This window comes from Colias croceus, chromosome 10 (assembly GCF_905220415.1).
Source record: "Colias croceus chromosome 10, ilColCroc2.1".
Lineage (NCBI taxonomy): Eukaryota > Metazoa > Arthropoda > Insecta > Lepidoptera > Pieridae > Colias > Colias croceus.
Genome location: NC_059546.1, coordinates 7,155,878 through 7,732,593, shown reverse-complemented (window position 1 = coordinate 7,732,593; position 576,716 = coordinate 7,155,878). Strand labels below are relative to the sequence as shown.

The following is a 576,716-nucleotide window of genomic DNA, read 5'->3' as shown; positions in this document are numbered from 1 at the left end:
TACCTTCCCCGGTGCGAGCGTGGCCCAATTCGTGCCGAAGCATGCTCGACTCCCACTTTAGCTCGTTAAAAAACCTTCCTAAAGGGCTCACTTTGTTTTACGTTGATTGCATACGCATACAGAAGGAAATCGGTTTATGCTAAACATGGTAGCTTTGGCATGATTAACCTTTAAAATAAAACCAATTCTACGTAAAATGATTTATTTCTTTACAATAAATACCTTATACTCTACTAGTCGTGTACTATAGTTTAACCAATATAGATTGTTATTTCCCAAAGGACATGGATGTGTGCTGTTAATGTATTCGAATTATTAATAATTTATAAACTTGAAACACTACACGATAGCTTTTAGATAATATTATATTATTGATAAAAATCGTACAAAACTTTTGTACATATATGATGATGTAATAAATGATGAAGTGCTTATCATATTTGTTATAATAACAACGACCTTGAAGGTCGAATCTAAAAGGTGATGAATTTTTCCAATTGTACTTATAGTAGTAGTCGATAGATTTTACAAAGATTTCGGTGCTACATCTTCTTGTCCATTGAACTTTCTTAGTAAAAAAATATAGAGCTACTGTAGTCTGTATGTAAATATTTATTTTTATCATCAATGGATATTTAGATATTTAGGCGCATTTTTGTACACTATTATATCCTGCGTATACTTAGAGATTTGCCCCAAAAATATATTTAGATAAAAATGCAAGTATTTGATAAAAGTGTAGAACCTAGGTACCTAATATTTATTATTACGATATGACCAAAATCGGTGAAGTTTATAAATAAATAAATTACCTGATATTAATGACCCTAGGCTCCCAAAATAGTAAAAACAGTTTTTCAGGAGCCTGAAAAACTGTTTATGGAGTGTGTCTTTATGTTTTGTTGTGCTATTCATTATAATACTAGGTTCCCTCCCGCGGCTTCGCCCGCGCAGTCAAAGAAAAACCCGCATATTTCCCGTTTCCGTGGGATTTCCGGGATTGCGTCATTTTCCCGGGATATAAAGTAGCCTATGTCCTTTTTCGAGTATCAAAATATCTCCATACCAAATTTCATGAAAATTGGTTCAGTATTTTAGGCGTGATTGAGTAACAGACAGACAGACAGAGTTACTTTCGCATTTATAATATTAGTATGGATTAATCGTTGTTCCATGAATATCTACCACATCGTATACTTTTATGTGTATTTGTTAATTAATTCACAATGTAAATATAATCTATTTCACTCAAACAACGCACACACAATACTATATGTGCAAACTCGTCTTGAATAGAATCTCCACTCGATAACTGTTTATATGTGTTTAATCCTCGAAACGTACTGTACTCAGCACATTACGACTGTTTGCATGTTTACAGATACATACATACATACTGTAAATAGATGCGCATTAATAGACAATTTCAGAAACATAGTACGGTGAATGGAATGTTTTGTTGTAGGTATGTGTATGTATGTATGTTCTGTTAGATATTACATAATTATTGCTCTGTGCTGTAAAATATTATGTAGGTATGTATTGTATAAAATAGTGAGTAGGAGGATTGAGAAATTTTAATTATAACTACGAAAGGGTATTCTGTGCGTTATACATATTATATGCCTCAACATTAATTGGGGAATTTTGGTTTAAAAATTAATTCATTTTCAATACAATTTTATTCTATCAATTCTTAACTGTAAAGGTGCGTACAGATTATATAACATCGTGTTATACACGACACAAAAACCTATCCTATGTCCTTTCTCGGGAATCAAAATATCTCTATACATAATTTCATGCAAATTGGTTCAGTAGTTAAGGCGTGATTGAGTAACAGACAGACAGACAGAGTTACTTTCGCATTTATAATATTAGTATGGATTTGGCTGTGCTATAAAAAAAATTTTATTCTAGGCTCAAAAGAGATAAAATTTTTGCACCCGCTCCAAAGATAAGTACCGCTATAAACTTTTATATGAAATCCTTCGAAATTAATTCTAGCGAAAGAGTTTTGTAATAGTGCTCTGTATCTTTATATTATTTTTTTTTTAAATTTATTAGTTAACTCCTAGTGTGAATTATAAACAAAATGTATTTTTCTGTTTAGAAACATTTTTTATTTTATAGAGTTGTAGTGAAATAAATAATAACTGTGGATATTTATAACACATTGTTTATTTTGTTGTGATACATAATATATTTTCTGAAAGAATATCTTAGAGGTTTCTAATTATATGTTTGTTTAAACATAAAGATATTTATTATTGTTTAGAATATCTTCAAAGAATGTTTTACAAAAACAGTATTCTAGCTCTAGTTGTGCTCAAACAAGCTTCTTCTAGTAAAGATACTTGATATTATTTTATCTAATGATCTCACGAAAACAATGTTATTGAATTTAGAAAATAATGTTTTCGGTTTTTAGCTCATTTAGGTGATTGAACATATACAAAGACAAAAGAGTAATGTTACGAATGAGATACATTATAATAAATAATATTTTATATAGAAATTATAAATACAAATGCCACATTCTTTCAACAGCAATATTTAATGAACAGTACCTTAATTATACAGGGTGTCACACCGTTGGTATACTAAGCCCAATGGAGGTTATAGTTTTGCATACGCTGAGTACCTATGTTAAAAAATACTTATAAAATTCCAAACGCATTTTTTTTACAAATAGATAAATTTTTAAAACTATATGTGTAGACCCCTAACAAGCAACCCAACCAACTTTGCCACCTGCACGTGAGCTATCTTTTAAGATTATGCGATTTGAAGCGGTATATGCCGGCTGCATGAAGTTAGAGAAGAAAAAAATGGATTTTAAGGAAAAATTAAGCAAAAAAAAATTGACTTAATTTTTTTGTTTAAGTATTTTTTACGTGATCAGTGTATGAAAAACAACAAGTTCCTTCGCGCTTAGTATACTGATAGTGGGAGATCTGGATGGATTTATAAAGATATGAAAACTATTTCATTACTATTTAAAACATCGTAAAATAACTTCATCACTCCCACCTTAACGTTGAAAGTTGATAAGCCCCGGGATAAACAGATTAATTTCATCCTATTTGTATATAAATAACATTTGTAGTTACGTTGACACTGGGTTAGTAGGTTTTTGAATGGGTACTTTACGTGTCCTTTTCAAATAGAAGCTGGGCACAAAGATAAGAGACATTTGGAATAAGGTTGGACTACATTTTTGGTGGCCTTTAGGATATTTACTTGACGGGTGGAGTGAGGTGTGTTCTCGGAATTTAGAAACGTGGTTTAATAATTAATTGTATCGTTAAGGATATGTGAAATATAAATCTGCGTGTATTTTCTTTTTAAAGAATTTCCCAATATAGTAAGTTATTCGATTGTTATTAAAACACTTTATTTACTGTAATAAATCACATGCTTAGTGCGATGAAGGATAGGTTAATAGATTTAACATTTTGTTACAAGCTAAGTCTGTTTATTTTTAGCAAAAAATTTCAAAGAAGCCACGTGTATAGTTTACGTACGCTCGATGCATTAATATGTCATAGTATATTAACATCCTTTTGTACTGTCACGAAGAAAATTCATACCTTACTTCTTTCCCCTATAACAATAAAATATGTAGTAGTTATAATAGAACAACACACCTACACACACTAGTACGTACTAGGTGTAGGTGTAGGTGTGAATCGAAAAATTGTATTAATTAACTAGCTGTGCCACGCGGTTTTACACGCATTGCTCCGCTATTATAATATAGCCTATAGCCTTCCTCAGTAAATAGACTAGGTATCTAATGGGTTAAATTTGATGCAATGAAATTACACTACATTATAAGAGCATGTTGAACGCGCTAATCTCAAGAATGATCGAATGAATCGGATCCAATTTGAAAAAATCTTTCAGTGTTAGATAGCCCACTTATCCAGGAAGGCTATATATCATCACGCTATCAATAGGAGCGGAGCAATGCCGGTAAAACCACGGGTCTCAACTAGTTCGATGTGACATAATCACTAATCAGTAGCATTAAACGTTTAGATCACATCAATAGCTACACCATACCAAAATTAGTCAACAGTTAACCCCTAATTGCTCTTCTAGAACTTAAAGACTAACTCCAGTTCACTGTTAGATAAATACCTTCCTGTAGGAACCCTTAATTAGTGCTTGCTTAGTCTTTATGTTACGTGACCTTTGTTTACGGGTCGAATAGGCTCTGTGTATTGTGTAGTGTAGTTCATGTTCTGATGACCCGTTTGTTTTAAACTCTGCGAAGGTATTCGTATGTAAGGGGATTCTTTCTCTACTATTGTAATAACGTACCTATGTAGGCTTAATATGTTTCATTGTCCACTTAATTTAAATTAAAGTTAAAAGAAAGTTATTATGTGCTATAAGTTTTATTAACGTTTATGCTTTACTTCTAAATGTGCTTTTTGAGTCTCTTTTCAATATAGGTAATAGGTATTCAATATATAGACTCGTTTCAATATATTGTATTCAATATTGTAACAAGTAGAAATACACAAAAAAATAACATTATTATTAACAACACTAGGTATTTTAGGTAAGTATTATACCAGGTAGTAGGAGAAGGAAAAATCATATCTAATTCAAAATATTTATTTTGGGACACACATACGGTTAGGCTAATGATTTTACCTAAGTGTAATGAAGAGAAATAAAACGCACATATGTATCAACAGTAATAATTTATTTCTTTAAAACTCTGTAGGAATCGTTGTTTATCTGAGAGCCACGATCAAGTCTAGAATCAGTAAGAACACGGTGATCTTCGTTGTATGGAATAGTGCATCTGAAAAAAAAATATTTATTTACTCGAAACATGCTAAAACAAAATTTTGTACAATGAAAGGATGAATTAATGCGTATTTATTTTCAAAATATCAAGGTAATCTTGTATTTTAATGTTGAATGTACTTTTTTATAATATACACATAAAAGAAAATAAAATAACAACCGGGTTTAGGTAAAATAAACCTAATGAGAAAATTATTAGTGTAGCATTAAATTGTACAAAATTTATTCCGTGGTTACCATAAGGTGTAAGATTATGTACAGAATTGGATGTCTGTACTGTAAAAAACTGCAAATACTTAGATAAAATAATGATTTTTCGTAAAATGTTACGACTAGAGGAAAAGATAAAGAACTTTTCTACATAGTATGATGAACGATAATTATATAAAAATAGAAGGGAATAATATATCACCGAGCTGTGAAAGTGAAATTTTGGCCTAGTCCCAAATTATTAAATTATACAATTATAGCCGCTTTAAATATCTCAATTAATCTTCATAGAGGCAAGAACAAAAATACCTTATTTAATAGTTAATGTAATGTAATGTTTGTTTTTTTTACATTTTATACCTATATAAAAAATAGCTATCGTGCCTATTTTTTTATTCATTTTTCATGCTGAATTCTTTAATATTTAATATCCATGTTTGAATGTCTATCAAATCTGTACAAGAGTTTATAAATACGTCATAAATTAGAGCATCATACATGCATTTATTGCATAGGTTTTTAAAATCAATTCCTTTCATTTAAGTATAATCTCTCTCGAAATCTCTACTTATAGCTGTGTTATAGATAATGTATATATGTAGTTCTACCTATATTTTTTATGTATGTCTTTCAAATGGACTAATGAAACACCTTATTCTATCCAATCTTAGACGAAACTCACCACATCCACCAATAGAGGGCATATTAACAGTATTCAACTCAGTATCTTTCAGAAAAATATAATTCGCTTTGAACCCGGTTCCATCCAGTCGATCATTGGACCTAAATGTCATTCGGAAGAAGTTTCTCTTCGATGTCACTTTGAGGTCCTTTAATTGACCACAGTGGCGAGTACCACGGGAATTGACCTCGTTCGAGAATTGCACATAGTCGCTGGCTGATACCACCTCACATCTAGGAAAGAAGAAAAAATGTATTATTAAATAGGGCATTTGCAGTATTCGATCACCAGGGTAAATGCTGTATGGTACCTTTTTGATACGATTTTGCAACCATACTTTTACTAGAAACATTAGAGAGAAGTGTTTTATATGGAACTTTTTACTTTGTAGTTTGTATTGAATGGGTTCGTATTTGTATATTTCGACCGAAATAAAAACAAAAATTTATCAAACAAGGCAAAAGGAACAAAAAGTATATAATTTTGTAGTGCAATACTAGAGAATTCCATTTTGTACAAAAAAACACACACTGAAGTTAAATAAAAAAAATGAAAATGTACTATAACAGTAAGTAGGTACCTATAGCATAAACTTAGCATAAATTATTTTGTTCTAAACCTTTTCAACATGATATCAACGAACTTCAAGCTTATATTTTACTTACTAATATTTTTTCTTTTTTTTTATTGACGATAGGGAAGAGCTTGACCACAATCTCGCCTGATGTTAAGCTGAGATGTGGTCTAAGATGGTACGCGCTTCCCTAGAAGGTACCTCTAGGGAAGGTTCACTCTACGCTTGAAGACCCCCATATTTTATTTCATTCAAGTAATAAAATATATAATATTCAAGTAATAAACTAATATTTTATTTTATTCAAGTACCTAGTCACAATGAAATATTATACTTTTACAACTATGAGTAAATTACTATTTAAACAGTAAAATATATAGCCGATTATCGTTTTAATATCGCTCCTCTTTATCTCTCTTTAATAATTCACTGTATTGAAATATCACAAGTCACCCAAACATTTATATTTCTGTACTTTGTGACAAAGATCATCACCTAATTTTTTTGTGTCTAAATAATTTATTTATGATGAAAATATAGGTAATTTTCTAAATGAAGTCAATAGTAATCCAAAATGATCTAAAGATAAGAGCCTTAGAACATAAATTCCCACTTCCCCTATAAACAGTATTTGCCATAAAACTTCCAGTATCTAAAAGAACAACTTACGGGTGAACGCCCTCCACGTCAAAATGGCTGAAATGCAGATGCACCTTCTGATCATGTGTCCCATAGAAGAAATAATTGCACTCCGTATCACGCGGGTATAATCCCGGATGGTTCGGTGACGTCACCACCCCCCTCCCCCGCGCACTGCTATTATACACGAAGGCACATGGATACTCCAATAGTTGCTTCCCGGCCGTGATGCCGTAATCTGAAATTTATGAGTGCAAAAATTGTGCTCCAAATTTCAATTTAATGTAACCTTTTTGTCCGGGTGTAATCTTTTTGTAAACGACTCTGTTTCGTATGTCATTTTTGTTGCATTACCATGAGCTAAATTGATTCAATACGACAATATTTTTTGTTTACTTTTTTTGGTGTTATTTATATAAACATTTCTGTTTTTCGAGTAGGTACTAGTCTAACTTTAACTACTTATATTAAGTAACCAGATAAGTTAGTAATTATTTTGTCTGCATCTGTGATAAAACTTTTATTTATTGGATAAGAAGACTCTTCTTCTAATCTTTATAAGATTATGAATATGATTTATATTCTATCATCTATTTTTATCTATGTTTATACACACAAAGAGAGAACAATCACTTATTGATTCCTTGGATTTTAATCAAGAGCCACAGGAGTATGAGCTCTTTTGAAGTTATCGAAGCGATTAACTACTACTTATGTTCGTCCATATGGCGGTGTTATAGTTTAACGTGAGTGGGGTTGATATCTTTACCCTTTGTGTGTCACATTTGAGATTATACAACAAATTTGTATACGCTTAAACTTCAACAATCAACATATTAAACTATTACAATTTGATCGTCAAAGTTTATATATATATCTCAAATGAATACTGTTGATAAAAATAACCTTTCTAAAGATCAGCGTAAAATTAATTTATCAACACATTTAATTAACAAATTGAAAAGAAGCGTTAATGCGAAATTGTCGCCTTACTCCATGACGTTACGGTGTTGACATGAATGACATGCCTAAAGAAGTTTCACTTCAAAAAATTACCTTCAACGAAATAATAGGAGATCTTGAAGCCCCTGCTGTACCGTGATGAGTAAACACCCCTGAAATCTATTGCTAATTTTGGTCCATTCGACATTATTGCCTTCGGAACGTCGCTGCCGCAGAACGACGCCATTTTCTCTAATCTCCCGTCGACGTCCAGAAACACGTCGAGCGAATCCATGCTCTCGCAACTGTAACGGGCGTGTTGTTTACAAACAGGTTTTTTGTTACTAAATAGGAAATATTAATAGCTTTGTAAGGAACGTTTAATGTTAAATTTAGAACAAAGAAACCATTTATTTAAACTCACATAAGAACACGACAATAACATAATAAATGATACAAAGTAATAAAATCTTAATGTGTGGTCGTGTGTGCCAAAAAAATATTAGAATAATTATTATTTGCGTATTCTTATATTATACAATTTAGACTTAAAGAAATTAGACGAGGTACCGAAACTGCAAATATTTTACCACAACGCCGTTCTGTCTCTACCATTACTTAAAGCTTATAACCTAATTAACTTTAATAGGTAATAAATAAAACATCAGTCCGAATTTTCAAGAGAAAATTTCATTCATATTTGCACAGCTTTATATTCTTTTTAAAATGGCACATAACTGCTTATAAATATTTATAAGTTTTGAAAGCTAATTCCGAAAGACATCTATGGACATAGTCGTTCACATTCAATGTGAATTTTACCTCCAAAATAGCCCGTGTCATCCACACAAAGGCGAATAAGAATAGACTCATATCCTTCCTCATTCATAAATAATGTTATTATACGCATGATGTTACTTCAGTAGTGGGTTTTTCCATCAATTATGATCACAAATGGCTTGATACGGAAACAGGAATACAATAGACAACAAAATAGAATAGATTTTGTTTTTATTAAGACATTATTAGGATAGATAATGATAACATATTCCATAACAAGTATAAATTAAAGGAAATTCTGTTTCAAATAAATTTGTTTTATAAAAGTACGCACAAATCTATTTCTGATAATAGCTTTGACCTCCACTTTGACTTCAATTTATTCGATATTTCCAGATAATTATTTCTATTTACAAATGGTTTTATTGCGTGAACAATTTAATATAACATGAATAAAAACGTCGTTTTAATGGTGTCGACATTAATAAAAAACGGTGGAGAATTTTTTGGTAAGTAGAACGGGCATTTTGTTAGGTCATTAGTGTTAATTTGGGACAACCCTACGCCCACTTACCTGGAAATACTGTGAGAGCTTTCATTTTTTACACCAGTGTGAAAGTTTAATGGTTATCGTATAGACCGTTAAAAGCGACAGGTTATACATATTATTATGTAACTAAGAAGAAAGAAGCTATAAATATTCAGCAACCTTTATAAAACAATCTATTACACTAATCTATTGTGTTGTATTATTAATTACCACATAAGAGTATTATAACATACTTTCTTTTTTGAACATTTTCCTGATTACCTAAGCTGACCTACTAAATAATCGGAATTCACCCTAAAACGCTACCACATCACAATCATTTTATCGCATCTACACACTACTAATAAGGTAAAATCACATATTTGGTCACCGAAAACTCTGCTAGGACACAATAAACCGCCTGTAAAAGACGCATAGGCCAACGAATAAGGTAATTACATAGCACTGATCCTCAGAATAAGCTTATCATACTCACTCAATGATAGTCCCTGTAACCCTCTGCAGGCTGAAGTCCTCAAACACAAGCCTGACCCTCTGACGCCCTCTCGCTAAGAAGTCATAATGACAATGCGTTTTCGGAGGATACGGCGCGGGGTACAATGGTGAAATCAATTTGCCACTCGTGCTTTTGTCGGATCTGAATTCTTGGTCGCATGAAGACGCTGTAATAGATGAAGTTTGTTACAAATTGTTTGACGGGGTTTGATTACTAAATTTGATGTATTACAAGGTGTCTGTAGAACAAAAATTGGATATTTGTAACGATTATGTGAGCGTGTTTTGAATTAGAATGAGTTTTGGATTTGAGTGAATTATTTTGTCTCATGCCTTATGCCTACTGTGCTTAATACGACACAATAGGTAGGTATGTTATCATTTAAAAAAATATCCGAGTCTGATCAGAGTCTATTTGTATAGATCTAACGTGGATCATATATTAAGAATAAACTATGAAAACTCTGTGTAAACAGAAAAAAAAGGAACTAGACTATAATATGTATAGGTTAGACTCCAATTAAAAATAACCTTAACTATTACCCACTTATCTACTCATGATCTATCACCGTTCACAAAGCAAACAAAATAAATAATAAAAGGCAATAATGACAGTGCGTTTTCAGGATAAGACTGGATATAAAAGAGAGATCAATTTGCCGCCAGTACTTCTATCCGATCTGAATTCTTGATGGCACGGCGAAGCTGTAACGGTGCGTCGTTCCCGTAATGGTATTTTTATACGATGTTTGTAGATTAGATGCTATATTTCGGGAATATAGATTGGGATCGTTTATCTAGAATAAATTATTATTAATAGTGTCATTATATCAAGTAATGTAGGGTCATTATTATACTGCTAGAACAATAGCAGCAATGTTCAACAAGAATGTCAACTAACTAACTTATAACGAACTATAGTACATCCAGTTACTATATTGTAATGAAAAGAAGATATGTATTTACTTACTTGTGGCACTTACTGCTGGTCCGACTGAAGTTCCTTGGTTAGTCTTTTTATCAGCATCTAAAACAATAATTCGTCAAATGTATGAAAAGCTATACAACAGAAAACACACAGCAAATTAGCACTACACCATTAAAATATATTATAGGTCCCAGACAGGAACGGTCAATCACAATACATTCATTCTAAAAATACCAACACATAAATCCTTTTAGCAGACGAACAATATATACTATTAAAATAATATTATTCAGACACACGTAGGCTATCAATTCAAATTAAAAGCAATTCCACATCAGAATGAGATGTAAGCAAAAATTAAAATAAATGAGAAGCAAAGAATTTACTTTATTGTCTAGACAATAAAATTGTATGCTTACTAAACCTTCAATTATGTTTTCGTTAGGTTGAAACTGATATCTCGCTTTAAAACCTTGCCCAGGTGTTTTTGATTTCGCTATAAATTCCACGAGTAAATCAGATCCCGTGGATAAAATTTCATAACCTGAAAATATTTTATGACATAATTTTTATAAGTAAAGTTACAAAAACTATATAAAGTTTAATACTTGTTAGATTTTAGCTAAAAAAAACCTTTAACAGATTTCAAACATAATGAAGATGAAAACTGAAAGATGAAAAATGAAACTAAAGATTTTTGAAGACATTATTTTTCTCATAGTCATAGCGTTCATTTTATCTCTTTAATTTTCTAAATGTATAGTATCTTAGAATTTACATAAGAAAGCACTAAATTATCTTAGAATATCCATTATTAAATCAAGTACTAAGATGATAGAAGATCACGGTCAGGGTCAGATTCAACGGTCGTTTAATTCAGATTAGAATCTATTTGAGAGATTATCGCAATAAAAATTATATTTGATACCATTATAAGACCGCTGTCAGCATCAGTGACAACGGTCTTTTCTACATTGAATTTAATTTTGAGATTTTAACGCTTGTTACACTTTAGAAAATGATAGCCAGAAAATGTGGCGATTTCCGTGAACACTTTTGCTCTATGGTTAATTAACTATGCTGTTAAAGAAAAAAATAAGTATAAATTTGGTAATACGAATAAAAATTAAAGTATCAACAGGCAAAATAATTATATTAGTTAAATAATTTTAAAAGAGTAAATCTTACACCATTCGAAAAAATACGTCACATTTTATTTGCAAACACGATTATTTAATTACACACTACGTCTCCTATTACACACAAATTTTTAATATAATTAACAGAAAATACATCCTTATATAATGAAATATGACAATCCGTACCTACAATTTCATTGCACAGCATTGCAATGACCGGCGCGCTCGAAACTTTCCCATCAAAAACTTTAATTGTATCAGCACGGTTGAGGCAACTAAAAGATAAAGTTTTACTAAATTCAGATGACATCGAAGTTTAAATATATGAAGCCCCAAATGAATAGACTCAGATTTAATTCGTTTTTCAATTAGAGTTGATTGTTTCTCACCTCTCGTCGCCTTTTTGTAAAAATGATTCTTCAAAAACTAATTTCACTCGTTCGTGCTTTCTGCGAAGTGTGATTGTAGAAATATAAATAATTAAAGATATTACATTATATACTTAATACAGTTCATTATATTGATATAGATAGTACCTACTCACTTATTTCATTAATATTATTCAAAAAATAAAGTACCTTGCATTGAAATGATAATAACACTGCGCATTACGATGGTAACTGGAGGGATACCTCGGGCTATAAAATCTGCCCTGGCTTGGTTTGTTCAAATGCGAATTAAAAACATAGTCGCACTCCGAATCGGCCACCAAAACTCCGTCTGTCTCGAAATTACCTTCAACAAGACAAACAATTTAAATCAACAATACGAAACATAAATTAGAAATTTCAGAAACTTCCAATAAACTGCCAAAGTATTTGGAAAAAAACTTGTGTAAATATTCTTCACAAATTAAAACTAATTAATTGTTATTCAAGTTAATTAGAATTTTTCGGACTCGTGAAATAATTAATTGCCCGCTTAAGATCAATTTGTGAAGCTAAAATAGTACGCTTTTGTTGAATTCTAAGAATATTACAAATTTTTACTTTTCACCGGGATATTTCTCAGGATTTCGTCTAGCAAAGGTAGCCAAGAACATATTGAACTATCGAATTTTTTAATCTATCTTTGTTTTTATTTTTCAATATTGTGCTTTGACGTGCTCGGTGCTATTTAACAAAAATAAATATCAATAAAATTTACAATTTCAAGTAAAGTTTGAAATAGATTTGAATAGTTATTGAAAAGCAAGAACTCGATAATGTCGTCATAATATCATAATTTTATATCGCCTTATAATAAGCATTTGTAAAAGAGTGCTTTTAAAATATGAAAAACTGATCAAAAATAAGCAACAAATAAATGAAACTTACGTCTATCTATAAATTTATAAGTCCCAATGAAACCCGTAGCATTAGACTCCTTTTCACCACTATTTAGCTCCAGGACCAATGCTGATCCATGGGAGTATAATGTTGGTGGGGCATCATTTCTATTACCACATAGCACTCTTGACCATTTTGAGTACTCATTGACTCCAGGGATACCAGGCGGTCCAGGGCCGTGGATGTCTACTTCGGAATATACTTTTAAGTAGTCGCCGTGGGTGCAACTGAAAAAAGAATGATAATTTAGGCAAACTAATTTAATGTTTTGTTGTAACTTATAATAAGGTAAAATTCGTGCATTTTATTTTATTTTACATACATTATAAGAGTCGTAATATGATATTAGTTTATAAATTTCCATTGTAATTTTATTTGATTATATGAGATGTAATATTACTAATGTACATAATATACAATGTTAAATAGCAAAATGAGTTATAGTTGCTCGAAAAAATGAATATTATTACTGTTATCTACGTATAAAACTCATAACGAATACATAAAATCATAGATTTTTAATGATTTTGGAACGCCGTTTACGATTTAGCATCCATTTAATTTAAACGAACGTTCTAACGTTCAGTTTGAAGTTAAGAGCATTCAGAATCGTGTTTCACGTACTTTGCGGAATCTTTAATTTCAGGAAACTATTTTGGTTAAATAAACGAGGTATTTAGTTTTAACAAGTAATTTAAATCACGTTGGATAAACGTGTACGTTTATAATTTTAATGTAAATAATCCTGATCCTAAAAAAAATGTGTGCGTGTACTAGTGTACACACGTAAGAAGTGAAACTTTTTTATGACCTTATTTTTCAAAAAATAATTTGCTATGTATGCAACTTAACAGAAATACGTCGAATCACGTGTGGTAGAGATAAGAAAAAGATGGCGCGTAACGGAAAAATGTCACGCGTAACGAAAAAATGTTACACTAAATTTTTTTCCAACCCCGATAAAGGAGTTTCACTTCAAAAAAATCTAAATAAAGAATATACTATGCATTTTTTTAAATAAATATTCATCACGAAGCTTTTTAAACCACAGTTTATCTATGCAAGTCTCACATAACAGTATTTTGCGATGCCGAAAAGATTCCTAAAGAATTTTATAACCCCAAAGTGTGTCAGAGCGGAGAGCAAAATTTTATTCCCACTGGATAAACTATGTTTTAGAGACGTTTCCCTCGTGAAAAATAAGTCACTGAAAGTTTAAGTGGGTCTCGGTGTTCAGCGGCGTCACTCGTCACATGGCTTTTTCTTAACAAACATTATAGAATTTCTTTAAACCGACGTTTTAAAGGACCCTTCGTTTTATTTAAGCGTCTTTGGTGTATGTTGACTGTATATTTTGCAATGAATGTTATAATTAGGTTATTTGTGCTGTGCTGCTTAGAGGATACTTCGTATGAATGAAAATAAAGAAGAAATTGTATGCTTTGAATATGCTTTTAAATAGATGTAGATATGGATAGAATGTATGGATGCATGTTTGAATTTTTTAAATAAATACTGAATAGATTTGCCAGAAATGTGACACAAATAAATTATGCTCAGAACTAAAAACAAAGGGACTTAATCTAGATATTATCCTAATATGACAAAAGAACAATCGAACACAAATCTATTTATTTTATTTCTTTTCTTACAGTTATTGATACAAACTTACATTGGCATTGAAGAAGACAACCAATGAACGATATTTCAACAATATGCCCATGCTCTTGTTAGATAATAATCTCGCCTATAAAGCGTTCGTATTTACAAAGGTTGCTACGATTATTGACAAAAGGAAATCCTTTAGGAATAAGATACAGAGCTTGACGAAAGATATCGATAAGTTTCCTAGATAAGGACGATTTGACGTGACCTCCTTGAAGGTATATTATGTTGTTATAAGCGTATTCGGGGGGATTATTCGTACTATGATGTCACCATATAATTAATAATATAGTAAAATATTTTGTATAGATAGTATATAATAAAAAAAAATAAACATTGTGCAATAATAGTGAAAATACTATGATGTTTAGATTATATTTTATGTCTTAGTTTGTTATTTGTTTGATACTAAAGGAAAAAATTTATTAACATTGTTACGGGATTATAACAAGCTATCCATTTATCTCGTACTTACTATTATTCCTTTGTACTTTTATTTTCTCTATTACATTGCTTAAGCCGAAAATTCAGCAGTACAAATGGATACTTAGGAAAAAATCTTCAATCTTATTACTTTAATTGAATCTCTAAGAAAGTCGAAGAATCAGAGGGAACAATTTCTGAAACCCATTTATCCTTTAATATTCTTGGAAAATAACCTAATATTCGGGGACCGAATCGAGAAATTCTATAACGAAAAAACCTCACGCTCCCCACTCCGACGGGCGGAGGTGTGGCTTGAAGGCATAGCATGCAATAGCTTTACCGCGGCAGTCCCCGAGTGCCACATGTCGTTTTTTTTATTCAAGTAAACTGTTAGAAGCATAATTATGTGAATGCACGTGAATTCATCATTTATTATATCTTATATTTTCTTTTTCATTATTCGGTGAAAAGGATTCAGATGGCAATTATGCCAATGTTTAATGGCTTTTCACAATGATACAAGATCTTAGAATAAAAATTCTTCCATACAAATGAAAATACTTATATAGTCATAACACTTCCTTTAATATTTCATATTTCCCGCCATCCCAACCTTCATAAACGAAGCTTTATACTGAACAATAAAATAGGACATTACGTATTTATTGATTTTAGAAATGTTATGAGTTTTGTAAAATTGCCATATTGTATTCCTTTACTTCGTCATAAATTATATCGGATATTTTAATTACTAAATATCACTGTAAATTTTGTACTACGAGCAAGATTTAAGGAAATGACAGTAAAACTTGTTACCAAACTTTTTAGAGAATTGTTAAACTAGCAAAGTAATTTTGTTTTTTGACTGACCGGTTGCCTTGGTTGGTAGTGCACTGCCTTCTAAGTCAGAGATCGTGGGTTCGATTCCCACCCGGGAATATTTGTGTGATGAAAATAGATGTATGCTTTGTATCTGGGTGTTAATTATCTATATAAGTATTTATTTAAAATTATATTTATTTATGTTTAACAGCCTTCTGATTTCCATAAGACAAGCGAAAGCTTAGTAAGGGATCAAGATCGTGCCATGTGTGAAATTGTCTTGAAATATGAAATATATTTTTTCTAATATTTACTTCCCAGCTTTCCCTCTCATTTACATTCGCTTTCAATAAATTTTAACCAGTTTGGTTAGAAACGAGAAAAGATGTTATCTGCTGAAAAAGTGAAATGACATTTGAATCCGTAAAAGTTATCAATAGTACATTAGATACTATACAGTGTGAAAATTTCGATTGGCCCTGGAGGAAAAGTACTTGAAATACTCAAGATAGAAAAATTTGCTGAAAGCAAACATTCCTTCTTCTTTCTTCATCCTCCAGGGCTCATCGAAAATTCGTTTTTTTTTTGTTGTTTTGTAACTGGATAGCTAAGCGGGTTTTGATCCAATTGACGTATTTCCTGTTTTATTTTATAGGAAATCGTTGTTATACATCATTTTAAAATCAGACAGACAGAAGTGCTCCTCTCCAGGAATGTCGGTGACCATTTTTATAGAAAAGATTTTACTTATAATTATTATTTTTCGGAGTGAAGTAGCAAAAGTCGCATTGAATAAGTTTTTAACGCAAAAACGAATATGTACATATTTTATTAGATAATCCCACGCTTGTGACCTACCGTTTAACTTAATTTAATGTAAGTAAATTGTATTTCGTACAAAGCGCAATGAATGTACATTTTTAGCGGCACAGAGTTAATTGAATTTTCTTTACATAATACAATGGAACGGATGCGTTCGTAACTTTACTCCATACGCGGGCTGTGGTTTGATTTATGAATTCAGTCGTTTTAATTCATAATTCGTATGAATTTTCAACACGAAATTATGTTGCGGAATCCATGCATACATTCGCGGATACATTTTCGTAGTAAGGAAGCGTGAACATGAACACAATATTAAAATTAATTTTTGTGCTTTATCATTCAATATTACTTTTATTAATTTAGTTTATTATAGGTTTATATATTTTTTTCGGAAACATTACATTTTAGGTGTACCTACCTATTATGATTAATGTACTTATATAATTTTATACAATCTTCTCAATGTTAGAAGGGATAGATTAATGTCATTTCTCCCAGCAATTTGTGAGCTTTTTTCAAATCTGATGTGTCATTGTGATGCTCTTGGAAAGTATTACCTAGACGTGCTTGAAATTGATTCCTCCCTAATGGATATCTAATCGAACGAACCATTTTTTATTCGCGGGAATTTGTATTATTTAAAATAATGATCATAATTGTGTTTAAACGACATTTATTGCTTGAATTAGGCTAACATAATTAATTGTTTTGTCAGGTTGACAGATTTTTTCTAGTGTTGGAAATTTCTAGAAACGAATCCTAATTGTATGTTAATAGATTTATTATCTGATTTATTCCCGGAACTCTACTAGCGTGCTAAATTAGATGATGGAAATCGATTTCTTTTCGAGAATCAGATATATGTATAAATTACTCGTTTAAAGATATAGTATGTGACTTGTGAGAATTCTTACAAATTGTATGGCATGCAGCGTAATAATAGTAGATAACTTTCGAATGAAAATATTCATAGGAACTTTTAAAATAGTTTATATCATACAAAACAATTACTCAGGCAATTAAATACGTTCCCATATTATGTGTGTATGTTATGTTCCCATATTTTATTATAAAATATATGGTGACTAATAGGATAAATTAAGATGTATTTCATAACTAGTTTTTATTTTTAGTCTGTGTTTTTCTACTTAGAATCTGTGAATATGTTATCTGTAGATCGATGATTATCTATGACATACTACTTTGTGTTTTGGAAATGGAGGATTGTATTTTTATCACCGGTATATGGATAATAAACTAATTTGGCGTTTTAATTTACACCATCCGCACATATATTTAAATATTTTAGAATTAAGTAACATTATTTTGAGAGACTTGGTTTTAGTAAGTAACGTAACATACGTAACAAGCATTAATATTACAAAGGAAATTTTCGGTAAAATTAGGTTTAATTTAAAGTTGTACATAACAAATTTCTGTTTTACTTTCTTCGACACCAAATTTATTTCAGATATTTATTTGCATAGAATACTATAATACTAATGTTTTGACTGAACTTTAAAATAGTATTCTATAGCGAGTATCATAAATTTTAGTAGAGTCCAACAATAAGGGTACCTATTGAATAAAAATAAAATTAAGTTTAAAATTTAATTATGATGGAGTGTGCTTTATGAAAACTAAAAGTATGATTTGTAAATAAATATTATTGAATCCATGAAATACTAATTTGTCTTTATTTTTATAAAAATATTTGCGATAATTAGGCCAAATTCATCTTTCAAATGGCTTAAATTAAACATTGTGCAGCATCTATTGAATAGCAATTTGTACAATTATAATAAGATAATTATTATACAAATTGATATAAAATGAAAACCTTTCAATTTTACATTTTACAAAATTAATAAAGCATTATGATAAAGTACTTATCATAATGCTTTATTAATCCGTCAAAGTATTTAATTATAGTAATTAATTTCCAATTATTTATCTCATTCGATTCAAGAGATCAATTATCATCATTTTTCTATATAATTGCATTATCTCTCAAATCTCAATCGTCCTAATAAATTATTTTATCTGAATATTAATCTATCTGTCCATACCCATGCACTATACGTAACATATTTACACAATTACTTCTTCCCAAGAACGTTGAAGTTTTGGATCGATTTATTGTTTCCGAACTACTACGACATTGGGGCCTTTGTGAAAAACTTATGATAGTCCTTAGTGGTCCTTATAAGGACGACAAAGTAATGTAATATAGTTATAAATATAATATAGTTATGAGGGTGATAGCTGATTCTCAAACTCAAACTTAAACATTTATTCATTCAACTAGACTTCCTATAGATGCACTTTTGAATGGCCAAATACATAAATTAATATTTTCAACCGGTACACAAATTATTTATTTATTTATAAAGAAAAGATACCTTACAGCTAGTGATACAATTTTTTTTTAATTAATATTGATACAATCCTACTAACATTATAAATGGGAAAGTTTGTGAGGATGGATGTTTGATACTCTTTCACGCAAATACTACTGAACCGGTTACAATGAAATTTGCTATGTAGGTAGCTGAAGACCCAAATAACATATAGGCTTTTTATCCCGGAAATCCCACAGGAACGGGAGTTATACAGGTTTTTCTTTGAAAACACGAGCGAAGCTGCGAGTGGAAATCTAGTTTAAAGTATACGTATTTTACACACTCATATTTTATATTGTTCGTATTTTTATGATATTTCTAGTCTTATTTACCAAATTTAAATTTGGGTATAATAGATAACCGATTGTTAATAAACAGCTATTTACATTATGCTAATTAAACAAGCAAATTAAATAAATCCGATTGTATCAATTGTATTCACCCGAAACATGTTATTACCTAGTTAATAAAGAATATTAATTAGTTGACAATTACAGCCAACTTACAAATTAAATTAACGTTAAATTCAAACAATAATTTTAATCCAAAGCGTAGTTCAGTAATTACAATTTCAATGTTTACTTTCACCACTGTACCGGAAAATTATTTTATGAGAACTCTTTAAACATGCGCTGAAATTATGCGAAACCTTTTTATTACTCCGTCCCCGACGTTATTACATGCATTGCGAAGAATTAATATGCATATTTACTACTAATCACCCTTTTGAGGTGTTAACTGTAAATACGATGCAAATAGAAATATTCGATAGCAATTCGAGACCCCTTTTTAAAATGTTGACCACCTCCTTGGTACAGTGGTTGACGAGTGAGCGTAGAATCGAGGGGTCCTGGGTTCGATTCCCGGTGGAGACGAGGAAAAAAATGTCACGGTCTGGCAGGACACAGAAGGCTGATTACCTACTTGTCCTTAAAGATAATCGATCAGTGAAACATATGTATGCATAATGCATCTGCCTGCCCCTTATCCCACTTGAGGACACGGGACTTTTTTTAAATGTCCTTATATAATTGTTTGGACAACAATTTATACCTATAAATAAAATTTACTAATTTAATATTATCTATGCTAATCGCCACGCCTTGATTCAACAAAGTTATTACTGATCAATGAAAATACTCCAATTTTCCTTAATTTTTCTATCTTTTACAAAAACCACATTTCCTAATCGGCTTTATTACTAAACGTGTGAAAATAAAAATACTTTCAAACCACCTGCTCGGTAAAACGTAACACAAGCTATAATGTTTGAAAAACTCTAGTATCTTCAGCAATAAACCGATTTCCCTAACAAAACGACGCTACCTACAATACACCGGGCTATTCCTCTTCCGCGAGAGCATGGAACAATTTATGACCTACTATTGTACGACACAGACAAACGACAAACAAATAAAAGATTGTATCCCCTACCACAGAGCTTCGAATTCTCTACTTTGTTAATTACAAATTAATTTACAATATTGTGGTTCATTATTCATTAGTTTTAATTATTAACGTGTGTAACTCATATTCATTTGTTTGTTGGTTAGGAAACAAATCTCAATTTCATTTTAATAAAAAAAATAATTTACGAAATGTACATACAGTGATAGATTAATTTATTGTGAAAATAAACGAAAAATTGCAATATGTTTCTGGTATAACTAAAGCCAATCATGCGAGTGGTATGAAAGAGGAGAATATTTTCAGTCACCATGGTGATGCAATACAAGTATATTATTCATATATAAATATAATAAATGTATCTTATCACAATATGTGTCTTCATTAATTAATTGTGTAAGTCTGAAAATTAACAAACTTCACAAATTAACCTCATTACGGGCTTGGTAACAGAATAAATAATAAGACGGAGTTTGTTGGAGCAAATACCTCAACAATGTAAAACATGATTTATCATAATAAGCTCTGAATTTTTAAATAAAACTATTTGAATTTGATATGTTTGGTTTAATGGCATTCAAATCCATACTATATTAATATTATAAATGCGAAAGTAACTCTGTCTGTCTGTCTGTTACTTAATCACAACTTAACTACTGATCCAATTTGCATGAAGTTTGTTATAGATATATTTTGATACCCGAGAAAGGACATTGACTACTTTTTACCCCGGGACATAGGATAGGTTTTATCCCGGAAATCCCACGGGAACGGGAACTATGCGGGTTTTTCTTAGACTGCGTGGACGATGCCGCGCGCGGGTGGAAAGCTAGTGCATTATAAATTGATATATAAAAATATTTTTTATGCTTTTATTAGCTAGAACTGTAGTGTACTGTGTAGAACCTGTATGCTAGAATTTAACCAACTGCGTCAGACCCGATTTTGACACACTTTAAACAGACAGAATTAAAACTTTATACAATTACAACACAATACATACAATAGGTAATATCATTTTAAGCGTGTTTTGTGTTTTTAGCTATATTAATAAAATTATAGCTTCTCCGCGCGGTTTCACCCCCGTGGCTCCTCTCCTGTTGACCGTAGCGTGATGATAATATGGCCTTTAACCTTCCTCGATAAATGGGCTATCTAACACCGAAATAATTTTTAAAATCGGACCAGTAGTTCCCGAGATTAGCGCGTTCAAACAAACAAACAAACTCTTCAGCTTTATACTATTATAGTATCTATAGATTATTGTAGTGAGTCCTTAAAGTAATAAATTAGATGCGTTCCATAATAGATTAGTTGCCTTGTAATTGGTTTACGATAGGACGTGAATAGGCCATTCCGAGATTAGTTTTCCACTATTGAGGTATTTCTCTTAATAAAACATGGCTGAAAGTAAACGATTATATTCAGAAACGAAATATGAAACGAAGAAATATCGAATAGGGCTCGTTAATATTTGATACTTATAAATGCTTTTAGGAAATACGACTCCCTTACTATGGGCGTAATAAATGTTTTAAAGGTTGATTTAGAATATTATATCCAGCTTTGTGAAACCTCTAATTTAGCTTTCTGGGTCGTTCTCATTTCGTATGAACTACGTATTTGTGTAGTGAATCATGTTTGTACAGGAAGTTTCACATTTGTAATTTTCTTTCGACTATTTACTATTCACATTATAATAGACTAGCTTTTGTATAGATTTATTGTTAAATTGATTCATTATTTGATCACAATCATTTATTGAATATTGGTATATCTTATTACTATGTTTAACTCATGCAGAACATTATTTACTTGTAACTAGATATTATACGAATCATGAAAATAAACCATCTTGATTTAATATTTTACGTTGAGTATCCAACTTCGCTTCTCAAAATGAATTCTATACATCCGTATAGAATATCCTTCATTTTGCGTAGCTTATAATATAATTATGGATAAATTACGCATTGCCTAAGGGTAGGTCTAGAAAGGATCGGTCGTAAAATAGATTGCTATCAAGTTTAATACAATACGTCAAGAATAATAGTTGTTCTGGATGGTTCTAGAAATTATAAGAAATTCTACTCTATATTGTATCTGGCTTTCCGCCCGCGGCTTCTCATTGTCTCAAACTTTACAATAATTATAAATTATATTCTAAAACTTCCTTAGATTACCACGCTATCTATTGGTAAAAACAAAATGAAATCTATTAAATAGGTTTTGTTTTTATCGTAAAAAAAGTGGTATAACTAACGTGGCGACTGATTTTTTTTCTTCGTCTTTTCTGGGTTGCCTGATAGAGATCGCTGCCAACGATAAGGCCGCCCATTGTACATTGTTATATTATAATATTGTTAAGTTTGTAAATTTTTTTATAATTTATTTCTATAAGGTACCTATACAATAAAATAATTTTTCATTCATATTTTCATTATAAGTTTGAGATGGTAGAGTTTTAGTTTGATCCTAATACGAAATGCAACGATTAATCCATTGAGCCCCAAGCGGCCCGATCGGTCCACGACACGATAGATTTTCTATTGTGTCTGTGATTCCGGGGCCTGAGTTATTAAAAAATCCTTCGACATGTCATCATATTTTATGAATGTAAAAAATATTACTTTTTTATTATACCTACACCTATTTTTTCATATTTCTCTATAGTGAAAATTGCAATGAAATAATTACGTCTTTTGTTCATCATTCAAAGAACTTCAAACAATAACCGTTCCATTTCGTGAGATGTTCATTCATAAGAAGTTTATTTCACTCAAAGCTTCGACTGACTATTTTATTGTTGCAAATGTGACGAAATTGTAAATGGTGCATTATGTAGATTTTAGTAGCACTCCGCGAGTTATATTCGTGTTAAACGTCAATAATGTTTTATGTTTATGGCCATGGGAATTGTGTAAATTGTCAGCTTATTTTTGTTGTTATTCTGCTTGTATATTTGATGGCTTGTTTGATGGTAAAGTACGCCCAAAGCAACGCTTATTGCTTATTTATCAGTCAATAAGTATGAGCATACTCGTCAATTTTGTTAAACGAAAAATCACATCACCATAAAATTGGTTTTTATTTTAAAACATACCATTTTTATAACATTTATTTTAATGTTTTCAGTTAGTAATTATTAAAAGTAAAATGAAGGAAAATACACAATATCTCATATACATATTATACCACCCTTATATACGATGAACTTCAGACTATATTCAACGGAGCAACCGTAACTGCAGTGTGTAAATACGAAAGTGAATACAGTTCCAAGCAAACGCTTATAAAGTGATGCTCCTTGCCCTGTGGCAATCAAACACAAACCTGAAAGGATATTGGTTTACTCGAAGTACCTTACAAATGGAGTCACTGGTTTTGGTGCACTGAACTGTCGTGCCTTATTCCTTTCGTTTTGGAATACAATTCTGAACAGTATTTATACCTTGTTAGTTATTTAATTTTGGTTTACATTTATCGAAAAGTTCTTAGTGTTTCTTTACACCTACAATTATATAATCGAGGAAGAAGAATACAAAATCGTTTATTTACCCTGGCTATTTAAAAATTTTGATAAATCATGGGAACTATGAACCCTATCTTCAGAAAAGAAGTGATTCTCCCTTTCTAACGATGCTTACTTTGAAATAAAACAGCTCGCTCAAAGTGTCTATAAGTAAAAATTTAACGCAAAGAAGACGCGGTAGTATCCTTCTAATTTAAACTTCAAAAGAAAACAACTCACTCAAGATGTTCCTTAAACACATCGAAGTCGGTGAACACAAGCTCAACGATCTGATGTGGCTGGGCTATGAAGGTATACAGCAAGCAGAGGGCACGCGGGTACGGGCGGGGGTAGTCCGGGCTGCTGAATGTACCACGCTCCTTGCCTTGTGGCGACGTGAAGCGGATGCACGAACAACCTGGTGGAAAGATTAGTTTTTAATTATTTTAAATAGAAACATTGTTGCAAAATATAACTAGTCTCTTTCAATCTATACTAATATTATAAAGAGGAAAGGTTTTTATGTATGTATGGTTTTACTATAAACCATACCTATAAACTACACAAATAGAGGGTAACTTGGATTAACACATAGGATAGGTTTTATCCCGGAAATCCCACGGGAATTGAAACTATGCGGGTTTTCCTTTGAAAACGCGGGCGAAGCCGCAGGCGGAAATCTAGTGAGAAATACATTCATTAGACGTGGGGCACACGTGGGGCACACACACACACAGGAACAAAACATTATAGGAACTTTGAAGACGTGACGAAATGTAACAAGGTTTTGTTTCATTGAGAAATAAATAAATAATGAGACACGAAAGCAAGAATACCAAACAAGAACTTTTAATTTATCAAGAACAGTAGAAACTTTGCGCAGGCACGCAGGTACTATAAATAGAAGTTGAATGCTTCATTTTAAGTTATACGGCTTAATTATTCGTAATTTTTTTTTATCAAAATGTGTTAGGGAATGGAGTGATTCTAGTATAACATTAAAGTATATATATTGTAACTGCTAATTCACCTTTTTAGCAACAATCAACCATCAATTATCAAATTGTAAGGAAATAATGTCACATTCATCGTTATCTTCGTAATACAGATAATAATCACCCTTTAAAAGTTAGGCAATTACTTTGTACATTACGAAATTCAAAACCGTATTGTTTTATCTTAGTATTTATCATTCGATACCCAAACAAAGTTCTTTGTAAGTATTTACTTCTTATAAGTTATAATTGTCAGTTGTCGATCTCCATTACTGTTGAATTACATTATCTCTACCTACTACATTAATATTTTATGTTTGTTTCTTCTTAATGTTGTCGGTTCTTCTAAAAGTTTATCACATTACTTGGGATGTCTCGGTTTATTTAACGTAACCACATACGTACAGTTTGGATAAATTCATGTTTATTTCCATGAGAATATAAAATTAAACTTTCAAGTAAAAGTAATACGTATTTTATTTAACTACTACGTTTCCGCCCGCGGCTTCGCCTGCGTTTTCGAAGAAAAACCCGCTTGGTTCCCGTTACCGTGGGATTTCCGGGATGTTAATCCAACTTACCCTCTATATGTGTGCTAAAATTCATGGTATACGGTTCATAGTATTTGTGTGAAAGAGAAACAAACATACACACACATCCATCCTCAGAAACCTCCGCATTTACAATATTAGTAGGACATCCAGAACCATAGGTAATTTTTCAAAGTTGTATGTTTTTCGTGAAGTAAAAGTATATAGTATTGGAATATTTTAATCGTTGAATTTGAAAAATAACAATCATATTTATCATTTTTGATATCAATACAAAATTGCATTATATACGCGTAATTTCCGGCTGATGGAATAATTAATTTTCCGTTGGGATTTTAATTTGATATTCAAACCTTTGGAATATAATTAAATTGTATCTTCTTTTCTCTTAATATAAAACTTCCCTTTCAATTAATTCTTATCTGCTTTTGATATTACGTTAATTGTTTTACAAAGTGAAACTCCTTCAGGCGCGTTGTGAGTAAATTTCAAGGTCGCGTCATGGCAATACCGTCACGTCATAGAGCAAGGCGACGATCTTGGTACATTTGAATCTTGCCAAAGAAGTTTCACTTCTGACATTAGTGCTCGGTACACACGCTCTTTTTTGAGGTAAAAGATATAGATAAAAGGTTACAGGAGTGAGCAAACAACGTGAAATCTTAAAAGTTCTGAAAGACGATCCCCTTCAGTTAGTTGTTACAATACGGAACTGTTTCGGCAAAGTAACAAATTCCTCTATTTGTTTGAACTGTAAGTATAGTATTTCGGTTGTGGAATGTACATACTTTCAAGCGCAAGAGTAAAATATTCTGCTTGTTCCAAAATGTTTGTCTTGGTTTGAGTTTTATGTAAACATCGTACGTACTTAGAAAATGTTTAATGTTCTTGCTTAGAAACATGTTTTACAATTATTTTGTAGAAATATTTCAATATGATAGTTTCTGTTTCGGAATAATAATATATGGGTTGTCCGCCAAAACCGCTTTGCATGGAATCGAAGTCGTCACTTCGATCTTTTTTACCCAGTGAACTTCGTTTGACTTACGTAACTTATTATTTATGTTTATCTCCGTTTATACCTTCTCTCAACTTCTACAAACATTTCAACATTAGCCACTTCGGTCCAGCTTTTCTCGAATTTTAGCGTTACAAACACAGTAAATTAATTTTATGTATATTAGTTTTTCCATAGTCTTACATACATACTTACTTATAATACGGCCATTTCATTCACACAATAGGAGAAAGTAAAATTATTTGAGTTTTCATTTCATGAGTTTTCATCTACAAGACAATTACAACGATCATAAAAGAAAACAAGATAGACTAACACTACGGAATCTGACGAAGTACTTTTCTTCAACAATAAAACGCAACATAAAACTTTTAAAAATATTTTTACAACCAAAGTTACAGACTTCACTAAAAATACATACAGTAACATTTTCTTTTCTCCCGTAAGCGATAAGGCCGCCTTATGTACCTACCGTGTTAATCCATTTTGTATGATTGTAAATAATTTAATTGGTGTGGTATATTGAATTGATAAATAAAATAAATAAATACATGAAAAGCCATTAATAACACAAATAAAATAAAATAATATCGAAGTAAGCATACAAATACGAAACATAACTATCAAACCGGGTTATTTTTATAAGCTGTAAAAGTAACGCGAACACGTAAAAGCGTATCTTTCAGAACAAATCCACAGTTATAGTAAAACATAAGAATAAAAGGGAAGTTTACTCACTTGGATTTATAGCGAAGCCTTCATCAACTGTGTTCAGAGATAAGTGTAGCAGCAGGATGAGTGCGGTTGACGTCTGAAATACGAAGCTGGATTAGATATTGTTATAGAATTAAATCTCAATCTTGATTTAAGAAATTAAAGACACATCGGCACGATTCAATGATATTTCTCTTTTCAAATTGAAACAGTGCAAGGCGAAGATTCGTTGGTAGGTATCTTTCGTATACGTGATAAAGTGAAGTGAAGTCCCATAATAATAATAATGGGCAGATGCATTATAAATCTATTTCACTGATCGATTTTTTTTAGAGACAAGTAGGTGATCAGCCTTCTGTGTCTGCCAGACCGCGACATTTTTTTCTTCGTCTCCACCGGGAATCGAACCCAGGACCCCTCGGTTGTACGCCCTTCAACCACTGTACCAAGGAGGCGGTCAGAGAAAGATATCTATTTTATATAATTCTTTATTAAATCTCTATCTTGATTTAAGAAATTAAAGATAGCATCGGTACGATTCAATGATCTTTCTCTCTTGAAATTGAAACAGTGCAAGGCGAAGAAAGTTTTAATTTACGTTTTCACTAATGGATTTTTATCTAACTTCAATCGTATGTAGCTTTTATTTACGTGAGCCAGAGAATTAAATTTTCTTGCGGGTATGTAGGTTTGTAAAATAGACAGTAAACTAATGATATACGTATTATTTTGTGTAATTAATTTGTAAATTACATGATGATAATATGTGAAACATACAACCTAAACTTGATTCAAATGTTCATTATCTTAAAATAAAAGACCTTTGAGTATTAAAATCAGATATTAAAAAAAAGGGGTTTCTTTAGTTAACTGCCGCACGTATTATAGGTTTTTTGTGGGAGGGGAGGGGGGAGGAGGAGGGGGGGACCCTCCCCCCAAAAGGGGAAAGTTAGGAAACCAATAGTTTTGGAGAAAAATCAATTTTCCTATTCTAACCTCAAAATGTATGGAATTGGTGTTAAATCATTTTAACTAAGCATTAGACGATAATAACAAAAAATTTACGATACATAAATAAAATACAAACAAGTTGTGTAAGCCTACGCAGTTTTTTTATTTGAGTGGGAATCGCCCTAAAGTCGCTTCTGGCACTCGCCGGCCGCTGCCGCGGCACGCTCGCTTCGCTCGCTCGGCTCGTGCGGCAGTTCAAGAGTTAACCTAACACGCTCGTCGCTTCGCTCCTCGCTACCTATTTGGATATTAAAAATAAAAGTTTAATAGTTTTTTAACCTACTTACGTAGATTTTTTTTGTTTGAGTGGGAATCGCCCTAAAGTCGCTTTTGGCACTCGCCGGCCGCTGAGTAAAGTCACAGTACAGTGAAATGGAACGTCTTGGTCCGCTTTTTTTGCACAACAAAACGGATAAATGCGCTTTTTTCGCACAAAAAATTATTAACTTTAAAAATTAATAACTAAAAAACTACAAGTTTCCTAACGATAATATTTTGGAATTACAATCTTACATTACCTAGCTAACTAACAATATAAATATTTCCAACAAATTCGTGCGGCAGTTAACTAAAGCCAACCCAAAAAAAATTATAAGGAATAAGTTCTTATTTGCATTATATAAAAAAACAGCAATACGTAGTCAATGTTATAGAATTTACATATACCATTTCAACAATAGTGAACGTTTGAACTAAACAATCCTTAAATTTGATACGACTATAAAACGATTTTTAAACACAATTTCTCATATATTTTTGCCTACATACTAAAATTACTAATTACTAATATTATATTATATATTAAATCAATTCCCAGCATTTACCCAGAAACATCGACACCATCATCAAAATTTTATGTCTAAACTTCCAAATCTAATAAACCAATTTACCATTTAACTGTTGCTAGAGATATTAAATAAGAAAACTCCATCGCGAGCTACTTTTAAATCTGCTTAGCTATTTTTCCCGTTACGTGACCTGGTCTAATTAACTTCTTACTGGGTTTATGACAAGCCTTACACGTGTTTTGAAACTTATTAATTTTAGTTTCTCGGATGCTAGAGAAGAGAGAAGAGAAACGTATTAAATAAGAATGGTTATCTTTTTGATACCAACTTGATATTGAAACGGAGTTTGTTTCTTAACTAGGAAGATTCATCTTCTCTACTGTTATCCTCCTTTAACTGTTTTATCAAAACAGATGTGATATCAATTTTGTGTATTACAATTCGTTTCAAATACCAATTAAAACGTTCACTTACATGAAATAAAAGACAATATTACCTATATTCTTCCGCTTTCTTTGTAATTACCGAATGAAGTTATGTTATACAGCAACAACAAACACTTTCTATATAATATTTCATAATACACGCAAAATTCACGATATCACGTAAGAAACTTATTTTTAGTAACATAAAAATATAAATGCAACAATGCATTTTAATCAAAATAAATTATGAAAATAAATGATTAAAAAATAGTGCGGTAGGAAAAATTCTAATCTACCCTCAATTTATTTTGTATTGCGTTGGTGAGTGCAATTCAATCTGTCCTTTTCTATCGCATTCAAAATTGTATTTGCACTCTCCACACACATGCAACAAACATACTTCAGAACGGTCAATTTGACAAGAACGTTCTGGAATGTTTCTACTTCATCATCTCCGTGATTAAATTACAGTATGTAAAAATGACACTGCTTTTCATGTCGTCTCGTGCCACCATTTCCCCATACAATAATACTGCCTTAAGAACATGGTAACCCATCAGGTATGAATAATTATTTGGTTATTTTAACTTTTCTTTTATCTGAAGTATTGTGTATATATTTATGTACGTTGTTACCACCAAGCAAGGTAAAGAGTTTTGTACTATTTATACTGTAATATAAGTGATGTTATGAATAGTGTGTTTTAATTTCATATAACTATGCTGAGGTAGTTGATTTTATCGTTTTTTGGAACGTATAAAACGGGTTTTCTAGCAATACTTTTAAACATAACCCGGCCACATCCCTAGAGGTGCAGACGTACAGGATTACCTCACAAAAAGCCAATATGCTTGGACCACTATTTCACGTACTAGAAAATTTACCATTCCCTTGAAAGATCATCGTTAAAGCGATGGAATAAATTTCTTCAGCAGGTGTATTAGGTACGATTCTTAGACTGAAAAATGTTATTGATTCTCGTCAATTTCTCAGATTCCTTATAATATTCTGTTTGTGTATCAGACTATTCGGAAAACGAATACCGCAACAAATATACTAGGTATACTAGTAGTACTGCTAATATAAGAATTAGATTAATAAAAAATGGATAATAGCTTCTGTTCATATTCTTATGTTATAATATTCTATCGTAAGTATAAAAAATATTATAAGTAATAGGCTGGCTCACCTTGCCAATATATATTGAGTAAGTAGTTAAAGAAGATATTATATTATATTTTTGTGGTCTATAAAAAAAATTGGTTGTCTGTAAAGTCGGTTTACTGACGATAGTTGAACGTGAATACGTCCGATTGTGCTTCTTTGTCGTTCGTTCCGCGCTCTCGCTCGCACTTCAAGCCTTACATGGAACGCCTCAGAGCGAGGTAACGCCGCATGAGTCATGTTTTTTCGTGCGTGCAGGCGGCTCTATCAAATCTCTATAAAAAATTGTTAAATTTCATTCAACTTTTAAAAATTTCCCTATTAAAAATTATAATTATTTATTACAGTTATTAGAACAACAATAATCCAAGGTTTCTATCTAATGCTATAAAAGTGTCGATAAAAATAAGCACACATATGGCTTCTGAAAACCTATAGTATGTGTGTATGTAGGTCAGCCGGGCATTGATAACTTTTATACGACTTCTTATTACTACTTTACTATAATATGTTTACGGATTATTTAAACCGCTGTTTATCATTTCCTTTAAAATTACTTTGTTGCGGTTGTAAAAGGGTGACATAGTATTGAAATCCACGCGTAATATATTATTAATCTATACTAATATTATAAAGAGGAAAGGTTTGTATGTATGTATGGTTTTCACGCATAAACTACTGGACCGCTTTTGATGAAATTTGGCACAGACAATCTTTAGACCCTGAGAAAGAATATAGGCTACCTTTTATTGCGAAATATGTACCACGGGTGAAACCGGGGTGGACCGCTAGTTACAAATAAATTAAAATATAGTAAATAGGTACCTAACTAATTATTATTTTTTATTATTATCGTATCGTTACGTAAAATTTAGTTATCTAACAAGAAATAAGGTTCTAACTCAGTTGGTTAGGGATTTTTTCTATTGGAAGAATTTTCATTAAAACAGTTGTTAATAGATTTTAATTGAAAGAACATAACAAACGTATTGATGTCTTACAGCCCCACACAGCACTAATGAATCAAAACGTCTATGATATTTTAGAATCCACAAAGAACATAAAACAACACAGGAAAACTCCGTTGAAACGTAATCCCTGTCTCCATAAAAGGTTATATATAACTTAACACGCACAATGAAATAATACACACGTGTAAGGACAAACTAGTACAAAGTGTCGTGACGGACGAAGTCTTACAGTTTTTACGACTTTCTCTCATATATCAAGTGTTTAGTTTATCATGTACTATGAAACTTTTGTTTCGAATATCCACTCAAAAAACTACGTATAAACGTATACGTTAATATCCACAAAGGTTATTTGGGTTTAAAAATAGGATAGACAAAGTTACATCGCACAAAGCAATTGCAAATGAAACCAATATGAGGTTCTATTGACCGCGTCAAAGGAAAAAAAGCCTTTGATAAGTTCGAACCGGACTAAAAGAACATTGACTCCATCCACCTGCTCCCTCGGTGTTTGTTTAAACCTTTAATTTTCTCATTTCGGGTTAAACTTTCTTCACTTTTAACATTATCTATTGCATCTATAGGTACGGCTGGCTTTTATCGTGATACAAAGCAATTCAGAAAAACTTTGGCTATTAAACAACTAAGCCACATTAGGAATCTATGGCTCGCCCGAATATTGAATTGAACCACAGTAGACACAATATTAACTCTGGTTTTTTAATGATTTGGCGCAAACAAGGCATAAAAGAAAATTGTCAATTAAAAAAAAATTACCATGATTTTACCGTTTCATGTAATGCATTGATCTTGTAATTATTGGTAACAAATAAAATCTTTGTTTGGCTGACCGTCTGGGAAACCAAAAACCCTAAACTCTACAAATGACAATATTACGTAAAATTCAAAATAAATTATGCTGTACTTGTAGTCTCGACACATTAATCGACATCGATGTCGACCGAAATCGGTCGGTAACTAACGATTTTCAGTATCTATAGTATGGACCTAAAAAATTTAGTGTTGTTTTTCCAAGAAATTTACCTTGATATTATGGAATATATAGTAAATTAAAATTAGTTACATAAATTTTTCGCATTATTACAAATACAATTGCATATGAAAAAAGCACATGTTATGCACAAAAAACATGGCAGTTAATTTAATTTTAATCAAATTCGATATTTTTTTATATCAATCGTTTAATTAATGTTCTATTTATTACATATTCATGGAATCCAAAATTCGATGTATGGCAATCTCTATATTTACTTTTTTGACATTTGACATCAATAAATCAAAATAAATATAAATTTTGTATTTTCAAGAGGATAATTTTTTAATTATATTCTTAAAAATCCTATAAATCTATTGGATAACAAATATCCTAAGAAAATATCAATCTGCGTTATGTTTTTATATAGTTAAAGCTATTAGTTTTAGTTTAGTAATATTTCGTTATTTGTGAAGTGCAATAACATTCTAATCAAAAGACTTTAAGCTCTACAAGATAATTTTGCTCAATTCGAAGCCTTTCGAAAAATCTTTAAGACATCATAGAAACGGACGGAACTAAAACTAAAGACGGAACGGATAATTTGTATCACTTGTATTTTTAGCTTGTCTTATTATACAATAATATTATGTGCATCATTGTAGGTATATTTTATTACAGTTAATAAGCAAAGGATGAATATACGCAATTGATTTACTCAAATATAAATATTTATTTTTATTAAATATAAATATTTATCTATAAATTTTATATTTTACAGATGTACAAGTTACTTGAATTATGTTGGTGAGAGATGATGGTTTTGAGCCAAATTTTCAACTACGCTATTGTAAACTATTAAATTAAATTTTTCTAATAAATTTTTTTTCGTAATTGGATCGTTTTTATTTTATTTGTATTCATCTGTATAATTTTATTATCTTAGAAGTTCAGAAAGAAATTTATCGAATATTTAGGCTGAATAAATGCAGATAGCAGTAAACAATTCTAATATTTATTTAATATAAGTAATATAAGAGGCTAAAAATGAATCCCAAAATGTGTTGGTAAGCGCATAACTTTAGAACAGCTGAACCTATTTCTTTAATTCTTTTTTTATTATATTCCTTGAAGTACGAGGATGGTTCTTATGTAAAGAAAACGTGAATATGTACCACGGGCGAAGCCGGGGCGGACCGCTAGTTTTCAATAAAATTTTGAAACTATCTTAAAAATAAAACATTATTTGTGTATTTTATTTTAATTGCAATAACATTAAATAAGAGAAAAAATTATTGCGTTTAATCATATAGCATCGGAAGTGTGAAATATCTTTTTTATTATAAAACTAGCTTCCGCCCGCGATTCCGTCCGCGCGGAAAAATTAAGAAAAATTAAGATTTCTTTTTTCTACGTATTTTTCCGGGATAAAAAGTATCCTATTTTATACCAAATTTCATCGAAATCGAACCGTTAGTTTTTATGTGATGCCTTCACATACAGACAGACAGACAGAAAGACAGACAAATATTTTTTTTAATCACATATTTGGGTTTGGTATCGATCCAGTAACACCCCCTGCTATTTATTTTTTCAATATTTGCAATGTACAGAATTGACCCTTCTACGGATTTATTATATGGGTCATTATACAAAAATGGGGTAACTCAATGTCACCAGCCAATTTATACAAAGTCTTATTATATTTTAATCAAATAATAATCTATTTTAAAACAATAAAGCGTCCTTTATTTGGTCACTCACTTTCACTTCTTTATTTAAAATACAAATTGATAAAAAAACAAAATTAATACTTAAATAATCAGTACTTTGGCATGTCACAACTCCGAAAACCAACAATCAAGTGACTATTTTATAAACATTATCATTGATTAGAGAAAACTTACTAACTCAGGACAATCTTTGGTATACATAGTATTATATAGTATAACTTTCATAACGAAATGTTTAACATTTTATTTAAAAAATAAAAATAAACTTTGTCATCGTTTTTATTGGTCAGTCCGTTGTGTGTTTTTTAAATTTGAAATTCTCGCTAAATATCACCAAGTCGAGGTCAAATCCCTGTCTAAATATTAATGTTGGTAATGAAGTTACTTGTGCATCCCATATTTTGATGGCCGTCATAACTGTACCAGCGCTAGGGTTGTGTTTGTCCTCTAAATTCGTGCTGCGCCAGTCAACATTTCAGTCCTATGGTGAGTCGTTATTTTATTGTTAAACTGATTTTTATTTTCATTCATATATGGTTAAGTATGATTTGTAAAAATATAGTTTGTTGATATAAGAAATAAGGCAAAAAAACATAATTTGTGATTATAATCTCATATTAAGTCCCTTTTTATCAATCCGCTGGCATCAGTCCTATGTCAGATATCGCGCCAGTGGACTGACGCGACCCCATAGTACTGATGATTCTATCGTTTTTGAGAACTTTTATCTTGATTGCTATTGGTATAAGCATTTCTATTTGATATTTCAGTTTAAAACATCATGCGCCACGCTAAAAGAAACTGAATTTGACTAGGGAAGAAACATTTAAAAAAGAGTAGCAAAGAAAAGAGCTATTGAAACAAACTACTAATAATTTTATTTAAAAGATCTTATTTTATTTTAATTATTGATTTTGATGCTTTCAGGGCATAGCTTGTTATATGTATTTATTAGATAAATACGTAAACGTATAATATTGTGAAGTAAAATTACCTCAAAATAACATAAAAGTTAATTATTTTAATAACATTATAAAAATGTCAAAAGGCTCTTATGAAAACTCAGATGAGACTTTCATTCAAGCCTTTGGTTAAAAACCATGAACCAATTTATGAAAATTAGTACTTTTAACATAAATAATGTTAGATTTTTAGGGCTCCGAACCTCAAAAGGAAAAAACAGAACCCTCAGAGGATCACTTTGTTGTCCGTTTGTCTGTTAAGACGTTTTTTTGAAGCGCGTGGAGGTATCAATTTGAAATTTATATTGAATACTCAACATTAAGAACCCTTGGGGCTGTAAAAAAATGAAACTTATAACGCAACGCAATTAAAAGATACCTACATCCGTGAATACTGCAAATTTCCGCAAAATTAAATATTCGCAAGGGAATAAAAAAATACACAGGATGCTTGCCGTGTATACAGTCTTAAAATATGGTAAAAAGCAACGTCTTGTAACACAGATAAAGGAAAAATTGCTAAAAGTGTAAATTTTAAGTTACAAACAAAATAAAAAATAGGTTTGTTAGGAGTCCAACTCGCACTTGGCCGTTTTTTTTGTTTCTATTGTTTGTGAATTACTTGAAATATTAAGTAAAACTAAGTCAAAGTAGTAAGTTAAGTAAGAGAGTAAGAATATTCACGTTGCGTTAAATGTCAGAAGGCTGTTTTGAAAATTGAGACATTGTTTTTTCCCAGTATCACAATATATTATCAATTATCATTTTTAAATGTAACTAAGTGATTTTAATACTTAAAAGACATGTGCCATTATTAAAACTGAGAGATTTGTAGTAATTTTCATTGAATTTATTTAAGAATATTACAAAATTGTGTTTTTTATCAGTACTATGTTAGCCTTGTCAGTCCCCTGGAGGCCAAATCTAGAAAATTTAAAATATCTCACAATCTACTTAAAAAAGTGGCTGGCCCGATTTGGAACAATATATTCATTAGATTAGCTATCATATACACCCTAATTTGTAATAATCTGATATAAAAAATATAGTAAACAAAATATCCTTAAAAGTTACCCCATTTTTGTATAATCACCCATATGTATATAGATTATAATAATCTATAATTTTTCCGATATTTTCAACCGTATCTACAAACCCACACAAACCGTAAGGCCCTTCTCCCATTACGATACGCACAGGCGATTCAAGTATCCTGCAAGTCTCGGAGACTAGTCGCCGCGGAGTAACTCACATACATTTGTATGTAGGCTCGCACACTACGCTATCGGTATCCTACACGTCCGCGACTAGCATCGCACGACTCACCGTGTTGGTCGCTTTTGCGTCACGTCTCCCGCGTATCTCTTCGGTAGAAAAATAAAAATTTCTAATCATCATGTGTTGTAGTTCTCGTGCGGCTACAAATCTCTCCAATTTATTTTTATTTCAATATATGGATGAATCCAGTACTTCCTACTCTTATGTTGCCGTCTTCTATTTCTATAAAAAAGAAAAACTGCAAGAGCTTATTCGTCACTGGAATCGCTGATTGCTCGACATAACGACCTAACTGTTGTTACAATAAATAAATGAATTATTATTATTATTATATAACGTCCGCCCACAAAAACGAGGCACAATAACGATGTCATTTTTCAGTCGCATAATATGCGATCATCGGGTAGCGAGCAAATATCTTACTAGTATTCTACTCGAGTATCGTACCTATTCTAGAAGTATCGTAATGGGAGAAGGGCTTTAGTTATCGAGATCTTGTCGAGATCAAAACGTCGGTATCATAACGATTGACAATGTCAAAGTATAATTTGTTTTGACAACATTCGAATGTGTTGCAAAGAAATGATTTTCCAAATCCATGAAATCTATATTTTATTTATTGTTCATATATCTACGGAATTGAAATAATGATGTTATTAATTTAGATAAAAATGCATTACTACACTGCTATTATTATATAAATATTTTGACGCATAACGGAAAGTTTTGTGAAGAATAAAAATTATAAACAAGTATGTATCTATTTTATGCTTCCATCAAATTGGAGAGAGGTATTAAGCGACATCATTTTCATTGCTGAAGACGGGTCTATAAATTAGTTGTCGGTAATTACCGACTAATGTGTCGAGACTACAGGTGCTGGTTTTGTCACAAACGTACGGAAATTTAAGTACAATGTCGGGTCAATGGTTAATATCCTTCATAACCACAATTCATTATTATTATTATATTCATCAATTATCATTTAGACCCCAATTAACTATGATTAAGGCCGTTTATTTGTATGTGTAAATAAATTGATATACGACTTATATATTCCTAAGAGCCCATAACTTTGTGAATAGTTTGACCCTCTGCATTATAAATGGTTTTCTAAATTTGCGACGTTTTCATGTACCTACCTAACTTATGTATTTATCATAAAACCCTTCTTAGGTCACTCCGGGCTCGAATTTTATTAGATGTCCCTAAGTTTTCGATTAATTTCCATATTTAGTATATTTCCTGGGTTGAAGTAAAATTATCTGAACAGAAAACCCAAAAGTAACTGTAAGACTAAAGATGAAAGTCCGTATGACTTCTCCAAGTATTTCAAGAAAAATATTCTATATGTAAAACTATTACGTAATACTGAGTAAAGAGATACCTATTATTAAAAGAGCGTCTGCCGAGCATACGTGTCAGAAGTGAAACTTCTTTAGCAAGATTCAAAGATACAAAAATAGCTTTACTCCATGACATGACGGTACCGTGACGCGACATTGAAATTTTACTCTTAACGGATCTAAAGAACTTCAAAAATGCCTTTTCTGAAATTGGCTGATAAAGTAAATACATTTCAAGGATTATTCTATGCAACCGCCAATCCGCACACACGTAAGTCTAATCTTTGAACTACTAAGAGTTCTCTACACTGCACCTCATCCGCATTCAAGAGGGTTGTTAAGTTTACGAACTTTGCAGTTGATGTAGTTGTAACTTGTGATAAGATGTTAGTGCATTTGTGATAGAGTAGTTCTAGTCACATTCAAAAACAAGTTACTTTTAATCAAATTAGAACTGTGTGTTAACTTCTTAATTATATTATTTTCAATAATTTTCGAGCTTTCATGAGAAGATACTCTTAATAAATTTATAAAGATACAATGGCTAACTTAATTAAAAATACCCCTCAAACTAAAGCATCAACTAAGTAACGGTCAGAACGTGTCAAAAAAATTACATAAACTATTATGATAATTTATTATAATCTCAAATCATAGTTTTAAAGAATTAAATGGATTCTCCTGGATCATTCATTTGTTATATAAAAGGAACCCCTTGTGTTAAACATTAAAACAGGTAACAATACAGGTATTTTCGAAATGGCTTTAAATTCTCATATAGATTAAGGAGTGCTTAACCTAGATATAGACAGCGAAAACCGGAATTACCATACTAGCCAAAGGCCAAAGCATAATAATGCTTGCTAATTGAAGCTAATCGCCTCCTAACCACGTAAATCCACTAGACTTAGCATTAATTTGCATAATGAAAAATTGTGGAAACAATAAAGTAAATAATTATTTATTTGCTGTTTTTACAAGCTTCCATTTGCGTTATAGCAACATAATTATCTGATTGAATATGCAGTGTTATTTAAATAAAAAGTTAATGTACATAAACAAATTAGGAAGTAATTAAAATAAGTAGTAATTTTTAAAGTCCTCTAAGTCTAAGTCTGATTAAACAAATTGAGTAAACGTCTCAAATATACTTATAGGTAGGTACTAGGTCAAGTCTTTCTCGAATAATCTAATGTAAATTCGTCACAACAAAACGTGCAATATGCCTGCATAACTAAAGTACATTACCGTGGCCAATGTAATTCAATATTTTTCAAGCTTTATTTGTGTCCACTTGAGAGTGTATAAACAAACGTACACGACTACATTTCCGTAGCTAATTTTGTTGCAATATTTACCAAAACCAACGTTTGTCGTTCAAATGTAAGTTGCGAACTACCCGCAACAAAAAAGTTCAATGAAAATAAACCATAAATGCCAGAGAAACCGGCAAATTCGCGGTCTTGTTATGCTAATGTTGAGCGGAATTGTTATTTGCAAATGTTGAGTGAACACGAGCCGGAATAAAAATGTAAGTCATAAAAGACGAAGATTTGGTAAAGGGTTGATTTTCATTGTGGCGTGCCAAAAATGAGCAATGCGTTTTTTCGCCGATGAAGCGCTGGCAAAGAGATTCCGTTTAATTTAATGACTGCTGTTTGTGTAAATTTCAATTATATATTCACAGTGTGGAAGTTTGTGGTGCAAATTAATAAAATCTATATACCTATTAATAAGTAGGAAGATATTGTTCTGTTGTTGGTTGTTCAATGTTCAGTTAATCTCGTCGATTACTATAAAAACTTATAAATTATTTTTTCCTACCTACATTTTATTTTAACTTCTTACCCTTTTAATAAATAGAAATTATCTTATTGATGACAACCTACTATCTATTTTTTGGTTATTATGTCGTGTCGCTAAGGAAACTGTTACTATAAAAACAATCATTTTTAAATACTACAAAAATACACGTTGACAAGCTAACAAATCGCCCCTCGTTAGTTATACTAATCCGTGAATATAAAATAATTAAATTGCCTCCACTACTCAGTAATTAAGTGTATTCTTTGCTAATATCACTCCAGCATTTAAATGAAAATGAAAGAGGGACATTGCGTAATTTTCCATTTGTTGAAGTAGAAGATTGAAGCGTTTATAATTCATCTCATCGTTTTAATTGTGTCAATTAATTTTATTACGATAAAAGGTTGGCGTTTTCTGGAATATTCTACGTCACAGATATTCCTAGATGGAACCATTTCGAAATAAATATTTTAATACGTTTATTTTTCGGAGACTGAGATTGTGATTAATTGTCTCTTTTGTTATTTTTAGATTCAATTAGTGAAGTTTATTTTAATTGATTATTTTTATATATCTATATGTTACAGTCAAAACCCTGAACCAGTCAATAACGTTATTGACCGGTAAAATCAGTTAATAAGGATATTGACTAAGGGCGTCGGTTAATATCCTTATTAACTGATTTTATCTGATTAAACCAGTTAATAACGTTATTGACTAAGGGCATCGGTCAATATCCTTATTAACTGATTTTAAGTCGAGACATCTAGTCAATATAGGTTTTAACCGACGTGCCCAGTCAAAACTCATAAAAAGTTAAGGACGTTAGTGAAATTATACTAGAAAATCATTTAAAAAGGTTCATAAAACTTTTTAAAGTGCAATATTTAAGAGTTTTATGTTTTATTAATTATTTCGGGGTATGTTTGTAAACTGCAACCGCGCGAGAATACGTGCCCCAAAATATTTTTGAAGATGGCAATTGTGTTTTAATAACAACTAGGTTTCCGCCCGCAGCTTCGCCCGCGCAGTCAAAGAAAAACCGCATAGTTCCCGTTCCCGTGGGATTTCCGGGATTGCGTTAGTTTCTGATTTGATGGAGTGACCTGCAGGTGTACTTCGAAGACTGCTACTGGATCTAATAGACGAGTAGAGCTAGGAATGCCGAGTTTGGGCTCGTTTTGCTAGTTATGTTGAGACCTTACCTCCGGACTTGATGGAGTGACCTGCAGGTGTACTTCGAAGACTGCTACTGGAACTATTATACGAGTAGAGCTAGGTGTGCCGAGTTTGGGCTCGTTTTGTTAGTTATGTTGAGACCTTACCTCCGGACTTGATGGAGTGACTTGCAGGTGTACTTCGAAGACTGCTACTGGAACTAATAGACGAGTAGAGCTAGGTGTGCCGAGTTTGGGCTCGTTTTGTTAGTTACGTTGAGACCTTACCTCCGGACTTGATGGAATGACCTGCAAGTGTACTTCGAAGACTGCTACTTGAACTAATAGATGAGTAGAGCTAGGTATGCCGAGTTTGGGTTTGTTTTGTTAGTTACGTTGAGACCTTACCTCCTGACTTGATGGAGTGACCTGCAGGTGTACTTCGAAGACTGCTACTGGAACTAATAGACGAGTTGAGCAAGGTGTGCCGAGTTTAGGCTTGTTTTGTTAGTTACGTTGAGACCTTACCTCCGGACTTGATGGAGTGACCTGCAGGTTTACTTCGAAGACTGCTACTGGAACTAATAGACGAGTAGAGTGGCAGTCTTCGAAATACACCTGCAGGTCACTCCATCAAGTCCGGAGGTAAGGTCTCGACATAACTAACAAAACGAGCCCAAACTCGGCATTCCTAGCTCTACTCGTCTATTAGATCCAGTAGCAGTCTTCGAAGTACACCTGCAGGTCACTCCATCAAATCAGAAACTAACGCAATCCCGGAAATCCCACGGGAACGGGAACTATGCGGTTTTTCTTTGACTGCGCGGGCGAAGCTGCGGGCGGAAACCTAGTTGTTATTAAAACACAATTGCCATCTTCAAAAATATTTTGGGGCACGTATTCTCGCGTGGTTGCAGTTTACAAACATACCCCGAAATAATTAATAAAACATAAAACTCTTAAATATTGCACTTTAAAAAGTTTTATGAACCTTTTTAAATGATTTTCTAGTATAATTTCACTAACGTCCTTAACTTTTTATGAGTTTTGACTGGGCACATCGGTTAAAACCTATATTGACTAGATGTCTCGACTTAAAATCAGTTAATAAGGATATTGACCGATGCCCTTAGTCAATAACGTTATTAACTGGTTTAATCAGATAAAATCAGTTAATAAGGATATTAACCGACGCCCTTAGTCAATATCCTTATTAACTGATTTTACCGGTCAATAACGTTATTGACTGGTTCAGGGTTTTGACTGTAACATATACATATAATAAATCTGTAGAAGGGTCAATTCTGTACATCGAAAATATTGAAAAAATAACTAGCAGGGGGTGTTACTAGATCGATACCAAACCCAAATATGTGATTAAAAAAAATTTTGTCTGTCTGTCTGTCTGTCTGTCTGTCTGTATGTGAAGACATCACGTGAAAACTACCGGTTCGATTTCGATGAAACTTGGTATAATTATACCTTATTATCCTGGGCGTAAAATAGGATACTTTTTATCCTGGAAAAATACGTAGAAAAAAAATTAATCTCAATTTTTCAGTTATCCATAGACGTTGTTCTGTAGTAGGTACCGCGAACACACGTTGCGTATTATTATAGACCTAGCCGTATTTGGGTCCAATAGATATATTTTATAAGATGTCATTGTCCGAGTTACTCAAAATGGAGAAATAAACCATCCACGCAAAGACCGACATCCGCGCGGACGGAGTCGCGGGCGGAAGCTAGTAAAGAATAATATAACGTGAATGGTTCATTAAATTCACAATAAAAAGTGAAGTCCCATGTCCCCAAGTGGGGTAAGGGGCAGATGCATTATGCATACATCTGTTTCACTGACCGATTTTTCTTTAGGGAAAAGTAGGTGATCAGCCTCCTGTGTCCTGCCAGACCGAAACATTTTTTTTTTCTTCGTCTCCACCGGGAATCGAACCCAGGACCCCTCGGTTCTACGCTCACGCGTCAACCACTGTACCAAGGAGGCGGTCAATTCACAATACTCAAGTTTAATGGTCCCATTATAAACACATAGGATATATATTGAAACAAACTTTTAAAATGAAATATTCCAGTAATCCCGGGAAAATAATAAAAGAGTTAAAAGCAAAATATTTTCGTTCCCAAAGGTTCCTTTATGAGTATTACTTATGGCGGTTACAGTTCCCCTCGTAAGCTCCTATTGTATTTTTTGACTGTACATTTTTTCCCTAACGTGCCAGTAATTTTTATAATTCAAGGCAAAAATTAGACTTATTATTTCCAAATATACATAAATATAAATATTGTTTTATAAAAAAAGTGTGTGTGCCGAGCACACGCGTCAGAAGTGAAACTTCTTTGTCAAGATTTAAAGATACCAAAATCGCCGCCTTTCTTCATGACGTGACGGTATTGCCATGACGCGACCTTGAAATTTTATTCTCAACGCGGATAAAGTTTCACTTCAAAAAATATTAACTCCTATTTAAGAAGAGTAATGCAACTTTATTTGCCATATAAACAATTACAACAAATCGCTAAAAGACCCAAAGAAAACATAAAACTTCTACGCCAAAATGAAGACATTCGTACCCAATGTTTCCTTCTAACACCTCCCTAATCCTCTTACTCTAATATGAGATGTCGGCAGCCTTCAAACATCATCTTTAATCATCCATATTCCTTGAGCCCTACTACATTAAATATAAGGTTGATATTGCTTTGGCAAAGCACAAAGGGAATATTTTATTTGAAATTTGTTACGATACGTTTCTATACGAAATATCGTTCACAGGTCATTGAATAATCACATTCGTAGAGATTATTTCGGAGTGCTATAATTTGCGTATTTAGAATGTAATTTTGCATATTATTTGACTTTACGCGCGATTTAGGTTAATGGTAACTATAATATTGTGTTAGAACTTAACAATGGTAACATTAAAGACTAAGCAAAAGATTATGATTCACTAATTCCATGAAGTTCTTGTGAGATTCATGTCCAAAGTCCAAACATACAAAATTCCATAAATTGTCGCATTGTATTCTGTAGTTGTCAGAGTATATGGAAGATAAATAGAGCCAAGAGTATATTTTATAGTTCAACCTCTATATAATTCTATAGTATTTTTGTTTTAAAATAATTATAACATTGATGAATTACCGACCCAAAACCTAGATTTAGTACTCGTAGGAGATTAAGAACTTAGGTTGAATGATGCGAGTATCAAAGTATTAAGGGTAGATTTAATTTGTGGTCGGTAGTTTTGATAAACTTTTTTTTTTTTATTAGTTAATTGGTAATTTATTTCAAGTAGATAATAATATTCCTTTCTATTAATGTAAAACTTTCATTGTCTGTCTGTCTTTAGTCTTACGACTAAATTTTATCACTGTCTTTAGTCTTACGACTAAATTTTAACTGTTATTTTTTTTCTTATTGCCTGTATAAATTTCTCATCTATACTAATATTATAAAGCAGAAGAGTTCATTTGTTTGTTTTTTTGAACGCGCTAATCCCAGGAACTACTGGTCCGATTTGAAAAATTCTATAGGCTATAATATCATCACGGTAAGAACAACAGGAGCGGAGCTAGTTTAAAAAATAAATAATTTGAGTGATAAAACTAACTATCCAAGTCTTATAACAATTTAAAAGATTTAAATTTATATTCTAACAAAAAAAATATTATTGATCAAGTGGATGAAAAATGCAACTGCAAATGCATTTCTATAAGAGAACATGGATCTTCACTTTTATTTCATACCGGTCCAATATCGAAAGTATTGTAGAAATTTCGTCCCTCTGAGTGTCAGAGATATCGAGAAAATTTCGCATTTTTATCTTAAGCAGGTGTGAGACTTGTTTTACGAGACGAATAACTAATAAATTTTTAAGGTTCAAGGATAGTGGACAATTTCAAGTGATAGGTAATCCTTATCACTACATAGTCTAAAACAAAGTCGCTTTCTCTGTCCCTATGTCCCTTTGTATGCTTAAATCTTTAAAACTACGCAGTGGATTTTAATGCGGTTTTTTTAATAGATACAGTGATTCAAGAGGAAGGTTTTAGTATATAATTCATTAGGTTTTAGACAAAGCGGGCGAAGCCGCAGGCGGGAAGCTAGTTAGATATATAATAGGTGTTAAAAATTGTCCACTGAAATTGTAACTTTAATCTCTTTGTTTAAAAAGCAAGTCTTTTACTTTAGTTGTATTTATCATTTCAATATTTTCGGTAAAACATGAAGCCTCGGGAAAAAAAATTCTCACTATTAAATATTTCTAAACCCAAAGGAAACGTTGCTAAATGTTTTCCACAACTAAAAATACAGTATGCTCGCAGATTTAGCAGTCCATATATCAAGCTATTTTAGTGATAAGAACCCTAAGTAAACGTAATAGCGCTTATAATAGTGTACCATAAATCTGGGCCAGCCTTTCTCGGGTCTAAGTAAACGTTCGTTCAGAAGTTATTGTTTACCATTATTGCCTTTAGAGATATACGTGTGATTTGATTTATTAACACTTGACAGTATTTGTGTATGTGGTGTTAGGATCATTACTTTTATTGTTTGTTTTTTCCTATATTAGTTTATGAAAAATGTAATGTATTGTCGAAGGAGATAATAGTTCGTAGTACTCCTTGATTTCAATTGTATAAGTAAACATTTGTATGTAACTAACTTAAGCAGTAGTATCCAGTAGTACATTCAGCAGACAAGACGCTTTACGTTAATTCTGAGTTTATAATATAATTAAATAAATAAAATTTAGTTATATGATAATTAAGATATATCTACATTTTTCACAAATAGTTGAAAAGAAAATGTTTGTAATACATCTGCTGCATAACTTTTTACTCTCTCGCATGACTTGTGATTTTCAACTTTAAAAATATTTTAAAGGGACTGTTTTAATTGTTCCGAAACAATGACCATTAACGTTTTGTCCCTCCAGAGAAAAATAAAGGTCCGTTTGAGTGGCTTTTAGGGAACACAAACAAATGTTGGAAGATCGCCAATCAAAACTGCACATTGAGTGGAGATTCGTGTAAACAAAGAAAATACTTTTATTTGACCAAGTTTGGGGAAAATATCTCCGCGGTGCTATGTAAATTATGACTTGGATATGACAGACGATTACGGTTTTTAAACTGCTCTTTGATCTATGCTGTTATTTATTTTGTAAGCTTATATTTACGTTTGATATTAATTTTCTGGCATTTTTTTTATTACAAGCTTTGTATTTGTACTAAAATATGAATGGTTGCTAAATGAACATCAACTATGGGCTTTGTGCGGGTTAATCCGCAGTAAAAACATAGTAAAACATAGCCTATGATAATCATAGATAACGTGGCTTTCTATTGGCAAAATAATTGTTAAATTGGTTCAGTAGATCCAGAGATTATCCCGACAACGTCATAAATATAAGTACCACAGAATTTACCTCTTCAAATATAAGTACCATAGACCAGACTCGGTTACAAATTTAATACTGGATAAAGAAAAATAATAATTTTAATATTTTAAGTTCATCTTCCATCTATAAAGACTTACGTTTTTTATAGAGACTCAATTACCTATAAATTTGTATTAATCAATTCTGCATAACACTGTTTTATTATGTTTTACCGGCTGCTACCTTTTTACCATTTTACTTTATGATGATAGTATATTGATAATATTTAGAAAAAACTTTATTTCTTAGACCAGTTTTAAAAAAACTGGGTCTTATTATACATGATTACCTACTAATTATTGTCTATCTACAGTATACAATATATTTACGATGAAAGATAAAATAATAATTGAACAAATGAAAAAATAAATTAGTTCATGGTAAAAGGAAATGTTGACAAGAAAAACATGGAAAGCCTTTGAAATAAATAACCCAAAATCCATCTCGATCCGAAACTTGACAATTTATTGATGAAAACGACTCCTTTTAGAATTATATTCAGTAAAGTTACTTTGTCATTTTGTTAAGACGCGGTTGTGATAAGACAACAATTGGAAATTTAGATTTCCTTGTTCAACGAAAAACATTGGAACGAATATAATGTTGATGTCTCTTGAAAATTGATTGTTGATCGATTTTCCAATAACTATCATAGACATCTTTCAAATACTGCGAGTTTTAAGTTTATTAATAGATTACAAATTATTCTTATAAATTAATTATCTGCTTAGTATATTTACACTATACACATAGGTAGGTACTCACCTATATTACATTGATGTTTTCTTTTTTGTAAAATCGGTTTAAAAATTTGAACTATAATTTTATACAGAAATGCAAGTAGTAATAAAATAAATAGCGACTATGAATACTTTAAAGAGTCCATATGAATAATCTCTAGTTAGTGTGTTATTCGGTTGTATAATATGTGTTTGTTGTTTGTGTTTTGATTCCCATTCGATAAAATATAAAAATGTTAACTTGAATTTATTGGACTCGATGGATAGATATCAATAGCGGTAAGGCAATGATTACGTCTTTAATGGAGCTCTTAAAGGGATTTGCAGGAGATTTTTCATCAGTTAAGCCTATTTCAGAGTGATTGCAGTCATCGCCGTAACGCAGTACCTAGTTTAATGGTGCAGGAATTAGTTGAATAGTGATGAAAAAAATATAATATTACTACTAAGTAATATAATAATCTTATAATAATATTACTTAGTAGTAATATTACTTCCAAACTCAAACTCATCATTTATTTATTCAATACTTCTTCTAGAAGCACTTTTGAATCGTCAAAACATATTTTAACATTTACCGAAAAGCAGTATAAGTATATGGAGAAGAACCGGCAAGAAACTGCATATTACGTTACTTATATAATATGTTATTAATTAGAATACATAATAATGTATTCTTTTGTAATAGCTAAAACCGCACAATATTATTTTAAATATATTGATTTGTTTCAAATATTACATAATAGAAAATAACCTGATTTTATTATCAAAATACGTCTACCCTACATAACGTAAAGCTTAATAATAACAAGTCCATGTACAAGCTAAAAGAATTGTTCAGTAAAGAAGCCGTAGAATAACATATTAATTAACAATGGTCCTATTGATTTGCAAGCTCAAGTCGTCAAATTAATTTCAATATAACACAAACAGTATTAGTTTTCATTGTAACTTTGTACACAAGTTGACAAGGGTACTATTATTTGACACTGAAAGCGGTAAATAGTCCTTTGTCCCTTAGTTAGAACTATGTCTCATTAATTGGAATTTAATGAGACAAATTTCTAGAAAAAATGTATGGAATTTAATGGAACATCGCCGAAAATCCATTGTTTTATTTTTAGAATCGAAAATATTTGGAAAATCTTTTGATGTCAAGTAACAGCAATTTGTAGAAAATTTTATTATTTTTATTTTCTTAGAATTTCAATCGTTTGTTGTCATGCAATAACTTGATTATTAATATGTCCTCTGTTAAATTTTTCTAAGAGAAATTAACTTTCATAACGAAATCTATGCGATATGAATATGAAAGTTCATTTTTTATATGTGTGATGTGATCACTTTACAGTTTCTACAAAAACAGGTGATAGATTAATTTCATGCATTTGTAATAGTTTTTTTTGAATTTTATATTTTCAAGTGTCTAGAGAATTTGTGACTCAGTGAATTTGTAATGGCAATCGCAATTTAGAATTATTAATTAATACAAGAACTATGAAAAAAAGTAACTACCTATCTCCTTTAATTAAATTACTTTTTTAACCGACTTCAAAAAAAGGAGGAGGTTATCAATTCGGCCGGTATGTTTTTTTTATGTATGTACTTACGCCGATTACTCCGAGGTTTCTGAACCGATTTACGTGATTCTTTTTTTGTTCGATGCGGGATGGTGGCGAATTGGTCCCATAAAAATTTTATTCGGATAGGCGCAGTAGTTTTTATTTTATGATCATTTTTGTCTGTAATTGTAAATGTTGTAAGTTTGAAGTCGGTTGTTTTTAACGCAGTTATAAATATTCATTATTGTTAAACATAATTATTATTAGTTCAACAATAAGAAAAAAACATTCTGCTATTATAATACCTCATAATAACTTTTTCACTATGTTAGATATTTTATTATACTTATGTATATTGATTTACTCTTACCTTCATGTTTCACGATCCCGTTAGCCCTGAAACAAATAATTATTTCATGAAATATGATTGATTAAATGTTAGTATAAAATTGACACTTGAGCGGCTAGGCTAATGGACTAGAACCTATTAATTATTTTAATTTTAAATTGAAATATTTTATTATTTCATCCAAATTGGTTTAGTGCTTTAGGCGCGAAAAAGAGACCGACAGAAACACAGACCGACAGCCAGACGGAGCTTCTTTCGAATTTATAATATTGGTTTGATTTGAAATCTCTATAACATCACGTCATGGTGTGGCACAAAAACTATTCATATTTTGAAACTAAATTAATATTGCATCAATTCGTTCAAAATAAATGTTTTCATAAAATAGACATAGGCCGAATCCAAGCTTTTGTTTTTTTTGACAAAAATAACTGAAAATTGACTTGCAAAACGTCGCCTTTATTAATTCACAAATTGAAATACCAAATTAATTTTCAGTACTTATAACAATTAAATAACCTTTATCATTTCTCGGGTTATCCTGTTTATCTTTTTCATTTTGTGTCTCAACTATTAAGAATATGTGACACTCTTTTATACACCTGAGGCATTAAAAGCCTTTTCAATATTAAAACTTGAAAACATTAATTGCGAGTCCTGTCTCATATATTTCATTTGGAACAGGGTTGGACTAGATATTATCATGATTTAAATAAAAAATAAAAACGATAGAAAACCACAGCCTAAGAAAATAATGGAGCTCTGAACAATACAGTGGTAGGTACGTCGTGAAGCCTATTTTTCACGTCAAGCCTGTCTATAGAATGCCTTTTCATATGACCGCATTTATAGGTCATTGGCTTCAAGCGTAATATTGTTAGGGCCAATGAGATGACCTAATTGAAGTCAAGATTTTCATAAATGTTCAGATTGCCATCTAATCGTATTTTTATAACAACGAGGTTGAATATAGAAAGTATTCGATCAAATTAGGCTAATTAAATCATACCATTCCTATTAAGGAGTATTTAAAAGTAATTTAAGAAATTGAACCTTAATTCTGTCTGTTATTTTATGTATAAGAAAAAATATACTCGGCCATTCATTATGTTTTGAAATCTTTGTCAATAGTTTGGAAGAAGCAATAAAACCTTGCTTTGTACAAACGGTTTATAATGACACACTACTACTCACTCTCAGAATAGTTCTTGAAATCTGGGTTGACCTAGGTTTTGTATTTTTTTTTTGACTATTTCTATTTTTTACATACAGTCTTGCCTTATATTGAGACACAAAATATTTAAAAATATTCCATCCTGTATACACAAAGCCAAGCCCTAAGTAAGTTCGATGATTATTATATGATTTCAATAATAGCCTTGTTAATTTGAAAACCCATAATTCTATTGAATTCATTATAATGAATTTAATGTATTCCCTTGTTTTATTGACAACACAAAGAGTTAATCCGTGCTAATTTTGACTAAATAATTTGATTAACAGACCATTTTCGTTCATTTTGTATAATTTGATAATTTTAACTAAATTTGTTGCGAATTGGAATGTATAACATTATTTTATTGTAATAAACGTCCAATCTAAAATCATTTTGTTTTCCGTTTCTAGATCATTAATGGTTTATGTAACGAAATTCAATTCTAAATTCCATCTTTTTAATGAAAAAGGAATTTTGTAAAATTTTATTCGCATACAGAGTCTTGATTACAAGTACACATTTCTTATTATTCAATTCGACAACGCCTTTGCATAATAATTAAATGAATAAAAATATGCTCAAATGTAGTATTAGTCAAGAATTTTAAATAAGTAACGAAATACTATCAATACTCAAATGCTATAGTTTAATAGATATTTAGTTACGTGTATTTTTAATAATGAAAGTGAATACCATCAATTTTAATTTTGCCTATTTTATATAGGTCTAAGCTATTTCTGAGCCGAAAGAGCCTTTTCTCTAAGGTATTACGAAAATGAAGGTGATATAGAACACCATTCCGAATTCTTATGAATTATATATTAACACCATCATCACCATCCTTTATCTATGTAATTCCCATAGGAATACAAGTCTTGAAGGACGGTTAAGACAATAATACACCTTTCTGACTAAGAGCAAGATGGTATACCTATATTAAACCATATTTTCATCACGTTGTTCAAGAGTTTTCTTCCTTCTTCCGTGGATGCAATATGTACAACACTACTACTACAAAAACTATATTTTGGCCTCGATATCGATCATGTCCAAAATATTATTAAAAAAAACAATTTGACTTTTCTACGATTATATTATATGTATAGTTAAATTTAATTAAATGTGGCACAGTATAAACTTGTCCTAATAATTAATATCGTTAGCATAAACATGTGAACTGCATCAAATTAGCCTCGGGAACACAACATGTGTGATACATGGGGATAAGTTACGGCGGTATATATCAATGGAGTGCGCCAATATGTCCCTTATATAAAGTATACTGTATTTTATATGTAAAACAAATAATGTAATGGGTATGTTAATGAAATAATATGTCTTTGTAATATGTATTTCTTACAATAGCTATAATGATTTTTGTTTTGAAAATATTATTTTTTTGTAAGTAAAGATGGACATTTTCCATATAAAATTAATAATGAATTTATTTTATCCTTAATAGACTTTTATAAATTACAATAATCCAAAAGAGTGTAATTGCTTACTTCTTTACGTGAAAAACTAGATAGCTGTTGCGTTAATAAAATATAATAGATTTATTTGCTGAGCAAAAATTACAATTTCAAAGCAGTTTCATACTTTAAAAAAATATTTAATTAAACATTAAGATTATTTACAATAGCAGGAGTATTAAGTATCCGAAAAATACGTAAAATACACTTAATCTTAATCACTTGGCCAAAAAAACTTTGCACAGCATTGAAATAAAACGGGTTGTTAGAATAAAAAGTAATGTTACGTTTAGGAGGTATTTCGGCAGAAACACAATGAACTTCTTACCTTTGGTGAAGATTTCTTTTATAAAAATTGGTTTTTATATTTGTGCCATTTCTTTATTTGTGTTGTATACAATTTGCAGGGACTGGTATAGAAAATGTAGACAAATAATATTATTTTTTATGGTTGTTATTTCCAATATTAGTTTTATTTTATTGTTTAAGCTGTTTGCTCAGATTGTGAGTATTTTCAATAAGTATATTTATTTCAATTATAAAGCGTATTAGTAACTAAAACTGTATTTATTGAAAACAAATTAATTCGTTAAATTATTTATTTTAAGTACATTTAATTTATTATAATTTTATTTTAGTAAAGGAGCAGTTTCAGACACATTTTCTTCACAATGAAATTTGTTTTAACTTAGTGCAATTTCCAACAGTATTTTTAGAGGATCCTTAATTTAGCTTATCAAACTATTTTTGATGAACAGCGATGAAATCTTAAAAAAACATGTACTTATTTAATTAGTTTGCAAAAAACACTCAAGTTTTACCCTAAAGTTTCCGATGAAAAAAGTTCTTATAAACATTTACTTACTATTTTAAAAATATTCAATTCAGATTTCCCGTCGCCATACAATTCATACTTTATCAGTTAACACCACGTGCGCTCGTAGCGCTCGCTACGAAATCAACTACGAGACCCGTCTACGTGTCAACGTCTACGCGCTACGACGCTCGCGATCAACTGAGCGAAACGACTTACTTATCGCGGAATTCCTTTGCAAATATATTATGAGGTGTGAATTTTTTCACCAAATTTACGTATTGTCTTCCAAGGATTTGGCAGATTCGTTCTCGTTTCTCGTCTTATTTTCCCCATTTACATATAATTTTTATGTCATGTTTGGATTTGTAACGTGCGCAAATGTGATGGAAAATCCTAGCATAATTCGGCGGCTGAAAATTTAATAAAATACGTAATGAAAGATTGAACGAGGTTCACATTATAATGAGAATTCCTGTGAATTCGGGAGGCGATGTAATTCATTTGCGTTAATCGTATATATGTTAACAATTAAATATATTAAAAAACATGCTTGTGTTGATTTCTCCGATAACATTGTTCTTTATGATAGCGGCTAATCTTGATAGATAACTGGATAAAATATTTTTATTGCATGAGCATTTTTCTTTTAATTTACTGTCGCTATATATTACGATATTCCTAGGTTTATGACACCAATACCATTTGTTACAGTGGAGTGCATGAGAAATCTCTCTAGATTAAATTTTCTAGGATATTTTTCGTCGGGTGGTTGATTTAATGACATTCCGTTGATATATATTCCACTTAGATGAGAATGTAATTTATTTTCTCGTGTGAGTAAGCATTGCACATCGATTGAAGTATTTGTTTATTAGCTACAGAGAGATAATCTTTTATGCTGTTCATTTTAAGTTTATATCTTGTAGGATTGTATTCATGTCTACAATTAATTAGTTTGTTGACCTTTTATTATATATCTTTGATGATACTAAAATAGACAATGAGCTTAATACGAAGCAATAGGCATTGTCTCAAAACAAAATAAAACTCAACTTAAAAAATAAGGCTGTTTATATAAAGCTAATTTTAATATTATCTAATTGTACCTAGATCCAAAGTTAGCTTACCTAAGTGTTTGAGTCATTAAATAACCTTAATCCTTATTATTGAAATATTGACTATAATAAAAACTGAACTTTGACTTCAATAGAACAAACACGTAAAAAACATATTTAGGTTATTCTCATTTTTGAAGTCGATTAACAACCATCTAGAAGGCAACGTAAATAAGAAATTAAATGTCAACTTGGCTATTTTTAATACTGGCATATAACGACATCGTATTAACAGAGCGTCGCTGTTAGTGCTCACCGCTTACACATAGAATGTGAAATGTGAGTGTTAATTCGTAATATGAATGTTTGTCCCGCACTTGTGGAAATCCTTGAAACGGCTTACATCTTACACTAGTTACAACATCTAATTATTCTCTACCTTTGTAGAAGATACAATTGACTGAATAAAGGAGAAATTATAACAGAATTGTTCAAGCAATGTTTCAAAAAGAAGGTAATGAAATATCTCTTTATCAAAGGTTACCTTGATGTTTTTCAATTGATTTCTTTATAACCGTTAGGATCGTGTGTGATACAAAAATTACTTTCTTTGTGAACTCAAATTGGAATTTAAGGTCGTTTTTGAGTGTTTATTCTTAGTACACGGTAAATGGAAGAGATAGACTTATTTAAATGAAATAAAATATACGCTAGGCAATAATTATAACCAAATTTGATCCGCCTATTAGCATAGACATAGATTTCACACATATCCGAATCATAAAAACACGTTGAATTACACCTAGGTACATAAAAAATAATTTTAAATTGAGTTGTGATTTTCTACAAATTATATAAATCTATACTCATTTTACAGAGTTTGTTTGTTTGTTTGTTTGTTTGTTTGTTTGTTTGTTTGTTTGAACGCGCTTATCTCGGGAACTACTGGTCCGATTTGAAAAATTCTTTCACTGTTATATAGCCCATTTATCGAGGAAGGTTATAGGCTATGTGTCATCACGCTACGACCAACAGGGGTGGAGCCACGGGGGTGAAACCGCGCGGAGCAGCTAGTATTAGATATAAATTGATTTTTCAATTTATCTGCGCATGTTATAACATCATCACTGCTCGAACGGTGAAGTAAAACATCGTGAGGAAACCGACATGTTGAAGAATCAAAAGTTCGACGACATGACGTGTCATCCGCCAACCCGCACTTGGCCAGCGTGGTGGATTATGGCCTGTACCCTCATAGGAGGTCCGTGTCCCAGCAGTGGGAACGTATATGGGCTGATGATGATGATGATGATATAAAGATGTAAAATTTGCTTTGAACAAACCAAAAATATATCATTATTACAGTCATAGTCACAGTAAACCAAAAGGCGTAATCCCGATGTTAGAAAACCTTCACCACGCTCTAGAACACGATTATAAAAACGCTTTTATGAAACTTGTTAAGCTATTTACTTTTCATGCCCCTACAAGTTTTCTCTATATGTACAACCCTTGCTAATTTTAAAGATGAAAGCCTTTGAAACATATCTATAATATATAGAATACTTCTTTCAGGTACATCTTCTCAAGGTCTTTTTTATTTACGTTGTTATCATCAATCTCATGACTCTGTATGTATCTATAAATGAAACAATTATAGTTATTCAGGTTAAATCTAATTTAATAGTATGCTCCTTTTTTAACCCGTAATGAAAAAATCTGAATACAATAAAAAAAAAATCCAATGTGGTAAAAGGCAGCACAGACGTTTTCCTCGGCCAGCCTTGGATTGCTTCGCGAGGCTGCTCGCTCTTTGCACCCGCCTATTGTTCACGTTAAAATATTAAACTTTCGAATCTGTCATAGCCATCATTCACGAAAATAAATCGACCGTATAAAAAATGTGTATCCTAAATTTTTTCCGCTACAAATATCCAGGTAGGAACCGAACACGCGTCTAAAACAAAACGTTCATAAAAAATATGCTAGAGTAATCGCCTGCCGGATTCAACAACCGTGAAATATAACGAACAAAGCTTCCACGTACGTATATCTTTTGTATTGAACAAAATAGCTAATGGAGTGAAAATTTAAAATAAAAGATTAAATTTCTAACACGCTTTTTCTATACCCTCTTAATACAGTTTTAACTGGGGTAAGATACACTTTGAGCGTTCGAAATCTATCTATCAAACTTTTTAATTTCAAAGCTTTATTTTAAATATTTTTTGGTCTTTGTTATTGCCATTTAAAACGAATTTCGAAATTATATCCACTAAAACGTTTATGGAGAAGAAATATTCTTAGAAACTTTATTCAAATATAAATCTTCAGCTTTATAATATTAGTATCTATAGATAGTTACTAATATTATAAAGCTGAAGATTTTGATTGCTTGTTTGTTTATATTTGAACGCGCTAATCTCAGGTCCGATTTGAAAAATTCTTTCGGTGTTAGATAGCTTATTCATCGAGGAAGGCTATATATCATCACGCTAATACCAACAGGAGCGGAGAAATGCGGGTGAAACCGCGGAGCACAGCTAGTACAAGATATTCTACCCAAAACACTATTTTATACGAAAAATTTACGTAAATGTAAAGAGAAAGTTATATATTTACTGATATCTATTTCAATTATATTTACACAGATCAATCATGCAACATAAATGAAATCGGAACATTCCATAATTTAAATCTGTTAATATACATTTATTTCAGTGCTGTGAAAAGTTTATCATAAATCCGTTTGTACAATGGATAGTGAATAATAAATGGTGGTCATAAATCTTGTATGAAAAGTCTATAAATCTGGGCGGTAGCTCAGGTTAACCGCGTTTGGATGAACGGGTACATCTACAGGCAAATACAACTATTTTTCATTACATTATTACATGAACAATTGTTTTAGTCTGTTTTAAAGTTTATGTACCATTGGTTTGGTGGGTTGATAAGGAAATAATATAAGGTCACTAGATTGAATTCAAAAAAATTAACGTTAATAAATACCATTCGCTCAAATTAATCAGTTCCTTTTTGATACAATTTGGTTGTATACTTTGTTTACTTATATTTATGTAAACTATAAAATCAATCAATGAAAAGTACAAAGTTTTTAAATAATAACAATATATAATTTTATCATAATTAGACGCATTGTATGTTCATAATTAAAACTTAAAGATAAGAGTGCTCTCATATATTTGAACACATTTAAATACAATTGTTTTTCCAATAATATTGAAAAAGTTAAAAGTATTCTTTTCAATCTGAATTAATCATTAAGTCATGAGGGACTTAAATTTAAATCGAAATTGCGAACTTTTAGTAAAATTAAAAAGAACATAGAATCTACATTAAGATTATTCGATAATATAATTTGGAGTAAGCGAAGTTTTCATTAAATGGTTTAGGGGATTCGCTTTTAAAGTTTTAATGGCATTGTATGGATATTTTTTTCCACAAATCAATATGGTTTATGAGCATGGATGAATGCTATCAATAATGCTATACGATAGTCTAAAGAAATTCGGTTTGTTGCTTCTGAATTATGTATGAATGTAGTTAGATGGTTGCAGATAAATATTCTACGTTTATCAATATAAAAGAAGCAAATAAAAAGGAAGCATTCCATATCAGAAGTCTTATAAATTTGTCCTAATTATAGTGTAGCTTCCGGAAAAGATGTTCCACGCCATTTGTGCAAATTTACTTCAATGTATTATACAAAATGTGAAATTTCTGCAAAATGAATATGATTTTGTTAATAGTATGAAGTAAAAATACGATTATTTGTTCGGATGTATAACACTTGAAAGATTTTTTGTAAAATGTTATTTGTTGAGTATCTAAAGCTGGCTACTCATGTACCTGCAGCAGGGGCATATTGGAACAATCTCGGTTACACGGCGGTCGGAGTAATTTCAGTTATTTACTAAATTGCCCCTGTTTGCCTATACATAACAATTTAAGGGCTAATTAAGGGTGCAATTCCAATATTGCCCCTGCTGCAGGTAGGTGAGTAGCCCGCATAACAGTCAATTTAGTCAAAAGTGCAGGAAAATTAAGTGAAAATTAAATGGAGAGACTTCAATAAGATTCAATCCGTAAAATGTAATAGCCAAGATAAGTTTACAAAGGGAAACCAAACTTAAAGTCCGGATCGAATCTTCATAAATGCTGATCGTTTTATAGACGTAAGTTAGACTTGCAATATGCTGAGTTCCTAGAAATTTTCGATTATATATCCGACGAGTTATGTTCTTTGATTTGCCTTATATTTTAGGACCAGCTTCTCGCCTTGATGCTACCTGGGTAGACATTTTTGAGATTTTATAAATTTAAGTTATATTAGGTATTGTAAAATCCAACAGTAACAATAAGTTAACTCTACTTTTCCTAATCTATGATGATTTGACAGCTTTTTCCTCCCAATTGTATACAATAATGATATTCGAATATTAGCTATAATATCTCGGCTGGTTCGACACTTATATTTTAATCCGTTAAAAGTATTTCATTTTTAAATATATCACAATAGCCGTAAGTTAAGAACAAGAAAATACAACATAATTAATCTGGGTACAATCAATGCGGGATCCGAGATATTATAGCCCTTTTAACACGTTGCACGCTTTACGACCCACCGGTGAGCCCAGCTTACTTTTCCATTCGAGCCAAGCCGTAATCAGATAATCGGTAATTTTCATCAACTTTAAATTTTAATCCCAATGTTCATAAAATTAAGTAATTCGTATGATAAATAAAAACTAGCGACTTTTACCGTCTAGTTTTTAAGATATTGTAAAAGGCTCACGGGTGAGTCCCGTGGCCTCATGCAAAGGATTTTGTATTTTCCGTTGGCGGGGGGCCGCGGGGTCACCGCACGGCCCACGGCGCCGCACGCTCACGCGCGACACTTCCGTGCGCTACGTCGAGTAGTGAGGATCGGTTACGCTTTTTTCTTCAAAAATGGATGATTTTGATGATTTTGAACTAACTCAAGAGGAGCTAACGCAGTTAGAAAGGAATTGTTTTGTTTTAACAAGAACCACAAATAATTTTTTTTTCGTCGTAAATCTATACATATAATAAATCTGTAGAAGGGTCAATTCTGTACATTGAAAATATTGAAAAAATAAATAGCAGGGGGTGTTACTGGATCGATACCAAACCCAAATATGTGATTAAAAAATTTTTTGTCTGTCTGTCTGTCTGTCTGTCTGTCTGTCTGTCTGTCTGTATGTGAAGGCATCACATGAAAACTAGCGGTTCGATTTCGATGAAACTTGGTATAATTATACCTTATTATCCTGGGCGTAAAATAGGATACTTTTTATCCTGGAAAAATACGTAGAAAAAAATTAATCTTAATTTTTCAGTTTTATCCATAGACGTTGTTCCGTAGAACCGCGAACACACGTTGCGTATTATTATAGGCCTAGCCGTATTTGGGAATTGGGTCCAATAGATATTTATAAGATGTTATTGACAGAGGTACTCAAAATGGAGAAATAACCATCCACGCGAAGACCGACATCCGCGCGGACGGAGTCGCGGGCGGAAGCTAGTACATATAATAAATCTGTAGAAGGGTCAATTCTGTACACTGAAAATATTGAAAAAATAAATACCAGGGGGTGTTACTGGATCAATACCAAACCCAAATATGTGATTAAAAAATTTTTGTCTGTCTGTCTGTCTGTCTGTCTGTCTGTCTGTCTGTCTGTATGTGAAGGCATCACGTGAAAACTAACGGTTCGATTTCGATGAAACTTGGTATAATTATACCTTATTATCCTGGGCGTAAAATAGGATACTTTTTATACTGGAAAAATACGTAGAAAAAAATTAATCTTAATTTTTCAGTTATCCATAGACGTTGTTCTGTAGAACCGCGAACACACGTTGCGTATTATTATAGGCCTAGCCGTATTTGGGTCCAGTAGGTATTTACAAGATGTCATTGTCAGAGTTAATCAAAATGGAGAAATAAACCATCCACGCGAAGACCGACATCCGCGCGGACGGAGTCGCGGGCGGAAGCTAGTTTAGAATAAGAGTGTCGTATTTTCATTATGTGTTTTATTTCAATAAATATTTGATTATTATTATATGTTTTATTGTCTTAATTAAATCTAAATAATATTTTCTACCATATCGTTAACAACAACCCTAGCATTCTTACAAAAACCCGGATAAAACTAGTAAGTTTCCATCGGATTTGAAAACCACGCAGTCCGTACCGGCTACTGGGCCTCGTGGCTCACTTCCATACGTGTTTTGTTTCATAGCTGCAGTCTGTGGCTTGTGGGAAGCGTTTACGTTGGACCTGTCACGCGGCTCACGGGTGACCACCATGGCTCGAACGGTCCGGTATGATAAGGCTCACCGATGAGCCTTGTGGCCTGAATGGAAATACTCGATTTTTCTTAAAGCGTTTAACGTGTTAATAAAACTTCTTATTCGTGTCTGTTTTGAAGTTTACAACACATATTATAATTATGTAGATGCTTATCAAGGACCCCGATTCCTAAGACGAAGTTTCTATATTAACATTCCTCATTTTTTTATAAACGTAATTGTGAATTTTCTTTTATTATTTAACGATTGACCAAAGGAACAAAGAAGTATCAATCATTCATATGATTGATACTTCTTTAATTCTTTATATTAGTACTTTGTATATTAGTACTTTCTTAATATTATGTTGTACTGATACTTTCACTTGTAAACATAAAATTATCTGCGTTCTTAATTGAAAATTAACAAATCTGCTAAAATAAAATCGTCATCTAGCCCTGTGTGAATTGTCTGTGAATCTTTTTAAAATGAAATCTTTTTCTATTATATATTTTCTTCGCTTTGTAAAAAGTGGTTGGATAGGCTACATTTTCAGGTAAGATGGTATAATGGAAGCAAATTTAGTATCGATTCCTATGATATTGAAATCTAAATATAATTTTTATCAACGAAGCCACCGATATGGCTTCGTCGGAAAATAATTAAATTATACTTTATCCGATCAAACTGGATGATATGATTAAAAATCTCAGCGGAAAATGAAATTACAAACTTTTGAAATATCCAATAAGTTATTTTTAAATAATCATTGTTTCATATTTTAACAACGAAATTCCATCAAAAATGTTTGATAAAAGGACGATTTATGAAATGAAATAACAAGGTATTAAACATACCTACTTATAAAATATCTCAGTAATATTATTCTGGAGTCAAGGTCATACTGGATTAAATAGTCTAGACTTGTTGTTCTCGTGTGATTTTTGCTTATTTTTTTTCATTACAGGTACATGAAGAAAAGGATACGCATTACGCACCTTATACTTTTAATGTATCTTATAACTTATGTCCTATAAATAGGGTCTTCTGAATCTTCTATAATCCACCACGCTGGCTAAGTGCGGGTTGGTAGATGTCACATATCGTCGAGTTTTTAACATGCCCGCTTATTGACAGGGTTTGATTCGTCGTATTAACAATGGATACAAATGTGTAGGAGTATATCTCATCAGTACTATTTTCAATCACAAATATTAAATAAAAATTTCATACAAATCTCAATATAAAACATTTTTAGAAGTTTATTACATTCTTTGCAAGGAATTCTGTATAACGTGAACATCGCAAACCTAATTAGATTATCCATAAGGCATTGAAAACCCACGTTGTATGTAATCTAAAAATAGTGCACTCTACGTATTTGCCTTGGATAGTACGTAAATATTAAGCTTTATGAAGCGGAATGAAGCCTTGGCTCGGATGGTATGTGACACATGCATCGAAATATTATATTGCAAATCTTATTTTCATTCGTTTTTATAAGGAACTAGGTTTTCGCCCGCGGCTTCGCCCGCGCAGTCAAAGAAAAACCCGCATAGTTCCCGTTCCCGTGGGATTTCCGGGATTGCGTCATTTTCCCGGGATAGAAAGTAGCCTATGTCCTTTCTCGGGTATCAAAATATCTCCATACCAAATTTCATGAAAATTGGTTCAGTAGTTTAGGCGTGATTGAGTAACAGACAGACAGAGCTACTTTCGCATTTATAATATTAGTATGGATGTTGCTAAAATCCTTTAGCAAGTTACCTGTTCTCCAGGTGGTAGATAAATTTAAGCAAAAAAATAATAATGAGGGTTAATCACATGAAACCTACACATTCAAAGAGCTTAAAATATATATAACACACATACGTGTAAGCATCCTACTTTTTCTTTTGTTTTAAAAGTTATTAAAATTTCATGGTCGCATCATGTCGATGCCGTCACATCATAGAGTAAAGCGACGATTTTGGTATCTTTGAATCTTGCCAAAGAAGTTTTACTTCAGACGTGGTTTGTGTGCTCTGCACATCCGCACTTTTTTTCATTAGGTACGCAAACTTTAAAAATATTTTAAATTCTCGTATTAGGTATTGTTTATGTCTCCGTGTACTGCAAACTGTTGTGAGCAATATAACATAGGATTGTAATTTTTTATTCCTGTTTCTTCCAACATTCTTCTTTTAACAAACATTCATATTCAGCAAATATGGCACAAACATAATTGCCACAGAAAAACCGAATACCAAAATCAAATATCTCATCGGATAACAGAATTCGGAATTCAGTAAGGGATATGAATTTCACAGTTTTGAAACTCAACCACTCTCTGTATGTTCGCGGGATTTCGGAAATTATTGTTCACTGGGCGCATAACAGAATTAATGGTAGGGATGTCAAATTGTTAAAAAAAACGTATGAAATAGTATTAGTAGTTAAGAAGTACACGGCAAAGTTAGTAGATGCTTTAAACAGAGTTGGACATTGGGTACTTTATTTGACATTGTAATTTTGTTACATAATAATATTATGCATTTGATTGGCTTTGAATACAAAAATGTAAAAAAAATGTTTTCACAAACACAAAAATATGTTTAAATTGTACTTAAAATAAGATTACAAATAAAACAATGTCATCAAGAACTTAAATAAATTATTTGGCCAGTTTCGACAAGGTAACATTTATTGTAAAATCGAAACTTCTCAAAACATCAATAGGTATATAAATAGAAGTATAACGATTAATTGACCGAGCTAAATATAACCTTCAACTAAATAATTATTTAGAAAGTAATTTATTTCTATGAATATATTATCATACTCATCGATGTTTTTTTGACGTGACAACGTCTTATAAATTGGTTTGCCGGATGACACTTCAAGAAACTGCGTTACGCTCCGCTCACGTTATGCGCTCACAATGAGAGCGAGTGAGAGGCACGCGTCCCTTCCACTCGGGCATGGTTAGCCCGCCTAAGAGCGAGAGAGACAGACATAAAAAGTCGTTGTCACGTAAAACTTTCGCCCGTATACCGACTTTACAGGCAACCAATTTTTTTTTTATTATGTATTTAGTTATTTATTAAATTTTCACGAAATTTATTTCAGTAAAAGTAATTATTCATACCGGCTGGTTCACAAAACGTTGGACTGATTCACATAAATGATAAGCCGCCAAAATTATGTACGTGATAAGCATTCATTCGCAGAACCCTATATTCAAATCTCAACGGATTTGGTACATTCAGTGTGACCCACATGACATAAAATAAGTGTGCGACAACCCTAGATAAAACGAACAAGCAAAATACAAGCAAATACGATTAATTTCCTTCCTTCATTCGAATGTATTTTTATTGTTTAATTTGTCTGTTTATTTAGTTAAACTATTATGCAATGAACTTCGCGACTGAAAATGGCAGCAAGCAATTAGATAGGTACTGAAGAAGTAGTGAACTAGTTTCAGTAATTCCATTCAAAATTTACTCAGAGATTGCTATAACTTTTCTTATTTAATTTATCTTGTGTTAATATTATGATAGAGTTTATTTCGATTGGCATATTATTTAAGTTTATGTATTCATATCATATCATATCATATCATACTCGTATTTATGTATGTCGACAATCACCGATTTCGTTCTGTTGTAATTCCAAAACTGTTCTTAGTATTTTATACTTAAATTGGACATAGGTACACCGTTAAATCAACACAAAGAGGAGCAGTAACTTCTTAGACTTTGCAATTTACAATTTGTGTGAATGTTAATAAACGCCAGTGTTCGACTAATGATAATTTTAAAAAACACCCAAGCACTTTGCCTTAACCAATAAAAATATTACATTGATTTCGGTTCTGGCACACACATTATTACTTACATTCAATGAAGCATAATGTAAATTCGAACGTTTAATGGACTTCCACATAAACGTAATACCAACAATGTTTAATAAACTCATCTCTCATTAAGAGGCAGTTAAAAGCTAGAATGTTTTAAACTCCCTATGAATATCGAATAAATAATAAACTTTCGCAGATTGTGAAACTACGCGAACCGCTCTATTAAAAACTTCAGCCGTGGGCACCGTGTTACCCTTATGCGGCGTCTTGTACAACTTTGTACTTATTTTATGTTGCTTTCACGTCTCCCAGAGGAATGTAGGAAAGTTAGGCGTATGAAAATAAACAACAAAGCGTCTATAACTCACTTAAAACTAATGCAGTGCTGTGAAATTTGCATCAAACTATATTGCTCCCAGCGCGGTCGCTTCTAGAGATGTGCGTGGTATGATTTATTTTTTGATATATTAAACCGTATACGTACTTCCGCGTCTCACGTTATTATCTACAGCCTCTGTGGTGCCTGAGCTTAATGTTTAGCGCTATATCTGGTTTATTTTTGGCTCGAATGCTGAGGGTCGTAGTGTGATACGAAAAAGATTACTATGGTGCGTAGGGTGCGTAGGTGCTTACAAATGCTACGCAATATAAACAAATAAAATGGATCATGATAATTGTGGCAAGCTGTGTGTGGTTCATGAAATAAAATTAATAATATATCATGCCCCATTTCCAATGTATTTTTATGCCTGCTGATAATTGTAAAAACTAACAAACATTTGAATCAACTAGGTACCCTTTCTTAACAAAATATCTATATAACATTCATTGATATCAACTTGCTAGCTCTATCAGCATTATAGAGACCATATAAAATTCATCCTATTATCCCTTTTTTTAGATTAATTCAAATTTAAAATTAAAGGTAAATAGGTTACTATAACAATTCATACAGAAGTTGTGACGTTTTTGCTAATATCCACCAAAACGCGCAATAGTTCCACGATATATCAAACCGCAATTAATTAAAATGTGCTGAAATAAAGCGGACGTGTGGGTAGTTGGAAACTTTTAACATTATCCGCATCGCCTAAGTTATTATTAAAGGGTGTGTTTTATAACAGCTTCATTTGTTACGTGATGTTGGGTTCTGATTTTGTGTAGGTAATAGTTATTACTGATCGCTACAATTGTATGCTGGGCTTATAATTTGAGGTTTTATACAGTTTATGAGTTGCAATATTTCCTATTTTACTATTTACTTTTGCTCAACGACATTTATTAAGATCAAATTAACTAATAATTTTAATTCTCAAAAGATTGACTAGACAGATGCATTATGTGTGCATCTGCCCCCTACCCCACAAGGAGATACGAGAAACCTCTGATAGACTCATTGTATAATAGAACAAATTTGTTGTTTTTGTTAATTGGAGAATTAATGTTAATTAATCTACCCCATTAATCCATTGTTATAAATCCACAATAATAGCATTAAAACAAAAAGATTATTCTTAATAGAAACACAGTTTTCTGCGTATAAAGTTACTTTGTTTTAACAATCATTTCATTACAATCAATCATAATTATGTTCTTAGAAAGTTAACCAATTTCTGAGCATTGATTCTGATAAAGCTCAAAGGATCTTTCAAATTGCTAAGTTTGTTGGCTAATACGGATAGTCCCAGATGAAATAAATAATATATTTTTTTATTTTTTGTTCTTCTCGTTTATATGATATTATATTACCTATTATGTTGTTTCAATTAAGACAAATACATATATATTATATACCTACCTATAATGGTGCAATATATTGAATGAATGAATGAATATTCTTTATTGCTTATAAATAGATAAATACAAGTGGAAAAGCACACAACACATAATATAAAATAAGCAAAAGGCGGCCTTATCGCTAGGTAGCGATCTCTACCAGGCAACTCTTCATATAAAGGAAATACACAAAACAAAAGTGGGTGAGCAAAAACAAGGCAAACTGGAAAAAAAAAATTATATTAGTTATTTATTATTTATATTAATAGTGTAGTCTACATAATATTAAAATATTATTCTTAAAGGGTTATAAATATGCGTTTGGAAAAATAAATGCAAATATGTACTTTCATAATGTTACCTATATATTTTAATTAAATTGTTAAGTCCGACGTCCAAGTTACTTACTTCTTGTATGTTAACTTAGGTAGTAGAGCTGTACATCCCTTTTGGCGTATAAAAGACAGGTTGCCTAGTTAGGAGTCTTAACTTTCTTGTAACATTCAATTATATTTAAAACTAGCTTTTCGCCCGCGTCTTCGCCCGCGTTTTCAAAGGAAAACCCGTATAGTTCCCGTTCCCATGGGATTTCCGGGATAAAACCTATCCTATGTGCAAAATTTCGTTATAATCGGTTCAGTAGTTTATGCGTGTAAACCATACATAGATACACACATAAAAACCTTTCCTCTTTACGTGAAAACCATACATAGATACACACATACAAACCTTTCCTCTTTATAATATTAGGTAGTCTAGATAAACTTCACTTTTCATATAGAAACTTAATGCGATAATTTCTAACATTTTTATAATATTTTACAGAGATATAATATCATGTTCATACGGTTTTATAGCCTACCAGACTCAAATTGAGTTTTTTAATAAAAACCTTGTTTTAGCGTTAAATAAGAATTTTAGAACCCTTTTTAATTACGTGACGTTAGTCCTACGGGACGAGGATAATTTATTTGCGACCTGGCACTTTTTCTTTAGTCATTTCCTATCCAAATTTATGCCTAGTGACTGAGTGAGAAGATTTTTATTAAAAAACTTTCTTCTTCGACTGTGGAGCAACTAATTTTTGATTGCGTAAGTTCAGTTAAGTTGGTATACAAAACCAAGACTTACGAACACTAATGTTTCGAAAAAGATTGATTGGAAGATTTGTCTCATTCATTTTAAAAACGTAAAATATTGTGAAGATGGATGTATGGATAAAGTACATGATTGTGTAACGCCGGAACACCTAATTAGAATGAAATTTAGTACCAACATTGACAAATAAGCATAGCACTAATTTTATTATACGTAATAGAAGTTAGAAGGCAAGTAAAGTCACTGGCTTAAGTTAGTACAGCGTATTTGTTAATGAAAATTAAAAATATATCAAGGGAGTTAAAAATTGGCGGCTTCCCCTGCTTAATTTCGTATTCATTGCGAAAATAAAATTCTGTCATCAAAATTGTTCAGATGGTTGATCGATTTAAAAGAGCTATGTTTAAATATAAATCAAACGAGCCGATTAATTTTAACGAAGGAATTTAATATAAATATCTGTAGCTGTAATTAAAGCATTTTCATTTGTAAATGGCAGGTTAATTCATTAAGAAGGTTGCGACAAACAAATATATTTATAGCTTTATAATATTAGTATAGATTTGTAGTGTTAGGTATACATTATTTGACGGTCTTTTTGACACAGTGGTTAATACGGGACCGTAACACCGAAGCTACCTGGGTTCATTTCCTGGTAGAGACTAACATAAAAAGTGTCAGTCTGGCAGGATACAGGTATGGATCAACCTGTCAAGGGAAATAGATTGACAAAAAACGACTTTGTTGTGTAATCGTGAGTATAATCAAACTATCATCATAATATTATAACAAACACATTTGTAATATCAATCCATAAGTACATTACATAACCCTTATAACGCTGATTCAAATCTTGCAAACACTTTTCACCATCCAAAGGTTCTGTGAGAGATTTCAAATAAATTTTTACGTTTACGACAATGGTATGAATAAGACTACGAACGGTTCGTAATATCTTCATTGTACTTAATGACTGTCGTGTCAAAACCCTGCTTAAGAATGCTTTGTTCTATCTAAGGAACAGCTATGAAATTTAATTGAAGGCCGTGTGCGAATTTTAATTAAAACATTACCTTCGTATCCACGATTGTGTTGACGTGGTTGGTTTTAAAAGTTATAAAATGGAAATCTTTTTTTCTTCAATTAAGTATAATTATTTAAAAGTCGAGATGTATAGCATGACTGATTGCTTCATTTTCTTTCGTCAACAATTTTGATAAATTTTAGTACAATCATATAAATACATTTTTCCATGTACTCTGCGTGATGTAGAAGTAAAAATAAAAAACTGGCTTTGGACTCTAGATTACGAAGAAACGGAAAATCTTATAACTTGAGTATATAGTACCCACTATTACACACACACACACACACACACACACACACACACACATTCAAGGCCAAGGCAACACTAAAACACACATATGCATGCCGGAAAAAACAATTTCTACTTTAATTTTTTTGTTTGTTAAACATTTTTATTTTTTATTGTTCTTATTGGCATTTCTTGAATATTCTTTGGAAGAGGGCGCTGGCTCCTGACATACAGGTTTTTACCTAGTTTGGGAGTCAGAGACTTCACAGTATTTCAAAATGTAAAACTATTGTCAATAAAGAATTTTTATTTTTATTTATTTAAAATCTTAGGGCAATCTTCATCCTATCAGTCTTAGGCAAATACTTCGTATACTTTTTTATGTTATAAAACCTAAGAGAGAAGTGGAATGGATGAAATTTTGCTATAGAGCATTTGATCACTTATAACGCCAAGTGAAACGTGGGTAGTCATTTATGAATACAACAATTAATACTCATTAGTGATTGGTAGAACGTCCATTCCTCATAAAATCACATTAACGAACACCCAATTAATGAATGCCGATTTCCTTGTTATATACACATGTTCGTATGTAAATTACGATTTATTCAACAACTCTCGTTTATTGTTTTAAATATAAAATCGGTTTCATAATTAATCGGAGGCTATTATGTATCGAAAATGCGGCGAACTGCAGGTAATCATTATAGTGATTAATGCGTCCGTGAAAATAATATGGAACTTGCTTTATTATGTATGTAATATGTGTTTTATTATATGGCTTGGTAAATGCCTATTTAAATTAGGTTCATTTGTGGATATTTAGTTATTGAAAGCCCAGGTTGAATAAAGAAGATTAATTTGTATGAAACTTAAAATTACAAAGTGTTTTCGTTTTCCAGTTTTTGACAATCGGCGTATCTAATAGCATGAGAAAAAAAAGACGTGTGGCACTCGGGGACTGCCGCGGTAAAGCTATTGCATAGCATGCCTTCAAGCCACACCTCCGTGCCCGTCGGAGTGGGGAGGGTGAGGTTTTTTCGTTACAGAATTTCTCGATTCGGTCCCCGCGCTCAAGGCCCGCGCTAGAAGCTATGCAATAGCTTAATAGCTCTCTGATTTGTCTCACACTAAAAATAATCAAGACTAATAAGCATAAGCTTATCAGCTTTGTAAATATGTGATGAATGACATCAAAAACGTTACTACATTCATAAACTACAAATTAAATAAGTTATATCGATCAGTATCCTAAAAAATGTTAATATAATCGATATATAACAATGTAAATTAATAACATAGAGAACACAAAATTAGCTTATAATTATTTCTGGAATAGTATTACTTGTATTTTTAACCGACTTCAAAAAAAGGAGGAGGTTATCAATTCGGCCGGTATATTTTTTTATGTATGTACACTGATTACTCCGAGGTTTTTAACACCTAATATAATAAAGCCACCCGTACCAACAGACAGCTAAATCACCCAAACTCAATAATTACTAAACATTTGTTTCGGACCCTTTCATTTCGTAAACTTGTATAGTTTTAATTAAGTGTTAGCACTTACAAAGATGGTATCTGTGTGATTCGTTTCACCTCACCCCGTTAATGTTTCGAATAAACCCTTCGATCCTTATCAAAAGCGCAATAAACCGATTTTGATCCCAATAAACAGACGGATAAACTTTGTAGCTCGCCAATGTACGGTTTCCACGAAATTCTGCTTAATATAGCTCTTATTTATACCGATTTAAAGGTTGTAAATTCAATTTGTGTGGTAACGAATTGAATTGATGATTGTAATTGAAAAGACTTATACAGTCTTATACAGCTTTTAAAAATACAAGGGTACAGTGTGTGTTCCTACCTACTTATAGTTATAACTTACGTATTACGTAGGTACGTATATAAAAGCTAATTTAGTTGGGCTAAGTATCTTCAGTGATTTAATTTAGTCCATTAAAATGCGTTTAAAATATTACACGACACTCAAAAAGTCAGCTTCCTACTTGTGAAATTAATTACAATATCGATTCGCAAGTCTAAAATTCTATCGAGTTTTGAATTCACCTATTACCTAGATAGTGCTAATTTGCATTGTAACACGAAACTTTTTAATATATGAATAACGATGTGCTTTGTTCCATTCTGATGTTAATCTACTAATTCCAGACGTAGTTTTCATAAAACTACACTTGTTTAATTTAAAACTCGCATAGTTTTTTCAGGACTATCCTTGGGACTTTATAAACTCCACTAAAATGGTTACAGTGCATTTAACAAGCCGGTTCACTTTCAAGTGGAACGAGTTTAAATAATTACAACGATTATGTTTCGTGTTTTCAACTTTCCGCTGTGAAAATAAAGTTTGTTACAAAAATAACTGGCAGTAAAATTTATTCTTGTCTCAGGAAACTCGAGTTACGCATTTCATTAAATTTTTATAGCACTTCGTTTCTAATGTTTTACGAATCATTTATTATCACCAGCTGTTACCCGCGACTTAGCGTGGTCGAAGTTAATTCCCAAGGGAATAAGACGTTTCACCGCGGTGACAAGTATAGCTATTATATCATTTAACATTGTAGGTGATTAGTAGCATAAGAGCAGTGGTGGCTCAGTGGTGAGACCTCGGACTTCGAATCGATAAGTCCGTGGTTCGAGACCAGGCGAGCGCGCAGGAAATAAATTGATTTTTCAATTTATCTGCGCATGTTGTAACGGTGAAGGAAAACATCGTGAGGAAACCGACATGTCGAAGAATTTAAAAGTTCGACGACATGTGTCATCCGCCAACCCGCACTTGGCCAGCGTGGTGGATTATGGCCTGTACCCTCATAGGAGGCCCGTGTCCCAGCAGTGGGAACGTATATGGGCTGGTGATGATGATGATGATGAGTAGCATAGCAAAAATTACATAATAAAATAGCTGCATTGTGATGTGAAAAACAGTAAAACACACACACTTTCGTAGGAAGTTTATAATATTATGACCGTATTAGGTACCTACGCTTTAGGTTTAGCTGAAAATAATTTGAAATGATAAGTAACCAAAATAATAAATTAACAAAAAATATTTTTCATTTGTGGAGTTTTATGCAATTATGAATTTGTTAAATGTATAAATGAAATCATCTTTGTTATCATTATGTTAATTTTTAACGTTTCTGTGTATTTAAATTTTATAACCGATGTTGAATTTTATTCAATTAAAAAAATTGAAAATAATTTTTTTAATTGAATTAAATTCTTTATATAATAAGTATAAATAAAAGGTTAAAAACCCTTTACTCAACCAAATAATGTCGATTCTCAGATCTTACGTTTGAGACAAAACTTTCTATAGACAGATAAATTTATGAAAATATGTAAAAAATATAATTTTACTAGCTGTGCCGCGCGGTTTCACCCGCGTGGCTCCGCTCCTGTTGGTCTTAGCTTGATAATATATAGCCTATAATACTCGTGGATAAAGTAGCTTTCGAATGGTGAAATAATTTTTAAAATCAGTTCAGTAGTTTATGAGCCTATTCATTACAAACAAACAAACAATCAAAGTTTTCTTTATAATATTAGTGTAGATAAAAATATTGCACATTATGATTGTTTGCTTTTTATTGCTCGTGCAATATAATATTCCATCAACTGTGTTAGGTTTAGGATTACTCTTCCCCTGCATAATTTACTTTAAACCTTCATTATGTATTCTTTTTACTTAGCCAACCTCGCAACTCATATTTTCTGTCTCGGTAAATTACGAATTATTTTATGGTACCTTAGCTTGAAATATGTTGAAAACTTTTTGAAATACCGTATATTATCTTATTTGTGTAAATTAAAAACATAATTAAAATCACACGTTTTCACACTTGTAAAAAATACTTTAATCAATCAGATATATTATCTTTTGAACTTGTAATGTTAATAAATACATAAGCAATTTCTAAAATCTTCTCACATATAAAAATTTTATAAATAAAGAGAAGAGATCCCCGATTTTATTGAAGTTGGCTAAAAAAACAAAGCACTAATTACAACACAGTTACATAAAAGTAATATAAAATGAATATAAAACAAAACATATTCTACTTAGAACGTTCTACTTGTAAAAAACAAACGATATATCGAGCCAATTAAATCCATATATCGTGTGAATGGAGGACACTTCAACACGAATCGGATCACATGAGTGGAATCACAATAAGAGTTATATGAACAACTCTTCTAAAGTGACGGGTTAAGAGGTAGGTACCATATTTCCAATATAGAATAATATGTTTATCAACATATACTTAAGGATTCTTGAATTCCAGTTATTTTTAAAACGCTGCTTTAGCTTTACTTCCATGTCTGTACATATTTAACACTAGAGCGCACGCGCGGGGGACATAGGTCACCCAGTGTATTATATTTCTAAATAATTTTTTAAAGAATCGTGCTTGACTGTTGCTGTCTCAGGTATTCCTCGACTACAAATCACCGGACATTTTAGCAGCGCGCCAGCTTCCTTGGTGTAACAAAGTGTACTCTGAGAATGTTTTAAAGTATGTGGGTGACGCATGTCTCCCGCGCGAGCGTTCTAGGAAGTTTTTGAAATCATACAATTGCGAATGAAAATCAAGTAAACCCTCAAGTAAGTTAATTATTACTTTCATTTTTTTATGGCTTTTGTGATAAATTTATAATTTTAAGAATTAATTAATAGATAGGTAACTAAAATCGAAATAAAATACTCATATTCTTTTATGCTCAAATTTATAAGAGTGCTAGGACACACTTTTTTTTTAGGTTGATATGGCATCTGCATCGAAAGATTTGACTATAAGTAGGTGACTGGAGGAGGCATTGACGGAAAGCAGTGCGTCATCAGAGGATGAAGAAGAAGATAATAGCCCACAAGAACCCTCTACCTACTCCCATCAATTCACCTCATGCATCTGGAAAGTGACGGTGTGTCTGACGAAGACAAAGATAAAATGCCATTGTCACAGTTAGTCGATTATGGATCTAGTAGTCTAGTAATTTACCAGTTGAATAATCTCCAAGTCAAGACAATCCGCCGAAAATATTTGCAAGAGGCTGGGTTTGAACTTGTGAAAGCCCTTATAACGCGACGAATTTCCAAAGGAAACATACCCAGAGCTATAAAATTAAAAGCCAGACTTCTGTTGCATGTCTGAATATCCTCCAGTACAAAATTTGCCTATACGCGGTGGAAAAGGGCGGTGTGACTTTTGCAGCAGAGCGAGAGATCGCAGCACTCGCAAAAAGTGTAGCAAGTAAAATAGGCGTATTTGTCCAGATCACCAATTTGTATTATGTCATATGTGTGAAGAAAATTTTTATTGGATAAGAACAACTTATTCTTAAACTTTATAATTAGATGATTATTTTTACCAAATTTGTAGTTTCCAAAGTAAAAACAACTGATTGATCACAATAAGTCAAAAATTGGTTACTTTTCATAGAGGTTTATGTTTAGCTCATAATTTAAGTGAAATGAGAAAATGTTGATATATTTTTTGTATCATCACTTAAAAATAAAGTTGATTCGTAAATAAATACTTCGTTTACTTTTTAAACTACGATTTTTATGAAAAAAACGTGCGTCGTAATGGGTGACATATGTAACCCACGCGTGCACTCAAGGAAAATTTTAGGCGCGAGCGCTCTAGTGTTAATAAAGATTTTGAACCAGTTTACATAATACATGGACAGATTTAGTTCAAACTTTGTAAACTTAACAAGGTTCAGTGACAATACAATTATTTCATGAGTTTATCTTAGTAAATAGACTTGTTTAGATTTTTTGAAGTGAAACAAATTTAGTGTAACATTTTTTCGTGACGCGTGACATTTTTCCGTTACGCGCCATCTTTTTCTTATCTCTACCACGCCGCACGCGTGATTCGACGTATTTCTGTAAAGTCGCATATAGTAAATTATTTTTTGAAAAATAAGGTCATAAAGAAGTTTCACTTCTTACGTGTGTACACTAGAACACGCACACATTTTTTTTGTATGTAGGTATTTGATTTTGACCCAGTTTATACGGAATTTTATTCAAACTTTGCAAACTTAACAAGCTTCAGTGACAATACAATTATTTCATGAGTTTATCTTAATAAATAGTTGTTTATATTTTTTTTAACTACATTTATGATTTCAAACTTAGAGCATTTATACAAAGGCGATTGTGAAATAAATTCATTTCCATAACTAAAATTAAAAATAAAAGTATCCACCTTAAAAATTGCCTAAGTATTATTAATAGGCGAAGCTATTAAACACCGACGGGGTCAATAGTAAATCTTGAATGCAATAAAAAGTTCAATTTACGGAATAAATTACAGAATCAAACCAATAACTGGACCTTTAACGTTTTACGTTCCTTTTTACAAACCGACGAAATATTACCTCAGTAATTCGCACGCCTTTAGCAATAAACGCGTAACTTATAAAGATTTATAAAGAACCCCATGAATTAGGCCCTTACTGCAAAACTAATTGAATTCGCTGCGAGATTTAAACATTTTACCACCTTGAAATGACATTATTCTTGCAGTTTATCGCACATTTTGGAAGGGAATGAGGAACGAGGAAAACGAATTGATGATGAAAAAATCTAGATTTTTTCATAATTTAACAAGTACATAATGTAAATACTTCATCATCATCAGCCCATATACGTTCAAACTGCAACGACACGGGCCTCCTATCCCTGTATGTATCCCTATACAAGCCATAATCCACCACGCTGGCCAAGTGTTAGATGACACATGGCGTCCAACTTTTGATCCTTCGACATGTCGGTTTCCTCACGATCATTTCCTCCACCGTACTACCATGTAAAGATTCAATTTTATTCTACAGCAATATAACGAGTTTATTGTTACTTTTACTGTCTCTTTTAATTCCAGGATACTATGTACCTATATAATACCTATACTTGATCCATACTAATATTATAAATGCGAAAGTAACTCTGTCTGTCTGTTACTCAATGACGCCTTGACTACTGAACCAATTTGCATGAAATTTGGTAAAGAGATATTTTGATACCCGAGAAAGGCTAGGTTTTATCCCGGAAATCCCACGGGAACGGGAACTATGCGGGTTTTTCTTTGACTGCGCGGGCGAAGCCGCGGGTGGAAAGCTAGTAGATAAATAAATATGACTGCAAGAACATTATAATAATTTATTAGTAGTTATACTTGGACGTTAAAGCCATTTAATTGCAGTCTGGGAGTAACTAAGGGTAAAGGGTCTAAAAGTTTCGCTTCAACACTTTTAAAGTTTATTCATCAGGGAAGCTCGGTGCTAAAATTTTAAAACACAATGGAAATAATGAATTACTTTTGACAATGGCTGCTTTATTTATTTTTTTAAACAAATAGTATATTAAATTTTTTGATACATTATAATTTGCATTATTGAAATACCAAACCTTAACTAGATAGTGACCATTGAAGTATACTAATACCAGGAATAAAATAATTCCTATTTGGTTAATAAAATCCTTATTACTGAAAGAGGATTACAGACTTAATTAGTACATAAAAAAAGACGGGTTGCACTCCGGGAGTGCCGGCAGAAGTGAAAACTTGATTATTAACGTTGAGTTCTCTCCATCCGTCTTACGCTTCTTCGATCAGGTCACGTGTCCTGACGTTTAAAGCCTTGTTTCCACTTGAGCATGCTCAGGCGAATGAGCGGCTCATTTGGCCGAGCTGCTCAAGTGGAGATGCCTGAGCATGCTCGGGCCGCGCTTAAGATGTTTAAGATTTTATACCTATTACAGAAAAAGTGCTCAACGCCGCTAAAGAAGTTTTCACTTCAATTATACTAGCTTTCTGTCCGCTTCGCCTTCGCTTTCGCGGCTTCGCCGCTTTGTCTAAAACCTAATAAATTATACAAAACCTTCCTTTCGAATCACTTTATCTATTAACAAAACCGCATCAAAATCCGCTGGGTAGTTTTAAAGATTTAAGCATACATAGGGACAGAAAGCTACTTTGTTTTATTCTTTGTTAGGAATACCTTTTATCTCAGTTAAACCGAATGAAGTTACACATAAGGTAAAAGCACCTAATACGGAGGTATTTCGCAACATTTGAAAGTAAGTATCAAAAATAAGCATTTGTAAGTCTTTCTAAAGGTGCCAAACCACTTTATCGTTAAAAGTGGAACTTAAATTTTGTATTGCTGTTGAGTCTATATTTATTTTCATGATATTTCTTATTTTAAAAAAATATTTAAATAGTCAGGTCGATTTTCCCTAATACGGAGGTATGATTTTGGTCAGAGCCTAATACTGCGGTAGGCGGCTCCTAATACGGAGGGTCAGAAATTATATTCATTGAAGTTCCGTACAAATAATATTTGTTAAATAATAGAAATGTGTTAGTAAAGTAAATTGTAAGTTTTTCATTCATTGACCATTGGTTTGATCACGTTGATTCACTTTTAATGTGTTTCACTTATGCTTTTGGTTTTATCGAAAAAAAAAACACGCATATCAAATTAGAATCCCCAAAAAAAGACACAAAACTTCTTATTATTTACGCAACCCTAAATCTGGTAATTTTAAATTCTATGAATAGGGCCGTAATAGGAGATCATATAACCTTATACAGAGTTACCTGGAAATATCTACCACCGTTATAGGAAAACTACTCGTGTTTTTAATAATCCTAATTCTGACCCATCAAAAATTCGATAAACAAGAGAATGTTATGCTTAATCAAACGAGAACAGTTTTTTGGCTCAGATGTGTAAAACTCAAATCAACAGTTATACAAAATAAATGATTTGTGATACATTAAAATACACCTTCCTATTTTTACCCCTTCTAAGAAACAAACATTTTGTACTCAACCGTTTTCATATTTAACTGGATTTCTAATTAAGAACACATACCGCAGAATATGGTTTCCAATTTATCAGATTAATAATTATTTCAACTAATCTTGGAATTAATTCAATAAGTAAATAAAATGAAAGTTATAAACAATAAAACATGCCCAGTATTTTTCCTATTTCGGAGTTATGCCACCGTATTAGGATTAATGTATAAAATTTGTATCGTATTACGGCGGTATTTTATTTCTTATTTTTTGGGTAGAAAATGACTTACAAATATGAAATAAGCTATTTAAATGGTGAGTGTAATAGTAGGAAAATGCAATAAACAATACATATACAAACTTGAACGGCTTATTAATACGAAAAACTTAGTTTATAAATATTAGTGTACTTACTTTTGTTGTTTCGCGTTTGTATGGAAACACCTCTCATGTCGATGCCGTTACACAGATTGATTGATCTTGTTGTGTTGTCTATGTGCTATACTTGCAAACGTTAGTTAAGTAATGGAGTAATAAATTTGGAATAAATAGTTTACGTTTTGGTGTACTTAAAATTAATAAAACAGGAATAAAACTCGAAAATAGAAATACCACCGTATTAGGAAGTGATTTTGACTACCGCCGTATTAGGAGCCTTTACCTTATTCATGACACAGAACTGCAGATAATAAATTCACCGTCGTAAGCGACGTGTTGACACAAACAAATTCAAACCGAGTTTTGAGGTAAGAATTTAAGAATATAACATTTTCGTCAACAAACAGAATGGAGTTAGTGAATAAGCGCCTTCAACTCGAGTGTGGTTGGCAGATGAAATAATGCACTTTGGTGACGGGAATAGAGAATATGTGGTGTCAGAAACGATGTGGCTTTTAATGGATTTGTGTTTTTGAATCAAAGTTTTTATCTTTATCAGATTGACTTTATTAAACTATGTATGTAGAAATAAACCAAGCAGAGCTATGGAGAAGTAATCTTGTAACACTTAATATCTACCCACTAATTATTGTACATCGTTGATCGTTAGCTTTTTACCAAAATAACATTCCACCAGATTTAAACTCCAGGATGCCAGTATACATTGTTAGTTTGCATTTCAAAACACACTGAACAAACCATCCAGTATGAAGATTTACGGAGAAGATTGTTTTCAATAATTGATTAACTAATTAAATTATTATTACGCAAATGACTCTCACACCAATGAAAATTTTCAATATAGTAGATAATACATCGGTTTTATATTTTACTTCTTTGTTTTGGGTCTCACTTCGACAAGTTGGACTAGTTTCTATTTTTATTTAATTTAAACGTAATGAAGATACTTTTTTATGTTTCAAATTTATACGTCCATCACGTCTGAACAAAATAGACCCAAAGGTTTAGATTAGAAAAGGATTTAAAAGAAAATCCTTGAATAAAAAATATGAAAACCAAAAATGATTTTTCGACGGGTTTATAAAAACGATCGCTAAATTATAACACGGACAGGACACTGTCAAGCAAGCATTTTAGTAAAAAACTGAAAAATTCTTAAGTGCTGTTCGTTTCGTACCCTGCTTTGATGTAAAAACTGGAGTCTGAGATAATATCTCAGAGGAGATAAAATTAATCTTCATCGTGATTGACAATGCCTCAGTTGATCACAATTTGATTGAGTTAAGTTCTTTCTTACTATTTTCAGATCAAACTTTTTTCTTGTACTTTTTGCTATATTATCGTTAGTCTAGTATTCGTTTTAGTAGTAAATATTTCCAAATAAACTGTTAACAAACTTTGTTAATAAACTATTAACAGTTTGTTTGCTAACAAGTTTTAGGATAACAAATGTACCGCTAATACTGCATAATTTGAGCATACCTTTCTAAGAACCCCTTAAATCTGAGGATTTAGAATAATTAATACAGTAATACCATAACCGTAAAGCATTGTTCCTGTTCACCTTTGCATGCAAATTAGCTTGAGCGTTAACAATGGCATGTGCTCTGTTCCCGGAAATGTGTTGACACAATGTCAAATAACTGGAGAATTATGTGGAAGTCTTTATGATGTTTGATTTGGAGCTGTTAATTAACGGTTGTTTACGTGAGAGTTATAATATGTGAGATTAAGATATTTCTCCCTAAATTTAGACTACGACGATAATAAACACAGCAGGATATTTTGGTGTAATGTTGTTGAGCTTTTTTTAATGATTGAACAAAATATTAATTCAATAGATAGCTCAGGGAGCGGACCTACAACCGTTGTTTCAGCTTCAGCGGGTGTATAAAGTGGTAAAGAAGCACTAATTAATAAATTATTTGGCTTAAGCAAGAGGAAACAAATTTAAATTTGTTTATCGTTCATTATTAAGATTTAAAGACAAGTGTCTAAATTATACATAAGACTACTTAAAAATTTTATATTTTTTTAATAGTTTGCAATAATAAAAATATTTTATTATACTTTTAATATATATGTATTCGTTGAAAAATTAACACCTTTAGTTCTTTACCAAAATAACATTCCACCAGATATAAACACCAGTATACATTTTTAGTTTGCATTTCAAATGATATTCTCTCGAACGAAATTGCGTTTGTGATTTTGTTGTTTCAGCGAGCGTTATTTAGTCATATTTTGGAAGATATTTCCGTGTTCCGCGTCGGAGTAACACCGCAATATGCATTTAAAATAAAGTTAAGCCAACTCTCTATGCATATGCCGTCTCTATTCATGAACAATTATAACTGTAATGTTCCACTGAAAAACGGAATAATTAAAAATGCATACGTAATCTTGGATGTGAAATTTTCTTTCTAATATACCTAACTAGTAGAAGGTTTCATGTTTTTTTTATGGTAAATACGAGGGAAAGAAATAAACTCACAGAAGGAGGTACAGAAAAATGATATTAAAAGTATTTTTTATTAGAATCAATAGCTTAAAAGCTTAAATGATGAGACCATTTAGTCCTTATCTAGCTAAAGACAAGCATAGTAAATAAATAAATGCTAAAGTATGCGAGGCTGTTTGAATTTCTACAAAATATGCTTGTTTTAATAGTTTATAAATATTTTAAAAGGTAGCTATATGAGGAAAAAGGCTACAGACGAGTGAAGCCGAATTTACATACTCGTCGCTCTTCCCGCTCCGCGTGGAGCTAACTATTCTTACACTCTAAAAAGCTAGAGAACAATAATAAAAATATTATTATTACACATTTTTGTGCACATCCATACTAATATTATAAAAGCGAAAGTAACTCTGTCTGTCTGTCTGTTACTCAATCACGCCTAAAGTACTGAACCAATTTGCATGAAATTTAGTATGGAGATATTTTGATACCCGAGAAAGGACATAGGCTACTTTTTACCTCGGGAAACAGGATAGGTTTTATCCCGGAAATCCCACGGGAACGGGAACTATGCGGGTTTTTCTTTGACTGCGCGGGCGAAGCCGCGGCTGGAAAGCTAGTACATAATAAACCCAGCAAAATACAGCGATCTCTATCTCATTAACCCATCCTCATTAAAAACTGCGTACAAGTTAGATACATTTTACAGTGAAAAAGTTTTGAATTATTGAGCAAACGAAGGCACTTCATACGACTCTTATTTTAATTAGTACAGGCAGGCTTTCGCATAACTCACTTAAACCGAAGCCTTTACAAATAAAATTCAGCATGAGGCGAATTCTCTTTATTTATATTCAAATTTGCGCTTCAATGTAACATTGAATATTTATTTTCGGATAAGCATTTGGAATGTGAAAAACATTGCAATTCCCGGTTTACTTTTACTCATTCTTCAAAATTGCTTCATTATTACGAAGAAATAAGGGGTTATCCATAAGCGTTCTGTCGAAACGAGACGACTACGACTACCTACGACTTTTAAATCGCAGATCAAGCACAGAGAGCAGTTAAATTATCACAAACTTATCAAGGAACGTTAGTGTTAGAACAACTAATATCCATATACAGTGAAACAATAAAAGCAGACGTAAAGGAAAGTTTCTACGGTATTCGGAGTGACGTTACGGTAAATGGTAATTGTTGTAGTAGTTCAAGTTAAACTGTGCGTGCGATCTTTTCAAATTGCCGACATTCAGCTTTTTGTTAGTAGTTCTTTGTGGTACTGTATGTTAGAAATATATGCCATCTTTTTGAAGTCAGGACACATTTTAATGTGGTTACGAAAAAATACTTACACTCATTATTTCATACAATTTTAAAAATGTTGATCAAAGACGAAGAGAAATGAGCTCTACCAAGCCTGTTCATTATATACCTTTGTTATATATATCTATATTATATATCTTATAGAAAAATCCCACGAGCAATTGGAATATGTTTTTAAACTGTCATTAGTTGTAATGAGACACACAAATACATTATAAAGACCTTAGGCTTTACCTCTGGGAAAACACTTATAATTATGCGAAACATGTCCTGAGTTTCTAGACGATTATTTTTAAATAAACGTTCACAAATATTCGAAGAATTTTCTACAGTGACGAGATTTTATGGTTGAAAGAATGAAAAACATGAGAAATAGAGTCCTATAGATATTTTAGTAAAAGTTTTTTTAAAGCAGCACCAAGGTATATTCCATACTTAACATTACTTTCTTTTGCGTATTGAATCTAGGTAAATCAATTAACTTTGACTTTGTGTGAAAATATCTAAAATTTCAATTGGCTTTGATTCAGCCTTTGAATTTCCGATAAATAACACACTGAAATGTCAACAATTCGTAGAAATTCAATCTAGATTTATAAATTGCCTGAGCTTCTTCGTAACGGTGCCAGTTTCGATATAACTAAATGGTTCAGTAGATAGCCTGTTAGATACGAACAGTAATATATAATACTAGCTGTGCTCCGCGGTTTTACCCGCAGTGCTAAGCTCCTGTTGTTGTAGCGTTATTATATATAGCCTTCCTCGGTAAAACTATCTAACAGTGAAAGAATTTTTCAAAATCGGACCAGTAGTTCTTGAGATTAGCGCGTTCAAACAAAGAAACTCTTCAGCTTTATAATATTAAGTAAATACTTAGATAATATTATTAGGTACTAGCTTCCGCCCGCGACTCCGTCCGCGCGGATGTCGGTCTTCGCGTGGATGGTTTATTTATCCATTTTGAGTACCTCTGACAATAACATCTTATAAATATCTATTGGACCCAATTCCCAAATACGGCTAGGCCTATAATAATACGCAACGTGTGTTCGCGGTTCTACGGAACAACGTCTATGGATAAAACTGAAAAATTAAGATTTTTTTTTTTTCTACGTATTTTTCCAGGATAAAAAGTATCCTATTTTACGCCCAGGATAATAAGGTATAATTATACCAAGTTTCATCGAAATCGAACCGCTAGTTTTCACGTGATGCCTTCACATACAGACAGACAGACAGACAGACAGACAGACAAAAATTTTTTTAATCACATATTTGGGTTTGGTATCGATCCAGTAACACCCCCTGCTATTTATTTTTTCAATATTTTCAATGTACAGAATTGACCCTTCTACAGATTTATTATAAGTATGTATAGATGTCGTGAAGAGGTTAAACTAGCTGTCCTGCGCAATGTCAATCCGGTCGCGGTGGTCTTCCGTAATAATAGGACTATAATTATTATTAAGAATGTTAAAGCACATAATTTAAACTAATAATATTTCTTAGCAAACGTCAGTATTATCTCATACAATTAAAACACATATATTTTTATGAAAAGTATTTATTTATAGAAAAAATAAAAAACCAAAGCTTGCACATTGTTACGCTGAAGTCGTGATTTATTCGGTGGCGTGGTTTTATTCTGAAAAAAAATGTAACGAGATTAATTTAGTTTAAATAAAAGGTAGGTACGCTACCAGGTACTAAAAATATATAAATCAATTACTTATTATTAATCTTCTTAATTAATTTTTGTTATATGTGGGTCATATACTACAAAACACAATAAACATGTTCTATTTGGCTTTGCTAAATTATTAATTGCATAAACGCTGTCGATAATCAGAACACAAGTTTATATTTGAGATCTTATTTTCGATCCCGGAAGAAAGAGCAAACTCAAACTCAAAAGCTTTTCGATCGTGTTAACTTTTATCGATGCTTACTCAAATGTTTTCTAATCAATTACAGACTTAAAAAGTCAATGTTGTTTAGAAATAAACAAAAGTAAAACATGTTCTCATTAAAATATCACATTATTAAAAACAATATTGCTATAAATATATAACATAATATATAACAGCTCTAACCTATTGCCCTGTGTTATCAAATCGGTGACAATTTAATGGGTTATTTAGCCATGATATTATAATCTATAAAAGGGTCCAGTAAAAAAAAATACGTGTGGCACTCGGAGACTGCCGTGGTAGAGCTGCTATTGCATAGCATGCCTTCAAGCCACACCTCCGTGCCTGTCGGAGTGGGGAGCGTGAGGTTTTTCGTTACGGAATTTCTAGATTCGGTCCCCGCGCTCAACGCCCGCGATAGAAGCTATGCAATAGCTTAATATACAATATATAAGACTGGATTTTATCCACGTGTTAACCTTTTATACCTATATACTATATTATTCTATTCAATTATTATGATTTTGTATTTTGTATTTGATTTCGCTGTAATTTGAAGATACGCTTAAACACTCATTATAAATACATATTAATTATGATAAAATATAATCAAATGAACAAAGAACAATTTGATACTTCTCTATACAAACATTTAAAAGGAACAATGTTTCCTTAACGTATCGTATATTCTTAATAACCATTCAACATGACGTTGTTATTTAGTAATAAAAGAATCATCGATTCTGTTCATGTATTCTAACTTATAATACTCACAACATTGATCAGTGGGCACGCACACACCCTCATCGTTTCTCATGTAATCATTGTCACACACACACGCAGGATCGTAGCAACCAGCCGCTATAGAGGGGCAGGGAGGTGGATTCTTCAGATCCTTGCAATTCTTCCAGCAAACTTCTAGGGCACATTCGATGTAACGTTCATTTTTCGGACATTCTGGAAGTTTTCAGTAACATATATATATTGCCTGCCATTTTTATATAACTCATAAGATTGCCTTTTGAGGCATGATAGATAGCAGTACAAATTCTGTCCTAGACCTCTGTACGTATTATGTAACTCCGTTTTGTTTTTATTTTTTTTAATGTACCGTTACTAAATTCAATGTATGTGTCCTTTGTATAATTACTGTAAGTACAATGAATAATTCTGTTTCAATAAATAAACAAATTACATGCGAAATCAATATTCGTATTTCTAAATATAAACATGAACATAATTTCCAAAATTAATCTTCAGGACAGATATCAGATCAATTACTGCCATAAAAAATTACTACATTGTATCATTCTTATCGACATAAACAAGTCTATCAAACCTACGCAAATTCTAGCTAAAAAAAATTGAAGTGATATTTACATAAAAACTCACTCTTCATTCTTGTACTAACAACGTCCTTAAATACTAATAAATATAATTAATTACTTTTACTTACCCCACGGCGTTTTATCAACTTTTAAAGCATACGAAACTGCGATGAACAAAAACAAAACAGGTAAAGTTTTTAAAGACATGTTGATACTAATTCTGTTCTCGACACACTGGTTTTGTTTTTCCTGATGATGTATTTATGTACAATATGTACACAAAAACAATTATATATTAGATAATTTAACATGACGCTATCCGTGATAATTGTTACCTTGGAGCTAAAAACGACTGAGTGTTGTTATAGGCTATAGTTACTTATATATTATGAGTAGATTTATTGTAATCCAATATATTGTTCATTTGTAAACCAATTTTAGGTACATAATTAGTACCTAATTGCTATTCATTTTACAAGAATAAAGCAATATTAAATTATTAATTCTTTAATTTCAATAGAACTTTTTATTTGTAGGTATATGAGAACTTGATTACACATTGATCAATATGAAATGGCTATAGCACTTTAGAATGACGCGCTTTTTACAAAATGAAGATATAGCTTATAGCTAGATAAGATTTCCAAGCTTATATTTAAGCTATTTGGTATATCTTATATTGGGTCCGAGCAGGAATGTTGACTCGCCGGTATAAATAAATCTGTAGGTCTTAATATTTACTCTATATACTGGATATCCCGTATGTTGTATACTATGCTTAATGTTTAAGGGAACCTAATAGTTTTTCATACGCTGATTACAGTATATTAGTTACAGTACGGACGCGGACGGTGGGAAACCCTGTATAGATACAGCGGATTTATATTTTGCATTAAATAAAACATGAATGACTTCTTCATATAGAGGTAGATTTTTTTATTGGAAATTATGTCTGCAGAACCAATTAACATTAGTTCGACTCACGCTTGTCCGTTTTTATTTGAATGCTTTGAGTTTGAATGTTCTTATGAGAAATTTTTGAGCTATCGTGGAAATATTTTTCCTACGGCAAAGCGTCTGTATTGTAGATTGGTACGCGGGAAATACCATCCCATAATAAGGTTATTAAATAATAACTTATTATCATGAAACATAGATTTAATCAGAGCTAGTAATTACAAGTTATTATATTGTAATGATACATAACGTCATGATTAAGCCTTGAACTTGTTAGTATCGGTAGTGTTGTTTTTAATAACAACAGACACTTCAAAAAAAGTCCTTTAATATACATCATATTAATTGTGAATAAACTCATTCTGCATTTAGGAATTCATTAACATCTAATTTTTTTATTATGTTACAAAATATTTCAATTCCATCGTCTGAAGCTGATTTAAGCTACATATTATGCAAGAAAATGGCTAAAAGATAAATATATACGTAGATATGTAAATCGAATCTTTACTGCAATAATGTACCCACGTGTCAAAATAACAATAACACCTGGAACAATTACCGAGCCTTAATATCGCTAAGTGAAGAATAAAACCAGCCAAGTAATAAATGTTACCTTTACGAATTCAAGTTTCGGGTCAGATTGGTCCGAGAGCTGACTGTAAAACGGTCTAATGCATCAATGTTTATGCAGATTATTGATACAAATTAGTATAGTATTTGTAAGCATAATTTAAACTATAAAAAACCGAGTACTAATCGTACTTATTGTGTGTATTTGTTGTGATTCAAGAATAAACAGAATTTGATAAAATAGCTTTAGACAATATCCGTTGAAAAGAATGGAAAAAACCTTTTATATTATATTAATTTGATTAGCAATAAATAAAATAGATAGATTCATAGATATTATAATTCTATTACGAGATAGTACATTTCTTAAAATAGTATGCTTTTGAACATAACATATTATTTTCGCTCCAACTTAAACACAAGTACAAATCTATTAATATTGTTTGTACATGGGAATAACATTTATAACAAAGTTAATTTTTCACCCCATTATTTACGATTCAAACCAAAACCAAATCGAGTTTACATTCTTAGATTGAAAAAAAAATATACCAACAGTCTCCCAGTCTATATGTTTCACATTAGAGATTATGGCAAGATGTTACGAATTTATCACGTTCATTTACGAGGATAATAAAAGCCAGAGATAATTGTAATAGGAGGTATTATTACGTAATACGATAATAATGTACGTATAATGTGATGTTATGATGTTAAGGATGGTAAGTAATAGTAAAAAGTACAAGGCGTAATTAAATTTCTGTATTAAAATATATTATAGTACAGGATACATCGCCCGTTTTTACAAGTGACTACTATCAAGCTGATTTTCCGTTTGTAGCTTTATTTTGATGAGACACCGAATAATTTCGTGTACGAAACTCTCGATTGTGGTAGCTAACAGAGATAACAAGGATAAAATTTTTTGATTTGATGGTTCTCAAATTCTCTCTTCCTGTTTTTCAGGAGCCTGAAAAACCCTTCTGGATAATGTGGATAGTATATTATTAACAGGATTATACTTATTAACAGGATTATAATAACAGACAAACTACTTATTAACTTTTACTACATTTATTATAAACTAGCTGTGCCCTGCGGTTTTACTTGCAGTGCTCCACTCCTGTTGGTCTTAGGTGATGATAAATTGCTTTCCTCGATAAATGGGCTATCTAACATCGAACGAATTTTACAAATCGGACCTGTAGTTCCTGAGATTAGCGCGTTTAAAAAAACAAACACTTCAGCTTTATAATATTAGTATAGATATGTATCACATAAAAAATCCACAAAGAATTAAAACCAATACTAAACAGGAGCTTACTGAAAATATTATCCTTGCAATCCAATGGAAACCTGTTCCAATCGATCAAGTAGACAAGAAAGCTCTCTACCTTTTCAAATAGATTTAAAGGAAACATTTTCACATATTGCCTGATTCGTAAATAGCCTGATAGTTTAAAAAGTTGTGTTTTAATACTGGTATAATTCGAATATTTTTAAAAAATCGTTGTTTTTATCACAACAAAATTGCTCGCTCATTGTCTGAGCATTTTGGTTTAGTCTATGTTTGAAATCTATTACTATTCTAGTACTCAAATACTATAATGTTATTAAAAACGGTAAACTAGGTACCTATGTGATATTCGTTCACATACCATGATTTCAGTCCATTTATCTTTAAATACCTTTGTATCTTTCCTTCTACCATAATGTATCTTCTAATTTCTAGTTCTCATGTGATATATACGATCTTTAATATAAACACTAATGTACAATTTATATGTGAGTGTATATAAATATATAGGGTGAATGGTTTGTCCCCGTGGGTACTCTTTTGTCGCTCGAAGTGTTGACGTGTAAAAAATGGCAACATAAATATTAAACGTGCCAAGAAAAAGGCTACCACGCGATTTTAGAGGAAATAGTGTTAGGAATAAACAATAAGATTTTTTAAATTCTTTTATCATTTCATTTTTATATTATAACATTATATTTTTATTGTACATTATTTTACCGTTGGCATGTTTTATACTTAGAGAAAATTGTTTTTTGGAGCTAATAATATAGGTACAATATACTTATTATTTTATGTTTATAACAGGATTATCTCACCTCACTCACGAATTTTCTTCACAAGATAACGTAAATTAAAAATTTAATTGATTCTTTTACCAAGAAAAGGCTCCAAAGGCTCTTTGAAACGTACAAGATAACCTCGGATTCGGGGAAGAAAAGTACCTTTAAATAAACAAATGCTTGCAAAGATTGAAACAATTTAACGCAAGACAAGTTTTGTTGATGCCGAAGCGTGCCGTGGTTTAGGCTGTGAGCCGGAAGACCACAAATAATTTACATTTAAATCGTCATTTATACAATATTAGATCTAAACGTATTCTTATAGAGTGTAATTTAGCTTAATAGAGGTGAATTATTATACGAATCGTTTGATATTCGACATGGCATCCCGCAAACAATAGGGAAAGAAATTCGGCAAAACGCAAGATAAGGAATGATAAAGGTGAAATATAATTTAAGTAATGGCATCTTTATTACTGCTAAATTTGTGCTCGGGGATTATCTTGATTCACGAGGTGACGGCGTCTGAATGCGCTGATCGATAAATGTGTACTTAAATAAATCGACTAACAGCTACTACGAATGACTGATTCTAAGTATTAAGAGTATAGATTTGGTATAAGATTAATGGATGTGTATTTATTTCAAAGTTTAATAAAAATAAGTGGCCAAATATAAACTTTAAGAAATTTATTATACAATCATCAGGGAAATATTTTGAATACCTTAACATAATTTATAGAAATTGGCTGTTCTTTTTTTTAATAAAATCTCACGTCGACTGATATTAACAAAATATTCGATTTCCAGTATATTAAAAGTAGTATGACAGCTCGATAAGTAATATCCCGAAGCCCAGATTAAATCAGTTTTCATAACAGATTCGCCAAGGATGAAATTGGTTTTTTAAACGCTTTAACTTTGGTAGATTTTTTCGCTCAAACCTAAAATCGTTTTTTGTACGAGGAAGTAATTAAAATTCCTTATTAGAAAATGTATGATACAAACGATACAAATGAGATGCTTTGACGTGATGTCTTCTTAAACTGTTTGTAGAAACGAAACATTTTCTCATCATAAATGTAAACTTTGTTTATGCCCATATGATCTTATAAATTTATACTAAACAATTTATAAATGACTGGACTTATTACGTAACTTGTAGGCTCTCTACTTGGGCTCTACAATGTATGGGCTTACAGAAAAGACAAGTTAGAATGATCACATATGGCCTAAATTTTTTTATCATTTTACTATTTTTACTATAGAAATTTTTGTAACAATGACGATTGAGGCCAGACCACGACAAGCAAAGTCAAATCGCTAACCAAGTTTTATATCTAGTAATGTTATTTTGAATGATTTTGACGAGATTATTTCTGTTAGTGACAAAGATACGGTCTTTACATGAACTTATTAAAGTACTGGATTTGCTCATATTTATACCACCTTTGTTCACAGAAATACGAGTCGACTAGAATGAAGACAATAAGGAAAACACAAAGGAAGGTGCCGTGATGGACCGTTCTCTGCCAAATGACACAGTGGGGTTATACGAGTATGATGTGACGATGTGTTCGTATCGAGAACGTTGGCTCATTTTAGGAGAGCATTATCTAACAAATATTAAAAGTGAGATATGGAACATATTTTTGGAACATATTCAAAAGACTTGCGTAAAAAATCTGTGTGGATTGTTTTCTCATATTTTGGATTTTAATGGATTATTTTTATCGGGTGAACTTATCGACCTGTAAAAATATTTGATAGGAGTTCTCCTACATCTTTGGCTGAGAAAGTAAGAAAACAATTACGAAGCATATTAATACATGCATAATTACATACCACATTAAAATAGAATTAATCTTCCACGTGCACATATTATATACCTATCAAAGTAACAAAAAAAACGCGTCAAAATATCACACAAGAGAAACTGTCACTTGATTAAAACATTTTCCTCTACATAATACACTGATAATACAGGAAAAGGTCTCGTTACCCTTAACCTTAAACAACGCTAAAAGAGCAGACTGAGATGAAACACGACAGTAAAAAGTAATAAACAGTTTACGATGTTCTTTATTAAGAACTATATTATCTGACTTTTTATATTCAATGTAGGGAATTCATAATTAAATGTTCAGGTTTTTATGAGACTCATATCATTCTTTATTTCTTGGTTCAAAAAGCCGTCTACTTATTGATGTTTTTTATATTTGTGTCGTTATAAGAGAAAATATCTGAAAGAAGAAATATACGAAATTCTAATATATCCAGATGATTCTTTCGCATAATTCACGGAATAGGAAAGGCCCATCAAAATCTCTAATAAGCTGAGCCCCAAAGCAATCTACTTATGTAAAAGAACATTTATCTATACGACTCTAAAGTGGAAATCTCAACTGCAGTAACAAATGTCCTCACAAATTCAGAATCGCAGAACGAGCTCGTTGTTGCCTTTTTTGTTGAAACATTTGAATATCCGAATACAACCCGACACTATTTACGTCTGGACAATCCAGTTACACGCCAATTCGAAATGAACTATATAGCATTGTGACAATAAGGTGGCTTTTAGTGTGCCAAAATGTTGTTCACCGTTTGATTATTCCATCGTAAGTCAAGTTAGCAAGTCAGGATAAGCGCCCGTTTCCTATTGTAAGGATAACTGCGCGTTAGATTTCGAGTCGTCTAAGAATGGCTACTGATGCTGCAATACATGTTATGGTTTTTTAATAGGTTTTGTAAGGAAAAAAAAACTGTGATAAATTTCTTAGAGTAAAAATAATTTAGATTCAAATTCCCTTGTTTATAACGTACTACTTACCTACTGTGTCAGTTAGTATTATTATGTACATACTTTACTAGCTGAGCCCCGGGGTTTTACCCGCATTTATGTATTTTTATCGGTTTGTAGCGTGAATCGTGATGATGATAATATTTTTAATGCATTCTTCTATAAATGGTTTACAGTGAAAGAATATAATAAAACAAAGAAAGAACAGTCAATCTTTTCAGCTATACAGGGTGTAATCGTTAAGTGTGCACAGGCGTTTTTTCTGTAAGTATAAATTACAGATAACAAAAAAACTTTAAACTGATATCGAAAGTACTTAACCTAATGAGTAAAATGGCCGTAATAAATTTTTAAAAATAAATCGTTAAGTTTCAAAAAAATTATCTTTAAACCCTCCCATACATTAAGTATGAAATAAGAATATCCCATATACATTTAATATGAAAGATTTTAGCTTTCCTTTTCTTTTTTTGGTTTTCTGCTTTAATTACTTCGCAAATTTGAAGTGGCATTTTCCACGCTTTTTCCAGACATTTTCACGCATTTTCCGGATATTTTCCGGGGATTTTCCGGATATTTTACAGGCATTTCCCAGACATTTTCCGGACATTTCCCTGGCATTTTCCAGGCATTTACCAGGCATTTTTCGGGGATATCCGGAAAATGCCTGGAAAATGCCTGGAAAATGCCAGGAAAATGTCCTGAAAATGTCTGGGAAATGCCTGGAAAATGCGTGAAAATGTCCGGGAAAAGCGTGGAAAATGCGTGGAAAATCCCCGGAAAATGCCAGGGAAATGTCCGGAAAATGTCTGGGAAATGCCCGGGAAATTCCCGGAAAATGTCTGGAAAATCCCAGGGAAATGTCCGGAAAATGTCTGGGAAATGCCTGGAAAATATCCGGAAAATGCCTGGGAAATGTTTGGAAAATGCCTGGGAAATTCCCTGAAAATAACCGTGAAAAATGCCACTTCAAATTTGCGAAGTAATTAAAGCAGAAAACCAAAAAAAGAAAAAGAAAGCTAAAATCTTTCATATTAAATGTATATATGGGAATTGGGATATTCATATTTCATACTTAACCCGTACCTGTATGGGAGGGTTTAAAGATAATTTTTTTGATATTACTCGATTTATTTTTAAAAAATTATTACGGCCATTTTACTCATTAGGTTAAGTACTTTCGATATCAGTTTAAAGTTTTTTGTTATCTGTAATACTTACGGAAAAATCGCCTGTGCCCACTTAACGATTACACCCTATATGTAAACATTATTACACAGGTTGTTTATCTACGAGAAATTAAGATATATTTACGCAAAACTTAAAAGCTTATTCCGCTGTCTTAAAAAAAAATTTGATTACAGAATTACATCCATAGTTATTAAAAAAAATATATTAGAATATAATAAGGCATAATTTTACTTATAGGTTGTAAACCAACCCTTGACCTCGTTTACCGTGAAAGTTGCACCGAACCGGGCTAAATAATTCGTGATTAAAACCCGGATAAACTCTTTAATTTCCCTACTTTAATTAAATTTTAATTACTAAGGATATTACGAAAAATTATAGCACTTTAATTAGCTTAATTAATGTAATCTTGTAAATATTTTTTCATTTATTATTGAAGTAACTAAGTATAATTATATAGTACTTTTTTTTTAAAGTATCGTAATAAATGACCAATCCAGTGATTTACTTCAATATATTTTGTTTCAAATTAAAAATTATTAATTTTTATTAGCCACATAAACTCTGCGACATATTAGTAATAATGTATACTGTCTGTCTTTTTATTTCTATTTAAAAAAACTAATATCGTTAATTGAATTATCTAAAATTAATAACCTTATTCACTTTATTGTTTAAAATTTAATAAAAACGGTTCTGTTTTTGACCTGACTTTTTGAGTCTTCAAAACTATTAAGGATTTAAAGCTATGTCAACATCAATCATCGTTAAAAATGAAATAGTAACATATAAAAAGTTCTTTAAAATAAAAATCCACTTCAAACGATACCGCAGTTATAATTGCTGTCATCTAAAGGATTGCACGCGTCCTTGATGTTTTTCCGTTAAAAATAATTTTATTTTAATGTCATGTTGGGTATTCTGGGTTTTACTGTGGTTTTACGAATCTAATACAAAAGATACATGACGTCAGTCGATGCAAAATATTTTCCCGGTGTCACAGAATACTTAATAGTAGCTAACGCCCGGGGTAGTAATGAGAGGTGTTAGGTACAGCAGAATTAAATTCATGAAACATTTATGTATGTAAGATAGTTTTAGACTACTCCATGTTCTTTCACGTTCATATAATATGAATTTCGACCCACTTCTCTCAAATCTACTAAGTAGATACTTGTATTGGAACTCAATAGAAAAAAAATGCTTTAATTTATCTTGTCCATTAAAAATACTGCCATGGTTAGTTTCAACTAAAACTGCACTACACAACTAAACTTGCACTAAAAATTAATATAACCAAGTTAATACTCAAATCAAAACCATTTCACTCTTTTCGAATTACAGTTCCAAAGGAAGACTCACAAATAAGTACGCAAACTACTATTAGCCCTTTTTTTGAGCCAGCGCTAAAATCATTAAAGGCTAAAAATAAACATATTCTGACAAAAAAGGGTTCTCATAATAGATACGCCACTAGATTTTCTAGCTAAACTATTGAGATTAACGGACCTGACCTGTTATGTATGAAAAACAAAAACTAATTGTGCATTTACTAACGGACATTCCTAGAACAATTTTAATGAGGCAATTTAGGGATAATGGCCGGCTCTCTCGATTTATTTCCGTATGAATGTATACTGTTTGCTCATCTCGTTGTGCTCAAACATTTAATAATAATCAAATGGGCTTTGTGGATTCTGTTTTAATATTTTTAGACTATTTTTGTAATTCTTTAGAAATGCTGAATGCATTCAAATATATTTTTATTATTATTATTAATTTAAATATGAATGGGTAACAATACAACTTATTTTGATAAACAAAATAATATAATGTCGTTGAAAACTCTCTGCTCATATTGTATTTATTTAACCGTAATTACCTAACAACTATGGTCATATTAATAATTATGAAATAACATCTCGTATAGAGATATTTTACAGTATAAGATTAAATGTCATCTTTTTTTTAACTTTTAATATAGATTCGACCTAAATATTATACCAACAGTCACAACTTTAGTAAACATTTTAAAATAGCTGCAAAATGCTGGAGAAGGCAGGAAACGACTAAAAGCAAGCCTGCATAAAATTGAAGTGGAGTCCTCACTTAAAAATGATTCGCTGTCCTAGTTAAAGTTATCAATAATTAACCGTTTTCATAAACTACGTCATTATGTAATGCCATTGCTGAACCACATTAGGTGATAAATTAATCGCAATAATGTTACCTATTTCATAGCTCTTAGGGATCACGTACAGATAGGTACAACGGGGCAAACATGTTTGACTTTTGAGATCAGTCCAGTAGTTTTGAGACAAGCGAGTTGTTCAAACAAGAAAACCAACAAACTCCTAAGTATTTTATTATTATACTTTAAATTAAAATTATGATTTACTAGCAATATTCTCCTACTTAGCACGAGTTGAACTGAAAAAAAAATAGCCTATAAAGCTTAAAAAATTACCCAGTACAGATGTAGTAGGTTCTAATGAGATAATAACATTTAAAATCATTTTCCAGTTTCTACATATAAATTGCAAAAATACAAGGATTTAAATGTCATCTTTGCTTCCTGTGACCTAAAAGTTTACTCAAATCGAAGTAGAAAGAACTTTTATGTTCTTCTTCATTTATCTGTTTCTTTCTTTATACCGATGTATACTCGCATCGCAATAGAAATATTTTTTTTTATATTCATAATTTTTTTCACAAAAAATTAAACCGCAAAAATTCAACCCGTGTGAACTAACACATTTTTGAATCGGACAGAGTTGCCGCTTGTCGTTGGATTATTAAAAGTTTCTTCCTTTATTATAAAGTTCCACTTTGAAAATAAAGTGAATTTTTAACCAAGCTATTTTATGTGATAACATCTATATTAGTGTTTTTCTCGTTTATCGCAGGAACTTTAAAATTATCGTTCTTTTCATAATTACTTTATAATATGTAGTTTTATGTATACTTTTTACATATATTTTATCTAATATATAAAAGGTATATTATATACCTTTTATATATCTAAATATCAAAAATTCTGAACAGATTCTATAGCTGAACGCGCAAACTACAAACTAGATACTCGTTTAAACTTGAAATAAAACCACAATAATTTCTAATATTAATTACTCCGTGTTTGAAAACAAAACAAAATTGTGCATTCCAAAACAATTTGTTGACATTCAATTCAATATTAATTCACCAAAGCAAATAAGTTCCAATGTTTTGTCATCCAGAAGTTTGTGGAGTGTTGAAGCGTAAAATTGACATTTTAATACTCCTTGTTTTCATTCCGAATTAAATTTCCAAAGTAATCTTTGCGTTATCTAACTTGAAATGGAGCGAAATTGTATTTATTTAGAGCACTGTTGGACCACCTTCATTTGTTTATTGATTATTAACAAGGTTTATTTATGTATTGTTTTTACAAATATACAATCTATCTATATGTTAATATTAAAAAGCGGCAAAGTTTGTTCGTTTGCTTGATTGCGCTAATCGCTAACAAGTGACCGATTAAAAAAAATCACAGTTAGATTATTAGCATTTATATTTTATCGAGGCTATATTAACGCCAAAACGCAGAGGAGCGGAGGAGCCGATAAACAAGGTGTCTTAAATGCTAGGTACCTACTATACCCATTGACCTATTATACTAGACTATACCTACATTATATTTGAAGTCATTTCTTCCACAAGGGCGAGGGAAATTTTTGTTTTCTTATTTGGTTAAAATATTTATTTAATTTCGATGAAATGTTTGCTTTAACTATCTTAGTTGTCTATAAATAATTTAAAAGGGTGTGAGGAAAGCGATAGATCAACCTCTACAAAGGTTTTGTAGGGATCGTACAGCAGTAAAGCCTTACAAGTTACATCTATGTCCAAAACTACCTACTTTTATTTCTTATTGCTGGTAATCACTTTAAATTAACTGAATTTAGATTGTATAAAATTGCACAAATGTCTTGATTTATACCTATTAGTTTAGAAACTATGTAAACATGAATTCGCTTATAAGACTATAAAGTTATTTGCGCTTAAGGCACAATTTATGTAACCTATCCAACCGAAATTCAATATTTGGATAGATTAATGACTAGAGAAACGTGAAATCGAAACCTTGAACTAAATATTATACCAATAATATAAAGGTTATAAAGAAGCCCTATAAGGATGTAGAATTAGCGAAGTTCATATTTTATAATCCAGCTAAATGCAATATGAAGTACGAAAAAACTAGGTATGTTATATTGCATCTACGTAAACAATCAACATCAATTGAAAGAAAATCAGATCTTATAAAAGGTATAATGAAATATAATATGAGAGTGATTAAAATGTACATATTACAGACTTTTTTAAAGAATAGAAAAACATCGATCAAAAGAGCGCCTTACCGGGGCGAAAGACGGGACCCTAAGAATCCCGCCTTTTTTCTATTATGACCGATTTTTTCTATTATGTAAAAATGTATCATTTATGAAGAATTTCAATGCTTTAGAACTAAGTATCAAAATGTATATATACCCTTAAACATGTTCTATCCAGTATTTAGAAGTGTTATGTATGTAGAACAATGTCGCATACCTTTTATGTTACGTCGATACGCGGTAAACTTCACCCGAGATGAAACCGCACAAATCTAATACCAGGCTGGAGTTAATTTTCAACACAACTAATAAATGTGTAGTGAAACGTGTTGAAGTGGCTTTTCTTGTTTAGATGTATTCTTTGATGTATTATATCTGTTTCAGTATTAGAACGTTTGTCTCGACAAAACATTTTGAAGTAACTAATGAATATAAATTAATTATTTTTATAGGTCAAGTATTTGTAAAATCACACCAACGTGTGATCAGTGATATATTGGATATCAGAATAAGAGTAAATTTAAATCAAATAACAAAACATAACCAAAAATACCTAACCTTTACCTAAGAATTAGTGAAAATACTATAATAGTACATTTAGTGTTCTACCAATTACATGCTGGTATATATTAAATAAAAAAAATAAATAAATAAAAATTTTATTTTCAAGAAACAGGTACAGCATTATGTTCAGACCCTGACCTTCGAACTAGTGGTAAACTGTGTTTCGAAGGCCAGTTTCTTCCCAGTCTTTATATCTATATTATATATGTTTCTGCAAACTCACAGTTTTATGTTTAAACAGTAAAAATAGATAAAAGGAAAAACAAATATATATATAGTACCTTTGTTTATACAAAAAAAAGGACAAACTGAAGTTAATATTTCAATTTTAAGAAGTCATTCCCGTTATAAATATTGTGTGCTTGTATCTGTTCGCATATGTGTGTGTGTGTGTGTGTGTGTGTGTGTGTGTGTGTGTTTGCGTGTGTGTATGCGTTTGTGCATGTGTGTGTTTGTGCAGAGCATGTGAGTAAGTTAGTACGTATGACATGTGGGTGGGTGGGTGAATACGTCCTAGTGATTTACCATCATTAATTTTTCTGTTTCTTCGTAATCCATATCTTTTAGCCAATCTTTCGCAACTCGTTTAATTTTATTATGATTTATAACCCTAACGTTGTATTTACTATTTAACAAATTATACAATTTTGTTGATAAGAATTCATATTGATGTTGAGCGAATTTGGATGAGGTTGAGGGTATAGGTAGCCGATTGAGTCTTTTTACCTCTGTATTAGAAAGATCTATCATGCGATGTTTTCTGCGGATGCACTGGTAAATATAAGATTTTCGAACACTAAGAACATTTGATTTGATGTATATATCAGTTGTAGGATGTTTATAATTAAGGTAGAACATAACCTTAAGAACAGCCCTTTGTGCCCTTTCTACAGGTAACATTAGAGTTTTGCAGGCTCCTCCCCAGACAGATATACAATAAGTTAGTATACAGTGGCAAAGAGCATTGTATATACATATTCAGTTCTACTATTAGACAACATGAATTAATCTCTAGCTATCCTATAGAACAAACGCAAACCTCCATAAATACTCCCAAACAAAACATGTACAGAACCATTTAGCATTACAACGACGCATTCTTGGCGAATATTTCCCGAGTCGGTGTTAACAGTTCCGACCGAGTTAGTGAAAAAGTTTTTCTTTAATTTATAGTCTCATTGCTCTGGACTTGTGTTAAACTTTATTTATAACTTTAGGAATCTAAAGACGGGAATCCTACTAAAATAATTAATGTAACAGTAACTTCACGCCTAAACCACTAAACCGATTTTGATTAAATTTAGTGCATAGATAGTTGGAGACGTAAGACAGAACACAGTACCTATAGCTGTTTTTATCCCCCACGGGAAAGAGAACTATGTGGGTTTTTCTTTGAAAACACGGGCGAAGCCGCAGACAGAAAGCTAGTATAAAATAAAAGAGTATGAGAGGTTAAGTCGATGCTTCCGCCATCTTTAATATATGATAACGTCGTGATATAATCCTTGTGTGCCTTCTGTCTACTCAATTTCATGCAATTCGATTTTGTACTCTTGTCTCAAGAGAATAGAATCAGGCAGGCGTGCATAATTCTTATAGCGGGAGCATTTCTTGCACATTACTATTTAGGTACTATAGAGCCAATTTTAAATATGGATTTATAATATTAACCCTTAGCAGGTATCGTGGGTCAAATTTGACCCAGAAGCGAACTTTTTCGGTTATAATTCTTTAAATATTTATGCAACGACTGTGCGCTTCTAAGTATTCTCAGTGCGTCGCTAGCTGCAGCGGGGGGTGGATGTGCAGAACTGTGACTATCTTAGGAGCGGAGGTAAGTAGCTTTCTGGGTCACGTTCGACTCACGACACCAAATGAGTAACTTTTTTCACTGAGTGTAATTACTTACTTTTTTGGTTTTATTGTTTATTTGTACTACATTGGAGGGCTTTTTGAACGACAGACAAATCGAGGAGTCGATGAACGACTTAAGTGATGATTTGGAATTGAAAAATGAAAGAATACCAAATGTAAACCAACTTTGTGACGACGAAATCATCAGCGATTGAGACAATCCCTAATCTGTTAGTTGCTTAGAAGACAGTGTATTTGGAGTAAATTCTGACGACAGTGAAAACGAAGAGGAGATACGAGAATAATAGAAAATATACGAGGAACGAAAATACGAGAGATGAGAGTGAAGAAGATGAGGATGATAGTTGATGATAGAAGTCATTTTGGTTTTGGTTGTCATTTTTTTTATTTTATGCTGATTTCAGAAGCACTTTGTTTTTTTGTTATAATAAAGATATGAGAAGTGCCATAAATATATTTTAGTTAAAGTTTTTCTAACATTTCTATTTTTTTTTATGTTTTAAGTTCACATTAACCAAAAAGTGCCAACAAATAAGGTTATTTTACAAATGCGTGTAAAAGATGATATTTTTTTGTATTCTAAAATTAAATAAAGTTAATTTTATAAAAAAATATATTTTTTTTTCTTATCTAACCATATTTTATACAAATAATAAAAAAATCTACGTTCTACAACAGATTGTTTGGTATGGGTAGAATTTGACCCACGATACCGGTAGTGTTGCCAAAAAAGGCGATACCAGCTAAGGGTTAAGAATGTACGCTAAACTGTGCTTTTTACGTTTTGTTTCTATAAAATTGGTCAAATACGCACTTTACACATTCGTTATAAATTCTGGAAAACAGTGTGATACCTGTCATAATAAGAAAAAAAAGTGCATTGAATATATATTATTTCTTATTTAAATATGAAAGCAATAGATAAAAATTAAAAAGGCTACATACACACTGTCATGGAGGTAAATCAACCATATCGTTTTTTTTTTAGATTCTATCTCTGATAATTTTTAACCGACTTCAAAAAAAGGAGGAGGTTATCAATTCGGCCGGTATGTTTTTTTTTTTGGATAGGCCCAGTAGTTTTTATTTTATGAGCATTTTTGTCTGTATTTGTAAATGTTGCAAGTGCAAGTTTGAAGTCGGTTGTTTTTAACGCAGTTATCACTTGTTAACTTATAAGGTACCTAGATAAGAAAAAAAAAATCTAGCTTATTCTAAATCTATCCAATTCTTTTGTTGTATTGTTTTCATTAATATCTTTAGACCTAATAAATTAAATATAGGAGTGTTCTAATTCAAATAATTGCCTCAAGAACTTAGTTAATTTTCAAGATAATTAACATTTTTCCTTCTTATTCGTGAGACATTGTTGAGTGTTTTCTTTTGAGTAATTGTGTAAATGAATGAGGAGATTAAATTGTATATTACGAGACTTTCTTTCAAACAATTTTATTTTAATTACATGGCTGTTACTTTTATACCGTGTTTTTGCAATTAATTGTGTTCAGGTTAGTGAGAAGTTCTCACTGAGAACTGTTTAATATTTATCATTAACTAGCTGTGCCCCGCGGTTTTACCCGCATTGCTCCGCTCCTGTTGGCCTTAGCGTGATGAAATATATAGCCTTCCTTGATAAATGGGCTATCTAACACTGAAAGAATTTTTCAAATCGGACCAGCAGTTCTCATAGGAACTAGGAAGCATGTTCAAACACACAAACAAACTCTTCAGCTTTATAATAAATATTAATAAGTATAGATTTGTTATTAATTAAACTAAATGGTTTTCATGAGCTTTATCTATTCTGTTAAATTAATAAAAAAAAACAGATAAATATAGCAATCTAGATCCTTCCATTTATCCGCCAAGTTTTATCAACCGGTCTACAGCTGCTGTGGCGAAAAACTAATCGAACAACTTGGAATCTTTCATTTAATATTGTAAGAGCTGATCATTTTAGAACAAGCACAGTCATAAGCAATAAAACGTTGAGGTATTCTTAAGTTTGGATAAACGATTGAACACGGAAAAGCTAATATAATAAGCCCCCAAAAATATATCTCATAATAATTCAAAATATGTAAAATAACTCACTTAAAGCATGTTAATTAAAACTAAAATAAAACGTACAAAAATGGTTTTATTTGGTCCATAAATTTATTCAAAATTAATCGCGTTTTGTTCCTTGAATCACGTTGAAGAGGCGGTAATTCTGAAAAATAAAGACAAATTATAATGTCAAATTAATCATTATTCAAAACCATAACTTTTTATGCACAGCCTTTTGAAATAACATTGAGTAAATAACAAGTATTATTTCATTAAACTACATAACAATGAACTTAAGTTGATCATCAAAAACAGCAAATTAATTCTTCTTTTGAAACTACTGTTAAGCTTTATTTAATTCGTCGTCGTTGGCCTATGTGTTTATAACAGACGCTTTATGCTATGCCTGAGCATTTGTATCCAATTAGTGTATTAAAAATTGTATGGTATACTTACAGCAATCGACCGGTAGGACGCAGTGGCCTAGTTTCTCGTGAAACACGTAGCCTGGCTTGCAGTCACACCCGTTGTAGTGGCAGCCAGAGAGACAGGATTTATTGGTATCCTGGTAGTCAGAACATGAGTTCCCGCAGTGGTTGCTGCAGCCAGAGGTCGCGTTTCTATCCCCACCACATGATGCTGAAATGGAGAAGAATGATTTTGAAATAGTGTACCACTTCTGTAATCCTGGTGGTATTTTTTTGGTCTTTGTACTTTATTGATCTGCATCATGGGGATGGAGAAAATTGTTTATGTGAGAATAGAAATCATATTATAAAATAATTAACTGCGTGGAGTATATTTGTTATAATTAAGATGTAAGTACTATATGTATTGTAACCAATATCTCAGCTTCTAATATTTAGATTATCTTTAGAAAATTTTGAATTCAGCAACTAAACTGCTATCAATTATAACGGGATGATGATACCTACATTTATTTACGGAAGTAACGCAAGCCTTGCCAAAATATTCGCATCTCAAACTCAGGAACACAAACTGCAATTGTTTTTGCAAACTATACTCTACCAAGGTAAAAGTACGGAATTAAAAACTTTATCCTCATTACATGGCACGTAACTGAAATGAAACAGAATAAGTACTGTTACATAGCTCCGGTATTCTTTAGCATCGTACTGGGAACAAAGTTTGCCACTAAAATTCTTCTAAACTTACACTTTTATGATACTAAAACAGTGGACCGAGAAATTGCTGAATATAATAGGGTTTAAAGTGCCAAGAAACTTTGGTGAGATACAAAGAGAGCATTGTTTAAAGTAAACGAGTAAATCATAGGTGACAATGTATGTAATATGCATCCCTGTTTGTTTACTTACTATAGAGCTTTTACAGTGTAAATTCCGTACAAATATATAATATAATTACTCAATTCGGGACAAAACTTTAGTAGGTACTTTCATCCGCCAGCATAAGCAATGCCACTATGATCAAGAGCCATAGAAAATATTTATTTTTTCCAACTATAAAATTTGTATATATTTACTACGGTCTACGGTATTTACTACAAATAATGGTATGAACTCCTACATTAAGTAAATATTTAATAGCCAATATTTAATAGTAAATTATTAATAGCCAAATATTTAATAGCCAAAAATTAATAGCGAAAGAACTTACGGCACTCCATTTTCGGTATACACAGGCCGTCTTCATTCCTCACGAAGCCGTCAATACACACGCATCGGGACCTGCACAAGCTGCTGCCGCCACATGGTGAGGGGAATCCCAGCTGATCACAACTCTTGGGTCCGCAGTGGAAACACTCTACTTGCATCTCATTTGAAGGACATATCGATCTTTTGAAAACTGAAAATATGGGCATAGATTATACGCAACATGTCGGGCAAATTCTATTTAGTTTATTTAGGTAGTTTAAAACAATATCTAAATAATTATTCTCAATGTAATGGACAAAACAATACAAAAGTTTATTTAAAAGTTTTCTTATTATTGTTTATCATCCTCATGATGATCTATAAACGAAAGATAAACCTTATTATTGTTTATTACCATCATGATGCCTAATAAACGGTATTATCTATAAAATAATTGATTTTTATCTTTGTATATCTCTCGCTGTCATAACATATGGTTTTGTCATTAGTTCAGGATACATCGCCCATTTTTGCAAGTGACTACTATCAAGCTAATTTTCCGTTTGTAGCTTTATTTTGATGAGACGCCCAATAGTTTCGTGTACGAAAGTCTCGATTGTGGTAGCTAACAGAGATAACAAGGATAAAAAATTTTGATTTGATGGTTCTCAAATATTTATTACTAACTGAATTTTTTTTTTTGTTCAATCTCAAGATAATTACCTAAATTATTCGAAAAAATATTTGTCCTACAAAATCTATGGTTGGTTCAAAGAGTCCCCCTTTCCAAAGTGTATCGATAACGAGGTCATCATAAATGATTACTAACAAGCTGATTTTTTTGTTTTCACTTAGTTAATGTTTATATAATTCAACAGACATATTGTCCTACAAATTGCGTAATAAATATTTGAGAACCATCAAATCAAAAAATTGTATCCTTGTTATCTCTGTTAGCTACCACAATCGAGAGTTTCGTACACGAAATTATTCGGTGTCTCATCAAAATAAAGCTACAAACGGAAAATCAGCTTGATAGTAGTCACTTGCAAAAATGGGCGATGTATCCTGAACTACAAGGGTTTTGTTCACGTTGTTAAAGCTTTTTTATTTTGTCATTACCGACGTCATTTTTTGAGACAGTAATATCTACGTATTCATATAACAATAATCATGATTTAATATTATATTACAATAACAATAAAGCACAAATTACATCGCATTGCAGGAATAACTTCAACAGAATGCAGAATTGTACCGCGATCCGTGCATACGTGCCATTCGCACATATCCACCTTTCTGGAATTATCTGCTTAGCTTGCTTTAACAAACTACATAAACCCCGTGGCTTCTCTTATGTGAAATAAACGACGCTGTGTAATGCAAAACAAGTTCGTTTCACACTAGGTCCGAAAGTAGTATTTAATAGAGAAGAAATAAAATTTAAAATTGTTCAACATGAAAATATGCTGTTGTTGCTCTACCTTAGCAGTTAGAAATTATTATGTACCGATTCACGAGTCTGTACTCTGGAATGGACTGTATCCTATACAGTATGCAAGATTTTATCTCAAAAAAAAAGGACAAGAAATTTCTTCTCTCCTAAAATTCATCGATAGAGTAAGCTTATTAAATTTTTATATAACAGAAAAAATTATGAACACTTACATACATATTATTACCTAATGAAATCTTTTGCTAGTATTTATATTATAATCACGTGAAAACAAAATAAAATAGGTAAAAATCCCTCCAGCTTCAGAAAGAAAAATCATATATTAATTCCTTCCAAACTTATAAAGTTTATTTTTCTTATCGAAACTTGGGGCTATTTTAACAAAAAACACAAATGTTTAACGTGAACAAAGTTTGCACATGGGTACAGCGAACCTATTTTACTGCAAATATTTTCATGAAGTCTCAGCAAACTGTTACCTAAGTGTGAATATTTGAGGAACACGCTTTATTTCTGAATAAAAGATGGCGTAATATTATTTAAGCTCTTACTAAATAGATTTAATAATGAGTTGTGCCTCTAAAATAAGAAAATGAATTTTAAATTTAAAAAGTAACGAATAGTACAGGAGCTAGCAACGTTAAAAAAAAAGTCATTTTAGTATAGTTGGGTTTTTGATATACTGTTTCTCTTGATATTTCGGTTAGAGTCCGGGCTGTCTGGCTGGCCGCAGTGGTTGCGTTTAATAGTGCGCATCTTATCTGCACAGGAAAATATCCTTAATTTAAAGTCATTTTTTAACGCGTAATTTTTAATCGTTTGCCTTTAGATAGATCCATCAGACATAATTTTTTTATTGCAAGACGTTTTTTTCGTTGTAAAATAGGTGCCATACGCAATTTTTATTTCAAAATAACTAAAATGTCATCGAAATAAGTGAAATTACATCAACATGAGTCCGCTTAAAAGGTAAGTAATAACTTTATTATTTATATTATATTATCCTTTTTTAATACTTATATTGAATAATTAGTAAACTAATATTTTTAATAGATGGTTTCATATTTATTACACTTTTGGGTATAAATATGAATTTGATGATATTTGTATTTTCTAGTGCTTGATTTTACGCGAGTATTATACATTTTGAAATTAAAGACTTGGGAAAATAATACAATGAATAAATCGCGTTTAAAATCCGTTAAAAAGTCTTTAATTTCTTGATGAAATTTGGTTTTTATCAAGTTTACATTAACGTCCTATTTGAGGTTCGTTGGGAAAAAGGAGGCGATATGGTAGATTGTTGCAATAAAACTGTAAATAGTAAATGAATATTATATATAGTATAAGTAACACAGTGATTACTTATCCTTCACTGGGACTCATGTTGATGGAATTTCACTTATTTCGATGATATTTTAATTATTTTGAAATAAAAATTGCGTCTGGCACCTATTTAACAACGAAAAAAACGTCTTGCAATAAAAAATGTATGTCTAATGGATCTATCTAAAGGCAAACGATTAAAAATTACGCGTTAAAAAATGACTTTAAATTAAGGATATTTTCCTGTGCAGATAAGATGCGCACTATTAAACGCAACCACTGCGGCCAGCCAGACAGCCCGGACTCTAACCGAAATAGCAAGAGGAACAGCATATCAAAGAACCAACTATACTAAAATGCTCACTTGTCAACGTTGCTACCTCCTAGAATAGAAGTAAAATCAATAAATTTGCCATGGTTGTCAAACTCAATAAATATATATTTATCCTTATAATCAATCATATTATACAAACCTTACAAACCATCTCAAATCAAAGCAATATATTTCTATTTCTTACTTAAAATAAATTACTATTTAATTACACATAAACAATACATATAATAAAAACACCTATATTTCCAATCCCATTCTTTAAAAAAAAACAAATTTACAAACCTGCACAATACACAACGCTACAGCACCAGCAAATAACAATAACACTTATCAATTTATGTCCCATAATTTCAGTAACTAATATAATTACAATATATCACTGCACTACAAACAGCATTGAAATCTCAATACCAACTAGAAGGAAGCCATCACTTGCTAAAAATGTCACACCTTAAAATTTGCATTAGACAAGGTAACGCTATTTTCCTTTAAACACATTCTAGATTCTTCTACAAGCGGATATTTAAATATTGATCTGGGAAAACATTTGCTCCCAGAGTCCTTGTGAGTATCCTACTACTATTACTTATAAAGGCGAAAGTTTGTAAGTATGGATGTATGGATGTTTGTTACTCTTTCACGTAAAAACTACTGAACCGATTACAATGAAATTTAGCACACATATAGAGGGTAACTTGGATTAACACATAGGATAGGTTTTATCTCGGAAATCCCACGGGAACGGGAACTATACGGGTTTTTCTTTGAAAACGCGGGCGAAGCCGCGGGCGGAAAGCTAGTCATAAATATAATGCTTGCTTATTAATAAACATTATATAATTTAATTAATCCTGTGGATAACATATTTTACAAGAAAACCGATAAAAGTATTGTACCGAACCACAAAAAGTATAAAATTTCGGTACATATTCTTGTAAATTTTTGTAAGCCCACAATTAACTACGTAATTTATGTATGTAAGTCTTTCTTATTTGTTTAAGTCATATTGAAATCATTGCCGTGAAATCTTGCATACATTAGCCATTTTTTTTGGAATTAGGCTTATTCTATACAAAATGTTAAAAATTAGACTTATTCTATTTAAATTAGACGAGGAAATAACCTTGCTGTCTAGAGTCAATTATTACCCACGCTTCATCAATTGTATATCATCATAAACCAAAGTTGATTATTACAAAAATAATCATATTTAACGTGATAATTCTCCGTAGAAGCTACAATAGTATTGTCATATTTTTAAGGGTAGGAGAGGCTATAAAACTCCACTAATAAAACATATTATGTAGGTACTCTCTATTTACTCTCTAACCTTGTTACTATTTGTTAAAAAATGTTTTTAACACCAATAAAATCGTTATCAAAAGAAGACACGACGGAGTAAGATGTTAAAGTGTTACACAGCCTAATTAATAGGACAAAGTGAGCTACCAACATTACCCAATTAATTTTAATAGACAAGTACTGTCACACAAATAACTAGTATAAAGTGACAATACTCGAGTTTACCTCATTAGTGCTATTTATTTTATCGACGTAACTAGTGAGCCAATTAGTCCTTTTCATTAAGAGAAAACTTAGTCACGATATAAATAAATACCTAACTGAACTAATTACTTTGTCATTGAAGTGAGCAGAATTGTGTAATTTTGTTTAAATTTATAATATGATTTATTTTAATGCCTATTAATATTAGGGTCTAGGGACCTAGTTAATTTTTGTATTTAACGACATTGAGGATTTAATTTTTGATAATATACTGTATGACACTTTAAATAAACTCGCACTGTGAAAAAATATTATCAAAGAGACATTTCCTATTCTAAACTATATGAGTATAAAAACAATTTACTGTGAAATTTCTTTAAGTAATAACTCCAAAATAAAATAAAAAAGTTTATCCTATAAGCTTATAGGTACATCCATCGTAAACAATCAGAGGTTTTTTAGAACCTACACTATAATATTATTATCAATTTTCCTCTTAAGGTTTGCTTTTCCTTATCGTCTATCAAGTGTTGAACGGGAAAGAATCTGTTTAATTGTCAGGAAGGTTTAAATTAAACATAATATGAATATATTTTTATCAGTTTGTCCGTCTGTGACATCGTAAACACTAAACGTTTATTGGTTCAATAAGTTAATTTCATCTTTCATTATCATTGGTAAAAAGATTACCATGAATATATTCACTTATATTTAGTCTGATCAATTACAGTCCCTTGGATTGACATCTCCGGTTGTGTGGTCGATGTCTCCTACACACAACGCTTCATCAATAAAAAATCTATATAACCTGTAAAGCATATGTTCCTTGACAGTTTCCAGAGTGCTTCTTTTCAAATCGAACACAATAAAGTCAATTTAAAAAAAAATATTAGCAGTGTTCCGATTCGGTAAATCCTGTAAAGTTGTAGGTAATACTCAAAATACGGTGCTTTGCTTCGGCTCCTTCCAATTTTCCGTAGTTGTTTCTGTTTTCTTTCAACCTCCAACGGATTTCGTTTCAAATCCTCTTATTCTATTTACTTGTTCCTACGTTCGATTTAAACCTCGGCTTTGTTTGTTTGGGAAATTAATACAGTTTTGCGTTATTTGTTTGCGTAGTTTTTTATTGGTTTCTTCGAATAATGGTGAAGACACTTTTAGGTTGTTTTAGCTTCTAGTAATTTATTGTGTTTCCATATAGACAGTTTAGTCTGCAACTTCTGGAAAAGACAATGGAAAGATTTTTTTTTGTTGTTACTTTATTATGTTTGCTTTGATATGCGGGTTTGATTGATAAACAGTATTATTTATATCATAATCTATTATAATATTATCATAGTCGCATTATATTATCTGTGCATAATATATTTATTTATTTGTATATATGGGTGCTTTTCCACCAATAATGTACGAGGATATGTAGCGAGGAACGTGTTTGTAATAACTAATAGTATCGCTTCAAACGCTAAACGCTTCCAACTTCAAATTAAATGTAACGATATCATTAGTTATTTACAAAAATATTCCTCGCTAAATATCCTCGCACATTATATTTTGTGGAAAAGCTTAATAAGCGTGAATTTTTAAATATTAACTACCTATGAAAAACAAGAGTGCTATAATTATTTTAACACTCACTTTGTACGCTGGAAGCTAGGTTTGACTGACCTTTACCTTACTCTGGTGACCTACACGCTCGTTTACCGTATGATGACCTTTAGTCAAACAAAATCATTTGGAAATAGCATCTGTTTTCTGTAATCACTATGACTTGCAGTTAATTTCAATAAATATGGAATTAAAAAAAAGGAAAAAAAAAGTTTCAGGAGCTGACAATAGATTTTGTTGTTGATTACAATAAAATTACATACATAGGTATACTACTGTATAGAAGGCGAAATATATATTTTTCCTGTATCTACATAATATTATGGTTGTTATAATCTGTTCAGTAGTTTATATAATTTAACCAATTTTCGGATAAGTAACATTAATACGCCGTAATTACAAATACTCCATATATTGATATTAATTAACGCGGTTTTAGTGAATTCATATCACACAAAGCGAACATCAGATGAATCCGATTTAATTTGTACTTGTGCGGATAAAAGAGCTTTAAATTTGTGGATAATTGACCGCCCCACGTACAGTGTGGATACATTAAACAATTTGACATGGAATTGAGGGTAAGGTTGGCAAATAAAGCAATCAGTGACTTTGCCAGATGGAATCCTTACTTACCGCACGTCAGAGCGTTGTTGCTTTGTTTGACGGTGTACCTCGTAGTCGGTAGTACAATACAATTAAATTTTTAAATTTATGGCAGTAGTGCGTTGCCACAATTTTGCCAATATAGTGAATGGGTTGGGTTGGTACTAGAATAGAATTTATTGTAAAAGTGCGGCGTTAGGTTAGCGCTCTGACGCAGGATAAGTACGCGTTCTATCTCTCAAAGTTAACTAGCTTTAACTACAGAGAATCTATCGATAAATATTATTAATACACATAAAAAACGCAAGGACATTGTAAGTTTCCACAATACTAATTAGTTTAAAATTTAACTTGCATTGAATATTATTATTTATTTTTATGTCAGTATGTCAGACTCTAATAATGATAGTTTTGTCTCAGCGTTATCGTCCAATTCAAGCACTTGCAGTACGAATGATAGCTTCCAAAGTGTATCGCACCCTTCTCTACAATCTTTACTCATAAACAACTTCACCGATTTTTCCAAAAATTTCAATGTCGTTCATATAAACGCACAAAGTATCCCAGCGCATTATCCAGATCTTTTACTATCCTTTGAATCCAATCCCAATATCCATACAATACTGATATCCGAATCCTGGTTAAAGCCCACACTCCCATCTTCCTGCTACTCCATACCCGGCTTTCGACTAATACGCAACGACCGTATTGGAAGAACGGGTGGTGGTGTAGCAATCTACCTGCGTTCCCATATTCCTTTCTCAATTATTAGTTCTTCCTGTCAACCCCCTCCTCCTGATGCTCCTGAGCATCTCCTTGTCGAGATATCCCTTTCTCACACCAAAATGCTCTTAGGAGTATTTTATAGTCCTTCGATGCATGTGGACTACTTTGCGTCATTTGATCAATTGCTGGAGAATTTTGTACCATCCTATGACCACATAATACTTATGGGTGATTTTAATACTTGCCTGGTTAAAGATGATTCGCGTGCTAAAAGGTTTGTCTCAATTGTTGATTCTTTTAATCTCCACATACTGCCTCTTGATCCTACTCATTACTTCCCAAACAGTTCTCCCTCTCTATTAGACTTAATCCTTGTTTCAAATCCTACCCTTGTCTGTAAACATGGTCAATATCCTGCGGAAGCTTTCTCATACCATGATCTCCTCTTCCTATCCTATAAACTGCGTGCCCCTAAAGTAAAACCTCAAATCCTGTTGCAGAGAAATTTTGCTGGAATGGATCTTGATAGATTGAATCAGGATGCGTGCAGGATTGACTGGAGTCTTGTGTACGATGCAAGTGACGTAAATGAGATGGTAAATGTGTTTAATTCTTTACTGGTGAATTTATATGACCAACATGCTCCTGTCAAACGGGTAAAAGTTAAACACTTACCAGCTCCATGGCTAACTGACGACATTAAATCGATAATAAATTCTAAAAATAGGGCCAAAGCAAAATTAAGATCAAACAACTCTCCTGCTAACCGGGACAAATACAATAAGATTCGGAATCACTGCAATACACTATGTAGAGATGCTCAGCGGCGTCATATCTTTAATTCAGTCGAGGACGGCGACACGGCCAAGGTTTGGAAATTTCTAAAATCCTTAGGAGTTGGTAAACAACAGCAGCCTTCTCTTCCAAATAACATCAATATCGATCAAATGAACCAACATTTCACAAAAAATCTTGTTAACTTCGATTCAAATCATAAATCACAAACTTTAAATAATCTTTCTAGTTATCCAACTCTTAATTATCAACCGTTCCATTTCAGGCAATTCTCCGATTGTGATGTTAAGAAGAGCATTTCATCGATTTCTTCTAAAGCCGTTGGTGGTGATAGTATTAGCCGTAGTATGATCCTTCCTATTATTGATATCCTTACACCTGTAATAATTTTCATATTTAACTCTTCCATCTCCTCTGGCATATTTCCGGATGCCTGGAAAAATGCAGACGTTCTACCGCTACCTAAAAAAATCCATCCTGCATCCTTTTCCGATTATCGTCCAATCTCCATCCTCCCTTTCTTATCCAAAGCACTTGAACGTTTAGTCCACGAACAGTTAACCCGTTTCCTCAACAAAAACTCCATCTTAAATCCTTGTCAATCTGGCTTCCGTCCTGGACATAGTACGGCTACTGCACTCACTAAGATCACGGACGATATACGAGCAGGAATTGATGACAAGCAGCTCACTATTCTTACCTTACTGGATTTCAGTAACGCGTTCAACACTGTAGACTTTGATATCCTAGTGAGCTTGCTTCGCTCCATTTACATATCTCCAACGGTGATTGCGTGGTTTCAAAGTTACTTGCTGGGGCGTCAGCAACGAATCAAAGTTGATAGCACTTTCTCAACTTGGTCAAGCATCACTGCTGGCGTTCCACAAGGTGGCGTCCTTTCTCCTCTCCTCTTTTCCATATTTATTAATAATATCACTGTTTCCCTTACTTCGCTCTCACATATGTATGCAGATGATCTCCAAATCTATACTCGTTCAACTCTCGAAGATTTACCATCTGCTATTCGATTGATGAATAAGGATCTTGCCTCGATAGTAGCTTGGAGTAGATCATACGGTTTGGGAGTCAATCCATCAAAGACTCAATCTATTATCATCGGGAGTCCCAGTTTCATTTCGAGGATTGACTGGTCAACTCTTCCTCCTATAACTGTAGATAACACAATTATACCGGTAAGTGATTCGGTTAAAAATCTTGGTGTTATGTTTGATCGCACTTTATCCTGGCACAAACAAATTAACGAACTGAGTAAGAAGGTTTTTGCTGCATCACATTCGTTAAGACGTATTCGGAATTTCTTACCCATTCCAACAAAAATTTCTCTTGCACAGTCCCTCCTCCTTCCCATCCTCGATTATTCCGACATTTGCTATCCTGACCTTACTGAATTGCAATTGGACAAACTCGAACGGCTGCAAAATGTTTGTATAAGATTCGTATTTGGCCTCCGCAAGTATGATCACGTCACAGAATACCGTATGAGGCTCAAGTGGTTACCCATACGCCTACGTCGTAACATGCATATACTTACATCTTTGTACAAAATCCTTTTCTATCCTCAAGCCCCTGTCTACCTTAAAGAAAAATTTGAATTCCGTTCGAATGTTGATTTAAATTTGCGCTGCACTGGCAATTTGCTATTAAAAATTCCTCCCCATAAAACTAAATTCTACCACAAATCCTTCCATATACAGTCGATACTTCTTTGGAATGCTCTGCCAATTGAAATCAGACGTGCGAAATCGCTGAACATATTTAAAAATTTAGTTTTCAACCATTTCTTCTCCCAGATAAATTGTTAGTATCCTTATTTTTTATTTAATCATTGTTTTATATATATGTATAAATATATATTATGTATATATATTATGTATTGTATGTATTGTATATTATGTGTATATTAATATCTATGTAATGTATAAGTAGGTATTCTTAAATTATATTTATTACATATTATTATGTATTTACATATAATATGAGTAGTTATATGGTTTAAATATAGTGTAATTCTTTTTCATTGCTGCACCACCTATTGTTTTCACCTCTCTTTTATTTTTATAATTAAAAATCCTACCCATAGGTTGCCTGGTAGAAATCGCTTAGTAGCGATAAGGCCGCCTTTTTAGCTTTATAATATATTGTCTGTTTCTTTTTTTTACATGTATTTACTTGGTGCTGAATAAAGTGTATTTATTTATTTATTTATTTATTTATTTATTATTATTGTACCTTTTAAGAACAAAAAAATATATAGAGACACATATTACTGTTTTTATATGTAATTATTATAATTATTTCAGTAATAAAGAAATAATAGTATTAAAATAATGATTTCGTTTATTTTGCCAACCGTACTGATTGTCAAAAGCATTGTCACGGTGTATCTCTCTTAATTTGTGTCATACAATTATGGTGTACTATTGGATTTTTATTATATTTAGTTACATTATTTAACCTAGGTTCCTTAATTCTTACATTATGATGAAAGTGGTAACATACCTACAGTATTTCCCATTCTAACAGATATTCTGTAATATCTTACAATGACTTACATCACTACATAGTAGGTATAAAACAAAGTCGCTTTCTCTGCCCCTATGTCCCTTTGTATGCTTAAATCTTTAAAAATACGCAACGGATTTTGTTAATAGATAGAGTGATTCAAGAGGACGGTTTTAGTATATAATTTATTAGGTTTTAGACAAAGCGGGCGAAGCCGCGGGCGGTAAGCTAGTATTTTAAAATAATTGAAATACGAAAACACAAGTAAATACGAACGTAATGAAACAAACAAAACAAATATATAATAGCATTTAATATACAAATTCGGTTAAATGTAATTTAGTGCAAATATTGGAAAGGAAATAAAAAAAATGGTCGATTAATATTTTTTAAATATCAATTATGTAACCTTGAACTGCTTGAACTTGTACAATGTCTTTATTGTTCACAAATAAAACGGTGCAAGTGAATACAAAATATTTTTTTTTATTATGTTTTTAATTTTAATCTGAATCTGAATTCTTTTGATGTATACTTCAGGTGTAGGTATGTCTGAAACGTCTGAAAAATAAAATACGGGCATTTAAAAAAACATATTAGGTCATTTTAATTTTTAATAAAATATAGCAATAAGGACAGTTAATAAATCTGAAAACTCAAATAAGAATATAACCAAAATTTGAAAAATCTTATCATCAGTATCTCCTAACCCATAAGATATTCTTCTTGCAAATTTTTCAACCTAATAACTTTACCTCTAGCAATTCTCTTCTAAAACGCAGTCCCCACTATCGTTTCTATAGTACCCCTGTTCACAGGCACATTGTGGTTCACAGCCCGAACTATAACATTCTCTCTCTACACCTATATCACGGCAGCTATCCGAGAAGCATGGTGCTGGACAGGGGTACCACACTTCGTGGGGCCTTGTACAGGTCACTGGAGCTGTTGGAAATATATTATAATATTATTTTTTTTATTAAAGTCAATGATTACAAGTCAATCTGTAATTTATACGCTTCTATCGATATGAAAGTACGGATGTTTGGAATGCGATCATGCATGTCGATTTGAGTTATTCATTATTATACTACGTACCATGGGTACGATACAATGGAAAAGTTCAAATTAAGGCTGGTTGCAGAGCTTGACCGACCGTCAGTGCGTACCGTCGGTCCTGACATGACGATACGCATCAAGAATTGTATGACTATGACACTAATGCGCATGACAATACGCGTGCGTATGGTCGGTCTAGCTATGAAAGGTTTTATGAATTTCCATACATATGACAAGCGTGACTGACGTACGCACTGATGGTCGGTCAAGCTCTGCAACCAGCCTAAATAAATCCAGCATAAGATTATTATCTTTGCATGGATTATTGTAAATTGATTATATCGGATAATAAATTAGGGAACAAACATATTTTACTTCGTGACCATCGAGACTTCTAAATATTCTGGCAGATTGAAATACTAGTTTATCATTACATTAAAAAACCTTTTGCGAGAGGTTTTATAGTTGAAAAGAGTAGCACCGAGCGTGTTTTTTGATTTCTTAAAAAACTGCAAACTGTATACTATTTAATGAGGCCGCTTTCACAATACTTCCCTCTTATAAACGGTTGGGTAATAAAATAATTTTCCTAGAGTTGTTAGCTAAAGCATAGTTTGGAAGTTTAATTTAAACGCTTTACAACAGCTAAGTCAATATCTCGGTCCAGTGAGAGTAACTTTGCTGTAATGCGCTTCGAATATTACTGCCACTAACCGTTTAACGGTCGGTAATTTAATTAATGATATATTTTATTGGTCTGCTGTATAATATTCACCTTGACTTCGCAAACGCTTACCAAATGCATATGATTTTTGGCCATAGAGTTTATTCTCAGATCAAAGGAAACCAATTAAATTTTCGAGCAAATGTAGGTACTTTTATTTCTGACATTTAAAAACAGTGCCATATAACATGTATTATTTAGATATCAGTGTAAAATATAAAAATAATAATAATATAATATCTAATATCTATAGTTAAAGATTAACTAAATATTATATTCTCGAGCTAAGAAATAAAAATTTCAAGCAAGTAATTTTAAGTAGCTATAAGCATTATTTTTCTAAATTTTCTTAATCAGATTTGATACTAGGTATTATGAAAACAGCCTAGAATCTAGTACGTCTTGTTATAATAAACACGATAAGAACTTACGACATTCTGATGCCAAAATGCACCTATTATCGTCAACGCTCAGTCTCTTATAATTTTCCTGGCAAGCGCAACCGGGCGGACAAGGTTTTGGTAGACTGCATGCTATTATCCCCCTTCCATCATCAGTGGGACAGTAGTTCGTTAGACATCCAGCATTACAATACACGTATGTTTCATTCTGACGACAGCTATTGGTCCCTGAAAAGAATTTTTGTTTTGTTTAGTTTTTCCAGAGCATTGTGTAGTGAATTTGAAAATTGCTGATAGTCTTTTATTCTTTCGCAAAATATTGTCAATCTATTAATGATATACAAAGGAATGGAGATTCCGCTACCTAATTAATGGACTACCCCAGGAGGGTACCAGCACCAATGGTATCATATAGGTACATTGTATTAACCCAAAAACTTTTAAATTTATTTCTAGTTTTAATATTTTTCTCATACCTTCAGTTTCGTTTTCAGGAGTGTCTGAGATATCAACGTATGTATTATCTGTATTGCTTGCTGAGCTCTGAGAATTGGTAACTGAAGAAAAAGAACTGCTAGATGAAGAGGAGGCTACGCTGGATTCACAATAAGACTCCTCACCAACCGACGATTGATCCTGATCTGCAATGTCTTAGATAATTGAAATATATCATAAAAAATAGTAACTGAAGAAGAAATAGATGAATTAAATGTTTCACAACAGCAATGAGTATTCTGTATCTCTGCAATTCCTATCTCCAAACACAAAAATCATATTGTAAATACATCCGTAGCAACGTGAAAGAAAGACAAACAAACAAACATATTTTCGCGTTTATAATATCATTGAGAATGCTACCTAATGCCTTTAATGATTAATCTATTTAAAATAACTACATACTTTTCGGACAGTTTTCCTTCAAAATGCAATTGCTATCAGCATCTTTGAGATATCCATCTATACAATTACACCCTCGACGGCACGGACCAGGTATACATGGTCTGTTAGTAGATACTAACAAAGAGGCACAAGTTTGCGGAGGACACTGCTTTGTACACACTGCAGGTGTCGCATTTTCACCACAATCGGGAAGAGCTTAAAGGAAATACAGAGTTTTAGTCAATTCTTGTGTGATTTGTTAATTAGTACGTAGGTACATTAACTTGGGAACTTTTTCGTTCTCATAAGATAGTACATATAGCCTAAAGGATGGATGATAGGGCAGTATAAGTTAGGCTGGTAAGACTAAAGCCCAGTAAAACATAATATAACATATAATATGATATGTTGTTTCTGGTAAGATACTCGTCTATCAGAATATTCCGATTTTGTTAAATTATGGCGTATTAACTTGATTTAACTGCTATTACAACACAGTGCAAACAATGAATTCCTTACCTTTAGGACATGAATCTTTCGCCACACATAAACCATCAGAATTCCTCAGATAACCGTCTATACAATTGCAACCAGGTTGGCAGGGGCCGGGTTTGCAGGCTAATTTCTTAGGATCATAGTCACACCTTTGCGGGGGACAGGTCTGTTTGCAATCCGATTGTATTTCATTCTCTCCACATGGTTGTGGTGCTAAATTGGGAGTGTAATAATTTAGTAGTGCACGATTCAAAGCTTTTTGTTTCAACATTTAGTTTATGTTTAGTAGTAATTTAAATACACATTAATGCTTATAGACGTATATCATAAACTAACTGTAACGACGTGTTACGTCTATGGTTTCATTACTTAAGTTTTCTTTGAAAAATTCGTGCTCTTCTTTGAAAATAAAAACATAAAGATCATTAAATTTAGTATAGGTACATTATAACGATGAATATAATATTTGATTCGTGGTTTTTAAAAGGATTAATGTTTTGATTCTACAACACAATATTATTATGTATCAAATCTTTACCTTTTTACGTGAAAACAACTTTATTGCACCAAAAACTTAATTTAAGAAACAACAATTATTTGCAATGGGTGGTCTTATTGCTTATTAGCTACCTATTCATTCAGGCAAGTCGCTTTCTCTGTCCCTAAATCCCTATGTACAATAGTATGTACAATAGGTAGAGTCTTTCTAAAGGAAGGTTTTAGTGTATAATTTATTAGGTTTTATACAAAGAGGGCAAAGCCGCGGGCGGAAAGCTAGTACAAGATAAGATTTATGTAATCAACAGATACTTACGTGGTGGACAATCATCATTCTTAATGCAGACACCATTTCCATCTCTAAGATAGTTCTCAATACAGTTGCAACCAGGTTCGCAGGCTGGAGGCGGGTCACAGGTGTACTCCGTGTAGGAGATGTTACAAGATTGCGGCGGGCATATCTGCCGACAGTCTACGTATATCTCGTTTGATCCGCATGTGAATGCTAGAATCAAATATTCTATTTGTGTTGACATGAAATGGATGTTCATCATACCATGGACCAATATACTCATGATCATAAAGGAACATATTTTTGTAAAATATTAATCGGTAGATTGTTTGAAATAAATACCTATCTACGCAATTTGTCTGCTTGCGAAATTGTGCATACCTACCTCATTAACAATGGTGGCTTGTAGGTACACAACAAAACAAAACAATATAGGTACAGAAGCTGGAACATAGGTATATGAAAATTTAACTTTATAATAACGACGGACATTCAGTTAATGAGCAATAAAATTAAATTTAGGTACACATGTTAACATACTTAAATATAAACCATTAAAAGAATACACATCAATAATAATGTATTAATCGTTTATTCTTTCACGATTAACATTAATTTTAATATGTAAATAATGTTTTATTTACATATTAATAAATATAAAAAATATGGACACACCTGTGCTCACAAAATTGAATGACGCACCAAAAACAAATATAACTAGAAACACGATCATTCTACTACCAGACACTGTTATATCTGTTTAATATTCATAAAATAATCGCTTATATTACGCCTTAACAATAAAATTATTTGAAAATAATACAAAAACAGCCGTAACCAATCCTAAACGGGTTTGGTGTTAATTATTTTTTAAATTCACAGAAATTTTTCATTAGAACGCCGTTTATATAGCCAATGGTATCTATGGTTATTATCATCAATATCATGCTAAATAAAATCAATATCAACGCTACTACTTTAGAATATCCTTTGATTTTTGGAATGAGGTTTAAAAATTTAAAAAAGAACCGGTTTAATATATTTTCGTAATCATCTGAACGTGTACCTATCTAAATGATCTTCTTAAAATTATTTCAATCGCAAATTGGAGAAAGTAGAAATAACATTCGATACATTACGTAGACTATTGAAATATTTTCTTTATATTAACTTCATGTTATATTGACTTAATATCAATATCAAAAACCAATTAAATCTCGCATTTCGCCTCCTACGCCAAGCTTCAAATAGCGTCATGGAAATAAATCATTGTTAAGGAGCTCTCCGATCTCGGAGCTATATAAAACTGAAAAGTGGAAAGAAATCCAGGCTTCCCGGTAGAATGCAATGGCTTACGGGAAATCCCGGGAAAACAGGATCGCTGCGGAGTAAGTCGTCTGAGAAATTCCTACATGCGCTGAAAAACTATTGTGTTTGCAATCCTTGCTTGCGAATAAGAATGCCAATGTGTGAATACGATGTTTTGTATTTAATACGAAAGGGTAAACTAGCAAAAATTCTTAAATTTACCAGTCAGATTTAGTAGGAATACGAATGGTGAGTTCAAAAGAACTAATATTCAATTTATTTAATAATAATTAAATTGCTGAAATCATCACAGACACACACTGAGATATTACTACTACGTGAGTACGCTAGCAATATAGTTCAATGCAGACACAGTGGGCACTTTACATCACATTACATTTTAAATTAATATTATTTTAAAATAATATTCTTAAATTTTGCTTAAATACTCATACTCATACTCTCAACGAAAAAAAAATACTGCATTACTTACATAAAACAGAAATGAAATCCTATTGATTTAGAAACTAACATTAGCTACAGTCTCCTGCATCCAAGGATCAAATTCAATCTAACCAGCAGTCTAGCAAAAATGTGTAATTCATAGCTCGCCACTACGACAGTCGTAATGGGAATGCCATTTTCACACTCAGAGCTAGTTTTAAGACATTTCAGAGGCCATTATTTATTGACGCGGGTCCGAGGTTTAAGAGGTCTCCCTTTTAGAGGGTTACAAATGTTAGTGACCTTTGGAGCCCGTTTTAATTAATTTCCCAGGTTCGGTCAAGCGTCACGCTTTAGTATTCACATGGAATATTAGAAAAGGATGTACCTAATTAATTATACTGCAGGTTTTCTATTCATAAAGTAGTTCTTGAAGACTGGGTCAAAAATTAACAATGTCATGCATTCAATAAACAATATTTTTATATTTATAAACCTTTACACCTTCCATCAGAACCTTCTTATCTTTAGATTTTTATTTACATCGTTCGAGGTCGATTTTTTTGTTCCTCTGATTATCCCGTGTAACTCATCTATCCTACCTATCAAAACTTTTTCCAATTTGTGTACGAAAAAGTTTAGCAATTCCCTATGATATTTACAAAAGCGTAGTCCCTGATTTTTTTATCAACAGACAGAAAAATGTTAGGCAGAAAGTTTGCAGGTCCAATCTTTTATTTAATGGTTACGAATAAATTACCTTTTATTTACTCAAAAAGCATTTAGCTACAAAGTTTGTATTTCGTTGCTCAAAGCTAATCAGCATGATTTACGCTGGGACTTTTTTTTATGAATGTAATTTTCTTATAATATATTATACTAAGTACCTATGTATCTACTTATTTTTATTCAGGTACTAAAGTGAATTTTTATTAAGATATTTATTTGACAAAATATATTGTAATATACTAAATTATATTATATTAGGTACTAGATTTCCGCCCGCTACTTCGCCCTCGTGTTCAAAGAAAAACCCACATACCTACGAGTAGTTCTCGTTCCTGTGGGATTTCCAGCGTCAAAAAATAACCTATGTCTTATTCTAGATCTTCAGCTACCTACGTACCAAATTTGAATGTAATAAGTTCAGTAGTTTTAACGTCAAATAATAACAAACATCCATCCATCCATCACAAATTTTCGCATTTAATAAAATTATTAGTAGATAGGATAGTAGGTTTACCGTTTGTATCTACCGTCCTTAATATAAACAACAATATAAAGAGCCTTTATCTTTTATCCCCAATCCCCATTCACACTATTTAATTCCCGTGTACGGTGTACCTAAAGCACCAACATGATCGAATGTATTAAGGCTAGAGTTTTCTAAAATACATCGGTACACATCCAAACGTGTACACAGTGCAAACCCATTTTATTTCAAACCGTATTTTCACAGTATTTTAGACATTTCTGTAATTCCACGCGATGTAAAGCCCGCTAGGGGCCGCGATACAAAGAGATATTAAATTTAAAAATGTACGCAAGTAAATTGCTGCGAACACGCCGCGGTGAATTCGAAAAAAATATTCTTACACGAGTTTCGAAATGGCGCCGTCAAAAGAATTCACTCGATGCGGTTTTTTAAATTGTTAACGGCCATTGTCTGTCGTGTGAACACAAAACATTTTTCATACAATCAATTTTTTGTCGACTTTCAGGCTTTGTTCGTTCGTTTATATTGTCTTTGATTTGCGTGCGGATTATTTACGGCTGGTAATTCGATGTTTGCTGATGCTATTTTATTTTTATTAAAAGTATCTGCAATTATTGCAGGGCATTTTTTATATTTTCCGATATAGACTGTAGGTACCATAATAAAAGAAAATGATGTTGAATGATCCGTCCAAACCTTTCGCCAATGAATGATCCTTCGAAGCCCTTTTATTAGTTTTAAGTTAATTTTTGATAATATTCTACCTAACTGTACAAAAATACATTCAAAGGAGACCCATACTTAAACAAGTGAGTGAATAAAAATGAGTCTTTTAAAAAATATTGATTCAGCTTTTATTTGCTCAAAAGAATATTATTCACAGTACACGTTGCCATAGTTATTGCTAATTTTCGACTTCATTATCTTGTAAGTTGTAGTTAGTCAAAATCTTTGATATTTTGGGTTTTATGGTATTCAATAGCGTCATAAATATAAATTTATATAATATTTATACTAATATATATTTATTTTCTATTCTTTATAAAATATTTATACCTTTAGATTCGTAAAATTACCCAATTTTTTACCCATAAAAGTATAGCAACTCTGGCTCTGTTAGCTAAGGCCCTTAAAAATACCTGTTAAGTCACATTTACACTGACATTTGTGAAGGTTGGTAGATGAAAGGTCACTAAAACACAAAAATTCATTAAAAATTATTTTATTCCAAAAAATATTAAAACAATCTTAATGACGGTAATATATTACAAAATATATCTATTTCCAAATAGAAACAGAGATATAAAATTTACAAACCATCTAGACAATAAAAATTTCTACAAGGTAACATTTAAGAACTTAGCCAATGAATAAATAAAAGACGATTTTAGACATCAATATTGTTTGGCACAAATCACTTCGGAGCCTGATTCACAGGTAAAAATGAGCATTATTTATTATGCTAAATTATTAATTTATTCATCTAACTAAAACATTTAATCATAACTGGCACAAAATTCGTACTCATAATAGAATTTTCAGATAACGCAATGAAGGCAATGTTGTGACAAATATATCGATTTTAAACATGCTATGAAATTTGAAATTAAGAAATTCGAATTAAAGAAATAGTAACTTTTCAGTAAAGAAAGATTAAAAATAAGTATACACATTAAAACTGTAATTAAGGTAACATAAAAATAAATAAATGTAAAATATTTCAAAAAAGAAAACAAAAATATGAGCAAGCATGCAATTTTACATTCAAGATTTCAGGAAAAATGGCAAGGTGTAGTGCGCAAATTTATTATTACAATAAAAATATTTATATACAAAATATTTGTACCCTCAGGTACCTTACAATATACATGAACAATGCCACTATTATTTACATTTATTATTATGCACATTTCATACGACTAGCCTTCGCTAAGTAATATTACAATTAAAACATCTAGAAAATTCGTTATTCACAATAATAACTATGTTTGAAGCACGTATTCAGTCGTATTTCTTTAATATATTTCGTTGAACACATTATATTTAAGTACGTGTTAGCAACGGACGGATAATATCACTTTATATTTATATATTAATTTGCTATTTAAAGTTCAGTTGTGGTTTCTACTGGAGATTGGTCGTAGGAAAATCCAGAGAAGTTGCGTTTGCCAAACGTCACGTTGTCGTTATCTGATGCTCTGAAATTAAATATTAGGTATATATATAGTTATTTTATATTACAACTAGCTTACCGCCCGCTTTCTCTAAAACGATTTGAGATTTAAACTATCCTATCTCTCAAGTTCGAACTGCACATGGTGTGCGAATTTTATTATAATCGGTTAAGTGGTTTAGGAGTCCATTAAGGACAAACATTGTGACACGAGATTTATATATATTATTAAGATTAAGATTAATAAAAAAAGGTCTGGCATCAATTAGGAAACATCTTGAAAAGTAAACATTTAATTTAGCTCCATCTAGTTGAAACCAAACAAGGCTTCGCGTTAATCATGCTTATCTTATATACTGTGAAACTTTATGGTTCTAGGTTTTCGACCCTAAACATATTTTAAATTAAACTCTAGATACTAGATTGCACTATTGAAAGTTCCTGGATGTAAAGTAATTTAACTTCGTAGTTTATTTTATTTCAATCTAATAAGTTAATATCACAATGAATTTGCTAATAAGAAAAGTCAAATAATAAGGAAAATTCCTAAACCAACATCTTTAAAATAATGTGAATAAATAGTTAAATTAATTTTATGTTAAAATTACCTATGCAACCCTGGTATTTCATCATACGCCATGATCGGCTGCGGCTTCTTCTTATGGTTATTCCCATTTATTTTCCTCCCTAACGTCGCAGCTAATAACCCCCCATTTATATTATTATTATTGACTCTCGGTAATGTCCCGAGTGCGTTATTTAACGGGTGACTATTCTGTGTCCTTCGATTTAACGTTTGAGTGTTGCGTATCATGTTATTTTCGAAGTTAGTCATGTTGTTTAGCGTTCCGCCATTTTCGTTGACGCTCGATGCGCGCGCTGTCGTCGCTGTTTCGGAAAGGGTCGGACTTCTTTCACCTGTATGGAAATTTTAAATTAATTGTCTATAGAACAAGGAAAAAACTACACATGTACAGACCAAACGATACAAGTGCATTGGTGCGAAAATAAATTTTGAAAGTAAGGTAAGTATAGATTAATTTATAGACACGTCAACAATTAAAATAAATATTTCAGGACAATTTTCACACACGGCACGTTCTGATTCCATACTAAGCTTTCGCTTGTGTTATGGAAACCAGATGGCTGATAAACATACATACATAATTAAGTTTAATAATTACCTAAGTAAAGATTAGGAGACTCATTAACAATTTTGTGATAAAGTGATAGTATTACAAGCGTAAAATTATTACAATAACATTGTTCATATATCCTGAATCAATCGTAAAGCCTCACAATTTTGTTCAATACAGTATGTACAGTAAAATATTAAATTGGAAAAGTATAGGGTGTCCCAACAAGAACGCAAGATTTAAATTTGGCGCCATTCGAAGTGTCATTGTTTGACATAATATCAACAAATGTTATTTTTTTTTTAGTAGAAGGTATAAGGTTAGAAAAATGGAACGCTAAACGAAGGATCAACGCATTCTCATTGTAAAATTTGTTTTACCAAAATAGTGAAAGCTTTGCGGCTACAGTACGCAAATTGCGATCAAAGAAATTGCGATCAGTAAAGAGATTAATGGAAAAATTTACTGAAACTGGGTCTGTTAGTGATGTAAAGACAACAATGCGCCTTCGACCAGGTCGATCAACCGAAAATATCGCAGCTGTACGTGATGATATCGCTCAAAAACCACCCATCTCAATTCAACACCGAGCTCCAAAAATTGGTGTTTCCAAATCCACTACGCAGCGAATTTTGACGAAAGATTTGCGTCTTGCATGCTGGAGGGGATGTGGTTTCAACAAGACGGCGCCACATGTCATACAGCCAGAGAAACAATACAATTGCTGTATCAGTCATTTCTCGGTCGTGTTATTTCACGCTTTGGGGACCATAATTGGCCACTTAGATCATGCGATTTAGGGGTTTTTTGAAATCGATGGTTTATGCGATTAAGCCGACGAAGACTCAAGCCTTAAAAGACGAAATTGGACGCTGTGTTAATGATATACCACAGCATTTATGTAAAACGGTCATTGAAAATTTCATGAAAAGATCGCGTATGTGCCAGTAAAGCCGCGGCGGCCATTACCTGATGTGTTGTTCCAAACATAACCTCATCTTGTCTACTTTATGATATAATAAAGTTTTCACAATTTTTTTCATAATATCTGCGTTTTACGTCAAATTTAAATCTTGCGTTCTTATTGGGACACCCTATATAAAATGAAAAGTAAATACCGTTATCCTTTGATAAATATTGAACATTATGAATGTTGAAGGCATGATTATTTGAACTAAAATCCAACTGCAAGTCAGCGTCATCTACCGCCATGTTTAAGACCTGTAAAAAAAGAAACACACGTTTATTTTCTTGAAGCTATCCAAGTTTTTTCGCGCACTTTACCAGATATTATATTTTTACTTACTTTTTCTCCCCAATGTAGTACCTATACAGATAAGGTTACCATACAAAATATGTTATAGCATTTACTTAAAAAACATTAATAGAATTAACAACTTATATCAATAGTTTTTATTTAATATCTGTGTCTATAACTATAATTAAACGCAAGCCAGGCGCAAGTTTCATAAATAATTTATTCGGATGATGATATATTGTACGTCGCTTACAATTTGTATTTTTAAGAAAGGTGACCATGGAGACATTACAACTACGCAAAAATAATAACCATTGTACACTTTAGACCGGAAGGAATTGGTCATGAAATTTCATATCATTGCCAAATGTGTTTCAGAATACTTAGAAATAATTTGTGTATACCTTATCTCATATCTAAGAATGTACTTATATAATCTAATATCTAAGAATGTACTTATATAATCTAACTAGCTGGTGCGTTGTGCGCGGGCTGCAAGCAGCCCGCGAGCCCCTTTTGCCCCTGGGTTGAAGCAATAGGGCAGTCATTAGAAAATGTGTTAGAATTCCCAGTCCTTTTGTAATTTTCTGCTAACAGCGATTCCACAGTCAATCGGAAGTGGTTATAAATTCCCAATTCAAATATTTTCTATTCTGGAATGCTGTCGACCTTCGAAGGTGCGTTGTGCGCGGGCTGCAAGCAGCCCGCGAGCCCCTTTTGCCCCTGGGTTGAAGCAATAGGGCAGTCATTTGAAAATAAATTCGAATTTTCTGTCCATTTGTTACATCTGCTAACAGCGATTCTACAGTCAGTCGGTAATGCTTATAAATTCCACATTCAAGTATTTTCCACTCCGGGAGGCTGTCCACCTTCGAGGGAGCGTAGTGCGCGGGCTGCAAGCAGCCCGCGAAGCATCCCAGGGCAGAAATCTTCAGTCATTTGAAAATGCATTAAAATTCCCCGTCAATTTGCTATTATCTGCAAATAGCGATTCCACAGTCAATCGGAAGTGCTTATAAATTTCAAATTCAAATATTTTCTATTCCGGGGGGCGGTTCACCTTCGAGGGTGCGTGGTGCGCGAGCTACAAGCAGCTCGCGGCTCATCCCAGGGCAGAAATCTTCAGACATTTGAAAATGCATTCGAATTTCCTTTCCATTTGTAACATCTGCTTACAGCGATTCTACAGTCAGTCGAAACTGCTTATAAATTACTTATTCAAATATTGTTAAATTTTTGAAACGTCTTATCGATAGCGGGCAGTGACTTTTCATAATAAACTCAAGAGTTAACCTAACACGCTCGTCGCTTCGCTCCTCGCTACCTATTTGAATATTTAGGCCAGCCGCTGTCGTGACTCGCTCGCTTCGCTCGCATGGCTCGTGTGGTAGTTCAAAAGTTAACCTTACACGCTCGTCGCTTCGCTCCTCGCTACCTAAACTGCTTATAAATTACTTATTCAAATAATGGTAAAATTTTTGAAACGTCTTATCGATAGCGGGCAGTGACTTTTCATAATAAACTGTTCAAGAGTTAACCTAACACGCTCGTCGCTTCGCTCCTCGCTACCTATTTGAATATTTAGGCCGGCCGCTGCCGCAACTCGCTCGCTTCGCTCGCTTGGCTCGTGCGATAGGTAGTTCAAAAGTTAACGTAACACGCTCGTCGCTTCGCTCCTCGCTACCTATTTGAATATTTAGGCCGGCCGGCGGCCACTGCCGTGACTCGCTCGCTTCGCTCGCATGGCTCGTGTGGTAGTTCAAAAGTTAACCTTACACGCTCGTCGCTTCGCTCCTCGCTACCTAAACTGCTTATAAATTACTTATTCAAATATTGGTAAAATTTTTGAAACGTCTTATCGATAGCGGGCAGTGACTTTTCATAATAAACTGTTCAAGAGTTAACCTAACACGCTCGTCGCTTCGCTCCTCGCTACCTATTTGAATATTTAGGCCGGCCGCTGCCGCAACTCGCTCGCTTCGCTCGCTTGGCTCGTGCGGTAGGTAGTTCATAAGTTAACCTAACACGCTCGTCGCTTCGCTCCTCGCTACCTATTTGAATATTTAGGCCGGCCGTTGACGCGACTCGCTCGCTTCGCTCGCTTGGCTCGTGCGGTAAGTAGTTCAAAAGTTAACCTAACACGCTCGTCGCTTTGCTCCTCGCTACCTATTTAAAAATTTACGCTGGCCGCTGCCGTGACTCGCTCGCTTCGCTCGCTTGGCTCGTGCGGTAGTTCAAAAGTTAATAAATATTTTCTACTCCGGGAGGCTGTCAACCCTCGAAGTTGCGCGGTGCGCGGGCAGCAAGCAGCCCGTCGGTGCCGTCTTTTGCCGATGCTATTCAATTACCCTTCCTACTATGGAAATTTCCATACAAAATTTTCGAAAAAAAAATTTCGCTTTTTACCAAAAATTTTTATGTGCCTGGAAGCGGACCAAGTTTTTAAACATTTTTTACTTCGACGACCCCGACCTAAGTGCAACCGGTTCAGAGAGCCGTTGAATTTCGTGATGTATGGAAAATGGAAACCGGGGGTCGGAGAGAAATTCTGAGTATGCAGTTTTGTAAATCTGACCGATCAGAGCACAAAAGTCAATTTTCAGACCGATCGTGACGGAACCGGCGCCACCATCTTGCTTTGAAAAATTGGCCATTTTTTGAAAAAAAAATTGCGTCCAATTTGAAATTTCTCGATTGCCCTGGTAGCACCCCATCTTCCTGATTATTTTTTAGTTCTACACCCCCCGGCTATCTGGCGCCGTTTCGGAGAGCTGTCGAATTTTGCGTTGTATGAAACTTGGAAACCAGCGGTGGAAACTCGATTATGAGTATGCCAACTTAATGTGCGGCTCGATTGAAGCCCCTGTGCCAAGTTTCAGCGTGATCGGCCCAGCGATGGCCGTTTTAGAATTTGTATGGCGGCGGCCATTTTTTCCGCCATTTTGAATTTTTTTCACTATCTGTGGTAATTGCTCGAGGTCTACTACAAGTTTAGTTCGAGCACCCCAGATGTATCTGCTACCGTTTGCGCAGGCCGTTGACCGTCTCCGCGGGCTGTAAGAAAGTTCAAGATTTCGGATTTTTCTGGATATCCTGGGAGCTGGGCGAGTATGAATGCGTCATTGGTTTATTTCTCTATTGCACCACCTCGTCTAAATTTACGTTTTTATGTTTGCGCCAAAAATGGAAAAATTCCAAAATCGAGCGTCCCACTATGGCTCCCTGGTAGCGTCCCAGGGTGTTGATCATTTTTAGTTCCGGGACCCCCCACCCAACTCGCACCGTTTCCGCGGGCCGTTGGAGTTTATGTTGTATGGAAGTTGGAAACGGGGGCCCGGAGCCACTCGAACGGGGCACCGATCGATTCGCCGGCTCGAACAGAGCACGTGTGCCAAATTTGAGACGTAAGGATTCATAAACGGCGATTTTGGCAAAGTACGGCGGCCATCTTGTTTTCGCGAAAATCCCCATTTTTCCACCACCCCTGGTAATCGCCACCAGTTCCGAGCATTTTTTGTTCAGACACCCCCCCTCCAGGTGGCACCGTTTTTGCGCACCTCCAGGGGTCCACTTGGTTTTCGAAGATGATCGAGATCGCTATATTTTTCCTCTGGTCACTCGGCGCACCTCTACACGATCACGTCGAAATCCCCCCCACTTTCCACGTAGTTTCCGAGAAAACCGATGTCAGTCAGTGAGTCAGTCAGTGGTAGTGTAGCTTTATTATATATTATAATATCTAAGAATGTACTTATATAATCTCATATCTAAGAATGTACTTATATAATCTCATATCTAATAATTTACTTATATAATCTCATATCTAAGAATTTACTTATATAATCTCATATCTAAGAATGTATTTATACCTAATGTCACACATAGGATTATATGTATTTACCTGAGTCTCATATCTCGGCGCTGGTTCGTCCTCACTGGACTCGTACCCGGAGGGCGGGCGAGGAGGAGCCATGCTGAGGCTCAGTGTGCCGTACTGTTGCTGTAGCGCTTGTTCTTTGTGCTTTTTGTAGCTGTTGAGGTTAATAATTATTAATTAATTTATACATAAACATAGGCCTTATAATGAAAATGGTGGAGGGTGATGGGCAATCAGAGCGACGCAATAGTGCCTATATATGAACTGTTGATATTTTACGAACAGTGAGAAACGTAAATGAATATACGATTCAAGTAATTTTTCCACTCAATTTTCATAAGGGGAGAATCCTTAATTATTGAATTTCTTAATTTAAAGAAGCTATCTGAACTGCGTGTTATTAAAGATAACAAATAAAATTAATGCAAGTATATTATAAGAAGCAAACAATCCTAATAGTTTGATGACAAAACAATGTACATGTTATAAATTTATAAAGAATAGAAAAACGACTGACGTGACCCGCCCGAGCGATCGAATTTATTCTTCTTCTTCTTCTTCTCTTAATTAATGGCTCCACCCAATAAAAAGGGACTTCGCCAATGTCCAGTATATATGGGAGAGACAGGACTCAAATTTCAACCAGTTAGACTTGTTCGGTTGTGACATTTAACATTTGGAACTGAGTGGGAAAATGCAGAAATTTTGATCAACTTGGAGCGGCTAGAACAAACACATAAGACAATACAGGTTATATATATTACAGACTACAGGATACACTAATATAGTTTATAAATATAATAAGGGGTTAATACTTTAGTTTGTTAAAGGAAATAAATTTAGATAAAATTTCAACAAATTTGGAAGGCACTAATGTCAACAAACATTTAAAATTTGTGGGACGAGGGATTTCAGGAGGGAGGACATCCAGTAATGAAGAACGAAGCTTGGAACATTCAAAGAATAGGTGGTCAGTAGTACCTTCATCCAATCCACACTCACAAATAGAGTGATCACGTACTCTAATTTTCGCCAGGTGGACAGGAGTACAAGCATGGCCGAAGCGGAGTCGACAGATAGTGGATGTTACTAGTTTGTCAAATTTGCGAAAACGGAAAAACCACGGTTTGTGTGGAATAATAGGCTGAATATCCCAATAGAATTTACCTTTTGTGCGGCTGGACTCTTGCCAAAGATTCAACCACTTCCCATCCAAGCGCAATTTTGATAGTGGAACAAGGTCTTGACTATAATTACTGAAGTGAGTATTGCAACCCACTTGCGTAGCAGACTTAGCCAAAGAGTCAGCCATCTCATTACCCCCTATACCAGTATGACCTGGTATGTAAGTGATTTGAATGTGGAGACCCTTGTTGAGGCAATTTAGGAGAACCACACGTATTCTTAAAAACAAGGGGTGACAGGATTTAGATCGAAAAGGATTAGATAGAAGGGCTTGGAGGCAGCTTAATGAGTCGGAAAATATAACCGCTTTATCAAGGTTGTGAGAGTTAATGAAATTGAGGGCTTCGAGAATGCCTGTAGCTTCACCAGTGTAGACAGTAGATAAAGGGGGGCACTTAAACTGAAGAATAATGCTGGATTGTGGGTACCAAACAGCGACTCCCACACATGACATATCGGACATTTTTGAGGCATCGGTAAAAAAGAGGTGCCAATTGGGCCATTTATTGGATACAATTTCATTAAATGTAGCATTTGCATTAATTGTATCTTTAGTTATGCCACAATTTAAAAGTATGGGTGGATTGTACGTAAGGGACTGGAAGTTAACGGAGAAGAGAGGATAAAGTTCAAACTGAACAGTAGGATCAGGCAGACGGGTGAATCTTATAAAGCTTTTAAGTAAACAAGAAAAATTAGCAGAGGGTCGGAGATTTTGACTAGTGGAGATTTGAAGGAGATTATGGAGTTTGGGCCAAAGGATATGGGAAGAGTTATAGATGGATTTAAAAAAATATTTATCACACAGATACTGTCTGCGAAGAGCTAGGGGAGGGTCAACACACTCAACCTGCAGGGCGTTAACCGGGGTAGATTTCATTGCTCCGGTAATCAAGCGTAGACAACGAGATTGCACTTTGTCTAGTTTATTCAGTGCCGTCTTATTGCATGGATCGAATATGAAAGAAGCATAGTCTAAGTGACTACGCACCACAGCATTATAAATAAGTTTCTGACAGTATGGGTGGGCCCCCCACCATACTCCTGCCAGAGATCGTAATATATTAATCCCCTTTTCGCATTTTTGACTGATGTAGTTAACATGAGGGGAACCAGATAACCTTGAATCCAATATAACGCCTAGATATTTAACTTTATTAGTGACTGGAATTGGTTCATCGTCCAGTAATAAGGTTGGTGCGGGGATGTGACGCTTTTTAGTGAAAACTACAACACAGCATTTTGGTACAGATACAGTCATACCATGATCCGACAGCCAATCACGCAGATACGACAAGGCTGAATTAAGGCGCGAGGTGATTTCATCCATGTCATGGGACTGAGCAAATAAGGTTATGTCGTCTGCATATTGAAGTATGTCACAGAATGATGTGACCGTCGTGTCCAAGTTGAAAGTGTAGATAGCATATAGAAGAGGACTTAATACCGATCCTTGAGGGAGCCCCTTCCAGGTAAGCCTAGTGGAAGAAATATGAGAGTTATGACGCACTTGAATGGATCTTGACATTAAAAGATTGCAGATAAATCGTATCATCCTCACTGGGATACTCAGCTGTAACAATTTGCTTCTGAGTACCGGAAGAAGTACATTGTCGTAGGCTGACGCTATATCTAAAAAAACGCCTACCAAATACTGCTTTTTTTCAAAGGCCGATCGAATGTCAGTGGATAAAATGCCTAAACAATCCAGTACACTCATACCCTTTCTAAATCCAAATTGAGACCTGGATAACAGTCCCCTATTTTCTACAAGCCACTCAAGTCTATTTTTAACCATGTGTTCAGCTATCTTAGACAGACACGAAGAAAGAGCGATTGGTCGATAGGAGTCGGCACAAGAGGCTTGTTTGCCTGGTTTTAGTAAAGGAATTATGAGATGTGATTTCCAAGAATCAGGGATGTGACCGAATTCATAAAAGAAATTTACTAAATTTAAAAAGTACTGTTTGGCTATGGGACCGGATTGGCGTATGAAAGAATAAGGAATGCCATCTAATCCGGGAGAAGAGTCTGAGAGGCCACTGAGGGCTACATTTAGCTCTTCCAGGGAGAATATGGCTTCCATATTGTTATCATGAGACGAGACGAGCGGACCAGTGGCCATAGGGAAAGAATCTAACGAAGGAACAAAGGGAGGGGAGAACTTATCAGCAAATTCTTCGAGCCACACTGAGGAGTTATTGGAATCTATGTCGTTATAAGAAAGAGAGCCACGAAATTTGCGTATGTTCTTCCAAATAACTGTTGCAGGTGTTCTAGGTGACAGACTCTCACAAAATGTTTGCCAGCCTGCTTTCTTTTTATTTTTAAGAAAAAGCTTGGTACGCGCTGCTATTCTTTTATAGTATATAAAATTTTCAACGGACATGGAAGCATTATACTGAATTTCGGCCTCTCTCCTTGAGTTGACAGAAGTTGAGCATTCATCGTCCCACCATGGCGGAGAGACTTTGCGAGAACCAGAGTTAGAAACGGACTTGAGGGGGATGTTATTCGCTGCTGCGTTTTTAATACAATCCACAAAGTCCGAATAAGTACATAGATTATTATCAAGAGAAACGGAAGGAAGGGACTCAACCAAATTGTCAAGACCAGTAGCATAATCCTGCCAGTTTGCTTTACAAAGTCTATACATGAGTAAGGGTGGAAAAGGGGAAGTCAATGGGATAACAGACTGGGAAAGAGAAGAAAGAAGAGGAAAATGGTCGCTACCGTGAGTACTAGAAAGGGTTAAATTAGTAAGGGACGGAGCCAAGGAGGAAGAACAAATACATAGATCAACTACAGAGGAGAGACTCTGATTAGGAAGGACTCTCCTAGTGGGAGAACCATCGTTAATTACACAAAGGTCAAGGTCATCAAGCAGATCTATTAACAGGTGCCCAAATGTATTGCAGACAGAAGATCCCCAAGAAGTATGCTGAGCATTAAAATCACCCAATACTAAAAGAGGAGACGGTACGGAGGAAAACATAAGTGAAAGATCAGGTATAATAGAAGGATGAGGATGAGAAATGTAGACAGAAATAATAGAGACATTATTGCATCTTGCAGCCACAGCGTTAATACGCTGATCATGCAAAGGTAATGGAATTCGAGAGAAATTTAAACAATGTTTAAGTAAAAGTGCTGTTCCAGCATATCCATCGGCTCTGTCATCTCGCAGACAGAAAAAGCCAGGAATCCGAAAATGACTTCCGGGAACTAGCCATGTCTCCGAGATGGCAAAAGCTATAGGGTTGTGGGTTGAAATAAGGTCAAGTACTTCATGACATTTCGGACGAATGCTTTGAGCATTCCACTGGAGGATTGTGAGGGCCATTACTGTTAAATAGAGATATGAGATTTATTAGTCTATGGGCAACGTTGGTCGGTATTGAATTTGTTTTTTTAAGAAAAGTTTCTAATGCTGAAACATAAAGCTCAACATTAGAGTTGAGTACAACCGGGGGGTCAGGGTTTTGGGATAAGGCACAACCATTCGGTTGAGTAGAAGGTAATTCCTGAGTTATTTGGCGGTGTGCAGCTACATCATACGTTTTACCTAGTGGTGCATGAGTGCGAGGGGGTATAGAATAGGTCTTTTTGTATGAAGTTTTATTAAGAGGACGAGTTTGACTAACACTATTGGATTGTTTCATAGAAGGGATGGGAAAAACAGGTGATTGTTGTGATCTGGGCGCAAAAACGAAACTGGCTGTTTCCGAAAAGGGTCTGTACACTGAAGGGGTAAGCTTAGAGGCTTCCTCGAATGAGATACCTTCTGTGGCCATCAAAAGTTTAATTGACTTTTGCCGGCTGTGTTCCGGGCAATTTTTGTCAATAGCGAAGTGAGTGCCATTGCAGTGGACACATAGTGCTTGAGATTCTTGAATGGGACAGGAGTCACCCGAGTGGTTTTGTGTACATTTGTAGCACCTCTCTTTTGAGCGGCACTGGTCGCGGATGTGCCCAAAGCGGCAGCACTTGTGGCACTGGATGGTTGGGTAATGATAAATTTCTACGGGGAGAGAAGTGTACCTACAGTAGATTTTTGATGGCATTACTTGGCCCAAGAAAGTTAGAACCACTGTTTGGGACGGGACCCAAGTTGTAATCCCATCAAGGCTAGATTTTTTGTTAAGTCTACGTGCTTTAAGTATGCGACCGTGCCTGTTAGGGAATTCTGCACACTCCACCAAATCATCCATGGTCCATTCTACAGGTATTCCTTTCACAATACCCATGCGGGTGATGTGATAGGTAGGAATGAATGCCTTAAATTTAGCTTCGGCCAAAGCAGGCAAAGATAAAAAATTATTAGCATCCTCAGCCGATGCAAACTCAACCGATATTCTATTGCGGCCAACAGATTTTACTCCGTCTCTTAAAATATTAGGTACTTTTTGACTGTACAAGAAAGATCCAAATTTGATAGGACGGATGGACAGGCCAGCAGAAGGATCGTTTTCTACGCGAGATACGTGGACAATGTATGGTCCAACTTCATCACCACTATATCTTAGAGGATTATTTAAAATAGGATCAACAAATAAAGACGGATTAACAGAAGGTAAAATGGGATCTGATGGAACAAAGCGTTTAATTGGGGATTCATCTGTAGACTCAGGTGATGGACACCTTTGCCTCTTATTCTGAGAGATGTCCAATTCCATGCTTCTTTCCTGGACGTCCGGGGGCTTAGGAGGATCGGGTGGGTCAGGGCCCATATTAGTTGATTGTTAGTACACTTACCACTATAACCACAAACTAAACACTTAAATACGAACACAATACAGCTCAAAGTGAATAAATTATTGTTAAAATAGCCAAAACACTAAATTAAAAACCCAAACACGTGTGACAGAAATCACGCCAAATGTCAAAGACCGAATTTATTCTATTCTTTCAGTTTTATGTGTCTGAAGGGACACACCGCGCGCCATCTATTGAGTGGCTGAGTTGGTGAGGCATCCGCCCCGGAATGGCGCGAAGGATGCGGGTTCGAGTCCCGCCTCGTGATCGAATTTTTTCTATTCTTTATAAATTTATATTTATAAAGCATTTGAATGCCATAAAACCAAAAATATAAATTCAATGTACATGTTTTTATTTGGGATCCAACGAAAAATGTTCCCTCAAATGAACCATATAAAATAAAATATGGGGGTCTTCAAGCGTAGAGTGAACAGGTACCTTCTAGGGAAGCGCGTTCCATCTTAGACCGCATCTCAGCTTAACATCAGGCGAGATTGTGGTCAAGCGCTTCCCTATTACCAATAAAAAAAAATAAAAAAAAAAAAAAAAAAAAATAAATGCTCACCGGTTCCAAGAAGCGCATATATACACGGTCGCAGCCGTAGCTGCTACCAGTACTAATGCAGCTAGTGCGAGCAACGCCGCGGGCAGAGCCGTAGCGAGCGGCGCGACCGCTACCTGCGTGCGGCGCGGCGGCTCCGAGGGCGTTAGTGGCGCTCGGATTGATACGCCCTTGTCTATTGCTCTGAAATATCAATCCATACTAATATTATAAATGCGAAAGTAACTCTGTCTGTCTGTCTGTCTGTTACTCAATCACGCCTAAACTACTGAACCAATTTGCATGAAATTTGGTATGGAGATATTTTGATACCCGAGAAAGGACATAGGCTACCTTTTATTGCAAAATATGTACCACGGGCGAAGCCGGGGCGGACCACTAGTAAATAATAAATATGTAAGAAAATTTATGCATTGAAAGAATTATAATAAAGGCAATAAATCTATACTAATGTTATAAAGCTGAACATTTTGTTTGTTTGAACGCGCTAATCTCAGGAACTACTGGATTTGAAAAAATCTTTCGGTGTTAGATAGCCCATATATCGAGGTAGGCTATATCATCATGCTAAGACCAACATGAAGCGCAGCTAGTCATTTATATTTAAAAGACTGAGAATAATAAATTATAATGACCTTTCTGGTGATCTATTTTATGGATACAGACTGTTTATTTCATTTAGAGAAGGTTTATTTTGAAAGATTGTGTGGTCATTTAAAAACTAATTACCATTACCTATTGATTATCAGAAACTTTTTAAATACTATTACAATTAGTCCGTTTTACTGAGATGAATCCATAACATTTATATAAAAAGTTAAACATTTTACTAGGTAGTCTATAGAATTGCTGTGAACCTGCATAAACGAAGTATGAATTAAGAAAATATAAGTATATTACTTACTTTTTAACCGGCTGAGATTCACGTGTCAATATTTCCCCGGTATTCGGATCAAGTAGATACAACCACACATCTGTGCCTTTCGTATCACTTTCCAAAGTTCCATTCTCTCCCAAATACAATCGTGGGGTTAGTTTCTCTAATCCTGCAACTAAACCGCTCTTTCCTTCTATTTCAGATAGAAGATTACGCGCTTGTGGCGTGGACATAGTGTCTACGTTTACGTTGGACACTTCTAGGACAAATTGATTGTCTTTTTGGAGCAAATTTATCTGGAAATAATGTATAAAGGTTAGGATTGCGGATGAAACAATATCACTAAATAGTATAAAACAAAGTCGCTTTCTCTGTCCCTATGTCCCTTTGTATGCTTAAATCTTTAAAACTACGCAACGGATTTCGATGCGGTTTTTTTTAATAGATAGAGTGATTCAAGAGGAAGGTTTTAGTATATAATTTATTAGGTTTTAGACAAAGCGGGCGAAGCCGCGGGCGGTAAGCTAGTCATCTATATACTTGACCAGCTCGTAGTATTGTATATTGTATGTTTAAACTTCTAATAACTATTAAACAAAGATCAAAATAACGCTAACATGAACGCTGTTTAGTTAAAATTAAAATAGATAACTAAACTCAAATAAAATACAGGGATTTAATGTCACAATACTTACCACAACTGAAGCTCTTGCAGTTTTAGAATCTTCAGATTTAGGATTATCTTTCGCCATCACATTGAATTTGAAAGGCAAAGCTTCTTTAGGAACATTCTCGAAAGTCTTAATATTACTTATGACGCCTGTATCACTGTCTAGTGAGAAATATTCATCTGCAACCTTTGTCCAGGAATTCTTGCGATATTCAATTTTGCCATAATCACCGCTATCTCTGTCTTTTGCCTATAAAAATGTATCAAATCAAGAATTGTAAATGAGGAAGGATAGTTTTTGATTCACGGATCTTTATAATCGAGATATAAAGATGGTTAAAAGGTATTTTTTTTTAAGCTATTGCATAGCTTCTATCGCGGGCCTTGCGCGCGGGGACCGAATCCAGAAATTCCGTAACGAAAAACCTCACGCTCCCCACTCCGACGGGCACGGAGGTGTCTGGTGTGGTTTGAAGGCATAGCATGCAATAGCTTTACCGCGGTAGTCCCCGAGTGCCACACGTCTTTTTTTTAATTAAATAGTATTCAAAAATTGTCAACACAATTTATGATGGGAATGTGGTATTTTTAGTTTAGAATATAATTATATATAATAATATATAATTCAATACCCATATTTTAAAATAATGGACCATTTTTAAAGTAATGGACAGCTCATCTAAAAAATATCAGAATAGACACTAAACAAAAGATATAACAGAATATTCCTTACCTTAACCTGAAGCACATTGGTATTCAACGGCATATCCTTAGTAGCGATCGCATAATATTTCTCCTTAGCCCCAGCGATAGTTGATTGCTCATTGAAAATAAACACAGGCGCATTATCATTCACATCAGTAACATGGACATTTATCACTGCTTTACTGCTTTCCGGGTTTATTAGACCCTGTATAGATTCTAATTGGACTTCCAAAGAGTATTCTGTTATGTTTTCGTAGTCTATGGACGCGTTGAGGTGGATTGCACAGTCTCTTTCCTCTGTTAATCTTACGTAAAATACGCCTGGAATTAATAAAAATATTCTTTAAAGCTGTGAATAGAAGAACATAAAAAGAAGGAAAAATTCCGAGCTTGATTGATCCATGAGTTTCTTCTTTGTCACTATTTATAGCGATAAATGTATGAAGCTATATTCAATAAACAATTCGCACAATGACCCTTTTATATGCTTGTAATTTTGATTAAATATTTAAACATTTAGTTAGCATCAACGAACTAATTTTCTATTAGATTGTGAACACAACATAATGGATTCTTGAAGTCGAGGACACACAGATGATGGTAATCAAGGGTTAATAAAAAAGTTTACATAAACATAATTAATAACATACACTGACGGGTAATGGACGTTATGGTTTTTACCTTTAAGTGGGACTGAAATAAAAATAAATTTATTTTAATAATAAGAATATAACATTAAATTCTATCACTAGCTTTCGGTGGAAATACATTTTCGTATATAATATAATAAACTGTCATACTAAAAAAACTGAATTTATATATTTTACAAATACTTCTAAGTTCGTGCCTTATTTTATATAATTACCTTTGTGTGAAGAACTAGTTAGAAGACATTTGAGCGGCAAATCCCTTGAATGCTTTCCCTTATTCCAAATAGGTAAGGTACGAATTAAAGTACCATTTGGTGAATTTTCTGCCACATGCTCTGTATAGGTGGTATCGGCAAAACCTAATCTTACCTGAAAAGAGAATTATTTATAACATATTAATAATATAAAAAAAATTATTAATCTAAGGCAATTAATAAATAAATATTCACTTTTTTCGTATTCGTTTCTTTACAAATTAGCAAAAAGAAAAACAATATTTGTGGTAGTAGTAATTTTGTGCTCACACAATGTGAGTTTATTTTGTCTATTTCAAATACTTTTGTGGATCAAAACTTAAAAATAACGTCAAAATTATTTTATTAAATAATTCCATATAAAATAGGTTTTGGTATAAAGATTTAAGGTACTTACATCAGGAGGTACGGTAGCTGAATGACTGACATACACGGTGAGGCTTGTAACAGATGAGAGTACAGGGTCTCCCTGATCATATGCCTGTACGTCCACCTGCATAAATTCGTTGCATTAGTAAGTATGAGGAATTATAAGAATCTATTTTTAAAGTATTACGAAGAAATTTTTGTTTCAGTTTTATATCCAATAAGGATAAATGGATACATGAAGTTTATTTTGAACTAAATTTATGTAACGAATAACAAGTCATTCTTTGTACCTTATTTTTCAAATCAAGTCGTGTAACACATAGTTATACAGGGTGTCTCAAAAGAAAGTTTATATTATGTGGATGAATAAAAAAAAAGTAAGCGGTGTATTGAAAAAATGTTTATTAATTGTTAAAGTGCATAATATGGGAATTTATTTCTCAAAAATAATATCGTCCAAATGCAGTCCATTGCGTTCACGGCACTCATTTAATCGACCAGTAAAATTACAGTATTTATGACAGCTCGGCAGGTAGAGACGGTGATGGCTGCCATTTCGTGCCGGATATTTTCTTTTAAATGCTCTAGAGAAGTTGGTTTGTTGGCATACACATTTAAGATTTTTACTAAGTAAGTCATCCGAAACAGTATAGATATTAACCCTAACAAGAACAAGCCATTTCTTTCAATATCTATAAACAACAAAAACCACTTACAGTATATTCGCTATCGGTTTCCTTCCTCAAATCGTCTCGTAATTTAATAGCACCCGTGTCTGGTTCTACGTGGAAGTATATAGACGCTTTACCCCTCCCAACTAAAGCGTATCGAATTCTATTATTTGGTGGAGTTGCATCTGAATCTAATGCTACCACAGTTTCTACTAGAGACCCGATTGATGATGTGTCCTCGATGGTAACTGGACGAGTCACTGAGGTGAATATTGGCGTATTGTCGTTTTTGTCCTGCAAATTAATTTAGGTTGTCAAGATTTCTTGAGACAAGTTTGAATTATTTTAGAGAATTCAGTATAATGGAATAGATTTTCCGAAAGACAGAGACATCGAAAGGATTGAAAACTCTAAAAAATTTTGGATACTCTAAAAATTAGCACCAAATTTTTAGAGTATCCAAAATTTTTTAGATAATTATTTAGAGTATTTTTAAGCAATGGTAAAGATTTTTAAAAGCGCTATCTATTTTAATGAAATTATAGTTAAAAGTAGGTAACGACGAACAATTGTCTGTAAGTCATGACAATCCCAAGTATTGACTGAAGAAAAAAAACTTATCACAAAAAAAAAACATGCAAAAAGCTCTAAAATCATACATTTATTTACTTACATCAACAATAACTTCCACAGTAGTAGTGGCTCCCTTGCCATCTCCATTATTTTCCTCAGCACCGACAAGTAGTTCATGCCTTGCGATCATTTCTCTGTCCAATGCTTTTAGAGTACGAATCATTCCCGACTTACGGTCTATTGAAAATGATTCGGTATCACCCTTTAGTATAGTGTATGTTATTTCTGGTACCGTATCTGGGTCTTCAGCCTGTAACGAATTAAGAATGAATGAATGAAAAAATGAATGAAAAATGAATTAAGAATTGTCAATATGTCCCAAACATTTATTCACACAGCAAGTATTTAATATTATAGGCAAATAAATTATTTATAGTGAGACGAGTAGAGAGAAACTTTAATATACCAATATTACAGGGGATTTATATTTATTTACGCAGTAACTATACTCATAAAATACACGGAATCAGACCGAGTAAACCAACAGTTGAACCAGATGGACCGCAAATAAATATGATACTTAACAGAATACAAATAAAGTCCTCTTTCCATCACCTGAAGTGTGTATAATAAACTAGCTGTTCTCCGCGGTTTCACCTCATTGCTCCGCTCCTGTTGGTCTTAGCGTGTAATATATAGCCTATAGAATTCCTCGATAAATGGGCTATCTAACAACGCATTAATTTTTCTAATCGGACCAGTAGTTACTGAGATTAGTGCGTTTAAACAAACAAACTCAACAGCTTTATAATAATTTATAACAAAAAAAGACGTGTGGCACTCGGGGACTGCCGTCCCACTCCGTGCCCGTCGGAGTGGGGAGCGTGAGGTTTTTTCGTTACGGAATTTCTCGATTCGATCCCCGCGCTCAAGGCCCGCGATAGAAGCTATACAGTAGCATAATAAAATGTGAATACTAACATGAACCTTAACAACAGGGTAATTAGGTGCATTTTCCGGTACGTGCACAGAATACAGTGCTTGTGTGAACACCGGAGCTTCGTCCGACACGTCATCAACTAGAACTGTAACAGACGCTGTTCCTAGGCGCTTGTCGATAGCGCCATCTGTTGCTGTTACTACGAACGCGTATTCCTGTAAATTATTTAAAAAAAATCAAATAAATAACCACGCCACAATTATTTGATCGATATGTTTAAAGTGATGAACCAGTACCTAGACCTTAATTATATTTATATAAAAATAAAACAATGATAAAATATCGCCAATTTTTACATACAAGGCAAGGCAAGTATCAAAGAAACTTATTGGTTTATCTTCACCCGCGTGGCTCCGTTACTGTTTGTCTCAGCGTGATGATATATAGCCTTAGCCTTCCACGATGAATGGGCTATCTAACACCGAAATAATTTTTCAAATCGGACCAGTAGTTCCTGAGATTAGCGCGTTCATACAAACAAACAAACAAACTCTTCAGCTTTATAATATCAGTATAGATTGGCTATATTCATATCTAGAGCATGAATAATGAAACATAATTTTAATGATTATAATTATTAACTAACATATTTTAACTACACACAACCAATTAAATCAAAGTGTCAGGTCATCACTTAAACTTCACCAAACTTAAAGACACTTAAACATATACAAATAAATCAAACTTCCATTACCTTCGTGTCCTCATAATCCAATTGAGTGCTAGTAGAGATCAACCCCGTAGCATTATCAATAGAAAATGGCAGATTTGTCGGCATCGTGTAACTGACTAGTGCGTTCACACCTTCGTCTATGTCAGTCGCGTGGACGTAGCCGACTTGTTCACCGGATAGACCTGGAAATAAATAAAAATAAATAAAAATCATAACCCTCATTTTGCTTCGCCGTAGTCGGGTAAAAAATATAGAAAATAGAAATGGTCTAGAATATGTTTTACATTTAAAAATGTGTCACGCTCAATCAGTCAGTTTCAGTGTTTATTAAAAAACTTTGATTTCGTTTTTAAGAAGATCAATCGTTTTGGTATATTCAATTTTCATTATCTGCAATATGTATTTACTACTATATGTAGTATTGTGAACGAGTTCTTACCTTCTTTTACATGGAATAAGTAGGAGTCTTCATCAAATTTGGGGTTGTTGTCATTGATATCAGTCACCTTAATATTAACAGTTGCTGTTGTGGACAATCTACCAGGATCTTCTGCTCTTACCATCTGTAATATAGTAAGTATTTAAGTCGTTATTTTATTAATAACTAGTTTTCCACCCGCGGCTTCGCCTGCGCAGTCAAAGAGAAACCCGCATACATCCCGTTCCCGGGGGACCATACCAAATTTTCTTGCAAATTGGTTCAGTAGTTAAGGCGTGATTGACAGCCAGACAGAGTTACTTTCGCATTTATAATATTAGTATGGATTTGATATAGTGTGATGAAAGGCTTGAAATTGTGTTGATTAAATAATAATTTTTGGTAGGCATTTTTTTTATAACAATTAAATTATGGTTGAGTTAAAGAATATGATTGTTATGTCATTACAATAAGGATTATTTCCAACAAACAGTAATAAGAAACATTTATTCAACTATTTTAAATTAATACTACCATTAATAATTATACTAATACTTACCAACTGATAACGAGTTAACACTTCCCGGTCCAAGCGTCGTATAACAGTGATAATGCCTGTGTTCGACCCAATGGCAAATTGACGCAAGTCATTACCAGACACGATTGAATAGGTCACAGGTTCGTTTTCTGGGTCCTTTGCCTGCATGAAAAGATTAGAATATTTGTATTGCTATCGTATTATGAATTTCTAATTAAAATATTTATTGCACCGACACATATTTTACTGTTTTAAGTTTAAGCTAATATTAATTTAAAGACTTCAGTATTAATATTGGTCTCTAATAAGTCTAATCAATAAATAATTTTATAATTATTTCCTTTGTACTGAAATAAATCTATATAAGGACGCTTAAAATTTATAGAATTTTTTTTATGTGTAAAAATCTATAAAAAATATAGAGAAGTGATAATACTTACGGTAACAGTCGTAACTGTAGAATTAATAGCTGCCCCTTCGGACACGGGAGCATAATAATCCCTAGACGAGAACACAGGAGGTCTAGTATTTGGCCCAGGGGCCACCATCAGTTCTATAATGCCTTGAGAACTAAGCCCTTTTGAATCTGTGGCACGAACTGTTACACTGTATTGTTCGCCCGCTTGTAGGCGACCCGTACTTGCTAAAATTATTAAATTTTTATTTAAATGATGAGTTCTCCTAGATTATTAAAAAATAATGTGAAATAATAAATATGGAAGGACCCTGAAGTAACCCTAGAGATAATAAAAACTTTTTGTGTATAATTATGTTCTTTAAAATATTAACATATAGTTTGAATCCTGTTATATTGTGAAAAAACATTGTAAGAATAAAGTAAATAAGTAATTAAAAATTTTGTGCCTATAAAAACGTGTGTATTTTATGTAGAAAAAACATGCAAAATCCGTGAATATTGTGCAAAACACTAGTGTTCAATTTAGATATAAGTATGTATATTTAACGTTACTTTTGGGTTCATGGCTGCATTTGTCTCATCTCTCTCATCAGACTGATAAAAAGATTTAACTTAATATTTAATTCGGTAAAAAATTGTTTATTGGAGGATGAAAAAATCTGGAAAATAATTCGGATTCACTCCAACTAGCGTAATTATTGATAATCGAAATCAATCAGTAAAAATATAAATTTATGTTGTTATTTCTTATTTATTTACTTTATAGTTATATAGCAAAGTGATAGTGCCAGTGCAAAGTGCGACTCACATATAACTCCAGAAGTGGGATCAATAGTGAACTTATTCCCGCCGTTATTAGAAACGTGATAAATGCTGTACGATATTCGTGCGTTCTCACCCTCGTCTATGTCTGTGGCTTCGACCTGGAATATTTTGAAATATTTATTTAAAAAAAAAACAATATAAATAAACAATAGTTTCGTTATAAAAAGTACCTTAATTAGGGCTAAATGGTAAAGTTTGACGGTATGTCAGCTAAATTGGAGAGAATTAGATTGCCTAACGTATATAAATATACTTAATTTGTGATATAAGCATCACTTCTTTAAAAGTATGGTAAGTATGGTACTAATTGCTAAGTATAGTAAAATTATCCTATAATCGCCTACTCAAACATTTATTTATTCAATTAGACTTCTTATAAAAGCACTTTCGAATCGTCATAACATTTAACATTTACCACTGATTCGGAAAGCAGTATCTATGGAGAAGAACCGGCAAGAAACTACATAGTTGCTTTCTTACATTCTCATATCTTAGAAATATTTTTTAGATAAAAACAATTTTGGCATAAAGATTCCTAATAGACAAAATATATATTAAAAAATAAAAGAAACAATACCTTGTAAACAGGAGCAGGCTCCAAACTGGCTGGAACATTAATGGGCTGTGTTTTAGGAATAACAGGCGCGTTGTCATTCTGGTCCAGGAAATATACTACGATGGAATACGGCGCTGACGCAGCTCCACCGTTCGCTTCTCTTGCTACTATCTGAAAATATAATTATTATTAGGTTTACTACATCACCCAATACTTTGCTAAAATGATTTCTGACAAATTTATAGATATTTAAGACATTAAATTCTTCCGTATGCTCAAAACACAACCGTAGTACAGGATATATTCTACACATAATAAGACAAAAGTATATGTTTAGTGCTTACCTTTTAACTTCTACACTATCCGAACTTATGGAAAAATCAGCTATGTAAAAAGCTAAAAATATTTTTTGAGTGTAAAGTAGGTACTCAAGTATCTTAATGTAAACCTGATACAACTCAATGAGGTTTACATAGGCATTTAATATTCCAAAGATAGAAAAATCATAAAGGTTTTTGATATGATAAATTATAGTGATATTTACCTGAACTCTCAAATGACCACTATTTGGCGGATCTCTATCTATATGTTCATCATTCACGATGAGATAATTATCTTTGTCGATGTCAAAGAGGTTTGTAGTTAGCTCGAATGTGTACTTTGGTACTGGATCTCCTGGACCCTAAAAAAATACACATTTGTATTAGATATTGAAATTAACAAGGGCTAATAAAGTGTTTGGTTTCATCTTTAGGTCATTTTATTTTTGTTCCTATTTTTTATTCCAAATGTTATCCTTTTCCATTATCCTATGTCTGTCAGGATTTGTTCACGGTTATAGCCATATAGAAACTCACCATAAAGGTCATAATAGCTTACCAAATCAGGCTCAGACATGTTAAACTATATATCGGCTGGTTCTGAGTACTGTACCCCTAGTGTGAGTTTGATCGAGTACGAAACGTTACTATCACGTCTGCGTCACAGCGAAATTTGTATGGAGAATCAAAGCTTCCCCATACGTCCGCAAGGGGCGCTGTTCGATTTCCCATACTAATTCGGCTGTGACGCAGACGCGATAGTAACGTTTCGAACTCGATCAAACTCACACTAGGGGTACTGATCAGTTTAGTTGCTTTAGAGCGTTCTCAGCTCTTCTCGTAAGAGGCATATGCATTATACATCTGTTTCATTAATCGATTTTCTTTTGAGACAAAGTGATCAGCCTTCTGTGTCCTGCCAGACCGAAACATTTTTTTTCCTTCGTCTCCACCGGGAATCGAACCCAGGGCCCCTCGGTGCTGCGCTCACGCGTCAACCACGGTACCAAGGAGGGGGTCCGTTCGTACGATTATGGTCATAAATTAACTATAATAAAGGTCAAAATCGCTTACCAAATCAGGATCAGACACGCTGAACCGTATCGGCTGGTTGTCAGTACCGATTACTTTAGTTCCTTTTAGTGAGTTCTCTTCGACTCTTCCTTCGTCTGATGTAGCGGATACAACGGGAGGGCTTGCATCCACGGGTCTTACGGTTATGGTCATCTTGGCTGTTGTGAACCGCTTCGCTTCGGATATTTCTTCCGCCTGAAATTTGTGAAAATGTAAAAGAATTAATTTAAAATATTTTGTTTCGTCGATAATATGTCCTAGAAAAATCAAATAATTATATTTGAAGTTATAATTTGATAAATACATACAGTCAAAAATCAAATTGCAGTTTTAATCATTTGAATAAAATTTCCCTATTCTAATCGTTGCTTATAAAAATAATAAATATAGACAATTTCTTTCTCATTAATTTTCTCTTACATATCAACGTCATTTGTCTCAAAATAAAATTTTTATCATTTATGTATCTTACCTTTATAACAAGCTGGAATTTCTTAGCTATGCTAGTATCTACGGGTTGCAACTGTCTCACAGCTCCTGTATTTTCATCTATATCGAAGTAAGTACTCCAAGAATCGGGTTCCCCACTCTCTATACTATATTTGATTCTTGTATTTAACGTATCCATATCAACGGCTTGAATTTTTTCTGGTTCCACACTGAGTATTCCGGCTAGAACTCCGCTATTTACCTAGTAAGAAATATTTTATATTTAATTAAGAGTTAGGTACACGACATTCTGTACAAATACTGTTAAATAAAAAGAATAATAATAATTCTAGAAAAAGAACAGAAGTATGAAAGAACCGCTTTGAAACGCTGAAAGACAAACTTCAGTAGGGGCTGAATCTTACCATCAATTCCATTTTTTGCACACTATTGATAGAGTTCATAAAATATATAGAAGCATAAGAAAAATATGTTTAATTATATTATATATGAGCATGTTTACAAGGACTAAGTGATACTTACAAAGCTAGAATATTCTGGATTAATACAGGCTCCTTCATGAGATGAGCAGCCCTTGTAAATGAATGACGGGTCTTGGTCATCGTCGTCTTGGACATTGACCGTCATCGTGGTGGTACTGGACATACGCCGCTTTGTATCACGGGCACGATCCTGTAGGATAATTGTAAATTATTATTAATAGCAAGGATAAAAGAAATTCGGGAACTGCCTATGGAAAGACTGTTCTAGAAAGCAGTGCGAAGTAATTTCTATGTAAAGTTCTTCTAAAAGAAGTAAAATCGTTCAATTGATATTTATTATTCATCTCATTGAGCAACTGCAGACAAAAACCAAATAAAAATAAGCTTCCAATAAGTTTTTATACCAAATCAATCTTCAGCAAAAAATGTAAATTATAGAAAATTACACTGTACTGTATTACTATGATTAAAACCAAAATTTTTATTTTTGTGTACGTGTATCCAAAGATTCCGTAAAATGGCAAGTCTTTTACAGATTTTAAGACTTTAAAATTAACGAAAGCTATACTCACAGAAGCAACAATAGTGACTAGATACTTCTGAGTTCGCTCGTAATCCAGCGTTCTATTGACTGTTATTTGTCCCTGATGGGGTATCGGTATGGCGAAGAATCCATAACCATCCGCTGCATTCGATTCTTCTAAAGTCTTATTATCCCCTGGTACTATAAAATATTCTGCAAGGCCATTCACACCCGCATCTATGTCTACCGCTCGAATCTTATCAAATATCGTCGTGCCTAGAGGAACAAGCTGAAAAGAGGAATAATATAAATATGTGTACATTGATATATACATATGGAGACGACACCGCCTACATCACTTATGTTCCGCTCAACATACGCCATATTGCGTAACTGCACGCTCATTTTTTATTTGTTATAAAGTGAAACGCATCAAATATGCCTTCGTGTGTGTTACGATATTGCACAAATAATACAAATAATACGGAAAAGTGCAAAGGAATAACTTTCATCGGTAAGTACCTAACTAGATAATAATTTTTAAAACTTAGTTAGAGCAAAAAAATGGTGCACACATGGTTTTGTTCGTGGTCTCTCCTCCATACGTAGTAATATTATGTTTATGTAATAATAATAATTGCTTCATTGAACGCAGGGGCAGTTGCCACAATAAAAATGGAATGATCCGATCCGCCTAACAAAATATGCTAGTATTGTCATGAAAGAAGAAGACCAGGAAATGTAGGTATGGAGCTATTACATTCAATAATTTTAGCCATAATAATCCTTGAAGTTTAAATAGAAGAGGAAATAGTTTCGGTACAAATTGTGTGATGCTCAGAACCACATAGTAACTAATGACAATCCATACTAATATTATAAATGCGAAAGTAACTCTGTCTGTCTGTCTGTCTGTTACTCAATCACGCCTAAACTACTGAACCAATTTTCATGAAATTTGGTATGGATATATTTTGATACCCAAGAAAGGACATAGGCTACTTTTTATCCCGGGAAAATAACGCAATCCCGGAAATCCCACGGGAACGGGAACTATCCGGGTTTTTCTTTGACTGCGCGGGCGAAGCCGCGGGCAGAAACCTAGTATGATATATAGATAATTAGTTAATTAATGATTACCACTCCCTTTTCTTACAATACATACTAGAATCAGAAGATGGCGATTAAAAGAATAAAGATATAAGATAATTTAGAACGTATGTTCAAGTAAACCGTTTCTTCTTCTCTCTCTCTCTCTCTCTTTTTTCTTATCATGATTATCATTAAATCTTAATTCCCTACTCTTTATCTAGGTAATACTTACTTCAGAAACACTTGTCTCATACGGGGTCCCTTGGAAAACCGGTGCATTATCATTAATATCAGACACTCGTACTATCACAGGTATTGTTCGACGCTTTTTCGTCGATTTGACTTGACACACCAACTGAAACAAAGAACGTACAGTTCAGAAACTATTTTAATTTAGATAGGTAATTAATTTTTTCCACTAAAATAATTTAAAATGGCATAAGAAAAACATAATTATCAAAATGTTAAATAATAGATGATATTTCGAGTGTTTATTACCATACAGATTATAAGTCAATCGACATTCTATTTTTTTTTTTTGTATGTGAGATAACGCCCATTTTCTCGCAGTTAGAATTAGTAAAATTGACTATAAAGTCACCTAATACACCAATTATATTATACTCTAATACCGTTACAAATACTACATCATAATTGAAGTATTGGTAGTGTAATATAAATCGTAATTAACACACGTACCTTCGGGCGTTAATTTAAATTAGTTTGAGGTACACTCACGGTTCGATAGTCAATTTGAAATATTTTACGATATAGATCTCTGTAATAGATTTAATCGACAAAATAACTTGTAATATGTATTTATTAGCGTTATAAAAATGCGGTGTTGATTATGTTTTTGTTAATAAAGTAGATTATAATTGGAATATTAATTTATTATGTGTTTTGACAAATGGTCATTGAATAAGAATAAATAAATATAACTGTTATTATAAGTTGTTAATTAAATAATTATTCGAAAGAAACTTAATTTATATGTATCTATTTGATGACGGGTAAATATGAACGTACTTTAAAATAAGATAAGCATTCCTACCAGGAAATAAACTAGACTTCATATTAGGGAGTCACGCTTCAAAAATTAGGGCAGGATACCACCAAGGTTGTTATCTTCTCATAAAAAGTGGCTCAATATTCTAGAAATTTGACATTTACCACAGTATAAATAGATTTCCTTGTATAACAAAAAGGACCAAATTCCTATAAGGATTAATTCAATATCGAGTGTTATGCCTGTAATTTGCATCAAGATATTATAAATGCCTATTAAGGTGGATGTTCCGACCGTCCCTCCATACATTTTTGATTACCTCTAAACACTTAACACAGACACTATTTCTTTAAAACTAATCATTTTATCACTTCTCTATAATGAAATGTGTGCGCGTTCGACCTTTTTAATCAATAATTTACAATATTTACTTAGAAAAACAACAGTAAAATACCGGAAAAATTTGACACTTCTACAGTAGTGTGCGTGACTTTTGCCAAGCGAAACACGACATAAAGCACGACATCTAGCGCATAGACTATATACTTATTACAGATCTAGCGCGTCAATGTCTAAACGAAAGGCGATGTTTAGACATAAGACGCGCTAGATGTCGTGCATTCGCGTTCGTTATCTTATACATAATGAGCATAATTCTAATAAATCAAAGTTCTGTGTAAAAATTGAGTAATTTCATTTCCAATCGTTCAAAGAAAATAACAATAAAATAAAATAAAACTAATGACCTTAGAAACTATGTTTTTTTTTGTAAACAATTTATTACTCATTATTGTTCGTCCGTCGTAGGTCTGTAAACTGTATTGTACCACAATTGTACACTGAAGGTAAATGGTACTGTAGGTACTTTAGTTCGGCGTCGTCGTCGGCTTGATATAAATTACATTCTTGATTTCATTGACACGCGCTATGATTTGCGCGCGGAATTTCTTGTGTTGTGAATTTATTTTTGTATGCTATGCATTTTAATTGATTCAAATTGCAATGTTTCTCTAGTATGCATTTGAGACTATATTGTAAATTGTAATAATTGATCGTGGGTATAGTAATTAATTATTCTAATAACGCAATTAGTAATATATGTATTTTCGGTGGGATTCAAAACAAAAAATTGGCCCGTGATTTTTATGAAATTTCACCACATTGCAAATCACATCAATCATAGTTCATACACATGTATGACGAAAGTGATTAGTATTGTGGCTAACATTGACTCATCAGTTCATCACTGAAACCAGTGATAAATCAGTACCTATATCATATTGTGTTTGAATATTTTTAAACAATGATATAAGTATACAATTATTATAAATCGGTAAACTATCAAAGTAATCACAAACTTGCAAACATTGGTAAAATGTCCAGTAGTTTATGAGCCTATTCATTACAATCAAACAAACAAACAAAGTTTTCCTCTTTATAATATTAGTGTAGACAAACACTATGAATACGATCACGAATGCAAATTCGGGGATTTTCTAATTATTGCTAAATAATAATTGAATTCGTTTTGAAATACTCTATAATTTTTAGTGTATAAATATTAAATAGACATTTATAATGTGGTGCTCATTTTTTTTGTACTGCTAACGCTATTGTAGGTACCTATTTTCGTTGTTTTATTTCAAGTGAACACGGCCATACAATTTTGTCACGAGCCGCCTATGATTGTAGGTACTTTTGTTAGGCTCCTTCGTCGTCCGCGTCGCGTCGGCTCGAAAGTTCTTGATTTCATTGTCACGCGCTATGATTTGCGCGCGGATTTTCTTGTGTTGTGAATTTATTTTTGTATTATTATTATTTTTTATTTTTTTTTTATTTTATTGATTCAAATAAAATATTTCACTAGTATGCATTTGAGACTATATTGTATTATGTATAATTTATCGTAGGTATAGTTATTCTTATAACGCAGTTATATTTTCGGTGGGACAATTTGACCCGTGATTTTTCTGAAATATCACCACGTTGCAAATCACATCAATCATACACACGTATGACGAAAGTATAGTGGCTAACATTGACTCATCAGTTCATCACTGAAACCAGTGATAAATCAGTATATCATATTTTATTGTGTTTGAATATTTTTTAAACAACGATATATACAATATTATTATAAATCGGTAAACTACCAAAGTACTTCCGAATTTTCAGACAGACAAACAAGTAGTTTGAACACGCAGTTTTCTTATACTAGTAGCAAAAATCAAAACCATAATATTATGTTTACCTACTATATTTTACTAAAAGTCGAGTGCGTCGAAATCGTAAATAATAATATAATGTTTTTCACCTTCCTGGTTATTTTCCCATAGTAAATAGTGTTTTAGGTTTGTTGTTGTAGGTAGGAATAATAATAATTATTCTTACTTGTTGGTTATGAAATGTATATAATTGAAATAATTTACTTTTACAAATCATTAGTGATATTAGTTTTGAGTGAAAATGCTTGGATCAGCATAATATTATATGGTACTTCAAATACATGTTTTGATAAAAAAACAATAGTGTAATAAAATAAAACTGCGTTTTATTGTAATCAATGTTGACAGTTTTAAATTCCAAAATTATTGATCAATAAAATAGTTTACACCAACAAACATAACTTTTATTTTTATAACCATCGTTCATAATATAAACCGTAGCAGGTGGCGTTTTGAAGTTCTGTCTACTCATACAGAAAAATGGAAAACTTGTTTTTTTTGTAAACAATTTATTACTCATTATTGTTGTTTGGCTGTGTGTTTGGCAACTCGAAGCGTGGTCGTCCGTCGTAGGTACCGGCGTCGCGTCGTCGCTCGTCCGCGTCGGCTTGATATAAAACATTCTTGATTTCATTGACACGCGCTATGATTTGCGCGCGGAATTTCTTGTGTTGTGAATTTATTTTTGTATGCTATGCATTTTAATTGAATCAAATTGCAATATTTCTCTAGTATGCATTTGAGACTATATTGTAATAATTGATCGTGGGTAGGTATAGTAATTAATTATTCTAATAACGCAATTATATTTTCGGTGGGATTCAAAACAAAAAATTGGCCCGTGATTTTTATGAAATTTCACCACATTGCAAATTATATATTATACAATTACAATTACAATTATTATAAATCGGTAAACTATCAAAGTAATCACAAACTTGCAAAATATGCTTTTCCGAATTTTCAGACAGACACACAATTTTATTAGTTTGTTTTAGCAAAGTAGGTACCTATACCTATACGCTTACGTCGCGCGTCGCGTCGCGTCGTCGAAAACGGTGCGCCCAGAAACAAACATACCTACCTAATTCAGTTACAATCCTTTTTTTGTTCCGTAATATATTGTATTCTAATACGATTTTTTTTATTCGTCGGCCAGTTCTACTAGGTATAAAAAGATAAAATTGAAATATAATAATTATTGTAGCGACAGCCATATGTTACTATGTTTTCGTAAATATGTTTTTCACCTTCCTGGTTATTTTCACATAATCTTATATATATATAAATGAATCGCAAAATGTGTTGGTAAGCGCATAACTCGAGAACGGCTGAACCGATTTCGATAATTCTTTTTTTATTATATTCCTTGAAGTACGAGGATGGTTCTTATGTAGAGAAAACGTAAACATGTACCACGGGCGAAGCCGGGGCGGACCGCTAGTCTAATATATAAAAATCAATGCCACTTTTCGTTGTAATTCCATAACTCGAGAACGGCTGAACCGATTTCGATAATTCTTTTTTTATTATATTCCTTGAAGTACGAGGATGGTTCTTATGTAGAGAAAACGTAAACATGTACCACGGGCGAAGCCGGGGCGGACCGCTAGTCTAATATAAAAATGAATCGCAAAATGTGTTGGTAAGCGCATAACTCGAGAACGGCTGAACCGATTTCGATAATTCTTTTTTTATTATATTCCTTGAAGTACGAGGATGGTTCTTACTTCTTATGGAGAGAAAACGTAAACATGTACCACGGGCGAAGCCGGGGCGGACCGCTAGTAAATAATAAAATAATAAATAGTGTATTAGATTTGTTATTGTATCTTGTATACCTACGAATAATTATTCTTACGTCTTGTTGGGAAATGTTCAAATACCTACCTATTGAAATAATTTACTGTTACAAATCATTAGTGTTATTAGGTAGTTTTGAGTGAATAGGCATGGATCAGAAATTCAGAATATCGCACCCTTAAAACATAAATGGCACTAAACGAAAATGTTAATTTTACAGTACGGCCGTTTTAAGATTTTTTAAAAATTGAATGGGTGATATGGAACTAAAAAAATATAAATATAGACTTGTGATCGGATTAAAATAACAGTTTAACTAACGCTGTTTCAGTATCCAGTGGCAAACAATAAAATTATTGATTATTTATTAATGGAAAAGCATTTTAAAAAAAATGTTTAGTATTGTGTCGGTTATAGTTTTCTAGTTATTCAAAACTTTTTGCTTAATGACCTCTAAAATGTTATTTTCCCTACATTGTAATAATAACAAAGAGAGAAATAAAACAGTAGAATTACTAAAATAATAAAGAATTATATTTATTTGGCACATGCTCATAGTTTTCGGTCAAAATTGCCACACATATTCATAATTAACAAGTCTTTTTGAATCTAGATAAAAGTATTGTCATAAATAACATTAACATTAAAATCTTGTTCTTACTACTTACTAATCAGTACAGTTATTAGAGGTATTTCAATTAATCTGCTAAGGTCAAATTCTTTCGAAGTAGGAACTGTTAAAGTTACGTAAAAATCAGCGTATCAATGGTCTAATTATCATGGGTCAGTAAAAATCTTGCAGTAACTTCGTTAACCTTCTTCGGTTTTCTATTAGAGTTAATCTTTTTATATTTATATCTGGGCTGTGTTATCTCTGTTAAGTTAATAATAAGTTTTCGTGACTCTTCAGAAATTCTATCTGCGATTTTCAGACGACATGTACTTCCACAAGGTTTCTTAATCATTTTAGCTGGAAAAATGTTTTGAGTTTGAAACATATTTTTGCCTGTATTTCTTAGTATCTTCACAATATTTGTAGTATGTACCGATCTTATTATTTTTCGTTTTCTTGTAATTGCATCAACTGGCTGAGTTGGAGCTTCTTTTGCAGTATCGTTCATCGTTCCTGTGTCATTTGTATTAAAATGTATGATTTCGACGTTATCAGCAGGGCTGGAAGAGGCGACAAGATAACCATCATTCGGAGCAAGACCACTTTTAAGATTCGAATCAGCAGGAAGATGATCACTTCTTTGATGATTATTAGAAACTTCAACAATCTGAGTGAAGGAAATGTCATCAATTTTTGCATTTGGTCATTCCTTTTACTTTACATTTTGGGTTCTCTGTTTCGTCATCGGGATTAGAAGGGTCGAAATTATTACGTGTGTCTATAGTACCTTATTTGAGTAATTTGTTGGGTTAGGTTATGGCCTTTGTATAGACAAAGCTGAAGCTGAACTGGATGATGTGCTTGAGGACGAAGATGAGGACGAGCTGGACGACGAAGACGATGACGACGAGTTTGAGTTTGATCTCCTGCATTTTTTCTTTGATGGAAAGTTTGTTCTGTCATCGTCTGAGGCGAGAAAAAAGTTACCATCGTCAGTGTTAGTTTGGTTGTGATAAGAGCTTAAAGGATGAACTTCTCATGATGTTCAAATCGGACGCACTCATTGTTGAAAGCGGTTCAACAATATCGGAATTTCTTTTAGAAGCAGGCTTAGTAATTTGAGATCCATCATCGTCATCATTTTCTTTTTTTCTTTGATTGTTCTGAGTTGATAATTCTATTATACTTCTACATCTACTTCTTTTCGGATCCATGATAGTATAATACAAAAAGCCTTAAACAAAATGCCTTTTTTTATTATTAAATTCGTATAAAAACAAAATCCTAATTAAAGTTAACATAATTTAACTGACACTAATGTAATTGCGCACAGCGAAAATTTAAAAGCATATTTATTGATTAAATGGCTCTTTAAAGAAAATGCCTGTTATTGAATTTCGTATAAAAACAAAATCCACACTAAACTTATTAAATAACTGGCATTATATTCAAACTGCCACTTATGCATTTACTCACTGTAAATATTCGAAAGTAAATTAATTAAATAAGTGGCACTTTACACAAAGTGCCAGTTTTTGACTCACCTCGACAAGGATTTCCACCGGAGACTTGACGCGAAATGGCATAGTGCCGGTTTATCAATTATCGACCGGACAAATTGTGACAAATTCATAAGTGACACTAGCGACATCTAGCAAAAATTTGACGCATTAGAGCTACCGGGATCTTTGCGTTAGGCGCGTTTCGTTTTATGCCTTTTGACTGCATACTTAACTCAAAAATGAATTTTTTGTATAGTGCCACTTATGTTTTAAGTGTGCGATATAATATGCTACTAACTACTCAAATACATACACGCCAAACTTGTTTTACATTCACGCCATCTAGAGTTCAATCTTTATCATTTTTGTATACGTCTGTGTGTGTAAACGACCCTGTATGCAATGACAGATGTTAAAACGCATGGTTTTACCGAATTGGGTGGATTTTAAGGCAATGATATGACATATTTAAATAAAATATAATATTCAGTAATCGCCATGACTATTCCTACGACCTTAATCTTTTCCAATTACGCAAAAACTCAAATAAACTAGAAATGTAGAATTCAGCGCCATCTAGCGGGACATTGGCTGGGAACAGATCGTAGCAATCACCTTAATCGGATCTGATACCATTCCGATTGTCTACAAATTTTCTTTTCCTAACTAGTTTAACACTATGAATAAGCTGTGTGTAGCACGATTACACAGGCAGGAAAAATCAAGTATTTCTATAGCTCGTGTGTTATTCTGGTATATAATAAACATCAGTGCCCAGTTGTTTTCCCTTGAAATAGTAACTACTCACAAAACTTTCACATTTACAATATAACTAAAATATGAAGACTTCCCCGTTCCCGTGTCTGAGTGGGGTAAGGTGCAGATGCATTATTCATACATCTGATTCACTGATTGATGTTCTTTAGGGACAAGTAGGTGATCAGCCTTCTGTGTCCTTACAGACCAAGACATTTTTTTTCTTCGTATCCACCGGGAATTGAACCCAGGACCCCCTCCCCTCGGTTCTACGCACATGCGTCAACCACTGTACCAAAGAGGCCGCCTCCAATATAACTAAGGATAGCATTACCTGAAACACCATATGCGATAAGTTATCAGCATCTCTATCAAGCGGCTGTAGCAGCTGCAAGCGCTTCCCATCTAGCTGGAACAGCGTGGGTCCCTTCGGGAACACAGTGGAGAGGACCACGTCCACATCTGGGTCACCCACGATCGGTAGAATCGCTGGTACCGTGCTTTGGTTCACTTCTGTAAAGTAACGATTTTTGTAAACGACTAGAATTAATAATGTGTTTTGAAATGGTGTTCTAACCTCAGTTTGGTGGTAAGTAAGTATTGTAGAAAGATACAAGAACACTGTTTACGACAAATACCAAATGCCAATACTGCCTCTGACTTCTGCTGGCGTCGGGTAAACATAAAACAAAATCAATCGCGACTTCAAAGATTCGAAAAAAAATAAGCATAATAATATGTTATAACAGCCATAGAAACAGCATGTTATATGATTATCTACCTACTAGTCGTTTTTTATGCAATGACAAAGGTTCAAACGATTTCTAAGAATCCGTTTTGTATTTACGAATGCTATAATCAATATTCGTAAGAATCATTTGTATTGTGACTCATAAAAAATATTAGATTGATTTTTTTTATCTTGTCCAAATAAAACTAAAATGATACTGACAGACACACTGCCTCTATCCGCACGGCTGCACTTGCATGTTTAATTTTAATTAAATAAATTAAATTATTTATTTTACAAATAATGTTTTGATTTTAAATATTCATGTTTGCTATGTGTAATTTACATTATTATTTATCACCTTGTTATTTGGATGTACCGTTCTCCTACTTTATTTCATTACTCAAACAGAATAATTTTTATTGCTTTAAAACAGAAGAATAAAATGAATACTCACGATCACCTCTGCTTTCTTCTATATCTACTATGATACTGGATTGTCCCGTTTCAACCTCGCACGGTCCTGGAATAAGAAAATCTCACTTGAAATGCTTATAAATAAATAAATAAAAATTATACCTTTTTGCCAAGAATACCAAGATCAGATTTCATAGATGGTAAGAGATCAAATTTCGCCCTTATGGCGATCTTAATAAATTGTGTTTTTACATAGTCTTCAGAGGCCTACATCAATATTATTTGGTAATTATTAATAATGTCCATTAAGAAAATGGATCCATTAAGTAATTATAATCGTAATCATCATTGAGTACGGGTTCTTAATATTTTCAAATTGCATGACGACATAATATAGTTATATGAGCAGCCATGGTTTTTATTGATATTTTAAATTATGGGTTACGCAAATTTAACGATGCCTGGGCAATGCAAAAGTTTTATAGTTTATGCACAAAAACATTCCACCTCGGTATTTTAATTAACTCAATAATTTACATCGGTGGCATCGATGTAAATATCTAATAAGATAAAGCTGTACGTTTTTAAGGTCTCAGAACAAGAAACATCATCACTCACACCTTCTCTTAATATTTTTTTATCAAATAGGTACCTAGATACTGTGACTTTACAACAATATTTTTTCCATTCCTTTTTTATATTAAAAGACATGTCACTGGAATTCGCGCTTATGAAATATTTATCTACGATTATTTTGCTGAATTTAGGACAAACCTCCTAAAGGATATGAAGTAAGGTGACATAGAACTTCTGCTATTGTAATAGTACAAGCTTTCATATTAAATATTTAGTTCCTAGTTAGGCTCAAAACAAACAGCATACTAGTTTCAAAACACATTAACCCACAAACCATTAATACTGAAATAGGCGCAATCACTATCACTTCAAGTCGTGTCCGGATGAACATAAACATTACACCTGTAATTACCTACTTATTAGAATTAATCACATCTATTAGCAGCTAATGAATTATTTATCTACGACTTTAAAATAGATATTAATTTCTGTAATGTTCCCTTTCCAAAGTAATTTAACTTTTAAGAAATTACGTTTTACTTCTATTCCTATGCATGCTGCATAGGAATAGAAGTAAAAGCGCTGAAAGTAAAAGGAAAAAACAATAAGCAACAGAAAAGCACGATGTTTACACACTTCATAGAGTTATAGCTTACAAGAAATGATATACGTTACTACATATAGAAACAGTAAAATAATGCGTAGATGTTATTTTACAGTTCTTTAATAACAGAAAGCTGCTCTGGACCATTGATGAAAAACTTGAATTAGTAAAAATTTTATAATTTTGGTAAGTTAACATATTAGCATATTAGCCAGAAGCTATTTCACGTATTTTCTAAAACTAAAACAGAACTTTAATGAGCTTCATTATCACTCTGCTTAAATTAGCATAACCTCAAAAAAGCCGATTCATTTCCCGCCAACTTCAGTTGTATGACACATGACAGCGGGTGTGTCTGAGAAACTTTCAATTAAAAAGTTATACGTCATCGCGTTGGGTGTGGACCATTAAGTGGTAGCATTATGTGCTAAAGGGTATCTACGTTAATATACAATTAATTATATCGACAAGCTGTTAACTGTGATAAATACATCGAACGCGTTCAATAAATCAGCCTTGTTTAAAACAGGTGCTTAATAAATTGTAACTAGAAGAATGTAACAGGTTTTTTGCATTGTGGCCAACTAATTGTTAATGATCAAGCCTTTCACTAGGCTATAAGAACAGAGACACAGTCAAATAAATTTGCCAAGAAGTATATAGAAATAGAAGATACGCTCATCAATAGAATGACTGCGACCTCGTCGATGAAATCTGTTTGTTCGGTTACCTATCTTAATCTCGAATTTTAATATTCCGAATATCATAATCCAGAAAACGTTTGGACATTTTTTCATAACCCCGAATTTCAAAATTTCGAAGTTTTGTTTGCCAAATAATCGTAACTCCGAATTTCATTTACCCATTTCTTCATTTGTACGACGTTTTACAATCCAGACGAATGGGTTCCAGACGTACGAAATCTAAATGCACAAAATCCAGATGACCGTAATCCATATGCACGAAAGCCAGATTTTTAAAACACAAATTTTTGAAATACAGTTAATTGATATCCAGACAAACAATGTCTAGATTTTTGAAATTCAAATAAACGATATCCAGCGAAACGAAATCCTTCCAGGGGGTCACAGTTCAAACCTAACCTAACCTACTGAGTCGAATTAGACACTTAAGTCTTTCTGTAATGGGCAAGTAAAACAATAGCGAGTCGGTTCTGGCACTCGCCGGCCGCTGCCGCGGCACGCTCGCTTCGCTCGCTCGGCTCGTGCATGGGGGGTCACGGTTCAAACCTAACCTAACCTACTGAGTCGAATTTGACACTTAAACCTTTCTGTAATGGGCAAGTAAAACAATAGCGAGTCGGTTCTGGCACTCGCCGGCCGCTGCCGCGGCACGCTCGCTTCGCTCGCTCGGCTCGTGCATGGGGGGTCACGGTTCAAACCTAACCTAACCTACTGAGTCGAATTTGACACTTAAACCTTTCTGTAATGGGCAAGTAAAACAATAGCGAGTCGGTTCTGGCACTCGCCGGCCGCTGCCGCGGCACACTCGCTTCGCTCGCTCGGCTCGTGCATGGGGGGTCACGGTTCAAACCTAACCTAACCTACTGAGTCGAATTTGACACTTAAACCTTTCTGTAATGGGCAAGTAAAACAATAGCGAGTCGGTTCTGGCACTCGCCGGCCGCTGCCGCGGCACGCTCGCTTCGCTCGCTCGGCTCGTGCATGGGGGGTCACGGTTCAAACCTAACCTAACCTACTGAGTCGAATTTGACACTTAAACCTTTCTGTAATGGGCAAGTAAAACAATAAATTTACTTACTGACAATGTTTATTTTCAGTCGATAGTAAAGGTATAATCACGATTGTATGGAAATCAAATAAAAATATTATGAAAATCTGGCAATAGTTTATCTGTTATACGATTATATGGGAACCAAATAAAAAGATTATGAAAATTTGGCAATAGTTTATTTGGAAAATGGTACGATGGGAAACAAAAAAAAGTATTCGGAGAATCTGGTATAATGAGATCTGTATTATGAGAATACGGGAAACAAAAAAATACTTTTTAAAAATCTGGTTTTGGTGCATCTGGAAATCGATTCATCTGGGCAATTAAAAAAGGAATTTTAAAAATTTGTCATTCATTACATCTGTCTTTTAAAAGTTCTAACAACCGTTTTCGGGGTTTTAAGATTCGGGTAATAGAAATTCGAGTTTTTAATAGGTTACCGTTTGTTCATCAGGATTTATTCCATATATTAATGATATGTGATGTTGTACCAGAACCTTCCCAGAACATCATCAAATTCATTAGTTTTATTTTTTTTTACCGACACAAAATCGGAATATCGTCACCGATGACGCATGTACCTCAACTTACTTATAAAAGGCAAATACATAGTTTTTTGTGTACTTGTTTGTTATATTTGCTAACGGGCTCTGAACCTACACAAGGTGCGAAAAGAACGTAGAACCAAGGAGGTATCAAGGAACCAAGGACATCTAATATGTCATCATAGTACACATGTAGGAAATTCGGCTTGTGTGAAATAATAGAGAAAATTAAAAAGGTTAACAATCCACTAACCAGAGCAATTAACAATTAACCTTTAATTATGTATACCGTACGTACGTTTCACACGTACAAGGAAACATTTACGAGTTCTTTCGTATACCGAAATAAACAAATATAGTAAGAAATCCTAATTAAATTTTACGTTCTATTGACCAAGCCAAATAAGCAAAAACACGTATTTCAAACCACATTTATTGGGACATATATTAACGATATGAAATTAAAATTTCTATACATTTCTTGAATAGCCATATAAAGAAGTAACTAAAGTATATAATGTAACAAGTACTGATTTGGTAAATTGCGTGCTTGTTATTAGTTTCACTATCTAGTAATTAATTAGGCGCATAACAAGATTCTCGTTTGGCAAATTGTGGAGATAGTATCGACACTGTTACATTATGTAATAAAGGGAATTTAATTTAATAACTATGATGGCATTTCTCAATGTGTGTAAATAGCCAACTATTATTAGCTCCAAAACTAGGAAAAATGTTTGCCTACGTTATAATAATTGTACCTACATTGTAATCAAATTTATGTTGCGAGTTGCGATCATGACAAATTTGAAATTTTCATAAATTCATCTAATATTTATTATAAAGGCGAAAGTTTGTAAGTATGGATGTATGGATGTTTGTTACTCTTTCACGTAAAAACTACTGAACCGATTACAATGAAATTTAGCACACATATAGAGGGTAACTTGGATTAACACATAGGATAGTTTTTATCCCGGAAATACCACGGGAACGGGAACTATGCGGGTTTTCCTTTGCAAACGCGGGCGAAGCCGCGGGCGGAAATCTAGTTAATTATATCTTTGAAAAAACAGTGAATTGGAACATACATTTTCAGTAGACAAAATAATTTTTAATACTTAAAAATAATAAAAATAAAATAATTAAATCCTATGTGAAAATCACAAAAGCTAACATCAGCACTCATGTCTTCACCTATCTGATTGTTTGTACTAAAGTAAGTACCAATTGTGGCTTTTTGGTGATTTACTATACAAGGAAGCAGGTTCTACATAACAACGAGATAACATTCTATACGAACTAAATTCCTTACAGTAATTTACAAAAACGGCAGATCATTTGATAAGTTTTAGCCTAATCTTTTAGATTTCCTAGAAGGAAGAAGCTGTTTTAACGACCGGAATAAGGTTTTTAAAACCTTTGTAAATGACTTTTAAATGGATTGTAAAAGTTGTCTGTTTGTTTATAATGTTATGCTGGTATTTATAAAGCGATCTTGATTTTTATTTAACATAGATACAAAGTTTTATAGGATTAAAGGATAAGAACTTGCTTTAAAGAATCAGAAGCAATATTATTTTCTTATAAACTAGTACTCGTAAATTGAATAACTGTAATGAGTCAACTTTATCAATTCTAAAAAATAATAGATATATGTTACTTGCAAATGTGTATAATTTTGCAAATGTTAATAATACCACCATACAAACAATGTATTATTTTCCATATGCTATTTGTAAATATTCAACATATTAAACCTATCCACAATAACAATACATTGCAAAGTTTGATTGTCCACTATTTGTTTATAATAAACAAAAGCATTGTGCTACTATTGTATATTACCATAGAATGAGGTGAAAGGAATTGTTTGAGTATTAATATTAATCATATGAAACTAATATTGTATAGGTACCTACCTAGGAAACTAATATTAATATATTTCATAGCTAGATTAAATAAAAAAAATACGGTACTTCAACGTTTTAAATTATTAGGTAGTTCATATGTAGGTAAATGATCTAAAACATATTCTAGACTTTCTTCACCTTTTAACTTTCTTAATATTTATGAATTTATAAAGAATAGAAAAAATTCGATCACGAGGCGGGACTCGAACCCGCGTCCTTTCGCGCCATTCCTGAATTTTTTCCATTCTTTATAAATTTATATTCATAAAGCATTTGAATGCCATAAAACAAAAAATATCAATTTCTTAATATTTGTAAATAATATCGCTTCAAGAAGAAAGGTCTATTGAATCAACAGGTGGTAAATTTATTTACATTATGAGTAATCATTTATAATAAAACAATCAAATGATGACAATAAATACTATTTTGTAATATATAAAAAAAATATGCTTACCAGGTGTAGCCAAAACTCCGTGTAGAAAGATAATAAGAAACCAAACTGTCCATTGCTGCGTCAGCGCGCTCCACCGCGCCATCTCACTGTAACAATATAAAAATACATTTAATTTTGTATTTTATTCCCTTATCAATAAGGTTCAATATACATACGTCAATAGTACTTCCAGCATATATGCATAGTCGAGGGTAAAAGTAAAATATTTCAATAATAATTTACAATTATTCTATCGTAGGAAATTACGAGATGCAGGTGAAAGCTCTGTAGAGATTCAATAGCAATTTATTATTTAGAATTAACAGCCATTAATAGTATTTGCATCATTATCATCATTTAACATTTCAATCTATACATACATATAATAAATCTGTAGGAGGGTCAATTCTGTACATTCAAATATTGAAAAAATAAATACCAGGGGGTGTTACTGGATCGATACCAAACCCAAATATGTGATTAAAACAATTTTTGTCTGTCTGTCTGTCTGTCTGTCTGTCTGTCTGTCTGTCTGTGAAGGCATCACGTGAAAACTAACGGTTCGATTTCGATGAAACTTGGTATAATTATACCGCGAACACAAGTTGCGTATTATTATACCTAGGTCTAGCCGTATTTGTATCCAATAGATATATTTTATAAGATGTCAATGTCAGAGTTTCTCAAAATGGAGAAATAAACCATCCACGCGAAGACCGACATCCGCGCGGACGGAGTCGCGGGCGGAAGCTAGTATTTAATAAAGGCTTAGATGAAAACAAGATAAACCACTAAAATTATAAATAAGTAAAAATAGTGGCATTAGTCTCATTTGATATTTCATTTTCATTTCAAATCTTAATTTATATTTTATTAAGATTAACATGAAATAAATAACTCAAATTAATTAAGTACCTAATATTCACATCGGGGATCATAATTCACATACAATTTTTATTATATCATGAAAAACAATAACAATATAAGACTCACACAAATATTACATAAACAATTCACTCACGTAAGAACATAAGCCGATTAATCGTGCATTATAAAGCACGAACACAACCACGTGCTCTAAATTAAATTAAGGAAATATCTTAAGTCTTAACACCAACGTGACAAATCTATAAATAAACTAAATCACTGCGTTCGCAGAGTATTAATCTAATTACCAACATTAACAAATGGGGACCCTTGACCGGACATTACGGTAAATCCATTTTCTACTTCTTGTAATATAATTAGCGGATTACAATTTTATATATAGTGCTACGATTTTATAGCAGCATTGTGAGGTTTCCTTATTCCTAGATAATATCGGCTTAGTGTTTGCTAAGCTGGTAATATGGATGTGTTTGGATGACCTCTCCGGTGTATGGGCGATAGGGTTATGGGAAATAAAGCTGTTTCTATCGCAATTTACATGCTACGTACGTTAGATTAATCGATGTTTATTACGGGCTATTTAGATTTCCGACTTGCCAATTATTCGTTGCGAATTAGAATCGGAAGACGGTTAACGTAACATATTTCGAAATAAATGTTGCATATGAAATCGGAAAGTGTACAATGTTTATAATATGTAAAAGTTGCTTTACATTTTGAAGGCAAATATTTGAGGTCATAAAGATCCCCAATAAATTTCTAACAAGGTATTCGTAATTGAAGGCACAATATATATTTTTTACGTACAGTAGTACGCCCCTCAGTTATAATGACGTCACATGACAACAACCCGTTGAAGATTCATAGATTTTACTTTAATATCTCTAAAGAGAACTCATTACATTTCTACAAAAAGTAACAAACGAGTTATATGTCCGCTCCTCTGTCCGTTTAAAAGTAGTCCATATAACTCGGCAAAAAGTGGAATCTAGTTCCAGTCAGGTTGCCTAGACATTATCTAGTCTATTAAATCATGAAATGTTAACTATCTTATATTATAAAGGGGCGGGACGTATAGCACTTTACTAGTTTTAAGGTGTAAAGACTTGTTTCTAATGTTACTAACTCTATAAATATTTATATACAACTAGCGGTCCGCCCCGGCTTCGCCCGTGGTACATATTCACGTTTTCTCTACATAAGAACCATCCTCGTACTTCAAGGAATATAATAAAAAAAGAATTAAAGAAATCGGTTTAGCTGTTCTAAAGTTATGCGCTTACCAACACATTTTGGGATTCATTTTTATATTATAGATAATTTTTACCTTATTTTAACGTACACTGGTAGTTATGGAGTAAGGTACTCTAAATTCTAATTCAACCACATTATCATTACATAAGAAAAGTTACAAAGCCTTCGAGTTGTAAATAAATCCTCCCAGGTTCATAATTAAACTAAAAAATAAGGTATTATAACACACACATTTTTGCACTCAAAATTTGCTATAACACAACCGAAGAAAAAATTCTCCATCTCTCCGTTTTCTATTATCCACCGATCCATATCAGTGATATAGAAATAAGCCGGATTATACACACGACACGTAGCATTAATATGCCACCCGTCGTATTTACATAGCTTGGAATCCATGCAATTCCAACGGTGCTGTAGTTCCTTAGAAATGCTGTAACGAGGAATGTTGTCAATCTAGTAAAATATACTTAATCATAGTAAAATTTAAAGGGATTTTTAGTTAAGCACTACTTTATTTTCAACCGACTTCAAAAGAGGAGGATTTGGTATTGATAGACGATAGGTGAGGTACCTTTTATCATAACCGAGGGCAATGGGTATTAAGTTTGATATTAATAAATTTTATTTAAAAAATTCGTCATTACAAAGGACGGAGTTTAAAGGGAAGTGTGAACTAAATAATCTCTACATAGAATAGTATACAGGAGATTTATCCATACTAATATTATAAAAATGCGAAAGTAACTCTGTCTGTCTGTCTGTTACTCAATCACGCCTTAACTACTGAACCAATTTGCATGAAATTTGGTATAAAGATATTTTGATACCCGAGAATGGACATAGAATAGGTTTTATCCCGGAAATCCTACGGGAACGGGTTTTTCTTTGAAAACGCGGGCGAAACCGCGGGCGGAAAGCTAGTTATTTTATAAAATGCGGATAAACCGTTTTAACATAGGAAAATGCTTGGTTTTATCCTTGAAGAGGATCTAAAGCTTAGTCCCTATTAAGCTGATTTAGGTTCAGCCCTTTCAATCCGATTATATAGTTTTATCCGCTGAGCTTTGTAAACAACAAAGTGTAATTTATTTAAAAATCTTTGGGGTCCAAATTTTGTCACCGAGTTCGTAATTCGTTTCGTTTCTTTCTGATATACAATTTAATCTTATATATAAAAATGAATCGCAAAATGTGTTGGTAAGCGCATAACTCGAGAACGGCTGAACCGATTTCGATAATTCTTTTTTCATTATATTTCTTGAAGTACGAGGATGGATCTTCTGTAGAGAAAACGTAAACATGTACCACGGGCGAAGCCGGGGCGGACCGCTAGTAATATATACAAACTAAAATTACGTATTTAGTAGTAGTAATTTATGGTAAAATTGTACCATAAAGTTAATAATCATTATTATTGCGATTGCAGAAGCGCTTATCTATATATGTCTTTTAAATTCTTTGTTAAAATATATCTGTAAGAATTAACCCTATAAGATCCGTTACCATCAAGACTATACCAAGTTAAAACGCGAGGTACCATCTCAAAAGCGCCCACTCATATTTTCAAACCTTTATTACGAAGGCTTGGATGAAGTAACCACATTGTCCAGTTACAATGAAAAGTATAAGCTATAATTTTGATAGGAATGAACCACAGCCGTTATTCCCTATTGTTCTAGCGGTTTCACTCCTACAACTAAAGATGATCTTTGCATTGAAATACCATGCTATCAGGAAGTGAATGTTTGAACGTACTTTTTAGTTGTATCATTTGTAAAGCAATCTTTTCTTCCGATTTAAATAAAATTAAATAAAAACAAAATGAGGATGATTAAAAACTTGATAAATGTATCACTAAGTTAATAACTAAATGCCATCTAACACAAAATATCTTGTTGTATATTCATTTCATTTCTGATAATAGATAAATGCAAAAGCGAACCACACAGCCTTTCTCTTTTAATGCCCAAGAAATCCTCTTCTTTGTCTTCGTCTTCTCTGCTTCAAAACTCTGAGCAAATAAGATCAGTTACCAAAAAATGTTCTTCACAGAATCCTTTTACCACAGAACACTGAGTTAAAATCTAAGGATAAAATTGTTGATAGCATGTTATTTTATGAGCGACAGTCACGCACGCCAATTACGGATGCAGTTTTTCACACGAGAATATTATCTTGTATCTTTTTTATTAACTCCTTGAACTGTGTCAAATTTATCTTTATTGCGACTTTGACTCCTTTTTAGAGATTATTTTTTACCTCAAACTTAAAAGAGGCGCTCATATTCTGCATTTTTACCTATTGAATTCATCACAAACAGAAATGTACGCGACATTGCACTTACACAATCAACGTTTTCCTTTCACATAAAAAATTAAAATACTTTCCATAAATCTAGTTTCGTTTGACATCCGCGATGTAAAGTTCAGAAACCATACTCATCATGATTCCATAAGCATACACGGAAAAACATTAATTAGAATCATCATTTCAAACAATCACAGGATAATACCACCAAAATCTTAACCATAGTCCAAGAAGTCGTCCACTTATTTCACTCAACCAATTTACACTAGAATTCCAATACCGTAAATCAAAGCATCCCGCTCCTCCTTCACGGTCCCGTTATCTCTTATCGGCTTAGCTAACGGCTGATACCGTCCTTATTATAATGGCCCACACACATCCCAGTTCATTATGCAAGTGTTACGGTACACCCTGTCATAGATTTTGTCCGTTCACCGCACGAATAAATCTTTGAACTGCATTAATGTCGTGTTAAAGAGTAAATGGAACAGGCTTGCTTTTGGTTGTGATTATTGAACATTAAAGGGATTAAAGACGGATTTGGAATGTTTTTCTAATGTGGGTAGTTGTGTGTCAACATTTTTTCCTTTAATCTTACCGTGACCAACTCAACAGAAGGTGTGATTATATACATCTATAACAAGATTAATCGTAGGTTGGATCGTTAGAGATTTTCTATGTGGTCTTGCTTTAATTATTATAAAAATACAGCATCTTTTATAGATAAATATAGAATTTCTTCATTCACAATATTCATGTTAAACCAAACAAGATAATACTAAACGTGATATTTAAAACAGAACGCTAAACAAAATGTTAAACCAAATATCGTTAGTAATTTCACAATACGACTTCGAAATAGACCAACATAACGTAGGTATAATATCGAAGTGCTTGTACGTATAAATCATAGCAAAATTTTCTAATTGCAAACCGTGCTAAATGTAACAGCTAAATATCTACATGAGAACCGAAGGGACAACGCCTTTGTCTAAAATGTTATAAACTCGTGATACAGATAGCGTAAATGTCGATCGATTTGGCATTTAGTAAATCGCGAACTTATTCAATTACCCGTAAACTACGCGATTTGTAAACTAAGGTTCTTTTCAAATGAATGGGAACGAAAGATTAAAGTTCTTTGATCTTTCGACAGACAGGTGGTTTCCTAACTCCCCATAAAACAAAGTACTTTATGTTACTGCTAATAAAGTCGATTTTGTTACGTCAAAGTTTATGTTTATGCTGCCATATCCGAGGATTTCGTCACAAGCCTTCGAATACCGCAAACACGACTCGTCTATAAAAAGTTGAAATGATTTAGTATGAAAAAGTATTAGCAATGTAAATAATGTCAGCCAGTAAGTAGTTTGGTAATAAATAACATTCCGTCTACAGATTTTATCGTTGGCCATAGAATGAATGAACAAGGGACCAATGCGGCTTTAACGACATATCATAGATTTTTGATATTCCTTTATAAATATTTATCATATGCATAATATTGCTTAAATAAACAAAAGAACATGATATATTGTTAAGTAACGGTAGTCATAATCAAATTTATGATACAGGAAAATAGAGATGCTGTAACTCACGATGTCATCTCATAAATACTAAAGATGAATAAAATAAGAATAGCATACATCTTCATCCAGCTATTTATGATAAATTAGATATTATAACTTTGATGTGAAAGTAGAAAAATACTTCAAGTTTATAAACAAATACAAATCCTACTAATATTATAAATGCGAAAGTTTTTGAGGATGGATGTGTATGTGTATGTTTGTCACTTGTTCACGCAAATACTACTAAACCGATTACAATGAAATTTGGCACACATATAGATGTTAACTAAGGTTAACACATAGGATAGGTTTTATCCCGGAAATCCCACGGGAACGGGAACTATGCGGGTTTTTCTTTGAAAACGCGAGCGAAGCCGCGGACGCAAAGCAAGTATTTAAATGAACCTAAATATAATCGTGAAAGTGTGCATCCTCTGTGCATGACTTACGAAATAACTTCATCTGGTGAAGTGCAACAGGTCAAACCACGATCGTGCCAGCATCTTTATCGCGATATGTTATAAATCTAATACTATTCAAATTAAACATTTTGTAAGCACAATTTAATTGATATATTGGATAGTTTTAAAGATTATTATCAGAGTTATCAGCACTTGAAAACTTTGATGCTTTAAGATTATTTACGTCAAAATTAACATTTATACCTTTGTAATACCAAATAATACCAAATAGGCTCATTTTAAGACGCACTGTGATACCAAATAATACCAAATAGGCTCATTTTAAGACGCACTGTGATACCTTCACTATTATGCTTCTATATGCAAAATAAATGGATGGATTGAGAAATATAGGAGATCTGATCTGGAAGGCACATGGTAAAAACCGGTGAAATGACCTTCTTATTTAAATAAAGTCAATTCTTTAAATCAAAATATCACGCATCTTATTTTTATCGCTTTTAAAATGTCTAAACCATACCACATTCACACGGTTACCAACATTTATCTTAAAACCATCTAAACTGCAATGTCATCAACATTCTAAACAGTAACTTCACATTTCAATACGTAATTAAGGATCACCACGCGATCGATCTTTGGTAGCTTGATTAACTTACTCAATTATTGACACATAGGACTCAACAAAGGCTATTACTATCTAGTATATCTGCGGTCTAAGGATCTCATTACAGCCTAGATTGAATCAACACGCGAGATCTAGATCGGGATAAGCCTGAAGTATGTTCACGCCTATTTTCATTTGCTGGCAACAAAATCTACTTAACTGTTTAATTCAGGTTGCGTTTCACCGCCTACTTTATAGAATGGTTTTTTTATGAACCATCATATTTTATCATCAGCAGAAATTTAACTATGAGTAATTTATTTACCATAACATTTAAATAGAGTACTTACATAAAATTAGAAAACTTCACACCGCAAACTTTTGGTCTGGTTCAAAGGCTGTTGCTACTTGCCCATTTATTCACTAAGCAATTAGTCAGTGATTGTAGTAAAACACGTGAAATACTTATGAATTTTAGTATATGCCTTAAAAAGATACCAGTATCCCTTAGTAGTGTAAACTCGATTTCAATTTATAATTTTGTTGAACTGTTTTTCCGAACCATTTCACCATTACATTGGCATGTCACTGAACTTCAACAACTACTCGATATTATAAAAACCTATGCTAAATGGTATATCAGCTATTTACCTATCTAAACGCAATTAACGCATGTTTTAATCAAGAAAACATTTAGCTAATGTGAAATTACTTGTTTGCAGTAAATTAACAATCGTTTAAAAGTTATTGGGCAATAATCAATTATTCACCCATGTATATAACATATTATTATCTATAATTAACAAACTACATGTATAATGTAATAAATAATAATGTATTTTTCAGAGAATAGAAGCTAGTGTTGACAGTAATAGGTACAGGCATAGAACAAAGGTTGTTTCAAATGACTTCAGATCTGCTTGCTGCTTCCAGAAGCCGTTTGATAAATTATCAACCGCATACATCATACATCAGATATATTTCTACGAGCATTATCTATAATTTCTCCGTCTAAATATTCGCTTCCGTATCTACAACGGAGAGAATCTCAGATTCACATGATACGTTAGATAAACATTAAACAAAGATAAATGGATCGTAAATCATTCATGTATTCCGATTTAATCATGTCCGGGCCTTAGCCAAACGGCAAAACGCCAAGGAATAGAATACGCTATCGATAGAAATTGACATAAGCGTATGATGTTTTGCATAAGGATTCGGTCACCCTACCAACGACAACGACGACCACGAACAAAATTTTCATCCAGTCGCAATTAAATAAAATTGTGCAAAACACAATTAAAAATGAAATTTAAGAATTACCTGTCGTATTGGTGTTTGGAAAAAAAAATTTTGAGATCAATGGATAAACAAACAGGTTTTTCATAGAAACGGTGGCTCCTAGAAAAAAATGTATTTAACCTTTTTTATAGATAATTAGATTATATACAATTTTGGTTCAAGTGATTGTATGATAAACTTACCGTCTCGGCGAAAATCGCAAAAAACCCTATTTCTTTTTATTAATTGACCTCGAATTTTTTTATTCCTGAGTACCAGAATGACGGGAGATTTTAATATTGATTTTGAACAAATTTCGGCAAGATTGGAACTTTGGTCGTGGTCGTCTGCGTCGTTGGTAGTGTGATCGAACCATTACCAAAATGTCATGAGCTTATGTCAATAATTAGCGTTAGCAGTTTCTATTCCATGGCGTTACGTACGTTTGTCTAAGGCCCCAGTTTAACTGACAGGTGATGAATTTACAACGAGAATATTTTCTGACGTGCGCACATGGCATGCATAGATCTCGCTCCATGGCTTTTTCTCGTGTAATATAAAACCTGTTATAAATATCATGTAATAGTATAATTATTTTGGGTAATTGTGAGTGGCGAAATATTATAATTTATAAATTCAAGATACTTCACTAATAATATCATGTGTTCATTTCTGAATATGAGACTGCTATTATTGTGGCTATTATCAGGTAGCAGTTTCTATAACAATCTTATTAAACTGATTATCAAAAAAGACATCGTTGCAAAAGAAACCAATATTTTCCTAACATCAGACGAAAAATCAACTACTGTTACTATTAATTTCTTTATTCTAATAGGTTAACTCAAAGAATAAGTTATATTACATTTAAAACAAACAGTATTGACGCAACTTCTTTTACGAGTCTTTATTCATATAGTTCGTAGAATCACTTTCTATTTCTGTTCTAAGAAGTTGCATCTTCATCAGACTCCTTCCGATAGCATTATGCTGTAAACCCCTGTATTAGCTATTTATTGACAAGTTTAGTTCATATATTTTTGATACTTTTAATACTACATACATTAAATTAAATGAATTATGAGCTTAATTTTGTAGAAAATTTTATAGCAAATTTAAGTTACTGTCTGTCATAAATTCCTTCTTTTCGTTTAAATTTTTTCTAGTTTCCCTTTATTCATTTAATATACGTTTAACTAGATAAAAATCTTCTTATCTTGCCGGTTCTTCTTCATAGATACTGCTTTCCGAATCGGTGGTAAATGTTAAAAATATGTAATGACGATTCGAAAGTGCTTCTAAAAGAAGTCTAATTGAATAAATAAATGTTTGAGTTTGAGTATCCAAAAACTTATTTGATCTATCTTTTATACTAAAGCTTTAACTATAGTACCGATTTCTACCCAGGTTTAGTATTATAGATGACCTGCTAGTTTACGTTAATGCGTCTTGTAGTCGCCATTTAAGGTATTATTCCATTAGCATTTAACCACACATTGTATGTATCGAGTGAATGTGCACAGCAATTCAATTGCTATTAAATATTTAATTATATGAGTCAGTTTGAAGTAAGGTAGCGTTCTAATAATAGTAATTTATTTGGACAAATCAGCATTTAGGTTGTATATTTTGCTTCTTTATCTACTGGGACATAATCTGTGTTACTTATATGCCTTATATATCTTAATATACATATATATAAATCTCGTGTCACAATGTTTGTCCTCAATGGACTCCTAAACCACTTAACCGATTATAATAAAATTAGCACACCATGTGCAGTTCGATCCAACTTGAGAGATAGGATAGTTTAAATCTCAAATCGTTTTAGAGAAAGCGGGCGAAGCCGCGGGCGGTAAGCTAGTTAATTTATATAGTCTGATAACAAAATATACAACAGTAAGAAATGTAAAGCTAATTGTATCATTAAAATACTAAATAGCTAAATTATAGGTTATGGTATGATAAATCATACTATATAGAATCAGTTATAGGCTTCTGATAGAAGGTATAGATACCTAACTACAATCAAACTTTAGATTATAGTACATTATACTATCGTAAAGTAGAGCTCATTAATTTTCCAACAAAAATTTATTAGAAAGCGGATAATACCTAGCATATACTTAATGAAAGCACAGACACATCTTCTAAACGGCATCTCAGTTACAGGCTTAGCATTCCGTATCCCAGTTACTCCCATTATCCCAGTACAGGTAGCGTGAACAGTTACAGTTCATTGTACTCTAATTTTATCCCCTTTTGCGATAAACAATAGTGTTTGCTAACAAATTGATGAGACAATTGGTATTGTGCAAGCCTCGGAATCTCGGGATTTAGCTTGGAATCGTGATACGTGAAAACAATGTTGTGCTATGTTAGGGTTCGAATCTAGCACTATCCATACCTGTGTAGGTACATAGCAGATTTATTCTCAAGTTGAAAATAAAACATTTGGAATAGCTTCATAACTACATTCTTGAATGGCTTCCTGATCAAAGCGGACCAATTTAAACATTGAAAATACACATTTCTAAGATTTGATAAATTATGATACAAATGCGAAAAGAGTTACCTATCCAATTAATTTATAATAACATTTTAATACACTGTTAATTCTTTAGCAATTAGTATATATATTTAAATAGGGAAACAAAGACAAAGGGAAAACTCAAATAATAACCTATTAAAACTTCCTACACTCACGATTCATATTCAAAGAAACACTATTGCGTTATCTAAAATACATCGATTTAGTTTCGTAAGAAAGTTGTTGCTCGGAATGTCATACAATGGATGTCATTATCATACGCAAGATTTAATCAAGGTTCTTACTACCGAATTCAAACAACCATTTTATTATTCAACGCTAGATATCGATTAAGATAATGTTAATGAGACGGGTCGTATACTTGCATTAATACTATTTTATATTGTTTGCTTTTATTGCCAACATGCAACTAGCTATCACTAGCATTTCAAAGTAGAATAAAAATACACGAAATATAGCTATGCACTTACTTTAAAATTTCTAAAATGAATAAGTATCAAATGCATTAAAATTACCATTACGCGTCTGCAACGCACTTATGTCTATATGTTATGTTTGATAATGATACGACATCGAAAATAAAAACTAAATAAAGCTTTAGAAAGTGCGGATATCCTAACTGTTAAGAATTAAAATATCAATCCAAGAAAAGCAGCTAATCCAAACAATAAATATACAGCAATTAAAGCATCAACCGTTTTAAAAGCTCATGCCGCAGCCGCCATAATGAAACCTAAACGCCATCCTTAAAAGAGATATCGAAAGAAAATGACACAGCATGTACCGTGATTTTAATCAACGGTCTAATATAACGTTGCTAGCAATAAATACGGTTTAAATACTCAATGCAACGTAACTATAGGGTTTAGAAAGCAAAATGTTGTATATCAGAAGAAGCAAAGAGCCCACAAACCAGTTTGAGAATGCACCGAGCCACACTTATTATAAACATTAAATTATAGCCAATGTATCGGATATACGCAATTAGTCGTACTGGGTAATTGAAATTCCGAAGTAATGGAAAATTATGCCAACTTCGTACTTTAATGGAGGGCTCGCACATGCGTTTCAAATTATTGAGATCGGGTAGACGTTTTAGTCGTTTGAGGATTTTACTTTACTGGCAATCAATTGGTTTTATAACCTTGTTGATCGAATGGGAAGCGATGAGGTTTGTGTTACTGCACCCACTTCTTCAGGGATTTCATACATATAACTCTATATAAGCTATAACACCAGATATAAGATACGTATAACACTAGCATCTTAAATAAAATTGGTAATAAATGAGACAACATATTTAGAAAAACATTAAACGTAGGGGAAGTGGGCCCAAAGGGGGCACCTTACCGGAAAATTAAAAAAAATGAAGTTTGAAAAGAAGTTAAACCATTTATTTTTTTGCAAAAAGTTCCATTACTAAATACTTTTGAATGCTAAGTGGTTAAATTTTCAAAAGTTAAAGTATATAATAATTATTAACAGATTACTAAAAGCCTACGATTGCCTGCTTTGCCCGAAGGGGAGGCCTAAAGCGGGCTTTCGTTTAGGGCAAAACGGGCAGTAGTTAGGTAAAGTGGGCAGGCCTGGATTTAAACAGCAGATTTCAAAATATACAGCCACAAATAATATATATAATAAATAGAGTAAAAGACAAAAATATTTTATAAGTTATGTATTTCAAACAGTCACACAATTATTTTAAAATTTATATATGAAACAAAGGAACTTAAAAAAATAAAAGTCTCATATAACTAGTCTCATTACAAAATTAAAAATAAATTTATAATTGTCATTAATGATGAAACAAATTATAAAGGTCGGCATAACATGTGAACGACAAGTATTTAAACAAAATAATTCCTAAAATAATGTACCTAATAGGTAAGTTCCATAAATTCTTGTTTAGACAGCCCGTAAAATAAAGAGTCCACGTATTCCAAAAGCTCCATATCTTGTTCCGTAGAAAAGACAGTAGTAAACCTACCAAGCTCATTACACGAACGATTTAAGATGTCTTTGCAATGTCGTTCTTGGAATCCCATATTTAGTTGCTACTTTTTTGACAGGTTTTCCTAACTCTTGCACTTCTCGCATTGCTTGCTGCATAGTTGAGCGTTGCCATGAGGCTTGTGAAGTTTAACGCTTATGTTTACTAACCATATGAAAGGAAAAAGCAAATTAACAAAAGAATGTATGTGTGTGTAATGAATGAAAGAAAGAATGTAAGTGAATTTTAGCGGACGGGGCAAAGCGGGCGCGTGCCCGCTTTACCCTGCCCGCTTTGCCTTTTTCGACATATGAAAGGTTCAGACGAAATTCTAACATCAAAATTTTTAGACACGTGGATTTTTATGGAACTAAAATACGGCCAGATAGCCACTTAATAACTTACAAATTTTGGTTAAAGGATTGTAAACACCAAAATAAAAAGAACACATATTACATACCTTGCAATATTTTTCAAAAATCATCGAAAAACATTTATTTGTTGCAGCTTGTAAATGCGTGCTCGCAAGCGAATCGAACGACTGCCGCGAGGTGGGCTAGGGGTGTGGGGATCGTGCTCACGCGTCGCGCGCGCGCCATTATTTAAAATTCCGACACTATACTGAGTGCCCGCTTTAGGCTATGTGCCCACTTTAGGTCTCCTTCCCCTATATCATGTAAAGAAGCCTCACATAAACCAAGCAAGAACATTCATGAATCATACATGGAAAACTAACAAGATACTAAAGAGGAAAACAAAAACACCTACACCAAAAAACCGATGACACATGCATCAATGGTCAAAGAAAATAACATCCGCCCAGTAGTTTCTTCTGGCTGAGATTTACAGAGCGGGAACAGCACTTGATTGATGTTGAAGCTAAATAATCTAAAAGGTGTTTAACTACGTGACTTCACGTGCGACAAGGCTTGGTGTAAAATTTATGCACATCCTGAATGCAAGTACATTAACCAAGAACAACTGAGATCTGTGCAGGTGACGATATTACAAGTCATTGTGCTTACAAGAAGACAGGGAAATAAATACCATTTACAATGAAACAAAGAAGGATATATTGTCAGGAATGTCATCCAAACAAAGTAACAGCATACAAATTGAACTGCGCATTCTGATTGGATAGAATACGAATAGTGAAATTTTTCCATAACAGTTTACATTGCAGCTTTCCTTTTATTGTATTTAAATGGATTACAGTTTAATATCTTAATACATATACGAACTAAGACAACTCATTTATAGTGTGTTGTACCTCGTTTACATTTTGATTTATCAATTACCAAAATGTTGTAACAATCGACCGAATTACATTATTATGAAACAGGTCTATTTTACGTGAGAAGTATTGTTCGTATCATTGCTGTTAATGTCACAATTTGTGCAGTCTAAACCGCGCCTAAGAGCCAGATGTTACGGTTAACATAACAAATTCAAATGCAGCCATAATTCAAAGATTACCGTAAAATTTATTCAACAGGTCTGTTCAAATGTTTTTCAATACATACCGTATTTATACGAATGTAGGGACATGTCTTCGATATTATTTATGACTCTGTTATATGTTTACATTTTTAATTTTCGATAATAAATTGACATTACTGTGTGATTTGACAGAGATAAAACATGGCAATGTGCCCGTTAAATCAGTGTGAACAAATGAATCGATCAACGTATTGAATAAACATTGCGTAGTTACGAAATATTTTATACAGAACAAGTAGTAGACTTTTCACTTTACATGACAAATGAATGATAGACCTTAGAGTTGCATGATTCAATAAAAAAAAACATTTTAAACTGACTACGTACTTCAATCGTATCTTACATCAAAACACACATTGAAAATGAACATATCTCCCAAACCATAAATTCAGCTGACAAATAGGCGCATGGGAAAAAGGACTGCAAGTTCATCAAACATAAACAATTTATGCACGAGTATGGCATGTCAAAATTATCAGGCATCTAGAGGGTACAATAGAAATTTATTGTTTCAGCGCTGCTCCTACGCCAATAATGCCATTTTAAATAGCCTACGATGCTATCTAGTGGCATCCATTGCAGGCATGCTGGACTTTAAGCATTTAAATTGTTTTAATATTAAATGAATCTCAAGTACCTACCTATTTTCTAATTAATTAGCGACTTTAAAATAATAGGAAATAATGCTAAAACTGGACACAAGAGAAAGTATGCATAAGATAATTATTAACCTGAGAAAAACTAGCAAAATGAAACCAAATTATTAATTATGACATGTATTCTAAAATACATAATTCGTATGTTAAAAAAATTGTTTTCAATTAAAATTTTGTAATGAAATTTTACCAGTGAAACCAGTGAAACTACAATAGCCAGGCGTAACAAATATTTCTACAAATATAATAATATTGTATCATTCATTTGAATAAATGACTTTATAAGTACATATGTTATTTTCAGTATAAAGGAAATAACATAATTATGTTCTTATTTATTTTTATAGATTTAATCTAATTAGTTAGTAATCTAAGTATGTAGATGATTAAATCTATACCTAGACTTATACCTTACCTAACTACCTATAAAGTGTAATAAAATTTACCAACGATATAATTTTATGTTATGAATCTCATATAATTAGTATTAACACACGAGCACACGGCTTTAATACACGAGCTAGAATAATAACTAAAAACAAATTGCAAATCGAAATCCTTAACAAGCTTGTTAGTTATTACCAATAATAGCGCTATTATTTTATTCTATGTATATCTGTTAAAAGTTTATTATTCTACAAAAAGTTTTACTTAGAGTACTTCACACTAGTTCAAAGACCCAGGTATCTTGTAAGAAACTTGTCAATACTTCAATTCATTCACGAATGAATTCATGGTTTTTACTTGGTTTTTACTTTTGTATAGATCTGATAATGAGTTATTACTGAGGTCTATGTTAATTTCATGAATAACTTTTATATTTAAAATTGATTTTTTAAGCCTCTTTTAATGGCCTTACTCGTCTGTGCTCTATATAGAGCGATTGAAATCCTACGCAACATGATGTATATTTTTTTTTGCCTTGCAATTGACATAATCAAAACCGCAAATGGTAATTGATAAATGTTAAGTGTCACTTCCTCTTCTTACTTCCAATATAGGTAACTAAATACATAATATATACATATTTTTTTTACAATATTTCATAGACACATTATAATTAATTATGAAATAGTTACTGTTTTAAATATTGATTTGAAGATGACAATTGTTAAATACAACTACTTAATTGCTCGGTACAAATTAAACATACACAACAAAATAAACGAATGTTTGTACTAACAAGTAATAACTGCGTTAAAAACAACCGACTTCAAACTTGCACTTGCAAAATTCACAAATACCTACAGACAAAAATGCTCATAAAATAAAAACTACTGGGCCTATCCGAATAAAATTTTTATGGGACCAATTCGACACCATCCCGCATCGGACAAAAAAAGAATCACGTAAATCGGTTCAGAAACCTCGGAGTAATCGGTGTACATACATAAAAAAAAACATACCGGCCGAATTGATAACCTCCTCCTTTTTTTTGAAGTCGGTTAAAAATACGTACGTACAAACACACGTTAAACATTACTCTCAATAAAAAAACGATTCGAAAAACCTCATCAGCAAGTTAAGTAAAAGCAAATACGCTAACTGTTAACGTCTATAGATACAGCATACCTACACTTGAACAGAGTTGTATCAAATCGATTTATTTAATGGAGTGGAAAGTAAAGTAAATCGGAATCGTTTGACCCATTGACCATAATACGGATAATTGGCTACACCCAATATCCGAATGCTACCTACAATCTCCCACAAGCCAATTTCAATTTCTTCAAGAAAGTGTCAAACAATTACTCGGTCACGACCTTATTGTACTGCGAATGAATTATGAAACGAAGTCGTGTCATACGATAGTCAATTTATTTGTGACAGTTTTCACCAAAGCCTTACGCCTACGACTGCCGCCGGCTATTCACTACCAAAATGGTAAATTTTTATTCGGTTAAGCCAATAAATTGATAATGTCACTTACGTAAATGGTATCTGAGTTGCTCGTTATTTATATTAATTGCAGCTTATATTTTAAAATGGATAGTTTTGTTCGTAAATGTGAACGCGTCTTCATTGTCGTTTAAGACGAAAGGAGAATGCCCATGAAAGTATGGACCACAGTATAGTGTTGCGTCAATGCCAGAGTGGTTTTGGGGGGTTCTTCGATATTCAAAAGATTTTTACCAATACATTTTTTTGTGATAAAAACAGGGGTTTTCAAGATATTGAGAAAAATGTGAATTAACCTTAAAACTTAAATAAACCCGATTTAGTTAGGTTTATGTGTGATTTAGGTAGTATTTTATTGTCTGAAAGCTATTTTTCCTTTAACATAATATTTAATCTATGCGTAGAGCTTATGCTTTCAGACAAAGTGTATCTGTTCATCGGCTAGTGTAGGTAGGCACCAGAAATCTTCCGGGACGGATTTCAAGAAAACCTAAATATATATTTAAAAAATGCCAATAGAGTTTTTATTCGGTTTGCATATTGTTGTTGTTGTTTGAATCATTTTTTCACTGCATATTCGAAGAAAGAAACAAATAAGAAATAACTGGTTACCTTCCAAGCTATCTTACAAGCTATGTCATAATAATATTTTCTTATATATATTTATATTATTTTACTTCACTATATATTATGTTAAAACAACCTACAGTGTATTTAAAACAATACCTTACAGAGTGATTTTATGTTAATTGATTTTTTGTAATTCAATGAAAATAATATTAGCTATTTACCATAGTAAATGTCATAATAGTTACCGCTTGGTTACCGTGGTAACCAGTAATGGATACTAAATCTATGGTAACGGATCTAATCAATTACATGTCTTATTAGATTTTAATACAAAACATTCCCTGGTCAAAATATATTTTCCGATAGTAAGAAGGCCTCTAAATTGCCGAGATTTTTTTTAATAGTATTTTTATCTTGATGCATGAGAAAAAACCTGTAGAAAAAATGTAAACGGTAATGGACACTAAATCTATAATAACGGATCTAAACAATTACATGTCTTATTAGATTTTACAAAACATTCCCTGTTCAAAATATATTTTCCGATGGTAAGAAGGCCTCTAAATTGCCGAGATTTTTTTTAATATATTGTTGTCTTGATGCATGAGAAAAACCAGTACCAAAAATGGGCATTCTCCTTTATGTGTACCGTGTATACCATTTATAAATTCATAAATTGTACCACTTATAGTATTAAACTAGTATAATTCTAAATAACTTTTGTTTATCTCAATATTTATTTCATAACATCGAATATATTACGTATTTTATACGTAAAGTAATGCGATAAAAGCGGTATTGAGGTCGACTTTATTAGCACCATACCTTCCTGTAGAAAGTTTAAACAAATATTACATATGTAAACACATTTCTAAACGTGATAGTGAATCAAAAGCTCTAAACACTAACATCCTAAAAAAGATAAGAATTTACGAAGTATATATTTACGTTTGTTGCTTTATAAGGAAAATGTTTGAAAGCTTTTGCTATTAGGAAAGAATAAAATACGAAATCTAAAAATTGAACGAAGAGTAAATTTAATATTTAAATTTGCATATTTACATAACTCTGAGATTATTGACGTTTTTGCATCTTATGATTACAAATAAATAATGCAATTCGTTAAAATACTACTTGAATTAATGAATGTCCCTAATCCTCACTATATTATAAATTGTATCCATTGATAAAAATTCCAAGCATATGAGAAAACGTGAGAAAATTTCACATATTGCGTGGCTGGTATGATATAATATATGAATCCTTGTTAGCAAGCACAGTGGGACTGGTTATTGGCTTAATGATTATTTCTATAAACATGTTGTGCCGTCATTAAACATACCATAAAATATATGGCTTAAATAAATAGTCTGGTTTGCAGTTTTACTCATTCCTTTTAGTTAAAGTTTTTATTTATCGAGTATGGGTATTATGTATCAGCCTGTCCTTAGAACATATTCTAGATCGCGAAAAGATAATTTATTGATACTGTCTACTTTATTTTAAGCCATGAGCTATTTTCAAATTTGAGACAAATTGATTAATCCTTTCTGGCGTGTATAGATCTAATTTCGGGTAAATTACACCAGAAAGATTGCTCTTACCCTTTCATTAATTTTTATTTTAATACTTTCACTGATTTCTTGTTAATATATCATAAAACTTTTAAAGGAGCCAGAGCATTAAATGTCTATATTTTGTTGAGACATATTTATAGCACTGTTAAATGCAAATATATAATTCAAAACAAGCAGCAAGGCACAAATGAATGCCTTGTTTATTCGCAAGTAGCGTGTATGAATACATCGGTAAAATACTCTGGCTCCAGGGTACATTGTATAGGTACATGCTAAATAGCAAAGCAGCTTATAATATCATTTGCATATCACTATGTTCTAGCTTTCTTACATCTACAATTAATAGTGTGTGCGTTATACATACAATGAAAATTTATTAAAAAGCGATCACATAAAATATCATATTTAAATACGAAGTGATGTTAGCTACAGAAATAAAGCGCAAACTTTATAGATAAGGAAATTTAAAGGGTTTGTATCTAGCCTGATTTCCATTACAAATTCGCGACATTATCTAAACACGCCACAACACAAGTCAACGTCCGACGTAAATTAATCAAAACTGTCCCTTAAACCCCGTTTTATTTTTGACACCTTCATTACGTGATCTAGAAGACAAATTACAGCATTTTACATAGCGTTATCGTTTAACCTTTAACTGGCCTGTCATAATGTTGGTTCGCTTAATTCGTACTAGTGGAATGTGGTTTAGTGCAATGACGAAATCAACATAGTTGTTCTAGACAGGCTGCAATTTATATATGTTGTATTTGGTTTGCCAACACCTGTTTATTTTTTCAAGGAATTGGCGAGTTAATTCAATGCTTTGGACTGTTCTGTCTGGTGTGTCGATTGTATCTTTATGCTAAGCTACGGAACGTAAAAAGTTACGATTTTAAGGTGCGTACTTGTTTTTTAATAATTAAATTTTGTTCGTAAGGGAGGGTGTTTATGTTTAGTTTTGTGTGTCTGAACCATCTATCAGTTAGTAGTTAGTATATTATTTTTATATTACAAATTACATATAATTGGTTAAAATTACTTTTTTATGTTAAGTAAAAGCGTAAAGTGAAATTACTACTTTTTAAATAAGAAGGCTGCCCAAAAAACCATAACGTTTTACTATCGATGTATTTAATATCGTAATTTCATAATAACAATTTATGAACTTTCTATGAAATTTAAATAACAGCATCAAAGAATATAAAAATCACATAAGTTGACAATTAAAAAGCAAAATAATACCACACATGTATGTAACTAGAGTTATGTTCAATAATTTATACTTCCCACGGAGTTGCCACGCAGGTGCCTGCATTTCCTTTCTTTAATATTTCTAGTTTTTATTTTAATTTCTTTTACTATCGACTGATTAGTCTACTGGATTTCATAAAGATTATGACTTTTACAGAAATCATTTTTAATGATGACGCGTCGATTTTTAGCTCGGGAACACCCCATTTGAGAAGACTCACTGTTATTTCCGATTTGAGATTTTTATAAATGATTCAACTCTTAAAAGGGTCAGATACATATTACCTCAAGGATATAATAAAACGTGTAATGTTTTATAAAACACTAAATTCTTCTTATTTTATTAGCTTAGACAAAAAAATTGACCAATTTTCAGATCTTCCTAAAATGCACACAAAAGTTCATTAGAATCGGTCCAGTTGTTTCGGAGGAGTATGGTCATAAGTCACTATATATTGTGATTTGTGACACGATAATTTTATTAGTTATACGAACACTTCAAATTGCCATACAAATAATGCTCTCGATGACGATACGAATACTTTGATAGTTTACGCTCTCAAATAAGGGAAAACGTGTTTTCCTGATTTATATTTTGCACACACGCTTCTGTATCACATATTGTAATTTCTACTCCTATTTTATTTATATCACAACTTCGTTTGAAGTGTAAATTGTTCTCATATATCTCGTATTTTCTATATAATTATATTACGACATTTGCTCCATATCTAAAGGTTTTATCATCGCTGAGAATGGAGCTCGTTATGCGATCATTGGAATATGATTCTTAACCCACACAGTTATTAACTAAATATGCATATCTCGTGCTTATCAGAAATAGGTCTGATATAGCGAAAATTGTTGATCAAATTGTTGTGATATAGCTGGAGGTAGCGGTTTGGACAAAAATAGAACAGCTCTTATTTATGTAAATAGATTTATGAACTCTAAGGAAATTAGGTCAAAAATTAAATATAAGTAGATAAACTGGTAGTTGAAACTTAGTTTTCGCTGTTTTTTGTAATTTGGCCTTATGCAGCATAAGGGCAAGTTATGCTATGCACGTTATTAGCAAACTAAATCATGCATATGCATTAGTATAAAAAATCTTGTCTCTTACTACAATCAAGTTGAACGTTTATAAAATTGATATTTCACAAAACTTTGCCTAACAGAATTAATGTCTCATAATATTTTATGGCCACTTCTTGCCATTTAGAGAACAGAATAAAGTCTAAATGCCGACATAACTCAAATAATAGTAAAAATTATGTAATAAATTAGGTAAAGAAATCCGATACATGTGTGTTATATGAATTTTTAATAGGATGGATCAATTCACGACAATCTAAGTTACCATTTGCATTAAAAAAGAGCGTGTGTGCACGTGCGCCGAGCACACATGTCAGAAGTTAAACTGTTTTGACAAGATTTAAAGTTAACAAAATCGTCGCCTTCTCCATGACGTGACGGTATTGCCTCGACGCAACCTTTAAATTTTACTCTCAACGCGCCTAAAGAAGTTTCACTTCAAAAACTGACTCCAAAGACTAAAAGCAGGTGGGGTTCCATGTTTAAGCTTCCATTATATTTTAATATCCTCTAAGACGTTTTTTTTGTTTTCTATAAAATTTCTCTTTATCTGATCTTCAGTTAACCTATAAATTATATATCTATATAACACAATTATATCTAATATCTATATTACGAAATACCAAGGAAAGTAATAACATATCTATTCTGTTACAAAATTGTAATGCAATATTCTTTGCAATATGAATCAACCACACAGATAAGGCAACCCGAAACTAACGTCCAAGGGAAAGCCCTTGTTCTAACCACAAGTTTACGGTTTTGGTTCCTGTAAGGTCTAAGGTAGCTTCCTTTAAAATAAAGATATCATTTTCATAGCCATTGAAATTAAAATAAATATTTATAAATATATCCGCTAGATACCTAATCTTCGCCATGAGTTTAATTCATTTAATCTTAATTTGGCGCTGCGAGATGATAAAGTTCCTTCAATTTGGTTAAGTCGAGCATTTGGATTATTATTTTTTTCGTAAATATATTTAAATATTTTGCTCCATATTATATTCCTTATAGAGATGACACCTTCTTAATAAAAATTAAACAGATTTAAAGGATTTGCAACGTAAGTACTTTAAATATGACTTATATAATTCTAAGTTAGTTTAGAATATAACAAACCAATAATATTATAAACTGAGAATATAACAAGAATATTCCACCGTTCCACGTTACCATATAAAGCATGTGCAATTTCCATACTTTAAAATTAAATATAATAACAAGTTTTATAACAATAACTATATAAGGAGTAAATAAACTTTCTCTGTCAGAGAGTGGATAACTATTATTATGAAATAGCAAATCATTTGCATAATCAGATATAGATGGGAACGATTAGATATATTTACTGTTAGACGTCCAATTTGCAATAATTAAAGATAGCATCAATGTATTTAAATAGAATTACATGCTACTTAATATTTTTTGTCTAATCAATTTACCTTTTAAAATATACAAATGATTAGACTTCGAGACGGACTTACACTGATGTTCATGATTTCGATTTCTTAATATCATTATGTATTATTATGTAATATCATGTGTATATATTACTATATATAATATTATAGCCTAGGTCATTGTTTAATTTATTTAACTTAATTAACGTAAACAAGTAAGTAAGTAATTTTGATTTCATATCTAAAGATTAACCGAAACAATAAAATAATGTTAAACATTTATATTTCTTTCATATTAAGATAGGAGAGGAGGAGCTTATCAAACATCTCTTGAAAGAGACCTTTTACTTTTTTATAATATTATTATTTATTATATTGATGTTGTACTTACGCAACAATTATTAAATCGATGTAATCGCATTCCTCAAATTATCACTTCCAGTGATCCATCTGAAACAAAATAAACACAACAAGTATTAGTATTCGAGTCTAAGTGCTGATTTACACAGGGTCAGTAGACAAGCGACTGACTTTAACGGTTTACATAGACTTCAAGCCTCTGTACTGATTTCAAATCTGTTTACACAGGGTTTTTTTTCAGGTCAGCACTGATTTGCCTCGAATTTGTAGTCAGTTACTGACCCTGTGTAAATCAGCACTTATTTATAGCTTTAATAGATGTGCAGTAAACATCACAGGGAATTAATAAAATACAAAAGGTATTTTCTATAATAACTTAATAAACTAAAATGATGCGAAAAGATAGAATGGTGGTAAGTATTGAACAGGATTAAAATACAATATGAACATGTTTTTGAACCATTTACAAAACAATGGTACCCATTATATACCCACATATTATAAAGCGCTGCATAAATCCTACTATAATGATTATTTATCTTTATTCAACATAAAACATACATTCGTCTCAATTCACCCTTTAACGAGACGTAGCGTAGTTGTAACATACGTAATGCGCATATAAATGATTGTATATATAGTCAGGGGTCGCCAAACCATGGAGGTCCTTCAAGAAATAATTTAGCTCAACTTGCCCTAAAAATGCGAATTCTAGTAAGTTTTTAAGGAAACAAAAGTACAGTACTCAGGTATTTTTTTAAGTTTACGTACTGTTTAAATAATTATGTTTTGAACGTTTTGATGACATGCAACAGAAATATAATGTAACTAGTTGTCCGCCCCGGCTTCGCCCGTGGTACATATTTCGCAATAAAAGGTAGCCTATGTCCTTTCTCGGGTATCAAAATATCTCCATACCAAATTTCATGCAAATTGGTTCAGTAGTTTAGGCGTGATTGAGTAACAGACAGACAGACAGACAGAGTTACTTTCGCATTTATAATATTAGTAAGGATTTAACAATAAACAAATACAATATACAATCACTCGAATTTCTACATAAACACACATTACTGATTTCAGCTTCTAAATAGTTATTTATATTGAAGCTAACCAACCCTATCAGCGTAAAAGTTTGCAAACCTCTGTCCCAGTCTAACAAATCAATCTTGCCATAACGATATTTAAACGATAGACGTTTAAATATCAATACAAAAGGTGAAGTCGACTTTCTCACAGAAAATAGCTACATTAGGTAGATAAAGGAAGGGCAAAGGCAATCTGTGCGGTCCCTTGAATGGCACTTACAAGTTCATATTGTCTACTAAATGAGAAAATAATTATAATACTAATAAATTATAATGCGGAAGTGACCCTATCCTTTAGCATAGTTGGGACACGCAGTTGTAATTTTTGTAAGACAATTTAATTATTATCAAAAGTCGAGGAATGAGCTTTTATCACGACAGGAGTAAACTAGCAATTAAGAAGATTTGAAATATACAATCTAAGTAACGGTTATTGGGCAATTTTAAGATTCAATTTCATATAAAGAGTCAGGTTAATGCGATGGATATAGACTGCAGTCAAGGATTAATTACGTATATTATCATTATAAACTTTAAAATTAAGAATATAGTTTTTTTTGTCAATCCACTTCAAAATATGTAATCGAAATGATGCATTACAGCATGTACTCTCGTGTGGTTCACGCTCTATTTCACTTCTGATTTGCATAAAAAGTAAAATAAAACTGTATCAACGACATTTCACTTGGCATTACATAACACCCTGTACACTTGCTCAAGAAACTAACCAAAAAGTTAATGCTATTTAAAAAAGCTGAGAGACTCAGTTGTGAGGACTTCGGACTTCAAATAGATAAGTCGGATGTTCGAGAACAGGCAAAGAAAATTAATAGATTTTTCAATTTATCTGCACATGTTGTTAACATCACCACTGCTCGGTAAAGGAAAAAAACATGGTAAGGAAACCCACATGTCGAAGAATCAAAAGTTAGATAACATGTGTCATCCGCCAGCCCGCCCTTTCCAGGGTGGTGGATTACCGATTATGGTATAATATAGGATGATGATGATAAAAAAAAAACACTTAAAATACATTGAAGATGCAGTATTCCTGAGTAAAAATGTTTCATCAAGCTCTGAGGTCAACTCCCAACATTGTCTAACCACAATGGCGATTGTGTGAAAGAATTTTAAACAATAGCCAACAGTAATTAGCCACCAATTAAATATTTATTTGAAGCATACAATGAAATGTTTATGTTTGAATCTAAACAAATAAACGTGCGGATTTTTCATTAAATATGTGTTGAATTATTGCCATAAGATACATGCAAATTTGTTGAAAAAAATATGTTAACAAATTTGCAAATTTGTAATATACAGAAACTGCACGAACGAATACTGATGATAAAAAGTTCTCTCCATTCAGGTTTTTTTTTACAAATGGATCTGTTTTCCAATGTATTATCTACTTGTAACTAAATGTGCCTATTTATTGTAACACAAGTCCTTATAGACAGATACACTTATCGAAAAAAGGACTTACGAACTATAAAGAGTTATTTATTAATAGACAATCCAAATGATGTCAACTGACCAGTCTACGTGGGATGTGAACCGGTTATATGACTCAGTGATTGGAACATAATTTCGGTAATCGCTAGAAATGTAGATTGCACTCACGGATATGTTTATTACGTGTCGTGTATTTATGTCCTTGATAATATAGACATTTCTTTGATTCGTGTTTTTATTCATTAGAATATTCAATTGGATGTAAGATATACCTATTTGATGTGTATGTCTTTATTAAAGCATAAATTTTAACAGGTATTTCTGTTTTGTTGACTGCTATTATTGGCTACAAGAATAAATAAATATTTGACCAAATTTAATTACTTAAGTAACATTTTTTTAAGAATTTGCTATAGTATTCTGAACGATATAAATAACATAAATAAATCCAAAAGCCCTCATATTCTCATGTATAATATCTCACAAACAGCAATTCCCTCCAGTAGCAATAAAATTATGAATAACATTAAATACATTAATCATTCCAGAATTACTACAATTGACGTAAAATTGCTGCACCAATAAATCGTATTCTATGTAATCTGACGTCAGGAGGACACTAACGAACCCCTTCCAACTTTCATTACCCATGTGGGTGGAAAAGCATGACAACCGAATCATAACAGGTTCCTATACATGTCGCAGTCATATGGTTAAATCTGCTATTTGATTGAATGACTAAATGACAACTCGTTGTTTAATGTTGTTTAATGTAACGTTCAACGTCTTAACTGAACATCGATTAGCCATCGTTGGTTTGGATAAGGTTTTTTTAATAAGGTTTTTATCTACATAAAGAGACTCCGTCGCAACTCCTCGCAATCGTCTTCTAGCAGACGTAGCTTATTAGTTATTACTTATATACAATCCGCTAAATAATTGGACGTTGAGTGACGCTTGTTAAATCAACGTTCGGCCTTGTCATTTAATTGATTGAATTTTGTCATTCAATGAACGCGCTAGTCATTCAACTACATAGCAGATTCAACAAATGACGGCGACGTATATATACCTAACACAATACAATACACAAAATTACAAGGTACCTATATTTCCAGTTAGTCAACTAATTATGCAACCATTATCAAAGGACACTAAAGATTAGTATTTATATTTATTTGTATAGCAAAAGCTTATCTTAATGGACAGTTTTCATAACAAGATATCGAATTAATTTCATCACAAGGCATAGAAATCGAGTTACTATAGTCATAATATAATATAGAATTTAAATTGCTTGCGCTTGCAATTTTGTACATAATTAAATGTCCTGTTAAATAAACTGCCTGTTAATTCATCTCTGGTATTTAGTGGACATAACTGTCAATAATTATTTATTAAAATATTTGGATTTAGTTAGATGTTATCCTTGTTTAATTATGTTACTTGTTTCGTACTGTAGCTATTTAGCTATGAATTATTTCAACCGCAGTTAGACTTGAAAGTTATATATATACCTATACAGGGTTATTTGTAAAACACCGGCAACCTCGCAGGACAAGATAGCTAACATCATAAGTAACAACATTTTGATCTACGACTTTTGGCATAACGCAATAAATTATTTTTAAATGATTTTTTAAGCTTTTATTGTACTCTCCTAACATTTGTAAGTCTATGTTCTATTCATTATCGAAAGGACGACGCCACGCCCCCTTTCCCCTCCCGTTCGCTTCTTGTTTACGTATTTTTTGGAATGCGTGTAGAGTTTATAATATTCAAACGGAAAATTAAATGAACATTTATTTTTGTATGAAAATAAAATCTAACAAATTATTAAAAGTCGTAGAACAAATGTTGTTTCTTATGATGTTAGCTATCTTGTCCTGCGAGGTTGCTGGTGTTTTACAAGTAACCCTGTATATTATGTACTAGCTGTGCCTCGCGTGTCACCCGCGTGGCTACGCTCCTGTTGGTCTTAGCGTGATAATATATAGCCTATATTACTCGTGGATAATGTAGCTTTCGAATAGTGAAAGAATTTTTAAAATCGGTCCAGTAGTTTATGAGCCTATTCATTGCAATCAATCAAACAAACAAACAAAGTTTTCCTCTTTATAATATTAGTTATGTATTATGTTATTAGATATTATGCATTCCTACCTTACTATTTTACCTAGTATAACTGGGAAGTAGAATATATCTTTATCATCAATGTATTTCTGTTGCAAGCGAGAAATGTATGCCAAGGGCTGTCAATTCTTTAAAGATAAACTAGTTTAAATAACATGTACTTTGCAGATTAATCAGCAAAAATAGAATAAAAAATTATAAAAGTGTTACCGTTTCACATTTTACGCTTGCCTCTTTCTTTTGCATATAAATTACTTGCACGTATATTTATCCGCGTTGATTCATGTACTTTTTTAAAGGCTTTACTATAATGTAGATGCCGACAGCATTTTATCTATAGGCCACTTGTTTTATTCATGTTTTAGTCTATAAAAATGCTGCTAGTCGATGACCTTGTGTCTTGTCTTTCTTTTAAATCTTCAATTTTATATTCACGGCACTTCTGTGTGAAATGTGTGGAATATGGTCGTAAATTATTGTCATAAATGTGTGAGTTTGCGATATATTATAAAAGAAACAGACTAAATATGGACCGTACAAGCACTGTGTATTAAAGAAAAATATGTAAATAAGAATTGAGAGGAACTCTTTTTTGAATTGTAGATATCTGTAGTAGATACGGTTTATTTGCATTTCAAGAATTAACATAGATTGGCAGAATCGTAAGTATAAACTCAACAAAAATGCAAGATAGCGATAAAACACTTTATTAATATATGTACTCTCAACAACTTAAAACACATTGGTCGTAAAATACATCTACTTATGGACGACTTCTAACACCGCGATACGCGCCATCTAGTTAGAATTTTTACTACCACCAAAGCTTTTACCATCAAATCCTTTAACCAGTTTCACCAACGATGCTATCGCAAAGTATTGAAGGCATCGTCTTCTTCTATCCATTAATAAAGTCCTACATCGAGTTCTAGACTACCTAGTGCTAATTCCATCTTTATGATACCCTGCAGTTATTTTAAACGTTCGCAATTACCTGATAACGTTGGCATGTGGTTCGAACTATCATATGTAATAAATAATACAGCTCAACATTGTACTGTTAGATTTAATATCGCTTCAACTTGATTTACTGAGCTTCGACGGGTTCTGGTTTCATAAATAATTAATTGGGAGACTTGCGATTTGCTGGTTTTTAATTTTATTATATTACTAGTAAAAGTAGTGGAATGCAGTCACATTGAATTATTTCAGCAGTTGGCTAGTTTCCCTGTAGATTTGCCTCGGTAGTAAAAATTAGTCAGGAAAACTACAGCCGCTTTATAAGCACATCCTATTAAAATAAATTCGGCGTATATGGTATCGAGGTTTCATTTCATTATCAAGTTTATGGGTTTGTTTACAATAACGTAAAATGCAGGACATAAATAAAAACAAAAATAATTTACCTGCAAAATTCCAATATTGGCAAGACAAGTTATTAACGACACTCTTATGACCGCTTCAAAATGAATCCAATATTTAATAAACTATGTACGTGATACCACATCTAAATAAACAAGACATCAATTAGACCGCAATTATACAATCACTTAAACACTCAATAAACAGCAAAACGAATTTACAATGACCACTTTTGCCACAAAAAACTTTACGCAACACAGCACGCAATCACACATGTTAAAGAATATTAACATAAAGCCAACAAAAACTGAATTAAGACAGGATTTATAATAATTTAACGTTCGATTCCAGTTACGCAAGCGAATGTAATCGAGTAATATAAAAAGTATCGAAACCTGATCAACAAAAGTCCGCTCACTTTTTGCCGAATTTAACACGTGACGTTCCTTAGCAAGAATGACAACTGCTACTTTTGAGGTAATTAAATCATATCGAAACCTGTTAGATTGGTCTAGTTTTTAGTAAAAACGACAATTTTCGTACTTTATGAAATGTTATAGTTTCCTCAATGATTTGTACGATTTTTTTTAATGGCACAGAATAATTATAAGATTACCTATATTCAAGTTTGAAATAGGTCATAGAACACTAAATAAACAACACAATATTATACTCTGAGCAAACGAATAACAAAACAAACACATACAAAATAAACTCCAACAAGACATAGCATTTACTAGAAGTGGACATACTGAACATAATATGAATCTCTAATGTTGTCTGATTTAACATTACTGTCAGCACAGGAATGACATTTCAAAGCCGTACAGTATCTTGGCACTCGGACCATCCGTGTAAGGACAATGCATTACCTCAATAAATGTCTCCGTGAAGACGAAATTCCCATATTTAAATGCAAGCAGATTGTATACACCGAATGCTGGGTCGATTGAATGCTGATTTCATATTTATTGCTAGTGAGACAGAGAATGATGTAAGCATGCACTTGATCCTTTAAGAGAACAACCAGTTTCCGAAATCAAAAATAGCAAAAATCTATCGCGGTCTTGACACTGGTTGGACAGTATTAGAATCGCGTTGGAATTATCATCGATGAATTCGAGTAGCGAATTATTTCCATTGTTAGTCAAGTTTATCAATACCGCAATTCCATCTTCATATCCTTATAATTACATAATCGCTTTAGTTAAACAAAAACTACATACCAATCAGTCAATAGTTTTTGATATAAACGAGCATAGGCCACTAAATTCATGTATGATTAAGGAAATCTGAATCAATTGTAGCATTGATAGCTCCAATAAAATTTATATACCTATACCCGTTACTTCAATCACACCATTTAGCGCAAGAGTAGTAACATTTGTTTCAAATTATTGCCAATAAAGGTCTAAGAAAGCTTGTACAATTCACTGTAAAGTTCAAACCAGTCAAGGTCCCTAAGAATCCGTTATCAGCACAACAACGTCACGAATGGGTGGAGCCAAAGCAGTTTGAGTCATGTCTGGACTTTTACTGTTACAGGAGACTAGGAAATCTTATATCTCGATGAATATTTGTTAAACAGTTTCCCCCAGTTGAAGACGAGTCACGATTATATTAGGAAATCCTTTATTCTTAAGCAAACACCTTTCTCTAACCTTTGCGGTTTGTTCTATTTAGAAAATTTCCTATTATTTCGCAAGAGAAATTTCTCAGGTAAAATAACTCTAATTTTAGCTTTAGCACTTTAGCACCTAAGTAGCATATTTTATATACCTTACGTCGTATTTTATTTACCTTACGTTACCTAGATGTTTTAAAATTTTGTAACCACGGTCTTAAATAGTACGTTCAGCAGTAAGTTCATCGTTATAGCTACCTAGCTCTAACATTTGGCTGAAAAATTAGAATTTACAGTTATACTTTGATGCCTATCTAAATGGACATTACAAGATTCCTTCAATGGTTTTCTCACGAAATTTCCATTATTAATGTTTTGTCGTATGATAAAACAGCCATTACGTCTATTACAAATCCGTGTCTGATAAATAATTCAAGCATAAATATTTAATAAATCATGATATCAATGAATTGTACTCGAGTGACAGTTCAAGGTGTTACTCGAAGGAATTACTGAGGCTTTTTAGAGCTCATTATATGTACCGCTAATGATACCTCTTCAATGTCCCATTAAAAGAGAATTTGCAATAAGGAAATCCATTCACATGAGGATTTATAACAGAAGTTGTTTACAAACGATCTGATGTATCGTCAATTAGATATCTTCAAGATCTCTTCGGAAATTAAGGGTATTTAATATTTTACAGCCTATAAGTATAATGCTTTGCTCTGCCTCCTTATTAAGGAGGAAATGGTACATTTCAACAATAACTACTTCCAAGGAATTTATTACGAACAATAAAACAATTCTTATAAACACCTTAAACAGAATAAATTGTATCTGGTAATGAATTTTATTATTTATCCAGTTGATAGGAGGAATTTATTGAAAAGAGATTTGAGAAATTTTATGATCGATAACATAAGAAACGTATAGAACAAGCTATTAAAAGGTAAAACTTGAAGTTTACATCTACTTGCATCAAATACTAATAAAAAAGCTCCATTTCAATTCAAGGCTATATATAATGCATTTTAGAAAATATGTCATTTTCCTTTGTTCTGAATATTATACATGCTTCATAGAGATGAGATCTGAGATGAATCAACTGAGATGAATCAACATGAGATTGTAAAATTTTTAATAAGTTCTTTTTATAGCGCCTGGTCTGTATATCCAAAAATAATTAAGTCATTAAAACAATTAGAAAAAACAAAATAAACAACATAATAATTGCAGTCAATGGAAGCTCTATTCAACAATTTCGATTAGCAGCCAAATATAGCGTAGATCGATAGCCATTTTGGTCTTAATGCAACGATAATGGGAGAGATTACAATCATTTTCAACGAAATCGTAAGTGGTGATCACGACCATGTTGAGATGATTGGACTATAGTATTGGTATATTTAATGCTTTCACTTATCAGTCGTATTGTGTATAATGTGCTTTATTTATATTATTGCATTCAGAAAACTAGTCATAAATATCAAAGCCTATTGCACCTAATCTACGCATTAAGATCCTTCAAAAGTCAGAATAAAAACAACCTATAAAACCTTGTAAGAGAATTAGATATCAAATTTTATCGTATTCATATAAAAAACAAACTATATTACCAAGTGTAGGAAATAAAGGACAGAGAAAGGTTTATGTATACGTATTATGTACGTCGGTATATAATGAGTTGCATATAACGTTGCTTGGAGGTAAATCGCCTTACCCCAGATTCGATTGATTGCAGCCCGGGGCGCGGGGAAGCGCGGCAAAAATGGCCGTGATAAAGCCTGCTTCACACTTTTAAATCCTTTTCCAATAGATAGATAGATAGATATTTCAATTTATGGACCTTAAATTTATATGAATTAGTAAAATTTTACCATTTGAATGTTCAATTTAATTCTAATATTACTTTAAAAAGATACGTCAATAATGTATAATATAAGCTCAAATTTTATTCATTTTATCTAATATCGAAAGTTATAACCCGAATTATAAAAGCAACAACCGCGCCGCATATTACATCTCCATAATACAAAACAAAAAAAAAGAAAACAACATTCTACAGAGAGTGTGTGAAGGCTCTATGGCGTCCATCCGCTGCTGTACATAAAGGAGTTTCGATTGCGTTAGTACACCCCGGGATACGGAAGGGGAGATACGTCAGTTAGGAGCGGATCCGTCCCGCCCGGCCCATACGAATTACTTCGAGACCAGTGAATTTAACTAGTGCTAACATGCCTGCCAAACTCGGAGCGAAATATAAACGCAACCGACGCAGGGCTTTGAGGGAGTTGGCGGGAATTCAGAAAAGGGCACGTTCGAGTAGGTCAGAGGCGGAACGAAAACGAGATTACAGAGCTCGTTTGATCGCCGCACGCGAGATGGCGGTGAATAAAGCCAAGCCAATAAGGACAGTCGAGAAACGAGATCGTACGCGGTTGAAATCAGTCCACGAAATGGCAACTCGTAAACATTCGCGCCCGTTGCAATCGCGTGTAGATAACAATGCGATGAAAGCTAAGGTGATCCAAAAGATAAAGAAAAAAGTCATCCCTGAAAAGCCGGTCGTCAAGCAGGGCTGCAGAACTCGATCTTATTTACAGCAGAAGAAGGTTGTAGTTCCGAAAGCAAGTCGCACAACAACAAAGGCTAAAGATGCAAACGATGGTAATTCGGTTAAATCTAGCTCACCATCACCACCGTCGACCAGCGAGAGTGATGAAAGTGAACGAGTTGAAGTTATTCATGTGTATCTCAATTTGTAAATACTTTTATATCATTAAACGATGTAGTCCATTTGTTTGTATTATTTCTAAATATCCCACTTGTATAAAACATGATTCTCGTTAAAAATAATCACCGTTAAAGTAGTGTTAAAATTTCGTTCACTAAAAATGTTTTAAGTAATATCTTCTCACAGTCTATTTAATCTTCTAAGCATTTGTCTTTTTACAATTTTGTGATTAGCATAAAGAAAGTGGGAGTGTAAAAAACAAAATCGAAGACAACAAACCGATAAAAAATAACCTCTATTGAAACGAGACGATATTGTACTTTCATTATTGTTCCATGTAAATGCTTTACTAGGTTTAAGGTTGGTATCAAAAACTGAACAATTTCACTATTCATTCTTATATCACGCAGTTTTTCAGAGCGAGGTCAAATATTTTAAAATCGAAAGTAATATTGTTGCGAATTATGTAGGTACTTTTGTCTTTTATATTAATTATATTGAATATAAGGATCGCATCTTGATGGATTCAGGTCTATCTTTTACAATTTCAAAAAGCTTATCTGAGCTTTCTGAAATCTTATTATATTTTTTTTATTTTAATAAAAGTCATCAAATGCAAAATTGTGCATCTAATTTCCTATAACATGTCCTAGTAAGTAGTAGGTACGGTATTTACGTATAAAAAATGCCGTACATTATCGGTTTCAGACAGGTCTTGTCTACACACATTCGTTTTCTTTCTTCTATTGATTTAATTGCAAATAAACAAGACACAAATAATTGATTATTTTCGATAAAGCTATTTCTGTTGCATAGAAAGTATTAAAAATAACTTTGAGCGCAACATGAAAATACCTTCAGGCTAATCAAATAAAATTACTTTGTCTGTATAGCGAGAAAACCCACAGTCAAACTATAAAATAATTACGTTTCGATTAATAGCACGCGGGTGGAGCCGCGGGCAAATTGCTATTACTTTGCAAACGTTCTTGCATAATTTAAGCAGCCATAGAAATCTGTCTTTTTAAATTGGGCTAGAAAGTTCCAGAACCAATCGAGTATTTATGAACATGATTGTCACGCTTTCCTTTATCCTGGACGTGTCTTCGGATATGATAATGGTATTAGGAGACTGGTTTCAATGTATTGTTGAACACAATAACAAGATGACTGTACTGCTCGATGTTTGTGACCAAATTTAGAACATCTTTTGTCAAATTCGTCCTTTAGGTGCCTTTCTTAAATCATTGATTTTTCAGGCATATATTTTCTGGGGTTATTTTGTTTAAATAGTCTGCAAAAAATCTAATGTAATGTATTAAGGACACTTAATTTATGTAATCATAGAAAGTAGCTATAGAAAACGCACCAAACGCTCGGGGCGTCTTTTAGTTACGGTCGTTTTTCTATGGTTTATATTGGTTATTTTTAAATAAAACGACTCGTGAAATCAAAGGTCGACGCGTTCTTTAGGTGGATGTTTGGTGCGTGATCTATCACGCAAATAAACGGATTTGACTGATGTTAGTAGGTATTTCTATGTGTGTTCATAAATGATAGACCGAAAGAACATGCATGCAAATACAATTACCTACTTGTATTATATGGTGTAAAAACTGCATAAAATAAAGATTTGAAACGAATTGATGACTTCGGATAAAACGGCAGGACTTACGAACAATCGCAAATCAGTCAAAATTATTTTATTTTAAATATTTTAAATACACATAAAATCACGATGAAACATTAAATATATCAAAGCAGGATGAAATAATAATTTTAGGGCTCTATTAACATTTCAACACGTTTACGTCAATATCTATAATAGTGATTCATAGATGTAAAGATATTTTAAAGGTCACTATAAAACCCCGTAATTATTGTATCCATTAAAATTTTAAGCAATTACACTATTACTAGGCCTTCGCGTCTATTAATCTCACTCACTTCATTAAACCAATTATTTTTTTTGATTAATTTTGTAATGCATTAGTTTTTGGTTTCAATACAGATTCGGATGATTTATTGTACTAGATTGGGCATCTCACAAACGAACATTAACATTTATATTTATTGTGAAGTAAATATCTATAATTAAAAAGTTAAGAGTTCTAAGCACTAAACTAAAATAGTCTAAGTCCTAAGAGCTACTATATACCAATGAATCAAACCTACATTCCACTTTATAAGCCGAAATGTAACATGAATTCGACAAATCTGCATTGTAAAATTAGAGTAACGATATTTAAAGCTTTTATTGTAATGCTTATTAATGTTAAGATAATAACCTTACCAACTCAAACATTTAAGTAATCAACGAGACGTCTTTGAGAAACACTTTTGAATCGTAACAACAAATTGTTCGACATAGAAAACCTGTAAGCTAAAGAGCTTTTATAAAGCTTAAGCATAATATTTTAATTTCGCATAAAATTATAAACAGTCCGAAAATTACACAAATCTTTACAAATTTATGCATGTGAAAAATTAAAGGATAAAAAGACACAGATCGAATTTCATTCTAATAAAATGAATAAGTGAGAAAAATAGCAAATCAAGGGGCTCCGATATTTGGAAACAATGGTTAGAAATAGTCACTAGTGCGTTCAATTTATTAATCATTGCATAGTTACCGAGCATATCGAAGCATTGAACCCAAAAATTTGATTTATTTATACTAATATTAATCAAATACTTTCCCATGATATTTAATATCAAGTAACCTGCTGCGTTTACAACCAAAGTTTATTTTAATATCATATGTTTCGACTTTATATACTTCCCACTCGTATTGTATAGTTACTCTATGTTGATTAAGCTATAAACTTTAACTTAACTGCCAATTATATACTGCTGTATTAAAATTTACTACCTTGCAGATAAATTTAAGATAAACGGTAGCTTCCTAGTTCTAAGTTCCATCTTTAAAGGGTTTTGTAACTATAATTTAGAAACTGCTACCATCAATTTGTCCATATTTCTCCATAAACTATCTGGAATATAACAAGCTTATTAATATAATATAACAAGACTGACGACTATGAAATGGGTAATGTATTTAAATACTCATTAACGTAATACGGAATACTTACAATACCTATTGTAAGTATTTTTGTAACTTAACATTAATATTTGTTTAGGAAGTCATTTTGGGGTAGGTAGGTACTTTACATCATCATCATCATACTATTATATTGCATTATTTTTTTTGTGTCACAATGTCTCGCTAAACAAATATTTTTTTTCTTCTTTTTTTGCCTAAATGTTTACTGTATGCTTAGTATGCAAATTTCTGTCAAGTTTCCATCACAATGCCGAAACTTGGCAAAATTTTGAATAGTCTGAATCCATTTAGCCTGAATTTCAAACATTTTCTATGCCAAATATCAATGTTTATTTAATAATAATAATTAGTCACCGGTTACACAAATAATTTTACAAGCAAGTCGAACACAATGTTTGTTCATAACTAGAAGCGAAATAAACTTCTAATGCTATACAATACTGAACTTGTTTGCTGAAGTAACAAATGTATGGATTTAGGTTTCACTCAGCGACGTTCGTAATCATTTACAGTTAAAGCTACATTTTCTGGTCTTGTGTTAAATATACAAGCAAATGAATTGGTTATTTTACGAGTAAACTATAAATATTTATATCTTGTAAAGTATTACATATGTATACAAGAATAGTACAAGTACAGACATAGCAGAATAAAAAGATAGATCATGCATATTTGAATATACAATAGACGATGAAAATACAGTTCAAAGTTCGAAAGGATAAACCCAGAGAAAAAGATAATACAGAAGCTAGCGAATAAATTAGTAATTGTCATTGTACGAACTTACAAAGGTACAGAACTCAGATAGAATGCTGTTGAATGTAAACATTGCCTTATTAAAGGGGTTATGATAGAAAAAGAGGTAAAAGTATAAGAAGCAAGGTACACCAGACTTTATTGGCAGACTCGATGGTCGGAAAGCTTATTGCTAATGACACAACTCTAAAGGCACTCGTAACAGACGGTGTGGCCATTGAACAAGTTTCCTATTTACGTGACAGGACGGTTCTGATTTAGCCCTGTTAGCGAGATGTAAAATGTAGCTAGAAAAACAGTTACCCTAACAGCATCGGGTAATTGTAGCTATCTAATTTTAATGCTAATGTTATTTGTGTAAACAGCTTTGGAACACAGAAAATATATAATAAAATTATGGGCGCGTACTGTTGTATGCAACGATTATAATAATTAGTCAAAAGTACAAGTGTCTAGCAAAAGTAGGGAGGGATAGCAAGCTGTCAGTATCAGAAGCTAGCAAAATGCCTTTCCAACCTCCGTGGGAATAAGCCACGCCTACAAGCTAGTATAAACAGGCGAATAAATAAGCAATAAATGAAATAGATTAGTTATACATTGAGAACTAAACCAGTTTTCATTGGAGACAAACGACGCTATAAATGTATATCGCTCTCGTTCAAAACCTTAATAAATATCGGTTAAAAGCCTGGCTACATGGTCTTAGGACTTTTTTGGTTTCAGCGTGGAATCTAAATCGTGTGATTTCTACTCTCCTACCGCTTTTTGCTCGTTCATTCAATCAGGGAATGTTGTTTTAATTCGAATTTATTGATTCCTTTTGTATGTGGTATAATTCATTCGCACCTTTTGATTTATTGTGAAAGGAGAATGCCCATTTTTGGTACTGGTTTTTCTCATGCATCAAGACAACAATACTATTTAAAAAATCTCGAGAATTTAGAGGCCTTCTTACCATCGGAAAATATATTTTGAACAGGGAATGTTTCGTAAAATCTAATAAGACATGTAATTGTTTAGATCCGTTATTATAGATTTAGTGTCCATTACCGTTTACATTTTTGGTGCAGGTTTTTCTCATGTATCAAGATAAAAATACTATTAAAAAAAATCTCGGCAATTTAGAGGCCTTCTTACTATCGGAAAATATATTTTGATCAGGGAATGTTTTGTAAAATCTAATAAGACATGTAATTGTTTAGATCGGTTACCATAGATCTTAGATTACAAAATAAAGTACAGATGGAGCATGACAACCGCCCGTCGCCCTTGTCAAAGAAAATACGAAATCAAAAACAAATACGTCGCTGCACCAGTGCTATAGCGCATATAGTGTCATGCAATACGTCAAAAAGGGTTTGCAATTTTAGTAAAAAAATGCCGTCTTGTGATAATAAAACGCTGTAAAATTTGTTCCCGAAAACAAAAAAAAAGATAAAACATCGTTTCACAGGTTTTCTGTAGATTATTTGGCTTATTTATTTCTTTAATACGAATAATAATTTTACAGATATGAAGGAATACAAAACTTCAACGTATGTTGCCAGTATTTTGAAAATGAATTTGCCATTTTTATTGGTAAAACGGTAAAATGGTTAAAAGATCTTCAGGGTAATGCTGTTGGATTTTTCGATCGTGAATGTGATTATTTGTATAGTGCACTAAAGGTTCATGATAATTATAAGATTATTTTAATAAGCATAATACATTATTTTGTTACTTTTATAAAGCTTAAAAACGTCATAGTCGTTTTCGCTAGCGATTTAATTTATGTGAACTCCATGATGGATATGATGAAAATAAAATGTCCCGTATTCTCGACTAAAAACTACCGCTTATTCATATATTATGAAAAATAAAAAATAATATAATTATTATAGTTAATATTGAAACTTTTTTTATGTAATTTATTTAATAAAAAATTGAATACAATTATTTTGTCCATATATAACTTTAGTAGGCAGGTACTTTATGTAATAAAAGAATTTAAATAAAAATTAAAACTTGACTTCTCATTTATGTATATAGCCTACGTCACTACCGCCACTAACATAATAATTCAGATCATTGCAATGAAACCTCACAACTCAAAATCGGTCCAACGGTTTATAGTGCAGGGCGTGTCAAAGAAATATTATACATACATACATAAACTCGAAAAACATAACCCTGTTTTTTCCGTAGTCGGGGAAAAATTTGGGAAATTTTTCAATATCTGGCAACATTACACGCACACAGAAGCACCGTGTACGTACAGTGCAGCGGCGAAATGACAGCACACATAGCTTTATTGAAAATGACGATAAATTATTCGTTTTAGTTCGGCAACGCTCCATCTGTCTTTTATTTTGTAATCTAAGCCATAGATTTAGTATCCATTACCGGTTACCACGGTAACCAAGCGGTAACTATTATGACATTTACTATGGTAAATAGCTAAATGTATTAATATCGATTATTGTTTTCATTGAATTACAAAAAAATCAATCAATTAACATAAAATCACTCTGTAAGGTATTGTTTATACACTGTAGGTTGTTTTAACATAGATAGTGAAGTAAAATAATATAAATATATATAAAAAAATATTATTATGACATAGCTTGGTTAACCAGTTATTTCTTATTTGTTTCTTTCTTCGAATATGTAGCGAAAAAATGATTCAAACAACAAAAACAATATGTAAACCGAATAAAAACTCTATTGGCATTTTTTTAATATATATTTAGGTTTTCTTGAAATCCATTCCGGAAGATTTCTGGTGCCTACCTGCACTAGCCGATGAACAGATAGACTTTGTCTGAAAGCATAAGCTCTACGCATAGATTAAATATGTTAAACGAAAAATAACCTTCAGATGATAAAATACTACCTAAATCACACATAAACCTAACTAGATCGGGTTTATTCAAGTTTCGAGGTTAATTCACATTTTTCTCAATATCTTGAAAACCCCTGTTTTTATCACAAAAAAATCAATTGGTAAAAATCTGGCATTGACGCAACACTATACTTTGGTCCATACTTTCATGGGCATTCTCCTTTGACATTTTTGAAGACCTTATAAATTATAATATTTATAAAAAGCTAAGTTTATAAAAAAGGGTTATTTCATAAAGTGTCTGAAATGGATTTTAAAATGTCTGACATTCAAATTATCTTCAATCAAATTCAAATTGAATTCAAATCAAACAGACGATATAGCCAAAACATACTGAATTCAACGTTTCGATACCTAAAATCGTGCCAACTTTTCATCTTAATCACAATTGCTTTGTCCTACAAGTACAACCACTTCTAATACGCTTTAACCATTAACCATTCATTGATTCTAACCTTGATGAATGAACTAGCTAGGAAAACACTTAACCACAAGGCATGTTATTTTTGATTTACCAAGAGCCAAGCTTCCGCACGACCACCTGCCATCCCGTCATAACGCAATTTATACAGCCTGTGTTACGTAGGCGTTGAAGCACTATTTGTATACTATTTCCACTTAAACTCTTCAAAATTGATAGTATAATGGAACTCTAATGGGCGATTATCACAAATATTTATCAGAGCAGGGAAATAAGCAATTGGTTTTAATTAAATCACACTTTGTGCGATCGAATTGGGAAATAATAGAAATTAAATGATCCGCTAGTTTGAATTAAAAATGCTTTGATAAGGTTTACGTTAACCCATTGAGCCCAAAGCGGCCCGATCGGTCCCAGACACAATAGATTTTCTATTGTGCCTGTGGTTCCGGGGCCTGAGTTATTAATATATGCAGAAGTGTTATTTTAATAGCGTATGTGATGTCGCGTAGAGCTTTTTTATGTTCCAGAAATAATATTGTCAACTAAGTGTGTAACCGTAAAACTATATTGATAGAAGATAAATGAAATGGTTATAATTTTTTATTTCATTGCAATTGTAAAGAGATAATACCTATATTATATTCAAGAAAGTCACAAAGTCGATGATTTATTAATATAATATAAACGAATCGGTAGTGGTAAAAAAAATATTTTTAAATATTAAAAAAATCACAGCTTGACTTAAATAAAAGTTTGAGTTTGATTTGAGTTCTAAGTTTCCACGATATGACAGAAGCCTGTGAAATAAACGGTTTCAACGCTTTTACAAGATACGATCTGTTTCTTCAAGCATAAATTGTTGCACCTGCGAACGAATAAATAATATCATTCAGTGGAATATTAAGCGTTAAATCTTGTATTTGAAATAATAAATTATTTTTCTTTGGTAATATTTTATGTAGATGCATGTTAAACGAGGGGCGATACATTTGTATAAAGAGGCGTGCTTGAATATTAATTTTTCATAATAATTTCATAAATAACCAACTATCTATATTTTTTATGGATATTTACTTTTAGTTTTAACTTCTCCTTTTGATTTTATATCAAAAACGATAAAAAATGTAATCGATATTATAACTTCTGGTACTATTTACACAAGTAACAAAGCTGAAAATAACTAATAAATATTCAATTCAAAATAACACCTTCATTAATCATAAAATTAATGCAATAAACTATTTCAAAGACAAGCTATAACATAACTTAGAACATTATGAACAAAACCTACCGCTTTTAATTGCAACGTGACATAAAACGGTTGCTCAATAAGAAAGTCCACAAGTTGTTTATTGTTATTTATTTCCTGCAATGTCTGCTTGTCTTAATTAATTCAATACATTATATTATATACTAACTTATCTAAGTACAAAAGGCCACCAGGAACATTTCAAATCATTCATTAGATATTGATTAGAGGAGATATGCACATTTGATATGCAAATACCTACTACGCGATATCAGCTGGCCTCGCCGACTAAAACTAAAACCACTAAAACACAACCGTATCGGTGTCCATTGCCTTATAATTCAGAGCGTGTATGATGATCGGGCTTACAGATTAAGCAATGTAATGGAACGTGTCTATAAGAAACGCGGACCTTTTACGTACTATTCGAATTTACATTAACACGGCTCGGCCACGTTTCTGGGTATCTGCTACCAGAACTGGAATGCTTAAAATGTGATGGAGTTGTATTATACATACTTTGTATTTCAATTCTATTATTCTATTTCAATTCTATACAGTGAATACTTCATCAGAACCAGAACAATATTTTTTTTTAGTCTGAGAACATTTTTCGATCTTTTTCCCCAAAAATCAAGATAGAAGCTAACCAGTCACACATCAACAGCAATGTGGTATCTGTTGACAAAATGTTTACGATAAAACATGAAATGGAGCATAACTATAGGTATACATATTTACCGTACCACAGTAGGTAAATTTTCGTCAAATTTTACTCAAAACTAATTTAAAAACTCCCTTTCGCAAAAGGATATTGCACAAAGACTATCTAGGTTTTGTAAAAAGGACAGTCACAACGGTCTAGGTATTACGGTAAATCTGTACTATTTCTAAACTGGATGCGCCTGTGTTCATTGACCCACTTTACGCTGAGGTTAGGTTACCGACGTTTCCTGTTTCAATTTTAAAGGCAGTTAATTTTTTGTCCCGTGCACCTCTACAATAATAATAAATTTAAATATTTCCTTCTATTCATTGCAATCAGTTTTAGAATATGGGCAGTTAAAAATGAGTAAATAGCTACTATTCTTAGTTTCTTTTGTTTTTATAAATTACTTGTTTCGTTTTTGTTATTTACCCATAGCGGATGCCAAATAATTTTCTTTTGTTAAATTTTATATAAAGCAATATTCACAAAAAATTCTAACTAACCTCCAAAGTCTATCTCAAACCCTACACGTAATGGCTGACTTTCCTCGCTATAAAATACAACAAAATCTAAAATCAGTAAGGCAAATCGTAATTGAATCAATTGAGTAAAAATAAAACCCTGACCACACCAACGTGGGCCGGATTAATGAAATTACCCGAGCGTCGGATAAAGTTTTATAACCATTATAACTCTTTCTGAAAGCCTCTACAAATTTGATAGAAACTAAACAATGTTTTTCTTATGTAAATTTCACGCGATGTACCCACTAATTGAACCGATTCTCAGAGCTCTGGCCACTGGGTTGCATAGTTAAATTGCATTTTATGCAATTGTTATTTAATTCTGCAGTCTATAGGTACCTTGTCACTTTTCTCAATTACGAAATATGCAAGAAGCGTTCGCTTTCAATATTCTAATTCCTTGAACAAGTTTTTATTCAAATTACATTAATAGTCTTTTGTTTTTAACCGACTTCAAAAAAAGGAGGAGGTTCTCAATTCGACGGTATTTTTTTTTTTTTTTTGTATATTTGTTACACGATTACTCCGGCAATTATAAACCGATTTGAATAATTCTTTTTTTATTTGGTAGGTCATACGTCAGAGGTGGTCCCATTGTCACCAGGTCAGGATCTGATGATGGGATCCTGGGGAAATCGAGGGAAACCCTCAAATTTTGTAGGCATATACACTGTTTATCAGAAATTATCTTAATCTATGCAGATTTTTGCATCTAATGGTCACCATCTGATGTTGCTGAGCTGATGATGAAGCTGATGATGAATGGTTTAGGAGTATGGGATCTCTGTAACAAAATTATGTAATACCATCGAATTTTAATGTGTTTGAGTCTTAGGGCTTCCGCACACGGGCCACCGGCCACCGGCCACGAAACGCCGCCACCGGCATATTTCCTGCACTTTTCATACATTTTATATGGACTCGCCGCACACGGTTTACGCCTGTGGCGGCCACACGCTACACGCTTCTTGCTTCTCGTGGCGGCGTTTGTAGCCACACGAGCCACGGGCCACAGCCGTGGCCCGTGGCTCGTGTGCGGCGACGGTAATTCATAAGGACTCCGATCCTATGTGGTATTCAGGGTCTGATGATGGAGACGGTAAATAGCCATGGGAACTCTGTAATAAAATAAAGCAATTCCGCCGTGTTTGTGCTCATTTGATTCGTCTCGACTAGGAGCTTCATGCTAGTCGATTTTTAACCAACATCAAAAAAGGAGGGTTTTTGATTCGACAGTATGTTTTCTTTTTGTATGTTTGATACGCGATCATTCCGCCAATTTTGACAATCGTACATTTTGTTTGTCCACGGCACCTAGGATACACGGATACGATAAACATTTTTAGAGTTGGGCTGTGAGTGTGAGCGTTTATTTATGACCGTTAATTTTTAGAAAAAAAAACAAAAACCGACTTCAAGACTATACCTATACACACAAACTTTCCACTTAAAAATTAAAAATAAAGTTAATTTTTAGAAAAAAAACAAAAACCGACTTCAAGACTATACCTATACTATATGTACAAATTTAAACTGAAAAGTAGAAAATAATATTAAATAATAATAATGATATTAATTTTTTATATTAATTACTTTAAACTTTCAACGAAAAGGTTTCCTAAGTTATTTTTGAAGTCGGTGCCAACCAAAACAAAAATATCCTTAATAAAAAAATAATAACCTAATAATTAATTACACTATTTATTATATTAATTACCTTAACTTTTACTAGAGAACAGAAAATCGCACGTAAGCTTACTTATAAATTGCAAAGAAGCGCATCAAAATTTTTATGCACAACCGTCAACGATGTCTGCCCTCGCGCGCAGCCGCGTCGTGCCGCCGTACATTCCATTTGTTGCTGCCTTTGCATCAATTAAACTGTTCTTGGGCGGCACCGACTTCAAAAATAACTTAGGAAACCTTTTCGTTGAAAGTTTAAAGTAATTAATATAAAAAATTAATATCATTATTATTATTTAATATTATTTTCTACTTTTCAGTTTAAATTTGTACATATAGTATAGGTATAGTCTTGAAGTCGGTTTTTGTTTTTTTTCTAAAAATTAACTTTATTACTATTGTTGTGCAAGTGAGAATAATTTAGTTTCTACGTTACAAATGACTGGTTATAGAAACGTGGGTTTGAAAATAAAATGTGGTCCCTTAGGCAAACATTGACTTTTAAATGAGCCTACTGTTTGAAGAACATCTTCGTACAGAATTCAAAATAAAACAAGTTTACATACAAATTGAAAAAAAGAATTGAGATGTACGATAAAGACTATTTTTACGCAACTACACTTTGCGGCTGAAAAGCATAGCCTAGGCCCTAGATCATAACAACAGACGAATAATAAACAAACTTTATATAAGCTCGTAAACAACAAATTTTAAACCGTACATTTGTCACGTAATAGAAACTAAATAGTTATCACCAAGCTCAGAGTTGGCCATAACGGCTAAATATTTCCGGCTACTATCACAAATTTAACATCACAAAGAAAGATTTTGCTCTGAAAAGGGAATAATAGGGTTATTACATAAGATTTACGATGTTCGAAGGATATAATGGGGTTATTATTATGGATTTATTATGTTTATCGGTAAAGACAATACTGAGACAATATCGGTTGGTATAACGGTGGTCCGAATATTAACAACCGATTATTTAGAAATGCATGAATTTTCAATTAATAAAAATAGTTTTACGATGATCGAATCAAAAAATTTTTTATAATTTTAATTTAGGTAAACAATGAAGGCTTTGATTCAAATATTCTTCTTTGTAACATATTTAATGTTCCAAACCTTCACTTATTTCAGATAACATGAGCTATGTTTTGTATCCTTAATTTGACTTTGCATACCCTAAAATGAAATTCACTTGTCCACATTCCGTCAATTCAACAGCAAAATCAATCGGAAAATAAAAGTTCCTTTTACGCACTTCTTTGGTAAACTCCTCACCATTTTTTGAGCATTTAAAAATGCTCTCGATGACGATACCATTACTTTGACGATAGTTTTCGTGCTCGCGCCTCAGCACTGGACTTCCTTTTCCCAATTATTTCTAAAAAGGCGTACAAACCGAGCAATATAGTGCAGTAGCGAAACGTGAGCGATAATTTAGCGATAGAAGCACCAACGGTACTGGACTTGCGATCAGTTAAATTGCTTATCAGAAATCATTATGGTTGGTATTTTAAAGAAAATAAATTCCTTAAAAATGACGTCATTTAAAGTACCCATTTAATCATAGTTAAAGCTCCTTAATCCTGACAGTCAAAATTTGTATTTTTTTTTTTCAAAGAAAGCTCTAGTTGCAAGATGTTTAAAATCAGAAGATTTTATTTGTATATTTCGGAAAGATACTTTAAGCGAATGTACCTACCCCATGAACCGATTGCAGTCAAATTATTAGATTTTACATCACAGTTAACCAGTAATGTGTGTCTTACGTTATACTAAGTTTCCATTTAAAAGGCCTTTTTCGCCACAAAAACGAAATTCAAATCACATTCCCTGCTCACATTTAAATCCACTTAGAAACAAATTAACATTTTACCGACTACTTCAAGTTTGCATTCACATACACAAATATAGTACGAAAATTCGTACGTGTTTCCAAAACGGACATCGACCCAAGTAGCGGTAAGCGCCATGTTTGACAAACAGGTTGTTTGAAACATAGTACGATAAATAAACATTTCATGACTATTTTGTGTATTCAAGCATGCTTCTAGTTTGATTTATAAGTTTTGTTTTATTTAGATATGTGTAGGGTTTTCTGGAACTGTATTCTGCAGTTACAGTATTTGTTATAAATATTAATTTATATAAATTGATAACGACAATCTTACTTTGTCACATATTAATTGAAAAAAACACGAAGACATTGAGATACGGATACATCCCTGGAGAGTATAATTATTAGAATATTATGGAATTCTAACGATTGGAATCTTTACTGCGTCTTCACAAAATATTACAGCAGTAGGCTAAGATTAATTTCTGCTAGCTGATATATGTTCATACCTTTCAATTACCTACTAAAGATATTACAAAGATTGTATGTTGCAAATCGTTCAAATGAATCTGACCCACATCGAGAACAAAATACACCAAGAATTAACAAAATATACCTAAACGTCGTTAAACCATATCAAACAACACATATCAATTTATTGTGCCCAGTAAATCACAATCCCGGTATTTGTACGCTCAATTATTTTCGTTAGAGATACCATAGATTCAAGTTAAATTACAGTATCCAAAGACAAAGGTACCATTACAGTTTTCAATTTATATCGAATATTACAAACGCTCTCGCAACCTTCGCTAATCAATTTTCGAGATCCAATTTATCGAACCAATTATAAATTCCCTGCTCCTTGGACCAATCAGAAAGCCTGCAGACGTATTATCACTTAAACGAGGTTACTCAAAGTACCGCTATTTTTAGTAAACCTGAAAATTGGATCGTGAGTACGCTTCATGCTCTCGATTTTGACATGTACTCAGAAATACTGGTTTACTTGACCATGTAAACAAATTTTATGGTATGACATAACATTTTTGTTTTTGTACGTGATCATTCCATTTTATTCTGGTTTGGTTAAACGTGGCAACTATTAATTTAAGCTTGCAAATGAAATGATAACTCTTATATTCAAATTTTGCCAATAATTTAATTGTTTTATTAGAATCCGTACCTAATACGTTTGCATACTCGATCTTTCAATAAAATACCTTATGATATAGTAAATAAACTGCCAATTACATCTCGAAGACATAAGATTCGCATCGAATACTAGACCATACCAGCTAGGCCGTTACCAGAAATGTAAGGGACTCTTAATTCCCCACAATTCCTTACATTTAGTATTAACTCAAGCTTGCTGCTATTGTAAACGACCCTATTAGTTCCAAAGCTTCGTGTTCTACGGGAGATTTACTAAATGCGATTTCAGAGTAGCGTGCAAATACGTGTGGTCTAAGATGGTTTGTTTGTTAATAGCGTACGATAGACGGAACATTTACTCATTGTTGGTGTTTGATTGTGGAGAATAAACGTAATTCAAGATTAACTAATGGTGTTTGAAATAAAATGAAAAAGCGAGAAAATGATGGACTTGATGTAACTCGTGGTGAAGCTAAAATAAACGTAGAAGCTATGAAGGTTAATAATAATAAGCGTGTATAAAGTAAAAGGAAATAGTGAACTCAATAGTTAATAGTTATATTACTTTTTTTACAAGTGTGTCATAAAGAACGTATAGATATTATACAACTAAAACATCTATATCATGATGTTACACTTTCGACAAGAATCTTTTGTCATCGGTTCATATTTATTCAAAGCGAGCACGACTTGTCGCAACCCAATGATGCATTACATGCTGTGTATTGTTAGTGAGCCTGAAGGCAGAATTTGTTACACCACCTACAAACCATTTAGACTTAACAGTTTCTAAGGCTAATTTGAAAATTGTACGGCCTTATGTCGAGACAGAAACGTGAATGTCCATCTTCGAAGAAGAAAGGGAAACTTTGTCCGACATGCGGTTTTATTATTTATGGATCACATGATTTAATGAAGTTATTATGATATTTTACGAATACTTTATGAATTTATTTTTAAAATTAATTTATTTGGATATATTATTTTGTTTGTTTTTTTGAAACCTATAATGATAAACCTAAAATGAACTTTTAGTAATAATTTGAACAATGCTATTTATTTTTCTGAACATCATTTATACCTAAAAGCAATAATAACCGAAGCAACACCTCTAAAGATTTAAGACTGGAAAGGCGAACAACCTTCATCTATTGAGGTTTATATTCCTATCACGCAGACGCACTACATTGTGTTGGCAGATTTCATAAAAGCGTCGCTGATTTGCGAGCATCACCTCTGAATGCCAATGCAATAAAACGCTCTAACATCAGAAGTATGAGCTATAGTTTAGGAGCATTTCCGTGCCATCCTTAAATGGCACTCGAAATTGTAAATCATCGTTAAGCGTGTCATAATAATTTAATAGCTCTATTCAGGCAAACGTGCGTAGGTCGTAGACTAATTCCACCAGCTTTGAAACCGCCGTCGCCACACCTTCCCGGAGCTTTCATCCATAATGGATTGTCGATTAATTCTAAAATAGACTCATTATAAGCCTGACGTAAATGTTTGTCGAGATTTGCATAGTAAGCTCACCTGAGACTCGTTTATTGCTCCACCTCATAACCGCACAGCCATCGTAGGATCTGAGAACAATAAATGGCTTACATTAGCATCTAACCCGGAAATCAATTTATCTTAAACCTTAATACGCTGCGCATCTTTATAACTTGTTCTCTAGATATAAATCGATTATGATAAGACATTTATATCATATCATCTCTTTTACCATTTATCTCTAATGCTTTGGATTTAGTATTAGTAGAAAATTTATGAGCAGTGAATCCCTGTCAGATATACCATCCTAACACGTTCGTTTTAAGTTTTATTGATTTTTTATTCATCGATTAAAATTTCTATAAAATACTTTGATTCTTGGAAACGATACATTTAATTCAGAATACACACTCTTAGAATAACTTACGTGTTAATCGCTCAAAGTGCGAACGATTGAAATGCATAAATCAGATAACATTCAAGGGCGAGCAAAGGAAGATGAATTACTTTTTGCAATATTGCATTTCCTTTGTCCAGCTCAATAATTTAATAGTGAATAATAGTCTTTGTATTAAAATGGTGGTATAAAAATCGTTTATATATAAATGACTTTAAAGAAGAGTTGACACTTGATTCATAAAAAACGAAACGAAACCTATTCGTGTAAAATGACTACCTTTTATTTCGCAACTCACGTACACGTTTATTTTTAAACTTAAAGTTGAATGGACTACCTATGTTAAGATACAATTCGATTGCGAATCTTTGTTTTTTCGAAAATGTCATTTGTTTAGATGACTTTTATAAAAAGTAATAGACAGAATCATTGTAATTGTGAATAGACGATTGCATTTACATCATTACTAAAAAGCGGTTTAAAAACTAAGATATAAAAGAAACGTCTAACAAAATATTGCAGCTATACAATTAAGTGGAACAGAATTCTTTTACAATTTACCACCTATAATCAATACTTGAATGACTTTGATGTAAATTTAAACATATTTCTTATGAACAAATGGACATACAGTAATTGGAATTTTGTTTGAAAGCAAATAAATTTACGAGTTAGAGACTTAAAATCATTACAGCACATGCTAATGAAACAGGCTACCGTATATTGTATTTCCCAGAAAGCACTGCTTAAGCCAGACATTTCCAAGGAGATAAATTAGGTGCAATAGTTGAAGAATGTGTGACGCGGGGTCCGTTCGTGCTTTGTTACTCTACACCGGGCAGCAATCGTGATTTCATTATTAGCGTTATAAAGACGTTCGTGCTTACACAAACAATTACCTTAATAACGGTATTCATTTGTTTAATTTTATTAATTCGCCAGGAAATGCAATGTTAGTAGTGCGATAAGATTTTTGTCATGTCAAGCTTTGGGATTGGTTCAAGTAATTTTTTTTTATATTTCTTCATTCTGAATACGTAACGTGAGTTTTATAATGAAGTGAGGTGGCGTTTTTGCTTTAAAACTTTTTGTGACGATTTACAATTATTTATATAACCGCTCTTGTGAACTTTTGCACAGTACTAGAAACACGATATAGCCTTATCGTATATAATAATAATTTGTAACACGCAGGAAATATTTTATTTCTCAAATGACTGACGACTCAACTGACACGACCTTTGAAGAAATGGTATAGCATTTCACATATCCGTATATTTGCAAAAGGAACTTTATTGTTGTTGTTTTAAAGATCGAAATCGTGATGCATAGATGTTAATGCTTCGTTCTCATTGGGTCAGCGGAATAGTGCTTATGTAAATGTAAACGGTAATGACAAACCATTACTAGAAGAGATGATATGTTAATGTAAGTTTATGATTAATTGTGTGCACGCGAATGGTAATCGTTATTTTGATGACTTTAGTGATTTCGGGGTGATGAATTTTATTGATATGGGTTTTATTTGTGTAATAGAACATTTAAATATTATCCTGTATCCACAGGACGACGTATTAGCAACTAAGTAAGTGATTAAAAATTAAGCTTTAAAACCTATTATATTAAAAAAAATAAAATACATATTCAACATCTTGAACTATAAAAACGTAGGACTGAGATAAAACGTACATCATAAATAGGCACTATGGCAAATTCTACGAAATAAACGTGTGATGTCTATTATTTTGTTTTTAGGAACACAATAACATTAGAAAAGCAGGACAGTCTGAATATGAAGGTTCAAGAACCAAGGTATAAGGCGAATATTTCTGAAAACTATTTGCAAAATATTGCTCAAACACTTCTCCAATAATTGTAGAAATCTTTCAAATATCTTAGCGTGCTAGGAAACTATTCAGCCGTGAGATAAACAAGCACTAGCGGTAGTGTCTACTGTCCGCTCGTAAAAACTTATTACGTAAGGCGATAATTTTATCGCATATTCAAATAGTACCTAAACACGAATAGGGACAAAGGGCTACTGTTTCGATGCTTAATTAAGGCCGTGTACGCGGTCCGTGCGCTGTTTGGCTCAAATATGTGATTTTTCAAACCAGATTGTCCATCAACCACTTATCTTACAAACATATGAATTACTAATAATTTTAGGGAATTTTATTGTCTATATAGTTAGTTAAGAGTTTTTTTTCAATTAATACAGTATTTGTGAATACCATCAAGATAACTGAGCCGATGATTACTTGATTTCACTTTTAGTGTCAATTTCGAAGCTAAAAATATCTGAAATTGCTGACAGATCTAACACACATTTTTTTTAACTAACTGCAAAAATCCTTATTAAAATAGTTAGTTAAAAGATTTTTTTAATTTGGACTCCTAACTTACGAAATTAAAATCCGAACAATGTGAATTTTTTTAGAAATTATACTCGACAAAATGATTATTTTCACCAAGATATTTGACTTAGTTGAATATAATTTATACATATTGCAATAAAAGAACGTATTACTTATAAGATAAAATTTAAAAAATCAACTAAGGTACCTCTATTATTTTTCTACAATTTTTTTTAAAGTACTATAAAACACTGCGCGCGACCCGATTAAAATCAGTCGGCAGCGAGCCTTCCCAGAGAGAGGACATGTTGCTCGGCGCTCTCCTGTGGACCTATGCTGTTCATAGTAAAAGGATAGCGCAAGCCGCGATCTATCGTAATAGATCGCGGAGATTTTGACTTGCGTTAAATTGAATAAGCGCTCTTAACAGGAATAAAGCTTATATCTCGGTAATTACCTTCATAACATGCTATTGGAATCTTTTAAAAAGAATTTCTCTAAAAATTGCAAGGGATATTTGCTCCTTTAATAAAGTATAAAGGTAACTTTATCAGATAATTCCGAACATGCTATTAGCCTTCGTATCTTCACGCAGCAGGAGGTTCTACTGAAATAAACAGAAAGCAAAATACAACTATAACGAATGTGCATTCGATATACATCTGATTATTTTCCATTAAAAGAAAACTAATATGAAAAATAAATACTTTTTTTTTTTGCCAGAAAAACTGCATTTAATTCAGTTTTTCTGGCTAGGATAGAAGCATCGAAAGCTATTTATGGACGACGGAACCACTTGAGCTTCTCTAACAAATATAGAATGTATCAATAAGCATATATCTACTAAGATTGCATAGGTTCAGCTATTGTTAGGTAGGTATATTAAAAAATTACCAGTACTCCGTCCCCTTGTATAAACGCTTATAGATAGAAGGCGTGGACTATCGAAGATAATGTTTAAAACGGCGAAGCATTAGGTCCATTTCCTATATTCGATAGCTGCATAATATAAACCTAGCTGGAATATTTAGCAGAATTGGTTAACGGACTGGGTTTAATTAAAAGACCTCCTATAGGAGGTAATAACACGCTGAGTTAATCATGGTGATATGATGAAAATAAATAGCAATTATTGTTACATGTACATAATGTGAGCAACGTTAAATTATTCAATAAAAGATACTTGGATAATACAAACATAAAAATAAATATATGGACTCAATGCTTGCATCTTAATAGCAGTCCATTTTGACCTCTCTTTACCTGGCTTTTAACAGAAACTCATTGAAAGCAACGAATTCATGAGAGATAAAACAAAATCGGCGGTTAAAAACATGTTCAGTATCTTAAAAGTAATTTAATTAGTAAGTTATTTTAATGTAAGTATTGCATCGATAAATATCATTTAAATTTTAATCCATGGAAATTAATTCAATCTTAATCTAAAACAATAGAAATACGCAAAACCAATTTCATATTCTACGCAGAATCGGACAGAAAATGTATATTTCATTACTTTCTACGAACTTTGGGTGCATTTTCAGAGTGATAAGAGGTAATGATAAGTGTACTCGCAGTAATTGTAGAACAATTGCCAACTACGGGAAGCTAATTGCCAGTATCTGTAATCGAGCTCCTAAGATTTACGAATCTACAATCTTAAATAGAACGTTCGCATGCTTTATTTATTAGTACTGTATACATATATGAATTTTAAACTGCCTGCGAATACACGGTCATACATCTCTGTCAATGGTTGTGCTCATTTTGGAATTTTAGCTAAATGTCTGGTAAATTTATTTTACAATTAGAGGACACATATTCAATTCTACACATACATTTATTTTATATACACTATTATATTGTTTTTATAGCCTTTAAGAGTGCATTTTGTTATCGTTATTTTATTCTGTTATTTGGTGTGCCTAATAAATTTATTTTATTCTTGTGTGATATGTGATATGTGATTTCGTGTATAATTATAGGCTATATTCGTGATCATCAAATAAAATGTGCAGTATTGCCTAAACTGGTTATCGGCGTACAGTTATTTTATATTTCCGCTAGAAACTTTTATGATGGATCAGCCGCAGTTAATTTTTTAATTGATAGCAATCAAATCTTATGCATATTATGTTAAAGTTGGTAGTTTGGTAATTTTCCAGACATATCATACAGTTATTTTTTTTTTATAATTTTAGATTTTCATGGCTATCCCAAACATTTACCCATGATAACATTCATTATCTATCTACCTATAATATGTCGATAATAAATAACAATATTAGCTATTTTTCTGCTAGATTTACATATTATATGGCCTCAAGTTAGTGGTATACCTAGTAGACTAGAAGACATGTAAATAAACAAATCTCGTTTAATCATCAGAATATTCATTTGCTGTATTGTTTATAATTGTTTTTTTCTATCTTCGAAGTAGGCTATAAAAAATATTTTAGATACCGTATCTACTGCTTTGATCCGCGAAAGTGCCTATGAAAGAAGAATGTAATCTTTATGACAGGGTCAATAAAAATATGAATATCACAGACCAAACTTCATAAGATAATGATATGTGCAATAGACATAGACATATTCTCAGACAGTCTTCCAAAATTCAAAAATAATGTTGTTGCTTCATTTGTTTCATGATTAACATCATTGGTCTCGGTTAAGTTTTGTGTGTTTGCCTTGTGTTTACTATTGATTTTATTTTTATTGGTTTAACTACTCTATTTACATTGTCATATACATTATTTACACTGTTAATAACTGTTGATAATTGGTTTTTAATTGTAGTTGAAATTTACGTTTTATTGTTTAGACTAATGGATTAATGTACATATTAGTCAGATTATAATTAATTACCTACCTGCTTATTGTATTAACTGTAAATCTATTTATTTTGCTGTGATATTAATTTTTTAAATGTGGATTAAGTTATATTTTATATTCCCTACTGATTTTTATGAATTTAAATGTTTATATTTTAATGAATTTTATTTTTAATGTAGGTAGTCTGCAGTTGTATTAAAATTAAACATGTATTTTTTTTAACTAAGATTTATTTTGTTAATAATTATCAAAATAGTCATTTAGTTATTTGAATAAATTGTATATTTTTCTTTTATTTTTGTCCGTTAACAAGCCGTGGCAACTTTTAAGTAAAACAACACTTAGCTATATATATTTGTATCTTGTATATCTGTTATTTTATTGGTGTATGTTTTGTAAGTGGCCCTGAATAAATAAATAAATAAATAAATAAAAGATGCTTCAATAAATAATGGAAGAACAAACGCGGTAGTAGTGATCAAAATTGATAGATGATCCCAGAAACTGTTAGGCCAAACGTATACGTAACTCACAGTACTCCAAAGCCATTAAGTTAAACGTCAATAAGAAATCAAGTGTGCCGGCCCGTTATTCGTACAAAAAGTTGTTTTGGGTCAATAGCACGGCGGGCGCGGGCCGCGGGCGAGACGATCGCCTTCTGCGCATCGCGTAAAGCGCGCGTAATTCTTTTTTTTAATCTAATTCAATTAGAAACGGTGTTCTTTTTTTTCAGCCAGTCTCGAGGGCCTTTTGATTAAAAACAAATTTTAAAAATAGAACACTGCTTTTGACAATTTCAACTTTTTATTGGCGATTGAACAATGTCTTTTCTAAGTTGCCAGTTTTTGTGAAACGAAAATCGATCAACCACACCCAACGTCAATATGATTAAATATACTATTGATAAAGCGCGTGTTCTCTCGCTGCCCTATATTACGGGCCATACATCACATTGCGTTACAAATGATACTCAAACAAGCAATAAAGCTAACTTTGACAGTAACGAATATTGTTTCAACAACAAATTTGCGATGTTATTGGTTAATTCCGTCAGTTGAAATCTATTGATTTATTGAATTAGTGCAAGCATTGACACAAAATTTATCAATGTTAACTGCTACCCGCGATAAAAGCTGTCTTAAACAACATTTGAACGAAAGTATTATTTTGCTTAATTCTTAAACACACTTTTTCCAGAAATAATTACATAAAAACATAAACAGGAGAACAAAACACCATTTCAAAAGTTGCATATCGTCTTCTAATTAACACGCTAAAGTTAAAATAGATTTTAAAGCCCATTAAAGAATGCTTAGTTTTTTCTATTCATGCTGGCAAGACCACACTCGTCCTGTCAACTTTAATGACACTAGCAACACTTTAGCGGATGGCATATGCAAATTAAAGGACACAGATAAATCTAAGTTGTGACTGTAAACAGCCCATTAGGTATGTTACTATTTCAAAGCTTTATCGCTGATTACGATACATTCTGATGTGTTTGTGTTGCTTGTTAACTTTGCGTTTATCTTAATACATTAAAATAGAGTCTTATGTTTCATTTATGAAGGTACTTTTATAGCAAATTTGGTTTGCATCATTGCATCTTCTCTTGAGACTAATAAGAGCCAAAATACAATGTCATTGTTAGTAATTGTTCCTAAGATGAGTTACAGAGTTACCTACGAAATCCTATCAACGAAAACATTAGCAAAATCATTAATAATCCTGTTCTAACCTTTCATTAAACCCGCGTAATTTCCTCTCTAGTCAACACATTTCAACATCAAAGCACAAATTAATATTTAATAACGTGAAGAACGGTGGAGTTATAGCGGAAGATAAAATATCTTACAAATTATCTACAATGTGGTAATTAATCTGACCTGTATTTACGAAAGATGAATTAGCCAATAGTCGCTAAAATTGAGATAACTTACTTTGCGGCAAAGCGGTTAATGTTAAAGAACATCAGCGACTACATAAAAAGGAATTAACAAGCTCATAATATATTGAACGAATAAGCAAGCAAGATATAAACATACATCGAAAACCTCCCGTTTTCAATGCATGTTTCTGCCTCAACGAGTGCCTAGAAATGAAGTAAAATAGTTAACAGTTATACGAAAATTTTAACTATAATCCAATATACTATTCAAATTTATATATTAACATACAAGCTTCTTTAAAAGTACAGTAATTGTCGAATCATTGCGCTGCAACAAGTATTCATAAACATCCTCTCACTTTCACATAATATTCAGGACATGAAAGTAACCTCCCAACACGTAATAAAACTTTTTCTTTATTTTTATGTTTGTCCTCACAAAACATTTCTTTGTCCTATAGATTCCAAGATAAGAGCTTCAAAAGATTAAAAGCGTTGGATCATTAACTTTACGACAGTACTGCGTTCATTGCCTTAATTAACACGTAAGTTACGTATGATATTAATAGTCCCTTGAATTTACTGGAGTGAGAATTGGTAAGGCTAAATAAAGGATAAAAGGACATGTGTAGTTTCTTGTGTTAACTTGAGTCAATACAGTCATATACTTATATGAGCTTGCTCACAATGACTATAAAAGCTTTGTACAAATTCTTCTGTAAGGTTGTGCTCTTTGAAGAGAAATGTTAATTGTATCCTTAAAAAAGACTTTTAGCGATGTATGTACGATTTATAAAATTATTAGTGAATACACTACAGCAATGTGAAGATAATAAATAATGATAAGATTTTCAATTAACTCTTAAATGAGAGCCCTCTGAACTTGGACAACTAAAAGTGAACGAAACAAGGAAATGGATTTTTACACTACTGCTCAAAACCTTAATCACAAAGCATCATGCAGTTCATAATATTCTCTACATACAGTTTATAACACTACCTAATAATACCGGGTTCACAAGGGGTTGATCACAGAGTATATTCATCACTATCTGTATTATCTATGCCCATAACGGATTGCATGTAAAGCCTACACATTCCATTGAGTTATTCAATACGAAATCACTTAACCTCTGTGTCGGGCTGAACATGTTTTGAATGTATGCGTGTCTTGTCCACCTACGGGACGAATTTGAACATGACTGTAAATATATCTGTCTAATAACGTATGGATGTAACATCCTTGTGTTTGAAATGAAGTCGCATATCGCGTTAATTAGGCACATCATACAATGCAAGATACAAAAATCAAAAACATATTTCTATTTTCACTCGACCATAGAATATGATATTTAGACGATTAACCAATTTTTAATACTGACAATAGTTATATATAGTAAAATTTTATATTTTAAATAAGCAGAAAATATAAATAAACTTAATTATAAACCGTTTCAAAACAAAATGAAAAGAAATGTACCGTGTTCCACATAATTCCAAGAAAGAAAACACCATGACCGCATTTCCAATACTCACTATTGTGCTAGGATTGTTTTTGCCATCTGTACCAATAAGGAACCTTATATTCTAGGAGGTAGCAACGTTGACAAGTGAGCATTTTAGTATAGTTGGTTCTTTGATATGCTGTTCCTCTTGCTATTTCGGTTACAGTCCGGGCTGTCTGGCTGGCCGCAGTGGTTGCGTTTAATAGTGCGCATCTTATCTGCACAGGAAAATATCCTTAATTTAAAGTCATTTTTTAACGCGTAATTTTTAATCATTTGCCTTTAGATAGATCCATTAGACATACATTTTTTATTGCAAGACGTTTTTTTCGTTGTTAAATAGGTGCCAGACGCAATTTTTATTTCAAAATAATTAAAATATCATCGAAATAAGTGAAATTCCATCAACATGAGTCCCAGTGAAGGATAAGTAATCACTGTGTTACTTATACTATATATAATATTCATTTTACTATTTACAGTTTTTTGCAACAATCTATCATATCGCCTCCTTTTTCCCAACGAACCTCAAATATGACGTTTATGTAAACTTGATAAAAACCAAATATCATCAAGAAATTAAAGACTTTTTAACGGATTTTAAACGCGATTTATTCATTGTATTATTTTCCCAAGTCTTTAATTTCAAAATGTATAATACTCGCGTAAAATCAAACACTAGAAAATACAAATATCATCAAATTCATATTTATACCCAAAAGTGTAATAAATATGAAACCATCTATTAAAAATATTAGTTTACTAATTATTCAATATAAGTATTAAAAAAGGATAATATAATATAAATAATAAAGTTATTACTTACCTTTTAAGCGGACTCATGTTGATGTAATTTCACTTATTTCGATGACATTTTAGTTATTTTGAAATAAAAATTGCGTATGGCACCTATTTTACAACGAAAAAAACGTCTTGCAAAAAAAAAATTATGTCTGATGGATCTATCTAAAGGCAAAAGATTAAAAATTACGCGTTAAAAAATGACTTTAAATTAAGGATATTTTCCTGTGCAGATAAGATGCGCACTAATAAACGCAACCACTGCGGCCAGCCAGACAGCCCGGACTCTAACCGAAATAGCAAGAGGAACAGTATATCAAAAACCCAACTATACTAAAATGACTTTTTTTTAAACGTTGCTAGCTCCCGTACTATTAGCGGGATCATCTATTAACATACAGACGCGACACAGGTGAACGTCTAACGGAACTAAACAAACACCTACGGATGACTAAGATGCCATTTGAAAAGCATCTGTATTCCTAAACACATAAAGCACACGAATTATAACGTTTCACCTAAAATATAGACAAATATTGGTTTTACAGAGACAGCGCGACGCTCCGGCCCAAAGATTAGCATGTCGCAATAATTTTTGTTTATTGCGCTCTATGATACTTCTGGTTACATAACAATGTCCAACACGCACAATAAAGCTGTGATTTATTTTATTAGTTTAATTGAAAGAGGCGATCACAATGGCGTTGAATATTAACAATAGTAATATTGTGGTAATATTTCGTAACCTAAAAAGGTAATAAAGTTTTATGGTCGTGTTATAACATGTTATGTATATTCAATTTCCGAAGATAGTGTGCTGTGACATATCTGGTTAAACGATTAGAATAATTTATTTACAATTCTAATATAAAAGAGAGTTTTTTACTGCGCTTTTAATGTGAGACAGGGTTTCATGGTAGAAATAAAAATGACTAACATTAATATTTTAAAACCATTGCACAGCAGATAAAAAGCTATATTCAGAAAAAGTTTGGAAAATCCAAAAGTGCACGCCTCATAATCTCATCCTTTACAATAAAATTGATTATTTATAAAGGTGTATAATGTATATAATATAAGTATGTAGATACACTTGTTCTCATGTGCCAATGCTCTTGTACTGTCTCAAAACAGTTGGAAAAGTAAAGAAAGCGGTACCGTAATAATTGAGCTATTTTTCTTGTGGCCCCACCTAGATGTGAAACTGCGCAGGTTTAAGGGACTGACTACCAACTTATTTTTTTAAACCTTGGCATAAAGTATAAAGAATCGAGTTTATAATGGTGAATTTTGAGTACACTATAAATATAAAAAAAAATATAAAATAAAGAATATATATAGATATACTAAAATTATGGAGAACAGTCGATATTTTTTTTTGTTTATTTAATAACAATTAAACCACATCGAATCAGACCCTGAAAAATGAAAGGGTTCTATTCCTGAGCATACTCAAGCGTAAGAGAAAAAAAAAGACTCGATTAGTAAAGTATTTCGGTCGCTATCGTGTTAACAAGAAAATCCTCCGCACATACAGATACACGGACGTCCAAGACAGAACTTTTTTAAACTGTTTTTTAACTAGTTTAAATAACAAAAATGACATCAAAAATATCATGAATGTTAATAATAGTGTTTTTTCTTATTAAGTGTGTGTATATGTCGTGGTCATATCGTAGATTTGATCATTTCATGATATGAGTGGCCATTTCACGAAATGGTCGCATATCGTGAAATGGCCAACATAGTTTGATCAGATCGTTAAATCGTCAACGTTTCACGATTTGGTCATCCACATTTGGCCAGATCGTATAAAATATAAAGAGTCCATAAAATATTTAACGGAACGTCGGAAGGCTCGGCGGTATGATCTCCGTTATCAGACATAGCGGTGATTTAGTAGAGATGGGAACACCGAAATAAACTCACTATTTTCTCAAACGACAATCAGATAGTTTATTAAATTTTACTTCACTTCACAATTTTGCGTAACAATCAAGATTCAAACAGATTAAGAGCCAATAGGTTAGTACGCGTGCGCCTCTGTGCACAACTGACAGTCGAATGTCGAATGTCAGCTGTCACAATCAGGCCAACCGACCACCCTATTCGGGACTACCCGCTCTTATTTTTTTAATGTGACAACCTAACTTCACAATATTTTCATTACTGTCAACACAACATAATACTTTGACATTTTTCAACCAAAACATTGCTTGTAACATTTTAAAAATAGCAACACAAGGGTTTGACACTGACAATCAAAACAAACAATTTAACTACGTGAAATCAACTATGCTAGATAATTATTATTTAATACAGTAATTATCGGCGCGCCGTCACGGCCGTCCTGCATATTCACACGTCCTCGTGTGTGGAGTCATTTCGCTCATCTGAATCATCTGTAAACAAGCAAACGAGAATGGTTTACATCAAGCACCGCTCGGGCATCCTGACCAAAGTGTGTCACACTCAAAACTAGGCACACAGTTCAAAAGCTCCATATAAGTCCAATTACGTCACATAAGCATAAGCTTGATTGCAAACTACGCAATATTTTGAGTGTCACACAGACTATAAATTGTCATAAGTTATCACACATAGCCTACAAACTGCCACACAGGCTACTATCTACCACACAGGCTCCTAACTGCCACACAGGCTCCTAACTGCCACACAGGCTCCTAACTGCCACACAGGCTCCTAACTGCCACACAGGCTCCTAACTGCCACACAGGCTCCTAACTGCCACACAGGCTTCTAACAATGCCACACAGGCTCCTATCTGCCACACAGGCTCCTATTTGCTACACAGGCTTCTAACACTGCCACACAGGCTCTTAAAATACCACACAGGCTTGCAACTGCCACACAGGCTACGCATCACATAATTATGAAAAGCCACACAGGATTGTATTTGCCACTTAGGCTAACTGGTACTACCAAAATAGTGATAAACTCCAAAGATAACTAATTAACTCACCATCGCCGTCACTGGCGCATTCTGACTCGGCCTGGTTGACAGGGACTTCCAGTCCAGCGCTTAACTCCAAGGGAACATAACACTCAGGCATAGCACGCACGCGATCATGTGCATACTTGTATGTCCTATTAGAGTTAAGAGCTTTTAGTTGATACCTGTCGCCATCCAACAGCTCAGTTATTATGTACGGACCTTTGTATTTTGAGTCTAATTTTGTTTGGTTTCGCTCATGGTTTTGCAAAAGCACATAATCACCGACTTTAAACCTTTTAACTTTTGCTTTGTTTTTATCGAACTTAGCTTTCTCGTACGAAGCGCTTGCCTCCATTTCTCGTGCCGAGTGTTCTCGAACAGAATCTAAGTCAATGTCTGTCTCTTCTGTCTCTAACGTGAGCAGTCCTAAAGGCCTAGCTACTTTTCCGATTAAAAGTTCCAACGGACTTGCTTTTGTCACCCTATTCATAGTACAGTTGATAGCAAGTTGGATTTCGGGTAGTGCATCCTGCCACGATGTATTCTTTGTCTCAACCGCTGTCAGCATATTCTTAAGCGTAGACATCACCCTCTCTACTTGACCGTTAGCACGACTACTACCCGTAGCTATAAGATGTAAATTAACATTGTGAGCGCTACAATACTCTTTAAAGTCTTTTCCAGTAAAACATCTGCCCTGATCTGCAATTATTCGTTGCGGTGCGCCAAAGAGAGAGACGTTGTGTTTTAATGCCTTAATGGCACTGTTCGAATCTATATTGCGCGTATGATATAAAACCACGAATTTGGTGAAAGCATCGATTGACACAAAAACGTATTCTTTAGTATCTTTTTTTCCGCTAAGCTTTCCAGTTACATCCATATGGATCGTATGCCAAGGAATCGTAGTTTTTGGGATCGGATGTAGTTCCACCTGTACTTTTCCGGAATTAGACTTCGCAACCCTACAAGTAATGCAGTTTTCTACGAATTTGCGTACGTATTTATTCATGTTCGGAAACCAATAGTGACAGTATACTTTTTCCAAGGTTTTCTCCCAGCCCAAATGCATTATGTTCTCGTGAACATGGTTTATTATAGCCCACTGAAATGCTCTAGGCACGATTGGTAACCAAACACTTTTGTTGTTTCTATCAACTTTCCTATAAAGTAGACCGCGCCTAATTTCATAAGTTTTAGCCACGTCACTGTCGAGTTCATTTGCTTGAAGTTTCGTTATAATGGAAGTTATTTCATCATCTTTTTGCTGTTCCGCTTGTAACCACGTATCAGAGATTTCTGTTAATTGAACTCGTTTTTGCTCGACCTTAGTTACTGGCTCATTATTCGGTAAAGGATTACGTGACAGGAAATCTACATGACCCATCTGTTTGCCCTGGCGGTATTCTATGTCAAAATCAAAAGTTTGTAGGAAACACCACCACCTGTGGACCCGCGGTGTGAGGTCAACTTTTGATTTGGATGCTTTGACAGCGTTGCAGTCGGTCACTACCAAAAATTTCTTCCCTTGTAAGTAGTGACGAAAATGTTTAACAGCGTTTACTATAGCTAACGTCTCTAACTCGTACGAGTGGTAATTGGATTCAGCGCTGGAGGTTCGGCGGCTGAAGTACTCTACAACATGTAATTTACCGTTTATTCTTTGCATAAGTATTGCGCCATAACCTTCAGCGCTTGCATCCGTATGCAACTCAGTAGGTAGGTCCGGGTCGAATATCGTTAGCACAGGTCTGTCTGTCAGTATGTCGATAATGTCTTTACGAATTTTCTCAAGCTCAGGTGTCCAGTGAATTTTCCCTTTTCCTGACGTAAGGCCGAAAAGCGGAGCTGCTTTTTGCGAAAAGCCTGGGACGAATTTCCGAAAGTAAGAGGCTAATCCGATAAATTGGCGCAGTTGGGTCACGGTCTGCGGCGGTGACAGTTCAGTAAGAGCTCGAATTTTACGAGGATTTGGCCGTATTTCACCTGCTGAAACTTCGAAGCCCAAATATTCGACTCTTTGTTTTAGAAAGGCACATTTTCTAATATTAAAAGAGAATCCCGCATCCGTCAAAGTTTTCATAACGATTTGCAACCGTTCCAAACCTTCCTCTACCGCGCGTGAGGGAATGATGACGTCATCAATGTAAACCACCGCGAAAGATTCAGTCAATGTACCCAAAGCCTTATTAATCGCGCGCTGATAGATTGAGGGTGCATTTCGAAGTCCAAAAGGCATTGACAAGTATTCGAACTGCCCATCCGGTGTCACAAAAGCAGTACGCTCTATAGAGTCCTGACTTACAGGTATCTGATGATATCCACTGGCCATATCCAATGAAGTAAAATAATTTGCTCCCACTAAGCGTTGAATTTGATCTGAAATAAGGGGCAGAGGATATCGATCAGGTACCGTATTACTGTTAAGCTCCCTATAATCCACGCAAAGTCTATCTGTGCCGTCCTTCTTTTTTACCAATAAAATTGGGCTTGCGAATGGAGAGTTACTTTCGCGAATAATACCGGCCGACAAAAGCTCTTTAATCTGACTTCGAACTACATTTCTCTCATCTGGACTAAGCCTGTAAGGTCTACGTTGTACTGTGCGGTTAGGATCTATAAGTTTAATTTCTAGCTGTCCGGTGCTAACTCTGCTAGTAGGTGTGCCCTCTACAAAATTATCAGAATACCTTTTGAGTATAGAGATTAGTGACTGTCTCTGGCCATCAGGTATATCGGTGTCGATAGCTTCAACTTCAACCGAAAACCCTAGCATGAGTAGATCTCTACCTACCATTATGTCATGCGAAATACTACTATCCTGCACTATATGAAACAACAACTGTACCGTATAGGCTTGAATCGAGACCGTCGATAAAATTTGGATGTTACAATGTATACTAGCGTTACCTAGCCCCAGCAATGTCACTGCACCATATAATCTTTTAGCAGAAAGTCGTTCTGCTAAGCTCTGCTTTATCAAAGAACATTCGGCCCCAGAATCGAAACAAAATGAAAATTGCTCACCGGTTTCGTCCGAAAGATGATCAGTAGCTGGTTTGATGGTGCAGATATCCACACGACGTTCAACTCGAGTCTCGTTGGATTTCGCCTCCTTGCCGGGGCACCGCGTTGCGATATGGCCCTGTTCACCGCAGTTGAAGCAGGTTGGAGTGATAGTCTTCTTCGGTGCACTGCCTTCCTTTGAAGCATGAGTTACAGAGTTGCTTGAAGTTTCGGTTCGTGCTTTAGTGTCATCACGATTACCATTCCATCGACATTCAGTAGCCACGTGTCCGAACTTGTTGCAATTGTAACACCTACGAGAGTTCTCGGGACGCGGCTTCTTTGCTTCTACAGCTAATGTCGCCTTCTCTTGAGCTGGAGGTCCTCTTTTTCTAAACGTAAATGCCATAAGTTCTTGTTGCAATTTTATACGGTTGTCTATTTCCGTTGTAAAAGCCAATCTCTGCAATCTTGGTTCGATTTTTGCAGCGTGTGCTAGTGTAACAGCAATGGCAATTTGTTCCGTTGACAACGATTTCCATCTTGCCATTATTGCACTCATAAATCGGCTGGCATAAGAGGATAAGCATTCACCTTCCTTTGGATTTCCATTAAACAATCGCCATAAGTTTGCTGCAGGAGTTTCAACGAAATCGAATCTAGCTAAAAATAGATCCTTTAATTGGGCCCATGTTATTCCAGGATAACTAGACTGTGCTAGCCATGACGCCGCAGTTCCTTTGAGCGCTTTACTCATGGTTATTATCAGGTCTCCACCAGAAAGTGGTTTTTCTTGCAAGCATAGGTCAACTGTTTCGCACCAAGCACGAGCATCGCTATCCTGAAGGTCAGGATTAAATTCGGGTAAAGCTATTTTTGATACAGATAGCCGAGGTTCTTGAATTGCCCGTATCAAATCTGTCAAACTTCGTTGCTGCAATTCAAACAGTGTTTTCCAACGGTCGCACTCTTTTTCTAAAGAAGGTTGTTCAATCTGACCTGAGTGGGCTGCATGCTGCTCCTGAGATGCACGGAGTAATCCCACTTCTGATAACGGAACGTCGGAAGGCTCGGCGGTATGATCTCCGTTATCAGACATAGCGGTGATTTAGTAGAGATGGGAACACCGAAATAAACTCACTATTTTCTCAAACGACAATCAGATAGTTTATTAAATTTTACTTCACTTCACAATTTTGCGTAACAATCAAGATTCAAACAGATTAAGAGCCAATAGGTTAGTACGCGTGCGCCTCTGTGCACAACTGACAGTCGAATGTCGAATGTCAGCTGTCACAATCAGGCCAACCGACCACCCTATTCGGGACTACCCGCTCTTATTTTTTTAATGTGACAACCTAACTTCACAATATTTTCATTACTGTCAACACAACATAATACTTTGACATTTTTCAACCAAAACATTGCTTGTAACATTTTAAAAATAGCAACACAAGGGTTTGACACTGACAATCAAAACAAACAATTTAACTACGTGAAATCAACTATGCTAGATAATTATTATTTAATACAGTAATTATCGGCGCGCCGTCATATTTAATAATTTCAGAATAACTACCTATATTCTAAAAACTTGTTTAATGTCATTTAAGTTAGTGCCGCGGCAGCGGCCGGCGAATGCCAGTAGCGAATCGTTTTTGCAATAGAAAACAATTAGGTTAGGTTAGGTTACACTTTGATAAACAACGCACGAGCCGAGCGAGCAAAGCGAGCGTGCCGCGGCAGCGGCCGGCGAGTGCCAGAAGCGGATCGCTTTTTAAAAAACAAACAATTATAATAATATAGTAGTAGTTTCTTAAATTATTTTATTTAAGTCGCATTTTTTCTAAAATACACATAAGATATCCACATTTTCCATAGTACTCGTACCTCTTCGTCGTAAATTCTTTGCTATGACTTTCTTCATAATATTGTTATTAAACGAATTATGAAGTTTTTAACTGCGAATAATTTAATTTTCGCCAGCGGCCGCCATCTTATCACATAAACACAGAGCTTGCAGCGCCTCTACCAACGATTAATGTAACTATTTTACGATATGATCAAATAATTTTGGTCATTTCATGAAAAAACCGTGCGTTAATTGGCCATATCGTGAAACGATTTCTTATCATTGATCTGCCCAAACCACATCATGATGTGGCCAAACTAAATTGGCCATTTCACGATATGCGACCATTTCGTGAAATGGCCACTCATATCATGAAATGATCAAATCTACGATATGACCACGACATATATATTATCTTACAAGTGCAATGTATGATACATAAAGACATTTTAAATAGCCGTAAAACAAACGACTATTTACACCCATTAGTGAGTTATGCAAGCAACGTTTATAATTATGATTACAGAGTTATATAATTATCTGTTACAGTAGCGCTTTATATTTGATCGTACATTACGCACCCGTTAATTGCAAGACGTGCCATATTCAGTTAGAAAATGAAAAGCAAAAAGTACGAGAACAAAAAATCTATTAGTAATTATGTGTGTACATGTAATGCTTCACCACATTTTAAAATCAGAAGTTAGATATTAGTATAGCTTTAAGTAAAATTTTAAAACAAATTAGTAAACATGATATGTGTCCTTTTATGACCCGATACATTAAATCTAACATGCTAACAACACAATAATCTTTGAACATCGACATCATATGCATATAAAACGAGAAACCATATCAGCTCAACGACATGTAAAGATATAATTGTTAATCGCTAATATAATTTCAACAGCAACCATGTCAGGGATCAGGATCATGACTACATTAACCCGAGACAGTTCCATAACGACCCCATATGTACCCACATCTTCATAACTTGGATTACACGGCTGGCGTTCATGTCACGAGGAAGCTATTCCTTGTGATTCTGTGCCCATTCCACAAACTTGAGTTACAGCCGATTTGCCAGTCAAAGCGGGACCATTCTTGTAAATCTTGTGTAACGTTGGCTGATCGAATTGCTTTGAAACGTTATCTATTATATGGATGGCGTAATTCAGCTCTACAACGCTGTATGGTTATATTTACATAGTGATGTAGAGCAGTTATACAAAAATGAATATGTTAATCTTCTCCCAAAAATCGTTGAATAGGTTTATGCGACAAGTTTTACATTCTATAATAAGACATCTATTATAAAGTAAATCGAAATACTCTTCAGAATAAAATACATAGGCATGACTTATATTTCATGAATTTTATACGCCTCTGTGCAATATCATAAACGCTTATTACCATTAGTTAGGTGCTTTTAGTGTTAATAGTGAACAAACACAATAAAGTATCTAGAACTTTGTATAGTCTTTAGTATATAATTTCTGAGAGGACAATTAAGTATCTATATATGGGTCAGGTAGGAATCTATAATATACGAGTGCACCTCAATAGTGTCTCGTTCACTTATGGCACCAAATTGACCCCATTATGTTCGTGTTTAAGATCATACATTAAGATCAGACAATAATCCAAAGTATTAGCGATCTATTCATTTACATAGTCTATTGAAACCCAAGTGAACATTTGTATTCCATACAATTGTAATAACAATGTATGCAACAAGGAACTTAAGTATCGAAAATGGTTATCTGAAAAACCTTAACTGAGATCGATACTGTTTACAATAATTGGGGGCAAGGTTAATATCACAGGGCAAACGTGAAAATGTGCATATGCAAGTGAAGGTTTCTTGTACTTGATGTGACTCTTGAAGTAATTGTACGCAATAAATGAATAGGAGGCTAAATGGCCAAGGAGCTAATCGTGCATCAGATTTTAAGTTAAAGAAATAATTTAAGAAGAAATGTTTCAGTGCTTTAAAAACTCTCTTTTTTACTTTTTAATTCACCAAAAATTCTCCTAAGCGATAACTCATTTTAACCGGTAGTTTCTACAAAAAAGGAAATAGAAATCCGAATTACGAACAATGAACTTGCTACGCACAGAATCGCATTTTTATAACATACCATCCTAAGTCCGCATTTTGTCACAGCGCGATTTAAAAATGATAAACATTAAAGACAAGATTTCGCAAACTACTGATCTTTATCGCTTACTCAGACTTTGCAACATACAGGAGTTTTGTCACGACCATAGTTTTTCATTTATACCTGTACACATACGTGACAACCGTATATTCACATAAATCATGTCTGAAAGCCTATATCCTCTTCAAAGCGCCGATAAAAATATGAGACGAAGAATAACCATGAGAACAGGATCAAAAACAAAACATAAAGCAAATTGTACATAATATTTAGCAGAAAAAGGCAATAGTTATTCAACTGTAAACTGCGGCGATAATTCCACATTACACGGGATAGGTACAATAAATAATTGGCGGCCATTAATTTCCCAGAATGAACAATACAACATCGTAAGCATGCGTGAACCAGTGCCGGCCGGCTTGACAGAGAATAGGCGTAACTTTATACGTGGATTGGGTAATAGCTTTTGCGATAAATTATTATGATAATAATATGGGATACGATGCATTATGCAGTATTGTGTGTACCTATGTGACGCAGTTTTCCGAAGTTTTGCATAGTTGAAGGTGTATAATTCCGGGACAGTAATAGATTATTTAAAAAAAATCATAAATCTATCTGCAAGAAGTTTCCATTAATACTATAAGTTTAGCAATCGCAACCAGAAATTTTTCTGATAATATGCACACACAAAAAGACAACGCGTCAAATACTTTGTGTATTTGACGCGTTGTCTTGCTAAAAAAGAATTAGCCAAGATAAACAACTCGGTACCTCCCATACCTTGTACCACACTAGTATACCTGTTACAGGATAACGCATAGGATAAGACGATGGATGTGGTCTGTGCTACAAACACCACTTTGTGCTTAACGTGAGAAACGAATTTCAGCTAATGGTGGTTTAGTGAACAGAATGTGCGCTTTAGATTCTATAGAGTAAGTTTTAAATTTTTAATGCAAAGTCTTTCTATAAAAGAAGATGAAAATGAGACAAATAATATAGATTAATGATAAGGAGATAGTCGTCAATACATTAAAGATTTATATTTAGCTTAGTACACCACGTATTATGATGTTGTTTAAAAATTAAGATTTCAAGATTGGGATTAGTTGTAAGTGGTTTGATAAAGAAGAATTACTAAAGACCTGACACAGAAAGGGCCTAATAGATAGAAAACTGGATAAATACAAATAATTAGATCAATGTCGAAAAAATTAGGTACCTATGATCAATATGTCATAATTTATAACACTTTTTCACTTTTTTACACGCTAATCCTAGAAAGACGCCCGAAACAAATTCTTAATTATAAACTCGAACGCAACAAACTCAATGTTCTTAATTAATACAAGCCTACACCAAACTGAACTAAAAACAACATGTTTTACAGTATCCTGTCTCGTTCCGTCAACAAACACCCATTCATTGCCAATCTCAATATCACGAACGATTGTACTACTTTTTACACGCTTTTTGTTAATAAAACAAAGATCATGAAAAGCTCATGAATCATTTTTTTGCGATATGTGAGCCACCTGTACGAATAGTGCAAAGAATGAATTAATAATTATACCTCTAGTATTATACGTTAATATTATACGCTAAATGGCGTAAAATAACTAGGAAATCACAATTCCAAAATGATCACGACCCTCAGCAGTGAGGATTTCGACTTAAGGAGGAGGAGGAGTATTATACGCTGTGTTTAAAATAATTGGAACGTTTTTTTCGTGGTTAGTCATAACTCATCAACTATGTGAAGATTGAATCAATTTCCTGTTTAGCGGTAGGATACTGTTAGTAGTTTCATAAATGCCCTGATCGTATAGTATAGATTTTGATAATAACTAATGGCAAAATGATAATCATAGCCATTGAGTTACTATGTACTACGTACGTACATAGTAACTCAATGATCATAGCAGTATTTTCAACGATCGGAAAATTGCAAAATCCGATTGGTATGTTAAGTACAAGTATTTTTTCAGTATTTGAGATGTTCTGAGTTGAGTTACTAGTCTTTAATTAAAACAAAAAAAACTGACTTTTCAGCAAATTATCGTCTTAAATCGTAATTAATTCGAGATTATAGAAGTTTAGCTAAAATTCCAAGCAAAATCAGTAGGTAGGTACTTAATGTTTTGTGCCATGTGTTAAAGGTTCCACTCCATATATTACAATCATGCATAATGCGTATTCAAATTATTGATACATTTCCTGAATGTGAAAACTAGTTTCGAATAAATCCTTATCGCCTAGCAACCTGATCTACAGCCGTATCCGACACGCTCTTAGCCAATATATTAATGTTAAAGGAAGCGCATTAATGTGATTTATTCAGACGTGTAGGATAACTGTTTAAGTCCAAGGCATATATTTTATAGAACACCGGTATATTTAGCCACGTTGCATGCGCTATAAAACGAAGTCGGGTGACCCGGGCTTCGATAAATTAAATTATAACTTGATTTATGCAGAGAATATATATGTTCATATAGATAGTTAGCTAATGATTTAACACGTGGATGAAATATGGTAAATACTGAGAAATTAAACCAGGATCCCTGTAAAGATCAGTAAGTATGGTGTAGTGTAAGCATTATTAAAAAATAAAAAAAATATTTTATTTCAGCAAAAAAGTAAAAACACACTAACAATACAAATTTAACAAGATTAGAACTTAGAGTAGCTTATTACACATTAGGTATATTATGTATTAACTATAAGCTCCCACACCCTTAATTGTTAGACAGGTATTCAAAAGAATATCCGAAGATAAAATTGGATGCTACTCTTCAGTGTTATGTGGTAATAAGTTAATTGCGTATTTTACTTAATTCATTAATAGAAGTAACACAGCCATCGCCATAGGAACTTTCAAACAATAACATTACCTACACAACAATAAAATGTTCGTGTTAGTCTTATAAACAAATATGATAAAATAAAGTAGCATTTAATGTAAAAACGATGATCTCCAATTAACCTTTAGATTAAAACTTATATAAGAAATTCACGCAAAGGGCGACATACTAACCCAACCATATCTATTAATAATGCATGATGTATTTGCGTATTCACATGCTAATATTCACAGGTATAATAACTTCATTATGAATACCGCATTAACATAATTAAACTAATCAACGGGCTATCATATTGTAATTATGCCAATTTAATTTGATATATCGCAAAGTTATTGAGGATTATTAACAACCAGTTTGAAGATGTAACGGTGAATAGACCAACAATAAAAGTTTTTATCTAAAGATGGTACTTGGCTGCGAATTAAAATTTCCTAACCTATTGTATTGTGTTGCCTTTTCTTTTCATACGATTAAAGATTATAATATAACGAACTCCTCATATTTAAGATTGTGAATTACCTAACTATATCATAAATTAGGCATTTTACAAATGCTGACGTGAAAAGTAACGTTACACAACTAATAGGTAGAAAGTCATGATTTGACTAAAAAGTCTAAATGCAAAAGACTTCTATATTGTGTTTAAACCTTAGTTTAAACGCGTTTTAGTCAAACGTTATTTTGTACCGACAATACTTTTGTATTACTCACACACTCATCTACTAATATTAGATTTAATCAACCTCCATAAGTAAAGGAAATCAACAAGATTCATTCACACAAGAGCCAACGTTGACCATTACTTCTAACTTGTTTCCAACTAAAGTTTAAAGAAAACCAGTTGCATTTAATACATATAAATAGGCTTTCCTAGGCATGTCTTAGATCGCATCAACGTTTGTAATCGTGTGAGATAGCGGTCAAACGTCTATTGTATGTAAAAAATATAGTACCATTTTAAAGTAAGTCGTAGCAAGAGCATGGGAATGTCGCTGTTGCTTAAAACACGAGCAGGAAATGGGAATTAAATCAGGTAACGTTAGCACGTAGATAATAATAATCACTTCGCATACACTTCATGAAATTTAATAAATGAAGAATTTTCTCAAAAGCAACACAATTTTATAAAATGAGCATTAAAACTTGGATAATAATCTTCAGAAGCACCAATTGTTAACAGAAGTTCAGTTAATAAGTAAAACACAATTAATTACCCAAATTATGAAAGTTATACAAAATCCAAAGCACCTTTGTATAGGTTTTCAGTTCAAAGTTCAATCTATGAGTAATGTAAACGATGGACAGATGAAAGTTGGCATTTAAAAACTTATACTGAATACATCAGTAATTAAAATAACACATTAAATATGACCCAGACACTCCTCCAAAATAACGGAATACATTACATAAGACAAACATACTTCTACGCGAATAAATAAACTCGAAAGCAGTTTAATATTAAAGATCATAATGTCAAAACATCCATCCATCTAAAATAACAATCGACTTGGAACTCGAAAGATATTAAAGTTAACATTCAACACAATGACCTATTATACTAGTAGACGCGGCATACGCCAACATCGTTGTACTAAAAACAGCGTAATTAATACATACCTACTTACTAACGCATTATCACCAATACAGTTGTTCTCTCTTTCACTCTCACGCACGAGACATAATACATGTCTCACTCATGTACTTCGTAATAACAACTGCCGATTAAAATATAAAAAGAACGTCCAGCCACGACGCTGAATGGTGCGTGACTAAGTGAAACTCGGGCACTTACCTGAGTTTTTTCTTGCCAAAATAGAGAGCGGGTAACGTTTTTTTATATAAGTAAGCTTTTTTATATATCATAGATTCAACAGTACTATAAATGCTGAGCATAAATGTCGCAAATGAATGAGTGCAAACTAAGAGTTAAATATCTCAAAATTAAGCTTAACAATAGTTTCAAAATTGCTTCGTTCTCATGTTGTAGTAGATGTAGATGAGGTTGAGCAAACTTATAGTGCATGCTAGATGACGTCATTGTGACTGGTCCGAATACATTGCCATTTACATCTAAGGAAGGTTTTTATAATTAATGTGATAACAAGGCTAATAGAAGAAGCAATGTATTGAAATTTAACTTAAAAAGGAAGGTACAAAATATAAAGAATCTGCGAAAAAAAATATTCTTCAGGCACAAAAACTTAGAACTTAATTTACTGATGAAGATGAAGATGATCGAAGATAAAGTAATAAATTGTATAAGAATAAATTACCATAAATGTTTCTTTCAACTCGAAAATTAATAATACATCTATTACATTAACACCTGTTGGTTACATAAAAGGAAAGCGACTCACTAATTTCCCATGATAATTATTCACAATTATATTACCATAATTCGATAATTTCCACAGAGCATAGACTCCTTAAATAAATAAGCGCTCAACATAATCATTACTATTAATGAATCCACCGCACGGTGACCATTTAAAGATAAACGATATTGTAATTGTATAATCATTGATTCATTTATAATACTAAGGTTAAGACCATAGTATAAAGAGAACAAGTAAGTTATCTTCGATTCTTTAAAAAAATTAACGTGACAAGTGACAACCCTCACGAGTTTCAACCCTCACGCTCCTAAACGCTGGGAGTCGGCCTACTTGTTCTCTTTATACTATGTTAAGACTCAGTAATATCTCAAAACTAGTTATCTATGTACTGTGTTAGGAATAGATGGGGCAAGAAAGTGGCTACACAGTACATGCTTGTCTTTGTTCAATACTGACTTTCTAATACTAAGTACATAAATAATGATAATTTTATTGCAAACGTTTCGAGTGTTTAAAGCTCTGTAGTTTCTTGATTTTATCGCTTAGGTAACATACAATACACGCAAAATACATTTTTGTAAATTTTTATGTATCATTCATAGCGTAACTATTTCTTTAGGGTAACTGAAGTCGTAGTAAGAATCAGCATCTTCTGTGATAGAAATCAACTTTAAAAATATTGCTCAATACTCAAGCAAAAAAGACGAAAACAAGGAAAAGATCTACACTACCAGAGCCTAGAAAATTCAACAGATAAAATCAATGTGAAAATAGTCATTGAAATCGTACGGAAGATAGGCTTTTATTTATCGTCCCCTTTAATATACAGCAATACAATCTTATAGCTAAGCTATGTCTGTCGTTAACAATTTGTTCTTGTATCGCCTGCGCAGGAGCTAACCGCTAACTTATCAATACTAACTAATGTACCGGGTTTCCGCTTGGTAGCAATACAGATTTGTATGATATGAAGATCATATTTTGTTTGTCATCTAAATTCTCGACGCCTATATGCTGTAGAATAGTGGATTCAATTATATATTGTATTTTATGCTTTGCATTCAATTGAAGTATTTAATATCTGGAGATTTAAGAATGTATGGATATGCACACACTATCATTTAAAACTAAAATACAATAACGTTCATAATTTATAATCGAAATACATAATATAATACTATATACATAATAATATTCTTACAATTTCACGAAGTATCTTCACTTTAGAAACATCAATACAATAGTCGAAAGTAATCCATTATCACCTACAATTCTAGTTAAGATTTAATGAATATTCGCTTTACTGGATGTCTGAAAACTTTCTAAAGTTTATCCTTCAAAAGCCGGACCGTTTAAAACTAGGCAACAATCATTAAAGCTGTCGCAGAAATTTAACAAAGCTCAGACTTATTAGAAACGCTATAACTCGTGACAATTTTGAACGTGGGTCTGTTGAAATATTGGGATAATTGCCGATCTGAGGTATAGCTATAGAACACGAACGAAAGTATTCGTCTAAACTAAATCTTGGTGTAATAAATTCAATAAATCAAACTGTTTTCGCATAACTAAGATGAAACGGTTCGATCGTGATGCATGAGACATAAAAACGTATAGACTAGCAAGTAGATAGTTATAGTGTCGTTAATTTTCAGTGAGTTAATCTTTCACTCACTGAAGTTAGTTTAAAGTAAGATTGCATCACCATTAAAACGATCAAAGATGATTGCCATTTTTCTAAAAGTAAATCAGGTCAAAATACCACAACTATTAGTTTCAATTACACACAATACCAAAACAAAAATTGAAATAACAGATCGGTTACAATCACGAACGTAACCAGCATAATAGTTGTGCAAACGCTGTTATTTATTACAACACAATTTTCTCCAACACGTACGAAAGTACAAGTCACAGCTAACTTCAAATACATGTAAATGAGTATATATTAATTCTTGTTTACATGACAACCATTCAACTTCCCATCTCATTATCGGCTTGCAAAACATGTCATTACGTATTCCATAACTTCGGAACATCTTACGATCTAGCCATCGCCAACCTCATGCTGGTGAAACCGACGTGAACTTTGACACTAAATTCAAGATGGCCGCCCAGCTGTCAAACTAAATACTCCCTACTTTCATTATCAGCTAACAGATTATATTTATTACCGGCTAGTAAATTTATTTTCACAGACAGTAATTGTGCATTAGATTTTTTTTCAGTCAACATTTAATACTGCCATCGTTCTCAACAGATCTTAAATAGCTTAGATAAATGACCGAATCTCTAGATATGAAAGTCCTCAATAAAAAAGTGAAAAATTCGCACTAGTTATCATCTGGCGTTGAATTATAAAAAAAGCTTCACGAGCTTATTCGTTCTTTTTTTGAAACCTACCATACACATCCTGACTGAATTGTATGTCTTTATAGCAAAATGTATATTTCACTACATCATTTAATTGTATATTCCTTATAATTCACATAAATGTCGAAGTTCTCTGCACTCACATAGAGGTACAAGAGGATGTCTGAACAAAATAATTTACGTGTACGCGAACCTTCAATACCCTGCCAATTTGTATAAAGCGTGTTATTTAAGACAATAAAAGTTAAGTAGCGAAACAAATGAACGAGCGGTTTCAATTATTGGTAATGTCGTATGTGTGGAAATTACGACAAATCGCATTTATTGCAAAACACTACATTATGCGGAAATGTTCGAACTGTTACGTTACAAATACAAATATATTATAACAAATATATTATATTATTAGATAAGTTAATAGTCTTCCTCAATAAATGGGCCTCCTAACACCGAAAAAATTTTTCAAATCGTACTAGTAGTTCCTGAGATTAGCGCTTTCAAGCAAACAAATAAACATATTCGTATAGATTTATATCTCTTATAAAACAGGCTTGTTACACCTACTACGAAGCAGCTTTTAGTCGTTACAGTGCCTAAGTAAGATTTGTGAAAATAAATTACTTACTAAATACCTACCTCATCTAAGCGACGAACTTTCAAAATCAAAGATAATTAAAGATAACAGTAGCAAACTACTACAAATAATAAATTAGTTTTACTCGATTGCTTTCATTGTTGAGAAGGTGAAAGGAATAATATCTTCTTCTAAAAAATCTTTTATTACAATAATTGTCCACACTTAGAACTGTTGAACAACAATTATGAGTAATGAAATATCCAACATAAAAAAAATTATGCTGAAATAGTCTTCGCATAACGATCTCTTATTTGTATTAACCACTGATATTTATCAGCAAATAAATATAAAAGTCTGATAAACATCACTAGATACATTTGAATTTGTATTCTATATCTATATACATAAGGATATAAATTCGTCTAACATATGGGCTAAGCTAGATTTTAACCTCGTATATCAACGTGGTAAAGAAGTAGGACTTACTTTCTATTCGCGTTAATATCGACTTGTGTGTGATAAGTTTAAACTGATAACTACTGAACCTGTATTAAACTGTCATAAAGCATTTGTTTGTTTTTGTGACATTTAATTAAAACTGATAACACATATTATGTTTCAAGAAAGATAAAATAAAATAAAGATTTTTCTCATAAAAGCTTAAATAGTTCACTTAAAGTATTACGTCTATTACCTATTGCATAAATGTATAATGTAAAATGTGTAAGGTAAATATGCAATTCTTATAATACTTCACAGAGATCCTATTATCTCTTTCTCAATAACATATTATAAAGCTAAGTTCAATAAGTTCGGTCAGAACTTGCATTCAAGCAATGAAAAGCTTTGACTTATGAGTTATTCTTAAATAATTCTAATCCGAATGAATATAATTTTAAGTAATTAATCATTCAAACTTATAAAAATTAGGTACATAATATTTTAATTTTGTAAATTTCGCATTTGGTATAATTCATTTTAATAATTGCATAATTTATTTCTGGGAATGATATCATCGTACAAACGCATCATACCCGGATATAAGAAACCATATATGTATTCTAAATAATTCATTTATTTATCCAATTAATATTTACCATATTACATACGAGACCTAAAGCATCCTAAAGCCAAGAATTAGTGAGTTTTTTATTGGTAAGTTGAACTACAACTCTCAGACTATACAAAAGTTAATCAATACAATTTAAGGAAATGTATCTCTATGGTAAAACGTTACTTTCTGAACGAGTTCTTGTTAACACCATCAGCATCCGCTAGTTAACATCTGTTCCAATTAATTGCATCTAGCTGAATAAAAACACAATTACTGTATTAGAAATTCAATCCTGTAGTTCGTTGATACAAGGAATTTATTGCGGACATAACTATGGCTCGTAAATACAATAAATAATTGATATGATTTTATAGTCCTGGCTGACAGATGTTATGATATTTATTTCTTTAATAAATTGGTGTCTCGTGTATTTTAAGTTAGCAAGAGTCTATTGATTTTTTTATGATTGTACACGAGGAATGCTGTATTATATTTTTTAACATGGCTTTGAAATTCAATGATCAGCATTAATATTACATAAAAATGCAGAAAGACATTTATGAATTTGGATAATAAAGAAACTGTTCTAACTAATCAAGACACAGAATATGTAAAACAAATATTTTTACTGCAACTCTAGACATTTATCATCATAATTTAGTTGTACTTACTTACCCAATTAATTTCATTTACTCTATTTTCTTATGAGTTCTATAATAATAAAACAATCTATGTATAATAATAAGCCACTATCTTCTCAAGTTATCGAACATACCAATCTACCATATAAGTCTATCATATAGAACTAACTCATAAACAAACTAAAGCCATTGTCCCAATCTCAAACACGACACAACCATACAGCTGTTAACATCCTCCGAGCGTGTTTACAAATCCAAAAACATTTATGCACCAGATAACCGCATACCACTGAACTACATAATATAGAGGAAGTGGGGTTCATGGGCACTGACCCGGAAAAACTTCAATTGTATGGAACACTGTTAATTTTGGCATTTTTTATAGCTGTTTAGAAGCGCGTGCTATGCGATGACTACCTGAACTTTTGTTTATAACGGCCTATGTTTATACGGTTATTAATTGGCTAAATTTAAGCTACTTAAAAGATTTTCAATTCCTTATAGAGGCGGATGAAATAATCTCGTATGTTAAAAGGTTTTAAAACCCTTGAACAATATTATCTTAAAGAAATGATTATTAGATTACATGCTACCTACTTAAATTTAATCGCCTTTTGTTATTAGCTTATATTTAAAAATCCCGATAATTATAATGTAATGTGCTTTAATATCTACCCACTATGCATTCTACTATGAATTCAGAATTGTTTGATTGTCCCTTCATTTCTAATTAATAGACACTCCGTACGCTCAATAATTTCACCATCCTTACATAATCAGCCATCTGCAATCCTTGACAATCTATTGGAGAATTCAACCTGAATACCGTTACTAATTAGATAAAGGTACGTGTATTTCCTGCATTGCATGTGATCTGCATAGATCTCATACGAGATTCGTTATTTCATGCACACCTGTAGTAATAGCTCTCATTACTTAGACTTCCTTCAGTCTATGGCTCATTAGCCCGGAGGATACGTTGATAGCAAACATTGGGAGATTGCGAGGAATTTAATGTGTCTTTCGATAGCATCTAGCAGAACTTGGTAGGATATTGCGTCCGGTATGGACAATTCATTAAATGTTTTTGTGTATGGAAGGCAGGAAGTGCCGGTGGTAATGTGGGAGTGTAATATAGAAAAAGTTATGATTGCCATTATAGCTAGTGGCCATAGGACTACGTTTACTTCCAATTATCAAAATAATGTGTCTGTTTAAAAATAACTAATATACTTTTATATTTGTGAAAAATAAATCATGATTAAAAAAATCCCCACTAGGAAGAGGAAAAAGATTTATAATATACAAACTGTTCATTGTATTCAAAAGCGAAGCAAAACTGTATTTATATGGAAGCATAAAAGCACACCTTTAGTGTTTAACAGGAGGAAAAAGAAATGACATAAGAAGATACTCTCAGTGAATGGTGATGACACATTAGAGCCCCGTTAAGTCTCAGGTATGCGTAAAATGTATTCACATTTCTTGTTGAAAATCCGTGAGCTTAGCAGGACAAAAAGCGGCACGGCAGATAAATATTATAAGTTACTAGGTGCTCCGCGCGGTTTCACCCCCGTGGCTGCACCCCTGTTGGTTGTAGCGTGATGATATATAGCCTATAACCTTCCTCGATAAATGGGCTATCTAACACCGAAAGAATTTTTCAAATCGTACCAGGAGTTCCCGAGATTAGCGCGTTCAAACAAACAAACAAACAAACTCTTCAGCTTTATAATATTATAATATAGATTACAACAAATTGTTCTCGCCTATAATTTCACACAACATGATGAAGAAGGAAGATTAATTTGCTAGGTGTATTGAACGCATAAAACACCAGCAGTAAATTCCTTAAAACTCAATTAGCGCTTACAAGGAAGCAATTATATTTTACGGTTCTATTTATTAACTAATAAAAACTTCAATAGCGGGGATGCAAGTGTCATAACGATGTTATCGCATGGAGGCACGCGTGACGCACATGGTAAGAAGATGCGGCGCATGCAGTGGGTATTAATCGGGATTATCTTACATTTCATAGTGTTCAAGTCCAATGCCAGTATGTGAATTTACATGCAATACGCGATCGATAATATAGATAGGTTTCTTCTAGGTATTCTTATAAGTAGATGAACATTGCAGTCACCAGCGTTATAAACAAAGTCATCTATTGCATCAAGAACAAGTTAGAATTCATATAGATATTTTTAATATCTATTGAAAAATGTGTCAGTAAAACTTGCAAGACATAACCGTGGTAAGAGCTTAAGTAATGTTGCTCCTAATAGCAATTACAGACTTTATTGATTTTTTTGTTACTAAATTTTAATTACATAATACTTATTATATTATGTATTAAGAGTCTGCATGCATGCATGCATGCCTGTTTATATGTCTACTACGCTTTCTCACACTGAACTCATACGAAAAGAAAGGATATAAATTTTGGTTAAGTTTCCTACAAACCAAACACAAAAACCGTTGATTGACCCAATACAAACTCCAAACATTGGCTCGTCATGTCACGAATACGTAATAGTGGCAGATTTATCGCTATTTCATGTTGCGTAGCCGACGCTGTTCAGCATTATGGCCTATAAATAATAATGCTATAAACGGGACATAAACACCTGAAACCGATTTTCCTATACAATACAGATACTGAACAAATATTGGAAAATATTTGTTTAGATACCTGTAAAGCAATACAGATATTTACAGTCAGATCTAAATCATGATTAACCTAAATCTAACAACGCGATAATATTTAGGCTTATTACTAATTGAATTTGTAATTTGTAAGTAAAGAATATGTTAACAAAATTGGAGCGGATATGTTAGAAATAAATATAACAACTAAATCCAATGAGTAATCATTTTCACTTACCCTAAAGCATTTTCGTGAACTTCGCATAATATATTCAAGGTTATAGAGTATATTCGAACACCGATCATAAACTTACCTGAAACAATAAACAAAGGTTATATAAATCGTATTATAAATTATTGCTATCTATGCATTAAGCGCATACCATTCAGACATTAAATAATTAATTCATAATAATCATAAGAAATGTTTACAATAGTATCGTTAGAATACGTGAAATTGCAAGGCGAATATTTAAATGGATATTATTATTGTCCGTATAATTTATGTATATGATTATTTGCTTTGTTTGCGTAAAGGTATATGTAGGTACTATAACAGTAATTTACTTCGATTGTATCATGGCACTGATTACTGACAACCGAAACTTTAAAAAAAATGTCACTCATATAGAAAAGCACTTACAATTACGCTCTGATTTACGAACATGCTCATGTAATACAGATTATACAAGTATTAAGCACAATATTAAATCAAGTTTGATCAAATGACTCATGACCCAAAGATAACTCGTTCGAATCTTTACATAATTTAAACTTCTTGTAAGCAATATTGCTATGAACTTTAACGCTCGAAATCCCGATAGCCAGGCTACTTAATAATATCATAAATACGATTATTGTACCTCAACGGTACTTCGTCGATAAGGGAACATTCTTGTAGCGCCAATGCTCGGCCCTATAAAATATGTAACTTGGAAACTTTAATGGGAGCCAATATGATATTTGTGTATGTAGTTTATTTTACAAAAACCTTACGGATGATAAAGTTTGTTGAGATTTATTGAATTCAGATTCAATATAATTTCGTCATTTATTTTCTGTGTCATTTTAAGGATGCCTTTTTAATACATGGGGATGTTTGCATAAATAACAACAAAGCGAAAACACATAAGAAAAATATCAACCATAACTAGAAATACAACATTTAAAACGAATACTCAACACAAACTTAAATAAAAGTTAAATATGAACCGTAAAATTTTCAATTATTTACCGAAGTAAATAATAAAAGATGAACCTTTGCGTAGGTGTTCCAATAAAGTACCAGGATCGCAGAAAGCAGAGAGTGTTCGAATCACACCAGCTCTTACAAACAAAAGATCGCGTTATTTGCGCAGCGAAGGCGGAAGCAATGGCATGCCAGCCGCAAGGGAATCAGATTACTGACGTCAACCTCAATCGTATTGGCGCAGAATAGAGGTAAAGTGGCAGCGTGGTATAATCTTGGATCAACGTGCTGTGATAGCGGCGAACATGCAAAACTAGGGACAAAACCAATACTTTCAGAGGTATAATAATATAAGTAAGAGTATAATAAATCTATATAGGAAGCGGTGGACAAAATGCTCCGACTGTTTAGTAAAAAGACAATAATTAAACATTGAAAATCTATACTCCGGTATATCGTATTCTATCATAGAATTTAAAATTATTTATAATTTAAAATTAGGTAATATTCCTACATCGGCAACTGTTAGCGACAAAATAAAACCTATTTAAGAAGAAAAGAGAACTTTAAGACGAAGTGCGACATCATGATGACAAAATTGTAAATTAATAACCGGACTATTTATTGGCTTTACATAATTCCATAATATTCTATGTAGAAGTGTAAAGCTTCATTTATTTCAAGTTTCTTTAAATGTCATAATAACCTTGTATCATTTTAACGGAATTTAATTGAATGTCGATAATGAACTACCAAGTTTAACAATGCAATTTAAGTATCTGACGTTTGAAACCTGCGAACAAAAGCGACCAATTTAAAGGTTACCTTTTAACAAAATTATCGAGTTACTTTACAAATTATTTCCTCAACGAATCTATGAATTGATTGACACATCATATACAACAATGAAAAAATATATTTAAGTAGTGATGTCTCGGATGAACAAGAAAATCTTTTCTTCTATAATATCTATGAAATCGTTAACTAATAAATTATATACTAAAACCTTCCTCTGGAATCACTCTATCTATTGAAAAAACCGTATCAAAATCTGTTGCGTAGTTTTAAAGATTTAAGCATACAAAGGGACATAGGGACAGAGAAAGCGTCTTTGTTTTATACTATGTAGTGATTAAAGTACATATCACATACACATAATACATAATATTATTCTGGTTACACGTAACATCATAATATCGTTTTAAATAAAAAAAAATCCGCAGTTAGAGTCGCAATAAACGAGTTACAACTTAAAAGTATTACTGCAAGAAATGATAAATTACGAAAAACGTAACACGTACTTTCAGCTCGTCATTAAACTGTGCAATACTCGATAATACCACATAATACTTGGTAATAATATTAAATAGTTACAGTCACGGATGACCTGTGCACATACAGTTTGATTGCGAAATGTTACGACTCATCAAGTACAAGATAAGTGATCTAAACATCAGTTTATGGAAAATTTATAGTCATATTTGTGCATAGGGCGAATATATTAAAAGCTTTTCCTGGCGACTTGACGAGACCAACAATTTCTTCAGTGATCAAAAGTATTAAAGTCCTTACCTCAGACATTTCATGTTATCCTACAACTACAGATTTATGAATTTATTTTAAATCCGCCTTTTCTCGAATAAGCAAATCTTCCCATACATAGGTATGGCTTCCGATGACTTCAAATTGTGATATGCATATAGATGCATATCACAATTTGAAGTCATCGGAAAAGCGCGATGGCCTTCACAAAAAAATAACATGCATCTTGAGTTTGTCATTGCATATAAGCACGTTTTGATATTACAATATTTACTCCAAAGCACACGTACCTCTAACATCATCACGTGTATAATAATCACAAATAATAAAGCAATAAACACCGTAAAGCACGCGTTTCACGACATTAAACATGAATGTACATACAAGATCCGTCAGCACATTTTCGCACGTTGCCACCCATTAACGCTCAACCCGTTACTCGTGGGAGACTTAAACAAAACACCATGTTAACTGTTAGCTTAACGAATTGATGTTTATTCAACTGTCTGTAAGAACTTGCTCAGGAATCGGAATCAATTATATAAGTTGAAAGTTAGTGAATTATAAGCAATACCCTTTACAAAGATCAAAATTATGAATTCGTGACTTTCTACCATAGAGTATAAATTATTGTATTAACACTACACACGTAATTTAGCTGTAATATGCGCTTCATTACTATGAATTAATGTTATTAAAACTCGTCGCTCTCTAATAGGCACATTACTTACGTAACATTAGAAATCAAAAGCCGATAAATCACATCAGCAAAGACAAGAGAACATCACATTTAATTTAAAAGATGCAATGCGAAAGCACAAAACGGTTCAGAGCGGCTATTGTTTCCAAGATTGATGGACAGAATTGCGTGCATGCAAACGTGGGAGATTCTATAATATGACCCATGTGAATCCTGTTCGCATCCGAGAATGTTCTACTCTATGCAGTACTCATAATAATAGAAACGAGAAATATGCTATTTTACTTAATTGGAAGTCAAAGATTTCGATCTATTTTGAAATTGAACAAAGATTAATATCGACTTACAATAATTTATAGTTTTCGAAATATATACAGAATTTGATATTCCGTTCGATGTTCATTAAACGAACTAGTTCTGAGGCGTGGCTGAAGAATAAAAGGCTATTGATTTATTAACAATTTTCGCTGTTGAAACCCAATATCTAACAATAGGCTAGTTATCGTCTACATTTTACTGAAACTGTTACTAAATTATACTATTTAATGTACAAATAATTTTAACACTAAACTATTACAAGGAAATTATCTGATAAATTGCCTACCTCATTTCCTTCCCGGTTTACTGAAAACCAGTGCTATAACATTATCTATAGCCTCAGTTTTGACTAACTGAGTTACGTTTCGAAGTCATCCTGTTAATGTTACCCTTAACATGCAAAAATCCTGAATTCTGCTATCATCCAAAATCCCCACATAAAAATGGTCGTTAGAGACATCTTCTCGGAACATTCAACAGTCGGACATAGCTAATGAGGTAGACTATCCCTACAATAAGGACAAAGCAATGAAACAGGTTTCCAAGTATGATATTACCAGCCCACATCCGGAATCATTGACGCATGCGTATCTGGTGACAGCGAATCAAACCTGCATTATGTGGAAAAAGTGCATATCATTTACATGGATGGACGTTTGAGTTTATTTTTTGAACCAGTTTCCTTTCAAATAGGTACACTAAAATCCAAGTGTCTAGTGGGTCATAGAAAATCTACGAGAAGGTTTAAATATGCCTATTGTGGCAAATTATCAGTAGACGTTTTATTTAAAAACAAACTTTAAAGTTGCTTAATGGCAATACGCAATTAGCATCAATTATGCCATTTTAATATTTAACCTCAATATTTACCTCTATGCAAATTCTACGAAAAATATCCATTCAACACGATAAAACGAAAAGGTCGCCGTCTCGTCTGAACGTTATAAGGAAAATGTTTCCATAACTACTCCACGATTGACACTATTATTTATGGTTACGAAATACTGGGACATACGCAATCAAAGACGTTATCAAAAACAGAAGGATTGAGACATTAAGCCTAATAAAGCAGATCGAAAGCAAACCTCGTAGTTCCCACGCCCACAAAGCCATCTGTGGTTTTTTGTTACATTGCTCTATAGCCGGCAGCCATCCCAGATTGACCACAGTCCACAATAATGATAGGGATCAAACAATTATTTTTGTATTAAATCTTAACTTCGCCCACAAGGGCGTGGTGCGACGTGAAAGCAGCTAAAATATTTCAAATGATGTCATAAGTACGTGTTATATAACATTAGGCTTGACTCAAATATGAGGACCGTAAGCTCATCGTTGGTTGAGCAAATATATCATTCCGTAATGAAATTAATATGTATGACAATATTTGAATAGTACAAAATCTATATGCAATAGACACGCGTAGTTTATTTCACAAGTTGTCAATAGTAAGGCTTATTTTTCTTTGAAACTTAATTAAAAACATAAACATACCACGCAACATCATCTTTTGATCATTTACGCAGTATTTTTTCAATGACTTGTTAATGGACTATTGTACGCGTAAAAACAGTAGGTAATAAAAATATTAGCACCAAGGAAACCGCCTTGAATGAAAGCGTTTTACATTCCCACTGTCATTATAAAGTTATTCTGAAAGTCGGTCACTTCACAAGTGCTTGTCTGATGGAAAAACTAAACGCATCAAACATCACACAGTGTCAGCGAAAGTTGATGATAATGTGCACGTTTCAAATATACATCCTACAGCCTACTAATATTATAAATACGAAAGTTTATGAGGATGGATGGATGTTTGTTACTCTGTCACGCAAATACTACTAAACCGATTACAATGAAATTTGGTATGTGAAAGCTGAAGACCCAGAATAAGACATAGTTTCTTTTTTATACCGAAAATCTCACAGGAACGGTAACTATACGGGTTTTTCTTTAAAAACGCGGCCGAAGCCTAAGAAATAATTATTGCATTCCAACGTGATCCGATAGTAATCACTACCAAAGCCAACATGTTTATAGCTATTTGTAAACAATGCAACAACAAAGCCTATTGAAACATTCTATAAATTAATATGCCATGTTATCATTCGAAGATTATAATAAATCTTTATACGGACTTTCACTGCTTTAACGGTCGAAAAGGTACACCTTAACGTATTGAACCATAACATTTATATAAGCAAATAAAAGAGATAATATTAAAGATTTAATCAAATGTGATAAACATAACAACAAACAAACAAATTCGAAAAAATTTCAACTTTGTCCGTCCATATGTAGTAGGTTTGTACCAGCCTATGTTCGTAACTTCTGCACTGATTTTGACGGGACTTTCACTGATGTCTGATTTTTAGAATAAATTTATTACTTTACAGCGGCGTCAGCCTATAAAACTTTATCTTAAAAACGATTACCTACAACAAAAATGAGACTTAAATCTAAAAACTCTCTTTCACTCGAAGACTACAACAATAATATCTAAAACCGAGTAAACCAATCGTGCATTACAAAACCACATAACAGTTATTGTTTGACAACTTTTGTGAAGGTTATGATTGCAAAAACCGAATGAAAAAAATAATCGCTACAGCCTTTCGTAAGTCACGTCTAATTGTAACACCGATCTTATCTCACATTTCGATCGTTATAGTAAATATTATTTCGCTATTAAATCTGCGCATTTATTTTTTGCGTTAGTTGACTTTTTTGAGTGCTATTTGAACAAGTTTATCTGAATCAATATTTCAATTTTACTTTCGATAGAAGTGTAGGTATTTGAAAAATGCAATTAGACAATCGTTATATGAAAATAATGTTAAATCCATTTTCTCTGGGTACTGGGGCCTTAGCCAAACGGCAAAACGCCAAGGAATAGAATACGCTATCGATAGAAATTGACATAAGCGTATGATGTTTTGCATAAGGATTCGGTCACCCTACCAACGACAACGACGACCACGAACAAAATTTTCATCCAGTCGCAATTAAATAAAATTGTGCAAAACACAATTAAAAATGAAATTTAAGAATTTCCTGTCGTATTGGTGTTTGGAAAAAAAAAATTTGAGATCAATGGATAAACAAACAGGTTTTTCATAGAAACGGTGGCTCCTAGAAAAAAATGTATTGAACCTTTTTTATAGATAATTAGATTATATACAATTTTGGTTCAGGTGATTGTATGATAAACTTACCGTCTCAGCGAAAATCGCAAAAAACCCTATTTCTTTTTATTAATTGACCTCGAATTTTTTTATTCCTGAGTACCAGAATGACGGGAGATTTTAATATTGATTTTGAACAAATTTCGGCAAGATTGGAACTTTGCTCGTGGTCGTCTGCGTCGTTGGTAGTGTGATCGAACCATTACCAAAATGTCATGAGCTTATGACAATAATTAGCGTTAGCAGTTTCTATTCCATGGCGTTACGTACGTTTGTCTAAGGCCCCAGGAAGGACTTATAAGTTAACTAGCTTACCGCCCGCGGCTTCGCCCGCTTTGTCTAAAACCTAATAAATTATATATACTAAAACCTTCCTCTTGAATCACTTTATCTATTAAAAAAAACCGCATCAAAATCGTAGTTTTAAAGATTTAAGCATACAGAGGGACATATGAACTGAGAAAGCGACTTTGTTTTATACTATACAACAATATTTTATCAACAGCCTACCGGGCGCACATAAAATTAGAGAGTCATGTACCTATACCTCGTTTTGGCCAATCAAAAAGGCGATAATGTACCCATTTAATGAACACTGTAACAGCTTCTAAACATACTGCTATAATGGGATTAAGCTGTTCTCGTTATCAGATCGATTACTCGGCCTGACGCCTATCTTGACGGCACTTGAGAGCTTTTGTAGTCTATTTTTAAAAACATCCGTCCCTCACGTCCATAAAATTAAATAAGAATCCAGATTTCTACGAAGTTTGGCTTGGTGACATCTCAATTAAAAAGTTACGGAGTAATTTAAACCTTCTGTGTTAGGTATCTGTAATACTGATAATGAAACGAAATATACCTACTGAGGACGTATTATATCATACAGGTGAATAACAATTACATTCCAAGCCGAACATGACAGTGTTAAATATCAGAACATCTTTACAATAAAAACACAACAGTACAATTGTATCAACAAATCCTACGCACACTCCATACATATAAAATATAGTTATACGTTAATAAAGTTCCAAATAAAAAAGCAATAGGACTGTGAACTATCCTTAAAACGTGTTGGTTTTGTTCAACAAACAATGGTAGATTCGTGGACCATGCCGGTGTAAGGGAAAGGGGATAGACACGCTTGGCTATTCAAAGACGCCGCGGTCAAAATGTTCACGGGAATGTTACCTGGAGTGTAACGAGATTTTTGTTTTACATTTTATTGCGTTACACTCGAATATGAGCTGTTGATTATGAAATGAAATATGAATAAGCTGAGGCGTGATTCTCGTGAATGCAATTGAAGAATGCATTTTGCTGACACAAAGTAAAATACATTCGCAATATACATTGTAAGCAATTTTAACATCCTTTTTTTATCATTCATTTATATATAACATAATTATATTATAAAATGAATTGTTAAAAAGTGTAAGAGTACAGCAGTGACGTAACTAATAGACCATTGAAAGATTATCTTTAACTGCTGAATCTACGCAAGTTATAGACAAGTATGGAAAATCGTTATATAATGTATCTTATACAACAATAAAGATCAGAAACTACGAAACAGCGAAATAATTTCCGCATTACGTGTCGGCGTCGATAGGCAAATTGCTCAGAAGAAACAGAAGGTATTTGCAGCTAAAATATCTCACTTGCTCCAAATGTACATCTCGGAGTTCCGCTTTATGAAACATAGCTTACTAAACCTACTGTTGTGAACACGAAAAATTAGCACGAAGTTAATTAAAATGAAGAAATAATGTTTTAATTATAGATATAGCACTTTACTTAAGACAATCAAAGTATAAAGTAGTAAGTAGATATATATCGACTGAGTATTCCCGATCTGTGGCGTCATCATCAACTTGGATCTAATATCTCATCAGAAATTTAATGTAATTTTATTTATTTGGTACTTATAGAAAGAGAATAATCTATTTTTATATAATAAGTTACAGTCGTAGTAACATGCATAGTGCATGCATGAGAATGCAAATATACAGCATACGTATAGATAAGAACATATCTTGCCTCCCAGTCTCTTATTTGCAACCGCCATACAAAGGAGACATGACCCATAAATACCTTGAAGTAGTAATATCCCCTAATAACATATTATAAGCTCATAATCTAATTCGACGTTTCCATATCGCCTACGGTTAGAACCAACTTTATATTGAATCCGATCTTAATAAGTTCATAGCGATGCACCGAGAAGGCGGTCACTTTAGATGTATCTTAAATCAATTTTATCTGATCTTACACCTCCATTCACTGCATTTAATTTATTTCTTTTCTAAAAGGGCATCCCGAGGCAGTGTTTCATTCCAATGAGCTGTGAAATTGACAACGATGCGCGCGTTAATTCATTCCTTCTCACTTCATTGAATTGAATCTTACAATAAATGTTCATAAAATTATCGTCTGAAGTTCAAATATCTTTAGGAACGCGAATACATCTATTATATTCGTACTTCATTTTTCTCAGGATATATTATGTAATACTATTAAAATTTAGTATGTAGACTAGCTGTGCCCGCGACTTCGTCCGCGTGGAATAGTGACTGCATAGTAGTTACTACTTAATACACAATTATTGAGTAAACACGTCTTGAAACACGTACTACCATAAACAACTAAATTATAAGTACTTACAGATTATTTTACAATTAAGAAATAAAATAAATAATAACACAAAATAACTGTTAGTAAATTTATTACTAAACTGAGCTAAAAAACTTAGGTACAAAAGAGTTCAAAATTTCCAGGGTATGGCTATCCTCCCGCTCCCATATCCTTCTACTTTCACAGACTTTCAACTTTTCCCTTTCACCCCTAGTAAATGGCAGAACCGATTTTGATGTAAACCATGTCTAATTGTACCTATATGTAAACATCATATCCTTTCGTTTGGTGCTCCATTTGGATTATTTATCCCCACTATATCACCCCTAAGGTGCCCTATATTTAATAAACAGATGAACCGATTTTGATAAAACATGACTAATTGTAATTCAGACGTCAATTGATATGCCGCTTGAGTATATTATTTGACCACATTCGATTATTCATTCCCACTTTTACCGCTATAATCCAATAAATGGATACCTATGCCTCATTATACTTCTCACGTCATGTCATGCCCTTTCATTTGATATGCCACTTGGGTATATATTTGACAAAATTCTTTTTTTTATTCCCACTTTTATACCTATATCCAATAAATCGATGAACCAATTTTGATAAAATATGTCTTATTGTACTTTACACGTCATGTCTTTCATTAGATACGTCACTTGAGTATATTTGATAAAATTCATTTATTTATTCCTACTTTTACCCCTATATGAAATAAATACATGAACCGATTTTGATAAAATTTGACTAATTGTTTCTGACAGGTCGTCGTCTATTTTCATTTGATATATCACTTGGGTATAACTGACAACATTCATTTTTTCCATTCCCACTTTTACCCCTATATATTATAATAAATGGATGAACCGATTTTGATACACTAAGTAGGTATATCTAAGAACAACTAATGTAACACACTATATATATGCATCTAATTCGTTTTACCCGTTAGCGAGCTACGGTTGCACAGACGGACACGCAAACATACATAGCGGACGTAACACCCCTCTTTTTGCGTTGGGGGTTAAAAATATAATACCTACGATATAATTTAAAAGACATTTTATGTAGAAAATTTACCTAGAAGTAACCATAATGCTATTTGTGCAGGTTTTAGACTTATGAGCAAAAATCTAAATAAAGGTCCTTTGATCCCCCTACTACCCCCTCAGCTAAATCCCCCCCCCCCACGGTACTTTCGATATGATCATCTGGACATGTCAAGGAATAACTTAAGCGTATAATTTGCGTAATAAAGTTATTCATGTATAGAATGCCTTAGCAAATGTTCGCCGTGATTACTTAAATGGTCATAACTTTTTTATTTATGAACCGATTGACATGAAATAAACACTAAATGTTAAGTGAAGCTTGCCACTATATATTAGTGAAAACCGCATCTAAATCGGATAAGCCGTTTCTGAGATTAGCGTGCACGAACATACAGACAAACAGACAAACAGACAAACCGACAAACAGACAAACAGACAAAAATTTTTTTAACTACAGTTTTGGGTTCAGGATCGATTTAATAATAACACCTGCTAAGTTTTTTTTTAATATTTTCATTGTACAGACATCACTTTTCTACAATTTTATTATATGTATTGATAATCACGTGGCCTATGAAAAATCTCGCTTTTAGATTAGTTCTGTAAAGGAGACTTAACTTACATAACAAATTACATACTTGTTCCTTGTCAGATTAACTATTATAGGTCTATAAAAATTACAATATTAATCTCCTTAAATTCTCATAACATCCATTGATATAAACATACGCATATAAAATATTACTAAAATAACATGTTTTTCTTAACATCTGCCCATCTGTTCTTTAATAAGTCGATAAATAAAAATCTCGTAAAAATTGATTGGTTTCACGACTAGTGACCCGGTAAAGATCCAACATGAAATCTAAATTTCCGGTTTATCAACGTATAATATTATGGTGATTGTATAATTTACGAGAATGCTAAATTAATTTTCGCAGACAAGCCCAAACACCTACGTTATTATACATAATATGTATATGGGTGATTATACAAAAATGGGGTAACTCAATGTCACCAGCCAATTTATACAAAGTCTTATTATATATTAATCAAATAACAATCTATTTTAAAACAATAAAGCGTCCTTTATTTGGTCACTCACTTTCACTTCTTTATTTAAAATACAAATTGATAAAAAAACAAAATTAATACTTAAATAATCAGTACTTTGGCATGTCACAACTCCGAAAACCAACAATCAAGTGACTATCTTATAAACATTATCATTGATTTGAGAAAACTTACTAATTCAGGACAATTTTTGATATGCATAGTATTATATAGTATAACTTTCATAACGAAATGTTTAACATTTTATTTAAAAAATAAAAATAAAGTTTGTCATCGTTTTTATTGGTCAGTCCGTTGTGTGTTTTTTAAATTTGAAATTCTCGCTAAATATCACCAAGTCGAGGTCAAATCCTTGTCTAAATACTAATGTTGGTAATGAAGTTACTTGTGCATCCCATATTTTGACGGCCGTCATAACTGTACCAGCGCTAGGGTTGTGTTTGTCCTCTAAATTCGTGCTGCGCCAGTCAACATTTCAGTCCTATGGTGAGTCGTTATTTTATTGTTAATCTGATTTTTATTTTCATTAATACATGGTTAACTATGATTTGTAAAAATATAGTTTGTTGATATTAGAAATATGGCAAAAAAACATAATTTATGACTGTAATCTCATATTAAGTCCCTTTTTATCAATCCGCTGGCATCAGTCCTATGTCAGATATCGCGTCAGTGGACTGACGCGACCCCATAGTACTGATGATTCTATCGTTTTTGAGAACTTTTATCTTGATTGCTATTGGTATAAGCATTTCTATTTGATATTTCAGTTTAAAACATCATGCGCCAAGCTAAAAGAAACTGAATTTGACTAGGGAAGAAACATTTAAAAAAGAGTAGCAAAGAAAAGAGCTATTGAAACAAACTACTAATAATTTTATTTAAAAGATCTTATTTTATTTTTAGTATTGATTTTGATGCTTTCAGGGCATATAGCTTGTTATATTTATTAGATAAATACGTATACGTATAATATTGTGAAGTAAAATTACCTCAAAATAAGTTAAAAGTTAATTAATATAATAACATTATAAAAATGTCAAAAGGCTCTTATGAAAACTCAGATGAGACTTTCATTCAAGCCTTTGGTTTTTAATTTTATGAAAATTAGTATCTACTTTTCACATAAATAATTTTAAATTTTTAGGGCTCCGAACCACAAAAGGAAAAAACAGAACCCTTATAGGATCACTTTGTTGTCCGTTTGTCTGTTAAGACGTTTTTTTGAAGCGCATGGAGGTATCAATTTGAAATTTATATTGAATACTCAAGATTAAGAACCCTTGGGGCTGTAAAAAAATCAAACTTATAACGCAACGCAATTAAAAGATACCTACATCCGTTAATACTGCAAATTTCCGCAAAATTAAATATTCACAAGGGAATAAAAAAATACACAGGATGCTTGCCGTGTATACAGACTTAAAATATGGTAAAAAGCAACGTCTTATAACACAGATAAAGGAAAAATAGCTAAAAGTGTAAATTTTAAGTTAAAAACATAATAAAAAATAGGTTTGTTAGGAGTCCAACTCGCACTTGGCCGTTTTTTTTGTTTCTATTGTTTGTGAATTACTTGAAATATTAAGTAAAACTAAGTCAAAGTAGTAAGTTAAGTAAGAGAGTAAGAAAATTCACGTTGCGTTAAATGTCAGAAGGCTGTTTTGAAAATTGAGACATTATTTTTTCCCAGTATCACAATATATTATTAATTATCATTTTAAAATGAAACTAAGTGATTTTAATACTTAAAAGACATGTGCCATTATTAAAACTGAGAGATTTGTAGTAATTTTCATTGAATTTCTTTAAGAATATTACAAAATTGTGTTTTTTATCAGTACTATGTTAGCCTCGTCAGTCCCCTGGAGGCCAAATCCAGAAAATTTAAAATATCTCACAATCTACTTAAAAAAGTGGCTGGCCCGATTTGGAACAATATATTCATTAGATTAGCTATCATATACACCCTAATTTGTAATAATCTGATATAAAAAAATATAGTAAACAAAATATCCTTAAAAGTTACCCCATTTTTGTATAATCACCCATATAAGGCACACCTGATGATAACGTTGCAAAATTTGCCTTGAATTATGTAAAAATTATGGCTTCATAAGACGTAAAACTCATCTAATATTTATGTTATATCTATGCATAATGTTTTATGTATGCAGTTGTTACAAAATAAAGTTATTAACTGAATGACTAACTCAAAGCTTCATGTAGCCGGTTCTTTCAGTATCGTTTGCAATTTTATGTGTATAGTTAATAATTATTACTCTGAATGAAATTGAATCATCCAATGCAAGGATCGCTAGTTTATTTCTTAGGTATAACTTAACAACACTAATTAACACATCTTATTTAATGAATGTATCCACCTATCGATAGTAGTAAAGTTAGTAACTATGTTGCCAGATGAATGGAAATTATGTTTGAAAGTTCCTATGAAATTCTTATGTGAACTTCATTCAATCCAGAGTTCTTATGTTGGTAGTTGGTACATTTAATAATACGGTAACAAGTAAATAGTTTACCAATTACCATAGATACATTTATACATTATACCTAATGTTATTAACGACAAATGTATTGAAAACAAATGCACATCATGCGACAAGAGTTTCATTCGATTTAATTCATATTTTATGAACATAATAATACCCAATATTAACAAGCGATCGCTGCAGTGTAATACTTTAGCCTAATTAAGTTTTAAGGCAATTTCTACATTATATTTCATTTTAATAATCATATTAGTTACAGCGCTTGCAACAGGCCCTTGTATAATTTGACCTATTTTCAAGACATTTCAGTCTTCAAATGTCAGAGTAGTTATAGGTAATTGGTAAAGTCATGATTTTCTTAGTGTTTTCTTTTGTTGTAGTAATACTAGTTTAATGTGTGTATTAATCACTCCCTTTTAAAATATAAAATTAAAAGCATAAAATGTACAAACCTCATTGTCACGTGTAAACAGGAAAATTTACTTAGGTAAATTTTTATAGTTTTATGTACATATACATACCTACAAATTACAATTAATACTTGTATGTACGTAACGTAAAGTTCCATTTAACAAGACTCGCAAACCGACTAACCCGAGTAACAAACAATCTATAGCCCATTACACGTTTATCTCTATTTCATTCAACCATCGTCTAACATAATTAACAATAAATGCGCAAGCAGTCCTCTATAAAGACAGCGTAAAAATAATCAAGATTACGCTTGCGTAAAATCACCGACATTAATGATTCTGCTGGCTGCTTCTAAATCCAATTAAAGCAAAGTTAACTAGGCTTCATAAAGCCCTATGCTCCTTGTACGGGAGAGCGGTAATTGGAGTCCTAATTAAGGTGAAATGAGACCCAAAACAGACGTTTCGAGCTCACGGAGAATTAATTTTTTTCTTCAAAAACTACCAATTTGATTTTTTTTATTTATGGATTTATTTAATTAAAGAGTTTGTCTAGTGACGTGCGGGAACCGAAACACGATTGAAAGAATTTGCCTCGATAGAAAAACGTTGTGAAGTTTCCTAAAAATTAAACGGTCAATCAATTTCATTTGGACAATAGTAAAGTAATATCAATGAAACTTTATCCACATCCACTTCCATTCAATTCTTGAGAGACGTGCGGGATTAGATTTTACATTTAATACATCAGTAATTTTAAAAAATTATATTTATAAATTATTAGCACAAAATTGCGCGTAGGCCGGTCGCTTCAGCCGTTCTGCCTCCTGTTAGTCGACGCTAACGCGTCTTAGAGAGCAGTCCTGTACAACTTTTTCGCGCGGTGCCGTTGTCTACTCGCATACGTGATTTAGTGTTAGTGATACTAAAGTTTTTCATAAACATGGTGAATTTTGGTGGCCAAAACATTGATGGTGAGAACATTAGGAAGAAAATGTTGCGAAGACAGGTGAAAAAACTACAGTTATTGAACCCAAATAGGTAATTTTGATGTTTATCATGCTTATTTATATTTATTATGTCTTTCGGCCGCTACAAGTCCAAAGATTTCAACTTCCAATATATTGATTAGGTACTAGGTATATTTACAAGTCTAATTTGAGAAACGCATAAATCAAAATTTGAAAGTTATTTTTACTTGTAATAATTAGTAATAAATATTATTTTAATTTTTTGGAGTAATATGTTTACTAAGTCTGAATTGAGCAACGCACAAATCAAGATTTTATAATTTTATGCACTCCGTCTTTATTTTTATTTATAATTTTATTTATTATTGGTATAGATAAGTAATGTTTTAGTTATTTTTTGAGATTTCATCTTCCAATAAATATTACTGATTTGTGTATGTATGTTTATTTCTAACAGTGAAGCGCGACGAGCAAGAGACATATTTATTTACGGAATAAGGTGAAGAAGAAAAAATGAAAGTCGTATCAAGAAGATAAACATTGGAACAATAAAATAGTACCAAAACCAGCATTCGAAAATATCTGTTATGTTATGTTATATTATATAATATATCAAATGTCAAAATTCTATCTTATTATATATCATATATCTGATATTAAATATATCAAAATGTCGGATATATTTATTAAAAAAAAAATCAAATTTGTAAATAATATTTTTTTGTTATTGATTTTTTCAATAAATATGAGGTAAAAATGTACTTTAAGGGCCGTTGAGTTGGGCAACCAAAATTTTCTTGGAGAAAGGTCTATGCCTAAGTAACTTACCCGTAAAATCTTAACCTGCGGATATTTATAGTTTTTTAGAAATTAATTATTAAAGTTTCATAATTTTTCATACAATTTCGAGTAACCATCTTGACATTTGTTTTTTTTTTGTTGCGTTTCGTTACCTACGTACGTACGTTTTAACCTACGTAGTTTTTTTTTGTTTGAGTGGGAATCGCCCTAAAGTCGCTTCTGGCACTCGCAGGCCGCTACCGCGGCACGCTCGCTTCGCTCTCTCGGCTCGTGCGGCAGTTCAAGAGTTAACCTAACACGCTCGTCGCTTCGCTCCTCGCTACCTATTTGAATACTAAAAGTAAAAGTTAATCGAGTTTAAAAACTGAAGCAAGTGAGCTATAAAAATAACTATAAAATTGTTATGAAAACAATTTTATTTTGGCTAAAAACATTGAATAACATGTAAATTAATTAAATAAAAATTCATGGGTATAAGAGTTGTATTTGCAAAAACGAAACGCAACAAAAAAAACAAATGTCAAGATGGTTGCTCGAAATTGTATAAAAATTATGAAAATTTAATAATTAATTTCTAAAAAACTATAAATCTCCGCAGGTTAAGATTTTACGGGTCAGTTACTTAGGCATAGACCTTCGCCCAAAAAAATTTTGGTTGACCAACTCGACGGCACTTAAAGTACATTTTAGCCAAATATGATATATATTATGTAAAAAAAAACCAAACGTAAATAGCGTCTATTATGTACTTTTATTATCAAATTGTACGTAAAGTCCCCACGACGAAAAACTGTAAATTTTGTTTACAAAGATTTTCAAATAACTTACATAGGTAGCGACAATTCTAACAATAACAAATCATTTCATCATAAAATAAATTAGTCGCAAGCTCACTTTTTGTAACCAGACTTGTACCAATAAAAAATCGACCTTCGTACAAAGGAACAAAGGTCGTTTTTCTAGTCCGATGGGTCCGGCAACGAAAAGACGTTGCCGGATCGCTACTCGGCTTCAACCGCGCGAATATAAGAATTTAAGTAAAGTTCATTGAACCTCCGTTAGTTCCGTATGTTTCCGTCATCTATTCAGTTGTGTGGCATGGCGAGGGGATTTTCGTGAAGCGTCCCGCGCGCTCTTATGCTCCACCCAAGGGGCGTAGCCCAAAAGGTGCACAAACACGATTGTATTTCGTCTTAAGGCATTCGATGTAAAAACGACGAGCGAAACAATAAGTTCGACCGCGTCGCACAGAAACGCATGAAAGTAAGGAATTCTCACACGTATTCGCTTGATAGCCTGACAGATGAGATACGTATCTTAGCTTAGAAAATAGATTGCAAATACAACGTGATAGATGAGGTTTTACCGTACACACCTCATATGCGATGGTAATGCGATACTATCTCGTAATTGACTCTACTTGACAGTCATATTTCGTTATATTTGCAAATTGTTAATATCTAACTACTGCTTGCAAAACACATCAATCATGAAAACTTAGTTGTAATTAGTTCTTGAATATTCTGAAAATATAAATCGTTTTATTCGTTATATTCGATTGATTAGAAAGTACCTATAATATTGCCATAATAGTAAAAAATCTACATGCTTCTTCTTCTTCCTTTGCCTTATCCCTTTATTTGGGGTCGGCTCTCCTCGTTCTCATTCATGCGCCAGGATGGTCTATCCTGGGTTGTATTCATGATTCGAGGAGAAATGATTGGCTTGGATTTTACGGCCGGTTGCCACCGGACACCAAGGTTGTCATCTAACTATATCAAGATGTGAGCGCCGCCGTTGGCCCAGTATAGGGCTCTTCCGCCGCCATCTCTACTGTATACTCCAAACAAGTACACAGCACTACTACGACCTGTCCTTCGATTATGTCAAAGTAGCTCGCAGTAGAGATTTGGTAACGAAGTGTTCATCTCCGGTAGTCAAAAAAAAAGTAAGAAATCTACATGCACAATATAAGACTGTTTATTACTAGTTTTCCTATTGGCTTTTTGTAAAGGCTTTATACCTATATCTGAATCCAATTTTTATTCGACTTTCACTCAGTGATACCTGATGCTATATGGAATACCAATAATAATTAAACTGATGAGTTTCCGCTCACTCGTATAAATCTAAATAGTACTGTAAGTACATACCCACTATTCCGCCATTTAAATTCAACCTTTGCATTTAAAATTACCTCACATTTCTCAAATTCCCTTTCAAATATCCTTTCAAACTCGTTAAAATAAAAAAGGTGATGAGTAAGGCCGACATACCCACGAACTAGTAAATTGGCGTGCCATCATGGCTCGTACAAACACCGAGACAGGTTGACGTACCAATCAAAGATAGTGATGGCAAGATGCATATTGCATGAGTGGAAAAGAGATGGGAGTTCAAATCCCAGTAATCATCGTCCATCACGCTAGACGGACCGGTTATCGAAAGCCCTGTGCGACCAATTATATTTCTTGCATTGACATATTTTGTACGTATTCTGTTTCTGTGACAACTGTTATTTAAAAAATACAGTTAAGTAAATAGCCATTCAAATGTGAAACCTATTTTTTGGGTACCTACTATAATATTTGTGTATGCAATAGTACGTTATGCTGATTTATTATCATTTAAACTAAGTTTAAACTACATGGAAGCTCGGTGCAATTTCAACAATCTTAAATGCTATTTTTCGAATTCAAGATGATAATATTATTTTAAACCAATCAAGCCATAGCTTCTAAGCTTTATAATACAGTAATAGATTCAATCATTTCAGACACAGTACAAAAGCAGTAACAACTAATCAAGTCAAGTACATAATAGATTCAGGTATTATAATAAGGTTTGGATCTGTAGCTATTTCTACTATTAGACCCATAAACCGTTACAGCCTCCACAATCGTAAAATTAAGCCCTATAAAATGTAAAATAGTCCCACGGTTCATAGGTAGGTTCTATTGAAGTGGAAATGTAAACAACCTATAAATTCCTGCTAATTTAATTGTTTTATAGCAGCTACGATACAGTTATTTAGAATCAATTCAATCTATAGATAATTAGCTGGACTATATTTTATAAGGACAGCGTTGTGTAAATAATGTTTATAAATAAGGGAAGCTTTACGGAATCATTATAATATTATAAATATAAAATAAATAAATTATGACTTCAGCTAGGTACTTACTACGAATTCTCAGTATAAACTACTAACCTTAAATAAAAAATATAAAAAAAATGTATGGATTTTTCTAATAGTAGGTAAACTTTCCAATTGTAAAATTTTGTCATCATCACTTATATTAATAAACTAGCTTTTACCCGCGGCTTCGCTCGCGTTAAGAAGTATTAATATTAATTAGGTATATTTTTTGCGGCTTTGGTACATTTTTTTAGCGTATGTAAAAACTTAGGGCCTACAAAACTACAAAACTTTAATCACATATTTTATCCCCTTAGAGGTGGAATTTGACAAAATCCTTACTTAGGGAATGCCTACGTCATAGTAGCTTTATGCATGCAAAGTCTAAGACCGATCGGTATAAAATTGACATAGTTTCATACAAACTTTCATCCCTTATTTAATCCCCTTGGGGGTAGAATTGATCCAAATCCTTTCTTAGGGGATACCTACCTGCATGCCAAATTTCAGCCCGATACGTCCAGTGGTTTGGGCTGTGCGTTGATAGATCACTATATCAGTAACCTTTGAGTTTTATATATATAGATGTGATTTTATATCAAGTGACACAATTCCTCCAATAACAAAAGGATTGTCTTTTAATTCCACTAAACACCACGTTGTTTTGCATTCAAATCATATGTCAAACATCTAAAGCAATTTGACAGTTGAATTAGATCACGAAGCAAGGACAAAAGAGTCACGAGAGCCAGCTACGCCGAACCCGTATGACTTCATCTTTATCTTATACAGCTGTTTTACAAAAGCCTTAATTATAATAGCGGTAAAAGGCATCATTATAGTTCAATAATAAAAATAAAAGGTCGAAAGTGCCTTTGAAACCCATCCATTTTTATTGATAGAAAAAATATAGGTACTGGCAAATATGAAACTTACATTTCCAGTACTACTAGCAGCATTTACTATTACACACACTCAACATACCTAATATATTTAAACTATAAAAAAACGCTGTTAATTTCTACGAATATATAAAACCGTAAAAAGTACATGCAATTTTCTAAAAAACCTAATGTGTCTATGAATGTCACGAAATGTTTGCTACCCTCACTTGTTTCGGTTAACATAAGCACAAAATAATTATTTTATTAGTAACTACCTTCATTACTAAAATTTGAAACACGGCCGAGTCCCATTCTGTAATTACTTGTCCACGTATTAACTTCAGGGATATAAATTGAAGATGTAAAACCTGTCACTGAATTAAATCGATTTGTTGAGATTAAAGAGGTCGTTACAAAATGTCACATGCACTAAAGCACTGCACGCATGTCCTCGCTCCGGGCTAAGGATATCAACTATCTACTATTTTAAGGTCAGATATTTTATTCTTAATATTAGTATTGTTAGCACAGAGTTTAAAGTTTACAATAACTGAACTTTAGCGTGTAATGGCATGTTACGCGTTATGTTACGTAAGTAATGTGATATTCGTGCTATAAATTTGATGTGAATCGTCTTTTGGGATTGCACTCAAATAGTTAAGTGTTCATCTAGTAGTCATTTAGTAGTCGTTTAGTGGCAAAAATAGGTGGGCTAATAGCAAACGGGTTGACGCAACAAAAATGTTTATTATTATAAACTATTCTAGGATTGAAACATCAAATTTCAAGTAGAATGAATGGTCATAAATTATAATTTTTAAATATGTCTACTACTATATACTATCAATGTGTAATGATATTAAAACTACTAAATTGGCAATATTCGTCTCATACTATCTCATTTCCCTTCCGACAACTACTAGAATTTAATGAAGAAGAAAAGATTGTTCTTTTCTATTTTTATGTACAGGTCAGTACAAAGATTAGATATTACATTAATTAGGCTTATGAGTGATTTGGTAACATGGTTAAAAATAACCTTTTCATCAATCAGAAAGCAACTTTTTCTTTCAAGACCTTCCTTACGCGGTTATATTGGAAAGTATCGATTTCAACAAAAGCTTAAGTAAATAAAGATTATACAATCATAATATGATGACTAGTGATGATATATACATGGGTATAATTCTACTTTATGTTATATTGATTGCGCGAATAATGGTAAATTTGTCATACTTAATACATAGGTACTTTAGAATTAAAGATATAGCCTTTGCTTTCACCCGTGCCGTGTAAGTCTGACACAATACAGGCCATAATGTGATCGCTAATCATTAATTTTTCATCGGAAAAACAGTGAAAGGAGTGCTTCTGTTTTGAAAACAGTAGTTAAGAAAAATCAGCGAGCTATTAATCGAAGCTAATACGACTAGTTACATAGTTCGGAGTAACAAAAGAATGTTTTTATATCGAGAGCTGTCGGGGCGAGCGGCTAGAATCGGCTATAGTTCATTAAAAGTTAAAACACTGGTAATGTAATCAACACAGTTTTAATTCAAATAACGGTTTAAATGATATGATATACAAACGAACACCTCATTACTGGGCCGAGTCACGAATAGACACATGCAACCTGCAATTCATTGCAATCTCAATGAATGATTCAAAACTAAGTACAGTTTGCATTAATAATAGTCCTGTCTAATGGACATTTGTGAACTAGAATAGATAGCCGTTAACGAGTTCTAACCGGTATTTATCTGAAAAGCTTTCTACCCCTTGATGGTTTTTGAACGTGATAAAACAATCTTGAGTAATGTCTTGATAGACGTGCAGTATATCTATAACATTTGCATCACTATCTGTATCCATTTTTCTGAATACGAAACAGCAAATTGCATATTTATGAGCCTCAATTTTGTGATAGAAATGTAGTCGTCGTTCTAAGAAAAAATTAAATAAGGAAAGATCTCATAAATTGTCTCTCAGCTATCGCATAAAATAAGATGTAGCAGGCCTTGTATTTAATTAATTTACAGGTTATCTTATTAATAATAATCTTACACGTGCAGTTCGATGCATGAAGTAAACCAATAGACCACGTGCCAAAAGGTTCGACGACATGTGACATATGCCACCCCACACTTTACAAACGTAACAGAAGGCTTTCGTCCCTACAGCGAAAGAAAAATGTGCTGATGAGTGAAGATGATGTCAATAACGATTATCCTTGTTTTTGTTGTATCGAATATTAAAGTTTTAGATTAATATTTCTTCTTACTTTGTATATTTTTCAATTCGTCTCGCGGTCCATCGAACACCAACAGCCATACTTACATTCCGCTTCTTCCTGCCTTTGAAAATATGTTACCATAATACAATAGAATTTGAATGTCTTCCTCACCCTGCATTTATTCCGTAGTGTCCTATTCAACTAAAACTATTCACTAATGTAACTATTATAGTGTAAGCGCAATCCGATAGCAAAAGTCGTGAGTGTTAAAATTCATAAGCTTATTATTATTCAGCTGAATTAATTTTGAATTGGTAAAACTATCAGATGCTCTTCAGGCACATATATACAGTATTAGATACTTTATATTAAATACAACATATACGAGGAATAAAAATTAAAAAATGAATTAGCGTATTCTACGAATTATAACATAGATATATTAAATCAAAAAAACAGTAATTAATTGACAATTAAAGAAGTTTATGTTTTACTAAAATTGTTTAATCAACGCTTTGCTTTTATACACAACATTGTCATTAAGAAAACGGGTACGATTATATCTACGAATAATAATTAATTGCCTTTAATGTTTAATGTTTATGCTATATGCCTATATCACAGAAGCTTTTATAATAATTTTAACATTCTTAAAGTAGAAGGTCGTTTGGTCTCTATTAAAAACACCTAAAGAATTAGATGTTTCTTTAGTCGTGTTTTTATCCTTCATTAATGTGATCAGACATACGAACAAAATCGATGGGTGTTCTTATATTATTATTTTTACTAAGCCTTTTAGTTTGTTTATTTTTGAAGACATACCTGTTTCGAAATCGGTCAGCTGTCGCTGCACATCTGCCGTTGTTATATGGCTTGGCTTTAGGGTTACCACATTTTAACCAAAAATAAAAACAAGATATGAAACACGGACTGATATAAATAAACAGCTATAATTGCGGTTCTCGGACCATGTTATGTATTTGTGTATCGTATTTTTATGACAATTAACGTCCACATCTCAATTATACTTATCCATATCAGCCCGCTATTGCCAACCCTATTTAAGCTTATAGACGAAACCTTGTAATATTCCTATAAATACGTAGGTACACATAATAGTTCTTGAAATCATATTGATTAGTACAGACTACAGAGTATAAATGTACTCAAGTTAAAAATAAACTACTACGAAACTGAATTCAAGTCTTTTTCAAGAAATGAATACAGCTAAGTCATATTTTGGCGCAGCTAAGGTAGTCTATATCACAAATAAAAAGACGTGGAATAAACATAACTTTTTATTACGACAAAACTTTTCTTTCTCTCTATCTTTTCAAACACTGATAGGACAAAAACGTTAAGAAATGAGATAATTATCAAACGCACAAGGAATGCACTCCAAAAACAACTCATCGAAATACATCTCTATAACAATGCAATAAAAGCTATAATTCTACGTACCTATATGTCTGTCGTGATTTTAAGCTAATTCTCCAATTTGTCATCCACAGCAGTTCGTGCCCAAAACACAGAGCATATAAGATCGATGTGACGTAAACAAGTTTCTATGCAGTCGTCGAATTGTCCTTCAACTAAATGCAGTTGGGCACGGCCTTTGAATTCCTCAAGTAAGATAATGAGATACAAAATCCCACGATTTTAGCCAAATGATAAGTCAGCGTTGCATGCTATTTGACAATAGAGAATGGACAGATTAACTCAAGGAAATGAGAGGCATAAAAATGAAACCTTAAAACAAAGGGTCCAAAGTTCTTGGTGTTAACTTTTATTACGAAATGCTTTTTGTTAAAACAAATTAGGTAAATATACTGAGTAAAAATAGATTCTAATTCTTTTTAAACGGATATAGTCAAAGTATTTAGTGTGACGATAAAAATACATAACTCAAAATGGTGAAACAATTTTTACCTCAATCAATGTGGATGTTAAGATAAAGGACCTTTTAGATTTTTTATATATTGTAGTTCAGATCTTTTTTCATATTATAAAAAGTGACATCTTATTTTAAAAAACTTTCTACGTTTGGAAGAATACAGCCGTCTCTTCTTTTTACGGCGTTTTATCAAGCTGTTGGGTCCATGCTTAGATTACAAAATAAAAGACAGATGGAGCGTTGCCGAACTAAACCGAATAATTTATTGTCATTTTCAATAAAGCTATGTGTGCTGTCATTTCGCCGCTGCACTGTACGTACACGTTGCTTCTGTGTGCGTGTAATGTTGCCAGATATTGAAAAATTTCCCAAATTTTTCCCCGACTACGCAAAAAAGAGGGTTATGTTTTTCGAGTTTATGGATGTATGTATAATATTTCTTTGACACGCCCTGCAGTATAAACCGTTGGACCGATTTTGAGTTGTGAGGTTTCATTGCAATGATCTGAATAATTATTATGTTAGTGGCGGTAGTGACGTAGGCTATATACATAAATGAGAAGTCAAAATTTAATTTTTATTTAAATTCTTTTATTACATAAAGTACCTGCCTACTAAAGTTATATATGGACAAAAAAATTGTATTCAATTTTTTATTAAATAAATTACATAAAAAAAGTTTCAATATTAACTATAATAATTATATTATTTTTTATTTTTCATAATATATGAATACGAATAGCGGTAGTTTTTAGTCGAGAATACGGGACACTTTATTTTCATCATATCCATCATGGAGTTCACATAAATTAAATCGCTAGCGAAAACGACTATGACAAACGACTATGATATTTATAAAAGTAACAAAATAATGTATTATGCTTATTAAAATAATCTAATAATTGACAACATTTCATTTTTTATAAGGCCATAAAAGAAAAATACCGTTTCTTTATTTTGCTCTTGCGATTACAGAAAAAAAATTATTTCATTTTTTTATCGCATATTTTAAGAGAAATTAAATAAAAACGATAAATGTGATGATGACGTCATACATACGGAGGAATAAAAATGAGCCTTAGCCTAATTTAAAAAAAGTTAAAAAAAAACTATCACTGACATTTACAGGGTATGGCATGTGTCAAATTTCATAATAATGTCATTTTTGTGAATTAATCATGTCAACAAACTTTTAAATCGTGTTATTGTGTTTTGGTTTTTTAATTTAATCTCATTACCGCGATGTTTGTTTGATTGGAGTTGGACAAATTTATTTATATTATACAAATAGTGCCTATAGTGTTCATAATTTTCTTGAAATAAAAGACTTTGTTTACTTACTAAAAGTTGTATTTATTTAACACTTTCCAACGTTTTTCGGATAGTATATTTGCTTCCCAGAAATTTCCAGCACCCCTTAACAAATCCTGCATAAAGTCATCATCATCAGTACTTTTGAATAAGTTTCTTTTGTTTAAAATTTGGATCAGCAAATAACAATTAACAATATTTACAAAACTTGACGAATCAAAGTGACAAATGTGCCAAAATGTCAACTGTCAAGATTTCTTTTTAATTTAAACTAGTAGGTATGTGGCAAAGGAAAAAATGTATTCCTCCGTATGTATGACGTCATTTGGCGCTTACGACATTTTAGAATGAGATGATTTTAAAACTCAAAAAGATGAATGAAAACTTCGATATTTAGAAAAAGCAAAAAATACATGTATCATAATTTTTGATCTAGTTTTCATTAAAATAAAAAAATAAGTTGCTTAAAATTTTGAAATGTTGTCAATTATCATGAACCTTTAGTGCACTATACAAATAATCACATTCACGATCGAAAAATCCAACAGCATTACCCTGAAGATCCTTTAACCATTTTACCGTTTTACCAATAAAAATGGCAAATTCATTTTCAAAATACTGGCAAAATACGTTGAAGTTTTGTATTCCTTCATATCTGTAAAATTATTATTCGTATTAAAGAAATAAATCAGCCAAATAATCTACAGAAAACCTGTGAAACGATGTTTTATCTTTTTTTTTTGTTTTCTGGAACAAATTTTACAGCGTTTTATTATCACAAGACGGCATTTTTTTACTAAAATTGCAAACCCTTTTTGACGTATTGTATGACACTATATGCGCTATAGCACTGGTGTAGCGACGTATTTGTTTTTGATTTCGTATTTTCTTTGACAAGGGCGACGCGGACGGGCGGTTGTCATGCTCCATCTGTACTTTATTTTGTAATCTAAGGGTCCATGATTAAAAAACAAAAACAAAAGGAGCGGCTTTACGAATAAAATTAGGTACCTAGGTAAGTATAGGTATTAAAATAAGCTTAGAATAAATTACGTATGATAAACATATTTTTTGAAAACAAGATAAATATGTTCAAAACCTAAAACCAGTCATACATTCTAGTAGGCTATACATATTTCATTAAGATTAGCTGTGATACAGACCTAGGTATACTGAAAAAAAAACGATTTCTAAATTTAACGGAGCCATTGTCTCATTACGGCTGGGACATCATAAAAAGCCAGTAGGCTAAAACGACAACCATAGTCGGAAAAAATAAATTTCATCACTAATCTATACATATAATAAATCTGTAGAAGGGTCAATTCTGTACATTGAAAATATTGAAAAAATAAATAGCAGGGGGTGTTACTGGATCGATACCAAACCCAAATATGTGATTAAAAAAATTTTTGTCTGTCTGTCTGTCTGTCTGTCTGTATGTGAAGGCATCACGTGAAAACTAACGGTTCGATTTCGATGAAACTTGGTATAATTATACCTTATTATCCTGGGCATAAAATAGGATACTTTTTATCCCGGAAAAATACGTAGAAAAAAATAAATCTTAATTTTTCTTAATTTTACCGCGCGGACGGAGTCGCGGGCGGAAGCTAGTAGAGTATAAAAAAATATAGACCGTGGTAACGATCCGCTATAAAATCAACATTATGTATTCAACAATCCGCACAGAATTAATAAAGACAACATCGAATTTATAATCACGCATATTGTTTAACATATTTGCATAACTAATGTGTTTTATTTAGAGCAAGGGTATATTAATTGTTTTAAAACTATGACCGGGTGTAATTTGACAAAATTTAGCGATGGTAACTGTAATATTTATCTAAATGTTGAAATCTTATCTAAACTAATATTGTTTGGAAAAAAGGTTGATAACGGCAAATGCGTATTTGGTAAGTTTATTAAAAAAAAATTGAATTCGAGCCTAATTTTTTAAGAAGTGTACCTACATATGTATTTTTCGGGATTCCATAGAAAGAGTACCTATAATCAAAATTGTGTACATTTATCAAATTTAAGTTACGTGATTGATGGAATATACTTGGAATAACCGCTTGATGTCACGCACGTGGTATCGGAACAATGGGACAAAAAAATCTGATATTTCTTAGGTACAAATTACCCACAAAAACTATTATTCACATGTTAAATACTATTGTCTTTATTTAAATATATTTAAATAGACCATAATCGATTTCTCATTCACAACACGCTTGCAAACAAACACGAAACAATACATCAGCATTGATCGTATATATGCATGTGTGCTACTAAGAACAATCCTTATAAGGTGTCCATTGAACAACTAGAAATGGAAGCTAAATGGATTTCGTGCCTCGTACCTTGAACCGTCACATATTTTATTGAAAGTTATATGCCAACTCGGTAAAGACATAAATCAGCTAGCATTGCCAGTCAGTCTTGTATTTACTTAATTATTTGCCAATAGTTATTGTTAGCGAATTGAGGTATTTGGAATTAATAAAGTAACTATTTTCTTGATTATTTTCAATTACGTAGGTAACTAATATGCTTCTAAATATCTTTTTTACCCAAAAATAGTCTCGAACACAAATTATGCCGGATTTATAATAATCATAATATGTACACAGCTTGTAACTTTCTAAGTTATTCATAAACATGGGAAATTCATTAATTAGTAGTGAATATGAACATAATTAATACGTACCCCTATTGATTACTAATTGACATAATTATCAGATAACATACGCATACGCTATAATATGTAGGTACCTATTTTACATACGCACACTGCGATGGGATTTCTGTCTTTGGTTATGATTTATTAAGTTTCCTGTCTGCTGCATAGGTATGAAACAAAAACCTTTAGTAACATATTCTTATTAAAAATATAACAAAGGGTCCTTTGGACCTCCCCTACACCCTTTGCTCACCACCCCACCCTTGAGGACTTTCGATATGATCATCTGGACATGTCAAGGAATCTGTAGCGATTTTCGAAACTACACGAATTATTTCAGCTAATGGACCATTTTCGGTTTAATTTTCTCGGGCTATTACCTACTTTGATAACATCCTTCTTTTATGTTCATTAGTCCTACTGCTATCTAGTTACTCGATGAAATCTGGAAAGTTGTAACCTACAATCCGAATATCGTATTGATTTCAACTTTATAGAACCGTGAAGAATAACCGATATTACTAACTGTGATACATATGCAAATTATCTCTCATATAATACATAATATTCAGTCACTTTTTATCAAACACGAAAAAAAAAATACTGTAATAGTTAATCGATTACAATTTAGTGTCAAGATTCAAGTTAAAAAATACCGTGAATAATCGATTAAACCGAACTCATCGCAAAACATTTACTTACAGTATCTATACACAAAATATCAAGTGTCAAAGCGTTTAACAACAAAAAAATTAGACACGGTCAAAACAAAGACGAACCATTATTTTTTATTAGCAAAATAACGGAACCAATTAAAGGTAATTTTACACCCACGCATGTTTTTATTTGAATTCTTTAGCTTGATGACGAACATAATTAAAAATGCTTAGTTAAAATCTTTTGAATTCTTTTTCTTCAAAATTATTTGACACTAGTTACCTACTAACATTCCGTGGATTCATCCGGTTAAATTGAGTAATTATGTAATAACTAATAAATAAAATAATTTTCTAAATTTAGAAGCTACTGGCACAGTATTACAATTGTAATTCTGTGCTACTAGGTTTATCCGTAACTTATAAATAGGTATAAGCATACACCCTATCTATCTACATCTCTAGGTAGTAACCTACTAGTTTTGATTTCAGAATAAAGTCAATTGAAATTAAACATAAACCAAGGTTAAAAGTGAATTAAAACTCATTATAAATATCGAATTTGAGCTTAAAAATTAAAATTAAAGCCATTCTTTGTAAATGGCAATAAAATATATCGAGAATGTTAAGGTCAATATGGCTGGCAACTCACCCAATCACCTCTAGGATATTTAATTTTCTCATATCTTTGCTTTTGTATAATTAAATAACATTTCCAAATATTTACTTAGGTACTTAAGAATATTAAAAATTCTAGTTTAGTCAAGGCCTTTTCAGTTGGTTTTAATCGTGAAAAATACCTAACAAAAAAAATGAATGTGAAGATGAACACAGGTGTTAGCGATTTTCAACTTCTAATAATAATTAATTAGAAGGTAGGTTCCAGAACACAGACATATTATATGTCTGTGTTCCACAACTGTCGAAAGCTATTATTGTTATATTTTTATTGAGTAGGTATTACTACTTACTGCAATTACAATTTACAATTTATAGCCTTATACCTAGGTAGCGTATTTTAAAATGTGATACCGACTTTTATAATATCAGTTTCTTATACCTAGGTAGTTAACAACAAGTTTCAAAAACTTTATTCCTTGTAAATTATACAATACCTGCGTAAAACTAAAAACAACAACATGACGTGATAACTGCGCCTGCGTTAAAAACAACCGACTTCAAACTTGCACTTGCAACATTTACAAATATGTACATACAAAAATGCTCATAAAATAAAAACTACTGGGCCTATCCGAATAAAATTTTTATGGGACCAATTCGGCACCATCCCGCATCGAACAAAAATGAATCACGTAAATCGGTTCAGAAACCTCGGAGTAATCGGTGTACATACATAAAAAAAACATACCGTCCGAATTAATAACCTCCTCCTTTTTTTTGAAGTCGGGTAACAAATGTTTAACATACACTACCTACGACCACTAATAAGCTCAGATTCGTATTCAAGATCAAACTAACGTGGCCATTCTAATCTTCCAGAGTCCAGAGCATTCGTCTGGAACAAATCCGTGTTACCTACCTACCTACATCACAAATAACAGTTACCTATGACGTTAAATTGAAAATCATTCAAACTATCGCAACGATTGATAATTAATTACGCTTCGACATCGGTAACGAGCGGCATCCGTTCTTTAATCATTACACGGTTCTCACCTGATAATTTAATGCTGAGAAAAATATATTTAGTACAGATGAGACTAGGCGATTACAAGTTAATAAGACTTTACGCAACACGCAAAAGTTTTCAATAGGTTCTAGGTAATTTTGTGGGTTTGAAAATTGGACTGCATGAAGAACTTTTTACTTTGTAGGTAGTGAGTTCCCATTACGAGTAGGTAAGGTACCTACGGACTATGTATTTAGTTTCAATTAACTAATTGTTTTTAAGTCAACAATGTATCAATTATAATTACCTATTCTATTTAAAAATAAGTTTATATTGGCAAATCATCATGGTAACGATTGCACCTGCAATCGGAAAGGTATCAGAAAGATGATTATAATATAATCTACTGTTTGATCTAAACATAAGATTAGGCTACTATTGTAACAAATGAACAATACCATGATCATCTACTTAATCATTTAATATTACTACCTAGGTACCTACCTATATCCCAATAGTAATTTATCAATAATGGCACCGGCCTACAAGTAGCTTGAGGCTTATTTTGTGAAATAACTCTCCGGGTAGGTATGTGATTAATATAAAATTACAATCAATTTTAATAAATGATAGGGCACCATTTTGTTTTAAAAGATATTATCATGATATACCTAATAATTATGCATAATATTTAGATAAAATCATTCAAGTTGTTGTTTTTGTATGTTTCTAAATCGTAAAGCAAAAAATTATAGGTAGGTAGGTACCTAGGTAGTTTAAGTTTAAATATCTTGTTTACTTGTTAAATTTGTTTGTTACAAGCAAATCTTTGTTTACATAAATCAAAGACTATTTTAAACGGTTCAATACAGAATAATGATAGGAAATAATATTGTAATACTGTGATAATGAGACTTTCAAAAAGTTGCAAAACAACGCGTTGTCAACTTTACCAAACGCGTGTCGAACTTTTTTAATTGATCGTCAAACAATACCATAGAAATATTAAAATGTAAGCTTCAAATTTCAAAATATGAACTACATATTAATACCGTTCATTGATAGAATAATAAAAGTAAAAAACTTACATTTAACAAAATAGGGCTTATTGTCCACCTGCCTATAGGGTACGGAGGCTGTATCGGCGCCTACTGGAATGTGACACCTGTGTCCACAATAACAGATCCAACACAACAATCCACACTAGTTTAAGAGATAACTCCGATTCTTTCACACAAAAATCTCATACGATTGCCGAAAACTTTGCTAAAAGTACAAATCGTGAAAAGTTCCCGCACAAAACGCTTCAATCGCACACAACCATATCCACTAGCGGCTAAACTCGTACTGAAGTGACGTCACATTATCTAGAGAGGGGACTGGCCTGAGTCTGAGTGAGACAGCAAATGAACGGAACACCGTACAATCAGCGCCCCCACAGTCCACACACCTGCTGGCTATATTGGCTATACGATGCAAGTTTGCTACGATTGCAAGTTGCAGTGTTTTGCTCAAGTAAGCTTGCGCAACTCCGGTAAAATTTAAACCGCAGCAGGAAGAAAATGTTTGCGAATTATGTTCTTTTGTCACGTTGCGTCTAGAGCAACAATAAACCTCTTAAATTGTATACTGTTATTGCTCATTATTGTGTCAAAATTAGCTTTGAATTATAATAATTCGAAAGTAGACTACTTATTGGCAGATATATTAGAATGAATGCTTTAACACAATATACAGATACATACGTAGTATAGGTATTATATCTGTCAACTGTGGCTTTAATAAGATAACAAGCAAAGCAATATTTTTTTTTTATTATTGACAACCTGCCTATTTCGGATTAAGTAACTGCAATTTTATTAGATCTGTAGGTACCTACCTACTTAATGTATTCGTTTTTAAGTTATAAAAGAGAAGATTGTAAAAATACATAGAAATAACGTTAATTTCTTCATATTTTTATTTAACCTTCTAAATTTATTGCTTTTAAATTGTACCTAAAGCCACCGAATATAATATATAATAGAACTACGTGCATAATTACTTATCATTAAGTAATAACTAATAATGGTTATCACATTTTGAGTACTTTATAATATCCCTAACTAATTTAACAAAAATAATTATAGACTAGATGAATTTTTTGGCTAAATTGTAGTAGTTTGCAACAATATTCAAACCAAATTAATAGAATATATTAGGTATGCGTAATCTGCTTACATGAAAGATTTTCTATAGGTTCGAATTCCGTGTAGAACGTAATATGTAGGTACTTTACTGACTGACGAAAAAGGAGGTTCCCAATACTGCCAATTCGATTGTATTTTTTGGGATTTTTACCTTGGCTTAGAACCGACTTTGATAATGCTTTCGACTGACTGAACCGATTTTGATAATGCTATTTAAAATTGGTCTAGTTCTTACAATTTTAAGGCATTTTGTCCTTTTTTTAATTATTAATAGGTATGTAGCCCATATTCTCATCTCATCATCTCTCATTCAATGGCCAAGGCGTGCCTTTGCCAAAAGGTTGATATAATAACTCCTGATGGTTCTTATTGTGTTTTCTGTATGAACATGATTAAAGGTGGGTAAAGAAAATAAAATCACAACAAAATTTAATATAATTTATTTATAATACGTGCCTGCGTGAATAAAACATTATTGTGTCGTATTGCTTTACTGGTAATAGGAAAGTTTACCATTTGCTTATAGAAAATATTGAATTCCTACGATTTAAATACAAGTGTATGGCACAGGCTATGGTACAAAATGTACAGGATTAGTCTACCTATTTATAATAACCTAATATCACTTGATTTAATGATATAGCCGATGAAGGTGAGTTAAAATGATGACTAGGAGTAGTAAACACAACCGCAACGCTGAAATGAAAAAAAAAAACACATTATTGATTACATTAAAAAGCGGACAATGTATTAAGTAATTTTATGTTAAAATTGAGAACTATAGGTATGATAAAATTGTATTGTCGTCTTTTAAATCTTATCACTTCGATCTAAACATTATGCAGGTAACTGTCGGTACTCGGTGCATGAATCGGTTCAAGTCTTTGGTCTTATCCTATCTGTTACATTATTTTTAGTTCGGGTTCTATGCTTTGTTTCAGTAGTATTTTAATACATATCTATCTCATAAGCGGTGTTTTTAAATTTCACAAGTTCAATATTCACGTTCTTTACATTTTATAACCAGTTCTTTCAGTATCTAATTCTTAATCAATCATTAACAATAAATACTAACGGAAGATTGATGATGCGTAATCCGACATTGGAGCTTGATATTCATCAGATGCTTCTAAAAATTGATAGATCGCTTTGAAGCCCGTCCCATCTAATCGATCGTTCGATCGGAATGTCACTTTGAAGAAGTTTCGTTCGGATTCCACGTGGAATTCCTTTTGCTGACCACAGTATCTTCCGTATCTATTGTCTTCAGTCATATAATTAGAAAATTCTACGTAATCACTCGCTGAAACTGCTTCGCACCTGAAAATTTAATAGATTTGTGTTAGATATTGATTACTTAATAGATTTTATGTGTTCTGCAAGAACTGCAAGTAGTTTAAAAATATTTCTTTTACTTAACTAGGTGGAATATAAATGAAATTGGAATAAGGATAAATTTTTTTTATAAACTCTATTACTTCTAAGTCTGAGAAATAAAAATGTATGGAAAATTCGACATAAATAAGCAAAATATAGAATATGATGTCATGATCATGATACTTGTTCTATAAATATAAGACAAATTCGTTCTGCGTTTTTTAAAATTGATTTTTCTAATTGGTTTTAGTAAGTAGTTTGAGCATGAGTAATTAAATCGCTAGTAAGTAATATGTAATCAACCTCGGTAGTCAGCATCATATGATTAAAGTACGCTTTATTATTACTATTTTAAAGTCATTAATTGATTCCACCTTAATCATGTTTGCGCTATAAACAAGAGTGTAATACGCCAACAAGCTCACCAACGTATATATTTTAAAGAGACCCTAATTTATTTATTTGATCATACTATTCTGATGGTCCCTTTATTACATAATATTATATTTATTTGTAAATTTGGACTCCATAATGAAAAACATCTTTTAAGAAAAAAGTGTAATTAGCTCTGGTTTTTTGGTGACGTGGGGACCTTTTTGGAATCAGTATAGACCGTATCATATTATTTATTTTGCATACCCGTTATATTAAGTGGTAACATAATATTATATCGGGTTTTCTCTCTATGTTTTGTATTTTACCCGTTTCCTTAAATGAAATTGAACTTACGGAGATACACCCTCAATATCAAAGTGTGTGAAATGCAGGTGCACTTTCTCAGTCTGTCCGCCGTGGAAGAAGTACGAGCACTCCGTATCCCGCGGGTACGGGCCAGGCGAGTTGGGAGACGCGAACGTGCCATTCCGCGCCTCACTGCTGTTGAACACGAACGCGCAGGGGAACTCTTTGAGCTGTCTACCCGTTGATATGCCGAAGTCTGGAAGTGAAACGTTATAGATATTAGGTAAATTTTCGTGATATCATAGAGATAAAAACTTTTTTTTTTGTGCCAAATAAATTGTGAAACTACTGATCGCGTAAACCTAGGCACAGGTCGGGTAAACTGCTAGTATAGAATATAATAATTAAAAACTAGAAAACTATGCAATGTGTACCTACGTCAAATTCTAGCGTTAAACGTACGATAGTGACTGGACAATGTTGAAAAAGTCTGGGTCCGTATTTTATTTGTATTCTCATAATCAAAATACTTTTTGATTGGACTATTATAGTAACTAATAAGTAGTTATGTAACCTAAAAATATTAAAATTATTGTTAGTCAAAAATTAATATTTTGAGTTACAATAATTTTGCAATGCCGTACTTATGCTGTGCTATGCTGATCCATGTTTTCAAATGATGAAAAGACGTCCAAAAAGTATAAATTGCGGTTTTTTTGTAAAATTAGTTTTGCATAATTTCATAGAAGATTAAATTTTTTAATTAATTTATATACTTACTTTCAACAAATGAATATGATATCTTGAATCCCCTAGCATGCCTCGACGACTGCGTTCCTCGAAACTCCAACATGAGTTTTGGACCGTTCGACATAATCGGTTTCGGGAGATCAACACCGCAGAATGTGGCAACATTTTCTAAACGCCCGTCCACACTGATAAAAGCTTGAAGGGAATCAATGTTCGTGCAACTGAAATTGAAATATTTTTTATGAATTAAATGCTTATTGTAAGTATGTAATTATTTTAAATTAAGTATAATTTCAAAGTAAAACTTAATTACTTATTACAGAATGAAACATATGAAATTCCACAATATGATTCGGAAAAGGTAATCCATTTAATTAAACAACCACTTATTTATTATAACAAACAGTAAACAATCACAACAATATTTATTATGTAACAAACTTTAAACTTACTCTAAAGATCCGTCCGGAGATTTATAGAAAAAGAAGTCTTGAAATATTAGTCTAATTCTCTCTTTTCCTCTCCCAAAGAACTCGTAATGGCAATGTGTATTTGATGGATAAGCAAGGGGATAGTGTGGTGAAGTTAAAGTGCCATGCTTCGATCCATCGCTGTTAAATTCTTGGTGGCACGATGAAGCTGAAAAATAAAATTATAATTATAAAAGAATAGGTATCATTAAATCTATTGATAAAGATAAAGATAAAGATAATTTATTTGACTCCACACAGTTGAAGTAACACAATTAACACACAATACAATTAGAATACAGTACAATGACAATATAATTCAAACACAGTACATAAAATTAAAATACTTAAGTATATATTGGAGCTTGAAATATTTATTCCAAGACACAAAACGAAACTAAATATTTAATTAGTTTTGTTTTGTGTTTGTGATATTTTTGAGTAGGTATTGCATTAATTCTAATAAAATAAAAATGCTACGCGGGTAAAACTACGAGGCGCAGCTATAGGTCTTAATAAATTATGTTAATAAGATATTATTTTGAAATTTCAACTGAAACGTTTCGTATTCGTATATACTATAATCTATACGCATTACGCATGCGTTGTAAGTTGAAGAATCGATTGGGTCTATTCGCTTGGTTAGATTCGGTGGCTAGACCAGTGTAACAGTGTTTATTACTATTCTTAAATAAAATAAATATGCTTTGCGGTCGAACAGAATAATAAAATTACATTCAATTTGTGACAACATATTCTTCCTGAACGAGAAAATATATGTCAGACGTCATGTTGAAACGCTCAACTGTCAAAACATTTATGTCAAAATTCAACTGTCTAGTGTCTACGTCAAGTTTTAAAAATATTTTCAAAATGCGGAAAATTGCAATTTAATTATTCATTATAATCATATCACAAAGTTATATTGCTTAAATTAAGGCTAAATCCATGCAAGTTTTTGCTTGCAAAATTTTTGTTATTGTGATGTACATTTATTAATTTACTCAAATTTTAGTTTATCATAAAAATCATGACCGATTTTACACCGTTTTTCGTTGACCGGGCTAAAGGCGCCAGAGCTTCGTGCAAAGGATGTAAGGGAAATTGTCCGAGTGGGGAATTACGCCTCGCTAAAGTTGTACCCAGTCCATATGGAGAGAATCAACACATGAAATCATGGCACCACATAGATTGTCTAATGAACGCTTTGCTCAAGCAAAGGCCCGCCACAAAACGCATAGACTCTATTGACGATATAGGAAATTGGGCAAATATAAGCAAAGATGACCAGGAATACATATTGAAGAAGATTAATGATATGGAGAAATTGTATGCAGATAAACACAGTGGCAAGTATACAGCTAAGGTGTTAAAAAATGAGTCTTCAGCCCCATTGATTAAACAGGCTCCTTCGCCGAGTAAAAATAATGATAGCACTGAAATGCAAACAGAGGATAATATGTTTTCAACTTTTTACTCTTTGTGTAAAAAAATATCAAAGGTTGATGCATACACTGAAAAAACTGCGGTTGTTAACAACTTTTTCACCAAAGGCTGTGATGGTAAGAAATACCAAGGTGATTTGGTGTTATGGTGTAAGATGTTGTTACCGCAAGTCTCAAAACGGGTTTACAATTTGAAAAGCAAACAATTGGTAAAATTATTTTCAAGAATCTTCAACACGGATCATGACGACATGTTAACACATTTAGAACAAGGCGATGTTGCAGATACAATCCAAAATTTCTTTTCCAAATCCAGATCTATACAGCCAGCAACGCACAGTACTTTAACGATTCATGACATAGAAAACTTTTTAGACGACTTGTCAAAACTTACAAAGGAAGATGAACAGATATATCATTTCAAGAAAATTGTAAAGAAATGCACATTAAATGATATAACTATGTTGATTAGGCTTATTAAAGGGGACTTAAGAATTAATGCTGGGCCAAAACACATTCTTGAAGGAGTCCATCCTGATGCATACAAAGTCTTTCAAACTTCAAGAGATTTGGACATGGTTTTGGACAAAGTACTACCTACAAGTAGCAACGTGAAACATAAAGATGCTACACAAAGAACTGTCCAAGCAAAACTGAGTTTGATGACTCCTATCCTCCCAATGTTAGCGGAAGCGTGTAAGTCTGTAGAAATGGCTATGAAAAAATGTCCAAATGGAATGTTCTCTGAAATAAAATACGATGGAGAGAGAGTGCAAGTCCATAAAAAGGGCAGCGAGTTTAAATACTTCTCTCGAGCTCTAAAACCCGTGATGCCTCATAAAGTGAATCATTTTAAGGATTATCTGCCAAAAGCCTTTCCTAAAGGGGAAGATATGATATTGGATGCAGAAGTATTGATGGTAGATGTGAATACTGGGAAACCCTTACCTTTTGGTACTTTGGGTGTGCACAAACAGTCTGAATTTAAAGACGCTCAAGTATGCTTGTATGTATTTGATTGTTTATATTATAACGGGCAGGTGTTAATGGATATGCCCATTAAGAAGAGGCGTCAAATACTCTATGATAATATGGTGGAAGTCAAAAACCATGTTATGTTCTCTGAACAGCAGTTGATTAGGAAACCAGCTGATTTAGCAAATATGATTGCTGAGGTAACTATGATTTCTTTTAATTTATTGAAATGTTTATTTTTTAAATCAAGATTAAATATAAATAATTAATATGAAATTTGCACAGGTTTTTATATGAAGCCATATCAAACAGATTCTTCTTTTTTATTTTTTAAGAATTTTAGAATATGAATTATTTCAAATTGCAAATTACTATTATAGACTTTAAAATTTAAAATTAAACCAAATTATAAAAATTGTTTTCTCATACAATTTATTAATATTAAGATTTTAATGATTACAGGTTCTTCAACTAGGATTAGAAGGCTTGGTATTAAAAGATCTGGAATCCACATATGAGCCTGGCAAGCGACATTGGCTGAAAGTTAAAAAGGATTATTTGTTTGGCGGAGCAATGGCAGATACTGCCGATCTTGTTGTTCTGGGAGCTTGGTTTGGTAAATAATGTTTCTATTTACTACGAAGTACTTCCTACTTATATTGCATTATGTTAGTTGTTGCATGAGTAATTATTACTCTTTCACATGAAAACAACTGAACAAATTTTGGTCACAACACAAGCTATAGAAATAATACTTTGTGTAACCATGAAGCATAGCTAGTTGAATATAATTAAATTATGAATAGCACTCTTTTTGACTATTGCATTGATTTGTAACAAATCATATGAGCTTATTAATGAGAAATTTATCATGATGAGCTTTCCCAAGATAAGGGTAATTCTAAATTATACAGATAAGCATTAATATTAAAGAAGAAATAGTTTTAATGACACCCATATGAATGCTTAGTGCTTTCTTATTTGTAATTATTTTTATTCATTTTATAAAAAAACATTCATTTGAAGACTCTATAGGATCATTATTTCTTTTTAAAATGTAGTAAGCTTATATTGTATAACTTTTTATTATATCATTACAGGAACGGGAAAGAAAGGTGGAATGATGTCTGTCTTTCTCATGGGCTGTTTAGATACTCGTCGAAATAAATGGGTGACGGTAACCAAAGTTCATACCGGCCATGATGATAGTACATTGGAGAGATTGCAGAAGGAATTAGGTCCTATTATGGTCAAAATATCCCAAGACTATAATAAGGTGCCATCCTGGTTAGATTGTAATAAAGGAATGGTCCCGGATTTTGTTGCTCAAGATCCAAAGAATCAACCAGTTTGGGAAATTACAGGTAATATTTCATCACATTACTCTATTTTTAAAACATAAAAAAGGTATTTTTTTATAATTGGCAATAAATGATCACTTGTAATGTTGTCTTAATCATAATAAAATGATATGAATAGATATTATAAAGATACTAAATAACATTGACATAGTAAAAATATATTATTTAACATAAAATGAAATTAAATAATATACACTCACTATTTATATGTAAAACCGTTGAATAGATTTTAAGGAATTGTACAGGTTTGTTAAAAATTAAAAAAGCTTTGAAAAAAAATATTACCCAGGTGGAACTTGTAAAATCAATTTCTGAGATGTTTATCTTTATTTCCAGGAACTGAACTGACAAAAGCAAATCTTCACACGGCAGATGGCATTTCAGTTAGGTTCCCAAGAGTTACTAGAATAAGAGATGATAAAGACTGGAAAACAGCTACCAATCTAGATGAGCTGAAACATCTGTACAAAACATCGAAAGAAAAAACAGACGTTTCACTTTTAAACAAACTAGCAGCAAGCACATCTGATGAATCTCCTCCAAAGAAACCTAAACTTAGCCCCAAAAAAGCGAGGAATTTAGACTCCTTTATTATTAAGAAGAAAATTAAAACGTCGCCGGACGAAAAAATGCGTCTCTCACCAATTCACGAAACTAAAGTTAAAAAGAAAAGAAGGAAGTCGGAAGAACCTGATACATCTACAGAAGATAAAGCATCAGATATAAGCGATAAAACTATAGACACGTCTTCGTCCAGAAATCAACAGATATTGCCAGACAATCCTCTACCAGATGTATTCAAAAATAAGAAAATAGGTTTCTATCCAGACTTCATAAGCATACCTGAGAATGAAAGGACAATATTCGAAAGACATTGGATTGCATATGGCGGATCTGTTGTGAAATCTATAAAACATATGGATGTGGACTATGTAGTTCACAATGAAGCAGAAATAGATTTTAAGAAAATGCAAAAATTAAAACGAAAGTTGCCAGAAGATGTACGACATGTTACAAAAAGCTGGTTGATAGGATGTATTAATAATGTTAAATTAGAAAATACAACTAATTTCGCCGTGTCTGTTAATCCTTAGCATGTTTTTAATAATTGTCCGTATTTATGCAAAATGGAACCACTCGACAAATTTGCTTTTTTACGTTTCTTGAAGAATACTCATTTAAAAGTGGTCTAAATTCTTATACAAACAAGAACCACGTGATTTTTACCTTGGAAACAAGGTATACTAAAAGCAGAAAGGAACCACCAGCAACAACGAACAATACACATGAAGCAAAACCGAACCACAGCACCATGGGTCTGCTTTGTTCAAATAAATAAACGATATTACTATCATGTCTTTTTATACAAAACAGATCCGCACATACTTGGTACCATTATACATTACACACATTTCTATTAATAACAATTATTTTTAATACACAAAATGGAACCAGGTTTCTGTGGTATGGTTATGCGTAAAATAAATTCATAATTTAATTGTAATTTTTTATTGCAAAATAAAACCACAAGCATTCGGTTCTATCATGCATAAATAAAAATTGTAAAACATTCTGAAACCCATCATTGCTTTAAGGTACCAAATGCCTTGACTTGTACAATGCTTCTCATCTTTAAACAACGTATTTCATTACTTAAATAGCTGAAAGTGCTTAAATAGCTTAAATAACTCCAATTTTTAAAGTAAAACGTCGAATATAGGTGACATTCAGCGACGTAGTTCGAATACCTACGTGACGGCCGTTTTCTTTCTCCGCGAAGTAAGTTCTATTGTTTTTGTTAATTACCTTTAAAATTAAATATGAAAATGTTTAGTAATAAATAAATAAGCAAGCAATTGCTAAGAAAAGTATTGGAGACGAACACCGAAGTTAAAATGAAGATACAACGGGTAAGTAGCATTATTAATTTGCATTTAAGTACTTATTGAATCTGAGATGCAGGTACGCTTTATCCACTTTTGATTCATTCCCGATTGTGGAGTGATTTTACAATTTTAATTTAAATTTAAAACATTAAGTACAAGAGGAATCTTCTGTGGATTTACGTATTTTAACGACACTGCAGTTGTTGTTCACGAAGGCGAGTCGAATTAAGAGTCATTTTGTTACTATTCATTTGTCATTGTGAGATGAAACTACTAAACCCTGTTTTAAAAATAACTGTCGATGATCTAGGTATCTACCTACTATTTTGGTAAAATACGTTTAGATTCAGATTCAGTACAGTACATTCAGCGCATATAATTATTTGTTTGATTTTAAAACTCGCGCTGCCACTGTTTTGACCGGAACAAGGCCCTAGCCCACGAAATTCAAAATTTTAACGAGTTTATTTATTTAAATTTTTGCTAGGTTTGGTCACTGTTGCATATGATTTTTAGGGTTCCGTACCCAAAGGGTAAAACGAGACCCTATTACTAAGACTCCGCTGTCCATCTGTCTCATGAGACAGAGCTAACTATCACTGTTCATGAACCGTGATAGTTAGACAGTTCAAATTTTCATAGATGATCTATTTCTGATGCCGCTGTAACAACAAATACTAAAAAACAGAATAAAATAAATATTTATATACAATAAACCGTGCCGTTTTTATATACAATGGTAAGGAACTCTTCATTGCGCGAGTCCGACTCACACTTAGCCAGTTTTTTGTACATGGTGCATGTACCTACAACATACTAATTAGTCGTCTAGTAGGCATACGGCTTTATAAGAACTAATAATATTTTGTTGTCGCCATATACCTACGTATAAAAGCCACGCAGCTTTATTGTTTTGATTTAAAGCTTTTTCTTTGTATTACAGAAGGTAACGAAGAATCTTATATGTCGATGCCTCTGGAAAATTTTTCTTCACCTTCAAGCGATATTCAGGCCATATATTACACCTTATTCCTCAAGATGCTCAGAGTTTTTATAACGGTCTCATTAGTGATGATGCAATAGAAGACCACATAGACACGGTGGATTTTGAAATCCAATTTGATGACAACGTCGAATAAACGTCCTCTATAAGTTTTATTTTATATATTTTTTTAATTAAAGCTTTATTACGATATTATAAATACATAGTTTTAAATATCATTAAATCCCTAGGTTGTGGTTCTTTTTTGTATAAGAGAAAACCTATCAATTGATAAATGTTAAAAGGAACCACATGCACATTTTCTTAATTATCTAGAAAGTTTAAAAATATTCAGAGCAAATTTATATACACATACTTAAATAAGTAATTTATCAATGAATTTAAATAAAATAAACATTAATTTTACTTCATCTAACAGAGCTGCAAATGTTTTTGTAAATCCTTTGATATCTCAGAAGTGCGTTTTTGCTGGGTGGTTCCTTTTTGCTTAAATACGGACAATTATGGTCTTTTGCTATTGTTCCCTGTTGGCTGTTATGAATTTGTTAAATGATATTTATGCCAAATAATGTTTTTATTACATGGCTTTGACGATCTGTGGTATCAATAAATGCTTTTATTTTATAAATTGTTTTATTTTTATTAATAAAATGAGTAGGTACAATCAATTATTACTTTGCAGATATCCGATCTCCTATTTCATATTATAAACAACTTTATAAACTTGGAGGAAATAACTGAACTAGATAAAGTCATAATTTTATCAACTGTATTTTTTTTTAAATAATATAATGAAAATGTCACTGATTGCTTTAGGTTTTAGTTTGCAGGATTCTATATTAAAATACTCTAAGTAAGAAGATCTTACATTCAATACAGAGTCACAGAAATTATCAAAGGTACGAGTACATATTCTATATTCATGAGGAAGCGGGTAGGATTTGTAATTTCTGCTAAACCGAAAGTGTGTAAATGTTTACACATATGCTATTCGGTTTTCGTTACCAAACTGCTCCGCGCACGAAAGCATAGATAATATAGGTACAAGTTCTAGGACTTAGGAGGAGGATAAGCTTAACTTTGGGGGAAAACAGAAAGCAGAATTTTCAAGTAAGGATGGTGTATCGCAATTCGTAAAATGGTAAATACTACTACATAACTACCTACTAAAACGAATATGTACGCATTTTTTTTTACTAAGTACCTACCTACTTGTGCGTAATGATATTATTAATACCGTCCTTGTGTTGTAAATCACTTTTTTAATTTGCTACCTAATGCGCTAAGACCCTTGTTAAAATTCTACTAAAAATTCTACGCCCCAACTACCCAACTAACGAAACTTTAAAGTCTCATAAAAGAATACGTAAAATGTTATGGCGAAAAGAATTATTCAGTAAAACCATTCGTCGGCCACACGAGGCTCGTATATGTAAAACAAATATTGCTCATAACAGTTGGACTACCTTTATTGTACGTATCGTGTTTTGCGCTTTAAATTTTGAATGACTGTTACAAACTGGAACGCTTGTGTGCAGAACAGATTAATAATTTACTCAGGATAGAATTCCGCAGTTAGAGTAAGCACGTATATTAATATTCTGGCAATATCAATAGAGGCCGTATAATATTATAATAATATTTAATGACGGTATGAGCTATAATAGAGATATCTAGGATACAGGATAACTTACAACTCAGCTTACAGATTATTATAACTTGTCGTTACTGGGATACAGGATTTGGTATCCGTATCATATACATATACAGGAGTTAATCTGGAAATGTATGGAGATATTATGTAGGTATCTATGGAGTATCAGTGTTTATGTTATCCCGTCTGTTCCTATAAGTTTAAACATTATCTATATAAACCAGATTTAGTAGGTAGGTAACTACACTGGGAAACTTTTCGGACTTCAAAAAAAGCATTAATAGCTAAAACGGTTCATAAATATTGAATACTAGCTGTTGCCCGCGACTTCGTCCGCGATTAGGTCGTTTTTCGTCATTCGTTGTTTAAAAAAAATACGTGACACTTTATTTTAAAATTTTCTTAATTATTGTCTCTTATAAAATTTAACTACATTAAAATTGAACACTCTGATAATAAAATCTTAAAATCTGAAGAAAACATGAATGTGGTTTAAATTCTACATTACTTAGTATCAAATAATAATCTAAATTAAATGTAGATTAACAGTTTGAGCACACCATTATAGAATATGTACCTAAGTATTAAATTACGTTAGTTTACATAGTAACTTTACTAAAAACACGATGACTATCTTTCGCGCTCGATACCACAAACTAAGCATGTTTGTGGTAGGTACGTGGCCCGCGTCACTTGACCCCCATCTGGATCCATGATGATGATTCCATCCTGAAGATGATTCTGAAGATGATTCTGAAGATGATTCAGAAGATGATTCTGAAGATGATCCAGGATGATTCCATCCTGAAGATGATTTCTTTTGCCTGGAAGAAATCACCATCGCCTAACAAATATAATGTGTTTTCTTATAAAACCGTTACATAATTTATTTTATCTACTTAAATAATGAAAATGATATATTTATAAAATATTTAAAACATATTATTTAAAATGATTAAAAATAAATAAATGAAGCAACTACGATTCAAAGAAAACATCTTTTTCAGTGTGAAAATGCTCTAAGCAATCCGGGATGATGAACTGTATATCATGTACCTACTCTGATCCCAGTACGGTCGGTACGTCGATAGCCAAAACGATAAATATTATAATCAGATAACCGCAAAGTCAAAATAAAAACATTACTTGTAAAGTTGTGAGTGCAAAATTTACGTTTCATTTGGCAATAACATTTTTTTCGGTACTAAAACGTAGTAGTTTGATATGTGGTTGGCTGCCCCTCCTCTCCTTCCTGAAAAATATCCTCCAAAATTTCCCGAGATACTTCCAATGATTGAACCATTGGACGTTGGACATTAACTTCAGTCAAAAATTGACGAAGCGGATGATTACTAATTTCCACTTAATCCTCGCTGCTACTGTCTTTATCATCAAATCATCAATTTTCAAGTGGTGTAGTAAAAATATCAGCAGAAATCGTCTTCCAAAGGCGATATAATTTTATTAGCATTGAATAAAAAAAATCAAAAGTTAACTGTAAATCTATAAAAAAAGCTACTTACAAATAAAATTTTATCAAAAACTTCTGTTCCCAATGCACCTCAAAATAATAAAAGAATCATTCATTTCATTTCATTTCAATAAATACCTGTAAGTAACAACTTATGTGGGAACGCATGATGGTGAAAATTCACAAAACACGAAGATTGCATTTGATATTTTTGGTTTTATGGCATTCAATTGCTTTATAAATATCACTACATAGTATAAAAAAAGTCGCTTTCTGTGTCCCTATGTCCCTATGTCCCTTTGTATGCTTAAATCTTTAAAACTTCGCAACAGATTTTGATGCGGTTTTTTTAATAGATAGACTGATTCAAGAGGAAGGTTTTAGTACATAATTTATTAGGTTTTAGACAAAGCGGACGAAGCCGCGGGCGGTAAGCTAGTAAATTTATAAAACACGAAGATTTTAAAAATTGTAACTAATGAACACAACAATATATTATTATACTCTTTGGAACACAATCATTAGATTAACTGTAGATAATGGTGTCTATTTTTACTTAAAATAATAAACATCTAAGTAGGTACCCTCACTTTAAAAAAAATATAGTTTATTATTTACACGAAATATATCTTATAGGGAACGGAAGATATGGGTTAAAGAGTTAAATAAATAAATAACATAATTATATTTAAATTATTAATTTTTAACATTGTGTTCAGTAGTGTTAACATGTAAATTGATTTGATTTTTACGAAATCTCATAGATGGCGCTGTTACAAAATTAACATTATACAACTTACATTCTTTAAGCTATGTTTCTCTTCCCAAGTTACTTAAATGGCATAATTTTTATAGTGTCAATCTAGATATTGTCAAACAACATTTATATATGCGTCATTTGATTATTAATTTCCAATAGTTAACGTGTAAATTAACATTTAATAGATGGCGCTGTTTCTAATTTGTCTTTATACTACTAAATTCATTAAACTGTTTCTCTGCCCAAATTACGTAAATGACATAGTTTTTATTTTGTAAAGCTAGATAATAGCATGGCTAACTCGAAACCAACATTTAAACATGAGTCTTTAGATTGTACGCTGTCGTAATACACGGAATACGTAAGAAAAATAAAGGTTCACAGCTCCTCCCCCGTAGATGATAGCTTGATAATATGTAGCCTATAGCCTCACCCGACCTGTTAGTAATATTCATGCAAAATTTGAAGTCAATCTATGCAGTACTTTTCGAGATTAGCTCGGACAAACATACAGACAAACAGACAAACAGACAAACAGACAAACAGACAAAAATTCTAAAAACTATGTTTTTGGCTTCTATATCGATTATAGATCACGGCCCAGGTATTCTTTTAAAAAAATATTCAATGTACAGTTTTGACTTTCCTACGATTTTATTATATGTATAGATATACTATTTCAAAAATCGCATTTAGTTCATATAAATATAAAAATGATAATGTAAAATATGTATAAGTAACTACCTACTACGACACATGACTTACAATTATGATAAAAGAATGATACAAAAATGTACCTACTTATTTACTTTTCATACAAAGTAATTTACCGACAGTTAAAAATGACAATCAGATTTTCAGTATCCTTGATGAATATGTTCAGCGGGAAGTAGTTTAAAAACTCGATATTCTTTGCAATGGAAATCCAATCGCACTTTGAAATTTCCAGGTTATTGCCTACGGGCACATTTTATATACGATGCCAAAGGCAAATATTCCACTACGTTGTATTAAAAATTCATTTTTGAATCCACTCATCACCCACCTTACATATTTATTAAACTTGAATTCCTAATCTGAAACACTTTTTAGTTGTTTGAAAATAAGTTTTAAGATCTCTCGTATTAACTTCACAAATAGACTACCTACCGCGTATAGGTCTAGGTACATTAGTACCTAGATATATTTATGAATTTTCATCATTGTACCTAGATAACTAAGTAACAACTTATGTATTTAAATCCAGCAAGTTGGAACTGAAAAAGATAAAAAAACAAGTAATCCTGCATGTTAATATGTGTATTTTTAATTATACACGAGCAAGTGTGATGAAATAATTAAAACGTACGTAACCGTACCATGTTTTTATACTCTTCCCTGAAAGGTAGAAATTTAAATAGAAGGAAGTACCTAATTTAAAAGTCTGTTAAAAATTGCACTGAATTTTAACTGGGATGACGCGCCAGAGTATAAAGATAGATGAAAACATTTTCACAGCTGTTTTACGAGGTGTCAGGTGGACTTTAGTAATTCATGACCGCTCTCCCGACCCCCAGTTAATTATGTGTCGCGTGGAGTGACTTTCAAATTGGATTACTTGCAGTTTGCACTATTACAAACAGGCTCACATAAAATTGCCGATAGTTTATATTTCATGTATAATTTAAGAGCTTTTAGTGTCTAAAAGACTTTCCCCGCGCTATAATTCTATATTAAGTTGGTAGATGTAAGAGCAGTATTTTAGAGGCCATATTGTGCTTGTTCGTAGTGCGTAACTGGTGATTGAAAATATTTTTGTTGTACCTAGTATCGTTTTTAGTTTGTGTGGTTGTCGTATGTAGATATCAGAGCGGAATACATAATTATATATTATACAGGGTTACTTGTAAAACACCGCCAACCTCGCAGGACAAGATAGCCAACATCATAAGTAACAACATTTGTTCTACGACTTTTGATAATTTGTTAGATTTTATTTTCATAAAAAAATAAATATTCACTTAATTTTCCGTTTGAATATTATAAACTCTACGCGCATTCCAAACATTACGTAAACAAGAAGCGAACGGGAGGGGAAAGGGGGCGTCGCGTCGTCCGAATAGAACATAGACTTACAAATGTTAGGAGAGTACAATAAAAGCTTAAAAAATCATTTAAAAATAATTTATTGCGTTATGCCAAAAGTCGTAGAACAAATGTTGTTACATAAGATGTTAGCTATCTTGTCCTGCGAGGTTGCCGGTGTTTTACAAATAACTCTGTATATATGAGATATTTAAATGAATTATTAAGAAAGGGACGTAAAAGGTAGCAGTAAATTCTTGATTTTAAACCCTAGTGAGTGAGTCGTTTTATTTCTTAAACGTTTTAAATTGGTTAAAAGTTTTTGTTTTTTTAATAATAAATACTCTACCTCAAAACATCTTCGAATATGTATTTCAACAAGTAAGACAAAACTTAGTAGCGCACAGTTCATTAATTATTTATACCCATTCTGAAAATATTTTCTCACTGCAATGTCCACAATCAGAAACTTTTCTTACAAGTTAAAACTAACTTTTCTACTATCTTAGTTTGTTCTTGTACAACAGATCAAAACTGCCAACTTTCTCGTATATTTTTTGTACCTTCGTTCGCTTTTACATAAAAATTTTATATTTTTTATTTGATTATTTATAGTATCGGATATACTTAAATATCAGTAAATAAAGTGAGGATCCAGTAATGGTAGTCGTAAAGCTTAGATTTGAAGGGAATTCGGATACTGTTAACATATTGGTATCTACCTCGTATTTTCTACCTTTATATGTACCTACATAACTCCTATAACAAGCAAGTAGATGACAACAACCAAAATCAATAAAAAAAATTATAAACGAAATTTCCAAGGTCTTATCAAATCCATTCAGTAGGTAGGTAGGTAATAAAATAATGAAGAATTCTCAAAATTAATTCTTATGGAGCCTTTTTTACCGATACTTGACCGGTTTAATATTCAAGATTTTTGACAGAAAAGGGCTGACGATTAATCCTTAAAATTTTGCAAGGAGCAAGTTCTTGAGATTGGAGCATGATCATCAATGAGACGAAATATAATTAAAATTCAAAAGAATATAGAGTAATAATTATATTTTCCATTAATTAACAATGTAATATATATCGTTACAGTTTCAGTTTGTTGCTTTACGGAAGCTTGGCCTTTATGCCTTGAATTAAAAATTATTTTCTTCGGTAAATTATATTGCCTACTTATATCACCAGTTATAGACGACATCAAAGTTTTATTTGCTTAACGGAAAATATAGCAAAAATGTTATTATTGCTCCTTTAATTATCGCGGGCTGTATCGATCTTCATAATTTTAATGATCAAAAGCGTAGACGCTGTTCTTTTAAAAATATTAGTGTCTTTTTCACGTTGAATTTCACACAAAGTACGCGAGTTGCAACAGACGTCGTTTCTACACAGACGCTTGTTTTTTTACTTATTGGCTTCCAAGAGAGCTCCGTCGAAATTCGGAAAGCTTTTAAGCTTGCAAATTAAAGTACTCGCTGGCTTACCTTGAGGAAATTTTAATAAAAGTGTCGAATGTAACGTAGATGGAAATTATGCGAATAAAGAAGCTCCGGGCCATCGCGTTGTTTTGAGGAAATTGGATGACTTGACAGCTCGAAGCGAGAACGTTGGTCGCTTTTAAAATGCCCCGTTTTTTCTCTTGAGATATCATGTTACATAAAAATGAGGATGAAGTTGAATCTGGAGTCATTCCAACGTTTTATATTTGTTTTATAAGAACTAGAGGAATTTATGGAAGTAAGATAGGGCGATACATTTTTAATTAAAATAATCTCAATAATAATCAAAATATGCAGATATCTTGTTTTTTTCAGCATTTTATTTAACAGGATAAAAAATACATAAATAGCGTAAAAATATTCTTAGTTTTATAAATGAACACGGGATAAGGGTACTAAGGCTTAGTATGGCGTAAAAAATTACTTCAATTTGTTATGAAATAAAAACAAAAGTAGTTGTTCAACGATGACTGTATTTAGAGATTTCTTATCCGTTTCAGAGATTAGACCCGATTTATTTAACTCGTCTCTTAAGATTCCAGCGGATACTGAGGATTTAAAAAGGAATATTTTACTGCAGATAAATCTTTTGTAGAAACATTTAAGTAGGTCAAGACCTGTTGAATTCTAAATGGTTTTCGAGAAAATAAAATTTCTTCGCGAAAGGATAATTACGTTTCAAAGCAAGTGGGTAAATGGTTTAACATTTACAATCAATTTCACTTGAACTGTGGCGAAATAATTAGGAATAAGGGTGCATTCGTTGACAAAACGGCATCAAAGCTTTAATTCTGTTATCCCCTGCATCATCTTTTTGTAACCTTTTTTAGGGAAATCTAAAGGGTTACATCACAGTCTTTGTACTAACAAGGTACTAGGAATATCTCACTTCTGTTGTATCTGTGTATACTTCCTCGTAAATTGGGTCACGCTTGCATTGCTCTGGTCGATTTTCTTTCTGTATGGTTACTTGTCCTGGCTGGTTTGAAACAAACGTGACAAAACACCCATAAGTTACGAATTTTGAACGTTCCAACTTCCATGTATCCGGACAAAGCGGTTCGGATCGAAATTCTCCATTCTGAGTCAGTATTCAGTTCCCTGAGTCTTCTATTCTCGCCTTAGGCGTATTTGTAGGTCATTTTTGGGAAAAATTATCGCAATAGCAGTCAGTTTGGAATTTTGCCCGGATAATGGCTTAGATTTGCACTCTTTAACATGGCTATTAAAAATAGCTAAATGGTCTTTATGTTCACCTCTATTTAGGTTATAGATTATATAACTAGCTGCGCCTCGCGGTTTCAGCAGCGTGGCTCCGCTCCTGTTGTCTTAGCGCGATGATTCGATAAATGGGTTATCTAATACCGAAATATTTTTTCAAACCGGACCAGTTGTTCCTGAGATAAGCGCGTTCAAACAAACAAACTCTTCAGCTTTATAATATTATAGTATATAGTATAGATGAAAATCTACCTATATTAATACTAGGTACATTTAGTACAAATTGAAGCTTTTCAACAACAATTTGAATTAACCCGCAACTAATTAATCTTGGATTGTTCAGAGCAATTCGAGGCTTCATCATTGTTCTGATATATATAATTTACTAATTACAATTATTATTAATGTAAACATTAATTAATTGTCGCCTTTTGTACTTCCCCTTTACTATTATGATAATGTTCTGTAGCAATTAATCATAGAAATTGTTTTTACTGCTATCAAAATTTACCTTTTATACATTTTGCAATAATCTAAGATATTAATAGTTTGAAGTAATTGTTTTATAGATGTACCTATGTCTGAAAACATAAAATAATAGGTAACTATAGTATAGTTATGGTTAACTATAGTATGGTGAGACTTTGGCGGCCTCGTAACATGTTAATTTCATAATTTGTTACGAGGCCGCCAAAGCCTCACCATACTTTAATTTTATCAATGTGACAAAATTGCTATTTCCATGAAAATACGGCCATAAAATGTTAGTAAGGAGCTTTATCTAGCTTGCGAGATATCTATGTTAGGTTATTTATACTGGTCTTGCTGTTTGGCAACGATTCACTTGTTAGCGGTTGCGTAATTAACAGGGATTTATTTGGCTCATTTTTAATTGCAAATACGAGATAAAATTCTACTCACACTAAGTAGATAAAAGCACAGTTGACAGATAGTGGCTGGGAAATTTTTGAACATAATAATAGTGTAGATGTCAATAATAATAAAATAATTGAAATATTAAAGCAAAAATCATTAATTATAATTATCATTTAAACCTTTACAAGCATGACTTAAGCATTAGTAGATCTAATTTAAATACAATGGTCTAATTTAAACATACGTGATATAATATATGACATAATATTTACTTCAGTTTACGCACACAGTAAATATGATATAAATAATTTGTCAAAAAAAAAATAACTGTTAATTTTAAAGATATTCTATGCAATAATATTACACAATTCTCTCAGTAAATAATCGCAGCGGACTGAATAATATTTTCTCATAATAATATTTTCTCTCAAATAAATCAATAAATGTGACATCTATCTCCCCGACTACGAGCTTCACTTTTAAAAGCAATGACTAATTATTTGTAGTCTTTAGCTTAAGAAAAACAGGTAGATTCAGTATTCACTATGAAATAAAGAAATGTATAGAATCAATTAAGGTGAAAGCCTTAGGCAATTATCTTAAAGATATTTCATATTTATGTTATACATTCTTTAAACCACTGTGTATTTGTATACCTATGTTATGGTGTTAAGTTTTGAGTAGGTATTTGAAAGATTAAAAGAGGTAGATATAATCGAGAAACGTTTATAACGATGCCTTTTCATATCAAATGCAATATAGATATATTAATACTCTCATAAGTACTTTAAGCAGACTAACAATACTTTACCATATTCAGGCACTTTTTCCAGAGCCACGAGTCTCCTACGTATTCACTATTCAGTAACCTGAATTTGGTTATGGCACTGGCACAGGGAAAAACTAAGTAATGGATGAGTTTAATATCCTGCATTTAAATAGTTGAAAGCAATCCGCTTTCCAATATTAATGTTCCGTTTTCTTTGAGTATAGAACTCTACAAAGTTAAATGCAACCGTCTAAAAGTTGTGAGGTCACGTATCTTGCCTGCGATCAGGAACTTTTTTATTAACGGGTGATTACGTTTGTTGGTTTTAAAACTAATGCAATTGTAAGCAATATATTTAAGTGGATAATGTTTTGAATTGGAAATATAGGTTTAAAACTGTATTGCAACGACGCGGACTGCGACCAGGCGGTCAGGTGGGTCGAAGCATGAAGATGAAGACTTCAAAGAATTTAATTAGTAATTAATTAGCATATAATTTCAATTAATTATTATATATCAATTTCTATTATAATTTATATTGGTAGAGGTGACTTGGTAAATATTTGAAACAGGTAGATGACTTCTTTCACGATATTTAATACTAGCTGCTCCGCGCGGTTTCACCCCCGTGGCTCCACCCGTGTTGGTCGTAGCGTGATAATATTAGCCTATAACCTTCCTCGATAAATGGGCTATCTAACACCGAAATAATTTTTCAAATCGTACCAGTAGTACCCGAGATTAACGCGTTCAAACAAACAAACAAACTCTTCAGCTTTATAATATTAGTATAGATAAGCACTTACTAAACTTTTTTGGTGTAATGGCATTATTTATTGCAATCATATTTCAATTACTAAAAAACTTATACAAGTCGAGTCAGTAAGTAGGTTTAGTGAAAAACTTCAAAGAGTTATTGTGTACTTTATGAGTGCCGAGTCGTAAAGACTGAAGTAATGCAGAAATTTTGAAGGAAACTGTTCTCCTTTCATTTTAATTAAACATTTGAAGTTGTTGAAAAGCTAGGTAAGGTAGGTATACTTGATATGTTCGAAAAAGGTAGGTAGGTATGTGTTAGATACGAGTATTACATGATAACATAAAATAATAAGTAACTATTATTTGATAGCATTTAAAATTACAGTAACAAAATATGCTTTGAAAGATGTATAAAAATCTTCGGTTATAATGACTATTATTCAAGTCATTAGAAACTAACTCAATTAACTATCATATGCTTAGAACGATATTCCCAACGAAATTCCACAATTTATCGCTAAAAAAAACCTGCAGAAATCCGTATAAAAATATTTATAAACGATATTAACAGAATTATGAAGTAAACATACAAATTTTCGCCGACACGAATTATAGCGTATTATTTCATTAAATACGTAATTTTCCGGCACAAGCAATGTCATAATTAACGAAGGCTTGTGACCGATCCATGCATTAGTAAACAGAACCCACAGCGGCTTGTAAACTATGGACTTCGCGTAAAAGTTGTTACAGTTTGACTGAAATGTTCTACGTGAATTGTGGTTATTTGTCTTCGAACAGCTAGTTGAATGCAGTTTGCCTTTGCCTTGCTAACTGCTGAAACCTAAGCTTAGCAACACTGTTTACTGGGTACTTCGAAAAAGCTTCTGTTGAAAACAAATACGAAGGCTGGGTTGTATTGTAAAATAAAACGTACCTCGATATTTAGACAGTTTATGCTTAGTTTTTTCGTAAGGTATTTCTTGCAATGAAATAAAAAAAAAGTATAATAATTCAAATTGTATATTAATGCTAAACCAACAGTGCCTAACAAGTTCCAAATTATTATTCCAAATTATTAATATAAGCTTGATCTGCTGATTTCAGACCATAGGTATACGTTTCACACGCTTTCCATGATAGAGGACTCTACTTTTTTATTATAGTTTGCACGATAACATGCAGTACATTTCGACACAATATATTCCATTTCATATAAATTGAACAACCAAAAAGTCCATGAATTGCCCAGGTAAATGTGTGAAAGACAAGGGCAGGATTTGTGACCGTCGTGTATTTGAGGGCAAAAGTTTATCGCCGTAAACCTCGATTGTAGGTTAAAGGTGAACCTCTGGAACATTCCGTCTTGTTTCCGATATTTTAAGTGTGCCTATGCAATGATTTATAGCCAATAACTTTTCTATGATGTAAATCCGACTAAAATAATCGATGTGTTGCAAAGATTTTGTATTACAACAAAAAATATACTGTATTTTAAAATCAACGTAAAAGCAGGTTAATTAATTAAAATGTACCTACATTTCCGTAAGAACTCGTAAAGTTTAAGCTTAAAGTAATTAGATAAATAAAATAAGTTACTCGCAAAGTAGCATAAATGCAAGTCAAGTTTGAAGCTCTCAAACTGCGTTATTACTTAAAAGAAAATAAAAGTAGATAAAGTTATAAAATGGCGTAAATATTTTGAATGATCTCAGGTAAGAACTAAGACTTTATTCATTAAGACATTATAACAATACCTTGGAATGAGACCTTAGATATTAATTATAGTCTGTCTTTTGCCATACTCATTTTATACGTCTTTATTCTTTACAATTAAATAGCATAAAATTATAATTATATAAATTATTTTAAGTTTAATAGGAAGGTTTATTTCAATTTAAAATATTATAAAACCATTTAATATTTTCCATTCCAAACCGGCTTTACCCAATATTTATTTTTGCACTGTAGGCTATCTCTTTGAGGCTCACAAAGAGGTGTTATTCCACATTTTTAGCATGACTGGTCTATTCCTAGTTCGCTTTTGTGTGTGACTAATTCATTCCTTTCCATCATATTTGTTTCTGTGCCCCGCGGTTTTACCCGCATTGCTCCGCTCCTATTGGTCTTAGCGTGACGATATAGCCTTCCTCTATCTTTCGACTATCTAGCACTGAAACAATTTTTCAAATCGGAACAGTAGTTCCTGAGATTAGCGCGTTCAAACAAACACACTCTTGAGCATTATACTCTGCTCAGTCTATGTTTTAAGAGTATAAGGCGAAAATCTCTGATATATAAGTGACTTATATAAAACATGAAACGTAGCTAAACTATACTATATATAATGTATATCTTAGTCTACATCTATCTACCTGAGTGTTGTTATGTTATTTTTCGCGTGAATGCCAGTATTCCATTAGTACCTAAGGCAAAGCTTTTAGCATCTTTTCGAATATAACATTGCTCATTAAAATTGTATCTCAACCAAACTTAAAACTGCTCTTGAGTTGAACACTAGAACTTATTTTTAATAAAAATATACTAGAGATCATTATGTATGTAATGTTTGTGGGTCAAAGTCATATATTAACCGGCTTGTTATGAACGTGGATTTTGAAAATTGCGAATGCAGTAAAATAAATTAGTCGGTTTGTCTGTTGGTATAGAATTCAATACAAGCATATCTTAAGCTAATTCCGTGTTAAAATAGTATCCAACTGTAATAAAAATGTTCCAATTCTGATATTGAATTCAATAAAGATTTGAAAATAGTATTTTGTTTTATTATTAATTCGTAAATCGCATTAAAAGAAAAGTTCAAATGAACTGAGTCGTGGGTAAATGATAATGATTGTAACAGGTTGTTAGTAGATGCTATTTTCATCAGCACTAAATATAATACATGTATAGCGCATTAATTTGTGATGGAAATTGGTTTTCAGGAAATATCGATATCTATATATTGGAATTTCTATAATGATGCTACGATGCTATTAATCCTAGTACTTATTTAATTACATTGGTGCATATTACAGTACGGTATGCTCTATATGACCAAAAAAATGAATCATTTATTCGTACAGTTAAAATAAGATCCATTCTTTGTACATATTATACGAAAAGTTGGAATTGCTTAAAGTTTATTATTTCTTAAAGTCTGTAGATGTTGTCTGTACATGCTAGCTCAAAAATGGTGTTGCCGTTCGAATGTCTTATCTATATATCTTAGTCTAGGTAAATATTCTTGTGACTTTATATTAAATAAACGATAATTTTAATACTTATAACAATGTATACTTTCTGCTAAGAAACTTGTTTTTGTGAGAATATTATAAGTAATTTCATACCACGCATTCGATACATGTGTGTCAGAGTTGGATCGAGTACATGATTGAATTTGTAGTAAAATCACATCTTTTGTTTTCTGTATAAAAGAGTGTTGATCAGAGTATCAAGGTTTTCTTTTATATGAAGTAAATAATAAAATCCTCTCACGCTAAGAAAATGGATAGACTTAACATCAAATAATAACAACAAATGGTCTTATTTATGAAAACCTGTATTACAAATCCCTGAAGAGATGTTTGCTTATGTTTGTTATTATCACTACTAATATTTAAAATCCTACCTACCTACGCGTTATTTATTAGTTGACATGAACAGGAAACATTACTTACAAATTAGAATCACCAAAGTTAGAAGATCTGTATCCATTTATTGTTTATTTTAATAATTTATTCACTTTTCTGTTCTTTAACTTAATACCTTATATTTTATCTAGCTTTCTAGTTAATGTAATAATTATTTGATACGTGTGTTACATAATATTATCTATAGTATGCATATATTTTAGGGAACTACTAAGAACCTCTGCAATAAACTTAACTGCACATTCAAGTAGCTACTGCAATAAACTAGCTCTACATGTTTCCTCATTTCTTCAGATAAGTTTAAAATTATGCAGTTATTTATATTGAATAAATTCCAAAAGTTGTTTAAAATTAACAAGGTTAAGAATTGCATGGGCGGAGTTTCGTTTTCAGTAACTTTTGTTTAGAATTCATTATGTCGACATTGTTTGTTTGTTTGTTTGTAAACGCAGAACTTTGATGTGTGTTTAAATTATTAGATACGCTATCAGAATTTTGGAACATAAGATATTTAAAGATGAGTTTAAATTTTGTTTTTATAATTTTTAAATTAGAAATAAACTATCTGTTTCGTTATTTAGTACATAAATAAGCAGTATAAGTTTCTAATTTCTAGAAAAATACATCACAGTCAAGTATATAAATCGCATGCTTTAAAATAATGAAATCCCATGAAACAAATTATTCGGCCTTATATTATACTAGTATTTCGCTATAGTTTCGATTTAATTAAATATCGACAATACGTTAGAATTGCATTCTTCGTTGCCGTCAGTTTTAAAGCCTGAGTTAGTAAATGCAGGTTTTCCTACCAAAAAAGTTCTAATCAAATAGTCAATAGTGGATTATAAAAATTTTTGACCCATTGAACGTTGCTGAGTCGTGTCATATTGTATACCTATCTCTTGTAAATTAGAGGTGTTGTAATAAAGTATGTATGTATATGCTAGGGGCTAGAGATCCGCACGTATGAGTTAATTAAAGTTTTATGAAAACTGCCACGGGTGGGCCCATTCTAGAATGATGAATAGGTGTCTACGCTGCGTTATGTGAAATCAGCCAGCGTTTCTTTAAAAACATTCTTAACGTATATGTATGTTGTGGATTCATTAGGAAAATGTACGGCCAAGATTTCCTTGAGTTTATATGAAAATAGTTATAGTTGTTGTAAAGTTTTTGCTCGCTAATAACAGACAATTAGGGAGTAATTCCGTTCTAAGTTCTCTTGTATGTAAGAACATTTTCAATTTTCATTTTATAATCAGTTTAAAGATTCATTATTTTAATAGTTTATTTCTACATAAATATATAATTATTTTTATACTGTCTTCTAGGCAACGTTCACTTACAAATCTGAATCAAGCTTTCTCTATATTATAGACTATAATGTAGTTTGTATATGACTGTCCTATGACCGAATTTCGTTCACGGCGGTCAATCTGGTTTGCAACTAGTCAAACGCACCCAAACTGAAGTGGACTCCCTATTCCATCATTTACATTGATCGAAGGGACGGAAAACCTATACAACCGGAGAGAAATCAGGCGCAGAACTGACAGCTTAATGCTCATGATAAACTCTATTTCTCTCTCCGTACATAAAATGTGACTAAATTCCATTGTTGGACCACTTTGGGCTATACTAATATTTTAAAGAGGAAAACTTACGTTACGATTTCAATCAAAAAGTACTCTATCATTTTTTTTTACCATTAGAAATCTACATCTTTTCAAAGGAACACAGACTCCTTTTTATTCCAGGTCAAACTGGTAAAAGCCGGGGCAAGCGGCTAGTGTGTGTATTGAAACATTTTCATTAAAAGTATTAATGGAGCTTAGGAGATACATAATATTAAGTCAACCTTTGATATCTAAAAGGACTATTTTATTATGCAGCTATATTGCAGATTTCAAACAATATAAAGTCGACGAGTACTTCAATTTCGATGCAAACGGTAGCACGCCAATCCGAAGTCTGGATATTGTCTTCCGTTTTGAAAAGCGTAGCCTTTAAAATCAAGAACATTTTATATGAAGCGTTTCGAAGATTCTTTTGATAACAGATATTAAATTATCATACTCGATGGTCTTCTCTTAGTCAATGCGCTTATGAAACTGGGCTTTTATTGAAATTTATTTTCAATACTATATTATGAAAAAAGGAAGGTATGCTCATTTTTTAACTTTTATCAGATAATAGAACGCTAAACAACGGTTATCGGTTTGATGGTTGCAAGTTAATATATTACGATAGTGTGTTTCATTTCAGCTAATTCAAAAGACAGTCTTGCACACGTAAATGTAGGAAGGGAAAAAAGCTAGTAATAGGAATAACTTAATATATAGACTGATATAATTCTGTGAATATAAGATAGTTTTAGATCACAATAAATTGGGAAAAACAGCTTATTTACCTCTTCATAATAGATACGATGATTTCTAAATAATTTAAAATGACGTCAATTTATAGACACGAATAAAAAGAATTAATCAGTAATAAAAGCATATGATGCAAAACATCTAAAGTAAGCTAATAAAAACTAAAAGCGTTTTTAATGCAAATCTCATAATCTTTAGTGGAATTTATGGTTGGATAGGTCAGCCATTTACAACGAATAAAGCGATTCATTAAAATCGGTTTAATTTACTCGCATTGGCGTATAACGTAAACGTTTTTTTCTGAATTTAATTGCAAACTTTACAATTTAATAAGCATAACAAATTCGTTAAAATACTCCAAGTTAAATAAAATTACAATAAAAAAACTTAATGAAATTAAAAATATTCACGTTTCTTTCACTTTTCACACGAAGTATAAACGTTATATATATATAGGCAACGTCCAAAAATATTTTCTCGAATATCTCACTTCTAAAATACAGATACAACAAAACATTTCGAATATTCCCTTTATTTACTTCACTAAGATAAGCCATACGTCCAAGAACATCCGCTCTGAAAATATATTTCATTCTCAAAAAACAGCCAATATGAATTGCTGTGAATAGATCCATAAAAACCGCCTTTAGCGTGTATATACCGCTTATTTTCCATACACAATATTTAAAAAAATGTTAAACATACATACCTCATAGTTATTATTTACACATGCACTTTGAATTGCAAGCGTTTTATATTTTAAATTATATATTAGCACCCGTTCTGAGATATGAAAAATATTTAGCACTCATCTATCAATTGCAGCGATGCATTTAAATCGAAGGACAAATCAAGAAAAACGGCAAACGTATTTTCATATTATTAATAATAATATTGAGCGTAATATATTGCCATCTTTATTATTTATCCAGATAGGATGTTAATGACTTTCATTTAATATTCTATCACCTATACGAGGTCTTAAAACTCCAGCACAAAAGGCTTTAAAGCGCTCGGAATATACGTACGAATATAAAATGAGGAAATGGTACGTGCAAATTTACTAAATCCCGTCTAAATTAAGAAAAGAGCTGTAATTTTGATTGTTGTGTACGGTACGATTAGTTAGGTAAGGTACAATTAGTTTATTAACAACGCTAAAAATTCTCGCTTTAAAGCTCTGTTAATGTATTAAATATTCTGGACAATTTGAAACAATGTTGGGTAGTTACAAACTAGCAAAGTTTGGGTTGTGGCTGCTATGTTTTATACGTTTAAATACTATTTATTAATATTAAATTTACAAGGGTAAATTTGTACAGTTTGATTTTGATGTAGTGAAAAGTGTGATAATTAAAAAATGTAGAGACTTAAACTTTTAATTTGTTATTTTTGACCTATTGAAAATATTATAAAGGTTAATCTTATTTATTGTAACCTAAAATGTCTTCATAGCACTCTAAAAGTAAACAAAACTTCTACTACCCTTCACCATATTTTTTTGCATAAGATATCATTTTTCTTCTAAATAACGTATGTATGTCAATCATTTAGATTCTACAAAATTATTTATGAGAATTCACTTACTGCATAAAACTATACCGCAATGAAATAAATTGCAATTATCTACGAAATATATAGAAAAGTCTTGCATTTCTTATACAATAAAATTAACAAGCTACTTGAATTTAATTAAACATTCTTTACAGTTCAAAGGACCTTAATTATTACTCTTGATATAACCTCTTTCGTTACATATTTTATAAATAGGTCGCTTTTAAATTTTCATTATTAATTCTCTTTACATTATAATATACCGTTAAAAACTATATAAATACTAAAAATAATAATACTAAATAATCATTTTCCCAGTAGTTTTAACAATATTTTGCACGGTTAGAATTACAATAAGCATGCATTGGTAAAAGAGCCAAGTTTGCGTTCTAACATCGCGAAATTTTACATGAAACAATAGGATAAGAATCTGGCTAATAAAAGTAAAATATTTCTCTGAAACTCTGGTTTAGTGGAACTGTTGAATTGGCATATTGAGAGCATCGGATTGAAACACAAAACTTAAATAAGTTCACGGATATTATACAAACAAATCATATCTGTTATGACATAACGTCAATAAATATTATTTCAAATGAATCCTGAATCAACAATCCTTGTTTTTCCAAGATAATGCTTAATAATAAATAAATTACGTATATTTTTTTAAACATTGTTTTCATTGAAAGCAGAAAATACTATATGTTTAGTATTTGTTTCGTTGAAAAGCATTTTATCGTAATGAACCTAATACATAAAAAAATAAATTAAACAATGTATCATCAAGGTTAAATATTATCATGTTATAGTTTAGAATTATTGGACACTAGCTTTCCGCCTGCGGCTTCGCCCGCGTTTTCAAAGAAAAACCCGCATAGTTCCCGTTCCCGTTGAATTTCCGGGATAAAACCTAGCCTATGTTACTCGTGGATAATGTAGCTTTCGAATCGTGAAAGAATTTTGAAAATCGGTCCAGTAGTTTATGAGCCTATTCATTACAACCAAACAAACAAACAAAGTTTTCCTCTTTATAATATTAGTGTAGATGACTATTGTCATAGGTATGTTTTGGTCAGGTTGTTAATTAATTAAAACTTACACATTCATGAGAGCTCTTAGGATATTTTTTAAAGTATTTCAAGCGCAGTTGATTACAGCAACGAATGAGAATTTTTCACTTTCTAGCGTAGCTTTGCAATTAACCTTATAATAATTTGTACATTTGTTTCTTGTATAAAAGTAATCAATCAATAAAAATAATATTTAATGTATAAAGAATGGAAATAAGATCTTATTTTACTTGTTTTAATTCATTAATAACATTGAAAAAGCAGAATAATATTTGTAAACGGACTAACTACATCCGTAATGTTTCATAAAATAAGGTGAGAAAGGTTAACTAACCTTACCCAATTTGTGTCTAGGTATGTACAAATATTGTCACCACAATAACACATTGAAGCTACATATGGACATACAATTTCAGTTCAATCGAAACGGGAAGTGGGTCAAATACTACTCCCAAGATTGGCCCAACAAAATCAAACCAGGAAAGTCAATTAAGCTTGTAAAAAGCTTCCTACTTTGATCTTAGCAACAAGAAATACGCATCTTTAAATCTAATTAACGTAATCTCTCATTGTTCTTTCATTAATCAATTAGGTTCGTTTTCTGGAAGAAATATCAAAAGGAAACTTGTGCGTATCTAATAAATAAAAACATCGATGTTTCAATACCTACGTACTTAGCAGAAATTGTAGCAAATTCCGGAATTAGTGAACCCAAACTAAAACATAGATAACTAAAGCTAAACCCTTGCTTCTCTCATCCCGGACTATTGTTAATAACTTGCTCGTAACTCCTCCAACTATTTTCCTATAAACATAATGCGCCCGTTCAATTTCAACATTCAGCGAACACAAAATCATTGATTAATTATTCGTGGTTCTATGCGGGTCGCAGTTAAAAACCGCAATAAAATTAAGTGACGGAATTAACGAATTTACTCATTTAGTCTGTATTTAAAAAGGAATAGTTCAAACTATATTCCCGCTCGCGGCTTCGCCCGTTCTGTATATAATCTAAAAAATTATATACTAAAACCTTCCTCTTGAATCACTCTATCTATTAAAAAAAAACGCATCAAAATCCGTTGGATATTTTTAAAGATTTAAGCATACATAGGGATATAAGGCCAGAGAAAGCGGCGTTGTTTTATACTATTAAGTCCTTAATTACTAGCAATACTGGAACCTGTATGTATCGTGTTCCCATACGAGTACAATCATTGTCAATAAATAATGTTATACAAACTCAATTCCGACCAATATTGGTACGTAATAAACCCTTTTGTTAAAGATTTTATTTGTATTGTTTGTAAACCAATTTATCGTCCACAGAGATTTTGTAACTCCATTCCGTGCTCAGCTTTATCTTGTTGAAAATTTATACAAATAATATTTCCTACGTCTAGTTTTGCTCTTCATATCGTATATTTTATGGGAATAGGAGATAATTTTTGCTTTATTAAATAATGTAAACGGCTACATAAAAATTTATTAAAATAGCTCTTATGAACAGCTTAGCTTAAACAGTTCGAAATATAACGCTTTAAACATCTTTTCTATTCTATAATTAACATTTAAAAGCATTGAAGAAACAAGCAAGCAATTTTATGATGAAAGAAACGGAACTTCATTTTTCATTTTGACGGGTAGGTGTAATTTTTTATTTATAACACATAAAAGGATATAAAAAATCATAAAACATAAAAGGATATAACAATTCATTTACTGGGTTCATTTGAACTGCGAGGGTGCAGCGATCACGATACGTGACCTATTTTATATCAAAGCAAATTAAATATAAATCTAACTGTTTCATATCAACCTTCCGGGAAATTGAAACTACATTATTTATTGGAAACATTCTCACAGAAGTATATAACAAAAGCGCATTAGTATTTATTAGATTGAGCGGTATCGAATCAGCGGTGCACTTTTAAAATTTCCTTTATTTTATTTAGGGTTGAGATTCTTAGAACATGTGACGTCATACAATGTCTTAATATTTTTAAGTATGTCAGCGGTTAGGAGGACTAGCTATCATACGAATATGAACCTACTTCTAAAGTCGATTGTGAAGAGCTATGCATAACCATACCCAACACCTGTGACCTAATTAATATATTATGAGTTATCGACACTACAAGTAACTTTTATAATAATTAAGCGTCTTATTTTAATTACAAAAGTTTAGAACTTACAATAAAATACAGTGTTTCATGGGGCCAATATTTTATCAGAGCTATTTCTGAAGGATAGAGTAATATTTAAAATTTACGTTGGCTATTACGTTACTGACTCAATTTTGCACTAAAATATTAATATAACTATGAACGTTTCAGAATATCTTTTCAATATTTTAGCTATTCTGTTTCAGAAAACGTTTGTTTTTTGAATTGAAAGCATTAGGAACTATGGTGCCTTTACATTTTTCTTGGGATATCTTTTTAGTAATTGCGAATAAAATATCTACATAATACGGTATAACAGTATAATATTGTGAAAACCTTTTTTAATTTTTTATTATGTTTTATATTTCTCGTGTGCCCTGAACCATGTCCATTTAAGTCACTTTCTAATGAACTACTGAAGTTTCAGTAAAATAATAGAGCCTTATTAGACATTAAAGGAAAATAATTACTAAAAAATCTTCATATCTTCCTGCTACAAGTTCACGGAATAAATAATGACACGAATAAATAAAGAACAACTGTTAAATTTCGAAAATATCAAATTTAAGATTATTAATATTTAAATGAGATACAATGCAATCATTGATTCAACATTTCCATATTTACAAAAGCTATTTCAAATCCAATAAGTTACCCCTGACCTTTCATAATATTTAAAATAATGATACATATAAAGTTAACAAACTTTGTAACTTTAAAAGTCTCTAAATTGCGTTGAGAGTCGTCATAAATAGATAACGGTCTCATCAAGATATCACGAGAAAGTTTATTATCTACATTCGACAAAAGGGTGCCGCGGTAAACTAGGGAACATTAAAATGCAATTAGAACGTCAGTTTGGCATTGAACTTAAACAGTAAATTGCAGCCAACTTACCTATATACCGGCTCGCGCTCTTCGCCATAGTTTCAGTCAGTTGACAGCAGAAGGATATAGAAACGAAACTCAAGAGCAACCCTTGATATGTTTCCTTAATCATTGCTCACAATATATATCACAGTCACATATTATGTTGTTGTGGAATAGCGGTAAGGTCGAGAGGTGTCGGCACACGAGATGCGACTAAACGGCGGGCGCCTACTCTTCTCCAAACCGCCTGAAATGTACTGCGCAGTGCAGACGTATGTTACAATTTTAAATAGGTAAAAATCTAAAACCCGACTACCACAATACTTCATGTGTACCCAATTAAGACATTTTTAATCATAACGGCACGTTATTTAAATTTCATGCAACTCCGCCGCGACGTGAAACTCACGATTTACAGGAACATGCAATACAAATATATTTTATGAATATCGCAGCTCTAGTTGCCGTGTGCAAGACAGAATTTTACGAGCCAACGACGGCTTTTTTAAGGGTTACAATTTTAACATCACTATTCTATTGGCACTTTGCGTTTGTATCAGTCAAGGCCCGTTTCACTCGTTCAATTTATGTATGACCTGCTCTCGTGAAAAATACGAATGTAAGTTTAAAAAATCGAGGAAAAAGTTCTCATGTCGGTTTTATGTTTGGATTTTTGTATTGAAAAGGTGAGCTTTTTAGTGTTTTAATTAGGGAGTGAATGTTTCGAATAAATGAAAGGGGGTTAATTTAATTCAACGGGTTGTTGCTTTATTGTGTATACGACTAATTTTAATTTATTATGAGCGTAATTTTAATAGGAATAATGATTGCGTGTACGTTCAAATATTTAAACTTCCGTTGTTCGTTAATTATAATGGGCTTTAAATATTAGGACAAAGGTTACACAATTGGTATTGTTATAAAGACACCATCAATAGGAAATCAATTAAAATGCATAAAAAATAAATTTATTTATTTACTTCCAATAGATAGAACTTGAATAAAACTGAAAAATTAAAATGACTTACAGTTTTTAAGTCATTTTAATTTTGCGTAGGTAGTATCGAGTTGTGAATGAAAAAAATATTAATACATCAGTGAAAGGTAAACAGTTACAATTCATTATAATAATAAATGTAGGTACGTATATGTAACTTTTTACATAAAGGAAACAACGCCATGGTATTGTAAAATGGGACAATACCAAAATAAAGCGTTTGTTGCACAAAATATGCACATTACGGTAATATAGAGCATTCTATTTGAATCCTGTGCTCTGGTTTTAAAACCGAGAGTTCAATTTTGCGGAACATTTAAAAACTATTTGTTGTATGTTACGTAGGACATTTATCTTTTTTGTTTGTTGGTATTTTCATTAAAATCTCTGTGTCCTGTGACATTTGGTCATTATTACGGCAATTGTAGTTTTTGTTTAACATCTTGATTCCTCATTTTTATAGCCCTGTAATAGTACATACATAGGTATTATTTATCTGTCGTGGTTTATTGGCTTTTAATGCAATTTTAAGTAAAATACATTTATTTTTAATTTTTATGGCTTTGTAATATTTTAATTTTTGTATCTTCATAATGCAATGAATACTGGTAAGCTTCCAATTTATATTTCAGTAAGCATAAATTAGAAACATATCTACTTACCTTTAATTCAGGTTTCAGATTTTTTCATCAAACTGTTAATTTAATTTAAGGCTTTTTTACGTGAAATTCATCAATAAATAAAGCTTGAAAACTTGGAATTGGTTCGTATGTCTTGACAAGAACACAAATGAATATCGGCTAGCTGTCATAGCTTTTCATTCTATTTATTTGACCCTTGGATGTGGCCTGAATATCGGACAGGTTGGTTTCATAGGGCTGCTGAGAGACAGGAATTTTTATATGAGTTTAGTTAGTAGTTTAGTTAGTATAGATAGATTGTTTTCTTCTTATATGAGTTTGATGTATCTCAGGGCGGATAATTAAAACAGTTATAGGATTATATTATATTCTTTTTTGAATGAATGAAATAGCTAAAATTTTCTAATGTAATCCAAAATAATTTACTTACTAAATGATTTGTAACTATTTATAATAATTTAACGTATTACTTTCGAGTCTATTTGTTTTCTAAGTTATATTCATAGCAGCGCGCAGCGTTAGTTTCATAGATATTTTGATCTATGAGATTTTGTTATTAATAAGTTAGGTACTGTTTTATCAGGAAAGTTGGTAAGCATTCTGTAGTCTATTATTAAACTTTCTTGTTAGCATTTCTGTCGAACTCAAATGTTTGCTTTTTATGATTAATCGCGATATTATTATTAAACGTGAGAGTTGTTTCGCTTATATATTTGTGTTAGTTGTGCAGAATTCATAGTGGATCAAAATGTTAGATGCTTTATCTCCTTTCAAGCCTGGTGACATAGAACGGGAATATACTACATTCAGGGCCGGTTTTACCACTTGCCGATAATGTTGCTCATAGTTTATTTAGCACTTTTTGTTTTCACACAGTAATTAACTGACAGATATACTAACCAAGACACAGGAGCTGAGAAACTGTACGGATATTCAATGATGGTTTAAATATAAATCCATATTAATTTTTCTTTTTATACTATAAAGTAAAAAGTTCGTTTGTGTGATTGAAGGCGCTAATCTCAAGAACTACGGATCCAATTTAAAAAAAATATTCTCTCAGTGTTGCCCATTTATCGAGGAAGGCTATAAGGTTATACCTAATATATCATCACGTTAAGACCAATAGGAGCGGAGCAATGTGGGTAAATACGCGAGGCACAGCTAGTTAATATCTACATCGAGGTTTTAAAATAAACGTTAGTGAATTATGAGCGGACAAATCAATCAGAGTAATACAGTATGGGACGCAATGCAGTTACGTCTCCCCTCATGCGACTAATTACAATCTGATTGCGTGTGCGTTTGTACTTCACTGTAATCAAATAATGATAATCTTCATAGTTAGAGTTGTTTGTAAAGGTATAATGTTGTTTGAATATTTACTATAGTGTAAGTTTATTCGTATTTGAGTTACGGGGGAAAGCTGGTGTGTTATGGGTATGGCTGAGAAGTTATGTCTGTTTTGGTAAAGTATTATTATTTTAAATGTATATTGTATAGGAATCTGTGTTCACTTTTCGGTTTATGGTGTTTATAATCGGCAGAATGATGAAGAGCAATTTTTCAACCGACTTCAAAAAAAAGGAGGAGGTTTGTCAATACGGTAGGTATTTTTTTTTATATAAGTGCTTGGTCCCACCAGAACATGCATAACCTACTAAAAGGCATAACTAATTTGGAATTTTATTTATTTAAATAATGCTAAATTACTGATGTGTATATTAATATTAACAGTAGAGTTTTTAAACTGGTATCGAAAAGCAATTAATTATGACCTTTCAATTCTATTAAATTCAGCAGGAGGAAATCAGAAAATCTAAGTAACGTTTTAACAATATAAAATAGCAAGATATATAAAATTAAATTTCCCGTACAATTTAGAAATACAATGCAATTTGAAATGAGGTCTGGTTGGCTTATTCACTAAGAGAGCTAATGTCTTAGCGATTACACCGGTATATTTGCGGTCTTGAGACTCGGCTACATGTTCCCGCCATTTTAATTAACGTTCTTATCCTGGACGGTGCTGAAACTTTCATCAAAATAGTTAGAAGTAAGGAAGTTTTATTATAAGGAAATTTAATACCACTCTTTCATTCCAAATGTCATAGTCATAGGGGAACATTTGGGTCCGGGTGGTCTTTTACAGAATTTAAAGAAATGTCAAAAATGTTTAGACTTATTGAACTAATAATAGTAAGAAAAAAACAAATAGTTCTGCAGCCCTAATGCCATTTAATTTTGTATCTATCAATTCAATCCGCATGTCATTACGGAATGTATAAAGCATTTCATTAATTATACAAAATAATATGTAGGTAAGTATCAAAATTCAATTTGTATTTGGCGCCAAAAAATATATAATATATAATCTGTTATTAAACGGTAACTTAATTTTAAATAAAATCTCTTTTTAGAATTTAGATTACGACTGGCCATCAATCAAATTGAATTTGGATTAAAAAAAATATATAATAACAATTTCCTTTTTTTTTTGGCGCTCTAATGAGCAATGAGAACGAAAAAATGAAAAAATATTTTTATGTAAATACAAGGTAAATACCAACGTTATAAAAAGAAATTGAAAATCCAGCGCGCGAATTGTAAAAATATTGAATGATTTTATTAAATGTTTTTAAAGTTTTATGAGAAAAAGCCTTATCATTTTGTAGGTAAAAAGATTTGGCCTAGGCGAATAACCTAATTTCATAAAGTGAATACGTGAAGCGAAGAGTCACTCATGTGTTTTATTACAGTACCGGGTACAATTACATGAACGAGGTGGAAATGATATAAAGTAAGTTTTGAAGTACATTTAAGGGCTGTTAAGAGTTGAATTTAATAAGATTCTGTTTTGTACATTCGCCCTTTTCAATTTGATTCTCTCGTAATAAGATAATGATGATTATAGATTAAAATATTTTTGTAGTAACATTTGTTTACGAATTATCATTTACAGATTTACGTAAACTGCGATAAAATAACAGCGAGAAATATGTAGAGTTTTATATGTATAGTAGAGAAATATTTCGATGAATTAATACTTAATTTGTGACAGATGTTTGTTTACACTATGTTATTCCTAGTATATACTTATACCGTTGTATTAACTTGTATTGTTTCGCTAGGTCAATTAAGTTGTATGATTATAGTATAGGCGGTGGAGCTCATTTGAGCAACACGTAGTAGGTGGAATAGCCAGCGTCCAGAGATTAGGCACGACTTAAATTAATTGAAATTCGAAATCATGATTGTATTGTACTGTATAATGTAGACTACTTACTTGGCTAATTAGAATCTAATTTGTTTTATTTGTTTATGTATCTTTGTATGACAGAAGTTTAATGTATAACCGTAGTACTTTATATTAAATTAAAGTATTTAGTATTTAAGTTAAATTAAAGTAGTTAAATAAAATAATCGTAGCTTTTATTTAATTCTAAAAATTACGTAACGTAAATTTTTATAGCATGGTGGTAGATTTCGTCTGGTTATGAAGATCTGTGAACTATGAAGATTTATTGTACTTCGCAAGCTTATTGGTCTCATCATAACTCATTTCATTATTTTGTAGTCTTTTTTGAAAATACTGAGCAAAACCAAGATCGGAAAGTTATCAACTTATAAAACATTAAACAATTTAGTTAAAATTAACTCTACTATACATAGAGATAAAAGATACATTGTACAGACACTATTACATGAAGGTGTTCACAAATTAAAACCAATTAACATGAACGTATGTTAATAATTAATCGCTATCTGTCAAGGTTTATACCGAAACTGTTTCAGACGATAGTAATCTTTAATCTAAATAAGAGCAAACCTGTAAATTGGGTCAATCGATTGATTGATGTTTGAAGATAGACCTCGTAACATCATGTGAAGTTTCTAGTAATTATGATAGCAAAAGATAAATTATAAAGTAACATTTAGGGACGTTTTTCAATCCTTGGTAATCTTATTCGTCGAATATCGTATTAATAAACCATTTCAAAAATGTGTTATGTACTTGGCCGTCTTTTGACATATTTTTACAGGTCTGATATTATTGTGTAGACTGTAGGTAAATACTTTTGTGGACGGATAAGATTTATACAAGGATTGAAAAATCGGCCCTTATTAATAATGAGTTGATTAGTTTTCCATTGATTGGTTTTCAGAAAAAATATTCGATTTAAAAAGAGAAGTAAATTAAATTTAAAGCAATTAAATTTAGTTTCACAATTATTACCAATCTAAAGTTTGTATGTGAAGTTACTATTACTTACTCACTTTGGACTGTATTTGATTTTCCTTTTGTGTTTCAAGATTAGATTGTAGGTATTCAAGATTCGAGTGTAGTGTGCTAGTCGAATTTAATAAAATATTGATTAGAGTGCATGTACACTGCAGAGCAGACTTAGTAATTGAATATCAATAAGACAAAGGATTTCAAAGTCATTTTAAAACAAATTTATACTCTGCTGAATAAAAAAGAAATGCCTTAACCTTAATATCCCATGGGAAACACCGATATCCAAAGGCTTCTTTTAAGTAATATGTTAACTTGCGGATAAAAACTAAAAAAAAATATTAAAGACGATATTCAAGTACATAAAACTCAAACATTTTTTTATTCAATAAGACTTTCTAGAAACATAGCATAGTGAAGAACCGGCAAGAAACTCCGTAGTTCAATTACTGTATTATAATTCTCAAATCTCATATACCACTTTTTTCTTCACATAATGTATAAAAAATCAACTTCAAAGTGTCAATCCACAAAAGCCTTTGAATGCAGGTCATGTGTAGACTGTTGCTTCTCTCAATTTACGCTACGGCGCAGAACTAAAGAATAGCTAATGGGAACACGAACTAAGATTGCTACAATCGTAAAGTGAGAACGTGAATTTGTGAGAGAAACAGGCCAGTTATATGAATCAGTTATGAGATAGTCCACAAGAACCCTCTGTTGTAGGATATGTAAATGTTTACTGTAGGGTTAGGAGCTTTTTTTTTAATAACGTTGGTAAAATAATATGTGTTTTGGTGCAGGTTCTTTGTTTTGTTTTTCATAAATTGATTTAATACTTTACTGGTTAGATGAACTAGTTTTCAAAGAAAAAACGTTTCCAACTTTGGAATTAAATAATGCTTAAGTGAATAAAATACATTATGTGTACAATTTGTAAATGATATGAATTCAGATTACTCTTTTATTTAATTACGTAGCTTATTATTTTGTAATTACAAACGTTTTATACATGAAATGCACTTTAAATAAACTTTTAAACGACATTATACATTAATGAGTCCAAAACAATAAATACAATTTCTACTTACCAAAAATTAAAGCCATATAAAATTACACGCATAACGACTGCAATTATCTTGCGAAACAAACATTGCAATTATAATAATTATGCTATGACAACGTTCGTAACGATATTTACTTAATTAATACGCTAGATGTAGGCGATGCAAGGACAAACATACTAATTAGTTGTATCATCACTCATTTGAGCTATAATGCCGTTAACTAAACCACTACGGGATTAATTGAAAATCGCCCTAAATACTATCTGAAAATTAGACGCCTAGTTAAATGGAATTTACGAATTAACTGATGTGTAATGATCGAATGATGCTGGGAATTGTATTTCATACTAAATTAATTAATATCGATAAACTCTTATAACGTACGGTACTCACTGAGTTGGAAATATTTGTTGTAGCGTCAACGACATATTTAGAGCTAGCGCAAGCAACTTTTGTCTCCGAAACTATTTTGTCTCTCCCATCAACTCTTTAGGGAGTTGCGTCGCTACGTGCGCGCACTTTCTTACTAGCCCATAGAGTTGATGGGAGAGACAAAATAGTTGCGGAGACAAAAGTTGCTCTTGCGCGCTAGCTCTTAGTTCAATTTGTCTTTGGACTGTTTAGTGTTTTCATTTGTTTTTTATGTCATTGCGAGCAAAGGAGCTTGTTGGGTGCCTGATGGTAAGCGCTACCACCACCTATGAAAATTTGCAGAGGCGTAAGATCGTTTGCAGACCTTGCGTCGATTTTCTGTGAGATTGTAGACCTTCCCCGATGGCAGGACCAATTAATTCCGAAGCGTGCTTGACTCCTAAATTGTTTCTAATTGTCATCATCATCATCATCATCAGCCCATATTATACGTTCCCACTGCTGGGACACGGGCCTCCTATGAGGGTACAGGCCATAATCCACCACGCTGGCCAAGTGCGTGTTGGCGGATGACACATGTCGTCGAACTTTTTAATTCTTCGACATGTCGGTTTCCTCACGATGTTTTTCCTTCACCGTTCGAGCAGTGGTGATGTTACAACATGCGCAGATAAATTGAAAAATCAATTTATTTCCTGCGCGCTCGCCTGGTCTCGAACCTCGGACTTATCGATTCGAAGTCCGAGGTCTCACCACTGAGCCACCACTGCTCTTGTTTCTAATTGTAGTTTTATTTTATTATTTTCATTATTAGACCATACACTACTCACTAACACTAGGAAATATGTACGTAGCTAATAAAATTTTTAAAATATATAGATCTTATATCTTATATATATATCTTATAGATCTTGGCAATGACGTTAATTTAGTACAAGGTCATGACATAAATATTTTATTTGCATTCGTTGCCAATACTTCTGCAAGGGGTTGATATGCTTGTTTGGTTAATGTTTAATGTATGATAAGATAACAACATGGTTAACAGACACCCCTAGAGTATATTGTGAAAAATTGGGAATTAATTATTACATATTTTTTTGTTTAATTATAAGCAGTTGCTACATTACCTACCACACGTTAAGAATCAAAACTAAATAAGAGTTATCCTTAATTCTACTTAAACTCAGGAACAATGCAGATTTCTACTAGTGGAATGTATTCAAAATAGACTATGTTAAATGTGTATGTTGTGTGCGTAATTTTAAAGTTTATCTACATAATATAACAAAGAACTTCCTCCTAAAAATCAAATAATATTTAATATTTTTAAATAAATGTTTCAGAACTCAAATAAAGCCGGGCAAGTGACTAGTATACTTCAAGTTAGCAGAGAAATACCAAGCAAACAATGCGGCTGTGGCCCGGGGCTATCGCATAAGGCCGAGATGTGGAACTTCGAGAAATATAAACATTTGTATGTAAAAACCTTATATGTTAACAAAATGCACATTCATACTTTTTTGTTAAAGCACTTACATATTTTTTGTAAGAGTAGGTAGTAAAAAGTGCCCTATGAATTAATCCAGACCATATTTATCTCCGTATCAAATTGCATGCTCGTCAAATGGTTATTGGGTAAAATAGTAAAAAACTTCTTATATTATCTCTTATCTCTCTATATTTATAAACTTTAGATAGTTATTAAGACGAAGAAAAGAATATATATGAATACCACTGTATTGTACAAACTAAGTACAACAAAAACAATAAATGAACAATATTACACAAAAGGCGTTGTTTGTACAACAGGCGGCGGAGATAGTGTATAGTAATAAATAATATTGTTACACGTGTAAGGAGTAAAACAATTACAAAAGAAATATACAATTTACCAAACTATATTTTAAGGGTATACTTATAGGTGGTACCTATAGTAATAGGTAACACAAAGCTACACTATATGCTTAGAAATTCGTGTTCAATCTGTGATTCGATCAACACAATATCAGCTTCACAATAATACATTACAATCTCATCAACGATAGACATAATGCCACGTTTCAGCCCAATCAACTGATATAAAGTGCTTGAATATAGATCTATCTACCATCAAACACTATTCATATAAAATTGTTATTCCGTTTAAATAAAGTGTTTTAAATAATGCCATAATTTAGCGCACATTCCGTTATAAAAGTCTACACAAACAAAAGCAGTCCACGTATGCCTACGCCATACAAACATTATAAAAGGAGCCTACACAGCTTAAACAAAGCGCGACTTTGTAAAACTTTCTGCAGTAAATATAACAAGTATTTAAATTGGCAAATATGGGACTGGGGTAACTCCTGAAATGAAAATGAGGTTTATATGCTTACGCAGCGATTAACGTTTTGCCCAAAAACAATTTCTTAAATTGAAAATTTTATGACGATTACGCGAAGGTTAATAAAGATTTCAGTATGTTACAATCCTTTCCCTATCTTGAGATATAAATATTTGAGGGGTTATTGTAACGTGAAATTGTATTGCATTTGTTATGGTTAATATTTATATTGTATTATATTGTTATTTGTTATATTTAAAACAAATCAGTCCTTATGAACTGAATATGATCGAACTGAGTCGAAAAATAAAATGCTTTTTTAAATGCATTATTGTTTCATTTTATTGAATCATTTATTTTAATTAAAGCTTTCTTTTAAATATCATGTACTATTAATAGTACAATGTCTAAGTAAATACAAAGAGATACAATACGAATTACGAATTAACATTTCAAAACGTAGCTGACAAGTTGTGAACATACCCCAGGTGAAACTTTAGCTGTTCAGTGATCATGTACCGCTCCCTCAGTAATTCGAATGATTATTTCTAAGCTACTGACTTACGCAGCTCTTAAACATTGGGTTAAAGGGCGTAGGCGGTTCGTTGAAAGGGTTAACCGTTGACGAGTCAATGACGTGGAAACACTTCATAACTTCACAGATTTCTCTATTTCAGTATCTATACCTATAGTTATTTTCAGTATCTTATAGTTATAGTGCTATTGAAGTGAATGAAATGAATAAAATATTAGATTGAATGTACAACGGTTGTTGAATTCTATATGCGTCTATTGTTTCGTGCAGAAAAAATAATTGAAAATACGGCATTGGGAAGACGTTTGAAAATCGGTATATGATTATATACCTACCTATAATTTATTTATTTAGTTACATACTAGCTTCTCAGCTGGATGAGTCCGGTAATAAACTTTTATTATATTTTTTTACAGATCATCCAATCCAAGATAAATCCAACAAACCAATTTGTTGCATTCATTAGTAACGAAACTCACAACAAACCAAAACTGTACTTTTAATTTTCTTTCTTCCCGTCTATTCCGAATTATTGATTTGTTTACTTCATAATACAAACATGGACAATTTAAAATGCAAGTTTAACATAGCATAGCTTCATCACGGTACATTTGCTCGAAGCATTGCTTTGTGTTCTCTTGTTTTGTAATTGCCTTCTCTCACATTCAATCAGGCATATGCTATGTATAACGAGACGCTGTATTAAACAAGGTAAATTGCTTTACGTAAGGTTTTGCTTATTGTATAACTGTTTTCGTTTGAGATATTACATTTGTTGGGTACTTGAGAAGAATATTATTTTTGCCGTGTAACTGTTTAGATTTCAGAGATTTTTTCATACCTTTATTGTGAAAACTTCCAGTACTCTTGGTACATAGTAGAGCTTACGTTAAATTTAACTTATTTAAAATCAATATGAAACTGTTTTATTAAAAAAAGAACAACTGTTATATATAAAAATTGCACGGGTATATTCCAAGTGTGGTTTTCGAAGTGTGTTGTCAATGCAAACATGTGGATGCAAATCAAATATTTATCTAAACTAAAGTCAATATGGAAAATGTGCATGTATTTTATTTGACTATGTGAGATAGTCATGGTCAGTTTAAAGTGTGGTAAAATATTAAAGGAAATAAAGGCTTTTCGTCTTTACAAAAATACTAGCTTTTCGCCCCGGCTTCGCCCGTGGTACCTACATGTTTACGTTTTTTTGTCATAAAATCTATCCTATCTCTCAAGTTGGATCGAACTGCACACGGTGTGCAAATTTTATAATAATCGGTTAAGTGGTTTAGGAGTCCATTGAGGACAAACATTGTGACACGAGATTTATATATGTATATTAAGATTATGACCATCCAAAGAATTTTTCAAAAATGTTAAGTATTGTAATAAACATTAGGTACTAGCGGTCTGCGGCTTCGCCCGTGGTACATATTTCGCAATAAAAAGTAGCCTATGTTCTTTCTCAGGGTCTAAAGATTATCTGTGCCAAATTTCATCAAAATCGGTCCAGTAGTTTATGAGCCTATTCATTACAATCAAACAAACAAACAAACAAAGTTTTCCTCTTTATAATATTAGTGTAGATAAGAGTTAGGTTGTAATACCAATTCAAACAACGGAATCATAAGAGTAAGAAGAACTTTTTATAGAACTTAACCAATTAGATACTCATTTCGCGTGTTTTTACTGAAAAGTGTTTCAACAATATGTGTTGGTTATATAAAAACGTTTAAAGTAAGGATGATTCAGCACTCAGCATCAAACGTGCGCTTAATTACACTCGAATCGTTGCAAAAATCGACCAATCAAATAGAGTTTCAGTTAAAATCTGCTCTCAAAACACATGACATTTCATTTGTTGAGTAAACTGTAGGTATGGCCGATTGAACGTTTGCGTAGGTACTTATTTGATTTTACTCTTCAATTGATATTGCTATTGACTACTCAATGGATTTTAGAAGGCTGAGTACGCTTTTTAGCATTTTGTGACCGCTTTGTGAAAGTGAATTCTATTAACAAAAATGGCATTCAATAGTTTTAATAAAATCTGTGGGACAAAGAAAAATTGTTATTTGACCACATAGACAGGCTATTATTATATTATTAATTCTTCGTGTGAGATGTTTGTTTTATTATTGTAATATTAATTAAACTATTTACTAACTAAATAAGATAGTGATAAAATTTTCTTTCAATCAAAACACTTTCATTCAAACAAACACACCTAAATTCTTGTATTAGAACGTATATTTATTTTTTTCCAATTCTTATTTGATATCGTTTATTATTGAACAAATATTAAATTATTTATATAAACTCAGGAATACAAAATCTCGAGTTCGAATAGGGCCTCAGGTCTGTATAGATAAGACCCGCATAGGTTGATATTCTAGAGTTTCCTTTGTATCGGAAACCTTTTCTATGGTAATGTATTTTGGTTATTATTTTATTGTCTTATCTTTGTTCTTGAAATCGAGTTATCACAGGAGAATATGAAGGAATATGCAAGTTTTAACGTTACTTTATAGGTATTATGATAAAACTATGACATAAATATCTAAGAAAACAAAGGTTTAACACATCTAAGAAACCAAAGGTAACAAACAAGCTTAGGATTTTCATTTAGGAGGAGTTTATAAGACAGTATTTAGTGGACATGTTAGCATTAATTAAATTAAATCTTAAAAATAGTAGTCCTGTTAGAACGCATTAACCTTAGGCTTAGCGTGATGATATTTATAGCCTATAAAGCCTTCTTCGATGAATGGGCTATCTAGCACCGAAATAATTTTTCAAATCGGCTCAATAGTTTCTGAGATTAGCGAGTTAAAACAAACAAACAAACTAAAAGTTTTTTGATATTATTTGTTATGATAAATAAAGCGTATATGAAGACAAAAAGAAAAAGTATTAATAAACGAAAAAAATCGTGTAATGTTAATATATATGTTCACACCCAAATTAAAGAGTAAACGGATTCTTTAAGATGTTATTTTCAGAATAAATAAAGAAAATAGGGCGAATGTTATTAAGTTTAAGACAAATTGCCCTACACTGCCCTTGGCACGGATTCCTTTCGGATTATTTCAAACGGCTGAATTGCATATTCCCGATCAGTGGGCCAAATGTTGCTATGATCAAATTTGGCGGCTCATTTTATTTAATATTATATTTTCTATAATATATCACAATGTGGAAAAATAATCTTCTTAATGCTTATAGAGCTAGTTTAATAGAAATACAGTATGTCAAAAATATTAAATGTTATTATAAGCAATCGAAATGATGTGGGCTGAATACGAATTATATGCAACTGTTAAATCGTGCATATTTGAAATTATGGAAACATAAAATAATTTTCCGATAAATTAGAGAGTCCTTGACCTACCTGATTAATTTCATATATAATTAATGCTCAGTAACATAATATTGTTACCTAATATCGGAATTGTAGCACACATTGAAGCTTGAACAGTGATTACAAATTGAAAAGCAATTGCAAATCTCATGAAATATTATAGCTGGCTATTGTAATGAATGCCTGAAGCTGTAGAACGATTTGATTACTACTGGATGAATGGAAAATTTAACAAGTAGGTACCTATTATAATTTGTTACGGGAATACATCTGGGAAATATTGCCTTTGTGTTCTGTTGAATAAGAAGTTGTGTTGATTGATCAGTGAATAGGGCAGCATATTAGATAGAGTTAGGCATGAAAGGTAGTTGGATTGAAGGACGTAAAGGCAATTTTTAGGTATTGAAATGAATTTATGTTTTTTTTACTAGGTATGTATAGAAATGATTTTTGCTATTTATATCTAACAAAGAAAGTAGATACAAATATGAGACTACCTAGTACTACTTATTTACAAATAAGTAGTCTCATATTTGTCATTGTGTTTTTTACTGTGTGAAAATTTTAATAAAAGCTCCATGTTTCTCCTCTGGGTACCTATTTGAAATGACCAGAATGACATTTTCTGTGCAATATACATATAAGAAATAAAAGTTGAAAAGTTCGACTTCGTTTTACTTTTCAGGTTAAGCAACTAAAGGACCCGAAATCAGCTTAAAAAAGTAATAAAGTGTAAGTTTTAACTTATAGTAATAATTGAACCCCGTTATTTTGTATAAACTCACAATTGCACAATGGATTAATATTATTTAATTATGGCGACAGCGAAATCCACACAATTTACATTGGTATTAATATTAAGAATTCTCTGTTCAGGGATGAAATGTGTAATTTAAAAACCGCAGATATTTTGAATGATAATTTTAAATTGCAGCCGCTTTGCAGCGCTGAAAATAAAGCATCTGCTTTAAATAAATAATCAAACAACTCGCTGCAAGCGATGCATTCATAAATATTCGTGCCATCACGAATGCGAACGCAAGGATAACCAAATTATAATATGGATTTTCAAATTGAAAATAATATCAGTTTTGATAATTATTTAAATCATAGTATTAAATTATACCCGTATTTACTTGTATTAAGACTGGTATTATGGTCGCGACCTTGCATACAATTCAGATAATTCCTAATTCCTATTGTATTCGTTTATATCTTTAATAATAATTTTACCATTAGTTATTGGTGATCTCAAACACTCACTTCTTACTTTTGACCGAGCAAATCAAATTCTAAAACACATTGTCGCTTCCATTTACATACTTTTTATTCTTTACTACAAATTTATTACAAAAGTAAAGAAAAAGAAGCGGATTAGATAATGGACTAATAGTTTTTAGCGTCGATCGATGGCTCAGGCTGATGGCCAAATCGCTGTCAAGTTTCGTTTCAAGATTAAATAAATCTGAAGTTAAAAGCCTTGGATGCTTTAGTTTTATGCGACTTGTGAAAAATAGAAAATAGTGTTTTCATAATTTCTATATATTTGTTTAATTTTAACTACATAGAAGTAAATATCTTGAGCACTCCGGATTTGTTTGGGGAAGATTGTTAATTAATGTGTACCTATTGTAATTAATGTTCAGAATATAATAATTATTAAAGACACTTTTATCTTAGGATATTTTCTAAAACAGTACAATATTCTCTTAATATAAAATCGACAATGACAAAAATCGATGTAAAACTGTACTTTTAAGGAATGCAAACCTTCTTCATGTTTTGATGTACCTATTCCATTGCTGTAATCGAAATTCCTTGGACGAAAGAAATAGTATACCTATAATATACCTGAAGACATATTATAATATTATGATTTATGATTTAGTACAAATAATATTTATCAGATAATAAATCACAAAACCAAACTGCACCTAAATTAGTTTAACTCGAAACAAACAATTTGTATTATTCCAACACTGGTAGCGTTATTCGAATACAAAATAATTTATTCCACAATAACATATTGTGTCATCAGGAATACGAAACTTTTTTTTCACTAAAATAAACTATTAAAAAAAATTTTGATTGTCCACGAAATGAGACAACAATGTTACCATGTAATTAAATTGTAAGATGGAATAGTTATATTCGGGCTACAGTTATCTATTCCAAATTAAATTTTTATTAAATCGATATTATCTATACATATAATAAATCTGTAGAAGGGTCAATTCTGTACATTGAAAATATTGAAAAAATAAATAGCAGGGGGTGTTACTGGATCGATACCAAACCCAAATATGTGATTAAAAAAATTTTTGTCTGTCTGTCTGTCTGTCTGTCTGTCTGTCTGTCTGTCTGTCTGTCTGTCTGTCTGTCTGTATGTGAAGGCATCACGTGAAAACTAGCGGTTCGATTTCGATGAAACTTGGTATAATTATACCTTATTATCCTGGGCGTAAAATAGGATACTTTTTATCCTGGAAAAATACGTAGAAAAAAATTAATCTCAATTTTTCAGTTTTATCCATAGACGTTGTTCCGTAGAACCGCGAACACACGTTGCGTATTATTATAGGCCTTGCAGTATTTGGGAATTGGGTCCAATAGATATTTATAAGATGTTATTGACAGAGGTACTCAAAATGGAGAAATAACCATCCACGCGAAGACCGACATCCGCGCGGACGGAGTCGCGGGCGGAAGCTAGTAATGAATATTTTTTAATTATTATTTGCTGCTATAATTTCCCAAAGTCTACATTGTTCGTTGTTTAAAAAAGCACATCTAACGCATGTTCTGAACTAGGTACCTACTTACAAAAAGGTTTAGAATTTAATTCTTCTTCTGTAAGAGGTAAAGTAGGTATACCTTTTACATTCTTAACTCAGTTATTTAATATTAAAGGCAAGAATACATTCCACTAAAATGGAGAAATACCTAGCTAGCCTTGGTAGATATTTTCTTAAACATACGTGAGGCTGAATTGAGATATTTACTTAGAAATTTACAGCGGAATTTTAATTCATCTATATAATATAATATAACACTCAAAGGTGACTATCTATCTATCAACTCACAGCCCAAACCACTGGATGTATCGGACTGAAATTTGGCATGCAGGTAGATGTTAGGACGTAGGCATCCGCTAAGAAAGGATTTCCCAAAATTCTTGCGGGAACGGGGAAAAACGGGGATGCACGTACAAAGTCGTGGGCGGAAGCTAGTATATTATAACACTCAAAGGTGACTGATATAGTGTTCTATCAACACACAGCCCAAACCACTGGACGTATCGGGCTGAAATTTGGCATGCAGATAGATGTCATAACGTAGGCGTCCCCTAAGAAAGGATTTCCCGAATTTCTTGCGGGAACGGGGAAAAACGGGGATGCACGTACAAAGTCGTGGGCGGAAGCTAGTTCGATATAAAATGAGCCTAACATTGTTTTACTATTTTACTCAAATATGTAGTTATTTTGTGTCAGTGATCATTTCTTTTAGTTGTAATTCATACCGTAACTTATGCTATTTTTATTATACTCTTATTGATTCTGATTAGATTACCTACCTACGTAGGTACATTCTATAGATAGAGATAAATTTGTATGGTACTTTTATAAAAAGGCATTAAAAATAAAATAACAACTACGGGATTCTGCATTTAACTTATATATCAATTACTTACTACCTATACAGATAGAGTAAGTACAAATATTTAAAATCAATTCCTATAAGCCACTTTGCCTTTTAGGTACGTATGTGTTACAAACTTGCATCTTGCCGTAATGTAGAGACGTATTTTGGCTCGAACTTCTATCGATTATTTAAATTTTCAGTGCTGCGAAACTGTAATTCCATTTACCTATGATATATGGGTGTTGCTTTATATTTTCGATTTGTGAAGCAATTTTGAAAGCAAATAAAATAATTCACACATTCTATTATTACAATTTTTCAAAAGAAGTACTAATGTAAGTAATTTTATTGTTTTTCATTATACTTATGTGAAGTCTAGGTATATTATTTTTTCGATGCTAAATGATCTATGGTAATTCTTTACTTACCTAATTGAGATGTAGATTACTTTTGCGGAAATAATTTGTACCTATTTGTAACTATATGTACAACATATTACTTAACTACATTAATTTTATTTATACATTATCATAACTCTCCTTTACCTTATTGTAGGTACTTAGTTGCATAAAAGTCCAAAACTAGCCAAGCTTTGGGCAATTTGGGCAATACTAAGCATTTTAAATTCAGGTCATAATTATGTCAAAGGTTACATAACACAACATAATACTCGTTTCATTATAATTTGTACAGTAATTGGCACTGAAATTTACAGAGGCATGAAGTTTGTGAAGGCTTGAGACTATGTTATTTATTCATTTTGTTATTTGCCCACTTATTAAGTGAGTTACGTCAGTAAATAGGTCATCGACGTCCCAAAACTTTGATTAATGAGTTCATATTGGTTGCCGTTAAGCATGTTTTTAGGAGTCCCATAATGACACAATATTATATCTATAGTCTATACCAATCTACATATCTGGTTATCATAATAATGGTGATGAATCATGGATGATGATGAGGAATGGTAATCGTATAATAGAGGTGATTTCCATTCTTATTTGCACCTGGTTAACTATTGTCGCTTTTTTCCATGCTGACATTATTTCTTCTTCTCTTCTTCTCTACTTTTTAATTCTACACATTAACATAATCTTTAATTTTAATTCGGTTCCATTAAACTACAAAATCGAAAGCCTACCGTCTTGTTTAGAATCCACACAACACAAGAGCGTGAATATAAGTATCAAATCAATCCTACATAGTATAAAAATCGATAAAACTGTACTCAAACTATAACATGAAACACGACGGGATTACAAATGACAGTAATAATGAGTTCGTTATTTATCTGCATTACCTGTAATTACCGGTGGATTTATTTTTAACTGATTATTAATTGTTCCATAATGATAATGCCAGAATTATGATAATCTGTCGCATTGTGTGAAATAAATATCTAGGTATATTTTAAAGACAGACGTCCCATAAATACTTTTAATGTGCTAATATTATGATGATGAGCAGAATCTTTTCAAAAATGAAAAATATTTAATGAAATAATTAAAATTAGGTAGTTCATAAACTTTTAATTCTAAGACTCGTGTTCGTGACTCGCGTTGCTCTCATGAGCTTTTAACTTACCACTTACCTTTATAATTTATATAAAAATCAATGCCACTTTTCGTTGTAATTCCATAACTCGAGAACGGCTGAACCGATTTCGATAATTCTTTTTTTATTATATTCCTTGAAGTACGAGGATGGTTCTTATGTAGAGAAAACGTTAATATGTACCACGGGCGAAGCCGGGGCGGACCGCTAGTAATTTATAAAAGATTGGATTGGCGTACTTACCTTATACGTAGGTACCTTAGACCTTTCATCTTGAATCTTGATAACTATTGTTATCCTATAGATGATATAACTCTAATATGAAATTCTACATTTATTTACTTACTTGTCGCACTAACTTCTGGGCCGAGAGATTCAAATGCTTTTCCGAAACTTAGTTTCAGCAGGCGGTCCGAATCTGAAACAAAAATTTTATTTCAGCGCCATCTGTGAGATTAAGCTTGACATTACATCGTACGCATAGTTCATTTTCTTTTTTCAGGTTGTTCAATTCATTAAAGAACATTGTAGTTCTAAGGAGTACTGATAGATGGCGCTTTTCTCAATTCTATTTTTATCCCTATAGCGAAATAATTATCGCCCAATGTAAATGATTTTATTATTTTGAATTTATATCAAATTTATTTTTCATTTAAGTATATTGAATCTCACTCAATTTTATAAATTTTATAATCAAATATTTAGGTATGTAGACTGTAGAATACTTAATTACCTATTATATGAATAGGTACTCAAATTATAATTCATACATAATATTTAACCTAGTTATTGTATTAATAATTATTACCATTGTATTTCCGTATGTTTAATTTCTATAATATACCTATTACAAACCAATCTAATTGACTAATATTTTTCAATATTTTTATAAGTTAAGCATAGAATTTATCTACATAGAATATTATGTATAATATTATTATCTAACATAAAATATATCTATATAGACCATAGTCCGTACATTTGGAAGTAGGTATGGTTTAATACCTATAACCAACTAATCACAAAAAACTAGTGATTATCCTTACAATCGCCATAACTAAGTAATAAAAAACTAAAAGGATATTCGTCGGAAACACGGGCGGCTGTTAAATTCAGGTTGCGTATTTCGGGACACGATCGCTCTGTGTACTTAGGACTGGAATCGTGTCGGTACACTTGTTAGGGACCGGGGGCTATTAACAGTTCCTCCCAAATAAGCATCGCCGAAAGCCATCTGGCCTTTCGCCAAGCTCCATTCATGCCTCACACTATAGCCGAGAATTTTAGTGTGCATTCATTTGCGCTGTATGAAATGAAGGAATGACGGTGTGTGTAGAATGTATTGAGTGTGTACGGTTTTTATTATATAATTATGTGGAGATATTAAATACTGTTCTTTTATATGTCCTGTATATTTGTTTTGGTGAATATAATGATGATAGGAAGAGGTTTTTAGTTTGCCAAGATCAACGGTCAGTTTCTGAATTGGGTATTTGACGTTAAGAACGTCTAAAGCCATAAAACCAATTAAATGCTGCTTACAATTTTCTTGAGTTTTCTTGCATGTCATATAATGAGCTTTGTGAAACATTAGTCAAATCAATTCTCAATTCAGGAACCTTTACCTTTAGAAAAAATGATCTAGGTTCTTCCTAATTAAAGTTTATTCCTATTATTATTATTTATTACCTACCTTCATGTGCCTGCAACGAACGATGCCTAAATGGTAAATGTGGATATAATTTTAACTGTTTCTTAATATCTGTGCTAAGAGCGTTTACCAGCATTATCTCTCATATATTTAATACTTATAATATGAATACAATACCTGCGGCAGTAGAATCAGGAGGTGGCTGAAAATGGTAGGTGGCCGCGAATCCCTGGCCTGGAGACGCGGAGTTGGCAGTGAATTGCAGCAGTAGTGAAGGACCCGTTGACAGGACTTCGTACCCTGGGAAAGATTATTTTAATTTAAACTAGCTGCTCGTCCTGGTTCCGCCAATGCTGTCCCAGGATAAAAAAGAAATTCGAATGGTAAAATAATTTTATTAAATGGGTCCAGTACTTTCGGATTTTATTCAATTCAAACAAACAATCAATCAAATCTTTCCATTTTATACTAATAGTGTTGAAAAGTCAATTTGCCTTAAGGGCCTTTAAATTTTTATACGAAGTCATTTTGCGAGATAGGTATTTGAGGTCCCGGAAACTTATCGAAGTTGGGGCTTTAGTTAAGTATAAGGTATTTCTTTTGTCTGACATGAATAATTTGTGTGATATATCCGGATGCTGTACATCTGCAATTTCAGGCGATTTCTGGCAATTTCAGTCGAAATCTTCATAGTTTATACTGTTTCTAGAAAATATAGGTACACCTGATTGCCATGAAACATTTTTTTTACTTTTGCTATAATAATATGACTAATTGAATTTTGTTAAAATAATATTTCAATTATGACATATTTCTCTATTCTTTGAAAATTTTCAAACAAAAGCAGTTCGTGAGTATCAAATGCAATGGTCCGAGCTAGAATCACCAAGGCGCCATGAATTTTGCATCATATTACGAACATTTTATTTTAAGAAGCTTCCTCATGCGGTGTTTCCAAACAGTGAGGATTAAGAGACCTTCAAGAAAAGTATTAGAAGTACTATAATATATCCCTTGCCTAACATAAGGTGACTCATATTTTTTATTGCCTTCTTTACCTTCCTATAATAAAATATGTACATGGCCTTGCCAAGCATGACCTATTAGTTAATATTTATATTATAATTATTATAATTATTAGTTAATAGGTCATGCTTGCTACTGGGCCTATCCGAATAAAATTTTTATGGGACCAGTTCGACACCATCCCGCATCGAAAAAAAAGGATAACGTAAATCGGTTCAGAAACCTCGGAGTAATCGATGTACATACATAAAAAAAACATACCGGGCACCGGCCGAATTGATAACCTCCTCCTTTTTTTTGGAAGTCGGTTAAAAACCCATCATGAACAACCTTTGTTATTTATTCAACACATCAACCTTTAAAATATGAAAAATCTAGTTTTCTGTTTAATAAAATTTTAATATTTTACATTGCCTCTATGATTAATCGTTCGCAGGTGGAGTCGCGACTAGCGAGCAATGTATCAAAATAAAAAATCTATTAGAAAATGCAAAACTATGAAAATGTGGAAATGAGGATTTTATTTGCAACATGATAAACTATATTGAATTTTAAATATTTTGGAGTAACGATAGCGATGTATATATTGAATACCGTGTTCGTTTTAATTGAACCGTGTTAATTTAAATTGTGTTTTTATATTTTTTTTATATATTTTGTTCTTCTTTATTGTTTTTATATCTTTCATTTTCCCAATGAGATTTAAAAAGTTGAAGTATATTCAAGATTTTTGGCTATCAAACAATATAACTAAGTTAGGTACTAAAAATATATAACCTCATAAATAATTACCTGCTATGACAAAAACCAATCAACAATACCTAATCTATACATATAATAAATCTGTAGAAGGGTCAATTCTGTACATTGAAAATATTGAAAAAATAAATAGCAGGGGGTGTTACTGGATCGATACCAAACCCAAATATGTGATTAAAAAAATTTTTGTCTGTCTGTCTGTCTGTCTGTCTGTCTGTATGTGAAGGCATCACGTGAAAACTAGCGGTTCGATTTCGATGAAACTTGGTATAATTATACCTTATTATCTTGGGCGTAAAATAGGATACTTTTTATCCTGGAAAAATACGTAGAAAAAAATTAATCTTAATTTTTCAGTTTTATCCATAGACGTTGTTCCGTAGAACCGCGAACACACGTTGCGTATTATTATAGGCCTAGCCGTATTTGGGAATTGGGTCCAATAGATATTTATAAGATTTTATTGTCAGAGGTACCTACTCAAAATGGAGAAATAAACCATCCACGCGAAGACCGACATCCGCGCGGACGGAGTCGCGGGCGGAAGCTAGTACAAAATATCTAACTGTGCTAACCCTAGTATTTAAGCTCAACAATAGAATTACTAACAAAATATTGAGGTCTTGTTACAAGAACAAAGCCAGGCGCTGTTGGAATAAAAACTAGGGATTAGGTATTGAAGTGTGGATAGATCAGAAAACCGCCAAGCTATAGGGTTGAGCAAAGTAATTGACATATAAAAAATATAAACACGTACCTGAAACGTAATATAATATTCTATAATAAAGTACTGAAACATTTCTTTAAGCAGCTCTACATTTTACGATTGGCGGCGCCTTTATGAAAAGTTAAGGATGTCGCAATTTGTTATATTTCGATGTTTTTTAAAAACTGCTATTATTCAATTATAATATATTTATACGTAGACATGAATGAATGAAATTATATAATAAGGGAGCAATGAAGGCTCAGTTAAATTCGATTTTAAAATAAATCATCATCATGATTGCAATTTCCTTCGTGGACAACATTGAAAACATTGAGAATACAAAGGTTCAACGACTTACAATATCTACAATCTGGGACTTGACCTATGGATTATGAGTAACGACCGTCAGTCCCTATCAACTGAAAGAAACATGGGCTGATATAGGTAATTAATGACAAATTTTGTAAGCGCCTATTGTATGCTTATAAATAAGCATTATTTACTTGACATGTTTTTAATATTCTATATGTGAATCTACTTTTTAAAACGATTCTTTATCAGTTCATAAAATATGATACTAAATGTTGATAACAATCATACGTTTATAACTTAAAAAAAATATCCTACAGAATATTATACCTCGGTAGATCTGGATTATCTACCACAAAGTCCTTATTGAAATTCCAGAAAGATGTAACCCTAACTAAAAGTCAGTTCCACTCTGACACAGCATTATTCATTCAAAAAGGGAGCCATAGACTGTCGGTAGGTGACGACAGCAATAGAATACGTAGTTGACTAGGATCGATCGAAAGCCTTTGAAGGTACCGCACGATAAATGTTGCAAGCGATGAAATTGTGATGTTTCGTTTTGTTCCGGGTTAAGCTGTATGTGTACGGGCGTTTTTAATAGCGCTTTGTTTTCAGGTTTTTATGTAACACGGTGTTTTTTCTTTTTGTATTTAAAATAGTGATGGATGGTAGAGATTATGTTCGGGAAGGAAATGGTTAACAAAATATAATATACTAGCTTTCCGCCCGCGGCTTCGCCCGCGTTTTCAGAGAAAACCCCGCGTGGGATTTCCGGGATAAAACCTATCCTATCTCTCAAGTTGGATCGAACTGCACATGGTGTGCGAATTTTATTATAATCGGTTTAGTGGCTTAGGAGTCCATTGAGGACAAACATTGTGACACGAGATTTATATATATTAAGATAAGGAAAATTTAAATATATATAATTAAATATATATAATTTAACTCCGCCATTGACGGTCCCAAGCCCGTATGCGAAAGGAGGAGGGTTGGCTGAGAGATGACCAACCAGCTGTAAAAGGTCAACGTCGAGTATCGGGCGACGGTTAATTAACCCGACAGCTACAGCCTAACCAGCTTGTATAGGTGAGGGTAGGAAATGACCTTCACAACAACTCGCAACTCTGTGCATCCACAGAATCGAGAGCCTTGGCTTAGCCGCCCGGGCCACGAGGTAGAATACCTCTATAAAAAGTTACCCTAATCCCAAGGTGGGACTACGTGCCGAAGGGATGCATGGCTTGCAGGAGGCAAGTTCTAAGCGCCAACCTCGGCGGACCTGGCAAACGCCGTTGTATGTTGCCTTCTTGAGGGAATGGGCGTCACCCCTCTTGTGACCTGTTATATCGACCCTACTCGTGGGAACAAAATGAGCAACATCCACCCTGAAAACCAAAAATTAGATGATAAGAGCAACCCAAAAACTATGACCCAACAGCTTTTCCATAAAGGTATGTTTATAAATCGCCCGAGATCGAGTTCCTTCAGTGGAACAACTAACCAAAGGAACACTGATCTGGTAGATAAAACAACCGAGGAATCTGAATCTGAAGAACAACTGTTCACAGAAGTGTATTACGGCAAAAGGCAAAGATCTAGCCCCGACGCACTAATACGCAACCAAAAGCAAGCAAAACTAAATTACTGGCTAGCAACACCAGCAGTACCAACATCTAATAGATTCAAAGCGCTTGACGATATAGAACAAGCAGACAAATCTGAAACCCAAGCACCAAAGCCCATAAGACCTCCTCCACTATTTATCGACGGAGTTAAAAATATACAACCCTTAATGAAATTATTAGAAGATGTAGCAAAAGAAGACTATGAAATAAAAGTATTACGAGGTGATAGAGTTAAAATACAACCAAAATCGGCCGAAGCATATTCGACCATTTATAAAGAACTTAAAGCGAAAGACACAGAATTTTATAGTTACCAGCCAAAACAAGACCGCAGCTTTAGAGTTGTGCTAAAGAACCTACATCCATCTACAGACAAAGAGGATATAAAGATAGCCATTGAAGAGCTTCACCATAAAGTAGTAAATGTATGGAACATCCAAAACTCTAAAACAAAACAAGCGTTATCAATGTGGAACATTGAACTAGAGCCTCGCGAAAATAACAAAGACATATATAACGTTAAATACTTACTACACTGTCGCATTTCATTTGAGGCACCCAGACCAAGGCGAGTAATCCCGCAATGCACTAATTGCCAAGATTACAACCACACACAAAAGTTTTGCAACAGGAAGCCCAGATGCGTCAAATGTGCAGGATCGCATCACACGTCAGCCTGCCTACGGAAAGAAAGATCTAAAGAGGTCAAATGTATCCTTTGCGAGGGGAATCATCCAGCTAACTACAAAGGCTGCACAGTCTACAAAGAGCTGCTGAAAGTGCGATATCCCGCTCCCATCACCAGAGTCAGGAAAAATCCTGGCCACACCAGAAAGGAACAAGAACCTAAAAACAAAACGTCACTTAACAGAAAATCGTATGCTGAAGCCACAAAAGAAGCTCCCAAACAACCAATGACACAAACTCCAGAAACTAGCGAACTCAAAACCATTACGGAAACACTTGTTAACCTGATGAACCAAATGTTAATTATGACCCAAACGCTAACCAATTTAATTTCAAAAATGTCATCACATTCACAGCATTAAAACTATGTGTATGGAATGCCAATGGCTTATCAAACCACTCGGAAGAGTTAAAAATATTTGTAAAAATACACCACATAGATGTTTTACTAATCTCAGAAACCCACTTCACCTCCAAAAGCCACTTTAGGCTACCCGGATACAATATGTACCATACTAACCATCCAGACAATAAAGCTCATGGAGGATCGGCCATTCTTATTAGGTCAAACATCAAGCACCATGTACTGCAAGATTACTGCAAAAACTACATCCAGGCAACAAACGTTGTGATCACAGACTGGATTAGTGACATCACAATATCGGCCCTCTACTGTCCACCTAGATTTACTATTAAAGAAGCAGAGTTCAGTAACTTCTATCAATCACTTGGTGGCAGATTCATTGCAGGAGGTGACTTTAATGCCAAGCATTCGCTTTGGGGCTCCAGGCTTATCCTTCCTAGAGGACGAGAGCTGCTCAAATGCATTAAAAAACTAAATATGAATGTGGTATCGTCTGGTCAACCGACCTACTGGCCAACTGATAAGAGAAAAATCCCAGACGTTATAGACTTTTGTGTCAGCCAGGGAATTGCAAAGAACATCATATCGTGTGAGAGTTGCTGGGACCTATCTTCCAATCACTCTCCAATCATTGTAGAATTGCGTACAACCCCTCAAGAATGTATCAGGAAATGCGTTCTGCATAACAATAGAACTGACTGGTCACTATTCAGGGAGCTCACAGATCAAGCATTCAAAGAATCAGTTCGTCTAAAATCGAAGGAGGATATAACAGAAGCGGTGCTTTACTTCACCAAGTGTGTGCAAAATGCAGCTTGGTCATCGACCCCACCTCTACCATCTAGAAATCAGGATACCCATGTAGCAAAACATATATTTGAAAAAATAATTAACAAAAGGAGACTACGAAAACGCTGGCAAACAACCAGAGACCCTATTGCGAAAAAACAGCTCAATCACGCTAGCAGACAACTAAAGCGCACTCTGGAGAAAGATAGAAATGATGGTTTCCACAATTACCTCACCGGCCTGGATGCTACTGCTTCCTCGGATTATTCTTTATGGAAAGCCACCCGGAAACTAAAACGGCCCATTAATGTATCGCATCCTATAAGAAAATTAGATGGTACATGGGCACGGACAGACGAAGAGAAAGCCAAAACCTTTTCGGAACATCTCTCAAATGTATTCACTCCTCACCCATATGACGGCACACCAGAAGATGCAGCAGAAATTACTAACCGCTTAAGCAGTCCAAAAGGTACACAGGATATGTCTATTAAATTTACCAAATCTGAGGTTTCCCAGACTATAAAAAAATCTGACCCAAATAAGGCCCCAGGATACGACCTTATCACAAATCGTATACTCAAAGAACTACCTGAATCTGGCATAATCTTCCTTACGTCACTATTTAATGCAATGACAAGACTGCATTTCTTTCCTTTGGAGTGGAAGGTCGCACAAATCATAATGCTGCTGAAGCCAGAGAAACAACCTGAGGAAGCAAAATCATATAGGCCCATAAGCCTGCTACCTACTCCATCTAAGATATACGAATCCCTGCTATTGCAACGCATCCTGCCGATACTCAAAGAAAAGGAGCTAATTCCCGATCACCAGTTTGGATTTCGCAGTAAGCATGCTACCATCGACCAAGTGCATAGACTAACAAAACATATCATGGAATCATTAGAAAGTAAATCCTACTGCGCCAGTGCATTCCTAGATATATCTCAAGCCTTCGACCGGGTGTGGCATGAAGGATTGCTATTCAAACTAAAAAACGGGCTACCAGACTACCTTTACAGAATATTAGAATCATTCCTCCAGCAGCGTCATTTCATAGTACAACAAGGAGATGCACTGTCAGATCTTCGCCCTATAAAAGCAGGAGTTCCGCAAGGCAGCGTACTTGGTCCCATACTATACCTTCTTTTCACTGCGGATCTACCGACATCTGAATCTTTGGTTACTGGAACTTTTGCTGATGATACCGCTCTACTAGCTACACATAACAACCCAAAAATAGCCTCAGAAATACTCCAACAAGGCCTAAATGAGATATCCCTCTGGCTTAAAAAGTGGCGGATAAAAGCGAATGAAACAAAGTCAGTAAACGTAACATTTACCTTACGAAGAGACTCTTGCCCTCCAGTCACGCTGAACAACATTGCTATCCCCCAGGCAGATCATGTGAGATACCTTGGGCTGCACTTGGACAAAAGGCTTACCTGGAAAAAACATATCTTCACCAAGAGGAAACAACTTGGCATCCAAACGCGCAAACTTTTCTGGCTGATTGGACGAAAGTCGCAACTGTCCCTAGAAAATAAAATGATTTTATACAAAGCTATACTCAAGCCCATCTGGACATATGGCATACAACTGTGGGGAACTGCCTCCCATTCAAACATCGAGATCATACAAAGGTTTCAAAATAAAACACTCCGCATGATAACCAATGCACCCTGGTTCGTGCCTAACGATCTATTACATCGCGACCTACGCATGCCCACTGTAAAACAAGAAATTGTACGCTATACTAGAGCGTACAAAGAGCGTATAGAACAACACCCAAATTCACTGGCCCGGTCACTTATGTCAAATCAGACCAATGCGCGACGCTTAAAGCGTAAAATACCTCAAGACCTCATACAATCGCAGTAAATATAGTTACTGTTGTAACAATAAGGATGTGACACAGGTTACATGCCGTGCGCGCCAGCATTATAAGCACCAATCAGCATACTGCTGAATGTCCCCCAAGGAGACAGATTGCAGTAACTGAAGGAACAAAAAAAAAAAAATATATATATATATATAAAGCCATGGCTTGCTTTTCGAAACAAAACCTGCTGACCTAATAAGGATCTAAGTAAAGAAGGGAAGACAAAACACAAATAAGCATTATATTTCCATTCTTATATTATGTGTTTTGTTTTTTTTTCAATAGAATTGTATTAACATTACGTACTTTGTGGCACATCTTAATATTATGGTCTCTTTGTAATTTTCTTATAATGGAATGCATAATTGTATCGTTTAACCACTCTTGAATAGTAAGCCTAAATCCTGTCAGTGATTGATGCAACGCATGACTTCTCAACCTGAGGCTGATGAATAAATATTTCCGAACGATTATGGTGTTTGCTTGCACTATGGAAATTAATTCGCAACTGTAATATATTCATAGAAGGAAATGCAATTATGAAATAATTCTGTTATAATCTAGGTTTTAACGTAGATTTTTTACAAACTTTCTTCACTAAAACGAACAGAATAATTAATCAAAAGCCGTGCTAAAGTAAAAAATCTAACAGAATAGTGTCGTGAAAGATGAACTCACGCCAAAAGTGATAAACGATTCACAGTACACTTTTATATGACTGTACCAAAGTTGTATTCCCCAAAGAGAACTTGCTGAGTGTACTCAATATACGTCACAATGAGGAATTATCTTCGGTTCCAGACTGAAAGTAATATCTACCTTCGCTGGGTGATATGACATTTTATAGAAATAGCAATTTCCGTTAACCCACACGCCTGGCTTGATGTGACCTCAATAAGTTTAATTTACGCTCTTCTCGATAAAGATGCACCTTTGTGGCTCGCAGAGGTAAAACGTAAGGGAATTTCCAATTTCCATATTTGGTCACGTGTTTTTGTACGGAGGAATAATATTTGCTCTAGTAATAAGCGAGGGTTGTTTTCCTGCACACGAAAATCTTTTATTTAACGAATCATTCGTTTAATTATTATGGCTAACATTTGAAGCATGTTAATTTCGTTATAAGTCCGATTTGTCCAAAGTTCATTGCTGTAAGCAGACATATCCTAATGTTGTGCCTACATATTGAAAACTGTTGAACCCATTTCCATGTTATTTACTTCTTTTAATCACTTGCAGTCAATGCAAGCATAACTAATAGGTTACATTTTCATTTCAATACTTTTTTAATCAATTGTTTTTGCTTGTTCGATCTTAATTAATTAGTAAAAAAACACTTTTATTCTCTACTGTTTATTTATACAAACCAACTGGGATTACGGTAATGTTATATTACTGTAATCCCAGTTGTTCATTACTTACCTGTCATGTTAGTTCCAACTGAGTTGTTATCTTCATTAGAGTCGAAAGTATCTCTCGAGCTTTCATTACGTGGCAATGATTAGCCCTTTACAAGTCATTACATTGAGTCGTTGGAATTAAAGACGGCCATTTCTCGCTGTTAATTTATATATTGTGTCGAGTTTCTGGTGTTTTAAGAGCTTCTTTAATACTTCTGCAGCGTGATAAAGCTGAACTAAGATTGCGATATAAATAAAACATTAATTTAATAAAAAAAAAGTATACAAATACTATTTGCTAAGTGAAAAAGGGAAGTCGATGTTCACATTTTATTCGAATTTAGCGTTAGAGCTTTGAGATTAATTTATCTTTCAATACACAATTATTTAAGAAACTTACAAAGCGTATTTTAAAATACTCCGTTGCTTAATCAATTTTAAATTAATTCAGAATTGTATTAAATGCTCTATCCACAACCTAAACAAATACTGAAAATATTGCCTATCCTAACCTCAAATCTAAATCACAACCTATCATCCCACACAACGTTAGGATCTAAATCTAGGAGCTCGAAAACCAAACACTGGTATATTACTACTAATGCTATCTTTACCTGTAAGCTCATTACACAGCATCGCTATTGTTGGTGACTCCGTGTCTCTCCCGTCGAACACTTTGATGATGTCCGCGCGACGGAGACAGCTGAAAACACGATTAGTTGTTAGGTTCTGGTTTAATTTGGGAAATTATGAGAGATAGGGGAGAGAATATTGCAATTGCTATAAAATTATATAAGTAAGTAGGAGCAATGGTGACTTAATTGTTCGACTAAGATCAAAAAGTTAGAAATCTCTAAAGACAGCAGCGGTGAAAATCTTACCTAGATACTAAGCTACTAAAAATGTCTTACATATAAATAATAAAATATATACTCTATTTTTGGGATATACCTATTATTCTATTAAATAACCTTGAAAAGAATTTCTCAATGTGTAAATTATCTCGTGAAACACAAGAATATAATATTTCTATTTTCATAACACACAGAATCTAAAGATACTAAGCTCCAAGGTTCTCCTATGTAAGCTTTTAAAAGATTCTGTTAGAACTGGGTTATATCGACATTTTATGTTTTTAAACATTTGAATTATTTCTTTTAAAACAAAGCGAATTGCGTGACTTTATTTTAATGGAGTGCTTGTTTTGTTCGCGTTTAGTTGTTTGACCTAGAACTACATTCGAATGAGGCTGGAGTATATAACTTGTCTTGAGTGCTCGTTAAGTAACCTAATTATATATATTAATATTATAAAATTAGGGTGGAGAAAGCTGTTGATATTTTTAAAAAGTCGAAGGTTAGGCAGAAAGGTCAAAAAAGTGTATTAATAGATAAAATCGATCAACTTCAGTATGGGTCATGATTATTTTAGGGATGGAACCCGGGCCTTTAAATATGTTCAAGTTGAAAAATAATATTTATATATTACATCCACTTAAGAACAAAATAATTAAATAATGTGAAGTAATACATATTTGATTCTGGTGGTTATTGTCTAACAAGTGATAACTGCGTTAAAAATAACCGACTTCAAACTTGCACTTGCAAAATTTACAAATACCTACAGACAAAAATGCTCATAAAATAAAAACTACTGGGCCTATCCGAATAAAATTTTTAAGGGACCAATTCGACACCATCCCGCATCGAACAAAAAAAGAATCACGTAAATCGGTTCAGAAACCTCGGAGTAATCGGTGTACATACATAAAAAAATATATACCGGCCGAATTGATAACCTCCTCCTTTTTTTTGAAGTCGGTTAAAAAAAAATCAAGCGTATCTAACTCATACTAGGTAATCTTCTTACGTACATAAGTAGAGTTGTTTCATAATGCCATTAAAACTACGAGGTATTCTATTTTACCTAATTGTTAACATTAGATTTCCAGAAGTATCAAATAAGAATAATTTTTATTTTATTCAAGACATGTATAACCTTAACCTGTTTCTTATATATATAGAAGCAAGATCAAAGGTTCACCTACAAAATAGCACTTAGTAGCAAAGTTTGAGATGTATGCGAGGTTTTCAGTGGCTGTCCCCCGAGATTATACTGGTTTTGGTTTAAATGGCTTCGAGGTTAGGCTCTTACATTATTTATAAACTATCGCTATATAGGCTTATTTATAACTCGTTCTATATATCCCGCTGTATTCTATAAGATAGCACAGCTCTTTGTTATTGAAAAAAAAACGTTTCAGGAAAAGACAAATATAGACAAAAGACAAAATTATTCATTCATAATACATAAATTGTAATGTAGTGTAAATTATATCGTTCAGGCATATAATATAATGGAAACAATATGTAGTTAGTCGTACTTTAATCCTATTATGATGGATGTAGTTTCATATGAAAAATGTTATTGCTAATTTTATAATAAAATTTCATAGTTATTTTGTTTGATTTTTCTCTTAAAAACCTGCTTACCTAAATTTATTAGCCCATACATATTATATAAGTAATCCAGCTCAATAAGTAATTATCATACAATATGATTTTGATGTTTTATATTCAAAAACTGTAACAAAACATTATAAAATAATATTTTTTAGGTTTAAATTACAGTTCACTACGTCTCAAGTAGCAGTAAAATCATACTTGACTTGGTAATTTGAAAATCTATAAACCGTAGTCTGAAGTTCAGACAATTTTCAAACACTTGAATTGAAGTGTCTTAAAATTGCTTCAGTGTCCAAATTTTGGAGCTTTATAACAAAAGTTAAATGTTATATCTATCGATCTATATGTATATAAAAGCAAGTCTTGTCATATTGTTGAACCAGTTAAAGCTTAAAAACGGCTGAACACATTTCCATAATTTTTTGATTGTTGGATAGTAACTGTTAAATTAAAAAAAAATAGTAAAAATAGCGACACAGGTAACGCTGGGAATGGGTATTCCTACTGATATTATAAATGCGAAAGTTAGTGAGGATGGATGGATAGATGTTTGTTATTCTTTCACGCAAATACTACTTAACCGATTACAATTAACTTGGGCATGTAGGTAGCAGAAATCAGAATAAGACAGGTAATACTTTTTATCCCAGAAATCACACAGGAACGAGAACTATGCGGATTTTTCTTTGAAAACGCATAAAAAGCCTCGGCCGGAAATCTAGTTTAAAATAATTTAATGAATCTCCTTGTTTTAAATGAACACTTCATAAAAATGTAAACTTCACTTTATAACTTGTAAAATAATATTCTGTAGCAAATAGCTTAAGAGTGTCCGCCGCTCTCGTAGACCAATAAATCTAATTCTCGTGGAAGAGCAAGCAAGGTAGCGGAATTAAGTTAGTTAGCGTCGACTCTAGACAAGGTTGATGTTGGACTCATAAAATTATAGGTTATTTATATATGTTAGTATCTTTTGAAGGCTCGTCATCGTTAGAAAGTTGATGTAAAATATAAAGTATGGCCAAATTGATGGTGTGCCGTGTGATACTCCATCTTGTTTTTCTTACGGATGAGATATATAGAAATTCTAATCTAGATACACATTGGGAATAAGTAAATAAGTATTATAGTTTTATTAGTAAACTTGTAGATACAAATAGTAAGTCAGTTTGACCTTAAAATAATAGAATTAGATGTTATAGATATTATCGTAAATTACTAGGTTCCATAATTTACTAAATAAAATGTTAAGCAGCCAGTATTTATTTTTCCACCAAAATTTATCGTTAAGCAAAGGTTTCGCTTGGCAATTTTAAAATATTTAAGTAATGCAATTTATTCTTAAGATTTGGAGACAAGGGCTCCTGAATTACAAGTTTAATTAAAGTGGCTTAACAAAGCATTTCGTTAACGTAAATCATTTGGTTTTGAGTGAAAAGCTCCTTTGAAGTTTCTATTCATTACGATGTTGTTTTATAAAAACAAATTGTCATTAATTTAATAAGAGGAGAGTAAATGGAAGTAGGGATGTTCTGTAACTTGATTTGGCACAAACTAATTTAGGTTTGTATTGATTTTTTTTATTTCAAAAAGTTTTTGTTTACTGTGTTTCTGTACTGCTTTTAGTAGAGCAGACTCTTGGTTAATAGAGAGTTACACAAATCACCCATTTTTTATTAATATCTCATTACTGAATACAAAAATAATCATGATTCTATAATTAATTTGGTCAACATTTGTTAGGTATCTAATATATTATAATAGAGTAAAATACATAAATATATATGTAATTCTAATATACATCCAAGGATCAAATCATAATTATATTCTGACCCTCTGTTCCTAATGGTCGTGGGAGGTCTAAAGGTCCAATTATCTAACCCTTTACTTACTCCATTATTTTAAGGTAGCTTCTTGTTTACATTGATAAAAAGTATTGATCCAAATTGTACTTTGCGCTAGTATTTCTTTGAAAAATGTTTTTAAAGGAAGCAATACGAGTAATGTTGGAAAGAAAGATTATACAACAATTTACTAATATCAGATCCAAGATATGACAAAATTTACGGTTAATTCCTAATCTTAAAGGAGCAGGCAATAAACACTTATAAGCTACATGATTATTTATTATGCTATTATACTGATTTTGTGCATCTGTACACAGAAAACATAACTTTTCACCTTTAATTCCATATTTTCCTTAACATTAATCAATTTAACTTAATAAAATGTATATTTGGAAATTGGATTGTCCATCAAATTACGTAACTAACCATCTGTAGGGATAGAGAGAGCCGTGCGGTGAGCGGTTTCGTCCAGCGTGATATATCGTTCCCTATATTCAATTGTATGTCATGATACAGTATTTATGGTTGAATCCCTTGGTGATTCGGTGGAATTATTGTGTACGTAAAATACAGTGAATACGCTTCAATGTAGCTGTAATCTCGAAATTGGTCGGGTTGTCAATAGGTAAAGGTCAAACGAAGGGTCATTCTATTATCTTCCTACATCTGCTTATTAATGGTAGTTCTACTAGAATAATTTGGTCATTAGATAATTAACTATTCCCTTTAATAATAGTACATAAAGTTAATAGTAACAAAGAAAATAGTTTTATTAACCCATTGAGCCCCGAGCGGCCCGATCGGACCACAATAGATTTTCTATTGTGTCTGTGATTCCGGGGGGTGAGTTATTAATGTTGTTTTGTTCATTCAATTGTGTTGGATATTAGGTACGCATAACATTTAGAAATTAAAGACAAAGAATTGTCACGGGTAGACTGAGGCCCAGTGTATTTAATCTTCCTCCTTTAAAGCATAGCTATAGTTGTTCCCTGGAAGCTACTCCACTAACTCTTGTATTGAGTTTAACTTATTCGTCTCAATTAACTCCGTTGGGGAGATGGAACTGTTAAGTTTGCAAATAGAACATTGTTTTGCAGTAGTTAGTTTCGCTATCTCGTTATGTGTTGGGTAATCAATTTAGTGTGTTTTTGTGAGGATATTATTGTTGCACTGTTGGTTATGTGATGACAATGACTAGTAGTTTTTTTATAGATACCCAAGATAAAGTCTATTTAAGTAATAAGTATGTTATATTACTCGAGTTATATTTTTATTTTGTTTGCGCTATAAACATTCTGTGTGTCATACATAAATTTAGAAATTAAACTAAATAATAAGAAATAGAAAGTGAGTTGTTTGATTAATTCAAATAATATCTAATATCGTGAGTTATACCTTAAAACTCATTGTTAAGTATCCGATTTATTGTATAAATTTTTTCTTGGTATAAATTAAAAATAAAATTTTAGTATATTATGATGATGAACTATTTATGATAGCAACGTATACGCAGAAAATTCGGAATTGTATCTTACTTATAAAACATAATATAATATAAAAATATTCTCATCGAATTCCACACATTGCGTTTTTTCTCAATATAAACATTACCGTTCCGATCAGGTGAATGTATAATGTACTTAATTAAGCGAACTGTATCTGAGCTCATTACTGAAGCGACTGATATTAATAATTCAGTTACCCCGATTGTATGTGTATTTTGATTCGGTTATTTATTAAGAAATGATACACGCTTTCGGATAAATGGATTGCGAATATTAATCATTATTAGTGATGTTGTTGATTCGAAATTGTGAAACAGTTTAATTGTGAGTAAACGTTTAAGAATTATAAAACTGTTTTTTTTAATATCGACCAAATGTTATCAAAAAGTTTATGTGTACTATTAAAGAAGTGTTGCTTTTGATAGAGTTAACTCTTTATTGATAGAGTCATAATTTTTTCCTTATAATTAAAAAATAAACATGATTCTATAAATGATTTGGTTTATATAGTCCCGAAAAATACTGTCACGTTACTATTTCCTGCTTTTTTGAAGTCAGTTAAAAATAGGCAATAAACAATGAACTGCTGAACAAACATTGAGTTGATGTCACACAATTTAAAATACTTTGAAGATTAAAATCGTAAAAAAATAAACAATTGTACAGCAGTTATTACTATGTCTCGAATGCACGATTATTTATAGGTATAATAACACACAATTTGTACACATTTAAATTTTGGACAGTAAATTAAATTCATGCGTTTCAGACTTTTAGCACTACGGTAAAATCAAAATACAATAATATAATAAAGGTTACAAATATATAGTGAAAAGAGAATTTCTAAAAAAAAACAATTCGTTCGTTTACATTTTTCATTTGAATCCTGTTTAATAAATAACTAACTCACCTTATATCTCCTTTTTGTAAGTAAATCTCTTCAAAGACTACTTTGACGCGGTCTTTCGGTCTGAAAATGAAAAAATAGGTATTACATCTTAATCTCAGCAACAACATCTGATAGTCGGTGTTATGAAGCTTTTTGTGTTGGATATTTTTATCTAGAAATTTTCATATTATGAATGTTGATAAACAAGGACTTCGTTAGTGTAAATATTCTGATGGTTTATTACTTAAAACCTTGTAGTACCCTTAGTATATGATTTTTTAATGCATGCATATCTATTGACACTGATCTTAAGAAACTTTATTTTTAGTCGTTGGATATTTCATTTATTGTTTGGAAAGAAATAAAAGGTTGAATTATTTCATATTTTGCTCTATTCCTAGAATTAAAGCTTCGCATTTTATATGTAAGTACACCTGTTACACAATTAAAAATATATTAACATAATTTTACTGTAACATGGATTTGGTTAATAATTACCTAATGAACCAGTTTTAGTTTAGCGTCATAATATTGCCAGACGCTAAGGCCAGACGTTGTTTAAATATAATATGGTATTATTTATCTACCAATCTCAATGTCATACCCCAATTTCATGTCGCACACCATTATGACACGCGAGCTGTATTTGCTGTCCCTGACCCATCATAGTACAACCCTTGTCTAGAGTTCATATAAATTTGTACCTAGTACATATTATACTTATATGGTTTAGAAACCTGTAGATTTGTGCATAGTAATATTTCTTCCATGATCTTTTATTTTGCGCTTATATAGTTATTTTTTACGATAACTTACTTCAATTGACTTAAACTTTAAATTCCTTTAAATATTGGATTAATTAAGATTGTCTTTCGTCACACTTGTCGCTTTATGCCTTCAAGATTGACACTAAACCATGTTGTAAATAAAATGTATGTGCGGTTCCAGACTATAAACGAAGAGTTGCTGGCAGTTGATGTTTCCAATGAGAAAAAAGGGTCTTAAAATGCCTGTGTGCGATCTTTGATGTGGTAAAATGGAATTCAGGTTACAATCAGGTTTTAGATTTTGAAACTCTCGCTCCTCAGGTAGATTATATCATGTTTGTTTTACAAAAGCCAGTTGTTTAAAGCAAAACAGTGGGTAATTAACTAAGTATCTAACACTTGATTTTACATGCTAATATAGTATTTTATATTAGCATGTTTATTTTTTTTTTGATATTCGGACATGACAAGAGATTAAGAATCACGTCTTTTCCCTTACCGTGGAGACTTTTCTTAAATTTCTGCAAATATACATTGCATGCCTTTTTCTAGTTTATTATATCTTTCTATCAGTTGGTTGCCTGGAAGAGATCACTCTTAAGTGATAAGACCGACTACTGTGCTGTTTTTTTTCTTTTAGAATAAGTTTCGTTTGTATTGTTTGTATTTTAGCAGTACAATAAAGAGTTTAAATAAATAAATAAATAATGCTATAAGAAATGTTCATTTATTGTTTTATATGAATACTTACCTCGCATGAAAATGATAGGAACAGCGCACATTATTAGGGTAGGTGGACGGGTATCGGGGACTGTAGAGGCGGCCGTGGGCGGGCCGGTTGCCCGATCTGCTGAACTGGTAGTCGCAGTCTGTGCCCGGTATCCTCACGCCTTCCGTTTCGAAGAGACCTGCAAGGTGGAGTTACTTGGATTATGTGCTTTAATGTAGGTTAATAAGGTTTAATATAGGGAGATGCAAGTTGTATATACTATTACTATATTACTTTGTGGCAATTACCACATAGTAATTTTTATGTTCTGTATTTTACTCAGAAAAGTAATGGTCAATGAATTTTTAGCGGATTTATCCTACTACCTATTACCTATTTTTTTATTTGAAGGAAGATGGTGAAAAAAAATACTGCTCTTCTATAAGACGCTTTAGAAGCATTCTTATGTAAAATCATTTATATTATATACATTTCGGTATTTAATTAAAATAATGGCGCATGATGCATAGTTTTGAAAACTAGACCAACTACATTTTAGTACCAAGATGAGGCCTAATTTACATAAATATTAGCAAAACATTTATAATGGCTTATTAACGTTGGTTTGGTTCAAATAATTTACGACGAGAATATGTTTTCTCTAGAGATGTTGGAAGTTTTAGCATTAAATTAGTTGAGATTAGTAGAGCCCTAATTTAGGACTTATAGCATCTAAAATATTCGTAATTGTATAAGGTTGGTTTTACAGTTTATTAAGCATTCATGGATTTTCTTGGAACGTTGTATTGCGTATTTATAATTACCGCTCTATATGAATTTCATAGTGCCTTTAAACATAGTATATCACTACATAATATAAAACAAAGTAGCTTTCTCTGTCCCTATGTATGCTTAAATCTTTAAAACTACGCAACTGATTTTATGATTTACTAGCTGTGCTTCGCGGTTTTACTCGCATTGCTCCGCTCCCGTTGGTCTTAGCGTGATGATATTATATAGCTTAGCTATACTCTATAGCGTTCCTCGATAAATGGGCTATAATAATAACACCGAAAAATTTTTACAAATCGGACCAGTAGTTCCTAATATTAGCGCGTTCAAACAAACAAACATCTTCAGCTTTATAATATTAGTATAGATTAGGTTTTAGACAAAGCGGGCGAAACCGCGAGCGGAAAGCTAGTATATACAACTATCTAATGTTAGCTATAAATTATCGATTCTCCTTGCTTATTCATTATTGTCATAAAGTTGTGAGTATTACGGTTATTTTTGGCTTAATTGTTTGGATATATTTCGGGTTGAATCAGATAAACATACCCTTGTTCAGTAGTTCAGGTGCCTTTGTTAAATTACATTTTCCAGATACCATCTCGGGCTTCGTATATCATTTAATTTGATGCAATTATTTGGTTTATTCGATGTATTTTCTGTGTTTTTCGTAAAACGATGTGCAATTAAATACTACGAGAGGTGAAGCATTGGGTTAAACAATGTATTAATTATTTAATCTTTATTTATATTTTTATATCCTTATTTATTAAATGCTTAGTTAAAACTAACTACTAACGACACTACATTTTTTGAGTCGGTACTATAATACATATTAACGTAAAAATTATAAAAGATAACTTTATAAAAAGTTTTATAATCCCTACATTAATTAATACAAACACAAAAGCTGATAAACTTGAAGTATAGTCCATTTTTTTCTCTACCAATATTGTAAACAGAATATAATTTGAAAACTACGTGAACACCTGTAAGTGAAAGGTAATTGACGCAGGAATTGATATATTAAGACGCTGGAGTTCCTTACATGCTGATATTAAAGTAAAATTGTTTTTGTTCAATCTCTTAGGAGTTTTATGTGAGTATTTTTTGCGAAATGAGAATATAATATGTACTGAGTAATTTTCACAGATATGTATCATTATTACCTTTAAGGTTAGTGCTAATTTAAATATACCTTTGGATATTATAGTCATACAACTTCACTTCACTTGTTGATTTAACTTTTGAGTCAATATCTTATTTAATACATTGGACTTGATGTGTATCAAAATTGTTGTAATAGTATTAAAATAATTATAATGTTATGAAGACTAAAATTTTGTTTCAAATACGAAATTCTGCAGACATATTGTTAAAATTATTTACTGTAAGTTTACAACTATATTTAGAACGGCTTATCTTAATATTTCTTAATATATATTATAAAGGCGAAAGTTTGTAAGTATGGATGTATGGATGTTTGTTACTCTTTCACGTAAAAACTGCTGAACCGATTACAATGAAATTTAGCACACATATAGAGGGTAACTTGGATTAACACATAGGATAGTTTTTATGCCGGAAATCCCACGGGAACGGGAACTATGCGGGTTTTCCTTTGCAAACGCGGGCGAAGCCGCGGGCGGAAATCTAGTACGATATACGACTATATTCGGATAACCCTTTGATTAAACACCCATTACACTAGGGACAGTAGTATTGTTCAATTAGAAGTTAAATTAATTATAATCTTTAGCCACGTCGACACGTACGCCTACGTGACACTACCTCATACTGTGGGTCTTGAGATAAATGTGTTATAAATCTTATTTAATAATTAACTGGATTTGCGTGTGTAACTCGTAACTTTTCGGTTGTTCAATTTGCTTGTTCACGTTTATAGCGGGTTTAATAGATTAATTTTAGAAATTAGAGTTAACTGTTAGATGATGATATGTATGTAGATATGTTTAAACTATTTTTAGGTCAATAAAAATATTACAATCAAATATATAAATGGAATGCTAGTGCGATTGTATTAAAGATTTAAAATATTTTGTTGTGATCGTGCAGTAAGCATTGGTGGAGATGTAAATATTCACTATACTGTATACAGTTAAATGTCACTCTTGAAGAAATTGTTAGAGACACAATATGATTGTGTTATGCATTTAGACTTTAATATAATATCTAGTAATAAAATAACATTTAAAAATAAATATGATAGAAATATATACAAATTAAACGTGTATATATATCTATGTACCTATGTTATCTCCTGTTTGAGATGAATATTTGATAGATAGAATGAATCAAATATAATGTCTCAAGAATTCACTTTATCCATATCCATATTTTACTTGACTGGCTGTCGGAACGTTCGGAAATAATATTTATCAAAGATTTATCAATAATAAAAATTTTATAAATGTATTTTAATATATTAGAACAATTTTAAATTATTACATATAATATGTATACCCAACTTTGCAAACATACTTTGTAAACCAATTGAACCAAGAATTGAATTCCATTCCATGTCTTGGAAAAAATTACGCATTTACTGATATATTTTTCAATGTAGGTATCTGCATTGTGCATGCAAAAAGAAGCGTGTTCACATTAATCGTTAATCGGTCATTATTGTTGCATATTTAGATTCATTACACACGCGTTATGCGAATAAAAACAATTATGCGTAGCGCATGATAAAATATTAGATGTGAGATATAATCAGTTTTATATAAGTACCTATAGAAATACATATAAGCATAATATATTTCTATAATAAGTTTATATGTCCTATAAAATATAGTGTTGTAAAGGGGCAGTAGTTTATAAATCTCGACAATTATTGTACCTCTATACAATAGCTGTCAAAGTGTTTGTAATCAAATTCCTCTTAAACGCACTTGACCGTTTTTATGCATTATTTTGTAGACTGTTGTACTCTATTTTTCATAACCATATGTAATAAAGGCGTCCTAGCAATACATTTTTTGCCTGATTATCTGGTAATCCATACTAATATTATAAATGCGAAAGTAACTCTGTCTGTCTGTCTGTCTATTACTCAATCACGCCTAAACTACTGAACCAATTTGCATGAAATTTGGTATGGAGATATTTTGATACCCGAGAAAGGACATAGGCTACCTTTTATTGCGAAATTTGACCACGGGCGAAGCCGGGGCGGACCTCTAGTATTGAAATAAATTCTACCCAATTCTTGAGAACTTCGTCTTAAAAATAAAATGTAACAACAGTCGAGCTTCAATGATGCATCACGCCACACGCGACAATATGATGAATCTAATAGCCTTTATAAATATGAAATATGGAACGTCCTTTCAAATTGAGAGAGTGATACTTACAAATTCAAAAGGAACCTTGAAGCAAGGACATAGAACATAAAGTAAAGTAGCACTTATCACCACATATGTCGATATAATGGAATGATGGATAACTAGCGATTGGCCCGCATTTTGCACGGTTAACTTCCTATTCTATTTCCAGTTTCTACCAATGTTACAAATGCGAAGTGGTTTGTGAATTTATCTCAATGTTTGTGCAAGTCTTTAGAGTAATATTTGAGATTTGAATAAGATTAAATTAAAAAAATATTTGTGAATCTTTAAAAATAGACTGATTATATGGCTACATTTATATGACCGCGAAATTAAAACTAGATTTTATAAAGAAGGAAACAATTACTATATACTACTTTGCAACTCTAAAAGGATTTCTAAGAAACATAAATCAGCAATATTCTAATAATGCTCGTGTATAAAGCAAATATTTTAATAATGTTGTCACATTGAATATTTATAAATACGCATAACTTAACCATCTTAAAATACCAATATGTCTATTAGCGAGCATTCGAGCAATCAAGTATTTACTAAGATATGACATAGGAGATTTTTAACATGCTTTTATTAGCTTCATCTATAGGTATGTGACCGACTCCGAAGACTCGATTTTGACCTACTTTAAACGGTCAGATTTAATGCCAACTTTGTATCAAGGAGCTGAGAATACAATAAGTTTTATAAGTTTGTTTTTGAACTATATTTATTACTAGCTTTCCACCCGCTGCTTCGCCCGCGCAGTCAAAGGAAAACCCGCATAATTCCCGTTCCCGTGGGATTACCGGGATAAAACCTATCTTATGTCCCGGGGTAAAAAATAGCCTATGTCCTTTCACGGGTATCAAAATATCTCTATACCAAATTTCATTCAAATTGGTTCATTAGTTAAGGTGTGATTGAGTAACAGACAGACAGACAGAGTTACTTTCGCATTTATAATATTAGTACGGATTATTTTATTGGACACAGAATCACTATTTAAGGCGTATTATTTAAATAGCCCACAAAACAATAGAACAAAGTAAAAATAAAAGTATACTCGAAGAGAGGAAACTTTATAGGAATTTTCAATAAAAATTTCCTACATCTTGTACCAACGATGGATCGTATCGCGACATGAATATTCAATATCGGAGAAACTTTACAGTTTTCTGTAACCAAGTGTATTTCTATTCACTTAGTCCTTTGGACTTGTTCCTTTAATATACAAGTTCAAAACATCGATGTAAAATAAAAATATATGAAATTTTCTTATATCTCAATCTGATAGAGTTTCAACATATCCACTGGATTACACATCACGAATAAATAATAATAGATAGAAAATTAAAAAATTAACCGCATAACGCATTAGTAACTAGTAATCTTATAATTTATGCTAAGAATATATATTTCTTATCGAGATTAATTTTTGACCTTTGCATAATATGTACTAAGCACGTGATTATCACGACAACAAAATCGCTCGACATTGCTTATTATATTGACGAAGAAGTCGAACATTAGTTTCATGAAATACGATTAGTTTTATACAATTATTTGGATTTTGTATAGTTACGTGGAATAGCAAAATTTAGTCATATACCTATGTATAATAAACTGAGCTATTGTTAAAATGTACATACATCGTACAAACTACCATCATTTTCTGTTTTTTTTAAATGTATAAGCTGAGCTGGCAAACGAGCTTGCGCGTCACCGTACAGAAAGCGATGATTTGCGCCGCCCATGAACAACCACAGACTCTGGAGTATTGTGGTTGCGTTGTCGGCTTTTGAGGGAGGAGTACTCTCTTTTATATTCTTATAAAATAAAAAAAAAACACAATGAGATATAAAATGTAAGGCCAACTAATTAGGAAATTTATCGAGGTATTAAACCGCAACTGCGCTACAAACCTTGAAGTAACATCATAACATACATAATACAATGTTATAATAATTACGCGATGATAAGAACAAACTTATCATTATATGACGCTAATAACTTCATTTGTTCTAAAAAAACCGATAATTTTGTACAAGAACGTGACCATTTGGTCAATTTTCAGGCACAATAACTAATAATGAATGTATTTAAACAGGTGCAACGACAATTCTCTATTAGTACTAATGCATTTTAATTGGAAATTATCCAGAATGTTGAAACTGTGTTTATCTATAATATTGGCTGCTTTTTTGCAAAACGTAAGGTTTTGTTTTCTTATTTTTGGGTAGATAATTATGGTGTTGTGTGTGTTATTAAATTTATTTTGTGGCTTAAATAATATCTCGTAGCACTAAAAATTTGGTGGTAGTTTTTAGATAGCGTCACTTCACATGAACCTATTTTGATTTTTTTTCAATGTAACATTTCACGCTTGTCAATTATTTACCTTTTTCTCAACCAGTGTCTTCGTTGTGAAAGCATCTCTATACAGTTCATAAAAAGTGAACTGTAGTGATAATATTTAATATTATAATAATATGGTATTTAATATAAATTAATATCCTTTTTAATATAATGTTCAAGTCCCATTTATTGCAATATCTCCCTTTTAATATGTTTATTACGAGTTTAAATACAGTTCTACGAAATGTACCGAGCATTTGTCGTAAAGGTTTATGCATAATTAAGAGACTGTTTCCCATACGGACGTTAAATTGCGCTGTGTGAAATTATACGCGTTATTTAATTACCGAAAAGTATTTATATGGAGCATCAAAGAAATAATGTTTAAACATATTTCGCTAGATTTTACATTTTTAGACGTATAAAATCTCTACATTAAAGGCATGAATGGGTGTTTTGTTACGAAATAATTCATATTAATCATTAACAAAAATCTATTAACTAGTTTCTACAGAAACTTTGAGGCGAATCTTTTTTAAGTATGGGCAATGGGCATGATAACGCAACGAAAGTTTGATTGTGTGGGCTCATGCCCATACTTAAAAAAATATTCACCTGACATTCATTCAGATAACGCAACGAAAGATTGATTGTGTTAATATTATTGAACGAAATTCTTTATATCGCGCGTTACGAAAGGGAGCTAGACGGAATTTAGACCAGAAGTTGTAACGAAACTTTTTGCCGTAGTTGTAAGAAGTGCGGCGTTCGCGTGTTTCTCTGTCTGTCTCCCTTCTCTTTTTCTCATAAAAAGCAACAAGTTATCTTAGTACCTAACTTCGTTCCATCCTCGTTTTTCTTGAAACCTCTCAAGTCTTTTTTACTACAGGTACAATGTCGTCCATCAGACACATCAGCGAATGCTACGGCAACCGATCACTCCAACCTGTTCGTTGGTAACACGACGTCATCAAATGACACCCGCATGGACTCCTTTGTGTCACAGTTGGGCAATGTAGAGAAAGAAATTGACGAAACACTAGCTGCTATATCTCCGTATCTTAATTTTATGGTACGTACCCTTATTAATAGTATAAAATATTAAGAATTAGGTGTGTGTATAAGTCCATTTCTTGAAATTACATTTGTGTAAATCGCTACATTTATAAGAGGTGTCCATTGTGTTATTTAGCTATAACTAGGTAATGTTTATGATCAAAATTTAGTATTGTAAAACACATAGTATAAAAACGAAGTCGTTTTCTGCTGTCTATCTGTCTTTCCCAGTGTATAGTAGATCTTTAAAACTACGCAACGGATATCGTTACGGGTTTTTTTAGATAAAGCGCGAACATTTTATATAACAAAACTTTAACTCTATTCTACCGCATATTTATATAGATAGTAGGTATATTAACACATATTTGTATAGATATTAGCGTTAACATGTACATAAATAAAAGAAACATTACACTAAGAACAAAGTTAAATATTTAACAGGCTAAGCGATGGTCGTTGTTTGTACTATTGCTACGAACTTGCAAGGCGAGTGGCTTGATAAATCCTTTAAAACTAAACATAAATACAGAGTTGAGAACTTGTATTTACTATTGGAATATGAAATACTTACTGGTGTTGTCTGACACGCTTATAATTTGATATTTAGGTACATACAGACTCTATTTATTTACTGATAATATTTACTTACTACTTCTTTTATGATTCTTACTGTACCTACAGATTTACTAATTTTTTTTTTGTTTCACTGATTAGTCACAGATAATAGTTCAATTTATCTACACCAAGCTACACTAATATTATAAAGAGGAAAACTTTGTTTTTTTGTTTGATTTTAATGAATAGGCTCATAAACTACTGGACCGATTTTGATGAATACTACTTTTTATTGCGAAATATGTACCACGGGCGAAGCCGGGGCGGACCGCTAGTAATTTATATTCACAGAGAATGGTCATACCTCAGCCCAAACTAAATACATAGTTCCGGAACTAGATTTCCAATGAGCTATACGTTAAAATAGGTTTCATTCAAAGATAACAGACAAACACAATACGAATTGTTATAACACATTATTCCATATTTGCTTTTGTTGTATGTACATGTGCAATCGTGTTGAACGTCTCACATTACAATAACAATAAATTAATCACCGGATGCAGTTCATATAAGGTCAAAGTCGGATAATAAATACATAAGGCATTTTGTTTGATACTAGGTTAATTTGAAGCAATTTGGTAAACGATAGTAATTGAATAATTATTTATTTCTTATATATTGATCTAATAAAGATCTCTTGTAATATAGTGAAGACCCGTGTCCCCAAGTGGGGTAAGGGGCTGATACATTATGCATACGTCTGTTTCACTGATCGATTTTCTTTTAGGGACAAGTAGGTGATCAACAAGGAAGAAAAAAAGTATCGGTCTGGCAGGACACAGAAGGCTGTCCTACCAGACCGATACTTTTTTTCTTCGTCTCCTCCGGAAATCGAACCCAGGACCCCTCGATTCTACGCTCATGCGTCAAATCTGTACCAAGGAGGCGCTCTTATAATATGACAATAACAAAATATCCATAGAATGCCAAAGGATTACGCTATGCTATTTTATTGGACGCGTTTTCAATAAATATTTGATACACGTTGGATACCGATAACTCTGTAACAATTTTTTAGAATGCACACAACAGGGTGAAACACCGGATACAATTAATATGTATGGATTTTTATACAGATAACGCTTTAAAAATTGAGTTTAACTGCTCCTATATTAAACGTATTTTTAGATAAAAGATTGACTTCCTCGAGACAATTGACAAAGCTCTATTAGAGATAACTCAGACACCTACAAAAAATGTTATGTCAGAACTAATCTTATAATTAATGTATTTATTTTTATCTATTACAGTTCGATACTGACAGTGATAGCAATTCCGATGATGATGATGACTGCGTTGATCAAATGATCATCCAACTTGTTCCTCAATACATTACTCCTAAAGAAGCAAAAGAGATCGAAGACGAAGCAGAGGAAATTAAAGAACAAAGTGAACAAGCAAGTCTATCAAAAGATGAATCTTCATCATCATCATCTAACTCATCATCTGATGATGATGAGTTAGATGATCTCTCAGATTCCTCTGAATCTAGTGAAGAATTTGATGATGATAGTGATGATGAAGAAGAAGTACTTCCAGGTTATGATGAGTATTATCCGAAATACAGAATTTATGATACTCGCCCTACTGTATAAGTGTATAGAATACTGATATATCCTATAACAACATTTTGGCATGCATAGCATATACTTTTATATAGATTTATTGTATATAGAATTAGATTAGAATGAGAACAAAAGGTTTTGTATTCGGAAATATTCATCTATCTATATCAGAATATTATTTTCTTGATTTTTCAATGTATTTGACGTAAAACTAAATGAATGTAAAATATAATAAAATAATATATTAGAAGATATTAGAAAATAAAATCACAAACAATGTTTCTACATTAATATTAGATAAATAATAATAAAATATACTCACATACCTTTGTTTTTATTATTCTTCATTTTATAACTCTTCGAAATTCTGAGATACCAAATATATTTTGAGCATAGAGAATATTAAATTTATCAACTAGAAATAACGAGGCCAATCTAATAATATTGCCATCTTGGGCTTGTCTGGAACGTCTATCTATTTTCTGTGGCCCAAGGAGGTTCGGTGTTTTAGTTTTTCTTGGGTATATTATAAGAAGATCGATGGTATGTGGAATTTGAAATTCTGTAGTAATTGTTCGATAAATTGTAAACAACAATGTTTACATAATATTAAAAATGTCTTGCCTGCATATAAAAATGTTGAGGTGAATGCATCTGTGGTTTTCATTATTTAGAAAATTTGATGTGATTTATAAATCCTTGAAAAATATGAAATTACAGAAAAAAGGAATAGTAGTAGAAAGTGAGTAGGATGTTAGAAATCATGTCTTTTGCTGTGCCGTAGATCTCGTTGAAGCAAATGTGCTTTGCTTATGTAAAAAGAACGAAACAAAAAACCCAAAAAATAATAATTGGAAAGGTTGAGTATGTGACTATCTTACACTGCTTACATGCTTTCTACGCAGTAAGTTTTTAAATGTACATGTCAATCCATACTAATATTATAAATGCGAAAGTAACTCTGTCTGTCTGTTACTCAATCACGCCTAAACTACTGAACCAATTTGCATGAAATTTGGTATGGAGATATTTTGATACCCGAGAAAGGACATAGGCTACCTTTTATTGCGAAATATGTACCACGGGCGAAGCTGGGGCGTACCTCTAGTGTATAATAAATATACTTTCAATGAATAATTACAGGAAGATTTGATCCAAGTTCATCGTTCTAATTACATGCTGCGTAAGCACTTTGTTTAAACAAATACAGTTTTTATAAGATGCAATACGAATTAATGTTTGATGCACGAAATATTCATGAATATTGTTTATACGAAATACATAAAGGCCACGAAAATTAAAAATATTTGCATTTTATCTTCAACTCGCAAAATGGATACTAGGATATTTTTTGTGTTTTGTGCGTTTGCGATTGCGAACGTGAGTATTTCTTTTTGAATTTTTTGATAAATAATTTAGTGAAATCAATCAAATCAATCAAACGAATTCCTACTTATGAAATTTCAATGTTTAAAAATTTTAATACCGAATAAGAAGAAATTGGAAAAGTGGTGGAAATATTAAGGGGTAGCTTATCATTGTTAAAATATTATGTACGGGTTTTAGTTAGTTCGATAGCATTGTTTGCAATTATACTAAAACTTTAAATATAAAAAGTTATTTAAATGTGTTGATCGATCGAGTAGTTAATCATAAATAAAAAATTAAACCTGCAGCAAAAACCATTAATTAAGTACCATAATTGTACCATTCCTGCCAACTGCGTTTGTAAAAATCTTTGAAATAAGATTTACTTTTACTTGGAAGCATTTATTTAGTGGCTTTCCATACAAAAGGCAACATTAATTTCAAAACTTTTAGGGTATCCAGAAAAATATCAGTGGTTTTACCTTTGTCACGTCGATTTAATAGATTTTATTCTGTGTTTCACGATTGACTTGATTTGCTTTTCGTGATGTTTTATCCCTAAATATACCATTCTGATTCCACTTCTAGATAAATGGCTTCGTCAAACGTGACGTCATAAGTGAAATGGAACAAGATCCTGAAATAGCCGAAGCTCCTACAGGCATTGTAGATCGGCTCAAGTACTGTTATGGTGAAACATTAGCTCATACTGTGAACACTGTTAAGAAGGACCACCTACAACCGCTGCTTAACTTTTTTGAACAATCTTGGAATAAAATACGGCGGGTTGAGGTAAGTTCTCTTTTGAAAATTTCAAACTAAAAATTTTAAAACAATAATATTAATGAAAATTTCTTAGGTAATTCAAAATATATTATCATTATTATCTATATCATTTGACAACAAAAGAAATCTGAATTTAACTTCATTGTTCCGAACAAATTAAAGAAAAAACATTCTCAATTTAAAACATTTAGGTTAAGGGCGACATTATAATATTATGTATGTGAATGCGAAATGTCCTTTTATATTGAAAACTGAATGTGTTAATTTAAAGAAGATGGTCTATAAAATAACAAAAGCTTTTATTTAGGTGAGATAAGAATAAAGTTAAGACTTTGTATTCTCAAAGCCTCAATACGCCTACGCAATATTAACGTTTCATTTTGGACATTTGAGAGCGAGAAGTGATTTGTATTATTTATTTAAGTTTCATTATTCTGTGTGTCTTCTCTGTATTCTATGTCGAAAAATATAATTAAAAACAGTATTAAAAATACAAAAATAGTACCTGAACATGATAAAATAGAGTACCTTTTTCAAATGATTGTTTAAAACGTTATTAAACTATTTTTTAACCAAGAATTGGAAGTCTATACTGGAATAGTCTTGGAAGTTTTTAAAACATTTTTATTGTTTCTTATTACAGACATACAATCCTGTTAAATACGATGGTCAAATAAAGAAGATGCCAATAACATGGGAGGACTTCCAGAACGACTTAAAGGAATTCAGAAAATGCTTCCGTCAAACGATAGCAGAAATACTTGATGACGTCACAGAGACTGGATTGCAACCTGTATTCCGTAGTGTAGAAGAACATTTGGGCAAGCTGACCAGAGTGGTAAGATTGTTTATAAAAAATTAAGTACATTATTAGAAAAAGGAGAGCTAAATTGCTGTGGCATTGTCTCTACATTAAGATGCTCTGTGTTTTTGAAAATCGGTTTCTAAAAACACGTCTATATTTCAATGTTTTACACATTTTATTAGAATTACTAGTTGGTACCGCAAACGTAGCTCCGCCAGGATGCCCTTATCACATGAAAAAAACAACATTAATCAAATTCAATATAGCGAAGGAATGTTAAAATATTTTTTAGTAATGCAATAATTGCTATCAAAATATTTTAAACAATAAAAGTATCACATGGAAGGTTTTGATCGTATCACTGATTCAGATTGTCAGAATCTTATAATATAAAAATGAATCGCAAAATGTGTTGGTAAGCGCATAACTCGAGAACGGCTGAATCGATTTCGTTAATTCTTTTTTTATTATATTCCTTGAAGTACGATGATGGTTCTTATGGAGAGAAAACGTAAACATGTACGGGCGAAGCCGGGGCGGACCGCTAATTAAAAATAAAATCTTCTTTTTCAGGTTGATATTTTGACCATGCCGAAGGAAATGAAACAGGAAGACAATCCCGAACAGAATGAACAAATGTAATAAGCTTTTATAAATATATTGTAATAATCTTGTCATTTATATTTTGTATCTAAACAATAAGTTTTATTATTAATTATAAGCGCATTATTAAATTTATACGAATATTTATTAACAGCTTTTATTTTTTACCTATTTTAAAACAATTTACTTTACATTCAGAAATAATTATAATATGCATATTAAAGATGAGGAAAGCCTGCGAAATTAATATAGATTATAAATTGATAAAACAGTAATTGTTAAAATAATTATGGATAATTACGTAGCACAAGACAACAATGTATTCTTTTCGTTAATGTTAAGTTTTGAAAATACATTTCTAAGAAGCTAACAATAGCTTGTTAGAAGTATTGAAATATTTAAAAGCGTAAATTGTCGAGTAGTAATGATGGTAATAAATATTATTATAGTCACAATATTTTGTCACATATGGATTAATTTCTATTTCGCATTGTTGTTGGGGCTGTCCTGTAATATAGTAGTCTATTAATGGATTTAAAACGGGTCCTTACTGAAGTACTGAGCACATGAGCCAGCAGGATACCTATTTAGAACGATAGAGGGGTATGAAATAATAGCATTCAGCACTATGCCGTCACTTGTAAGCTGTCCAACTGCGTTATGCGACTTCAAAAGTACGAGTAGACATGGAGTAGACGGATCATATTATTTAGGTCTTTTGATTACCAACTAATCAAAGAATATATCAATTGCATCATTTTTAATATCTCCAAAGGTTGACAAAGCCCATAGGGGTAATACGTTTTTACACAAATACTACAAGTGTCCATTCGCTTATTACCGTTTCCAGAAACTTCTATAGAACGAACTCAGCTAGAATGCTTCAAGTTTTTTGTAAACATTTACAGAGGAAACCTCAGCCTCCAAGCAAACACTCCAAATTGGAGCTATCGGCTCTTCGTTTGGAACAAATACCTCTGTTCAACATTTCGTTCACAAACATTCGTAGAACTTTAATTAAAGGAAAAAGTACGAGTACTTTGTAGATAATTGATTTCCAGGTAAATACGTTTTGTGTTTGTGTATTACGGATGATAAAATATTGTGTTTGCGGTTTTTGGTGCGAAATAAAATGTCTCCTTCCAATTTCATTCATTCATTCTAGGTTATCACTTCACGTGTATTTGTTTAGATGGCAATAAAAAAGTGAGTACCTACTTATTATTATTGCGAAAATAAAAAACCCGACTGCTAACTTATGTATCCAATGTCCCTACCAAAATTCTGATGATTACAACCATGCCTCAAGACTGAAATCCGTGTAGCCGTTTGGGCTGTAGAGCTCACCCATGAAATATACAGACATACGCTCGAAAAACATAACCCTCCTTTTGCAGTCGGGTAATAATATTATAATAGTTACTAATGATGAATATTTATGAACCCTTCAGGCAAAAACACGTGGATGGATCTGTATGAAATTAAGTAGACACATAAATTATATTTCTGAATAACTGGATTAATTTCCTTTTATCCTTTTCCCACTTCCCACGAGTGAAGCCATAGGCTCCTACTAATATACACGAGTGTATATGTATTAAGATTGTTTGTCACGTAGTATTTCTTAGAAACTAGTTATCGGACTGTGACCGTTCTTTTTTCCTTGTTTATATATTTACGACAATTTAGGGAATAGCTATGATTTTGTTTCAATGTTTTTTTATGGTTACATTTACGATTGACGTCAAATTTAGACGTTAAAACTTCGTTATAGGATAAAAATCTTGAATATTTGGGATGATAATAATATAAATATTTTATTTTCAAATATATTGCTGCTTAACGATAGTTCAAAGGTGAAAAAGAGACGTGTATTTTTATTTTTCATCAACGCTATAGCAGCTTATAACCTAGCCAAAAATACTTTATAATCTGTCCTTTATCCGTGTAAGGCGTTATCCACACAGGTTTTATTAATGTTTTTACCAAAAATGATTGTTAATATCTCATTCTGACCGTATTAGGGTTAACTCTACAATATTCATAATAAATGCTACGCCATAGCAGTAGGAATAAATATTTAATTATAATTATGCTATCCTAAGCTAATACTAGAAATCAGTTGAAACGGACGTCAATACGTGCCTTATCTGCGAAGAATTATTTCGTAAGTAAATATATACTATGAGTTCGAGTCAACACAATTGTTATATACTTTATATCCTATGGATTAAATACTTTGTAAACAAGATTTGCAGTTATGATAATTTAATTATGAAGGTGGGTAAATAGTTATGTATACGCAGGATAAAAGGATTATAGACTATAAATTATGTGTGGGAAAGTATGGATATGTTTAATATGTTAAAACAGTTAAATAATTGAGGAAAGTAAAGCATATGTCGGCAATTAAATAGCACACATAGCAGTGGTGGATCAGTGTTTATAGCCTTGGTCTTGAATAAAAAAGTCGGGGTTTCAGAGCAGGGTATGTAATCTGCACATTGTCTTAGTTTACATTACTGTTCGAAAAGGCGAAGAAAATCATGTTCAGGAATTTTGGATATTAACAATCCATCTTAATAAGATCCACTTAAGAGACTACACGTTAAAATTCTCCAAACAAACTATTATGTATAATCCGTAATAACCTACATTTAAGTACACCGTTTAGCATCCAGATAAAATCTCGATAAACAATTTGCATGTAGAACACAAAAGAACCATTACTTCATGGCGTGAAGTGACAATTACGGTTTTTGTATAGTTTCTACCTATTCAATCATCGCCACACAAAGAGCAGCGTTTACTATTGTCTGTGAAAAAATATAGCAAAAGCGCATTTACATTTTCGCCTGTTTTTTGTGTGACTAAATTTATTTATTGCATTTTTTTCTGTTTAACACGCTTTTATTAGCTTCTGCATGATTCTACGTAATTCGACTCCTTTAGATTCGAGGTTGATCTACTTTAAACGGACAGATTGAATTCAAACTTGTTACACTAATGACAATACAATAAAGAGCGTGTGCTGAGCACACGTGTCAGAAGTGAAACTTCTTTGACAAGATTCAAAGATACCAAAATCATAGCCACTCCATGACGTGACGGTATTGCCATCACGCGACCTTGAAATTTCACTCTCAACGCGCCTAAAGAAATTTCACTTCAATAATTGATTTAATGAGTTAAAGCGTGTGTTTTAGTTTATAATTAAACTGTACCAATTATTATTCATAGCAATTAATGTGACATTTTATAAATAAAAAGATCTGCAATACCTACGTGTAACAAATATTATTTTTTCCTATTTTCTTTTTTTACAACAATTTCTGTAAAATTCTGTAAACATAGAGAACTGTTCCACGGAATGGAGTCTCAGTAAATCATTTATCCTCAATCAAAATACGTATTCACTTACAAACAGGCTGACGAATAAATGCTATTGATTATTCTATTGACGCTCAATTTAGGTCTGAAGTGAAGACTGTTATTTATTTTATTATTACACTCTCGTCATATTTCGTTCCGGGTAAGGTCTATATGAGACTTTAAGACTCATTTGTAATCAATTATATAAGAAACTAGTTGTGCCCCGCAGTTTTACCCGCATTGCTCGGCTCCTATTAGATTTAGTATGATGATATATAAATATAGCCTATAGTATTCCTCGATAAATGGGCTATCTAACACCGAAAGAATTTTTCAAATCGAACCAGTAGTTCCTGCTATTAAACAAACAAACTCTTCATCTATATAATATTAAGTAGGTATATAGTATATACGTAGATACAAGAATGTTGCAATACACGGTCGCTATCACATAAGTTTTCATAATAATTAATTTCATTGACTAACAACGTAATTCGGATACGCTATTGTTTAAAATTGATAAAGTAAATAGGTCATTAACCTTTTTATCATTTTAAGCTAAATATAAAACATCGGATGCTTCTTTAAAGATACCTATCACTCTTACCTAACTTTGAAAAATTAGTCTAGGAGAGCTAGTCTAAGAGAGCTAGAGAAGGGCTTTGTAATATTAAATGCTGTTTTAATTTTTTTACTTTAGTATTATCGAATAAAGAAAAATTAAAGTTCCATTTTATATAAGTTTCCTTTGTTAACGCTCTCCCTTCCTTCTGTAAAAATTCGAAAATTACCATTAAAGTGTTACAGACATAATTTGTTGTAAAAAGGCACGAATATTTTTTTTTACTCCGATAGGTACTCAAATGTACGAACAAAGTGCCCAATGACCTTTTGTAAATCACGGCTTGACAACTTAATTTTCCCATAATACCTACGTATGTTATGTAATTTTTCTGCTTACAAAAAATTGTCGATTCATTTTGGTATCAAAGCTGCTATACTACTTCATAAATAATGACAGTGATTTAAACCATAATATTATTGTCATGCAACAGATTTTGAAGCAATTTATCAAAAATATTATTACTACCCTATCTTAAAATTTATACATTTTTGTGGTACATACACTTTACTGAAAATATGTCATAGCTTCACAAATATGTCTTTGCATAGTATTTTTTATTCATGCTTTCAATGTTCATCTTTTTTATCCACAAAACTTTAAAACATCATTTAATATTACAAAGCCCTTTCTCTAGCTCTCCTTTAGAACCGCACTTTATGTAATATGTATAATATAATTAATTTTCTAAATAATGAAAACCAATAATTCAATTACAATGGCCATGAAGCTACAAAAAATATATTATGTTAAATATAGTCATTAATCTAATAAATAACATATAATATAATTAAAATACTACCGAAGTTTATTATAACAATATGCTAAGAAAGTTTTGCATACAACAAGTGATAACTGCGTTAAAAACAACCGACTTCAAACTTGCACTTACAAAATTTACAAATACCTACAGACAAAAATGCTCATAAAATAAAAACTACTGGGCCTATCCGAATAAAATTTTTATGGGACCAATTCGACACCATCCCGCATCGAACAAAAAAAGAATCACGTAAATCGGTTCATAAACCTCGGAGTAATCGGTGTACATACATAAAAAAGAAAAAAAAAAATATACCGGCCGAATTGATAACCTCCTCCTTTTTTTTGAAGTCGGTTAAAAATAACTTATCAGTTACTTCAGATCTGTAAACAAACGATATCAAATTTGTGTGCAATGTTTATTTACTCTTCTATCTATTCTATTCTGTACGTCGATCCCTCTCGAATGCGTTGTTTATTGAAACTAATAGTTCAGTAAACTAGATGATTCCGGGAGCGAAAGATTAGCGATGTTTAAACCCCATGTATTAATTACCTTAATAATGACCTCAGTTCAAAGATAACAGAGCAAACAAGAGGTTAAGATAAATGCGGCCAATATCCAAATGTGTTTAGTAAGAGATTTTCTGTTGACAAGGAAGGTCGTGCTAATCTATCACCATGCATAAAACGTTGGCTATTTTGTTGTCTGTGTGTCTCGTCAGTGTGAGTATTTTTTTTGGTTTATTTTAATTTAAGTGTAATGTAAGCTTGCTTATTATTAATAAATGAAAATCATTTATAGGACTAGTACAAAATGGTTTTGGGAATGTTTGCGTGTTATGGGTAAATTATATTTGATGTCATGAGTAGTATTTATTACGTTAAAGGTTAGTTAAAATACATTTAAAATATATATGCAACATTGATGTTGCCTGAATTTTTGCCGTCTCTTCTCAGTTATCACTAAAGTTTTTTTCAAAATATCAGTCATAAAATATATTATTAATTATATAATATGGTCTGTATAAATAGGTATAAGTCTATCTAAAACAAATTTGAGAACCACGTTCTAATTGATTTGTAAAAGACTGAGAAGGACTAGTAAAAAATATCTTCAATCTAGATATTCATTATTATTTTAATTAACATTATAAAAAATAAATATTCGTGTTTAATTATATTATGGGAAGCAAAGCAAAGCGAAGCATAAATAGCATTGTTTTTCGATGTATTAAGTATGTATTTGTTGTTTTTTATAGGTTCTTGCCGGAATCACAAAACGTGACACCGAACAAAATGAAAACGTGTTAGAAAAAATTCAAAAGACTGCCGAAGAATTTGGCAAAAAAGTATCTGACCAGTTTTCAGAAGTTTTTAACCCAGATAATATCAAGGATGGCTTTAACAAATTCGTTGACACTGTTCAGAACGCAGTAAGTTAAAATTTTGCTTATTTGTGTGTTTTTTTGTATTTTATTTGGTAGATTTAGGAAAGGAGAATAGAATTATAGAAATATTTATTGGTGACCAAAATATGAAACACACTTTCAATGTGAATACATGAAAACTTTGGTCTGAACAGATATAATTTAAATGACTATAATTGTATGGATACTCATTTTAATCAGTCGTAGCCTAGTTTTAGTAGGACGGAAGTTTGCTCCTTTTTGCATCCAATTGCGTCCACTTAAAATTAATGGAGAGAGTAGCTTCTGACAGGATATTCTGATTTCTGTATTAGAGAACGTCAAATGGTATAAGTAGTCTATGTGGAATGACGAAACCCTGCTTTCAATATAAATTTATTTTAAATTGTTTGGAGAAATGGATCGGGGAATAACTGATGTTATCATTCAACGTTCATGAAAACATTGATGTAAATTTATTATAAATGTCATAGTTCCTTGGATTTGGATGAAACCACACACAGAACCAATTATTTCTATAGCTTATGTGCAGTTCTAGCACTGAAACTACAGCACTGACAAGTATCAAAATATGTTCAGACGTTTTTTATAATATAATTAAGTTGGTATATGTTAATATATTTAATTCCTTTCAGGCTCACAGTTTAAACAAAGAGGAAGCGCCGAAGCAGTAAGGTCGAGGAGTTTTTTAGCTTTAAATAAAATAAAATAAAAAATAAACAATATTCAGGTTCAATTCGTACCAAATTAAATATCACCTGCAATAGTGTCATAATGCCAAAATAAAAGTATTATAGTGACATTAAATGTGTTTCTATTAACTACCTATCCTGTTTACCTTGTACGAACATTCTTTTGATTCTAGCAAAATATGTTAGATAGCTTACCTTAGCTTATACTAGTGTTAAATAATATATTTAAGGTTAACGATTCTCTCTTTATTTTCAAGAACTAATCCATACTAATATTATAAATGCGAAAGTAACTCTGTCTGTCTGTTACTTAATCACGTCTTAACTACTGAACTAATTTGCATGAAATGTGGTATAGTGATATTTTGATACCCGAGAAAGGACATAGGATAGGATTTATCCCGGAAATCCTACGGGAACGGGTTTTTCTTTGAAAACGCGGGCGAAGCCGCGGGCGGAAAGCTAGTGAGAAATAAATTAAATTTCATTTGTAATAAATTAGTAATAAACATTTTTTTTAAGGTTTCTCCTTTAATGAAATTTCAAGTTATTACGAATTTATAAAATTTATTAATTAAACTTATAGGTAATAAGATACAGAGGACTTTTGACCTAAGAGAAAATTTATTAGTGGGTTTTATCACCATTTAATTAAATATCTGATTGCACTAATTGGTACTGAATTCATAAAACTGTAAGTTAATATATAAATAATTTATAATCAAATATTATGGTGATAGTTGACGGAAGATGCATTGAAAAATATACAGACTACTAATATTTAGTTACCTTCATCAAAGTAAATAATAATAATGGCAGTTGTACCATAATTATAAAATAAATTACAATTTTATCTACCATTAATAATTAAAACAATCGTAGCTCTACATTGAAAACATGTTTAATTGTTTTTTTTTATCAGTATAATTTATTGCCTTTTTATATTATTAACAATAGAGTTTTTTAATGAATTTATGATTAGAAACATACAATATAAAACAATTTTTATTCATTTCAAGAAAATACCAACTTTTAATAACTTTCTGTAATGAAAACAAATTGAAAAACAATACAAAATCCGTGTCTCTCTTCATCACCAAATAAAATATTATACTTTCACAGTTATTAGTTATTGGCTTTTTTAAATCCAAATTGTTCAACGAATGTAGATAAAAATATTTCTGTATGAAAATGAAAACCTAGGAATAACTGCCGCGAAATAAAAAAATCACGAGCGAGAAGGATATTTTGTGTAAGGAATTACATGCCATCATTTTACAGATGATATTATTATTATGTGTTAAAACGGTTTTCTTTAAAATTCAGACATAATGATAATCCATTTTAATAAATTGGTACCTAATATGATTGGTAAATAAACATAATAGGTACTCCCAAAGCCCAAGCGTCACCCGCCTGTAATCACTTATCTAACGTATATAATTTAGTATCTCCACACCACCCCACATTCACAACAACAAAAGTTCAGTAAAAAATGGGAAAACTCACAATACCAGGAGTCGCTTTTAATCTGTATTGCGCAAAATGTCGACGAATATATTCGCGCTCATCTACACCTGCGGTAACTATGGAATGCTTTTGTTGTTGACTGTACAATCGTTGTCGATTCGCTTTTCCTAGTTTTATTTTTATTGAATATTTTATGCTCTTGTTCCGAGTTGTTAGATGTCTTTTGTTTTATAAATGCTGGCTATTTATAGTCGAGCCAATTTAATAGGCAACATTTGACGTCTATCAATTTTATCTTCGAAGAGAGGTAACCTGCTTAAAAACATCGATTAAAGTGTATTAATCGATACGGATTTGAAACATTTGTCAATCGAATTTATTAATTTATGATGATTTTTATTCACAAGTAATCAATGCATTCGATTCTAGATGTCAGATTTCGATTTTTAGAGTAACGTCTCTAGTATTTAAAAAGAAAAAAGGTCTATTGACACAAAATTGTAGCAACGTCAGTTCTTCAATTCAGAAATTGTTTATTATGTTTAGGATGGTTTATCAGTAAAATGAAATCTTAAAATTACTTGTATCGGTCATTATTATTATAAATATGTAATCGTAATTGAAAAAAGTTAAGCAAATATACAGTTCTAACAAAACGAAATATCATGTTATTCTATGTCGTCGTTACTAGGTTACGTTGTTGAATTTTGTTGAACTGTCAAATGTTGCCTATTAAAATGGCTCTACTATAGTACGTACAATATACTTGAGTTTTTATATATTAGATGTACATATAAATGTATACATAACACTTATAAAAAAAATTGAATGCTATAAAGCTAAAACATCAAATAACTGATTGAAGTCTAGGTTAGAAATTCAGATGAAGTAAAAGCAAGCCCCGTTCAATCTGAGGGCGGAAAGGAAAACAAAAAAAATATTGTAAATATGTTAATTCAATTTTACTTGATATACAATATTATTATTGTCAATAATTGATACGTAGATTGTGTTGATGTATATTTTAAACGTTATTTTCAATTTTATGCAAGAAATATCAAAGAAATGACTTGCCTAAGCTCATTCATGATAAGCGATAACCTTGCTTATTAAAGTTCATTCTTGTAATTCTAATCAAAATACATTACTCATAAGATATAATATGTAGTAGTTACTACTTAACTGTAGTTATTTCCTTAATAGCAATTATTGCCTTCTTTGTTATTTGTTTAGTATTTAATTAACGCTGCCAAAAAATGTAATCCGTTTTAACTAGAAACAAATAAGGGAAGAAAGAACTTTTTGTATTGACGGTAACGAACTAACGAGTCGGTCCCCGCAGTCAAAAAGTTAATACCTACTGCAATCAACATTCTATTCAATGGTTATTTTAAATAAAAACCAGAAGTGTTTTTATATAAAAAATATATAATTGTATTTATTTCATGTTATCTATACATATAATAAATCTGTAGAAGGGTCAATTCTGTACATTGAAAATATTGAAAAAATAAATAGCAGGGGGTGTTACTGGATCGATACCAAACCCAAATATGTGATTAAAAAAATTTTTGTCTGTCTGTCTGTCTGTCTGTCTGTCTGTCTGTCTGTCTGTCTGTCTGTCTGTCTGTCTGTCTGTCTGTATGTGAAGGCATCACGTGAAAACTAGCGGTTCGATTTCGATGAAACTTGGTATAATTATACCTTATTATCCTGGGCGTAAAATAGGATACTTTTTATCCTGGAAAAATACGTAGAAAAAAATTAATCTTAATTTTTCAGTTTTATCCATAGACGTTGTTCCGTAGAACCGCGAACACACGTTGCGTATTATTATAGGCCTAGCCGTATTTGGGAATTGGGTCCAATAGATATTTATAAGATTTTATTGTCTTATAAATATCTATTTTATTTTATTTTAGGTACCTACTCAAAATGGAGAAATAAACCATCCACGCGAAGACCGACATCCGCGCGGACGGAGTCGCGGGCGGAAGCTAGTGTGTAATAAATTAGTACAAACAGCAGCTATTATAGACAATAGATACATGAATACAATTTCCACAAATTCCATTAGTTTTATATTAATTTAAACAGGAAAATTGTGTTAACTTTGAATTGTGGTCCTGTTTCGTTCCCCACCTCTATTAAAGTTATGCAATTTTCATCCTTTATTCGTAAACTTCAACCAGAACTTTGTTTTCAATATAACACAAAGTATCATGAAAAATGTATAAAAGCATTTATCTCAAAATAAACAATATTTGGAATGCATAATGCAATTCAAATGCATTGCACTAGCGATATGCCATTTTGTATGATTTTCATACAAATAGTAGCTACGGATGTCAGATTATCATATAGATAGATTTGAGGGGTTGATAATAAATTTAAAGTAGTGTCAGTCTCAGTATTTTTCTTCGTAAAATATTTTTAGAAGGTCGGTGACTGCAGGTATGCGTGCTATTTATTTTATTACAGCAATAAAAATAAACAAGCTGGACAAGCGAGCTCGTAAGTTTTATAATAAAATTGTATTTTTTGTATTTATAAATTATGAACTATCTGTATAGTGCTTGATACTCGCACAGAAGTTAAGTAAATTCGTTACGTTAAAATTAAGTTGATCCATAATAAAGTTCACTGTAAAGTCTTCGTTAGCAGATTTTTGCTATTGTATGAAAAATGAAAAATTAAATAGCAAAGTGCTAATAACCAGTTTATAGATTTATCATTACAAAATCTGATCAAAAGATCTATATTGATCTATACTTGAAAGGTTTTTCTTCTTATAAATTTCGACTGTACCTCTGGCAAAATCACTTAAATGTTAAGAGTTGAAAAGTTAATCTAAAGCCTTGTTTTTATAACCGTGAGCATCTTGAGATTTATTTAACAGAAGAAGTTCGTATCAAAACGCCACAATTTAACAGTTTTTCAAAAACATATACTTACATAAACAGTTTTTTTATAATTTTCGCCGCTATCACAACTACAAAACGGGTCTAAAGACTAGGCACATAACTAAAAAAAAACATTTATTTTTTAATTTAAACTGTCACTCAACTATCTTGGCAGCGCCCTATTATCTCTATCTTTAAACAACTTGAGAATAGTTTGACCTCTTCTTAAGATTTATACGATCATTTTTTATAAAATTGCAGTATAATTTAATATTATAATAATAAAAATGGACTAAAAATAATGTAGAAAATTTTATGAGCGATTTTATGCATTCTTGAATATGCTCGTAAAACGACTCTTTTCTGTACGTGCTTGTATTCTAATGTACACTTGACCAGATTTTCAATGACCCGTAAATAATTTTACTTCAATATTGGATAAAGTGTCTACTTTTATTGTCGGCAACTAAGTAACTAAAAAAAGTATACACACTAAATGTACGTAGAGACTACCAGATGGCATTTTTAAATTACTATTATTATTAAATTATTGTATTCTTAAATATGGAATGACCAACAAGCAAGTACATATTGCCAGAAATCATTCATGATATTCGATCAACAAGATACATATTTGCATTGCTGTTATAGATGCTAAAGTTGTTGTTTGCTTGTAGTTACTCAGTACTAAACCAATAACATTAGATCACTTTAATAGCTTGCAAGGAACTATCAATAGAATGTAATATAATTTTGTATAAAACAATAAATTTTATCTAAACCGAATTTGACAAAACAGGATCATTATTGTATACCAAACGAACATAAGTGTGTTGTCCAGGCAAGCCGTTGGAAAGCCTCCAATCAGCGATGTTTCTTCAAAAATCTTCTGAAAGCAAATTATGGGACTTTGCAAACATCCACCAGCTGTATCAAGGGAATGTGAATCCTATTCTATACCAATAGATCATTTTTTCCAACGATCCGTTCCCGTATTTCAGTTAACCCAGACAAATGTTTGTTGAGGATTTCCCACACCTGGCATCCTGTTATACGTCTCTGTCTGAAGATTACTTCACCGTCAACAGTGACAATGATGGAAAGTAGTATGGAGATTTGAAGGGACTCGCATATGTTGAACTTATAAGTTTTATGGGCATAATAATTGATCGGCTCTGGCTGCGCGGTTTCGAACAGAATATATTGGTTTTTATAAACCAGAAGATCATACATAACAGAGACTAAGCATTAACATAAATACGAAGTAATAAACGTCTAGGATTTTTATATAAATTACTTTAAAAGTAATAATTATAAACAGAATTTGCCTCTAACCACACCTAACTTATATTATTTTTAACCGACTTCAAAAAAAAAGGAGGAGGTTATCAATTCGGCCGGTATGTTTTTTTTATGTATGTACACCGATTACTCCGAGGTTTCTGAACCGATTTACGTGATTCTTGTTCGATGCGGGATGGTGTCGAATTGGTCCCATAAAAATTTTATTCGGATAGGCCCAGTAGTTTTTATTTTATGAGCATTTTTGTCTGTATTTGTAAATGTTGCAAGTGCAAGTTTGAAGTCGGTTGTTTTTAACGCAGTTATCACTTGTGTTAAATATTTTATTTGATAAAAAAATACGATACGAATCTGTTCATTTCTGTAGGAATTGTGATATCAAATGCTGACAAATAGATATCATCAGTTCCTACTGATTTACTCCTTTGTTTATAAAAAGCTTTATGATATTTAAATCCAACGTACGTATAAACGAAATAAGCTCACAATGCTAAAAATTTTATGAAATATGTCCTGCATTAAACAGTCGAATATGTCGATCTTTTTTAAATGCTTTCTGTATTTCTAGACAGATGAAAATAAAGTTTTCACAATGTAGGTATTAATACTCACTCAATGCGATTTGAAACCTATTAAATCGGAAATATCATTCAATATTAATCAAACATAATTTTAACCGCATTAATATCGAAGCAATTTACTAGTCTATCGTATTCTGCTAATAATACGCAAACTAATAAATCGTGAATAGTTTTACTCCTTTGGCTGCTATTATATAGATCTATTATAGCAAGCTTTAGCTCTTTCATAGAGTTCCTCATTGAAGTTCGTAGGTAATATCCGACTAATCTATAGGCTCATACGTAAACGCTTTGAGGCGCGGTGAAAGACGCAAAACTCATTAAGAATTGTGAAGTTGGAATCGTGGAACTCGGCGAGATACGGGTTGAGATTCAGCGGATTTTCTTCTGTTCGAACGATCATAGGAAATGTATGTAATGAAGTGCGAGGTTCCCAGTTTTTGTTTCATATACCTAATAGAAGGCAATAGCAATTTATTATGAACGTATTTTTGAAGTGAAACTTCTTTAGGCACGTTGATGTCTTGGAAATACCATCACGTCATGTAGTAAAGCGTTAATTTTTGTATCTTCGTATATTGCCAAAGAAGTTTCACTTAAGATACGTGCGCTCGGCACACACGCCCTTTTTTAATATTTAGTAAGTATAGATTTTCGATTATTTTTCGTAACAGAAATTACAAAATTTTGTTCCTAATTTAGGTTCGGTAAAAACTTTTATTAGATCTTGAACTCGAAACATTGAGATTTTCGAGTATTAAGTCCATTTTTGTTGAAGAATCAAAACGCATTTCATTAACAAATAGTCTATTGAGTCTCATCTTCTTATCCTAAATCCTAGTGCACATTTGTATAATATGTATTGTTTTTGTTGTATACAGTATAAAACTAGACCAAATCAGTTCATTTCATTTAAACTATTATAAGTTCGGAACCGCTAAAATACTAGAGCTAAACAGTTAGCGAAATTAACTGAAACTCAGTTTTGGTTTAAATGAAATCCGTTAAACCTTGGATTTGAAACAACTGGGAGGTAATTTGTAACTAGCTCTTGTTATTCCAATTAATTTAATGTCGTATTTTATATCGGGATAATATTGTATAGTTTGTTATAGTTTGTCTCTTAGTTATTCTTAGTAAATATTAATACCAATTTGATATCGTAGATATTATAGCCGTTGTAGTTGTATGAGTATGATTCCTGGAGATAATAAAAAACCGGCAAAATAATGAAAACTGAAATTGATGTTTGCCCTGTATTTTCCAAAAGGGGCCTTAGTTTTTCACTTAATACATGTAAAGTTTTCATAATATCTCATATAGTGTATTTTATAGTATATTTTATTATTATGTTTATGCATATGATGCGATATAAAAAACTGCTTTTCTATTCCACTTTATACTGTATTCAGGTAAAAACAGTTATATTTTTAAACAAATTCTCCGGAAGTCCGCAGGGAAGCTAGACAATGTGCTTATAAAATGCTCAGTTAACAAGATTTCCCTTGGGACAGATTTTATAGAAATTCCAACTTTTAAACCTTAAGATTTGGATTTTACATTGGACAAATTGTATTTATTCTTTTTCTTGAAAAAAGTGAATTCTTTATTCTATTATTCGTGATCTGGGAACTTCTTTTGTCCGTTAGCTATTGTAATTTATTTTTATCCGTTTAATTGACGGTCATATTTTTCGGTTAAATTCAGTAAGGCAACATTTAAGTTTCTATATTTTTAACATTCTAATAATATGTTGGCAGAAAGGATGTTATTCAATATTCATAATAAAGGATTGTATTTAATATTCATATAATTTTTTATGGTCTACATTTATCTATATTATGACGGTTTCTATAGTTCTAACTTTGTACGAAAAGTACTAATATTATATCGGTTTATATAATTAAAGGAATAAGAAATAACAAAATTATGTTTGTAATTTGGTTATTTCTTATTCCTTTAATTATTTCTAATTACATACCTACGATTTTTTTTGAGCTCTGCAAGCTTACTTCGCAAAACTAATTATTATAAAAATTACGATACCATTATGATCTAGCTCATTACTCTAAACACGTTGCTTAGTGTTATTATCAAACAATATTTTTCTATGTAATCCATCAAACCGATAATATATTTATTTTAGTACGTCATGGGAACATTATTATAATAAAAACTTTATTGAGAATAGATTAACGATGACATTTAATTTGTGGTATTTTCCGCAGGGATGTGGTTTATTGACAATGACGGATCGCCGAATTAAATGGGTTATTGGTAAATGAGCATGTAATGTGATTGTACTTTTTATATTGTTATTTTTCTTATCAGCTTCACATGTACGCTTAAAGTTGTATACCTCATAAAATGTTCATCGTTCATTCCCCTGTAGGTACCCTTAAGTTGTATGCTTTATAGAAGAGCAGAATTTCAATCTATGTGACGCTTAAAAATATACGCAATACACGAGCGGCTTTGCCCGCTTAGTAGCAACCTTAACAAATTTTATACTAAAACCTTCCTCCTAAATCGCTCTATCTATAGATACCGATTTGAGATTTTGACGAACCCCATCAAAATCGTAGCGTAGTTAAAAGATCTATGCACACACAAACGGAGGAAACGACTTTGTTTTATAGTATGTAGTGATATAGAATGGGAGTGATATATAAAAGGGATGTTCGCGTGACCGATGAGGGGTATGCGACAAATGCATAAAATATATTTCTCTGATCGATTTCCTTTATTGACGAGTAGGTGATTAGCCTTCTATGTCCTGTCAGGCTCATACGTTTTTTAGGATCTCTACAAATTATTTAATTTTCTGACTTCTGAAAAGTTAGTGCAATGAATATGAAAATTTGTATGCATGCTAAAGCAATCAAAAGTTTCAGCAATACGAGTTTCTTTGTAGATTGTGGTATTCATCGATGTACCCTAATGTGTTAAAACATTCCAATCAGAATCTACCTATATCAAACGATTAATTAACTGACAAGCTTTTTAATTCATCTGATTTCGTACTTCAATGGAAACTTATTAATCATGGTTTATACATGATTTTGAAATTTATCTATTTCTATACGTAGGTATTATAATACGTAATACAATAATTCAGCACAGAAATGATTAAATTAATATTAACGTACATAATACATATATCTGTCAACTGTGTTAATATCAAGTTTAAATCTCTCTATCAATTTTCTAATTTACTCGTTAAGTTTGATCCTCTTTGCCGTATTTATATCAGTTTAAATTTCAAACAAAGGATAAAATCAGGCGTGCATGGACACGTGAAATGCCTGTACATTCGACAAAGCCAAGTATTTGACGTGAGGACTTATTGACTAGGTTTTTATATAAAGCGGACTTTAACATCAATATTGACTACAGTTGTTTTATTAATGAAATAATTTATATGAAAAGTCAGTTATAATTAATTAAAGTTTATAAAACTGCGTTTAAACAGTTTATAATAAAAAGGGTAATACAAATCTCTATCGGCATTTAATAAAGTATACAACGAACATTTAATTTTCACTATGATTGAACAGATAAATTTATTTTATTACCTATCACAAAGATTGAAATTGTATATATAGAAATAAAAAATATCAGAATAAGCAGAAAATATTCTAAGGATTCAATTGAATATCTGCTCTAAAAATAAGGCTATATTCGCTGCTCTATAAAAAAGTCTTTAATTATAAAGAAGAATCGTTTTCTTGTTTTTAAAACGCATTCATTGATTAAATTATTATCTTCAGCCTTTAAAAAGGCAAATAACAGTATCACAATTTAAGACAAATTCTATTCCTATATAAATTTCTAAATAGTATATTTTATATCGTGCAGGCTTTGAAATTATAGACAAATAAAATTACTCCTAATAATAATGAAACCAAATTCACATCACTTAGTACTATATAGAGAACAGAATTGAAACCCAATGTCACACTGTCGCTGCCCATTTACATGTATTAGATTTGATCCTTGTATTAAAGATGCGTGAAATGATAAGCCGGCCGCTATCATAGATCCCAGGTTTAGCACCAATGCGGGTCTGACATCAAACACTTGACGTTATGTAGGATCTCTTTGATGGATTTATGGACACGCTTAACTATGCTGGATCATGACTTTGTTGGGAAAATGTTTAAGTCGCATTTTGGGTTATATAATTTGGTGGGATTACTTTTTTTTCTGTAATGGCAATATTCGCGCAAAGGAGTTACTAGTTAGTACATCCAAAGAATTAGTAGTACATTGAAATCATAGTTTTATCTATATGGCGTAAGAATATTAATATTCACACTGTTAACAACCATGCAGGTGTTTTAAAAACAACATACATAGTTTGTTTACAATCACAACTTATTATTTGTGCAATATATACTAGATTCTTTATCAAACTGTATATAATAAGTAAAAGCAGTAGCAAATAAAAATTTGCATCCTCCATCCTATGAATTCTGTCAGTTTATTCTCTATAACATCCAAAGAACTCGCAAATCAAACACCTGTGTTACAATTGATTATTCAACTAAAACATAACTAAGTTACAAAGAAAGCTTGCCAAGTCAGCAGAAGCATCTGGCATGAGCCCACTTGGCCAGAAGCTGCTGATGGTTATAGCTGTGTAACGAATGCCAATTTATTCTATAATATAATAAGATTTTAGTACTTCTATCTACTCGTCCAATGGCCGTAGTCAATTATATACTCCGCTGTTGGTATAATTTTGCTGTAATGAGACGATTTTTCAGCCGTGTGGAGTAATAATGATTTTTAATTTACTTTATTAATAGTCAACTTAGATATATATTAAGTACAAGTAAGACCAATGTAGAGCAATGTGGGTGAATCCGCAGGGCACAGCTAGCGTTTTATAGAAAGGGTGCACTAAAAACACAAAGTCTATTATTCATCAATACAATATTTCGATTAAATGTATTGTGGCAATAATTATTTTAGATGATCTCAGCATTATGGCAATTCCAATGAGTTTAATACTATTCAATATTAATTGAAAGCAATCAAATTTTATGCGGTAAATCTATTTGTGGTGTAATTACGCTGAATTGCTTTTTGAGTAATAAATATCCATTTAATGTTTCGTTAATATTTAAAATTTTCATTTTCAAGTTTGACCTCACGATGTGAAATTTGTGCAACTTTTAAATACATTTTATTTGATATCGTGTACATTTTTATGCGTTTTATGAATTGAAGAGATTTTCACGCCTAGATAGTGATATTTCTTTTAATATTTTGTGTTTTTGAGAGAAAAGGGTAAAGGTAATTAACGACTAAGGTCTGTTACAAAAGAAAATAAATAAATAAAATTATTTTAGAGAAAAAATTTCGAAGTGCATAATCAGTGAGTGTACTCTTTAGTGTTAGTGCTGATTTACACAGGGTCAGTAGACAAGTCAGTCGCAGCGCCAATTTCGGCGCCGCGACAGACTTTAACTGTTTACATGAAGTAAGTAGTAGTGGTGCGTTTCTCACGGTGACCACACGTTTGTGAAGTCAGTGGGAAAAATGAATTCACGAAAACAACTGAAACGACGATTTCATTATTTGTTTTTTTTTTTAATTAAAAATTTTTCAATTTTGCTGTTGAATAAGTTAATAGAAATTGTAGAAAATGAAATAACTAAAAATAAACGACAATGGGTAAGAAAATGGATTTAGGGATTTAATATCCCAAAGGCACTCGTTTTTGCCATATAATTGCACCAATTTTAAGGTTTCGTCTTCGCTTACGGGTCATTTTTATCGCAAGCGAAAAAAACGTGGTCACTCAACAACGCAGCGGCAGTGACTAACCACGCACTGACTTGTCTGTTTACACGGGGTTTATTTGGCTGACGCAGGGGTGCGCGGGTGGCGGGGGGCGCCAACTGACTTTAAAATATTCGTGTCCGAATATTCAACTCAGCGCTGAGTTCAAGCCTCTGTACTGACTTCAAATCTGTTTACACAGGGTTTTTTTCGGGTCAGCACTGATTTGCCTCGAATTTGTAGTCAGTTACTGACCCTGTGTAAATCAGCACTTAGTTTTCTGAGTGTGCCTTGAAGCCACCTAAAGTCAAAATATGACGATAGTTCTGGGCATTCATTTATTTCTCACGGAATTTCTCTAAGAAGCGCCAATAATTTGAATAGACGAGTGAACTATGCAGGAAATATTATAGCGCACAGGTGTGAGAATAACTTGTACCCTATTCATTTCATATCGTCCAGAGGGATTTAGATTTAATACACATCCATTTAAATATCTCAGAAATATGACCATATTCAACCTTACACTAATATACCAAAAAGACGCTAAAAATATTTAAAATGACATCCGAGAAGACATACTTAATTTAGTTATTATCAAAAAATAATTATAAATTACTCCAAGACAAAAGTTTATTAATGAATATAATAATAATGTATTGTAATATATGAAATATTAAATAACTCACGTTTGTCAATAAAGCTGTACGTCCCCAAAAAACCTGTGGCGTTGTTCTGTCTTGATCCTGTATGGAACTCCAGCACCAGGGATTGGCCTGGAGAGTACAAGGCTGGTGGAATGTCAGCTCTGCCCCCACAGAGCTCTTTCGCCCAGCCTGATCGCTCGTTGATGGCTCCAGGAGGCCCAGGGCCTTGCACCTCCCAGTACACCTTTATGTAGTCTCCTCGTGTGCAACTGAAACAAAGGGGAGATTTAATTGTGTGCGTAAGGTGCGTTTAAAGTATCAGAACTTTACGTAAAAGTAAAAGAAAAAAAAAAACATAAGCCCGAGTTATAGAGTTTAAACTGTCTGATTGAACATTTTTAACGTTAGTAATTTATATTTGTGGAAAAAATAACTTTTCCCAAATTCCAATATTCAGGCATATTTACCAAAAATACTATCAATTTTTTCTCTGGTCTATGTGCAATAAAGTTTCCAATTTCAATAATCTATTTCAGCAACGATAAACAAATTCTATTTTGATTAAAAATACAAAAATAAACCGAATGAATCACTACAAAAATGTTTTTCCGCAGGAAAGTTTTCAATTTTTTATGAAAATTGTAATGAAAGCAATTAAAGAGGTACTTAACGGTGAGATATAGAAGGTATTTAAATAATTCATCTGCATAATTTGGCGCAATAAGCGCTCATTAAGCATATTAAGATGGTATGCGGAGATATACGGAAGCGAAATGCATATAGTACAAGAGCTGATGCAATGCTATTTGTTTTGTTTTCACTTAATATTTTCAATTGAAATTACGAAAAGGTCAAAGTGTCTAAGTACACTTTGATCATTTCGTAGGTACTATCCTGTAATGTTACACACGAATTATTATTGAAATATTTGGCTAAGATTCCAATAAATAGCAAACAAAAAGCTAATTTGAGGAATTTAAAAAGTTAAAAAACATAATAAGCATTACAATGACGAGACCTCAAATTCTTTGGGAAAAGAACTACAGGTAGGTAGGTATCTTTAAGTACATGGTTTTGAGGAAAACATGCAGATTATGGAAATTCTTTTTTTTTCTTCCAAGCAACATCGAGTTGCTTAGAAGAAATCGCTCACGAGCGATAAAGCCGCTCTTTGTTCATCTCTATTATAAGCTATCTTAAGTATGTAACAAAATTTATTACTGTGTATGTACAATAAAGAGTATTTCATTCATTCATTCATTCATTCATTCTTTTATTTAACTTGCAAATATAGCTACGGGCAACGGTAAGAAGTATATTTTAAGAAAAGAGCTTATTCAGATTGCTAAATTAAAACAATTATGAAAAAAAAACATGAAAAATATTATATTCAGTTCATATTTTAATCATCTCTTACACTCAAAGTTACTGAACCGAGAGAGCTTATGCGCAGTTATTTTAATGTAATTAAAAGTGTAATTTTGCACTCATTCGTAATATCCGGTATTTTAAAACGATCTGGTAAATATTTTCTTTGTATAAACAGTTTAAATGGAAACTATTAATTTCTAAATTTTGCAACGCAAGAATGCGGTTGGATTTGTAATGTTTTGAAGTTCACTTTTTTATAATTAAATCGTGTTTTGGTCAATATTAATAATTAATTTAAATAAATAAACAGATTAGTTTGATAGTAAGTTAATTATTTTTTTATCAAAATGACAAGTAAAGCGGCTTGGCCTTCATAAACAGAAAAAAATATACTTGAATAGTATGTATTACCTTTACAAACAAACAAACAAATTTAATTGATTTATATCATCAATAGAGAATCCCGAATACTCTCTAATTAAGGGGGTACGTCATTTCTAACCTTTAAATTAGTTTGGATATATGATAAACGACTAACTTTATAGATTTTATAGCTACTATCTTGAAGATTTAGAGCGTCTATATTTTAAACTGGCCAAGCATTAGTGTCATCTTAGGATGGTTTATTGAAATAATCTCGCTGGAGCATTACTTTTTTGTTTGTAAAAAGTATCAGCCGCTCTTTTATCCTATTCCGGTAACATTTTAATGAAATTTCCTATTCTTAAAATGGCTTACATTTTATGAATAAAAATTGTAATTTTTAACAGAACTTGGACGTATTTTATGTCGCAAAAAATAGCGTTAAAAAGGTTGAAAGCCAATTAAAGTTTTATAACACAATTTGACGAGGTAATCCAAGGTTTATAAGAGTAAAGAAAGGTCTACAAAAAAACTCTTACACCACTATTAAACTTGATACTTTCCGAGTTTGTATAAAAAAGCGTTTATTGCACTTTTCTAAAAGGTAAATTATTCATAAGGTAACTTAAGCAATCCTTCACGTGAGATGTGACAGCAGGATGGTTAACCTCATCTTGACCCAACTCAATTCGGAACAAAAATAACATCTTTTTGAAATAATTTCTCTTAAATGACGGACGTTTGCTCTCCGCCTTTCCTACCTGGAATTTTTGGAAAGACGGCAGAAATGTCTTAGAGTAAATTTGTTCACGTTTTTGTTGACGCTACTTCGTCCTTGACTTTGTTCTGCTAAGTGTAGTATTAGATTAATACACAATCAGTTTAGTCTTAGCGACACTAATGAATATCTTGGGATGAGGCAACTTCGACGCTCTATTAAATTGAAAAACTGTTGGATTGAATATTCTTCCGATGTTAGCGCATTGAAAAATCATAGTAAAAAATTTGCGTATAAACTTTAAGGGCATTTTTTGTTCAAAGGACACGTATAACATTGTTTCCAACTGCCTAGGTCTGTACAAATCATAAACTGACTTCCATATTTGATACTTATTTGAATGATATATAAAACTAAGATCCCTTTGCTCATAAAAGATGTAGGAGTTATATTCCCGTATGTCTTAGTTTTTATTTATGTAGGTGTATTTTATCGAACTTTGATATCGTACGGAATATTTAGGAAACTAAACTCGTAATAATAAAAACTTTTGTTGGTAATTTGTTTACTTAGACAAGTTTTACAATTGAAAGTGGATAAGCGAAAATAAATTTACCGAAACTTTTTGGAAAACATTAAGTAAGTATATATTCTTTGTGAAGCTCTACAAGAAATTACTTAAATGATGAATTCTTCGAAGACGTTAATATATAAATGGCAGGTAATTCTTACTTTCTTCTACTTGTTAATTCTTACTACGTGTTTTTGTTATTATATTCCTATTTGTACTTAGGGATCAACAATTACCAAGAAGCGTACATTACATATTTTTGTGTATTTATGTGACTATATTTTGTAAAGTGAGTGTAGTTTAAGGTTACAATTATATCAAATCAAATCAAAGTCCTTTAACGGTAGTAATAAGATTTTACCTATTTATCTATTATTAATTATAGTATCAATAGATCACCTTACATAAATAGCACGAATAATTCGTAAGAAATTCCATTCCAAATAACAGGCAATTCGATAACTAATGAAAGTCAATATTTTGTATCGGGTTCGTTCCAATACGTTACAATTTTTCATTTGTGAGCGTAGTGTGAAAATTGGAGCAATTTTGGCGCGAAAGCATTAATATGCATCGAATGCAAGCTATCGTAGTGTGGATTGCAAACACTGCTGCTTCAATAGACTGTATTAGATTTTCTAAAAGGGAGCCCTGTACATGATATATGAACTTTAAACGTAAGTACCTACAATTCCATTTTTCGCTGTGTTACGCGATTTCCTTTCGGTTACTGACAAAGAATAAATACCCGTCGACAACATCGAAGTTAGAGAACGAATTTTCAAGCATGAATAGAGAAGCAGGATTGCGGATAAAACTCTTGAAAGCAATTAAATTAGCTAAAGTATTGTTCAGTGGTGATGTCGTGTGAAACAAAAGATACAAATGTTTTTTACCTACAGTTTGTTATGAAGGTTTATTAAACACAAAAAAAAATATGTTAAATATGAATTTTAAAATTGTTTATGTTTAAACGTGATTTCAAATAAGGAGATCAGTGTAATGAAACTGTATGTATGCATATGACAAAATATTGTTATTTAATAACCTCTAACTAAACATAATATGTAGATAACTATTTGAATGTTGAATTGCAAATTACGCATAAGTAATCTAATATAATATATTATAAAGGCGAAAGTTTGTAAGTATGGATGTACGGATGTATGGTTGTTTGTTACTCTTTCACGTAAAAACTACTGAACCGATTACAATGAAATTTAGCACACATATAGAGGGTAACTTGGATTAACACATAGGATAGTTTTTATCCCGGAAATCCCACGGGAACGGGAACCATGCGGGTTTTTCTTTGAAAACGCGGGCGAAGCCGCGGGTGGAAAGCTAGTTTTTTAATAAACGAATATTTTCTGCATCTTACAATGTATAACAGTTTAAACAACCTTCTATCTAGATTAAAAAGCTTTACACAACACCATTTTCCATTGTACGATCGAAGGCATAGACATAAATAATTCAAAAGCGCATAGTTAACTAGATTAGCTTTCTTAGTAGTTCAAATTCAAACGGATATTTCCACGAAGTCAATTATCGTGGATTTATTTTGTAATTTCCGATAGACTGTCTAATTTTCTTGGAAAACGGTTATAAGTCCATTAAAGGTCAGTCGATGCAGTCAAATGATATGTTAGCGAAATTCGTTCTATTATTTTATGGATTTGCTGCATGGTGTTCTAATAATTTGCAAGGTGTATACTTTATACTGCATAGATATTTATAACCAATAATGTGCGAGGATGTAAAGCGAGGAATGTGTTGCCAATAGTATCGCTTCAAACGCTAAACGCTTCAAATTTTTAACTAAATGTTTCCACATTATTGGTGAAAAGCACCCTTAGATCAGATTTTTTGATAATATGCTCTACCAGTATAAATATATAGACTATAGAGTTATAGAGTTAAAAAAATATCAAATTACATTCACAACTAATATAATTATATATTGTTATCCACACAATCGTTATTACATTCCTCATACTTTTATACTAAGTTAAATTATTCACAAATATTCATACAACAGCAATGCAATATTTTATGAATACGCATATTTTAGCGAGTCTTTTTGTTAGTCTGTTTCTTTTCACGGTTTTTGCTAATATTCAACGATAACCAATATGAATTGCGGCGCTTGGCACCTGCGCCACGGTTTTTATGAATTCCATCGATAAACTTTAACATTATGTGAATTGAAAGGAAATAAATAATACATTAGATAGGTATATTTTACTGTTACTTTCGTATTAAAAACAAACCAAGTTTACTAGTAGATAATAACTTGATGATATCGCATAATAGATATCATCCTATCTTATTAATTAAAGTTAAGATTTGTACAGTAAAGTTTGAAAATACGAAAATGACTGCTAGGTACCTACTCTTATGAAAATACAATATACATTTGGGTTTTATTATTATTCTAAACTTGATGTAAAAAGACAGAGAAACGGCAATGTTAATATATTATACATATATTTATGTATAGTACTATTTTATGTCACTGAATAAAAAAACGGATATACACAAAATAACACAGTGATACTATATTTTATTTCCCCTTTAAATATTATTATATTTTCTTTCTCATTGTATTAAAAGTCCACTGCAAAGTCTAAACATAAAAGCTACTAGATCTATATAAATTGCATGTGTAACAATACTATATACAATATAATATTACAGGCCTGTCATCGCATAATATCGTGTATCGAAGTGGTTAACACTTGACTGGTTTGTAAACAATACGCTGACAGAATATAAATTAGAACTGCCATACATTTCGATAAAATAAAACTTACTGTTATCATGTTATGTTCATCATAAAACAATTTACAAGCAATTATTTTATGCGATTTATCGTCAATAACATTTATAAAATTTTCTGTAAAATCTAAGCACTGAACAATAATTATGAATAGACATAAAAAATGTATTTTTAAACGTTCTATCACGGTAAGAAAACTCTTTATTTACATCGGAAATTTAAATAAGAAAAAGTTAAGGTAGCAGATCTATTAACAATTAGGTAAGTACTCTACGCTAAAAGCGCAAGAATAAATCAAGCAATTCTTTAAATATGAAACTAATATCTAATACCCTATCCGAGGTCACTTCTCTAATACGTTAAACTGAGCAACAACTTACGCAGCACATATTTAATTGGTATAAATATCAAAGCGCTCCAGCGCTGCAAAACTTCCGGAGTCGTGTACAAAGCGATGGATTTCAACTGAAATTCCAAAGCTGAACGATCAGTATTCGAGACGAGGTTTCCTAACTTGTCCGTGTGCAAAACTATTAATCTCCTATCGTAATGGTTTGTTTATACGATAACTAACGATATGTCAAAGCCGTTTGAATGCTTTGAGATTCATAAATACTAAGAGCTTAATTGTGGCCTTTTCATATCGATTTTATAATTCGATTATGAATACTAAAGGCTGAAATAGGTTGCGTATTTACATATATACTTTCTAACGGTTTTCTTTTTATTCATAGTAAATCTTAGAACATAATTGAATGATGTAGGTACAAGTATTATTTCTGCTTCTATTATAATTAAAATGTCTTTGTTTATAGGGATACTAGCTTTCCACCCGCGGCATCGCCCGCGCAGTCAAAGAAGAACCCGCATAGTCCCCGTTCCCGTGGGATTTCCGGGATAAAACCTACCCTATGTCCTTTCTCGGGTATCAAAATATCTCTATACCAAATTTCATGCAAATTGGTTCGGCGTGATTGAGTAAGAGACAGACAGACAGAGTTACTTTCGCATTTATAATATTAAGTATGGATTTCAAAAATTGTTAAAAATACAAAACCATATAGAATTATTGATATAAAAAATAATGTACAGTGTTAATCATTCAAACATTTAAATGCAAAAGGATTATACTGAACCAAGCAAACACTCAAAATCGTTATTTATAAAGCCGTGACAGACTAAAAGCACGTATTTTGCGTCTAAAATTTGTTTTGAACCAATAAAGTTCTGTCCTGTGTACTTTTTAAATCCATTTATCATTCCAGTGAATGTTTTCAATAGAGGTTCGACACAATGGGTCGGTGGATACAATATTAGCATTGGATATGAAATAATATTTCGCTAACTGCTGTTGATATATGAACGATATCTATTTTATTTATCGGCTTTTAAATAACATTGACAATTATTTGGACCTTTTAAGAAATTAGTTATTAAATTGATTTATTAAATCACTTTTTTTCTATTGCATATTATTTCTATGTTGGTCGATAACATATGCCGTTAATGGCATATCATTTTTATTATAGGTATATTAATACCTAATGATTTTGATAAAAATGATTCTTGCACTTATATCGAAAAGATTGAAAGATAGGTATTCGAAATGATTACGACGTTGATTTGTATTTATTTAATAAACTTAAAAGGCGTCGCATACATCATTGTTCTATTAATAACGGTTTCGAACAATCATAATGTAAATAACTAAGCACAATGTTAATTATTGGGCAGTGTGCTAAAATTATTCAGACTATAATATTATGTAGACTCTCTGGTCAGTGCATGCTAATGTGAATTAATAAGTGAAATGTAAATCGAAATGCATCTGTTTGTGTGCATAGAACATGCTAATAAATTGCATATATTTCCAAATTTGTGTGTTGAGAAAATTTTAGTTTAGAGATTAGAATTTAGTTTAAACAAGCTTGTAGAACTTTGTTTTATTAATAACTAGGTTTCCGCCCGCGGCTTTGCCCGCATTCCGTTCCCGTGGTATTTCTGCGATAAAACTATCTATAAGCCTAAGTCCTTTCTCAGGTCTCAAGATTCCTCTGTATCAAATTTCATCTAGATCGGTTCAGTGGTTGAGGCGTGAAGAAGAAACAGATTAGTAAGGATATCATCCAGAATATAACCGTTGCAAAGAAAAATAACTATTCAACATTATATTTACGTATCCATACTAATATTATAAATGCGAAAGTAACTATGTCTGTCTGTCTGTTACTCAATCACGCCTAAACTACTGAACCAATTTTCATGGATTCAATCATTTTGTATGGATATATTTTGGTACGAGAAAGGATATAGGCTACTTTTTATCCCGGGAAAATGACGCAATCCCGGAAATCCCACGGGAACGGGAACTATGCGGGTTTTTCTTTGACTGCACGGGCGAAGCCGCGGGCGGAAACCTAGTAATAAATAAAGCTTTTTAAACCTGGAATTATCAACGTTAAAACCGTCCGTAAACTGTTTTATTATTAACGTGAAGATCCACTGTTATTCGTTTTAGACCCCCAAATAGAATTGTGCTCTCACCACTTTTATTGTGGTTGTAAATGTGCCATTCGGTTTATAGTTTCAAAGTGACGTGGCCTGGAAGACAATCAATGAAGTCATAACATGGCGTCATCAAACTGAGTTTAAGCTTGGTATAAGCTTAGAAATTGCTCAATGGCATGTTAACATATAGCTTTTTGAAGAGTGCAGTTAAACGGGGGTTAAACTTTGGAATTTAATCTTAGTTTATTTAGTAAACGTTGATGGTCAATGAATAGATGTTATTTAACTACAAAGCAGGCGATACGTATTTCCAGAAAAATAATAAATTAAATGAAAATGGGGAAAACCCTGATAGTTTGAGTTGCACGGAACCCCAATTAGAAATGTAAATGCTTTAATTAGTAGATGATAGATGCTTGTCTGAATTAACTACAATGGATCCATTAGCCACTTATATTAGTTTTGTAAAGGTATCATTAATTAATGTCAATGAATAGCGTTTTGTTGAAATCGAAATAAAAACGATCTATTTGATCTATGCTAATAGGCTATCATTGAAACTTTTGTATGTTTCTTCACAATTACAAATTACAAAAAGCATTTTCGAGGTAAGTGTATTTATATTCCAAGTAAATAATTCTGAAAGTATTCCCTTAATATTATTACAAATATTTCTTACAAGGAAACATTTCTCATTAAATTTCCTAAAACAATACTTAAGTATCTACAACGTTGCGACCTTTTTATAATTTAATTTGGAAGCAGAAGATCCTTAACCTTGAAAGGGAATATTAGGAATTCGGGAAGCCAGTAATTTAGGGTCTTGTTCGAATTAATATCAGATTCGAACTCTTTGATATTCTTTTGAAAAATCACGAATATTCCAGATTCTTAATCACCGTTGTATGCCGCCTTTTGTTAAAAAGATTTGTAGGAATTTGAATCATACCGTCTCTGAATATATACAGATATATAAATTTGAATTTGATTAGTAACCGCAAATTAAATCGCATAGATACTTAGTAGATAAACGATTCTTGATAAAAGTTCCAATTCATTTATCACTAAGTATAGAGTGACAAGAAAATGATTCATCTAAAAGAGTAACTACACTTAGCATTTTAAAGCTGATTCAGCATCTTTGCGATTTATTACAAGTGGGAACTTAGCACTTATTCATAAAGTTCACATAAATACACACAATGTCGTTCATACCATTTTCAACTGATTTCAAAAAAATAAAGGAGGTTCGCGTTTAGACTGTATTCTTTTTACAGTTTGATACCTCAACTTTCGACTAGGTGAACCGATTTTGATAATTCTTTCTTTATTGGAAAGCTGTTGACACGTCCCATGTGGGCCCACTGAAATTTGGTTTAATTCTATTATTTTGGAAGCAGTTTAGTTTTTTTTGTTTAAAATTATAATACAACGAATTAAAAATTCTACGCTAATAAACACACTTATAAAACCTCCACCTATTATTTCAACAAGTACTACGTGTTTTATCTGCGGAGACAAGTTACAATAACTCATTGAACGACTTAATTATACGTGATAAGCATTTTTATCTCCTCCAGTTTTGTGATGTTATCCTCGCTCCGGATCTTTTATAATAAACTAACTTTACGCTCGCGGTTACGCCCGTATCGTCTAAGGAAAACCAGCATAATTTCTGTTTCCAGGAATAAAAACTATCCTATGTCCTTTCTCAGGACACAAACTATGTTTTACCAAATTTCATTCAAATCAGTTAAGTGGCTAAGGCGTGAAGAAGAGACAGACAGACAGATATAATATTACTTTCGCGTTTAAAATATTAAAAAATAAATAAATATAAATATACCAGTAGGTCGAAAGGTGAAGGAAAGCATTATATTATGGCCTGTACCGAAGAAGGACTGTACATAGAAGGCCCGTGCCCCAGCAGTGGGAACGTAAATGGGTTGATGATGATGATGATACCAGTAGGAAACCCGTGTCCTTGCAGTGAGAACATAATAATTATAATATGGACTGATGATCACGATGTTGGTAATATTAGTAGGCTCTCTTTCACGGGTTGGAATAAAATAGTTCAGGGTGCATATAGCCATGCATGATGTATGAGGTATGCTCCTGCGTTTCACCTTCAAATGCCAGGGAATGTGGAGATATGTAGCTGAACATTTCCGAACTCAAATTGATATTCTACGGCTTTCCCGGTTTCGAACTGTATATATTTCATGTGGACGATTTGACTGTCAATGTTTGTTAGAACGTTTGTTTTTAAATACTACGTGTATGTTTTTACTTTTTAATAGTTTTAAATTTGTTGGCTACTTTTGAAACGTAAAATAGAAAGCTTTTTACGAGTTTAGAGGTTTTTAACTCAAGTTTGAGGACAATAACGACAAGAAAAACAATTTATTTTATTATTTTTATTTAAAAGTGTTTTCCATTAGTGAGGGTAAGACTTTAATTAGATCAGGTTCCGTTGACTGTCGCTCAATAGATATTTTAGGAGCATGACATTATTCTATTTTGGTTTGGTCGAAGTGAAACCACGTTGAAATTGTTACATATGATGTTACATTTAGCTTTTTAATTGAAAAAATAATGCCCTTCGAATAAGAGAGTTGAATCTCGCATTAGATTAGGAAATTGATCTTTGTTTTGGTATTAATATGTAACAAAGCCCATATTAATAAGATATTACCATCTAGTACTAGCTTAAGTTACTAGCTTAGTTTAGTAGCTTAATGTTTCATTAGCTTATTTAAATACATATGACATCTAATTGAACCAAACATCTGTGAGAAGAGCTCTTCGTTCATAAAAAGGTCTTTGACCTAGTTACATTACCTTAACGTGTTGAAAGCACTAAACTAAGAACAACACAATTATACCGTCTATATAGCTGGATACTAACTGATTGTAGATCATTCACGTACAACCCTTGAGAGCGAGAGCATGCACGGAATGCCGTACACAGTGTAATTGAAATCGAATTGTCTAAAGAATACGTACGGTGTCTTGTTGTTTTACTCGAAATGCGAAGGATGGTTGAATTTCTCACATTTTCTCTTATATTCTCGAGACATTGTGTTTTAAAAGAAGTTAAATAGCAGGGTATATTGAGATGGATGATTGGTTAATTTCTAGAATAATTTATTTAATTTGAGGGTATCGCTCGCTTATTCATTAGGTATACAAACATACAAAATTCTGAGATATCCTCCACAATCTAAAATATCTGAGGGTCTGGATGGCTGTAGACTACACAAGCAGATGTCGATTGGTGAACACAACTTTATTTTATACAATATTTTCATATTCGAAATAATTGCACAATTTGATTAGGAGTCATTCTTTACATTATTATCTCCACGTAAAGTATTATAATATGATTAATATAGACAGATCGCCTAAACAAGGAAATGATGTGATAATAAGCAGACAACCCAACAGGAAACTGCTGCAAAAATATCATTTGTATTTTTAGATGAATGGGAAGAATATGGGATATAACGATATAAGTGCTATTGATTAATTACGTACACACAACAAACACAATACATCCTTTTAACCTGTCAATAACACACTTTTAACATGTAAATAATGTACATTGTATGATTTTACATGCATTTCGTAATGATCTAATTTCTCATTTAAATTGCTGAAATTGGCGCCTCTGCTACAATGTTGCAAATGATTTATTTTTCTTTACAATTTCTATACAAAACTTCTATAAAATAATTTTTTTATCATAATATTATAATTATTTAAAGTTTGTGAGATATTTTGGGAAATGGACTGAAGTAAAAATTTGTTGTTTATTGTTTAAAATTAATGGGTTCTTTGCAAAACATCTCTCTGTCATTTTCAGTTTAATATCAATATTATTAAAGTAAAAGTTTGTTTAAAATTAAATTATTGATGTGAAGGTTACATTTGAACTTTCTATATGTATATTAGAAACATAGCTTAAACTGTATTTTATAGCTTAACTTCTAAAGTTAGGTTAGATATATCAATGAAGTAGTTATTATATTATATCAATTTATAAACTGCGGAACTATACTTGTTCGAACTTAACATTAACACTGAGAACGCTTGCCTTTAGGTATCCTAGTTCCTAGAAAATGTACTTAAATTTTGTAATAACTATATTTAAATATTATCGAGCTAGATGCAAGAAATGGCGAGTCTGTCCTGTATATAAATGTAAGTACCTACATACAAGACGTTCTGTAATGTTCCACTCTTAAGAGCTTACTTTGCTCCACAAATAATTACTCCTTTAGTGTTTCTACAAAGACTTAATAATTTTCGCTCCTTTGTGGCCTGGTCTAGTAAATGTGGCTTAAATTTCAATTGATCTAGAGATTGTTCCTATTAGAAAGTGTTTTAATAATAACTAGCGGTCCGCCCCGGCTTCGCCCGTGGTATATATTCACGTTTTCTCTACATAAGAACCATCCTCGTACTTCAAGGAATATAATAAAAAAAGAATTAAAGAAATCGGTTCAGCTGTTCTAAAGTTATGCGCTTATCAACACATTTTGGGATTCATTTTTGTAGTTGAATAAAAACAGCGAATACTTTTGATAATGTGGAGTTTTATTTCATATCAACTTTCAATATGGCGCACAGAGCAAGATATAGCGTGGCAGTACACTAGTAAAAAAGGAAACGGACATAGACATACAGATTCAAGATACAGTGTTGCAAACTTAATATTACATTGTCTATTACAGACTTATGCCAACACCCCCCTTCAATGTAATATTAATTACTCTCAACTAAAAGTTACTCTCTTATGTTACACATACTAATATTAACAAATTTTAATAATAACAAAGCATTTACAGGCTTAGTTAAGGCATCTGCCAACTGATCCTCAGTCTTAACATATTTAACAACAATCTTTCCTTTATTAATTAACTCTCTAACATAATGGTAACGTATATCAATATGTTTTAGTCTTTTAATACATTCAGTACTGGCTACCTTAATAGCGGACTGATTGTCACACATAATATTAACAGGACACATATTTACATTAGGGAAAAAGATCTTTCAATATGTTTATTAGCCAACACGCCTCACCTCCAGCCATACTCATAGAGATATATTCGGATTCAGTTGAAGAAAGGCTTACTGAACATTGTTTCTTGGAGCACCAAGAGACTAAACAATTATTAAACATGAAACAGAAACCAGTGGTGGATTTCCTATCAACTAAATCTCCACCCCAGTTAGCATCACAATAACCTATGAGTTTACCATTATTATTACATTTGTAAACAAGTTTATAATCTAAAGTATGTCTTATATATCTTAGCACTCTCTTCAATGATGACAATAACATATTATTAGCTTTATTTTGATACCTACTAAGGATAGATACAGATATACATAAATCAGGCCTTGTACCACATGCTGCATACATGAGACATCCTATTATTTGTCTACATAAGTTTTCTATACCTTTATCTGACTTTTCGTCACAGTTCTGACTGAATACAAAATTTTGATCGATAGGAGATGATACAGGCTTACAATTTTCCATATGAAAACGCTTCAAAACATTTAATAAATATTCCTTTTGTGATAACTCAGTTACACCTGTCTCTAAATTTTGTTTAACATTAATACCAATAAAATCAGATATGAAACCTAAAGTCTTCATTCTAAATTTTTTACACAACATACTTTTAAACTCATTTACACTAGTTTCATCTGTACCAAATGTCAAAATATCATCAACATACAGTAGTACATAAATTTTACATTTATCATTGCTCTTTACATAAAGACACGAATCAGCTTTAGATTTTACAAAATTTTCCTGTGTCATTACTGAGTTAAACTTGTCATTCCAGTGTTTAGGAGACTTCTTAAGGCCATATAAAGACTTATGTAATTTAACAACATTATTATTACTATTAAATGCTCCTTCTGGTAGCTGTAAGTACACATTATCCCTAATTTCACCATACAGAAATGCCCCAGTGACATCCATTTGATGGATTGGTAATTTTAACAAAGTAGCAACAGATACAAACAATCTAAATGTGGTTAACTTTGCCACTGGTGCATAAATGTCATTATAGTCAATATCATTGTTTTGCTCAAATCCCCTAGCTACTAATCTGGCCTTGTATTGCTTTACCCCATTAATATACTTAATTTTGAATACCCATTTACTAGAAATTACCTTACAATCATCAGGCTTCTGACAAAATTCCCATGTCCTATTTTCTGCTAGAGTGTTCAGCTCTGTTTGCATCGCTTTTTGCCATTCTGATGCATTTTCATGCCTCATAGCTTCTTGGTACGTTCTCGGCTCATCCTCATTTAACAAAACTACATTATTGCATGTGTAGAATGATGTTCGCTTTTTCTTACGCTGACTAGGTTCCCTTCTCTGTGGCTCTGAGACCTCTGTGTCATCATCAGTGCAGTCCTCACTATTAGCTGGTTCATAAACACTATCATCATCACAATCTTCAGAACTTGAAGCACTTGATTCTTCCTCTGGTAATTGCAATTCCACATTTTGGCTTGGCATTTCTCCCTTTTCTTGTTCATCGTTCAATACTATATTATAATCAATTTCTTTTGAGCATTTTAAAAATATCACATCTCTTTTTATTTGAACGGTATTGTTTTTCTCAAAGAATATTCTGTATCCTTTTGTGTCCTCTCCATAGCCAACCATAATTCCACTTTCACCTTTTGAGTCCCATTTAGTTCTCTTTTCTTTCGGGATATGGACAAATACGGGGTTTCCGAAGATCTTTAAATCATGTATGTTATAACTTTTGCCTGTCCAAACCTCATATGGAGTTTTCACTTTATTAGTACTCAGTCCTGTTCGGTTAAGTACAAAACATCCAGTATTTATCGCCTCAGCCCATAGTTTCTTTGGCAATCCCTTGGCGTACAATAGAGATCGAGCTGTTTCCACCAATGTTCTATTTTCACGCTCAGCTTTTCCGTTTTGCTCTGGAGTGTATGTTACTGTTGTCTGATGTACAATTCCAAACTGGGCAAACATTTCCTTCATGTCTTTATTAATAAACTCCAAACCATTATCACTCCGAAAATATAAAATTTTATTTCCTGTCATATTTTCACATATTTTTATAAACTTCTCAACATAAGCTTTGACTTCATATTTTCCTTTCAAAAAATAGATTGTTCTGTAACTTGAAAAATCATCTTTCAGCAGAAGAAAATACTTGGCTCCTCCAATGGAAGCCTCCTCCATCGGGCCGCATACATCCGCATGAATTAATTCACATACTCTTGAAGTAGTCGTCTGACTTGTAGAAAAAGGCAGGCGATGTGATTTGCCCTCTAAACATCCCTTGCAGTTGTCAACAAAGTTATCAGAAGCTTTAATATTATTCTGCGCTAGTACTTTCTTCACATGTTGTATGTTTTGATGTGCTAGTTTTTCGTGCCATTCATTTAAGCTAGATTGCACCATAGCCATGTTTGCTGTAACATGTTTGTAACGTACTTCTAATAAATACATATCTTGATTACGATATGATATTGCACATACTTTGTTTTGTTTTAAAAATTTGCAAGTGTTCTCATTAGTAACCATGACGTAACCCCTGTCTGTGACACATTTGACAGATAGCAGGTTTGTTTTCAATTCCGGTACGAATAGCACACAGTCTATGGTTGTTTCAATCCATTTTTCGCCATTGTTTACTTGCAGCACTATCTGTCCAGAACCATGCACACTACACAAGTTACCGTTCCCTACAGTAACAAAAGTGTCCGATGTTGATGGAGTATATGTCGTAAATAGCTCACGATCATAACACATATGGTTACTAGCACCTGTGTCCACTATCCACTGTGCCTTTTGAAAGAGTCCATTGGCACTCTGGGTTACAAACGCGTTATTATTGTCACTCTTGTCTTTGTCTTTATTCTTTCTAAACCAGCATTCACTTTTTAAATGACCTATTTTCTTGCAATAAAAACACTTTTTACCTCGTTTGTTATCATTTTCTGATTTGTTTTGTTTATTACGGCACTCACTTTGAAAATGTCCTTTGTTATTACACTTATAGCACTTAATGTCCTTTTTATCAGATCCTCTTGCAATGAAAGCCGCAGACGATGCTGATTGCACGGGCAATTCGTTTCTGTCTTTCAACCTCTCCTCTTCAATCAACAACCTTGCCACTAAATTATCGTAGGTTTGTTTATTATCCGGCGCCGACTCCCAAGCCGAAACGAAATGTTTATATTCTTCTGGCAACGACATTAATACTTTAGTAATTACAAATCTATCTGATATTTCTTCGCCCATCTGTTTCAGTGTATTCTGCATTTCTTGTATTTTTGACAAAAATACGGACATATCCATTCCCTTTTCAAACCTGTATTGGAAGAATCTCTGCTGTATAATATGCACACTCGTCTCAGTCTTTTGTTCATAAACGCTTTGAAGTTTACGCCACATCTCAGCAGAAGTTGTACACGTTATTATATGTAACATAGCCTCCTCCGACATCCGTGTAACGAGAAAACTTTGTACCTTGGCATCTTTTGTTTCCCATGCCGGTATTTCACTGGCGACTTCAGGCTTCACCCTTTTTCCCTCCAATATGTCCAACCAACCAAGGCCCCGCAGCTGCACTGTTGTTTGAAATTTCCAAATATTCCAATTTCTGGCTCCTTCCAACTTCATGACATTGGCGTTGTTATTACTGTTGCCCTCCATTCCGACCTTGTCCTTTCCCAACTAGGAACAAGTATATTTCGACGATTCTTCGATAATCAGTGCCCGCCCAAGCCAAGCACGCCGCCGCGAGATAACCTCACTTTCCTTCTCGAAGACTTTCCGCTGTCGCAACTCACGCCAATCTACAACAAGCAGGTGTATGTGCCTGGGCCCATAACCTGTAGTTGAATAAAAACAGCGAATACTTTTGATAATGTGGAGTTTTATTTCATATCAACTTTCAATATGGCGCACAGAGCAAGATATAGCGTGGCAGTACACTAGTAAAAAAGGAAACGGACATAGACATACAGATTCAAGATACAGTGTTGCAAACTTAATATTACATTGTCTATTACAGACTTATGCCAACAATTTTTATTTTATAGAGATTAAGGAGTGTATATTACGTATTGTTTTTCGGTTTTTCGTTAATGTTTTTGTAGGAGGAATCGTCAATCACGTTCACATCGAAGCGATCAGCTTGATCTATTGCGATTGCTACTATATGGAGCACACTCAGCTCCAGAGTTAATGACCTGTAGCGAGTTCTTCAATATGAAAGGTTTGACCTTCAAAATGTACACAGTGATTTTATTTAGGTTACAGACTTTACAAATATTCTATAGGTAATCTATATACTGGGTACTATTTTATTCGTAAATAAGTTACAGGGCAGTAATTGAAGAACATTGAAAAATGGAAGCTGTTTTCATTGTATATCTATTATCTATATCTCATATTTCTTCAGATGGTATCCTATTAAAGTTTACACAATATTTATTTAATTTGGAAAAGCACTCTATTTTTAGGAGTTCACTCGTAAAATAGATAAGAACATTTTCCTTTACCTACTGATAAAATCTGTCAGAGATATAAATTCGATTCCGTGATAGAAGGTGATATAAGAGCTTAATAATTTTACATGTAAGTTACTTGAAATCTAAACAGAAATAGTAAATAGTTACTAAAGGTGCAACATAAATCTTCATTCTACATATAAAACCTTTCTTGTAAACTGATTCAATCGATTACTTGCAGGCTGCGCTCCTGCATGTTTAAAAGGAAGGAATTTACGTGTAGTGTGAGATCACCTTTACAAAATAGAGTCGAACAGTGTGATGTAGGCTTTGTTTTGTGTGACAGGTCGGTTAATTTAGCTTTCATTTTAAAATATATTAGGCCCTAATTGTGCCTTGCTGAGCTTTAATGGAGAGAAAACTCCTAATTAGGTTTATAAATAAAAATAGTCCTCTTCTTATACTTAGACTGTATAAGAGAGATCGCAAAATGGGTCACCGGGATTTTGTACGTTAATCTATGAATAAAATATTATCTTCAATGAACTAAGAACATGCAAGTAAGAAAAACTTGCATGTTATAAATATAAGAAAATTGATTGGTTGATTTTATTATAAATATTAAAATATTATAAACTAGCTGTGCCCCGCGGTTTCCCGCATTTCTGCGCTCCTGTTGATCTTAGCGTGATGATATAATAGGGCCTATCCTTCCTCGATAAATGGGCTATCTAACATTGAAATAATTTTTCAAATCCGACCCTACTGGTCCTGAGATAAGCGCGTTCAAACAAACAAACTCTTCAGCTTTATAATATTAATAAGTATAGAAGTTTAGATTACCTACTTTATATGATTTTTTTTTTTAAGAAGCGAAAGTCTCTGCGTATCAACTTGAAATACGGCTCAGGGTTCAAAAGATAATATAATACGTTATAACAAACAAAGATATTTGAAAAATAAAAGAACGATAGACCGCAATACGTACCTCAATAAATTGTATGAAATATGGAGAGGTCTGAGATAAAGTCACGATAATATGAATGGATACCACCGTTATTGAAATCAATGAGACCTTTATTGAAAGTACACTAAATTGAGAACCCTTGGGTCTTCCGTTCGACTGATAGACGACCAGACGGGATATATGGTATTATAAGTTGCCCCAAATACTATATTCAAAGATATTCGATATTATACTACAAAGATTTTGGGCTTACACAATTTACATAGCCTTTCATAATATCATAATCATAATATTATCTTTATTAAATAACGAAGCTGTAAGTATATTTATTCGCAGTTCTGTTTTTAAATACACATTCACAAGCCAAATCAACATTATTCTCGAACTGGCGCGTTATTTCGCAAAATATATTGTTCCCATTTTAAAGTTTACTAAAAGTAATGGATACACACAATGATACCATACGTGGAAAGGAATAACGCTCATTATATTCTGGCGTGCGAGCGCGGGCAAAATACATCACTTTGTTTTAACTTCACAGGGAGTCCGTAATACTGTAATATGGGAGTCGAAAGCTCGAAGGAAACACTCTTGACGAATCGACCTTTGGAATAAATTGCGCAGGATATTGAATTATGGAGCAGTGAATGTGCGATATTTCTTGTTCCACCGACACTGGAGAAACACCAATGATGCGTATTTGCCAAGACGTTTATACGGCGACTCATGTTTTTCATTACTTACACGGGGAGACGACTTCAATTTCGTTATTTCGCTTTTCACGACCTAAATTTTTCTGCGTATTTAATTAAGGTCATATTGAATTGGTATAGAAATACGCATTTTTATGTTATTCAAGTGTATTACAATATAAAAATATACCTTTCTATTTTTACTGTAATATTTAAGCTCTATAATATTAGCCTTTCATCCAAAGACGTTTTTGCTCATTGCTAGAACTAAACAGACTTTAAACATAAAATAGTCCCTGATATTCGTAGTATTATCATTCAAATCTAACCATTTATCTATTATTTCTTTTCACTTAGGGCTAATTTTTCAATCCTTGGTTAAAACTTATTCGTTGAAATCGTATTAAACTTCAATTTCAATAATGTATTCTAATTGTCTGTATTTGATATTTTATAGATGACATTTTAATATGTCCGTGCTTGTGTCCGTGTAATAATACTTTATTGGACGGATAAATTTCAAACAAAGATTGAAAAATCGGCCCTAACACATCAATCTATGCTACTCTTATTACAATAGATATTTATACATTTTTTATCAAGCACTCAATCCAAACAAAGTTGAATACATCATGCAATCTTTTTTTTCTTTGTTTTGCATTTTCTCTGTTCGATTTAGAATTTGGAAGCGATATTACTTCACTCGTATTTCGTGTTTTGTTTTTATTACTGCGATTGAACTCGCGTCAGCTGCATGGATTTTTATTAGAAGAATGATTTAAAAGATTTATATTGTTTCTCTATTTCTTTTATTTACCACGTTCGACTTAACGACTATGATTTAATAGATACTAAATAAATCAATAAATTTGCAAAGCAATGAAGTTTAATTGATATTTTTAATTAACTCCTTAATATGAATACTCCTTAATAATTAATCACGTAAAACACATTTAGAGATTCTATAATTATTATTATAGTATTGTACTTTATTAAAAAAGTATCAATCAATTTTACTTTTACAGTATTCAGGATCGAATTATCACTACAGTAACTTTATGTGTATTCGGATTGAAAAAGCTCACTGAATATATCCGCGAATCCAAACAATATATTTGCATAAAGACCATGTTTGGGGATTTTATTTTAAAACATACCTATTTAAGCGTAAAAATGGATACTTAACGCTCTGTTAAACAAGCGGTACTGAAAATGTATATACATTATGTTTATTTCCATTTAATGTTAAATTTTATCCACCAACAAAATGGACACAAATAATTATTTCAATAAGGGCCGATTTTTCAATCCTTGGTTAAAATTTATCCTTCCAATAAAGTATTACTCGAACATTTTAAAATGTCACCTGTAAACTGTCATATACGGACAATTAGAATACATTTTTGAAATGGTAGCTTAATACGTTATTCGATGAATAAGTTTTAACCAAGGATTGAAAAATCAGCTCTAAGAAAATTAAACATGTTACAATAATTGACAGGTCACTGATTATGTATTATAGATTTTATTAACATTGACAATTTCGTCAATTGACATAAAAGTAATTAAAATATAATTACTACATTGGGATATAAATTGTTTTTCATTAAAATGAAGGAAGCTAAAGTTATTGAAGAATTATTTACATTATACATAAATCAATATTTGATATAACTAAGCCTAGTGCTAATATTGTATCTGTTTCATATCCATATCAACATAATACGAAATGTATTTAGGTCATGTTGGTTTAATGAAATATGAACCAGTCTGTTATGTCACTTCTATTTAGTCGATATGTTTATTAGCAAAACATTAGTTATTTATGCATAGAACCATAGAACGTAAAAATTTAAAAAAGTGTTTTTTGAATGTATCACCTATCTACTTATATAACAGCAATTGCTTTTTGAATGATTTTGCATACCAACTGGATCCCGCGGCATTACTCGCGTAGTACCTACCTACTTGGATAAAAAGCCCATGTGCTAATCCAGATCTATCTCTGTATAAAATTTCATAGAGATCCATTCAATTATTTTTGAAAGAATAACAAACATCCTTACAAACTTTCGCGTTTTTATGTAGGATTTTCTAAATTTTTAATAACTTTAAAGCAACAACATATTGCTAAAATACAATATTATCCAAAGAAAAAGTTCTTTATGAAGTAGACTGTATTTAAAGGTCAAAGAGCAATCGTATTTGATTACAATGCAATCCAATAGACGTTAATAAGGTGAGATAAAATACCACCTATTTTTCTTGGAAATAAATTTAATGGCTCTCTATTCGAATAGCACTTACACTTATACACTTTAGTTTGAATAAACAAATAATATAGCCCAAAAGTCTAGACAAAATATGTCTTTATGAGACACACACTCTTTGTGACAGCAAACCATTGAAAAGGTTCAAGACACTATGACATAATATAAAAAAGAACTAAAATAACGTTTTCTTTTCCTGTATCCTCTTTAAACGGAGATGCTTCACCACGCTCGCTATAATGTGGTTGAAACGTCGGGTTAAATAATATCTATACTAATATTATAAAGCTGAAGAGTTTTTTTGTTTATTTGTTTGAACGCGCTAATCTCGGGTTCTACTGGTTCGATTTGAAGAATTATTTCGGTGTTACACAGCCCATTTATCGAGGAAGGCTATAGGATATAATATTATGTCGTCACGCTAAGACCAATAGGAGTGGAGCAATGCGAGTGAAACCGCGGCGCACAGGTAGTAATAAATAAATCGCGTTTAAAATTCTTTAAAAAGTCTTTCCTTATGGTAAGAATTCCAACTAATAAATAGAAATAGAACTGTCATATCAAACCGTTGCAATATATTATGCCTATTCAAGAATATAAGAGCTAATCTTTGTTTAACGGACTTAAATATTTGTTTGGAACTCAAATGACATTATTAAGGTTATTATGAGAGTAAAAGCTTGTTTGTCTTGTTCCTGAGTCCTGAAGCAACGAAAATCGTATTTTTCTTCGCGAAGTATACTCGAAACGGATTCAGAAATAAACTTTATAAAAATTTATTTTAGTTAACAACTCTTTGTAAGTTAAACATTATTTGAAATTAATTACCACGATGAAAAATGAACTGGCTTATCCTACGCATTGCATAAGCATAACTACACATAACTAACTACTTGAATAAGCGAGGTTATATAAATCAAATAGGTAAATGTTCAATTTTTACTATATAATAAGAAAAAAATGAAAACGAAAAATATTTGGTAACTTCTTACACTTGTTAATAATTAGCTGGAAAATTACAATTCGATTAGTAGGTAGTTTTGGTCTTGTAACAACTCGAAAACAATTTAAGTACATAATATTAGTTATAAGAGTATATACAAAAGCAATTTAAGTAGCCGTACGTGTACATTAATCCCCAAATTAGCTAATGTATTAACCCAATATTCTGTAAGCCTAAGAAATTGATTAAACGTTATTTTGGCGCTTCAATAAATTAACACATACCTATCAATAACAAACTAAAGTTATCACGAAATATTTGAAGTTCTATTACATTGCAACTATTATATTACATTAATAAGTAATAAGTATTGCGTCTAAACTATAAACTATAAGTATAGTTGAGATTATCTATACTAATATTATAAAGCTGAAGAGTTTGTTTGTTTGAACGCGCTAATCTCAGGAACTACTGGTCCGATTTGAAAATTTTTTTCAGTGTTAGATAACCCATTTGTCGAGAAAGGCTAAATATATATCATATATATGGCTATATATCATCACGCTAAGGCCAACAGGAGCGGAACAATGAGGGTGAAACCGCGGGGAACAGCTATTATATTATAATTAGCTGTAGATAAATTAAATATAGGTAATAAATTGAAAATTTTAAAGTGTTCCTCCTCGTATAATGACGATGAACTACGCCTATTATATAAGTTGTAACACGCAAAACAAGTTCGACATTCATATAATTTGGGAACAAAACAAGTGTAAATGAGAGATTCGGGAATGCAGAGAAACAGTAATCGCGAGACTGTTTTTGGGTCACGAAAAATCGTTCCCCAAGGACTCTTTGCTACATTTACAGTTTAATTCACTAGTTTGTTTGGTGACTTAATGCATTTATTTTGTACACATTAGGACGATTGTGTAAGATGTTCTTCAATAAAGGTTACTAATAATTCAGGATTTTCAATGTGCTTTTATATAGCTTATCTTACATAGCTAAGTGTTAGTAATATAACAATATGGTTTAGAAATTTGCTAAACTTAATTATGTAATGTAGTATGTAATTAAATAAAGAACTCAACGAACAATTCTCTCAAAACTTTATCTATGAATTCAATACAAATTATAGATAACAAAAACGTTTCTGTGAATTAATAGTAATATCAAGTAGAATTCCTAAGAATCTATATTATATTATAATTGACTAACTGTTGTTATAAATCGGTTTTTAAATCCGTCAAAAAGTATCACATTTCTGAGTAAAAAATATATTTGAATTATTTACGAAGTTACCAAGCTAACCATAAATAAATATTATGAAAATAAAACTACATTATTATCACATAAATAAATATCATACGGTTCAGTTCGCATAATATGTAAAATAGGTATTTATTATGTCATGTAACAAGCATGTAACAGTATGCGGTGTCACGATCTCAATCTGAATCGAGATCAAACATTTCTGACCTAATTTATTGAATGAAGATATATTCAAAGGCATGAATGGTAAAACGTTATAAGGTCATAGAACGTAATAGCACTTGACTGGTTTAATGTTAATTGAATTAACCCTTTTGTTGAAATATCAAGGTTTATGAGAGCCGAGTGCCTTTTCCTTGAGATTCTGCAGATCCTTTTTTGGGTGAATGCGTGCTTTTCGGAGAAGAGAATAAATTACGTAATTTCCTAATCAAGACCATTTGTTTTTGAGATGAAGACAGATGCTGCATCTTGTATCCGATTGCATTGTTTGAATTATTATTTAGGTTTATTTTAGATTATCTGTGCTAGGTGGATTTTCATAATAGACTCGATTAATAAATTGCATTCACTTTTGATTTCTTAAGAATGCGCTCTTGAAGTCATATTAAAAGTTAATTTAATATACTAAAACAAATATGGTAACTTATACAAATATAAATAATAAAATACGTAACATAACATTTTTACATACCTAACGAAATTTGTCGAAGAGCCTGTCTTGGATTGTGTTAAAAGGTCGCTGGATCTTAATGTGGACATTATTTCTAAGAACCCTTCAGTATTCGCAGAAATGGTTTTTGTGGTAATGTTCATGTAGCTATATATTAAATTAAGAAAAACCAGAGTAAACCTCAGTACGAAACGCAAATTGTTAGCAAAATATATTTTTATTACCTAAATAACTAATGTAAATATCAAACAAATAACAATTTGCATCTAGTTCAATAATTAAAACTATCTGTATAATCATTTAGGTACTATAATATTGATCTAATAATGTGATAATATAAATTATTTAAACTCGTAACCATCGTTGTATTTGATATTTATATGGTTATGAGATTTATGAATATAATAGATTTATAAATATTAATATAAGATTAACCTAATACATTTTCATATTTATCGCACAAATCATCAACCACAATACTCGTTTTACAAATTATTATTTCCGAGAGAGTCCAATGTAATTTAGAGTTCAGTTACATTACGATTAAATTACGGATTTAATATTACTTAGTAATATAATAAATTCAGTTGTATTTTTTTTTATAATCATATGATAAAAATAATACGATTGTCTATTGTTACAAATCAGTGTATTACATAAAATAAAAACACATTTAGGGCCGATTTTTCAATGCTTGGATAAAACTTATTCGTCGAATAATGTATAAAACTGCCATTTTAAAAACGTATTCTAATTGCCCGTATTTGACAGTTTACGTGACATTTTAATACGTGTAATACTTTATTGGACGGATAAGTTTTATCCAAGGATTGAAAAATCGGCCCTTAAATCAGTAAAAAGGTTTATTTCTAAATGCATTATCAAGCTCACGGAAAACCAAACACAACGAATATGATTTCATGAATAAAGAACATTAAATATTACCAGAAAATCTTTATAAATCGGCTGCAAAGCTGTTCAATAAAATACAATTACACTCAAACAGAATATACGATCTCCAAATTAATTCACTCGATTTCATTGGCGAATGAGCGGAAAATGGAAAGGAAAAACTCGTTGACCTAAAAGTCAAAGATTTCACCGTAAAGGAATAATTAAGAAGTAGGCGAAATGGCTGGGTTTGTCCAAGAACTTAGTTTTCTTAGGGATAAGTATTTTGATGAGTCAATATGAATTTAAAGTGAAATTTTATTAATTCCCAACCCATTTTTTAGCTCGAAGTTAAAAAATATTATGACATCAGAAGATTATAGCTAATTATAGCTATTTAATTACTCTCTTTAACCTGTGCTTGAATACAGGACACATTTCCAGGACATTAGAATAAAGAGTATAATTAAAAAAAATGCTAGATTACTGCTTGAGTTCAAAGACCGTACGTATAAACAATATAAAAATGAATCCCAAAATGTGTTGGTAAGCGCATAACTTGAGAACGGCTGAACCGATTTCGTTAATTCTTTTTTTATTATATTCCTTGAAGTACGAGGATATTATATTCTTATGTAGAGAAAACGTAAACAAGTACCACGGGCGAAGCCGGGGCGGACCGCTAGTAAACAATAAAACAATAGACCTAACAGTCACAGTTATTTTTTATTACTCTACATTATTCTACCTCTAAGATGTCATGTTATACATGCTCCTTTAACCTATAAACAAGAATTTTATAAACAAGAAAGTCAAAGCGAATCAAAAGAAATGCTCCGTTAACTCTCAAATTTCCAGCTTTACACCATAATCTAATTATATTTCGCAAACAAGTTATTCAGAACTTCTCCATACATTCCAATTAAAGTTCAAAAGAAAGTTAGGAAATTAATTAATATCACATCGTCACGTAAGTTATAAGTAGCGGCCCAGAAGTGGCCAACTTCTGTAATCTCGGTGTCGAAGTTTGGCGGATGTCATGCCACCGATTAGCTTTTTGCCATCTATATCGAAGATAAATTACGCTAGAAAGTAGGCTGCTTTTACTAACTTTTGCGGTGTGGCCAAATGAGCAAGCGATACTTTATAGTTATCAATGCAAGTCATATTAATACTATGATATATATTCATCTGAAGTAGGAATCATTGCTATAATCAGCGAAGCAGGATTACAAGTTCAAAGACCGGTTTATAAAGAGGTCCTCGCTACTCGTAAATTAAATCAGGATTACTTCTACTCGAGTAATTGATAAGAGCATTTAAATTGAAGATTTAATAAAACTACACAATGCTGTAGTTTTTAATAAAATAGATATTGCAAGATTCTTGAGGCACCTACTCAGGTGTGAATAACACTCATAATTTTTTAAATTTTTTTTGACCATCTCAAATTTAATGGGGACATAAACTTATAAGTACATGCACTACGTAGTAATAAAGCTGGCTATTAGTCTACTTTCAATATCAACACAATTATATCTATACAATGTCATAATAGAAAATAGAAACTTACTCAAGATGTTCCTTATAGACGTCAAATTCAGAGAATACAAGCTCAACGATCTGATGCGGCTGGGCAAGGAAGGTATACAGTAAGCAGAGGTTATACGGGTACGGGCTAGGGTAGTCCGGGCTGCTGAATGTGCCCCGCTCCTTGCCTTGTGGTGACGTGAAGCGGATACACGAACAACCTGATGATAAGAAACAACATTAATATGCAGTATGAAATAAACGATAAAATTGAATTGAGCTGAATCAGCTTAGGAGCAATCTTGTTCAGTTGGTGGTCCTACTTCTAGTCCACTTTTAGTCAAGTCATTGTTTGAGTGAGAGCAGTCAAAATTGAGTTGAAATAATTAATGTGTATATTTTGGGAATATGTTATGTTCCATTTATTAGCTTTCATCGTCACAATTGAAACTTCCTTATTATTTCACTAACGGTATATTATAAAAGTTTCAAGTCTAACGCTAACATTAATAAGTTTCAAAGGAAATCTAATCAATCTCAATTGCGTGTCGCTTGACGGAGCTAAAAGTTTAGAAATCAGCTCACGATATTGAAAGCGAGCTAAGCGAATTTTGTACTGCACCGTACTTCAATCCGAAACTTTATCTTGGAGTTCCCTTACACTAGAAATACAAGCTCAAGAAATTTACTAAACATATTACATATTGTGTAGTATGGAGTTGAACGCTTTGTCTAGTGAATGCTTTGGGTTTCTTGGTCCACGATGAAATAAGACATTGTTTTTGTACAACGATAATCATTATTTTTAATGGACATAACGTATAACAGAAAACAGATGACCACATCGAATCAATACTTGATTAATATTGCCTTCAATTAGAAACATAGGATTCAAACTTTTCTAGCTGTCCCTTTAATCCTATAATACCTGCGAGATATAAGCTTCTACTTTTTATCATATCGCGATTTATCTTTTTATTAAGAGAGATTAGAAGATTAAAAGATTTTAATCGCAATTCGCAAACAATAATTGTTAATGTTAATTGTTAATAATTGTTGTAATTGTATAATTATTATAGCTACAGATTTCAGACTACTTTCTAACTCTTCCTAATTTTCAAGACATTACATACTTTCTTATATTATCAACTTAATGAACTAAATAATATGATTTAACGATATAAGCGTTGAATCTTTAATGAACATTATAGTTAAATCCAAGATTAAAACAGACTGTACGGAAATTAAGGTCTTAATCCATGTTATCGGGATCAAGTTTACATATAAATTAAGAAGTGTCAAAAGTTACGTGTTAACCGGGTCTCCCTAGGTACTAAATTTTACTCATCCACTCCATGTCTTCTCAGGTATTATCTATAGTATATTTTATTAAATATTACATAGATACGTACTTTTTCTAACAAATTCTTTATACTTTGTTCCCTTGAATTGACACCAGTTAATAATTGTATGTGATATTATATAGAACTAGAGCTTTCCGCCCGCGGATTTGCTCACGTTTTCAAAGAAAAACCCGCATTGTTAGCGTTCCCGTAAAATTTCCAGGATAAAACCTATCCTATGCGTTAATCCCAGTTATCCTCTATATGTGTGGTAAATTTCATTGTAATCGGTTCAGAAGTATTTTCGTGAAAGAACAAACATTCATAACTACATACACATCTCTACATACACATAGATATATATTCTCAGAAATTTCGCATTTATAATATTAGTAGGATTGGATTTAACTTCATAATAAAAACGTTAAAATTGAATTGTATGCTATTTATATTATTTGATATACGCCTACTCTACAATTATCTAAAACTATATCTAACTTTGAAATATAAACTAACAATATAAATCACTAGGTACATAGTATAAAGCAAATCTTTAAAACTACGCGACGGATTTTGATGCGGGTTTTTTGATAGATAGAGTGATTCAAGAGGAAGGTTATAGTATATAATTTATTAGGTTTTATACAAAGCGGGCGAAGCTGCGGGCGGTAAGCTAGTATTTTAATAATAGTAAAATGATATTTTGTTTCAATCATAAAACAAATCGTTACATCTAAACAACTACAAGCAAAATTCCGTTCAAGAGAAATAGTTGTATCAAAATGTATTTAATCAGGGATACAGAAAATCCTCGTACACTCGCAAACTAAACTCGAAATTGAAAACAGTACAACCGTTAAGTATAACTAGTTGGTCTGGGATCAAACCCACACAATTTCCGGAGTCAGTCGGTCGAACGCAACAATAAATAACCTCAGCATCGACTAACTTTATTCATGCACTTACATACTGATATTTGAAAGGTATGCGAAGCGTGGCATGTTGGACTATAGATTAGAGGTCAGATGTTATACGGCGCGGCACAAAATCCATACTTAATATTATAATTATTATACGAAAGTAATTCTGTCCGTCTGTCTGTTACTCAATCACGCCTTAACTACTGAACTAATTTGCATGAAATTTTTGGTATAGAGATATTTTGATACCCGAGAAAGGACATAGGATAGGTTTTATCCCAGAAATCCCACGGGAACGGGAACTATGCGGGTTTTTCTTTGACTGTGCGGGCGATGCCGCGGGTGGAAAGCTAGTTCTATATATTTGTAGTATTAGTAGCTTTATACCATCACTAAACTACTTCATACAAATATCATAATATGTATAAACAAAATTTTAACAATCATAAATGACTGACATGTTCTTGCTTCACACATTAAATCATAACATCAATTCTTCTTTGCTTTTACTATTTCGATCTTACAAAGCTACTAGAAATTGTTTTCACACCAGAATAAATATCTCAATTAGAAAACGCCAATCCAATAGACGATTTACTCCAACTAGAGCAGGCTTAACTTATTAAGAAATGTCAAGTCTCTGAGTAGAATCAAAGAATAGAATTTTAATAAAAGGACTGACACGAAACGGAAAGCCGGGATTATAAGCGACTGTAGACTAGGAAAAAGCATTACACAGCCGACATTCATATTTTATTTGTAGTGAGGCACTCTCTGTTATTAGAAACTTTTGGATTTATGTCGAGTGTGTGTTTAAAATGATATTTATGATTTTAAACTTGACGAAGCACTTGTGAGAGTGATTATTATCCAAGATGGGATTGCTAGTTGCATCGCAGCTTACTTTAAATTATTTTCTGAGCTTCAATAATTTGAAATAGAGAGGAAACTATTTAGTTCAGTAAAAGACAAGTACCTAGTACAAGTACCAAGTACTTTGATATATTTTTTCAGTACAAAATCGTGCAGTGTAAGGATTAAAGGTATATAAAGGTAACCCTCATATTATCCGCCCGTTTTATCTTTTTTCAAATACATATTTTGAGGAATTCCTAGAATTTTTATTTTTATAAAAGGGTCAGTATATCTTGATGTAAAACAATCTGTTGAAACATTCAGCGAGTTTTCTTTATATAAATATTTACACTAAAATCAATCTGTGTATTTGGAAGTATCTAAACGAATGTTTTGGTGCCGTCTATCTGTGGCTATGCTTTTGAATAAGATAAACATTCTTTAAGACACATAAAGGACATTAATGTATCTATTTTTATGCCCATATTATTTCTTCTTCACATGTATATGACACATCACACAGTATTTTTTCACAGGTTGTTCGTAAAACTAGTATATTGGATTACAGTAATCCTCCGAAATTCCCTCACAAAGCCGAACACAAATGTGAACCGGCCTCCTAAAACCACAGTAGCGCTCTCTTATACCGCTCAATAAATTTTTATTATAACGAGTAGAAATGCCCATTCTCTCTATTAGTTATATCCATAATAGGTTAATATCGACACTTCCCTAACTTAAGCGCCCTCGATGAAGCTTAATATTCTCAAATCCAGCACCAATGAATATTCACGTGCATTTGATTATGTCTAATACAGTTCAGAATTATCCGGGATTTGAAGGATTCTTGGGCGCTGTATGTAGCTCCGAAAACTATATTAATCATGGCATTGATTATAATTTATTAGTTATTGGTTTACTGGTAAATTGGTATTAGTATGCAATATGCATTTCATACAAGTACCTACTTAAGATGATTCGAACACAATATCAATATGGTTTTATTTTGGAACTACGCGTTTATTTAAAAAAGGACTGCTTGTAAAAAACTTACATAGGACTATTCATAAAAAGTTATATTAAATCCACCACTACATATAAATAATGTATAACGAACCACATTTCAATATTAAATCCGCGAAAGATTAAGTAGTGAAGTAAGATTTAATAAATCTGAAATATGAAGTGAAGAGGCTTTTAGTTAATACGTTATCACGACTACGTAGCACTTACGTGTTATTAACAGGTTATTATGTGGTATTACTGAGTCATTCTGATATTACATTTTAGTAAATTACTAAAATTGAATATACCTTAAGAGTGGATTAAATGTTGTAGGGCTCGTAGTACTTATTTTATACAGGGTTACTTGTAAAAAACCAGCAACCTCGCAGGACAAGATAGCTAACATCATAAGTAACAACAACAACAAACTTAAATAAAAATAACTGCGTTAAAAACAACCGACTTCAAAAACGGAAAAGTAAGAAATAAAAAAGATTTGATATTATTAATTACTACATATTATTTTTATGTGCTATTTACTAAAAAGGTTTGATGTCGGTGCATGGGCTTAATACTAAGTGCTTAGTGTTTGGCACCGACTTCAAACCTATTTAATAAATAGCACATAAAAATAATATGTAGTAATTAATAATATCAAATCTTTTTTATTTCTTACTTTTCCGTTTTTGAAGTCGGTTGTTTTTAACGCAGTTATTTTTATTTAATACTTTTTAGTGTATTTTTCAACACGAATCAAACGAGCCCAAACTCGATAAAGTTGAGTCAATATATTACTGAGTTCCTATGGCCACCTTCCGATTCCATCATCAGATCAGCTCCATGTCATGATAATGTTTCATCGCTATCCAATTTACATTCGTATACAAAATTTCAGCTCAATCGGTTACCGGGAAGTGAATCAAAGTTACTTGCTACATTGAAATTAAGTCATCGAGTACAGACAAAAATGCTCATAAAATAAAAACTACTGGGCCTATCCGAATAAAATTTTTATGGGACCAATTCGACACCATCCCGCATCGAACAAAAAAAGAATCACGTAAATCGGTTCAGAAACCTCGGAGTAATCGGTGTATATACATTAAAAAAAAAAATATATATACCGGCCGAATTGATAACCTCCTTTTTTTTGAAGTCGGTTAAAAATAAGATGCTATTAGGTAAATTTCTTTATTTTTATAGTATGCACGAATGGCTTGTGCAATACGCACACGATACGATTATTGATTACTTTTTAGAACATGAAATTATATATAGACTGTTTTTTCAATGGAAATTTTATCGAATTTTACTGTAATAGACAATACAATGTCTTTGTAGACATTGTATTGTATATTTTAAATACACTTACTTGGATTCACAGCATGCCCTTCATCCACTACATGAATAGACAGCAATGCAATCAGTGTTGCTGAGAACTGAAACAAGAAAAATACAAATTATTATTAAAACGTAATAAATATAAATTTATAAAGGATAGAAAAAATTCGATCACGAGGCGGGACTTGAACCCGCATCCTTCGCGCCATTCCGGGGCGGATGCCTAACCAACTCAGCCACTCGTGACCCGCCTGAGCAATCGAATTTATTCTATCCTTTCAGTTTTTTTTTTATGTGTCTTAAGGGACACACCGCGCGCCATCTATTGAGATGATTTAACAACCATTTCAACCAATATGAAGCACTTTTCAGTGAATACAATATTGTAACGATGGAACACGACCTTTTCTTGAATTTATATTTTTTGGTTTTTATGGCATTCAAATGCTTTATAAATATAAATTTATAAAGGATAGAAAAAATTCGATCACGAGGCGGGACTTGAACCCGCATCCTTCGCGCCATTCCGGGGCGGATGCCTAACCAACTCAGCCACTCGTGACCCGCCTGAGCAATCGAATTTATTCTATCCTTTCAGTTTTTTTTTTATGTGTCTTAAGGGACACACCGCGCGCCATCTATTGAGATGATTTAACAACCATTTCAACCAATATGAAGCACTTTTCAGTGAATACAATATTGTAACGATGGAACACGACCTTTTCTTGAATTTATATTTTTTGGTTTTTATGGCATTCAAATGCTTTATAAATATAAATTTATAAAGGATAGAAAAAATTCGATCACGAGGCGGGACTTGAACCCGCATCCTTCGCGCCATTCCGGGGCGGATGCCTAACCAACTCAGCCACTCGTGACCCGCCTGAGCAATCGAATTTATTCTATCCTTTCAGTTTTTTCGATTGCTCAGGCGGGTCACGAGTGGCTGAGTTGGTTAGGCATCCGCCCCGGAATGGCGCGAAGGATGCGGGTTCAAGTCCCGCCTCGTGATCGAATTTTTTCTATCCTTTATAAATTTATATTTATAAAGCATTTGAATGCCATAAAAACCAAAAAATATAAATTCAAGAAAAGGTCGTGTTCCATCGTTACAATATTGTATTCACTGAAAAGTGCTTCATATTGGTTGAAATGGTTGTTAAATCATCTCAATAGATGGCGCGCGGTGTGTCCCTTAAGACACATAAAAAAAAAAACTGAAAGGATAGAATAAATTCGATTGCTCAGGCGGGTCACGAGTGGCTGAGTTGGTTAGGCATCCGCCCCGGAATGGCGCGAAGGATGCGGGTTCAATAAATTCAAAACGTAATAATATTTTATTTTCTTTAATTTCGTTTTAAAGTCAATACAGGAAATTTAGCTTACACGCTACAGTTTCATACGAAAAAAAAGGTATGTAACTGTATTTTTTGCGAGGCCTCGTATACTTTTTTAAAAATATGATTCTTACATTCTGCCTGAGAAGTAGGTTATAAGGGGTAAATTCTATTTACACTTGTTATTTATTAAAATTGTTGTTATAAATAAAAAAAATTGCTGTTTACAATTATTATATTATTCACTTACTTAATTATCCAAAATATTAAGTACTTAATTATTTTATGATTAATTGTAAAAAAAATAATTCAATTCCGACTAAGAAAACAGCTGTTGATAATGACTTTACTAGGTAGCGAAATTACAAAATCTAATTATACTCTAAACAAATAACCGTCCCGCTCGGACAAATGCGAGTTATAAATAATATGGAAATGGGTGTTGAATTTTATTTAGTATTATAAATGATTGCTATTAATATTGAAGAAAAATCGTGCTTTCATAAAGAGCCGGTGAAAATATTACAGCGCGCCGACTACAATACAAGTAGTGAATTATGTTAAAATTCCTCTTTGCCTTTAATGAAGTTCGCGACCGCTAAAATGTACTCAGTGATATTTAGTTATTATAGCATCAAGCTTTAAGTAAATTATGAACACATTTCGTGGTGAGGTTTACGATATGAGTACATATTCTGGTATAATTTTGAAAGGAGTAGATGTTTTTGGGTTAGAAATGCATGAATACATTTTCTGGTGTATGTTGATAGGCAATTCTAGCTGTTTTGGTTTATTTCAATGTTGAATAGTTTTGGTATTCAGGTTAATGATTTAAAAAGTATAATCCGAATAGGCATTCTTGAATTACAAGATACAATCAGAAAGACAATAGAGATGTAAATCTCACACTATATTGCTAAGCTTTATTATTATAATAATAGCACTATTAAATAATAATAATTAACGACTACAGGATAATAACACTAGCTATAATATCTTTAATTTTTTTCTTTCAATATTTTATATAACAATTATTCGAAACTACAATTCACAAAGTGACAAAGGACTATTGTATATTATCTAGTGATGAGTCGAAAACATAGCATTCCACACAAGCGCATTGTAGAGACGTATTGGAGAATGTTCGTGGTAAATTACTAGAATATTATACATAGCTACTTGTGTATTCTAATTTTTAATATTGGAATAGTTAGAAACAATGTAAAAAAGAGCCTTTACTGAATATAAATAGCAATATATTAGTTACATAATATTATTTTAAAATACAAGGTCGAATAGAAATTATTGTCGGTCGATTTTATAAGTTTTTAGACTTTAATCGCTAAAGGAAATTGAATGTATGGTAGGTAGGGAAAATGGGCTTCTTTCATACGAATAAAAATAATCAAGAAGTTACTTTTACTAAAAAAATTGTATTGGAAACTTAAGGTGTGTGCCACTCATAAGTTCCTACACACATTTATTCGTTTATATTTTCCTTCAAAAGGGAAAAGACTGAACATTTAACCAAAGGAAACATGGAATACATGTTATTTTAGGGTCTCTACCACTAAATTCATATAAAACTATGTCATAAATGAATAAGCTATGACGTAAACTTACCATTATTTCCAATAAAAGTAATACAAAAACATACTTATTCAACGTTAGTAGAAGGCATTGACCTAGTTAACAGCTAGCGTAAACGAAAACCCACTATTAAACAAAACTCCGAACAACGTCATAACTCATAATCTCTTTATACAGAACAAAAACAATTTCGCGATAATCCTGTATTCGATGCGGATAAACTGCAAAAATTGAACGAAAGAAATCCGTGTAACTTTCTACTTTGACTGTTTCAACGCTTATTCCGATTTTTGTTTTACAGTACTGGAATAGCCAGATTCGCTGGCCTGAGGACAAAATTATTTGTACTTTCCAGGTGATAAACTATCTGTATGCTAAATTATACCGATTCTAGTTAGTGTTTTATGTTTGGTTGTAATTCAGTGGTGACTTAATTTTGTATGTAACTTTTACAAACATATTATAGTATATATTTGCAACCAGTTAGAGCCCGCGGCTAAATTCTTGTGGTAGATGGATAAAAATAGCCTATAGTCGTGCTAAATTAAATTGAGATCCGTTCAGGCATTGTGACTTGATTAAATAATAAATTTCTATCTAAAAAAAATCATATTCATAACATGAGTTCTAATTTCGGAAGAAATATGAGTTTATAATATTTCATAATATGTACCATTCTAATTGAGGCATATTTTCCAAATTTCCACACCAAAATTTTACACACACGACATTGAGAGGTATTAACATTAACAGCTAATGTTAATATTCTAACAATGTTGCCTATTTACGTGCAAATGTAAACTGATTGATTGTTCTCTTAATAATATCCAAGTGATATTTTTATTACATAAATACTTTGATGTTTCTAAACACAAAAAAACCATAATTAAATAATAATTACGGTAATCAATTTATAATTCGAAATTAATAACTTTGAACATTTTATAAAAACAAAGGATTCCCGTTTAATAGAAGCCTTAAAAAGTTTTATCGTTAAATAAATACAGAATCCGCCGTATAAAATACAAGACGTAGACTAATTAAAACAGAGCTTAACAAAAGCAGGAACTTAGTTCTGGATGTGACATACGCTGGACCATTTTTTAGTGCACCGCTATACCAAAACAAAGTTTTAAGCATTTGCGGCTGCAATGTAGTTAAAATTCGACTGCGGGCCGACAAAATAAATTTCCGTTTTATTTTATAGTGAAGTAAATGCCACGGAGTTTGTATTTTTAACACGTCCGTCGCCAGTTTAAGTGACTATCAGGAATAAATTTTCATGAATGGTACGATTTGTTACGTTGTTATGATCCTGGGTTCTTCGCAACTTTCCTTTTTCGGTATGAACGTGTTAGTTTTATATATATCGTATCTGCGATTATTGTCCGGGATAAAACTATGCTATTCGATTCGCCAATGTTATTGTTTGTTACAAGAAGGTGAACAGGAAAACAAGTCTTTTGATATTTGGGATACAGAGTATTAAAAAATAATGAATATACTCGAATTATTGTGTTAACTGATATTGTTATTTTCAGCTGTGTAATTCTTAAAAAATATGATGAGAAGCAAAGGTAGGTATCCATGGTATAAAAACAAAGTAGAACTCTCTGAAAATTAATTTCCTAGACTTAGCTTGAAAGCGACACTGAATTATGCGTATAATATTTTCTCGCGTCTATTTCTATTTATATAATTTACCAACTTTAATAATTTATCTGTATCTATGGCTACAAACTCCATAAATTATAATGTAATAATTTGTTAAACTAACACTAACATTAGATACATAACTCATAAAATGATCATTATTTGCCATACGGTATTGACACGCACTATATTATAATTAGACGAAACACATTAAGCTATTAATTAATTATGATGAGTGGTAATTATAGAATAGTTAAATTTAGCATAGTATTCAATGCGTTATTATTTATTGGTAATTAGTGCTAATTATCCAAATATTTGTTTGTGTTTGCATTGTTCGTCTAGTCTAGTGTGATCGAATAAAACATTTTCAATCGCTAATCGATTGTAAATAATATAATTTTAGCAATTTTTATATTTATTTATTATTTTGTGCATATTTGTTACATGATAGATATATTGTGTGAAACCTTGTCTTTTAATATCTGGCTTTTTAATGGCTTGATTCTAAATTATATTCCTTAATTATTAATAAATAAAAATTGTGGAAAATTACACATTCTAATAAAGTATGAATATTGAATATAATAATATTATACGAAAAGTATCTAGGTAACATAGAATAAATTTAACTCGATAACTTCATGTACAATCACTATTATTTAGTGTCCCACTTCGCTAAATATGTGTCGCTATTAGAATTCTACATTAAATTTTGACTGAACAAAAACATTTTAGCGATCCAGTAAGCGAGCTAAAAATAAAACAAACGCTGTTAAATGGAGCGGAAGAAGTACAAAGTGCAGTAACGAAGGTGGCTATCAGTGAAACGTGTATCTCCGGAGTAAACGAGACGAGTTTAAACGCACTATACTATTTTAATCATTTACCTTCTAAGGGACCAGCTGTTTAAATACTTAATTTGAGAGATAAATCGCGTTCTTAGAGCCGAAATAGAGATTAATCGTGACTCAGTTTCGTGTCCGCTTCATTATTTTAATTTAGGATCACTTTTGATACCGCCAAATCACTAGACAACATAAAACAAAGTCGCTAACTACAGAGTAGAGACAGCTCTATATCGATATGTTGCTATCGATGCTTCAATCTTTAAAACTACGCAACGGATATTGATGCGGTTTAGGTAGTCGAGGAAGGTTTTAGTATAATGTCATTTATTGGGTAAAGCGGGTGAAGCCGCGAGCAGGTCGCTAGTTGCATATAAGTGAATTAATGACTAATGACTATTGTAAATAAAAATAAATATAGTTTGTTGCATGTTTGAGATAGTAACTTATAACAGAGATGTACAAAGAGCAGCTGTATAAGTGTGTTGATTTTTATTTAAAAGAAATTTGAAGGGAATCTGGAAATATGGAATAAAAACGTACCGATGTGTCAGGCTAAGTGTGAGCAAGTTGCGCAATAAAAGCCTGCCAATATGGCTTTAATGGTTATATGACGAGATATAAGCACTTTCGGGAAACGACTGTGCGGCGTTTACAAAAGTTTTATATCGTGATATTTTTTATTAGGCAATTCTATCTAAACAACCGAAATATAGATATGGTTACCTTTCCTAATAATTAGTACTAATTTGAAAAACATATAAATTCTAATTAAGATAGGATATCAAGAGATTAACAAGCAATTAACAGTTACTAAGATAAATTATTTGATTATTTGAAGTTCAACATCATTTTTAAAATATGATCACACGTAGCTTTCACATACGTATTCATTGTATAAACACATACACTGCTAAATCAGATAATTTCATAAACGAACTTACTAACAGCATAATCAAACATAATAGCATAATACACAGGTAATGCTATAACCGTAACACATTAAGCAATTGTGTCCTCTGTAACGGATCTACCGTTAAAATGAAAGAATCCACTGTCATTAGGGGTAGATGCCCTTGCCTGAAAGTCAGTAAATCTCCATTACCGTAAGCCACATAGAGGCGTAGCGGTTACGCCGCCTCTATGTAACTATGCTCTGTACCACTAGTAAATATATGCTCGTCTTAATAGATCCCTCTGTGGAAAGTACACTGTGTAATGCAATTCTGTTTTGCATTAATTGTAACCTTTGAGAGAGGTTAGTGCGTTTGTGACCGACATCCCGTATTGTAAACGTTTAATTATTCAAAGCTAAGGTTAAAGGAATCTCCAGTCTATTTAAGAATAATCCGTCTGTATTTTTATCACATGCATGTTTTCTTTAATTGCAATCTGTCTTTGACAAGCGAAATTCTTGCCAAGCACCGCTTTAATTATACTCTTTGTCTTTCAGGGAAAAATATGTTTTTTTTCTTGAGATAATAAGACTAATCAAGTATTCGATTGTTAGTTCTTCACGACTTAAAATGATAGACATGTTGTAGGATATACCTATTATTATGTAGATAGATACTAGAATCATAGCTGTTGACGACCTTAGCATAAAAGTATCTTCAAAGGCTTTGAAATATTCTAAACATGTTTCTTATAACAAATATATTTTACAAATCACTATTAATACTAAAAATGTAATTAACTCACTGATCGTATTTTTTTATTATCTCATTGCATACTTAAATAACAAAAACGAAATATACTTCATTTAAAATGAACGTAATTTACGAAACACATTATATAAATGGGAATTACTATAATAAAAGTTACAATTGTAAATAAAAGCAACAATTTCACGTAATAAAGGGCAGCGCGGTAAATCATTTGTCTCCAAGAAAAATGATGTCATCAGCTTCGCGTAAAATAAATTAACGCTATTTTCATATTCGTGGATATAATTATTTTATAGGAATGTTGGTATTGTGATACCTACTTAGTATAGATACTATTTACAGGTATACTCATAACTCATTTTATTATTTCTTATATTATACGCAATTTATAGGCTTCTAAGATGCATTAACAATGTATGTTTCTAAATCGCAGGCATAAAAAATCCTAATCATGCCAATATTGTCTGAGATCGAATTATTAACACTCAGTAAAGATGGATACTACCATATCTTTTTCGATTTATAACTAAGAAAGGCAGTAAAAAAATCCCCATATTATTACAGTTAAAACAAGAAATAATAATAACTACTAACCAAATTGATAAGGGAGAGGAAACATGACTCTTAACACTTATTAAAACGTGTCAGAATTGTGCACAAAATTGTTCATAACACAAGCTTATGATTTATATGAATCAAGACTAGGGAAAGTTCCTTACCAGTTACCACCTTGTTTTAGCAAGTGTATAAAATACATGTCTGAGTGAGGTATTAAATAAGTGGAGCCAAAGTTTGTTACAACTTTCATGTAGCTCTAATGGAAAAGGTTTTATGGAGTTAGTTTAACTATTTTTGCTGTACTCATTGCAGCGGCAACGGAGGTGTGACAACTGATAATAATTAAGGAAATTGCAATAGATGTGAAAGCATGCTTTGGTTAGACGACACGCGTGCGTCTACGGAAGCGTGTAACATGTTAGGTTATCATCAGGCGATATTTTAGTCAAGCATTTCCCTATAGTCGATAAAAAAACAAACATACTTTACAAGAACAAAGTACTGACTTAAAAAATTTAACGAAAGCGTTTTTTTCCAATTCAAAAAGTTCATTATTCTCATTCTTATCACAGTTTTTTCTTAAAGTATTTTCAAGATTTTTTTTTTTGGGTGATAGTGATACAGATACCTTTGATTACAATTTATATAGATATCAAATATAGTCTGAAAACGATATTAATATTAATAATTGCTTTTCCAGTAAAATGGCTGTATTTTAATTATTTATCGTACCTAGATAATTTAATTCAGACAATAAATTGTCCTTATTACCTGAGAAGTTAGAGCACCTAAAGACGTCGTTAAATCTGCGGTTAACTGTGCGATAATGTAACTGCTGAATATAAAAGTTAGTGCTTGTACTTTTTATATCCTTTATTATGTAAATGGAAAGTACTCCCTCTTTATTATCTTCCCTTTGTTTATATTGAGAATAAGCATCCACGTATTATGAGGAAAATTAGTAATTAATTACGCGTTAGTCTAGGGAATAGAAGTTTTGTTCTGAGTGGAATAATTGTACGATAGTGGATAGTATATCGTAGATTTTATGTTTGGTGGTGGTTCTAGTACCTTACAAAGTTAGATGTGTATTCCAAATGTAATGGATAGTTTAAACATGTTATATGTATTTGGTTTTTTCTATTTGCTTAATATCAATTATAAATGTCTGTATTTGTTTTATGCTATAGATAATCGTATCATACCCCGGACCTTAGATTACAAAATAAAAGACAGATGGAGCGTTGCCGAACTAAACCGAATAATTTATCGTCATTTTCAATAAAGCTATGTGTGCTGTCATTTCGCCGCTGCACTGTACGTACACGGTGCTTCTGTGTGCGTGTAATGTTGCCAGATATTGAAAAATTTGCCAAATTTTTCCCCGACTACGGAAAAAAGAGGGTTATGTTTTTCGAGTTTATGGATGTATGTATAATATTTCTTTGACACGCCCTGCAGTATAAACCGTTGGACCGATTTTGAGTTGTGAGGTTTCATTGCAATGATCTGAATTATTATGTTAGTGGCGGTAGTGACGTAGGCTATATACATAAATGAGAAGTCAAGTTTTAATTTTTATTTAAATTATTTTATTACATAAAGTACCTGCCTACTAAAGTTATATATGGACAAAATAATTGTATTCAATTTTTTATTAAATAAATTACATAAAAAAAGTTTCAATATTAACTATAATAATTATATTAGTTTTTATTTTTTATAATATATGAATACGAATAGCGGTAGTTTTTAGTCGAGAATACGGGACATTTTATTTTCATCATATCCATCATGGAGTTCACATAAATTAAATCGCTAGCGAAAACGACTATGACGTTTTTAAGCTTTATAAAAGTACTTAACAAAATAATGTATTATGCTTATTAAAATAATCTAATAATTATCATGAACCTTTAGTGCACTATACAAATAATCACATTCACGATCGAAAAATCCAACAGCATTACCCTGAAGATCTTTTAACCATTTTACCGTTTTACCAAGAAAAATGGCAAATTCATTTTCAAAATACTGGCAACATACGTTGAAGTTTTGTATTCCTTCATATCTGTAAAATTATTATTCGTATTAAAGAAATAAATCAGCCAAATAATCTACAGAAAACCTGTGAAACGATGTTTTATCTTCTTTTTTGTTTTCGGGAACAAATTTTACAGCGTTTTATTATCACAAGACGGCATTTTTTTACTAAAATTTCAAACCCTTTTTGACGTATTGCATGACACTTTATGCGCTGTAGCACTGGTGCAGCGACGTATTTGTTTTTGATTTCGTATTTTCTTTGACAAGGGCGACGGGCGGTTGTCATGCTCCATCTGTACTTTATTTTGTAATCTAAGCCCCGGACACTCCATACAAAATTATAGTTTTGACAGTCACACTGTAGAGACTGCAAATGTGTGTGTAAACTCTTTATGGTTGGCACATTTGTGACTAGCGTAAAAAAAATTCGCGTTTTTCTGATGAAATACATCCGTAAACAGCACAATATCTAACCATTTTCTACGAAAAACGATAATCACAAATCCAAAATAATAAAATTGCTTTAAGTCAATTTGATTAATGTTGTCAATCTTCGTTGCGTTTCGTCTAAAGACGTCGTTGTATCGTCCTTGCGGGGAAATGGGTACCATAACATGTCTGATCGTGCGGGGTGAGGTAAATGTTTAATTTTGGCGGGAGGCGGAGAGTGTCCGTTCTGTAGCGTTTAGCTACTATTATGTATTCTGTGATCGTATGAACGTGCATTCATTACATGTTCGTAAAATATACATGATATAAAGTCAATCTTAAAGAATTGTTTGTTATACAAATAACGAAACATAGATTCTATAAAATATGGTATGGACATTTGTGAGGAGACCGACTGAAGCGTTACATATTTGCATTTTAAATCGATTACGTACCTTTTATGTCCTAGAAAAAAACATACATACTTACACAATATCTTTCACAGAAATACGCTACCAATTTCCGTTCAAGACGTACTAAATACAATTCTTTTACATTAAATTAGTGGCAATACCGCCTCCATAGGTCTCTCGTGTACAATCGTAGAATGTGAAGTTGGCAGGATACAAGCTCTCCGAATTATTTGTCCACAGTCCAACTAAATTTACGGTCACACTGTGCTATTGAAATATGTTTGAAACCCTCACCAATTGCCAAGTGAACAATGAGCTTAACGCTTACTCCAGTAGGGCAATAAAGATTGAGAGAGTTGGCAAAAATAACAAGAGGTAGATTAAGAATACAATTTAAGGTCCAAGTACTAGATTGTATAATATTGTCTATAGACCTACACTGTCTATATACTATGAGAGAAGGATTCATCGTAGATTCGTCGAAGTAGGGAGAAAAATTGTATCTGTTCCGTAAACTAAAAGCCATTTAGTGGATTGACAAACAATAGAAATTTCACGTACACTTTTGTCCAATGGAGTGAAAATGTTCCTTTTGAAAATGACGATTATTTTTTGTAATATTTAAGTAACATTTAATTAATCCACTCAGATGCAAGAAAAAACGCAAGAAAAACTACTCAAAGAAGAAATTTAATATGCAATATACATCACGGTACAAACAGAAAAGTAACAAAATAGGTAGATTATAATCAGTTACTGGAACTATAAATACTTAAAATCGTATAGAACTTTCAAAATTAATTTAAGTGATTATAATCAACCTATTTTCAAGGACTTATTTCAATGTGTAGCTAGTTGTATGTACAACAAAAAAGCTTTTAGTAGCAACGCTGAAAAAGGCTTCAAAGGAGATGTTTAAAGAATATTTCTTATTAAGCTTAACATTTTCATCTGAACATCTAACTTTCAAAAGAATTTTCAGTACAATAATCGACTTATTCAGTCTTGACTCTTGGCATACTTTTGAGGGTAAATTAAGAAGTTTATATATTAGTAATTATTTTTTGTATGCAAGTAAAGTTGGGAAAGGAATGGAAAATTCTGGCAAATCTCCAATAATTTGTTTTTATATCAAGTGACATCTTAAATTTTAGAAAACTGTGTAAGATTGTTATTGCTAGGAAACGTGGATTTATTTATCGACGTATACTGATGCTTGTTTACACGAAGTTTTCTGTGTTGAAATTCTAGAAAGTTCGATGCGTTTTCGCGCAGGTAAATATTTTACAAGCACGGCGATACAAAAGGTACGAGAAAGTTCAACGCTCTGTGTTATGTTGTTTATGTTCTATTAATTTAGTTTCTATGTTGTTAGTGGAATAGTTTTAAAGAGGTTTAGGTACGAAATATTTGCATACAAATCTCAATAATTGTGAAAATGGGTAAATACTGTGGAGTAATAACATAATACTGCAAACATTTTTAAATTATATTTTGGCTTTTAACCCTAGAAAGATAATCATATTGAGTAGTACGGGAAAGATAGTCATGCGTCAAATTTACGCATGGTTTTTAGTTAGCTCTAAGTCGAGGTATATTAATTTTTTTTCTATAAATATTAAGTCATTATATATTTACAGTTATATTAGAATAATTAATACTACAAATAATTTATTTATAATTATTTTTATACATATAAAAAAAAGAAAACATTCAAAGTCTGCTTTAAATCTACAATTCTTGTAACACGTATTATTTCTAATAAAAATTTATTTTTTACCACAATTATCAGACTTTTTTATATTTTATGTATATGGTGTACATATAGTTATATGAAAAATTAGTGAGAAACCACTTTAGCACATATCAACGTATGCTCACGTCATATAACAATGTAACATTTTTTGCAGGACTTATTTATTTGCCTTTCGTCATATTTCAGAAGGACAAAAAGTATAGTAAATATGTTTTTTTACTGAAGGCTTCGTCAGTATTTTCTTACAATGTACCAGATACTATATTTGGCAACAAATTGGAGATATTATCACGCAAATATCTTCTCAAAGCTGGTTATTCTAAACGCCCACACATAACCAAAGAAGACAGTTCCATGCTTCTATATTTCATGTTTTTTTGACTCAGATGTTTTTGTGCTTTATAGTTAACATTGTGGCTATAAATTTAATATGCAATATGCAGGAAATTTTAATGATTCTATAAAATAAAGCCATTTGCCATAACATTATCTTCCTACTATAGGACATCAGGGTACACATTCGGTTTAATGCATCTACTCCGCCTTTTGCTTGAATGTAATATATCATCTTTGTTTTGTACCTCATCGGGAAAAGCTTCTTCTGTGTCACTTTGCTCGTCGTCTTTATTTGCGTGGTCCTCCTGCTTCACTGTCGGTATCTTCATAGGGACCTTCATCGCTTTGAATAAGAGCGGCCAGTATACAATATTCTTCCAATTTTCTATCCTCAATTGTTTTCTATATTTGCTTCAATATGTAAAAAAATAAATTTTTAACATAAGTCACAATATGCAGTAATAATAAGCAAAAAAATATTCAAACTACCATAGAAGTCAAAATCTTAAAAGTCACGGTAAAGATAATCATGCGTAATTTTGACTCACGTAGTAGTTATATTTCAAAATTGGTTACATTAACTTTATTGACACGTATACCATAGCTCTCAGTGACTTATGAAATGTCCTAAACGCACAGTTATGGATTCGCGACATTTAAAAAGATACAGCTATATTTCGAAAACGCAGGAGTCTATTTGACGCAGACTATCTTTCTAGGGTTAAAGGAAAATGCAGATTTGTAATACATTGTGCATAGTAAATAAAGTAATAGATATACTAATTTATCTGAAGTTATTTACTACTAGAAAACGCTGGCAAGATTTCCATAAAGTTTAGTACATAAAGATCTTCAGCTAATCATATAACATACATACATTACGAGACGAACGACGGCATAGCTAAAAATCCAATCAAGCTTTTCTTTAAAAATTAATATCTCTTTAAAATAAACCAATGATTTCAGTTAAATGAATGTAATTTACGAGTACTAATTGATCGTGTGGATACAATGAAGAGTTTAAAGGGATCAAGTACTTAATAAATAAAGTCTCTTGACCCGACTGACCGGCGTTCAAGTTGACTAGCGTAGTATATAATTATTTTACACGATATAATATGCGAATTTAATCTAAATTTTAAATCGACGTAAAGTTTAAATTTAAAGTTTGAAGTTGGTATTAATTAATACTTTTTTATTGTCTTTAGGTTATTGATTCGTAGTTCGTTTATAAATTAAAGACATTCATTATATTGTTTCGTTATTTGTAGGTATATTGTTTGTTTTATATTCTAACATTTGAATTACTGTACACCAATACTTTCTATTTTAATAAAAAAAAAATAATTGAATTTGTAAATGTATTACAAATTCAATTAAAATGTACCAGTATGATTCAATCTATTTGATATTATTTTATTAAGTTTAGGTAATGAAATCACGCAAACTGGTAACAAGCGTCTCTCAGCACTTATTTTACAATACTTTTAAATCCAAAAGCATATAGGTACATAGTATGATTGTAAACACGCTAATATTAAAAAGTTTGTTAAATTGTTATCCAATTTAAAGTTTTAACTAGAGCCTAATTAATTAAAGCGGAATTCTTTAAATCTAGATTCGTTATAAGTTTCTTAAAGTTTATGGAGAAGAAAATAAAACTCGGAGCAGAATGCCTGGACTCCAGTGATGTAACCATTCTTTTATTTACGAAAGATCTTTTCTGAAAATAATTGTACCATATTATACATTATAAAGTGTTATAAAAGAACTATAACTTTATTAAGTAAAGACAGGAATTATTATTTTATGTAATATAAGTGTTATATGTTGGAGAAATAATATTCCTTGTCTTGATATACGTGACATGTTTTATTCTCTTTTGCCTTTTCTCTCCCGTATGTACTGTATAGTTTACATAATCCGTATCGTAATATACAATATATTAAACTGCATTTCAGAGTACCTGTCCATAAAGGCTCTGAGTTAAATTAATATTAAAACAGGTGTATGTAAGTTAAACTTTCTGTATTTTATATTTAAACGAATACAGGCACGAGTTAATATTAAATAATCATCATTAAAAATTGGTTTAAAAACGACTCCAACATTTTATATCATGCTCATTAAAATGATGATCATTATTACGTCACATTAATGTCACACCATGACGGTATTGTAATAAGTACGAGCAAAGAGTAATGCTCTTAATAATAATTAAGATTCGTATTTGTTCTCTCACGTCGCGGGCCATTTTATAGTAGGTATGTATTGATATTTGTATTTTTAAATCAGGTAGGAGGCTAAAGTTAGGTTTGTACTACGGTAAAACAACTCATTCCAAATGAAAGGACCGTAGACTCTTGACTAAGCAGGTGAAGCTGTGTGTAAAACCTAGTATGACAACATTAACCATAATTAGAAGAAAAATAGCTAACAAAACCCTCAATACATTTTATAATATAAAATTGGTCGGCGTAACACACTTTTAATACCGCCGAGGCAGATATTGGAAAAAGTATCGTTTGTTTCGTCCGACGCGAGTTTAAGTCGATTTTGTTTGTAACTTTCATAGATAACGGTCTTTGTGAAGTTTTCCGAGAAGAAAGTGATAGTCTAACTTTGTATACTATTACCGATACTTTAATGTAAAGTATATTGTAACACGTACTTGGGTTAACTGTTATGAATAGGATAATGTAGTTCGCAGAACTTCGTAAAACTTGTTAATGTTATTTCGGATTTTTTGTTATTACAATCGTATTCCGCGATAATATTGGGAATATAATAATTCGCAATTCTAAGTTAACTGTTGGGCGTATTAATACCAAAATATCGATGATTTCTATGAATAATATTTTATATTTAATCTGAATAATCAGATAAATATAAAATATTCTTCGAACTGAGTCCGAGATAAATAATATATCTCATCTTAATAGGTATAAATATTTAGGTAAATATAAGATAGATTTATTCATATACCTATTCTTCCTCGTAGTCATCATTTCACTTTGAAAGATTATTTATTTCAATGCTGCAATATTATGTTATCATATTTGAATATTACTAACCTAAACTCAAAAATAAATAAATATATATACTGGACCAGGCCAAAGCCCGCTCGCGGCTGTAGAGCCACAGATGATGATGATGATCAAATCAAAAAAATCAAAAAATCAGAAAAAAATATTCTGTAACAAATATGATTACAATTTTACAGTCATTGAGACATCCTTTTAAGCAATTAAATGCTTGTGTTAGGACATCTCGCTCTTCCGACAGTACATTATGCTTAAGTGTTACACGAATAACATTTTCTTTAATAAAGAGAAATATGTAAAAACTATTTAGATATATTATAAGGAACAGAACAAGTGATGTGAACAGATGATGAAACTCAAAAAGTTGTGTTCTTACCTGCATCACAGTGCTACTGGCCATAGCGGAGATTCATCGCTATCTGTAAACAAAACGATACATTATAATCTCATAAAACATTAAATATCTTAATCCCATGAAATAATAAAATACAAGGTACACGTTATACATAACATCGTAGGAATTTCAGTGGAAAAAGGAAGAGCGGCACTTTCCGCAATTTGTTCGGAAATATAGCAATTTCCTTGAAATTTCCAACAAAGTGTGTCGCTCTTGTAGTTATGGCGTCATCTTATAACTTAGTACCAGCCGTTCATATAAAATTCTTTGTCTAGTTACTCTTGTTTCAAACTCGAAACTTCACCTTGTTTGCAAATTTTCAGACTCGTATTATTTTGGGTTTAACTTCTATTGCCGGGAAAATGGAATTGTTTTTTGAAATGCAGCTTAACCATCAACTTAATATTATAATGTATGTCGCATTTTTAATATTAAATTAATTTTCAAATCACCAAAGCTTTTTTTTATAGCATTGGAAGGCAAACGAGCAGACGCAATGGCCGATGTTGTTGGCGAAGTGCGTCGCACATAGACGTCCATAACCACAGAACATAATATTATATACTTCCATAACATACGTTGTGGGTGTTGCCTACCATAGAGGGGAATGGGATGGGCTATACAAATATGGTCACAAATACACATACAAACTTTTTTAGATTTAATATGCTTTTTTATACGTATGTATAATTCCCTAATTCTACAATAGGTAGTAGTAATGATGTATCAATAATCAGATTATTAATTAAAAAAAAGTATGACAAAATAAAAGTGAATTCATATCTTACTGCTTACAGTAATAGCAGCATAATGTATTTCGCCTAGGTGTTTTATTAACTAAGTGAAGCAATCCCATTAAAAATATAATACGTGTTAATGCAAATCAAATCTCGAAATAAAACGTTTGAAACTGTGACTCATCTCTAATTTATTTCATTTCAATGGATTTTCAAACTGATAGTTATCGGATTTTTCAAACAAAATTACTTTTGCCTACCACTTTATTCATGAATATTCTTTATCCATACTAATATTATAAATGCGAAAGTAACTCTGTCTGTCTGTCTGTTACTCAATCATGTCTAAACTACTGAACCAATTTGCATGAAATTTGGTATGGAGATATTTTGATACCCGAGAAAGGATATAGGCTACCTTTTATTTCGAAATATGTACCACGGGCGAAGCCGGGCGGACCTCTAGTTGAGTATAGAGCAAATATTTGAACACCATTCATATCAATTATCCAGTATTATCAGTTTTTATATCAAGTTAAAATCACATTTAAATGTTAACGAAATTCTGCAGATATAAGCAATGAAACTATTGTACCATATGCACCAAGTATGCCTTTTGTACCAGGTTTAACTCTATAAACTTTTCTGTTATATAAAATGTAAAAATATATTTATATACAAAATCTAAACAATAATAAAATAATAATAATGGGTGATAATATAATTAAACCATGTGCTTAACACATGTATTAATGACTTTTATCCCTCATAAGCGCTTCGAGTTTTTAACAACAGCATAAAAACGACCATTATTTTGCACGTTATCATTTGTATGTATTAGTCAAAGGCCTCGTGATATTTTTATTTTAATTTTAAACTCCCGCTATAAACAACAACCCTCGTCACACGAGTGTCATTACAAGTATTTCAATTAAAAAGTTGACAATTTATTAACTCTGTTAACTCGAAACAAAATGTAATAAACGTCCGGTATTAACGTAAAAATCGTGTTCAAAATGTATTATTATGCAATGTATTCGAATCTTATAAGCAACTAGTTAAAAACCACGAATTCATTTGTGTTTAATGAACACGTTTTGTGACTCTGACTTTTGTTTTCAATCTAGGTGCCTATATCAGTTATAATATATTTGCAAATAATAACAGCAGGCGTAAAAATAAATTAAAACATTTTATACCTAAATTATTATAATTATAAGATTTATAAATTAATAACGATTAGTAGAGCCTCTTAAATTAATTAAATATTAAGATTATATACCTATAAATTAATACGGAAGTTATATTATAAACAAAACGTTCCAAAACCAAAGCGAAGCGAAAGCGAATCTAGCTGAACGCAACACGAACCAAATTGAAATGTAACATTAACGTAACAATAATAATTGATGATACAGCAATGTTATTTCCGCCAATTTTGAACGCTCAGTAAATCTGATAGTCGTGCCAGTGACACAATGTAGAGTGTCGATATATCAAACCCTTGACATTTTACACTGCATCAGAGTACAGGCGTTCAATAAAATAACTGGCAATATTACATCACTTATTATCGCGAATTACCCTCATGTTAGATGTGCTCTCGCCTGAATGCGGATTCGTTTTGATTTATGTTGATTATACAATGGTTTTACTGTTATAAATTGCTTTACACGGAATTTAGTAGCTTTACATAACCTATTTATAAAGTATGTTTCATTTTTTTTATCTGTGATCCATGTGGGCAAAGCTGTAAAGATTAAAGAGAGCGGAAGCTCACAAGATTAAAAATAAATTAATAAGAAAACAAAAAAATTCATTTCTTTTGCTGGGACATAATTATATGTGTATCAATTATCAAATAAGCCAAACGACCCAACGACAGCCGACCCCAGTCGACTCGAAGTTGAGTCGAATGATAATAATGTAATCAATAAGATAAAACTTTGCTAAACCTGACCTACGATAATCTTCAAAGTTTCAACTAAAACATCAATCCTCCACTTCCCATTCATTATAACAATACAAATTTTAATCAAGGAATTTTATTAAATAAATTAAACTGCTTTATTCCGCTCCAAATACAGGCATTCAAGCTTAAGACACAATAACTGTTTCAGAATGGTGTCAAAAGATTAACGAGCGCAAACATTTTCAGTGCTCATTGTAAATATTTGTCTAGCGAGAAATGTCTGGTGTAATACTAGCTGTCTCAGCATGTTAAACTTTGCATAGTGCTCAAATGGAAAATCAGCACAATCGGTAGTGATATCATTCAACATTCACCCCAAAATTATGTATTGGCTGGTACATCGTATCTATTCTGTAATTAACAATGGACTTTATATGTTTGGATGAAGGTATGTTGGTGTAACTCAACCATTCCGTTTGTTTTTAATGTTACATCCTTATTGATAGGGAAGAGTGTAATCTTATATTTTTTTTAATACAACCCCGATAATTGAACAGGAGACCCACTTGTAGGTGATGGTCGACGCCCATAATAATTCACAGTGTTAGGGAACACTGCGAACGTATTGCCGGCTTTAAGGTGGAAGAAGAAGGGAAGAAGGCTCTTAAGGTTAATATGTTCGATAAGGGGCTCTACTAATATTATTAATGGTATGTTAACTCTGTATGTAAAACTCTTTAAGCCTAGGTATAATAAAGAACCAATTTCATACAAAGATGGTTTAGGACTTGAGAAAGCACATAGGATAGGTTTGAGTTCGGAAATCCCACGGGTACGAGAACTATGCGGGTTTTCCTTTGACTACGCGGGCGAAGCCGCTGGCCAAAAGCTAGTATATAAACTGCGTATATAATATTGATACAATTTTATTCATACATTATCGTGTGAACTCTTCTAAGAATACCACTTCATAGGGTAACTAATTGACAGTATCGAATAGATTTCTTTGAATGATCACTCAGTAAAGCATACTTTTAATTACGGTAAAAACTCAACACAAAGATTGCTTTTAAAAAAATTAAAGAATTCCATTAGATACCGTTGATGATTTGTAAATAAATTCCTTAAAATTACTTCTTATTTCGAGTGTTTTGTTTTCCAACGAAACCCACTCGACAAAAATCTGTAATTCACTTCGCAAAAGAATCAACATTGTAACTGTCTACAAAGTTCGATTAATTTAATTTAAAGCTGTACAGATATACAAACATAACGAGATACATAAATAAACCAGATTTACATAAAATAAATAGAATTTCCAGTGTTTTCTAATGAGATTTAAGTGCGTGATAAATAAACGGTTCCGAACGTTTCTATTCAGCGGCTTAAATAAATTTACATGATAATGAAAACAAAACCACCTAGAAATCGGCAATAATTTATTCGTACAATGAACATTAATCTAAAATGAAAAACAAATAGATTTCAAAATGTGAATTATCTTTCTGTTTTGTTTTAGATATAAGAATAGCATAAATTATAATTGATTATAAACACACACGGATGATCCAAAATTTTTGCTTTAGTCTTCTTTTGAATATCATACTTACTTCATATATTTGAATAATAAATATTAAAACATTTTTTTTACTTTCCAGTTTGGTTTTTTGGAGCACTTTTAAGCCTTCACTACTTCAACTTTTAACTTGCTAAAATTATTTTGAATGAAAGATTCTAAGTTAAATTATTACTTCTCATTTTATTTTAGGATATAAATATGAATACAAATTATTTTCAACGAATAATTTTATCTGCATTTGCATCTGTACTATAATATACCTAATAAAGCTGAATAGTTTGTTTGTTAGGTTTAACGCGCTAATATCAGGAATTACGGATCTACAGGGTGGCTCTGAAATACGTTGACAACTTATTTTACGATTTATTTTATTTTTCTTTTACACAGTATAACGGTGACTACTAAATAATAAAAATACAGTATTATTTTAATGTAAATATCTATTTATTTTCAAAATAACCACCTTTAGCTTTAATACAAAGGCTTAAACGTTTTCTGAAGTTTTCGACGATTTTCCGTACCTCCTCTTCAGATATTTTGTCCCACTCACAAGTAAGTGTTGCCTTCAGCGTGTCTACACTTCTGTGTGAAGTTGCACAGGCCCTCGCCTCTAGAATTGATCATACGCTGAAATCCATTTGATTAAGATCTGGTGAAAATGGAGGCCATTCCTTGGAACTTATGAACTCTAGGAAATGGTCCATACATCACTACTGCACATTTGAGGCCCTGTGAGATGGAGCAGAGTCCTGTTGAAAAGTCCACGGTTGGTCACCGAAGTGCTGCTGGCTCCAAGGAAGAACTACACTCTCCAAAAAATCGCGTCGGTATATTTCTTGATTCACTTTCACACCTTTTTTTACGAAAACGAGAGGAGTTTTGCCTGTTGAGCAAATGCCACGCCAAACCATGACTGAATCCGGTTTTTTCCGTAGGGGGATAATTTCTGTGGCTCCACGGCAACTAGAAGAGTAAACTCTATCATTTTGGCGGTTATGAGACTGCTCAATTTGAAAAAAAATTTCATCTGTGAAAAAAATATTTTTCCACGCTTCACCAGCGGAGCGCGCTTTCAGTAAGAGACATCTTTCAAGGTGTGTTTTTTTATCTTTATCATCCAACCGCTGTGCTTTTCGCAGCTTGTATGCTGTTAACTTGAGCTCATTTTTAACAACTCGTTGTAACGTTGAATGACTTACAACTAAGTCTCGAGCCATTTTTCTTACCTCGGCTTGTGAATTGCGGGTCAATCTTTGTTTGACGATATGTCGAAGCCTAGGCATCCTCACAGTTATTTTTCTGCCTCTTCCCAGACGGTCACCAAGATGGCCAAGCTCATCGAAGCGTTTAATAGCAGAAGAAAATAACTGCTGACTGATACCGAGAAGTCGCACTACCTCGCACTGCCACTTACCAGCCTCATACAAGGATATCATTGCACCTCGTTGAGCAGACATAGTAAAAAATGACTAATTTTAAATTTATTCTCTTCACAAATAACGTTAAATTGGTGCCAAAACATGTGAAAATAATAATTAAAAAACAATAGCAACGCAGCATGTCCCATTTTTGAAATTTATTATTTTGAAATTTGTCAACGTAATTTAGAACCACCCTGTAATTTGAAAAATTATTTCTTTTCTTTTTTTATTTATAGATAAGCCGTCTATAGGCTATATCATCACGCTAAGACCAATAAGAGCAGAGCAATGCGCGTAAATCCGCGGGACATAGCTATTAAAAAATATAAGTGGTATTTTGGGTGTAGACATTTCGTTTATTATTCAATCTACTCCAACGGGCGTGGTAAGTTCGCGTGATGGAAACTTTTACCGCATTCCCTCTGAAATTCCTATGACTATTTTATTGTTCTTGGTTAAAATTAAAACTAGGTGAAATTCCGTAGACGGATTTTGCGCCGAAATGCAGAGGCATAAAACAAATTGAAATAGATAAGAAGTTAAACTAGGTATACTACGAAATTGTTGTGAAGTTAGCTTTATCGACTATAATCATTATTTTTGTATTGTAATATAAGTAATAGTTTTGAAGATATTATTGCTCGTAAAGTTTTCCTCTTTTACTCTTGTCTCGTTAACGAATTTCATGCAAAATATCGTACCTGATATTCCGAGTTTTGTTTTGAATTCGTTAACAAACCCTTGTTATTTTTGTCCTACATTGATGATACTCGCTTTGGTTGGAATCGCATAGTAAAACTAATCCTTTTTTGATGAATATTTGCCGGGTCAGTCGGACCAGGAATGTAGCCCTACTACTATCAAAACTATATTGTTAATTTTTTCTTGCAATTATCTTAATTTACAGATACATTACATCAAATCTTAACGTTAAAAAACTTATTAGTACCCAGATAATGATTAAAATTGCATGAAAGTTCCACAATATGCTCTGAATACAAAGCTTTAACAATACAAAGTAAATAGTCATTACACTATCAGACAGAAATAAAGTTTTTGGCCAAACTCCTCGTCTGGCCTTCGGATTGAATAATTAACAGAATGTCTATATTGAACTGTACTTCTACGCTAAATTCGACGGAATGCAGTGTGTCTACGTTAATAGATAATTTAACAGCAGTCGAAGTTTAAATAAATGAGGGCCTTCAAATTGTGAAAATACATGAAAATTCGTAGCTAGAGTATCTATTACCGACATTTAATTTGACGTTTCTGGTCCTAATTCTGTTTTTAGCATATATTGGAAAGGAAAATATTTCATTTAAGCTACTCAATTAATTGTATTTATGGTTCGGTTTTCATTCCCTACACCTTATCTAAATATTTTTGTTTGAATTTAACAACAAATTCAAGTTAAAAACAACAAAATTGAAACACATATTTATATAAAATAATCCAGTCTTCCAATTCCAATTGACGAACCCATAAAACCAAATGAACATTACATAACACGAAAGCAATAATGATAAAAAATAAAGCCATAACTTACAGGCCATACGTCACATGTCGTGAATAGATTCAATATGAGCCAAGGCTGTCTATGAAAATTCATTAAGTAGATTAACTACCGCTAGCACATGGTCGTCGCACGCGGTCCTGACACATATTGCTATACGGCATTGCTGTTGATAAAACATGGCCCTATATTGAATGAGGGAATGCCTCTAATTTCGTCCAAGACGGGGAAGAGATAAAAATAGTAGTGTAGTGGAAAGTTTAACAAGTGAAATCAATATTCGAAGATTTGATACAGCTAAGACAAAAAACTAATTAGGTGCGTGTAGAAGATGTTGTATCAAATTACCTTTTATATTATCTTTATGTGTATGTTTTTGCATCATACTTTAAAATAAAGTGTAAAAAATATTTTTATGGAGTACAGTTTTGGAAATGCCGAAAAAAAGAGACTACTTACTGTTTAATTTAACTTAATATAGATGATCTGAAGTAATATAAAGGCTAGGTTAGGCCTATGCGAGTTTGTTTAATAATTGAAAATAAATGCTTTATCGAAACTGAGAGTGTGTTTAAAATGCCAATTTTTAAACGAAAATAAAGCTTTTAAAGGAACTTTAGAAGACTATTTTCTTCATCACAATATCTTGTAAATGTTTTAAAAATAAGTTAATAATAAGCCAAATTTGTTCTCAATTGATTACGTACGAAAATTTTCCATTCAAACGAAATAAAGCATCGAAAATGTTTACAAATCATGCATACATCATTAAAGTTTGCGCAAGAAAATTCTTTGAGAAACGGGCGGGGATTCTTTGAAAATTCGTCGTCACACAAAAGAGCAGTTGGGTGAGCGAAGACGTGCCTATTAAATACAATAACAATATGAAGTGCCTTTGAGGATTTGAAATTCATTACACAGGTATTAACGTGTAACAGACAATTTGGAATTTTACTTGTAAATATTGTAAATCGTAGCTCAGTTTCGCTTTGATACCGCGACAGACAAACATTCTAATTTAATTACTATATGTTTGGGTGTAGGGTTGATTTACGTGCACACACAGATCAAGATAATTTGCTAGATAAATAGGAAGAAGTGGATCCGTGTGTTGCGGTTTATTCAAATAGGAACAAAGAAGAAGGTACTGCAGGTACCGTACAAAGGAATCTTAATTTTTGAATATATATAATAAATAATAATTCAAAAAATTCAATTTTATCCTACATGATATCATGTTAGTCCGATGTAAGTAGCTTTCAAACGTGTGTGATAAACTTAGAAAGTATCTATAGTTTATGTTGTGTGAAGTCCCATGTCCCCTAGTGGGGTAAGGGGCAGATGCATTATACATCTGTTTCACTGATCGATTTTCTTTTAAGGACAAGTAGGTGATCAGCCTTCTGTGTCCTACCAGACCGAGACATTCTTTTTTTCTTTGTCTCCACCGGGAATCGAACCCAGGACCCCTCGGTGCTACGCTCACGCGTCAACCACTGTACCAAGGAGGCGGTCATCAATTATAAGTTATAAGTAACATTTTATGTTGTAATTTGAAATAATTATGTTCACTTAAATTAATATTAAACGAATATTATATTATTTTGAAACTACGTAAACCATATTTTGGAAACTAGTTAAAAGATAGAGGAAAAACGTGATGCATTTCACACAAATAGATTAAGTGAAAACGTAACAGTTTAACCAAACTAATTAAACTATAAGGTTTGAATTAAGAAAGGTCGGTTAGAGCAATGGAACAATTTAACACTAGGGTGAAAGGAAGATTAACATGGAAACCAATTTGTTCCTAATGAAATAAATAGTTCTCACATGGTCACTATCCATACTTATAATAATTATTATAAATGCGAAAGTAACTCTGTCTGTCTGTTACTCAATCACGCCTTAATTACTGAACCAATTTGCATGAAATTTGGTATAGAGGTATTTTGTTACCCGAGAAAGGACATAGGCTACTTTTTACCACGGGACATAGGATAGGTTTTTTTCTGGAAATCCCACGGGAACGGGAACTATGCGGGTTTTTCTTTGACTGCGCGGGCGAAGCCGCGGGTGGAAACTAGTGTCTTATAAGTCTAAAACTCAATTTTAATTCATTCACTAAACATCTAATAGACCCTTAAATTGTTTAATCAATTTGTAACTTTCAACGAATAGCAAGCCATAACATGTCCATAAGATGGTTAGAACAGCTTTTAACCTCGATATTAAAACAAATAACAAAAAATGTCTAGTAAGATTATTTTAAAACAATCATGTAATTAAAGTTTTACTAAATTCTTATCATTCATTAAGTTCAGTTTGTGTAGTTAATATAACGTCAAATGGTAGACTGATCTGATGCAGCCTTCACTACAAATACGAGAAGCAAACTACAAATTACAATGAACTAAAAACCTTTTAAACTTTTACGATATTATGAGAAACAAAAGAGCGATTAATTAAAACATTGATCTTAAAAGTTTATAGACGCTTTAAGTCTATTTAAATATTGTTTTATATATAATTAAAGCCTTTATCCTTTCCAGAGCTTGAATAAATAGCAAAATTTGCCTTTCAAGTATTTTCTAACGAGGTTTGCGTGATAAATAAACGCTACCAAACGTTTCTATTGAATGGATGAAATAAATTTCCATAATAATGGATACAAAGCCACCTCGAAATCCTCGATAATTTATTGTTTAAAAGGAATACATGGTAAATAACTCGTGTCGCTATAAAATGATATATTTCTATACATATTACATATATCAACTGAATCTTTCAATACTCTATACGCTTAAATGCCGTTTCTCGTGAATGTCTCTTTATTATAGAAAGTAAAAAGGAATTTCTAGCTGTATACGCACAATCCAAACTAATATTATACAGAGGAATAACTTGTGTTTTAATAATATGTGTGTCGGTGATGTTTTCACCTAATAAGCACAGGACCAATTACGAAAATTCTTTCACCACAACAAAGTTACATTATTTCTCAATCCTGTACATATTTTGTTAAAGTAATATTCACTAGTAATGTAGGGAGATATTTTTGTTATTATCAAGACTATATTGCCGAATTACGTATTCTTTATAATGTAAACTACGAAGCTCTGGAAAATTTATATATTCATATTTTCCTATTAGGTATATTTAAAACAATAAAGTTTTCAGAAGGAATCCATTCGCATTTTAAAAGAAGTTTTTGAGTTATTGATTTCATCGTTCATTAACTTTTTGAATTAATAATCTATACAAGTAAATAAGTAAATCGCATATATGCAAAACAAAATAATTATATTCCGAGAACTTTAAAAACATAAAACATGACTCAAAAATATGTCTTTCTTCGACCAATTAGTAGATAGTAATTGCTTTATCGAGGAAACTTTATATGTATAAAATCATGTGATTTAAATAAAATCCGTTGTTAGAGTTGTATCTTTTTATTTGGTAAGTTTTCAACACCAACATACATTTATTACAAAGACTAACGTGTATTAAATATCTCTTTGGATGTAAGAATGTTTTGTTTTTATAAAGCTTCTATTAAATAGACGTACGGAAATACGAGGAGCGATGGTATTCCATTATTTAATGTAACTTACAACAAACTTTTACGGAAATTTTAAACAAATTATAAGGTAAATCTATTCTCTCAATAAAAGTTCCATTTAAGGTTTCATTAAGTTATGAGCTAAATACGTTCGGAAGTGTATTTTAAGGACAATTTAAAACACATTAAGAGTTATTTTGAAGCACAGTCACATATTGATTCTATTGAAATAATTGGACCTTCGAACTTTACAGACAATCAATACTGTATTAATATTAGATTGAACATTATAAAGTAATTATTGATACTATCGTTTATTGGACTGATGTTAGTTACTTTATCGAATTGCCTTTTGGAAACTTTACAAATAATATTGTCTTGAACTTTATATTAGATATATAGCTTACTTACATTTTCTGATGTTTCTTTGAGTTAGCATAAGGGTCTTAACAACTTATTATTTGTACATATGAATAAAGGAGTCGTTAGTATAAAAGTCTTTTGATTTATTTGTGCTCTTTTTTTCAAACTTATTAATTTCAGATTTTCTTTGAAATGTTTTCTGTGCCTTATATGTTTAGGAATGGCAGGATTATACCATGATAGGTTTAGATACATTTATTTCAAAGAATTTTTCCAATTCACTTATTCTAATTAAACTTATTTTAATATGATGATGATGATGATCATGCACTGTAAGCAAGTATTAAAATTTATATTAAACACTAGCATCCGCCCGCGACTCCGTCCGCGCGGAAAAATTAAGATTTATTTTTTTTCTACGTATTTTTCCGGGATAAAAAGTATCTTATTTTATGCCCAGGATAATAAGGTATAATTATACCAAGTTTCATCGAAATCGAACCGTTAGTTTTCACGTGATGCCTTCACATACAGACAGACAGACAGACAAAAAATTTTTTAATCACATATTTGGGTTTGGTATCGATCCAGTAACACCTCCTGCTATATTCTCGATATTTTCAATGTACAGAATTGACCCTTCCACAAATTTATTATATGTATAGAATAGATTCTGTCATAAACACATTACACTAAACAATGTTCTAATAAATTTAGAAATGCCTATCACACTGATGTTTCATTTTGTTGACTTGTTTACAATTTGTAATCATACCATGCGCCCGTAGCAAAACACATATACTAGGATAACATTTGTGTTGGCTTGACCAAATATTCCCGAAGCGTTGCATAACCGAGGTAAACCAACGAGCATTTTTGTGTGTATGTATATACGCACCTTGTGATACTATGATATGTGTGTATAATTGGAATAAATGGCTATGGATGAGTTTTAAAGTAATACTTCAATAAAATGGTGTTAAATTATGATCTTTGTTACCTATTTTTGAAATGAGACTTCTTTGAGTGCGTTGAGAGTAAAATTTCATGCTCACTATAGTCCGTCACGTCATGGAGGCGACGATTTTGGTATCTTTGAATCTTGCCAAAAAGTTACACATCTGACACGTGTGCACACACACGCTCTTTTTTATTATTTTTATAAGTTTTCATAGTTTGGAATGTGCTTCCGGTATGATTGTATGAGTATTTAAATTGATTTAACAAACAGCTCTGCTTGTAAAAATAAAGTTTTATTTTGATAAATTCATACTACATAGTGTGAACGTACAAACAAACGTCTTCTATTTCACGGACAATACTCGCTATTTCCTTTCATGCCTCTGTCCTTGAGATTTCAAGTAAAAACAATGGAAATACTCAAAGGGACTCTCTCGTAACTGTGTTGAGGGTGTCAAATTCGTGACATTTGCAAAGATATAACATGTATACGCGTCCTTTGAATCATTTGGCGAAAAGATTATTGCATTTGTATAATAACATCTTCCCTACAAAGTTTAAACAGTTGAAACAAACAGTTGAATTAAGTTTTAGATGATTGAATTCTGAGCTCAGGATACTTATACTGATTAGACTACTATTCAATATTTATTAATAATTTTACTAGAGCATTTAAAATTTAAGAATGTAATTCAACTACCAAGGAATAGTCTGTAGTTTTACTTAACAATAGTTTTAATCACTGCTAAATAACTACTCTGTCTTTCCAAGACCATGCTCGCTATATAGTGTGTTTGAAATATAGAAACAAGTGTTTTACACATAGAAACACCTTTAATGTATATTTATACGTGTAATTTGTGAAAAAGTGTTCCCTCTTCAATTCCTTTTCTGCATAGATCCTATTGAATCCAATTTTATTTAAGCTACTCCCACGACATGACTGAAAATAAGTTGTAGGCGCTTTACGTGACGAGGGTCGGCGTTCGATTGTCTTTTCTTACTGAAAACTAAAATCGTCACATATTGCTATTGTATAGAATGAAGAATCGCTTCTTTGTTTGGAAAATATTTCCTAGTACTGTTTATAAATTAATAATATTTTATCAATAACCATTCATATTATAATATAAATATGATCATTATAAAGATTTGGTCTGGTTAAAAAGTAAGAATTTGAGATAATAACGATTAGAAATTATTAAAAAACCATACATCATATTCCATACTTTTTCAATCATACTTCATTAAAAACTTAACATAAATAAAAATGTATTTCTATGTCGAGTATTGTAACTATGTGTCGTTACAATACTCGACATGGAAATACCGTTCCAAGTGATTTTAAGGCTCGACTAAACGTATGAAAGTTGAATATGAACCCCTTGTATAATGACATAACCGTGACATATGATGTTAAGCGGCCAACTTCCAAGGACACAACAATAAGCCTGTGTAGTTAAGATGAGGTAATATTATAAGTTATACGACTTGCCACGGTTGAACATCTGTTGTTTATACATGGTGTTATAATAAATGGGACTGTGATCAAGTGAAATATTAAATGTTAAACGGCGATTTTAATAAGAAAATGGCATAAGGTTCATCAATTGTCTTTCAATTTTCAAAAAAAAATATCAAGCATGTTAGCTACTATAGCGAATGTTTACAAATATTAAAAACTGTAAACGTATTAGTTTCAAACAACGCGTTTATTTTCATTTAAGAAATTCACAAGTCACTGTGCACTAAAGCTGGGTGTACAATATTCACATAATGCTCGTAAACTGTTACCCGTGTGTGATATGCCTTACGTGACTCCGAAGCAATGTTATCAGGCTACCTGCCACGTTTCAAGCTAATATTTAACCTAAGAATAATAGTGTGCATACAACTTTACAGTTTAATTGAGATATCAAATATTTTTCGTACAATAATTATTGTAATGAAAATACCATAGTTCTTATTTTCGTAACTAATTTTATAAAGCATTATGATAATTAATTATTTCGATTCAAAAATTGAAATGTGCCAGAAAACAAGAATTTCAAAACAAGTTACAAATAATAAATACCTCTTAAAATCTCCTAACCCTCTGTTAAATTACTTTTAAAGTCTTCAAACAAATCCTTCGAAAGTAGACACTTCACTTAGAAGCACTTAATGAAAGAGTTTCGATTCAATTTTAAACTTGGTAATGGACCTTATGGTCATAACAACAAGTATATACTTAACTGTCTATAAAGGCCTACATAAGTATTGATAACTCGATAAATAAGTATTATTAATCACTTCGTAGCAACGTAGCACGTAGCCCCACTACGAAATTGCCGTCCGCCCTCTTTTATGTAGCGCGTAGCACTGAATGTCTTTTTATGTACGTATACCATATTAGTTGGTATTCCGTTTCTGCCTTTTTCATGCCATAATAAAGGTCGAGGAGTATAAAAACTAGCTGCTAATTAGATATCATCTTAAGGCTCTAGCGTAATTCTTTAACGTAATTTATAGAGTGAGGTTAAGTATGTTTCTCTTGAATACTACATCTAGAGTAGAGTTAATTATGAGACACATAATAGAGTATTCAATTAATTAAGAAAATATCCTTAATTGTGCGTGCGTGCATAATAATTTCAAAGCTATAACAAATACTTTACTAACGACTTTTAGCTTTTAGCAATTGCACGTTTTTCGTCGCTATTTTCGCTGTTCTCGTGTTTGTCAGGAAATTTTATATAATTTAGTTATTTTAATTTAAGAAAATAAAGAGTCTCAGTTGACTTTTGCAATATCTGTTTACCAACTTGTCTGTGTAAAAAATGAATAAGATATTATTACAAAATTATACAACGACGACACAAAACTTCATTATAATATATCACATCTGAAAGTTACAAATAATCACGAATTGTAACATAATTTTAGGATACAGAAAACTTTTCGCATACTATAATTTTATTAGCTAACTTAGAAGTTAATAAAAAATAAAACACTACTATGCTTTAAATCTCAGATGGCATTAAAAGAGACAAATGACATGTAATCCATAAAAAGTAACGGCCACAATCCGTTCTCTTTAAAAGAAACAGAAGAAAAAGTATTTATTACTCTCAGAGATATCTCACTGTTTCGAGCGAAAAGGTTTTAAGCTTATTACTATAGGCTTAGACTTAGGTCGCCTAAGGATGATTATAGCAATGAGTCTGGTTATTACAAGACGTATTACATTATCTACAAGAAACATGAAAGAAACGGTTGAAAAAACTTCCCCTTTCGCAATTACACTTTACCCAGCATAATCTTTTGAACACATAAACACTTTCATTCAAGTAGGCTTCATTTAGAAGCGCTTAATACTCATATCACAGTATATTAGAATGACATGCATCTACTATAATCTGATACTGTTTTCGATGTATTACAAATTGAGTTATCCCATAGGTCACTCATATTCATTACGTGAGCTGTTCATCGTATGCAGCTTATGTCCAAGCATATATTATCCACAATTGCGTATGCATGCTGATTATGTTTGTCAACATATATTTACTGAGACACAGCAACCACTAATTGAAATTACACTAACAAACAGGATATCCTAGACGTCCATTGGGACATGTGTAGTTTGTATTAGATCCAACTACATGTAAGATTATAATCAGTCATTTGTTTGTTTATATGGATAAAGAAATAGTATTATAAATGCGAAAGTAAGTCTGTTTGTCTGTCTGTTACTCAATCACGCCTTAACTACTGAACCTGTTTGCATGAAATTTGGTATAGAGATATTTTGATACCCGAGAAAGGACAAAGGATAGGTTTTATCTCGGAAATCCCACGGGAACGGGAACTATGCGGGTTTTTCTTTGACTGTGCGGGCGATGCCGCGGGTGGAAATAGTACACAATAGTAGTAGTAGAACTAGTACAATAATAAATACATCCAAAGAGAAGTATATAAGTATGAATTTTACTTTAGAAGTCACTTTTGGAATGCTGTTGTAAACAAACATCAATTCTATTTTCTTTCTCTAAAAGTTCCTTAGAACTTAAATCGTTAAGATTTACACTAAAATGTACAAGTAGTATGTAAAAATATTTACCATACAAGTTTAACTATTCCGTTATTTTTATCATTTTTACACCCGTGTAAGTTCATTCGTATGGATTAATTGCTCATTATGAATAAAATTACGAACCGTGAGGTTGTGGGTAATATTAATATCTAATGAGCCATACTTTATTAATTAAAAATGCTAACTATATTCAACAATAAACAAATTATTAGAGTTGTAAAAGATTGAATGTAAGAACTATACACTAGTTTTTAAATTCTTTTTCTCAAAACGCAAAAATAAATGCATTTTCAAATATTGAATTCCAAGCAATACCAATATTAATATCAAAGTTCGTGATAAAATTTAATTATGAGGTTTTGAAAAGCAAAAATAGCAGAGCAGTTATTTTCCGCGCGCAACTTTTGACAACACAATGTTCCCAGTTCTGTGGCAAGTATCCAGTGTAGCAGACACTAGAACATCTGGCATATAACCTAATAACGTACCAATGTCGTGCCAACAGACTAAATAAAAAACAATACGCATGGCAAACACAAAACTCCTATGGAAATGCACTTTTATTGCACGAATAATACTAAAGATGACGTGAGGTCGTAACGCTTTTAACGGTGAAATCGTGCCAGGAGAATAGATGATCTTCTACTAACCCCTAGTATTTACGAATAGTATAGCGTTCGTTGCCTTTCTTACTAATAAAAACAAATAAGATAGGTACGATGCTGCAAACTAACTAACCGAGAACGTTAAATTTATTTAAATAATTAAGTTATAATATCAAGCTTTCAAACAGAAATTAACATCAAGTTTTATTATTGTATTAAAAAAATTAAAAAAATAGAAATCATCTATTGAACAATTTGTGGGTTAGGTACAAACATGTAACATTTGGACCCCAAACTAGGACAGCCTGTATTTTGGGGTCCACCTTCCTTAATGACACAATAATAACAGAACTATAGCATAATATTAACTTAAATAATGATTTAGGTATTGTATTTAATACGAAATAATTAATGATTTGATAAATCATTGTTATTTTCAAAATCAATTGTTTAACTAATCCTTTGAAAATGCAACATTACAAACTATATTCCAACTGCTAATAATAGTTAATAAATGGCTGCTATACTCTTTATCATGAATGTTACATCAATTATCCACACAAAGTCTCATATTTAATAATTACTATAAATCCAACAAAATATTTCTCAATTAAAAGCCTGGTAACAGTTTTAAAAGTGACTCCGTTACAATTTATTTTAACAAACGTTTAAACTTTAGTGAATCAGTATTACTGAAAGAAATGTCATCTATCTTTACCTCAAAGTGTAATTAAGAAGAGCGAATATCTCTTCCAAACCATACCTTACAGTCATTTTAGTATCCCCAAACAAAACAATACAAACACGCACACACCGCATTCACAATATATTCAATACCATGGTCTATTTATATCTCTTATCGCACCTCCAAAAATATCCAATAAATGTAAGGTACTTGAAACCAATATATTAGACAATCCCAAATGCGCATAAAAAGTCTGCGCATCACGGCGAGACATTTCCCTCCAATTGAGTTGGGTCGGCTCTCTTGGAAATGGCCTGTCATCGCCAATACGAAGATGTGTGGAAGCTAGTTTGCAAACCTATGATAAAAGACATCCAAACAAATGAGCCTTGTCACGATAACAATGGAAACGTTCGAGCCTTTGTTTCGGGTAAATGTTTTTCTAAGCAATTCATCATAATTAAAATGGCTGACGGTGATAAGGGAAACAAATTATTGTTTATTATCTAACCGATCCTCCAAAACCATGTAGCTGTTAAATGTAAAATAAGTTTTTTCGCATAAAGTAATTTTACATGCAAAACCAAATATTCTATGGCCTTAGCAATTCTACAACTTTCATAATATCATATTGGTTTGTAAACTTTCATATAATTCCAATTTAAAATACGGACTTCATGTCTGACAAAGAATAATCCCAAAGCTTTATTATTCCTTTAAATTTATATGATCACATTATTGGTAACCGTCATCCTAGCTCACTCATACTTGACCGATTTTTATAATATGCGACATTTTATAATCTGACAGTCTTTCCCCATTGAATTCCTATAATATCTGAATGGATACTGAAAAAAATCACTATTTTTCTTGCGTTATCAGTATAATAAAAAGAGTACTATGTTAATAAGAATAACGAGACAAACAAAGAGAGTAAATATTTTCATGTTATACCCAAATAATTGATATAATTATAAAAAGTCACATACGTTATGAAATTTATAAAATTCATTCTAAAGGCGCTTCTTAATGTTCAATATACTCTGATGAAACGATTTATAAAATTATTTTGTACCTATTCACTTTTTGATATCAAATGAATTGATATAAATATTATCATTTTCTCAACAACCTTCCACTTCACTTCATTAAGAAGCCACAAATATAAAAAGTTCGTTTGAATCGATACCTTTTCGACTTCTTCCTCATGATAAAATACGACGTTTAAAATATCCATGTGATTGAACTCAATAGAATAAATACTGTTTAAGTATTTGCCTAGTTTCACAGTTAACCTATGAACTTCTGGGTCACCAAACTCGAAAGTAGTTTGGTTTTTAATCAGAAAAACTGGCCATCTGGGAAATTCTTCGACACAAGAGACAGGAATAGTTCCTTCTTTGTTAGTGTTTTTCTGAACTATTTTTATAAGAGCAAGACCTGTGAAAATAGCAAGATTCTTATTAGGAGTTTTCTTGTTTTGATTGCCCAGTGTTCTCCGGATATTCGAGATAAATTGAAAGCTGTGGGGGAAATGAGTTATTCAGTTATTCAATATTTGCATGGTCGACATGAACCATTTTTTGTAATTTTGAAAGAGAATAAGACACAATACTACTTAAAGTGATCGATTATTGTGATAAAACTCTAATCCATACAAACAATATAATATGTAAATGCGAAAGTAACTCTGTCTGTCTGTCTGTTACTCAATCACGCCATTACTACTGAACCAATTTGCATGAAATTTGGTATAGAGATATTTTGATACCCCAGAAAGGACATAGGTAAACAGTAGTTTACCCCGGGAAATAGGATAGGTTTTATCCCGCAAATCCCACGGGAACGGGAACAATGTGGGTTTTTCTTTGACTGCGCGGGCGATGCCGCGGGCGGAAACATATATATTTACATACAGTTACAACACAATACAGTTGCATATTTCTTAATCATAGCTAGCTTATACTAGCTATGATTAAGAAATATGCAACTGTACGCTGGATATTAATATGTTCCAGAATTATACAATAAGATAAAAAAATAAAATTATTTCTCTCACGTAAGTACTCTTGATCTAGGCTACTTTTCTGACTCATAAGGAATATACAATGCACTAAAATAAAATGCGTAAGTTCATCCGCTCATCACAGAATTCCTGAAACGAAACAGATAAAAGCTGACGATAATAAATCTGCATCACTATTAAATATTCATTTAAAATCGGTATCCACTGACTGTTTTTAACCAGCTTGGCGGATGTCACGTATCTGCACATATATTGTGATTACAGCCGCTTACAGCGCTGTAAATCATGGCGGTTCCGTGCACGTTAGCTTAGTTCCGCTGAATATTAATGACCCCACTAATGAGTGGCTACCCGTGAAATTATATTTATGTCTTACTTCCTTTGTTTGTTAATATTTATTTATGTTAAATTGTCTCTTGTCTCCTGATCCCCTATTTGGGACATACGTTTTATGCTATTGTTTTGGTCTGGATATAATCTTGTCTTAAGCGCTGCACACTCTGGTCCGTTGCCTTTAAATAAGCCTTTAACTCCACTGTGAGTTTGTTCGTATCTTATTTATCTATTACAACTAGCTTACCGCCCGCGGCTTCGCCCGCTTTCTCTAAAACGATTTGAGATTTAAACTATCCTATCTCTCAAGTGGGATCAAACTGCACATGGTGTGCGAATTTTATTATAATCGGTTAAGTGGTTTAGGAGTCCATTGAGGACAAACATTGTGACACGAGATTTATATATATTAAGAATAACTTAGGGTATAATTGTTAATTCCAAATGCTAATATCACAATATAACTTAAACACGAAGTGCTAATTTTCCACATATTTGTCGATAAAAGTAGCGCCTAGGGAAATCAATCGACAACGGCACGTGTTAATGAAAAAAAAAATCAAACGTGGAAAACGATTGAAAAAAATCGGGAGTTCTATCAATTATATTATTTGTTAAATAGATTGTGTGAATTGTTTGATATTTCATTGTGTGATTGTCATTATAAGTTATAAAGTGTATACTTTATTTCTTTTTCGGTTTTTGTTTCAATTAATTAGCATGCTTAGTCCCATTTCCATCCATTCATTTTATTTAGTTCCCTATATAATTTAGTTTTCATATTTTATTATGAAGCTCAACAAGTTGACAATGTTTGGTATAATAAGCGTATTATTCATGAATTCTTATTTTGTTCACAGGAGGAAGGGACCTATCATTTTCGAACTTAGATGACAGCATTTTATGGAAAGAGCAAAATGAATCCCTACAGTACTAGATCCTTTGCGCACTATATAAAACATGACAACAAATCCTATATAATATGTCGATTTACAAGAATGTCGATTGACGATTTAATGAGTGCTTATTTCACAAAATGGTTCTGGATGAAATTAAGAAGAGAAATAGATAACAGTTTCAAATAGCACAGGAAACTTTTTCTCGCTATCATGTCAATAACTTAAGAATTTGATGGAGTTAAATCGTCTGTTTATTCCATTTCCATCATACAATATGCCACGTTAGCAGCTAGTGAAATCGGGGCGAAGTTTCTTTCAATTTAAGCGTCTGTTTTGTGTGAGGATGTGGATTACCTCCTGGGTTGTGAGCGTGACCTAATTCGTGCTATAGTTCAATTTCTACCATCAATTTTCTCATTATAGTTTTCTAAGTGTTGAACATTGATTATGGTAACGAGATTTACATAGCATGGCATTAGTATCTATCTAATTCTAATTTTAAAATGTATCCTATATTAAGGGTGTACAATAAATAAACATAAAGCATTAGCATCTAGTGCTAATTTAAAAATGTATCCAATATTATGCTGTACAGTGAAGAATTGTTCCTTCTTTAATTTATATATTTATGCCACCTCAGAAAATCTTAATTTAAATTAATGTAAAATTGTAAATAATTACACTATATAACCCTAAATAAAATGAAATGTAAACAGCGAGCGAAATAACAGTTCTATTGTTACTAGTTGTTTATTAAGGACGGGCCAGATCATCATTTAATTATGCTAATAATGAAGACTGTACAAAATATGTTGCTGAGTCTCTCCGCTTAACAAGCCATTCATTATTCGCCACAAATTAGTTCCCCAAGGAAATCATTAATATTGATCAGACTTTGAAAGCTTTACTTTAAAATATATTTAACTGAAAAATGGATTCGATACTTATACCGGAATGTGGCACTTCAATATATCGGATTACTAGCTTTTTGTGCGCGGCTTCGCACGCTTTATAGAGATCTTATAAATCTCTCTATCTTTAAAAAAAACTCATGAAAATGCATTGCGTAGTTTTAAAGATTTAAGCATACATAGCATGCATGCAGGGACAGACAGACAGCAACAGCATCTTTGGTTTTATCCTATTCATTGATGACAATCTCCAATATATAACTTTCTATAAATAATGTATTTCAATGTAATAATTTGAAGCCCTATTAAGGGATTTTATTACAAAAGGAACGGACTTTTTTAATTAAATTCGTTACGTTTTTCTTGAAACAAAACAGAATTTTGTTTTATTCAATTGTATAATTTTTGATGGATGGATTTTAATCTCTTTGTCGGAGGATATTGTCATTACAAGATAACTTTTTCTTTCAAACAATACTAATTACGTATCACTTGGTTTTATTTTCTTATCAAATTAAAATGTTAGATTGGAAAATTTTCCTAACAAAAGTGAATGTATTAATTAGATAATCGTAAATAAATAATAAATTAAATAATAATAGTAGCTGCTAAATACATTAAAATATTAGATAGGTATTACAATAAAATATTTTTAATCTTCTTCATATAAAAGTCAATCGAACGAATTACAATAAAATTTTCATTTCTACGAGCTTTGCTATAAGAGGCTTTATGAAATGCCAAATGACCTGGAAATCGCAAAGCAAAATACAAATAGTTTGCTTCGCTAATTATAGCCAATTTTATTACGATTTTCGTGCTTTAACACGTTTTTATATTTTGTTAGTATGTATACAGCTGTATGTTTGTATGTAACTGACTCCTTTAAGCTTGTTGACCCACTTTAGAGGGATAGATTTAACTTGAAAAAATTGAATATTTTAGCGGATTTTAAATTCGATTTATTAAACTTATCAAGCATCGGTAATTGGTAATACAATAATTGCATGAAATTATCTTATTGAGCCTTGTTTTTAGATTTGTTAAGTATATTTATTTTTATGATATTTCTTATTATTGTTATTTATGTCACAGGGTGAAACGTTCGAATAGATTGCGATGGGAGCATTTCAGAGTGTGAAGGCATTTGCAAGACATTTTTGAGATGTTTCTGCGATTCGCTTTACAAATGTAGTGAATGTTTTGCTTTGGATTAAAGAAATATCATTTCGTGTTTAAATGTTTACTGTATCCATTTTTTATAAGACTTTAAAACGTAACTGAGAATATTGTGTGACTGATTTATTTTTTGCAAGAATTGCTCACAATCATTTATTGTACCTATACGTGTGCTTCCTCAATTTTATCTTTAGTTCTATCGTTTTCTCAGAAATATAATAATTCAAATATAGCTTGAATATATTGCCTTCAATCAATAATTGCTAATATTAAGTTAAGAACTTTTATCCATCCACCACCATCATTAAAAAACGATATACCTACACATTTTAAGCATCTTCTGCTGCTGCACATCTTATAATATAAAAATGAATCGCAAAATGTGTTGGTAAGCGCATATCTCGAGAACAACTGAACCGATTTCGTTAATTCATTTTTTATTACATTTCTTGAAGTACGAGGATGGTTCTTATGGAGAGAAAACGTAAAAATGTACCACGGGTGAAGCCGGGGCGGACCGCTAGTTGCTAATAAATAATAATATATTATGCAAAAGCTAAGCGAAACTGTTCAAATATAACAATCATTATTCAATCTATTTTTCCCTATCATCAAGCATGCAAATCTCATGCGTTAATTCCATTTATTCACAGCAAATTTATTGTAATTTTTCAATGTGAAAAAAGCGAAACAGCCTCAAATAAATCTTGAGTAAATTTTTGATAAATTACCCACATTAGGTTAAATGAGGCGCATTCCTTCTCATCTTAAGGCAACGTCAAGAAATGTGGAGCCACAGTGAGGCTGCTTCTATAACTTGTGGGAAAAATGAAAAAGGCTTACGATGGATTTCGGATATTATGAATGGATACTTCGGCTTATTGAAATCAATGGGACGAGTTTTATTGAAAGTTCACTAAATTGAGCCCCTTTTTACGTCGGCCTCCTAATGGAGAGTACTTTTCGGTATGCGATAAAGTTTTTATATATTTAACGGGGCCGTGGATTATTTCGAATAAAACAAAATGTAACTTTTTCAATTTGTTATTGTTTACAGTTTTTATTTTTATGAAAATAGCTTTATAAGTTTATCGAATTGCAAAACAGTAAATTTTTAAATGTCTTCCCTAATTTTATGTATAAATCTCTACTTACTACTAGGAAACGAAATCCTTCCCACAGTCAAAATATAAACATAAACTTTTAGCAAGAAATATAAAAAACAAAGCTGTACAAATAAACTGACTTAACAACGTTATTATTTTACCATTCAATTAAAAACATTGTATTCAGGAAAATAAAAAATAAATGCGATATTCCAATGAACACGTAACAAAACGATTTGTATTGTTTAACATTTTCGATAGATCATTTATCAAGACCTCTCACGCTTGACCTATTATTTTATCGTTATGCATCTCTATGACATTTTAATAATACGGACATTTATTCGTTTTTAAAACAAAAAGGCTAATGGTAAAACAATGTGTGAGATTTTTATACAATCAATTGTTTTTGTGTGTAATTTTTACTTTAGAATATTGGAATGCAGCATTTTTGTCATTTTTAATTTCAAAACTAGATAAACATAACTCTTTACTTTTTGGAACTTATTTGCGTAACAATTAATTTTATAATTGACATAACGTATCTTCGATAAAAATTCGATTGAGAAAAATTTAATAATAAAACAAATGGAATATTAAATTATTCTCAGTTTAGTTAAAGCAAATAGCTTTCCCTGGATTAATTTTATTTCATACGTCGACAGCTATCGGCTATCGGCTATTAAGTTTCCTGTTTGCTTTGATTGATTGCTACAGACCATTTTATAGCTGTGGTTTATTCATTAAACCTTCATAATGAACGGTAATAATGAAGCTCATTACCATTGAAAACGCGTGTTTAGCAATAGTTTTGTTTTTATTGTTTGTATATTGTCAATAAATAGTTTTAATAAAATAAATATCGTATTCACCAATATTAATCCTTTAATACAAAGTATATTACAATTGTATGAAACAGAATTACATAAAACTAAAATTATATAAATCGTTTGCCAAAGTTTACACAGTTATTAGTTAGTTATACCTATTATGTAAATAGGACACACCATATTTTACTAATTACTAATAATAGCCGTATTAATCCATTACGAAATCCAAAAAAATAGCAAATATAAATAAAAACGCGTTTCGAATTCTTATGTATTTCAACATGCCATTAAAAACGGATTTATAATTCTCGCCAATGTTCCTCTTTATTTTTTGATACGGCTCTTTGGAACGTGATCTGCTGAAAATTATTTAAACATTTTTTATGAATATATATACAAAAGCTCTAGTAGGTACCGCCTTTGAGTACTGCGATAAAAAGCCTTTTTTACCTTGTTACAAAGTTAACACGAAGTGGGTTGGCGCCCTGTTACATGATAGGGCCTGGTGAATACTTTAATATACAATGGATGTATTAGAAAGTATCCATTAGAATATAAACTAGACTACTAGAACGATCTAGGTATCGTTTAGATTCTACGAAATAACAATTGGCTTTAGACAAATTAGTAGCTACGTGGAACCTAATTATAGGTTAATGATATTTTAATGGTTAAATTATTTCTTTTACTAACAAAAGTACAATATCTAACTAGCATATTATGTATAACATTACAATATAACATTTTATTTGTGACGATATCTTGTTATACCAAAGTATTAGAAGTTAATCCTAGACATTTCATCAACCTTTGATTAACAATTTCTGAAAGTCTTTAGAAGTAAGACTCACTGATTGCTAACTTCGTTAATTCGACTTGTGTAAGTTCAATTACGTATAAACTTGTAATCGAAGGTTCTTAAATGTAATAAATATTGTATCAGGGCCATCAACATCAACAGGAACTTGTGGATAATTTGCTTAATTGAAATCACTCAATCGAGATCTTTGAAACCAGATTCTAAGCCAGGAACTCATCTCAATCCATTTTCTCCGAAACTTGCTATCACTTGGAGTAGTGCCTGAATCAGCTTGATCCTATCCAGTTAAGATTTTCTTCCTCATTTAACTTTCCCCGATCGCATGGATAAGATATCGTAATTGAAACTAGTAATATGTTGGTTTTTATCAGATGAAAGTGATCCTTGTATTTAATTAATCATTTCACATGTTATTCTATAATATTCTAATGAACGTGGTTATTATTATTTCGTCTAAGGGCCGATTTTTCAATCCTTGGTTAAAATTTATCCATCCAATAAAGTATTACACGAACATTTTAAAATATCACCTGTAAACTGTCAAATAGGGACAATTAGAATACATTTTTGAAATGGTAGTTTAATACGTTATTCGATAAATAAGTTTTAACCAAGTATGGAAAAATCAGCCCTTATACTAGTCTAGGTTTGCGAAATTTAAAGGTAATATTTGTGTGATGAGTGGTAGCGGTTTTAGTCTTTTACTTAAACTGGCTTATAATTTTTATGAAAATGTATAATTAGTGTGTATATTATAATACATATTGTAGATACGAACTGTCCACACTATTGATATCTACTTCATGATACATGAAACCTCTATTGTATTTGCAGTAATGGAATGGATCATATGTCTATTAGTAATATGATATTTCGGCTGTCTTTACTCAATTTACACTTGAAATAGTGTAATATACCTAATACTTGGTATAGAATAACGTCTTGACTTGAAAGCAATCTCCTATAGAAACCAGACACTATATATTAATTTATATATAGAATGCCATAAAACCAAAAATATCAAAGCCAGTTACTATTCAGTAGGTAATTTTAAAAATTGTTAAAAAAAACTGAAAACCAGCGTTTATATGAATAGAATAGAAAAAAAAAACTATCAATATAGAATTTCATTCATATCATCGTAGTCACAGATCGTAGTCTTAAAAATATGACATTTTTAGGAGTAGGATAGGATAATAGACAGTTTTATTATTATACATTCTTGACAATGACAGAACACCAAAGTATACATAATACTGTACAAGTAATTTAATAGTGTCGACACTGAAGCTCAGCAAAATAATTAAAAAGTGAAACAAGTTCATTTATTTGCAGTCGTGCTCAACGCTCCTAATTGACTTAACTGGTTAGAGTCGCGCGTCCTCGACACTTTTATAAATATTTTATACTTATTTTAATAACCAATTAGTGCATGATTGAACGTATATAAATTTTGCGTTTTGTGTATTTAGGTACGGGTGGGTTCTCGATTCCAAAGAGCGGTAGGAAGGTTTGAAGCTGTACAAGAATCAAATGGTTTTTAGAAAATAGTATTGTACTATATTTCCTCTTTTTTGGTCGTTAATACCTACTTATAAAGTTAACCATATTTGTCACGTCTATCTTTGCAAGTGTTTTAATATTTTGTTCGAATATTTGACATAAGTATGACTGAGCTGAATAGTTAATACTTATCTCTATATTCATTAACGACACAATGGTTTGCTTCAATGAAAAGGTAAATCAGACTATTCTTTATTAAATACATTCTCTGCAAGAAGCAAAAAATATTTTAACCATAGCTGATCGAATACCTTATGCTTATTGTTGATAGAAAATCAGCGAAGCAAACATAAGACGTCTACCGTATGTTTAAAAAGACAAGAGTACTATTTTATTTCTCTATATAGGTACTAAGGTTATCCACATCAAAACAGCAGAACTATATTATTAAAGTATGTCTCCCCAGTTTCATTTAAACTAATGCAGCTTATTACATACAAATGTTTTAGAACTCACAACGAGTGTGCATGAAAGCCTGTTGTTCACTAGAAATTATAGTTTACAAATTAGAAAAGGCTAATTAACGTATTCATAGAACTCAAAGCAATTTCATAATCACGCACACACAGTCCTCAATGATCGCGTGCCAACTCACACTAAATAAGCCTCCTTATACCTCTGATATTATCTTAGTATAGTTAATAATGAACAAAAAAGCAATTAACACGATTTGATAGGTCTTGTGTTACAAAATCATAGCGATATAACCTTTAGTAATATGGGGAATATTTCGTATATAATTCCTTGAAATGGGTTCACGAAATTTGTGTTACAAACTAATGTAATAAGATCGTTGCCCTGTAATGTGATAACAACTATAAGGGTAATTAATCCAACTTTCTGTAAAAAGTAGGACGTGTTTTATTGAGTATTTATCTCAATTAGGAACTATAATAAATGTTGTTAGTTTGTTATTGTTAACGTCCTGTTTAGCAAAGTTTTTTTGCAATATGAACTGAAGAATATAATTAAAAGAAATAAGGCAGATTTCGAGTATGTAAGGTTTCGTTTGAATTAATTAAAATATAAACACTAATAAGGTGTCTAGCATAATGCTAGCTCGTTACATCCAGTGTCCGTAATATGCAAATAAAATGCTTGCAATTTTCCCTAAACATTGAATGAAGCGCAACGCCCATTATATTTTTTGAGTGGTGCACAATGAAACCGTCAGACTTTCGCGTTGGCTCTGACAACTATGTTTTAATTAACCAACGTTTCGGTGAAAAATTAATCTGTGTTAATGAAGCCTGATTTTTTTAATTGCAATATGTAACACATTGCAATTAAGCAAGGCACTTGCACTAACAAGTTTAATAATTGCTGGTTTTTACCACCTTTTGGTGCTCGGTACTCATAATATTTTCCTCACAGTAGCTATCATAAAATATGAGTGCTACATTTTTAAGAATAAATGCGAAATAGGGTTTTGGGTCTAAGTAGTTATTTAATTCATAACTTAAGTAATTTTTGCATTTTGAAAATAGCGAAAAAAAATGTGCACAGTGAAAATATATCTTCAAAAGACAGGAAAATAAAATGGAAACTGTCACCAGCAACTCTGTTTTTAATGATTGCATTTAGTATGTGTACACTTTGAGTGTGTTTAATTACAACAAATAAATAAAGAATACCACCCAATTGCAATGTAAAAGTGTCATAAATGAATAATATGTAGTCTAATAAACAACTAAACGAAAAAGTCAATCATTTTATGAAGCGGTAAAAATCCATTCGGTTTGGGTTTTCTAAAACAAAGCTTTAAAGCAAGTGAAATGTGTCCATCAATGCTGAAAAGGGTCTAAATTTTTATTCTAAAGCAAAATAAAAATTATTATCAAAAAATTTTTAATATCTTTATAAAAAAATATTATAAAAATTCATATAAATAAGAGCCTACTAATATTATTTGAATTAACATTTACAATGGGCATTAGGATAAATGATAAAACTTATAATACAGATTCAGGAAATATTAATTAATTTCTTTGTTATTATTAAAGCAATATTTTTTTTATGAAAATAACGTCAGTCTTATAAATATATTTTTATCCTATAACGCAACTGTGTTTTTACAAAACCAAAAGAGGTTTTTAACTAAAATCCAAAAAAATGCAAATCAGATTATTGTAGCCGCTATTTAAACATAAACATGCCGAAGCTTAAGCTGATTTAGCCGTAACATGTCGATGAAAATAAAATTTAAAAAATAGCAAGCTACAAATTGGAAGCATGTTGTTAGCCAGGGTTGGATGTCAACAAATCATTCGCCGTCGTTTTGTTCAACACTTTCGTTACTTGTAAAATATATACGTATTTATTTAAGCTGGAATAACAAGCAGATTTTGTAAAAGATCCACATTAGTGAACGAATGGAGTGGTGACAATACCATTTGGCGATGCATCGATGTTCCAGACGATTTTCAACAAAGTAAGAAGCTAAAGATTACTATTGCATACCACTTATATTAATAAAGTTATTACGAAGATTGTGTATAGTAATATGTGAAAATGATGAAATAACAATATGAATCATATAAATAACAATATTTATCAATAAACTGCTTTCATACGTAGAACTTACGTAGGTTTTTATCAAAAGATAACGTTTGCTTTCCGTCATTGAGAAATCGTTATCTCAATGGAGAATTTGCGCCAAAATATTCTGTAAGTGAAGAACCGATTAAATTATGATAAGGGTCACTCAATTACAAAGCTGCAGTATTAAGGAAAAATTATCATTTTTATAACATTTATAATAGATCTCAAGAATGCTATGAAAAATCAATTTCCTCTATGAATAATTGATGTTCCATAAAAATTCTACTTCAATCACACGATAATTATATAAAATTTCTAGAATATTCAAACTAGAAACTTAACAATGTTAACGGAATAAAATTAATTTGCATTGCGCCGCGGGTACGACGTTTAACGCTTATAGCCGAGCCAAGGAGAGCTAATTGGGAGATAATTTCTTACTTCTTAGCTCCCTCTATTTTAGATAAAACTTTACGGTATAGACCATAGAGGATTAGGTGATATGTAACGACTGACTTGTAGGTACTTACCACATGACAAGATCGTAAGGATTAAGATATTCAGTTAGTACTTAGTAGGGGTGATTTGTTTATAGAAATATGAAAACTCTTATCGAATGTATAGTTCTTATATCAACAAAATGATAGTAGAACAAAAGCCTCTTAACAACTTTTTAAAAGAGATTTATTGAACTGATATTGCAAGTTTATAAACTTAGTACTTACTAAGTAAAATAGTTTGCCTAAAAATTTGTTAAGTACCAGTAAATTATATATCAAACGCATTACCGCTATACGTAAATCAGACCAACATTTTATGCGGAAAAATATTAAAATCTAATAAAGAATGTACTTAATTTAAAAACATAAATCGCAAAAGTTTATTTGCACAGATTTCAGAAAAAAAAAACGATACCACTTGAGGTAGCAGGTTCGCAAGAACTGACTGACAATATATCAAGAACTTTATTAAAATAACCTACAATTAGAGATTCTATAGCGCTCCGAACTAACGAAATAGGAACAAGAGAGCAAGTATTATTTTTTAGATTTTTATTAACAGTTTTCAATCTATGCTCGTTGTTAGTGACTATAAACTGTTATAAACATTGTAATTTTCGTACTCCACATGCACTTTTTACCAAACGTCACTTTTTAATGAATGCGCTTGAAAAAAGAGCGTGTGTGCTGAGAACACATGTCAGAAGTGAAACTTCTTTGGCAAGATTCAAAGATACCAAAATCGCATTACTCCATAACGTGACGGTATTGCCATGACGAGACCTTGAAAATGTAATCTCAACGGGCCTAAAGTTTCACTTCAAAAATCATTATTTTTACATACGAGATAATAGTATAAGCTACCTCAAAACCGTTAATGGCACCGGCACTTAGTGAAGTGAAATGTAACATTCTACGTGAAAAGCGTATTATAAGCATATATTATGTAAGTAAAGAGACTTTAACCACTCATTAAGCCGACGATGTCTTTATTAGAGCGTATTTAATCACTGGTTTCGTTATATATTATGAAATTTATAATTATGTCATGATATTTATTTATTTATAATCTTAATTGCATACAAAACATAAATACAAATTTCACACACACAGACAGGACATTTGATGCAAAGGGCGGCTTTGTTGCTTCAAGCAATTTCTTCCAAGCAACCCGAGCAACCAATGTATTGAAAGAAAAGAAAATTATATAGTATGTTGGGATATAGGTATTTTAAAAACTTTACACTTATAATAATAACAGAATAAACATTTGCATTGAAGATGTGTTAATATTCCAAATAAGTACTTGCTTTATTATGATTTATCGTCTAAAGTTTATAAATCTTCAAGTTCACAGCGAAGTGTAAAATATGATAATCACTATTGGATTATGTTTTTTCATCCTTCCATGTAAGAGAACTTTAATAAACCAATGTTTTGTTTATGGCAACTAAATAATAGTAAGATGTTTGCTTCAGATTGTTATATAATAATATATTTATACTGAGTTGTGTAGCACGCGTAGGTATTTTAAAAACTATACATACAGAACTTAAAAATATGTGAAAAAAGTGACAAAGTACACAAAACATAGCCTCTTAATATGGCGTATGCGGCAGATGCATTTTACATGTTTCGTAATAAATTAACTTTGACTTAAAATATACTCGTAAAACATAATATTTCGACCTTCTGTGCTGAACTGCTAAACTATCTCTACTGGTAGTCGACCACAGCAGGCTTAGATAAATAGTAGAAACTACAGATAAGAAGAAAAGAATGTGTAATGGATGGGATTGACACTTCATCAACATCATCATCATCATAATTGTCAGCCTACACTTGTCCACTGCTGGACATAGGCCTCAGTCATGGCACGCCACTGAGTCCATTCGTTTGCTCGTTGTCGCCAGCTTACACTTAGAAGCATAAAAATCCCATCCAACTTAAAATTGGTAAAATTGTTCAATAATGCCTCTGGATATGCTCTTTAATGTTTCCGTGCTCATCATATAATAATTACTACACTTTGATAAAATAAATAAATAGGAAATACGCCAAATTATATCATATTACTTACGTGAAATGCTGATTTTTCATTTACAGAAACTCCGTTTTAAATTCAAAGATATAAAAAAGAAAAAAGAAAGGACAAGTATAGTAACTACTTTGATCGCTATATGGATTCACATTAAAAAGTATTTAAATTAAATGGGTAATTAAATTCTAAAGGTTTGTGACACATTCAGTGTCATAATATTTAATATTTTTAGTTAAAATCAATATTGATATTATTATTACATAATGATATTATTGTTACAGAATTATAAATTTAATGGAAAAAACTTAATTTAAAAACTTTCCCATATTTTTGTTCAATTGATATAATATTTTCAATACTCAATACAAAAGCAAAAATAACGAGTCAGTGAAAATAATTGAATTCTCTGATCAACTCACATATCAGAGAGTGATGAACAAGACAATAACATTTTTATAATTAAAAAAGAACTACATAATAATAATATTCAATGACCACAGTATTATAATGGCTTGTTCGATACATTACCATTTAAATTGTATAACATCGACTTTCCATATTCGCGTAGTAATAAAATTGTGAATAAAACAAAATGGCGTATAAAAATTAGTGACCTGTAGAATTCATTAAAAAGCTTTTCAACCATGAAACCCGAGCATCCAGCTATAATCGATTGATTACTGGACGTCCGTTAAAAATTAATATGTTCCGATTACATTTTTATCCTGCAGATAATGGAATTAAGAAATTCTTGTCGCAGTATAACTTAAAAATCGACCATGAGGCGGGATTCCAACCCATGTCCTTCCACCGTTTAAAAAAAAATTAGAAAAGAACTTAAAAATATTAGAAAACACTAAAAATACAATCTTAATTCATTCACATTAAAAACGTTCACGTTTGAACAACGTTTGAAGTACCAAATGCTTTGAAATTATAACCGTCAATCTGAAATCAATTAGTAAGTAAGTACTGCTTCTAGTTCCACCCAATCGTTCTAGTTATCTATTCGTACTGTTTTATTAATTCCTACTAAAATTATAAATGCGAAAGTAACTCTGTATCTTTGTCTCTGCTTTACGCGTCAACCACTGAAACGAATTGGATGGTTATTGGTACAGAGATAGCTTGACACCGGAGAACGAAGGTAGGATGTTAGAACGTTCTATCCCAGAAAACCCACGAGACGGAACTATGCGGGTATTTTCTTTGATAGCACGGGCGGAAAGCTACCATATAATCTTTATCCATATTATATGAGACATTCACGTGCACCCAAGAGTGCATACCTTCTTTGTATTCATCTAACCAAAACGTACACCACATTAAAAATATAACATCATTTCCTAGATCATCACTTAATATTTTATATTCATAGCTTTTTAATCTAAACTGGAGATTTTAAAATGTGACTACTTTACATTGTAATATTATAGAGTCACATTGTGCGCATGACCGAGTACTAGTGTAAAAATCTCTCTCTATATTACAATCTATATGATTTGGTTTTATATGCAACTAAATGCTCGCAGTAGATCCGTTATTAATCTAATCCAATAGTATAATAATTAATTAATAATCATACTACGGATCAAAAATCATTGAAATGCATTGAGCCGTTTTTGTTTTATAAGTAGTGTAAGTTACATGAGTTTTTTTTATTTAAATACTTATCATTATATCACAAGATGAAAGATATATGCTTAGTTATATGATAATCTATTAAGGGCTGATTTTTCAATCCTTGGTTAAAACTTATTCATCGAATAACGTATTAAACTACCATTTCAAAAATGTATTCTAATTGCCCGTATTTGACAGTTTACAGGTGACATTTTAAGATGTTCGTGTAATACTTTATTGGACGGATAAATTTTAACCAAGGATTGAAAAATCGGCCCTTAGAATGACATCATACCATACCAAGAAATGTACAAATATTTTATAAAAAAATATCTATGCCAAAACGTAAAACAACGTTGCTATAATTATTATTCGTTTAATCGTTTATATCAAATCGCAAAAAACTACTCGGTAGATAACATTTGTAAAATAAAGTAAAATATAGTAAACATAATAATTATTATATAAAGAAAATAATAATTACAATTTGACGCGATGCTTATTTATTCAAAAGAAAATAATTTAAATTAAAACGAGTAATTACGATTACCAGTTACAACTTCATAAATCTTACCTTCAACATCTAAGTAAGCTTTTTACATAAATTAAATGCACTAATTACTATTTCATTTCATCCAAACCACATTTTATTAGAACTAAGCACTTTAATTTTATTTTTATTTCAAAGTTTTTCACGTCAGATATACGCGCGGATCCTCGCGACAGCTACGACGTAGCCGACTGTACTCTCGTAGCAAACGCGTAGCACTGACTGCCTTTCAGCCACGTTTATGAATATTAGTAGGCTTTTTTACACTTCAGTTTCTTAGCTATGTCATAATAGAGGTCAAGGATAATATTCAAAGGATTAACTAAAAGGAAAACGTTTATTTAATACGTTTTTAATATAAACTCGTTACAAAGTCGCATTGAAAATGATCGGAAATTCCGTGAAACTTTTATGTCATGCCGACAAGAACCTTTTCTATTATAATAATATATCAGAAAAGCTATCTAGGCTGACAGCATAAATATGCTAATGCTGTTTTATCCGTGCAAAAACGTAGGTAGAAGGAAGCAATGTTATGCTTTTTATGGATCACAGTATGATTATGGTAAACTTTATTCGTACAATATTTTCGATATTGCTGCTTTAAACTTATTGGATATCCAAATTGGTTTAACTAATTAATTAACTATCAAAGGATGTTGTAATTAGGTTTCTTTAGCGTTGTTAAATATTATTGTTTACCTCATATCTTTTATAATCTCGTAACCTTTCAATTCAAAATATAAAAACTCAACTAAAAAAACGTGCTCCAATCATACTTTCATGAACTTTAAATTACATGCACATGCGACCTAATATCAACCAAATCCCAATCCCCATATAAAGCTCTATATTTGTGGAAGTTTTAATAAGGTTAAAACAGGGCATCTCGTGTTTTCACTTTATAAGGTCGCTGCATGCACGCAGCTCTCCCAACTAATTAATGTAATGTTACACTCGCGCCTTCAGAGTACATTATACACGCGACATCATAACTGCGCACACTTCATGCTTTAAAACAATGACCCATGTACATAATAAAGTGTATGGACAACACCTAGCTTGGTGATAAAGCCTTGCTTGCGTTTTGCCAGGCAGCTGTTGAATAATGGGCGTGATTATCCAAGAAGTATGAAAATGGATTATGGAGGGTTAGATTTCTTGATATGTAAAGTGTGAATGTGAAAATTCGACGTCGTATAGGTTGTAAGGGAAGAATTCATATAAAATATACGTTTGTTATATTTTTTTTTTGTTATATTTATTTATTATTAAAAATATCGATTAATATAATATTAGATCTATTTTATAACTCTTCTATAATAATTATAGAAGAGTAATAAAATATAATAAATCAACTATTTAAGCTTCACAGCTCTTACAGTTTCTTCTAAACAATACCTACAGATACATTTAATTGAAACGTGTGCATAATTGAAGATATCCCTGTTAGGATTAACACCGTATATTGTAGTATTGGAGGAATTAGGACGTGGCTTCCTAAGCAAAGGGTTTGCGGGTGACAGACTAAACTGAATATCAGCTAACAGATACGATTTCCAATCGCAAATGTACAATGTTATTTGTCAATTAAATTCTTGTATTTGTATACAAAATAATAAATTAAAAGCTGCATGTCAAAATAATATAATTAAATTGTAATTTACTCACCAAACATTGGCATTTCGTTAAATTTATCGCGACCATTTAAAATAATGAAGTGAAATATTATCTGGTTTTATTTAAAATTCGAGATTTGTATTTTGTTGCTAACTTTAATTTATTTCAAATATCATTTCACAATCTAATTACGTCTAATTGAATATTATAACGCAGACCTCGTTTCTATTCTAAAAATGTATTCAAGAAATTCATTTATTAAGGCCTAAAGGAAAACGTTATGCAAATTCTGGCTAACAAAATGCAGACATTATACGTTTCGCCTCTAATTGCCTATTATACTTTGTTCGGTGAAACAGCATTACTAATATTTAATAAATACTGCCGTACATTGACATAAGCTTTTGCTCCTAATGATGTTTTACTGAAACAGAATAAAATTTGCTATATATATAAAGAAAAACCTATATAGTAAAATAACGTACGTGTAGATAATATTCTCACATATACATACTTATGGCTTATGAATATTCCTGACGACGGATACTTTAATTGAACTTTTAATGTACGCAAATGTAAAGATATTCATAAAATATCTTCAATAAGAAAATATGTTAAACACCACTACGAGTATGTAAATATATCTGACATAATGATTATTATCCAAGTAAGTATATGTTATTATTATTTTGAATAAAATCGTTACTAATATTATATTATAACGATTAATTATCGATAAGGGATAAATTCTAAGTGTGCTCATTTCCTCATTATTTGACTGACCGATTGGCTTGGTTGGCCCTGCCTTCCAAGGGTCGTGGGTTCGATGCCCACCCGGGGCAAATACTTATTTGTGTGATGAACATAGATGTTTGCTCTGTGTCTGGGTGTTAATTATCTATATAAGTATTTATTAAAAAAAATATATATGTATGTTTATCAGCTATCTGGTTTCCATAACACAAGCGAAGCTTAGATCAGATCGTGCCGTATGTGAAAATTGTCCTGAAATATTTAATTATTTATTTACTATGACTCCTGAATATAATATGTAATTTTATGAGTATATTATAGACCAAAAATAATACGCCAAATGTTAAAACTATCTTATTCTGGTAATTTTATCAATAATCACATTTAATTCAATAATTTTAGATATTCTGAGGCACATGCAACGACAGATGCATCCACGCAGCTGATCAACCGTGTTAAAACACAAATTGATAGGTTACAGTTTTCGTCGATGCAATTTAAACTCACGCGTATATCGTTTAGTTGCTAATAACCTAGATAAATACGTGACTTATTTTGTTGTTTAAACTTTGACATTATAAAGTTGAATGTTACGATCTATTTTCATTTTGAAATAAGGCTAAAAACAAAACAATCTAAATAATTTTATATAATATTCCACGAAGAATTATTACCTATATGTATAAATATTAGTCTTAGAGACTTTATAAATATCATTCACCAAAAATTTAATTACTAGGTACTTCTCATTATTTTACTTATATGCTATAATAAACAACTATGACCTATTATGTACGTAATATATTTGAGCTATATGAAAAAATATTATACAGACATTATCTTTTAACATGAAAGAGCACACCGACAACGTTATTTTCTTTATTAGCGCATTAGCCTGATATTTTTTCAGCCCATTACCTGTAACCTAAATTTCTGCTAATTCCGTAAAGAGGTTTTAGCCTGAAGAGCAAAATATAAACCTCTTCATATAAATCCCTACAAAATTAATTACATCCATTACGTATAGTAAAATATACGTGGAAAACTTTCGCAGATTCAATTACTTCGTCTATGATAATTAACAGAATAAATAGGCCGTAAAACTACAGAATGTGGTTTCCAAATGTGATATTGTCAGTAAATATACAAACACAACCGCTATAATATAAACTGAAATACGAAATACGCGATCCATGCGACTTTAATCTTTGAAGTGTCAATTTCACGTGTTCAACAGAGTCGAAGTGAATCAAGTTATTCTGCTGAAGACGTATCCAAACTTAAACAAGGCAATGCTTATTCCCAACTGTTTGTAACAATGTCGTGTGACGAGGGTCGATCTAGCCGCGCGATACATGACTTACAATTTAATATGTAATTTACGGCGTTAGTGTTATTATTATGTGTGATTTTTAAATAAGGGTTTTTAATCATTTTTACACATTCACTATAAAGATTTTTAAGTGACCTTACGCTCATAAGATAATGTAAACTGTTTTTCAGAAGCATGTTTACTAAGCATACTTAACTAGCTGCTTTCACCGGCGCGGGCGTGGCTCCGCTCCTGTTAGCCTTAGCCTTCCTTGATAAATGGGCTATCTAACACCGAATTTCTCAAATCGGACCAGTAGTTCCTGAGATCAGCGCTTTCAAACAAACAAACTTTTCAGCTTTATAATATTGGTATAGATTATGTGCACCTAGATTATTATTATCTCATTTGTGAAATTATTATACACCTAATTATTTTGATCTATAAACTACAAGAAATAATAAATTAAAATAGACTTCATTGCGTTCTCAGAAACTTCAGATTAAGTTCAATTGAATGGAATAAAAAAGATTTCAGAAATAAGGAAAAAAGTAAAATAAAGTGGATTTATGAGAGATAATAATCAGACCGCGATAGGTACTTAATTAAATTCCTTATCAAGGATATCTAACTGTCTCGAACGGATTGAATGGCTTTATAGATCGAAACTTATTTATTAAATTCCAAGAATATTAACTTCATTATGGAATACTGTATTGCCAAAATTTAATTAAATTTCGACATTAGAAAAACGTCCTCATATATAAACAGTCACAGTAAACAGTCTTTATAAATAAAAAAATGTCAAATACTCATAGCTCTTGTCACTTCATAATTGTTGTTATTTTCTCCATAAATATTTCGTAAATTAATGAGAAAGTATGTGTGTGTGAGACATAAAACATAATCACACAAATCACGCACACACAATCTTTTATAATTATCAGCACACAACGAGTTAAAAAAAACAATCCGTTCCACCTGACACGTCATTTAGCAGTGAATATTTAAATCAAATTGCCGTACATATCACGGGTATAATTTTAGGTAAGACAGGTGCAAAATGATGTATGGTTATTACATGCTCTTTGTTCTGAAATTGCATATCCAGAATTCAATTCTGGCTCGCTTTTCGAATCACTCTTTGAATAAAGTTTACAAACTGAACGTATGCAATAGTATCACGTATTTACGAAGTATGGTAAGCTTATAATCGCGAGATTATGGATCTTATCTAGATTGCTCGTTTAAATATTATAATATGAAATACACCTTCGCTAAATTCTGCTCTGACTCAAAGTAAAGGTGTGGTGTGTGTAGTAAACCTAGATGATGTAGAATTTGATAGAATTCGCTGTATAGACTATAGATCTTAATTAATGAGACGTTACCTGTATGCATGAATATTTACTAAATTATACCTATACCTATATGATCATTACTCCAAAATGGAAATAGTAATTTATTGCATTAGTTATAATATAGAAAGAATTTAGTGACGTGATAATTTAGTGACGACTGATTAAAAAGTTTTTAGTCGTTTTTCGCGTGTATTGAAAGAATATTCTTCATTACTACATAGACATAGAGCCTAAAATTTAAAAAGTTTTCCTGTATCTAACATTGATTCCGCGAATGAGCTTTCCAATAACAATTTTAATAGCCAACAAAACTTTAATATTAAATTAATTAAAATAATAAGCATCTTAGAAAAAAAAGCAAAACGACCAAAAATAAATCCTTCTATAACGCTAATCGTCAACACACATTTGCCCTAACTCTTATCCATATTAAATGCAATATTTTACATCCAATATAAACACTACCCAGAAACCATCGATGCGATAAGTGTAAAACGTCCAACCTATTTCAGGACGCTACGCCGATTTTCCTTCACGTCACTTTTACGCGTTCCCTTGAGATAATTGAATTTACATAGATTAAATATATTGCGTAAATGAAACGACCGCCTTCCAAGTAGTTAGTAAATATGTATGTACCTTGATGAATACTGATAATCTCAAGGCAGTCGTTCGGTACGTATTTCTAAATTTCTCTAAACCTATTACTACGATGTGTTTATGAGAGGCGAGGGAATGATGTGGATGGAGTGCTTGAAAGTAAGAGTTTTATTAAAGTAAGATGTCATGTATTAACTTTGTGACATGATTGTGAAAATGCATATACGAGTCTAATTAGTATTCCTGACTTTCATCACAGCTTTAATAATGATGTTCCTTCATATTAACTATTGAAATTAGCTTTTGAAAATGATATCTAATTTGACATAATATAACGACGCATATAAACTTACTGTTACTATTAAAAACTATTAAAAATTATTTCAATTTTGACTGTTTTAATATACTAGTTACTGGATGAAAACTCTAAAGTATAACTTACGCCATAAAGCGAAAGACGGGGAATTAAAAGCGTATGAATAAGGTTCAGTTTGCATTGCATAAATATGTACTTATCTTATAATATCCAGCAAGCGCAAACATTTCCCATTTACCTAATTATCCAGTGCATAAATACATTACTCGCTACAGTCTTAATCTAATGTAAATAAGTCTTATAATATCCACGTTTTAATTTGAATAAATTGTAAAAGAACTTACCTAGATATAAATATTTGAAGAATGTATTACTAGCTATGCCCCGCGGTTTTACCCGCATTGCTTCGCACCTATTGGTATTAGCGTGATGATAGATATCCTATAGCCGTCCTTGATAAATGGGCTATCATTAAAATATTAAAAAAATCGGACCTTTAGTACATGGGATTAGCGATGGATTAGCGCGTCCAACCAAAGAGGCAAAATCTTCAGCTTCATAACATTTGTACAAATCAATTTCTATTCATATTTCTACCATATTATTTACAGATATAGTTTTTTTAGTATCCAGGTTTAATTGAGACGTAAAAAATATACAAGTATCGAAGTAAAAGGAGTTTAGTGCAGCTCCCATAGTATTTACCGTGACCCATTAATATGCATGAGGCGTTGGCATCGTGATTCGTTCTGTTGGCACACAACAGCCAAGCCAATATCAATAACGAATAGATATATAAAAGACAAAGGGAATATATTGTGGATATATGAATCGACTGTGACAGTATTTAGTGTAGCAGATGTTGTGGTTTATGTGTTTTACTGATGTTATAAGGAACCCGCTTGTATAATTCGGAGACATAGAAAAGAAGATAAATAGAGCTAAAAGAGAAAGAAGTACGCTTTTAAATAATAAACCGAATCAACATAAAATTTAATTTTTACCTTATTCATAAGATAATCTTCATTTTATCTACGTGCCTTGTAAACAGTGAAAATTTTCCTAAACAAGTGATAACTGCGTTAAAAACAACCGACTTCAAACTTGCACTTGCAAAATTTACAAATACCTACAGACAAAAATGCTCATAAAATAAAAAACTACTGGGCCTATCCGAATAAAATTTTTATGGGACCAATTCGACACCATCCCGCATCGAACAAAAAAAGAATCACGTAAATCGGTTCAGAAACCTCGGAGTAATCGGTGTACATACATAAAAAAAAAAAAAAAAAATATATACCGGCCGAATTGATAACCTCCTCCTTTTTTTTGAAGTCGGTTAATAAAATTTAATTTTTACCTTATTATAAGATAATCTTCATTTTATCTACGTGCCTTGTAAACAGTGAAAATTTTCCTAAAATACCTATTCATTTTTCTTTCGCTTCACTTATTATTGTGGATTGAAAGCTAAAGCTTTTAAAAAACAAAACAGAAATTTTGATGAAGGTAAACAATAATTATCAATGGTAGCACTTTCCGTGTTTTTATGAACCTTGTTCTTTTGCCGCTACATACATTTTTAATCGGCACGAACCTTAATTAAAAATTTAACAATTCGTGTGCATACTTAGTCATTTGCAGTAAACATTAACCAAACTGTATTGTGTAGACTAAAAAGGATTTTAATTAAATTTTATTTTGTACCTCTTTAAAAATTGTTAAACGTTAACCCAAAATATCTTCCGTTTTAAAATGACTTTTAAACGCAAAATTGTTTATTCTAGTAGACAATTATTTCAGAATTAGCGGGTTATTATAATAATATTATCTTGAATACTTCCATTTATAGCAAAACCCAGATTCAGAATATTTATTAATATCAGAAATAACGTACAGATATTATCGTTAAGTAACTTCATTATCACATTATGAATAAAATTATTATTAAGAATTTAAATAGCTTCATATTCTCACGTGTGAAATTATCGAAATTAATTTTATTGAATACATTGTTCTGAATACAAAATTGTAGTTACTTAGGTACTATTTTATCTTTGCTGAGATCCAGTATTTTTGTATTCTTTAGGCTTGAAAAAATTTTAATTGCTTCCTTCAATATTAATACATAGTTTAAAATTATATACTTACTGTACCTATTGTATAATATAGACTGTATTGTTTAAATCTGCGTGTATGGTAGAAAATTAACATTAAAATTAGCTGTAAAATGTCACACTGTTTTCGAGACAACTCTAAAATAAGAAAAGCGTAAAGAAATTCGAAAAACAATTGTATCCCTATTGTTCTTCTTTCTTAACTTAAAATATAATATTTGGAGCTGATAATTCGCTTCCCTGTAACAATGCAGCCATTCGCTACGTGCCGACAAACGCGATCTAAATCAAATCCAATTCCGATCAGTTACTATTTAGTTCCGGCAGAGAATATTGATGTGGTCAGCAAAATGTTATCCGAATTCCGAGTTTTAATGTATATTCTATTTGTATTTCAATGAAAATATCTACGTAATTTAAAAATGTTCTAGATCTACAGTTGTTGTATTTAAAAAAAGGGCGTGTGTGCCAGAAGTAACACGTGTTAGAAGTGAAATATTTATTATTCAAAGATACCCAAATTACGGTATTGCGTGGTTTGCCATGACACGACCTTGAAATTTTACTCTCAACGCGCCTAAAAAAGTTTCACTTCAAAAATGTATAAAGTAATATTTTCGTGTCATTGTTTGTAGAACAAACTCCTCCCGAAAGGTGTTTTTGGATATTTTGTGTATATTCGTTTTAAAATAACAACATGATATCCTCCATCATCCTTTTTATGCAGTTCATACAAATCTAATAATCAAATAGTTGACTAAATGTTTAGTTATCTAAACATAATTCAATAACGAACCTATAATACTACTCTACTAAATAAGACTTCACAATACAGGCACAGTTGACAGATATATACTACGTACATACATACAGTTAGGAAACTAAGCCCCTGCGATGAAATTATGACGTATAGCTATAGGGCTGTTACCTTTTTGATATTTAACCGACTTCAAAAATGGAGGAGGTTATCAATTCGGCCTGTATATTTCTGTTTGCTTTTTTCACAGTTGAATTTGTGGTAATTTTGAGATTAAAACCCGTTAAAATTAAAAAATGGTGTAGCCTAAATATGAATTTACAAGAAGAAACAATATAATGTAATGTACAATGTAAATAGGTACGTTTTTTTCAGTGCTATATTTCGAAATCTTGTCTTTTTTGGACGCCGAAGGCTATTTTAATGTAGGTACCTACCTAAATTATTTATAATGCTTGATATTTGTATGATACATATAAGTATTCAATAATTATTTTAAACCAGAATTAACAATACTTGTATGTAGGTATACCTACTAAATTATTTTTAAAACGATAAATTAAATTAAATTAAAAAACACAAAATATGCAAAAATAAATTAAAATTATAATTATACGAACATAGAACCTCCTTTTATATAACCTTTTTGTTTTAGGATGAAAAAGAAAATAGTTTGACAGGCTTAGTGCTTGACAAAGTGGTAAAGTCACGTATCGATAAAAATACAATAATTATTATAATATCTATCTTTTTCTTCCCTAATATTTACGTAATTATGCACATAAATTTAAACAAGATTTTTTAAGGTTTCCATTTTTTAGATTTTCGTGCTCTTCTAGATTGCGTAAAAAATAGATGCGGTCTTTAAACAGACTGGACTCCTAATAGGTACTATTTGTAGCTATCATTTTGGGAGAAAATATGTCAACATAATTTAAAACTTATACTGCCATATCTATAGAAATTAAAAAATAGTCTCTTTTTAACTTGTAGTCAGATACGATACAGATATATATTTATTGAAAGGGCTACAAACTGAAACAATCGATATTTGTTTAATGTGAAATGACATCACTTTAAACTTTTTTCCATACTATATTCAAAATCTGTGGATGTGTCACCCGCTACTATCGATCCCCCTCAATACCCTCGAAAACACGCTTTATGGGGGGGGGGAGCCATTTCGAACATTTTGTATGAAGTTTCCTTACTGTATGTATCTGTATATTGTGATACAGGTGTGGATTAATAGCACTATTTTAGGTGTAATGCCGGTCACAAACAATTTAGTTCAGTCACTGAATATTGATGTTCGAACTGTGGTCAGCGCGCTCACAATGCTATTTTACTTTGATTAAAAGACCTTCCACAGATCTATAGACACAGGAATACAATAGAAAGGGTTGAATCATGCTCACTTTTAACTTATAATGTATATACGATAGTTTAGTAATTCATATTATATTAGTGGTTCATTTGTATGAACAATAAAAAATCTGTTTAGATCAACTTTATTTTTTAATTAAAATTTCTTTGATTATTTACTAAATTCTTCTTTTACAATTTAAAAATTAAAAATAGTTCATTCAAATTTTCCATCACAAAATTGACGCGACGTGAATGCCAATTGCTTCTTATCCAGAAATCTGAGCTGATCATAATAACAAGATATTTTATTAAATATTTATTCTCTAACTTAAATAAAATCAAACCCACAAGCATACCAATTTCCTTATTAAACAAAATTGTCTGCAAGTTTGTTGGTACGAGTATTTTAGGTTTAAGAAGTTCTCACCAGAAAGTGGATCGTGCAAACGCGAATTCAACTTCAAAACTTTTCCCATAAGCAAAACTATTAATCTGTTCTCTTATTAAGACAAAACCAAAGTTAAATCTTGGCTCAAACTTATAATAAACTTGGAAGAATGGGATGGGAAAGATATTAAACTTATAACGTTATTCTCTGCCCATTCTAGGATCATAACTTGCTCTGCAATCGCATGCTGAAATCATTCTATTTTCGATGAATGTCATGTTCAAACACTGTATATTTTATGAATCTTGAAACACGCATATGTTCTCTTAAGTCTTGTCTTCATTGAACTTTTATACACATTATAGCTCTAATCTCCTCATATATTTCAGTCTGGACCTGGAAGTAAAAGAGGAATTTAATAATATACTCAGTCAATGACAAAATAGTGAAGAAATTTTAGTAAATTAATTTATATACAAAAATAATTTATTATATGTATCGGTGTATATGCTCCTTGTGTAAATCGTTGTACTTATGTTTTTCTATTTCTATCAAAATATTTGAAAATATCTGATTGAATTAGTTTGCTATCAATTTTGTAAGAATGTAAGTAGTAAGAATTTATAAATCACTCAACATAATATATTCCGTCATCCTTGTAACTTTAAATGAGTCTAACAATTAAACTTAACAATAGACTATTCAAAATGTAAAACGATGCACAATTTTTACCGAAAAAATTTCCGGCCTTAAGATAAAAGGCGCTAAAGTATTCTTAAAGCGTTCCGAAGGAAATGAAATGTAAATCACTTTAAAATTGTCTCTAGAAAATTCGTACATCACGACCTCTTACAATACCGGCTTAAATAACCTTAAACTTTTGTTAGTGTTAATTTTATTCAAATAATATGCATTTGGGACTTAACAATGTAAAACTCAGGTACAAGTTGTTCTATCCGTGTACTTTTTAACAATGTAAAAAGATAATACCAAGCTACACTGAGGAAAGCCAAGACTTGGGGAAAATAAACGCAACTATGCTAGCTAGCGGAATATTTACGTTAAACGTTTCAACATATTGTTGGCATATTAAATAAATACATTTTTAATAAATTATAAGAACGAGCAGAGTCGCTGATAAATAATTAAAAGTTTAACACTTTTGATCTATATTTTCATATTGCATTTGTCATTTCAACTATCAGACAAATTATGAAGAAATATTAGAACTGGTTATGAGTGTTTAAAAAGCATTACATCATGTAGACAGAAATGTAATAAAAAAATAAGCTGACATTGATAATTAAAGGGAAAACGAATATACTGACTGGAAAAATCATGTAAGATTTGCAATTGTTGCGTATTCAGTCACTGAGATATTTATAGAATACTCTTACTACGTCATTTATAAAAGTAGACTACCGTTATATTTAGAACATTTTGCTTAAAACCAAAATACTTACATTTATACAACGTATGACAAATTATTTCTGGCATAGCGATGTCATATGAACGTAAATGAGCCGTATCTTAATCTTGTAATCGCTGTTGCATGACAGTAAGTAAATAAATCATGAATTATCTTAGCTATTAACTTCGATAGTTAATCAAATAAATGTTGAAATTTGCTGGAAATAAATGTTCCAGCTGGGTAAATGGGTGAATCATGGAAATACTAAAATAAATTATTAATGATGTGTACATAGCGTGCGTAATTTGAGGACACTTTGATATTCGTGCTTGTAATATATGCGTCAGATATTTTATTTTAAGTGTAATTAAATGTCATGATCATAGGTGGATGGTAAAATCTTATCGTAATATTCAGAGCGTCAAGTTCAATAATTATATAGATATTACCGTTTTTACCCGTTTTTCATAGGAACATGAACATAGGTAAGTGGTGGCTCAGTGGTGAGACCTCGGACTTCGAATCGATAAGTCCGTGGTTCGAGACCAGGCGAGCGCGCAGGAAATAAATTGATTTTTCAATTTATCTGCGCATGTTGTAACATCACCACTGCTCGAACGGTGAAGGAAAACATCGTGAGGAAACCGACATGTCGAAGAATTAAAAAGTTCGACGACATGTGTCATCCGCCAACCCGCACTTGGCCAGCGTGGTGGATTATGGCCTGTACCCTCATAGGAGGCCCGTGTCCCAGCAGTGGGAACGTATATGGGCTGATGATGATGATGATGATGATGATGAACATAGGCTTTAGGCAAACGGCAAGTAATGCATAAAGCCTTTTTCCGATTACCATCAGATCAGACCTTAGATTACGTACTCCACATTTTTTGAAGAATTGTTTACGATTTACTGATTTTAGAGATCTCCAAGATTATTTTGCTCCAACTAAAACTGATGTACTGCGTTCCCTCACAATTTTTTTTTTAATTAATCGTTTTGTTAATAGCTAACAATTATTATTTAAGAGGTGTATTTTGTACTCAACACCCGAAATATTACGAAAGAATGCTCTAGCTCTATGTTGGTTTGATTTAAATGCACGGGAAGAAGATGACGTTAAAATACGTCAAAATCACTGACGAGATGAAAACGTGTATTTATAACGTGTCATCGAGCATCGGGATATATAATATATAAGTAGGTCTATGAGTTCATATGACTAAAGCGGCGGTTCCGCCCCGAGGCGTCGTAAATACATGCGACGGAATGAACTTGTTTTCACTCGAGTGTATGTATAAATCGCAATCGAAGGCTTCGAATTTGATGTAGTATATTTAAAGGGATATAAGTATAAAACGCTGGATAAGAAACTGTGGATAAGGGAAGCTTTGATGAGTTATCTAAGATCAAATGGAGTAATTTTGTACAAGAACTAACCTATTCATAAAATATACGTTAACGTTTTCTTTTTGTTGTGATGATGTACTTATTTTCTAATTCTAACAAAACATAGTATTATTTTTTTGCTCTATGTTTTGCTCGCTCTATTTTTCGTGTACATCAATTTACGTACGTATAAGTACAAAAAATGTATATTTTTTGGCGAACACATGCAAAATAAAAAATCATCTTCATTAATTTATCACAGTAGATTCATTACAATTAATAGTTGTAAATTATGTGGAAACTGTAAAATAATATTCTAATAGTGGTATAAAAGTTTTTATATATAAAACACAGGTCCAAATTGCAGTTCTCCGCGAAAATCTATGTACAATTTATTTTGTAACAAATATTTAAATATGTGAAATCTCTACAGTTTCTATGTTTCAATAGCTGTGGTAATAATAAATACTTTATCAAATAACAGCAAGATAGAAACGGACTAAAACACTAATTATTTCTCTCATGTAAAAGCAAATTTTTCATTGTTTTTACATGTTCATTTTGCATATAATCTCACACATATCATAAATCTTTGTTACTATACGTCTTCGCTTATAACTTGCGCCGTTTTTCATGGTAGCCCACCTGCGGAGAGTTTTACTATCAAAGTCACTCAGACATATTTTCTTTGATGCTGGCGTGAAAAATTGCATCATAAAAGGGGTTAGCAATTTTTCTTAACATTTTCGTTACGACAGAACTTCACTTATAATCCGCTTTAGCCGTTTTGCAGTCGGTAGTAAAAATGTTATATTCTGTTACAAATAAACCGTCAGAATATAATATCGTTTAAGGGTAGGTTATGGTTAAAAATATACAATGAGGTCTATATAACGAGTAAACAAATAGCGGATATCGAAATAATGAGGACATAACATGAAAATTAAATTAACATAAAATAACCATTTACTGTAACGATGAATTTAAAATGCAATTTCCCACACGAAAATGTAGTAATACAAGATGAATTGTGTTGTTTATTTACTTGCAATGAAATTCATACTAATCTCCCTAAGTGATGTATAAAATACTAGCTAGAAGATTCAGTTGTGTATCAACTATACTTAATATTATAAAGCTGAAGAGTTTGTTTGTTTTACGCTCTAATCTCAGGAAATACTGGTCCGATTTGAAAAATTATTTCGGTTGTAGATAGCCCATTTATCGAGGAAGGTTATATATCATCACGCTAAGTCCAACAGGAGCGGAGCAATGCGAATGAAACCGCGGAGCACAGCAAGTAGAACATAAAACTATAGAGGCTGAAAATGAAGACACTTTATAATAAGGTTGCATACAAACAACTATCTTACAGTAAAGGTTTAAGGCTTAACAATTTACTCCCTAGTCCAATAAAAAAAAAGAAGTACAAAGGTAATGTTACTTTATTTATAGAATGTTACAGTGTACGTGTCTGCGTATGTGCAGTCACAAAATACACGTTTATTACGAAGACGCTTAATATTTGATGAAAAATTGTGACTCGCATCGCTTCACTATACGTGTTTGTTTTGCTGAGATAGTAATATGGATAAAGGTTCCTATTGTGAATTCTACGGTGAACCACTTTTAATAACATCGTGTAATTTAAATAATGCAATGTGCATATAAAATATGTAGGTATAGCGGTATTGTAATGCGTTGTTACTCTATGAATAATATAATGTAGTTTTAGACTTTGATATAGACAGAATTATTTTGTTACGCTAGTAGCGGAGTATTGAGTGTATATTATTTTTATGAGCTATATAGGAAATTCAATGGAATGTACCGACTACCGTACGAATATAGTTTATAAGGAATGCCTACGTGCAGGTTGTGAAGTGGAAACATCACGTATATATCCAGCAGTGAAAGAATATTTGAATCGGTAAATTAGTTCTTGACATTATCACGTCAAACAAACTCTTATTTATATTATAATTATATAGTTAAAAACAATGGGCAGCCGACTAAGATCAATAACAAAAATAATCAATGCGAAACTCAGGTACCTCAATTCTTTTAAAACACTTAAACATTTTCTCTACCTCTAAAGACGACATTACGAACGTACAAAATAATATCATAAAACTATTATGTTTTATTTCCTATATAATCGCTACCCAATTGTTTATCCGATTTCTCAACAATAAAACAACTTCAAGTTACAATAAGAGATAAAATACCAAAGCTCCGTGAAATCTAAATTTTATTCTGCAGCAAGCGAATTTAATTCCACTTAGCTACCGCAATTTCCTGCATTTGGATTTAAGATCTGCACTTGTAATTGATTAAAAACCGAACGGTTAAGGAAAAAAATCACTTCCGTTATTTGCTTAGAAAATTGAAAATTTTAAGAGCCCCTCCAAATTAATGTGGCATTGCAAGTTCGAGAATCGATTTGTGTGCGAGCATTTTATATGACAGGAGCGTAAACATGAATGTCTAGAGAAGTGGAGGAAACAGAATGACGTGAAGTGTTCTGGGGATAGATTTAGCATCAGTATGACGCTACAGGACTTAATGTGAAACTCATTGACCTGAAATCTTAGAACATTTTCCGCTCAGATTAATTAGTTGACGCAAACACATAACTAATCTGAAATCTGCGAGCGACCAACCGAAATAAATGATTATATCTACAACTCGGAATTGCAATGTAAATGTAATCTCTCCAAATTTGTTTAGTCACAATTACCACAGTATACCGCAAGCACGCAAATCGTGTAATTTTTATACGAAATTAAATTTTAAACATGGACGAAGAAAATACTAAGCCACCAAAACAAAAAGTGAGTTTGTTTTGAGTTTTGATGTCGGTCGGGTTAAAATATTATGCTTTATTTAATAATTCGCGTATATTTCCTACTTAATTACTTGACATTAATTGCTATGTGATTTACGTATTTTGAAAACAATTTAAAGGATTATAATTTCTGAAATTCAGTCACGTAATTCGTAATTTCATCATAATGTTTATTTATAAACTTAAGTTATCATCGAATTTTAATCTAAACTAAGCACATTCATCGAAAAATGTTCCATTATTTGGCCCTCTTTTCAACTGTATCTAAAATATTATTGTTCGCTAATATCTTTATATAGATACGGTTTTAAAATGAAGAAATTTCCACAAAATTGCTTTTCCTTTGTAGAAAAGTAAAGGCGAGCGCAAAGATAGTCGCGGGAGAAAAGAGACGGATGAGGCTCAAGATGAAATAAAAAAATTTAAAGAGAATTTACTACAATCGGTTTCAGACGGGGGGTAAGTAAAAATGAATTACTCTTAACTAAATTATGTCGTATATTTGTAGAATATGAGCATGCGCTTGGTACATTTTTTATCATAGCACAATATTATATGTATACTTAGGTTTTATCCCCAAAAGAGTCATGAAAAAGTTAGCTCTAACAGGACTTATAAAAGCTGATAACCTATTTTAATATATTTGAAATCGCTGCCGTTATCATCAGCTCGATTCCCCGAAGCGGACATTCTAGGAAACATACTAGAAATTATTTTATATTCGATGTGGAAGCGAGTAATTTTAAGTATGAATAAAATACACATTGTATAAGATTTTTTAAATTAAATAAACTTAGAGTTTGCAATTCCAACATACATGAAAGTTTCTATTAATTTGATATTTTTCAACAAAATATTTCATTTATCTATTTTTCTTCTTTATATCAAACTTCCAAGCACACATTGAAGTTTTATACATTTCCTTCAAGACAAGAGCTTTATAAATAATAAAGCCATATAATAAGAACGCATATTAAATAGGAAATAAGATACGCGTATTTTATAGTAGATAACACTTCCTTTAGATTGCTGCGAATCTATTTGCATAATCAAAGCAAATTTTGCATTTAAATTCTGAAACTATGTTATGTACAGATTGCTTTTCAATTCTAAATCCTAATCTAATCCGTGACAGGCCTACCAAAGGAAAATATACTTTAGAAATAGGAAGGAAGATTTCTTATTAAGATTCTTTATTACTTTCATTCAGGTTTAATAGTATGCTATTAATATGTGGAGGAGTTATGGGAGTACATTTGCTTGCACAAAATTCAATTATAACAGGCTATTTTAGGGTAGGATTTTAGGACGCTCGGCAAAACACGGAAATATTTGTTTTAACTGTGGTAGTTGCATTAAAAGCATATAAAACACGGTTGATAAAACATATTTTAGTGCTTGTTTAAAATACTTGTTCTGTGTTTGATTGTAATAATAAATGTAGTATGATAGTGATTGAAGGGTGAAGGGTCGACCGACAGGCGTCGTCGTCGTTCGAGCGTCGATAGAATATTGTAATATATAATATAGTATAGATAGCGTCAATAGTCGTCGTCGAGTCATCGATGATATAATATGACTTCTTTTAACTATAAGCTTTTGTTTTAATCATGTAGTGACACATCATAATATGTCTATTAAAGTAAAAATAATATAAAATAAATATGTAACAATCAATTAACACCATCAATACACACTAACGTATCACAATTATATCCTATATACAGGAACTTTGTACTTTCAGTACAATATTCAATGCTCATTCTGAGCTCCTAGTGCCGCCGCCGCGACCAAGGTCCGGGTCCACAGCGAGAGACGCGCTAGAAGTGTCCGCTAGTGTGCTGGCTGAACTTGATGAGAACAAGATCTTTGAGTTGAAAGAGGTTTGTTTGGATGATAGGGAATTGTTACGTGGGGTAGTGTTTTTGAAGTGAAACTTCTTTATGCGCGTTGAGAGTAATATTTCAAGTTCGTTTCATGGATATATCGTCATGTCATGAAGTAAAGCGATGATTTTGATATCTTTGAATCTTGACCAAGAATTTTCACTTCTGACACGTGAGCTCGTCACACGCTTATGTGTTTAATGGTATAATGAATGCTATAGAATAGGATATTGCATTATTAAAGTGATGAAATAAAACGCCCCTTTCAAGTTATCATTATTTGTTCCTACATATTACAATGATCATTATTAATGCATCATTGGCTAAAGTCGAACAGCAACGATGACTTTACCTTCTGACAGAAACACAGTTATTAAATATAAAAATAAAAATTTTGTATGTATAATACATACCAAATTAATATAAAAATTGCAACCCACTTCACATAACGATAACCAGTAAAAGCTCGATTAAAAAATTCCACATTATTGCTATATGCTACAGTACAGTTGTAGAAAGATACCTATCCAATGCTGCTGCATCCAAAGAAACTATAGCGACTGAGAGAGAGGCCATGATTGAACGAGAGAATAGCACTTTACTGGATATCTCCAAATGGGGCGATGCGAATCTGGTGAGATTAATGCGTCAAAAACGCAGGCGTGCCTGTTCACAGCGAAAAAAAGTCCACTTCACCTAGCTCCGACTTTTCGTGATGTGCCGATCGTGGACAGACAGTCTGCAGTTGCTTGGCGTCACCGTTTTGTCGAACCTTAACTTCAGACAGTTCATCGAATCTAAGGCGCAACTTGCTGCTAAAAAGCTCGGCATTTTGGCCAAAGTAAGACATTCACACCTGACCAGCTTCTTAGATTATACCAAGCCCAAGTTCGGTCTTGTGTGGAATATTGCAGCCATATATGGGCTGGAGCTGCAAAAACTCATCTAGGTGCCTTAGATTCGATGGAAAGGCGTGCTAAAAAACTTATAGCCGACCCGAGTCTGCTCAGTGGCAAACTCTACACTCTGGAGCACAGACGCAAAATTGCTTTCCTTTCAGTCTTCTACCGGCTTCACTTCGGTGAATGTGGGACTGTATTTCACCACCTTATACCACCTTCTCCTTTCCAATACAGGACGTCGCGACGAAATACTGGTTTCCACCCCTTCGTGGTCGAGATACCCCATGTGCGCACCAAGCGCTTCGAAAACAGTTTTTTAATAAAAACCGCGAAGATGTGGAACTCCCTACCGCCATCCGTGTTTCCCGATAGATACAATTTGGATCTATTCAAGGCCAAAGTGAATAGGCTTTACCTTACTGATCAGGCATGCTAACCTGAAAGACCGCATCTTCACTTACCATCAGGTGAGATGGCGGTCAAATGCCTGAGCAGTGTATAAAAAAAATATAATTTTGAACCATACTATGATACCCAGGCGTTTCTTCTGTTCGATATAAACGGCGACGGGTGCATCGACCACAATGACCTGCGAGCCACCTTCGTCAGTCTTGGAGAAAGTGTGGACGATAGAGCTGTTAAGACCATGCTTTCAGAGGTAATAACATGTATTATAAGAGCTAGATATATTAGACTTACATGTAGCAATTTAAAAGTTTCCGTTCGTAACGATAAAGTAAAATATATGTGTTTAAAAATATTTATTTTTTGCGACGTACCAACTAGATAAATCGGCAATAATATCGGCAAACTAACTTCAAATAAGTGTCGCATTGCTATTTTTATTGACGACTGCATTGCGATGGATTGGGGAATATTTTTGTGTAGTTTCTGTTTATCTTATATATAAAAATGAATCGCAAAATGTGTTGGTAAGCGCATAACTCGAGAACGGCTGAACCGATTTCGATAATTCTGTTTTTATTATATTTCTTGAAGTACGAGGATGGATCTTATGTAGAGAAAACGTAAATATGTACCACGGGCGAAGCCGGGGCGGACCGCTAGTTATTTAATAAATAACTCATCAAAAACCCGACCGCATTCCCAAGTCTGTACATTGTAATTTTGCAATATCATCATAATCTGTTAAGGAAAATAGAAAAATCACCAATTTTGCCGAAAAAAAAATATTTACAATAATTGCAAAAACAAAACCACATTTTTGTGTTTACATTGTACCAGTGTTGAAATACTTTTACGATTTGTTTAAATGATTTTCTATCAATGTAAACAACGCATTGTTTGTACGTTCAACTAATTTATAGTCTGTTTACTCAATTTGCGAGCTTGAGAGTATTAGATAAAGTTTTATGCTCTTGATGAAATTTATTCCTGCTTCCTAAGGAATAAGAGATATGCGTAGCTAATCTTTGAGCTATATATTATAAGGATTTGTGGTCCAAAGATCGTATTATGGAAATGTTTATCTCAGTTTGGGTAAACATTTTATGTGATTCTAATGATTATTATCTGCCTTATATGAGGATGTATCTAAATCTATCTTATCAATTTCACAATTGTTAAAAACTTTTGTATAGGTATGTTATCATTCAAATTTAATAAAGTTTATTTTAGTCCCACAATATTTTTGTAATTCATTACTTTCACAATAACTGTGATTACTGCATTTTTTTGTTACTTTTACAATCTTTACGAAAGTAACTAATCTATGTGCCACTAACATAACATAAATCATTAAGAACAACGCCTCCAAACATAATTTAGTTTACACAATAAGGTGACACATAATAACCGTTCACAGGCATCAAACCCTTTGAACTTTGACGCGTTTGTCAACCTCCTCGGGTATAAGAGCCTTGAGCTCGATTCCGAAGAGACCCTCGTCGCGGCGCTGTCTCGCTGGGACACGGAGAACACTGGATATATATCTGAAGAAAGGTTTGTTTGTCTGTATGTTGCGGTAAAAGCACTAAAAGCATGTCCACATGCACACAGTCTTACAAAGTCATTTGTAAGTCTGTGTGAATGACTGGAGTTTGGCAGGTGTTCTAGAAGCTTCTAGAAGTGACTCATTGTATTAATATTATGTACCTATTGACCCATGATAATGCTTTGTTAAAAGTGTTTGTCTTATATTAAGTCTATTAAATCTCATACTAATATTTTACATATTATCTACTGAAAAATAATTGACCTTTTAAAACTTTGATGTCAAAAATACCGTTTAAATTCAAACTTTTTAAATATCATAATATAATCAATTATATCAAACAAATATCAAATACATTTTCAAATGAAACTCTTTCACGCTGAAATATAAATAAATAAAGTACCTATCATCTAAATATTGCATAGACATCAAAGAAGAATCTACGCAAATATCACAACATCATTAAATCATGTACCTAATTAGAAGCAAATTTTCCACAAACTAATAATAATTACCCACTAAAATATACACGTAACGACTATCCGGTCCGTCATTTTTAAATAATCATTTTAATTGCTTCTCAAAATATATTCAGTTCAGATCTAAATTTATTACAACTTTTCGTAACTGCTATTTATAGGTATTTCACTAGCGGTTTTACCCGCAGTGCTACACTCCTGTTGGTCTTAGCGAGATGAGCTTATAGCCTTCCTCGATAAATTGCCTATCTAACATCGAAAGAATTTTTCAAATCGGACCAGTGGTTCCCGAGATTAGCGCGTTCAAACAAACAAACCAACCCTTCAGCTTGCTGTTTTTATTTCATAAAGGGACTCTTCTAAAAAATTAGGTACATTATTTAAATTTAGATAAAATCATTACAATACCGAATACTTCAAATGTTTTACGATCCAACAAAACACTTTACATAATTCGAGGGAATGTAATGACAAGACTAATGTTCGGCATTTGTCGATCTTACGGGCTTACGGCTGTAAAATGGAGTCGACTTGCAATTTACTGGATTGCACAAATTGTCTTATGTGCTATTTATTTTATTTATTCGTTAATTGAGAGTAGTGTTCACGAAATAAAAGGTTAAAAATGTCAAGCAAAAGTTGATATAGGAGTATAGAGGATCTTTACAATTAACTTTATGTAATTAATAAATTAAAATTAGTTAAACGTGGCAAAACATATAGGAATACTTTTTTCACGCATTCGAGGATGACGACAAAAACTACCAATGTGAGAAATGAATGTATATCTTTATGATTGTTTTCATACTGAGCTATCTTGGTCCTTGCCAAATTTCTCGGTAATAGGTCAACAGGAAGTGTGCCATAGGTTTTCATAAGCGAGCGAATATCAATAAATAATATACGGATTTAACAGTAAAATAACTTCAATTTTGTTCATATTAAAATTTTAGAAATACAAGTAAAAGAACATTCCATACCGAAATTGAATTGTAGGAAAAAAATTTAAAAGAAAATATACGACCAGGTAGAGCCTGGTTGAATATTTTCTTTTAAAAATAAGCATTTACGGAACCCTAAATATAACCCGATTTATGCTCCGCTACGAAATATCATTTAAATATTCCTTTCATAAAATTTCTAAAATAAACCACTACATATAACAAAAATATTTGCTATAAAAATTCACATCAATTCCCATAGAAAAACAGCATCGTCGAAATGTAAATAAACTACAGAATTATTGAAATGTTGCAATGAATTTTCATATAACGAGAGTTTATTTAAAAATATTCGAAGTGTTTTCCATTAAATTACTGAAACTCCGAGTCTATTTTGTTTAGTGAAAAACTTTCAACTTGATTAGGAAACATTCTTTTTGTATAATCAGAACTTCTCAACTTGATCACGCCGAGAAAATAAACTCCTGGACAAACTTAAAACTGGTGCGAACTTAAACAAAACTAGGTATAGTCTTTGCCTCCGTTTATGTGATTGTTCCAAGGACAACGCTGTCAGTTGTTTAATTAAGTAACTGCTGAAATTCTTTGCGTTTTATTTCGCTTGTAAATAGAAGTTTGATAGGGAAAGGTAAATATAAGGGAAGTATTTTACATGCTAAAACAGTTATTATTACAATTCAGGTAAAATTTTCAAGGTGCTACAATAAAATAAAGCGTGTTAATTAGTGCGAATTGTATGTGATTACTTTACAAATAAGAAGAATAATGTGCCATACGCCGAAACACATAGCTAATAGCACAAAATATAACTCCAGATTTAGGCAGTTAATAAATGGTTCAATTTTCATAATTGAATATATAAAACAATATATTTTATCTGTTTAATTTTAAGGCTTTCGTTTGATACCATCTGTTATTTTTCTTTATTTCGAATAAACCCAAAAAATTCCATTACGTGTTTTTTGTATAATCTGTATTCATTGTTTATTTACATTTGTATTACAGAATCCGCCACGACCTAATGACTTGGGGAGATAGATTTACCGAGAAAGAAGCAGATTACGCTCTGGACGAAGCACCAATGGTGTTGGACAAGAACGGCTACAACCTCATTGATTACAAACAGTTCTGCAGCAAACTTTGCGGTCTCAAGAAACCGAACAAGGAGGTGCTTCAAGTGAAAGACTGATTTTATAAAAGTTCTTTAAGTAGTGGTGGCCGTTCAGTTTTACTACGTTGAGCTGTTTTATTTATGACCTTGTTTCTTTTTTCATGTTTTGCTACCTCTATGTATTGTAATGGAATTTATATTATTCATAAAATGTGGGAAGAAATAAGAGATTAAAAGTATTTTCCATTCATTAAAAAAGTAATTAACCATTATGTTAATTTAAACAATTTGTGTTTGCAAATATATTTAAATAAAGTTAAGGCTTTGAAGCTTTATAATCTTTCTATTCAATTATAATTTATGAGTTTCCTCAATATAAAAGAACCTCTGTGTCTGTATTACGCTTGATCTTTACACTTTATTTCGTATAATGTTTATTTTCTATTGAACATTAAACAGAACCTAATCTCTTAGACTATTCATCATTTGATATTTATTAAATAATTTTAATTATATAAAATCATGTATAAATGTATTATTTAATAAACGTGGACATCAATAAAAATTAGGACATTATGTTTTGCTTAAAACGTGTTATATTCAATTCAAAGCTCAGAACAAAATTATTCCACCACACGCTCCACTTAAAATTAATGGTGTTGTATTAGAACATAAAACCCACGAGAAATACCTAGGTTTGCGAATCGACAGCTCTCTAAAATGGAATTATCACATCGACCACCTAAAAAATAAATTATCAGCACTTCTTAGATCTCTGCGTAATATCACTTCTTGCATTCCTCATAAATTACGCCACACCATTTACAACACGTTAGTCAAACCTCACCTAATGTATTTAATAGAAGTATGGGGTAGCGCTTACAAAAATAAATTAGCGCCACTACAAATTTTACAAAATAAAATTATTAAAACCATTTTTAAATATCCTTTTTTAACTTCTACAAATAAAATCTACGACGATACTAAAATAATGAATTTAAAACAATTATACTTTTATAATACGTGTATGTTCATCCACAAAGCGCTACATAAAAACATAAATACAAATATAATATTCTCAACATCAAATCGCCACTATCCTAATAGACGAGCTAGCTATCTTGCCCTCCCGAAGATCCGAACGAATTATGGAAGGCGAACGGCAACATACGAGGGAGCACGTTTCTATAACGGATTGCCAAGCAAATTAAAAAGTGTAAACTCATTCATTGTATTCAAAAAACAATTAGCGAAACACATCCTGGAAGACCACACGCTCAAACTTTGAATGCAATGAATGAGTACCTAACCTAAACTTATGTTTATAGTATGTAACTTACTCTAAATTTTTATCTAACGAATGATATTTTTTATAAATACCTATGTTTAAAATTTAAGTTTCTCATGTAAGTGACTTTATGTCTTAATGGGAATAAATGTCTTTAAACCTTTTTAAACCTTTATACCTTTCATATATAAAACTGTACGCAAAAGATTCAATACCTTAATATTCTGCTAAATGTGAACGAATTTATCAAGTCAAAGATTGCATTAATTCCAATTTCAATAAGATGGATTTTCAATTCCCCCGAGAATTCGTTTCCATTCAACAAGGCCTTAAAAGTTGACTTAAAATTATCAAAAGTTCAGAACCGTTTACGCTTCAAATAATTTTGTCCCCAGGAACATCTTTATCGATCCGACGTAATTGGCTTTGTGAAAACAAAGTTATTAATTTAAGTCAATGAATCGTGGGAAATTATTACAATTTAATACGAGTAAAACATCTTTATGAACAAGTGTTTCAACTTCGTTTATTAATGGAAGTTTGGGGTGAATGACATCGTCGTGAGTGTTTTGAAATACAAAGGAAATTTGTTCTATATTTTTTATAACACAAAACATATAAGGGGAGAACTAGGGATAGTCCATTAATCATATATGACATGAGGAAATCTCAAGCGAATAAAATGATGTATTTAAGCAACATAGTAACATTATCACGCTGACTTTAACTAAAATATAAATTTGTTGTAGCCAAAGTTCGGTTATTAACATAAATTGTATGAAATAAAGCTCACTGAATTTATTGAACCTATAAGAACTTCATAAAACAAATCCTGCTTTTATAATTATTAAGTATAGGTACATATAACCTATACATACCTACTACAATAATTATTCACATCCCAAAACTTACATATTTTCCTTATCAGCAAAAAAGAGGTATTTTTAAAGTAAATAGATTTCAGATACCTACAGATATATCACTTTTTCACGAAAAAAAAACTACAGAACTGTTTTGGTTTAAACTTTGTAACATTTTCTGTCATACAATTCAAACTATAGACTGGAGTTAGTTGCAACTTTAAAGTTGCAACTCGCTACGTTGAAAATTTGTCTAATTCAAAAATTTTAACAAAACTAGAAACTTATAAAAAACATGTAAAATGTGACATAAAAACATAATGTACTTTTATACTTTTTGTAGCAAGTGTTAAAGCTGCAACAATTTATCGAACGTCAGCTCCGACTAAATCTCTAGCGAAAACTTTGCGAACTCTTTATTAAAGACAGAAAATCCTTGTTAAAATTTTTCCTTACAAAGTTTCTTCGTAATAATAATTTGTTTTGTTCTCAACAGAAATGAACTTAGATTTTATTAATTAGAGATTTGTTCAAAACAATTCTTGATGCGATAAACAAAGGATTTTCCTCAATTATCTGTCCGGTATTATCGTGCCTATAGCAGCTTATCTACTATGTACATTTCAAAATCAAACACCAAATCCAACAAGAGATACAGAGCTATTTTTTAAACATTGATTCTTTACTTTAAATAAAATACATATTGTATAACTATGTTGGTAATAATTAATGTATCAGTTAGCTGAAGGAGTTAGCTTTATTAGTGTGCGAAATTATGATCTAATTCATGCTATTTTAGGACATTTGACAGATCGTAAACTTTTAAAGCCACTTCAATTTGCAAACATGAATCCAATTTAGTCTAAAAGCAATATTAATTGGAACTCGAGAGTTTTCCATATCTGCCCTCAATTAAAGCTGCCATTAGAATTCGAATGAAATTGTTTTAATATCTACCATTACTGAGGCAGCTAAAATGTATAAGTGATATTATTTCTAATTACTTTTATCGAAAATCAATCAAACGGAAGGAAAATTTGGAAGGTTTTTGCGATCGTTCGTAGGCACTATACATAGGAGAATTTCGTTTATTGATGACTTTGGCTAGTGATAACAAAAGACTTTTTATATTGTTCATTCTGATTTTAGCTCAAGGCAATATAGGCGCTAAATAACTCGAGGCGGCTAGTGGAGATGCCCCCAATGGAATATAGCTGATTTTCCCTTTCCAGAAAACTATCTGTTCCTGAAACACAGAGATAGAGTTATGTTTGTTCCAATTTTAGATTTTGTCCAAATTGGAATTGGTTGTGGGAACTTTAAATGTCATATCAAATGTTAAATGTCAACTAATAATACAATAGAGCAGGCATCTTTAGTTTGTAATAAATTAATAAATGCAATTATTTAATAAAGTAAGAGCAATGACACTTTATATATAAAAGTTTCATGTAATTATAGTATTAAAGTTTGAAATAATGAAATTATATACCTCCGAGTAGGGTCCAATAAAACCATAATATAACTTATTACTCACACACACACACTGCTTCGATACACAAACCTTTCTCAATCCTTGCATTTTAAATTAATCCTATCTACTTACATATAAATTATATTGTCTTACTGAAGTATGAAGCCAGGTACCAGAACGTACTACACCAAAACATTAACGACAAACTTGGCGGCTTCGGGCGCTATAGTATCTACACATCCTCACGTCTACAATTAATGCTCCGAATCCCGAAATTGTTTTAATACTGTCAAAATCTTTGGTTATGTTACCTTTTCGGTTACAACAAACTGTCTGCTAACTATAAATACCGAAACTTTACTCGTTACTTCATCGCGTCGCCTTGTAATTAAGATATAATTTAATTGAGCAATTAAGCCCTGAGGAAGCGTTTATATGTTTTATACAGGTCTAGTCTTGTTCCAATTTCGTGTTAACGAGGTTTGGGACAAATGTTTGAAGTCGTTCAAAGATTAGAGAGGCGATTATGATGCAGACATTTGGACAAAATCGAACTCGGATCATTTGAATTAAATTTAGGCTCCTATTACTTGCAGGCTTAACTTATAAGAACTGGTGTTTGTAGACCTAAGTAAAGTAAATTGGAAGATTTTGACAAGGGAAAATACGTCGTTCATTTCATTACCTAATAATTTTGTCTCTATTAAGTTTTGAGTAAATGTATTAAAAATATATGCCCAAAACAATACTGATTTTTATTACAACAAAACAGCTAAGTATTACCAAACAATTGCAAAATTATTTAAATGTTTCTTTTTGAGTATACCTAATACCTATATTCAATACATTTATTTGTTACCGACATAATATACTGAACCTGTAACCCAAATACAACGCAATAAAATATAAAAGCCCATAACATAAGCCGAATAATCGTTGGCTTATGTTCATTCTTCTGTAAAATATTCAGCTATATGAAGCGAGGCTCCAGAGGAATTTACCTGAGTTGTACTAAACTAAACTACTCGAATGTTAACCCACTTTCCATATACATCAATAAATATGGGAAATCGCAGCATTCTCGCTAGAACGTATTGATACATATAAATGTATGTACATAACACAATATTACACTTAAAGTAAGACCATCTGTATCCCGGGGGACAAACGTGTTCGAGTTACTATCTACGTGGATGAATTTCAAAATAATATTTATATCGAGTTCTTGTGCTCTGAACTCCTGAATATTAAATTATGTTTGGTTTATACTCGAGAAATGATGAATTAGATGTTCATAATTGAATGTTGCTACGTTTCAATATAGAATTAAATCTCGTCTCCAATTCTTGTTATTAACTATTTGTGTACAATCAATTTAAATGAGTTCATAATGTGTTTCGTAGTAGGTTCAATAAATAAAAAATCTATTTGGTGTATGTTTAGCCAGCCATAAGTTTAGAACTAATTGTAATATTAAAACGATGCATGAACCATTTTAAACTTAACAGACGGCATCAAACTGTGAGAAAATCAAAATCAAATAGTCTGTAAATAGCTATAAAATTAAATAAGGCAAACCGAAAGAAAAATCTAGTCCTCAAATAGAAATCACTATGCGTCGTTTTATCACAAATAAACACTGCCCTTTTTCAAAATAACCAAGAGTCCTATTTACAAGGGTTAGTCATTCGAAATTATCTGGCATCTATATTAATGATGACGAATGCTGGTCGTAATACCATCACTCCCCAGAGATTATCGCATAGATTATATCACGAACTCAAGATGATGAATACACTTTGGAAGATTTTGTAAAGTCGTTTCGTTGTTTAACTCTTAACTCATTTTCATTTTTTTTCTTGTTAATTTTGACATTTGAAATTACCACAGGAAATTAAGATCTGTGAAACGGCTATAAAATGCTGCATATCTGTCAAGAGGATAAAACTATTTTATTTTTACTGTATAAAATGCTACCAGCAAAGGTCAGCTCATACAAGCTAAGCAAATGCAATTCATTTTCCCCTTACAATTGAATGAAGCTTAAACCTCTTGAATAAATGTTACAGTGAGCAGAAATATAACGGTAAGAGAACTTCATTAATTATCTGTTTCCAGGATTTTACACTCATCCAAATGTTTTAAAACTTATAAATTAAATTAAAAATAGTGAAAAACGCTGCATAAGATAATTCTTTCTGAAAAAGTAATAAAGAGTAATAACTCATGTAAAATGTCGGTTTTATGTGAGTTATGTATTATATCTGGCAGATATCGCTCCACCAGATATTAATGATAAACGCGCTCCGAACAAAACCCTTCATTTCTTTTTTAAGCCATTACAACTAAATCATATCAGGATTCCAACAATACACGTTCGTTTTGGCGGGAATTGCAAAGAGCAATTTCAATTTTTTTTTTACCGCGCTCCCTTGTTTCCTATATACATTAACCTGCTCAAAAGCTGTAACGGTTCTCGGCTTTGAGCACTCAAATAAATGTTCTTTTTATTTTGTTTCACGGCTGTGAATACATCCGACCCGTTTTAACAGGTCTACTGCATTTCTTTTTGAACAATGCTTACTTGCATTACAATGTCTAATTGAGGTTTTGTATCTTTTTGTGATTCAAAAATATAATAAATATAGAAATTATGTAAATTCATTAATTAATAAAACAAAAAATAAATACACAAAATATAATATCATTTCAAACAAGAATAATTCAAAAAAGCTGTGGGAGATACTTAACAAACTCACTGGTAGAATAAAATCTTCTATTGATTCAATACTGCGTAATGCATTTATTAAGAAAGGAACAACAAGTAACGATATTGCAAATAATTTTGCCTCAACTTTTCACAACAGTGTCAAACAAATAATCCCGAAATGTGTAGAACCATTGCTTGATAAAACATGCTATGAACACTCGGCAAATGTAAGCATGCGATTTAAGAGAGCCGACGCCAATTCAGTGGCCAAAATAATTAGAGCATTAAATAGCAACAAAGCTCCTGGGTTGGATAGAATAAGAGCAATTGACGTCAAATTACTTTGTGAGAAAATAAAAAATACCTTGGCAAATTTAATAAACACCAGCATCATAAGTGGTAAATATCCGACAGAACTTAAAAAAGGCATTGTTCGTCCAATTCATAAAAATGGTAACAGAAACGATTATGACAAATATAGACCAATAAACATATTACCTACTATTGACAAAATAATAGAAAAGTATATTAGTAGCCAAATTTACAGTTTTTATGAACGCAACAACATATTAACAAAAAATCAATACGGATTTCAACCGCATAAAAATACAACACAGCTGCTTTCCACCTTTACAGATAGTCTTTATAAACACCTTGACAGTAAAAAGCATGTCCTAATCGTATTTATTGACTATAGTAAGGCGTTTGACACCTTAAGGCACAGCACACTGATAAAAAATCTAAATGATAGCGGTATTAGAGGAAGTCTCTTGACATGGTGTGAGAATTATCTCCAAGATAGATCATATCAAGTTCGAGTCCTCAATGCTGACAGCTACCCAGTACACGTTACGGAAGGCACGGCACAGGGCTCGGTCCTCGGACCGCTGCACTATCTAACATATGTAAACAGCCTCTCCAATGCACTAAAACAGTGCGAGATCTATCAGTTTGCTGATGATACGTGCCTAGTTTCAACTGGTAATAGTGTAGATGAGGCTCTAACAAAACTTCAAAGTGATTTTGATACTCTCATTAGGTGGTCCCACGACGCAGGATTAGTACTCAATGCTTGCAAAACAAAATTAATGTACGTTAGTTCAAGTCATAACCGCAGTGCAATTTCACCAAAATTAATAGCTCATAATCATAGTTGCCTACATTCCAAAAAATGCGACGCTATAGATGTTTGCTCATGTGACGCTATAGGTCTCGTTAGCAATCACACATATCTTGGCTTAATCATTGACGATCGATTAAATTGGAAAGCTCACATAAACCACGTTTGTGATAAGCTAAGAGCCATATTAGCTAAATTCTCTCTAATCAAATACAAAGTGCCATACAAAACGCTACTGTTACTTTATAAAGCTCTTGTGGAGTCTATAATACTATACGGACTATCAAGCTATGGGAGAACATACAAAACACATCTCGACAGTATTTTTTCACTACAGCTACGTATCCTAAAAGTAATTGTGCCAAGTAATCTAAAAACAACTTACAATGACGACTATAGTAAATTATTCTCTTTTCTAAAAATATTACCTATTCACGAACAAGTTGAATTAGTGTTATTAAAAGAACACTTTTTTACAGATAATATCATCAAAATAAAACACTCTTATTATTCAGTTCGTAGGGCGGACCTCTCAGTTCTACAGTTACCAAGCTATAATAACCTTTATGGAAAGAGAACTTTGAACTACGTAATTCCTAACTTAATAAATAGACTACCTAAAACACTCAAGGATAGACTAACAAATAAAAATATTAAAATAAAACTAAAAAACTACTATGAAAAATTAATTATTGATAAATATTCATAATTACGAACATGTTTAAAAATTATGTATAATATAGACTAACGCCATAATGTGTGTGTGTATATGTGTATATATACATAAATACACACATACATTATCTACTGACGTATTATAATTGTGTAGAAAATTTCATTCAATTTATAAACTAATTAACTGTAAACGAAAATCAACACCCTGTGGGTGCGGAGTGCAGACCGCAGCTTTGCGATAAGACGTAGATCATTCTTTTTTGTTTCTACCCACGAGTGTTGTTTTCTGCGATCATTGGATAAAGGAAGTACTTGGATGTTGCGAAATATTTTTGTTGGTTCTGTAAATGAATGTATGTAATAATGTTGTATTATTGTTTGTCAATATTATCGTATCTTTATTTTGTATGTCGACGGCGCTGGCGCGCGGTAAATCTCTAAAGAGATTATGTTTGCGCCAGTTTAATTTAAGTTATAATGAATTGTATTATTGTATTGGATAAATAAATAAATAAATAAGAAACAGAATTTATATAAAGGACGGTTTAAATGAAGAATTTTATTCAATTCAAAGTGTCTGTATAATTTTAAATTCCTTTTGCATTTGTGACATCGTAGCTCCTGTGAAAAATACTGTTATTTATCATAATTATTACATTTTTCTTGCTAGATGTAATAATGAAGCTTTATATTAAACGTCCAATTTATGTTATTAAAATAGCGAGTAGCTGCATTAAATAGGATTTATTTTTTCTGTCTGTTATTATCAGAACAATGTGTGTTTACAAAATCAGTGATGAAAATCAAGAGCGCTAAAGTTATACAGATTTTATATTTCCTCTGTATTCATAATAATACGATGATGTTTTTACATTCCAAGATTTAACGTAGCATTATATTCCGGTAGAATGTTTATAGCAATGCACAGTAAAGTTTCCACACATAAATAACTTCACAAAAGCCAGGTAAGACTTAGCAACAAACCCAGGGAGTTATGTTACATCCTCGTCTATATAATACAGTTCTAAACAAAGTTCCACAAAGGTATGGTATCGTACGTGCTAGTTTCGGAACGAGTTGAAACTAAAGGTAAAATTTCATTTTTAAAATTTAAATTGCGCTAACTCAGCGGTTTGTGGAACAGTGTTGGAGGGAAGTGATTTCATATTGTTCAAAATCTGAGTAATGCGATACTAGTTCGAAGTTTTATAGACTTTTTTCGCTTTGGTATCACGCTGATTGAAGATTCAGTAAACAACTGAAGAGTTTTCTAGGAAATAACAATATTAAATCTCGTTTCAATTTTTTTCATTAAACTGCTAAATGGACTTTTCATTATACGAACTCTTTTATTTTCTGTTTACTTTACTGAAATCATCGATAAATTTTATGGATAATTTCAATTACTTTTTAATTTTTCATTAATTTAACTCTTAAAATTCAAACTCAAACTCAAACTCAAATATAACTCAAATTAAATGCTTTTAAGTTATACATTGGTACCTCTGTCTTATTTATCTGCCACTTATTCGAACTAACTACTAAACTAAACTAAAATGTAAAGCTTCATCGAGATAAACAATAATCGCTTTAAAAAAAGCCTTTAAAATGGAATTGGACTTCAATATAAGTATAAGTAATATCTTATTTATCCTAAGTGTATTTTAAGTCAGGAAGACTCTTAAATCATTTTTATGGCTTCGTAAATTTCAACAGCTCAAAGATAGTTCTACGCATTATAATTACATAGTCCTGTAATATTTCCTCAAAGATAGCACGCATTACAATGTACTTTAACCGAAATGACGAACATTAAAAAAGCGTAACCGACCACTTCAATTAGGTCGAAATGCATCTGATTAACCGGCTCAGTACAATGAATACTGGCAGTGTCATTAATCCCACTTCTTATGCCAGAGGAAGTTAAATGGTAGATTTAAATACGCTTAATGTTTTGTGACTATTATATTGTTTTATCTGAATCCTTGCCAATTACGACAGCCAGTTACTTAACAGTATAATCACAGTACTTTAAATGTAAATGTTAAATATGTATATGTTCTATGCCTGTTCACTTATACTTTTACAAATTTAATGATTACATATTTAATGATAGTTGTTAGGACCTTCTGGTAACAAAAACACGTCATTTCTTGTTAAATCTGCGTAATATCCTCAATATTGGAGTAACTGAAACTTCCTTAATTTTTCTACTCCCTAACTAGCTTATCAGGAAGTCTTTGGTAAGCTTCAAAGCCTGCATACTGCATAGTCTGGGTATCTAATCCCTCCAAACCCAAAGTTAGAACAATGTTTTAAAGAATTATCAAACGCACAATATACTAATATTATGTTACAAATAACGTTTGAAGTCCACAGAAAAAGAAAATACCTGACGTCATTCTTCTAAATTAAATCCTTCTGATTACCAATTCGCTTCTGGTCACTAATTCATTCTTGATTAAAGAGCCAAAAACATTCAGCTAATTAACGCTGATAAATGACCGTATTTCCCGAGAGGATGAGGATGTCAATCTTTGCCTAATTAAGATAAAACGGCTACCAATTCCTATCAATTAACTATTTATCATGGTAGAACTTTGGAAGAACTAAAATTTAGTAGTAGATGAAAAATAAAATCATTTTTTGTTTTTTTTTTTGAGTGTCATAAATAAGGCGTAAAATTGCCTTATTTTTCTTTAGCTTGTACCATAAACAGTATTATTCATAATACAAGGCATCACTGCCAATAAAAATTATAATCTTAAAAAGCTCTTTCATACCTTATTAAATATATAAATATTGGGTTTTCACGTCGTCTGAATTTATAATGTAAGTTTGGGCCAGCGTAGCATAATCGTTATAAATTTTAAATGCAACCGAATAGACCTTTTAAATGCTAAACCTATGTTAACTAAAACAAAGACTCAAAATTTATTTATATTTATTTATATTTGATTTAAAATTACTGATTAACTAAATTATAGCCCAATCGATAGCAAAAGCTATAAAAACAATCTGCAGTCATACCATGCAAGTCGCCAAACATCGTTATTCGAAACTTCCATGCTTAATACATTGCTGATAAAAAAGTTTGCTGGTAAATTGGGCCGTAACGTAACAAGATCTTCCCAAATGGGAAGCCATCAGGGCTTGTTTATCTAAACAGCCTCCAACTATCGTGAGCGGTAACTCGATGACTTGCGGGAACTAGCCGAGTGATTTCCTTTTCATTACGACTTCGAGATTTGTTTGGAAAAAATGAAAACACAGTTAGTCGTAATGAGACTTTGTTTACGTAGGATGTTGTAGTTAGTTTTGCTGGTTAAGAAAGTTAGTATGTAAATAATAAATAAAGGATCGTAAAAGTGGAAGGAATTAGCGTACAATAAATACGCTTTAGCTTCATGAAAAAAGTAAGTACATAATAATTATAGCTATGAGCCATTTCTATTAGGTAATCGATAATTTCGTAAATTTAAATGAAATGTAGTTGTTTTGTAAGGGACCCCTTATAATGTACTTAATAAAACATTCCACACTACACATTTCATCAATATAAGAAAACAGTAAGCTCTAACTATTTTGCAGCAATCGTCGAAATCCATAACTACAATACGAAACTATTAGTCGCTTTCATCAGCTTAAGTACTTTGGGGCTTTTGGGTCTATTTTAACCCGAACTCAATACTACATAATTGGCACTTAGAGACCCATTAACTTATCGAAGTCCTAAACACACAAATCGTTGTAAACAAGTTTTGTAATAAAATGACTTTACTAAATGGCTAAAGTATGTTCAGCTAAATGGTTTTATTACCTGTGGTACAACAATATTTGACCACTGGACAATTATATTTGCATAAATATGTTATTCAACAAATTTATTCAAAAAAAATATAAGGGTAGGCTTTTTAGGTGTGTCAACATTGTCAAATAGGATAGAACTTTATAATATAATCTAAACTTTTGCTCTATAAGTCAATATTTCGATATTAACCCTACAGTAGTCGCGTGGTCTACAGGTGTAATCCAGTGATACAAAATTTCAAATTTCTAAAAATGTAATAGCTCCAGTTATTTCAGCCTTCGTGTACTCTTATTTGCATACAAATGCCATTGAAATTTCATGCAAATGCCATTCAAATTTCATGCAAATGCCATGCAAGTGCGATGCAAATGCCATGTAAGTGCATTGAAAATGCCATGAAAATTTCATGTAAATGCCATGCATATCATGACTCTTGTTTCGCTATATATTTTTCAAATTGGTATTTTCGTTAAAAGTAATCCACATTGTTTTTTAAGTGAATGAATGTAGTCTTTTTCCGAGATAAAAAAAACTCATGTTACCGTTGTGCTAAACTGTTTTATATCGCAAATTAATAAATTAATTTTGTAAAGTGTATCAATTTAAATGTAATATACTATACGATTGCATGCCAGTTCTCATGGCGAACATTGTTACGCAATACTTTTGTAATACAAAACGTACAAAAATAAATTTGAAATTGAATCTGAAGTAGCAATGTTAATTGCTTATTCTGATGGAACGAAAACAATGATATGATACAAGGAAATGCTTACCACGTCTATAACGTTCGCCTCAATTTCTGATACATAATTAACTTGAGGAAACGATTGTAAATAATGATTTCCTTGAGTGGAAGAGATAATTAAAATATCATACACCCGAACAGTTATCAGCCTCCATCCCACTGGTAACCGAGCACCCAAAATAATTAAGACAAAGTAAATTGATTATACAACTGGCGATTCGGATAAGGCAACTGTATTCATTAATACAAAGCTCTATAATTCTATACAATTTAAATTAAGATGAGCATAAGGAAGTCGATCAAACCTTCACAAAAATCATTAATGGTCCCAAAAATAAATTGTTGTTTTGATTGATGTTGTTGTTGTGGTTTTCAATATGTATAATATTAAAGTATAGATATGACTTTGTTGTTATATTTTCTTCTTCAATATTAAAAGGTTTCACGCAGATTTACTATCTGCAAGAAAAATTCTCTAAAATATATATTTATGTAGCTTCTTTCTTATTTGTTTATGCTTAGACCAATCAGTTGAATTGCTTTATTTATAAACTCAGAGGTTGCGGTGCGAGTTCCTTACGGAAGTTAAGATTTCTCTTTAGTTACAAAGCGGTAATTTTAAATGGCAGGAAAGATTCTCGGACTGAAAAGCGAACCAGCACCTTAGAAAATAATTATTAGTTGTAAAAAAAATCACTAGCAAGTTTTGAAATGCTTCATCGAGTGTCGTTTAAAACTTGCTCCTCAAATGTAAATACATTGCCTCTTCGCTTTCCAAAGTTGTGGAACTTCTTCGGCTTTACGAAATGCAACTCGTTTGGTACAACATATACAACGTTATGCACTACTTGGCTACTTTTAGAATTGTTTTAGTTTGAACATTTTGGTACATGGACACGCTCCTTGGTAACCACAAACTAAAATGTAGCAAAAGAACGGACAAACAGATTTCATTAGAATGTTGTTTTTTTTATAAAATCAATACAAAAAACACGGTATTTAGTATTTGACATGCGCCTCATTAAAAGTTCCTGCATATTGCTATGACCCAAAGTAATAAGACGAATCTAGACCCAAATACTTATTGCTTAATTTAGAAGGTTATTTGTACGAATAACGTGAACTTTAAACTTTCGTCCTTTACTATAATAATTCAAACATAGATTTTATAAACAATCATTTAACATCAAGTTGTTCACGATTGCAATAGCAACGTAAAGATTTATTTTCCGACGCTCTCAAGAAGACATGGCTATGTAATTATAGCCAAAAGCTCTTCCCGTAAACCTCTATTCCCTTTCAGGAGCAATCCATTTTGTTGATAACTGAGAGTGTGTGAAATACGTGCGCGCCAAAAACAGAAAGAAACTCACATTCATCACCTTCATTCGAAAATCGCACGCGTGTAAAGCATTAAAACGTTCGCGCGTGTAGAATCCCCCATTTTTCAAGCTTACTCTTAACTAAAATGAAACACGTGTAAATGAAACAATGCTCTGCTTTATTCAGTACTTTGAAAGCCATGCATTAAGTCGTTAACGGAAGGTTGCGTGCATCTTGACGACACTATTGTCCCGTCAACAGACACTATCATCACCCTTTGTCCGAACTAATGTTCCTTAATGTACCCCGTATTTGGGACAAGGAAATGGCGCTCGTCGTTTGTAAGTATTTGTGCCGTTTTAAAAACACAAAGGTGAAATGGGAAATATATTGTGATTCCGCTATACGTGTAACAATTTTACATTTTGCTCACAATTGTGCTCGCGTTTTATTTTTGTTGACATATTTCAATTTTCACGCTAATGTGTTTTCTCTTTCCTATTCAGATTCGATTGGTAAACCGTGTTTCGTGAAATGTGTTTCGTTCTTTATTTATATTCTGTCTAAATGAACGAATATCGGGAATTTCTCTTCAAAATCATCCAACAATAAGTCAAGCTTAAATTAAATTTCAGCTGTTTGAAAGAATAAATAAAGTTCTTGATTCTTTATTGTATAAAAAATATCAATTCAGCAATTCAATTCAGCAAATCAATTTTATTTGGATGAATATCTGGAAATAAAATATTATTTATTTAGCAAACTTTTGGAAAAAAATATTTTTAAGTTTAGGTTGACAGAGATCAGGTGTAGTATGAGAAGGTTCCGCCAGCTGCATGGAATAGGAATTGAGGAATTTACATAACATCACTTCAAAAATTTCCATTCAATAAATCAGAACATCACAAAATCCAGGAGGAAGTCGAAACCGTTAGTAATAAACACAATGTCAAACAACAATGACCTCTGTACAATTTTCTAACCGCTCCATAAAGTAGCCCGGATCCAATTCTATTTCCGAAAAAACACATAATCCTAGCAAAGACCACATAAAAGTAATTTCACTCAGACCCGACATGACGTCTCATAAATTTTACGTGTTCGTACACACAACGATATAGCAGCATACGGAATACAGTAGTATCTTTGAATAAATAAACGGAACAGAAATTTCATAGTCTCTGCCTTATTGCCTGGCTGTACTAGCTGTTTAAAATTGCCTACAGTTATTCAGCAAAGCACTACAGATACAAATCGTGTGAAGGCGAAGAGATTCATGCATTTTGTTCACAAATTTGATGCTAGCCGCTTTGAGATTAATTTTGTATACTTTCAAATAACTTTATTATGTGTGTTTATAAACACAAGTTTTAGGATCATATATTTAAATCGTAACTTAAATCTAAACTGTTTAATTGAGATAAATTCGACTTAATTCAGTCTTATTAAGGCTGGTTGCAGAGCTTGACCGACCATCAGTGCGTACGTCAGTCGCGCTTGTCATATGTATGGAAATTCATAAAACCGTTCATAGCTAGACCGACCATACGCACGCGTATTGTCATGCGCATTAGTGTCATAGTCATACAATTGTTGATGCGTACCGACGTTACGCACTGACGGTCGGTCAAGCTCTGCAACGAGCCTAAATGTTTTATTTCACTGCGTAATTTTGAACAGGCGTATTTTTGAGATATACCTCTTTGTCACAATAAATTCATTTAAAATGGGAACAATTATTTGCCGCGAAATCCGACCGAATCCGGAAAAATACACTTGTCAGTAAATCTGAAACGTTGTGACGTGCATAAATTAATTTTTTCGAATAAATCCGAATGGAGTTTGGTTGAATTTAAACGAATGGAATTTAAATTTTTACCTCACTTATTATATACACGAAGAATTGGTACGGAGAGGAACTTTATTAATAAACGCAAGGAAAATTAGTAATCAGAGAGAGAAAGTAGGAAATAGAAAAATTGCTCATCGTAATTGATGAGATTTTTAGGTATACGAATACCTACAAATGTAAGATAACAATTAATTAATTATTATTATTTCTTTCAAGGTTTTCATCACTTTTACTTGTTTGCATAAGTGTAAAACATTTTAGAAGTCTGTTAAATATTAATCTAATGCCTGAATAAAGCGCGTTATTCATTTAATAAGATGATAAAAAAATATCTCACGATCACAACTCAAAATCAATAATTTAACAAACTGAAAGGTAATTGTTCAAAAGATTTACAATATGAAAAGCCAAAATATTAATATCCTAACGTAGTCAAATCTAAAAGAATTCCACGAATCCTACGGGAAATCAAAAATAACCTCTCGACAGACGATTAATTGCTTGCAAAGAAGTACATATTTAATTGTAACATAACTTTTGATTTCAGCGAAAAAATGATCTTTTTAACGTAGCTATTATAGGAGGTAGTAGGTACATTACTTTGGAGTACAATTTGATCATGTAGACAACTTTTAAATAGTCACCGCTTACTAATTGTTAGAGGAAATATTAGTATTTAGGTAATTTAAATAAAGTCTCAAGAATTAATATCACAACTTCATTTAGTAATTTACTTAAAACAAGACGTGACGAAGAGAATTTTTTAATAAAGCCGTTTCTAATAAAATATAGAGCTCAAAATCCAATTGTAGCTGCTAACTTCGTGTGATCGAATGTGTCCAATATGAAACTAAAGGAAACAATGTTTTGTTCCTTTGTCCTAAAATCACAAGGAAGTAAAATAATATTTATAAATCCCTGAAAAATCTTCTCTGAAAAACATTATAAATATTTATGTGCAAACTTCATCGCTTACAATCACAAAAGAAAAATGTGCTATCCATTGAGATATTCTCTACATCAATATTTAAGTAACCTTGAACCATGTTCAAAAAATCCAAAAGACCACCAATTACGAACATATGTTTTGTTAACGTATCCCAAACTTATCTGTGATAATCTTTATCAAAGGAAATGTTTATTTACAATATTCAGTGGACTTGTTCCACGTTTATTTTATGTACCTTTCCGTTTGGTCGTTTCCCGTCGATCTTTAGTTATCTTTATATATAGGTAGGGACAAAGCGCTTCCCGGGCGACAATCTATTACCTGATTGTGGCTATTTTGAAGTAAATCCATGTTTTCAGTCATTTCGGGAAATGGTTGTTTACTTACATTTTCACCTTTGCGAGCATCCTTGTTTATAAATGGAATTGAAACTTTATTTCAAGTGGACTTATTTTAAAAGCGATTTTGATTATAATGTATTAAAATTACGCTTCATAGATTCCGAAAGAAGATTCTACGTAGAAGAATTAGACAAAATACGCTATAAGAGGATTATGACTGCAACTTTGTTTAATTTAATTGTAAATATGGATATGCTGCTCCTAATTTTTATTATATTTTCTTCTCAATATACAACTACATTCTGATTGAAGTAAGTATGCTAATTTTCAATAAAACTGATAATATATGCGTAGATTAGGTTAAAATGTGAAGATGATCTGGATTGTGAAGATATTTGTTGCGCTTTCTAGGTAAAGCTATTGACCCAATTTGGGTATATGAATAAAAGAAATTACATTGTAGCCGATTACATGTTAACACACCACAAAATATACACACAATAATTATTTAAAAAAATTTATAGCATGCATCATCATCATCATCATCAGCTGATTATGTTTCCCACTGCTGGGACACGAGCCTCCCGTAAAAAAATCAGGCCGTAATCCACCACGCTGGCCAAGAGCGGGTTGGCGTTACGTGCATTCGAATCTTTAAACATCTATCTGCGGTGTCACTACCAATTACACTAGCTAGTATTAGATCAATTAATTATAATATATCGGAGACACAGACATGTCCCTTTCTAAATCGTTTAATTGCATAACTGTGGTATTGTCAAAGAGTGGAAGGAGCATTGGAACTGCAATAAAACATGACCCCGTCCTGGAATGAAGCCAGCGTTAGGTTAAAGGCAATGATGAGATTCCAGCTTGAATGGCCAAATTGGGCAACGATCTTTTCAAAGCACTCTTCTATTTAAATTACTGTTTTAGTTGTATCCTTTGAGTTTCTGTTTCAAGAACATTACGATTGCGAAGCTGAAAATGTTTATGGACATTATTAAGAAGCACATTTTGCTGCTTTAGCCAAATATTTAATGCATGAAGCAAGTACCACTTGAAAATTTTAATACTACAGTAGTCAGTGGACCCAATCTCAAATCCATACCTCAGTCTAAATAGATATGTTTTTGGCATCACTTGATATTAGAAAATGAATTTTATTATGTAGAGTAGGTATTAATTCCAGTAATTTTCTATATGAAGAACAATGTTATATTATACATGAAGCTTTTATCAATAAAATGAAAATACTATGTCGGTATGTAGAGCAAAAAGTAACGTTTATTCAGTCGCACATATTTCACAGAAAACAGAGCATACAGTCACACATGTATAAAAGCAATGTATGTATGTAATGTATTAAGCCTTTAAAATGTTGCAAACATCCTAGTGAATTCAAAATTTGCGAGTATTTCTTAAAATTCAAATGGCATAAAACAACTCTCAGTGGAATGGTCATCAGGGCAACATTCAAGGGATATCATTATAAAACTGAATGAGGGTTCAAGTTACAGAAGCGTGGAAATTAATTAATTATCAGGAATCTAATAACAATGTCGTTTTAGGGTACCTTTTTCATTTAATTAGTCTGTATAGAATAAACAATAGAGCGATTTTCTTTCTAAATGCAGTGAATAGGTACAATTATTATAAGAGAAATTTGAAGAGTTCAAATAATTCGTGTTTTCAATCGATATTTTTCATATCGCATAATACACTTAGGTATCTTTTGTAAAAATAATGAGTATGAGGGGAGATCTTTCACACTATGTCCAATCTCCTACATAATATATTTTAGAAAAATCATTCATATCATCTTATGTTTCATATATGGAAAAATAAAGAAATGAAAAGACTCCAGAATGCCCTTTTAGGAGCTCTACGAGACTTAGTTCAGCTTGAGACAGTTGACGGCGCTTATCCCTTCGCTAAGAATAAAACAAAACGCTCGGACGAAGATTACATTTCTATCGAAGGGTTCTATTTTCTTTGGTATTAAAAATGAATTGATATTGTATTTAATACAACTGTAGTCAGTTGAAAAGAGCAATCTGATGTAATAAATCAAACCTTTTGAAATGTGCGGTCAAGATTGTAAAGATAATATCCGTACAAGGCGTGAATAGGTTGATAACTCGACTTGTATGAATTTTTTTTTATTTGAAAATTGGCATCTGGATCACTTGCTTTATATGGTGAATAAATGACTAAGTCGACAGGTCCGCTTTTAACGCACACACCCAACTTGTGAATTTTTGAACAACTCTCTACTAATGAGTAATAATATGACATCTGAAGATATCAAAAATTTATTTGATGAATAATTGAATAACTGAATATGTAAAGTTAAGCCTGCCATTTATTTAATGAAACTAACTAAATAACTCGAGATATTTAATTAATCACGCTACCCATATTTGCGTGTTCAGTAGTACAAATCGAGTTGTCAACTTATTACCGCATCCAAGAAGCTTATATCCTCTAATACACTGGAGATTGCACTATGACCATTAACTTGAAACAAGAAACTATGACATTCAATGACGTCAGTCATGTTATTTGTCTCTTTCTGTCGAGTGACCACGCTGGTTTGTAAATTCAGGATTTTTCAAAATAGAAAAAACTAAAAATCATGGTCTATAAATAATAACGACATATATTTTTAACAGTATTTATATTATAATATTATGGTCATACTTTATAGGTAGGTACATACAATTTTAATTGGTATAGAATGATAGTTGTAAATAACTTTTGGCTACAAAGCTTGGATATGAACCGATATATAGCATTAACATCCTTTGTAAATAGAGGAAAGTTGTGTTTTGCATCAGATGCTGTTTACCAAATTGTTAGCTACTCAGATCTTCTTTTTAAACGCGTTGCTTCGACGGGTCAATTTCAAGCCAGAATCATCAAAGAAAAACTGTTTATAGCAGCCCTGCACAAATTTCAGCTAACTTTACAAAGTTTATTTTTCAAAAGGTATTTTTTTCTGGGTCGTAATCCTCAGTAACCTTGATGGGCACATATATTTCTTTTTATTTTACTTTTTGGAAAGCTGAAATACGTAAAACAAAAAAATATGAGGTAAGTTAAAAAAGTATAAATTTCAATGTAAAAACGAACAATCTTATAACTACATGTGAGTGCAATACCGATGTCATGTGTTGTTTCATTACTAGTAACAATCTTTAAAATGGTGTTCTAAATTTTCATCATAATATTGTTATTACAATATATTCTCTTCGCTATCCATAAAAACTCGTCATCATGGTTACCTTACTTGTTAAATCTGTTTATTGAAAACTTGTTGAAAAATGATAAAGTATTAGGGAAATAACAAATTTAACATGACTGCTTACTAAAATGATGCTAAATAAGACAATTTTTGCCATTGAAATGATTCTAAACAGGTAAATGCAGGAGTATTGAGGAATATTGTAAATAACGTAAATATACACTTGCCTGTGAAATTCTATGCCAGAATTTGGTGTCCAAACACTTCTGCAATTTTGCACAATACAATGCATTCTTTATATTCGGAAAATATTCATTAAATAAGCAACAATATTAACTTAAATATTCGAAGCGACGCAATTTTTTTGACACACATGCCATATTGACAAAGTGAGAGTTGCTACAATTTTATTATGGTGACTACCCATAATCAGGGAGTATCGCTTTTTAATAATTGGTTCAGATACTTAGTTTATTTAGCATAAATAATAATTGTCTCATCCAACAATGCTTCTGAATGATGTTGTTGGCATTTTATCAACAAACTCATGTACAAAAACTAACCTTTTGCACAGAATATTACAGCATACATAGTAGCCTTGGGAAAACTTCGTATTAACAGTGGCAATACCAGTTAGGTGTGAAAGTGATAAAAAACATGAACTGGGCAATATTTTCTTGTTACACGTCAATGTTCATACCGAAATCTCCAGTGTATTAGATATAAGCTTCTTGACCGCATCAATAGAGCGTTATATTATCTGACAAGTAAACCTATCTATAAAGCGCGTCACACACGGTGAAGATACTATAATATTTTATGTTAAGATTCTCTAAAATAAAACGTTATAGTATCTTAAGGTATCCGGTATCAGCGTTCTGACCATCATTTTTCTTTATGTCATTGCGTACTAAGACCCCTGTAGAACCGCCATCCTGTTACAAATGACCCAAAATTTGTTGGATGAAAATGTAACCAATGAACACAATCAATATTAGATTAATTGTAATGGTGTATAAAAAGTATTATGTCCTATAGAATTCTACTATGGGGCAGGGCAGCAGATATAGAAACTATATTTATCTTATAGAAAAGAGCCATTCGCTCTATATATAATTTACGTGCTAGGGACTCACTAAGAGATCTCTTTAAGAATACTGGTATCCTTACTGTACCATCACAGTATAAGTATATTTAATAATATTTTGTATGTACACAAAAACGCCGACTTACACACAAGAGTAGGAGATAGACACTGTTATGGCACAAGGAACAGAAATAAAATTGAAATGCCATTTTACCGGTTAGCCAAAGTTAAAAATTCATTTATGGGTCTATTTTAGGTATACGCTTTTACAACAGAATTCCACATTGTATTAAAGAGTTTGGTAGTGCTAAATTTAAAACTGTAAAAAATATATTAGTTCAGAGAGCCTATTATAGCATTAAGGAATATATGGAAGATGAAAATCCATGGCGGGTTGTCGCGTAAGAACCACAGGACAGTTCTTTGGCTTTTCAATGAAGCTTGAGGATTTTCTAAATTTTTCGGAATTAAGTTCGAAAAAAGGACCATTCACAATTAAAAAAAAGGATACCTCTGGTGATAAATTCTTATGGCAACCTGTAAAATAAAGATCCCAAAGGAGAAATTCGTTTCAAGACAGATTTGGACAATGAAAGCTCTTTTATAGTGATAAATTACAGAAAAGGGGCATACAAAATTTTGACAACATAGGTACAGCTAGAAGTTGTATCCAAAGACACTTAACCAATAAGTTAAGAAAAAAAAGGATTTGATGAATTTATTACCATTAGTAGATCCCGCATTTCATGAATTTTATAAAGATATAAAGACCGATTATTATCGGTCTTCATATTTTTCTTATCTGGATCTGGATCTCGATCCAGATTTAGATACGGAAGATCTGGATCTAGATCCAGATTTAGATACGGAAGACCCCGATGTACAAGAAAATGGAGAAGACTGTGAATAATTACTATTTCCGCCTTGATTTTATTAATTTAAAAATTTATAATTTGATTTGTTTTTTTTAATAAATAAATATTATTTCCTTCAGGTATATTTTTTTATACTTACCTTACCTACATACCTATTTAGTTACCTTATGTACCTTACCTATATACTTACCAACATACTACAAAAATATTTTTTTTAATTACCTAGGTACCTACTATTTCTAATATTCATTTTTAATTACATATTGTGATAACATACATACTTATTAATGTTAATATATTCATTTTTATGCTTATTTTTACGTTTGATTTGTACGTAGAAAATTAAATTTTGAATTCGGGTCTAAATTCATTAGGTGAATACATTGACAAGTCGTCGGTGAACGACTTGATATGTCTGTTTTTGTTATGATAAAAATCAAAATAAGTAAATTCCATGTAATAATCTGAAACGTCGATTCTTATAAAATATAATGCAATTAAAAAAAAACAAAAATACAAAAAAATGGATTTACCAATAAAAAAGTAAACTTCAAAAAGCTGCCCTGAAAAGTATGCATTTTCGACTTGTCAACCTATTCACGCCATGTACGGATATGTTTCTTTAATTTATTTTCCATTAGTGCGGGTCGTAATTTCATTATTATTTATATGAAAGAGTAAGGATAAGGAATTTTTCTTTCTACGCACTATAATAGAGTATATACATTTAAAATCGATCAGCCATATTTTAATCAACTTACCTACTACAACAAACTTACAATAATTACTACAAAAAATATAGTATTATCAAAATTTTCTACTACAACGTTCAAAATTCTTGAAAATTCGTACCAAAAAATGTAGGTACTATCAGGTAGAAAGGAGAAAATTAATCAAGTAAAGAATTGGTTGGACGAAAATTAATCCCACCCAAGGTAAACAAGGCGAGGTGGGCATCATAAATTATTCGCAGGCAGCCTGCTGACCGCATATTGTTCTATAAGCTAATATCTCGGTTAATAAGTAACTGGAAAACCCTTGTACCCTTACACGTGTTAGTCTTGATGAATAAAGGCTGAAAGATTGAATTGCGCTGGTAAATGTTATCAAATAATAAACTTTATAATTACGTGGTTGTAGTCTGATGTTTTGTTAACAAAGTTTAAGGAATGCAAATAGAAATTTTCCTTTGTTATCAATAGATAGGTTGCTTGTTATAGATCTGATATGGGTAAATTAATTGTTTTTAATGTTGAGCAAATAGTTTGAGCCAGTGAATAAATACGTAAGTTGGAGTTAGAGCCATTGAAGAAAATAAAAAAAGGAAAAGATAGGTACTTATTCGTGACACGAGTTACACATAATAATTATGTGAATATTATAAGTAGATACTTAACTACAACAGGATATTGTAATGATGTAAAAATAGGAAAAATCATTTACAATCGCAGTAGGTAATAGGCTTTTATAAAAGCGTGTGTGATATATATCACAGATAAATTTCTGAGAATATTCTCAGAAATAACATCAAAATATGTGCGTGGCCCTTGACAAAAGTTTTAATAAAGCCCATAACAGCGTAATGACAATGAATAGTCGCGTGAGTGTGATCATTATGTGTGGAAAATTTCTCATTAACCGCCCTTTATAAACACTTCCTTGCAGGGCGTAACATTGCGTGTCGTTCCTCACCATTTTTCTTTTGTTACACTATATTACAGATTACATAGGAAACACAGAATGGATTAACAGATTTTTATGTTAAAACTACTTGTTTGATCCAATTGCTTTTTAATTTGCATGTTTTTTTCCTAACTTTGGAAACAGTTTTTAGTTCCATCTTGCGCTAGATAGGTTACCAAGACTCGTAGTAGATTGGCATTTAACTCTAATAGCATATTTACATAACAAACCCACATCCTTAAACTTCCGTTATCCTAATATGCAAACAATTACCCATTAACCAATTCCCGTTAAGGTTAGCATCGGATACTAATTGTTTTTGGATGGATATAAATACCGTCTCTAGCTCTTCAGAAGACGAGATGGCTTGCTGTTCTGAACATTGAAATATGCAAACCGTTGTTCTGAATCATAAAAATAAAGATTAATCATCCAAACAAGTGCCAATTATAAATCGTAACTGATGAGTGATGAGTAATTTATAATATTTTACCAATACTTTTACAAGTTTGGAATTTACCCGGAACTGCTTAAAACGAGAGCTGAATATTCAACCAAAATATTACCAACACCATCTCGATAGCCAAAACCTTTAATCTTCTTAAAAACACGACTTTATAATTACATTCACTATTTCATAATCAAAGCCTTTGAAAGTGCGACACTGAATCATTAACTTCATAGTCGTTAAGGCAGAGTGCTTGCGGTGAAACCACAGAGTGAATATAATTGGCAATCGATTGTAGCGGCAACCGGGTTTCACGATTGAACGGAGCTTTAAGATATTTCTAGCACTAGAAACTATAAATACACTCAAGTAAGTGAGGCTAAGTTAGCTCCTTTGTAAGAGCTGTTCTCTTGAATGGTCAGTATATTTCAGACTGCAAAATGATTTCACCTGGAGATTTTATGAGCGTGTAAATTTAAGACGTTCAAGGAAACAAACGTTGGGACGGTTTTATGACGCGGAAATATGATTGTATTTATTGCATGAGACGTTTTTAAAATTCGCAAATAAGTCCTTAAAGAATAACTTAGATTATTCTATACTGTTTTAAACATCAAATAGCCTAGGTGTTTTACATCTTAAAATAGGTATATTTTTAATAATCGTCTTGAAATAATCGGAAGAAAAACATCTACCTATATTTCTCATGATACCGATTATAAAAATGCAATCTTTATTTTACGAGCAAATACTTAAAGTGGAGTGAAATGTCGGGATATTAGATGAAAATTTTATACTTGCACAGAAAATGCATCTTGGGTGAAATAGAAAGTATGATAATGTTACTAATAAACAAGGAACATCATATCCTTCTCTTGCTTTGTTAAAGAATACAAGATTATTACTACTTATAAAGTAGGTATTAGTTTATTACTTAGATTTCTTCTTTTTAGTAACATAGGTATCTAATTCTTTATCTCTATTATAATTTATATTCTAAAATCTGTCAGATAGTTAGTTATCAGAGGTTATTTTCTGAAACCTGTAAGATGGTTAGATATTTAGCTCTTTCTCATTATAGGCTCTTTGAGACACAATCTGTTGTAAACAATATTAGAAAACAGTTTCAATAAATACACATTTCATAACAATGCGTGGTTATCACTAAATCATGAACTTGACATGTCATTTAGTTAGCATTTTCATTGCCCGTTTCGCTTGATCAACATTTAACTGAATGCAATATTCAATGCTGCCAACACATAAATTAAACCTAAATGATATTGTGTGAAGTAAATTTATTATTATTTCTAGTTTGCATTGTTATATTGGGAAGTTTCAATTAACCATTCTAACTATTGATTATTTTTGTCAAAGGTATGATCATATCATAGATACTATTTAGTTCTGTACAAAATCTTGCGCCTGGCCTGGAGACAGGCTGCCGCCAAGGGGGTCGCGGAAGAATTCCAACCAATACTCGCGGTCCCATCATTAAAGCGGCTCAACGGAACACAGTGGGGTTTTAGTCGGTAAGAATCCGACATAACCCACGGCTCCTTCCCCGGGGGCCGTGGGTATCTTTGGAAGATTTCACCACTTAAAAAAAAGAAAGGTCTATACAAAATATAACTTGTAATTTACTTTTGCAAAGTATGCGCGAAGTTAGAAAAAAACACTAACATGTTATTATTAAAGACACATCATTTTTTGCTGTATTAATCGTTACTATATGGTTGACATAATAAATAAACCAAACCATAAATATGTACTTCCAAATGTAACACGCACACGTATATAGCACGCAAGAAGTACATACCCGATCGTCTAAAATTGTGCATGCAGGTGTATTACAGCCTGGAATAATATATAACTTTTTATCCGAGCCCGGAAGCTACCATAACGTATAATATTTTGGTTGTGGTTGCACAAAGAGCCTTTTCAGAGTATAATCCATTGAGCAGACAAAAAGTCGACTTCTCATCCGTTTTAAATGCTATCTCGAGGATAAATGGTAGATTTAGGTGCAGGGGTACGCAGAACGACTACAGCTAAGATTAAAACCATTACCACCCCACAACGGGCGCTCCTGAATGAAACTTGCATAGCGTTAACAATGAAGCTAATTGGTGAGGAAAATCTTTGTACCTAGTGGTCAGATTATAATATAGATGTCGCTTTAATTACCGGCTTTACTTTGCTTTGATTAGATTTTCAGCCAATCGTGAGGTTTGGGCTTGAATTTATTTGCATTTTAATCCTGTTGTTTTGGTTTATTAGCATTTGATAATTAAACTTATAAAATTTCTAAATAAATTATTAATTTTTGTTCTGTATATTATAAACGTTTATATTAAGCGATAATTAAAAGAAAATTCTAGCATAAAGAAAGCTTTTCTTTGAGAATTTTCATCTGAATCCTTATCCAAAGCGGCCTTTGTTTATTTTGTAGGAAAAATTATACGTTCGAGTTATTAAGAAAATCGATTACTGGAACAGATGTGAATTTTTCTAATTAGTTCTAAGATCGTACTTTGTGAAAGGCGTTTATTTAATATTTATAAAAGTACTAGCGGTCCGCTCCGGCTTCACCTGTGGTACATGTTTACTTTTTCTCTCCATAAGAAAAAACCTCGTACTTCAAGGAATATTATAAAAAAAGAATTATCGAAATCGGGTCAGCTGTTCTCGAGTTATGCGCTTACCAACATATTTTGCGATTCATTTTTATATATAAGATATTTAAGAAGATAGCGATCGAGTCCTTTATTTGATTAAACGTAGACTTTCATTCAAAAATAGTAGGTAAGTTAAATTGCTTCGGTACGTTAGTTGGCAAAGTGTTATTGATACATGAGCGCAAGTTAAGCCAAGGGGCAATTTAAAAACCATTAATAAAATTCTCACACGCGATCGGTGACATCGCATTTGGAAATCGCTTTCAACGATATTTTTTACGTAGTTTATGTAAATTATAAGTGCTTTTCTATGTGTTATAAGTACCTGCCTCGTGGGTACGGTTTTCGATAGAATGTTTTATAAGCTGAAAATATATAGTTCTATTCAGAACAATGCAATGTAGGTCATTATTCTAATGTAACATTGTTTTTAACTTAACGGAGTTCATATTTCCTGTATTAGGTATTTGTTTTTATTACAGTTTTATTGTATCTACTCTGTTGAATTTACTGTTAACTTACTTTAATTATTGAGTGATGAGGAATTAAAAAATACAAAGGTTTAGTTTATACTTGCTAAATGTTGCATATCGCTGCAAACATCTTAAATAATATACATTCATATTTCGTAGCTCATCTTAAAATAAAAACCATTTGCAACGGTGTAAAAGTTGTTGAGCGAATCATTTTCATATAAACAAATTTAATTTCGAACGGCGATAAAAAATTTAAGAGCATTCAGTCCATTCACCTTCCCCAACGCAAAACTTCCTAAATAAATAAAAGAATTTAAAATTCAACACTAATAAAATGCTCAGCCGTAATGACTCTCAAAGAACTCATTTAAAATACATCGGAGTCCATTCACCAAACCTACAATTATGAAAGAAAGAAATATCCCGTCTCTGATTCCTTCAGGCTTCAGCTTGAATACAATGAACTTCGCACAAATTATACGCCATCACAATGCGAGTCGCTATGAAAATTTACATGAAATTGTTGGCCGAGTCCGAACAAAACTTGTTCCAATTTACATATCACGTGCAAAATAAGCAAATTTGTACTTTGTTAAAAATTCAAAACCTTTTTACGCGCTGCGAAGAGGTCGCAACTTACTTGCATATATTATGCTAATGAAATATAATAAGAGAACACCATCCTTTATTATAAAGAAGTTTTGGTTTTCAACTATTTATTTTAAATTACTGTTTGTTGCACAAATACCGATAGATGCGAAAAAAAGTTTCATGCAATACGTACCTTCTCAAAAAAAGTGTATACTTGTTTTGGAAATCAAATATGTCCTAAGTGAATAGTTAGATTTCTTAGCGCAACATGAATATTTACAACAGCTAGATATCAATCACAAAAACACTATAAAATAATATAACTAACGAAAGAAATAGAAGCCTCAAAATAAAATAAGAATATTCATAAATTATCCTTCAAACAATGTTCTGAAATTTTCAAAGCTCAAACAAAGAAAAAATTACTCGGTATCGTATAACGAAACAAGAAGATATCATCGTATAAAAATTTATGGCATAACATAAAAGGCGCCTCTGAAAGAAAAAAAAGAGCGTGTGTGCCGAGCACACGTATAGTCTTCTTTGGCAAGATTCAAAAATACCAAATTCGTCGCATAACTCCATGACGTGACGGTATTGCCATGACGCAACCTTGAAATTTTACTCTCAACGCGCCTAAAGAAGTTTCACTTCAAAATTACTCGGTATTGTAAAACAAAAAAAGGAGATATCATCCTATAAAAATGTATGGTTTATAACGTCTGAAAGAAAAAAAAAATGAAAAAAATCCACGAGATTTTTATTTTACCATGACTGTTTCCAAAATACACGCGATATAAAATCCATTAACAAATCCGCTTTTAATATTTCGCTTCTTAAACGTTGACATGTCACGGTATGTTGGGGTATATAATTATTTTTACGTGTTACCACGTTATACTAAGCCAAGAATAATATTAGTAGAGGTTTTGGATTTAATGTCGTGTCGCTTTTCGTATTTAGGTTAATTTAAATATGATATTAATGTGTTTATCACTAATTTCAGTATGATATTAATGTGTGTTTTACTTTATCACTCAATACTTTTAATAATTAATGAATATTTGTCATCTTTTATCGTTTAGCTATATTTTTAGATTATAATTTTATTTAAAAATTCAAACATACTAACGCACTAGCGTTGAATGAGAAGCAAACAAAGTAAGTAAGACATCGTATCTACGATGTCACGAACATGTTAAAATTATAACTCTCTAAGTTATAACTACTCTAGTTTTACGTCGAGAGACACAAACCTCCGGATACCTGTTCCATTAATATCTTTACATGAAATATAAATGTTATGATATGTCAGTTGAAAACACAAGACGATTATTATTACATTCAGAGCAAACAAATAAAATTAGCCCAGTAGTCTCCAAAGCTCGCTTTGTATTCACTGATTGTGCAAGGTGAGACAGGTGCAAACTGATGTATGACTTTTACATGCTCTTTGTGTCGGAATCGCGGAAACTCAAAATTCAATTTTCCACCACCGGCCCTCTTATGAATTCAAAACGTAGAGGTGAATTTTGTTATCCTGCCAATCTCTGGCAAATACCAACAATGTAGTCTTGCGAATTCTTATAAAGCTTGAGATGTGTTTCTACACAATAAGTATATATATCTATAGTTAATAACCTGTAGAAACAATATTACTAACGCTATCATTTTTAAAATTCTTTTAACTTTTAATTGATACACAGGTGGACTTGTAAATAGAGATTGCATTTTAAATCTGGCGAAAGACGTTATTTTTCGTTAGTAAAAACTTAAACGAACCTTATAATAAGTTTTGGAAATAATAAGGAGATAACTTACGTTAATATTGTTTTCATTTTTCGGGAAAAAATGGTGAACTTTTCGTATAAAACTATCCAGACGTCTTGTTTTTGTGTTCTAAACAAGCGGTATATGAATTACTTTTTGTGGCAACAATCCAGTGTAAGGGTCACCGTCCAATCAGTATTTCACATTAAATATTATATTTTAATAAGAAATCATTAACCTATATTTTTTACTTTAAGTAATGCAATTCAAATCTAGCGTGATGTAAATTAATTTCTAAATTAAAAAGAATTGGCGTTAAAGTCGAAAATCAAGAAAAAATTGCAGCTTAGGTACTGTAAGTATCTTCAATATGCATTTAAAAAAAATTACATAACTACGTCATGTATGTTGAACAGTCCGAGCTAACTATAGAGTTGTTGTGATGTTTACAAGCAGCAAACTGTTTCATAATTATATTATTCATACCTTCTAAATAACACCTTAATTGAAGAATTATTCGCCTGCCTGAGCCTCGCATAAATTGTAAATCTAAAGACAATAGATTTTCAATTTCGATCGTCGAGCCCATAGCGACCCGGATTCTACCATTAAAATGATACTAGAAATCAAAAGGTTAACGTACTATCTCTAGAAGATAAGTAGGTTAGCAAAAATAATAACTATATTTTTTTTTCAAAATAAGAGTATCGAATAACCCCTCTTAATAACAACTCACTCTGTATTTGTAAGCTTAAATAAATATTTATTAAATCATTGATAACGTCCCTTATTAGCTAATATAATAGTCCCAATATTGTACCAAACCTGAAAAAAACCTACTAACTTTTCAAGATATTCAATCCTCACCTCTTACAAAGATCATGAGCGTTCACCTTTTGCAGTACCGAAACATCTGTTGTATAACGTTATAGCAAGATATTGTGCCAACAGTTTCACAATACGTCCTAATACACAAGGTGCAAACTGCTGCACTGAGATTCGAAGATTTGCATTATATTAGACCCGTAAAGCTAACTATCGCTCGAGCACGCTAGACTAACGACTTTTGATTATTAAACGTTGTGAATATTGATTGTGAAATGTTATGAATTGAATATTAATGAGATGAGATGCAGATAAGGTAAGTTGGATATAGAAAAACATACAAATTAAAAAAAACTTCACGTACCAGACTTATTATGCAATTAAATACGTTCTCAGTATAAATAATTAAGAAACATTAAAAATTGTTTTTCAATATGAAAAGCACTAAAGCTCGCGCCAGCTTCTTAAAATCCGTACAAATTCTAATTATTTTTACATCAGTTTTACATAAAATATTTGTCCGAAAAAAAAGAAAGCTTTCCAACTACGTTTGAAACTAGACGTTAAAAATGTTAAAAACTGTGATACTACTACAATCGTCTACGCAAAGTAAACCGTAACTCGTGTCGTGTTTCGTTCAAAAACAAGTTTCACAATTAAATATTTACACGAAAACTTCTGTACACGATATGTTTGCAGTTTGTACAAACTTCTTTGTTCACGAACACGTGTAGAAGTCAGAATATTCACATTTTAGGTAGAAAAAAAAAACCCTATGACATATGTTTCGAAGAAATTAATTGCCAAGTTTTAAGTTGAATACGAGACACATTTTTTGTCGTGTAATTTAATGAAGTCATCTGAGTCTAGACTAGGCACGCAATAAACGTATAATAAAGATTAAATATAACATCAATTTCTATTAAAAATATAAGTAGTAAATTTTATTCTTTATGCAGAGTCATTTAAAAATATGAAATAAAACAACAGTATATAACTAAATATCTTTATTTTGAACTAATATTTAAAATATAACTTAGAAAATATGATAAATACGTTATAACACAATATTTCGATTTGAAATTCAAAATAGAATATAAATAATCTTCCTTCTCAATTTATCCAACTTTAGTCTATGATGAAACTATAATTTATATAAATTAATTAATATACCTACTGATTGTACAGTGTTTTGAAATCTTGGTTTTCTTTTAATACATTATTCAGTTCGTACACAGTTTGCGCTTACGCCTACGCGATTTATTTGGGCTTTGGATCATTTCTGTAAATGAAAATTGAAGTTATTAGCAAATCAAGTAGATACAATTTCAATTCGTCATTAGAACTATATGTTAGTAGGTTACGTTGAAAAAATATTTACTAAAAGTCTGTGATACATGTACCAATGTAAGGGAAAATAGGTAAGTACTAACAATTTACTACAACTGTATTTTACAAATGTTTCACAACATTTATTGATGCAAGTTTGGACCAAACACAATTAAATCAGTTTAAAGCATTAAGTAGCCACAACAGTTAATGGCGGACGTGTGTCCAACCTTAAAAAGGATTTAGAAGCGGGTTCATGTATAATAGAAATAGGTCTCTCTCACATCGAATGCGATTACATTAAGTTCTATTTCTATATGGTTGAACGAGCTTAGGAAACATAGCGGTCAGCACTGACCATGATTTCTCGCATTATAGTTACTAGTGGAGTAAGCAGTTTGCTGGTCTTTTAAGGATATTTAAGCTCATTTCTTGAAAGCCCTTATGACCTCATTGTTCTACTAATATCTCTACTAGGGTAATAATACTACCATAAAATAATTTTTTAGAGTATAGGGAGAAACTTACACAAGTCCTTTGTAAACTTCCTCAACCGATTTAACTTTGATTTCTGGCGGTTTTGGGTATGGATAAAAAGCCGGCAAAGGAGAGTAATAGTGCAAATCATATATATGATCATCTAAGAATGCCTTGAAGTCATTCGGCTTCGGATGTACCGTTGCAATTCCTATAATATGAACGAGAGCTTTAACATTTTGATAGCGTAATTAATAAGACGGATTGGCTGCATTAAATTATAAGGTTTTTGTTTGTAAACTTATGTAGATATGAGCTGCACTCTTATTTGATGATTTTTTACCAAATAAATTAAATTAAATATTGAAATATTGGAAAATTTACATCGATTTACTCATATCGAAATTTCGTAAGAATCTATTTTATACAACAAAAGCCTTATACAAACATATTCCAACCAAATTTATTAGCCATTGATACAATGCCAAGCTTGTTATAAGAAAATATAAGCTGACAAATTCACCTTTTTGATACGCCAAGTTGCAAATCTCCAGTGCTATGCTGTATGAAACTTTTCTGATATCTGCAAGAGGTGGGTAAATACGGCCGATCCCCAAGTCTGATTCGCTGACAAAATTGGCTAGCGTCTGATGGAAAAATATACATTCATCACACTATTTTTGTAAACATTTAATAAAATCTCTTACACCACATAAACTGGCAGTATTTTCTTTTATAAATGGTAATTTTAAAGTTATTTGTTATAAATTTTATAATAACAAATCTTTGAATGTAATGAAAACTAAGCTGTTCTACCGATATAAATTATTATTTTAATAAATGCAATGTTACGCAGCTAGTAGATAACAAATTCGAGACAAATAAGTTACAAAAACTTACTCGAGCTGCGCTTAAGAACATATATTCGGGAATAATTCGTGCACGAACTGCTATAATACCCAACGCGAGTCCGGGGAAAATGTACGAATTATTGCCTTGTCCCGTATGATATTCTTTATCCTTAAATTTCACAGGTGGAAACGGTGACCCGGACGCGTAAATACATGTGCCCTGAGAGAAGATAATTAAATTATTAAGTGTATGTATGAAGTGCTGGGTTCGACCCCCCCTTAAAAAGATAGTAGGGCAAAAACATGCCCATAAAAAACGATACCTAGTAAAACGAAATAGATGTGTTGATGCTTTTCTATATGCAAGGATAATATGCTGGAATAAGATACTTGTTTTATTTCATAAGTTTAAAGGAACAGGTATCAGGTAATTTTGTTATTAACAGAAGTTTAGGAAAACTGCTCTACCGCTCTAGGCAATAAGTCAACAGATGCGTTGTAACTTTTCAGAATATTTAATGCTGCGTAGTACAATGATTGTTCCTACAATATTATGTCAGCTCTTTGTCGCGAGTAGATAAATATTATTAAGTAACACAGATTTCTAAATAGTTCCTAGTACAACCTTTGTGACAACAATGCCTCTGCGTTTGTCACTGATATTCTTGGTACAAATTTATGGTATTTGAGCAAATTATTTAGTTTATTACTATTATTTAATGTTTATTTGTATAACGTGTTATTTAATGTAAACTTAAATAATAGTTGAGTAAATATCAAATTTTAGCTAAATAACATGTATTACCTCAGCTCAGTCACTGTTAATGCAACTACCTACGCAATGGGATTTACGCGTACCGCGAACAAATTACGATTTGATAAACATGTTAATCATATTCAACGTATTTCCTAGTAAAATCTAATATGCGTTTAACAAAATCTCGCATATTCAGAGATGGTTCTAAATTTATTTGATGTATGTATTTATTGATAGGTTTTGCAATGATAGGTACATGTAGTATATACTGTACTGTGCCCCGCGGTTTTACCCGCATTTCTCCGCTCCTATTGGTCTTAGCGTGATGATATATAGCTTATAGCCCGCCAGATAAATGGGCTATATACCACTGAAAGAATTTTTCAAATCGGACCAGCAGTTCCTGAGATTGGTGCATTCAAACAAACAAACAAACTTTTCAGCTTTCTAATATTACCATAGACTTGTATTAAATAACATTAACATATTATTGTATGTGAGCAGTCAAATTACTTAATGGTAATGTGAGTTGGTAATATGTGTTCTTAAAATGAGCTATACATGCTTTTGCAATTTCATTTGATGGTTATTTGCAGATGTTTAATGGTTTCCACAGTTCTGAGAGCTAAATAAGCAAAAGGAGGGTCGATAAAGAACATGTGGAAGAGATGAGACCGCAATTAACATAATTAGAATAAGACTGAGTGAGAATATTAAGCAAAGGCAGTATATAGCAATAACATAAAGTGCGGCATCGCCCGCGCAGGCAAAGAGAAACCCGCATAGTTCCTGTTCCCGTGGGATTTCCGGAATAAAACCTATCCTATGTCCCGGGGTAAAAAGTAGCCTATGTCCTTTCTCGGGTATCAAACTATCTCTATACCAAATTTCATGCAAATTGGTTCAGTAGTTAAGGCGTGATTGAGTAACAGACAGACAGACAGAGTTACTTTCGCATTTATAATATTAGTATGGATTATACAGAGCGAAATTTGTGACTTTGTTTGTAAGAAGTAATCCTTGAAACTATTGATCCAAATAACAAATTTTGCAAAAATTTTTATAAGTAGAGACTACATTAATATTGCAGGTGTTCTAAAAGGGGTGATACATTGCAAAATATGTTATACTAGATTTCCGCCCGTGGCTTCGCCCGCGTTTGCAAAGGAAAACCCGCAAAGTTCCCGTTCCCGTGGGATTTCCGGGATAAAAACTATCCTATGTGTTAATCCAAGTTACCCTCTATATGTGTCCTAAATTTCATTGTAATCGGTTCAGTAGTTTTTACGTGAAAGAGTAACAAACATCCATACATCCATACAAACTTTCGCATTTATGATATTAGTAGGATTCTACTACAATAAACAACTTAAGAAACAGTTCAATATTCAATAATGTCTGTGTTATTACATTTGTATGGTTATAAGCTTCCTGGGGCGTACATTCTGCCTTACTGGTAGGATTCGAAAGTGCAAATATTACAGGTCTTTCAGCATTCTGGGCCATCTGCTTGAGGATTTTCTCATTAAATGCACCTCTTACTGTTGAACATCCTGGGAAATAAATAATTTTCTATTGCAAGAACTCCATTAAAAAGCTCTACATTTTCAATTTGCCTAGTCTTAAACCAAAAAATGAAAAAAAATCCTGTATTTACTTAAATCCTGTAAAGTGCCGGCAAAGAAGACAATAGTAAAGTGCTATAAAGAATGTAATAATCGCTAGTTCGCTATACTAAAAAAACCTCCTAACTACTATAGATTTTTCCTATAGATTGCATATATTATATATGCAATCTATAGGAAAATCTGCTGAACATAATAACTGACACTTTAACAATAAATCTCACCAATGAGGCACGTCGGTTTCAACGTCTGCACGCATTGCTCGAAGTCCTTCGATGGCTCCACGTCTTTGCTAAAGTGCTTGCAATGTTCCGGGATAACGCCTTGCCGCTTGTTGCTAAGGAGACCCTCGATGTCGAACATGTAGACGCGATTGCGGGCGTCGTTCTCTGACAACCCTTGTTCTACCATGGCTGCTACGGTTAAATTGGCTATGCCAGTTGCGGCCTGGAGAATGAATGAAGAATCCTTAGGCTTATGACTAAGTTATGTAACAGGAAATGTACAAACAGGATGTAATAGGTACGTCTTAATTAAATTCCATGTTCAAGATGTGCACATATTATGTAATTCATAAATTTTACGATTTATTATCTACATTGAAAATTGATATGGAGAGCAATATATAATTAGTGTGTTAAGTTTTTTTAAATACGACAGACAAAGGTGGAACGAATTTAAATTAAAATACTTATATCATGTGTGTAATTAGATACAGGTTATTTTAGTCCTGACAAATTTTCCCATACGTTAATATATAGTTTCTCGTCTATAGTCTATAGTTACTCGTCAGAATAATTGTAATTCAAATAGACCAATTATAAATTGACTATTGAGACTAACTACGATGAACTCGTTATAATCAAGTCAAATGCTATTCGACTGTATTCCTAACACTGCTATAATATATAGTATAATATTAATGGACTAATAACAATGGCATAAGCATTAGTTTAGAACATATTAGGCACTAATCAGCTCGTGTGTATAATCACTACGGATACCAGAACCCGAGCTCTGTGGAGCACAATTAAATAATTACGATAGCTATTCGAGAATTCAATTAGCACACTAAAGGTATGAAGTTTTATGTTTAAAGCAATAAACGTTATTGAAACGATTGTAGACTCAGTGCTTATTTTTCATTAGATATAACCGTTGCTTATTCAAATAAAGAGCAGACATTCGGTCATTGAACTTCTGAAATATTTTTCTTTACGAAAATTAACGAGGTACTTAAATAAAAAATAAAATTAACATTGAATATCACTAAAATTATCGAAACAAAATCCCTAATCAAAACGAAACATAAGTAGGCAATAAAGTAGCTACAGATAATATCTGTATCTGTATTATGACTACAGATAATGTCTATATCTGTATTATATTACAATATTAATATTATATTAATATTGTAATATATATTACAATATTAATATTATATTAATATTGTAATATAATATTATTATATTACAATTTACAGATGAATTTTCACTAGCAAGTCACTATTGACTTGCTAGTGCAAAGACTAATACCACATAATACGCTATAGGTTTACTCACAGAACCAGCGCCTAAGAACATGAACGTGTATTCAGCTAGCTTTTTCTTAGTGATCCTCTCTGTTGTCATCAAGCCGGCGACAGCAACACTCGCAGTGCCTTGTATGTCGTCATTGAACGTACAATATACATCCCGGTACTTGTTTAAGAGTCGTGTTGCGTTGCCTAAAGCGAAATCTTCGAACTAAAACCAAGAATATAACGTGAGCTGTCCATTGGCTTAGAATTTCGTTTTATAAAGCTAGAAGTCTTTGATTAAAGACTGAAATAACTGTTTAATATGTGTTATTATTACATATGTAGAGCAGCAATCTAAAACTATCATAAAAACTTATTACATTGGGTGGAAAATAATTTTACTTGTAAAAGAATGTTAGCGCCATATCTCTTGATGCAGGCCTCCATGAATTCAGCCACAAATTCATCATAATCCTTTCCACGTACTCTTTTTTGCCGCAGCCCAATGTATAGGGGATCCTCTAAAAGTTCCTAAAAGTTATTCAGAAACGACATTTACTATTTCTGTATGAAATTAGTTATCATTTTAGAAAAACGTGAGTCAGAGAAATGAAAACATCTTATGTGTGTAATGCATATGGCATTAGCCATTAAGTAGGTACAATAAGACCCTGATATTCAGACAAAATCCCCGTATACTTACTGAGGCTACATTAAGGACTATAAACTGGAAGTTAATTATCATACCTACGTCTGAAATCATACATGAAAGCAACACAAATACAATTTTGTTGAAAACGAAATAACTCAGTAGAGCAGAACCCAAGTAACTTTGTTTGAAAATATTACGTTGCCTTTTTTCATGTCACGATCGTAACCTACACTCACAAATTAAACTTTATAAATCGCTCGCTGTAGACCACAAAAACTGCCGCCTCGTGATATCGTATTATCATAAATTGTAACCGCAACGAGCGTGGAAAAAGTCCCAAAGTCTAGACCACAGTTTGTCAACTAATCGAGTTTTTGTCGGCGAATAGCACCGTGAATGGGCTCGTTTGCTCGGATAACGAAGCCGTAGTAGACATATTTTTGGGAGTAGTACTTTTAATACTAACTAGTAACTACTAATGAATACAGAGAACGGAATGTTTCTTTTCTATTTTATACCTTAATTTATAGCACTAAATATGCACATAAAAATCTCATGTCTGTTGCTATATTTATAATAAGATCATCTGTGTACTTACAGGCTACATGTTATAAAGACCAGTATAAAAATATGAGTTAATAAACTTCTCCAAAAGATAAATCTATATAGTCTATGATACGTTTTAATATTCAATCTGAATAACACTTAAAACTTCTTTAAGTCAGTAAAATAAATTCATAACAATTAGATAATAAAATTTATACGTTTGCGTAACTTATTTCGTTTTATATATCCCGGTCCATGATGGAATTCCTTCGTCTCTTTCGGGCGATTTAAATGCATGAAGGCGCCCGCGTATACTTCGCTATCTAGCTTAATTTCAAATTCGTACATTTAAAATCTTGCTATTTTATTATATTATGCAAAATAATTATCATAATGGTTTATTAAACCAATCGGAGTAGGTATAACGGTAGTAATGTATAATTTATGATTTATTTTATATCTGCTTTAGGTGCTTGCTCGGCCGTGCACGTAAACGCGTTTTTTTTAATTTTCAATATTTTTAAAACTTATTAGCCACGCATATCCGTCTGCTCATAAACAGAATATTTTTACTCGCAACATTTTTCATAGCTGCTTTTCTCCTTTCGGTCGAAGTCTTTTCTTACATATGAACTTTCCTGAATATATTATATATAACATAATAAAATACCTGATTGTCAGTGCCCACATCCAGGGTTACTGGCAGACATTGGTGTGGTTTTATCCCAGCTAGAGCGGTATACAGCGCCAGTTTACCAATTGGTATACCCATACCATAAGCACCCAAATCCCCGAGACCAAGGATCCTTTCGCCATCCGTGAAAACTATAGCTCGTATGTCATGTTCTGGCCTACGATTATAATTATTAATGAAGACAACATACCTACTATCTGTTAGTATCAAATTACTATCAAACTTTCTCGCATAGATGTAAATAAAAATGGAAGTATCAATAATCTTCGTTTGTAGAAAAATAGAGCAGAAAAATAAATAACATTAGATCAGACTCTAACTACGAATCTGTTAAAACTTATGGGCAACCTTTTTTGGAAAATAATATAAAATTTATACAATAACATTTTTGTCACAGGTTCTGTAAAAGTTCACTTTGCAAATCTCACAAAAATAGTACTATATTCTGTTATACAGTCAATTTCCCTTACCAATTTTTTAAAATGTTCAACACGTGGCCCTTGTCGTTTATAGTTATGAAGAGTCCTCTAGCCCTCTTGTAAACTAGACCGAACTTTTGGCACGCCAAGCCGACGGTCGGAGTGTACACGATCGGCAAATATTTTTCAACGTCAGTCGATATAAGGCTGAAGAATAATTTCTCATTTGTGTCCTAAAGAAATATATCTATGAATATCGGGCGTACTCCCAAAAAACTTTTTCTTAACTTGGCACAGTGGACTAAGAATTTAATTTTGTAAAAAATTGAATTAGTAATGACTCTACATGTAAATCAAGTATGTCCCTACCTAACCCTAGTGTTCATGTAAGAAGTAACAATATTTTTGAGTATTTGTAGAAAAAAACGATAGGTACCTATGCTATCCTCTATTGCGACATTTATTGAAAATATCATAAGGTTATGATGAAATCAATAAAATATTAGGTAATTTGATAACGTGATACTATCACAATTTAATTACTTACATGCAGCTCCACCAAGTACAAGTATTTATTCAGATCGTTCTTGTATCTATCCAAAGAGACGCGGCAAATATTTAACTGTTCTTGTTGCGTTTTGTAAAGTGGAGCTAATAATCCAATAATGCCAAGTGCCTGTCGTTCTTGTAAAGTGAAGGCGAGGCCCTTTAACATTGTTAGAATTACTTAAAATGGTTACATTTCTTTTGGAAGACTATGGAGGATTTGTTGCATCAAATGAATATAATTGAACTAGTTAATGCAGAGTAGATATCAAGAAAATATATCTAATTTAAATTCACGCTTATCAAATTTAAAACAATCTATAATATGTACCTATTTGGAAAATTGACAATTTAGTGTGTGTGCTCCTTTGTTCATTAATTGTAGGTAATCATATTCTTAAAAAAATGTAGAGTACCTAGATAAAGGAAAATTCACACGCATCTCAGTTTCACTATTTACATTTTAAGTTTACATCCACTTTACAAAAGTTATGATAAATTAGTTAAAGCTCTAAATTAAAAAGCTTCATTTTCTCACACAAGACCATCGTAATTAACCAAGCGCTGACGTTGCAATCGCGTAGAGCGCTCTAATAAAATAAGACAGTCAATAGTTTGAGTCAATAGTAACCTTATTGAGTCTCGGGTCCCGCAAATGATCAATTCCTCTCACCATGTTAGGGCAAATGGATACCTCTTCAAAATAACGAGTTTGTATGAAATCGGCACATTGGAATTTCGTCAGTAGAGACGCGATTGTTTTGTTTCGTTCTGTGCGGTTCAATGAACTGGAAAACGTCTTGTTGGTTGGTTGTTAATAATTCGTACTACTTATTAAATATATATGTGTATCTTTGTTTTATTTTAACTTTAAATAACTCATTTGAATTGTCATAAAGTTAACAAGTGTTTATGAAGAGGTCGTCTAATCAACCACTGCTTAATTACCTAAGAAAAGTTATTAAGTTAAAGGCGAAATAATACTGTATTAGAAAGCAGTATTTTTTTCTAAACAAATACCAATACATATCCTTTCCTAGACAATTTGTTAAAAAATGTTCAGCGGGTAAAATAATTACAGTCCAAGAATTGTCTTTACTCTATCTGTTGTAATGATTTTGTGACGAAACGTTTCAAACCTAAAAAAAATCTGCTACGATCTCCTAAAGTGCCTATTTAAAAAAAACGACAAATTGTGCAGATATTATAATGGTGATATACTCACAATATATACCGTTTCAAAATCATGTTAAAATAAATAATAAATAAAGCACAACTCAAAATAGCTATACGACAAAGAACGACATTGATGCGTGAAGGTTTCCTCTTTTCTGTCACAATAGAACGAAATAAAAAGTATTCACGTAAATTATAAATTAAAATGAATATAGCCTTTTTTTCTAAATCAGTGGGGAGATACAAGAAAGATACTGACCACCTCAAAGCCTCATTATAAATTAAATTGTTGGGCAATTTTATACGACTGTAAATTATAGAAAAAAACAGAAAGTAAAAATAGAAAAGCATGAGAAATTTTTTGGTTCGTTTTTCCGTTAACGTGACAAGGTTCCACGTATTTTTTCTTTATAGAATGTGTCATCGTGGTGTGGTGTCCTCTGTATCCTAGCGAAGGATTCTCTGCCTTTAACACATCTTCGCTATCAATAGTGCTTGACCACTTTTATGTGAAGTTGTTAAATGTTAAGAGCTAGCGCGCATGAGTAACTTTTGTCTCCGCAACTATTTTGTCTCTCCCATCCACTCTATGAGCTAGAAAGTGCGCGCACGTAGCGACGCAACTTCCTATTGAGTTGATGGGGAGACAAAATAGTTGCGGAGACAAAAGTTGCTCTAGCGCACTAGCTATAATAGTAATTAAGTGTCATTTTAATAGTTAAGTGGTGAGTGTAGGCGTGTATTAGATATAAGCTTCTTGGTGTAGGCACGCTTGACAATAAATTTAGGTATATTCTTATTTATTGATTAATTTTTCTTATCAGACAGGATTTCATAGATTCAATTTATATTTATACTGTACTTTGTGAGTACCATAGCTATTGCGAATCGTAAGGAACTTATTTCCCAATTTCGTGGTACTGCCAAATCAATGACATATAATTATTTTACACTGAAACAAAGCTGCAATAAAAGGATAAAAAATAACACACCATATACGTTTCGAACATATTTAATTAGTAACATCCATTCATAATCGTTTTAACAATTTACTACGAACATACAATAACTTTCTTTCATTCCAAACAAGTTACATTGGAGAGGAGCTAATGTTAATTGACCTAACTGCACTTAAGTAAAAACCCTGGTAACAAAACGAAGACAGGATAAATTGCGACACAAAACATTAGTCAAACATTGAAACAAAACACTTTGGGTTAGCATGACGTCTTAAAGCAGTATTACATCCAGTGTGGAAAAAAGACAGAGCTATATAGGTCGTCTAGCGTCATCTCCTTCACACACTAGAAGTTAAACTGATTTAAGACTGTAACAACCCTAGTTAGTTAAACCGTATTTCTACATCGTCACAGCAACATAATCACCACGTATCTTTAGATACAAGCTCTAATATAAATAACTTATTAAGACGTTTATTAGGAACCGGAATAACATTACAAAGGACTAATAGGTGCGTTAATTAATAAGTGTTGTTTTCTTGAACTTGTTTAAATTATGACGTATTTTTACGTTACTCTGTCCCTTTTTAACTGTCTAAATAGACATCTCGTAGAACGGGAGGTAAAACACTAAAATAACAAATATTAAATAATATACTCAGGTAATTTATTTTATGCGACAGAAAGGGAAGCATGTTTTTGATAATGCGAAACTGTATCAAAATGGCTCATTATGAAAATTCATATTGTTAAGAAATTTAAAACAACTTCTCAATAATACGAAATTTACCAAAACATAAACTTGAAATATATTGTGAATGTTATTTCGGTTCCTAATAGCACTATCTCTTTCGCTCTGCGAATATATTCGTCTCACTATTTCTTTAAATACTGAACACAATACTAAAATGATTCCGAGTCGAAACATATAGAAATATTTTAGTCATGATTGTCGCCTCACATCAATTATTGAGGTAGGTTCACAATTTTTCACTCTTTGAGTGGCAATTTTGCATGAGAATCGATTTAATCTCTTTATAACTGGTATATTTTCTTAGATTTAATAGAATAATATCATACATAGACCATATAATTTAAAATAATGCTGCGGTGACTAGACTTTGACATTAAATACATTCATTTAAACATATTATGATGAGCTGTTTATACACATATAATACGAAACCTTATCTTTATTAAAAACATTTATACTTAAAATAAAATAAATAAAAATAATAAAAGTCAAATGATAATACTCGTATAAATACCGGTTAAGTTTAACAAACTTAAAAATCGTACACAAAAATGTAAAAGCAACAACCGCAAGGAAATACAGTTTCATCGGGGGATACAACCTTCGTTTGCAATTAGAAAATATCAAGAATTCAGCGGAATCACACAAAAATATGATTAATAATAAATAGATAGTGCAAGAAAATTAGGAATTTTCGAGAAGAAGCATAAACAAGGCCACAATTTAATACTAACATCAATTTGAACATTGTCATAAGAAGCTACACTACAAACACACATATATTATATTATATCATATATTATACGACGTGACAGCTAACACTACATATAGGTAATAATAAATTAATAATTAATTTGTGAATACGTTTTACAGTCAATTCTTAAGTGCCCGCTCAAACAGCTTTCGGAACTAAATTTTCAGTAAGAAATCTATCGTTTATAATACTTATTTAATGTACATTGAACAATCTTAAACTGGGCTTTTAACGCTAGCGCGACTCTATATTTTTACAGACTATAAATAAATGCATCATTTTACAATATTGTTTAGCTGTATCTGATTGGGCATCTAAAAATTTAACTTGAGAATTTATTTAGCTGTCAAATAGATTCTAATACGGTTATAGTTTGAAATAGTGTACGTTATAGAGGTAATACTTTGTGTATAATGTTAAAAATGGACATATAATAATAATAATTAATAATACCTCATAGAAGGTGCGGAACATTGAATTATTTACCAATAATTATTTATCTAGTCATACAGCAGGCATCCTAATACACCACAACGTCAATAATATTAATTTTCGTAATTTTGTGAAGATTTGGTACATTTAACACACATAGGAAACTCGTTGTACACGCAAGTATAGTGAAAAGAAATTATATAGATGAATACATATTAATTTAAAATTTAACGATCTATTAACATTGTTCTACTTTATAGATTTAAATTTTCAAATAGTTAATTTTAAAGTCGATAATATATAATACGGTAAATATTCTTTCTAGAAATTGGGAGTTATTGTCTTTTGCCAATCTGACCGCCAGACTACGGCTTGAAAATACATTAGAAAGTATTCTATAACAATTCAATTTTATAATGACAATAATTAAGCTTCATTTTCAACGAATAAAAAAATTAACTCTAGATATTTTTGAAAATAAAAATAGACAAATACAGTGTACTAAATAAATTAAATATTCAATACAATTAATTTGTTTTTACTCCCAGAAAATACTCAACTCTAAACACACTTATACGTTGCGGTACAACTCTCTTGTGCTACCACCAATTTAGTAAAAGATCTATAAACTTTAAACGCGAAACAATCTAGACACTTTGAATAAGATCTAGATATTTTTGGGCACCGGTTGTATGGGTCTTACGTTGAATTTCTCTTCGGGCTTCCAATCCCAGACCACGGGCATAGAGCTTTCATAGTAGTAGTTATACATTTGATTCTCGACGTGCTTGGCTAAATTCTTCGGCTCGGGGTATACTGATGCGAGACCTGGAAAAACAAAAGTGTTAAAATTGTATTTTTTTAATATATTATGTGACATTCAAAAGTTATGTGGAATACCTATTTGGATTGAAATACCATCGACCGAATGCTATAAACTTCGTATTTTTATCATTATACATATTTTTCTTTTTCTTTCTGTACATAAAATGTTAGATTAGATAGGATAAGTGTAGTATTAAATACTGTTTTGGTAAGTCTGCAGGTCTAGCTAAATAATAATTGAAATCAACTTATATAAATGAAGAAAAAATAAGAAATACTTAAAGCCTTTTAATGAAAAATCAACCGTAAAGCAATGACAATACGAGCTGTTTTTCTACTAGTTGCACTTTACTCATCGCTATGACCCTATTACATTAACTACACCTTTAAAATCGACATGAATATTAAGTTTCAATTCCTACTCAATAAAAATTAATAATTACACATTATTTACGATGTATACCCAGTCAAATCTAGCAGACCTAACGTTATCATTATCAATGACTCAATAGCTCGGATATATCCGACCGTCGCACTCCGCAAAGCTAGGTGTCGGATAGTGCGGCCACTTGTAAGTGTCCGGTACCTGCGACTCATAATGGTAGTTGTATTGCATATTCAACCATAATTTAATTGCAATACGAGCTGTATTCCTACTTCACCCTTTCCCACAAAACACATGACCCAGGCCAATAACTACACTTGTATATCGACATGATTACCGATGCCTACGTGTATTAAATGGATTTTTACTCATTATATGTAAGTTAAATGAATAATTACACATTATTAACGATGAATACTCGCGAAATCCAGCAAAACTAACGTTATCAATGACTCAATGGCTCGGATATATCCGACCGTCGCACTCCGCATAGCTAGGTGTGGGATAGTGCGGCCACTTGTAAGTGTCCGGTACCTGCGACTCGTAATGGTAGTTGTATTGCATATTCAACCATAATATAATTGCAATACGAGCTATATTCCTACTTCACCCTTTCCCACAAAACGCATGACCCAGGCCAATAACTACACTTGTATATCGACATGATTACCGATGCCTACGTGTATTAAATGGATTTTTACTCATTATATGTAAGTCAAATGAATAATTACACATTATTAACGATGTATACTCGCAAAATCTAGCAAAACTAACGTTATCAATGACTCAATAGCTCGGATATATCCGACCGTCGCACTCCGCATAGCCAGGTGTCGGATAGTGCGGCCACTTGTAAGTGTCCGGTACCTGCGACTCGTAATGGTAGTTGTATTGCCGTTGCTTAATGTGCTTCGTGAAATCAGCTGGTTTCGGATAGAGATAGCCGATCCCTGATTTAATAATAATATTGATAACGGAAATGCTTAACAATTCCTATTTTAGACGGAATATAATCCTTTTTCTTATAGAAATTCAAACATTATATTGTTTGGTTCGTCATTCGTCATAAGAGATGGAATATTTTTACCACGGAACGTTACTTTCTACGTAGAAAAATCAGAAGAATGTAGTTGATTTTTTTCTCAAATCATGTCAAATAAATACCAATGAGCGATGTAGCTTTTATCTATTGGTTATATCATTAAATTTTCCATTAATGTCCTTATCAGTATAAGGAATCTGTCTTCCAATATTACATTAAATTAAACCATTTCGTAATAATAATGAAAAAAAACTATTCTAGTATTGCTTACCTTCATCATAAGCCATCTTAGCGACTTCAATAGCAATGGCGAGAGACACTTCTTTGACTTCAGACAACGAAGGGTAGATGCGGCCAATCGCCAAATCGGTTTCACTGACGTAGTTGGCTAGGGTCTGAAAATAAGATTATGATAAATAAATAAACTAAGTATTAGTACTTACACTACAAATATAATCTATACTAATATTATAAAGCTGAAGAGTTTGTTTGTTTGTACGTTTGTTTGTTTGTTTGTTTGAACGCGCTAATCTCGGGAACTACAGGTCCGATTTGAAAAATTCTTTCGGTTTTAGATAGCTCATTTATCGGGGAAGGCTATAGGCTATATATCATCACGCTACGACTAACAGGAGTGGAGCCACGGGGGTGAAACCGCGCGGAGCAGCTAGTACTACATATAAACACAGTCATTTGGGAATTTCAAATATCTTAACAATGTTAAATTGACTTCGTTGGAATTAAAGCCATAATATACATATTATTGAGGCAAAACATCAACAATCTTACGAGCTTCTAATATTATCTTCTCATATAATCTATACATATAATAAATCTGTAGAAGGGTCAATTCTGTACATTGAAAATATTGAAAAAATAACTAGCAGGGGGTGTTACTGGATCGATACCAAACCCAAATATGTGATTAAATAAATTTTTGTCTGTCTGTCTGTCTGTCTGTCTTTCTGTCTGTCTGTCTGCATGTGAAGGCATCACGTAAAAACTAACGGTTTGATTTCGATGAAACTTGGTATAATTATACCTTATTATCCTGGGCATAAAATAGGATACTTTTTATCCCGGAAAAATACGTAGAAAAAAAATAAATCTTAATTTTTCTTAATTTTTCCGCGCGGACGGAGTCGCGGGCGGAAGCTAGTATCAAGAATAAATAGACTGATCTTATCACAAGATTCCGAAATGTACATTTATTTATAAATCTTCAATATAACACGCGTGAATTTTATCAAGTCACGACAAGATCATGCGGTCAAATCTTATTACGTCAATAATACGTAGTTTTTCCGATTATTTTACATTTATTTGTAAACAGTAGTTATCAATAATAGATGAGGCGGTTTTCCCATATCTATATCAAGATAATAGATAAAGCAAATTTAGAACACCCGTTTTCATCATGTTCAATTTATTATTACGTCCTAAAAATATGTTTATATGTACGTATTTTTAACTACATTTTACGATTATTCGTAAAATTATAAACAAATATTAAATTTAAACTGCTTTTCAAGGAATAGTTAAGTAAGAAGCTATGTTATATTGAACCGATTTTAACATGAAAATCTCATTTTGCGGCATATTCTCTCTAAAAAAAATCTATTTAAGGGCCCTTAGTAGGTGAACACGGAAAAATGGACTGTTTTCTATGAGCTATAATTGAAAATATTGAGGTTTTTTCGCACTGAAATTTCTAATATGTATTTCAGAACGTATGTGTGATGGGATGACTGTTTCCAAAACACGATTGGAAAAATTTTGCTCGATAAAAAAATATTCTGAAGTTACCTCTAAAATATCATATAAATGCTCATTACAACCGTATTTTACGATAATAATTCGTATAAAATCACAAGTACATAGGCATTTACCTTCTCGATTTCGTGACTGTTTTAAATTTAGAAAATACTAACTATTTTCATTCACTTTTTGATAAAAATGTGAATGGCGCTTACGATTTTTAGTTTCGAGCACGTTGATTCCATACTAAACGCGGACCACCGCTTACCTCAGGCCCGAATAGCTGAATTTTCGCTGACCGCCTAACCCCCCTTAATGGTCAAGTGCACAGTCGTCAGCAATTTTTTTTTTTTTTTTTTTAATTTTACACGCATTTCTTTACAAAACTTAAATACCATTTATAGTAGAGCCATTTTAATAGGCAACATTTGACAGTTCAACAAAATTCAACAACGTAACCTAGTAACGACGACATAGAATAACATGATATTTCGTTTTGTTAGAACTGCACATTTGCTTAACTTTTTTCAATTACGATTACATATTTATAATAATAATGACCGATACAAGTAATTTTAAGATTTCATTTTACTGATAAACCATTCTAAACATAATAAACAATTTCTGAATTGAAGAACTGACGTCGCTACAATTTTGTGTCAATAAACCTTTTTTCTTTTTAAATACCAGAGATGTTACTCTAAAAATCGAAATCTGACATCTAGAATCGAATGCATTGATTACTTGTGAATAAAAATCTTCATAAATTAATAAATTCGATTGACAAATGTTTCAAGTCCGTATCGATTAATTCACTTTAATCGATGTTTTTAAGCAGGTTACCTCTCTTCGAAGATAAAATTGATAGACGTCAAATGTTGCCTATTAAATTGGCTCGACTATAGCTAACTTACCCTAGCAGCAGTAAGGAACATGGTCTCGGGTATATGATGTGTTGCTGTGGTTATAACTCCTAGAGCTATACCGGGGAAAATATATGAATTGTTCCCTTGCCCCGGGTGGAACTCCTTGCCGCCATACTGAACCGGAGGGAACGGAGATCCTGATGCGAAGATGCATTTACCCTGGAATTATAAAGGAAACTTTTTTATGTAATATATAAAAAAGGTGTTTTTAACCAAAATGTCGTGTCTCAATTCGATCTCATATTTTCTGTTTGTTTTGAACGGATTGTGATTTTTTTTTTTTAAGTAGATACTCTGATATTCATTTCTGATGAGATGAAAATAAAACCGTAATACAATATTTTACACTAAAAATAGAAAAATATATTTTAGTAGCGCTTCACTTCAGATGAGGAAACATAAACTACTGTGTACATAATTTGCCATTCCATCCAAGCAATTAACAATTTTAAAATTACCGTTTCTAAAATAATGATAACAAAAGAATACAGACTAGAAAATAACGGTAATTTGGTACTCGATATACAGTGTATAATTACATACAACAATCAAGGTTGTCTTGAACTAGACCTTGATAAAATCAATACGTTTCCGAAACATTTCATTTATTGTTCTTTTACATTTTTCTTCTATTTATGTTCAAATTATTCGATTGTTTTAAAATACTGATTATTAATTATATTCTAATTTAAATATGAAACGCTCGATAAATGATATATCACAGTATAAAGAACATTAAGGAAAAAACCCAAATAATTCATTTCAATAGCTGGTATAATTATACCAAATTTTTACGGTATGCATAATATCAAGGATCAAGGTCAAATACCGCTCGCCTATACAACTGCTATTCCTTTTCCTATTAGTATAATATACGTTCATTTAAAAAATGAACTAACGCAACAAGATATATTAACATTATTTTAATTTCTACACATCATTCATCCTTACTGTAGAGGCAATAAGGTTCACTTTTGCTTGGTAAAACTTGGTTAAGTAAAACGCACGTCTAATCTTGATAACGTTTATTTCGTTACTAACACAGACCAAGTAATATGGTTAGGTACTAATTTCTAAAGCTACTTACTAGCGGTCGCGCGTACACTTACTTATTATAAAAGTGCATCAAAAAAAACACAAATCATATTTATGTGTGTTATTCAATCACGCAAAATCAGATGATTAGATCTCTATAAAATTTAGAACAGATATATTATAATATTACTAGGTTTCGCCCGCGGCTTCGCCCGCGTATTCAAAGAAAACTCCGCATAGTACCCGTTCCCGTGGGATTTCCGGGATCACGTGATTTTCCCGGGATAATAATTAGCCTATGTCCTTTCTCGGGTAATAAAAATATCTCTATACCAAATTTCATGAAAATTGGTTCAGTAGTTTAGGCGTGATTGAGTATCAGACAGAGTTACTTTCGCATTTATAATATTAGTATGGATGGTCTACTCATCGTCGTCTTCTTTTATACTCACTTCAGTATAATCATAGGCGTCTTGAGCTGTGCACTCCGCTTTACTGGTTGGATTAGAGAGAGCGAATATGACGGGCCGCTCGATGTTTTTGGCCATTTGCTTCAACACGTTGGGAGTGAACGCACCACCCACCGTTGAACAGCCTGGAAAATAAATATTATGACGTTAAATGACGATTTACATTAAAAAAATTGTTTAATCTTCAAAACAAAATACAGTATAAGTATTTCGATTTTTTTGCAAATCCGTGTATCTTTTTGAAGTGAAACTTCTTAATCGGGGTTGGAAAAAAATTTAGTGTAACATTTTTTCGTTACGCGTGACATTTTTCCGTTACGCGCCATCTTTTTCTTATCCCTACCACGCGTGATTCGACGTATTTCTGTAAAGTTGCATATAGTAAATTATTTTTTGAAAAATAAGGTCATAAAGAAGTTTCACTTCTTACGTGTGTACATTAGGACACGCACACATTTTTTATTTTTTATTAATAAGTATTTTATACAGATGTGTTAGTAAATATCCAACATGATAGAAGATATACGTATTCTCTCATTTGAAAACACACAAATCATCATATCATCAACAAAATGTCAATCATTTGCAACGATAGAATCGGGAACACCTCCCTCCTGACACATAGCACTAACCCTTTAACTTCAAACCTGTATACATCACTTCTAAACACCGCACAACACTCACCAATAAGACAGCTCGGCTTGATCTTAGCGATACACGTCTCAAAGTCCTTCTCTGGTGCTATATTCTTGCCAAACGCTTTAGCATGTTCGGGAACACCTCCCTCCCGTTGTGTGGATAGAAGTCCATCAACGTCGAACATGTATACACGATCCCGGGCCTGTTGTAACGGTAGACCCTCTGCTACCATGGCGGCTACTGTGAGGTTTGCTATGCCGTTGGCAGCCTGTTTAAAGTATTAAGAATTAGATAAATGTGATGGAAATTGTGGAAAATAGGTAGTGACAAGACTCTTTTCTTTTAGTTATCTGGACAATAGGGCCTAATGAAGAGATCGTTTAAAACTATAAAGATAATTATTTGTAAGTCGAGCATCAAAAAGATCATAGTACATTTCTCAAAATATATACTTAAGAAAAACTACTATCGGTGGTTTTAGTGCATCATTACGTACTTCAAAGCTCGACAGCTGTTATTATGAATATGTATTGACAAAAATAAGTCTAAAAGCGGACTCATTTTTCCGGCTGCATATTGTTCGACATAACGTATGACCATGTGTCTGGTATGTTTATTTTTGTTGTTCTGTTTTCAGAGGAAATGAAATATCTTTTGAATCATGCACATCTTTATCCTTTCATTCTTAAATTAATATTTATTAAAATTTGCCTAGTATTTTCTTTATCCCTCATAATATTTCAAATACCTTTTTCTTTGAATAAAAAGATTTTCCTCTTTTCTAAATAATTAATTAATAAAAAACAACTCACAGATCCAGCACCCAAAAAGAAGTATATATTTTCGCTGAGTTTCCTCTTTGTGACTCTGACAGCCGCCATCAAACCCGCGACCGCCACACTCGCAGTACCTTGGATGTCATCATTGAACGTGCAGTACTTGTTGCGGTACTTCGCGAGCAAACGACCAGCGTTGCCAAGCGCAAAGTCCTCGAACTAGAGAAAAAATGTATTGGTTAAATCTTAATAATTATTTTATTATCTTTGCGCGTTGCTACATCATCATGCATGCATTTTGCACTCCTTTTTAATATTTTACAGAACAGCTTTAATATTTTGCAGTTCTGACCCGTTTCGCATAGTAGGTAATTTTTTTATAATAGTAATAACTCAGCCCCCGGAATCACAGACACAATAGAAAATCTATTGTGTCGTGGTCGGATCGGGCCGATCGGGGCACAGGGTTAAGTTATATTCTATCTGAATTATATTCATAAAATAAGATCAAAATTACAATGTACGTGGAAATTTCTACGTTACGTAAAGTGTAACAGCAAAATGTTGTTATATAACCAACCGTTTCACGTCACCTACAAATACATAGTTAAGACGTCCTCTATCTGGTTAAGACTGAATTCAGTTAAGAATACTGTGACGATTATTTGCCGTTTATTTTAAGAAGTAATTCGTGTGTCAATGGTAATGTCGTATATTTGCATACTAATAATGTGTGTACTCGTTATAACTCGAACCGCATTTAACAAATAGTTACGGATGTGTAATAATGGTTAATTTGTAAAACCATTAAACCCTGTTTGTCGTATACATGTCGTTTTCCGCTTTGCAATGGTGATTATAATCATACAAGCATTATATTATGAAAAGCTGGTGAAAATTTTGCAGCACTGGGAAAAACCATCAGATCGGGCATACTATAAAGTTTAGAATAGTTATGGAACCGTTTCAAATTCAATCGAAATAAAATATCTATCGGTGTAATTACACGGAAACCTCAACCCATAATTAAGGAAAATAAAACATTAAGAAAAAGGAATGCTTTTGTAAATGGTAATCGTTACTATCTTTACCTTGCAGTTTCATAATATCAAAACGTCTAACTAATTACGAGAGTGAAAAGAGCAGTCTATTTATAAATAAGAAGACGTTCGCTAAATAAATGATATAGATATAATAGAACATCTAGATTATGTCACAACGAGACACTGTGACCTAGAGTCTAGACTGATTCAGGAAGCATTGCGGTAGGTCGTTAGTAAACACTTTTTGTAGTAAATCTGTTTCATTCAATCATTGGTTCGTTATGCATGAGATGGCGCATAGCCGCAATTGAATTCAAGAACGATGAAAGGCAAATGAAGTTTATTAGATGATATTGATAGATATGTTACAGCAAAAATCTGTTTTCCTTTACAACTCGCTTACACTAGGTAGGTACTTAAAACCAGATTAACTCAATGCGTTTTCCCTAGTAAGAATTAGTTTTAACAATGGCATTTAGTTACAAATCATTGTTCGTTTTATTAGTTTATTTGGTACGATATATAACAAAAAAACTATTCATGCATACGACCACATAGGTTTTGTCTCATCTGGGTCAGATAGTTAATAATATGTTACGTTACACCAAAATGACAATTTTAGCATTGTAGGTATCATTTCCAGAGTGATAGATAGAGTACATTTATATCTCTCCCTCGCTTCCACTAGGGTCCTGTTAATGGGTGATATACGACGTTATTATACGTTGAAGGTTGGCCATTTATCATAAATGATACAAGCGTTCTTAATTTTCTTAACAGACCACAGCAAGGTAAGAATAAAACACAGTTAAAACCGTTCATATTCTAGTTAGTAATTTAGATATGAATGAAATTGAAGGACAGAGGACCTTTATAATTACGACATCCATACTAATATTATAAATGCGAAAGTAACTCTGACTGTCTGTCTGTTACTCAATCACGCCTTAACTACTGAACTAATTTGCATGAAATTCGGTATAGAGATATTTTGATACCCGAGAAAGGACATAGGCTACTTTTTACCCCGGGAAATAGGATAGGTTTTATCCCGGAAATCCCACGGGAACGAGAACTATGCGGTTTTTTTTTGACTGCGCGGGCGAAGCTGCGGGTGGAAAGCTATTACAATAAACGACAAAGTCCCGACGTTAAGTACGTGTGTCTCTACTCCCTATTTTTCCAACAATGCTCTAAATTCATTATTTATGTCAGAACAATTAAAAAGATAACTATGCATCCGACGTGTTAAAACATTTACAAAAATAAAAGTAACGCAAATTATAAAAAACGATATTAAAACAAAACATTTAACGTTCATACTTCATAGTAAAAATCAATACGAGCATCCATTCACAACGATAAGATAAAAATATAAAATACATTGCAGTGTTATAAATGATAGAGATAAATGTTATAATATTTTGATTACGTAAATTACTGCAAAAGATATCATATTCCTAAATAATCTTTAAACACGAGTACTAGTGATAACGACCGATTGCAGATTATTTTTATCTTGGTTTCTGTTTTGTTTATGTAATAAAATGTTTTAATAATAGCGTATCGGTCATTACTCGAGAACACGGGTATAGAAGAACGGATCAGGCAAATCCACATTGTTTAAAATCATATTATAGCTTAAGACAATTTTCGTATTAGTAGAATATAATACCTACTATAAAAAACATTATCTATACATTACACAATACACATATTATGTAGTACTATAATAAAGATTATAGACAGTTACTAGTAACTATATAGTACTCGATTGGTTTTATTGAATGAAGGTGTATCATGTATTATCATCATTATGACTTCATGCGTTTCTGATGTTTTATTCAGAACAATGTAAGTCGTCAGCACAACCTTGCATTGTTATTTCTACACAAATATTATAAAGAGGAAAACTTATTGTTTGTTTGTTTGATTGTAATGAATAGGCTCATAAACTACTGGACCGATTTTAAAAATTCTTTCACCATTCGAAAGCTATATTTTCCACGAGTAATATAGGATAGGTTTTATCCCATTTAAATTCCACGGAAACGGTAACTATGCGAGTTTTTCTTTGAAACCGCGGGCGGAGCCACCGGCGGAAAGCGAGATATATAAGATCTTTAAAAAGAAACTGAAATAACTACTGATACAAATTTAAAGGAACTCGTAAAATAAACAAACAAATAAAATTAAAAGCTTTCCAGGAAATTTTAACGAGTGCATTCACGATGAAAACGGATTCCAAAAAAATTATACATCAAGGAGTATTTATGGAGTACGAATTTACTCAAATCCTGAATACTTTTCTGAATAAACAATGGTTATTTGCGTACGTGAAACCGTTGAACCCAACTATAATTATTCTGAACAAGAATAATATGAATTATAATATTAATCATAATCTATTACTGTAAATGCAGTCAAACGATAATAATATTATCTATTAACAAAAGTATATAATATATTTCACGGTCAATCTGAATAATTAATTAGCGTACAGATACACTCAAGTTCAAACCAGAATTATATCTACGTAAAGATAATTAATTATTATAGTTGATATCGATAACATAAGTAAAAAATTTACATTTATATTAATATTAATTAACTGAATATTACTATCTTTCCACCAGCGGCTTCGCCCGTGTAGTCAAATGAAAACCCGCATTGTTTCCGTTCCCATGAGATTTCCGGGATAAAAATTGTCCTTCTTCAGGTATGAAGCTATATCTATACCAAATTCGAAGTAAATCCATGCAGTACTTTTGAGTTTAACCCTTGGTTTTTTGACTTGGGTATCTATCTTCGGTTTCACGCCCCAAGTAAGTCTTATTTAAAAAAAATATTTAAAGTACAGTTTTGTCTTTCCTACGATATAATTATATTTATAGAATATAGATTAGTAAATTACATGTTTTATCTATCCGGATACGTAAATATACCCAATGATTATCGCAGTGTAATGGAACTTTTTAAAATGATTATTTATAAATTATAATTATTACTAATCTAACCTGTAGTAAAGTATTCTGTCCGTATCTCTGAACGCACGCTTCCATGAATTCGTCGATAAACTCATCGTACTCCTTTCCTCTCACCCTCCTTTGACGCAGGCCGATGTACAGAGGATCTTCTAGTAAATCCTATAAAAAAAACACGTGAAAACCAATTTTAAACTACTCTTTCGTTATTCATTGATGCACAACGAAGCCATATTATAAACAATCTTTAAACAGTAACATATCGCCATACGAGAAAGACACAAATAGTCTATCTACAAACATCACAACACCAACAAATTAAAATCTTTTAAATTATAAGGGCGCGTATTCCATCGAACACTCGCTCTTCGTGACGTGCGTGCTATTTTGTACCTACTCTGTATTGAATGTAGGTTCAAAATTGCACGAAGGGCGCTGTAAGCAAACGATCGCGCGCGAAGTTTATGCTGTTTTTAGAGTCACCCGAAAGGATTCAGAGGTTCATACAATTTGGCAGCCTGCGGTCAGCGTGACGCTAAAACAAGCCTAACAGTTGTCTATAGATTATGTCTATAGATTATGTCTATAGATTATGTCTATAGATTATGTCTATAGATTATGTCTATAGATTATTTAAGTGAAACTTCTTTATTGGGGTTGGAAAAAAATTTAGTATAACATTTTTTTGTTACGCGTGACATTTTTCCGTTACGCGCCATCATTTTCTTATCCCTACCACGCGTGATTCGACGAATTTCTGTAAAGTTGCATATAGTAAATTATTTTTTGAAAAATAAGGTCATAAAGTTTCACTTCTTACGTTTGTACACTAGAGCACGCACACATTTTTTTAAACTGATTAAGTATAAAAAATGTTAAAGTGAACCAATTTTGAATTATCTATTTCCAAATAAATTTTTGGCATACCTATTATCGTAATTGGGCTATAAAATAAAATATTTTGGCTTATTGTCGTTCAGGTTTTGTTTATCCTGAAAGTACTCTGAGCTCTGACGTTATTTTTTATAAAACACTATGCCGAGATTACCTTCGATTAAAAAAAACTATCAACAAAAAAAATATAATTTTACGTTGTCGTGCACGAAATCTAAACTTTATCTTTCCAAAACCGTGATAATCTTTGAATAATTTGCTAAAATCATTGCAATATTTAACTCTTAAAAAAACAAAAAATCACATTGATTTTTACCGCGAATGGAATACGCGCTCTTTATTTTTGAAAGCGACAGATCACCGCACATTAACTAAAGATTTAAAATCTGGTTTATCTATACCCTCAGTTCGATAACAAAAGTAACATTTAATACATTAGAAGCGGTCGCATGCGGGCAATATAAATCTTGATTGCACGAACAAAGCGAATCTAACGTATCCAGTCCCGCTATATTATGTGAAATTTGAATGTTCGGAACGATTTTCTAATGTTTAAATTAAACTTTGCTATATTGCCTTAATCCGACCAATCAAATTGCCGTAAACATTAATTAAATTATAATATTTTTAGGACTATTTCTACACATTTAATACCACATTTATACACAATCGTTGTCATACGTCGTAAGTGCCGTCGCGAACCACTGTTCCAATCTCGGACTCGGAGTGAAATATTTTGACATTCGCATACGAACATGGAGGACGTGAAAATAGTCGCCGAGCGCTAACTGCCAGCGTAAGTCGCAAGTCGAAACGCGCTGCGGATATCGAGTGCAATGTTTACATATTATGCGCGATCGGTATTCGCATCGCCATTCGCCTCGCGATTCGCACGAATGTCACACATCATCAGCCCATATAATATGTTCATATATTCCTCCGATGAGGGTTCAAGCCGTAATCCGCCACGCTGGCCAAGTGTAGATTGGCATATGTCCTGACGATGTTTTCCTTCAGAGTTCGCCATTTCAAGCAGTGGTGATGTTATCCACATGCGCATATAAATCGAAAAATCAATTGAACAGCTATTACTAAAATATTTAAAACGTGACCGACTAGAATCAGTATTACGTAACTACCTGTTCTTAGTACTCATTGAAGTAGATACTATGTAGTTCGAGAATCGATTTTGTAATATAAGACGAAATATGTACGTTTTAAATATTGTTACCTATATTCTTGTATTTCGGAAATACAAAATCCTGTGACTCAAACCGTTCTAGATACGTGTAACGTAATGTGTTTGTATAAGCAATCTGGGGGCACGGTAGTGCCCCCGCCAAGACGAGCCAAGCGATCAAGCGACGGGCACTACCTACCTTTTCTCGAAGCGCTTCGACGTTTTTTTGAACCCTCATAACTTGGGTTTGGATTATGCTAGATCAACAAAATTTTCGGGATATATTGTCAATAGCGGACTTATTGAATATATTAAGTTTTAATGACATTAGCTTTTATACTTCAGATTTTATTTATATCTAAAAAACGCTAATTTCGTCACTGACTCACTGATGATCATCAAAATTCTTATGGTATTTCCTAATGTCCTAGAAAGCTGAAATTTTGTATGTAAGCTAGTATTAGCACACAAACAACAAAAAAATTATAAAACTTGTAACTTTCATCCCCCATCCCCTTAAACTAGGGGATGGGAGTTTGTATAAGACCTGTAATTTTAAATTAAATTTTGATGACGCTAGAGGTCTAATCTAATAATCTAAAACTTGGTTCCCCTAGATATATATAGATATATATATGTTTGTTAAAAAAAATTAGAAGTTTAATCGACATATAAAATTTTGTTACAAACAACTTACAAAAAGAAATGAAATCCCACCAAAAACATTTTCATGTAAAATGTTGCCAAGACGAGCCCATATGACTCGCACTGTCAAAAAGTTATCAGATCTCATGTAGAGCCAAGCTTCTAACACTACACGCCCTAACTCTACAAGGCCTAACTTCACAAACTCTACACCTTAGTCAAAATATGTGGCTTGGCCGTTCGTTACTACAAGAACTATTGTATAACACAAAAGTTATGAACAGTGAATTAATTTTTCACCTTACGCCGATGTGAATGTAGCGAAATGGCCAAGCCACATATTTTGACTAAGGTGTAGAGTTTGTGAAGTTAGGCCTTGTAGAGTTAGGGCGTGTAGTGTTAGAAGCTTGGCTCTACATGAGATCTGATAACTTTTTGACAGTGCGAGTCATATGGGCTCGTCTTGGCAACATTTTACATGAAAATGTTTTTGGTGGGATTCAATTTTACATTTCAATGTTATTTTTGAACACGAAAAACACCCTCCTATAGCAATAGCCTTATACAGTCTAAATGAATATTTAACAAGTGATAACTGCGTTAAAAACAACCGACTTCAAACTTGCACTTGCAACATTTACAAATACAGACAAAAGTGCTCATAAAATAAAAACTACTGGGCCTATCCGAATAAAATTTTATGGGACCAATTCGTCACCATCCCGCATCGAAAAAAAATAATCACGTAAATCGGTTCAGAAACCTCGGAGTAATCGGTAAAAAACATACCGGCCGAATTGATAACCTCCTCCTTTTTTTTGAAGCCGGTTAATAACATTCACCTTACAAACAAAGGCACACCTCAAGAGATATAAAACAGTATGTTAAATATATTGATCCAACCACTTCAAGGTGCATTTGCATTAAATAGGTATTTACTATTTACATATGCATAGTACAGTACCGAACCAGAACCAGTCTTATTGAATCAGAAATTGAATAACATGGAAAACTGACCAATATATTATACGTATTATAATTTACCTGATTATCAGTACCGACATCCAAAGTGATGGGCAAACATTGATGGGGCTTGATTCCAGCTAAGGCCGTGTACAGAGACAGCTTCCCCACCGGAATACCCATACCATACGCGCCCAAGTCACCGAGACCCAAGATCCTTTCGCCGTCAGTAAAGACTATAGCTCTTACGTCTGGTTCAGGCCTAAAAGAATACGTAATATAGTGAATTTGCACTTATGAGGCACATTTTTTCTAACCACCAATTAATTAAACATTTGACAGGCGCGTAACAATACACTATTTTTAGCTGTTTCGACGTCACGTGTTGTGTAGTTCAACAATTGTTTCTCACACAAATTGACTTATTTGTCACGCGATAGAACTATATTATCTTGACTTTACAAATGATCAAATACTTTGTACATAATCTTCAAATAAATAACAGAACAATATAGTTTTATCACTTACCAGTTCTTAAGGATATTGAACACATGTCCCTTGTCATTGATGGTGATGAAGAGACCTCTAGGCCTTCTGTAAATGAGACCGAACCTCTGACAAGCGAGTCCTACGGTGGGAGTGTACACTATGGGCAGATACTTCTCAACATTTTCCGACAGAAGACGGAAAAACAGTTTTTCATTCCTGTCCTGCAAGAATTGAATGGAAAAATAAAATTGGTCTCTACAATAATGTTTAGAATATCATTTTAATAACGTATATAGCTAGCTAGTTTGCCTGCACATTGAAAATATAAATACATTTCAATTTAGTTCAAGTACACATTATTAAATTTAAACTTTCGTAATCCTTTCCACTATTAGCAATGCAAATAGCTGACTAAATTAGAGCTCAGTCAAAGAGAATAGACACTATTAGACATCATGCACCTAACTTTCACTTAGTATAGACCGAAATATTAGGCAATACACTTAGGTAAGATATCATTAAATCAATGGTACCTTTATGCTGTCTAGTCACCTGTAACTCAACGAGGTAGAGGTATTTGTTGAGATTGTCCTCGTATCTGTCTATCGATATCCTGCAAATATCCAGCTGTTCCTCCTGGGTTTTGAACTTTGCAGCCAAGAGACCATGAATGCCGAGGGCTTGGCGCTCCTCTAGCGTAAATGCTAGTCCCTAAAAATCACAATTACCTATACATTCGATATCCACATTCTTGTGTATAAATAAACACTTCAATATTTCACAGTTACCAAGTAAATTGCTGTATTAATGAACCATGACCTAGCAATTCAAATTATAATGTCCGATTGCCAATGGCCAGTATGCCTGTTAACAAATTGAACGTTTGCCAACTAGCTGGGTGCAAGTGCAACTCATAATAATTGACACGAAACATTAAGTAAGTAAGTAGCGAATTCCGAACTTTATAAACGATTGGAAATAGGTTATATTATAATATGAGTATGAAACTGTACCTTGTTCAGGCGGGGATCTCTCAAATGGTCAATACCTCTTATCATATTCGGACAGACGATATCGCCGGTTACTTCGTGATAGTTCCGGCATTGTGACAATGATGGTTCTAGGAACACTGGACATTTGGTCAGTGCATACGCGAGAGCCCGATTCGGGCCTATAGCGTTTGAACAGCATCTATAACAATGTCAATTTCATCGTGATAAGAAGGCTAAGGTAAGATTATATCTTAGTAACTAGATTTCCGCCCGCGGCTTCGCCCGCGTTTGCAAAGGAAAACCCGCATAGTTCCCGTTTCCGTGGGATTTCCGGGATAAAAACTATCCTATGTGTTAATCCAAGTTACCCTCTATATGTGTGCTAAATATCATTGTAATCGGTTCAGTAGTTTTTACGTGAAAGAGTAACAAACATCCATACATCCATACAAACTTTCGCATTTATAATATTAGTAGGATAGTAACTAGGATAATTTCAAAAGTTTACTGCAAATCAAATTCAAGGTCATGAATTACTATACTTATTAGAAGAATAGCTATCACAACCATTTTATACCTAAGTAGTTTACTTTTCTAAGGAAATCCTGTGTATAACACTGTAAACGTGTATGAGTAGATAACTATGCTTCCCTCAAGGATATTGTTTTCCAAAAAAATTTTCGCAAAGATTGCTACATTTTCACTTTCAGAATAAGTACACGACGCCGATAAAGAGTGGGTTAAATTAGGAAACTCTAGATTCTAGAATAACCAACCTAAGATTTTACACGTTTATCGTATTATCGTACTTTAAAATACCAACGTAGGTACGATTTATTATGATGCACGTTTGATAAGTGTCTCAATGACTATTTATACACAACACGCTGTTATCGACCTTTAATAATATTGTTGCATTATTATCGCCAGTCAATTGATGATTGATCGTTTAATTATACCTATTGCGATTACATTAGGTACATATTATCAAAAGACGCATTGAAATTATCAATTACGTCAAAGTTGATAAATTACATAAAACGAGTGTAAGTGACTCAAATGTAAATGTTGGCTGATAACTTAGAGCAACAATACAATTCGTAACGTTAAAGTATAAATGAATCAGCACAGTTATGGTCATTTTAAACAACAACGTACCTATGAGTGGAAAGATGATCAAACTACATAAGAGTACCTAAGTAGGTACCTATATCGTCACAGTGAATTGTTTCGTGAAAAAGGACGATAGAGCAACTAGGTAGCAACTATGACTAACGATGAACGAACTAGGTAGGATTCTATCCAATATTTTAGTGTAACCTATTGTAAGGGCCCAAAGTACTGGTTATAAAGTCAGTAACAAAAAATAACAAACAACTTTTGAATAAGAGTTTATTATATTCATTTGCATTGCTGTTATGTTACACGAGGTTATTATTTGTCTCTCCCACCATATCACATATGGGCTATTATGAAAGTGCGCGCACGTAGCGACGCAACTTCCTATAGAGTTGATGGGAGAGACAAAATAGTTGCGGAGACAAAAGTTGCTCTTGCGCGCTAGCTCTGTATTACGGTAAGAGCGGGCGCGCACGAGCAACTTAGTTGTCCAGCAACTATTTTGTCTCTGTCGCTGTCTCCTCGCAAAGTTTTGAACGATGCGCACACGAAAGCGACAGCAACGCAACTTTTTCTTTAAAATTTTCTGCATTTATCAACATGGATTTCGAAGAGACGGTTGTTGTCTGTGCTCTTGTCCTTAGAAACCGAAGACGGCAGCGAAAAAGGCAATATTGGGTGCACCCATTATGGAGTGAGAGACTGACATTGGGGAAATTCCATACAATGTTTTTAAAATTGAGAACATTTCCAAAAAATTTTTTTAGTAATTAATAATATCGATATCAATCTTTTTTATTTTTTACTTTTCCGTTTTTGAAGTCGGTTGTTTTTAACGAAGTTATTTTTATTTAATACTTTTTAGTGTATTTTTCAACACGAATCAAACGAGCCCAAACTCGATAAAGTTGAGTCAATATATTATTACTAAGTTCCTATGGCCACCTTCCGATTCCATCATCAAATCAGCTCTATGTCATGATAATGTTTCATCGCTATCCAATTTACATACGTATACAAAATTTCAGTTCAATCGGTTACCTGGAAATGAATCAAAGTTACTTGCTACATTTCAATTAAGTCATCGAGATCAGACAAAAATGCTCACAAAATAAAAACTACTGGGCTTATCCGAATAAATTTTATGGGACCAATCCCACACCATTCTGCATCAAACAAAAAAAGAGTCACGTAAATCAGTTCAGAAACCTCGGAGTAATCGGTGTACATACATAAAAAAAATATACCGGCCGAATTGATAACCTACGAGAATAAATACGTTGACATAAATACGTATTATCGCTACGCCGGTTACGCGGCATTCGGCAACTGGCCGGCGGCCGCCGACAGGCAACATTTTTGTCGCCGTGCGCGCACTTGCATTGAAACCAATAGATAGGGCGACAGTTGCGTCGCGGGCTTGTCTCCGAACCCGCGGACAAAAAAGTCTCCCGAGAGTTGCGTCGCTACGTACGCGCACTTTGATACTAGCCCATGGCTGGAGAGACAAAATAGTTGCGGAGACAAAATAGTTGCGGAGACAAAGTTGCTCGTGCGCGCTAGCTCTAAACAGAATAACATTACTGTGCTAATATGGAAAAGAGGAAGGATTTGAATGTTTTGATTGAATTGAATAGGCTCCGAAACTACTGAACAATTTGAAAAATGCTTTCACCAGCGGAAAGTAGAGCCGGGACAAGAAGATAATAATACGAAATAATCTAAATACCTACCTAATTGATCATCATTTTAAATAAGTGTACCGTTATTAGTTCAAAATTATAATCTGACGAATCTACATTGCTCTTTGTGGACTAACAAAAATAATATCAGTGCATACCTAGGTATAATATAGAGCATGCCTAGTGCCTACCTAGTTAAAGTAGCCAAAAAGAATATAAATTTAACCTATATACGGCGAAGCGTAGCCCTTCAAGCGAAGAGTGAACCGGTACCTACTAGGGAAGCGCGTACCATCTTAGACCGCATCTCAGCTTTCCATCAGGCGAGATTGTGGTCAAGCGCTTCCCTATCCTAAGTAAAAAAAAAATATACGGATATAGTTACCACAAAGGGACAGAATCGCAAATGAGAATTTAATTGTGGAACACGAATAAGATGGTATAAAAATTATGAATTTTGCACAATAACAATTTAAGTCGGAATCCTTATTTAAAAAAAAAAACATGCATTCATAATCGTCCGTAAATAGGAACGTACACATATTAGTGGTATACCTAAGCAATATAAATTGACTCGAATCGTTCATTTGGAACTTCGTAGGTATCTTGAATGAGGAAAAAGGTACCTCTTGATTTCCTCTTGATATTATAACTGAGATAAATGGAACCTATCCCCTTGAAATTAAAACTATATAATAGGTTAAATAAGAATTAAAGTAAAAGGTTTATTAGAATAAGTTTAGAAATAGGTTGCGGGCGGGTAAATGCGGGTTAGGCTATGGTCCGAAAAATTGATTTGATTTACGCATTTTTATACAAACCATGGTACCTAGGTACCTACCTACTAAGCATTTGGTCAATAATTTATCCTTAACAAAAACTGTAAAACGATACACTGTAGAATGCTAAACTAGGTACAGTAATAAAGTGGAAATATCACATCATCAAGGGGCAATCTGGTTTAGTCACGACTTTTTCGTCGTTATTTAAATTACGTCACCGCCTCATTTATAAATTGGCACAAGAGTCGTCTTAAAAATGAGTCAAATTTTTGCACTGTACTAAAAGTCGTTTATCTTTAATTTTCAATTAACTGGCTACCTATACAGTATACAGTTTTAAATGTTTAACAAGCTACTCCACTCCACATCACTTTTGGACCTATTTTTCATCATTGTGTATTAAAAGCTACCTACCTATGAAGGTATGTACATATTATATGATCTATAATCTATATTGATATAAGTGAATTGATTTTAACACTACATTTTTTTTTTTTTTTTTGCTATGTCGATACCTATGATAACTGAAATTTAATACTATTTATATAATTTAATTTAAGGCGACTACACCACCGAAACTAGCGCCCCCCCAACATTTTATTTTTTTACTCCTAAACCAGATCAAATTTAAAAAATCTAGCTCGGTACTTTGCTAGTATATTACTTGTAGTATTTTTGGTATTACTTTTCATTATTTTGCATTCGGTAAATTAGGAGAACTTTTGATTACCGCCAAAAGTGGCCACTTTTGGCGGTAATCAAAAGTTCTCTAGAATAATGAACAGTTAGAATAGTGAAAAGTAATACCAAAAATACTACAAGTAATATACTAGCAAAGTACCGAGCTAGATTTTTTAAATTTGATCTGGTTAAGGAGTAAAAAAATAAAATGTTCGGTGGCGCTAGTTTCGGTGGTGTAGGCCTCTTAATATTAGTTCTTAAAAAAAATTTGCTTGATTTATAGCATAGATTAGGCTATGAACAAATTGGACAATAAGCACAAGAATTTAAAATAAAAAGGATGTTTGCTATGTAGAAAGACATCAAAATCCTGTTTCCATAATAATTTTAACATAAACATCATGTCAGAAGGATCAACACTGAACATTAAGCACTTAAACAATTCTACAATTTGTTTAAATTGAGACAACAATTTGCTATATAAGAAGTATTCAAATTTCAAGGAATAATTCAAAATAGTCATACCAGATATCCAAAAGTAGAAGATGCTCAAACTCAAAAATAAAGTTAGCTCTATTTTTAATAAATTTTTTAGCATATCAAATTTATTCAAAATACCTATTTCAATTAGTTTCAAAGTAGGTAGGTACCTACTCTAAAATCCAATTTTCAGATTTTCTGTTTTATGTTAAAGAAATCATTTTTTTCTTAAAAGTTAAAACTATTATCTATAAATAGAGATACCTAAGTCAATTTCATAAGGTAATGATGTTGGTAAACAATGAAAAAGTGTTAGCTATTTTTGTACCAGCTTATTATTTTGAGGTACATTAGCAGTGATGTTGCCAAGTCTCAACAAATGGGACATGCCAAAAATAATGTAGGTAGGTACATGGAATTTTTATTGCTAAACAATAACAAGAAAACAATGTATCATAATGTTTAATACACAGTATCATAATAATTATATACTATAATCTTAATAATTATTCATTATCATCAAATACTATTGAGCCTGACTAAATTATTAAATGTATTATTAAATTTTGTTTTAAACTATTCAAATAAGATATTTAATTTATTATTTACTAGCTGCTCCGCGCGGTTTCACCCCCTAGCTCCACCCCTGTTGGTCGTAGCACAATGATATATAGCCTATAACCTTCCTGGATAAATGGGCTATCCAACACCGAAAGAATTTTTCAAATCGGACCAGTAGTTCCCGAGATTAGCGCGTTCAAACAAACAAACTCTTCAGCTTTATAATATTAGTATAGATTATTGTGTGCAGAATTCTTCGTTCGTCTAAACTGTACTTTATTTCTTCACGGTTAATATACCGGATATTTAATAAAATATTATAATCGAACAATTACAAACAAGAGACGTGGAAATATAAGCGACGTAGGTACAACCGTGTTTCGGCAGGATCAATATCGAAATGAGTTTCCATTGGCCCAATACAATTAGCCTAATCTTAACAAAAATATCGTTTTATTATAATCTAAGAATCTCTGAGAATGATATTTTATTAAACCTATGAACCACTTATTACAAAATAATTAATACATGTTATTTTTTAGATTCAAAACAAGCCTTTCACACGTTCCTAGGTTCCAATGTTTTGAAAGTTACAAATCACCTGATATATATTTTTAATAAAATATAATTACCTATATTATGTACAATGAAACTTACTTTTTTAAAAAACCAAAATATTAAATGCATTTACAAATTGGGAAAAACACAGGTCACGTTAAGTAAACTCCCAAAATAAATGAAAAATGATACTCACAGCAAAGATCTGGGGATGTACGAAAACATTTTCAGAAAATAATTTTCATCTAATATACACTAAATCACAAATTAAACTTTCACTGACTTTTTGTAAATTTTTAAATTATTTTATCGTCCTCCATGTGTAGCAGTTTGGAGCACAGGTTTGGAGCTTCGTCTGCCCGTCTATAGACTATAGCCACAGAGCAAGTAAACTAGGTATAGCACAGAGTCACAGACTATAGAAGTACTGGTTAAGACCGAGTTGGCGAGTTGACGGCAATGTTGACGGCAAGAACACGCAAGAACCACAGAGCAATTATTAATACTCTAAGTGCCCTTACGCACTAGCGGTTAACCGCGGGGGCAGCTAACCGCTTATATGATTAGTGCGTACAATCATAAGCGGTTGCATATTAAAATGGGAAAGCGGCTAACCGCGTGGTTAGCCGCCCCCGCGGTTAACCGCTAGTGCGTAAGGGCACTAAGCCACCTCTGCCCACATTACAAAAGTAGGTACCTACCTATAGTTTTTATTTTTGTCTATGTCAAGATACGACATTGACATCCACTTGAAGTTGACATCTGACTGCTGACCTGCAACTGCTGACAATAGCTGAAAAACAAAGATGAAAATAGTGCTCAGCTGTTGATTTACGGCCACTTAGCTTTTATTCATACTAGTATTTATTCTGTTTTCTAAGTTATTATATTCAAATTATAAGCCATGATTCGCGAAGACGACCCTCAGTTTCGAATAACACCTTTTCAACAAATGGCATCGGCATGTTCCGGTGCCCTTATAACCTCGCTATTTAGTAAGTTGTTGTGGTTGTAATCATGTTTTTTGTAAAGCCTTTGGTTTATTTAATGTTAAAAACTATTTCTATGTCTTGTGCTTAACATTCCAATATATTTTTTATTTACAGTGACGCCATTAGACGTAGTGAAAATAAGATTGCAAGCGCAGCAAAAGGCGCTGCTTTCAAATAAATGTTATTTATATTGCAATGGACTTATGGAACATTTATGTCCTTGTGGTGAAACAGCATGGATACCCCGACGAGTCCACTTTCACGGAACAATGGTAACCTTCTTTTTATTGTTAAGTACCTATATATTAAGTTTCAAATTATATACATTATTTAATTTGCAAAATATTATGTAACAATTATGTGATACTAAAATATTATCTGTTTACAGGATGCTTTTTACAAAATAGCCAAATTAGAAGGTGTAACAGCCCTTTGGTCAGGTTTAAGTCCAACACTTGCATTAGCGCTTCCTTGCACAGTGATTTATTTTGTATCATATGAACAGCTTAGATATAAAATGAAAACCACTTATAATACGATGACAGGAAACAGTAAGTTGAAACATTTAATTAAGTAAATCTAAGTTAATTTCTGATGAATTTAATATGACTCCTACTTTGATTATTGATAATTTTAATTTAATTAACTATTGTCCTGTTTAAAACAAGGGATGCATTATTATTTATTAGACATATTATCAAAAGAAAACAAAGTGATGAAACCTTGGACCTTTTATCTATAAATCTAAAATGCAATCTATAATCTCTTATCAACTTGCCAACAATAATATTGTCACAATAAAGATAATAATACAAAATAGATGAACTAATTTAGACCAAAATTTTGTAATTACAGTGGGTCAACCAATGTGGATACCTTTAATAGCAGGAGCAACTGCAAGAATGACAGCTGTGACCCTTGTCAGCCCTGTAGAACTTATTAGAACGAAAATGCAATCTAAGAAGCTTACATATTCTGGTAAGATAAAGCATGTTTTGAAATTATATCTATTGAAAATAAGATTTGTAATATGAGAAAAATTTTATTACTGGAATAAGGTCACAAATTTGTTTATCAACCTAACTCTAAAGGCACTATCGGATTTCTAAAACTAATAAATTTTTTAACAATAAATTCAAAGCTGACATTATTACACTTCTACAACCTTTTGGACAGCTTAAAGAAATTTATAGCTTATAGAAACTCATGAACTCATGAAACTCATGAACAGTATGCAATCTAAGAATGGCTGTATTTAATGTAATTGATTTAAAGAAATGTATTTATATCCATTTTATTTAAAAAAAAAAAACACCTTATCGTTTATATAATATTATTTATTTAAAATTATTTACAGAAATAATGATTGCATTACGACAAGTTTTAAAATATGAAGGATACAGAGGACTGTTTCGTGGCTTAGGATCGACACTTTTGAGGGACGTGCCATTCTCAGGTAGGACTATTACCTGTACTTAATTATAATTATCTAATTTACCAACCAACCAATTTTTTTTTAATGAAGATCTACAGATGTGTCTAATGATAATTGTCTAAGGACTGCTTTCGAAGCTGGTGTTATTGAAATTTTGAATTGTAAAAAATTCCTTATTATTGATTTACAGGCATATATTGGACGACATTTGAAAAAACAAAGAGAATATTCAATAAACCAGATTCAGACAAGAATACATTTATGTTTAATTTCTTTTGTGGATCTGTAGCTGGAAGTGTAAGTATTAAGCATATATTACAAAAATTTAAAGTATTTTATTGCATTAAAAGTGACTTATATTTTAAAAGATTACAATAATTATTATTATTTATTATACATTGTATAATGTCTATATTGTTGGTGGTTCAAATTTTAAGACTAATAACCCTTCTTTTTAAGGTTGCTGCTTTTATTACAATACCTTTTGATGTCATTAAAACTCATCAGCAAATAGAATTAGGTGAAAAAGAAATCTATACAGGTAAGTCAAACTTAAAATATTGTGATGTAAAAAGATAGCCTATAAACAATGCAATATGGTACAAAATAACTTGTAAAATAATAATAATTGTTTCCCTACAAAAATCTAATATTACTTGTTTTATTTTTAGATGGTAAAACTCGACAGAGAGCTTCAAATATGAAAGATATTGTAAGGGCTATCTATAGAAATCACGGAGTAAAAGGTCTGTTCACAGGCTTCTTGCCTCGTATATGTAAAGTTGCACCGGCATGTGCGATTATGATCGCAACATTCGAATATGGAAAGCAATTCTTCCAAAAGTACAATTCTCAAAAATATAAGGAAATGATGCAAAGGTGTGCATAGTTTAAATAAATTTATTTACGTTTTTATATCCTGTTCATATTCCTTAAACCCATCGCCAATGTCCTTAATCCTGTTTTCATTTCAGACAAGGTGTAGATCTAACAATTGTAAAAAGTGAATAGTGCAAGATTTTGCGTTTGCTTGTGGCTTATTTGTATTGTTTTAGGTATAATTATTTTTTGTTTTTGTTTATGTTTATTGAAGCTTTTTATATTATTTACAGAACAATTATTGTGTGTGTGTGTGTACATGATTGTATCATTCACTCACCAACGCAATTGTTTTTTCCTATAGTCTTATTTATAATAGCTTTAAAATTTGTTTATAAAAGTTTTTATGTTACTTATACCAATAATTATTTATTTGCAGACATCATCAAGACATAATAATCGTCAGCCAAGCAACAAGTGGCAATGACTACTCTTAGCAAGAAAACTACAATAGGGAACACCATAAAAGTACATAAAATAGATTTAAGTATTTTATGTTATTGTAAATAAGTATTTTTGGTGGCTGTTCAATATTCCAGGAATAGATTTAATTCCAATGATTTGATATTAAATTATAGTGACTATGACCAAAATTTTAGCATTCTATAAGTTATGTTTAGGTATATTATGTGAATAGTAAAATTGTAGTAGAGATTAATGCATAGTTTAAAAACACAATGTTAGATTTTTTGGTTATATTTTCAATTTATCTCAAGATATGCAGTACCTAGTACCTTAGACGAACATTGAAAATGTTATGATTATGTTGTTACATTTATAATGATTTGATGAAGATTGTATATATTGGCATATTCTATATAAATAATTGATTTACAATTATTATTGTTGTATATACCTTTGTTGTATTAAAATATATGCGATGTTCTTTAAACTATCTTAAATTATTTTGTAGATCATTTTCTAGTCTGTTCTGTAGCAATTATCTCGTGACCTTGTTTAATATAAAAATAAAATTCTGACCTTTATTTTACTTAGTTCATCAATTAAATAATTCTTAAGACTATATTCGATTGTTTTAAACTAAAGGTACATTAAAAATGAGTTCAATCTATAAATATAATGTATCCCACCCACAGTAACTACAAAGACAACAAAACCTTTTTACTGACACAGATAATGTGTATAAATAGTTAGTTTACTGGTATAAATACTAAAATATTCCGTGTTCTCTCTCTATTTGGATATTCTAAAATTTTAATTGTTATCATTTTAATTCAACATGCATACTTGACATCTTAATAAAATTCATTATAATTTTACTAACCCCAACACTTTGAACAATACAGCAAGTATGGTCATATAAGACTAAGATCTTAAAATTACCTCAATTACCAAATTACCATGTACAATATTGTTACCAATAATATATTAGCAAGTAGGTATTTATTAGCTATTTCTCAAGTATTACAAACTATGAAGGCATCATAATATTTTGGTGGGCTTTACTACTTGTTCAATAATTACAATATCTGAAAATAAATGGATGCAGAAAATTAAGAATAAAATACACATGAAACCATTATCACTCGTTTATTAAAATATACTTAAAATAATACCTATTTGGTAAATTAATGCACTATTGGTCCTAGAGGTTCTGCTTTAATATTTCCTAGATCTAGTCTGCTGTCTATTGATTCATCAATTTGACCCACAATAGCAATATTGTCTCCTCGAATAATATGCAATCCCAACACAACTTGTGCTACTCCTGTCGAGGACGAAAATACTCTTTCATGTGACTCGTCCAAAATAATGTTTATAGTCTGATCAAAGCCTTTTAGCGTGCCGATAAAATTTCTCCCATCAGCAGTTATCACTGATACTGTTTGATTTATGTAATTTTCTAAGCCTGACGCCATATTATTGTAGATTCGTACGTACAAAAATATGTTTTCTATTTTGATATTCAATAATAAAGCGTCTCAATCCTCAGCACACCGTTTGTAAATTTTCAATTTCAATCTTCATTTGTCAATTTTGGCATTTCTGATTCCTTCCGAATTTCCGAATTTGATAAGCATGTCAATTGTCATTGACGCACAGATAAGTAATGTGTGCAGTCAATTAGTTTGCATGTTTGCATAATTAGTGGGTTAATTCGATAAATTAATAGATGGTGATATACAATCTATACCTATTATGTACCTACAAGAAGCTTATATCTAATACACTGGAGATTTCGGTATGAACATTGACGTGTAACAAGAAAATATTGCCCAGTTCATGTTTTTTATCACTTTCACACCTAACTTGGTATTGCCACTGTTAATACGAAGTTTTCCCAAGGCTACTATGTATGCTGTAATATTCTGTGCAAAAGGTTAGTTTTTGTACATGAGTTTGTTGATAAATTGCCAACAACTTCATTCAGAAGCATTGTTGGATGAGACAATTATTATTTATGCTAAATAAACTAAGTATCTGAACCAATTATTAAAAAGCGATACTCCCTGATTATGGGTAGTCACCATAATAAAATTGTAGCAACTCTCACTTTGTCAATATGGCATGTGTGTCAAAAAAATTGCGTCGCTTCGAATATTTAAGTTAATATTGTTGCTTATTTAATGAATATTTTCCGAATATAAAGAATGCATTGTATTGTGCAAAATTGCAGAAGTGTTTGGACACCAAATTCTGGCATAGAATTTCACAGGCAAGTGTATATTTACGTTATTTACAATATTCCTCAATACTCCTGCATTTACCTGTTTAGAATCATTTCAATGGCAAAAATTGTAAAATTTTGCATCATTTTAGAAAGCATTCATGTTAAATTTGTTATTTTCCTAATACTTTATCATTTTTCAACAAGTTTTCAATAAACAAAATTAACAAGTAAGGTAACCATGATGACGAGTTTTTATGGATAGTGAAGAGAATATATTGTAATAACAATATTATGATGAAATTTAGAACACCATTTTCAAGATTTTTACTAGTAATGAAACAACACTCGACATCGGTATTGCACTCACATGTAGTTATAAAGATTGTTCGTTTTTACACTGAAATTTATACTTTTTTAACTTACCTCATATTTTTTGTTTTAGGTATTTCAGCTTTCCAAAAAGTAAAATAAAAAGAAATATATGTGCCCATCAAGGGTAAAATTACTGAGGATTACGACCCAGAAAAAAATACCTTTTGAAAAATAAACTTTGTAAAGAAAATTTGTGCAAGGCTGCTATAAACAGTTTTTCTTTGATGATTCTGGCTTGAAATTGACCCGTCGAAGCAACGCGTTTAAAAAGAAGATCTGAGTAGCTAACAATTTGGTAAACAGCATCTGATGCAAAACACAACTTTCCTCTATTTACAAAGGATGTTAATGCTATATATCGGTTCATATCCAAGCTTTGTAGCCAAAAGTTATTTATAACTATCATTCTATACCAATTAAAATTGTATGTACCTACCTATAAAGTATGACCATAATATTATAATATAAATACTGTTAAAAATATATGTCGTTATTATTTATAGACCATGATTTTTAGTTTTTTCTATTTTGAAAAATCCTGAATTTACAAACCAGCGTGGTCACTCGACAGAAAGAGACAAAAAACATGACTGACGTCATTGAATGTCATAGTTTCTTGTTTCAAGTTAATGGTCATAGTGCAATCTCCAGTGTATTAGAGGATATAAGCTTCTTGTGTACCTATAATAAAATCGTAGGAAGGTCAAAACTGTAAATACATTCAATATTTTTTTTAAATAATACTTGGGGCATATAGGTCTACCCCACATAACATACAATAGATACCGAAGCCAAAAATATATATTGTGTTGTATAAGTTTTTAGATTTTTTTCCTGTTTGTCTGTATGTCCAGGCTAATCTCAAAAGTACTGAATGGATTTACTTCAAATTTGGTACAAAGATAGGTTGAGACCGGCGCGGCGGACCGCGGAAGGACGTAGGATAGGTTTTATCCTGATAATTCCACGAAATCAGGAACTATGAGGGTTTTTCTTCGACTATGCGGCCTGCGGGCGCAGCCGCTAGCAAAAAGCTAGTATTCTATAAATAGTTGTAGAAAAATTTACATTTGAGTGCGTGATGCATTTACATAATATAATTTAATAGTAGTTGCAAATATTATCTGATTATGAGAAATTTTCTAGTTTTAGCTTTATGATTAATTTAGATAAAATATTATATTACCTGATTCATAAACTATATAATTGTGTATATAATAGTACCGCGTTATATATATTTTATTCACAGATTTTATTATTATAAGTATTTTATAAATTAATGTTTCATCTTCTTGAAGGTCTAATTTTGCCCACCATCTCAAATTCGCCTACCTATCTGTTATGATTGACATTGACATAATTATGATAGCTGCTGACTCCTATAATACTTGCTCTGTGGCTGACAGCTGACTGCCAAAGAGTAGAGTAATACATACGGCTGACTGCTGAGAAGTGAGAAGGAACTTTCAGAGCACTGTGTTTTTTGATTTTATATTTTTATCTCAATGAAATTTAATTAATTACATTTAAGAATTATTATTGAATAAAGCTATTGAAGATGAAATTCACAGAACGTTGAAATTGCTCGTCTTAGTGATCCCATAGCCGTTACTTATAATTATACTGGTCTATATTCAAACTTTAGGTACACCTATTTCGGAAATTAGGTATTAAATTATGTCGAGCTCAACCGTCCAATATATCTTACTTAGGAGTGATTTACTAAAAGACTTGGGTTGGTCTATCGGTGCCCTGGTGGCGCAGGCCTGCCATGCTTCCACAGCTGTTCTTCATGTATATAGAGATGATGAAAACACTATCAATTACTTAGGTGATTTAGATAATATGCATAAAGTAGTATTAGAAGTAAGTAAATGCATATATAACATTAAAGATAGACGATAATAAGCAGTCCTAACTGCTTCAAAATGATGAGCTTGAAAATTGTATATATTGCATTAAACTCTTTATTTTAACTTTATTTCATTCTATAACTAACATAAATATTTATAATTTTAGGTACCGAATGAAGAATCCCTTAAAAAGATTGCTGAAAAGTTAAAAGAAAATTCAATCGATCACAAGTTATGGATTGAACAGCCAGAAAATATTCCAACCTGCTTGGCGCTCAAGCCATATCCTAAAGAGGAAGTGAAGAAATATGTAGGGAAATTCAAATTGTATAAAGCTTTGTTGACCTCATGAATTTATAACTTTATGAGTCTATGATGTAAAACATTAAATATTTAATCAAAACTGCTTGGTATCACTATGAGTATTGTATTGTAATAAATGATACTTTTATAAATTATCATTTACTAGGTTTCCGCCCGCGGCTTCGCCCGCACAGTCAAAGAAAAACCCGCATAGTTCCCGTTGCCGTGGGATTTCCGGGATTGTGTCATTTTCCCGGGATAAAAGGTAGCCTATGTCTTTTCTCGGGTATCAAAATATCTCCATACCAAATTTCATGAAAATTGGTTCAGTAGTTTAGGCGTGATTGAGTAACAGACAGACAGACAGAGTTACTTTCGCATTTATAATATTAGTATGGATTAACAGACTTTTAAACATTTTGTTCACGGCAGCCCTATTGTAACAAACACTCTTAAGTTAACAACCTAGAAATGTTAAAAATATAATTTATAAGTAAACTTTAAAAGAATAAGTACATAAATTGGATAGTTGTTGCATTTGTAACATACTGTTAGAAATTAAAGAACATCATGTCTAGCTTTAAAAATATTGTTACAAATAAAACACCATGTATCACATTTATTGTAGGTCATTACCTAGAATCTAGATAGATAGAGGAAATATTTGAGTCTTTAGAGTCTGTGATTAAATTATTATAACATGGATGGCTGTAGCGGTGGCGTCGCCATGGCCATGGTACGTCGTAAGATGTAGGTACAAATGCTGCCTCATGATCGAATTTTTTAGTTTTTTTTAAATTTCCAAATATAAATTATTTTTTTAATTTTCAAAATATATTATATAAAACTAAAAATTGAAATTACTATGTATTGAATTGGTTTGTTATGTACAGAGCATAAGAATTATTATAATATTTTGTCGTCGCCCACTATGTACATATTTAGTTTTAAAACAACTATGTTCCTACCTAGTTACCGCAGGAGATATTATGTTTTATGCTAGGTTATTTTGTAAATTTATATTTAACTAGCTGCGCTTCGTGATTTCACCTGCGTGTAGGTCTTAGCGTGATGATATATAGCCTATTATTAGCCTTCCTCGATAAATGGGCTATCTAACACAGAAATAATTTTTCAAATAGGACCAGTAGTTCCTGAGTTTAGCGCGTTCGAACAAACAAACTCTTCAGATTTATAATATTAGTATAGAAACCGTAAAGAAAACCGATCAGTGAGACAGGTGCAACTGCTCCATATGATTTTGTGACCAAAAAAATCTTTGGCAAACCTTTGGCATGTATTCAAAAAGCCTTGTATACAGATCATTCGGGATTATAAAAAAAGAGAAACGTCAAATATTTTCAAGTTTCAACACAAAATGTCAGTAGTTAAATGTTTGACGAAAAACAACATTTTGATGTTAAAATAATTCTCATTTGGCTAAGTTAAAATTATCCATTACTCTGCTGAGCAAATACTTGCGATTAAAAATACATAGATTATCTTGAATGGTACGTATAATATCAATGCTTGTACTATACTATACAATACTATCGTCATTGGTAATTTTGGATTCGTCATAATTGCTCGAAGAAACATTTGATTTGATTTCTATTATGTTTGGACTGTCATCAGAAAATTTTAGATATATTTTGTAATTTAGATTTGGATATCGCCGAAATAATCCGAAATGATAGTTTAAAATACTTCGAATTTTTGGTGGATGACTCACTTTTTGAGACCTCTATTAAGTTAATTAAAGTGCGTTTAATTGTTTCTTTGATTAAAGAATCGTCTCTTTTATTGAAAATGTATTTAATTCATCATTAAGTATATACTTTCAGGTAACAAAAAGGGTTTAAGATGACCTCATCCAATACCTTGCAAAAGGCCATCGATCTTGTCACTAAAGCTACAGAGGAGGATAAAAACAAAAATTACGAGGAAGCCTTAAGACTATATGAACATGGAGTGGAATACTTCCTCCATGCAGTGAAGTATGAGGCTCAAGGTGAGAGAGCTAAAGAGAGTATAAGAGCTAAGTGTTTACAATATTTGGATAGAGCAGAGAAACTTAAGGAATATCTGAAGAAAGATAAGAAGAAAAAGCCAGTAAAGGCAGGTGAATCCAACTCAAAGAGTGATGAAAAGAAGAGCGATAGTGACAGTGACTCCGATGATCCAGAAAAGAAAAAGTTACAGGGTAAACTAGAAGGTGCCATAGTGGTTGAGAAACCACATGTCAAATGGAGCGATGTAGCTGGCCTTGAAGCAGCTAAGGAAGCCCTAAAAGAGGCAGTGATCTTGCCTATTAAGTTTCCGCATTTATTCACAGGGAAAAGAATACCTTGGAAGGGTATTCTCTTGTTTGGCCCACCTGGTACTGGTAAATCTTATTTAGCCAAGGCTGTAGCTACAGAAGCAAACAATTCTACTTTCTTCTCAGTGTCTTCATCTGATCTTGTATCTAAATGGCTTGGTGAGTCTGAAAAGTTGGTGAGAAATCTCTTTGACTTGGCCAGGCAGCATAAGCCCAGCATTATATTTATTGATGAAATTGATTCCTTGTGTTCATCTCGATCTGATAACGAATCAGAATCAGCTCGTAGAATTAAGACAGAGTTTCTGGTACAAATGCAAGGAGTGGGTAATGATATGGATGGTATTCTTGTACTCGGAGCTACAAATATACCTTGGGTGCTCGACGCTGCTATCAGAAGGCGATTTGAGAAGCGTATCTATATAGCTCTACCGGAGGAGCACGCCAGACTTGATATGTTTAAATTGCATTTGGGTAATACACGACACATGCTGTCCGAGCAAGATATAAAGGTGTTGGCGACTAAAACTGAAGGTTATTCCGGAGCTGATATCAGTATTGTTGTGCGAGATGCGTTGATGCAGCCTGTGCGAAAAGTGCAATCGGCAACTCATTTCAAGAAAGTCACTGGCCCTAGTCCAACTGATCCTGATTTGATTGTTAATGATTTGTTGACGCCGTGTTCCCCTGGTGACCCAGGAGCTCAGGAAATGACCTGGATGGATGTACCGAGCGACAAACTAGGGGAACCACCTGTCACTATGTCTGATATGTTACGCTCGCTGGCAACATCTAAACCAACAGTCAACGATGAAGATATGATAAAATTGAAGAAGTTTATGGAAGATTTTGGACAGGAAGGTTAAGATTTTCGATTTATCGTGTTTGAGATCATTAAATGTTAATTGTTAGAAGCACTGAGCTTATATTTGTATAATATGCGGTTTATTTTTGTAACTTAATATATTTTAATTTGCTCCGCGTAACTTCATATGGATAAAAGGCCTAGATCCCTTTTTCTTTAAAGGAGATAGTCTATTAAATGTATATTTCAAAGGTAACATTAATAGAATATTATTTTATTAAATTACTTAAATATTTATAGTATGTTGTCTACCAGCGGGAAATTAAATATAAGAAAAACAACTATTGGTGTTCAAAAGTGTACCCTTTAAAAGTTTTAAACATATTTGTAATTATTTAAGTGTTATAAAAATTAAATGATCCATTATAACATCAAAAGTAGTTTGTTTACTTATTTTAAAATGTACAATGTTTCTGCATATTACTCCTATTTGCTGATTTTCAATGAACAAAAAATAATAAATAGATTGATGGAAAAAATATATAATGGATATAGTTAATTTTAAATTGTACTAGCAATTTTTGTGCAGGTTTCTGGGAATTTTATCCTTTATTGTATTGTATGCATAATATAAATATGGACATGAATTAATGCTTACTAAAATTTACAAATAAGCTTCTTCCAAAGTATTGTATTCTGTGTCCAGTCCATAATAATGCGTTTTCTTAAAAGAGCTTGGATTTAGAATTATACTATTAAAATTTACTTATTATATATTTTAAGAATTCTAGAAAACTGCAGGTATGATAAAAGTTATGAATTCTTGTAAAAAATAAATAATATACATAACATAATAATTATTGTCATATGTCATTTTGTTAGAAATTATTGTTCTAGAGATTTTATGTTATTTCGACCAATGTTGCATAATTTTTATGTAACTTCTTGAAAAAATATTGTGATTTTATTTCATTTTTATTCAATTTAACAATAAGTTTGTAGATCTTAGTTCTGTATTTGATTTAAATATATTATCTCAAGTGTAATTTCCCTTATTATAAATGTAATTGTCTTTATTTTTTTATGATTATAATTAAATATTCAATATTTGTGACTTTTAATCCGTTGCCGAAATTTGTTATTGTAATATAATATAATGAAATATGTAGGTAAGTATGTCAGTTTATGTCATATAATAAATACTTAGAAAACTTGCATGCTATCTACATTTATTTATGTATGTACCTAATGTACATATGAAACTTATCGCCAAAAGTATTGCATCAATGCGGGTGTAGTCTTCCCTTATAAAAGGGAAGCCACCATGATAGGAAACCACACTTTTTTGTAGTATGATACTCATATTAAGAAAGTAAATAAGGCATTTTGTTGCACGACGATGCGAAGCATCAGAGAGTGCTTTACGATCGAAAAATTTTTTTTTATAAAATCCCATTAAACTAAAACACAAACATTGACGCAGTTACGTTTACGGACGTCAGTAACAGTTACTAAAATATATACCTAGTTTAAGACGTTGGATCGCTTGCCTTTTACATGTCTATCTGATAGATTTCCCAAAGTCCTAACAAACATAAAAAACCTACGAAAAGTGAAAAAAAGTAGTGAATATTCAATGTACTTAAATTAAGATTTTGTATGTTGCCATTTTCTCTGAATTTAGTCATCTGTCATGTGAAGTAGGTAATTGAAGTAACTTACGCAAAGTGTTACAAACAATGGGATAACCAGTGACAATCTCACAAAATCATATCATATTTCTACTATGTATTTGCAGTAAAGTACAAGTCCGATGTTTTATATTCATACTTTAACTTTCTAGGACAGATATTTTTAAAGTGGGATTCGAACCGGCGTCTTTCGCCTTCTCTAGGCGACGCCTGACCTCTCGGTTGCCTCTCGAGTCTCGGCCACCCATGAATACCTACCACCCATATTTCAATTCAACACGAATTGAAATAATGTTTCATATTGGTTGAGATGTTTGTTACAAAAAGCATTTCAGTATCAAATTCTTTAGCCTTTTCATTACCATGTCTCCAAAATCCTTACGAAGTACGAGTTATACCTATCTACTGTTTATACAGGATTAGGTCACATAAATTAAAAAACATTGAGGAGGAGATGACTTTATTTACAAATTAATTTAAATTTAATTTTTACCAATAATTTTAATTAATGCATCAAGATATCTTCTGATATATAATATTGCTGACGATGAAAATAATTATTAAATCTAAGCTAGCTTCTAGTTGTCCAGGCGATGAATTGGTTTCTGTAAAAAACAATATTTAGGTATTTATTTATTTATGTATTTAATAATATATTCTTTTTCAACATTACAATTACATTTCAACAACAGCGGAGTGGCAATAGGTAGGTATTAATTTTGCAATTTTTTGTTTCTATTTTGCTCATTTTACTCTCCTTTGCCATAAATAAATCGTAATTGTTCCATAGTAAATTAATATGATGACCAATTGATATAAAATATTACCTTTAGCTGGCAAAGGAATAATACGTAGGAATCTAAACAAATATCTGAACAAAAAGGCGATTTCCAAAACCTTGTTCGATTTGATCTACTCAATAAAATTGAGAAATCTTTAACTTAGCAATAAAATACCATCTAAAAGTGTGATAGCTAGTTAAAATAATCTTACGGATGAAAATGGTGCGTTCCCTTTTATGATTTGCCAAGATAGCAACGCATTTCAGTCGTAAATGTGGTTTGGCAGGCGCTCGCAAACCCAAAGTCGATATAAAAAAGCCCTGGGACGTGGCTGCTGGCTCGTACTCTATCAACCATGATGGTTCTGTTACCTATAAAGATATAGAACATAATATAAATTATGAAAACAATGTTGAACAGTTCGTCTACTGGCACATACTATGATTTTATAATATGGGTTTAAATGCTGTGGGCATATTCCTATATGATAACATTAATATGAGTGAAATGCGTGTGTTAAATTTTATAATTTTCAAACTTCTAGCTTTTGATTTATTTCAAGTACTTGTGAAAGCTGAAAATTTGCAGCTCCTCAGAATTTTATTTTGAGCGACTGAAAAGTTGAATGTGAATAACCTTTTGTTTTCGTTTGCAGCATTCATCGAAATGCATTTTGTACGAAATAAAGTTCAGAATAGTTTATCGGACAAATACATTGGATAGGTAATTTTGTAGTTTTATTATATTTGATAGAACTGTAGGTATAGTAAAGATAAAATATGTGCTTTATTAGCTCTTTTATTATCAAAAATACTTTAGTAGGTTCCCCTTTACGTTTAATACCTACCTACCTATCTAATATTGGTTAAGAGCGTTGCAAGAATTTAAGATTTTTTTTTCTTATTATGATTGTACCTACTTACTGTAGAACTGCATTATGAAAATGTTGGTCAATCCTAAATAAGTTATCTACAAATTGGATAGACTTTAATTTTTATCATGTTACGCGATTCATTCATTCAGTCTTCGTTTAGATAATAGTCCTACATGATATTGTTTTTCAAAAATACTTTAAAATCTAGGCCAATGGTATCTACCTATCCTTTAATATTGGGAGGTTTTGATCCAGCGCGAGTGTCATAAAATGCTGCACAAATTGAACATTAAACAACAAAAGAGATTATGTTATGGTTGTATTAAATCAAATACTTGACTTTCTTGCTACCTAACCCTGATGAAGTATGGTACTTGTACCGGCTTTGCTAAGGTTGATTCGCGATAAAAATGAAAAGCCTATGCTATTTTAAAGATGTAGCTTAAAGCTTTCTTGGTAGAGAATGATTTTTTACAATATATATAGAGTATCAATTTCTCTTTAGCCACGAACGACGCTGCCCTAAATCATGACCGATTAGGAAAATTGCAACACTAATAAATTAAAATTTTAAAATTAAAATGTACCTGCATATACCATTATGATCTACTACATATCAAATAGGCCAACGACGACGAGAGTATCAATTATTTTTTTTTAAATTAATATATTTATATAAATATATCGTACCAATTGCCCATCCACATGCCATTCCAACAGCGGTGGTGGGAATGCCTTCGCCGAAGAACAATTAACGTCCAAAGGTTCATGTATTTGGTAAAGTCGCTCGTATCCAACTATACGAGGATTTTCACGGGAAATATCTGAAAATTAACAACGATATTTTGGATATAGATAATAAACTTATTTTGGATATAGATAATAAACTAAATACGTCATGTTAAACACTGGAGTAGTTATTATTCAAACAAAACTATTACAAATCTATAAAAATCATACTTATAAGTTGTTCAATAAACTTTAGTTTTATACATAAGTATATAGAATGAAACAGCTGATTTCCCCGTTGAATTTCCCCGACTAAGATATACCTTTTATATTAATGTGCTCAATATCTACAATAAATGATACATCGATCAACGTTTGAAAAGTTATTTTTAAATATGTAAATGGAAATGAGTGTATAAAGTAAACTCAAAGGACAAAGATAGAATCGTTTAAAAGATACAATAACGATCTTTAATTTTCCATGTTTTCATAATATTTTATTGTGATCTTTTACTTCAAAGTAACCGAAATAAAAATAAAATTACTTATAAGGGTAAAGGTAACAATGCGTAGGTGTTCGGTACTTATAGGCATCTTTTCAATTTTGAAAAAAGTTGTACGATTGACAAATTGTATCAATATACGTATTTATTTACGGAAACGCTTGCAAAATTCTCATTACCAATAATAGTAATTTATAGAAGTAAACTGTAAACATAATTTAAAAAAAAACTTCTTTCACACAATGTACGAGTACCTTTTTCATTTAAATTCCTTAGAACTAAACTGTAACGTTAAAACCATAGGCGCTTCTATATACAAATGCTTAAGTGTTACTTACAATAAACTTCCATGAAAGCCTCTGATTGTGCTGAATGAAAAGATGGTGCCTCTTCAGACACCTCGCAGCGGTAAAGACCTCGAGATTTTAATGTTAAATCCCGCAGGTGAACGCGGCGAGCGCTTGACCTCTCCATCTAAATGAATACATTAATGGACGTTACTCTCGCTTCTGTTTAAATAAAGAGATAGGTCACTTATGGGGATCATTATGACGCAAGTTTAGTCTGCTTACGTATTATTTTGTGCTTGAATGTGCTAAATAAAGTTACATTTAATTTATTGAAATATTACGAGGTTGAGGTAAAAAATATCATTATAATACATAATATATTAGTGTCGAAGTATCTAGTAAAAATTGCTGTGTTTTCGGGTTTGATAAGAAGGTAATTTGCATCTATATTTTGTACAATCTGTAGCATCGTAATACATTACATAAGTATACCTATGTAGGTAAATTTTCTTATGGTTAGTTTCAAAGTAAAAGTTTTTCAGCAGAAATGAACTTTGTAATAAATTCCATTTTATTTTCTCTCTTATTATAAAATGGACTGAAAACTGTGGTATTAGCCGAGCTAGCTCTCCTATGTAAAAGTCATATTCTTGATACTTATAATAAGTTTTCTTTTAAGTGTTTCAAGTTTCAGCAATTCGCTGGTTATGTTTTATTAAATTTATTCTTGTTTACTGCTTGCATTTCGTTTATTTTTTTATTTAAGAATTCAAAAATTATTTTTAATATGGACTTACAGTAATGCATGCAATTTCATATTATTCACTATACGTTATATTAACTATCGCATATATAATTACCTATTAATCAATATTTTTAAACCTATTCTTGACAAAATATGATCACTGCTGATTTTATCTTAAGACAGGGTATCTGCCTAAGGAGTTACTATAAATTAAAAATTAAGTAAATTAAAAAGTAAGCCAATGCGCTAATAAGATCTTTAATAAAACAATTAATACTTAAATAAATATTATTAATAAGCTATGTTTCAGTTAGTGCAAAATAAAGTTCAAGCAAAGCTGATACTGGTTGCTAAAGCATTTTTATTTAATGCGTTTAGTTATGTACTTATACTTTTTACGTACACTTTTTATAAGGCGATGTTCACCATGAAATAGGTTATGTTAGTACCAGGAGCATAGCTGCAGGCATATTAAGACTTAGTCGTCATATGAAGTGAAAAACTAGAGATCCCTTCAAATTTAAATTTTATTATTTTTACAAAATATTCTCTAATCTCTCTTCTCACTTTATAATGTTCAAATCGTGTTTCTAGATTAACGTGAATGACATTACTATGCAAATCTATTTGTGTTGTTGCATAAAAATGTGAGCTTCAAACATGTAAAAGAATTTATTTTTAGCAGTTTGGAGGAATACCAGTCTTATCCCTAGATCAAAACGGTGCATACAATATTGTATACAAGTTTTGTGGATGAATATTTTATCCCTCGTATGAATAGACTCACCGCTTCAATGCCGCAGATATAATTCAGTATACTTACAATCAGAGGTTTAATGCTTTTTCATTTTCATAGACACGAGGGTTTAGAAATGCAAGAATTCAAACAAGGTTTTGTTTGTAATTTTATGTCGTGAATTAAAATTTCTGCGTTCATGTTTCCATTTGTACAGTTGAGACATATTTTATATTTAATACAAATTTAATATATATTTATATTTACCAGCAATATAAATAACAGCACAGATACATTAAATTAACTTTTACACAACCATTTATTTACTCAATTAGACTTCTTCTAGAAACACTTTTGAATCGTTATAACGAAGTTTACCATCCACCACCAATTGAGAAAGCAATAGAGAGAATAGCAAAATATATTTAAAATGCAGTTAAAAACTCACGTCAACTTTAACGCCTTCAACTCTATGCGAGTGTTGTGGCGGTTTCAGCCGGGGCATGTATCTGTAGAATTCTTCATTATCCTTATACCACTTCACAGAATACAGTTTACCGCCCTCGAGGTCATAATCACAAGTCATAGTAACTGACTCCCCTCGTTGCTTTAAATTTGGTATGGACACACCGACGATTTGCAGACAAATGGACGCTAAAAAAAAAGCTTAACTGTATATTCTGGTTGGGTTAAGGTAGATTATTATTACGAAAATAAAAGACCGACTAAATTTGTTAATTAGTCTGGTATCTCTGTTTCACGGTTATTGTGCATAAAAAACTTTGCATTTAACAACTAAGGTACGTTAATTAAATGTTAAAATAGATCATGATTTTAAATAAAAAGGTCTAAATAGTTAGCTGTACAGCTGCAGCATTGTTGTAAGTAAATATTAATTGCTTCCTTCCTTAAAAATGAATTTTCCACTAAATAAATAATAAATTAAATGCACGACTTGATAAATTCATCTGTTTCAATATTTTAAACAATACTAAAACTATATAAAAACAATTTTAACTGTGTCGAAATATAAAAACACGTACATATGAATAATAAATTTAATAACTTTTGCATTTTTTTTACCTTCAAGATAAATTAGGAGTAAATAGCACACAATTATTCGTAGCTGCATTTTACACTTCAAAAATATAACTTTACATAACTTTGTACATATTGATAATATTATTATTTATAATCAATTAACTTTTAACTTAACATATCAACAAATTGAATATCATTGCGCTTGTATAAGTATTAAGTCTTTTGTTTCGTATTATTTCGTAGCACCGAAAGCGGGTGCAGCGTAGCGGGCGTAGAGAGCAACTGTTGCTACGACGCGGTAATGCTACGGGCTACGTTACGTTCATGCAACTTGAATAATACGATTATGCACGTTCTAAATTTATCGAGTTAGACTTTGACTCGAAAACTTTATATTATGTACTTTTTTAGTTGTGAATTTAATAAAAGTTTGTTTACCATATACCATTTAAATATCGCACAGCTTAAATTTTTTTTTTAATATAAATAAAAACATTTTTTTTTTAATCCAATCATTTATTAGTTTAATGATTAGTATCATTTTAAATTTAACTTATTAAGGACAATTATATTTCACAAACATTTATCAGCAAAGCCCTGAGATATTTCAAATATTTGCCGCAAAAAGTTTTTAACTTTTTATAACAGACCCCATAAATCTACGGCTTCTCTTTTCATACCAGGACCATCGGGACGTATTAATTAATTAGACCCTTAAACATTAAACAATACACCATAACATTAACATGAATCTTTTAGCTTGAAAATACAGAATCATCATATACTACAAGAGCATAAATTACCGATACCATGAAATAAATCAAAGCAAAGCATTTCAAACATTCAAATTATTCTAGTTTTGGGTATACAAATGCAATTTGAAATAACACATCCCTCTTTCCCGCTAAAGTTAATTAGTTTGAAAACCATTTGGTATTTAGTGACTCTTAATGTATAAATTTTAAGATCTTCCTATAAAACTCATTTAAGAGGTCATAGATCAGAGCTCATCACAAGATAAGCAAAGTACACATAAGTCCTATAGTAAAGTAATAATTATCAAAGGTTGGTGGAAGTAATTATTAAAGAATATCATCCTCCATTTTCGTAAAGTACCTTAATGAAAACATTATAGGCTTAAAGAGGATTCATTTGGGGTTTCGCGCCATTATCGCCGTATCAAAGTGCTGACCGCTGGATTAGTGACAGATTTAATAAATAGATAATTTGCTAATGGCGTCTCGTTGTTATCCATTTGGTGGACGCAAGAGTAAATAAATTCGGCACTCGTTTTGAATAATTCACCACAGATTTTGCTGGATTTCTGTTCTGTTTAAAGTGAAATAGGTTCTTTAAAGAAGTTTTAAAAATCTATATAATGTTAAAATATTGAATTAAATTCAGAAGAGTTAATAATTATTGATGTTATATTAAGAAAGTCAAAATAAACTGGAAATTATTAAATGTAAAAATTATGTAAGAAAATACAAATATAAATATTATCATATATATGTAATAATTTTATGGTTCAATATTATCACGTCTCATCTGAAATGATGCATTTAAATGTTTTTCTGCCAGAATATATCCTAGTTAATACCGAAATAAAGTTCCTCCATAACAATACAATTGCGCGCTATTCAATAAATCGTCTCGACTTCACGATTTCTTTATACTTCGTCCCACATTCAATGTAATAAAATAGGGCGTATTATAGAATATTTCGATACCAATGGAAAACCTCAGAAGTACGTAAGATTTATTGGTAGAGACGATTCCCTTTGAACTCGCTGGTAACGACTTCTGTGGGATCTTTGCATAATTCCCGGGATTTTCTCAAATCTACTGGAATATTCCGTAACACAATAAGACGATCTGATTAAATGTTGTCAATGAGACGGATTGATTAAAAATGCAGTTGAATCTCTTTGCACTGGCAGCTTTGATAGAAAGTTTTTAGTAATTCAGCAGGTTTGCTGA

The 576,716-nt window shown here is 32.1% G+C and overlaps 18 protein-coding genes and 2 long non-coding RNA genes across 25 annotated transcripts; 7 read left to right on the top strand and 13 right to left on the bottom strand.

The window, feature by feature from the left end:
* Positions 1-4,701: 4,701 nt before the first annotated feature.
* Positions 4,702-52,876, bottom strand: LOC123695042 (suppressor of lurcher protein 1-like). Its single transcript, XM_045640733.1, has 15 exons — positions 52,735-52,876; positions 49,203-49,228; positions 27,455-27,527; positions 24,393-24,570; positions 13,083-13,321; positions 12,345-12,501; positions 12,156-12,215; positions 11,953-12,041; positions 11,052-11,171; positions 10,670-10,726; positions 9,680-9,866; positions 7,989-8,179; positions 6,963-7,170; positions 5,720-5,952; positions 4,702-4,822 (listed from the first exon to the last, which is right to left on the bottom strand). Exons 2-15 carry the CDS (start codon positions 49,206-49,208, stop codon positions 4,752-4,754), a joined length of 1,869 nt encoding a protein of 622 aa, XP_045496689.1. The 5' UTR covers positions 49,209-49,228; positions 52,735-52,876; the 3' UTR covers positions 4,702-4,751.
* A 29,819-nt stretch (positions 52,877-82,695) lies between these two features.
* On the bottom strand, positions 82,696-84,660 carry LOC123695101 (venom peptide CtAPI-like). Its single transcript, XM_045640821.1, has 3 exons — positions 84,518-84,660; positions 83,836-84,018; positions 82,696-82,796 (listed from the first exon to the last, which is right to left on the bottom strand). Coding segments are annotated over exons 1-3 (264 nt in total). The 5' UTR covers positions 84,597-84,660; the 3' UTR covers positions 82,696-82,794.
* A 13,932-nt stretch (positions 84,661-98,592) lies between these two features.
* LOC123695102 lies at positions 98,593-99,558 on the top strand. Its single transcript, XR_006751895.1, has 2 exons — positions 98,593-98,760; positions 98,890-99,558. It is a non-coding gene; the product is annotated as an uncharacterized LOC123695102 (long non-coding RNA).
* Positions 99,559-100,923: 1,365 nt separating this feature from the next.
* On the bottom strand, positions 100,924-106,081 carry LOC123695100 (venom serine protease inhibitor-like). Its single transcript, XM_045640820.1, has 4 exons — positions 105,865-106,081; positions 102,489-102,677; positions 101,307-101,489; positions 100,924-101,013 (listed from the first exon to the last, which is right to left on the bottom strand). Coding segments are annotated over exons 1-4 (438 nt in total). The 5' UTR covers positions 105,929-106,081; the 3' UTR covers positions 100,924-101,011.
* A 7,797-nt stretch (positions 106,082-113,878) lies between these two features.
* Positions 113,879-118,466, bottom strand: LOC123695098 (SCO-spondin-like). Of its 3 annotated transcripts, none has more exons than XM_045640817.1 (8): positions 118,370-118,466; positions 117,719-117,907; positions 116,929-117,117; positions 116,431-116,625; positions 116,007-116,180; positions 115,561-115,758; positions 114,102-114,291; positions 113,879-113,907 (listed from the first exon to the last, which is right to left on the bottom strand). In XM_045640817.1, the coding sequence occupies exons 1-7, from the start codon at positions 118,425-118,427 to the stop codon at positions 114,104-114,106; spliced, it is 1,191 nt and encodes a 396-aa protein (XP_045496773.1). In that variant the 5' UTR covers positions 118,428-118,466; the 3' UTR covers positions 113,879-113,907; positions 114,102-114,103. The 3 variants fall into 3 exon arrangements, with proteins under 3 accessions (XP_045496773.1, XP_045496774.1, XP_045496775.1); XM_045640818.1 differs by having other exon boundaries at positions 116,007-116,171; XM_045640819.1 differs by lacking the exon at positions 116,929-117,117.
* A 3,841-nt stretch (positions 118,467-122,307) lies between these two features.
* LOC123694872 (cadherin-99C) lies at positions 122,308-277,511 on the bottom strand. Its single transcript, XM_045640474.1, has 31 exons — positions 277,196-277,511; positions 213,048-213,097; positions 186,853-186,911; positions 163,655-163,740; positions 157,845-157,910; positions 156,992-157,170; positions 148,982-149,104; positions 147,707-147,946; positions 147,175-147,324; positions 146,675-146,893; positions 146,203-146,397; positions 145,353-145,490; positions 144,830-144,979; positions 144,236-144,350; positions 143,450-143,652; positions 143,031-143,171; positions 142,493-142,616; positions 142,075-142,235; positions 141,362-141,535; positions 140,481-140,690; positions 139,853-140,101; positions 139,165-139,260; positions 138,729-138,882; positions 137,892-138,184; positions 137,184-137,408; positions 136,516-136,784; positions 135,615-135,794; positions 129,131-129,260; positions 125,090-125,192; positions 123,444-123,753; positions 122,308-122,860 (listed from the first exon to the last, which is right to left on the bottom strand). The coding sequence occupies exons 4-31, from the start codon at positions 163,734-163,736 to the stop codon at positions 122,767-122,769; spliced, it is 4,773 nt and encodes a 1,590-aa protein (XP_045496430.1). The 5' UTR covers positions 163,737-163,740; positions 186,853-186,911; positions 213,048-213,097; positions 277,196-277,511; the 3' UTR covers positions 122,308-122,766.
* LOC123694876 lies at positions 129,647-135,156 on the bottom strand. 2 transcript variants are annotated; one of them, XR_006751872.1, is made up of 2 exons: positions 135,047-135,156; positions 129,647-129,829 (listed from the first exon to the last, which is right to left on the bottom strand). XR_006751872.1 is itself a non-coding variant. In XM_045640480.1 (2 exons), the coding sequence occupies exons 1-2, from the start codon at positions 130,416-130,418 to the stop codon at positions 129,816-129,818; spliced, it is 345 nt and encodes a 114-aa protein (XP_045496436.1). In that variant the 5' UTR covers positions 130,419-130,509; the 3' UTR covers positions 129,647-129,815. The 2 variants fall into 2 exon arrangements, 1 of the variants encoding a protein (XP_045496436.1); XM_045640480.1 differs by lacking the exon at positions 135,047-135,156 and adding an exon at positions 130,088-130,509.
* On the bottom strand, positions 154,299-156,188 carry LOC123694877. Its single transcript, XR_006751873.1, has 2 exons — positions 155,944-156,188; positions 154,299-155,633 (listed from the first exon to the last, which is right to left on the bottom strand). It is a non-coding gene; the product is annotated as an uncharacterized LOC123694877 (long non-coding RNA).
* Positions 277,512-278,720: 1,209 nt separating the features above from the next.
* Positions 278,721-430,668, bottom strand: LOC123694874 (suppressor of lurcher protein 1-like). Its single transcript, XM_045640478.1, has 14 exons — positions 430,630-430,668; positions 414,608-414,674; positions 409,156-409,333; positions 382,064-382,290; positions 349,192-349,348; positions 347,695-347,754; positions 341,579-341,667; positions 331,586-331,708; positions 330,104-330,175; positions 281,557-281,743; positions 281,135-281,325; positions 280,403-280,610; positions 279,372-279,616; positions 278,721-278,992 (listed from the first exon to the last, which is right to left on the bottom strand). The coding sequence occupies exons 1-14, from the start codon at positions 430,651-430,653 to the stop codon at positions 278,928-278,930; spliced, it is 1,893 nt and encodes a 630-aa protein (XP_045496434.1). The 5' UTR covers positions 430,654-430,668; the 3' UTR covers positions 278,721-278,927.
* Positions 282,396-288,868, top strand: LOC123694873 (DNA ligase 3). 2 transcript variants are annotated; one of them, XM_045640476.1, is made up of 5 exons: positions 282,396-284,194; positions 284,457-284,610; positions 285,095-285,358; positions 285,692-286,458; positions 288,744-288,868. In XM_045640476.1, exons 1-4 carry the CDS (start codon positions 282,605-282,607, stop codon positions 286,447-286,449), a joined length of 2,766 nt encoding a protein of 921 aa, XP_045496432.1. In that variant the 5' UTR covers positions 282,396-282,604; the 3' UTR covers positions 286,450-286,458; positions 288,744-288,868. The 2 variants fall into 2 exon arrangements, with proteins under 2 accessions (XP_045496432.1, XP_045496433.1); XM_045640477.1 differs by having other exon boundaries at positions 285,692-286,461.
* Positions 360,136-362,585, top strand: LOC123694875. Its single transcript, XM_045640479.1, has 4 exons — positions 360,136-360,268; positions 360,845-361,048; positions 361,686-361,880; positions 362,421-362,585. The coding sequence occupies exons 1-4, from the start codon at positions 360,146-360,148 to the stop codon at positions 362,487-362,489; spliced, it is 591 nt and encodes a 196-aa protein (XP_045496435.1). The 5' UTR covers positions 360,136-360,145; the 3' UTR covers positions 362,490-362,585.
* Positions 430,669-435,588: 4,920 nt separating the features above from the next.
* Positions 435,589-436,335, bottom strand: LOC123695210. The gene has a single exon (XM_045640979.1). The coding sequence runs from the start codon at positions 436,333-436,335 to the stop codon at positions 435,589-435,591; it is 747 nt and encodes a 248-aa protein (XP_045496935.1).
* Positions 436,336-481,068: 44,733 nt separating this feature from the next.
* Positions 481,069-488,857, top strand: LOC123695154 (myosin regulatory light chain, smooth muscle). Its single transcript, XM_045640899.1, has 6 exons — positions 481,069-481,216; positions 481,580-481,689; positions 482,975-483,113; positions 484,557-484,676; positions 485,844-485,980; positions 488,419-488,857. The coding sequence occupies exons 1-6, from the start codon at positions 481,181-481,183 to the stop codon at positions 488,600-488,602; spliced, it is 726 nt and encodes a 241-aa protein (XP_045496855.1). The 5' UTR covers positions 481,069-481,180; the 3' UTR covers positions 488,603-488,857.
* Positions 488,858-520,528: 31,671 nt separating this feature from the next.
* LOC123695209 (NADP-dependent malic enzyme-like) lies at positions 520,529-530,018 on the bottom strand. The gene is made up of 13 exons (XM_045640977.1): positions 529,996-530,018; positions 529,402-529,558; positions 528,772-528,930; positions 528,276-528,457; positions 527,782-527,962; positions 526,316-526,444; positions 525,957-526,139; positions 524,619-524,841; positions 524,180-524,322; positions 522,062-522,232; positions 521,685-521,808; positions 521,213-521,372; positions 520,529-520,637 (listed from the first exon to the last, which is right to left on the bottom strand). Exons 1-13 carry the CDS (start codon positions 530,016-530,018, stop codon positions 520,616-520,618), a joined length of 1,857 nt encoding a protein of 618 aa, XP_045496933.1. The 3' UTR covers positions 520,529-520,615.
* Positions 530,019-530,942: 924 nt separating this feature from the next.
* Positions 530,943-556,122, bottom strand: LOC123694885 (NADP-dependent malic enzyme-like). Its single transcript, XM_045640490.1, has 12 exons — positions 555,951-556,122; positions 549,913-550,090; positions 549,452-549,610; positions 548,939-549,120; positions 548,492-548,672; positions 544,762-544,890; positions 540,738-540,920; positions 539,971-540,193; positions 539,269-539,411; positions 537,770-537,940; positions 535,369-535,492; positions 530,943-533,673 (listed from the first exon to the last, which is right to left on the bottom strand). The coding sequence occupies exons 1-12, from the start codon at positions 555,977-555,979 to the stop codon at positions 533,513-533,515; spliced, it is 1,863 nt and encodes a 620-aa protein (XP_045496446.1). The 5' UTR covers positions 555,980-556,122; the 3' UTR covers positions 530,943-533,512.
* A 406-nt stretch (positions 556,123-556,528) lies between these two features.
* Positions 556,529-559,952, top strand: LOC123694856 (solute carrier family 25 member 40-like). Of its 2 annotated transcripts, XM_045640454.1 has the most exons (10): positions 556,529-556,749; positions 556,861-557,018; positions 557,135-557,297; positions 557,602-557,724; positions 558,104-558,202; positions 558,372-558,478; positions 558,641-558,722; positions 558,853-559,060; positions 559,156-559,236; positions 559,440-559,952. In XM_045640454.1, exons 1-9 carry the CDS (start codon positions 556,659-556,661, stop codon positions 559,190-559,192), a joined length of 1,068 nt encoding a protein of 355 aa, XP_045496410.1. In that variant the 5' UTR covers positions 556,529-556,658; the 3' UTR covers positions 559,193-559,236; positions 559,440-559,952. The 2 variants fall into 2 exon arrangements, with proteins under 2 accessions (XP_045496410.1, XP_045496409.1); XM_045640453.1 differs by lacking the exon at positions 559,156-559,236.
* Positions 559,953-560,217: 265 nt separating this feature from the next.
* On the bottom strand, positions 560,218-561,060 carry LOC123694858 (U6 snRNA-associated Sm-like protein LSm8). The gene is made up of 2 exons (XM_045640457.1): positions 560,638-561,060; positions 560,218-560,550 (listed from the first exon to the last, which is right to left on the bottom strand). The coding sequence occupies exon 1, from the start codon at positions 560,938-560,940 to the stop codon at positions 560,650-560,652; it is 291 nt and encodes a 96-aa protein (XP_045496413.1). The 5' UTR covers positions 560,941-561,060; the 3' UTR covers positions 560,218-560,550; positions 560,638-560,649.
* Positions 561,061-563,504: 2,444 nt separating this feature from the next.
* On the top strand, positions 563,505-564,320 carry LOC123694857 (putative peptidyl-tRNA hydrolase PTRHD1). Its single transcript, XM_045640455.1, has 2 exons — positions 563,505-563,930; positions 564,084-564,320. The coding sequence occupies exons 1-2, from the start codon at positions 563,742-563,744 to the stop codon at positions 564,267-564,269; spliced, it is 375 nt and encodes a 124-aa protein (XP_045496411.1). The 5' UTR covers positions 563,505-563,741; the 3' UTR covers positions 564,270-564,320.
* Positions 564,321-565,579: 1,259 nt separating this feature from the next.
* LOC123694854 (vacuolar protein sorting-associated protein 4) lies at positions 565,580-567,667 on the top strand. Its single transcript, XM_045640452.1, has 2 exons — positions 565,580-565,731; positions 566,065-567,667. Exon 2 carries the CDS (start codon positions 566,084-566,086, stop codon positions 567,404-567,406), a length of 1,323 nt encoding a protein of 440 aa, XP_045496408.1. The 5' UTR covers positions 565,580-565,731; positions 566,065-566,083; the 3' UTR covers positions 567,407-567,667.
* A 1,811-nt stretch (positions 567,668-569,478) lies between these two features.
* Positions 569,479-574,922, bottom strand: LOC123695082. Its single transcript, XM_045640786.1, has 6 exons — positions 574,779-574,922; positions 574,144-574,349; positions 572,263-572,398; positions 571,383-571,516; positions 570,030-570,189; positions 569,479-569,641 (listed from the first exon to the last, which is right to left on the bottom strand). The coding sequence occupies exons 1-6, from the start codon at positions 574,825-574,827 to the stop codon at positions 569,550-569,552; spliced, it is 777 nt and encodes a 258-aa protein (XP_045496742.1). The 5' UTR covers positions 574,828-574,922; the 3' UTR covers positions 569,479-569,549.
* Positions 574,923-576,716: the final 1,794 nt, after the last annotated feature.

Bases quoted from the DNA above. Each gene is read 5' to 3' on its own strand.
- LOC123695154 (XM_045640899.1), top strand. From the start codon at position 481,181: ATGGACGAAGAAAATACTAAGCCACCAAAACAAAAA. The intron at 481,690-482,974 runs GTAAGTAAAAAT...TTGTACTTTCAG, and splicing joins CAATCGGTTTCAGACGGGGG to TACAATATTCAATGCTCATT. The intron at 485,981-488,418 runs GTTTGTTTGTCT...TTTGTATTACAG, and splicing joins GGATATATATCTGAAGAAAG to AATCCGCCACGACCTAATGA.
- LOC123695100 (XM_045640820.1), bottom strand. From the start codon at position 105,928: ATGGGACATAAATTGATAAGTGTTATTGTTATTTGCTGGTGCTGTAGC. The intron at 102,678-105,864 runs GTTTGTAAATTT...CCATATTTTCAG, and splicing joins TAGCGTTGTGTATTGTGCAG to TTTTCAAAAGATCGATATGT. The intron at 101,490-102,488 runs GTAAGTTCTTTC...TCTCCATTTCAG, and splicing joins TATACCGAAAATGGAGTGCC to CATCATGTGGTGGGGATAGA.
- LOC123695101 (XM_045640821.1), bottom strand. From the start codon at position 84,596: ATGTCTTTAAAAACTTTACCTGTTTTGTTTTTGTTCATCGCAGTTTCG. The intron at 84,019-84,517 runs GTAAGTAAAAGT...GAAAACTTCCAG, and splicing joins AGTTGATAAAACGCCGTGGG to AATGTCCGAAAAATGAACGT.
- LOC123694858 (XM_045640457.1), bottom strand. From the start codon at position 560,940: ATGGCGTCAGGCTTAGAAAATTACATAAATCAAACAGTATCAGTGATA.
- LOC123694854 (XM_045640452.1), top strand. From the start codon at position 566,084: ATGACCTCATCCAATACCTTGCAAAAGGCCATCGATCTTGTCACTAAA.
- LOC123694876 (XM_045640480.1), bottom strand. From the start codon at position 130,418: ATGGCTGACTCTTTGGCTAAGTCTGCTACGCAAGTGGGTTGCAATACT.
- LOC123694874 (XM_045640478.1), bottom strand. From the start codon at position 430,653: ATGGCCAGTAGCACTGTGATGCAG. The intron at 409,334-414,607 runs GTAAGTGTATTT...TCTTATCATCAG, and splicing joins AGGGCATGCTGTGAATCCAA to GTTGTTCGTGTATCCGCTTC. The intron at 341,668-347,694 runs GTGAGTTAGTTA...TCGTGTTTTCAG, and splicing joins TTACAAAAAGGAGATATAAG to CTGTCTCCGTCGCGCGGACA.
- LOC123695082 (XM_045640786.1), bottom strand. From the start codon at position 574,827: ATGCAGCTACGAATAATTGTGTGCTATTTACTCCTAATTTATCTTGAA. The intron at 572,399-574,143 runs GTGAGTTTTTAA...GTATTCATTTAG, and splicing joins TTGAAGGCGTTAAAGTTGAC to ATGGAGAGGTCAAGCGCTCG. The intron at 569,642-570,029 runs GTAAGATTATTT...TGTTTTTTACAG, and splicing joins GGAACGCACCATTTTCATCC to AAACCAATTCATCGCCTGGA.
- LOC123694885 (XM_045640490.1), bottom strand. From the start codon at position 555,979: ATGTTTTCGTACATCCCCAGATCTTTGCT. The intron at 549,611-549,912 runs GTACAGTTTCAT...TGTGATTTTTAG, and splicing joins GAGATCCCCGCCTGAACAAG to GGACTAGCATTTACGCTAGA. The intron at 533,674-535,368 runs GTAAGCAATACT...TTGTTTTTCCAG, and splicing joins TAAGATGGCTTATGATGAAG to GTCTCGCATCAGTATACCCC.
- LOC123695210 (XM_045640979.1), bottom strand. From the start codon at position 436,335: ATGTCTGCTCAACGAGGTGCAATGATATCCTTGTATGAGGCTGGTAAG.
- LOC123695098 (XM_045640817.1), bottom strand. From the start codon at position 118,427: ATGATCGTGTTTCTAGTTATATTTGTTTTTGGTGCGTCATTCAATTTT. The intron at 117,908-118,369 runs GTGTGTCCATAT...ATTTGATTCTAG, and splicing joins ATTCAATTTTGTGAGCACAG to CATTCACATGCGGATCAAAC. The intron at 117,118-117,718 runs GTAAGTATCTGT...CTCCCAATTTAG, and splicing joins GAATGATGATTGTCCACCAC to CACCACAACCATGTGGAGAG.
- LOC123695209 (XM_045640977.1), bottom strand. From the start codon at position 530,018: ATGATTTTGAAACGGTATATATT. The intron at 524,323-524,618 runs GTGAGATTTATT...TTTATTTCCCAG, and splicing joins GAAACCGACGTGCCTCATTG to GATGTTCAACAGTAAGAGGT. The intron at 522,233-524,179 runs GTAATAACACAG...ATCTTCTCTCAG, and splicing joins AAGCTTATAACCATACAAAT to GGCACATGTATTTACGCGTC.
- LOC123694875 (XM_045640479.1), top strand. From the start codon at position 360,146: ATGAATATTGTTTATACGAAATACATAAAGGCCACGAAAATTAAAAAT. The intron at 360,269-360,844 runs GTGAGTATTTCT...TTCCACTTCTAG, and splicing joins GTGCGTTTGCGATTGCGAAC to ATAAATGGCTTCGTCAAACG. The intron at 361,049-361,685 runs GTAAGTTCTCTT...TTCTTATTACAG, and splicing joins ATAAAATACGGCGGGTTGAG to ACATACAATCCTGTTAAATA.
- LOC123694856 (XM_045640453.1), top strand. From the start codon at position 556,659: ATGATTCGCGAAGACGACCCTCAGTTTCGAATAACACCTTTTCAACAA. The intron at 556,750-556,860 runs GTAAGTTGTTGT...TTTTATTTACAG, and splicing joins CCTTATAACCTCGCTATTTA to TGACGCCATTAGACGTAGTG. The intron at 558,723-558,852 runs GTAAGTCAAACT...TTTTATTTTTAG, and splicing joins TGAAAAAGAAATCTATACAG to ATGGTAAAACTCGACAGAGA.
- LOC123694872 (XM_045640474.1), bottom strand. From the start codon at position 163,736: ATGGCGCGGTGGAGCGCGCTGACGCAGCAATGGACAGTTTGGTTTCTT. The intron at 141,536-142,074 runs GTAATGGAAGTT...AATAATTTACAG, and splicing joins TGGATTATGAGGACACGAAG to GAATACGCGTTCGTAGTAAC. The intron at 125,193-129,130 runs GTAAATACATAT...CTTTTTTTACAG, and splicing joins CGCCGAGATATGAGACTCAG to GTCTTAAACATGGCGGTAGA.
- LOC123694873 (XM_045640476.1), top strand. From the start codon at position 282,605: ATGACCGATTTTACACCGTTTTTCGTTGACCGGGCTAAAGGCGCCAGA. The intron at 284,195-284,456 runs GTAACTATGATT...TAATGATTACAG, and splicing joins TAGCAAATATGATTGCTGAG to GTTCTTCAACTAGGATTAGA. The intron at 284,611-285,094 runs GTAAATAATGTT...ATATCATTACAG, and splicing joins TGTTCTGGGAGCTTGGTTTG to GAACGGGAAAGAAAGGTGGA.
- LOC123695042 (XM_045640733.1), bottom strand. The intron at 12,216-12,344 runs GTACTTTATTTT...CACACTTCGCAG, and splicing joins TATTATCATTTCAATGCAAG to AAAGCACGAACGAGTGAAAT. The intron at 12,042-12,155 runs GTGAGAAACAAT...TTTATCTTTTAG, and splicing joins TTACAAAAAGGCGACGAGAG to TTGCCTCAACCGTGCTGATA.
- LOC123694857 (XM_045640455.1), top strand. From the start codon at position 563,742: ATGTCGAGCTCAACCGTCCAATATATCTTACTTAGGAGTGATTTACTA. The intron at 563,931-564,083 runs GTAAGTAAATGC...TTATAATTTTAG, and splicing joins TGCATAAAGTAGTATTAGAA to GTACCGAATGAAGAATCCCT.